The sequence below is a fragment of the Pseudophryne corroboree genome, chromosome 5 (genome assembly GCF_028390025.1).
Source record: "Pseudophryne corroboree isolate aPseCor3 chromosome 5, aPseCor3.hap2, whole genome shotgun sequence".
NCBI lineage: Eukaryota > Metazoa > Chordata > Amphibia > Anura > Myobatrachidae > Pseudophryne > Pseudophryne corroboree.
In genome coordinates this window covers 679,229,554-679,806,269 of record NC_086448.1, presented here as the reverse complement: position 1 = coordinate 679,806,269, position 576,716 = coordinate 679,229,554, and the positions used below count along the sequence as shown (strand labels likewise).

The 576,716-nt window shown below is 42.4% G+C and overlaps 1 protein-coding gene, 3 long non-coding RNA genes and 2 pseudogenes across 6 annotated transcripts; 3 read left to right on the top strand and 3 right to left on the bottom strand.

Annotated features, from left to right (window-relative positions):
• Nucleotides 1-40,269: 40,269 nt before the first annotated feature.
• On the bottom strand, nt 40,270-42,994 carry LOC134929322 (uncharacterized). The gene is made up of 6 exons (XR_010178467.1): nt 42,931-42,994; nt 42,216-42,257; nt 41,832-41,912; nt 41,187-41,249; nt 40,415-40,438; nt 40,270-40,299 (listed from the first exon to the last, which is right to left on the bottom strand). It is a non-coding gene; the product is annotated as an uncharacterized LOC134929322 (long non-coding RNA).
• Nucleotides 42,995-92,241: 49,247 nt separating this feature from the next.
• On the top strand, nt 92,242-92,361 carry LOC134929834 (5S ribosomal RNA; annotated as a pseudogene).
• A 97,162-nt stretch (nt 92,362-189,523) lies between these two features.
• Nucleotides 189,524-556,707, top strand: TOX (thymocyte selection associated high mobility group box). 3 transcript variants are annotated; one of them, XM_063923769.1, is made up of 9 exons: nt 189,524-190,113; nt 344,201-344,266; nt 401,705-401,947; nt 474,451-474,729; nt 489,042-489,272; nt 519,976-520,056; nt 529,090-529,476; nt 551,972-552,139; nt 555,564-556,707. In XM_063923769.1, the coding sequence occupies exons 1-8, from the start codon at nt 190,012-190,014 to the stop codon at nt 552,122-552,124; spliced, it is 1,542 nt and encodes a 513-aa protein (XP_063779839.1). In that variant the 5' UTR covers nt 189,524-190,011; the 3' UTR covers nt 552,125-552,139; nt 555,564-556,707. The 3 variants fall into 3 exon arrangements, with proteins under 3 accessions (XP_063779839.1, XP_063779838.1, XP_063779840.1); XM_063923768.1 differs by having other exon boundaries at nt 551,988-552,139; nt 555,564-556,706; XM_063923770.1 differs by lacking the exon at nt 344,201-344,266 and having other exon boundaries at nt 551,988-552,139.
• LOC134929321 (uncharacterized) lies at nt 305,994-317,374 on the bottom strand. Its single transcript, XR_010178466.1, has 3 exons — nt 317,237-317,374; nt 311,247-311,444; nt 305,994-306,176 (listed from the first exon to the last, which is right to left on the bottom strand). It is a non-coding gene; the product is annotated as an uncharacterized LOC134929321 (long non-coding RNA).
• LOC134928258 (uncharacterized) lies at nt 319,636-413,142 on the bottom strand. The gene is made up of 3 exons (XR_010177873.1): nt 412,980-413,142; nt 323,120-323,174; nt 319,636-319,725 (listed from the first exon to the last, which is right to left on the bottom strand). It is a non-coding gene; the product is annotated as an uncharacterized LOC134928258 (long non-coding RNA).
• On the top strand, nt 463,533-463,651 carry LOC134930295 (5S ribosomal RNA; annotated as a pseudogene).
• Nucleotides 556,708-576,716: the final 20,009 nt, after the last annotated feature.

Sequence of the window (576,716 nt, the reverse complement as noted above, 5' to 3'; positions counted from 1 at the left end):
TTCATGATAAGTGTGAAAAAGGAATAAAAAGATTTCTAGGCATCCAACAGATTAGAAGTAATTGGAAATGCAGAAATACAGAAACCAAATTGGCACAGAGTGAAATGAGGTGGATTTTTAATTTGAATACTCTTACACCAGAAGGGCATAATTCAGACTTTGAACTGAAATGGTTTTTAGAATGAATTTTATTGGGCTGTATTTTTATTGGGCTGTATTTTTATTCTACCATCTCATAGCTTTTTAGGGTTTTTATGATTCTGCTTCATTGTCCTAATGATTGTTTTTTTTATCTCCTCCCTTTTCTTTTTGAGTTAAAATACTGGAATAAGAATATCTACTGCCATTCGAATGCCTATCTCCCAGTAATTAGGGATGGACTGGCCTGGAATATAAAGTACAGCTAAGATGGGTTGAGGAGATATGGCACCACTCTTATATATTTATCTTTTAAGTGATGTCACCATCAAGCAAAATCGAAAGGTCAAGAATACTGCCTTTTATGCCAAAAAGTATTACAAAAGATGGCCACTTTGTGGATTGAAATGGTAAAACATTTGGCCTACTTCCTGGAATCCCATAATGGAAGCTTTTTCTCTAAGATGGCCGCTGCGTGGAACGCAGAGGTGGAATGCAATCGTCACTTCCGGCCATGAAGAACGGAAGTAAAAGGCCGGACTTTCCATTCATACAATATAGTCGGAACATGTGACCGGAGCTTTCTCTTTAAGATGGCCGCTGCATGGAACGCATCGGTGAGACGCACGCGTCACTTCCGGCTACTGAAAGCGGAAGTAAAGACTGTCTTATTCGTTTGTGACACTTTCTTTTAAGACTGTGTGTTTAAAATTAATCGTCAGTGCAAATGATTTTTTTGGGGATAAAATGTACTGTATGTTCCTCATTGGATGTGAAAATAGAAAGGGCTTTTATTTATGAAATGCAAACGGAAGTGTTAAATGAACCGCATGCGTCACTTTCGGTAGACCTAATCCGGAAGTCAGGGGAGCTTAATTGGCTAACTAATTTAATTTAAGTGGGTATAAATATCTGTTGTGTGGGGGTCCATGTTATCCAAGCTTGAAAAAGGAGAATTGTCTCCGAAACACGTCGTTTGGACGACACGGACACCTTTATTTGCATTGCCTGATTCCCTACTCTACCTCCAAATGGAATAAGTCTCTTTGCGGTGGTGCCACGCAAATTCCACCGGGATCGGATTGCCTTTTCCATAAAAAAGGCTCTCTGCCCACCACAAATCCTACAGAGGGTGAGATTCTATTGGGATTGGCCTATTATTGCTTCATGTGCTATTTTTATTTGTGGTCTGTTATCCTTTTATGTATTAAAGTATTGTGTTTTTATCTAAAACACTGTTTCAAGCATCTTTGTTACAAGGGCGCCTATGCACACATCCATCTCTTTGTGACTTGTATCTTGTATGGTGGGATGTGGTGTTCCCTCAGTGATGTGTGACGGCTGCCTATGGTAACATTTGTTGCGCACTTCAGAAATATTTTCTTGTTTGTTTACCTCATGGTAGCCAGATACAGTATACCAAACAGTACTTAGCAGAGTTAGGAATGAGTGCTTATGAAATACAGTAACATTTTGTCATAATATTTCAGAAACTGCATGGCTGGTCTCTTGCACTCTTTTGGTCTAATACACCACCTGCTTTAGGATTTATATTCAAAAACATTTTGTTTCCATAATCCCAAAAACGTCAGTCTTCTTGGAAAGTGGTTTGTTCCTTTGTAAGGGAAAGAGAACAAACGTTCTCAAACAATGGTTTCTCAATTTCTTTTTCCTCTGGGAAGGGACTGTTGATTCGCAGGAATATCTGAGCATTTCTGTAATCAGAAAGCAGCGATTTACTACAAATGTTTACGAATAATTCCAGTGATTTTGTCATTTTCTTCCAGTGATTTGGACCAATAATACCACTGATTAGAACGAATAATTCCAGTGATTTTGTCATTTTCTTCCAGTGATTTGGACCAATATTACTATTGATTAGAACAAATAATTCCAGTGATTTTGTCACTTTCTTCCAGTGATTTGGACCAATAATACCATTGATTAGAATGAATAATTCCAGTGATTTTGTCATTTTCTTCCAGTGATTTGGACCAATAATACCATTGATTAGAACGAATAATTCCAGTGATTTTGTCATTTTCTTCCAGTGATTTGGACCAATAATACCATTGATTAGAACAAATAATTCCTGTGATATTGAGGTGTTTGTGTCGCTTAGCTTAGCCATCCAGCGACCACAGTGCACCTCTTTTTCTCTTTTCTTTGCATCATGTGCTGTTTGGGGCCAATTTTTTTTAAGTGCCATCCTGTCTGACACTACAGTGCCTCTCCTAGATGGGCCAGGTGTTTGTGCCACCCTCTTGGGTCGCTTTGCTTAGTCATCCAGCGACCTCGGTGCAAATTTTAGGACTAAAAATAGTATTGTGAGGTGTGAGGTGTTTAGAATAGACTGGAAATGAGTGGAAATTGTGGTTATTGAGGTTAATAATACTATAGGATCAAAATTACCCCCACATTCTATGATTTATGCTGTTTTTGAGGGGTTTTTGAAAAAAAACACCCGAATCCGACAAAAAAATTTCAGGGAGGTTTTGCCAAAATGCGTCCGAATCCAAAACACGGCCGCGGAACCGAATCCAAAACCAAAACACAAAACCCGAAAAATTTCCGGTGCACATCTCTAATTTAAACATGTTTCTACCAAATAAGACTGCGTACTTTATGTGCATTGTTACAGGCAACTAACTTGTGTGAGTGCTTCTTGTTCCATTTCTGTGCATTTGTCACTTGAACACACATTTAATGGCTTATTACATAAACGTGCCATTCATATGTGTTTAAACATGCATTAAAAAATAAATAACAAATGACAGTTGTTCTGTAGCATTACTCACACACAATATTCTAATGTAAAGAAAAAGTTGTGAATAGCGGCAGTACAGTAAACCATTTTGTGTACATACCCAGAACATGATCTTTGATTTCAGCATACTGCTTCTCTGTAATCTGTTCTACTCTGAAATGGAAAATGGCACTCAATGTTGTTTATTCATAAAATGTAACACAGAATTTAGTTCTACAGGCCTAATTCAGATCTTGCAGAAAGAAAAAGTACAATCTCACTTTGCGCTCAATGTCCCAGAAATCCGGATTTGTCCCAGTGGACAGGTGTATTCCAATCAATATGAAAAGAAAAATAAGAAACACAACATAGTGTAATACTGCAATAAAGATGAATCTTTCACCGCTGTGTGACACGGAGAATGGAGGTGTTGGTATAGTCCCAGATAGAAAGTTCATGTATCCACCTCCTTTCCAAAGGCACCCAAAATGGTGTACAGGAATTATAGCGATGAACCCTTACATGTATGCTTACTTCTGTAAGGCATGTTGAAGGCACATAAAGGTTTCTTTTTACGATCTTTTTAGCGCTCCTCACACAAGCAGATGAACCCCGATATCCCTCGTGACAAATCAGAGCCAGAGATAAAATCCAATTAGGACAAGAACACTCTTTTTATTTTCAGAGTAGAATAAAAAAGGGTAAACAAAATAGCCGTACCATATGGGGAAGGCAATGATGGTATTCAGCTGATAGCAATAGACCCGGATATCATATTGTTATTTATTCCCCACTATGGATAGGCTGATCTGTAACCCACCAAATGCACTGTGTCGACGCGTTTCGACGCTATGCAGCGTCTTTTTCAAGATTCACAGTGTATAATCACTATAAACATGAATACAAATTGTAATTAAAATTTCGCCACAATACAACAACATTTCATATATAATTTGCAATTTATACAAACACTTAGAAGCACTGTCCACAATGTGGCAATTATTATTCCAAGTGTCAAAGATTTCTCTTCATTATAAACCTAAATAGCAGATTTACAACATCAATCAAAAAGTTACATACCCCTGGAATTCAGCGTGTCTTGTCTGATCAGCTAAGAAACAAACATGCCCTGGAGCTGTGTATTTAAATAGACAGAAGCCTGATTGGTGCAAATTTAATCCACCAATCTGGACTAAGTGGAAGGATGATTGACATACTCATCAGCCAATGAAAGTTCTCCCAAACAGCACAGCTGTTGGATATGCTGGACTTAGATTGTGAATCATGTGACTCGCGGGTGATGTCCTCCTCCCGCGGTCACATGTTCACCGTAGATCACGTGACTGACCTCAATGACGCGTCACCGCATAATCTGCAGCACATCGCGCCATCACACCCGCCGGTCCCCCAATCCACATGCCCCGCGGGCAGCCCCACACAAAGTGTGCAGTCACGATTGTGTACCGCACGCTACGGCAGTCCCATCACAACTCCGTCAGCATGCCGTGATCGCGCAATATCTGACAGATGACGTCATCATCACATGGCCACAAGCCTCCTTACCATAGGCTAATAATAGTTTGTCACATGACCTCTGCATAAGACTGTTCGATCAAGTGATGGTGATAAGACAGCACAGCTGCCAACCTCACAATCTAAACACATACAATTTAAAACTAACAACAAGAAAATTCATATAATATCAATATCACGTTATAAAAACCACCTAATCTCAAAATCGTGGTTTAAACCACGTGGTTTAAGACTGTTAAAATCATATATGTTTTTCATTTTTAGCCCTAGCCAACCTGTTGTCTCTATCTCTGGTCCTCCAATCATTTTTAATCCATTTTATGGCACAAAAACTCTTTAAACCTTTGAAGGAATTCTCGTGTTTCTCTTTAAAATGTAAAGAAAAAGGATGGCTTTCATTGCCCTTTAAGATGTTTCTGACATGTTCTGCCCATCTAATTTTGACCTGTCATTTTGTTTTGCCTATTCAAGAAAAAATAAATAAGAATTTACTTACCGATAATTCTATTTCTCATAGTCCGTAGTGGATGCTGGGGACTCCGTAAGGACCATGGGGAATAGCGGCTCCGCAGGAGACTGGGCACATCTAAAGAAAGCTTTAGGACTATCTGGTGTGCACTGGCTCCTCCCCCTATGACCCTCCTCCAAGCCTCAGTTAGGATACTGTGCCCGGACGAGCGTACACAATAAGGAAGGATTTTGAATCCCGGGTAAGACTCATACCAGCCACACCAATCACACCGTATAACCTGTGATCTGAACCCAGTTAACAGCATGATAACAGAGGAGCCTCTGAAAGATGGCTCACAACAATAATAACCCGATTTTTGTAACAATAACTATGTACAAGTATTGCAGACAATCCGCACTTGGGATGGGCGCCCAGCATCCACTACGGACTATGAGAAATAGAATTATCGGTAAGTAAATTCTTATTTTCTCTAACGTCCTAAGTGGATGCTGGGGACTCCGTAAGGACCATGGGGATTATACCAAAGCTCCCAAACGGGCGGGAGAGTGCGGATGACTCTGCAGCACCAAATGAGAGAACTCCAGGTCCTCCTCAGCCAGGATATCAATTTTGTAGAATTTTACAAACGTATTTGCTCCTGACCAAGTAGCTGCTCGGCAAAGTTGTAAAGCCGAGACCCCTCGGGCAGCCGCCCAAGATGAGCCCACCTTCCTTGTGGAGTGGGCATTTACAGATTTTTGGCTGTGGCAGGCCTGCCACAGAATGTGCAAGCTGAATTGTACTACAAATCCAACGAGCAATAGTCTGCTTAGAAGCAGGAGCACCCAGCTTGTTGGGTGCACACAGGATAAACAGCGAGTCAGATTTCCTGACTCCAGCCGTCCTGGAAACATATATTTTCAGGGCACTGACAACGTCTAGCAACTTGGAGGCCTCCAAGTCCCTAGTAGCCGCAGGCACCACCAATAGGTTGGTTCAGGTGAGACGCTGAAACCACCTTGGGGAGAAACTGAGGACGAGTCCTCAATTCCGCCCTGTCCGAATGGAAAATCAGATAAGGGCTTTTTCAGGATAAAGCCGCCAATTCTGACACGCGCCTGGCCCAGGCCAGGGCCAACAGCATGACCACTTTCCATGTGAGATATTTTAACTCCACAGATTTAAGTGGTTCAAACCAATGTGACTTTTGGAACCCAAAACTACATTGAGATCCCAAAGTGCCACTGGAGGCACAAAAGGAGGCTGTATATGCAGTACCCCTTTTACAAACGTCTGAACTTCAGGGACTGAAGCTAGTTCTTTTTGGAAGAAAATTGACAGGGCCGAAATTTGAACCTTAATGGACCCCAATTTCAGGCCCATAGACACTCCTGTTTGCAGGAAATGTAGGAATCGACCCAGTTGAATTTCCTCCATCGGGCCTTACTGGCCTCGCACCACGCAACATATTTTCGCCAATTGCGGTGATAATGTTTTTGCGGTTACATCCTTCCTGGCTTTGATCAGGATAGGGATGACTTCATCCGGAATGCCTTTTTTCCTTCAGGATCCGGCGTTCAACCGCCATGCCGTCAAACGCAGCCGCGGTAAGTCTTGGAACAGACAGGGTCCTTGCTGGAGCAGGTCCCTTCTTAGAGGTAGAGGCCACGGATCCTCCGTGAGCATCTCTTGAAGTTCCGGTTACCAAGTCCTTCTTGGCCAATCCGGAACCACGAATATAGTGCTTACTCCTCTCCATCTTATCAATCTCAGTACCTTGGGTATGAGAGGCAGAGGAGGGAACACATACCCTGACTGGTACACCCACGGTGTTACCAGAGCGTCTACAGCTTATTGCCTGAGGGTCCCTGGACCTGGCGCAATACCTGTCGAGTTTTTAATCATGTGGAAGACTTCTGGGTGAAGTCCCTACTCTCCCGGGTGGAGGTCGTGCTGAGGAAGTCTGCTTCCCAGTTGTCCACTCCCGGAATGAATACTGCTGACAGTGCTATCACATGATTTTCCGCCCAGCGAAGAATCCTTGCAGCTTCTGCCATTGCCCTCCTGCTTCTTGTGCCACCCTGTCTGTTTACGTGGGTGACTGCCGTGATGTTGTCCGACTGGATCAACACCGGCTGACCTTGAAGCAGAGGTCTTGCTAAGCTTAGAGCATTGTAAATGTCCCTTAGCTTCAGGATATTTATGTGAAGTGATGTCTCCAGGCTTGACCATAAGCCCTGGATATTCCTTCCCTGTGTGACTGCTCCCCAGCCTCGCAGGCTGGCATCCGTGGTCACCAGGACCCAGTCCTGAATGCCGAATCTGCGGCCCTCTATAAGATGAGCACTCTGCAACCACCACAGGAGGGACACCTTGTCCTTGGTGACAGGGTTATCCGCTGATGCATCTGAAGATGCGATCCGGACCATTTGTCCAGCAGGTCCCACTGGAAAGTTCTTGCGTGGAATCTGCCGAATGGGATTGCTTCGTAGGAAGCCACCAATTTACCCAGAACCCTTGTGCATTGATGCACTGAGACTTGGCTCGGTTTTAGGAGGTTCCTGACTAGCTCGGATAACTCCCTGGCTTTCTCCTCCGGGAGAAACACCTTTTTCTGGACTGTGTCCAGGATCATCCCTAGGAACAGAAGACACGTCGTCGGAACCAGGTGCGATTTTGGAATATTGAGAATCCAATCGTGCTGCCGCAACACTACCTGAGATAGTGCTACACCGACCTCCAACTGTTCCCTGGATCTTACCCTTATCAGGGAATTGTCCAAGGAAGGGATAACTAAAATTCACTTCCTTCGAAGGAATATCATCATTTCGGCCATTACCTTGGTAAAGACCCGGGGTGCCGTGTACCATCCATACGGCAGCGTCTGAACTGATAGTGACAGTTCTGTACCATAAACCTGAGGTACCCTTGGTGAGAAGGGTAAATTTTGACATGACATCATGTAGTCCCCTTCTTCCAGGTTCGCAATCACTGCTCTGAGTGACTCAATCTTGAATTTGAACCTCTGTACGTAAGTGTTCAAAGATTTTAGATTTAGAATCGGTCTCACCGAGCCGTCCGGCTTCGGTACCACAACAGTGTGGAATAATACCCCGTTCCCTGTTGCAGGAGGGGTATCTTGATTATCACCTGCTGGGAATACAGCTTGTGAATGGCTTCCAAAACTGTCTCCCTGTCAGAAGGAGACATCGGTAAAGCCGACTTTAGGAAACGGCGAGGGGGAGACGTCTCGAATTCTAATTTGTACCCCTGAGATATCACCTGAAGGATCCAGGGGTTTACTTGCGAGTGAGCCCACTGCGCGCTGAAATTCATTGAGACGGGCCCCCCACCATGCCTGATTCTGCTTGTAAAGCCCCAGCGTATACTGAGGGCTTGGCAGAGGCGGGAGAGGGTTTCTGTTCCTGGGAACTGGCTGATTTCTGCAGCCTTTTTCCTCTCCCTCTGTCACGAGGCAGAAATGAGGAACCTTTTGCCCGCTTGTCCACGAAAAGACTGCGCCTGATAATACGGCGTCTTCTCATGTTGAGAGGCGACCTGGGGTACAAACGTGGAATTCCCAGCTGTTGCCGTGGCCACCAGGTCTGAAAGACCGACCCCAAATAACTCCTCCCTTAATAAAGCAATACTTCCAAATGCCGTTTGGAATACGCATCACCTGACCACTGACGTGTCCATAACCCTCTACTGGTAGAAATGGACAACGCGCTTAGACTTGATGCCAGTCGGCAAATATTCCGCTGTGCATCACGCATATATAAAAATGCATCTTTTAAATGCTCTATAGGCAAAAATATACTGTCCCTATCTAGGGTATCAATATTTTCAGTCAGGGAATCCGACCACGCCAACCCAGCACTGCACATCCATTGCTGGTCGCAGTATAACACCAGTATGTGTGTAAATACCTTTTAGGATACCCTCCTGCTTTCTATCAGCAGGATCCTTAAGGGCGGCCATCTCAGGCGAAGGTAGAGCCCTTACAAGCGTGTGAGCGCTTTATCCCCCCTAGGGGGTGTTTCCCAACGCACCCTAACCTCTGGCGGGAAAGGATATAATGCCAATAACAGTTTAGAAATGATCCGTTGTTATCGGGGGAAACCCACGCATCATCACACACCTCATTTAATTTCTCAGATTCAGGAAAACTACAGGTAGTTTTTCCTCACCGAACATAATACCCCTTTTTTTGGTGGTACTCGTATTATCAGAAATGTGTAAAACATTTTTCATTGCCTCAATCATGTAACGTGTGGCCCTACTGGAAGTCACATTCGTCTCTTCACCGTCGACACTGGAGTCAGTATCCGTGTCGGCGTCTATATCTGCCATCTGAGGTAACGGGCGCTTTAGAGCCCCTGACGGCCTATGAGACGTCTGGACAGGCACAAGCTGAGTAGCCGGCTGTCTCATGTCAACCACTGTCTTTTATACAGAGCTGACACTGTCACGTAATTCCTTCCAACAGTTCATCCACTCAGGTGTCGACCCCCTAGGGGGTGACATCACTATTACAGGCAATCTGCTCCGTCTCCACATCATTTTTCTCCTCATACATGTCGACACAAAAGTACCGACATACAGCACACACACAGGGAATGCTCTGATAGAGGACAGGACCCCACTAGCCCTTTGGGGAGACAGAGGGAGAGTTTGCCAGCACACACCAGAGCGCTATATATATACAGGGATAACCTTATATAAGTGTTTTTCCCCTTATAGCTGCTGTATAGTTAATACTGCGCCCAATTAGTGCCCCCCTCTCTTTTTTTAACCCTTTCTGTAGTGTAGTGACTGCAGGGGAGAGACAGGGAGCTTCCCTCCAACGGAGCTGTGAGGGAAAATGGCGCCAGTGTGCTGAGGAGATAGGCTCCGCCCCTTTTTCACGGACTTTTCTCCTGCTTTTTTATGGATTCTGGCAGGGGTTAAATGCATCCATATAGCCCAGGAGCTATATGTGATGCATTTTTTTTGCCATCCAAGGTGTTTTTATTGCGTCTCAGGGCGCCCCCCCAGCGCCCTGCACCCTCAGTGACCGAAGTGTGAAGTGTGCTGAGAGCAATGGCACACAGCTGCAGTGCTGTGCGCTACCTTGTTGAAGACAGGACGTCTTCTGCCGCCGATTTTCCGGACCTCTTCTGCATTCTGGCTCTGTAAGGGGGCCGGCGGCGCGGCTCTGGGACCCATCCAAGCTGGGCCTGTGATCGTCCCTCTGGAGCTAATGTCCAGTAGCCTAAGAAGCCCAATCCACTCTGCACGCAGGTGAGTTCGCTTCTTCTCCCCTTAGTCCCTCGATGCAGTGAGCCTGTTGCCAGCAGGTCTCACTGAAAATAAAAAACCTAATCTAAAACTTTCACTAAGAAGCTCAGGAGAGCCCCTACTGTGCACCCTTCTCGTTCGGGCACAGAGATCTAACTGAGGCTTGGAGGAGGGTCATAGGGGGAGGAGCCAGTGCACACCAGATAGTCCTAAAGCTTTCTTTAGATGTGCCCAGTCTCCTGCGGAGCCGCTATTCCCCATGGTCCTTACGGAGTCCCCAGCATCCACTTAGGACGTTAGAGAAAGAGAGTTGTACCTCGCGCCCTTATAGCAGCTTTGCACTAAAACCCTTTGGAAACACCACTTTCAAAATACATATATGTTACAAGAAAATAGAGTAGTGCACAAGCGCTCCTAATCCTAAAAAATAGAAGGAATTTCTTCCCCTTTCCAATTTTTACAGGATAATCCTCAATATTAGATGTTCAATGTTCTCTGGGCAGTTCGCACCTCCAAACTGACCTCCTTTCAAATGATAGTACACATATAAAGGTATCTTTTCACACTATTTCCGATAATCTTCTTTCTCTATAGTCCCTCTATCTCTCCTTAGAGACGCTCACCTCATATATGAGCCCTATATGTTCTGAAAGGTTTCTTTAAGATCTTCATATATCACACCATATCCACCATAATCTGAAGGCACCCTCTCCCTTATTATGACGCTCACCTTAGGGTATGTCCCTATGTTCCTTGAAAGGTTTCTTTTGTTGTCACCTTCGCTGGATAGGTAATAGGGATGAACCTTTCTCCAAACCCAAATGTTCAATTTCCGTACATACGGGTAGGTACCATACGTCCACAATTGCAAGTTGTAAGGTTTAATAAAAAAATTCACATACAATAAAGACGAAAAACATTAAAAGTACACCCAAAAAAGGCTGTCTGGATTTGTCCCTCTATACTCCCCTTGAAACCGATGGGGAAAATTCTCCCCCCAAAAAAATAAATTTTTTGGCTCCTAATGCCTCGGTCCTGGATCGGGAGATCAAGAATGGAAGACAAACCTTTTGACCAGGGTTAAAATAGATAAAAACCAACACGTTTCGAAAAAAATCCTTCCTCAGGGCATATTGTGGGACCTACCCAGTCGGCCTTTTAAACCCAACTGAGCTTCCCTCCCATTTTCCAAACCAATCAGACAATAATGATACAGATATCTATCAAAGACATAATGCTGGTACTTCAACTTCCTACTACTACTTTCTTGGAGATGAATACATAATTACTTCCATTTCATATATCAAATCGACACAGGAAAGTAAAGTAAAAATACATTTTCCCATTAATTGGTATTACGTAATCTCCATCCTGGAGTGTCCATAATGAAGTCTCAATTGATTTTACATAAGTGAGTTCTCTCCAGTCCGGATTTCACATCCACATGATCACGCTGCTTTTTTGTATGTTATTGCGGGCCGTCATTCCGGTTCCGGCTCAACGGAAGTTGCGTGCATCTCCGTGGAATTGTATGTCCCAGCTGGTCCTCTACTAACGATGACGTGTTTCCTGCACGTTGTCATGGGAGCCACATCGCCAAACGATACCTCCCTGCACTCGTAGCCATGGAAACCATTACACCACGTCGGCTTTTCTCTGCACTGACGTGTTTCCGGCTGGGTGAACCGCAAACAGGAAGTCCCATGGAACGCATGAACCGTTCCCCACACTTCCCTTAAAATTGTTCCGCAAAATCAAGGATTCTAGTTTATCTAATCTTTCCTGTTACATCGACCATATTTTACAGCCGATTGTTATGCTGGACTTAGATTGTGAATCATGTGACTCGCGGGTGACGTCCTCTTCCCGCGGTCACATGTTCACCTTAGATCACGTGACTGACCTCAATGACGCGTCACCGCATAATCTGCGGCACATCGCGCCATCACACCCACCAGTCCCCCAATCCACATGACCCGCGGGCAGCCCCACACAAAGTGTGCAGTCGCGATCGTGTACCGCACGCTACGGCAGTCCCATCACGACTCCGTCAGCATGCCGTGATCATGCGATATCTGATAGATGACGTCATCATCACATGGCCACAAGCCTCCTTACCAGAGGCTAATAATTCAGATCTGTTCGATCGCTAGCGTTTTTCAATGCGCAGTGATCAGGTAACTACTGTGCATGCGTATGCACTGCAATGTGCCGGCGCGCTGTACGGTTACAAATCGGATCGTTGTTGTGCACTGGTTCTAGCAAAGAAACCATTCGCACAGTCGTTCGCAAGGAGATTGACAGGAAGAGGGCGTTTGTGGGTGGCAACTGACCGTTTTCTGGAAATGGTTGTAAAAATGCAGGCGTGTCAAAACGTTTGCAGGACGGGTGTCTGACGTCAATTCCGGGCTCGAATAGGCTGAAGTGATCAGGCGGGGGAGTAAGGTCAGAGCTACTCAGAAACTGCACAAACTGTTTTTGTACAGGGCGGCTGCACATGCGATCGCACAGATGCACAGCTAAAATACACTCCCCTATAGGCGGTGACTATCTGATCGCAGTGCTGCAAAAAATAGCTAGCGAGCAATCAGATCTGAATTAGGCCCTACATTCTTACTGCTCCCGCTATAACTTTTTAACATACACTGTACATTAGCTGAATTAACAAAATGACACCCCAAAATGTGATGTTTTGGACTTTTTAACTTCAGAATACTGAATATATTTTTAAAACAGTACAACACAAGGTACCTACCTTAGGCTGGGTACACACTAGGATGACCGGCAATCGGGCTAATGGTCACTTTATTACACTGCACTGGGTCACACACGATATCTTCCAGCCAACCGGAAGATATCGTATGCGACCCTTGGGAGCGCTCAATCATGGGTATACATTAGACGATCAGCACTATTTGTCATTCTGATACAGCAAATCATGCCAATATCATCTAAGTGTGTACCCAGCCTTAGACATGTATTCAAAAGACAAAAAAGTATAGAAAATGATTCAAAAAGCATATAATAAAAGCCATTCAACTAAAGTGTATGCCTTTAAGTTCTCTAATTAATGCTATCATAAATATCCAATAGAGAGACAACAACAAGAGTTGAAGCCTGTACTATTTAGACAAATCCTGTTCTACACATAGGCGTTTCTATAATGGGTGCAATGTGTGCAGTGCACATGGGCCCCTGGGTCCAGGAAGGGTCCAGACTACACACACTGCACCCATTTTTAACACTTACCTTTCCGGAGTCCAGCGTCCGGCGCTGCATTCGCTGTAAAAATCGCCACCAAAATGGCCACTGCACATGCGCAGTAGGGATTTTGGTCTCTGGAACATGGTGGGCGCCATGGTTCCGGAGACCTGCGCATGTGCAGTAGACTCTAGCACAATGCCGGAGTCTACTGCGACGTACAGAGGAGGGGGCCCACCCGGAGGTACACACGGGCCCCCTCCTCTGTTAAAAAGCCCCTGGTTCTACGCAAATATGACTACAATGTTCTGTCATGAGGAATGATCAAAATCTGCACTAGTATGCTGTCCAAAGTTAGCAGATACTTATTCATGATGACTTACTGTAGCAAACCTTTTATTTCACTTATACAATTACTTTGTTGTTAGCGTCTGTACCAATGCATTTTTGTATCCTCGGCTCCCTTGTTTTTAATACAGGTTGAGTATCCCTTATCCAAAATGCTTGGGACCAGAGGTATTTTGGATATCAGATTTTTCTGTATTCTGGAATAATTGCATACCATAATGTGATATCATGGTGATGGGACCCAAATCTAAGCACAGAATGCATTTATGTTTCATAAACACCTTATACACACAGCCTGAAGGTCATTTTAACCAATATTTTTAATAACTTTGTTCATTAAACAAAGTGTGTCTACATTCACACAATTCATTTATGTTTCCTATACACCTTATAAACACAGCCTGAAGGTCATTTAATACAATATTTTTAACAACTTTGTGTATTAAACAAAGTTTGTGTACATTGAGTCATCAAAAAACAAAGGTTTCACTATCTCACTCTCACTCAAAAAAGTCCGTATTTTGGAATATTCCATATTTCGGAATATTTGGATATGGAATACTCAACCTGTATATGCATTCAACGCATATCCCAAAATATCTTCTGAATATCACCAAAAAATGTGGTACCGAGGAAAATCTCAATTTACTGTACAAGTAAATGAAAAGAAAAATATTTGCCCTTTTATTTTAGTACTGGGAATTAAATAAGGCTAGATTTCGTAGTAGTCCAAGTTTGTGGGAATGCAAGAGGACAGAAAATACCACATAAGAAAAGACAAAACAATATGGAACAAAATAACTTCTAAAATAATAGCACAAAACAATAGCATCCAAGAGTTTATATTTTGAATCAATGTTTCCATAGTTTCAAAATAAACTGTGCAGAAAGAATCAAACTCTTCAGTTTGTTTCTTAAGCTATGAATTGCGACTTTGTTGAAAGTACATACACCAATGAGAACACCCCAGTAGGATAATATCTCATAAAACTGTTTTTCAGTAAAATTGCTAGCATATTTTTTAGATTAAGTCAAGCAGAATTTTACAAAATAGAGTACAAGTAATGGAATTACATTGTAATGAATACAAAAATTGAAGTAAATCAATATAACTAACAGTTTTAATATTATATATAAAGGGGAGTACATCATATTTAATAGCAATCCTACATTTTTATTATCTAATTTATTTGGTGTATCCTACAAGAGAGTCTTAACGGCCTGCACACACAGGTTTGGTCCGCCATCTTCAAGCTTTCATCTTAAACATATCATGTAATGCTCTTTGATAAAGCTTCCATACCAAAGCAAAACGAGCAACACATCAGTGAATGGGGTTCATCTGTTATTTCTGCAAACATATATCTCCATGGTTGTGCTGGTAGTTATTCATCTGGTCCACCTAACAGTATTACAAGACTGGTCAACATGCATTTGTTTCCTTCGGCAGCTGTACAAGTGCAGCATCTGCCTTCACCCTCTGGGCAGTGTGCTCTACACTAGCCAGGCTTTCAGAGGAAGGGTAATTAGGACTGCACACGTACAGATTTAAGATCCTCAACAAAGCAGCACCTCAGCAATACTGGTTCTACTGGTAATTATTCTCCTTATTAAAAACTGGATCGCTGCTTTGAGTTGACATTAAATTTATATGCTGAGTAAATACATCTTTCAACCAGCCCACCGGGTTTGCCAGTAGAGATATATCAATATGTTTTGTTACAAGAGCAAAGATTTAATTATGCATGTTTAATGATTTATAATTCTAATTAGTTTTTTTTCTATTGATTATATGTATATAGCATTTTATACCTTTTTATGATAGTCATTAATGAAATACTTTTTCATTTTTTGTTTTGATTGTTTGTTCTGACATGTCAAGACTTTTAAGAGTGCAGTGCTATCAGTAGATTAATCATATTGCATACTTTTTTTGAAATTGAGCTTCGACAGGCTCTAGCAGGCGACTGTATGTATTAGTTATTGGATATTGTATTGGATTAACTGTTTTGCATTATTAGTGCCTGAATTTTGGGGTGTTGTTTTCAATACACCTCAAGAATAATGTGTTTTGAAAATTTGTTTGCAAATATGAGCCTGGAAAACATCCTCCACATTTAATTAGCTTGCTAAACAAACACTCCCTCCCCACATAGCAGCTTACCCAATATATCCTACAAAAGTGCATCATCTGAAAGGCCTGCACACACAGGCTTGGTTTGCCATCTACAAGCCTGCATATTAAGCATATCATCTAAAGCATGTAGTTGAAATGAGAGTTTGAAATAGATTTGGACTATGGCTGACTTATTTTATTTTTAACATGTTTTAACCACTTACTAACCACATTACCCGCTAGCCTCCTATTGTATCTTCTCATCCCCTCCCTAGGCAGGTGTGGTATGGCTGACCAGCGGTCAGGAGACTGCCGGTAAGCATACCGATGCCGGGATACCGGCAGCATGCCGACGCTGGGATCCCAGCAGGGAAGGGTGAGTGCAGCAAGCCCCTTATAGCTTGCTGAGCTCGCCATGCTGAGGGCTCGGTGGTGACCTACAGTCGCCATGGGTTCTATTCCCACTCTGTGGGTGTCGTGGACACCCACGAGTGGAAATAGTCCCTGTTGGTGGGCATGCCGACTGTCAGGATAGTGAGGGGGCGGGATGTTGGTGGAGGTCATGTGACCGTCGGTCTCCCGACCGCCGGTCACATGAATACCGCCCCGCTCAGCATCTCTGCTCATATTGTCATAATTTGGACCCTACTTCTATGAACTTTGATATTGCTGCTTCTGGCTTTGTACATATGAGTTAGCATTCTGCTTTATGCCATTTCCATGGTCTCTGTATTTTATGCAAAGCTACAGTATACCTCTTTATTATGTCCATAGTTTCTGTACTGTATTATGTTCATACTATCAGTTATCTGTTGGAGAAAGAACACTATATAAATAAAATAATTATTAGTATAATTTGATTTTTACTAAGCAGTTGTTTATTCATTACAGCACTCAGCAGTGGTTCTCAAACTGTGTGCCGTGGCACCCTGGGGTGCTACGGGACACTTTCAGGGGTGCCTTGGATTGGTGGTCCAGGACCAATTCAAATTAAATATGGTCAATGTAAAAGGCAAAACCAGTGTGGGTGTCTGTCAATCATAAAATATATTGACAAACAAAAGCAAATCCTGTCCCTCACCACACAATGGAACCGAAGGATGAAATAGACACAATTTATTTCATTTAACGCTTCTTTCTAAATTTCTCAATAACAAACATTTGGCCTAGGGGTGTCGTGAGAATTTTTTTTATACCCTAGGGCACATGATTCAAAAAAGTTTGTGAACCACTGAGACACAACATTGTACCAGGAAGAGGTAAAACAGGAAGTGTTATGGTCAGCTCTTCCTTTATAACTCTTCTTGCCCTGTGCGGGAATACTGTATATGGTAGATGTTTGCCATGCGGCATACACTGGACATTGCCATCCCAACTAAATAGTTTGGAGGTGACTTTTTGGTTCTCAGAAAAAAAAGTACAACAGAGGTATTTCTAAAAGGCAGGAATCATTCCAATTTTAAAGTAGGCATAACATGATAAGATATAAGGGGAAAAAAGACTCACCATGGCATACCCATATTGTCCTAACATATTGTTCTAATGTGGTATGAGCAAGTGGCTAAAGTGAGGAGAAACACTGTATTTCCGTGTTCTCTATATTTCTGATATTGTAGCACAACTGCATGTTAAGCAAACGTTGATGGTGCACTGATTGTGACAAAAATTACTATTTTCATAATATGTTACAGTAAGTTGTTCTGACATTGATTCATATTGATGTGAGTTTGACTCTACTGTTTTCCTGATCCAGTTTGAAAGAAAACTTACATAACTGTTCTATGCTATTGTGAGACCTTGATCCTTGCATGATCTACAACTCCCAGCTTGCCTGCACATCATGACTAGGGTGGCCAGTCCCAGGATAGGGATCGGCAGGATCCCAGGATTTTGGCCTAAAATTGGCTAGGATTGAATCCCTAGATTGTAGCTTCCAACTTGTCCTTTACAAAAGATGTAAATGCATCCGGAATGTTGGCATAAACTAGGAGTGGATTTGATTCATTGAAAAACTGCGGAGTGCTGCCTATTTACCTGTATCTATGAGAATGTTCATTTACCTTGGTAAGCACCCAGGTATTTATTTCATATGCTGGATGGAGTGCCAGTCTTTTGAGGTATTAATATATATATATATATATATATATATATATATATATATATATATCTAGAATACAAAGTGAAGAGAGTGCGCTCATAGTGCAGATCAATTTTTATTTAAAAACACAAATGAAATAAAAACATCAAGTAATTCTACCAGACTTGTACTCTGAACAACCCACACCGTGGGCAGGTTAGTAGATGGTATAATACATTCCACAATGGCAAAACTGCATACCGCTGACACATGGACCCGGGACCTTACACCGCGCCGGTTGAATATTTTCCAGACCGTCCCCGTCAGGACACCGTGTCACGCAGTGTGAGTGGAGAAGATCAAGCGTCTGGCAAGCACAGCATCAAAATGTTTCGTATATTACTTCGTCAGGAGGCTCTATATATATATATATATATATATATATTGTGGTTCCCTGGAGGTAGTTTGCAATACTCTCCAATTCAAGCAGATGAACGGAAGAACCCAGCGGTAGGCAAGTAGGCATATTTGCAGTCATATTATGTGTGAAACAGTTGGCAGGTTTTCAGACTCTGTGATAGTGTAGGACCTGCAAGCAGGTAGGGTACCATGGCGATCGGTTTGCAGGCTTCTCTGCATTGGCCAATTCACTAACTAAGCCCCCGTCATTTATTTATTAATGTGGTGAGGATAAGTGAGCTTGCTCTGGTGAGTGCTGAATCTTCTGTTTTTTATATATATATATATATATATATATATATATATACAAAGAAATGAGCGGCACTCCCAGGTCTTATATGAAAGAAAGGGTCCTCAACCCATCAGTAAATGCAACGTTTCGTTAATTTTATTTCAACCGTCGTCAGGCTTATAACAAAAATGACAGACATTCTTACCTTTAAATAATATACAATATAACACGTGCAGTGGTCACCGGATGCCCAGAGCCCTGGACTTCCTCTGACGTCCGTCAGACATGACCTCATTAAACAACAATTAACCCTTCACCATGAAGAATAGAAGTAAGGAAAAACTGGAAAGAAAAAAGAACAAAAACGACCATAATAATAAACGTATCCATATACTAAACAGATACAATAAATAACCATCATTATTACAGATGAATTTAACTTCATAAATAGAATACATTATTGCACATGAAAAACTTTGTGTGACAATAACAAATAAGCAAGAAATTCCACAGAACCAGTAACCTATATAAAACTACTAAATGATAATGACTCATTCAGGCCATTGGGAGCTATAGTATTGAGACGAAAAATCCATCGTGTCTCGCACTGCAATAGCCTTTTATTTCTGTCTCCCCCTCTTCTGTTAGCAGAGATGTGATCAATCATTTTATAACACATGCTCGATAAATTATGATTGCACTGTTTGAAATGTTTAGCAACGGGCTGATCTACCAATTTACCCTCCAATATTTGTTTTACAGCACTACGATGTTGAGCCATGCGCTCCTTAAAGGTACAAGAGGTTTTCCCCACATACATAAGCCCACAGGGGCACTTGATGTAATATACAACATATCTGGATGTACACGTCAAACTATGAGTAATTTTCATAGCTTTACCCGGTTGGGGATGATAAAAACAAGTGGTACAACCCAGGCACCGAAAATTACCTGCTTTTCTTCTAAGGAAATGACTGGGTTTAGTAGAAGTAAAATCAGAAATGTCGGAATGTACAAGTAAATCTACGATAACAAGGCATCAATCGTTTAGAGGCCAGAGATTACCTGCTTTTCGTCTAAGGAAATGACTGGGTTTAGTAGAAGTAAAATCAGAAATGTCGGAATGTACAAGTAAATCTACGATAACAAGGCATCAATCGTTTAGAGGCCAGAGAAGACAGTGCTTGATCTGCCTGTACCACAGGCTAGTGTCTCTTGGCACATCGGTGCCTGGGTTGTACCACTTGTTTGTATCTGGAGGGCAAATTGGTAGATCAGCCCGTTGCTAAACATTTCAAACAGTGCAATCATAATTTATCGAGCATGCGTTACCCTCCAACTTTACCTTTTTGGCAGGTACAGTACCTTTTTTTATGGTCTGTACCGATTTTTGGCTCTCGCAGCCATGCCTCCTTTTCAAATTTGTACCGATTTTTATGTGTAAATGTTGGAGGGTATGGAGTAGGCATGTCTGTCCAGGAGGCATCATATGCATGTATAAGAGATGATTATGTCACTCTTGCTTCTAGTCAATGCCTGCCTCTTCAGTCTGGAATCCACTGCTTGAGTGTCTCACCGGCAATCATTAGGTTTACTATTTCCAAACCCTTTATCTGTGTTATTTTAATTTTTTTTAATCAAATTTAACACAATGGCTTCTATTATGTGATATATTTGTTTACTACATTTGGGTATATTCATTTGAGTATTCAATTAGAGGCCAAATCTGACAGGATTTGGGTGTTCTCAACAATGCCAATCCCAAAAATTTTTAAAGTCGGATTGACATTGTCGGAAACAGGGCTAAAACCTGTCGAATTTGGCCGCGATTCCAACAAAACATGTGGATCCACGGCTATTCCGCAATACCACGTGTTTTCCGACAAGTTGGAATTGCAGACTTGTCGGAAAAATGGCTGGGGGATTGAATAGGTCGGAACAGGTTCCGACCTAAAAAAGTCAGAAACTGCCGTCTTTCCAACAAGACTACAATTGAATAGCCCCCACTGAGTTTTGAAGAAACAATAACTTTTTCCTAAACACTATTTATTTTGTGTGAAATAATTATGTTCAAGTGAATATGCTCTCCATTGAGACAGCATTGAAATAATATCAGTGTAATATAATTGATTGATGGAAATACGCGACAAGGAACACTGCTATAATATTAAATTTTCAGGTTGGTTTGCCAAATATAAAGTGAGTTATAATGTTTCACGAAATAAAAGGTAATGTCATATTATATTATTTCTCTGTTACAGGCAGAAGAATGTAGTTACTCATACTGAAGGTCAATGTTTATTTACGTTCACGTAACAAATTCAGTTGCTTGTAAAAAATGCTTTATGTCAGATAAAAAAGACAATGTTTAATTTTGTATGAAGTCAAACATAACAATCATTCTTAATATGTCTTTCTGGATTTCGAGTTCTAATTGAGAAGTTTAGATTTATTGACATACTTAGACTTCAATGATAATGCAAAAAATTCTCTGCAGCTCAGGATGACCTTGGAGAGACTGTATAATAATAACAGCAATAATAATAATACTACAAAGGAACAAAAAAGCTTTCTCCTTGAAATGACACTGTCATCTCACAGCCTTGTATAATTTTGGCCACTGTGTTCAATATGTGAAACTATAGAACCTGGCTAGAACATAAAACACAGAAACAAATAAATCATAAAAATGTTGCTTAACTGCAAATGTATTTATAATGGAAAATGTAGAAAGAAATGCATTGATTTTTCTGTTGATTGACAACCCTGCTCAGAACATTGCTCATCTTTATACATTTTGAGGCAAAATCCATTATCTTTCATTGTTAGTTAAGAAATGAAAGGTCTGTTACATTAAATGAGGTGCATCTTGCTGCATGTGAGTCATCACGGGTTTGATGGTTGTACAGATTAGACCTTTGAAAACTTTAACTCTGCTGGCAATTATTGCTATTATTTAAATACATTTTCTAGAGAAAATGCCATTGCTATGGGAAATAAAATGTGACATACAGTTAAATGTGATGGATTAAAATCTATGACTGCAAACACCTCCGTATAAAAATAGTTTTTGTTGTTTTCCTACTTTCCTTTAGCTGTAGGTAACATTTTAAAGCAACAGTGCAAAAATATATCTACTGTATGGACTGTATGTGTAGATAGATTGATTGGTTGGTTGATTGATTGATTGATTGATGGATTGATGGATTGATTGGTTGATTGACAAATAGATAAATAAAATTACAGATTGGTGTGATGTATGAAAATTATGCTGATTAGGTCTCATTATTATTACTATTATTATTATTATTATTATTATTATTATTATTATTATTATCATTATTATTATTATTATTTCTTTTATTACCAGTTATTTTGTATGGTGCAGCCATACTCTGCAGCGCTTTACAGAGAATATTTGGCCATTTACATCAGTCCCTGCTCCAATGGAGTTTACCATCTATATTTTGTACACACACACATACTAGGGTTAATTTTGTTTGGAGACAATTAACCTTCCACTATATTTTTGGATTGTGGGAGGAAACTGGAGTACCTGGAGGAAACTCATGCAAGCTTGAGGAGAATATGCAAACTCCACACAGGACCATGGTTGGAATCAAACCCATGACTGCTGTGAAGCAGTAATGCTAACCATTATACCGTAGGTGCTGACCACAAATGGACAGGATAGTCCATTCCATCCTCTATCTTCTGGTACCTGCATGCTAATTCATCTTAAAATATAATTATTTATTTTGTAAAGGTGTCAGGCTGTACTTAAGATCACAGTAAAAAAATAAAAATACATCAGATTTATAAATGCTGAGACACCTAGTTTCATCCCATTGTAGGATGTGGGCAGGATGATCAATCCCACCCATCCCTTCTATAATGGTGTAACTATGACAATAAAATAGCCATCAGTCGAGTACTGGACTGTAGGTGTTTCAGAATACCGTCTTGCCCTAAAGCTGTCAAAGGAAAACAATAAGGCAACCTAATTGCTATACTCTCACGAAAAATGATCCTAGAGGGGTTTAAAATAAGTAGATCATAAGAAATTCACTTATGTCACCATAAGTCCTGGAGTCTGAAATGAATAAATATTGCTGGTGAGACAGCTACCTACATGTGTATCTGATGAAATCACTGTTGGAGAAATGCGTTAGTACAGATGTAGCCACCTTTATCTTGAGTGGCCGCGGCGGTTGGCCCGTTCGACCATACGCAGCGTACTGTGGCGTAGCGAGGCGCGCCTAGCCACAGAGAGGCTATCTAATCGCACGGAGACAGACATTTGACGTTTGGCGTTACCTTTACGTGTAATACCTGCGATCAGCCACCAGATGTCGCTTTTTACAATCACCACTGCGCATGCGTGTGGTCTCCCGTAAAATACAATACTGACATACATAATAAGGACTACTTTACTAAGGCGTCTCATTACGCTGCATACAGCAAATACTGTACTCATTACGCTGCATTATTTAATACAGTACTGTACAGTATATACAGTACGACACCGACGCAAATACAGTAGTACAGCATACAGTATATGATCCATCTACAATACTTTATGAATACTGTATGTGAGCGTCCGAGTCCCGCAGACAAAACACTACTGTAAAACCAGTAGTGTACACTGTCGCAAATGGATGTGTGTTACAAGTTCACTATTGCCTCTCAAGATTAGGAATTTTCTACAGTATGTTATCGTCTTAATCCCGTAGCCATTACAGCATAATCAAAACCAACGGATTTATACATTTGTCTGCGGCGAAGTGGTGAAGTGTTTCGCTTCCTATACTCAGAGTCCAGGGTTCGATTCCTTAAGTACTAATGCATGTTACTGTAGTTTTTTTCAGACACTTTATTATTTTTTTTATTCACCCCCACCTCGTGGCAGGCAGCAGTTGGGTATGGAATGAGAAATGGCATAAGCTGTGCAGGCTACGGGGCGATGCTGAAGGAGCGTCACAATCCCCTAGCCAAAATACACAGAGATACTGTAAGCGTATACTGTAAGATACTGTAAGCGTGAGATACTGTATTGAGCTAGGGGATTGTGACGCTCCTTCAGCATTGCCCCCTGAACTGTGAAATGTACAGTACAGTATGCCATATTGTATCTCACTCCATATCCGAGCGCTGCCACGTGCTGGGAGTTCACGGTCGGCGGCCATTTTGTCAGGTTGCTAAGCGATCCAGCTCGGTATACCGTAATGTGCATAGACCTCGCTTATCCCAATGTACAGTAATTGAGCTAGGGGATTGTGACGCTCCTTCAGCATTGCCCCCTGGAGTGTGAAATGTATGCCATACTGTATCTCACTCCATATTTGAGCGCTGCCACGTGCTGGGAGTTCACGGTCGGCGGCCATGTTGTCAGGTTGCTAAGCGATCCAGCTCGGTATACCGTAATGTGCATAGACCTCGCTTATCCCAATGTAATTGAGCTAGGGGATTGTGACGCTCCTTCAGCATCGCCCCGTAGCCTGCACAGCTTATGCCATTTCTCATTCCATACCCAACTGCTGCCTGCCACGAGGTGGGGGTTCAGGAGGTGGGGGTTCATGGGTAGTGGTCGTTTTGACAGTGTGCTATGCGATTGAGTCATTGCACCACACCACCAAGCGGTTCAAGTCAGCGGCCTGGACGACCGAGGCCTGGAGGACCGCAGAGGAGGCCTGGAGGACCGCAGCGGACTGGACGAAGTCAGCGGCATGGACGACCACAGAGGCCCTAGGCTACGGAGCAAGTAATACAGTAGTCCAGATTGTACAGACTATGGGGCAATGCTGAAGGAGCGTCACAATCCCCTAGCTAAAATACACAGTATGCATATTATGGTACAGTACACCGGACTCGATGACATACTGTAGCACACTGGCAAAATGGCCGCCGCCCCTGAACCCTTGTGCAAGTTATGGGGCAATGCTGAAGGAGCGTCACAATCCCCTAGCCAAAATACACAGGGGAGGTATAAGCTACTGTAGGATTGCATACAGTATTACGGTACACCGGACTCAATCGCATAGCACACTGTCAAAACGACCGCTTTGTGCAGGGTACGGGGCAATGCTGAAGGAGCGTCACAATCCCCTAGCTACAATACACAGGGGTGATAGAGATAATCGAGTGGCTGGAGGGGGGTCCCCTTGATTTAAGGGGCCCCCACTCCTCCAGGGTACTCCGGCCAGGTGTGACTACTGTAGTTGGGTATTTAATTCCATGGCCGCAGGGACCGGTATAAAAGTCTCCCCCGGCTGTGCATTATCTGTCCAGCTAGTGGAGCCCAGTGCTGATTCAAAAAATATGGGGAACCCCTACGCTTTTTTTGTCCCCCTTATTTTTTGCACCAGGACCAGGCGCAGAGCCCGGTGCTGGTTCTAAAAAGATGGGGGATCCCGTGTCCATTTTTTCCGTATTCCTGCCGGAATTCGACTGCAATTGCATATACAGTACTGTACCCCTTAATGTCACTGCTTACAGTATACAGTATTTAGACATGAGCTTGTGTACAGTATCTGTCATGAGGTGCTTTTTTCACTGACACTATAACTTTTTTCTATTGTGATATACTGTACAGAGGCGGCAAACTAGCGAAACGGGAATAATCAGCTTCTGCAGAATAAAATGAGATGCTACAGTACATGCCTATATTCTGTGAGTGACTGCGGCTCTATGAAATTAAATCAGAAAATTTAAATATGAAATGCATTACTAATGTGTGGCATTACTGTACTGTATGTGTACTGTATAAGGTGTACTACAATATTTTCTGGTGTAACATAAGGAAAGGGCACTACTGCATGGTCTAATGCAGTGGTTCTCAAACTTGGTCCTCAGGACCCCACACAGTGCATGTTTTGCAGGTAAACCAGCAAGTGCACAGATGTATTCATTACTAACTGACACATTTTAGAAGGTCCATACAGTAGGTGGAGCTAATTTTTTCACTTGTGATTCTGTGAGACCTGCAAAACCTGCACTGTGTGGGGTCCTGAGGACTGAGTTTGAGAACCTGTGGTCTAATGTAAATAAAGATGAATGTGGTGGGGTGTAATGTGAATAAGGGGCATTACTGTTAGGAGTAATGTGGTACTATGATATGATGTCATGAGAATAAGAGACACCACTGCATGATATAATGTGAATAAAGTTGCAGTACTGTGTTGTGTCATTTCATCTTCGGGTATTATTGTGTTACCATGCCCCTTCCCAGCAAGAACATACTGTACACTGTTTTGGGCTGGCACTAAATGTGCACATTGTTCTTATTTAGATTATAGGGGGTAGGAGCGCCAAAATGGGTGATGGTGCTGGGAAAGGGGTGCAGGGTTAGAGGCGGAACTACGTAGCATCTGTGCAAGAGGGCATCAGCCAAAATCTAGCCTAGGGCATCATGTTGGTCAGGTTTGGCTCTGATAATACTGTATACTGTACTCTTACTGTACTTTGCATTCAATACAGATACTGTTTGCACACAGGTTTTACATGAATCATTGGCAATGCTGCAGGAGTGTCTCATTAGGCAATCTAAAATATACCACGACTATGGGTGGGGATACAGTAGGGAAGTTCTGTCACCATAAGCTGTCTGCTGTGTATAGCATATTTCCATCTGAGATGCATTTGTGTGTTTGTAATAAGAAAAAAACATTTTACTGTACATTTAGTGGATACAGTATTTCTCCCCCATAATGACGTATCATACTGTACAGGTACCCTCATGTACTGTACTGTACCATACTGTAAAATTGAATATTTATTGGAAAAACATCAATATTAATGTAAAAATAAAGTATTACAACATCCGATTCCATGTACTGCACTGATCAAAATGTACAGTACTCTTATTCAGGACTTATAAAACTGAAAATAACTGTTCATACAGTACACATCAATAACATTACTACTGTATAATATTCTACATTAGTTTATGCAATAATCAGACAAAGGCAATTTTATCATTTTTTTTAATAATGCACCAATTTAAAATTTTAAACAGAAAATACAGAACTACATATTTGTGGCTTGACCATTTCTTTCAACTACAACAGGTAATACTTTATACAGGTGATTTATATAATTATTACAATGTTCAGGTGTGAGTACTTCTAGCCAAAATTTCTTTATCCCATCCACCAGTTGCTGTTTTGTTGTTGGCTTTGCAACACTCCTAACGTACCTCTTCAATTGAGCCCACACTAATTCGATTGGGTTCATGTCTGGTGATCTAATTAAAAAAAAAAAAAAGCGTATAGAAAAAATTAATTACATTACAGTAAATAGAGAAAATTAAACATACAATATTGTACTGTTTATTAAACAAAAATTTTTTTTACAGTACTAGAGTGCTATCCAAAATTTTACTTGTACACTGTTGAAAGAATGCTCACTCTGGTGGTGTGCGTTCCCAATTCATACCTTTCTCTTCCATAAATTTGGCTGAGGCGGAGTGTTTAGGATCATTGTCTTGGAATATCCTATGGTGAGTTGGGTAATATTTATTCACAAATGGCACCATACATTTCTCTACTATTGTTTCTTGGAAATATTTCTTATCCATGATTCCTACAGAAATCAAAAAATGTTGTTCATTAATAAGCAACTCCTTTTATTGTGCAGTTACACGTACTCTACAGTACAACATGTATTTTTACAGAACACAGGCACAGAATAAAGTATAGTACTGTACTGTACCTTCGAAAAATAATAGGGGACCAGCTCCTAATCGTGATATGCCTCCCCATACATGGATTTTCAATGGATGCTTTGGGCGTGGTTTTAAAGAGATATGGTTACGTTTCCTGAATGACATTCTGGAGAACCGCTCAAGGGCAACAGACGATTCATCTGTGAAAATGACATCATCAAATGTTTCACCACTCTCAATCCATCGCCGTGCCTGTTCCACTCTCTTTTCTTTATTCACATCTCTTATCATTGGAGATATCCTGTGAAGAGCCAAAAATAATGAAATCAGATACAGTTATGAAATTACAGATTTACAGATTACTGTATATACAGTAGACTGTATGTGCAGTATACTGTATTATATACCTACTGTATACATTAAACTGTACATACAGTACATTAAGTTACATACAGAGTAATATATATATATACATACTGTACTGTACATACACACAAACACACACACACAGTATACAGTATGTAATCATCACAATAAGCCGGCAATGCTTCATTGCTGTCTCTGAGTGCCTATACAGTAGGTATCTCTTTTGGGATAGAATACTGTATATACAGTATATACACACACACATACTGTATATAGTATAAAGTACACACTCTGTATAATGATTTATGGCATTATTATATCACGTATCAAGGGATTATTAACAGTGCATTTACTGTATGGTTTATACTGCTTTCAGTATTTTACCTTGTTGCGCCAAAGGTCCATCCCATTTTCCGTCGCATCCTTCTGATGCTGGTGGCCGATATGTCCAGGTCATACTTGGAATGGAGAATTCGTTTTATTTGCAGAGCAGTACGCTCATCATCCTCACGAGTTAGTTCCTCCACAATTTGTTGCACTCTCCTACAGTACAATACAGTATGAAAAATATGAATTCATGAACAGCACAATCACAGTTACAATTGATGAAGTTTTTATTTTATTTCAAAAAAATTGTTTATGGTATAAAGCAAGTCATTTAAACATTACAGTAGTGTACAGTACGTACCATGTGCATTTTGTAGGAAATACAAATCTGGGCGTTGTTCTCTCGAATGCATGATAGCGCACCGTTTCTAAAGTGACTATAATGCCACTTTCCTTGAGCCATGCATGGATCTCTTTGATGGTTTTATTTTCTTTTTTCATGTTGGCGATTATCTTGCTCATCGTTTTGTTGATAGTTACTGGCATGTTGTCCAAATATAATTCCTGTATGGAGAGAAAACATTTGTGAATACTGTAGTCTAAAATTTACACATCTGAAAATGCATAAGAGTTTTATGATAGAAGTTAATACTGTACATGTTTACTATCCAGTACCTGATGTTCAAATTTAAGTATTGTATACTGTACAGTACTGAAAATACAACTTCAGTGTTATGGACTGCAATTAGTTTCCTGTATGAAACAGATACAGTACAGTAAATAACCCTCCTTGGAAGTGCATGGGCCCTGTGAGACTTACAGTAGTGTACAGCATAAGGGTCGACTGACATGATGTACAAGCATTACATACAGTACATGTCAGTACTGTATGTAAATTCTTCAATTATTGCCTAACAACAATGCTGCTTACTGTATATTAAATACTGTAGGCCTAGAAATGTGCATCTCAATATAGTAGTTAAAAACACAGGGGCCTATGTGGATAAGCGAGTTCTATGCACACTAAAAATGGCCACCGACCGTGAACCCCCAGCACGTGGCAGCGCTCGGATATGTAGTGAGATACAGTATGGCATACATTTCACACTCCAGGGGGCAATGCTGAAGGAGCGTCACAATCCCCTAGCTCAATTACATTGGGATAAGCGAGGTCTATGCACATTACGGTATACCGAGCTGGATCGCTTAGCAACCTGACAAAATGGCCGCCGACCGTGAACTCCCAGCACGTGGCAGCGCTCGGATATGGAGTGAGATACAGTATGGCATACATTTCACACTCCAGGGGGCAATGCTGAAGGAGCGTCACAATCCCCTAGCTCAATTACTGTACATTGGGATAAGCGAGGTCTATGCACATTACGGTATACCGAGCTGGATCGCTTAGCAACCTGACAAAATGGCCGCCGACCGTGAACTCCCAGCACGTGGCAGCGCTCAAATATGGAGTGAGAGATGGTATACATTTTAAAATACACTGGGATAAGTTGTACAGGCCATGGAGCAATGTACAGGGACATTCATCATTTACGTATATAAATAATTGTAAACCGTAAATGAAAGAATTACCGGTCAAATACTGTATGACGAAACTGTGTCAATGAGCTGGAACAGTATGGCCTGTGAAGAAGTTTTCGAAGGCAGAAACGGAGAGCAAATTATCAGGAGATTTCTGAAAGGTCGGAGAAGATCCACACAGCAAGTCTGCTTACGAGGAAACAGCTTTGCAAAGTGGGTAGCGGGGCGGTGACTGAGACGCTCTTTTATTCACATTCACACAAAAGGAATTCTTACCGCTGTGATTGGTGCCAATATAGGCGCATTCATCCTTACACCAATCACAGAGCATACTGTACAGGTACTTTTGAATGTGAATAAAAGAGCGTCTCAGTCACCGGCCGCTACCCACTTTGCAAATCTGTTTCCTCGTAGGCAGACTTGCTGTGTGGATCTTCTCCGACCTTTCAGAAATCTCCTGATAATTTGCTCTCCGTTTCTGCCTTCGAAAACTTCTTCACAGGCCATACTGTTCCAGCTCATTGACACAGTTTCGTCATACAGTATTTGACCGGTAATTCTTTCATTTACGGTTTACAATTATTTATATACGTAAATGATGAATGTCCCTGTACATTGCTCCATGGCCTGTACAACTTATCCCGGTGTATTTTAAAATGTATACCATCTCTCACTCCATATTTGAGCGCTGCCACGTGCTGGGAGTTCACGGTCGGCGGCCATTTTGTCAGGTTGCTAAGCGATCCAGCTCGGTATACCGTAATGTGCATAGACCTCGCTTATCCCAATGTACAGTAATTGAGCTACGGGATTGTGACGCTCCTTCAGCATTGCCCCCTGGAGTGTGAAATGTATGCCATACTGTATCTCACTACATATCCGAGTGCTGCCACGTGCTGGGAGTTCACGGTCGGCGGCCATTTTGTCAGGTTGCTAAGCGATCCAGCTCGGTATACCGTAATGTGCATAGACCTCGCTTATCCCAATGTACAGTAATTGAGCTAGGGGATTGTGACGCTCCTTCAGCATTGCCCCCTGGAGTGTGAAATGTATGCCATACTGTATCTCACTACATATCCGAGCGCTGCCACGTGCTGGGAGTTCACGGTCGGCGGCCATGTTGTCAGGTTGCTAAGCGATCCAGCTCGGTATACCGTAATGTGCATAGACCTCGCTTATCCCAATGTAATTGAGCTAGGGGATTGTGACGCTCCTTCAGCATTGCCCCCTGAACTGTGAAATGTATGCCATATTGTATCTCACTACATATCCGAGCGCTGCCACGTGCTGGGAGTTCACGGTCGGCGGCCATGTTGTCAGGTTGCTAAGCGATCCAGCTCGGTATACCGTAATGTGCATAGACCTCGCTTATCCCAATGTAATTGAGCTAGGGGATTGTGACGCTCCTTCAGCATTGCCCCCTGAACTGTGAAATGTATGCCATATTGTATCTCACTACATATCCGAGCGCTGCCACGTGCTGGGAGTTCACGGTCGGCGGCCATGTTGTCAGGTTGCTAAGCGATCCAGCTCGGTATACCGTAATGTGCATAGACCTCGCTTATCCCAATGTAATTGAGCTAGGGGATTGTGACGCTCCTTCAGCATTGCCCCCTGAACTGTGAAATGTATGCCATACTGTATCTCACTACATATCCGAGCGCTGCCACGTGCTGGGGGTTCACGGTCGGTGGCCATTTTTAGTGTGCATAGAACTCGCTTATCCACATAGGCCCCTGTGTTTTTAACTACTATATTGAGATGCACATTTCTAGGCCTACAGTATTTAATATACAGTAAGCAGCATTGTTGTTAGGCTTTACGCTACCCACTTTGCAAATCTGTTTCCTCGTAGGCAGACTTGCTGTGTGGATCTTCTCCGACCTTTCAGAAATCTCCTGATAATTTGCTCTCCGTTTCTGCCTTCGAAAACTTCTTGACAGGCCATACTGTTCCAGCTCATTGACACAGTTTCGTCATACAGTATTTGACCGGTAATTCTTTCATTTACGGTTTACAATTATTTATATACGTAAATGATGAATGTCCCTGTACATTGCTCCATGGCCTGTACAACTTATCCCGGTGTATTTTAAAATGTATACCATCTCTCACTCCATATTTGAGCGCTGCCACGTGCTGGGAGTTCACGGTCGGCGGCCATTTTGTCAGGTTGCTAAGCGATCCAGCTCGGTATACCGTAATGTGCATAGACCTCGCTTATCCCAATGTACAGTAATTGAGCTAAGGGATTGTGACGCTCCTTCAGCATTGCCCCCTGGAGTGTGAAATGTATGCCATACTGTATCTCACTACATATCCGAGCGCTGCCACGTGCTGGGAGTTCACGGTCGGCGGCCATTTTGTCAGGTTGCTAAGCGATCCAGCTCGGTATACCGTAATGTGCATAGACCTCGCTTATCCCAATGTACAGTAATTGAGCTAGGGGATTGTGACGCTCCTTCAGCATTGCCCCCTGGAGTGTGAAATGTATGCCATACTGTATCTCACTACATATCCGAGCGCTGCCACGTGCTGGGAGTTCACGGTCGGCGGCCATGTTGTCAGGTTGCTAAGCGATCCAGCTCGGTATACCGTAATGTGCATAGACCTCGCTTATCCCAATGTAATTGAGCTAGGGGATTGTGACGCTCCTTCAGCATTGCCCCCTGGAGTGTGAAATGTATGCCATACTGTATCTCACTACATATCCGAGCGCTGCCACGTGCTGGGAGTTCACGGTCGGCGGCCATTTTGTCAGGTTGCTAAGCGATCCAGCTCGGTATACCGTAATGTGCATAGACCTCGCTTATCCCAATGTACAGTAATTGAGCTAGGGGATTGTGACGCTCCTTCAGCATTGCCCCCTGAACTGTGAAATGTATGCCATATTGTATCTCACTACATATCCGAGCGCTGCCACGTGCTGGGAGTTCACGGTCGGCGGCCATGTTGTCAGGTTGCTAAGCGATCCAGCTCGGTATACCATAATGTGCATAGACCTCGCTTATCCCAATGTAATTGAGCTAGGGGATTGTGACGCTCCTTCAGCATTGCCCCCTGAACTGTGAAATGTATGCCATACTGTATCTCACTACATATCCGAGCGCTGCCACGTGCTGGGGGTTCACGGTCGGTGGCCATTTTTAGTGTGCATAGAACTCGCTTATCCACATAGGCCCCTGTGTTTTTAACTACTATATTGAGATGCACATTTCTAGGCCTACAGTATTTAATATACAGTAAGCAGCATTGTTGTTAGGCTTTACGCTACCCACTTTGCAAATCTGTTTCCTCGTAGGCAGACTTGCTGTGTGGATCTTCTCCGACCTTTCAGAAATCTCCTGATAATTTGCTCTCCGTTTCTGCCTTCGAAAACTTCTTGACAGGCCATACTGTTCCAGCTCATTGACACAGTTTCGTCATACAGTATTTGACCGGTAATTCTTTCATTTACGGTTTACAATTATTTATATACTGTACGTAAATGATGAATGTCCCTGTGCATTGCTCCATGGCCTGTACAACTTATCCCGGTGTACTGTATTTTAAAATGTATACCATCTCTCACTACATATCCGAGCGCTGCCACGTGCTGGGAGTTCACGGTCGGTGGCCATTTTTAGTGTGCATAGAACTCGCTTATCCACATAGGCCCCTGTGTTTTTAACTACTATATTGAGATGCACATTTCTAGGCCTACAGTATTTAATATACAGTAAGCAGCATTGTTGTTAGGCAATAATTGAAGAATTTACATACAGTACTGACATGTACTGTATGTAATGCTTGTACATCATGTCAGTCGACCCTTATGCTGTACACTACTGTAAGTCTCACAGGGCCCATGCACTTCCAAGGAGGGTTATTTACTGTACTGTATCTGTTTCATACAGGAAACTAATTGCAGTCCATAACACTAATATTAAGCCCACTCCATTATCCACTCCTCCCCTGTGTATTAAACACCCCCTACCACCCTGGAAGTCATGTACCAGGGCCCCTTCATTCAGCACAATGCCCCCTTCTACAGTTTAGTGTTCTCCTTCCTGCCCCATCTGTGCAGTAAAGGAATAATTAGCAGAAATTATTTCTCCAGGTCCTACTGTACATACTGAGCGAAAGATAGAACCCCCCCTATCCCCCGCGGAGCATCAAAGCTGCCGCTGATAGCTCCCCCCACCCCTTCCGCTGGTGAGTGGGTAGGGGCCCCAGTGCATTGCTGTGTCCAGGGGCCCACACTGCTGTTAAGATGGCTCTAGTAATTGAGCTAGGGGATTGTGACGCTCCTTCAGCATTGCCCCTGGACTGTACCATACTGTATCTCACTCCATATCCAAGCGCTGCCACGTGCTGGGAGTTCACGGTCGGTGGCCATTTTGTCAGGTTGCTAAGCGATCCAGCTCGGTATAACGTAATGTACATAGACCTTGCTTATCCCGGTGTACTACAGGTATGTGCAGTAGTACTGAATGATTGCTATCACTTGTGGTGAAACACCTATCTTATCAAATACAGTAACTACTGTACAGTATAGTTGTTCGCACAGGTGATGGTAATCATACTGTATATTTAAACTGAAGTCCGTAACAGAGCATTCTGTCCCTCCTGCAGAGGTTCTTGTTGGGAGGCACAGGGAAAAAAGGCAAATACTGTACAGTACTGTATTTGCACTTTACTGTTGTGCACTTTATTTGAAAATGTACAGTTGTTTGCTATTTTTAGCATGCTGTGCTTTACATGTTTTCTTATTGTGGTTTTTATATTTTTAGACAAAAGACAAAGAATGCAGACTACCAGATTTTACGGGAGTGCCAAAACCCACCCATCAGTGGCACAGAAACTTGCTGCATTAGTCCCACAAAAGAAGAAGAAAACTGCCAAGGCGGCTCAGAAAGAAAATGTGGTGAAACCACGAAAAAATGCCAAGGCAAAGAATAATACGTTGGAGATGATATGTGGTGTGGCAAATGATGTAATTGTTCCATCTCCTGCAGATCACAGTGTTCAGCCAATGAATCTGGAAATACCGGTGCTAGAGGACGTGACAAACACGCTGCATCAGGAAGCTTCTTTTTTGGACCATGTAGCCACCCCTGGACAAGAAGACATGACACATTCACCACGAAGAAGGTTGCATTTCACAGATGTGAACACCAAAGTGCAGGACTGCCAGTGTACCTGTCCTGTTTTACTAAAGGAGCTACTCAGTAAGGTGACCAATATGGAGTCAGAAGTTGGTGGACAGGTCAATCAGCTGCAGACCGATGTGGCTGGCCTTAAAGAAGGCATAAAGGAACAGATGGTAGAAGCCATGAAGAAAGTCATTGAACAAACGAGGGAAGAATGGCAAGTTGGAGTTTGCCGCACCATCATTGCAACACACCACCAAGCGGTTCAAGTCAGCGGCCTGGACGACCGAGGCCTGGAGGACCGCAGAGGAGGCCTGGACGACCGCAGAGGAGGCCTGGACGACGTCAGCGGCATGGAGGACCGCAGAGGAGGCCTGGAGGACCGCAGAGGAGGCCTGGAGGACCGCAGAGGAGGCCTGGAGGACCGCAGAGGAGGCCTGGAGGACCGCAGAGGAGGCCTGGAGGACCGCAGAGGCCTGGACCACAGCAGCGGACTGGACGAAGTCAGCGACTTGGACGACCGCAGAGGAGGCCTGGAGGACCGCAGAAGAGACCTGGAGGACCGCAGAAGAGACCAGGAGGACCGCAGAAGAGACCTGGAGGACCGCAGAGGAGGCCTGGAGGACCGCAGAGGAGGTCTGGAGGACCGCAGAGGGCTGGACGACCGCAGAGGAGGCCTGGACGACGTCAGCGGCATGGAGGACCGCAGAGGAGGCCTGGAGGACCGCAGAGGAGGCCTGGAGGACCGCAGAGGCCTGGACCACAGCAGCGGACTGGACGAAGTCAGCGACTTGGACGACCGCAGAGGAGGCCTGGAGGACCGCAGAAGAGACCTGGAGGACCGCAGAAGAGACCAGGAGGACCGCAGAAGAGACCTGGAGGACCGCAGAGGAGGCCTGGAGGACCGCAGAGGAGGCCTGGAGGACCGCAGAGGGCTGGACGACCGCAGAGGAGGCCTGGAGGACCGCAGAAGAGACCTGGACGACCGCAGCGGACTGGACGAAGTCAGCGGCATGGAGGACCGCAGAGGAGGCCTGGACGACCGCAGCGGACTGGACGAAGTCAGCGGCATGGAGGACCGCAGAGGAGGCCTGGAGGACCGCAGAAGAGACCTGGAGGACCGCAGAGGCCTGGACGAAGTCAGCGACTTGGGCGAACGCAGAGGAGGCCTGGAGGACCGCAGAAGAGACCTGGAGGACCGCAGAGGAAACATGGAGGACCGCAGAGGAGGCCTGGAGGACCGCAGAGGAGGCCTGGAGGACCGCAGAGGAGGCCTGGAGGACCGCAGAGGAGGCCTGGAGGACCGCAGAGGAGGCCTGGAGGACCGCAGAGGCCTGGACCACAGCAGCGGACTGGACGAAGTCAGCGACTTGGGCGAACGCAGAGGAGGCCTGGAGGACCGCAGAAGAGACCTGGAGGACCGCAGAGGAGGCCTGGAGGACCGCAGAGGAGGCCTGGAGGACCGCAGAGGAGGCCTGGAGGACCGCAGAGGAGGCCTGGAGGACCGCAGAGGAGGCCTGGAGGACCGCAGAGGAGGCCTGGAGGACCGCAGAGGCCTGGACCACAGCAGCGGACTGGACGAAGTCAGCGACTTGGGCGAACGCAGAGGAGGCCTGGGCGAACGCAGAGGAGGCCTGGAGGACCGCAGAGGAGGCCTGGAGGACCGCAGAGGAGGCCTGGAGGACCGCAGAGGAGGCCTGGAGGACCGCAGAGGAGGCCTGGAGGACCGCAGAGGAGGCCTGGAGGACCGCAGAGGCCTGGACCACAGCAGCGGACTGGACGAAGTCAGCGACTTGGGCGAACGCAGAGGAGGCCTGGGCGAACGCAGAGGAGGCCTGGAGGACCGCAGAGGAGGCCTGGAGGACCGCAGAGGAGGCCTGGAGGACCGCAGAGGAGGCCTGGAGGACCGCAGAGGAGGCCTGGAGGACCGCAGAGGAGGCCTGGAGGACCGCAGAGGCCTGGACCACAGCAGCGGACTGGACGAAGTCAGCGACTTGGGCGAACGCAGAGGAGGCCTGGAGGACCGCAGAAGAGACCTGGAGGACCGCAGAAGAGACCTGGAGGACCGCAGAGGAGGCCTGGAGGACCGCAGAGGAGGCCTGGAGGACCGCAGAGGGCTGGACGACCGCAGAGGCCTGGATTCAAGTGTGCTGTTGCCAGGAACACCAATGATGACCAGCACACCTGCTCACAGGCCACTTCGCAATACATTCGGAGGCTCTCTGAACAATATTGCCCTGGCTGTCATCTCAACTTCCCTGGACGACCATCTGTACAGAGCTTCAAATGGACATATTCAGAAATATGCATATTCTCTGTTCCAGCACCATGTACGGTACGACAAATACTTGACGTGGGCCAATCGTGTGAACTTTGATGGTTCCAAGGGCAAACTTCCGCTGCCCAAAAATCTGGTACATGACATCATGGCTAGGTGTGAACGCCGCGTGAGGATTGGTGATCCAGAAAAGAGGAAGATAAGGGATACCATAAACTCTGTGCTGAGAACGAAGAGGAAAATGACTTGGAAGCTCGACTATGATGAAACCAGATCATTACCTAACTCCTAGCTTCTGCACATCAGCTTCACACAGCTGAAGTTAAAAAATTGTGTCAATGTACCTGTATTACCTGTACATTTTCTGGGGCTGCATGCACTGTGCTGAATCCACTTGGAGCAGCTCGGTTACTCAAAGGGGAGTGCATGAACTTGGCTCACCACATTCCTGGTAATGTAAGGGCCTGTTACAAGTTGCCCCTTTTATTCCTGTTGATTTTTTCGGCGCTGCTGTATCTATCCAGTAGCAGCCGAGTCCATTGTGCTGTGTCCATCTGGGGCCTTGGGCTGCGTTTCCATCCAGGGGCTGCTGTTGTCAGTTCTCTATTCTGGTGTCCGTATGCGACAGTGTTAAAAAGCAAAAGACAAAAACGAAAAATAATTCCAAAAAGCAAAACCTAAAAATAAAGTACAAAAACCATTACCCCGCACCACCACCACAAAAAAATAAATTATAAAAATGTTAAAGTTGATATTGTTACTGTATTTGTGCTGTTACCTTTTGATTAAAGTACCGTACAGTATGTGTGATGTTGGCTTTATTACAATACAGTACAGTATGTGTGATGTTACATGTTCCAAATGACTTTGTCCGTAAATAAAGTGTTTCTTAAAATAAACATGACGTGGTTTCCAATGTTTGTATTCCCAACTTCCTGTACTGTATAAATTAGTACTACTGTATGATGGGAATTCAATTAAGAGTGGTATACTGTATGTAAAACAACTTGGTTAGGCATCTTGCATTTCATATTTTAATAAAAACCACAGGAAACTTCTATTTTTAAAAGTTTATTGAAGAAAAAAAAGGTGTTTTTTTTTTTAAATAAAGTTTGAAAGTTAATTAAAACAAAAAAGTAGTTTGTTCTTCGTTACATTCTTTTCTTGTGTATATAGATATCTGTGGGGAAAAAAAAAAAAAAAAGTATTAAAGTAAAGACACTCATGTTCATTTGTTTTCCAAGAAAATTTGTGGAACCACACAGCCCAGCAATAAGTCATGCTGGGCTGTGTGGTTCCACAAAAGGCATGCGGTACAAAGTGAAATAGTGGTGTCAGTGGTCAGCACTTTGACACGCTAACAATTGTGGAACCACACAGCAATGGCTGACACACATAAAATGGCTGACACACACAAAATGCCTGACACACACAAAATGCCTGACACACACAAAATGCCTGACACACACATGCTGGAGTGAAAACACATGTTTGCCAAACAGTCGACAGCACATGTCGGCAAGATGGCCGACCAAACTTGCTCCAAATCACCCCAAACTGGCCAGAAAGCACCCCAGCACACTCAGGAGGTACTGTACACCACAGCTAAATTAGGAGAGAATTTCATTACAAACAGCCAGATCTTGCAGATTATCTGCCAGATAATTGTATGGTGTACAGTATGCCTATCTTATACAGTAGAAAAAGATACTATACAATGGAGTACAAGAACAAAAATTTTTATTAAATAAAATTAAATAAAACTTAATAAAATATTAAAATAGTGGTCCACTAGGAGGTGGACCACCACCCGCTGGAGCTGGATGGCACGCTGCAACTGTTCTGTGGGAAAAAAAGGACAGTATTACAAAACAAATACTGAATACTTTACAGTGTAGTAATGGCAATACAGTACTGTACTTTACTCTATATTAGACAATATTGTTATTTACAATGTACAGTACTGTATTGTCAGTACAGTAAATCAAACACTACTGTATGCTGTCGAGGTAATTTAAACATTGCTTTAGTTTACCTCTTGTATAAGTGGGCTGCTGCCTGCCCGCTTCTGGGCCAGCCCACCTATCTTGCCCCTGTCTGGGGCCCCCATAAATAATTGGCACTATATTGGAGAAAAAAAAACATTTAGTCACATTCAAATAGTAAACAATTATTACTGTATACTGTAGGTACAGTATTATACTGTATTGCTGGTATTCAAAATATAAAGTACTGTACAAGAGTTTAGCTTCAATAGGTCATAAACAAATTGTCAAAGGAATTAAACACCACAGTACAAATACTGTAGACATTTACTGTATGTATTAGCAGTCATGACATTTCATGACCGCTTCAGAAAAAAGAGGGTTACAGTACTGTAGGTGGTGTTGTAGGGAGTACTATCCATAATAGTGGACTGTACTCAGAGCCAGCCATAAATAATATGATTCCCTAGTCAAGTTTTTGGATGCTGCCCCCTTGCACAGATGCTATTTCCGCCTCTGAGCCTGTACCCCTTTCCCAGCACCATCACCCCTCAACCATAGCAGTCGTCATTTTGGTGCTCCTCCAACTTACTGTACTGTATGTTTAAAATAGCAACAGTGTGCACATTCGGTGTGCATCCCAAAACGGTGCATGTTCTTGCTGGGAAGGGGCAAGGCCACACAGTAATTCCCCAATCTGAAATGACGCCACACAGTACTGCAACTTTATTCACAACATATCATGCAATAGTGTCTCTTTTTCTCGTTACATCATATGATAGTACCACATTACTCCTCAAAGTATTCCCACTTATTCACATTGCATCACATCATATTGCTCTTTGTTCACATTAGACCACACAGTAGTGCCCTTGCTACAGTATATGTTACACAACAAAGTACTGTATACACATAATGCTGCACATTAGTAATGCATTTTGTATGCACAGAATATACTGTAGGCATGCTGCATATCATATTAATCAGCAGAAGCTGCTTGTGCCCCTGGGCATTTGGCAAGTATGCCTATGCCTAGGGCAGGCTCAGACTGGAGATCAGTACGTAATCCCGCTGGACGGGATCCCGGCAGTCAAAATACAGACGCCGGAATCCCGACCACACAATCCCGACAGGGGCGGCGAGCGGAAAGCAGCCCCTTGCATGCTTGCTTCGCTCGCCACGCGGTGGGCACGGTGCCTCGCTACGCTCTACACACTATTATATCAGTAGTCAGGAAACGCAGCATGCATTTGTGGAGTGAAGAGGGTGAAAAAGGAGAGAAAGTACAGTTTGTACTGTAAGGTTATGTCAGAGGGTGTGAAGATGATCAGCTCAGTGTTATACATGTTACAGTAAGTTAGAATACAGTACAGTGCATTATGTATTTCTATTTTATTACCAGGTGTCTCCTCCACTGGTTGGCGACGGACTGTAAAAAGATAATACAGTACAGTTAGTCATATCAGTTTGACTTAAAATAATGTTGGAGAAAAAAAAATACTGTAATTACAGTACCAACTATTGCTACTGTACAGTATATTTACCAAAAATGTATTCTGGCTCGTCGTCTGTGGGTAAAAGAGAAGAATATTATAAGATACAGTATACAGTAAAAAGTATAGTAATAGTACACTAGTTTCCAGGCCCAGTGTCAGGTGGGTAAAAAAAGGTATGCTTGTGACAGGCATGGTGATTCCAAGGGACCCCACCGAGACCATCAGAAAATTTGTGAGTGACCCGTATGCCGGTGATTATGACTAGAATAAGGTACAGTAGCAACTCTTTTTTCTTTTGAATTATGTATACTGTACAGTACTGTATGTGCATATTGTACAGTACACTTAAAATATTTAGCAGTTACTGTAGTGGTAATTTTTGGGATGACAGTATTAGCATACTGTAAGCATCCAACTGAGGCCCCCAAACAGATGCCGCCACTAGGTACAGTACGTGCCTCTCGTGCCTAATGGGAAATTCATCACTGACAGTATCTAGAGAGATGAATGGAGAGACAGTGACAAGGGGTGAGAGAGAGAGAGAGAGAGAAATTGAGTAAGATGGGTGTTTTTTTTAGAACAGGATGTTGTCCATACAGTAGCAACCAATCAAATATTACCTACTGTACTGTATTATCGTCTGTAAGTGTAACTAGATACTGTAAATGTTAATGTGGGATGTGATCGGTTGCTACTGTATGGGCAATATCACCAGTTCAAACAAAAACAATTTTCATCCGATTTCTACGCATTTGCCAGAAAAATCTGATGAAAAGTGCTACTCTGATGGCATCAGATCAATGTCAGTAATAATTCTTACCACTAAATGCAGCAGCATCATCATCATCCTCCTCCTCCTCCGTGGCCTGTTCCAGTGTAGGGCCTGTGAAAAAAAACATTAATGTGAAAAAAAAAAAAGGTTAATTCCAGGAAATACACATACCCTCCAACATGGTACAAAATGCTCTGGTTCTGGACTTCCCTCTTAATTTATTATTGCCATCACCTGTGAAGAAACAGCTTTCTTATCATATAACTAGTTCAACACAGGTGATGGAAATCATAAATTAAGAGGGAAGTCTAGAAACAGAGCAGTGCGGCGGGTCATGTTGGAGGGTCTGCATACAGAAACATAGAATTTGATGACAAATACTGTAAGAACCACTTTGCCCATCTAATCTGCCTCTTTTTTTTAACCTTTTTTTTACATCAAACCTTATAACAATTTTCCCCAAACATCACATGATGCAAAGATAAATAAATAAAAAAATAAATAAAAAAAGAGGTGCAAGATGGAATTGTGATTGGGCCCTCCCAACCACCCTTATGTTATATAAACAGGGTCTGCCACACGACTGTGGCTGAAATGACTGGTTGGTTTGGGCCCCCACCAAAAAAAGAAGCAATCAATCTCTCCTTGCTCAAACTGGCTCTACAGAGGCACGATGTACCGGACTGGACTTACTTAATGGGTGCAGTGTGGTGAGGGACAGAGAGTCCTGGTCCTCCTCCTCCTCCTCCGCCACCGCCTGTGACAGTGTAGGGCCTGTGAAAGCAAAAAATCCATGAAATATACTTTTGTATTCTGTGTTGAATACAGTAAAGCAAAAATTCAGTCAGGAATTGGAGGAGGAGAGTAAATTTCGCACACAGAGACGAGAATGTCGAGGCCAGAATCAGGGGGTAGTGGAGGAGGGTTAGGATACCGTACCTCACCCTGTTGGGATTGCTGCAATCAGGATGCCACTGTCGGTCACCTGACCGCTAGAATCCTGACTGCTGGTCACGCAAACCCAACCCATTGGTTTAACACAATGTACAGTACAGTACAATACTGCAGTTTACTTACCAAGTTGGGGAGAGGGTTTTTCATCCTCACTGTCAATAATTACTGAGTTGAAAATAAAAAAATATTATAAACAAAATACAGTAGAGTACAGTTACTACAAAATTGCACAGTAGTACAGTGCTACAGGAGGCAGAGATATATTCATAATACAGTAGGAGCAGAATGACTGTCCAGCGGTAGGGGACATACAGTACTGTATTTAAAAGACCTGCTGTCTGGATCCCGACATTCAGAATGCAGAGTGTGGATTCAGAGTATGATTGGAGGGTTAGGCTAGTGGAGGGTGGGTCGGATGCACAATTTTGGGCACCATAATACAAAATGGATATCGTGGAACTACAAAAGGTTTAGAGGCGGGCGACCAAAGTGATGAAGTGGATTGAGAAGATGGAATACAAGGAAAGGCAGGCTAGGCATGTTTACATTGGAAAAGAGGAGATTAAGAGGGGACATGATTAACCTTTACAAATATACTGTATACAGTACAGTAAGGGGACAATACACAGGAACGGTTTTTGATAAGATGGACACAGAGGACACGTGCACAGTAACTCTTGTTGAAGTAGAGGCGATTTCGCACAGAGGCGAAAAGGGGTCTTCACAGTGAGGGAAATACTGTACAGTGCATGTTTGGAATTCCCTGCCTGAAAAGTAATAAAAGTGGACTTGGTCAATACTTTTAAGAATGGGCTTGAGAAAATCCTACTGTACTTACTATAATCTGGCTCCTCTTCCCCCGAATCAATGGGAATGAGCTCCTCCTCTGTATCAATTACGAGGCGGTCTGTGTGTAAAAGATGACAAGTATTGTAAAATACAAAAATTACAGTAATACTGTAGGAAACTAGTGTGACTGTAACAAAAAGTAATTATTACCACTTCCGGAGCTCTCGGATGCAGCAGCAGGTGGTGGTGGTGGTGGTGGTGTTGGTACTGTGGGAAAAAAAATAACAGTACTGTAAGTGAAGCTGTCAATTGGAAACATGTACTGTACAGTATCCAGGACACATGTACAGTAGTGTAACAACGATGACAGTAGCACCAGAATTCTCGTTACACAATACCTGGCAGCGCAGCAGGTGGTGGTGGTGGTGGTACTGTGGGAAAAAAAATAACAGTGTAACAACGATGACAGTAGCACCAGAATTCTCGTTACACAATACCTGGCAGCGCAGCAGGTGGTGGTGGTGGTGGTACTGTGGGAAAAAAAATAACAGTACTGTAAGTGAAGCTGTCAATTGGAAACATGTACTGTACAGTATCCAGGACACATGTACAGTAGTGTAACAACGATGACAGTAGCACCAGAATTCTCGTTACACAATACCTGGCAGCGCAGCAGGTGGTGGTGGTGGTGGTACTGTGGGAAAAAAAATAACAGTACTGTAAGTGAAGCTGTCAATTGGAAACATGTACTGTACAGTATCCAGGACACATGTACAGTAGTGTAACAACGATGACAGTAGCACCAGAATTCTCGTTACACAATACCTGGCAGCGCAGCAGCAGGTGGTGGTGGTGGTGGTGGTACTGTGGGAAAAAAAATAACAGTACTGTAAGTGAAGCTGTCAATTGGAAACATGTACTGCACAGTATCCAGGACACATGTACAGTAGTGTAACAACGATGACAGTAGCACCAGAATTCTCGTTACACAATACCTGGCAGCGCAGCAGGTGGTGGTGGTGGTGGTACTGTGGGAAAAAAAATAACAGTACTGTAAGTGAAGCTGTCAATTGGAAACATGTACTGTACAGTATCCAGGACACATGTACAGTAGTGTAACAATGTATGCCTTAGAGGACTCGGACGCTCGCATTTGTAAAGCACGGTGTTTTCCTCCGCCTCCTGCTAGCCTGTTGCCCTTCCCCCATGGGAGCCTGCACAGATCATGCAGTAGACAGGGAGGGAATGCAGGTCATGTGCAATACACAAACGCCCACTGTAGTACTATTTTGCTCACTTACAGTACCGTACTGTAGGTTGCATTTAGCGTAAAGAATCGCTCCTGCAGATGTACTTTGATTTATGTGAAACCTGTGTGCATCCTTCCATTGGATGTACTGTATTGGAGAGAATTTTTTTTTTTTAAAGTGAATGTCACGGGAACACATTAAAAATAAGGTTGGCACTTCCTTCCCATTGGTGTTGGTTTACAGTATGCCGTAGTGTACTCGGACGCTCATGTAATTGCATTTCAAAGGCACAGTATTTTCCATCGTCTCCCCCCTACCCCCATCGCCCTTCCCCCCTGGGGGCCTGCACAGGGAGGAAATTCAGGTCCTGTGCAATACACAAACGCTGAAGATCTACTGTACAGTACTGTTTTGCTCAGTTGGTAGCGTCAGAATACACTCATTTCATCCCGCTGTTTAGGTGCATTTAGCGTAAAGAATCGCTCCTGCAGATGTACTTTGATTTATGTGAAACCTGTGTGCATCCTTCCATTGACTGTCTTACAATGTAAATAAAATAATACAGTGCATTATTACAGAAAAAAAAAAAAAAAAGAAAGAAAGCACATCAGGTCTCGAACCCTGGACTCCCAGCGAGGGAGGTGGGAGCCTTCACCCCTAGCCCACGACGCCTCATGAGAGATTTCCAATTTCATGTGTGAAAGTACTGCAAACAGCGCCCGGCCCCCGCCCCATTGCTGTTGGTTTATGCCTTAGAGGACTCGGACGCTCGCATTTGTAAAGCACGGTGTTTTCCTCCGCCTCCTGCTAGCCTGTTGCCCTTCCCCCATGGGAGCCTGCACAGATCATGCAGTAGACAGGGAGGGAATGCAGGTCATGTGCAATACACAAACGCCCACTGTAGTACTATTTTGCTCACTTACAGTACCGTACTGTAGGTTGCATTTAGCGTAAAGAATCGCTCCTGCAGATGTACTTTGATTTATGTGAAACCTGTGTGCATCCTTCCATTGGATGTACTGTATTGGAGAGAATTTTTTTTTTTTTAAAGTGAATGTCACGGGAACACATTAAAAATAAGGTTGGCACTTCCTTCCCATTGGTGTTGGTTTACAGTATGCCGTAGTGTACTCGGACGCTCATGTAATTGCATTTCAAAGGCACAGTATTTTCCATCGTCTCCCCCCTACCCCCATCGCCCTTCCCCCCTGGGGGCCTGCACAGGGAGGAAATTCAGGTCCTGTGCAATACACAAACGCTGAAGATCTACTGTACAGTACTGTTTTGCTCAGTTGGTAGCGTCAGAATACACTCATTTCATCCCGCTGTTTAGGTGCATTTAGCGTAAAGAATCGCTCCTGCAGATGTACTTTGATTTATGTGAAACCTGTGTGCATCCTTCCATTGACTGTCTTACAATGTAAATAAAATAATACAGTGCATTATTACAGAAAAAAAAAAAAAAAAGAAAGAAAGCACATCAGGTCTCGAACCCTGGACTCCCAGCGAGGGAGGTGGGAGCCTTCACCCCTAGCCCACGACGCCTCATGAGAGATTTCCAATTTCATGTGTGAAAGTACTGCAAACAGCGCCCGGCCCCCGCCCCATTGCTGTTGGTTTATGCCTTAGAGGACTCGGACGCTCGCATTTGTAAAGCACGGTGTTTTCCTCCGCCTCCTGCTAGTCCTCCATTCCCATTATGCATTAGCGAACTCAGACGCTCATATATTTTAAAAGCACGGTGTTTATGCATTGTACTGTACATTCTTCCTTTTACACAATTACTGTAGTTGCGTCTCCATACACATACTGTACTGTACAATACTCCATACTTTTTCCACCGCCTCCCGTTACGCCTACAGTATTGCCAGAGCTGTAGATCAATCCGCCGCTATACTGTACGATCGAAAGTACTGGATTAGTGGAGCATTAGCGACACAGTGGTGGAGATGTGTAATGCATGATGAGTATCTAGATCGTCTCAACGCGCCTGCCTGTGATGAAACTCAGCTATCGCATTAGCGTGGCTAGACGCCCGTCTCGGCGGAGAAACAGTCAAGATAAAGGTGGCTACATCTGTAGGTGCATAAACGTGGCTGATGATTTCTGGTGGGAAGAGCAGTTTTCTGTTCTGTGGTGTTATTAATACTCCACTACCCATTTGATTGCACTGTCAACGTACAGATTTGGATCTGTCATTGAGATGCTCACAAGCAGGTGTCACCAAGTTAAGCACGTGTATTACTGGATTTAACACAGATGTTAATGATTTGATTCTCTCATTTTAGCTGTATAATAGGAGACAACCGCAGCTGAGAGTAACACAAGTCTGTTTTTACATATTGCTTCGCTGACAAATACGGACAATATTGAAATGAATATTAACATCGGATGTGCTTAAGTAACTAACTATCCTGGTTTATCTGATGGGTTGGGTACAGAAGACTGGCAGTGGAACCCCGACAAACAGAATCCCAATGGATCCCTTTAAGTATTTTCACCCTACCACATATCCTAATCCTAACCCATCCCTTCCGCATAACCCTAATTTTCCCCCTTCCACAGCCTTCTCCGTCCCCTTCAACAGGCTAACCCTTCCCCTTACCCTAGTGCCTAACCCCAACCCCAGTACTTACCATGAGATTCACCGGGATCATGCGGATTTTGACCGCATTCTGATCTGACAGACTAATTGCTTACTTAGCAAAGAAGCAGGACTTTCTAATAACAACATTTATATATTTTTGAGCAATAACTACATGTATGAATAAACAAATATTTGATTCAAAATATTTTTTCTGTGCCCACAAGAATTTATAAAGGACATTTTGAAGTTTTTTTAAAAATGTATTAAGTTTAAATTATAAATTTATGGGATTACTGACGTCATTGAGAAATACACCACAATTTATATAAATTTATATGTGTTCTTATTAGGAACATATATCTTTGTTTATCATGACATCTATATCTCTTCATTTTTTTGTATTATTTTTTGGTATTGCTTGACTGTGGGTATCCTTTACCTCAGTTTGGTAGTTGCAGCCAACCAAACTGTAATATGCATTACAAAATTGAGATTATGGGGTCTATTCATAAAGCAGTGAAAACTGTGGAGAAACAGACCAGTGGAGAAGTTGCCCACGGCAACCAGTCAGCATTTTATAGACTGTACTTGATAAAGGCTTCCTTCAAAGCTGATTGGTTGCCATGGGCATCTTCTCCACTGGTCTGTTTCTCCATAGTTTTCACTTCATGAATAGACCCCTTAATCTTTAAATATGATTATTTTGAGTTTTATTATTAAATGTGATATAAACACCTGTGCTCATAACCTGAGCTAACTGCTGCTAATACAGGTGTACAAACTTGCTGGGCTGCTCCCAATCCATAAACGTTGCTATCATCACTGGACTAAGACAGGCTGGGCTGGTCACACTATAACAGGAAAACTCACAGAGAGGGGTTTTCTAGCCAGAAGCACTGGCGTTTCTATAATGGGTGCAGTGTGTGCGGTGCACATGGGCCCCTGAGTCCAGAGGGGCCCCCCATCGCACACGCTGCACCCATTTCTAAAATAAATCATCAATAATAATAAATATAAATAAATAAAATCTATGTAATCTTTCTGCTTTCTCTATCTTTTTTATTTGTATAAGTCTGGGTAATCTTAAACAGTCTAATACAAAATACTTCTATTACCATAAAAAAACTGCATCTACATAGACATACTGTATGTATTTAGAACGATCCGCATCATATAATAACGGATGCATACAGCTATCGATTTGTTGGTTCATAGTCAGGGGCATCGAAACTGGGGGGGCAGCTCACCCCCACAAAATAGAGAGGGGCAGATCATGTACAGGAGGAGTGAAGGTGCATTGTGCGGTCAGGTGAAAGACCACACAGTGCATCCTCCACTCCGTGCAGTCAGTGAATGTAGCCTCAGCAGAAGCAGCATCGTGCATGTTGCTCCCCTTCTACTCCCTACTGGTCCTGGTTGCCAACCTCACCTCTACATGATGCACTGCTCCTGTGCATCGGTCCCAAGCTCCTCCTCTAGCCACCGCAGCGGGTCCATCCCTGGAACTCCCGCACTCTCCATTGTACACTCTTCCTCTATCCCCATCCTCGGTGGCTCCGCTCCTAGGTCTATTTGAGGACTCCTCACAAGTCACTGAAGGTAGGCACCAGTTCTGCAGAGGACATCTGATTTCCCGCGGTGCACTCGTTGGCTGCAGCAGGAGCATCATAGCAACACCACAGGTATATTGAAGGCGGGGTGGTTAAAGGATATCTAATAAATATTAATAAGGTTAATAAATATAAGGGGTTATTAGTATTATTATTTTGGGGGGTAGCCATTATGGGGGTAAAAGGATTAAGATGAAGAGCTATTGCTTTTATTAGAGTTAAAGAAGATGAAATGCTTATTTTGATTATAGTGAGGGAGGTAATGAGAAGGTTAATATATTAATTCAATTAATTGATTAGTGAGGGATAATGTTGGTAATGAGATGGGATATAGTTAATATTATGGCTGACGGGATTCCGGCATTTAGGATCCTGATGCCGTAATGTTGACAGCGCTCACCACTGGTATTCCCACTTGTGAGTGTCCACGACACCCATAGGGTGGGAATAAAAAAAGGGGGCTTTTTGCACTCGCCCCGTTGCCGGTATTCTGGCAGCCGAGATGCCACTGTCGGTATATTGACAGCCGGCATCCTGCCCGCCACTATATCATTACCATCCCAATGAGATAACTAGTTAAGAAGTTAAAACAAAATCACTCTATTATATGGCGGTTCCACTACTGCTCTTTAAGGGGGTGATGAGCATGGCTACATCTGTATATCCTTATCGTTGCCGCAATGCGTACGGCCGTACGCACGGCATACTCGTCGCAGCAATGCGTGTACGTGCTGCAGTGTGACTAAGTGCAGCTACATAATTATTTTTTGTTATGCATCAGTTCACTTGTGTTTTGAAGTGTTAACCCTACATTATGTTATTCTGTTACTAATAAAAGTACAGTGTTTTCTGTGACTCTGTTTATGATGAAAACATATTTCATTAACTATGAGGCATTAATTATGAGGGGGTGACATTTAGACATTCAGCAATTTAGGGGCGCAGAAATGAGATTATGGGGAACATTTACTAGGAAGTGATAAGAGTGGAGAAATTAGCCAGTGGAGACGTTGCCCATGGCAACCAATCAGCACCGAAGTAACATCTATAATTTGCATACTATAAAATGATACAGAGCTGCTGATTGGTTGATGGGCAACTTCTCCACTGGCTCACTTTTCCACTCTTATCACTGCTTAGTAAATGTCCCCCTATATCTTGCCCCCCCAACCTAAACATGTTCTGATGCACCTGTTCTTAGTTGTCACTACTTTTCCCCTCCTACAATGCAACCTCTCTCAATCTCTCTCTCTCTCTCTCTCTCTCTCTCATGCAGCCCACATGGATGAGAAGTAGAGAGCGTGTTTGCAAGTACTGTAGTTGCTGTTTACATGTGCACTTCTTATTACATACTTTATATATTATATTTAATACCTATGGTGGGATGTAATGGAGTCTGAGGTCACCGAAGGTGTGGGAAGCCGGCTGATCTCAGATATTTTTTTTTAAAGGGGCAATCACTTACAAGGCATGGTTTTGCCCCTTTAAAAAAATATCAGAGATCGTCCGGCATCTCGCACCTCCAGTGTTCTCAGACTCCATTACATCCCGCCGCTAGATTCTATTTAAAATCAACTTATATTACATGAAACATACAGTATTGATTGTATTCAAATAATTTTAACCATATCTTACTGCATTGTTTGTTTTACAGTTACAGTTAGAAATAGTAACATAGTAACATAGTAACATAGTATCTGAGGTTGAAAAAAGACAATTGTCCATCGAGTTCAACCTATTTGTGGTCTCCTATGCATGATGATTTGACTAAAATTTCTGACTGATGCTGCTGTCAGCCGTTGCATTTCATCCCTATTTATAGTAACTATAATGCATGACTATGCACCATACCCCTGGATATCCTTATCCATTAGGAATTTATCTAACCCATTCTTAAAGGTGTTGACAGATTCCGCCATTACAACTCCCTCGGGCAGGGAATTCCAAACACGTATTGTCCTTACCGTGAAAAAGCCTTTACGCCGTATTGTGCGGAATCTCCTCTCCTCTAACCTGAGCGAGTGTCCACGAGTCCTCTGTGTTGATCTAACCAAAAACAGGTCCCGTGCAAGCTCTGTGTATTGTCCCATTATATATTTGTAGATGTTGATCATATCCCCTCTTAGTCTCCGCTTTTCCAATGTAAACATGCCTAGTCTTTCAAGCCTTTCCTTGTATTCCATCGTCTCCATGCCCTTAATTAGTTTGGTCGCCCTCCTCTGTACCTTTTCAAGCTCCAGGATATCCTTTTTGTAGTACGGTGCCTAGAATTGTACACAGTATTCAAGGTGTGGCCTCACTAGTGATTTATATAACGGGAGTATAATACTCTCGTCCCTAGCATCAATACCCCGTTTTATGCATGCTAATATCTTATTAGCCTTCTTTGCTGCAGTCCTACTTTGTGTACTACTGCTTAGCTTGCTATCTATGAGGACACCTAAGTCCTTTTCCAGTACAGAATCCCCTAATTTTACCCCATTTAGTAGGTAGGTGTAATTTTTGTTCTTGTTACCACAGTGCATTACCTTACACTTGTCTGTGTTGAAGCGCATTCTCCATTTGGCTGCCCATGCTTCTAATTTAACTAAGTCGTTCTGAAGAGACTCGGCATCCTCCTCTGTATTTATAGCCTTACACAATTTGGTATCATCTGCAAAAATTTACACCATGCTCTCTAGACCTTCTGTTAGGTCGTTAATGAAAATATTGAACAATAGCGGTCCTAATACTGAGCCTTGCGGCACACCACTTAGCACTTCAGTCCAAGTTGAAAAAGATCCATTAACCACAACGCGCTGCTCCCTATTATCTAACCAGTTTTTGACCCAAGTGCATATTGTGCTTCCTAGCCCTGATTCTTGTAGCTTGTAGATAAGTCTCATGTGTGGTACAGCATCGAACGCTTTGGCAAAGTCTAAAAAGATTACATCCACGTCTTTACCCTGATCTAGGTTTGCGCTTACTGTTTCATAAAAGCCAAGTAAGTTGGTTTGACAGGATCTGTCCTTCATAAACCCATGTTGATTCCTTTTAATGACCTTATTGACTTCAAGGAACTTCTGAATACTATCTCTTAGAATACCTTCCAATACTTTCCCCACTATAGATGTAAGACTAACTGGTCTATAATTACCTGGTTCAGGTTTACTTCCCTTTTTGAATATAGGCACTACTTCCGCTATACGCCAGTCTTTGGGAACCATACCTGATATAACTGAATCCTTAAAGATCAAAGATAGCGAATAGGTGTTTCACATTTATTTTAACTACACCTAATGGGCTATTTACTGATAAAAAAAAAAAGTTTTGTTTATAAAACAGGCAGTTTAATGTCGAAATTAGTGTAAAGCATATTAAGGCAATTGAAACTATGCAACTAGAATACATTTTTAAATGAAAAGTATAACCTTGTCCAATTAGAGTAGCATTCTGTGTATTAAAATACATGTTGTGAACCACAGCTAATGCAGTGTTTCTTAGACTGGAAATAAGACGTGTATCAAACATGAGGGGGGAGACTTTTAAAATAAAAATTTTGCTAGTCATTTCTGGGAATTTTATTAGTGCAGTCAATGATTTGACTTAAACTACACTGTATAGTATAGCAGTGGTTCCCAAACTCTGTCCGCAAGGAACCCTAACATTCTAGGCTTTATGGTTTTATCCACGAGTAAGCATGGGTGAATTAATTAGTACTTTAGTCACTTTGATTGTAAAATCTGTACACAAGCATATCTATAAAACCTGGACGGTTAGGGTTGTTATTATTGGCCTAACGGGGTTGTTATTATTATTATTATTATTATTATTATTATTATCCATTATTTATATGGCACCACAAGGGTTCCGCAGCGCCCAATTACAGAGTACATATGCACATAATCAAAACAGGATAACAGTGACTTACAGTTGAAGACAATATAGGATAAGTACAGGGTAACTAAGCATAACTACACCAGTAAATGACATAGAGATAAGTTCCAAGGTGGCCAAAAAATGGCAGGATTTGGGCAGTTGAGGATCATTAAAGTAAGAAAAGGATAAGCACATGAGGGAGTAGGGCCCTACTCGTGAGAGCTTACATTCTAAGGGGAGGGGTAGACAGACAGGGGTGACACAGATGGGGTACATAGAGAGCATGGAACAGAGGGTTAGGGTGAGATTTGGCTGGGTTTGGTAAAGAAGTGGGTCTTAAGAACCCGTTTGAAGTTTTTTTGAGAGGTGGAGAGTCTGAGGGGGAGAGGTAAAGAATTCCAGAAAAAGGGAGCAGCACGTGAAAAATCTTGGAGATAGGAGTGGGAGGAAGTAATCAGAAGACAGGAGAGTTGGCGTGCATTAGCAGAGCGACGAGGATGGGTGGGAGAGTAAAGCGAGATTAGGTCAGAGATGTAAATGGGAGAGGAGTGGGTGAGGGCTTTGTAAGTGAGTGTGAGAAGTTTGAATTGGATTCTGAAAGGGAAGAGAAGCTAGTGAAGGGCTTGTAGGAGAGGGGAGGTGGATGTAGTGCGTTTGGTGAGGAAGATGAGCCGGGCAGCAGCATTGAGGATAGATTGGAGTGGAGAGAGGTAATTGTCAGAGAGACCAGTTAGGGGGATTACGGGGGATTCACCGGTGGGCCCCGATGGTTTATAGACATGCCCCTTTCTGTAAGGTGGTGGAGCTTAGCCGGGCTGCACGCTTCCTTATTTCCGAGCCGGTGCCCGGTTGCGCTATGAGCTCATGACGCTGCGGATAATCCAGAGGAGGTAGTCATACTGAAGGACAAATGCCCTGGAGCTTTGGAGTTTGGGCAGTGTGCACCACAGAGCCATGCGGGAGGGTAGGTTGCACATCTCTACTACATAACGGTATTTCCAAGGTGTCCATTCTGTAATCTGAGTGCAGCCACTTTCTATCCTGTACAGTGTGTGACCCACACGCTGCACAGGGCACACATGGAGCCTTTAAAAATGTACTATAAAAGAGACAAGTAGAAGTACTGTAGATGTTACCTGCTAAAATTGTCACGGCTTCTTTCTGGTGGCTTGACTGCAACACCACAAACTCATTAATGGCTTATATTGATGAAGGTCTATTCATATTTAACTCCAGTTGTTAATGCATATTTGGGACATGATTGGAATGTAAAACCAGTGGGCGGGATCCCCGACCGTCAGTATACTGAAAGTAGGATCCCAGCTACCAGTATGCCGGCAGTGGAGCGAGCGCTGCGCTCGCCTCAGGATTTATTCTCCCTCTATGGGTGTCATGCAACCAGGCACATATACTACTGTTCTCTCCTGGTGTAACCTAGGCGCATATACTACTGTTCTCTCCCGGTGTAACCCAGGCGCCTATACTACTGGTCTTTCCTGGTGTAAACCAGGGTTGGGTATGCATTACCGCCACTTGGAATTCCGGTGGTCAGCATACCGACCGCAGGATCCGGCGGTGGAATGCCAGCAGAGGGACGAGCGCAACAAGCCCCTTGCGGACTCGCTGTGCTCGCCACAGGTTCTATTACCAATCTATGGGTGTCGTGGACACCCACGAGTGGGAATAGTCCCTGCTAGTCGGCATTCTGGCTGTCAGAATTTAGAGGGGGGGGGGCGGGATGTAGCCATCTGTAATGTGACCGGCGGTCTCCTGACCGCCGGTCACATAACTACATCCCGTAACCCAGGCACATTTACTACTGTTCTCACCCGATGTAACCCAAGTGCATATACTACTGTTCTCTCCTGGTGTAACCCAGGCGCATATACTACTGTTCTCTCCTAGTGTAACCCAGGCACATATACTACTGTTCTCTCCTAGTGTAACCCAGGCAATTATGCTACTGTTCTCTCCTGGTGTAACCCAGGCACATATGCTACTGTTCTCTCCTGGTGTAACCCAGGCAGATATATTACTGTTCTCTCCTGGAGTAACCCAGGCACATATATTACTGTTCTATCCTGGTGTAACCCAGGTGCATATGCTGTTATTTAGAGTTATTTTTCAATATCAAGGAAATGGATTTATATATTTTGTGTTGTTTGCATCAAATATTCTGTTTTGAAGAAAACATATGTCCATAACTATGAGAAACAATGGCTATGATTAGGGGGGCCAATCCCGGGCCAATTTTTCAATCCCGGGATTTGGGATTGAAAAACAGTCAATCCCGGGATTCCCGGGATCCCGGGATTGCAGTAGGGACCAGTGAAAAATGTAGGGAGCAGCGCTGGAGGGAGGGTGTAGGTAGCGGTGCGATAGGTAGGGAGGGGGCAGGCATAGGCATGCACAGACACTGACAGGCGGGTGCCGCTCCGGACTCCCCCCCCCCTCCACGGCATTATAGTGTTTTCTCACCTCCCCTGTCCTGGATATAGACTGCTCACCTGGGCGGCCCTGGTAAGCAGTCTATGTCCAGGACAGGTGAGGTGAGAGAACACTATAATGCCGTGCCGTGGTGGGGGGGGGAGTCCGGAGCGGCACCCGCCTGTCAGTGTCTGCGCACACCTATGGGGGCAGGTAGCGGTGTGCGGGAGGGTGGGTGTAGGTAGTGGTGCGGGAGGGAAGGTGTAGGTAGTGGCGCGGGAGGGTTGGTAGCGGCGCGGGCAGGAGGGAGGGAGGGTGGGTGTAAGTAACAACACTTACTATTAGGCGGGCGGCCGCGGCAGCCATGGACACACTGAACACGGCGCCATTTCAAATGAAATGCCGGCCGCCAGCCAACCAGAGCTGGCGGACCGGCAGCCAATCAGGGAAGCTGCCACAGCAGTCGCTCCTGATTGGCTGCCGCTGCTGCGGAAGCTTCCCTGATTGGCTGCCGGTCCGCCAGCTCTGATTGATTCAGCGTGTCCATGGCTGCCGCGGCCGCCTGATAGTAAGTGTTATTACTTACACCCACCCGCCCTCCCGTGCCGCTTCCAACCCTCCCGCACATTCGCACTGTAATCCCTTGAATCCCGGGATTGGAGGCTCCAATACCGGGATTCAAATCCCTGCATTTTTGGGCCCAAATCCCGGGATCCCGCCGATCCCGCCGATCCCGATCCCGGGATTGGCCTCTTTAGCTATGATGGTTATTATTAGTGCACCGGAAATTTTTCGGGTTTTGTGTTTTGGTTTTGGGTTCGGTTCCGCGGGCGTGTTTTGGATTTTGACGCGTTTTGGCAAAACCTCCCTGAAAATGTTTTGTCGGATTCGGGTGGGTTTTGGATTCGCTTTATTTTTACAAAAAACCCTCAAAAACAGCTTAAATCATAGAATTTGGTGGTCATTTTGATCCCATAGTATTATTAACCTCAATAACCATAATTTCCACTCATTTCCAGTCTATTCTGAACACCTCACAATATTATTTTTAGTCCTAAAATTTGCACCGAGGTCGCTGGATGACTAAGCTAAGTGACCCAAGTGGCCACACAAACACCTTGTTATGAGCCACGGCTGTGGCTCATTCCTGTTTTGCATTTTTGTTCTGTATTTTATGTTATACTTCTGTTTATGTTCCCCGTGGGTGTCATGGGGTGCTCGGAGCTCACCCTTAAGGAGGGGATACTGTTATGAACCACAGGTAGTGGTTCATTCCTATTTTATGTTTATAAAGTTGTCTTGCATGCCAGGATTTCCCGTTGCTCTGTTTTAGAATACTCTTGTCTGCTGCCGCTGGTGAGTCTGTGTAATTGCAGCTTGTTCCCATGTGTTCAGCCTCACCTGGCTGCTAATTGCATCTTGTCAGTTTAGAGTCATGCAACAGGGCAGCTGCATGGGATTATTAATTAGGCCTCTCTGTTATATGCTGGCTGTCTGCAATTCACAGATGCTGGTGATATTTCTTGGTTTTCAGTCTGCTTGAAGTCTGTGCTGGTTCCTGCCAGTCCCTGAGCTCCTGTATAGCAGTATCTGACTAGCTGCTTCCTGTGTTGATTCCTGTGTCAGTCCCTGTGTCGATTCCTGTGTCTGAGCCCGTGTCCTGCTGTGAGGCGTTCCTGCCCTGATGTCCAGTGGCTTTGCCTATCCCTGGTCAAGTTCCTGGTTTCCTGGTGTCCACCGGTCTGTCGTTTGGGATTCTGCCTGTCCTCCAGTTCTGAGAGTGTGTGTCGGCATCATTGAGGGTTCCTGTTCGTTTGCCAGTATTCGTACCGGTTCCGTGAGTAGCGGCTCTGCCGCGTCCGTTGGCCTAGGCCGCTGTATTCCATTATTGTTTCTGTCCCTGGTGTTTTGCAGAGGGTTCTGCTTATGCTGTCACCGCCGGTACACAAAGGTATTGTGTCGGCGTGTGATTAGCATTTCCTTTGTTGTTCTTTTCCTTTGGCGGTTTCTCCGCACATACTTTAGGTTTTTAGTTAGCTTGTAGCCCCTGGCCTGTTTGCTTAGTTAGAGGGCCTCTTGTTATCATCCTGTCTCGGATTTCCCTTTGTCTCTCACTAAGAACGGGGGGCATCGGAGTTGGGCAGACATAATCCGCCCTTCAAACGCGGCTGCCAAGGGCTCAAGAAACCATAGTCTCGCAAGGGATTTCTGACAGCACGGGTGAGACAACAGAGTTAGGGCGCCAGGGGCTATTCCCTTTCCATTCCCCTTTCCCAGCATTGCGTTCCAGTGCTCCGGTCCTTGCAATAAGATCTCCTCAGACCAGAGTGCTGGAATCATAACATTATCACCAGCCATACCACAAAAAAGAAATAAAACTTTTTTTTCTTTTTTGGCCCAGTCCAGTGTCTAGTCTAGAATCCAGTCCTGTCTAGAATTCAGTGTGCAGAATCCAATCCGGTGTTTAGAATCCAGTCTTGTCTAGAATTCAGTGTGCAGAATCCAATCCGGTGTTTAGAATCCAGTCCTGTCTAGAATTCAGTGTTTAGAATCCAGTCCGGTGTTTAGAATCCAGTCCGGTGTTTAAAAAAAAAAAAAAAAGTCTTGTTTTGTTTAGCAAAAATTTAGTCCTGCCTTGTCTAGTCCTGCCTTGTCTAGTCCTGCCTTGTCTAGTCCTGTCTTGTCTAGTCCTGCCTTGTCTTGTCTAGTTTTTAATCCTCCTATGTCTACTATGCAAGCCCTGCAGGCATCTCTCGCAGCCCTGAACTCTGTTTTCAGTGCTTTGAGACCAGAGCGACTAGAAGTTTTGCAGCAATCCCTAAAGCAACTGCAAAACCTTCTGACTAAAATCTTGCTCATCTTGCCAGAAGTCGTTGAGAGTACATCTATCTCTAAAGAGACTCTTGTTCACAGTATGGTGACAAGAGAATCCTCTGGTTTAATTGAAGAGAAAAGGTTTAAAAGTTTTCTGCGGCCCAGGCTCTCAGAAGAGGAGCGTCTGCGTCGCAGAAACTTAAACTTATGCCTATATTGTGGGGGTTTAGGCCACTATCTGCAGACCTGTGAGTTGCGCAAGCCAAAGTGTGGTGACGAGTCTTGCCCTCTGGCCAAGTTGAGTCAGGATACAAGACCTACTCCTGTCTCTACTGTGGCAGAGGTACTTGTCACACAACCCACACTAAAAAGCTCTCTGTCCTATAATTGGGGTCCTTGGGCAAGGGAGCCCCATTATAGATTTAGGAATCAAAAGAGAATGTTTCTCTCCTCTCTTGAGGTTCCTGTTGAAGCAGAGTTGCAAGCCCCTGGAGTGGTGCCCGTTGCCCAGGTTCCTGGAGTGGTGCCCGTTGCCCAGGTTCCTGGAGTGGTGCCCGTTGCCCAGGTTCCTGGAGTGGTGCCCGATGCCCAGGTTCTTGGAGTGGTGCTTGATGCCCAGGTTCCTGGAGTGGTGCCCAATGCCCAGGGTCCTGGAGTGGTGCCCGTAGCCCAGGGTCCTGGAGTGGTGCCCGTAGCCCAGGGTCCTGGAGTGGTGCCCATAGCTCAGGGTCCTGGAGTGGTGCCCGTAGCCCAGGGTCCTGGAGTGGTGCCCGTAGCTCAGGATCTTGGTGCGGTACCCGATGCCCAGAGTGCTGGTGCGGTACCCGATGCCCAGAGTGCTGGTGCGGTACCCGATGCCCAGAGTGCTGGTGCGGTACCCGATGCCCAGAGTGCTGGTGCGGTACCCGATGCCCAAGCTTATAGAGGGACATCAAATATTGTAGTTCAGGTGTCCATACCAGAAGGGGTCTCAAGCTGTTACCCCAGGTAGGGACTTGAAGAGCGCAACCCTAGAAAGGGTCTCTAAAACCATAGTTCTTGAAGGGAACTCGAGAAGCAAAACCCCAGAAGGGATCTTTGAAGTAATATCCCCAAGTGGGGTCTCGAGAGACCCAGCCCCAAAGAAGGGTCTAGAAGTCGCTTCCCCAGGAAAGAACTTAAGAAGCATAGCATTAGTGGAGGATCTGAACGTTATTGCTTCAGCAAAAGTCCCGGAAGTCATAGTCCTGGGAGAACTTTCGATTATTATCGACTCAGAGAGGGAGGCCGATGGCCCGATCCCAGTCAGGGAGGCCAACGGCCCGGTCCCAGTAAAAGAATCCGAGGTGCTGACCCCAGCGGGGTTCCCCGAGGCCACTGCCCCAGCGGGGTTCCCGGAGGCCACTGCCCCAGCGGGGTTCCCGGAAGTCACTGCCCCGGGTGGGGTTCAGAAAGTCTCTGCCCCGGGTGGGGTTCAGAAAGTCACTGCCCCGGGTGGGGTTCAGAAAGTCACTGCCCCGGGTGGGGTTCAGAAAGTCACTGACCCGGGAGGGGTTCAGAAAGTCACTGCCCCGGGTGGGGTTCAGAAAGTCACTGCCCCGGGTGGGGTTCAGAATGTCTCAGCCCCAGGTGGGGTTCAGAAAGCAACTGCCCCGGGTGGGGTTCAGAGAGTCTCAGCCTCGAGTAAGGTCAATAGTGACCAGGTCCTAGCAAAGCACTCCAGTCAGTCAGATGAGAAGGAAACAGATCCTGACTCTGATATCTCAACATCCATAACCTTTGATGGGGACTTAGCCCAATTTCTGGCGCTTTTCAAACACTATTACACTATTATGTTGTCTAGACCATTTCTGGGCATCACTTCAGAAAACCTTGGGCTCTATCTGATTTATTCTTTTAGAGGAGAGCCTTTTGAGTGGGCGACCAGCCTAATGAAAGCTGAATATCCCATTCTTCAGGATCCCCTAGCATTCTGTGATGCAATTATTAAAAGATATGGTTCCAAAGAAATTGGTTCAGGTTCCTCTAAGTCACCCGTCTTTGTCTGCTGAGAGTCCACCAAATACTGTAAACTCGGCACAAGAGTCCCAGCCCGTTGTTTTGACTGCAGGATGTGCTTTTCTGACTTCTTCTTCTAATAATAGTACTTTACCAGAAAGTTCAGCTCCCAAGGGTAAGAGACCTGTCTCTGATTTGAACGCAGCCTTGCTGGTTGGTACCATCAGTTCAGCAATGTTTGGGGAATTACCTTGGTCAGACCTAAAGAGCTTTGTAAAAAGAAGAAGAAGAAAAAGAAATAATTTTTGACTCTTGCCTTGATAAAAAAAAAAAAGATTTTTTTTTTCCTTGTCTTGTGTCCAGTGGCCACCATCAAGGGGAGGGCACTGTTACAAGTTGTTGCTACAGCTTGTTTTTTGTTTTCTTGTCTGTAAGACCAGTGTGTCAGGTTTTTTTTTTTTTGTATCCCTTGTTCTGGATAGTCTGAATTTTGGGGTCTTTTGACCCCTCCTCAAGGGGGGGGTAATGTTATGAGCCACGGCTGTGGCTCATTCCTGTTTTGCATTTTTGTTCTGTATTTTATGTTATACTTCTGTTTATGTTCCCCGTGGGTGTCATGGGGTGCTCGGAGCTCACCCTTAAGGAGGGGATACTGTTATGAACCACAGGTAGTGGTTCATTCCTATTTTATGTTTATAAAGTTGTCTTGCATGCCAGGATTTCCCGTTGCTCTGTTTTAGAATACTCTTGTCTGCTGCCGCTGGTGAGTCTGTGTAATTGCAGCTTGTTCCCATGTGTTCAGCCTCACCTGGCTGCTAATTGCATCTTGTCAGTTTAGAGTCATGCAACAGGGCAGCTGCATGGGATTATTAATTAGGCCTCTCTGTTATATGCTGGCTGTCTGCAATTCAAAGATGCTGGTGATATTTCTTGGTTTTCAGTCTGCTTGAAGTCTGTGCTGGTTCCTGCCAGTCCCTGAGCTCCTGTATAGCAGTATCTGACTAGCTGCTTCCTGTGTTGATTCCTGTGTCAGTCCCTGTGTCGATTCCTGTGTCTGAGCCCGTGTCCTGCTGTGAGGCGTTCCTGCCCTGATGTCCAGTGGCTTTGCCTATCCCTGGTCAAGTTCCTGGTTTCCTGGTGTCCACCGGTCTGTCGTTTGGGATTCTGCCTGTCCTCCAGTTCTGAGAGTGTGTGTCGGCATCATTGAGGGCTCCTGTTCGTTTGCCAGTATTCTTACCGGTTCCGTGAGTAGCGGCTCTGCCGCGTCCGTTGGTCTAGGCCACTGTATTCCATTATTGTTTCTGTCCCTGGTGTTTTGCAGAGGGTTCTGCTTATGCTGTCACCGCCGGTACACAAAGGTATTGTGTCGGCGTGTGATCAGCATTTCCTTTGTTGTTCTTTTCCTTTGGCGGTTTCTCCGCACATAGGCCCTCATTCCGAGTTGTTCGCTCGCAAGGCGATTTTAGCAGTATTGCACACGCTAAGCCGCCGCCTACTGGGAGTGAATCTTAGCTTGTTAAAATTGCGAACGATGTATTCGCAATATTGCGATTACATACTTCTTAGCAGTTTCAGAGTAGCTTCAGACTTACTCGGCATCTGCGATCAGTTCAGTGCTTGTCGTTCCTGGTTTGACGTCACAAACACACCCAGCGTTCGGCCAGACACTCCTCCGTTTCTCCAGCCACTCCCGCGTTTTTTCCGGAAACGGTAGCGTTTTTTCCCACACGCCCTTAAAACGGCCTGTTTCCGCCCAGTAACACCCATTTCCTGTCAATCACATTACGATCGCCTGAGCGAAGAAAAAGCCGTGAGTAAAAATCCTAACTTCATAGCAAATTTACTTGGCGCAGTCGCAGTGCGGACATTGCGCATGCGCACTAAGCGGAAAATCGCTGCAATGCGATGAAATTTACCGAGCGAACAACTCGGAATGACCCCCATACTTTAGGTTTTTAGTTAGCTTGTAGCCCCTGGCCTGTTTGCTTAGTTAGAGGGCCTCTTGTTATCATCCTGTCTCGGATTTCCCTTTGTCTCTCACTAAGACCGGGGGGCATCTGAGTTGGGCAGACATAATCCGCCCTTCAAACGCGGCTGCCAAGGGCTCAAGAAACCATAGTCTCGCAAGGGATTTCTGACAGCACGGGTGAGACAACAGAGTTAGGGCGCCAGGGGCTATTCCCTTTCCATTCCCCTTTCCCAGCATTGCGTTCCAGTGCTCCGGTCCTTGCAATAAGATCTCCTCAGACCAGAGTGCTGGAATCATAACACACCTGGCCCATCTAGGAGTGGCACTGCAGTGTCAGACAGGATGGCCGATTTAAAAAATAGTCCCCAAACAGCACATGATGCAAAGAAAAAAAGAGGTGCACCAAGGTCGCTGGATGGCTAAGCTAAGCGACCCAGGTGGCCGACACAAACACCTGGCCCATCTAGGAGTGGCACTGCAGTGTCAGACAGAATGGCACTTCAAAAAATAGTCCCAAACAGCACATGATGCAAAGATAAATTAAAGAAAAAAGAGGTGCAAGATGGAATTGTCCTTGGGCCCTCCCACCCACCCTTATGTTGTATAAACAGGACATGCACACTTTAACAAACCCATCATGTCAACAACAGGGTCTGCCACACGATTGTGACTGAAATGACTGGTTGGTTTGGGCCCCCCCAAAAAAAGAAGCAATCAATCTCTCCTTGCACAAACTGGCTCTACAGAGGCAAGATGTCCACCTCCTCCTCATCCTCCGATTCCTCACCCCTTTCACTGTGTACATCCCCCTCCTCACAGATTATTAATTCGTCCCCACTGGAATCCACCATCTCAGGTCCCTGTGTACTTTCTGGAGGCAATTGGTGGTGAATGTCTCCATGGAGGAATTGATTATAATTCATTATGATGAACATCATCTTCTCCACATTTTCTGGAAGTAACCTTGTACGCCGATTGCTGACAAGGTGAGCGGCTGCACTAAACACTCTTTCGGAGTACACACTGGAGGGGGGGGCAACTTAGGTAAAATAAAGCCAGTTTCTGCAAGGGCCTCCAAATTGCCTCTTTTTCCTGCCAGTATACGTACGGACTGTCTGACGTGCCTACTTGGATGCGGTCACTCATATAATCCTCCACCATTCTTTCAATGGTAACAGAATCATATGCAGTGACAGTAAACGACATGTCAGTAATCGTTGGCAGGTCCTTCAGTCCGGACCAGATGTCAGCACTCGCTCCAGACTGCCCTGCATCACCGCCAGCGGGTGGGCTCGGAATTCTTAGCCTTTTCTTCGCAGCCCCAGTTGTGGGAGAATGTGAAGGAGGAGCTGTTGACGGGTCACGTTCCGCTTGACTTGACAAGTGTCTCACCAGCAGGTCTTTGAACCTCTGCAGGTTTTAAATCTAGGATCGAGCACGGTGGCCAAAATGTAGTGCTCTGATTTTAACAGATTGACCACCCGTGAATACTGGTTAAGCGAATTAAGGGCTCCGTCCACAAGTCCCACATGCCTAGCAGAATTGCTCTGTTTTAGCTCCTCCTTCAATGTCTCCAGCTTCTTCTGCAAAAGCCTGATGAGGGGAATGACCTGACTCAGGCTGGCAATTTCTGTACTGACTTCACGTGTGGCAAGTTCAAAGGGTTGCAGAACCTTGCACAACGTTGAAATCATTCTCCACTGCGCTTGAGTCAGGTGCATTCCCCCTCCTTTGCCTATATCGTAGGTAGCTGTATAGGCTTGAATGGCCTTTTGCTGCTCCTCCATCCTCTGAAGCATATAGAGGGTTGAATTCCACCTTGTTACCACCTCTTGCTTCAGATGATGGCGGGGCATGTTCAGTAGTGTTTGCTGGTGCTCCAGTCTTCGGCACGCGGTGGCTGACTGACGAAAGTGGCCCGCAATTCTTCGGGCCACCGACAGCATCTCTTGCACGCCCCTGTCGTTTTTTAAATAATTCTGCACCACCAAATTCAATGTATGTGCAAAACATGGGACGTGCTGGAATTTGCCCACATGTAATGCACGCACAATATTTCTGGCATTGTCCGATGTCACAAATCCCCAGGAGAGTCCAATTGGGGTAAGCCAATCTGCGATGATGTTCCTCAGTTTCCGTAAGAGGTTGTCAGCTGTGTGCCTCTTCTGGAAAGCGGTGATACAAAGCGTAGCCTTCCTAGGAACGAGTTGGCATTTGTGATATGCTGCTACTGGTGCCGCCGCTGCTGTTCTTGCTGCGGGAGGCAATACATCTACCCAGTGGGCAGTCACAGTCATATAGTCTTGAGTCTGCCCTACTCCACTTGTCCACATGTCCGTGGTTAACTGCATTTTTTAGGATACTGGTGACTCTTTTTCTGAGGTCTGTGTACATTCTCGGTACCGCCTGCCTAGAGAAGTGGAACCTAGATGGTATTTGGTACCGGGGACACACTAACTCAATAAATTCTCTAATTCCCTGTGAATTAACGGTGGATACCGGACACACGTTTAACACCACCCAGGCTGCCAAGGCCTGAGTTATCTGCTTTGCAGCAGGATGACTGCTGTGATATTTCATCCTCCTCGCAAAGGACTGTTGGACAGTCAATTGCTTACTGGAAGTAGTATAAGTGGTCTTCCGACTTCCCCTCTGGGATGACGATCGACTCCCAGCAGCAACAACAGTAGCAGCAGCAGCAGTAGGCGTAACACTCAAGGATGCATCGGAGGAATCCCAGGCAGGAGAGGACTCATCAGACTTAACAGTGACATGGCCTGCAGGACTATTGGCTTTCCTATCTAAGGAGGAAATTGACACTGAGGGAGTTGGTGGTGTGGTTTGCAGGAGCTTGGTTACAAGAGGAAGGGATTTAGTTGTCAGTGGACTGCTTCCGCTGTCACCCAAAGTTTTTGAACTTGTCAATGACTTCTGATGAATGCACTCCAGGTGACGTATAAGGGAGGATGTGCCTTGGTGGTTAACGTCCTTACCCCTACTTATTACAGCTTGACATAGGCAACACACGGCTTGACACCTGTTGTCTGCATTTCTGTTAAAATAATTCCACACCGACGAGGTGATTTTTTTTGTAATTTGACCAGGCATGTCAATGGCCATATTCGTCCCACGGATGACAGGTGTCTCCCCGGGTGCCTGACTTAAACAAACCACCTCACCATCAGAATCCTCCTTGTCAATTTCCTCCTCAGCGCTAGCAACACCCATATCCTCATCCTGGTGTACTTCAACAGTGACATCTTCAATTTGACTATCAGGAACTGGACTGCGGGTGCTCCTTCCAGCACTTGCAGGGGGCGTGCAAATGGTGGAAGGTGCCACCTCTTCCCGTCCAGTGTTGGAAAGGTCAGGCATCACAACCGACACAATTGGACTCTCCTTGGGGATTTGTGATTTAGAAGAACGCACAGTTCTTTGCTGTGCTTTTGCCAGCTTAAGTCTTTTCATTTTTCTAGCGAGAAGATGAGTGATTCCATACTCATGTGAATCTGAACCACTAGCCATGAACATAGGCCAGGGCCTCACCCGTTCCTTGCCACTCCGTGTCGTAAATGGCATATTGGCAAGTTTACGCTTCTTATCAGACGCTTTTAATTTAGATTTTTGGGTCATTTTACTGAACTTTTGTTTTTTCGATTTTACATGCTCTCTACTATGACATTGGGCATTGGCCTTGGCAGACGACATTGATGGCATTTCATCATCTCGGCCATGACTAGTGGCAGCAGCTTCAGCACGAGGTGGAAGTGGATCTTGATCTTTCCCTATTTTACCCTCCACATTTTTGTTCTCCATTTTTTAATGTGTGGATTTATATGCCAGTAATATATCAATAGCAATGGCCTACTGTACCGTACTGCTATATATATATACTGGTGGTCAGCAAAATTCTGCACTGTCCTCCTACTATATATACTGCGCACAACTAAAATGCAGCACAGGTATGGATGGATAGTATACTTGACGACACAGAGGTAGAGCAGTGGACTACTGTACCGTACTGCTATGTATATACTGGTGGTCAGCAAAATTCTGCACTGTCCTCCTGCTATATATACTGTGCACAACTAAAATGCAGCACAGGTATGGATGGATAGTATACTTGACGACACAGAGGTAGGTAGAGCAGTGGACTACTGTACCGTACTGCTATATACATACAGGTGGTCAGCAAAATTCTGCACTGTCCTCCTACTATATATACTGTGCACAACTAAAATGCAGCACAGGTATGGATGGATAGTATACTTGACGGCACAGAGGTAGGTAGAGCAGTGGACTACTGTACCGTACTGCTATATATTATATACTGGTGGTCAGCAAAATTCTGCACTGTCCTCCTACTATATATACTGCGCACAACTGAAATGCAGCACAGGTATGGAAGGATAGTATACTTGACGACACAGAGCTAGGTAGAGCAGTGGACTACTGTACCGTACTGCTATATATATACTGGTGGTCAGCAAAATTCTGCACTGTCCTACTATATATACTGCGCACAACTAAAATGCAGCACAGGTATGGATGGATAGTATACTTGATGACACAGAGGTAGGTAGAGCAGTGGACTACTGTACCGTACTGCTATATAATACTGGTGGTCAGCAAAATTCTGCACTGTCCTCCTACTATAAACTACAATGAAGCACAGATATGGAGTGTTTTTCAGGCAGAGAACGTAGATATTTTCAGCACACTGAGCACAGATATTTGCAAGTACACTGAGCACAGATATTTGCAGCACACTGAACACAGAAACTGAGAGAACGCTGCACGTCCTCTCCCTATCATCTCCAATGCACGAGTGAAAATGGCGGCGACGCGCGGCTCCTTATATAGAATACGAATCTCGCGAGAATCTGAAAGCGGGATAATGACGTCCGGGCGCACTCGGGTTAACCGAGCAAGGCGGGAGGATCCGAGTCTGCCTCGGAACCGTGTAAAATGGGTGAAGTTCGGGAGGGTTCGGATTTCGAGGAACCAAACCCGCTCATCACTAGTTATGTGCTGACATTTAAATGCTGCTGGTTCATTTTCTGTTATATATAATAATATTTGTGTAGTCATTCATACATATATTTATCAGTATAAATAAAGTTTTTTTTATTGATTGATACACATTTCATCTCCGTAATTATTTTAACACAGTTGTATGAGTGAAATTGGCCTTATGTAAAAGACACATATTTTTTTCTCTATAAACCACGCTAGGTAGCTCCTATAATGGCTGGCCACTCGTCTCTGGTCAGCAGGCCATACCCTTTCCAGCGTATTGCAACGCCCCTTAGTGGACCTCTGTGATTGCATTTCCCTGGTGGGCCCTTCATGCCCCAGTCCAATACTGAATATATGCCCTTCTCTTATTGTTTTAAATATGTATAATAATTGGCTAAGTCTGTTCTGATATGCTCAGTAGGAGTAGGAAATCTCAGGTAATGACATCAATGCCACTGGTTGGAGGGGTCAGAGTTCATAGCAACTGTGAGAAACTGTGAAATAGCTATTATTTAACACAACCATACACTGTGTAATTATCAGCCAATTTCAGCTGATCTGCTTCATAATTGCAGGCAAGGGAGTAGCTACCATAGATGCAGGCAGTGCAGGTGCCCAGAGCTGAGAGGGGCCACCTTCCCTGTCAAAGTTACATTTGTTATATACATTTTTCACCATTGGGTGATACGTAGGGGTCTTTTCAAACTTTTTCCTTGGGGCCTGCAATATATCTAGGTATTCTACTGGACCTGCTCATTGTAGTGTGGTATAAAATGAACTGGAGGGCATTTTAATGTTATATATTATGAACCAGGGCACTGCAAAGAGGCACAATATGAATGGGGAGCACTATATATCATAGTGTGATTTGGGGGTACTGTGCAACATAATGTGTACTGGCAGCTCTGAAATGTGACATATGGTGAACTTAAGCACTACCGCGATTCATAAAAGAAACTAGGGCACTACTATGGCATAACATTAAATAAGGCTCTACTATGGTTCAGAAAGTGAACTAGGTCACTATTATAGGCATAAAATTAACAACTGCTGCAGAGAAGTGTCTCTCTAGAAGTATTGGTACGGGGCCACTGCAAAATGCTGCTGTGGGGCCCACAAAGTTCTGGCTACACCCCTGGGTATCAGCCTCTATTTCTACACCAGATAACAGGGTAATTTCCCCCCCAAAAAAACTTTGTACCTAACTATGCTTTTCTTCAACACAACTTTGAATATTTCCAGGTCATAACGTTTGATGAGCTTTGTATTGTCAGCTATGCCATCTGATACAATATGGGAATCCTGCCATTACTGAAATTGTTATTGCTCATGTTTGATGTAACTATTATGCCAGCATCCATCCACATCTGGATTCTAGTGAATTCTGCAATATTACTGTAGACATTAAATATTAATAATCATGTAGTATTTTTTTTACAGGAATGCCCTTACATTGCTCTACCAAAAGTTAAATAACTAAGGGACGGTTTCCAATTGAAGTGCCATATATGATAGTATCAGTGTAGTGTGAGGTGCTGGCACAATAAATCTGTACAGGCTGACTGGATGCTATAAACTACAGGGAGGGGTTCACTGGCAGCGCTGCTGCGGCATAGGCCCCCACTGGTACAGTAAGCAACACCCAAATGCTGCTCCTCGCACTTATGTGGGGTACAAACAATGCCGAAGGATCTCACTTTGTTAAAAGCAACTTTGAGCCTATGGGGTATATGCAATTGCGGTCGAATTCCGGCTGGAATTCGACCGTTTTTTCATTCTACTCAATTCGACAGTCAGACACCATCCCGCCGGGACCCGAATTCGACATATTCAATAAAAAATGGTTTCGACAGTCCCGCTGTCAAAAAACGGACCAATTGACAGATAGTGTGCGTCCTGGATTCGACTTCATGGACGGCACAAAAGTGTTTAAAAAACCCTGAAAAAAAATGCGTGGGGTCCCCCCTCCTAAGCATAATCAGCCTCGGGCTCTTTGAGCCGGTCCTGGTTGTAAAAATACGGGGAAAAAATTGACAGGGGATCCCCCGTATTTTAACAACCAGCACCAGGCTCTGCGTCCGGTCCTGGTGCAAAAAATACGGGGGACAAAAGACGTAGGTCCCCCGTATTTTTCACACCAGCACCAGGCTCCACTAGCTAGAGAGATAATGCCACAGCTGGGGGACACTTTTATACCGGTCCCTTTGGCCGTGGCATTAAATCCCCAACTAGTCACCCCTGGCTGGGGTACCCTGGAGGAGTGGGGACCCATTAAATCAAGGGGTCGCCACCCAAGGTCCAGGGGTGAAGCCCGAGGCTGTCCCCCCCATCCAAGGGCGGTGGATGGGAGGCTGATAGTCAAGTGATAAAATAAAGAATATTGTTTTTTGTAGCAGAACTACAAGTCCCAGCAAGCCTCCCCCTCAAGCTGGTACTTGGAGAACCACAAGTACCAGCATGCGGGGGGGAAATGGGCCCGCTGGTACCTGTAGTACCGGCGGGGCCCAAATAAAAACAGTACACACACACCGTGATAGTACCCAAATAAAAACAGTACACACACACCGTGATAGTAAACCTTTATTACATACATGCACACCGACACACACATATTTACCTATGTTGACACGAGGCTCGGTCCCCTTCTCGATGTAGAATCCACGGGGTACCTGTAAATAAAATTATACTCACAAAAATCCAGTGTAGATCTGTCCTCTTCTTGTTTGTAATCCACGTACTTGGCAAAATAATAAAACGCAAAACCCGATCCATGCACTGAAAGGGGTCCCATGTTTACACATGAGACCCCTTTCCCTGACTGCTGGGACCCCCCGTGACTCCTGTCAAAGAGGTTCCCTTCAGCCAATCAGGGAGCGCCACATCTTGGCACTCTCCTGATTGGCTGTGCGCGTCTGAGCTGTCAGGCGGCGCATAGCACTATGCCGCTCCATTATATTCAATGGTGGGAACTTTGCGTCAGTGGTTGAGGTTACTCGCGGTCAACCGCTGACCGCAAAGTTTCCACCATTGAATATAATGGAGCGGCATAGTGCTATGCGCCGCCTGACAGCTCAGACGCGCACAGCCAATCAGGAGAGTGCCACGACGTGGCGCTCCCTGATTGGCTGAAGGGACCCTCTGTGACAGGAGTCACGGGGGGTCCCGGCATTCGGGGAAAGGGGTCCCATGTGTAAACATGGGACCCTTTTCAGTGCATGGATCGGGTTTTGCGTTTTATTATTTTGCCAAGTACGTGGATTACAAACAAGAAGAGGACAGATCTACACTAGATTTTTGCGAGTATAATTTTATTTACAGGTACCCCGTGGATTCTATGTGGAGAAGGGGACCGACACTTCGTGTCAACATAGGTAAGTATGTGTGTGTCGGTGTGCATGTATGTAATAAAGTTTTACTATCACTGTGTGTGTGTGTGTACTGTTTTTATTTGGGTATTTTTTTGCAGTAGAACTACAGGTACCAGCGGGCCTGTTTCCCCCCGCATGCTGGTACTTGTGGTTCTCCAAGTTCCAGCTTGAGGGGAGGCTTGCTGGGACTTGTAGTTCTGCTACAAAAAACAATATTCTTTTTTTGTCACTTGGCTATCAGCCTCCCATCCGCCGCCCTTGGATGGGGGGACAGCCTTGGGCTTCACCTCTGGCCCTTGGGTGGTTGGAGGGGGGCGACCCCTTGATTTAAGGGGTCCCCACTCCTCCAGGGTACCCCGGCCAGGGGTGACTAGTTGGGTATTTAATGCCACGGCTGCAGGGACCGGTATAAAAGTGTCCCCCGGCTGTGGCATTATCTCTCCAGCTAGTGGAGCCCGGTGCTGGTGTGAAAAATACGGGGGACCCCTACATCTTTTGTCCCCCGTATTTTTTGCACCAGGACTGGACGCAGAGCCCGGTGCTGGTTGTTAAAATACGGGGGATCCCCTGTCAATTTTTTCCCCGTATTTTTACAACCAGGACCGGCTCAAAGAGCCCGAGGCTGGTTATGCTTAGGAGGGGGGACCCCACGCATTTTTTTTCTTGATTTTTAACCCATTCCCACCCCTTCCCACTGAAAAACATGTTCTGATCTCTCCATATTATTTTAGTCAGTAAAAAAAATATATATATTCTTTTAAAAAATATATTAAATAATACTTGTGGCTCCTAATAGACAAACCCAAGTAGATAATCCCTTCTAATATAAATAGATATGCTATTAGCAATTAAAAAAAAAATGTTTTTCAATTTTATTATTAGATCCTGCCAGCAAAATGAGGCGGACTGAAATTGACGAAAAAACTGTCGAAAAGCACTGTTGTCGAATTGACTTTCTTCAATTGAATATACTTTTGTCGAAAAGCCGCATTTTTACCATTGCAGACATGTCAAATTTGACAACTGTCGAATTGCAAAAAGTCGAATTTGAAACGGCCGTTTTTTTGTCGAAAAGTACTGTATTGCATTGTCGAATCATTTTTTTTGTGTCGAAAATGCCCCGTTTTTTGACATTTGCGGCAATTCGACCGCAATTGCATATGGCCCTATATCTTTTAGTGTACATCTAGCTCATGTGGCAGATCAATGGCTGTTAACCACTTAACTGGCAATTTGTACCCATCAAAATCGCTCAGAAATTGTCGGGTTTTTTTTACTTAATAAAGTTTAAAAGCATTTTTATTTTTTAATAATATATTAAAATATTTTATTAATATCTAGAAAGTGTTTTGCACCCCCCCCCCATCCCCCCTGCGTCCATAGGGCCCCATTATAAAATAAATTCCCACCCTCCATTGGCAATAGACCCCTGAATGGTCTTAAATCCTAATATTAGTACCCGTTCACCCCCTTAGTAGTAAAACAAAATACAAGTTTACAGTATAAACCAACCGCCCCCCACCCCACCCTGTTAAAGACCCTTTTTTTGTATCCCCCTCCTCCTACCCTGTGACCAATGTTTTATTTATTTATTTATTTATTATACAGCAGAGTATATGTCAGGGGGGTTCAGCTGTTCTCTGCACTCGCAGAGATCAGTAAAATATTACTTGGAGGGGAACTAAGTACTTCCCTGGTGTATGCGCTCAGAATGCCGGCTGCACAGCATTCTGGGGCGCAATTCTTGCAGTGATGTTGGCAGCCAGAGACTGCTGGGGGATCCGGATAGCCAGAGGAGATCCATTCTGCACTTGTGCAGGATGGATCTCCTAATCTACAAGCCGGGTCACACAATGGGGCAGCGCGCAGTATGTGATGCTACCTGGCCAGGTAACGTACTCCTGGCTGTGGTCACATCACATGCGACATAGCCAGGCAAGGGGCCAATGTGATTTTTTTTTTTTTACTACAAATTTATGGACAATATTGTAAAAAAATAAAACTTTACTTTGTTATCCGAGGCTGGTGGGTGGAGTGTGGAATGAGGGGATGGTGGACAGAACAAACACACACACACATATGTACATATTTACACACACACACACACACACACACACACACACACACACACACACACACACACACCTCTTGTATTGTTAACACCAGCAGGGGAGGGGTACAGAGGTAAATGGGAGACATTGCAGAGACAGAGACACAGATACCCTCCCCTCTCCCCCCTCCCTGCACTTACTGGAGACTGATCTGGCAGGACGAGGACATGCTGGGCAACACAGCCGCCGGAGGTGCTGGGGATGTGCTGCGGAATTTAACGATCACTGCTGAGCTGAGTGATCGGGACACACTGATGGGCGGAGCCGCGGCTTCTCTTTGAAGTTAGGAAGAGCCACGCAACAGAACCGGCTGGGGAGGGGGGGCTGCCACAAACGTGCCCGAACACTGTTGCCAGCAGTGATCGGGACACATAGGATGCAGGCTGCGGGTGCAGGGGGACAACAAGATCCCTCTGATATAGGTGACTACTGAAAGATTATATTTCAGCAGCCGACTAGTGGGCATTTCTGACTGGTCGCATCTGATGCGACCATGCCAGGCAAGTGGTTAAAGGGATTAAAGTGGTTTAATAGGTCACAATCCAAAGCAAATCAGTGTAACTCAATCATATAAAAACAAAAGGAAGCCAGTCACAAGGAAAGGATGGCAATAACAGATAGGTCTTACCCAACCTCCCAAAAGGCAGCCTGTGTCCTGCTCCTTTCTCCTGGCATGAGGCTGAACTGGGAATTGACCCTCTTCAGCCTCTTCCATTGTCCCATGGCCAAGAGTTTCTTAGAGATTTTTAGTGATGTGCACCGGACATTTTTCGGGTTTTGTGTTTTGGTTTTGGATTCGGTTCCGCGGCCGTGTTTTGGATTCGGACGCGTTTTGGCAAAACCTCCCTGAAAATTTTTTGTCGGATTCGGGGGGGTGTTTTGGATTCGGGTGGTTTTTTTTACAAAAACCCCACAAAAACAGCTTAAATCATAGAATTTGGGGGTCATTTTGATCCCATAGTATTATTAACCTCAATAACCACAATTTTCACTCATTTTCAGTCTATTCTGAACACCTCACACCTCACAATATTATTTTTAGTCCTAAAATTTGCACCGAGGTCGCTGGATGACTAAGCTAAGCGACCCAAGTGGCCAACACAAACACCTAGCCCATCTAGGAGTGGCACTGCAGTGTCAGACAGGATGGCACTTCAAAAAAATAGTCCCCAAACAGCACATGATGCAAAGAAAAAAAGAGGCGCAATGAGATAGCTGTGTGACTAAGCTAAGCGATCCAAGTGGCCGACACAAACACCTGGCCCATCTAGGAGTGGCACTGCAGTGTCAGACAGGATGGCACTTCAAAAAAATAGTCCCAAAACAGCACATGATGCAAAGAAAAAAAGAGGTGCACCAATGTCGCTGGATGGCTAAGCTAAGCGACACAAGTGGCCAGCTTAAACACCTGGCCCATCTAGGAGTGGCACTGCAGTGTCAAGCAGGATGGCACTTCAAAAAAATAGTCCCCAAACAGCACATGATGCAAAGAAAAATAAAACAAAAAAGAGGTGCAAGATGGAATTGTCCTTGGGCCCTCCCACCCACTCTTATGTTGTATAAACAGGACATGCACACTTTAACAAACCCATCATTTCAGCGACAGGGTCTGCCACACAACTGTGACTGAAATGACTGGTTGGTTTGGGCCCCCACCAAAAAAGAAGCAATCAATCTCTCCTTGCACAAACTGGCTCTACAGAGGCAAGATGTCCACCTCCTCCTCATCCTCCGATTCCTCACCCCTTTCACTGTGTACATCCCCCTCCTCACAGATTATTAATTCGTCCCCACTGGAATCCACCATCTCAGGTCCCTGTGTACTTTCTGGAGGCAATTGCTGGTGAATGTCTCCATGGAGGAATTGATTATAATTCATTTTGATGAACATCATCTTCTCCACATTTTCTGGAAGTAACCTCGTTTGCCGATTGCTGACAAGGTGAGCGGCTGCACTAAACACTCTTTCGGAGTACACACTGGAGGGTGGGCAACTTAGGTAAAATAAAGCCAGTTTCTGCAAGGGCCTCCAAATTGCCTCTTTTTCCTGCCAGTATACGTACGGACTGTCTGACGTGCCTTCTTGGATGCGGTCACTCATATAATCCTCCACCATTCTTTCAATGGTGAGAGAATCATATGCAGTGACAGTAGACGACATGTCAGTAATCGTTGGCAGGTCCTTCAGTCCGGACCAGATGTTAGCACTCGCTCCAGACTGCCCTGCATCACCGCCAGCGGGTGGGCTCGGAATTCTTAGCCTTTTCCTCGCACCCCCAGTTGCGGGAGAATGTGAAGGAGGAGCTGTTGACGGGTCACGTTCCGCTTGACTTGACAATTTTCTCACCAGCAGGTCTTTGAACCTCTGCAGACTTGTGTCTGCCGGAAAGAGAGATCCAACGTAGGTTTTAAATCTAGGATCGAGCACGGTGGCCAAAATGTAGTGCTCTGATTTCAACAGATTGACCACCCGTGAATCCTGGTTAAGCGAATTAAGGGCTCCATCCACAAGTCCCACATGCCTAGTGGAATCGCTCTGTTTTAGCTCCTCCTTCAATGTCTCCAGCTTCTTCTGCAAAAGCCTGATGAGGGGAATGACCTGACTCAGGCTGTCAGTGTCTGAACTGACATCACGTGTGGCAAGTTCAAAGGGTTGCAGAACCTTGCACAACGTTGAAATCATTCTCCACTCCGCTTGAGTCAGGTGCATTCCCCCTCCTTTGCCTATATCGAAGGCAGATGTATAGGCTTGAATGGCCTTTTGCTGCTCCTCCATCCTCTGAAGCATATAGAGGGTTGAATTCAGCCTCGTTACCACCTCTTGCTTCAGATGATGGCAGGGCAGGTTCAGGACTGTTTGCTGGTGCTCCAGTCTTCGGCACGCGGTGACTGAATGCCGAAAGTGGCCCACAATTCTTCGGGCCACCGACAGCAACTCTTGCACGCCCCTGTCGTTTTTTAAATAATTCTGCACCACCAAATTCAATTTATGTGCAATACATGGGACGTGCTGGAATTTGCCCACATGTAATGCACGCACAATATTGCTGGTGTTGTCCGATGTCACAAATCCCCAGGAGAGTCCATTTGGGGTAAGCCGTTCTGCGATGATGTTCCTCAGTTTCCGTAAGAGGTTGTCAGCTGTGTGCCTCTTCTGGAAAGCGGTGATACAAAGCGTAGCCTGCCTAGGAACGAGTTGGCGTTTGCAAGATGCTGCTACTGGTGCTGCCGTTGCTGTTCTTGCTTCGGGAGGCAATACATCTACCCAGTGGGCTGTCACAGTCATATAGTCCTGAGTCTGCCCTGCTCCACTTGTCCACATGTCCGTGGTTAAGTGGACATTGGGTACAACTGCATTTTTTAGGACACTGGTGACTCTTTTTCTGAGATCTGTGTACATTTTCGGTATCGCTTGCCTAGAGAAATGGAACCTAGATGGTATTTGGTACCGGGGACACAGTACCTCAATCAAGTCTGTAGTTGCCTGTGCATTAACGGTGGATAACGGAAACACGTTTCTCACCGCCCAGGCTACCAAGGCCTGAGTTATCCGCTTTGCAGCAGGATGACTGCTGTGATATTTCATCTTCCTCGCAAAGGACTGTTGGACAGTCAATTGCTTACTGGAAGTAGTACAAGTGGTCTTCTGACTTCCCCTTTGGGATGACGATCGACTCCCAGCAGCAACAACAGCAGCGCCAGCAGCAGTAGGCGTTACACTCAAGGATGCATCGGAGGAATCCCAGGCAGGAGAGGACTCGTCAGACTTGACAGTGACATGGCCTGCAGGACTATTGGCTTTCCTGTGTAAGGAGGAAATTGACACTGAGGGAGTTGGTGGTGTGGTTTGCAGGAGCTTGGTTACAAGAGGAAGGGATTTAGTGGTCAGTGGGCTGCTTCCGCTGTCATCCAAAGTTTTTGAACTCGTCACTGACTTATGATGAATGCGCTGCAGGTGACGTATAAGGGAGGATGTTCCGAGGTGGTTACCATCCTTACCCCTACTTATTACAGCTTGACAAAGGCAACACACGGCTTGACACCTGTTGTCCGCATTTGTGTTAAAATAATTCCACACCGACGAGGTGATTTTTTTTGTAATTTGACCAGGTATGTCAATGGCCATATTCGTCCCACGGACAACAGGTGTCTCCCCGGGTGCGTGACTTAAACTAACCACCTCACCATCAGAATACTCCTTGTCAATTTCCTCCTCAGCGCTAGCAACACCCATATCCTCATCCTGGTGTACTTCAACAGTGACATCTTCAATTTGACTATCAGGAACTGGACTGCGGGTGCTCCTTCCAGCACTTGCAGGGGGCGTGCAAATGGTGGAAGGCGCCACCTCTTCCCGTCCAGTGTTGGGAAGGTCAGGCATCGCAGCCGACACAATTGGACTCTCCTTGGGGATTTGTGATTTAGAAGAACACACAGTTCTTTGCTGTGCTTTTGCCAGCTTAAGTCTTTTCATTTTTCTAGCGAGAGGATGAGTGATTCCATCCTCATGTGAAGCTGAACCACTAGCCATGAACTTAGGCCAGGGCCTCAGCCGTTCCTTGCCACTCCGTGTCGTAAATGGCATATTGACAAGTTTACGCTTCTCCTCAGATGCTTTTAATTTTGATTTTTGGGTCATTTTTCTGAACTTTTGTGTTTTGGATTTTACATGCTCTCTACTATGACATTGGGCATCGGCCTTGGGAGACGACGTTGATGGCATTTCATCGTCTCGGCCATGACTAGTGGCAGCAGCTTCAGCACAAGGTGGAAGTGGATCTTGATCTTTCCCTATTTTACCCTCCACATTTTTGTTTTCCATTTTTTAATGTGTGGAATTATATGCCAGTATCAATAGCAATGGCCTACTACTATATATACTGCGCACAACTTAAATGCACCACAGGTATGGATGGATAGTATACTTGACGACACAGAGGTAGGTAGAGCAGTGGCCTACTGTACCGTACTGCTATATATTATATACTGGTGGACAGCAAACTGTGCAAAACTTAAAAGCACCACAGGTATGGATGGATAGTATACTTGACGACACAGAGGTAGGTAGAGCAGTGGCCTACTGTACCGTACTGCTATATATTATATACTGGTGGTCAGCAAACTGTGCAAAACTGAAATGCACCACAGGTATGGATGGATAGTATACTTGACGACACAGAGGTAGGTAGAGCAGTGGCCTACTGTACCGTACTGCTATATATTATATACTGGTGGTCAGCAAACTGTGCAAAACTGAAATGCACCACAGGTATGGATGGATAGTATACTTGACGACACAGAGGTAGGTAGAGCAGTGGCCTTCTGTACCGTACTCCTATATATTATATACTGGTGGTCAGCAACATTCTGCACTGTACTCCTACTATATACTACAATGCAGCACAGATATGGAGCGTTTTTCAGGCAGAGAACATATAATACTGGTGGTCACTGGTCAGCAAAATTCTGCACTGTACTCCTCTTATATAATACTGCTGGTCCCCAGTCCCCACAATAAAGCAGTGTGAGCACAGATATATGCAGTACACTGAGCACAGATATGGAGCGTTTTTCAGGCAGAGAACGTATAATACTGGTGGTCACTGGTCAGCAAAACTCTGCACTGTACTCCTCCTATATAATACTGCTGGTCCCCAGTCCCCACAATAAAGCAGTGTGAGCACAGATATATGCAGCACACTGAGCACAGATATGGAGCGTTTTTCAGGCAGAGAACGTATAATACTGGTGGTCACTGGTCAGCAAAACTCTGCACTGTACTCCTCCTATAATACTGCTGGTCCCCAGATTAAAGATATTTGCAGCCCCCTGAAAGTTTTGAAACAAAGTGAGAGGACGTCAGCCACGTCCTCTCACTATCATTTCCAATGCACGAGTGAAAAATGGTGGCGACGAGCGGCTCCTTATATAGAATCCGAATCTCGTGAGAATCCGACAGTGGGATGATGACGTTCGGGCGCGCTCGGGTTAACCGAGCAATACTGGAGTATCCGAGTATGCCTCGGACCCGTGTAAAATGGGTGAAGTTCGGGGGGGTTCGGATTCCGAGGAACCGAACCCGCTCATCACTAATTTCAGTATAGTCTGTGCTGTTCTCATCCCTCACCACATCATTCTCCTGCACTAATGTTCACTGATAGACGTAGGCGCTATTGCTGTACAGCATCCCAGACCTGCAAACTTCCTTATTTTCTGGCTGAGATGCGCAGACGCGACCTCCGAAACTCCAATGCTCACTGCTCAGGGCACACAGCGGATGGGTCTGTCACATGATGTCATGACATGCGCGGCACCTGGCACACATGAAGCGCAGTGCTCCCCGGAGCCTAGGTCGGAGATCCTGGGGCCTTTCCACAGGCTCCTGGAGAACCATAGGGCCCTAGGCAGGTGCCTAGGTTGCATTGCAGGAAATCCAACCCTTCCACCAGTTTATTAGACTGGGCACCAGTTTCAGCCTCTGCCTGCTGGTTTCTGCACACTGGGCACTATACTGTGAGTCTGCGGGTTACCCCTGGCACCAGGCTTGGCCTCTGCCTGCTTGTTTCTGCACACTGGACACTAGATTGTGAGGCCACGGATTACCCCTGGCACCAGTTTCGCCCTCCTCCTGCTGGTTTCTGCACACTGGGTACTAGATTGTGAGGTCGCGGGCTACCCCTGGCACCAGTTGTACAATGAAGTAGCTGGATGACTAAGCTAAGCAACACAAGTGTGCGGCACAAACACCTGGCCCATCTAGGAGTGGCACTGCAGTTGCAGACAGGATGGCACTTTAAAAAGCTAGGCCCCAAACAGCACATCATGCAAAGAAGAAAAAGAGGTGCAATGAGGTAGCTGTATGACTAAGCTAAGCGACACAAGTGTGCGGCACAAACAACATGGGACGTGGTGGAATTTGCCCAGATGTAATACACGCACAATATTGGTGGCACAAGATAGCGTACCCCTAAACCAAACACACACACGGCAAAGCCTGTAAAATTTATTTGGATAAAAATAACCATTTTATTTAAAGCTATTATAATATGCAGCACAGGCGAGCGTACCCCTACACCACACAGGGCAAACCCTGTAAAAATTATTTGGATAATAATATAAGTAATGTATACAACCCTTTTATTTGGAGTAAATAATATACAGCACAGGACACCACCACTGGATTTATGGCAGCACAAGACACCACTACTGGACTGATGCAGCACAAGACAGCACCACTGGACTGGACTTATACGGCAGTACTCCTGGACTTATACGGCAGTACCACTGGAATTATACGGCAATATCACTGGAATTATATGCCATTATCACGGGAATTATACGGCAGTATCACAGGAATTATACAGCAATATCACTGAAATTATACGGCAGTAACACTGGATATATGGCAGCAGAGGACACCACCACTGTGACTGGTCACTGGACTGATGCTGCACAAGACACTACCCCTGGTCTGATGCAGGACAACACAGCACCACTGAAAGGGACTTATACAGTTACACTGGATATATGGCAGCAGAGGACACCACCACTGTGACTGGTCACTGGACTGATGCTGCACAAGACACTACCCCTGGTCTGATACAAGACAACACAGCAAAACTGCAAGGGACTTATACAGCAGCACTGGGGACATATAGCAGCAGAGGACACCACCACTGTGACTGGCTGGACTGATGCAGCATAAGACTCTACACTGGACTGGGCAGCACAACAAAGCACTGGAATCACCATCCCACTTTCCCGCCCACACAGACACTGAGGACACGTCCTCTCACTACACTCTCCGAGACTGGAGTGAAAATGGTGGAGACGCGCAGGTCCTTATATGGAATCCAACAGCGGGATGATGACATTTTGCCTCGTTCTGGTTTCCGAGTCAGGCGGGAAAACCCGAGCCTGACTCGGATCCGGGCTCGTGACATGAAGTCCGGTAGGGTTCGGTTCTCTGAGAGCCGAACTCGCTCACCTCTAGTAGGAATAGGTACGGGGTACACCGCAACATGCTTTTCTATAATTGATGTGTCTTCTCCTACAAAATCAAATCTAGTTTTTGCTGATCAGTCACATAGCTACAGTACCTGTGTCCAGGGCCGGATTAATAATGGGGCAAATGGAGCTGCAGATCCAGGCCTCCCCATCAAACACTGCCAACTTACATGATACAGAATAATATGCAAAAAAATAACAATAGGTAGGTACCATGTAATGCGCACACTACTAAAGCTGCCTGTAAAGAGGACACACATAAGGAGAACCTCATTCCTTAACTAAACAACTAATGCAACCAAAAAATTATATGTCCTCTCTATTGGCACTTATTATTGAAATCAGTCAATATATAATAGAATGAAACATCCCTTATTGTATAAGGACACCTCCTCTTCTCCAACCACAGTGCAACTGTGGGTTTGTCAGAACATATGGAGCCTGTTATTCTCTCCTTCTTCAAAATCTACCACAAGATGTTATAGTCAGATGCATAAAATAGGTGAGAGACAAAAACGTATTTTGGACCTTGGCCCTCATTCCGAGTTGTTCGCTCGCAAGCTGCTTTTAGCAGCTTTGCACACGCTAAGCCGCCGCCTACTGGGAGTGAATCTTAGCATAGTAAAATTGCGAACGAAAGATTAGCAGAATTGCGAATAGACACTTCTTAGCAGTTTCTGAGTAGCTCCACACTTACTCGGCAACTGCGATCAGTTCAGTCAGTTTCGTTCCTGGTTTGACGTCACAAACACTCCCAGCGTTCGCCCAGACACTCCCTTGTTTCTTCAGACACTCCCGCGTTTTTCCCAGAAACGGCAGCGTTTTTTCACACACATCCATAAAACGGCCAGTTTCCGCCCAGAAACACCCACTTCCTGTCAATCACATTACGATCACCAGAACGAAGAAAAAACCTCGTAATGCCGTGAGTAAAACTGCATAGCAAATTTACTAGGCGCAGTCGCAGTGCGAACATTGCGCATGCGCAATTAGCGGAAAATCACTGCGATGCGAAGAAAATTACCGAGCGAACAACTCGGAATGACCACCCTTATTCAGCTTCAATTGCAGTTTTGCTAAATTAGTACAGGGCAAGGCCGCCCAGCATGCAAATGGCCACCAGTAATGCATTCACAATTCAATTGCAATCACACCGCTGAATTAGGGATGCCCCCTGCCTGTGCAGCCTGGCTGCGAAGGCAGGCACAGAGCGTCCATGTTTCCCGTTGCAAACACCACGTGTAGCGTCATGCGCCCACCCCAAAAATGGCCCAGACCCGCCCCTGTTTACACTAGAGATGAGCGGGTTCGGTTTCTCTGAAACCGAACCCGCACGAACTTCATGTTTTTTTTACGGGTCCGAGCAGACTCGGATCCTCCCGCCTTGCTCGGTTAACCCGAGCGCGCCCGAACGTCATCATGACGCTGTCGGATTCTCGCGAGACTCGGATTCTATATAAGGAGCCGCGCGTCGCCGCCATTTTCACACGTGCATTGAGATTGATAGGGAGAGGACGTGGCTGGCGTCCTCTCCATTAGAAATTAGATTAGAAGAGAGAGAGAGATTGTGCAGAGTCAGACAGAGTTTACCACAGTGACCAGTGCAGTTGTTGTTAGTTAACTTTTATTTATTTTAATATAATATATCCGTTCTCTGCTATATCCGTTCTCTGCCTGAAAAAAAACGATACACAGCAGCAGCCAGTCACACAGTGTGACTCAGTCTGTGTGCACTCAGCTCAGCCCAGTGTGCTGCACATCAATGTATAAAAGGCAAAGCTTATAATAATTGTGGGGGAGACTGGGGAGCACTGCAGGTTGTTATAGCAGGAGCCCCCAGGAGTACATAATATTATATTAATTTAAAATTAAACAGTGCACACTTTTGCTGCAGGAGTGCCACTGCCAGTGTGACTAGTGGTGACCAGTGCCTGACCACCAGTATAGTAGTATATTGTTGTATGTATTGTATACTATCTCTTTATCAACCAGTCTATATTAGCAGCAGACACAGTACAGTGCGGTAGTTCACGGCTGTGGCTACCTCTGTGTCGGCAGTCGGAACTCGGCAGGCAGTCCGTCCATCCATAATTGTATTACAATATATACCACCTAACAGTGGTATTTTTTTTTTTCTTTCTTTATACCGTCGTCATAGTGTCATACTAGTTGTTACGAGTATACTACTATCTCTTTATCAACCAGTGTACAGTGCGGTAGTTCACGGCTGTGGCTACCTCTGTGTCGGCAGTCGGCAGGCAGTCCGTCCATCCATAATTGTATTATTATTATAATATATACCACCTAACCGTGGTTTTTTTTTCATTCTTTATACCGTCATAGTGTCATACTAGTTGTTACGAGTATACTACTATCTCTTTATCAACCAGTGTACAGTGCGGTAGTTCACGGCTGTGGCTACCTCTGTGTCGGCAGTCGGCAGGCAGTCCGTCCATCCATAATTGTATTATTATTATAATATATACCACCTAACCGTGGTATTTTTTTTTCTTTCTTTATACCGTCGTCATAGTGTCATACTAGTTGTTACGAGTATACTACTATCTCTTTATCAACCAGTGTACAGTGCGGTAGTTCACGGCTGTGGCTACCTCTGTGTCGGCAGTCGGCAGGCAGTCCGTCCATCCATAATTGTATTATTATTATAATATATACCACCTAACCGTGGTTTTTTTTTCATTCTTTATACCGTCGTCATAGTGTCATACTAGTTGTTACGAGTATACTACTATCTCTTTATCAACCAGTGTACAGTGCGGTAGTTCACGGCTGTGGCTACCTCTGTGTCGGCAGTCGGCAGGCAGTCCGTCCATCCATAATTGTATTATTATTATAATATATACCACCTAACCGTGGTTTTTTTTTCATTCTTTATACCGTCGTCATAGTGTCATACTAGTTGTTACGAGTATACTACTATCTCTTTATCAACCAGTGTACAGTGCGGTAGTTCACGGCTGTGGCTACCTCTGTGTCGGAACTCGGCAGGCAGTCCGTCCATCCATAATTGTATTATATACCACCTAACCGTGGTTTTTTTATACCACCTAACCGTGGCAGTCCGTCCATAATTGTATACTAGTATCCAATCCATCCATCTCCATTGTTTACCTGAGGTGCCTTTTAGTTCTGCCTATAAAATATGGAGAACAAAAAAGTTGAGGTTCCAAAATTAGGGAAAGATCAAGATCCACTTCCACCTCGTGCTGAAGCTGCTGCCACTAGTCATGGCCGAGACGATGAAATGCCAGCAACGTCGTCTGCCAAGGCCGATGCCCAATGTCATAGTACAGAGCATGTCAAATCCAAAACACCAAATATCAGAAAAAAAAGGACTCCAAAACCTAAAATAAAATTGTCGGAGGAGAAGCGTAAACTTGCCAATATGCCATTTACCACACGGAGTGGCAAGGAACGGCTGAGGCCCTGGCCTATGTTCATGGCTAGTGGTTCAGCTTCACATGAGGATGGAAGCACTCAGCCTCTCGCTAGAAAAATGAAAAGACTCAAGCTGGCAAAAGCAGCACAGCAAAGAACTGTGCATTCTTCGAAATCCCAAATCCGAATTCCGAGCCCACCCGCTGGCGGTGATGCAGGGCAGTCTGGAGCGACTGCTGATGCTGACATCTGGTCCGGACTGAAGGACCTGACAACCATTACGGACATGTCGTCTACTGTCACTGCATATGATTCTCTCACCATTGATAGAATGGTGGAGGATTATATGAGTGACCGCATCCAAGTAGGCACGTCACACAGTCCGTACTTATACTGGCAGGAAAAAGAGGCAATTTGAAGGCCCTTGCACAAACTGGCTTTATTCTACCTAAGTTGCCCTCCCACAAGTGTGTACTCCGAAAGAGTGTTTAGTGCCGCCGCTCACCTTGTCAGCAATCGGCGTACGAGGTTACATCCAGAAAATGTGGAGAAGATGATGTTCATTAAAATGAATTATAATCAATTCCTCCGCGGAGACATTGACCAGCAGCAATTGCCTCCACAAAGTACACAGGGAGCTGACATGGTGGATTCCAGTGGGGACGAATTGATAATCTGTGAGGAGGGGGATGTACACGGTGATATATCGGAGGATGATGATGAGGTGGACATCTTGCCTCTGTAGAGCCAGTTTGTGCAAGGAGAGATTAATTGCTTCTTTTTTGGTGGGGGTCCAAACCAACCCGTCATTTCAGTCACAGTCGTGTGGCAGACCCTGTCACTGAAATGATGGGTTGGTTAAAGTGTGCATGTCCTGTTTTGTTTATACAACATAAGGGTGGGTGGGAAGGGCCCAAGGACAATTCCATCTTGCACCTCTTTTTTCTTTTATTTTTCTTTGCGTCATGTGCTGTTTGGGGAGGGTTTTTTGGAAGGGACATCCTGCGTGACACTGCAGTGCCACTCCTAGATGGGCCAGGTGTTTGTGTCGGCCACTAGGGTCGCTAATCTTACTCACACAGCTACCTCATTGCGCCTCTTTTTTTCTTTGCGTCATGTGCTGTTTGGGGAGGGTTTTTTGGAAGGGACATCCTGCGTGACACTGCAGTGCCACTCCTAGATGGGCCCGGTGTTTGTGTCGGCCACTAGGGTCGCTTATCTTTCTCACACAGTCAGCTACCTCATTGCGCCTCTTTTTTTCTTTGCGTCATGTGCTGTTTGGGGAGGGTTTTTTGGAAGGGACATCCTGCGTGACACTGCAGTGCCACTCCTAGATGGGCCAGGTGTTTGTGTCGGCCACTAGGGTCGCTAATCTTACTCACACAGCTACCTCATTGCGCCTCTTTTTTTCTTTGCGTCATGTGCTGTTTGGGGAGGGTTTTTTGGAAGGGACATCCTGCGTGACACTGCAGTGCCACTCCTAGATGGGCCCGGTGTTTGTGTCGGCCACTAGGGTCGCTAATCTTACTCACACAGCTACCTCATTGCGCCTCTTTTTTTCTTTGCGTCATGTGCTGTTTGGGGAGGGTTTTTTGGAAGGGACATCCTGCGTGACACTGCAGTGCCACTCCTAGATGGGCCCGGTGTTTGTGTCGGCCACTAGGGTCGCTGAGCTTAGTCATCCAGCGACCTCGGTGCAAATTTTAGGACTAAAAATAATATTGTGAGGTGTAAGGTGTTCAGAATAGACTGAAAATGAGTGTTAATTATGGTTATTGAGGTTAATAATACTATGGGATCAAAATGACCCCCAAATTCAATGTTTTAAGATGTTTTTTAGGGTTTTTTGAAAAAACCACCCGAATCCAAAACACACCCGAATCCGACAAAAAAAATTCGGTGAGGTTTTGCCAAAACGCGGTCGAACCCAAAACACGGCCGCGGAACCGAACCCAAAACCAAAACACAAAACCCGAAAAATTTCAGGCGCTCATCTCTAGTTTACACTGCACCACCCCCGCAATGCCGCTTCATCACCCCCGACCGCCCTGCGAATGCCACTGCCTGTCAATCATGCAGTGGCATTCGCATCACTAAGATGCGAATGCATCTCCCAGGACACACACATGCAGAACAAGTTCTGCATGTGCGCACTTGCCCAAAAATCGCCAGTATGTGATCGCATCTCAGATATGATCTACACTGAATAGGGTCCATAGTGTAGTACGTTTTCATATAAACATGCAGGGTTTTTTTTAAGTATAAAGATATAAAAACACACATAAAAGATAAGCATTCCACAAGATGGTGTGAATAAAGGTGCAATTACTGACAGTACATGAAAACCAATGTAAATTATCTCTCTGTATACACAATGTAAATTATCTCTCTGATCACAACCACGGCATAGATCCCAGTCAGGCATTGGCTCCAGAATCCTTCACCATCTACCGGATAGTCCACACAAATTTAAATGTTTCTGGGATCTTTTTCAAGGCCAGGAATAGTGTGCGAGATGCATCATCGCTTGGAGAGTGATAAAACGGAGAGCGGAAAAGTACCAGCTGGTCAGCTCCTAACTGTCATTTTTCAAACACAGCCTGTAACATGACAGTTAGAAGCTGATTGCTGATTGGCTGGTACTTTTTCTCTCTCCATTTTATCACTCTCCAAGCAACGATGCATCTAGCCCAGTGTGCTATCCTCATCTACTTCACAGAATTAAAAAACAAATCTAACCAATCATCTGTAGTATAGGTAATTTCAGTATACACAACACATCTGCCTAAATAGGGCTGCTTCTGAGTGCGGCACATCCCTGCACCAATCCAGGGCCAAACACAGGATTTCTAGAGGGGAGTTTCCAAATGCAATCTACAGTCTCCCACTCTACAAAACATTGGAGCAAGTGCGGGAGTCTGAGGGAGCAGTAGAAGAAACAGTACTGACCCTAGAACATATATGTGCACATTAGTCATTTTAAACTCTTGATAGTGTATGGAATACAGTATTAATAATTAACACTATAGATGGTCCATAGGACAGACTGTATCAAACATATATAACTAATCTAAATAAAATAAGTGGTCAGCAAAAGGTTAAACATATCATCATAAATACACAAATATAATAGAACCAGTAGAGACAGAACTGCACTTTCTAAGCACACATTATCCCGCCTCATGCCTCTTCTTCCTGGCAGATACTCTCAAAATACTAATGCTCATTACCTCCTTTCAAAACAATAGTAATGATTGCCCTCGTTCAAAATATAAATAATTTCTTCTGTTCACATTTTATGGTATCAGCAAGGGTGTAACTACCATAGGTGCAGGCAGTGCAGCCGCTATGGGGCCAAGAGCTGAGAGGGGCCCACCTTTCCTGTCAAAGTTACATGTGTTATATAAATTTTTCGCCATTGGGAGGTAAGTAGGGGTACTTTATAACTTTTTCCTTGGGCCATGCAATATATCTAGGTATGCCCCTGGACCTGCTCATTGTAGTGTGGTATAAAATGAACTGGAGGGCAATTTAATGTTATATAATATAAACCGGGGCACTGTAATGAGGCACAATATGAAATGGAAGCACTATATATAATAATGTGAATTGGGGGTACTGTTTGGCATAATGTGTACTGGCCGCTCTGAAATGTGACATACAGTAGGGAGAACTTAAGCACTACTGCGATTCATAAAAGGAACTAGGGCACTACTATGGGGCGTAACATTAACAACTGCAGCAGAGAAGTGTCTCTCCAGAAGCATTGGGACGGGGGCCCCTTCAAAATATTGCTATGGTATGGTTCACACCTTGACAAAGGGATACGCGCCTCGAAACGTTGGCTTTGACATGTGACATTTTTTAAAATACATTCTTCCCGTCTGAAGTCCCTGAGTGCCGCTGTCTATTCCTTTTGATCTTGATAAAGGAGCTAGGCTCCGAAACGTTGATGATGCAAACGTAGAGACTGCTGTCTTATTTACACCCATGCTGACGGACTCCTGGAGTGCCATCCCTATGTGTGGATTACAATAGGAGCTGAGGTGGAGCAGGCTTTATATTCAACAACAATAGAGTGCCAGGCATTTAAGATTTTATTTTATATATATATATACTGTATATATATATATATATATATATATATATATATATATATATAGGAAATCACGACAGCACTCAAAGCCTATGTATGTAAAGCAAAAAATGGTGGTGCAAGGCAGCAATAAATATAAAACACTCACTTCTCCAGCGATGCAGAAAAAGTAGACAAGCCAGCACTCACGTGTAGATGAAAGAAAAGCAGGATTTATTCCTTAACCAAACGGCATGGTGAAGTATAGCAAATACAGCAAACACAGCCCGACAGCTGTTTCAACCGACTGGTCTTCCTCATGGGCTAACCGCACTGTTGTCAGAACACGAAATATAAGCCTCAAATGGCTCCACAATCAACCCAGCAGCATCAGGATGTAGGCTGAGACAAGTCCGGGCATGTCTAATGCTGTCCCCTGCTGTCCCGTTTGGTTAAGGAATAAATCCTGCTTTTCTTTCATCTACACGTGAGTGCTGGCTTGTCTACTTTTTCTGCATCGCTGGAGAAGTGAGTGTTTTATATTTATTGCTGCCTTGCACCATTTTTTGCTTTATACACATAGGCTTTGAGTGCTGTCGTGATTTCCTATCGTTACTCAATTTTTTGATGTGCACCTGCCTCGTGGAGTTCACATGTTCTCTCCTTGGTTAATAATTGACTTTTCAGTATTTTTTTCTTGTTTTCTTGTTACCAGTATCTTTTTTGCACATATACAGCTTTGTCGTGTGTGATCAAGCACGGCTGTGCTAGTCTGAGCAAACAAATTTCTATCATTATAGTTTTTCTTTTTTTCAATGTCTACCAGTAAGGAAATTACATCTGTGCTACAGTTTAATGATGCTGATGCAGAATGCATTCTCTTTGATGACACTGACTCACTGGCCTTTCACACTGACAATCCGGAGGAGTTTATCAGTGATCTCCTAAGATTAAAGAAACGGGCAGTTGAACTTCAACTCCATGGACTTACCTTATCGCAATATTATAAAGAGCAATTGTTTCCCAGGGGGTTCAGGTTGCGTAACCAACCCACACTGGGAAGACATAGCAATGATTTCTGCGCCACATGGTGCAACATACTGAATAAGTGTTCATTTGACTTAATGCTGCTGGTGATTGAACAGGCAGGCATTGATTTGAATGATATCAGGAAGGACATCTCCGAATTAGAAGCATCAGACAAATTTAAGTCAATCCAAACCCCAGACAGTGAGCTTCTGTCCAAGTTGAACAAGGACATAGATAAATTTAAAGGTGATTTGCTGAAGTTCAAAAAGTACAAGTACAAACAGGTCAAATTGGACTACAAGGACAACAGGGTATATCCTTGGTATTCGCGTAGTGAACCCCGAAGATATAAACCACAGTTCCAACATGGCAGAAGACCTATACAACCCTTTACAAACATTAACAGCCAGTCCCAAACTTCGGCAAGCGACTCAGATGCTACATCCACCTCTGGCCAAAACTTTACATCTTTACCGAGATCCTCCAGGAATAGAAGACCCCCAAAAAACCCGCTGTACCCACCCGTCAAGGTGGGAGAAAAAGAAAGGAAAAGACAACAAAAACACAATTAGAAATGGTAGTCTTCAATCTGTCCCAGCATTCCCTAACACCTGACAAACAGTCCATTCTGAACAAAGGCCTATCCTTTGTTCTCACAGTAACACAGGATGAATTTAAATGGCATGTGGATCTTTACAAATTTGGCAGGCAACTTCCGCTTAAAGATTTTTTTGCAGGAACTAACCTCGATTCAGGATCAACATCCTCAACCAACCAGTCGAGTTTACCGAAAAAGCCAAGCCTATTTGACCCACCATCACAAAACCCTTCTTTACACACTTTTATGAGGGTTCTCAAAAGGGATACCATTCCATACATCGCCAACCAAAGAATTAACCATCACAACATCACATTGGGAGAGAGAAAAGCCATTGACTCATTGTGCAATGACACCCAGTTAATCATCAGAGCTGCGGACAAAGGCGGAGGAATCGTACTCCTTGATTACGACTACTACATACGGGAGGCCAACAGCAAGCTCTCAGATACCATGCATTATCAGAAACTCACTTACGGTCCAACAGGAGTTTACAAAACAGAGATTGACTCTATTATACAAATGGGACTCAACAATGGTTATATCAATCAAAGCACAGCTGAATTTTTGACCACCACACATCCCCAAAATTCCATTTTTGTATACACTTCCAAAAATACACAAATCACTAACTCAGCCTCCTGGACGACCTATTATCTCGGCCAGAGGGTCCCTGTGTCAGCCCCTTTCCCAATTGGTCGACTTTTATCTACAACCACTGGTTAGGAGAACATCCAGCTATATAGAGGACACCTCTGACTTTTTGAGGAAATTAGAAGGAGTGCAGAGTGTGACAGAGGATACCTTGCTTGTCACTTTGGACGTTTCCAGTCTCTACACCAACATCCCCCATATACAGGGTATTGAATCATGCAGAGATCTTCTCAACAACAGCGATGCATATTTTGGACCGCCAGTCTCCTTTCTTATGTTACTCATTGACATCATCCTCAACAAAAATTATTTTCTTTTTGAAAATTGTTTCTACTTGCAGAAGCAAGGGACCGCCATGGGTTCCAACATGGCGCCCTCTTATGCCAACATATGAGCAGGTGCACCTCATTGGTAATTCACGTTTTTGTCACTTTTTAGCCTTTTATGTACGATACATCGATGATTTATTTTTTATTTGGCAAGGCAGTGAAGAACATCTTTTGGAATTCATCAATGAACTCAACGCCCTCCCTGGAACCATCAGATTCAGTGTGACCTTCAGTAAAACACAAATTAATTTTTTGGATGTGACCATCAAAAAGGAGAATAATACATTGCTAACTTCAATCTACAGTAAGGACTCTGACCGTAACACTCTTTTATTGCACTCCAGTTTTCATCCAGCGCCTTTGAAAAAGGGCTTGCCTTTCTCTCAACTGCTGAGGGTGATACGCATCACCTCTAATCCAATGGAATTACCAGGAGCTTTGGAATCTATGTGCCAGAGATTCTTGGACAGAGGATACTCCAAGAATTAAATCAATAATGCTTTATCGCGGATTGAGAAACTTAACAGAACCGAACTTCTACATGTGAAAACTGATCATACCAATAAAGATCGTGATATGCTCAATTTTTCCAGTATGTTCACCGCGGCATCAGCCTTTATACGTAATCGCATTAGGGAACATTGGCATTTGATCTCCAGTGATCCGACATTGAAAAAAGACTTATCTCTAATACCAAGATTTGCTTATAGATGAGGACCAAATCTCAAGGACCTTTTGGTCAAGACAGACTTTTCACAGCGGAAACCTAGACAGATGTCCAATTGGCTTACCACCAAACCGGGAGTATTTAAGTGTACAGGATGTTCGAATTGCTCTTTTCTGATAATAGGCAATCGCTTCAAAAATCCCACTGATGGGAGGGAATATTCCATCAAATATAGGCTGGACTGTAACAGTAGATTTGTTGTTTACATTTTGAGATGCCCATGCAACCATCTGTATGTCGGCAAGACTAGTAGAATGATGAAAGAACGGCTCAGCCAACACCGCTCATCTATCAAGAAGTGCCGAATTGCTACAGACACCTCAAAAGACTTTACTAACTTACCGGTCGCAAGACACTTCAAGGATGCACAGCATACTGTTAACCAGCTCAAATGTTGTATCATTGATCACATACCGCCCCTACAACGTGGAGGTGATCGGGACAGAATTTTGCTATAACGAGAACTACAATGGATACACAGACTTACCGTATTTTTCGGACCATAAGACGCACCTGACCATAAGACGCACCTAGTTTTTAGATGAGGAAAACAGGAAAAAAATATTCTGAACCAAATAGTGTAATATAATACTGTATGGTAGTATATGGGTACCTTAAGAAGGAGGTGAGGGGGGGGGGGAGTCACTTTATTGTGGCAAATGTGTACACAAGGTTCCCCGCATCCAGGCAGCAGCAGCAGTACTTTGGAGGAGGCGAGGGGAGGGAGCGGGGGAGCCACGTGATGCCGCCTCTCAGATGACGGCGAGGCAGCAGCAGCAGTACTTTGGAGGAGGCGAGGGGAGGGAGCGGGGGAGCCACGTGATGCCGCCTCTCAGATGACGGCGAGGCAGCAGCAGCAGTACTTTGGAGGAGGCGAGGGGAGGGAGCGGGGGAGCCACGTGATGCCGCCTCTCAGATGACGGCAAAGCAGCAGCAGCAGACAGGACCCGCCGCTACCCGCACTCGTAACTGCTGCCTCTCCCACCCAGTGCGCTCCCACCCAGCGCATTGAGAGTGCATTGAGAGTGCTCCACAAGGTATTTACTCTGCTCTGTTATTCGGACCATAAGACGCATATTCAGACCATAAGACGCATGTACTTTTCCCCCCACATTTTTGGGGAGAAAAAGTGAGTCTTATGGTCCGAAAAATATGGTAATTGCCTTACTCCAATTGGCCTCAATGAAGATTTTCGTTTAGGTTGTTTCCTGTGACATATTATAGTGAATTTTTGTTGCACTCTGCATTCCGCTGTCTTGTTTAATTTTCTTAGACACCGCCGTGTGTCCTGTCATTGGTGTTCTTTGCATGCTATGTGCTGTCAGACACCGCTGTGTGTCTTTATATATCTAGAGACTCGATCCTGACAGGTCCCCACTTCACTAGCAGTGACACCTTTCCTTTCACCCTCGCTTTCAACATCCACCATGCAGACCCTCTCTTGCTCACTATGTGCAGCTTATTGTCCATCTTTGGTGTTGTATTTAGCAGTAACAGATTCCAGCTGCCTATATGGGATTCCCCAGTAGACAACATATGTTGGTCTAGTGATATTTACAGCCATACCACACTGGCAAACGTCCAATTCCGGCTGATCTTGGAAACTAAGCAGTGTTGGGCCCAGTCAGTACCAGTATCGGTGACGATCTGGGAATACTGGGTGCTGTACATCACTCACTTAATACCACAAGGCAGCGGACATTGGCCCTCATTCCGAGTCGTTCGCTCGGTATTTTTCATCGCATCGCAGTGAAATTCCGCTTAGTACGCATGCGCAATATTCGCACTGCGACTGCGCCAAGTAATTTTACAATGGAGATAGTATTTTTACTCACGGCTTTTTCATCGCTCCGGCGATCGTAATGTGATTGACAGGAAATGGGTGTTACTGGGCGGAAACAGGCCGTTTTATGGGCGTGCGGGAAAAAACGCTACCGTTTCCGGAAAAACGCAGGAGTGGCCGGGGAAACGGGGGAGTGTCTGGGCGAACGCTGGGTGTGTTTGTGACGTCAAAACAGGAACGACAAGCACTGAACTGATCGCAGATGCCGAGTAAGTCTGAAGCTACTCTGAAACTGCAAAGTAGTTTGTAATCGCAATAATGCGAATACATCGGTCGCAATTTTAAGAAGCTAAGATACACTCCCAGTAGGCGTAGGCTTAGCGTGAGCAACTCTGCTAAAATCGCCTTGCGACCGATCAACTCGGAATGAGGGCCATTGTGCATTCTGTGGGTTTTCTCCCCAATAGGGCAGTTTGGATTCTTTTTGAACATATATTCTTATTTATATTGATTGCCGTAACAAGTGGGCATTGCTTTGTAGTAGGTTGTTTTGAGGGTTGTCCTTGTGTCACCTGCTATTATTTCTATTAGACCTGTCATTCCTTCCTGCTTTTTGCAACCTGCACTTTTTAGCCAGCACTTTCAGGGGACCCTGTTCTGCTGAGTTTCAGCACTATTCCTTTTATTTTTTTTAAACACATCACTTCATTTCATTCACTTCTGTTTTGATATACAGCGTCCTTGCAATTCCCCTCACTATCAGCATGCCATTTACTAGTCAGGCTGCTGAGACCACTCGCTGCACGTTTTCCCGTGCGCCGGAGCCGTTGCTATGCATGACACCGGTTTTGTTTAGCTTAGTTACCAGTGTCATGGAGGAGACAGCAGGGGATGCATTAGACATGCCCGGACTTGTCTCAGCCCACGTCCTGATGCTGCTGGGTTGATTGTGGAGCCATTTGAGGCTTATATTTTGTGTTCTGACAACAATGCGGTTAGCCCCTGAGGAAGACCAATCGGTTGAAACAGCTGTCGGGCTGTATTTGCTGTATTTGCTGTACTTCACCATGCCGTTTGGTTAAGGAATAAATCCTGCTTTTCTTTCATCTACACGTGAGTGCTGGCTTGTCTACTTTTTCTGCATCGCTGGAGAAGTGAGTGTTTTATATTTATTGCTGCCTTGCACCACCATTTTTTGCTTTACATACATAGGCTTTGAGTGCTGTCGTGATTTCCTATATATATATATATACAGTATATATATATATATAAAATAAAATCTTAAATGCCTGGCACTCTATTGTTGTTGTTGAATATAAAGCCTGGAGAAGTGAGTGTTTTATATATATATATATATATATATATACAAATATATATATATATATATATATATATATATAGAGGATAGCAATAGTGCGGCACTCAGAAACATTTTTCGTCAGGAAATAAAACTCACGGACACAGCGGTCACTGATTCAACGTTTCAAATCCCACAAGATTTTTGTCAAGAATTGCAGTTTTTTGGAGACCGGCAACAGTTTCTCACATCCGAGTTCTGGTAAAGTGTTCAAGATACAACATCCAGTAACATGTACCACGAGATTCGTTGTCTACTACATCAAATGCCCTTGTAGTTTACTATATGTGGGTAAGACAACAAGGCAAATGAAGGAACGCATGACACAGCATAGGTCCAGTATACGTGCAGCCCTTGAAGGCAAAGAATGTGATCAGCCAGTTGCTCGACATTTTAGGGATCTACACCATAATTTATCCTCTATTAGGTACCGTATCATTGATTGGGTACCCCCTTGTCCACGAGGTGGGAACAGGGGCCGTATTCTACTCCAGCGAGAAGCGAGGTGGATACATCTGCTACAAACAGTCCAACCATTTGGTCTGAACGAATCATTAACACTGAATTGCTTTTTATAACTTATTCCTGCTCTGTTTGTGTTTAGCTTAAGTAACAGTTTTATTAAGATCATTGATACTACACTTATTATGTGTGGTCCATCCGGGCTACACTGTGCATTTTTTTGGTTTTCTTGTAGTGACTAATCATTCTGATTAGTGCTTTAGATAGCTTATATATCATCTTTCAGGTTAAATACTAGCTGCTTGAGATGTGCTTTTTGGCAATGCATTCTTGTCACAGCCTTTCACCGACCCTATCACCACAGTAACATTGTATATAATTAATTTAGCAGTTTTTTCATATATCTACATTGTTTTTAGTTGCATAGATAGCACAGTATGCTATATGAATAGACTGTGGTGTTTCAACTTAGAATTCAGGGCTGTATATGCGGCTTCACCATTGCTGTTTCTTTCCGCAGTTTGTCATTACTTGTTACCATGGTGATGGTCACTCCCCCCGCCTGCAGCCTCTGTGACGGATCCTGGGCACCGGCGGCTGCCTATAACGTCACATGGATTCCGGAGCGGATGGCGGCGGCGGTTCCCCTGTGCACACGTGGTGAGTATACAGTTAGGTATATATATGTCTTGTATGTTTAGTATGTTTGAAAGTCTTGATAAAGGAGCACCGCTCCGAAACGTTGGCTACTGACTTGGTTTCCTGACTATTTATTTGTTTGCTGGAGTGCCATCCATCCCTCCTGACTCCATATTATCTTAGGAAGTGCACCCAGACAAGCTGACTCCACAGATATTGGAGTGCCGGACATCTCCCTGGTATATATATATAGATATAGTGGGGTTAACTATAGAGGGTGTAGGGGATGCAGCTACTATGGTGGGCACCAAAGTCAATTCCACTGCACCCTCTAAAAATATATTTTTCTTAATTTTTTTATTTTTAACCACTGCTTCCGTGCTGGGTTCAGTGCCCGGCAGTGTACTTACATAGAGAGAGGAGGGAGGCAGGAGGCGGAGCCGCTTATTCTATAAGCCACCAAGCCCTATAACAGCTGCATTGCCTGTATTGATCAGATATGTGCGGGAAAGATAGGCACTGCCTCGCCTGCCATAGACTTTTTACTTCAGAGTTTTGACTATAAAAATTATTAGAATAAAAAAGAAGATAAATTAATTTATAATATATTCTTTGTATTTTTCATATACTTTATATAGTTAAAACTCTGGCCTATATATTAGCATGACAGGAAAGGCTTTGTGTCACCTCACCGCACGTCTCTGATATATAAATACTCTGACATGCACAGTTGGAACTGGTACAGAAAAAAATATATATATAAAATAGTGCGCTGTCAACGGCAGCCTGTACGGGGGTGGTCAGAACCCCTATATATATGGATACAATAGAAAAATAGAAATACTGGAGCCGGCTGTTTTTCCAAATAATCAATGGACAATTGTACCACTATCACAATATGATAAAATACAATTTATTTCACATTCATAAAATGAGATCTCAATCACCTCAAACAGTAAAAAAGGGTATATCATAAAAAATATATAATTAGACCACTTGCATATTCTTTTGTGGTTATTATAACCACAATAACTGGCTAGGGCTCAGTTCCACAATAGCTCACAAGTTCAATGGAATATGAAGTATTAACAGACTGTTCATAAGTAATCCCCTAGGTATCTCATTTCATATAGAGATCTAAATTGCAAATGGGGATAGGTCCGAGTCCTCATGTGCTTGTCTTTAAAATGTCCGGTGGATGCAAAAAGAGTCCAAATAAATGCCAGGAATAAAGATGAAGGATGCGGCGATGTGGTCAACCAGGAGTGTAGCTCAACGCGTTTCAATGGTCTAGTAACTGCCAGCTTCCTCAGGAGCATACATAAGGTGTATATATACCCATACAATTAAGAAACAAATCAGAACATCTGTGGTGCTGGCAATAATAACCCAAAATATATTCATCAAAACAGTATTTATTCATAACAGAAGGCAATCTTATTGACAGGGTAACCTTAATAATAGTTTTATATTAACAAACGATGCAAATAAGGAGTTTAAAAACGTAACTATAGAGATACTCCTTCTAGTCTTGTGACCACCTCCGATCACATGATACACATTAACCAATCAGTATATAGATTCACAATGTAGGTGTATTCTTCCACTGATCACGTGACCATTCCCAATCACGTGATACGTAGAGGCCAATCACAGTATGGGGTCCTCCTTCCTTGATCTCCGGAAGGTGGCGCCGTGCTCCACTGAGCGTGGAACGCAGTGCTGATACCCGGAAGTGGCGCTGCGTCCCAATGTACATGGAGCGCAGTGCTCAGTGTGGGAAGTGGCCGCTCATGATCATAACATAATAGTCAGACAGCAATATTCTGTCTTAGCTTGATATAAATAACCATAATCCCCACTTCAGCACTGATTTGAAAGGAACCATTAAAGAGCATTTTAATTAATATACATATTAAATATTAGGATAACAGATCAGATCTTTAGAAATAAACGTATTTTTATCTATATTTATATTTATAATATATTATTATATTATTAATTTGCATATTCGAGTTAAGAGAGCATTCATATCTATTTTTACATGCATACATAAAATACGCAGATCACTCTTCATATATACTATACATATATAGGGAGATACCCCTAAATATCCTAAGGAGAGAGACGAATCTTGGAAGTATAAGGATATAGCAGTCATCAAAAATAGACAGATCATACAAAAATTAAAATTGTAAGGTGTAAGATAAATAATAAAATTGAAATATACATAAAGAATATTTTCTAATCATATAGTGTTACGTTCTCTGTGCTCCGAACGTAATATATAGAGTGGGTAAGTCCCGAGCACAGGAACGTGACGATGATATTCAGGACAAAGTAAAGCAGTACCCCTAGAACCCTAACTCCATTGTTCCACCCACGTGGTCAGTCTGCGCCTGCGAGACTATGTGTCCTTGGGCCCACAGCAGCCACGTTTGAAGGGCGGATTAGGTCTACCCAACTCCGATGCCCCCCGGTCTTAGTATGAGACAAGGTGTAAACTGAGATTGGATGGGAACAAGGGGACCTCTAACTAAACAAAACACAGAGCTAGGAGTTACTGCAGAACTAAAAAACTAAACGTATGTGCGGCCCGGCCAACAATGGAAAAGGCAACAAAGGTAACACTGTCCACCCCTACACGGCACCGTCGTGTACCGGGGAGGACAGCTGTGGCGGAGCACCTCCGCAAAAACACCTGCAAAGAATACAACAGAAACTCTACGGCAAAGGCCGCTACTCACAACAACGGGGAACAACCACAGGCAAGCAGGAACCTCGAGGTCTTACGACACAGGTTTCTACCAACAGGAAGGCTGGAAGGACCCCATGAGTCAGCACCACAGGAACGAGGTAGACCGGACCACAGAACACCGGACAGGGAATTTCTCCAGTGCCGGAACAGCTCACAGGAAGCTATCACTGGCATCTGTGTAAAGCACTGAGGGAGAATATAACAGGTCTCCGTACCAATGGCTGCAGAGAACCTGATTAGAAAATGTCGTGCAGACCACACGCTGACAGGTGCTTGATTAATTGGATAGCAACGGGGAATGCGGTCCGCCTGTGGCGTCCCCGTTGCTATGGACCTGGTGGCTCAGCGTGCACAGCATCCCGGCGTTGCCATGGACCCGACGGCTCAGCACACAAGGTGTCCCGGCGTTGCCAGGCGCCGTGCGGGGAACAGGAGGAGGAGGCACAGCAGCCGTGACAAGCCGGTACCGCTGCTTAGCAACGGTCGGGTGCCGGCGAGAGCCGCCATGCCTAACAGTAACCCCCCTTGAGGAGGGGTTAAGGTACCCCTATATCCGGGTTTATGAGGAACTTCCTGAAAGAACAACCTCTTAAGTCTAGGGGCATGTAAATCCTTGTCCAGGACCCAATACCTTGTCCTTGGACCGTACCCCTTCCAGTGAATCAAAAAATAGAGCCGACCATGAGAAAATTTAGAATCTAGGACCTTCTCCACTAGGAATTCTTGTTGATCCTGAACATCCACCGGAGTTCTACCCTGGAAAATTTTCCAAGGAAATCTCCTGGAAAGGACATATGACTTCAATAGAGAACAATGGAAAGTGTTGCCGATTTTAAGTGACTTTGGCAACCGTAGCTGAAAAGCCACTGGATTGACTTTTTTGACAATAAGGAACGGTCCAATAAATCTGGGTCCCAATCTGGCCGAGGGTTGCCGGAGCTTGATGTTGTGGGTTAACAACCACACCTTATCCCCTACCTTAAAACTGCATGGGCGTCGGAACCTATCAGAAAAAAAATTCTCCCAAAAAGCAGCCTTCTTAAGGGCAAGGTGTACATTTCTCCAAATAACTCTGAGACGGGAGGTTAAGGACAAAGAAGAAGCTGGATGATGGGGAGTAAAGGAATTGGCTCTAGGGTGAAAGCCCAGGACCGAAAAGAACGGAGACTCCTTGGTGGATGAATGGCAAGTATTATTGTAGGCGAACTCGGCCAGAGGAAGAAAATCTGACCAATCATTCTAAAGTTTGGCGGTATAAAGATGTAAATATTGTTTTAGTGACTGATTCACACGTTCAGTCTGCCCGTTAGACTGTGGATGGTATCCAGACATTAAACAGAGTTTCATGTTTAATGAAGCACAAAAACGCTTCCAAAAACGGGCAATAAACTGTGGTCCCCGACCAGACTATATCCACGGGTAAACCATGAAGCCTGAAGACATGGCGGAGAAACAGAACTGCCAGAACTTGAGCGGAGGGTAATCGGGGTAAAGCAATGAATTGGGCCATTTTGCTAAAACGGTCCACAACTACCCATGATCATAACATAATAGTCAGACAGCAATATTCTGTCTTTGCTTGATATAAATAACCATAATCCCCACTTCAGCACTGATTTGAAAGGAACCATTAAAGAGCATTTTAATTAGTATACATATTAAATATTAGGATAACAGATCAGATCTTTAGAAATAAACGTATTTTTATCTATATTTATATTTATAATATATTATTATATTATTAATTTGCATATTCGAGTTAAGAGAGCATTCATATCTATTTTTACATGCATACATAAAATACACAGATCGCTCTTCATATATACTATACATATATAGGGAGATACCCCTAAATATCCTAAGGAGAGAGACGAATCTTGGAAGTATAAGGATATAGCAGTCATCAAAAATAGACAGATCATTCAAAAATTAAAATTGTAAGGTGTAAGATAAATAATAAAATTGAAATATACATAAAGAATATTTTCTAATCATATAGTGTTACGTTCTCTGTGCTCCGAACGTAATATATAGAGTGGGTAAGTCCCGAGCACAGGAACGTGACGATGATATTCAGGACAAAGTAAAGCAGTACCCCTAGAACCCTAACTCCATTGTTCCACCCACGTGGTCAGTCTGCGCCTGCGAGACTATGTGTCCTTGGGCCCACAGCAGCCACGTTTGAAGGGCGGATTAGGTCTACCCAACTCCGATGCCCCCCGGTCTTAGTATGAGACAAGGTGTAAACTGAGATTGGATGGGAACAAGGGGACCTCTAACTAAACAAAACACAGAGCTAGGAGTTACTGCAGAACTAAAAAACTAAACGTATGTGCGGCCCGGCCAACAATGGAAAAGGCAACAAAGGTAACACTGTCCACCCCTACACGGCACCGTCGTGTACCGGGGAGGACAGCTGTGGCGGAGCACCTCCGCAAAAACACCAGCAAAGAATACAACAGAAACTCTACGGCAAAGGCCGCTACTCACAACAACGGGGAACAACCACAGGCAAGCAGGAACCTCGAGGTCTTACGACACAGGTTTCCACCAACAGGAAGGCTGGAAGGACCCCATGAGTCAGCACCACAGGAACGAGGTAGACCGTACCACAGAACACCGGACAGGGAATTTCTCCAGTGCCGGAACAGCTCACAGGAAGCTATCACTGGCATCTGTGTAAAGCACTGAGGGAGAATATAACAGGTCTCCGTACCAATGGCTGCAGAGAACCTGATTAGAAAATGTCGTGCAGACCACACGCTGACAGGTGCTTGATTAATTGGATAGCAACGGGGAATGCGGTCCGCCTGTGGCGTCCCCATTGCTATGGACCTGGTGGCTCAGCGTGCATGGCATCCCGGCGTTGCCATGGACCCGACGGCTCAGCACGCAAGGTGTCCCGGCGTTGCCAGGCGCCGTGCGGGGAACAGGAGGAGGAGGCACAGCAGCCGTGACATGCCGGTACCGCTGCTTAGCAACGGTCGGGTGCTGGCGAGAGCCGCCATGCCTAACAGTACCCCCCCTTGAGGAGGGGTTAAGGTACCCCTATATCCGGGTTTATGAGGAACTTCCTGAAAGAACAACCTCTTAAGTCTAGGGGCATGTAAATCCTTGTCCAGGACCCAATACCTTGTCCTTGGACCGTACCCCTTCCAGTGAATCAAAAAATAGAGCCGACCATGAGAAAATTTAGAATCTAGGACCTTCTCCACTAGGAATTCTTGTTGATCCTGAACATCCACCGGAGGTCTACCCTGGAAAATTTTCCAAGGAAATCTCCTGGAAAGGACATATGACTTCAATAGAGAACAATGGAAAGTGTTGCCGATTTTAAGTGACATTGGCAACCGTAGCTGAAAAGCCACTGGATTGACTTTTTTGACAATAAGGAACGGTCCAATAAATCTGGGTCCCAATCTGGCCTAGGGTTGCCGGAGTTTGATGTTGTGGGTTGACAACCACACCTTATCCCCTACCTTAAAACTGCATGGGCGTCGGAACCTATCAGAAAAAAAATTCTCCCAAAAAGCAGCCTTCTTAAGGGCAAGGTGTACATTTCTCCAAATAACTCTGAGACGGGAGGTTAAGGACAAAGAAGAAGCCGGATTATGGGGAGTAAAGGAATTGGCTCTAGGGTGAAAGCCCAGGACCGAAAAGAACGGAGACTCCTTGGTGGATGAATGGCAAGTATTATTGTAGGCGAACTCGGCCAGAGGAAGAAAATCTGACCAATCATTCTAAAGTTTGGCGGTATAAAGATGTAAATATTGTTTTAGTGACTGATTCACACGTTCAGTCTGCCCGTTAGACTGTGGATGGTATGCAATGGGAGAGGACAGAAGGCTCTTGTGTGGGCGCCCACACAAGAGCCTTCTGTCCTCTCCCATTGCATAGTTTACACACTTCTGGCTCTGGGTGCACCACCAACCAGGACTGTATATTACTGATAACATATATTGTTATCTCCCCATTTAGGGCAATACACTGTCCAATTTTGGTCTTTTCTCTGCTATTTTTCTAAAATAATGTATGGAATCTAAACCTGTGCCCGATCGCCCCCTGTCTACCAGACTGTGGATGGTATCCAGACATTAAACAGAGTTTCATGTTTAATGAAGCACAAAAACGCTTCCAAAAACGGGCAATAAACTGTGGTCCCCGACCAGACTATATCCACGGGTAAACCATGAAGCCTGAAGGCATGGCGGAGAAACAGAACTGCCAGAACTTGAGCGGAGGGTAATCGGGGTAAAGCAATGAATTGGGCCATTTTGCTAAAACGGTCCACAACTACCCAAATTACCCGGAACTCGGATAAAAGAGGAAGATCCACCACAAAATCCATGGAAATGTGTGACCATGACTTGAGTGGAATTGCAAGGGGCATGAGTTGCCCGACCGGCAAAGATCGGGACACTTTGTGCTTAGCACAATCCTGACAGGAAAGGACGAATTCCCTAACATCTTTGGAAAGATTAGGCCACCACACCGAGCGATAGATTAACTCCAAGGTTTTAGCAACACCAGGATGACCAGCAACCTTACTATCATGAAACTCTGCGAGGACACTGCCTCTCAAGCGCTCAGGAACTAAGAGACGACCAACAGGAGTATCAATGGGAGCCTGTTGCTGGACCTGGACAAGTTGTGTGAATAAATCCTGTGTGAGACCGGCCCGGAAGACGGACGTTGAGACAATGGGGGTTGCGGAAGAGTGGTTATTGTGAGCAGGAAGAAAACAACGAGACAGGGCATTGGCCTTGGTATTCTTAGAACCGGGCCTGTAAGTGATGATGAACTTGAATTGTGTAAAAAAAACAGTGCCCAACGTGCCTGCCGAGCATTTAGCCGTATTGCTGATTCAATATACTGTAGATTCTTGTGGTCAGTGAACACCGTAATGGTATGCTTCGCTCCTTCAAGCCAGTGCCTCCATTCCTCAAAAGCCCATTTGACTGTCAGCAACTCTCGATTACCAACATCATAGTTGGATCCAGCAGAGGAGAATTTCCTGGACATGAAGGTACAAGGGTGTAACACCAGAGACTTGGGGTCTTCCTGAGAAAGAATAGCTCCCACTCCAACCTCTGAGGCGTCCACCTCGACAATAAAGGGAAGATCAGGGTTGGGGTGTCTGAGAACTGGAGCTGAGACAAAGGCCTGTTTTAGAGCTCGGAAGGTAGACTCGGCTTGAGGCGACCAGTTGGAAGGATCAGCTCCTTTTCTTGTTAACGCCACAATAGGAGCAATTAAATCTGAAAAGGCATGAATAAAATGCCTATAATAATTTGCAAAACCCAAAAACTGCTGGATAGCCTTCAAGTTGGTGGGTTGCGTCCAGTTTAGGATAGCCTGGAGTTCCTTAGGTTCCATAAAAAACCCCTTTGGAGAAATAATATACCCTAAAAAGGACACCTCGGTAATGTGGAAATCACACTTCTCCAATTTAGCGTACAAATGGTTCTCCCGACACTTTTGAAGCACTTGCCGCACATGGACAACATGCTGTTCAGGAGACTCAGAGTAAATTAAAATGTCGTCCAAATAAACGACCACAAACTTCCCTAAAAAGTCACGGAGGACGTCGTTAATAAGATCCTGAAATACCGCAGGAGCGTTAGAGAGCCCGAACGGCATCACAAGATATTCGTAATGTCCGGACTGAGTACTGAAAGCCGTCTTCCATCCCCATATCTTATTCGAATGAGGTTGTAGGATCCTCTGAGATTGATTTTGGAGAAAATAACCACAGTGCGGAGCTGATCGAACAACACCGAAATCAACGGCAAGGGGTAGGTGTTGTTAATAGAAATCTTATTCAAGGCCCGATAGTCTATGCACGGTCTTAGAGATACGTCTTTTTTCTCAACAACAAAAAACCCCTGCACTTAACGGAGATTTTGAGGGCCTAATAAACCCCTTCTTCAGGCTTTCCTGTACATAGTCATCCATGGCCTTAGTCTCGGGACCAGATAGAGCATAAAGTCTCCCTTTTGGCAAAGTGGCACCAGGGACAAGGTCAATGGCACAGTCATATGACCGGTGGGGTGGCAGGATATCAGCGTTACCCTTAGAGAAAACATCATCAAAATCCTGATATACTGAAGGTATGAGTTCCGGAGTAACGGCCGCGACCCGGACTGGATGAGAAATACATCCTTTAACACAGAAGGAATCCCACCGGGAAATTTCCCCAGACTGCCAATCTATGGTGGGATTATGAAGGGCAAGCCAGGGGTGACCTAAGATGACAGGCACAGCCGGACAATGGGTGAGATAGAACTCAATTTTTTCATAATGTAAGGCCCCCACTGTCAGTTGTACTGGAGGGGTCCAGTGAGTAATTACCCCATTTGAGAGTGGACCACCATCTAGTCCGTGCATAGTAATAGGTCTATCTAATTGGAGCTGCGGAACTCCCAAGGCTTGAGCCCAAGCAAGATCCATAAAGTTTCCGGCAGCTCCGCTGTCAATGAAGGCTGAAACAAATGAACTGAGACTTCCAAAAGAAATTTTAACAGGAATAAACAAGAAATCATTTGAGGAAATTAACTACAGACCCAAGTGAACCCCCTCACAATTCACTTGGTCAGAGCGTTTCCCTGTTTATTTGGGCAGTTACGCGCAACATGTCCCTTGCCACCACAATATAAGCAGAGCCCTGAATTTAGCCTTCTGACTGGAGACATCCGGGAGAGACCCACTTGCATGGGCTCCTCGACATCCTCTGGGAAAGCATACACACATGGACTAGACCTGAAATTAGCTCCTCTTTCAGCCCTCGAAGACGATGATCAATCTTAATAGCAAGCTCCATGAGCTTATCTAAAGTCTCCGTAGCTGGATACTGAAGGAGACTATCATTGATTACTTCAGACAGACCGAGGCAAAAGTGACTACGCAGGGCAGGATCATTCCAGCCACAGTCGTTCGACCAACGGCGAAATTCTGTACAATATGCCTCTGCAGGATTTTTACCCTGCTTAAGTGCACGCAGGTGGCTCTCAGCCGACACTTCCCTATCTGGGTCATCATGCAAAAGGCCTAATGACTTAAAGAAGGCATCTACTGTTAGCAAGGCTGCATCATCGGATTTCAACCCAAAAGCCCAGGTTTGTGGATCGCCTTGAAGCAAAGACATCACTATGCCCACCCACTGAGACTCAGTACCTGAGGACCGGGGCCTTAAACGAAAATAAAGTTTACAGGTTTCCTTAAAATTAAAAAAGGTGCATCTTTGGTTCAGGAATCATACCCGGGGAGGCTCGTAAAAGATCTTCCTGCGACCTAACCCAAAGGGTAAGATTCTGAACCATCTGAGTGAGTTCCTGAATCTGATTGGCAAAAATCTGGCTGGGATTCTGTCCTAGCACTGCCGGATTCATGAGGACCAAATTTCAAGGCCACCCTGGAAAAAATAATAGATTTTTTTTTTTTTGCTTGGGCTGGTGATAATGTTACGTTCTCTGTGCTCCGAACGTAAGATATAGAGTGGGTAAGTCCCGAGCACAGGAACGTGACGCTGATATTGAGGACAAAGTAAAGCAGTACCCCGAGAACCCTAACTCCATTGTTCCACCCACGTGGTCAGTCTAAGCCTGCGAGACTATGTGTTCTTGGGCCCACGGCAGCCGCGTTTGAAGGGCGGATTAGGTCTGCCCAACTCCGATGCCCCCCGGTCTTAGTATGAGACAAGGCGTAAACTGAGACTGGATGGGAACAAGGGGACCTCTAACTAAACAAAACACAGAGCTAGGAGTTACTGCAGAACTAAAAAACTAAACATATGTGCGGCACGGCCGCCAATGGAAAAGGCAACAAAGGTAACACTGTCCACCCCTACATGGCACTGTCGTGTACCGGGGAGGACAGCTGTGGTGGAGCACCTCCGCAAAAACACCAGCAAAGAATATAACGGAAACTCTGCGGCCAAGGCCACAAGACACGGCAAAGGCCGCTACTCACAACACCGGGGAACAACCGCAGGCGAGCAGGAACCTCGAGATCTTACGACACAGGTTTCTACCAAAAGGAAGGCTGGAAGGACCCCAGGAGTCAGCACCACAGGAACGAGGTAGACCGGACCACAGAACACCGGACAGGGAATTTCTCCAGAGCAGGAACAGCTCACAGGAAGCTATCACCGGCGTCTGTCTAAAGCACTGAGGGAGAATATAACAGGTCTCTGTACCAATGGCTGCAGAGAACCTAATTAGAAAATGTCGTGCAGCTGCCCTGCTGCACGACCACATGCTGACAGGTGCTTGATTAATTGGATAGCAACGGGGAATGCAGTCCGCCTGTGGCATCCCCATTGCTATGGACCCGGCGGCTCAGCACGCACGGCATCCCAACATTGCCATGGACCAAGGTGGCTCAGCGCGCACGGCGTCCCGACATTGCCAGGCACCGTGCGGGGAACAAGAGGAGGAGGCGCAGCGGGCGTGATGCGCCGGGACCGTTGCTTAACAACAGTCGGGCGCTGGCGAGAACCACCGCACCTAACAGTACCCCCCCTTGAGGAGGGGTTAAGGAACCCCTATATCGGGGTTTATGATGAAATTCCTGAAAGAACAACCTCTTAAGTCTAGGGGCATGTAAATCCTTGTCCAGGACCCAAGACCTTTCCTCTGGACCGTACCCCTTCCAGTGAATCAAAAAATAGAGCCGACCACGAGAAAATTTAGAATCTAGGACCTTCTCCACTAGGAATTCGTGTTGACCCTGAACATCCACCGGAGGTCTACCCTGGAAAATTTTCCAAGGAAATCTCCTGGAAAGGACATATGACTTCAATAGAGAACAATGGAAAGTGTTGCCGATTTTAAGTGATTTTGGCAACCGTAGCCGAAAAGCCACTGGATTGACTTTTTTGACAATAAGGAACGGTCCAATAAATCTGGGTCCCAATCTGGCCGAGGGTTGTCGGAGCTTGATGTTGCGGGTTGAAAACCACACCTTACCCCTACCTTAAAAGTGCATGGGCGCCTAACATATAGTACATGGTGAATCTCAAACTAATCTCTTATATTTATAGTCCACAATTATGGTGAGTAATCCAAATAGAGGGAGTATAGGTTTATTTAGAAAATAGTTTTCAAATCTAGGAATACATCTTCCCCAGATTACAAAGGGATTTTGGACGATAAACACAATATATCGGAGGCAGGGTACAATATTGAGCTCAATGTTTTCATTCAACCCATCTGGATGTACAGTAGGGAGTTAAATTTGAGCATCCAATAAATTTCTCTACAACAGAGTTTGTTGAACCTGTCGCCACCTCTAGGTGTGGGAGCAACATTTTCAACACAGACCATCGACAGGGGTTTAGGTGGTATTATTTGACTCAGAATGCGGTCCTGTTTTAAAACTATAATTTTTAGAGATGATAGATCTAACAGACAAACGCTAATTGTCTTTCACTATTTGTGTTCCCATAATTATTTTCTTTGATTTTCGGTTTTAAAAGATTAATCCTATCCATATTAAAGACTTTATTAAAGGCTTGTTTCAAAAGATTATCTGGGTACTTTCGTTGTCTTAATAAGTCCATTAATTAATTAGCTTGAAGAGTAAATGTCTCAAGATTGGAACAATTACGTCTAAGGCGCATCAATTGCCCCTTAGGTATATTGCTTTTGCACGGAGCATAGTGTGACTATGAGTGTGTACTAACTGGTTTTGTATAATTGGATGTAACGATCTGGTTGTCTATAATCTAGAGGGTCACATCCAGGAAGTCAATGTGATCCCTACTGTTAGTGTATATAAAAAATTAATTATTAAGTGTTAGAATTGAGATGAGAGACAAAAGAACAAATAGTGGAAAGATCCCCATCCCAAATAATAAAAAGATAGTCAATGAAATGGCCATAGAAGGCCTGGTACCCCTCCCAGCTGCTTCCCCAAACTAGTGCATCCTCAAGGTTGCCCATGTATAGGTTAGCATAAGGGGGGGGCAGACCTGATCCCCATGGCCATCCCCATGACCTGTAGATAGTAGGTGCGAAGAAAAAGAAAACAATTATGTGAAAGGATAAATGAAATAGAATTGAGAAGAAAATTCTGGTGATCTGTGCTGAGGTCCCCATCCATGGACAACTTTTTTGAACTCACATCAATACCAGCAGAATGTGGAATGTGTGTATACAGAGCCTGTACATCTAGTGTCAGGAAATGGTAGGTATCTTTCCAATGAATATTATGTATTTTATTTAAAAAATCAGTTGTATCCCTCAGATGGGACCTAAGCACAGATACATGTGGTTGGAGAAAAGAATCCACATAAAAAGACAGGAACCCATACCCGAAATAATAGGTTGACCCGGGGGTGATGTGAAGGTTTTGTGAATTTTAGAAAGAAAATAAAAAGTGGGTGAAGGAGAAAAACTGGGTAGCAGGAATCCATATTCCTCCCTGGATATGACCCTCAATAGGACTGCTAGGTCCAACATAGTTTTTAATTCTTTCAAGAAAATTTCTGAAGGATTTTTTTCCAGAATTTTATAGAACCTTAAGTCACTCAATTGCCGATTGGTTTCATTGATATAATCTGTTCTATTCATTACAACCAGACCCCCACCCTTGTCCGCCTCTTTTATGACCAGGGAGGTATCTTGTGTGAGTTCTATGAGTACCCTCTTTTCCTGTCTAGTCAGGTTGGATGAAGATCTAAGGTTACCTTGATATCTTTCTACTAGATCTTTAAAGTCTTCAAGCGTTATCTTATAAAAAGATTCAATGCAGCTGCTCTTAGCACATATGGGGAAAAGCTCTGATTTCTTTTTAAATCTAGTAAGTTTTTTATCACAATCATATATCTTTTCTATCTTGTCATTTTCTATATGATTCTGCTCCCATAATTCCTCCAGTGTGGCTAATAGAATATCATCATTACTGTCTAGTATTATGGGGACAGACTCATCATTACTCCTGGACAGATTTTTATTTGCAAAGTAGTGTTTTCTACACATGGTACGTACATAACGGTTCAATTTGACAAAAGGGTTGAACATATTAGGCTCACTTGTTGGGGTGAATTTGAGACCCTTTTCAAGGAGGGAGATTTCTGAATTACTAAGATTCCTGGTGGAAAGGTTAAAAACACTCTGCCTGGAGACCTATACATGCTCAACGTTAATTACATTCTCTTTGGGTTTTTCTTTTCCTTTCCTATGTCTCCCACCTCTTCCCCCTCTTGGCTTGGATCTCTTCTCCTTTTTGGTGCTCCCCACATGTTGCTGTTGGGTGTATCCCGGTAGTTGACTTTTGGGCGAGCTCCTAAAAAATGCCCCCTAGTACTGTACTCCCCATTGTTCGTGGATGTAATACTGGGTTCTTCTCCTGAAGAATTATGTCTCTCATTAGAATGGTTATATGTCCTACCTCTATCCCTCATAGAGGGATCTTCCCTGAAATGTTGTATCTGTCCACTATAGGATCTGGTATTACGATAGTTCCGATTTTCCCATCTATTGTTTTGTCTCCAAACCTTTCTCTCTTTTTGTATGAAGTTTCCTTGTCTCTCTTCATCTCTAACTTTAGTAGATTTCTGTTTGTCTTTAAATGTTCTAACCATATTGTTCTCATAATCAAGATCTCTTTTAAACTTTTTTTGTTTTATTTCCATAATATTACGTTCATATTTAATAACTTTTACATTTACTATTCTATCTTTTTCTTTTAGCCTCTCATCACTTATCAATTTATCCATGGTTTTCTTAATATCTTCTATTTTTCTCTCTCTATAGATTGTACCTATAGATACGTTCTGTATCTGATGATTAGACCAATCAATGCAAATGAAAAATTGTCTAATAATTGATCCCATTCTCCCTGGTATTCTATATCATCCTGAAATATTGAGGGTTTAAATAGATAAAGCCCTCTAGGGATCATTTTTTTTGTCTAAATATTGTTGGAGGTTAATACTATCCAGCCAATTTCTGGATTCAGCTTTAAGTAAATCCTCCAATTTGTAAAATGTCTTAATTATTTCTGTCTCATCAGATACAGAATTATCTTCTGTTATGAATAAATACTGTTTTGATGAATATATTTTGGGTTATTATAACCAGTACCACAGATATTCTGATTTATTTCTTAATTGTATGGGTATATAAACACATCAGGATGACACCTTATGTATGCTCCTGAGGAAGCTGAGAGTTACTGGACCAGTGAAATGCGTTGAGCTACACTCCTGGTTGACCACAAGCGCTGCATCCTTCATCTTTATTCCCGGCATTTATTTGGACTCTTTTTGCATCCACCGGACATTTTAAAGACAAGCACATGATGACTCGGACCTATCCCCATTTGCAATTTAGATCTCTATATGAACTGAGGTACCTAGGGGATTACTTCTGAACGGTCTGGTAATACTTCATATTCCATTGAACTTGTGAGCTATTGTGGAACTGAGCCCTAGCCAGTTATTGTGGTTATAATAACCACAGAAGAATATGCAAGTGGTCTAATTATATGTTTTTATGATATACCCTTTTTTACTGTTTGAGGTGATTGAGATCTCAGTTTATGAATGTGAAATAAATTGTATTTTATCATATTGTGATAGTGGTACAATTGTCCATTGATTATTTTGAAAAAAGCCATCTCCAGTATTTCTTTTTTTCTACAGTGGGAACTGGGGTAAGTGTCACAGATTTGTGATCCCCCTTCAACTCGTGCCACTGCTGGCGAGACATACCAGATGTGCAGGAATGTAGAAAAATGTCTGGTACTGAGGACGGGGGAACAGAGGATGGACTCAAGGTCAGAGACCCTCTGCCAGCTACCCTGCAGACACTGGTTCAGTGTAAGGGAGCAGTTGGAATTAGCAGACACTGTGCATGAAGTGTTGCAGCAGCGTGACCACGCATATCCAGCAGTATGTGGTTTCAGGTGCAGATGGTAGGAAGTGGAACCTGAGTGGAAGTAAGCAATTCTGAGTTCCAATTGTAAGAGCTTGATGGTGGCAGCACTACCCTCCCACTACGCAGTGGGTGGAGTCAGTAACAGGCAAGAAGAAAATTATGGTAAGAAGAAATCCCCTAATACACCAAATCCAGAAGGATCAAACAAAATCTGTGCCCCCTGGTAGAGTAAGGTGCATCGAGTCACAGCTAGGCTGCACATGAGGGGTGACTCGGATAGGGATATAGGGGTTGATTCAGCCGTCCCCAGTGAGTCGCAATTGGCCTATGTTTTGTGGACTGCGCATGCGCCATGGCTGCAGTGTGCAAGTGCTGCAATGTCTTTACGACCCCGGTCGTGGCGCACTGGTGTTTGAAAAAGGAGACAGGGGGGTAAATTTACTAAGGTGGGAGATTTTTAGAACTGTGATGTTGCCCATGGCAACCAATCAGATTCTACTTACCATTTATCTAGCTGCTTCTAGCAGATAATAGATATAATCTGATTAGTTGCCATGGGCAACATCACCAGTTCTAAAAATCTCCCACCTTAGTAAATTTACCCCAGGGTTTCCTTAGTTTTGGGTGAGATACGAGGCCAGTGACAGATTTGCTGGCCTAGGCAGCGGAGATGTGACAGCCATTTTACGTAACCTTAGAGTTACTCAGATAGCCGATGTTGTGACCATTGGTCATGCTGGTGATCTGGGACATCGGTAGTGGGCGTTTTTTTAACACAAGGTGCTTACTACGCTATTAGCATATTTTTGCATATCAGCTGTGCCTTTTGTGTCCATGTCTGAATCAGGCCATAGGGCCTAATTCAGATCTGTTCGTAGCAGCAAATTTGTTAGCAAATGGGCAAAACCATGTGCACTGTGGGGGGGGGGGGGGAGTGGGCAGATATAACATGTGCAGAGAGAGTTAGATTTGGGTGGGGTGTGTTCAAACTGAAATCTAAACTGCAATGTAAAAATAAAGCAGCCGGTATTTACTCTACACAGAAACAATATACCTAACTCTAACAATCCAAATCTAGCTCTCTCTGCACATGTTATATCTGTGTCCCCCCCCCTTCCCCTGCAGTGCACATGGTTCTGCCCATCTGCTAACAAATTTGCTGCTACGATCAACTCTAAATGACCCCCAAAGTCCATTGCTACTGCAACAATACTTGTGTGGTGGGATGGACCTGACATGACAGCAGCATCTTATACAAAAAGCAAATTGCTGTAGGTAGCTCCTGCTCATTTAAAAGCTACATTGTTCACAATGTTAAACTTTGTATTTACCAATTGTGATGCTGATAGTGTTTTTAATGTATCAGTCATGTTACAGTAAGTCATTTTAGCGAACATGATAAAGGCATGAAAAACACCCACAGCAATGTCCTTTTATAGGAAACCAGCAGAAAATATACAAGCCAGATGGGGGAATACAAGATGCACGGGACCTGGCTCACTAAAAAGGGCTGCTCGGTGGGACTAGGACAATAATATATGAGGACACACATGTATCTTCAGGTCCCACATTTATGTGGAATGAAAGTAGTCTGTATTTCCCATGGATAAGTGTTGTTCAAATATAAACTTAAGTGCTCCTACACCAACACTGGATAAATAAGAGTGAAAGAAAGTCTCAGATCTCTCCACAAATATGACTGTTCCAGATGGCAGTCGAGTCATGACCCCCCCAAATAGACACCATTTTATTTGGTTTATGCAGAATATGGGAACACTTTGTGTAACACAATAAGGTACAATATCAGTGGTGTTGCCTAGGGAAGTGCAGGGGAGAGAATGCTCCTTCTTACATACATTTGTCCTATCTGACAGTACTGTACAATCAGTGTTTTACAAAGCACGTACCATGTTATTTCTATAAACAAAATGCCACAACACATAATTTTGTTTGGTAAATGTACTGCACTATATTTCCCTACTTGGATACTATTGTAGTATTGACAGTGGCGTAAGTTCGTCACAGTCGCCCGGAGGCAAGATAAATATTGGTGCCCCCCTATTTCCTATATTAAGATAAATATATGTATGTATGTATGTGTGCGTGTGTGTGTGTGTGTGTGTGTGTGTGTGTGTGTGTGTGTGTGTGTGTATGTGTGTGTGTGTGTGTGTGTGTGTGTGTGTGTGTGTGTGTGTGTGTATGAAGTGTTCTGAAAAAAATTTATATACTGTATTTATACATTTAATTGTCTTTTATTTTAAATCAAACATTTCTTAGCAATCATACCCAGGATTAGAACCCTGACCTGTTACACTGACAGCAGACACTTTACTGGAGTTATGAGAATTCTAACTATATGAAGTAGAAGTTACGTGTAATTGTCAGAGAAGTATCTTCATATAGTTAAAATTCTCATATTTCCTATACAGGAGCAAACAGCTTCATCAGTATGGTGTCTGCTTCCAGTGTAATAGGTTGTGGTTTCTAATCCTAGGTGTGATACCTGTAAAATGTGTATATTCAGTATAATAAAAAGGGTGTGATTTGTAAGGTGCAGGGACCAGTGAGGAAGTCGGCCACTGAAAAGACAGCGACAGCTATCAATTAACTTAATTCAGTGGTGTCACAGAATGGGAGGAGAGGTGCCCCCTTCAGAGCAGGAGCCCGGCGGCAGATGACTCCGTTGCCTCCCAGAGTACTGCCTCTGAGTATTGAGTATATGTCTGAAGAACAAGATATGTTTAATGTTTAACTCAAACTTAACTGAATGGTAATTCTCTGACAGAAGCAGCAAGAATTACAGGAATAGTGACCATGTGGATTTTGTTTCTGTTATAATCAGGAGGCTGGAGTGCCACAGGGGGCAGAAGCCCAAACTGACACAGGGGGGCAGGGTTTTGGAGTGGGGCAGGAGGCTGGAGTAACACAGGGGAGAGGAGGCTGGAGTGACAGAGGGAGGAGTTACTGAAGTAACACAGGGTGCAGGGTTCTGGAGTGACACAGGGGCAGGAGGCTGGAGTAACACAGAGGGAAGGGGGCTAGAGTGACAGGGGGAGCAGGAGCTGGAGTGACAGGGGGCAGGAGGTTGGAGTAATGGGCAGGAGTGACATAGGTGGTAGGAAGCTGGACTGACAGGGGACTGAAGTGACACAGGAGGCCTGTAGGCTGCAGGGTACACTGGGCAGGAGGTGACACAGAGGACTCAAGTTTGTCTGAACCTCAGTTGCATGATTACATTGAAAATAATCCTGCACAAACAGGCATCTTGCGGACCATGAATAGTGATTACTTACTGAAGACACTGTCTGCCCTGGGTGGATCGCTAAATTTAGCACAGCTACGATCATTCACACTGATATGTGGGGGGACGCCCAGCATAGGGCTAGTCCGGCCCGCATGTCAGTGCCGGCCCCCCTGCAGAAGTGCAAAGTCATCGCACAGCGGCGATGCCTTTGCACTTCAAGAGTAGCGCCGGCCAGCGCAGCTTTAGCGTGCTGGCCGGGAGCTACTCATCGCTCCCCGTCCCGCAGCGGCTGCGTGTGACGTCACACAGCCGCTGCGGCCCGCCCTCATTTTGGTCCGGCTACGCCTGCGTTGGTCAGACCGCTCCCATGAAACGGCAGCCAAAGGCTGCCATTCCGCCCACTTCCACCCAGCAATCACCTCTGCCTGTCAATCAGGCAAAGGCGATCGCAGCCCTGCTATGGCCATCGGCACTACGGCACCGGCGCATGCGCAGTAGGGACCCATTCGTTCGGATGCGACAAAAAGCAGCGAGCGAATGGGTCAGAATGACCCCCTAGGTCTTAACTTAGCAGATCACAAGGAACCAAGAGGATCAAACAGCAATGGAGTCAGGAACATACTGTGTCAGACACTGCTGATCAACAGGATACACAAGGAGTAATTCAGTAATGAAGTCAGAAGTCATACACGCAGATCAATTAAGGAATGCCAGAGATGAAGACTGACAAGGTCAGCAGTCACTCAGGACACACAGGAAAAGCTAAACCTAAGCCCAAGGTTTGAGACCTGTTTCTCTGGCAACCAGCAGGTGATACAAATGAAGTAGAAGTAGGGTTGACAGTAGAGATGAGCGGGTTCGGTTTCTCTGAATCCGAACCCGCACGAACTTCATGTTTTTTTTCACGGGTCCGAGCGACTCGGATCTTCCCGCCTTGCTCGGTTAACCCGAGCGCGCCCGAACGTCATCATGACGCTGTCGGATTCTCGCGAGACTCGGATTCTATATAAGGAGCCGCGCGTCGCCGCCATTTTCACACGTGCATTGAGATTGATAGGGAGAGGACGTGGCTGGCGTCCTCTCCATTTAGATTAGAAGAGAGAGAGAGAGAGATTGACCTGATTTACTGGAGATTAGGAGTACTGTAGAACTGTAGAGAGTGCAGAGTTTACTAGTGACTGACCACAGTGACCACCAGACAGTGCAGTTTTATTTATATCCGTTCTCTGCCTGAAAAAAACGATACACAGTGACTCAGTCACATACCATATCTGTGTGCACTGCTCAGCCCAGTGTGCTGCATCATCTATGTATATATCTGACTGTGCTCAGCTCACACATCTTATAATTGTGGGGGAGACTGGGGAGCACTGCAGTGCCAGTTATAGGTTATAGCAGGAGCCAGGAGTACATATTATTATTAAAATTAAACAGTGCACACTTTTGCTGCAGGAGTGCCACTGCCAGTGTGACTGACCAGTGACCTGACCACACTGACCACCAGTATAGTTAGTAGTATAGTATACTATATTGTGATTGCCTGAAAAAGTTAAACACTCGTCGTGTGACTTCACTTGTGTGGTGTTTTTTTTTTTATTCTATAAAAAACTCATTCTGCTGACAGACAGTGTCCAGCAGGTCCGTCATTATATAATATATACCTGTCCGGCTGCAGTAGTGATATATATATATATTTTTTATATCATTATTTATCATCCAGTCGCAGCAGACACAGTACGGTAGTTCACGGCTGTAGCTACCTCTGTGTCGGCACTCGGCAGTCCGTCCATAATTGTATACCACCTACCCGTGGTTTTTTTTTCTTTCTTCTTTATACATACATACTACTACTACATCTCTTTATCAACCAGTCTATATTAGCAGCAGACACAGTACAGTACGGTAGTCCACGGCTGTAGCTACCTCTGTGTCGGCACTGGGCAGTCCGTCCATAATTGTATACCACCTACCCGTGGTTTTTTTTTCTTTCTTCTTTATACATACATACTACTACTACTACATCTCTTTATCAACCAGTCTATATTAGCAGCAGACACAGTACAGTACGTTTTGTTTATACAACATAAGGGTGGGTGGGAGGGCCCAAGGACAATTCCATTTTGCACCTCTTTTTTCTTTTATTTTTCTTTGCGTCATGTGCTGTTTGGGGAGGGTTTTTTGGAAGGGACATCCTGCGTGACACTGCAGTGCCACTCCTAAATGGGCCCGGTGTTTGTGTCGGCCACTAGGGTCGCTTATCTTACTCACACAGTCAGCTACCTCATTGCGCCTCTTTTTTTCTTTGCGTCATGTGCTGTTTGGGGAGTGTTTTTTGGAAGGGCCATCCTGCGTGACACTGCAGTGCCACTCCTAGATGGGCCCGGTGTTTGTGTCGGCCACTAGGGTCGCTTATCTTACTCACACAGCTACCTCATTGCGCCTCTTTTTTTCTTTGCGTCATGTGCTGTTTGGGGAGGGTTTTTTGGAAGGGACATCCTGCGTGACACTGCAGTGCCACTCCTAAATGGGCCCGGTGTTTGTGTCGGCCACTAGGGTCGCTAATCTTACTCACACAGCTACCTCATTGCGCCTCTTTTTTTCTTTGCGTCATGTGCTGTTTGGGGAGGGTTTTTTGGAAGGGACATCCTGCGTGACACTGCAGTGCCACTCCTAGATGGGCCAGGTGTTTGTGTCGGCCACTAGGGTCGCTTAGCTTAGTCATCCAGCGACCTCGGTGCAAATTTTAGGACTAAAAATAATATTGTGAGGTGTGAGGTATTCAGAATAGACTGAAAATGAGTGGAAATTATGGTTTTTGAGGTTAATAATAATATGGGATCAAAATGACCCCCAAATTCTATGATTTAAGCTGTTTTTTAGGGTTTTTTGAAAAAAACACCCGAATCCAAAACACACCCGAATCCGACAAAAAAAATTCGGTGAGGTTTTGCCAAAACGCGGTCGAACCCAAAACACGGCCGCGGAACCGAACCCAAAACCAAAGCACAAAACCCGAAAAATTTCAGGCGCTCATCTCTAGTTGACAGGTGATGGCTAATCCAATCAGGGCATGAACCTATCCTGAATTAAGCTAAACAGCTCACCTAATGTAGGCTGACCATATTAACCCTTTAACCTGGGACACTCATGAATTACACAGGTTCTGTGGTTGGCTCACTACAAGCCTGCATTTCACCTGGTTTTAAGCAGCCACAGAACCTGTGTAATTCATGAGTGTCCCAGGTAAAAGGGATAATATGGTCAGGCTATCTATTGTAAAACTCATATTAACAAGTTTGCTAGAGCAGAGCTGTCAGGGTTGACTTGATGTGTGTACCCAGTGTAGTGTCTTAGGCCCAGATTTATCAGGCCTTGGAGAGTGATAAATAGCACGGTGATAAAGTACCAACCAATCAGCTCCTGTCATTTTTCAAACACAGCCTGTAATATGTCAGTTAGGAGCTGATTGGCTGGCACTTCATCACTGTGCTATTTATCACTCTCCAAGGCTTGATAAATGAGGGCCTAAATTAGAAAATTATGACACAGCTGGATGCTCTAAGTGTGGTAGCCTGATGTAGGGCCCGATTCAGACCTGATCGCTGCTGTGTTTTTGCACAGCGGGCGATTATCGATTGACTGCGCATGGGTATGTACCGCAATGCCCACACGCGTCACCAAAAGGCAGCAAGATGGTGCGAAATTTCGATAGTACAGCCATTCACAAGCTGATTGACAGGAAGAGGCCATTTCCGAAGAGGGCCGCCGCCATGGCAAGATCTGCTACTGGTGTCGCCCGGTGCTGTGTAGATGCTCGGTGGTGTGTGGTGCGCAATGAAGTCATCGCGCACCCGCACTGCATTGTGGGAGCGGCACATAGACACTAGAGGTCATAATTGACTATGCTATGGGGTAGATCTGAGGAGCGGCGCCAGCGGCCGGAGATGGAGGGCAGCAGCGGTCTGGAAGAAGGAGTGGGGATTGTAAGTATTAATTTTTTTATTTTTATTTTGTAAGCGGCGCAACTAGGGGGCACAACTCTACAGGGGGCACAGTACTGGGGGCAATACTAAAGGGGGCACAACTCTACAGGGGGCACAACTCTACAGGGGGCACAGTACTGGGGGCACAACTACTGAGGGCACAGCTACAGGGGGCATAACTGGCCACGCCCCTTGTCCATGAAGCCTCACCCCCAGAGCCGGCCTTAGGCATAGGCAAACTAGGCAATTGCCTAGGGCATTTGGTATGCTTAGGGGCACCAGCAGCTTCTGCTGATTAAAATGATATGCGGCATGCCTATATTCTGTGTGTGACTGCGGCTGTATCTGCATACAAAATGCTACGTTGCAGTGTAGTCCTGGAAATCGCTGTAATGTAGCATTTCATATGCAGATATAGCCGCAGTCACACACAGAATATAGGCATGCTGCATATCATTTTAATCAGCAGAAGCTGCATGTGCATCCTAGCCACATAGTAATGCAAATAAGATGCATTTTTATAAACAAAAGGCACCTGACATTAGCAGAGCTACCAGCTGACTCATGCCAGGCATCTCCTGCAGAACTAGCGGTGGTGCTAGGGGGCACCAGCAAAAATCTTGCCTAGGGCATCATATTGGTTAGGGCCGGCTCTGCTCACCCCTATATTTTAGTCCTGGGTGCCACAAGGTCTAGATCCGGCCCTGGCTGAACATTGCTGACTGCAGTGGAAATATAAGCTGAACACTGACTGACTGCTGCAGTGAGAATGCAGGCTGAACACAGCTGGCTGCAGTAGGAAATGGAATACTAACTGAACATTTGCTGGCTGCTGCAGTGAGAGTACAGGCTAAACCATATCTCCCAACATTGAGGAAGTGCGAGTAGGGTCTTCTCCGCAACAAAGCCATGCAGTGCCCGAAAATGACACATGGCCTCAGGAAAGGGGGCATGGGTTTGCGGGGATAACATGTTCTCAAGGCACGCCTCCCTATTTCGTCACTTAGGGGCATGCCAAGCGCTCTGGGAGCTGCTGGCATGCTCCCAGCCCCTATGTCTCCCGAAAATGCACTGTTGCTGTGCTATGCAGAACAGAGTGCCAGGAGGCCTCCCAACTGCCGCCTCCCCACCACGGGACACTGCGGCCTGTGGGTGAGACAGCGGGATAGTGCCCAAAAAATGAGACTGTCACACAAAAATTGGGACAGTCGGGAGGTATGGCTAAACACTGCTGGCTGCAGTGGGAATACAAGCTGAAAAGTGGCTTGCTGCTGCGGTGAGAATACAGGCTGATCACCAGTAGGTTGCTGCAGTGAGAATACAGGCTGGATACTGCTGGCTGCAGTAGAAATACAAGCTGAACACTGACTTGCTTCTGCAGAGAGGATACAGGCTGATCACTGGCTTTCTGATGCAGTGGAAACAAAGGCTCAACATTTCTTGGCTGCAGTGAGTATACAGGCTGATTACTGGCTGTAGTAAGGTAGAGAGTCCCTGGTAACTGGGATTCAGGATTCAGAGAGCAATTAATGGAGCACAGAAACAAGTTGCATACAAAAGTAGTGACATGGGGGTCATTCCGAGTTGATTGCTCGCTACCTACTTTTAGCAGCCGTGCAAACGCATAGTCACCGCCCACGGGGTAGTGTATTTTTGCTTTGTAAGTGTGCGAACGCGTGTGCAGCAGAGCGGGAAAAAATTGGGGGGGTATTTCTGAGTAGCTCTGGACTTACTCAGCCTATGCGATCACTTCAGTCTTTTTGGTCCCAGAGTTGACGTCAGACACCCGCCCTGCAAACGCTTGGACACGCTTGTATTTTTCCAAACACTGCCTGAAAACGGTCAGTTGCCACCCTCAAACGCCTTCTTCCTGCCAATCTCCTTGCGATCAGCTGTGCGAATGGATTCTTCGTTGAATCCATCGCCTAGCAACGATCCGCTTTGTACCCTTGCGACATGCCTGCATATTGCGGTGTATACGCATGCGCAGTAGTAACCTGTTCACTGCACTGCGAAAAACGACAGCGAGCGATCAACTCGGAATGATCCCCTTGGTGCACTGGCAGTTTGCAGACTGAATCTAAGCTCCTTTTATTGGAATTGGTGGCAGTCAATTGGCCAGAGTTGCAAAAAGGACCATAGCTATCTCCCCACTGGCTGGCCGGTAGTCAGCTTACTGCTTCCAACATGGTGGTGCCCACAGTCCCGGTCTGATGGTAATGCCAACACATGGAACACCAGCCCTTCCAGCATAAGCCAGGAGAGGAGACTGATCAGGAAAGCCAGCTGCACCTGACGTTTGAACCTCTACAGCATTCTGCTTGGCGTGCACCACCCTCACACCACACAGCAGCAGTGCCAGTCTTCAGACTGGTAAGCCACGGGGTCTTTTTCTGTGCTATTTCATGACAGAAGTGTGACCACTTTTCCTATTTAGAAGGTTTTATACATAAAAGGTTTTATACATTTGCATTATTGTGATTATTCAATTCTTGCCATATAATTAATTATCATCTCTAATCCAGAAGTCTTTGCGGCCAAGTAAAATAACTTCCTGTTTGAAATATCTGTCATTGAGTAACCGTTGCCTATAAATCTCTCCTACCTCTTTGAACCTGATACAGTGAACAAGGTACGGGGGGAAACATCTTAGGGAAAGGGTCTATCACCTAGCCAACAGACATCTGTGATACCTCTTCCAACTACTTAGACACCTGCCAAACCCGGGGGGTTACACCTGCAGCTCATAGGTAAAATGTTATATGGTTACACCATATTCCAAGTCATGTGTATGGCAATGAGGATTCGTATTTCAGACAAATCTCTCGCATCCAGCATGTGGTACTTGCAAGTTACACTAATAGTGATGCAGGCTGGGGGTGGTGCAGTCACAAAGGTCCATGCGAGTCACAAAAAGGATGGCTACTCATATCAGACTTCTGAGCATTTACGGAAGTTTGGCAGAGTTGCTTATGAGGGGCCCAAAGTGTGTTTCTAAATAACTTCCAATATAAACTGATCAATTTATTCTTTAACAATATAATACATTTAAAATAACATACTGTTGTCTTTCACTTAATTATTCTTACAAAAATCATGAATATTTGGGTTACCAGTACTAAAGAGTAATATTCAAAACATGAGTACTGAGTTATTTATTAGATGGCAGAATAATACAGGTTTCCTAAAAGGGGTCTCTTAGGACCAACTGAACATTGGGGCAGATTTAACTGGTTCCGGTATGAATGGTCGACCATGTTATGGTCGACAGTCATTATGTCAACCTTTTCATGTGTGAACCTTTCATGTGTCGACTATTTTCACATGTCGACCATGGCCAATATTTACTAATATTCGTGTTTGAGTCGGTTTGTGTAGTGTTTAAACTCGTTTTGTATCGGGTGCCTTTTCATGCAACTTTTTGAATCCATATACGCAAAGTTACGAAGCAGTCGACTTTATGGTTTTCGTGTTTTCCGATGTCGATGCCAGTCGTTTTTTTTGGGCACATTTACGGCCGTCATTGTCGTTTGCGTACGTGTTTTTGTTGTATTTGCTGTTTTTTTTCCTAAGTTAAACACGGCCGGGTTTTTTTTTTCCCGAGCCGCATTTTCACTTTCAGTTTCGATTTTCATCCCCGTTCGTGATTGGTTGTGTTTCAGATGGTAGGAGTGTCTGTGCGCAACCATATAAATACGCCCCAAACCGTCCGCACCTCGTGGGTTTAGTTAGTGGTGAGGAGGAGGGAGGTTGTGCTGTGGAGGTAGGTGAATTTGTGGTTTGGTGAGGAGTGTTGGTAGCGATTTCTGAGTGTGGTATTGTGTTTGAAAGTCATCTTGTCATTCTTGTTGTCTTGTATTTTGTGGTTTTGTCTCATTTTTAGTCCAAGTTATTTTTCTTTATAGTCCCTTGTCAGTGTTTGTGTGTGCGTGTGTGTGCGTGTGTGTGCGTGTGTGTGCGTGTGTGTGAGTTGTGTAGTGGTAGTGGAGGAGTGTGTTTTTTTTTTTTTTTTTTCTGTGTTAACTGTTTAGACACACAATTATGTGTGACTCAGAGGTGGAGGGTGTGAGTGAGGGGGAGGAGGTTGGTCAGGTGGAGGAGGTGAGTGTTAGTGAGGTTAGTGAGGTGGAGGAGGTGGGTGAGGTTGCTGCAGCAGCCTCAAGTGATAGTGACAGTCAGAGTGCTCCGCAGCCACGCACCACTACTAAGACTGGGCGGAATGTAAAGTTTAGTTTTGCTGAAAATGTGGCATTGGTGTGTGAGCTGATGAAGTATCAGAGGCAGCTATTTGGCCCTGAGTCCACCAAGGTGCCAACACGGAGGAAGACGGTGTTGTGGGTGAAAGTTGTTGCTGCTGTCAATAGTGAGGGGGTGGTCAAGCGGACGGAGGACACGTGCCGCAAACGGTACTATGACATAAAGCGACGTGTTAAGTCCAAAATGGCCAAGGAGGCCAAGGAGGCTCGGAAAACCGGTGGTGGGCAGCCCTATATTGCAAGTTATCTGGAGTATGAGGAGCCCATGCGGAGTGTAATCCCTCCAGAAGTTGTCTCTGCAACCAATGTCCGGGATTCAGATAGGCCCAGGAAGAATGGTGAGCATGTGTATTTGCATTTACATTCTATGGTTTTGTTGTTTTTTTAAATATGTGTCATGTGATGTTGCATATTACTCCCATCTTCAAGTGTGTGTCAGCAAATACATTGTTTTGGTTAATGTTTTATACAAAAGCCAATGTAACATCTTACTTTATTGTATGTCATGTGTTTTTCTGACAGATATTTTGCATGTGTAGTTTGGACTTGGTGTGTCTCTGAATTGTCCTGCAATAATGTTTTCCTTTTGGGTGTTTTATTTTTAAAAATTGTGACTATGCTTTATATTTAAGTGATCCATGTGCAATTTTTTAAAAACAGTGGTTGTCATGTTAGAGGCTGGAGTACTGGAAAGTGGTTTGGGAACCACTTACATGTGTAATGTCATCTTTAGATAATGTTAATTATTTAATTTTAAAAACAATTTTTTTAATTTTTTTTTGTTGCTTGTATTTGTACCGTGACACCACACTGCAGTGTAATTTTTATATAAATTGCTGCATTTTGTTTTTGCTCATATAGTGGTAATGTGTTTTTGGAGTGCCACATCACAGAGCAAATTATATATTGCATCTGAAATATTTTTCAAACCAATACAAAATTAAGTTGTGTGTGTTTTTTTATGTTTTTAATCTTTTCTTGAACTTGTGGCCTATGTCAGTGTCCTGTACATGTTTTCCTGTGTTGATGTTGCCATAGTGCATATGTGTTTTGGTCATTGTTTTTTTTTTTTTTTTAAATTTCTGGTCCTTATGTTTGTTTAAAATAAAAACCAAGCATTTCTAAAAGAAAAATTGTTTATAAGCATAATGGGTGGATGTATACACAATAGCATGATTTTTTTTTTTATACAGTGTCTGAAAAAAGCAGTACTACTCGTCGGCCAGTAACTCGTATCACATCTGATGATGATGACGCTGCGGAAGCAGGTAAAGTGTCCATTGTAGTATAGGGTATGCTTGTAAAGGAATGGGCATAACAAAATTGCACTTTCATTAAAAGGTCCATCAAATGAAGTATGGAGCAGCAGAAGTGGCACTTCTGTAACACATTACCACAAAAAACCTGTGGCCGAAAAGAAAGCAAGGTCTTGTGTCCCGGCACAAACACAGCAGGCTACCCCGCCACGAAGATTATCGTCCGTATGTTCTGTACCCCCACTCCAAATTTTGGACACACCTCCAAGACGTCATCCACACTCCCCTCATCTTGATTGTGAGTATCAAACTGAAAAAAAAGTGTTAAATGTCAGAACATAATCAAAATCAGTCATAGCCGCATTAAGTCAAAACACATCAAAAACTAAAATACTTACCGCAGTAAGTAAAAGCTGAAATGGAATCCATGCTAAATGGACTTGTCCACATCCAGTAAAGATATGTATGTCCACTTGAGCCATACAGTATGACATTGGGTGTAAGATGCTGCAACAAAAAAGCATGTTGGTTTGTTTGCAAAAAGTAAGGTTGTTTTTCCATATTTCACATGTGTGCTTGAGGTAACATTGCAAAATACATATAAAAACATTACTATGTTTGTTTAAAAAAGCTATAAGGTAACACATTATGTATTCCAATGTGTTTTTATGGTGAAGTATGTGTGAGCTACAATAAAAATAAAGTGTTTGCTTTCCCAATTAAGTAACCAGACACATTTGCCTCAAACAGGCATATGTATGTATTTAAGCTATGAGTGATGATGTTGCTAGCCAGAATAGTTGAAAGCAACAGTGAATGACATGTGTTCCATGTGTAGTGTTTTTTAAACATTTCACAAACATATGGATAGCTAACGGAGATTTGTTTAACATTTCAGCTTCGAGTCCTGGGAATAGCATCCCTCCACAACAACACCAACACAGTGACATGGAGGAGACAAACATCTTAGAAATGCAGCCATTAATGCAAGGAATGAGTCCCCCAGCACCTGTGAGTACACCACCACAGCAAAGCACACCACCACCACAACACAGCCCAACAACACCAGGAACACAAGGCCCTGATCAGGTGTTTCGGACTATTTGGGCTAGACAGCAGGCCACTAATGAAGATTGCCTGCATAAGCAGACACAAATGTTTGCAAGCCTACCATCTCACCTCAGAAGAATCTCAAGAAATCTGAGTAGACAAAATGAACAAACAACCAGAATAGGCAATACCATGGAACTCATGCGTACAGACATTACACAGGTCATGGCCAACTTACAGCGCATAATGGAAGAACAGCACAGACAACAGCAAAGTTATATGAGCATTTTTCAAACCAATCAAAAGATTAATGAAAGTTTATTCCGAATAGTAGACAATCAAAATGCTGCTACACGTGTACTCCATGCCACCCTCACTAACCTGAATGAAACACTCAGATGCATGCACCAACAGCAAACAAGCAGCAGTTCTGGTACGACCACTCCAAATATCACGCCAGTCTCATCACCACCAAGACGGTCCACCAGAGCATGACAACATGACAGTGCTAAAGGCAAAGGGCAGGACAAGCAGCAACCCAAAGCACGTGTTTTTGTTGCTAAAATAATATAACACTTAGCTCCTTGACCCTTTTTTCAACATCATTAATTATTAGTGGGCCAAAAAAAAAATTAGTATGCACATTTATTCATTACCATTTTGTTTTGGTATTGGAGGAGGGAAATGTTGATGGAGCCACACATACATGTTAGCAGGAAGTAAACTGACCACTTGATTTTTTCTAATCATTACTCTTTCTAGATTCCAATCATTCTCTTTGCCTGCAGATACAATAATTGCCAGCCAGGCAGAATGTCTTTAGCAGGAAGTAAACTGACCACTTGATTTTTTTCTAATCATTACTCTTTCTAGATTCCAATCATTCTCTTTGCCTGCAGATACAATAATTGCCAGCCAGGCAGAATGTCTTTAGCAGGAAGTAAACTGACCACTTGATTTTTTCTAATCATTACTCTTTCTAGATTCCAATCATTCTCTTTGCCTGCAGATACAATAATTGCCAGCCAGGCAGAATGTCTTTAGCAGGAAGTAAACTGACCACTTGATTTTTTTCTAATCATTACTCTTTCTAGATTCCAATCATTCTCTTTGCCTGCAGATACAATAATTGCCAGCCAGGCAGAATGTCTTTAGCAGGAAGTAAACTGACCACTTGATTTTTTTCTAATCATTACTCTTTCTAGATTCCAATCATTCTCTTTGCCTGCAGATACAATAATTGCCAGCCAGGCAGAATGTCTTTAGCAGGAAGTAAACTGACCACTTGATTTTTTTCTAATCATTACTCTTTCTAGATTCCAATCATTCTCTTTGCCTGCAGACAATCCAAATTACAATGGGGGCAATTCCAAGTTGATCGGAGCAGGTCATTTTTTAGCAGTTGGGCAAAACCATGTGCACTGCAGGGGAGGCAGATATAACATGTGCAGAAAGAGTTAGATTTGGGTGGGTTATTTTGTTTCTGTGCAGGGTAAATACTGGCTGCTTTATTTTTACACTGCAATTTAGATTGCAGATTGAACTCACCACACCCAAATCTAACTCTCTCTGCACATGTTATATCTGCCTCCCCTGCAATGCACATGGTTTTGCCCAACTGCTAAAAAAAAATGTCCTGCTGCGATCAACTTGGAATTACCCCTAATGTTAGTGATACATATCTTAGCTATCTTATCTATACAACATTACAAGAAGAACACAATTGAGTTGCGTAAAAAGCTTGTAATATGTTTCCTTTGTTTTTGTTGAAAAACATTGTCCAAATGAATGTCAGTATTGTTGGGACATGTTTGTGTGTGTTAAAAATTATTAAGAATGTTTTTACACGTGATGCTGAAACAAACAAACATGTAATTTTTCAACAAAAAACACAAACTGTGTATAATAATGTATATGTGTGGCAAACTGTGTATTTACTTACACATCATCAAGTTTACAGCATCAAACATTAGGAAATAAATTATTCCTGATTACAGTAAGTTTGTGAGTCTTAAATATGATGGTGCATCACACATAGGGACACATGTATTCCTCAAGGCTAACATATTATATGTTGAGGAGTGTTTTTTGGGAACACAGGTTCTCAAACTTGGCCCTCAGGAACCCACACAGTGCATGTTTTGCAGGTCTCCTCACAGAATCACAAGTGACATAATTAGCTCCACCTGTGAACCTTTTAACATATGTCTGTGAGTAATTCATACACCTGTGCTTCTACTGGGTTACGTGAAAAACATGCACTGTGTGTGGTCCTGAGGGCCGAGTTTGTGAACCTGTGCATTAGGACGTTACACACAATGATAAAGTGAAATACTAAGTGGATGATGTGGGCTTGTAAGAAATTAGCACTGCAAGTTTACGATCACTTATTCAGACTTAATGCATGCCACTCATAATCTGTTGTTTTGAGATTAAAAATACACACAATACACATGCGACATTTGTTTTTCATATAGCGAGGGTATGTTTGTATGTGTCAAGGAGACAGACACATTCTGAGTAATGGTTTTTGGTTAAAAAGGCAAAACATCTATTTATGATTACACAACAAATGAAATAAGCAAACCAAGCTTACCTTAGAAATAGCGATTGATGATCTGTTGCCTAACCTGCCTCCCTACATCAGTACTCCAAGTATCACCAGATGTCTCTAATTCCTCTGCTTGCTGGCTGCTTTCTTCCTTCTCCTCCTCCTCCTCCTCCTCCTCCACATGTGGCAGATGTTGTTGCAAACACATGTTATGAAGAAAGCAGCAGCAGAACACAATTTGAGTCACCTTGGAGGGACTATGCAACAAAAGGCCACCAGACTTATCCAGACACCGAAACCTAGATTTCAGCACACCAAAACATCTTTCTATCACATTCTGCGTGGACTTATGTGCATGATTGTAATTGTGTTCAGCAGGGGTATCAGGTCGGGACAATGGAGTTAGAAGCCAAGAGAAACAGCCATATCCTCCATCACCTAAAAGACAGATATAGTAACGTGATTCATGTTAAGATACAGCAACACATAAGTAACACACTGTGGGGCAGATGTATTAACCTGTAGAAGGCATAAGGAAGTGAAAAACCAGTGATATGTGCAAGGTAATAAAGGCAGCAGAAAATCTGTTCCTAAATGTTAATTTACATATTGGAGCTGATTGGCTGGTGCCTTTATCACCTTGCACAGATCACTGGTTTCACACTTCCTTATGCCTTCTACAGGTTAATACATCTGCACCTGTCTTTGGACAAAGTATACGCAGGCCTACACATATCAAATTTTCATACCCAGCAGCCATCCATCTGGCATTTGCCCGTCCTCAAACTTATCAAAGAGGGATGACTGACTGAGGATGAAGGAGTCATGGCAGCCCCCAGGGTAACCAGCAACAACACTCATAATTTTGATATTTGCATCACAAACCACCTGCACATTTGTGGAGTGTTCGAAATGGCGGTTTGTATATATGTGCTGCCTGCCCCTAGGTGGTCTCAGCTGAATGTGTGTGCAATCTATGGCTCCAAGCATATTGGGCATGCCAGCCAGCTCATAGAAATCTACCCTGATGGCATGCCACTGAGACTCCTGGGTAGGGAAGCAGATTGAGGCCTCGATGTGGGGCTGCAAAACAGCCAACACCTGTGTGTACATTTTAAAGAACAATAAACATGAGATTTTAGGACAGAACTGGCCACCGAGAAATTAAAACAAACACAAAACAGAAGAGGTCGTTAGGTATACATAACCTGTGTTAAGATTCTGGAAAATGAGGGCTGTGAGATTCCTATGACATCCCCACACACAGCCTGAAAGCTGCCAGTAGCCATAAAGTGCAACACAGCCAGGAGTTTGTGCAGGCCTGAGACAGGGCGAGAGCGTGCTGTCTCAGGGTCTAGGCCCAGTTTGACAAGGTCATACAGACGGAAAATGTTGTTACGATTTAGACGGAACATCTGTATGACCTTATCATCGGACAATGCGTTCAAGTTTAAACGCCCCCTAAAAAAAACGAGGCCTGCGCAGCCTCCGCGGAACCTGTACAACCTGCTGACCATGTTCAGTTTCTTGGCCCTGGGTACTTACAGGCTGATGTCTGAGTCTGAGGAATCCCACAGCACACAAAAGATCACTGGCCCACAGTCCTGCTGCCATTTCTGAGTGTAGGTGTATTGAAATGGGCCTAACATCCTTTTATAGGCATCCTAATTCAGGTGTGAGTGATTTTTTATTTGAAACACATGTAAACACGACTGAAAAAAGCAGGTCTATTTTTTTGCCGCTTTTTTTAACGAATCGCAAAAAAATACGACCGCATTTGAGCACTCAGAGACTAACACCCAAATACGAATGAATAGTGAATTCCCGTATTCTATGAAATAACAGCCACGTTTGACCGATGGTCTATTCATTCGTATTTCGGAACGTTGTCATTCAAACCATTACGAATAGACCAGACACTGCCGAGATGGGTGCTTAGTGAATTCCCGGATTAGGATTTAGAAAAAAAAAACAAATCGGCCAAACTCGGATTTTTAGTAAATACTGGCCCATGTGTCCAGGTCGACCATGTCAATGTCGACCAATAGTAGTCAACCTAATGACTGTCGACCATAACATGGTCAACCATCCAAACAGATACCGATTTAACTTGTGATAACCACTTGCTACATATGTTAAATGGAGCCCCAGCCAATCAACTCCTAACTATTATTTTCCAAACACATGACAGGAGCTGATTAGCTGGAGCACTATTTAAAATGAGTAACGAGTGATAACAAGAATATCACTCTTTGTTAAATCTGACCCATAATGTGGCAAGTGAAATAAGTCATCCTTTCAATAAGCTTACATTATCATAAGCATAAACTCTGTATTGCTATCCAGTGATAAAATATTTAGCACCAGAATCTATGACTATGTCTTATAAGAACAACTCAACGTAATGTATATTCTTTTTACAGTCTGCGGCTGTTGTAATCTCTTACAGTACCTCTGTGCACCTCTTCATTGGTTTACTCAAACAATTCCCATTTATCATTGTCCCTTTATCATCTTTCCAAATTGATTTCTCTATCTCATTACTACAGTATGTTTTTCTAGAGCTTGACTTATTGCTTGAAGCACTCCTCTATTACACCAGAAAATGTTACACTGCCTGTGTGCTTTATTCTGTGGGCTATTATCTATATTTCACTGTTAGGTATACCTCTTTCTTCTCAAGCTGCAGATTTTTATCACTAGGCAGTCTCTCTCAACATGATACTTTCATCCTATACTATCTCTTAGCCAGCCTTCTAACTTCTCCTAACCTTTATAGCTAACCTTCATGGGGTTACAAAGGCTGCATACCAGCTCATCACTCATGTTATATAACATTCATTTCATATCTATGAGACAAATCTAATTTAATTCTCCATTTCTCCTAAAGTAAAATGTAACAGGTATAATACAGTTTTATGTACACAACAGTTTATATTATTCAAAGTGCTAAAAAATATTTTATAGCAAATAGGACAATTATATTACAAAAGTTACATATTAATTACAGTTTATATAGGACTTTTTCAGTGTTGAATAATATCAGACATTCAATTTTCAGTGATGTTCCATTCATTTCTACATGATTTTCCACCAGAATGGTTATAAAGACATGCCACGGCAATATATCTTGGTTCATTTTTTATTGAACCCCATAAGATGCACAAGAGAATGAGGGAACATGTCTTATTGTAATATGAGGTAATGTGCTCAGCCTTGTAACACAGCTACACGCTCAAATAAAACTGCCCTCGACAGGGCATACTCAGAAGTGGCCACTCTCTAATCTGGGACTGGTGACCGGCATTTGTGTGGATACTTGTACCAGGCCCCCAGTGCCGCCCTTTCTTGGGCAGTAGCAGTAATTAGAAGGGCACAGGCAGTTGCAATAAAGTTGTTGTTGTTGTTGTTGTTGTTGTTTTTTTTGGGTCAGACGCAGTATGCATGACATCGTGAAGTCGTAAAACTGGATCACAGAGCAGAGTAGCCATGAAGAGGAGCAAGAGGCAGCAAGGATTAAATTTAAGCTGGAGATGGAAAAAATATGGGGTGGGGAGGGGCTGAAGAGATGCAGTGATATTGGGGGAGGAGGTTTAGAAGACAAGTGGCTTGCAAGGTACAGGGGAATGTGCTGGAGAGACATGGACTCATGGTGCTGACAGAAACAAGGGGGGGGTGATTCTGAAAGACACTAGGGGAGATGAGGCTGAAGACACAATGATGATGGGTTTGAGAGACACAGAGAGGGGTAAGGCTGAGAGATACAGGGGGGTGAGACTTATAGTCACATGGGGGATGAGGGTAAGAGACACATGGGGGATGATACTGAGAGACAAGGGAGATCAGGCTGAGAAACACCAAGGGGTTGAGTCTGAGAGACACAGGGGGATGGGGCTAGATCAACATATGTATATTAATATTGAGGCTGAGAGATAAAGGGTAGATGAGGCTGAGAGACATAGGGGAGATGAGTTGATGACTATAGATGAAGAGACACAGCGGGATTGAGGTTGGAGAGACAGGGAAGATGAGGCTGGAGACACATGGATGGTGCTAGAAAGACACAGCATGGACGGTGCTGGAGAAACAGCAGGGATGGTGCTGGACAGACACAGGCAAGGATGAGGCTGGAGAGACAAAAGGGAATAAGGCTGAGAGACACAGGTGGGAATGAGGCTTGAGACACAGTGGGTGAGGATGAAGAGATGCAGGAGGACAAACTAATGCGATCTGGCCTGTTCCTACTGGGGAAGAGATGGGGGGGGGGGGCAAAACATAAGTAAGCTGGGTCCAAAGATTTCTGTTGCTGGCGGCCCTGTTTTAAGAGCAGGGACAGGAACACAGAAGGCTAGAGTGGCATCACGGGGTCCATACCCAAAGTTTACTAAGGAGCATGAACATGTATAATATAATTCTGCTCCAGGAGCCTGATACACTTTAATGGAAGCACCAGAGCCAAAACACCATCGCAACACATGCTCACTGTGTCCCTGGTGCATGCGCAGTGAGTCCCATAAACATCAGGCAATATCAACTGAATCGGGACTGCATCTGGGTCTGAAACTCACTGGAAATGATGGAGATGAAATAGACCACTATCATTTATTCTATAGATAAATAGTAGTAAAGCTAGAAATATCAGATACTGTAGAGGTTCATTACATACCTCATAGTAAACGATTCCTTTTACTTATTATTTCCCTTTATGACAATTCTAGAATATTAAAATTATTAATATCCTATAGGAAAACTTGACAATGGCTATTAATTGCTAAAAAAAAAAAAAAAAAAGGATTAAAAAATACCATTGTTGCTTTTGTCTTTAATTTATACAAAGCTACTAAATGAAGCATTTGCAATGAATCAGAAAGTGATATAAATTGTTTTTGACTGTTTGAGGTTAAGTGGTAGAGTGGTGCACTTGCAAAGCAAACAACACAAAAAAAAACTGTAATATGAATCAAAAAGTGAGTAAAGTGTATGAAGATGAAAGAAAATTGTATGTTGGGTCTATAAGTTTACAATGTATTTTGGTTCAACAATTATTTCTTATATTTGCTCACTAATTGCTTTCTATTTAATTGTATGTCAATATGATACGGTATTTTAATATGTGTTTCCACATTCTGCAGCAATGTAGTACTACTGTGTACTGTATAATACATTGAGAGGAAAGATTGATAGTGCTTGTGTAGGAACCGTACATGCTACAAAATAATTTACAGGGGGAAGTTCTGTAAATTGGTAAATCAGTAAAAGAATGGGTTCAATAACTAATAGCAACCAAGCAATTGGCTACATTTTCTAAACCCAAACTCTAGTAATGGCACAATATGCATAGCTGCTTTAGATAACAAAACATTATGCACACAGTTAACTGTATACAAGTTTTCACAGAAGATATCTGACAATACAGATACATTTGTTTTTGTGACTTACTGGCACATGTTGAGTATACAGTAGCTTATAGGTAATGGATAGTTATATTTCTGTCCTTATACTACAAAAAAAAGAGAACAGACTGTAAAAATTATCATTGTTATAAAAATAGTTGGATTATAGATACAGTATATATATATATATATATATATATATATGTGTGTGTGTTTATGTATGTGTATATATATATATATATATACAAGCAGAAAGTTGTATGTATTTGGGTTGGTGCATGCACCCCACCCTATGAGTGGTGAGTGCAGACACTGCACCCCGCTTCTGGTGCGAGTTTTCTAGATTTGTTTGCATATATATATATATATATATATATATATGTATGTGCAGGGTGATTGAAAAGTCGCAGTACACACTTTTGTTTCAAAAACTGTGCAGGAAATGAGAAAACTGAATACTCCAGCAAGGTATGGGTGAGGTGGGCTGTCTTTTAGGGTATGTACCGAACATGGGCACCATCTTGAAATTGGCCATCTTGAATCTAAGTCAGTTTTTTTTTTTAATTGAATCAGGGTCGTGTAACATGTCAAACAACATCAGATTTGAAATAGCAGTTGTGGTTCAAAAGTTACAACACTTTTGTTGTTGCAGGTAACTGAAGATGGCTTTGACAAAAGAGGAGAGAATTGAGGTAATTTTGATGTCTGGAGAACGAAGTTTCCGTGTCATGTCTGCAGATTTTTACAACAGGCACCAAGAAAGACCTCCAATTTCACATAACACTGTAAGGTGCCTAATTTCCAAATTCCGAGAAACTGGGACTGTGGCTGATAAAAAAGTACACAAATTCTAATTTGTATGCAAAATTGCAGATACTCTATTATTGCGTGTTAATAAGCCATCATCCAAGTGTGAGGGCTCTGTATAGTTATTAAGGGAGCACTATGTGGGGTCCACTACTTCCCCATGATCTAATGGGGTTTAATAAAGTTTACTAAACTGTAGTACAGTCAGCCAAAGTGCCCCTACCGATGATATTGATAGGGGATTGTCTTACCTATTGGGTCCACTGGTTGATACAGATCAGCCTGGTCTAGCTGTGTAAAGTGTGCAAGTGTCCAAAACGTGTAATGTATTAAGCTAGCATTGTTCCATATACGGTACACTGCAAGCTAATATGTGTTCAGAGACTTTCTAGTCAAGTCAGAATGGAAAGTCCCCTAGAGGATATTGGGCCTAATTCAGACCTGATCGTAGATGTGCTAAATTTAGCATATCTATTATCAGTCACACAGACATGTGGGGGGATGCCCAGCACAGGGCTAGTACGCCCCGCATGTCAGGCTCGAGCCCCCCGCACAGGTACAAAAGCATTGCTTTTGTACTGGAATAGTAGCTCCCTGCCAGTGCAGCTCCTGCATGTTGGCAAGGAGCTACTCGTTGCTGCTTGGATCGCAGCGGCTGTGTGTGACATCACGCAGCCACCGCGGCCTGCCCCTCCAACGGTCCTGGCACGCCCCCTAAATGGCAACAAAACGCCGCCGGCCCACCCAGCAACCACCTCTGCCTGATTGACAGCAGGGCTGAGACCACCGTTGGCTTTCTTGCGTGCGCCGGCGCACTGCGGTGCCAGTGCATGTGCATTTCAGACCTGATCGCTGCTGTGCGAAAACTGCTGTGCTGTTGTGTAAGACCGAAAGATGTAAACTAAAAAAGTGTCAAAATACCTTTAAATACATGCTATGCCAGACTTCCTATAACTCCAAAAGTAGAGTAGCATAGAAGAAAAAGGAAATGTAAAAGAAGAATACAAGAAAGGAGAAAGGCTGTAGGTGCTCCATGGTGCTAATTGTCCCCTGTATCCCAACCATGGATGGTTTATAGCCCCATGCTTAACGGTGATGCCAATTGATTGAAAATAACCCATGTGATTCTCTCAGGCCAACCGGGCTTGAGGTGTTCAGCCTGAAGACCCATCTAGCCTCTAGTTGGAGCAATTTATTGTTCCTGTCGCCCCCCCCCCCCCTTCCCCAAAGTGATTCCAGGGTATGGTCTATAACGATATGACGCAAGCTAGCCAGCGAATGGTTCTTCTCCGCAAAATGCCTAGCTGTTCCGATGTTTTGCCTAGTAGCTTTTGTTTGATAGCCGATCGGTGCAGGGCCATGCACTCCCTTATTGTTCTTGTGGTCTTTCCAACATAGCCCTTACCACAAGGGCAAATTATTAAATTGATGAGATATTTTGAGGTGCATGTAAGCACGTGTCTTATTTTAATTGCTTGTCCCATTTGAGGGTGTCTGAACGTATGGCCCGCTATCATGTTGGAACAGGTGGTGCACCCTAGGCATTTGTAGCAGCTGGGTGCTTTAGATATGAATGTTGTTGGATGTTGGGCATTAAAGTTAGTAATATCTGTATTGACTATAGCGTCCTTGATATTTCTTGCCCGCATAAAGCATGCCATCGGTTTCTTCTTGGTAAATCCGTAAATACTCTCATCGGTGGCGACTATTGGCCACAATGCCCTTGTGGCCCGTTGGATTACTGCACTGGAGATGAAAAACTTGTTCTTCCAGGGGATGATTTGTTGCTCCATTTGTCTTATATTTGCCTATCACAGGCAAGAACTTCTGCTTTCTGTTTCATTAGGAGCTCTATCTTGTACCCTCGTACAAGGAGTCTTGAAATGACTGCTTCCAATTCACTATCAAGTTGATCACGATTGCTATTGATTCTACAGTATCTGTTCTTATAATCTGCGATTTAGGTAGGCCTCTAATGAGAGCCTTCGGATGATGGCTGTTGGCCCTCAGGAGGGTGTTTTTGTCCATTGGTTTGGAAAAAACACTTGTGGACAGTGAATTCTGTTTGAAAGAGATTCGTACATCAAGGTAGTGGATGGTATGAGCTCTGCTTTGGTAGGTGAATTTAATTGGGGATGGCTGCTTGTTGATATTTTGCATTAGCTGGTTAAATCTATCCTCTCCTCCTGTCCAGAGCATGAATACATCGTCAATAAATTTAGATTACATCAGTATGTGCTCCTTAATCTCTGGGTCTCTGAAGAACAACTTAAATTCCTCCTGGAACATAAGTACATTGGCATAGGAAGGCACCACATTGCTTACCATTGCACATCCCATGCAATGTTCGTACAAACAGCCGTTGAACAGGAAATAGTTCCGTGTGAATGTGAGCTCCAGTAATTTGAGGAACAGCTGGTGGTCCATGGGGTTCATTTCTTCCTTACATAAAAATGTACTCATTGCCTCCAAACCTCCTTGGTGGGGGATGCTGGCATAAAGATTGCAGACGTCCATTTACACATAGTAATGTCCCTGAAAGGATATTTGGGATATTGTTAATACAGTTTAAGAAAATAGTAACATAGTAACATAGTAACATAGTATCTAAGGATGAAAAAAGACAATTGTCCATCGAGTTCAACCTATTTGTGGTCTCCTATGCATGATGATTTGTCTAAAATTTTGACTGATGCTGATGTAAGCCGTTGCATTTTATCCCTTTTTATAGTAACTATAGTGCGTGACTATGCACCATAACCCTGGATATCCTTATCCATTAGGAATTTATCTAACCCATTCTTAAAGGTGTTGACAGAGTCCGCCATTACAACTCCCTCAGGCAGGGAATTCCAGAAACGTATTGTCCTTAGACGTGAAAAAGCCTTTACGACGCATTGTGCGGAATGTCCTCTCCTCTAACCTGAGCGAGTGTCCACGAGTCCTATCTGTTGATCTGGCCAAAAACAGGTCCCACGCAAGCTCTGTGTATTGTCCCCGTATATATTTGTAGATGTTGATTATGTCCCCTCTTAGTCTCCTCTTTTCCAATGTAAGCATGCCTAGTCTTTCAAGCCTTTCCTTGTATTCCATCGTCTCCATGCCCTTAATTAGTTTGGTCACCATCCTCTGAACCTTTTCTAGCTCCAGGAAATCCTTTTTGTAGTACGATGCCCGGAATTTTACACAGTATTCATGGTGTGGCCTCATTAGTGATTTATATAACAGGAGTATAACACCCTCGGCCCTTGCATCAATTCCCCATTTTATGCATGCTAATATCTTATTAGCCTTCTTTGCTGCCATCCTGCTTTGGGTACTGCTGCTTAGTTTGCTATCTATGAGAACACCTAAGTCTTTTTCCAGTACAGTATCCACTAATTTTACCCCATTCAGTATGTAGGTGTTATTTTTGTTCTTGCTACCACAGTGCATTACCTTACACTTGTCTGTGTTGAAGCACATTCTTCATTTGGCTGCCCATGCTTCTAATTTAACTAAGTCGATCTGAAGAGACTCAGCATCCTCCTCCGTATTTATAGCCTTACACAATTTGGTATCATCTGCAAAAATTTACACCATGCTCTCTAGACCTTCTGTAAGGTCGTTAATGAAAATGTTAAACAATAGCGGTCCTAATACCGAGCCTTGTGGCACACCACTTAACACTTCAGTCCAATTTGAAAGAGATCCATTAACCACAACGTGCTGCTCTCTATTATCTAACCAATTCTTGACCCAAGTGCATATTGTGCTTCCTAGCCCTATTTCTTGTAGCTTCTAGATAAGTCGCATGTGTGGTACTGTGTCGAAAGCTTTGGAAAAGTCTAAAAAGATTACATCCACCTCTTTACCCTGATCGAGGTTTGCACTTACTGATTCATAAAAACCAAGTAAGTTGGTTTGACAGGATCTGTCCTTCACAAATCCATGTTGATTCCTTTTAATGACTTTATTGGCTTCAAGGAACTTCTGAATACCCTTAGAATACCTTCCAGTACTTTCCCCACTATAGATGTAAGACTAACTGGTCTATAGTTACCCGGTTCAGCTTTACTTCCCTTTTTGAATATAGGCACTACTTCTGTTATACGCCAGTCTTTGGGAACCATACCTGATATAACTGAATCCTTAAAGATCAAAAATAGCGTTTTTTCAAGTTCAGAGTGAAGCTCCATTAGAACCCTTGGATGAATTCCATCGGGCCCCGGTGACTTATTAATCTTTAAATGTTTTAATCGGTCACAGACTACCTCCTCACTTAAATAAGTACCTATCAGTGGGATATTCTCATTATTGAGATTGTGTGTTAGTCCCTGAATTGGGTCCTCTCTAGTAAATACTGTTGAAAAAAACTCATTAAGTATGTCCGCTATGTCATTATCATTTTTGATTAAGACTCCCAACTTGTCTTTTACAGGGCCTATAGTCTCCTTCTTTAATCTCTTGCTATTAATGTATTTAAAGATTTTTTGGGGATTTGATTTGCTTTCCTTTGCTACTAGTTTTTCTGTTTCTATTTTAGCCGCTCTTATTTCTTTTTTGCATATTTTGTTACAGTCCTTATATTGCTGAAATGATTCCGCATTCCCATCAGATTTGTATTTTTTAAATGCTCGCCTTTTCTTGCCCATAAGTTCCTGTATATTTTTTATTAAGCCACATTGGTTTATTATTTTTAATCCTTTTTTTGCGACTCGTAGGAACAAATTTGAGAGTGTTTTAGCTAGTAGTGATTTTAATACATCCCATTTCTCTGTAGTATTTTTTCCTAGAAACAAACCTTTCCAATCGATATCCCTTAAAGTTTCCCTCATCATTTCAAAGTTGGCTTTGCTAAAGTTTAGAGTCCTAGTTGAGCCAGTATAGGACTGTTTATGAAAACTTATATTGAATGTGATCTTATTGTGGTCACTGTTTCCTATGGGCTCACCCACTATAATATCTGATACCAATTCCCCATTGTTTGTTAATACCAGGTCTACAATTGCATTGTACCTGGTGGGTTCCTCAATTAGTTGAACTAAGTAGTTATCATTAAGTGTGTTTAAAAACGTATTACCCCTAGCCATATCACATGAATCGTTTTTCCAGGTTATCTCTGGATAGTTAAAATCTCCCATCACTACTATGTCACCTACTCCTGCTGCTCTTTCAATCTGCTTAAGTAACAATTCCTCGTCAGATACATTAATACCAGGCGGCCTGTAGCATACCCCCAATACTAGCTTTTTTATTCCCTTTTCGCCGCATGCAATTTCTACCCATAGCATCTCGACAGTGTCTACAGTCCCCTCCTACAAATCCTCCCATATATCAGGTTTTAAAAATGTTTTTACGTAAAGACACACCCCTCCACCCCTTTTATTTAGTCTGTCTCTCCTAAAAAGCGTATAGATTGACTTTCCAATCATGAGATTCGTCCCACCAAGTTTCAGTAATGCCTATAATATCATATTGTTTGCTTGCTGCAAGTATTTCTAGTTCACCCTTTTTACCAGTAAGGCTTCTAGCGTTCACATACATACAACTAAAATAAGTATTTCCCCTTGCGTTAGGGACATCTTTCACCTTATGTAGCAACGATGACTTGTAATCGTTATTAGTTAGTGCTTTGGTAAAACCTCTTTTAGTACCCATGTTAATACCTTTACCGGCTGCTCTTACCCTCCCTCCAACTTTTCCCCCATATCATTTACTACCGCCATCCCCACTATTCTCACTGCACGCCCCGTAGTTTCTAGATAAACCCTCCCCCAAGGCTCCTACTTTAAAATCTCCTCCAACCTTCTAACCATCCTTCCCCCCAGCACCGCTGCCCCCTCCTGATTTAGGTGCAATCCATCACGACAAAAAAGATGGCGCCTGACTGAGAAGTCCGCCCAGTGTTCCAGGAACACGAACCCCTATTTCCTGCACCAGTCTCTAAGCCACACATTTACCTCCCTAATCTCCCTCTGCCTCCCTGGACTAGCGCGTGACATGGGTAATATTTCCGAGAATATTACGTTAGATGTCCTTGCCTTAAGTTTCTTGCCTAATTCCCTATAGTCTTTCTTAAGGACATCCCACCTTCCGCTGACTTTGTCATTGGTGCCAACATGCACCAAGACCGCCGGGTCTTTCCCAGCCCCTCCCAACAATCTATCTACCCGGTCCGCGATGTGCCGCACCCGAGCACCCGGGAGACAACAGACTGTACGGCGATCACGGTCCCGGTAGCAAATTGCCCTATCTGCATACCTGATGATAGAATCCCCTACCACCACAATCTGACCAGGAACCTCACTGTCTTTTGTCCCAACTGCACCAGAGGGACCGCTCCTCTGGATCCTAGAGGGAACAGTCCCCTCCGGCACCGTCATTTCCTCACTATCATCCTCCGAATCCTCGTCCAGTCGTGCAAATTTATTCGGGTTTGATAATCCGGAGATGTTGAGCCTCCCCCTCTTTTTCTTCCTTCTAACTGTGACCCAGCTGGCTACCTGATTTCCTCTTCTATCAGTGACCCTTCCCGCAGCTCCTCCACCATTCTATCTAATTCTTGCACAAGATTGTGAATCTCCTGCAGTCGCATAACGGTTTGCTCTAGATCCGTTACCTGGGCTTCCAGGGCAACCGTCCGCACACATCTCATGCAGATGTAATCACACTGGGACAGTTGCTCCAGGTGTGCGTACATCTTTCACAACATGCACTGAGTGAGGTCCCCAATCACAGCCCCACCCATAGTGTTTGTAAGGTCTAACTCCCTGTTACTCTCAACAGAAAAGAAGCAAAATAGAACAAAGAAGAAGCAAAACAATCTGGGAGAAAACACTTACTTATACAATAATTAAGTTGGGCTTATACTTATCTATCTTTGTGCTGTCCTTGATCATTCGCTTTTATGCAGCCATAGTCCCCAGTTCCTCCAGTGGCAGCAGTTGTAATGGCAGCAGTCTCCATCCCCTTCTGTCCTCTCCTCTGATGACTGCAGCAGCCAACTTTCTCGTCCCCTGTGCAGCTCAGTAGAGTGTTCTGACCCCACCGCCTGTTTGTGGTGAAATACAGTATGCAACAGCGTCCCCGAAGATTTCTAGTACACACACAAAAACACAGAAACAAAACAGAACAGGCACCCTACACACGGAAAAACTCTGCGCCTCACACACTCTCAGAACTCACCCCCTTGCTCACACACTAGTTGCAACCCCTCACACACACAGTAATCTCAGCCCCTTAGTCACACACTACTCTCTGCCCCTTTCTCACACACAATTCTCAGCCCCTCAGTCACACACTGCAATATGTCCCTCACTCACACTCACACAAGATTAAACGCCCTTGATGTCCTTATTTTTTTTTACTTATTACACTAAGAGCGCCAGCAGCAGCTGCTAGACTTGCTGCGCTCCGCTCTGCTCTGAACCCCCTTGCTGTGCTCCGCTCTGACTGGCTCATCTATCCCGATCCGGCACCCCCCTCTGGCCCGATCTGGCAGCTTCTCTTGCTCACTCACTCACACACACACACGCTCGTACGCGTGCCTGACCCCCGCACTGTGTCACTTCCGGTTCCGGTTCATGGGCCGTGTATCAGCATCTCCTTCAGCTTGTCAGCGTCAAAATGGTCGTATCTTTGATATGTTGGTTCTTTAACCACTAGAGGTTGTCAAATTGTGTCCAGAAGTTGAGAGATGGGCTGGTATAGGGAATCTCTGGTGGAAATGATGGGGTATCCTGGTGGTCTCTCTTGATTTTTATGAATTTTTGGGGTGGTGAATAAAATAGGAACCACTGGAAATTTCTGTGTTATGGCTTTGTATAGCTTTTCTGTTAGTTTGCCGTCATTTTCTTGGCTTTCAAGAGTATAGTGTCCAGTTCCCTTTTATATTTGTCTGTTGGGTCTCTACTGAGTTTTTTATATATATATATATATATATATATATATATATACTGAACTTATCGACTATCATTTACATGCCATGTCCTTATCTGAGTATTATAGGGAACATAAAATCCCCCGGGGGTTTCGTGTGCATAATGCCCCAACAATTGGGCGAAATAATCCTGAGTTCGTGAATAGATGGATAGCGATCCTTAATAAATGTGCGCTTGATCTGATGATCGCTGTGGTGGAGGAGTCAAATCGAGAGTTGCAGGTGGTGAAACAGAAAATTTCAATGTTTGAACTTGAGCATAAAAAAACTTTGGAGGAGGAGACTAGCCATGATTGGCTTAATAAGATTGAATCACAATGTGAACAATATAAGAGGAATTTAATTAAATTTAAGAAAGGCAAGAAACATGTGGTAGACACTGATTATGAGGAGAATCGTGTCTATAAGTGGCTGACTGGTCCTGTGGGATCGCGGCGTGAATATAATTCATCTTGGAGACGCAGACCATGGCAAAAGAAAGGTCAATCTGGTAAATCTGATGGACATGCGTCTAATAGTGACAGTGACTTTGTTGTTTAAGAGTCTGCTGACCCTTCCAGTATATCTAGTGGCCCTTTAGGCAAAGCAGCCAGAAACACCAAGGCCTCCCGGGCAGAACTCCCACCCACAGGGGGGGGTCAAAACCAGAGGGGTGCAAAAAGTTACAACCAAGAAGAAGTCCTAATTTTTAATTTGTCTAAAAGGGTGTTAAAACCTTTAGAAATTAGTATTTTAAACAAGGGTCTTAGTTTTGTTCCGAAAAATCTTCATGATGAATTTAATTGGACTCCTGACTCACATAAATTTGGTAGAAAAGTTCGCCTGAAAGAGTTCTTTCAAGATAAACAGAAACAGGTTGAATCATCTATGTTGGACAGTTTCCTGCGGTCATCCTCTAAGTCTACGTTTGATCCGGTGTCAAACAATGCTTCTTTAAAAACATTTACTAGACTTTTGAATGAGTCAGTTGATAGGTTTACTGCTACACCTGGTAAAATCCGGTATAATTTATCTAAAGCAGAAACTACAGCACTTCAGGATTTGTCTTCCTATGAGGATATTGTAATTCGCCCTGCGGATAAGGGCGGGGCAGTTGTTATTCTAGATATTGATTATTATAGAGCTGAAATTATGGCACAATTAGCAGACCCAGGGGTGTACTCTTTGTTGGATAGGGATCCCACAGTTCACTTCCAGAGGGAGTTGACGGGAATTCTGCAGTCTGCAGTGGAGGGCGGATTTATTCCCAAGAAAGTGTGGGATGCATTAACAATTTTGCATCCAGTAGTCCCTATTCTATATACCCTTCCCAAATTACTTAAGAATAGTTCCAGACCACCAGGTCGCCCCATAATTTCAGCTCGTAATTCTTTGTTTCAGCCTGTATCTCAATTATTGGATTGTGTTGTTCAACCTTTGTTGTCTTGTAGAGTCTTTCCTTAAGGATACGACCACCTTTCTAAATAAGTTGATGGGCCTTGAGGATGTTCCGTTTGATGCCCTCATGTGTTGTTTGGATGTATCGAGCTTATATACATCCATTCCGCACAATGGAGGTATCATGGCAATGAGACATTTATTGACAGAGTTCTTGCCTGCATCTAGCTTTAATCATGACTTGTTTCTTCAATTACTTGAGCTGACATTGGGCAGAAATTACTTTCTGTTCGATGGACAGTTCTATTTGCAATTACGAGGGTTGGCCATGGGGTATTCCGTGGCTTCCTCATATGCAAATATCTTTATGTTTGCACAGGAAGAGGAGATGTTTTTGAATAATCCGATTGCGAAATTGCATATACTTTGGTATACCAGGTTTATAGACAATATATTTTTGCTTCGGACAGGAGGGGTGGATAGGTTTGTGAGCTTGATGGAGGATATCAATTCATGGGATTCTCCCATTAAATTCACGTATGCTTATACTAACGAGAAAGCTGTATTTTTAGATGTGAATATTTGTTTTCAAAATGGGAGATTTGAAACCACTGTACACCACAAAGCCACAGACAGGAATACTTTTAATACTTTTCTTACTGCCTCTAGTCACCATCCAACAGCTCTAAAGAAGGGTTTACCTAGATCACAAATGATGAGCTGTGCGCGCATCACGAGTGATCCTAATAAAATCTCATATGAGTTGGATAATTTGATAGATAAATTCAGAGCTAGAGGGTATGACTATAATACACTTTTGAGACAGAAACAAGAAGTACCTTTTTTTTTTTAAACATTAAATTTTTATTGAAGAGTTTTCACACAGAAATGGGGAACAGAAAAAAGAGATAAGGGAAACATAGGGGTAGTCCAGAATGGTTATCATAAGCAAAGTACACACAACACACAGTTGGATGAGTAAACAATTGGTTACATTGGGCATTCAGAAACCAGAAGTAGAGAAAGCACAGAGAAGAGACATAACAAAAATAAATAAATACATAAAAAATATCTGATATCACAACATTCTTGAAGAGGTCAGTCTAGGTGGGGCAAAGCACAGGCAGATCGATTGGAGAACTATAGACGGTTAGCCTACCTTCTCTTCCCCTATAGTCGGACCAGCTTAACCATTTCAAGTGGATAGAGTTAGCTGAGGAAGAATATTTAGCCTTCACTGTTTCGAAAATGAAATGTTTATGAATCTTATTTTGTATAATCGCTAAGGAAGGAATATTCTCAGATTTCCACAATTGTGCTATAGCAGCTTTAGTGGCTAATAAGATATGCCCCAAGACGTAGCGATCACCTGCAGAGAGGTGGTCTACGTACAAATGAAATAACGCTAAAGCTGGGTCCAGGGGGATGATGAACCCTAGAACCATGCTAGCCATATTGAAAACTTCTCTCCAAAGTGGTTGGATACGAGGGCAGGCCCAAAAAATATGAAAGATATCCCCTGTAGAGCCGCATTTCCTCCAACATAATTTAGATTGTGAAGGTCAGATTCTATGTTGTCTCTCGGGGGGTAAAGTAGGCCCTCTGTATAAGCTTGTAGAACATTTCGGAGTGGTTAACACATTTGGAGACTTTAAAACAAGATCTAAATATACTGTCCCAATCTGCATCAATAAAGGATCTATTCAAATCACTTTCCCATAAACTCTGAGCTTTTAATTTAGTCTGTGCGCTGTTTGACATTTGAAAATGATACCACCACGTAATCCCATATTTATGCTAGGACGTCTCCAATCGGCTTTTAACATAAGCTGGAGGAGAAGGTTTGTGGAGATGTGGGGGAGTGAATGAGTGTAACCAACTTCTCACCTGCAAGTATTTGAAAAAGTCTTGAGTCCGAATCCAAAATCTTTCTTGTAATTTAGAAAAGGACATCAAGACGTCTCCCAAAAATAAATCGCCCACAGTGGAGAGCCCCTTCCGAATCCAATCCTCTAGGGAAATATTAGGAATCAATGACATAAGAGCGATTAACGACAGACAGGGGGACGGTAATTTAATCTCTTCCGAAGAGGATACTAACTTATGCCATAAATCAAGGGTCGTTTTAATAGACTTGCAGGATCCGGACCTACTTCGAGCAGCAGACGGTGGCAACCAAAACAAATCAGAGAGAGTAACAGGGTTCACATAAGATTCTTCCAGAATAACCCATGGTTTCAGGCTCGAGGTGTCAAACCAGTCTCTAGACTGACTTAACAGACATGCAGCATGGTACTTTTCTATATCTGGGAAAGCTACCCCACCGGATTGTTTGGGCATAATAAGAATTTTTTTGGCAATTTTTGGTCTAGAGCCTCCCCACACATATCTAATCAGGACCTGATTAAATTTATTATAGAAGAGTTTGGGAAGGGGTCTTGGTATGGCGCGAAACAGGTACATTAATTTCGGCAATAAGACCATCTTGGCAGCAGCAATCCTACCCAGCCATGACACCTCCTGTAGCATCCACTCCCCAGTCAGCTCCGTAAACGCTTTTAATAACGGGGCATAATTACACTCAATTAAATTATCTTCTCTGGTTAAATTAATCCCTAGATATCTCAAGGAACAGGACTTCAAGGCATATTTGTACGAAACCTTCAACCGAGAGACCACAGTCGGAGATACATTGAATGGGAGGGCTTCAGTTTTATTAGTATTTAATTTATAAAAAGAAACATCCAAATAGTCTTGAAGGACGTCATGGAGAACTGGCAAGGAAGACTCAGGATCAGAAAGACATAATAAAATATCGTCTGCAAACAAGCTAATTTTGTGAGAGATGCCCCCAATAACAGGGCCACTAATCGAATCCCGGGATCTAATGCAAGCAGCAAAGGGTTCTATCGCCAACGCGAATATAATAGGAGATAACGGGCAGCCCTGACAAATGCCATTGGAGATATTGAAGGGTGAAGAAAGACATCCGTTAACAAAGACCCGCGCACAGGGCGTGGAATAAAGAGCCAGGATAGAGTCTAAGATCCTTCCAGAGAAGCCAAATTTGTCCAGAGTTAATCTCATAAATTACCAGTTCAACCTATCGAATGCCTTTTCGGCATCTAGAGACAAAACTAGGAGGGGTTCTTTTCTACAGGCAGAATGCTCAATAACATTAATCACCCTACGCGTATTATCCGGGGCCTGTCTGTTTAATACGAAGCCCATCTGATCAGGGTTGATAAGAGAAGGAAGAAGTGGACTGATACGGTTGGCAACTAATTTGGCATAAATTTTTAGATCCGTATTTAATAGAGCTATTGGTCTAAAATTTTGAACTAAGGTAGGGTTTTTTCCAGGCTTGGGGATGGTGATGATTTGAGCTTCCAGCATCTCTTTGGGAAAGTGCCCAACTTCTGAGGCTTCATTAAACACTGACAAGAGCACCAGGGCCAAACTCACCTTAAAGGATTTATAGAAACCAGAAGGATAACCATCAGGTCCCGGGGCCTTATCCGCTGGAAGGGAATCAATAGCCTTTTCGACTTCGTCTAAAGTCCAAGGCTCACTAAGGGAGCTACAAGTCTCCGGTGACAGCGAAGAGAGAGTAAAATCGCTCAGAAAATTTTGAATATCAATGCCTGTAGGTTGAAAAGTGGAAGAATCCCCCTTCAAGTTGTATAGTTTAGAGTAATAAGATGCAAAGACATTTGCAATCTTTTTCAGGGTTGTAGACTCTCTTACTCTTACTCTTGTCTCTGAGTGGACAATATGAATTTTTTCTTTAGCTTTCTTACCCCTCTCCAGTAGTCTACCAGCCCGGTTACCATAAACATAGAAATTTTGTTTCAGTCTATGTATGTTGCGTTGGACTTCCGCTAAATAGAAAACATTTACCGCCTCTCTGGCTTCCTTCAGTGAATTAAGAAGGGCTTTATCGTGTGGATGTGCCTTGTGAGAACTTTCCAGGAAAGCTACTGCGAGCTCAGCTTGTTCAAATTTTTTACGATATGCCCTTTTAAGTTTAGCCGCTGTTTGAATCTCTGTCCCTCGAGTTACTGCTTTGAGGGCGCACCAGTATGTGAAAATAGAGGTCTCCCGAGGAGAGTTCTCAGAAAGGCAATAGTCCATGGTGGTTTGGATAGCCTGTGTGGTCTCTGGCTGAAGAAGACTTAGTTTACCTAAACGCCAGGGGGTTGGGGTAACCTTTCTACTAGTAATGTCCCATTCGTTGAATAATGGGGAGTGATCCGACCAAGACATGGGGAGAATGGAAATTTTACGGATTGATTGTAGAGTCCACTTATCTGCTAAAGCTAGGTCTATTCTAGAATAAGAGGCATGTACTGGGGAATAAAATGTGTAATCCGCCAATAACTGGCTAAAGCCCTTTGCATTCCTATGGAGCTGACTGGAGAGTGAGGGCCGCTTGCAGAATTGTCAACCAAAGGGTCCAGGGTCAAGTTAAAGTTCCCCAGTAAGAGTAAAGCACCCTTGGCCAATTGTTGCACCTTAGCGCAGAGTTTCCTGCGAAATGCTAGTTGCTTAGTGTTAGGAGCATAGCAAGAAACTATTGTCACCTCTTTATTTTCGAGAGTACCAACCAGAATTAGAATTCTCCCCTCGGGGTCGCAGTATTGCGATGTGAGGGAAAACGCGCAATGCTGAGATACCAAGATTGCCACCCCCGCCTTCTTCGCTGGTCCGTTGGCCAAATAGCAATGGGGAAATCTCCCATTAGTAAACCGTGGAGGGGCAGATTTAATAAAATGAGTCTCTTGGACGGCTATGATTTGGGCTTTAAGTTTATGGAAATAATTAAGTGCCAACCTCCTCTTATGTGGGGAATTAAGACCCTTTGCATTTGTAGAGACAATGTTAACCATACTGTAAAGATATCGAGGATTGCATAGCTATCATCAACCGACATGTAGAAAGTGTGTGTAGCAATTTCTGGACAGTAGGAGATTAAAAGGGAAAGAAAGGATTGAGAAAAGAAGAATAACAGGAAAAGGAAACATAACATTAACCCCTCGCGGGGGCACAGTTGGACGCCTAACCATGGCGACTAAGAGTTAAGTTGTGGGGGGTAGTGGTCAATCTACCTGCACCCGAACCAAAATTAAACAAGGTACAGTTCCTCGGCCCTCCATCTCTGGTCCCCCGTACCGCCAGCTGCCGGGACTAAAAGAAACTCAGGTAGATTTCCCAGCCAACAAAGAAATGTGGGCGGCAGTCGGGGCAGCAGAGGCAGACAACAAACAGTTAACTAGAGGTGTTGAGGCAACACTCGCAAACAAATAACATTCAGTTATCACATAAACACCCGCATCAAACAACTGCCAAGGAACTGGTGCAACATAGGAAACATGACATGACAAACCGTGTAGAAAAACATGGAATCAATGCAAACGTAGTAAAGCAAACTATACTCAAAGATCTGCAGCCGACGAGGCCCAGTCCCGCTGAAGGCCCCGTTCGGGGGAGGTGTGTGTAGAAGAGCTTGCAGAGAACCATGATGCTAGGATCTTTTTACCTTCCTCGACGTTCGTTATGACAACAGTAGAACCTTCTCGGGAAATAAGCAACTTAGTAGGAAATCCCCATCTGTATAGAATGTTCTCTTTACGTAACACAGATGTGATGGGGTAAAGAGAGCGCCTTTTCGCTAGAGTAGCAGGGGACAGGTCTCCGAATAACTGAAGTGAGCCCAGAGCTTCCGAGGCAGTATCCGAGGGTCTAGCAGCTTTCAAGATTACCTCCTTCACGTGAAAATAGTGCAACCTCATAAGGACATCTCGGGGGACTCCATCAGGAGCGTTCCTGGCTTTAGGGAGCCTATGGATGCGGTCGAGTAGAAAGTCCACTGAGCGGTACGTAGGGAGGAGTTTACTAAAGAGGTCAACTGCAAAATCGTTCAAAGCGCTATTAGCGACAGCCTCCGGGACACCTCGCAGCTTTATATTGTTACGTCTCGATCTGTCCTCTATATCAGAGAGTTTGTCCCTGAGCGCCGTGACCTCATTTTGAAGCAGTTTATGAGAAGAGATCAGGTCGTTGTGCGAAGACACCACTTCACCCATTTTTGTTTCTAAGTGGTCAGTGCGGCCAGCAATCTCGTCAATAGATCTCTGACATTCCTTAATAGTCGCTCTAAATTCTGCCGCAACTTCATCCTTAAATTGCGTTAGGAGATGCTTCATAGCGCCCACCGTAAGCGAGTCACTGTCTTCGATGGAACTTGTGGGTTTGGTAACAGAGGTAGGGGTGGACGCATCCCGGAGTGGTGAGGGCATAGGGACAGCATGTTTAGGGGCGCCACTCCGTGTATCTTTTGTTTTAGCGGCTTGAGGTGAAGGTTTAAAGAACGCCACCTGGGAAACCGTTTTAGCGGCCTTATATTTCTTGGGAGGCATAATAAAGCTGAACGGCAAAAGTAGAGGGACTGGAGGTAAGAGGCGTCTGTAATATCAATCAAGGAAGGATCCACATAAAGGTCGAGTTGTCATATCATGACATAGGAGCAGTCCGGTGGAGGTAGAATTATCTCAGAGCAGTCACATCATAATATCGTGGTCATTCACCCGTGGGGACATCGCAGCCGAACGTCTCGGGAGGTGCTGGGATATCTGCGGTCCTATGAAGTCTGCAGTACAATATGTATTATATATCGAGCACACTGTGTGAGAAATGCATGCAATTACGCCCAGTGGCCACAAGATGGGGCAGTTGTAGTAGAAGAAAATACTGCTGAGAAAAAGTCCATTGCTCCACAAATAAAGAAAAGCACAAATCCCTCAACAGAGGCTCCAGGGTGAGATCAAAGTGGGAGCAGTGCCAGGGGGCCACCAGTCCCGGTGTAGCCCTAATCCAGAGTCCCCCACAACACACAGGCACATGACTACTTCAGAGCAGCTCCTTTGGTGCAGTCCAAAATGGCCGCCGCGTCCCCCTGGGCATCTGTTCCACAGCTGTCCCCCGCTGCCAGGCGCCTCCCCGACCTGCTGCCCCAGGGGGTGTCCACCTTGGGGGTCTGGGGAAGGCTACTGATGGCTCCTGTGACTCTGGGAAGGTCCGCGCCGCTTCCCGGCGCCGTGACCCCGCTATGGAGCTCAAAACGCGGGCACCGGGAGTACGCGAGGCCCCAGCTTCTGGAGGTCCGTAGGCCGCAACCTGCAGGAGCAGTGAGAACTGCTCCCCGGCTCTGCGGCAGTCACTGCTGGAAACAGGAGGTCTACAGGTGGGGAAGGGGAGCCCCCGGAGAGGGTATACAGTGGCTAAATATACAATATGATGGGATTAATTAAGCTGGAGAGAGGAGTGAAGCAGAAACACGTCTGCTCTCTTCTCCAGCCAGGCCACGCCCCTAAAGAAGTACTTTTGATTCCTCATAGTGTCTTGTTGAGTGGGTCTAACAAACGTGATGATAAGATTATCCCATGGGTGTCCGAGTTTACTACTGCTAGTCCAGTGATTAAGCAAGCTTCTAAGGCTTTATGGCCTATAGTTAGATCTGACCCGGAGCTACCCTGTTTTTCACAAGTGAGACCAGTGGCGGCCTTTAAACGAGGCCGTAATTTACATGACCGTTTGGTACGCCCTGATATTACGGGAATGGGCAATAAGTTGCCCTGTAATGTGTACTTTAAACCCCCTGGATGCTACAGATGTAGTTCTTGTACCACCTGTAGTCATATGGTGGCATGTAAATCATTTAAGCACCCACATGTGAACAAGGTGTATGATATTCGTCATGTGCTTTCGTGTAGTTCTTCCTATGTGGTGTATGTGGTGGTTAGTCCCTGTAATTTACATTATGTGGGACAAACCACTCGTAAATTTAGTGAAAGAATGGCTGCACATCGTTCAGCCATTCATTTGTCCTCCCTAGGCCGCAAAATCAACCAACCTGTTGCAAAGCATTTTACGGAGGCCGGGCATTCTTTGGCCTCATTTAGGCATTTTATAATTGACCATGTTCCCCCTTCATTACGGGGGGGCGGGGGGGGGGGTTGTAGAGCAAAAATGTTATTAATCAAAGAATCCAAATGGACTGTTCGTCTGGGGACCATCTCTCCTGGTGGCCTCAATGAAAAGATCAATTGGAACATGTCATAATTCCTGTGACAAATTACTAGATATGTTGCATATTAATTTTACTGTATCTTTTGCAATTTGATGTTTTGCACTATAATTATCGATATTGCCTCTACCTGCACAGTGTTATTATCATTGTCATTATTATTTTTTGTTAAGATTTATATTGTTCTGTTGTTATACACACCTACTGCTGATTGAGCCGCTCTCTGCAGTGTAATTGTGGTTCCGGTGTTGGCGCTGTGGAGACTGTGTTTACATGTCTCCTTGGCGACCCGCTCCGGTGGGTGCTGCTGGGAGTGGCTGCGGTTGACGACGTCACTACTAAGAGCAGCAGTGAGCTGCCCTTTGCGTTCCAGACTACCAGCGCATGCAGGTGAGCTATGGTCCTTGAGGAACATAAGTGGGTTGTTCCCATGGCAACCGATATACCTGTGGTGGAAATGGGTTTGTCTGTGAGGCAAATTGATTTGCTCCTAATGAGCTGATAAGCGGCAGGTGAGTGTTTGGTGGGGTATATAGGTAAGGTCATTTTATCACTGTTTTGTACTGGTGTGGTCCTGAGGAAGGGGTAGTATCCCCGAAAACATTCAACCTAATACAGATTTCAACTATATGTAAGTCTCTGGAGTGCCTTTCTTTATTGGACATATATATATATATATATATATATATATATACTGATGCATATGATTCGGCACTCACTCTGGTATATTCAACAGCCGGAGGTGCCTTCCAAATAGATAGATAAACGATGGTGTTCTCTTGTAATATATGAAAGAAAACATAGTAACATAGTAACATAGTATCTATGGTTGAAAAAAGACAATTGTCCATCGGGTTCAACCTATTTGTGGTCTCCTATGCACGATTATTTTGTATAAAATTTTGACTGAAGTTGCTGACTGCCGTTCCGATAAACCCCTCTTTTTTAAATAACCATAGTGCGTGACTATGCCCCGTAACCCTGGATATCCTTATCCATTAGGAATTTATCTAACCCATTCTTAAAGGTGTTGACTGAGTTGGCCATTACAACTTCCTCAGGCAGGGAATTCCAAACACGTATCGTCCTTACCGTAAAAAAGCCTTTACGTCGTATTGTGTGGAATCTCCTCTCCTCTAACCTGAGCGAGTGTCCACGAGTTCTCTGTGTTGATCTAACCAAAAACAGGTCCTGCGCAAGATCTGTATATTGTCCCCTTATATATTTGTAAATGTTGATCATGTCCCCTCTTAATCTCCTCTTTTCCAGTGTAAACATGCCTAGTCTTGCAAGCCTTTCCTCGTATTCCAGCGTCTCCATACCCTTAATTAGTTTGGTCGCCCGCCTTTGAACCTTTTCTAGCTCCAGGATATCCTTTTTGTAGTAAGGTGCCCAGAATTGTACACAGTATTCAAGGTGTGGCCTCACAAGTGATTTATATAACGGGAATATAATACTCTCGTCCCTAGCATCAATTCCCCATTTTATGATTGCTAATATCTTATTAGCCTTCTTTGCTGCAGTCCTACTTTGGGTACTACTGCTTAGTTTGCTATCTATGAGGACACCTAAGTCCTTTTCCAGTACAGAATCCCCTAATTTTACCCCATTTAGTAGGTAGGTGTTATTTTTGTTCTTGTTACCACAGTGCATTACCTTACACTTGTCTGATTTGAAGCGCATTCTCCATTTCGCTGCCCAAGCTTCTAATTTAACTAAGTCGTTCTGAAGCGACTCAGCATCCCCCTCCACATTTATAACTTTACACAATTTGGTATCATCTGCAAAAATTGACACCGTGCTCTCTAGACCTTCTGTTAGGTCGTTAATGAAAATATTGAACAATAGCGGTCCTAATACCGAGCCTTGCGGCACACCCCTTAGCACTTCAGTCCAAGTTGAAAAAGATCCATTAACCACAACGCGCTGCTCCCTATTATCTAACCAGTTTTTGACCCAAGTGCATATTGTGCTTCCTAGCCCTGATTCTTGTAGCTTGTAGATAAGTCTCATGTGTGGTACAGTATCGAACGCTTTGGCAAAATCTAAAAAGATTACATCCACCTCTTTACCCTGATCTAGGTTTGCGCTTACTGTTTCATAAAAGCCAAGTAAGTTGGTTTGACAGGATCTATCCTTCATAAACCCATGTTGATTCCTTTTAATGACCTTATTGACTTCAAGGAACTTCTGAATACTATCTCTTAGAATACCTTCCAATACTTTCCCCACTATAGATGTAAGACTAACTGGTCTACAATTACCTGGTTCAGCTTTACTTCCCTTTTTGAATATAGGCACTACTTCCGCTATACGCCAGTCTTTGGGAACCATACCTGATATTACTGAATCCTTAAAGATCAAAAATAGCGGTTTTGCAAGTTCAGAATGAAGCTCCATTAGAACCCTTGGGTGAATACCATCGGGACCTGGTGACTTATTAATCTTTAAATGTTTTAATCGGTCACAGACTACTTCCTCGCTTAAATAAGTACCTATCAGTGGGATATTCTCATTATTGAGATTATATGTTAGTTAGTCCCTGAATTGGGTCCTCTCTAGTAAATACTGTTGAAAAAAACTCATTTAGTGTGTCCGCTATGTCATTATAATTTTTACTTAAGACTCCCAACTTGTCTTTTAAAGGGCCTATACTCTCCTTCTTTATTCTCTTGCTATTAATGTATTTTAAGATTTTTTTGGGATTCGCTTTGCTTTCCTTTGCTACTAGTTTTTCAGTTTCTACTTTAGCCGCTCTTATTTCCTTTTTGCATATTTTGTTACATTCCTTATAGTGCTGAAATGACTCTGCTTCCCCTTCAGATTTGTATTTTTTAAATGCTCGCCTTTTCTTGCCCATAAGTTCCTTAATCTTTTTGTTAAGCCACATCGGTTTATGATTTTTATTCCTTTTTTTGCTGCTCATAGGAATAAATTTGAGTGTATTTTTAGCTACCAGGAATTTTAGTACCTCCCATTTCTCCGTAGTATTTTTTCCTAAAAACAAACCTTTCCATTCAATATCCCTGAAAAATACCCTAATCTTTTCAAAATTTGCTTTGCTAAAGTTTAGAGACCTAGTTGAGCCAGTATAGGGCTGTTTATGGAAACTGATATTGAATGTGACCATATTGTGGTCGCTGTTTCCTATGGGTTCCCCTACTATAATACCTGATACCAAATCCCCATTGTTTATTAATACCAGGTCTAAGATTGCATTGTACCTAGTTGGTTCCTCAATTAGTTGAACTAAGTAGTTATCATTTAGTGTGTTTAAAAACATATTGCCCCTAGCAGTATCACATGAATCGTTTTTCCAGTTTATCTCTGGATAGTTAAAATCTCCCATCACTACTATGTCTCCTACTCCTGCTGCTCTTTCAATTTGCTTTAGTAACAATTCCTCATCAGATACGTTGATATCAGGCGGCCTATAGCATACACCCAATGGTAACTTTTTTATTCCTTGTTCCCCGCATGCAATTTCTACCCATAATGTCTCGACAGTGTCTACAGTCCCCTCCTGAATATCTTCCCATATATCAGGTTTTAAAAACGGCTTTACGTAAAGACACACCCCTCCACCCTTTTTATTTAGTCTGTCTCTCCTAAACAGTGTATAGCCCTCTAGATTGACTGTCCAATCATGAGATTCGTCCCACCAAGTTTCAGTAATGCCTATATTATCATACTGTTTGCTTGCTGCAAGTATTTCTAGTTCACCATTTTTACCAGTAATGCTTCTGGCGTTTACATACATACAACTAAGATAAGTATTTTCCCTTGCGTTGGGGACATCTTTCACCTTATGTAGCAATGATGACCTGTAATCGTCATTGGTTAGTGCTTTGGTAAAATCTCTTTTAGTACCCATGTTAGTAACCTTATCGCCTGCTCTTACCCTCCCCCCAACTTCTCCCCCATTTCGTTTACTACCGCCATCCCCACTATTCTCACTGCATGACCCGTAGTTTCTAGCTAAACCCTCCCCCCAGGCTCCTACTTTAAAATCTCCTCCAACATTCTAACCATCCTTCCCCCCAGCACCGCTGCCGTTTCCTCAGTCAGGTGCAATCCGTCACGACAAAAGAGATGGCGCCTGACTGAGAAGTCCGCCCAGTGTTCCAGGAACACAAACCCCTCTTTCCTGCACCAATCCCTAAGCCACACATTTACCTCCCTAATCTCCCTCTGCCTCCCTGGACTAGCGCGTGGCACGGGTACAGAGCCGGCCTTAGGCATAGGAAAACTAGGCAATTGCCTAGGGCATCTGGTATACCTTGGGGCACAAGCAGCTTCTACTGATTAAAATGATATGCAGCATGCCTATATTCTGTGTGTAGCATTTCGTATGCAGATACAGCCACAGTCGCACACAGTATACTGTATAGGCATGCTGCATATCATTTTAATCAGCAGAAGCTGCTTATGCACCCTAGCCACATAGCATTGCAAATAAGATTCATTTTCATAAAAAATAGGCACCCAATATTAGCAGAGCTACCAGTTGACTCACGCCAGGAACTATACGAGTTATTATTTGTATAAGGGCATTAATAATGTGTGACATATGTGTAAGGGGCACTATGTGTGTCATTATGTGTATAAGGGCACTAATAATGTGTGGCATATGTGTAAGGGACATTATGTGTGGCATTATGTGTATAAGGACATTAATAATGTGTGTCATATGTGTAAGGGGCATTACTGTGTGGTATTATGTGTATAAATGCATTACCAATGTGTGGCATTATGAGTATAAGGTGCTCTACTGTGTGGCGTAACGTATAGAAAGGGCACTACTGTGTGGTCTAATGTGAATAAAGAGCAATTTGGTATACTGTAATGTGAATAAGGAGCAATATGATGTGGTGTAATGAGAATAAAGAGCAATATGGTGTGGTGTAATGTGAATAAGGAGCAATTCAGTAAGATGTAATGTGAATAAGGGGCACTACTGTGAGAAGTAACGTATATAAGGTAAAGTGGTAATACTGTGTGATATAATGTGAATAAGGGACACTATTGTATGATAAATTGTGAATAAAGTTGCACTACTGTGAGGCATAATTTGATTTGGGGGTACTAATGTGTCCATGCCCCTTGCCAGCAACAACTCATACCTTTTAGGGCTGTGCGCCGAATGTGCACACTGTTCTTATTTAAATTACAGAGGGTAGGAAAACAAAATAAGGACTGCTATGGGTGGGGGGTGATGGTGCTGGGAAAGGGGTGCAGGGTCACAGGCTGAACTAGCGGTGGTGCTAGGGGGCACCAGCCAAAATCTTGCCTAGGGCATCATATTGGTTAGGGCCGGCTCTGCACGGGTAATAATTCCGAGAATATTACCTTAGATGTCCTTGCCTTCAGTTTCTTTCCTAAGTCCCTATAGTCTTTCTTAAGGACATCCCACCTTCCGCTAACTTTGTCATTGGTGCCAACGTGCACCAAGACCGCCAGGTCTTTCCCAGCCCCTCCCAACAATCTATCTACCCGGTCCGTGATGTGCCGTACCCGAGCACCGGGAGACAACAGACTGTACGGCGATCACGGTCCTGGTAGCAGATTGCCCTATCTGCCTTCCTGATGATAGAATCCCCTACCACCACCATCTGACTAGGTACCTCACTATCTTTTATCCCAACCACGCCATCCTCTGGATGCTAGAGGGAGCAGTCTCCTCCAGCACCGTCATTTTTTCACTATCATCCTCCGATTCCTCGTCCAGTTGGGCAAATTTGTTCGGGTTTGATAGTTCGGAGATGTCGAGCCTCCCCCTCTTTTTCTTCCTTCTAACTGTGACCCAGCTGGCTACCTGATCATCATCCTCTTCTACCAGTGACCCCTCCCGCAACTCCTCCACCGTTCTGTCTAAACTTCGCTCGAGATTGTGAATCTCCCTCAGTCGCGTAACGGTTTTCTGTAGATCAGTTACCTGGGCTTCCAGGGCAACCGTTCGCACACACCTCGTGCAGATGTAATCACACTGGGCCGGTAGCTCCAGGTGTGCATACATCCTGCACGACATGCACTGAGTGAGGTCCCCAATCACAGCCCCTCCCATATTGTTTGTAAGGTCTAACTCCCTATTACTCTCAAAGAAAAAGCAGCAAAAATAAAAAGTAGAAGACAAACAATCTCACTTATACAATAATTAAGCTGGCTTATACTTATCTATCTTTGTGCAGTTCTTGGTCCTTCACTTTTATGCAGCCGTAGTGCTCTCTCCTGCGGCACCTATACTCCACTTAGCAGTTGCAGTTGTTCCAGCTCACTGCACCTCCTTTTCACTCGGCTTCCAGCTCCTGCTAAAAAAAAAATGCCCCTCACACACGCACAATCACAGCCCCTCTGCTACTCCAAGTAAAAGACTCACAAGGTCAGCCCCTTGCAGCCTCACCAGAAGTTTAATGGTACTGCAAATATGTGTGTTCCTGATTGTGTATTATAAAACTCACCTTTTTCTTTATTCTAACTCACCTTTTGCTGTTACCAACTCACACTTACAAATCCAAGCAGCACTTTAAAATACAAGCCCTTACAAAGAGCAAGCTCCAAAGAGTCTAATCACTGATTATATACGCTCAGCCAGCTGCTTTAGTCAGCCCCTCCTCCTCCTGATTACTCACACCTGATTCAACCCCCTCCCTCTGGCTTTTCACCTCACACTTTTTTTTACCTCCAAAAAAAATCCCAGTACAGATACAAACACAAAAAAAACAGTGTAGATACAAATAATCAGATTTAGATTAACTTTCTCTCACAATATTACTATCCCTATATGGATAGACAGAGAATAATCAGAACTCACCTTTTTCTGTTACCAACTCACACTTACAAATCCAAGCAGCACTTTAAAATACAAGCCCTTACAAAGAGCAAGCTCCAAAGAGTCTAATCACTGATTATATAGGCTCAGCCAGCTGCTTTAGTCAGCCCCTCCTCCTCCTCCTGATTACTCACACCTGATTCAACCCCCTCCCTCTGGCTTTTCACCTCACACTTTTTTTTCCCTCCAAAAAAAAATCCCAGTACAGATACAAACACTCATCTGCTTTCAGCACCTTGATAAAGATACCCGCCGCGGTCTTGAAACATCGGTTCACATGTTGTAAAACCTTTGTTGTTTATGCACTAATACAAATACTGAAAGTCAAGTCCAGTGAGTGCCGCCTGTTTTTTTCATCTATTAAAAGAGAACACCATTGTTTTTTTATATATATATATATATATATATATATATATATATATTTAAACGTTAAAAACAACTATTTGACACATGATTTTATTACCTTAAATGATATTCAGAAAATGACTATGTGTATTAATTCAAATAAATATAAACATGTAAATTGATGCTTCCAATTGATCTACAATATGTGATAATTGTTGTGCTAATTGGAATTGTACTATGACCTATAAACCCAGGGCCTGGTTCAGGTTCCGACAGATGTGCGGCGCATGCCGCATAGTACTGATGGTCTGTACTTTGCGCATGCGCTGGACCCATACTTTGCATGTGCAGTATAGGTCTGTGGCGTTGGACGCAAATTGACAGCAGATTGTCAGTTCTTGATAGTCTGCTGCCATTTGGGGGTGGGGAATGGGTGGCGACGGCCTCCATTTCCCAAAATGTAGGTGTGTCGCAACTGTTAGGGGGGAGTGATGAGGCCAGGAACTCCACTGGAGATTTCCTGGCTTCTTTGTTGGATCTGTCGCAGCCAGCTTGCACGACCCCATGGGTCACGCAGCCAGCCAAGATGATCTGATGCTGGAAGAAGCTACTGATCCCCTGCTTGCTGCTGGAATAGGCTGGAGAATCTGAGCACTGGAGTTATGGTGGCCATACATTAGGACGACTCGCATCTATGTCTCACGGGCCCCCTCCCTATCCTCAGTGTACTATAGATCAAAAGGTGCTTTTGCACCTTACGCTCTATCGTACGACCTGCAATGGACCCCTACCCGGATTGACTGATCATATGTGCAGCACATATGATCATTTGATGTGACATGCGACCCGTGGGGCCACGCATCGCATTGTAATTGCACCCAAAACATGCACGATGTGCATGCGATGGGTCGCATGACGTGTTGATATTGTGTATTCGTACATGACATTGACCTAATGTATGCTCGGCATTACTGCAGTGCTGCCTGATGGCTCCTCAGATCTCTCAGCCAGTGATCTGAGAAGTTTGAACTAACAGACAGTTCAACATACTGCAGACTTCTCAGATAACTGGCTGAGAGATCCAAGGATTCATAAGTCTTTGCCCCCATCCCAGTGCTCTGCCTCTTGTGCTTTGTTCAGACTGCTGGACATGGAAGGGGAAGGCTGACAGCTGGAGGTCAATGCTTCCACTGCCTTTAGGAGTTTTGCCAGGGCTTCCTATTTGCTCTCTACTCACTAGGTAGGTTAGATGTGACACAGGAGGAAGCGTTCTACTTTTGCTTTGTGTACACTAGGCAGAATAGCTATGATAAAGGAGGAAGATGCCTACAGTTGCTTTGTGTACATTAGGCAGGTAAGCTGTGACACAGGAGGGAAATTCCTACAGATGCTCAGTGCTCTCTTGGCAGGAAATCTGGGATACAGGAAGAAGCTTCCCACACTGGCTCTGTGCTAACTAGGCAGGTTAGCTGTGCTAGAGGAGGAAGCTTCCTAGCAGGGACGTGCGGTGAAGTAAATGGCTGAGGAGGCACTGGCTAGCTCCAGATCCAGATTTACACACAATCTAGGAGCCAAAGGGTTCATGTGGGCATTTTACACAGGTGCAGAGGTATAAACTCCTGGAAATTTGGTGAGTTTTTATCAGAGATATGCAGAAAAGATAAGCGCCTCACCTGCCAGACCTTTTACTCCAGAATTTTGACTATAAAAAGGATTAGAATAATACAAAGAAGAAGATATTTCTAACATATTCTTTGTATTTTTCATATACTTTATACAGTCAAAACTCTGGTGCACACGTTAGTATGACAGGAAAGGCTCTGCCTCACCTGCCTCACGTCACTACTTTCTACTGTTGCTCTTTGCTTGTTAGGCAGTTTAGCTATGATGCAGGAGGAAGCTTCTTGCAGCTGGTCAGTGCTGCTCACTAGGCAGATTTGGGGCCCATACATCAGCAATTCCAAAATCATTATTCACAGATTCAGCATTTCTTTCTATAATTTAATGGTTTTTCAGTCCACCAATATGCGCACATAGAGTACATTGCAGATATAATCATATTCTACAGTGAGTCACAGACAGTGATCACAAATAATTTTCATCCAAAATTAAATCTGCAAACCATGAGAGTGCCTATTTTAATAGTAAAACACTGGTAACAGTCTACAAATCAGCTTATTGTATTGTTGGCATACACTAGCAATCTACAGCCCCCGACTGGTTGGTGAAATCCAACATGTTGGATAACCTGATTTACCAATTCCAATCACTGTTTGGACAGAATTGGCAATCGGTGAACCCCATACTTTGCCAATTTCTTTTACATGATCATCTGCAAAATGCAGAATTGCCCAAATATATTGCTGATGTACAGTATGGGCCTCATTAGCTGTGCTACAAAAGGAAGCATGACTGAAATGCTGATATATTAAGTAATACCGCTTTTACACCAAGTAAAGCGGGTTGCTGCCGGGAGCCCTGACACGGGAGCTACCTGGCTGTGACCCGCGTTAGCCCCCATTTAGACCAGAGTCACCATATTGCCGGGTTGTTGACTTTGCCGGTGACGTGATGGGGCGGCACTTGGAGATCACATGATCTTCAAGCGCCGTTTGCACATAGAGTGTAAACGGGAAGCCATGTCGCATCGACCTGGTTACCGTTTACACTGCACAGTTTGCCGGGTTGAACACGTGTTCAACCCCGCAAACTTCCCGAGTTGTAATGCCGGGTCACTCGACCCGGACTATTCCAACTCGACCCTTTTACACCAGCCAGCAACACGGGTTATGCACGTTCATGTGCAATAACCCGTGTTACTAGCTGGTGGTGTAAAAGGGGTATTAATTACATCCTGAAAAAAAACAACATTATTGTTATTATTATTATTATTATTTTTATTATTCTACTTTATTTATATGGCTCCACATGGGATCCGCAGTGCCCAATTACAGAGTAAATAAGTATGCAGAGCATGAAGACAGTGACTTACAATTCAATACAATATAGGACAAGTACAGGGTATATAAATAAAGCTGCGTCAGCAGACAACACTGAAATAAGTATCAGGGTGGCAGAAAACCGAGGGATTTGGTGCAGTCAAGGGGAGTGTTGAAAAGAAGATAAGTTAAGTAAGAGACGTAAAAGCACACGAGGGAAGAGGACACTGCTCATGAAAGCTTACATTCTAAAGGGGAGGGGCACACAGACAGAGGTGACACAGATAGGGTAGAAAGTGAGTGTGGGCCACAGAGGGCATAGAATGAGAGACGGCTGGGTTTGGTGAAGAAGTGTGGGTGAGTTTATATTTTTATACACATGTATAGTGCACTAAGCACTATATACTCTAAAACATATTCTATTTTTCACAAGCCAGGTAGCCTTTTTAATCCCTCACTTCTGGTCACTTTTGTTCTTTAACTCATTAACAGTATATGGAATTTAAATGGGTTTGATTTGAGCTTGACTTAACATTTGTGTGTTGCGTTACTTTGTAAAACTTGAAGGATATTTCATATGTAATACGTTATTGCAGTTCTAAAAATATATACAAATTACTATAAATACTTTTCTATGGACAAGATGACCTGGTTCAGATCATTTAAGTGGGCATGTAATAATTAAAAAAGAAACCTGTAGCACATTTCTGTCTAGAAGACCTATAGCACAACTGATATTTATTCTGCAAAGATTCCTGAGAATATAATATAGAGTATAATAAAGGTTACCATCACCTTGTGCTGCCACCACTAGATGGTTATAGGAACAAAAGCGAAAAATTCCTACCAATTGCTTTTTTTCAAGTTGGCTGTTAAAAGTGCCACCTAAACCCATTATTTTTTTCTCATCTTTATTATAGCCCTTAAACTAAAATGTGAACCATACTTACATATGCCATCTGCAGATGGATGGCACAAAATGATATAAGATAATTGGGACAGGTAAGAATTTGGGCATCAGTGGGCTCTTAATAAACTAGGGAAAGAGTGGATAATTTGCAGATACTTCAGCAGTTGCAATGTCGTGCCGTTTAGAATTGGGCACTATTTTCTTATATGAAGATGAAAATTATTGAACTGGATAAAACTGATGTAATAACTGGTGTGTTCATTCTTAACTAAATAAGCCCATCATGCTCTATTTCACTCCTCTGAGAAGGACGTCATGATAGGAAGGTGATACATCTCTAGCACAGCAGAACCACAATGACGAACACTCTGGCACACTTATATAGACTGGAGATTTAGGGGTCTATTTACTAAGACTTGGATGGAGATAAAGTCGCTGGAGATAAAGTACCAGCCAATCGGCTCCTAACTGCCATACTACAGGCTGTGCTTGAAAAATGACAGGAGCCGATTGGCTGGTACTTTATCTCCAGCGACTTTATCTCCATCCAAGGCTTAGTAAATATACCCCTTAAAAACAAAGACAGGAACAGCAATACCACAACACCTTAAATGACTGAAGTCTCAGCTTTTTGATCTGCATCAGATACCAAGCAGGGGCAAAATAGTGCATCGCAGGAGTTATAGCAAATTTTGACCATGACCACACTTCAAATAAAGACAGTAAGACATCTGTGTACATAAGATGTTATCGATTCATTTAATAAACATTCTGCATCAGGTGGCAAAGTACAGCATTGCTAACATCAGATCCAGCTACTGTTTAAACACTAACCATAAACATTGGATGTGCCCTGGCCTGGGAGATCCTACCCCCCTTCCCATTTTTGCACATAACACCACACAATGATGGTGTCATCTGCTTCTACAGCAACTTAAAAGGAGGAGTACCTATGTTTGCTCATTGCACAACCCATGACCATTGACTGCAATGCTTTCCTGCATTGCTATCACACATGTGCAAAGAAACATATTAGCAGCATAAACAACTCCGAATTTTACTTGGGTGTCCTGCCTGCAATCAATAAACATGTTAGCATATAGCATAGTAGCATTAACAACCCCTAGAATTTACTTGATGGTGGTCAGTTGAAAAATGTATAGTTTAAAAGCATGCTGTCCCTTGCCTTTGCTTACTTCCTTTTGAATCTCTTTAAGCCCCATTCCTTTTCCACATTGAATTCGCCTTGGTCACTACTCAACCCGTCATGTTGTATGCATATTGCTATCCCCAACCTCCCCCTCCCTACCGTTCCTCTTAGCCTTGCTAAAGAGTAACTTATATCCCACAATTTTAAATTAAGATATATGGAACAGCTCCAGTATTTACCATCCTTCAGGCCTTTTCAGCCCTCTTTTTTCTACCAGCAAACTATCCTTAATTTTAAGGGCAGTGCTGTAGTAGGAGGAATAGAATAGTGAACAAGATGGTGGCTGGCATCCATTTTTGTTGTTTACTGTTCATGCACTGCTCTCATCTCTGTCTTGTAACATTCTTCTCTGGAAGGTACCAAAGAATTTTACATATATCATACCATATTTAGTGTAAACATCACTAAGGGTGTTGGCTCAACTGTCTTTATGCTATGCAATAGTTAAGGACCAATCATAAGCTGTATTTGTTTATACCCATTTAAGGCAATCATATCTATGTCTAGCTTAGTTTTTCTATATACGCAGGAAGTGTCAGCCAGCCTTATGCCTTGGTTAGACACTGACTGCAGAGGTGCCAGGAAGAATGACCTGTCCAGCTTCTAACCATTGTATGCTGATGTGACTGCTGCATTTGAACATATGTACCTCATTTATCATCTGATTGATTGAAAACCATACTTAGCTAAGTACCTATTATCTATATTCATCTATTTTCAATAAATGCTTTTTATTTGATTTAGATGTCAGAGTAGTCCTCATTTATTTGTGAGTGTCATCGAGCTTATAAACCCACCTAAAACAAATACTGTAATTATTATTATTAAGTTCAGCAAGCGATCATATAATATAATAACCATTAATTTGTCATCATAACTAACTTTCACATCATGTCTTTATTCTACATCAACCACCAGCAAGGAAGTCAAAATATATATCTGCCTTACTTTAGTCAGCTAGACAGTGAAAAGTGAATGGGGAATTATGTTCCTGTCACAATAGAGCATGTAATCAGTTTATATAACTCTGGTTTCCTGGACAGAAAATCATGAAGTTCTAAAATACTCATCTGATACAATTCGTAGGGGTGTCAGGGGGATTGGTTAATACTAGAGATGAGCGGGTTCGGTTTCTTTGAATCCGAACCCGCACGAACTTCACTTTTTTTTTCACGGGTCCGAGCGACTCGGATCTTCCCGCCTTGCTCGGTTAACCCGAGCGCGCCCGAACGTCATCATGACGCTGTCGGATTCTCGCGAGACTCGGATTCTATATAAGGAGCCGCGCGTCGCCGCCATTTTCACACGTGCATTGAGATTGATAGGGAGAGGACGTGGCTGGCGTCCTCTCCATTTAGATTAGATTTAGAAGAGAGAGAGAGAGAGAGATTGCTGTGATACTGTAGATTAGAAGAGAGTGCAGAGTGCAGACAGAGTTTAGTGACTGACGACCACAGTGACCAGTGACCACCAGAGACAGTGCAGTTGTTTGTTTTATTTAATATATCCGTTCTCTGCCTGAAAAAAACGATACACAGTCACACAGTGACTCAGTCTGTGTGCACTGCTCAGCCCAGTGTGCTGCACATCAATGTATTGTATATAAAGCTTATAATTGTGGGGGAGACTGGGGAGCACTGCAGGTTGTTATAGCAGGAGCCAGGAGTACATGATAAATAATATTATATTAAAATTAAACAGTGCACACTTTTGCTGCAGGAGTGCCACTGCCAGTGTGACTAGTGGTGACCAGTGCCTGACCACCAGTATATTAGTAGTATTGTATACTATCTCTTTATCAACCAGTCTATATTAGCAGCAGACACAGTACAGTGCGGTAGTTCACGGCTGTGGCTACCTCTGTGTCGGCACTCGGCAGGCAGTCCGTCCATCCATAATTGTATTATATACCACCTAACCGTGGGTTTTTTTTTTCTTTCTTTATACCGTCGTCATAGTCATACTAGTTGTTACGAGTATACTACTATCTCTTTATCAACCAGTGTACAGTGCGGTAGTTCACGGCTGTGGCTACCTCTGTGTCGGCACTCGGCAGGCAGTCCGTCCATCCATAATTGTATTATAATATATACCACCTAACCGTGGTTTTGTTTTCGTTCTTTATACCGTCGTCATACTAGTTGTTACGAGTATACTACTATCTCTTTATCAACCAGTGTACAGTGCGGTAGTTCACGGCTGTGGCTACCTCTGTGTCGGAACTCGGCAGGCAGTCCGTCCATCCATAATTGTATTATAATATATACCACCTAACCGTGGTTTTTTTTTCGTTCTTTATACCGTCGTCATACTAGTTGTTACGAGTATACTACTATCTCTTTATCAACCAGTGTACAGTGCGGTAGTTCACGGCTGTGGCTACCTCTGTGTCGGCACTCGGCAGGCAGTCCGTCCAACCATAATTGTATTATATACCACCTAACCGTGGTTTTTTTTTCATTCTTTATACCGTCGTCATACTAGTTGTTACGAGTATACTACTATCTCTTTATCAACCAGTGTACAGTGCGGTAGTTCACGGCTGTGGCTACCTCTGTGTCGGCACTCGGCAGGCAGTCCGTCCAACCATAATTGTATTATATACCACCTAACCGTGGTTTTTTTTTCATTCTTTATACCGTCGTCATACTAGTTGTTACGAGTATACTACTATCTCTTTATCAACCAGTGTACAGTGCGGTAGTTCACGGCTGTGGCTACCTCTGTGTCGGCACTCGGCAGCCCGTCCATAATTGTATATACCAGTGACCTAACCGTGGTTTTTTTTTCTTTCTTTATACATACATACTAGTTACGAGTATACTACTATCTCTTTATCAACCAGTCTATATATTAGCAGCAGACACAGTACAGTGCGGTAGTTCACGGCTGTGGCTACCTCTGTGTCGGCACTCGGCAGCCCGTCCATAATTGTATATACCACCTAACCGTGGTTTTTTTTTCTTTCTTTATACATACATACTAGTTACGAGTATACTATCTCTTTATCAACCAGTCTATATATTAGCAGCAGACACAGTACAGTGCGGTAGTTCACGGCTGTGGCTACCTCTGTGTCGGCACTCCGCAGCCCGTCCATAATTGTATATACCAGTGACCTAACCGTGGTTTTTTTTTCTTTCTTTATACATACATACTAGTTACGAGTATACTATCTCTTTATCAACCAGTCTATATATTAGCAGCAGACACAGTACAGTGCGGTAGTTCACGGCTGTGGCTACCTCTGTGTCGGCACTCGGCAGCCCGTCCATAATTGTATATACCAGTGACCTAACCGTGGTTTTTTTTTCTTTCTTTATACATACATACTAGTTACGAGTATACTATCTCTTTATCAACCAGTCTATATATTAGCAGCAGACACAGTACAGTGCGGTAGTTCACGGCTGTGGCTACCTCTGTGTCGGCACTCGGCAGCCCGTCCATAATTGTATATACCAGTGACCTAACCGTGGTTTTTTTTTCTTTCTTTATACATACATACTAGTTACGAGTATACTATCTCTTTATCAACCAGTCTATATATTAGCAGCAGACACAGTACAGTGCGGTAGTTCACGGCTGTGGCTACCTCTGTGTCGGCACTCGGCAGCCCGTCCATAATTGTATACTAGTATCCAATCCATCCATCTGCATTGTTTACCTGAGGTGCCTTTTAGTTGTGCCTATTAAAATATGGAGAACAAAAATGTTGAGGTTCCAAAATTAGGGAAAGATCAAGATCCACTTCCACCTCGTGCTGAAGCTGCTGCCACTAGTCATGGCCGAGACGATGAAATGCCAGCAACGTCGTCTGCCAAGGCCGATGCCCAATGGCATAGTACAGAGCATGTCAAAACCAAAACACCAAATATCAGTAAAAAAAGGACTCCAAAACCTAAAATAAAATTGTCGGAGGAGAAGCGTAAACTTGCCAATATGCCATTTACCACACGGAGTGGCAAGGAACGGCTGAGGCCCTGGCCTATGTTCATGGCTAGTGGTTCAGCTTCACATGAGGATGGAAGCACTCAGCCTCTCGCTAGAAAACTGAAAAGACTCAAGCTGGCAAAAGCACCGCAAAGAACTGTGCGTTCTTTGAAATCCCAAATCCACAAGGAGAGTCCAATTGTGTCGGTTGCGATGCCTGACCTTCCCAACACTGGACGTGAAGAGCATGCGCCTTCCACCATTTGCACGCCCCCTGCAAGTGCTGGAAGGAGCACCCGCAGTCCAGTTCCTGATAGTCAGATTGAAGATGTCAGTGTTGAAGTACACCAGGATGAGGAGGATATGGGTGTTGCTGGCGCTGGGGAGGAAATTGACCAGGAGGATTCTGATGGTGAGGTGGTTTGTTTAAGTCAGGCACCCGGGGAGACACCTGTTGTCCGTGGGAGGAATATGGCCGTTGACATGCCAGGTGAAAATACCAAAAAAATCAGCTCTTCGGTGTGGAGGTATTTCACCAGAAATGCGGACAACAGGTGTCAAGCCGTGTGTTCCCTTTGTCAAGCTGTAATAAGTAGGGGTAAGGACGTTAACCACCTCGGAACATCCTCCCTTATACGTCACCTGCAGCGCATTCATAATAAGTCAGTGACAAGTTCAAAAACTTTGGGTGACAGCGGAAGCAGTCCACTGACCAGTAAATCCCTTCCTCTTGTAACCAAGCTCACGCAAACCACCCCACCAACTCCCTCAGTGTCAATTTCCTCCTTCCCCAGGAATGCCAATAGTCCTGCAGGCCATGTCACTGGCAAGTCTGACGAGTCCTCTCCTGCCTGGGATTCCTCCGATGCATCCTTGCGTGTAACGCCTACTGCTGCTGGCGCTGCTGTTGTTGCCGCTGGGAGTCGATGGTCATCCCAGAGGGGAAGTCGTAAGCCCACTTGTACTACTTCCAGTAAGCAATTGACTGTTCAACAGTCCTTTGCGAGGAAGATGAAATATCACAGCAGTCATCCTACTGCAAAGCGGATAACTGAGTCCTTGACAACTATGTTGGTGTTAGACGTGCGTCCGGTATCCGCCGTTAGTTCACAGGGAACTAGACAATTTATTGAGGCAGTGTGCCCCCGTTACCAAATACCATCTAGGTTCCACTTCTCTAGGCAGGCGATACCGAGAATGTACACGGACGTCAGAAAAAGACTCACCAGTCTCCTAAAAAATGCAGTTGTACCCAATGTCCACTTAACCACGGACATGTGGACAAGTGGAGCAGGGCAGGGTCAGGACTATATGACTGTGACAGCCCACTGGGTAGATGTATGGACTCCCGCCGCAAGAACAGCAGCGGCGGCACCAGTAGCAGCATCTCGCAAACGCCAACTCTTTCCTAGGCAGGCTACGCTTTGTATCACCGCTTTCCAGAATACGCACACAGCTGAAAACCTCTTACGGCAACTGAGGAAGATCATCGCGGAATGGCTTACCCCAATTGGACTCTCCTGTGGATTTGTGGCATCGGACAACGCCAGCAATATTGTGTGTGCATTAAATATGGGCAAATTCCAGCACGTCCCATGTTTTGCACATACCTTGAATTTGGTGGTGCAGAATTTTTTAAAAAACGACAGGGGCGTGCAAGAGATGCTGTCGGTGGCCAGAAAAATTGCGGGACACTTTCGGCGTACAGGCACCACGTACAGAAGACTGGAGCACCACCAAAAACTACTGAACCTGCCCTGCCATCATCTGAAGCAAGAAGTGGTAACGAGGTGGAATTCAACCCTCTATATGCTTCAGAGGTTGGAGGAGCAGCAAAAGGCCATTCAAGCCTATACAATTGAGCACGATATAGGAGATGGAATGCACCTGTCTCAAGTGCAGTGGAGAATGATTTCAACGTTGTGCAAGGTTCTGATGCCCTTTGAACTTGCCACACGTGAAGTCAGTTCAGACACTGCCAGCCTGAGTCAGGTCATTCCCCTCATCAGGCTTTTGCAGAAGAAGCTGGAGGCATTGAAGAAGGAGCTAAAAGGGAGCGATTCCGCTAGGCATGTGGGACTTGTGGATGCAGCCCTTAATTCGCTTAACAAGGATTCACGGGTGGTCAATCTGTTGAAATCAGAGCACTACATTTTGGCCACCGTGCTCGATCCTAGATTTAAAGCCTACCTTGGATCTCTCTTTCCGGCAGACACAGGTCTGCTGGGGTTGAAAGACCTGCTGGTGACAAAATTGTCAAGTCAAGCGGAACGCGACCTGTCAACATCTCCTCCTTCACATTCTCCCGCAACTGGGGGTGCGAGGAAAAGGCTCAGAATTCCGAGCCCACCCGCTGGCGGTGATGCAGGGCAGTCTGGAGCGACTGCTGATGCTGACATCTGGTCCGGACTGAAGGACCTGACAACGATTACGGACATGTCGTCTACTGTCACTGCATATGATTCTCTCAACATTGATAGAATGGTGGAGGATTATATGAGTGACCGCATCCAAGTAGGCACGTCACACAGTCCGTACTTATACTGGCAGGAAAAAGAGGCAATTTGGAGGCCCTTGCACAAACTGGCTTTATTCTACCTAAGTTGCCCTCCCACAAGTGTGTACTCCGAAAGAGTGTTTAGTGCCGCCGCTCACCTTGTCAGCAATCGGCGTACGAGGTTACATCCAGAAAATGTGGAGAAGATGATGTTCATTAAAATGAATTATAATCAATTCCTCCACGGAGACATTGACCAGCATCAATTGCCTCCACAAAGTACACAGGGAGCTGAGATGGTGGATTCCAGTGGGGACGAATTGATAATCTGTGAGGAGGGGGATGTACACGGTGATATATCGGAGGGTGAAGATGAGGTGGACATCTTGCCTCTGTAGAGCCAGTTTGTGCAAGGAGAGATTAATTGCTTCTTTTTTGGGGGGGGTCCAAACCAACCCGTCATATCAGTCACAGTCGTGTGGCAGACCCTGTCACTGAAATGATGGGTTGGTTAAAGTGTGCATGTCCTGTTTTGTTTATACAACATAAGGGTGGGTGGGAGGGCCCAAGGATATTCCATCTTGCACCTCTTTTTTCTTTTCTTTTTCTTTGCATCATGTGCTGATTGGGGAGGGTTTTTTGGAAGGGACATCCTGCGTGACACTGCAGTGCCACTCCTAAATGGGCCCGGTGTTTGTGTCGGCCACTAGGGTCGCTAATCTTACTCACACAGTCAGCTACCTCATTGCGCCTCTTTTTTTCTTTGCGTCATGTGCTGTTTGGGGAGGGTTTTTTGGAAGGGCCATCCTGCGTGACACTGCAGTGCCACTCCTAGATGGGCCCGGTGTTTGTGTCGGCCACTAGGGTCGCTAATCTTACTCACACAGCTACCTCATTGCGCCTCTTTTTTTCTTTGCGTCATGTGCTGTTTGGGGAGGGTTTTTTGGAAGGGACATCCTGCGTGACACTGCAGTGCCACTCCTAGATGGGCCCGGTGTTTGTGTCGGCCACTAGGGTCGCTAATCTTACTCACACAGTCAGCTACCTCATTGCGCCTCTTTTTTTCTTTGCGTCATGTGCTGTTTGGGGAGGGTTTTTTGGAAGGGCCATCCTGCGTGACACTGCAGTGCCACTCCTAGATGGGCCCGGTGTTTGTGTCGGCCACTAGGGTCGCTAATCTTACTCACACAGTCAGCTACCTCATTGCGCCTCTTTTTTTCTTTGCGTCATGTGCTGTTTGGGGAGGGTTTTTTGGAAGGGCCATCCTGCGTGACACTGCAGTGCCACTCCTAGATGGGCCCGGTGTTTGTGTCGGCCACTAGGGTCGCTAATCTTACTCACACAGCTACCTCATTGCGCCTCTTTTTTTCTTTGCGTCATGTGCTGTTTGGGGAGGGTTTTTTGGAAGGGACATCCTGCGTGACACTGCAGTGCCACTCCTAGATGGGCCCGGTGTTTGTGTCGGCCACTAGGGTCGCTTATCTTACTCACACAGCGACCTCGGTGCAAATTTTAGGACTAAAAATAATATTGTGAGGTGTGAGGTATTCAGAATAGACTGAAAATGAGTGTAAATTATGGTTTTTGAGGTTAATAATACTTTGGGATCAAAATGACCCCCAAATTCTATGATTTAAGCTGTTTTTTAGTGTTTTTGGAAAAAAACACCCGAATCCAAAACACACCCGAATCCGACAAAAATAATTCGGTGAGGTTTTGCCAAAACGCGTTCGAACCCAAAACACGGCCGCGGAACCGAACCCAAAACCAAAACACAAAACCCGAAAAATTTCAGGCGCTCATCTCTAGTTAATACCAGTGCTGTTTTATGTTATGGTACTCAACTGTACTCAATACAGACACTATTTTTGTTTTGGTATAATTGTTAAGTCTGACTAGTTCCAGAAATATGAAGGAATCAGCGAATTCATTTGAGGAATGAATAAAATAAGCATCTGATGACTTGACCAGAGTCACTATAAATCTTGAATCAACTCATAACTTTAGGCGAGTACCAGTTCCTTTTTTCTGAAAACTGGTAGAAATAAAGCAATGGTTACAGCTAAATTGTAAATTTAATCAAATTTTATATGTACAGTATGAACTTCATTTCTGTATCTGTATTTATACAAACAGCAACAGTCACTCATGAATTTACCAAATAAGACACATTATGAACTCATCCCGTTTCAGACAAAGTGCACTTATGTTATAATCGAACTGATCAGAAAGAGACAGAAAAATAACTCAGTGTTATGTGCTGTAAAAACAGCTGCAATTACTTATAATAATTGGATCCCATATGGATCATGCTATCATATCACAGACTACATGTATGGAGCACACCAAAAAACTTGCTAATATAAGTCCTAACAGTCCAAGGGGCAGGTCTACTAAGCCTTGGAGATAGATAATGGGCCTAATTGATGTTTGAATGCAAATACAATTGTAAATGTGATTTTCTAGGCTAGGGAACTGCTAATGTTAGTAAATGAAGCTGCTGCTGCCTTCTCGTCCAACATCAGTGCCTGACCTCATAAATGCTCTACAGAATGAATGGGCATAAACTCCCACAGAAACACTCCAAAATCTTGTGGAAAGCCTTCCAAGAAGAGTGGAAACTGTTATATCTGCAAAAGGGGGACCAACTCCTTATTAAAGTATCTATTTTTTAATTCAATGTCATTACAGTCCCTGTTGGTGTAATGGTCAGGCGTCCGAATACTTTTGTCCATATAGTGTAGTTAACTCAGGATAACGCTCACATTGTATGTATATTTATTTTGTGCAATGATACCTTTTATTGAATGGGATTTGATTCATACATAATTTATTACATTTATTGTAATCTCACACTGTTTACAGATTATTTTTGGTAGACAAGCAGGACTCATTCCTTTGCACTGTTCCTCCATTTTTTCTTCAGCTACTTCGACCGTGTCAGGTTCATACTTGAATTAAACTATTCTCAAGTACATCTATATAATAAATATATATATATATATATATATATACACAGGAATTTAATATATTGCATTTTTCAGATCACACAGATCCAGTGATCTCTAGGTAGCACTGCTTTCCTTCTTTTTTAACTATGTCTTAAAAAACTTAAAGCTGCTGAGTGTGGGGAATGAGTCTGACATGGTGGAGACTACTCTTGTGGGCTAAACAGATTGGAATGGTAGTGTTATTTTTATATTATATGAGGGTGGTTCAATATGTAAGGTAACAAGTCCTCTCACATGTGTTGTTTCATTATAACTTCCCACAAGGCCAGAGCAGGTAGACCACTGCTTCCCATTATGGCCATTAGACTGCACCTCTTATTAGTCATACTGTCTCAACATAAGTTGTAAGATGGCAGGGCTGGCGAAAACATGGTCAAACATTAAGGTGTGTAGTGTGATCAGATTTTAGCATCTAAAGGGCACATCAGCAGCTGAAATTCAACTTGTCAAGGAGTACGGTGCTATCATTCTGACAGAAACAGATTATACTTTGGTATAACTTTAAATGCTGCACAGTTGCACATGTTTCCCTTTGCGAGCTGCAGCCATGTGTGCTGAGCTGGAAGAAGACACCAAAGCACTTACATAGTGCTCTTCAGTACTAAAACTAAAAGTAAATTGTACCGCATCAAAAACAATGTACTTGGGGAACCTGTGCAACCTGAAAATCTCCCTAATGAAGACTTCTGCCAATTTATTGAGCAGAAAGTAAACATTTTTTGGCCTGCTTCAAACTTGTAAGCTAACCTCATGGTTAGCGTATAAGTCTGATGGTGGGGATACTGCTCATGTGCAGGACCTGTTCTGCACATGTGCCGAATGGGTCCTGTGTCCTCACATGCAGCACTGATTGACAGGCTGAGGGCATTTGGAAGTGGGGAAGGGTGGTGACTGACTGTTTTTACAAAAAAGATGGGAGTGCTGATGTCACCAGCAGATCACGGAAGCTGTCAGGAGGCGTCTATTTACACCAGATGCATCCTGCTGCATTAGCAATATCGCACAACTCTAAATCAGGCCCTTTAATGGAATGAAGTGAGTGGCCTTGGAGAATCTATCCACCGCTACCTAGAATGTATCAAACTCTTGACAGGAAGGCAGATCTGTAATGAAGTCCATGGAGATGTAAATCCCAGGAGGATCAGACGGCGGTAGTGGAAGCAGGGAACCCATGGGAGAGTACAGTGGAATCTTGTGTTGAGCGCAGATAGGACAGGCTGCCACAAAATCCTTGACATCTTGATGTATAGTCGGCCACCAATATCACTGAGGATTAGTTCCAAGGTTCTCTTCACCCCTCTGTGACCTTGGAAGCGTGATGAATGTGCCCACTGGAGATGCTTTGCATGAAGTTCGAGTGCCACAAATTTTTTTCCCCAGAGGAATCTTGCTGGCTACTGCTACAAAGCCAGCAGGATCCAGAATTAGCTTATCCTCCTGAATTTCATACTCCTCAGTGGAACTGAATGCCTGGGACAAGGCACAAACTTTAATGTTTTTACTTCCTGTATGGTAGATGATAATTAGGTTGAAATGATCAAAGAATAATGACCAGCTGGACTGATGGTAATTCAGGCAGTGAGATGTTTCGAGGTACGTTAGGTTCTTGTGGTTGGTATAGATTGTCACAGGGATTTTTTCCCACTCCAAGAGGTATCGCCATTCTTGCAGGGACAGCTTGATGGCTAAAAATTCTTTATCCCAGAGGGCATCATTTTGTCGGGAGCCTAAAAACTTACAGGAAAAAAAGCCATGAGTACTATTTTCCTTCTTCATCACCGCGCTACCCCCAAACGCAGAGGCATCCACTTCCAGGAAGAAAGGTTGGTCGCAGTTGGACTGTCTTAGAATGGGTGCTGTGATGAAACAGTGCTTTAGTTGAGAGAATGCATTTTCAGCCTCAGAAGACCACACCCTGGTATCTTGTCATTTCTTGGTGAGTGCAGTAATGGAAGCAGCAACAGATGAGCAGTTCTTGATAAACTAGGAGAATATCACGATGTCATCCAAATACAGCATCACATTCTTGTCTAAGAGGTCTCACAAGACCAAATACTTGTAGTGACCCACATGAGTGTTGAACACCATCTTCCACTCATCCCCAGATTGGATCCTAATTATACTATAGGCCCCGCAAAGATGTATCTTGGTAAAAATCTTAACCCCTATTATCCGATTGAAAAGCTCAGAGGAGTAAGGAGTACCAGTCTCTAATGACGATGGCATTCAGACCCTATTAATCAATACTAGGTCTTAGACCTACATCCTTTTTCTTAATAAAGAAAAGGCCAGCCATTGTTCTCTGAACCCATGTTCCAGGTTCTTCTTTGATATATTCAGACATGGCCTGGGTTTCTGAAAGTGATAAAGGGACACTCTACCACAAGGAGGTATTTTCCCAGGTAACAGGTAGATATAACAGTCCCATTCCCGATGAGCAGGTAGTGTTTCAGCAGCCTTCTTGCTGATCACATCCCTGAAGGACTGGTATGGAGCTGGAAAAGAGTAATCTTAGGGGATGGTGAAAATCTGAAAAACTCGATGCAGAGGACTGATTGTCGCAAGTATCTCTGATGATACTGAGATCCTAATGACAAGATTTGCGGTTCACTCCAGTCTAATGTGGGAGCTTATGTAGCCAGGAAGGCCAAGGATTATCAGACATGGTTGATGGGATTATATAGAAAGAAATTAACTCGCTGTGAAGGGTGCCAACCTACATGGTTACTTCTGAAGTTCGGGAGCCAAAGGAAGTGTATTCCCATCCACTCCGATGATACAGAGTGGGAGACTGCAGAAGCACACTATAAGTTCATAACTACTAAACTTTCTTGGCCATGATGAAATTGCTGGTGGTGCCAGAGTCCAAAAAGGACTTGCGTGATTCGGCAGGCTTCTACAGAAGTAAGGTCACATTGATAAAATACTGTGATGAAGCATTTTATTTGGGGGTGTTCTGGAATGCACCTAATCGTACCACCCCTTGATCAGTTAGATCCTCTTGTTTCCTGGACAAATGAGGCAACCAGTTAGAAGGTGACCTGGTTCACCACAGAATAAGCACAGCTTATTTTTGAACCTCCTGTCCCTCTCTTCAGCGGGGAGATGTGATTTCTCAACCTGCATGGGTTCTTTAGGAGGTACAACAGGAGCCATGAAATGAGGCATGAGCTTGAAACTAAAGTATTACCACTGTCTCCTTTCCTGCGCTCTGTCTCTATGGCAGAGGCCCGGATACATAAAGATATTAGGTTAGTTAGGTTGTCAACAGATCTCTGGACACCAGTTCATCCTTAATGCACCGTATTATTCCAGCACAGATCAAAGGTATGGTTCTGATCTGCATCACATAATGGGGGTCATTCCGAGTTGATCGCTCGCTGCCGTTTTTCGCAGCATAGCGATCAGGCTAAAAACCGGCTGTTCTGCACATGCGTATAGGCCGCAGGGCGCACGCGCCAAGTACTTTCACACAAAACAAAGCAATTTTACACAGGGGCGAGCAACGTTTTTCAGTCGCTCTGCTGATCGTTGAGTGATTGACAGGAAGTGGGTGTTTCTGGGTGGTAACTGAGCGTTTTCCGGGAGTGTGCTAAAAAACGCAGGCGTGTCAGGGTAAAAGGCAGGAGTGGTTGGGGAAACGGGGAGTGGCTGGCCGAATGCAGGGCGTGTTTGTGACGTCAAAGCAGGAACTAAACGGACTTAGGTAATCGCAATCTAGGAGTAGGTCTGGAGCTACTCAGAAACTGCAGGAAAAGAATTTCGAGCAGTTCTGCTAATCTTTCGTTTGCTACTCTGCTAAGCTAAGATACACTCCCAGAGGGCGGCGGCCTAGCATTTGCAATGCTGCTAAAAGCAGCTAGCAAGCAAACAACTTGGAATGAGGGACATTGTCCATTGGACTGGTTCCCTTGTCTCAGTTGCAGGGCACCCATCTAGGTTCGTCAAACACTTCCCTTAAGGCTACTAGGACATTAGTGCTGCTGTTGACTAGCAGTAAATTTCTCTCCCACAACAGGGAAGCCCATGCTATGACAGCAGGGAAAAGACATACAGTAAGCCACCTTTGTACTTTTGGAAGGGAAATTCTGAGCCTGGACCATGAAAAGGAATCAAACACTGATTCAGAAATCCCCAACTTTTGGGGTCCCCATCAAACTTTGAGTAATTCAGGAACTGTAATGGTGCGGAAGCTACTGCAGCTTGAACAGGCACCGGAGGAGTTGGCATCGATTGTACCGGAGATGACTGTATGGTACTGACTCACTGCATAAGTGTCTGTAGGCATTAAATAATCTGGGCCTGATCGACTCCGGCGAGGAGATTCTCTAGCAAATCTTGTGGTGAGGGATTACCAGCTGCATTCATGTTGTGGGCCAAAGTATACTGTCACAAAGTTATGGATGGATTGTAGATGGAACCCGTACCTTGGGATTGGAAAAGACCCTTAACAGAGACGTGCTGGTGGTATTCACAAGGGACTCATACAAGAAGGTTTGTCCTTAGCTGCACCCGACAAACAGGTCATGACCCTCTGTCTGGGATCCTAGGTATGGATGCTGGTATGTACTGGAGCAGGCACTGGAATATGCTCAAATGGCATGCAGACACTGGAATGGCAGGCTGCAGTGGAGGCTGTCAGCAGGAACATGGAGTGTTTCACAGAGAGACAGGTACCAGGAAACGGAATGGAGCATGTGAAACAGGGATCCTTAATTCCACAGGGAACCAGGAACCAGGTACAGAACCAGGGGCGTTTTAAGAGAGGAGGAGGCCCGAGTGCAGCCTTCTGCCTGATGCACAGCATTTAATACTTACCTCTCCGGAGTCCCCCGGGGGTGCCATCCTTCTCTGCAGCGGCAATAGAGTCTGAGACCAGACTCTATTGCGCATGCGCAAACCTCCGGGAACACGACGCGGTGGCCATTTTACCAAAGATTTTGTAAAGCGCATGCGCGAAACTCCGGAAAAATGTCCGCCATGCCAGCTTTCCGGCATTTTCAGCAAGCGCAATAGAGTTTGTTCCCCCCCGCCTCGCACACACTGCACCCATTATAGAAACGCCAATTTACAGAACATATTTTCACACTTGGAGCACAAAAGCACAAGGCTGATGCTGGAGTATGATTTGGGAGGTTATACTCTTTTACAGGGAAATGCCAGGGACTTCCTTTTATAGGGAGTAGATTCAAAACTTGCGGCAAACATGATGTCATATTTGGCACTCCTTTCCTTTTATATCCTGTACAGAGTGACATGCATGTCCCTGCGGGAACCGCAACTGCCTGTGCTGAGTTGGAAGAGGAGAGTGTTACTGCAGTGTGTGCCAGGGATGTCCCTCTTGCTGCCCCGCTAAAGATGCAAGAGACCAGCGCTGCACTGTGACAATAGCATGGAGCTCTTCCTGTTATCCCTGGAGCAGTAGTTGAAATGATAATAGTAGATTGTTAAAAAATAAGTGCATTTTAAGGGAGTATAACTCTAACTAAGAGCTGTGCCACTGAGTAATAATGGATTTTGTACTAACAACCAAAGTTTGCACTACCAATATCCAGAGTGGGGAGATTAACACACTAGTGATTTTCACCAGAGACTCCCACAATGAGATTTGGACTTTGTTGTGCCCAATACGCAGATCATAGTCCCCTGTACTGAATAGGAGCATGATAGAGGTGTTAGGAATGACATAGAAATGTCAGCATGTAAGTGTCTGGTACATATACAATAAGCCACAGGGTGTAGGCAAAGAGAGTCTAATCAGAGTTAGTACAATGAGAGGTCTAAGGAATGCACAGAGACTAAGCAAAGGGGAGTCATAAACAAAGCCAAGATGTGGATACCAGGAGATCATGTATTTGTTGCATAGATAATGCAGAGAGTAATGACAAACAATCTGGGTCATACACAGGATCATACACATATGAAGTCTCAATATGTTGGAGATAGAAAATAAGCCCAATACTCTGGCAATCATCTAAAGCCAGGGCCAGGTTTGAACAGCCTGACTGTTGTGATGGCAGCAAAAACATGAATATCACAAGCTTTTATTCTTAAACAAAGGGTGGACTCACAATGGAGGAGATGCAGTTGGTGACTTAAATGGCTTAAGAGAATAACTGTAAAACACATTGGAAGTGCAAAGATTGAAGGTCATTTTGATTCTGGGGGCCAGTGGATTAATCAGTCGCAGAATTTCAAACAGCTTGATGAAACACAGTGCAACTCCATGCTGGGTACCCTTGATCTGAGATGTTTGGTAGAGAGCCATACTTTGTCAATCCGATATAACTTCTGGACCACACACCTCTTTTATGGGCAAAAGTTTTAAAACACAATGTTTTTTTAAAGATTTTTTGACTATGCTCCAGATTTCTGAGAAATTACATATAACTGATAATACTGCTGGAACAGTAACAGAAGGACAGAACGGCAGCTCAAGAAGAACAGGATGACAACTATATAGCAAAATAAAAGATGATGGGGACTTACGTATGATAATGATTATTATGAGCAAACTCTTCCAAGGCAATAGATCCACTCCATCATCTTGATTAGAGAAAACGTAGTTTAAAAAGATTCTAAATCCTGGTTGACTCTCTCTGTTCGCTGGATTGTGGTTAGTAAGGAAAATTTACCTTGATGTTGAATACTTTTCAAAGAGCATACTAGAACAAATTGTAGTCTATGATCTGATATAATCTCCTGCAAACAGCCATGCAGTGGTCAAGATTGATGACCAAGATGATGACCAGGATTTAGGGCTGAAGTGAACAGCTTTCAAGAATCGATCTACTATTACAGTACCCAGATAGCATTATAATTTTTACATGGTACCAAATAAGAAATGAAATCCATGAACATATGTGATTAGGGACAGTTCTTCACAGTAACAGGTAGCAAAGGACGAAAAGCTTGTTTGGGGTATTTAAACACAAAATGTACACAAATAAAGTCCTCATCATAAAGTTGAAATACTACTGATACAGTGCTTAGGTTGAAGGGCATGATCAAATACTTGTAATGGGCATCTCTTGTGGTAATAATAATAATAATAATAATTTTATTTATATACTGTAGCGCTCTTTTTCCAATAGGACTCAAGGCGCTTAACAGATAGAATGATAATATAGGACAGAAACAATGAAGTACAGAAAAGTTTTTTGTAACATACAGAGAGCATGGAGATGGTGTAATGGTTAGCATTACTGCCTCACAGCACTGAAGTCATGGGTTTGATTCCCACCAAGGCCTTAACTGTGTGGAGTTTGTATATTCTCCCTGTGCTTGCGTGGATTTCCTCCAGGTGCTCCGGTTTCCTCCCACAATCTAAAAATATACTGCTAGTATTTTTATACTACTCACAACAAAATTAACCCTAGCGTGAATGTGTGTGTGTACATGTGATAGGGAATTTAGAGTGTAAGCTCCACTGGGGCAGAGACAGAAGTAAATGGCTAAATATTCTCCGTAAAGCACTGCGGAATATGTGTGCGCTATATAAATAACTGGTAATAAATAAATAAAGGGACATTATGGAAATGCTTGAGTAAACAGGAAAGTCTTGAGTCTGTTTTTAAAGGATCCTATAGATCAGTGTTTCCCAACCTTGGTTCTCAAGACACACTAACAGTTCTGGTTTTAGTGATATCCAGGCTTGAACACAGGTGACTTAATTAGTACCTCAGTTATTTTGATTTAACCATCTGTGCTGAAGCCTGGATATCACTAAAACCTGCACTGTTGGTGTGCCTTGAGGACCGCGGTTGGGAATGCCTGCTATAGATGAATTACGGGAGAATCTAGCTACTGCTAAAAGTCCTTCATCTACCATTGCAGTAATTGAGTGGGACAGTATGGACTCAGAACCTGCTTCAGTACCTTGGGCACTGATCATGTAGGGCTTTGAAACTCAGTAAGCTAATTTTGAAGATGATTCGCCATCTTACAGGCAGGCAGTGGAGGGAGTACAGAATGGGTGTTATGTGGTTAGAATGGGGCTGGTTGCATAACAGCCTGGTAGCTGTGTTTTGTACCAACTGTAAGCGGTGCAATTCTTTAAAAAAAAAACCTTATAGAATTTTCACAGCGCCGTTAAAATCAGCTCCACATTAAAACACCCTGTAACTTTCCATGCAACAGATTAAGAAAAATTCTGTTATCTCAAATCTGGTACTTTCTATTTTGAATGAAACTTCCAGACATAATATATTTCGAATACACACTGTCCTCCAAAGGGAAATCCAATGAGGAAAAGGTTTCAATGTTTCAAAAACAAAACACTTAATGTTCTGAATCCACAAATGCACAATCCAGGCTCTCCAGATCCAAAGAAAAATTAAAAGTTTATTTATAATCCACTATTACAAACATCTAAAACGACTTTCCGGTATGCAGGCAGTAATAAGCAGTTACAGTTCGGTAATAAACTTTTTTGATCTCACCGGACCTCCAGGACACCAGCGTTTTTGCCGTGCAGGTATTTCCCCTTTATCTGGTTTTAGCTGCCAGAAGTTTCTTGCAATCACGGGGTAACCTTACGTCCCGCTGGGCTCCGTCCTGACGTTTACCGTGTTAACCGCTGTACTTAGCTATGTCACTGCGGCTTCTGCTCCCGGCTTCTTCCCTCATAAAATAAAATAATGACCGAAATAACTCATTAGCCGCCGACGCGTTTCTACCCTCCAAGCGCGTCTTTGTCAAGGCATGAATGATTCCGGTCCGGTCACTATTTATGCAGTATCCTGGAAATCCAGTGGTCTAATTACACATGGATTCATACAGATTCAGGGCATTTAAACATGTTCCTGGGCATTTTAAAGACACATTACCCTTATAAAGGGTTTTTAGTATATAATACATAAACTGAAATGAATCCTCCCACGGTCTACTTTCAGCTGCACTCATCTGTATAAAATTTTATTTCTGTTAGACATTTCATACCCCAAATGGCTTCATATTTTTCCTTACACACTTAGTTATGCAGCTTTTCGGTGCATAATAAACCCTACATCTCCTCCCCTTCGGCTTTTTCACTAACATAGATGATTAAACTGTGCATGGAATAAAGCCTCTAATTGTGATGTGTATGAATCTATGTCTTTTCTTTATATGTGTGCTAAAATGCAGTGTTCGCGGAAATACTTATTCAGAGGAACCACTTCATCTCAAACTCCCCATTCAAGCCATTCGGTTGTAGCGTTTTTAATTCATAAATCCACCGCATCTCTGCTCGTGCCAGAGATGCGGCGACATCATCTTTTCTCCAACTTCCCTTTACCTGTTCTATCGCTTTAAAGTTAATTATACTATTAAGGGAACAGTTATGTTTCTCCTTACAGTGTGTTGATAAGCAGTGTTTATCAAATCCCTTTTTTATGTTGTTCATATGCTCTCTCATTCTTATTTTAAAAGCTCTGCTTGTTCTTCCTACATACTGTTTGGTACAAACGCACTGGATCAGGTAGACTACATTGTTTGTATCACATGTCATGAATTGATTTATTGTATAATTATTGTTAGTTACAGTTGATTTAAAGGTCTCAATTTTACTTCCCTCCGTCCCCTTAATGTTCTTGCAGGCTCCACACATCCCACATCTGAAAAAACCTTTAGATTTAGTTCTTGTGATCATTGTGGGCGCTGGGGCTATTGCAATATTCACTAAATAATTTTTTACATTTGGGGCTCTCTTATATATTACTTTTGGTTTTCTTGGGAGTAAAGGTCTTAAAATATCATCGCTCATCAAAATTCCCCAGTGTTTCTGAAGCACTTTTTCGATACCTTTATATTCTGAATTATATTTGGTTACAAAGGAAATGGAAAAATCCTCCCCTCTCTCTTTCTTTCTTTCTAGATTGCAATAATTCTTCTCTATCTATCTCTTCTATACCTTCCAATGTATTTTGTAACAAAATTGCATCATATCCCTTCTGTACAAATTGATCTTTCATTACTTCAGCTTGCTGTTTGTAAACCGTCCCTTCTGTACAGTTTCACTTCAAACGCCGGAATTGACTCCCCGGCACCCCTTTCAACCAACTTGGATGGTGATTACTATCTTTTCTTATATAAGAATTACTGTCAGTCGGTTTATTATAATTCTGGGTGCATATAGTCAGATCTTTGCTATATATCGTTAAATCCAAGAAATTAATATCGGATTCACTTTGTACATATGTCAAAACTACACCATAATCATTGGTATTTAGTTTTTCTTGAAACTTAGAGAGCAGATCCTCTCCACCCCTCCAAACAAAGACAATATCGTCTATATATCTTTGATAGAGTACGAGACCCGCCCCCAGCTCTCCCCACACATACAACTCCTCCCACGCATCCATAAATATGTTGGCGAAACTGGGGGCGAATCTCGTACCCATCGCCGTCCCAAGGCGCTGTAGGTAGTGCATATCCTTAAAGAAAAAATGATTGTTTTTCAAAATGAAATTTATACTTTCCAAAATGAAATCCCTTAAATGGTCATCTATTTTCTCTTTAATGAGAGAATTTCTCACAGCTTGTATTCCCTTTTCATGCTTTATTATGGAATACAATGACCCCACATCAGCCGTGACCAAAATATCACCTGGTTGCCATTGTACCCCTTTTAGCTTCACAATTATATCTGTTGTGTCTTTAAGATATGCACCTCCTTTACACACCAGGGGTTGCAAATGAGAATCTATGAGCTGTGATAAATTGGCAGTTACTGATCCAACTCCTGCCACTATGGGCCGCAAAGGTGGATCCTCTTTATTTTTATGAATTTTGGGCAAACCATAGATTACTGGCAGAGTTGGATACCAATGATTATGGTGTAGTTTTGACATATGTACAAAGTGAATCAGAAGGGACGGTTTACAAACAGCAAGCTGAAGTAATAAAAGATCAATTTGTATAGAAGGGATATGATGCAATTTTGTTACAAAATACATTGGAAGGTATAGAAGAGATAGATAGAGAAGAATTATTGCAATCTAGAAAGAAAGAGAGAGGGGAGGATTTTTCCATTTCCTTTGTAACCAAATATAATTCAGAATATAAAGGTATCGAAAAAGTGCTTCAGAAACACTGGGGAATTTTGATGAGCGATGATATTTTAAGACCTTTACTCCCAAGAAAACCAAAAGTAATATATAAGAGAGCCCCAAATTAAAAAAAGTATTTAGTGAATAGTGCAATAGCCCCAGCGCCCACAATGATCACAAGAACTAAATCTAAAGGTTTTTTCAGATGTGGGATGTGTGGAGCCTGCAAGAACATTAAGGGGACGGAGGGAAGTAAAATTGAGACCTTTAAATCAACTGTAACTAACAAAAATTATACAATAAATCAATTCATGACATGTGATACAAACAATGTAGTCTACCTAATCCAGTGCGTTTGTACCAAACAGTATGTAGGAAGAACAAGCAGAGCTTTTAAAATAAGAATGAGAGAGCATATGAACAACATAAAAAAGGGATTTGATAAACACTGCTTATCAACACACTGTAAGGAGAAACATAACTGTTCCCTTAATAGTATAATTAACTTTAAAGCGATAGAACAGGTAAAGGGAAGTTGGAGAAAAGATGATGTCGCCGCATCTCTGGCACGAGCAGAGATGCGGTGGATTTATGAATTAAAAACGCTACAACCGAATGGCTTGAATGGGGAGTTTGAGATGAAGTGGTTCCTCTGAATAAGTATTTCCACGAACACTGCATTTTAGCACACATATAAAGAAAAGACATAGATTCATACACATCACAATTAGAGGCTTTATTCCATGCACAGTTTAATCATCTATGTTAGTGAAAAAGCCGAAGGGGAGGAGATGTAGGGTTTATTATGCACCGAAAAGCTGCATAATTAAGTGTGTAAGGAAAAATATGAAGCCATTTGGGGTATGAAATGTCTAACAGAAATAAAATTTTATACAGATGAGTGCAGCTGAAAGTAGACCGTGGGAGGATTCATTTCAGTTTATGTATTATATACTAAAAACCCTTTATAAGGGTAATGTGTCTTTAAAATGCCCAGGAACATGTTTAAATGCCCTGAATCTGTATGAATCCATGTGTAATTAGACCACCGGATTTCCAGGATACTGCATAAATAGTGATCGGACCGGAATCATTCATGCCTTGACAAAGACCCGCTTGGAGGGTAGAAACGCGTCGGCGGCTAATTAGTGATTTCGGTCATTATTTTATTTTATGAGGGAAGAAGCCGGGAGCAGAAGCCGCAGTGACATAGCTAAGTACAGCGGTTAACACGGTAAACGTCAGGACGGAGCCCAGCGGGACGTAAGGTTACCCCGTGATTGCAAGAAACTTCTGGCAGCTAAAACCAGATAAAGGGGAAATACCTGCACGGCAAAAACGCTGGTGTCCTGGAGGTCCGGTGAGATCAAAAAAGTTTATTACCGAACTGTAACTGCTTATTACTGCCTGCATACCGGAAAGTCGTTTTAGATGTTTGTAATAGTGGATTATAAATAAACTTTTAATTTTTTTTTGGATCTGGAGAGCCTGGATTGTGCATTTGTGGATTCAGAACATTGTTTGGTTTTTGAAACATTGAAACCTTTTCCCCATTGGATTTTCCTTTGGAGGACAGTGTGTATTCGAAATATATTATGTCTGGAAGTTTCATTCAAAATAGAAAGTACCAGATTTGAGATAACAGAATTTTTCTTAATCTGTTGCATGGAAAGTTACAGGGTGTTTTAATGTGGAGCTGATTTTAACGGCGCTGTGAAAATTCTATAAGGTTTTTTTTGTGTGGATTCTATGTTTACTGATTAGCTGATCAGTTTCCTTTGGAAAGCACAGCTGGAATCGTTATTAAGCGCTTAAGATAAGATCTTTACTCTAGAGTGTTATATTGGTGCAATTCTTTTGCTGGGAGCCAAGGTAGAGGGCATTGCAGTAGTCAAATTAAGATCATACAAATGCATGTATGACTTTTGTCAGATCTTCAGAAGGAATTAAGTGTTTGATTCTGGTTATATTCCTCAGATGAAACAATGATCATTTGATTGTGGCTGATATCTGATGTTTAAGTGTCAAGCTACCATCCAGGTACAACACCAACATTACGCACATGATCAGTAGTTTGTAATTCCTCAACTGTCAATCCAGTTGCTTGGCTATGCTGCAGTCTTTTCCTTTGATGTTGAGGTCCTATTATAAGGACGTCTGATTTATCAGAATTCATTCTCAGCCAACTGGCTATTATCCACTCCTGAAGCTCAGCTAGACAGCCATTTGGGGTTGTTATTGAGGTCTCAGTACCCGGAGCAAAGGACAAGTACAGTTGTGTATCATCTGCATAGCAGTGGTAGACCAGGTCATGGTGCCTGATTATTTCACCCAGTGGTAGCATGTATATTGCAAAACACATGGGAGAAAGTATAGAACCTTGTGGGACATCACATGGCAATGAGTGCAGCAGGGGCAGTGCTAGGGTGTTCGGACCCCCCTGAAAACTATAAATTTGCGCCCTCCCATACTTTACAAAGGGACAGCGCACATAATGCCCCCCTATAGCAGTGATGCTTATACACATAATGCTCCCTGTAGTAGAGCCGCTTACACACAATGCCGCCAGTGGTAGTGCCGCTTAAACACACAATGAGCCCTGTAGTTACGATGCTTATACACAATGTCCCCTGTAATAGTGATGCTTACACACATAACGCCCCCTGTAGTAGTGACGCTTACACATGTAACACCCCCTGTAGCAGTGACACTTATACAAAATGCCCCCTGTAGCAGTGACGCTTACACTCGTACTAGTACCGCTTATACACATAATGCTCCCTGTAGTAGTGCCACTTACACACATAACGCCCCCTGTAGTAGTGACGCTTACACATGTAACACCCCCTGTAGCAGTGACACTTATACAAAATGCCCCCTGTAGCAGTGACGCTTACACTCGTACTAGTACCGCTTATACACATAATGCTCCCTGTAGTAGTGCCACTTACACACATAACACCCCCTGTAGTAGTGACGCTTACACATGTAACACCCCCTGTAGCAGTGACACTTATACAAAATGCCCCCTGTAGCAGTGACGCTTACACTCGTACTAGTACCGCTTATACACATAATGCTCCCTGTAGTAGTGCCACTTACACACAATGCCCCCTGTAGTAGTGCCGCTCATACACACAATGAACTCTGTAGTAGTGACACCTACACATGTAACTCCGCCTGTAGTAGTGACGCTTACACACGTAACGCCTCCTGTACCAGTAATGCTTACACACGTAAAAAACCCTGTACCAGTGATGTTTATACACATATATTGCCCCCTGTACCAGTGACACGAATGAGCCACCAGGAAAAAAAAGATTACAAGGATACCACGCACATCAATAAGGAACGTATGACATTACTTACTGTTTAAGTCATTATTGATATTTATAAAAAAAATTATATGTATATAGCACCTGTGACTGTTCCATTCCTTCATACTGGCCATTTTATAATAGAAAATGTAGCTAATTAAAATTAGACAACATCCTACTAGAGTCGCTGAAGGGGAGGGGAAGGGAAGGGGGGGGGCTGATTACCTGGGTCCGGGCCTGTTGGAGGGGCCCAGCGTGGCCTCGGGACAGTTGCTGAGGTTTACAGTATTATTTTATGCAGTGGTATTTTTTAGGGCTTTTATTGAGGTCATCCTGGATTTGGCCATACCCCCAATCTCCACACCCTACTGACCTGTCCACGGCCCTGCATCCCATAGTATACCTGTGCTTGCATGCCGCTTATACGCCTCTCCATATAGTTGTTGTTGTTGTTATTATCTTTTATTTATATGGTACCACAAGGGATCCACAGCGCCCATTAAAGAGAAAAATGAGCAAAACAAGAAATAAAGTACATACAATTTGAGACAATATAGGACAAGCACAAGGTATAAGCAGAAAACTGGGGGTTAGGTGTCATAAAAGGGTGTGGTTCATTAGGTCGACATGAGTTAGGTCGACATACATTGGGTCGACCACGTTAGGTTGACATGCATTAGGTCAACATGATCACTAGGTCGACATGGTCATTAGGTTGACATGTACTAGGTTGACATGGGAAAAGGTCGACATGAGTTTTTTTACTTTTTTTGGTGTCGTTTACTTCGTAAAGTTAACGGGAACCCAAATTAGTGCACCGTGTACCCTCGCATGACTCGCTTCGCTCTCTATGCTTCAGGCAAGGTGGCTCGCTCCGCTGCCGCTGCGCTCGGCACAGGTTATCGTTCCCAACTGTAGTCCACGTGGATCGTTAAGTATGAAAAAGGTAAAAAAATGACAAAAATTGTGAAAAACTCATGTCGACCTTTTTCCATGTTGACCTAGTACATGTCGACCTACAGATGGGTCCACGGTTATCTTGCCTAGTTTGCTGCGCCTAGGCACAACATGATTTATTAACATAAACCCTTCTTCTATTGTTCTCAGATGCAATACAATTCAGAGAACAATACAGCAGGGGATTAAGTCATTACAGCAGGGGATTAAGTCCGACTGCCCAGTCTCAGTTAATCATATTAAAGGTCAAGATAAACATGGACCCATCTGTAATGACCGTGTCGACCTAGTGATCATGTCGACCTAATGCATGTCGACCAAATGTGGTCGACCCAAAGTATGTCGACCTAACTCATGTTGACCTAATGACCGCCATCCATCATAAAAGGAAGTATAGAGTATAAGTCTTAGAGAAAAAAAGGCACATGAGGGGACAAGGCCCAGCTCTTTCAAGCTTACAATCTAAAAGGTGAAGGGCTAACAGGGCAGGTGTTAAATTGCAGTGCAATTTAGGATTCATGTGCAATAAAGGGGGGTACTCACGGAGAGATCGCTGCTTAATATCTAAGCAATCTGACTAGATTGCTTAGATTTTAAGCAGCGATCACTCCGTGTGTACCCCTCACAGCGATAGCGATGCGCAGCCCCGCACATCGCTATCGCTGGTGCTAGACTGGTGCTAATCTAGCAGGTCGCTCACTTCACCTGCTGGGGAAAATGAGCACCCACTCCCCCCCCCCCCCCGCCGTCTCCCCTCGCACGCTCAGCACACATCGCGCCGTGCTAAGTGGGGGGGAGAGACGTGTGCTGAGCGAACCGCTCAGCACACATCTCTCCCCAAATCGTGCTGTGAATACGGCCCTTAAGGGCTGTAGCACACTAGCCAGCTGGCGCCGCCCGGCAAAAACCCGGCCGGCTTTTAACCGCTGCCGTCATGCAAAGACACACTGAGCACAATGTGTCCTTACACACGGCACGGTCCCAGCCCGGCTGCCGGGTTGCAGCCGGAACTATCCACTGGAAGGTCCGGCTGCCGGGCCGGCGTTGGGCCGTCTTTGCAGCCAGTAAACCGTGTGTATGAAGGGGAGCTTTCACACACAACGGTTTTTTCTCAAGCCGTGTCTGATGCTGCGCATGCGCACAGCATCACACACGGCACAAAGCCGTTCTGTGTGCGAGACTCTGCCGGTTTCTCCCGGATAGCAAAAAGCCGGACAAAGGAGGTAATTCCAAGTTGATCTCAGCAGGAAATTTTTTAGCAGTTGGGCAAAACCATGTGCACTGCAGGGGAGGCAGATATAACATTTGCAGAGAGAGTTAGATTTGAGTGGGTTATTTTGTTTCTGTGCAGGATAAATACTGGCTGTTTTATTTTTTCACTGCAATTTAGATTGCAGATTGAACTCACCCCACCCAAATCTAACTCTCTCTGCACATGTTATATCTGCCTCCCCTGCAGTGCACATGGTTTTGTCCAACTGCTAAAAAATTTCCTGCTGCGATCAACTTGGAATTACCCCCAAAGTTTGTCCGGCTTTTTGCCATCCGGGAGAAACCGGCCTTGCCTATGTCCAACTCTAAAACAGGCTATTGATGTGCAGGTGACAGGTAATTGGGGAGGTTAGTGTTCTGCTTATTTCACACATTATTTAAAGAAAAAAATATATAAATATTGTTGTTTAATCATGTCAGTATTAGAGCGTAATCATGTCCACATATGTATTTTATTAATATCTGTATGTGAGCCAATGTATACAAGTCACAAAATAAAATGTGTTAACATTTACTAAAAACTGCTTAATAATAGAAATCAAACTATTTTAGAATACACGGAGGAGTGACAATTTGTATATTTTAGAGTATGTATGCTTCCATGGAAACACGCAAACTTCAAAAATGCAAAGCGCTTAAGCAAATACAAATGTAATTTACACGATCCCATTATTTGTGAAATAGGTAATCTGAAACGCATGGTTTTTCAGGACAAAGAGAAAGTTACCTTTCACCAGTAGATGGCGCTGTTCAGGTCAACAGATCCAACGTGTCTCATAACTAGAAGCACTCTCATGTACATACATACACTGTGACTGTCCCTCCTCCTCTCGCAGAGCACGGGGCAGCCATTCCAGAGGCTGGGGAGAGACAGTGCCACTTCTAGGTCCCTTTCCCCTGCTACACAGGAGAACAACAATTCAGCAACTTAAAGAAATACTCAGTTGGGCGGAAACACCCGGAACGCAGCGTCCAGAGAAGGGAGAACTGCTGCGAAGAATACATTCACTACTTTGTTACCTGACTTGCTCTATAGAGCCCTATAGAGTATAGACTGTGTCAGGACTCATCGGTGCAGGCTGCTGGAGGAGTTTTTGAATTACAGTACATATGTAGCTTTGTCATTTGTCTGCAAACCACAAACGGATGTGAAGGAGCAAGGTGCTGTTGTTATCTATGTGATATACCTCTGGCTGGGTCCTGCATCACTGTTTGTTTTCCTGCTATTGGACATACAAGACTGGAGTTTCCTTGATGTGTACAGTGCAATGGATGTGAGATTTTACCCACCACCAGCACAGTCCGCTGCAGCTCCTGACACCCCCTGTTTGGGACCTTCCCCCTGTTTGGACCCCTACTATTGTAACAAGGTGATTTCATGTGTCTTTTTGTTTTATTCTCTTGCTTGCTGTCTCTCCGCCCTGCTTCTCTTCCTATGCATGCACACAAAGCAATGCACTGTATCCTTACTAACATCGCTTCCCAGCTTCTGATACTCTGCCATGGACTCTAGAGTTGATGTGCTGGAAGCCCTGTGCATTGGGGACACACACTTTATCCAGACCATAGGTCTCACTTTCATCCTAATGAGTTCTTTACTGTGACATTTGCCATGGTCTTTGCTCAGAGATCACCTATTGTCAGTGTTTTATTTACTGCAGTTATCTGCTAGGAATTGTCGTCATGATTGTTGCTATTGTGCTGCTTTTGTTGTATTTTACTCCATAAAGATGACCTTGAATGAAGTATCGTTTACAATAGAAAATTAGTTGTGTATTGTTCTGGCAATCACATGTCCTCTGATGTTTCATTGAGTACTTTATGTTTACAAAACAAAACCAGTGATGTTTACAAGTTGTATAGTGAATATGCATTGTGTTGACTTTGGTGCCTGCTGTAATAATGTCTCTGTTTGCAAATATTATTACTGGCAGTGTACTGTATACATGAACCTGGGCATGATCGTAGTTTGAGTTACCGATTACTATCATTCGATCCAGTAGTTGGGATTACCACCATGGTATTAGAGTTGCCCGGAGTTTTGTAACTGGAGTTTATATGATTTAATAGCTGGGGTTATAGTGCTAGGTTAGTGCACAGTAGCAGCAGGCGATTCTATGCATGAATTACACTCCACTGCACTGATGTGATGAGGGCTGTGTGCATGAATAAAAATAGCTTGTTTAGCACAAAACACTTACACGACAAAGGCAGCCTTCCAGACTCACAACTGTGCCAGGGAAAGTGGCTGTCATTAAAAGTTTGGCATTGCTGGGTCTTCCAAATGGACTTGCTACTGTTCAGATGTCATTCACTGTAATTGCTGTATACAATTGTGATTAATTATTTTCAATATAGCTGCAAATCCCTTACTGAAAATTATTCATATTTGGTCTTACTTAACACAAGGCTGAAGCTGTGTACTGTATTGCTGTATTATGCCCGGGCATTACTGAATACAGTTAGACTGCATCTCTAGGCTAGCTAAGATGATCCTCATTCTATCCACTTGCAAAGGTTTAGGTAATTAACCTTAGTAATTAGTTTTCTGTTACTGCAAATTATTGTGATGCCAGATAAATGCTAGTGGCTTTCACAGCACAGTTTCATGCATAAAAACACATTTGGAAACAGTGCATTCTACTTTGTGATATATTAGATAGACTATGGTCATTACTTTTTGTTCATAAAATACCCTTTTCATAAAAAAACCCATTTACTTTTTATGAATGTGGTTAAATATAAGAAATAGTCTTTTTTAGTTTAATTAAGTTCATTAATATTGCAGCCTGTAAAAAGATGTAATCAGTATTAGCAAGTACACAAAGTACTATACCTGCAACAAACTAGTTTTAATCATTTCTTTCAAATGTGAGTTTATGCTGTTAGTGTTTTCCATCTGACTACAGTACATTATAAGCATGATGCTATATGAACAGGCTTTTGTCCACAGGTATCAATATTTTTGTAAATGTCAATTTCAGAAAATCTAGCGCCAGTTAGTACAGTTATGTATAATATGGAAAAGGTAAGTATTTTTACTACACAATACCTATGTTCCGGTACATCATTTTCTGTACAACTAGTAAATAAAATATTTTATTACATGTTTACAGTGTTTGCTTACAGACATAGTGTTGCTTTGTGCGTACTTGGTAAATATTAATGACTTTTCAGTTACTGTAAATGCAACATACTTTTGTTAGGAACAAATTAGACTATTTATAAAAACATACAGATACTCATTACAGTAGTACAGTACAGTAACAGCACAATACTTTATATAGTCATTTGTTACACACTGTTGTTTTTTTCTCTGCAAATAAATTAAAATGACTACAATCTTGTGATGTAGACTCATTAAAATGGCACAACAAAGACTGATTTAAGTTCTACAGTGAATTCTGTGATACGGGCTTGTCACTGTTTTAAATAGCAGTAGGTCCTGATAACAGCTTGGACAAACTCATTCAGACACCTAACTTGTAATGCTTGTAGCTTGAGGGATAGGTACCATATCTGACATTTGTCCAGCTATCAAATAGCAGCCACTAATCAATAAAAGTCTACTTTAAACATCAAGTTCTACAGCGCCTGGCTTAAGAATACATCCAAAATAGAAATTGACAAAGGTGTCAGACGAATTTAGATAAATGAAACGGTTAAGGAAGAATATAAAAGACCTGTCCAGATTGCGCTGGGTTTTTTTTTTAACATATGTAATGAGTGTGGTGTGTAACACTTTGGAATGTTGTGTTCGTGCAGAATTTCTCTGTATTATGAAATGTCTATTCACATAAAAATGATGGCAGTATAATTTTATTTTGACACTTCTAGCAGATGTTAGTCTCGTCGATGAGAGGGAGCGTGACCCCTGCCATCAGTAGGAGAGAAAATAATGGTCTACATCGCTCCCTATGGTGAGCCTCAAAGAACCAGTAGCACTAGATTTTGTGAGCTAAGCTCCTTCAGGAGAGAATGAAGTCCACATCCCCTTCACTTTCTACCCATACAGATATTTTACCTCTCAGGGTAATGAAAGCATGTGGAGTTGTGCTTGAAGGTTACTTGAGAAAGATCTCGTGGCTGCAAAACGGGTCCTAAACAGAGAAATGGGATTTTATTTTAACATTTACATTTGTAACTAGTCTTCAGCAGCTTATGCAAATAATATCAATTCCTTTTTAATAACTGATTCTTCATTCGATACTGACTGCACTGCACCATGGTCTGGGAGTTTTGTGTTACATTATAAGCCATAGGTATTAGTTTTTCTAAGCCTACCCACAAGGCTTGCAATGTTTTAGATATTCTTTCCAGCTATTTCCAAAACATGCTATTATGTTGTCGGATATGACTTGTGTTTAAGATATTACCTTTCATAGATGAATGGACTGAATGTGCAAGCATTAAATCAGTGAACATTTCTGTTCTTCGCTTTCCATTGCATTAATGTATGGTTATAAAAGATAATTGTTCATCATTGCCCACAAATGCCTAAGAAATGAATGTTTTAATGGAATTTCCAATCTCATTAACTGTTATTGATTTACTTGTGAATGGAATCACTAGATATTATGTATTAAAACATTGAATCATGGCTGCAATTTCGTCTTAGGTTGGAGTGTTTAGTTTTTTCATAGTACTGGACTATTTGTATTAAATGCATTTTCAGTTATCGCATAGATCCTATTATTATCCTTCTTTATTTAGAAAACTCCAACATATTACATAGCACTGTACAATGACATGAAGCAGAAGAAAAAAATAATGCTCAAATGAACCTACAATCTTATTGATACATAAAAAATGTGAAAAAGTATTTTAGCTGCTGGCGGAGAAAGTGTGTGATTACTGTAAGGCATAATGATGCATTATTGCCCACCAACATTAAAACAGCCATTGGTAATTGCCACGCTATGCCAGTGGTATAACTACCTGAATGTCATTCGCCATGTCTGTTAACTGAATCTTCTCATTCTTGCTTTGATTCTGCTGAAGGCTTTAGTTTTCATCTTTCATGGGCACTTGATTTAGCCACCAAAGTCAACAGCCTGATATGAGTCGCTACAGAGGGCTATGGAAGTTTTAAGGAAAAACCCCAAGGTGCAGGCCAATTCAGGCTCTTAAAATTATTCATATGATAAACTAAAAATATACCAGTATGTATTTTTTGAGGAGCATTGTATACATATAGGGCGAAATGTATCAAGTCTTCTGAAGAATGAAGAAGTGGACAAGTGGAGAAATTTAACACAGAAACAATCCGTAGCATTTTTAGAATGTATTTACTAATTCTACCTAGAAGATGATAATTTGCTATGGAAAACTCCTCCATATACCCACTTCTCCACTCTCTACATTTCCCCATTAGTCTTTTATTGTATGTAAGTATTGAATGGCTAGTGTTAGTTTGGTTTTGCTGTAGCTACATTGCAGTCTCAGTCTACACAATTGAATCAGTTTGCCCCTACATTACTAAAGTCACCATTTCACATTTGCTTGTGAACATTGTAAATCATAGTGGGACAGTTATCGCAAATGAAAATAGTTTTGTTACGTAATTAATCATATACTCTAGACAACAGGGGTTTGCACAGGCGTTTTAACAGAGAAGGAGTCCCCTGTGTAGACTCCGGGTGGGCATCATGCCAGAGTCTACAGCGCATGAGCAGTTTCTGCAAATACGGCACCTGCGCTGTTCCGGAGACCAAAATCACTACTCATCCTCGGTGGCCATTTTGGCTGTGATTTTTGCTGCAGTTGCAGTGCCCGACGCTGGACTCCAGAGAGGTAAGTATTAAAATATGGGTGCAATGTGTGCAGTGTGGGCCCCCCCTGGACCCAGGGGCCCATGTGCACCGCACACATTTCACCCATTGTAGAAACGCAAATGGGAGTTTGTTAAAAGGTCAAGTAAAAAAAGAAATAAAAATTTTCCAAGTCAATGGAAGAGGGTTATTCATTATTTCTTTTTTGTAACATACTGTACAGAGAAATTTGGTCATGCTGGTTATTGTTTAAGTATTACCTGATTTTAACACAATTTGGTTAATTATTAAAGCAAAAAGTCTATGCTGTGGTTTTTGTTGTTGTTTGCCCTTTGCAGAATGCATAGGAATGCCTTGATCCAAACAGATCTGTCCATCACCCGAAGCCAAAATGAGTACACTGACAAGAGCCGTCATATGCTATTTTATATATTAATATTGCAGCATAAAATGAGTGCAATACTTAAAGATGTGATGTGAGGTTACACCTTGGTAAAATGGATTTATACCCTGTTGATAAATAACCACATAATCTGATATATAAAACTCTATTTGGTATTTATTGGTTTTATTTTGAAGTACTTTTGTTGTTGACTTTTCCAAAAGCTTAATGGGTCAATTCAATTAGGAGTGAGGGAGCAAGTTGCCATTGTAATGGTGTGGAAATACGGCCAACGGCCCTGCAACTTGTTTTTTATTTTAGCCATTTTGAAAGCCTAAAATAATAATAATAATAATAATAATAATAATAATAATACAAATAATAATATTAGTAATAATAATAATAACAATAATAATAATAATAATAATAATAGTAATAATAATAATATTACTATTCCATAATGATTTGTTGTTTGAAAATAACAACATCATTTTGTAGAATGTTTAACAGCATAACTGTAAAATAAATCCCTCTTCCCCTAAGCAATATAAAGTAACTTGAAATTCTGCACTTCTGATGAGTTATCTCTTGTGTCAAGATTACCAACTAACTCATTCTCACAACACACAACAAAGCCTCCCATGTAAGAATCACTGAAATTCAAGTCTTCTGCCATTGGGTGCCAGGAGAATTATTCCTTATATGGGTATCAAGGAGGTGTACTTCTACCAGTTGACAATGTTCTTAGGCATTTAAAAAAAAAATGTGTTTGTGTTAACATTTTCTTGAATGTGTTGTTTGTTTTATTGGGGGTAATTCCAAGTTGATCGCAGAATTTTTTTTAGCAGTTGGGCAAAACCATGTGCACGGCAGGGGGGGGGCAGATATAACATTTGCAGAGAGAGTTAGATTTGGGTGGGTTATTTTGTTTCTGTGCAGGGTAAATACTGGCTGCTTTATTTTTACACTGCAAATTAGATTGCAGATTGAACACACCACACCCAAATCTAACTCTCTCTGCACATGTTATATCTGCCTCCCCTGCAGTGCACATGGTTTTGCCCAAATGCTAACAAAGATCCTGCTGCGATCAACTTGGAATTACCCCCATTGTACAAAGATATTGATCATGTATTTTAAGGCCCGTCCATACTAGGCAATATCACACATGATATTGCTCGTTTTCAGCCTTCGGAGTGATATAGTTTGTGATTTCGCCCAGTGTGTATGCTGCGGACGATGAACAATGCATGGTCCCATGCATCGTTATCGTCCCCTCCGTTGGCTATGCATGTAGCTCACATCTTACTTATCATCCAAAACTGCATGCATGGCCGCAGCATGACGTCACAGTATAATATCACTTGCAATACCGAACGGTGTGTATGCACTATGTCGATGGCCCGGTAGGGGAGGGGAAACATTATGGCTATCGCTCATGGAGCATATCGCATAGTGTGTACGGACCTTTACTCTACATTGTCTCACACAGTCTGAGATACCACTAGGGGCTTCCTCAGTATGTTAAATTAAACTTAGTAAAGCAGTTTAATGTATTAGTAACTAAATCAGTAGAGGTTATTTTCTACATTTAAAAAATAAATTCTTGGTGTAAACTTAGAAGCATTATGGGATACTTGGGAATAATTTACTCACGTAAGGGGATCCTTGGGAGAGATGCATACACATTAGCAGTGCCTAATAATAACACAGCATAAAAATATTGAGAAACCTTATAATCAAATATACAGTAATACATTTTATGATAACAGTATAGAAAACTTAAGCAAAAACAATATGTATTCATTTTCAATGGATTTATATCTTATTACAGTTAGAGAGTTTTGATATGTACAGTTTTGGTTATAAAGTCTGCTAAGCCTTATGACTTGAAAGTAATTTTGTCACTTAATTGAATTTCCATCTGTTCGGTCTTTAAAAGTATACTCAACAAAACGCATAGTTATATAACAGTGCTACCAGGAAGAGAATTAACAGAATTTTAGATTTGGGGAGCAAAGTGGTTGGTATTGTTGCTTCACAGCCCCTGAGGAAGACCTGTATCGGTTAAAACAGCTGTTGGGCTGTGCCTGTATGTACACTTGTCGCCTTGATATGGAATAAATCTTCTTCATTTTCTCATCTAAACCGTTAGTGTTGGCTTGTTTTGCTTTTTCCAATGAGCTGGAAAAGCGAGTGCCTTTATGTTATTTTACTGCCTTGCACCATCTATTCATTCTGTACTATGGTTTTGAGTGCTGTCATTTTTGCTCTTATATATATATATATATATATACATATATATATTTTCGTTTGTACAGTAAGTGAGTATATACTGTAAGTATATATGTTTACAGGCGATCAGGATAGGGCTGCCCTGTCCTGCGGTAGATGGGCACCTCCAATCACCCGCCAGCCAGGAAATCAGCAAACTAGTCCAGGATTCAGAGGTGTAACTAGACTTTTCGGAGCCCATGGCAAGATGAAGAGTGGCCCCCTACATAAAATCAACTATGTTTTCGCCGAAAAAATGGGTGTGGACACATACCAGAAGGGGCATGGCTACTGAAAATGGGTCGTGCCAACATGACTATCACATGCCCCCCTGTGTCGTCTCTCAGCACACTATCATCTACTCCTTGTGTCGTCTCTCAGCACACCTTCATTTAATTTTGTACATTACGGTAGTAGAGTCTCCTATTTACACAGTACGCAGGCAAAGTCCCCTTTTTACACAGTACGCAGGAAGAGTCCCCTTTTTACACATTGCCCCACAGTGCCAGATACACATTGCCCCACAGTGCCAGATACATATTACCCCACAGTGTCAGATACATATTACCCCACAGTGAAGATACACATTGCCCCACAGTGCCAGATACACATTGCCCTACAGTGCCAGATTCATATTACCCCACAGTGCCAGATACACATTACCCCACAGTGCCAGATACACATTGCCCCACAGTGCCAGATACACAGTGCCAGATACACATTGCCCCACAGTGCCGATACATGCCAGATACACATTGCCCCACAGTGCCAGATACACATTACCCCACAGTGCCAGATACACATTACCCCACAGTGCCAGATACACATTGCCCCACAGTGCCAGAGGCATATTGTCCCATAGTGCCAGATACATATTACCCTACAGTGCCAGATACATATTACCCTACAGTGCCAGATACATATTACCCCACAGTGCAAGATACACATTGCCCACAGTGCCAGATAGATATTTCCCCACACTGACAGATACACAATGCCCCACACAGTGACAGATACACATTGCCCCACAGTGACAGGTACACATTGCCCCACACAGTGAGATACACATTGCCCCACACAGTAACAGATACACATTGCCCCACACAGTAAAAGATACACATAGCCCCAAGATACACATTACCACCACCAACCCCCCCACTCACCGCTGCCACTGTTATGTCAGGGGAGGAGAGCGCAGCACCTCTCCTGCTCCTCAATGCTGCTCCATGAAGTCCGGTCTCCAGCGGCGGGTATCTTGGCGCCGGTTCATTAGCCAATCAGAGCTTGCGGATCGGCAGCCAATCAGGAGCCAGTCCGCGAGCTTTGATTGGCTAACAAACCAAACTGAGACTGGACACAGCACATTGAGGGGCAGGAGAGGCGCTGCACAGCCCGGGGGCATGCAGAGCAATAGCGGGGGCGAGTGGGCATGATGCCCTAACCAGCGGCACCCCCATCTGCTGGGCCTGCTCGACTCGCCCTTAGTTACGCCTCTGCCAGGATTTTGTGCAATCTATCCGTGGGTAGTTTTATTGTGCAGTATAAAAAAACATAAATGTAAATCCTAGCCCATCTGGACACTAACTATACATAATTGATTCCCTCTCTGAGAGTAATACGACCTAATGTTCCTACCAGAAACACAGGTATATGTACAGTACTTACAGTCAGTGAATCACAGTGTCTCATCACAGGCCTGCTGCCTGTCTCCTCAGGTAGTGAGACACTGAGCCAAGCCCTGACCCAGCTTTTATCTTACAGGTGCAGGTACTAATTAGTCTGTACTCAGGCCGAAGGCCTAAAGAACCGAAATGGGCCTTGTGGATGGAGCCCTCCCTTCTCTCTCATTTCCACATTCCAAGAACCGAAATATGGCTTTTACGAAAAGCCCAACAGCTCTCAGCAGAGCAACCACAAACATCTTCCTGGGGATTTAAAATACATAGGCCAGAAACCTGGGACATACAGTATCTACCATTTCTCACTTTACCAGTGCTTCTATCACAATATACTGTATATATATCACATGTGCAGATACCCACTCTTACAAATCCTGCGTTTGACCATCTGTGACCATTATAAGTTAATACTTATTGATGAGAAGTAGCTCATTTTAATTAGCATGTAAAAATGTGGATTTTAGTTCCCATTGGCCTGCTTGGGAGAAGTCCTCACTATGCATGAGTCCTTATGCATTTGAGTTGCAGTATGCTATGAATCTGACAACACGCGTACCTGTAGTCCTTGTAACACAATACTTTACAAATGTAGACTCGCACACTGGTTGTATAACAGAACTCTTATAAATAAGAAAAGCTAAAAGATAAAGCAGTGAATTATAAAGCTTCAGATGAAACACCATGAATCTGACAATTATATAGATTTTGGAAAAATAAGCAGCACTTAATCTTTAAAACATATAACATTCTGTGGGGGCTCATTAATGTTCTACAAAATGTAGCCTGTAAATCTAAGTACATATAGCTATTGAATTCATAATTTTTATCGGACTCAAAAGAGTTATTCTTCAACATTCAGGACTTGAAATAAACAGTAGAACAGCTAAACTCTCTAACTGGTTTGTAAAGAGTTTTGAGTGCCCCTGAGGTACCTTAGTAGCTTTTTAGGCCTGAGGCATATTTCTCAATACTGTAAAATCACATATATAAGAAATAAAGAGGAGATGGAATGTTTACTATGCCTGGTTCTAGCAATACAGTATTTCAAAATCCCAATGCTTTATTTTTGTTTCTCTATAACTACTTTACAGATTTTTTCTACCTCTTGCTTGTAACAGCTTCTAAAGGAAGAAACTAAAGTCTAAAAACTATTTATGTTTGCATTTAATATACAGGTGAGGTGATATGTCTTCACTTTATGGGAAAGTATGCATTTGTTATATAAAATATGGAATATGTAAGAGAATATGGATGGAAATAACATGCTGCTTAGTCTAGATATTTCAGTTTTCCTTAACTTAGATGCCATCTGTTTGACCAGTGTTTCTCAAATCCGGTCCTCATGGAATCCTAACAGAGCATGTTTTCCAGATCTTCTAGCTGGTAGGTGTGTTAATTGATTAACACTCAGTGATCGCGCTGAGCCCCCAAAAAAGTGGGTCCCAGGGACCCCTCACTTTTAAAAATTGGCATCCTACCGGTCCTTTTCTGGGTCCCATCGGAATGAAGGTTCTTATTAATCTTAATCTTATTTGGACACTACAAAAGTGTTGCAAGGTGGGGGGATGGGGTGACAGTGCTGCTGGGCTGTGTAGCATGCAGGACCCCTTGCACCAGAGCTGTAACTAGACATTTTGGTGCCCTTTGGCAGAAAGTGAATTGGTGTTCCACCTCCCAGATTATAAACCATAGGCAGTGCGCGATGAAGCCGCGCCTGCAAAAATTTAGTGGCGTGGCTTTACGGGGAAGGGGCATGACTACATAATAGTGCCAATTTACATTACACCACACAGTAGTGCCGCCTTCCTACCTCTATGACTGTTTGTTATCACCCAGTTTGTTATATCATTGTTATTTCCAATTGTAAAGCGCAACGGAATTTGCTGCGCTATATAAGAAACTGTTAGTAAATAAATAATTGTACACATTGCACCAGGTAGAACCTCCTATGTACACTGTGCCAGGCAGAGCACTTTATACATATTGCGCCAGATTAGAGCACTTTATACACATTGCACCAGATAGAGCACGTTATACACTTTGCTCCAGGTAGAGCACGTTATACACTTTGCTCCAGGTAGATCACATTATATACTTTGCTCCAGGTACAGCACGTTATACACTTTGCTCCAGGTTGAGCACGTTATTAGTGCCAGGCAGAGCACGTTATACACTTAGCGCCAGGGAGAGCATATTATACACATTGCACCAGGTAGAGGACTTATACAAATTGCACCAGGCAGAGCACGTTATACACATTGCGCCAGGTAGAACATGTTATACACATTGCACCAGGTAGAGTACTTTATACACATTGCGCCAGGTAGAGCACGTTATACACATTGTGCCAAGTAGAGCACGTTATACACAATGCGCCAGGTACAGCATGTTATACACAATGCCCCAGGTACAGCATGTTATACACAATGCACCAGGTAGAGTACTTTTACATATTGCACCTGGTAGAGCATGTTATAAACATTGCACCAGGCAGAGCACGTTATACACATTGCACTAGGTAGAGCACGTTATACACATTGCACCAGGTAGAACACTTAGACACATTGCACCATGTAGAGCACATATAAACATTGCACCAGGTAGAGTGCGTTATACACATTGCACCAGATGACCACTTAGACACATTGCAGCCATCATCTCAGACCCCTAGTCGTCGTCCCCAGACACAGTAATTGTGGGTGTCAGTGGAGTGTCTACATTGATCGCGGGTGGCAGCGGGGGAGGGTGGTGTCCACAGTGATTGCATGGGAAGGGGGTGCCCATAGTCATCGCATGTGTCAGTGGAGTGGGTGATTGCTGGTGTAATCGAGGGAAGGGGGTGCCCACAGTCATCACGGGTGTCAGTGGGGGTGCTGAGGGGAGGAGTGATGACTGACATATAGTGCAGCAGCTCTGGTCCTCTTCCTGCTCTGGTGCTGCAGCGATGGCCACGGAGCCCAGTGTGACAGATGTAGAAGCCCGTTCACATCTAAACCTCCCACCCAGCACATATAAAGCAACCAGCTCTCGCCTCTCCCCCAGCACAACACATATACAGTCACCGGCGCTCACGCCCCCCCTTCTCCGCAGCATATACATAGTCACCAGCTATCACCCCTAACTTCCCCTGCCAGAACAGCACATATAGTCTCCAGCGCTCCTCCCCCCCTTCCCGCAGCACATAGTCACCAGCGCTCCCCCGCAGCACATAGAATCACCAGTGCCCCTTCCCCCCCAGCACAATCAGTCACCAGCTCACCCGAAGCGCAGCACATACACATACCTGCCAGCCTCCCTGGGAGTCTTGCATACTGTTCCAGGGAGCCGCACGATCATGGTGGGACCCTGTGAACGAAGCCACTGCACATGAACAGGAGTGGAGCGGTAAGGCTCCACCTCCTCTATTTAAATCCAGGATACAGCAATCGCTCTTATTTGCTGCTGCGGAGTGCGTCCCCGGGGACCCTCCCATTTTTGAAAAGTGAGTCTACAGACTTTAAAAGTGGATAAAATATGCGCTATAGTGTGTTTTTGCGACCCCTGAACACAATAGATCTACAGGTAGTATTAATTATTCTTGAGGACACTGTGAAGACACCCATTGTTGGGACCGGGTTTGAGAAACACTGGGCTCAATCCTATTTTTCACTATGTTCTCACCACTGTAAGTGCGACTCTATGCCGCTATTAAGTTACTGTCAGATCCATAGATATATGTTTATAGCCCCATAGAACCATGACAGAGACAAGTTCCAATTTTCTTCACCCATGTTTGAACGCCGTTGCAACAGTAACTCACCCCAGTTGCGTGAGCGGTGAGTTAATTGGATTAAGTCCACATTTTTAGAATATGTAGTATATATAGTAATTTGCATTAATGTGTCATGTGACCATAGTGGCCTGGCTAAATATATTCTGTACTCTGTATTGTTGATTTATTTTAAGGAGCAGATGGAGTTATTTACAAACCCCCCAAAATTATAGGTACATGATTGCAGTTATGTGTCCACACTGTGTAAGTTGATGCATGTCCTGTTGCATATTTATGGTCCATTATAGCAAATAGTTTGGAAGACAATTTGTTGACTTTTGGCCAGTCATTTAAATGCACATCTGCTAAAGTACAAAACTTATTTTCAAATTATTGCTTACTATTACACTCGGGCCACATTTGGATTTGAAAATATTGATCGTTGGGTCCTCGGTTATCAGTTTTTTTTATATAACTCTATGGGACTTGGGAACAGATTTAATTTCAAGTCATAGGCAAAGGCAGTGGAGTGTTCAGTTGCATGGAAACCCTCTCCACTACCCAACCTATAGTATAGATCATCTATAGTATTAATTATTAATGCAACATTGTATAAACTATTGAGTGTATAAGGAGACCAGTATGTACATTTATGTCCAGGGCCAGTGCTAGGTTATTTTGCCCCTTCCCAAGACTCGCAGACTTATGCCAGTGCTCCACAGAGCAGGGAGCTTGGATTGTGGAATGATGCCCACGTCCGGTAGAAAATTCCATTCAGCTCAGAAGGACTGATCCTACTGCCGCATTTAACAGCTTAGCGTGAATGCTGTCCCTTATATATGTCTGATGCGTTACATACACTGCACTTTGCATGAGGCAGACTATAGTCCTCTTCCTATGCTGGTCACACTCACTGTAAAATTTACGCATTTGGAATTCCGCTTGTGGAAATCCTGCATTTTTCCCCATAAGTGGCCTAAGATTTTAATTACAATCTGATTTTAATTTTGTACTGATTTACACCTTTGCACAAAATGTGCCCAGTTGCAGAATTTTAAATTAAACAAACCAACTGGCACTGCAAGTGCATAATCTTACATTTTCCACACACTTACAGGTGTGTACTCAGACATCTAGCCCAAAGAGTGAGCTAACAGGTCCCGTACAACTCTGTTAGCGCATCACTATGAATTAGATGAACAAGCAGACTCTGCTGATTAAAATGATATGCGGCATGCCTATTCAACCGCACCTGTATCTGAATACAAAATGCTGTTAGTTTTTTTTAGGAAAACACTGTAGCATAGCATTTCAGATGCAGATACAGCATGACACAGAATATTCAACAGCTGCTTGTGCATCTTATTTGCATCATTTTGCAAATAAGATGCATTTAACGGAAAAAGTTGCAAGAAAACACAATCGGCACTACCAAGTCACAGCATGACATGACTAGAAGGTTGGTTTAACGTGCAGGGAGGCTAGATGTAACTGGACATATCTGTAGGTAGCCAGATATATATTTTTTACAGTTTGGGCTTGACCTGTACCATTTTACATTTTCTCTGTTACAACCCAAAATGGTTGTTGCAGGTGAAAATGTTGCATTCAGTGTCTCAATTTGCCCCTACCTCTAAATTACCCTATTTAGCTGAAAAGATAAATGTATTTCCTCTATAAAATATACTACAGGTTGAGTATCCCATATCCAAATATTCCGAAATACGGAATATTCCTAAATACGGACTTTTGTGAGTGAAAGTGACATAGTGAAATCTTTGTTTTCTGTGGCTCAATGTACTCAAACTTTGTTTAATACACAAAGTTATTAAAAATATTGTATTAAATGACCTTCAGGCTGTGTGTATAAGGTGTATATAAAACATAAATGCATTCTGTGCTTAGACTTGGGTCCCATCGCCATGATATCTCATTATGGTATGCAATTATTCCAAAATACGGAAAAATCCGATATCCAAAATACTTCTGGTCCCAAGCGTTTTGGATAAGGGATACTCAACCTGTATTATGTAGTGTAGTAAAAGACATGCCTTTTAAAGAAATGGCAAGTGCCAATTATAATATATCTGTCGATAACCCTGATTTTCTTGAAACATTTGGGGTCCCAGACCAGTCCACCTACACTTTCTGGCTAATGCCATGATTGGCACATTCCAAGGCTATCCCCAACACTAGTTCATTATTTTGTGGGATTTTTTTCCTGTGTTTTTTTGTAGTTTCAATTTAATTTAGAATAACCATTTGGGTTTGGTAGTTTAATTAGCATAATTCCGCATACATATTGTATTTGAGAACTATCATGTAAATGATATTATTCATGTTTATAGTGACCTAAAATGCTTTCATTTCATTCAACTATGAATAGCTGATTTAATATATCTTGTACGTGGTTTGAGTTATACTGTTTAAATCAATAATGCATTATGTCAGATGGGTTAATAAAAGTCTATTTTAATGGCCTCAGCTGTTCTTCAATATGATTTTTGTTTAATGTACAGTATTATAATTTCTAGTCGTCAAGCTTCCAAAGACTCTTTTTGATCCAATGTTTGATTTCATTCCCTTGCCCATCATGTTAAGAGCTTTGCTGCTTTTAAAACCGTGTGCTCGCTTGGCAACTTGAAATATTGAGATGGAGGAGGGTACAAAATACTTTTCTGCTGAGAAGTCTCCATTTCTACCAAGTCAAAACAAGCTAATTATCGATACATATGTCATTTATAGCTAAGGGAACCTGTCAAAATTCTTCAACTCATGGATCAGTGAATTAGTAGACGGACCTGCTACTATTTACTGGTGGGTACATTTTAAAAGCTCAGCATGATTGTGTTTATGCCACTAAGCTTCTGAAACTGTTATTTGCATTTTGGAAGATTGGCTGGGATCCTAAAAGGCTTTAGAAGGAGGCTCTGCTGTGGCATCCATTGATATATTAAGTATTTGATCAAGGATATCATAGTAACAACTGGCATTGTGAAATTGCTTCTATGTAGGGTACATATCAATACAGTGCATGATCCATTACATTCATTTCAGATGTCAGTCATTACAATTTTATGAGCATGTTAACATTTAAAAAAACAAAAAAACAACAAAACTCTAAAAAAAAAAATGTTTGCAACTCATCCTGCTAGAATGTATTTTTTCTCTTGCAGTTGTTGATTTAGGGGATTACAGCCTAATGCATTATTTAAACCTCAGTCTGTTTTCACCCCTCTAAAACCTTGAATGCAAAATGATGACATTCTTTGCACAAAAAAAGAATATATTTCACCATTTGACAGATGCAGTCATGACCATTATTAATAAAAACCTCTTCACAGTGGAGGCTTAATATCAAAGCTAATGATTTATTTTATGTTAATGACTTTCTGCTAGAGCATAAAAGACTATTCATAATGGACTTTTCAGTACTCTGTTCAGTTACTAAGGCTAATGGGGTAATCTTTTCTTTGCCAGATTTGAGCTTTTGAAGTAAATCACGCTGTTACTTTTATAAGCTTAATTCTTAAAATTTATTGCAAAAATCTAATTTTAAAGAGCTGGTTGTAGAATTAATTATGAAAGAAAAAATACAAATGCATATTAATTAAGAAGTCTTAAAAGTATGAACATTTCTTATTATATTTAAGAAAGCACAATTCTCTTAATTTCTCCTGGGATTGCATCATTTTGAAACTTTCAAATTCGGTTGCATGTTTTATCAGCGGGAAAGTTACATTTAGAGTTAGAAGTAATTACAAACAGCACAATAGTCTAACAGTAAATAATTTCTCTTGTAAAGTTCATATCATGTGCTGATCATGACTAGTGGTTAATAAATGCCTCCTATCTCTCTCCCCTGACGACCATAAAGAATTGTTATATTCATTACATCAGTTCAGGTACAGCTGCTGTGCGTTAATAATACATTATAGTCTCTCTAATAAACCCTACAAAGGTTATCACCTTAAAAACACCACCTACACTCCACGCTCTACATGTATGTACTGTATGATTCAAATCATTTCAAGTCATTGTGAAATAATAACTGGTGATGAAGAAAAGTAATACTTCAAATAGCCTGGCCTTTTAAACAATATCATGTTTAAACTTGTAAAGAAAGAATCATTTATTTCTTGTGACTGATAAACTTACGGAATTAAAAAGGACAACTGGGTAAGTTTGAACAATCATTATTTCTCTGTTTTTTTCAGCTATGTACAGATAATTTAGGGGGATATTTATCAAAGCTTGTCAATAGAAGAAGTGAAGCGGGATAAAGTACCAACCAGTCAGCTTCAGCCAATCAGCTTCAGCCAGCTTCAACCAATCAGCCATTTGTTTGTTTGTTGTCTGTGTTTGAGAAATGGCAGTTAGGAGCTGATTGGTTGGTACTTTATCTCTCTCAAGTTTATCTCTCTCCACGCTTGATACACATGCCTCAAAGTACCAACCAGTGCACTTTTTCAAACATTGCAAAAAGACAGAATTTGGTTGGTACTTTGGGGGACATTTACTAATCGGTGATAAGAGCGGAGAAGTGAGCCAGTGGAGAAGTGCCCATGGCAACCAATCAGCACTAAAGTAACACCGATAATTTGCATACTAAAAATTATACAGAGCTACTGATTGGTTGATGGGGCAACTTCTCCACTGGATCACTTCTCTCTTATCACTGCTTAGTAAATGTCCCCCTTTAGCTATCTTCACATTATCTCTCCCCAAGCTTTGATAACTCTCTCCATAGTTACAATTTGATAATGTCGATATTAACTTAAACCATAAAGCTATACCTCTAAATACACTTTTACCATGGAGCCGCTGCAGCCGCCAGACTTAATACACACGCTACGTACTTTGTACGCTATTTGCGTACAGAGTCCCGTACCTTGTACGGACTTAGCGTACAAACGCCGCGCTGGGGGTACAAAGTACACACAGCGCACACACACTCTTGATATACTTTAAAACCTTATTAATAATGTTTTGAAATTATATTACACCTTAAACCTTATACAGCGCTGACGGTATAAAGTACCCGCAGTGCGTACACACCTTATCAATACACTCTTAAACCTTATACAGTTAGGTAATGTAATACGCTTTAAACCCTAGCAGGGAAAAAAGGACACAACACCGATTTGTAGTTAAACACTGGGCTCCGAAACCTCAGCGTATATATCTGGAAGGGGATAACCATACAATTTATACACTACAATATACAACAGAGTAAATGGCTACAGTCAATGTACATACGTGAGAATATTCGCTTGCGCAACCTGGTCCAGTCCTCCGCTAATCAGGTAGATAGCGTTAAGAGTCTTCTGCCCGGCCAGGCAGCAACAGGCTTTTTATACACTACTTCCATAAACAATACAATGGATACTGTAATCCCTTTGTCCATTGGACACAGAGATGCATCTTTACATTACAGGAGAGGTCATAGGTTGATTTGAAAAGGTGGGCGATGTCTTTCTCAACTGCTCTTGTGGGTGGTCTCCTCTGGATTCCCGCCGCATACATAATGTACAGTAAATACAGTTTATATCTATATTCTACTTCTGCACATAACTATACGCAGGAACATGCGATCTTCCTCTATCCAACACCGGAATGTTACCCTTAAAATACCCTACAGCTGGATACTAGACATCACCTTATAACCTTAACCTGTCCCTTCCTATCATGCAAAGGTGAATCCCTTAGTCCTGGAATCATTTAAACTGTTGATACTTGCTGATGTGGTGCAGGGGGGCTATGTGTACAATGTGCACTATTTGGGTTAAATATGTAATGTTTTGATAACCCTCTATGCGCTCACAAACTCCGCTGTAAATACCCATACCACGCGCAGGAGCGCGGGAGCGATCATACGCAAATTGCGGATATGTGCACGCACGGCGGAACAAGTGCACGCGTAGCAGGCATGTGTGTGTGGTTAGTACGTGCTGTGTGTACTACAATATTTTTCGCCTTTGACAGTCCACCCTTTGGCAGTCAACAATAACTGCCACTATCTAAACACTAAACAGAAAAATATACAATACAATATCTACAGATGATTGGATGGTAGGAGGAGAGGTGTAGGTGGGAAATGTATGACCTAGTGGGATAGTAAAAGCATGTATGTATGAATCCATGTCTGAGGGGCATGTGTCATCGTGCCGTATATGTTCTAGATAAGCTTCGAGGTATTGCGAAGTATACATTAAATCCTTCTTATCCCGTATTAAGGGTCTGTAAGTGGGCCAACAAACACTACCAAGCTCTTTTCGGCTTCTTGTTCCAACAAATGGGGTGCACATTTAGTTGATGATACATGGAGGGGGAACATATGTGAGTGCTAGTATATGTGGATATCACCTGTCGACTATGTGTGTCACTAACTGAAGGTTGTAGAGATGAAGATAAGACACATATCTAAAATACATTCACATAACATTTTCGTAATCATTCTTGGGTGTAGTTGATGTCTTTTCCGGATCGGTGTATCTGGGCAAAGGGGGAGACAAAGGAAAAATGGGTGAAAGAAACGGGCCATGGAATTCATTTGCAATCCTTATCATAACATTGTCTCTATGGATGGCTCGTAAATTAAATCTGCTGCTGTAACAATGCCCCCGCTCCTTAAACTCATCAAATTGGTGCCGTGCTTGCGCCGCGTTAGAATTCGAACACACCTAAATATCAAGCCAAAGGAGAAAGTTTCCTACACTCAATAACATTTTGAGCCCATTCTCCTAAACCTGAGAACCAATTGCGTGGGTTCAACCATGAGACCCAGCCGGTCAGTTCATTACTCACAGCAGTCAGGGTAAGGTTGTGTCTTCTTCGGAACTCCCACTTCAACTGCAATATATCATCCATCTTTTGATCGATGATCTCGGTTGGGTCATCAGTGCTGTTTGTAATATACGTGCAGCACTTCACACCATATTGAGTTGCCAAAGTGACACAGTACCCACCCATCACGGCTGTGATATAATTAAGGACCATCCTGTGCTGGATCAGTTCCGTTTTGTAAGCTTGCAACTCCCTACCCGTATACCTGAAGGTGTCGTCATACATCTCAGTGATATTATCTATCAGGTTCGCTAGCGCATGGATATACCTATAATTTATAATTCCTCTGGCAGTACGGGTGATGTCTAGTGCGAGAAGGAATTGAATCCCAGTGGATTCGTGGACCAAATCAGAGGCTACGTGCTCTGTCCTATCTATGAGTTGTCTCTTAACGATGTGTTCATAGTGAGTATGAGTATAAGGAGCCTGAGCACTGCGGTGAACTACTTTCATCTTATCATGGGTTATGGTCATGACCTCTGGCAACACTCTTCCAACATAACACAATCCCTCTGAGTTTGGGGCAAGCCACTTATACGCCTTTCTCCCACATATGAAATAGGCATCATCGGGGAGAACATATGGGACAGAATATGACATTACCATATTGCAAACTTTCCAAGTGAAAAATCCCATCCCTAACTCTCCCATCTGCTCAGTACAAGTATCAGGCTGTATGATATGCGCACAGTACCCTGGGGATGCTTCTCCAACCCGCATGGTCTTGCTTCCTTGAGTATACCTATACTGAAAATACCTTCCACTGTTGGCTATTTGGCGTATAAGTTCAGTGTCTACGGGTATCCTATCAGCTCTGTGCGAAAATGCCATGGTTTGATTATTCCATGTCACCTCCCAATTTCCTGGTTTTTGGGAATTGGAAATGTTGAAACACACTAAGGATCTATCTACATGATACTGGTGGAGCTTCAAACTAGGGGGCCTAGAAATATTAAATTTCTTGTCCACCGGTCTCCCACCCCGTAATTCGAGTACCTCATCTATTGCTAAGGGGTACGGTACTAATCCTGACTTGCTCTGACCTTGAGGTACTTGTGAACACACCCAGCATTCTGTCTGGTTTAAGACCTTACCCACTAGTGAGTGGTAATCACTCAATGGATGACGGTCCATGTTGATATTAAGGCTGGACTGACATCTCTGGATGCACCCATCCTCAACTATGTTCTCACAATTTTTACAAATGCAATTTTCCTCAGCCAATAACCCTTCACAGTGCCTCCTAGTTCCCTGACTACCAGATCGTTTTCTGATACTCGCCTTTGCTCGAGTGATGTGTTGCTCTTGGAATTCTACAAATCCGTCCTTGCATTCAGAACCCATTCCAGATCCTTTCTCGACCTCTCTGGTACTCTCACCGAAACAGACTGTTCTGGTCAACAACAGGGTTAACAGGAAAACCCGGAATGCAGTCTCTTGGGGTAAGTCCATCTTGTTAAGGGAAGAGAAATGAAACAAGAAGGGGGAGGAAAAGGGAAGGAGAGAAGGAGGATAGTGGGAGATGGAGAAAATAATAAAAAGAAAAACTGGTGCGACAACCGCCTCTGGTCTTGTTGTTCTCCGCGCTCAGGTGCCGTGACAACAGTCCTGCCTCTCAACATTCCCGGAACAAACACTCCAGTGATACGATGTTTTCTACACTCTGCTCTTTGTCACGGGTTCTCTCTGGGTCAGCGACCTTCTTACAGTGGGACGAGTGGACCCAAGTCTCTCTTTCGGCAACCTTTAATGCTGTCGTGCTGGTTAGTAAGACTTGGTACGGTCCTTCTCACCTGTCAATGAGGCAACCTGAGCGTAGAAAATTTCGAATCATTACATAATCCCCAGGTTCAATGTCATGACAATTACTGTTCGGTAGGTCAGGAATCACCAGCTTTAGATTTTTGTTTTGGTTACTCAGCTGCTGGCTCATCTTAACCAAATATTTTACAGTCACTTCGTTATTGCATTTCAAATCATCCTGGGGGTCTATCATTACATGGGGTTGTCGACCAAAAAGAATCTCAAAGGGTGATAGGTTAAGGGGGGAACTGGGAGTGGTTCTGATGCTGTACAATACTAGTGGCAAAGCTTCTGGCCACAACAATCCAGTTTCAGCCATCACTTTGCTCAACTTGTTCTTAATAGTGCTGTTTACTCTCTCCACCTTCGCACTCGCCTGTGGGCGGTATGGAGTATGCAGCTTGCTATTAATTCCCATCAGTTTGCACATTACCTGAAAGACTTCACCTGTAAAATGGGTACCACTATCGCTTTCAGTTATCCTGGGGATACCATATCTACACACAAATTCCTGCACAATTTTCTTTGCAGTGAACGTAGCAATATTTGTGGCAGCAGGATACGCTTCTACCCAATTGGAAAACACATCAATACAGACTAACACATATTTTAAATTCCTGCAGGGTGGTAACTGTATGAAATCAATCTGTATTACCTGAAAAGGGCCGTCTGTCGGCGGGATATGGGATGGTTCTGTTGGTATTGACTTTCCAATATTCTTCCTCAAGCAAATAAGACATGTCATTGCTCTCTTACCCGCATGAGAAGAGAATCATGGCGCAAACCAGTAGGCTCTCACCAGCTTACACATACCCTCTTTACCCAGATGAGTCAGACCGTGTGCCGCCTCAGCTAAGCTTGGAAGATATGCTCTGGGGGCCACTGGCTTACCCTGTCCACCTGTCCAGAGTCCTGAGGACTCCTGGCCATATCCCTTTGACCTCCAGACCGCCTTTTCCTGTGGGGAACACAAATTTTGCATCTCAATTAATTTTTGTGTGTTGACTGTGTTGAATATCATCAGTGATGTGATATCTGTTTGTATGGGGGTGCTGGCTGCTGATTTAGCAGCTTCGTCTGCCCGGTTGTTACCAAGTGACACTGGGTCTTGACTGTAAGTGTGGGCTTTGCACTTGATAACAGCCACTCTGTTTGGTTCTTGTATCGCTGTTAGAAGCCTTTTTATGTGGGATGCATGCGCTACAGGTGTGCCAGCTGCCGTCATGAAATGTCTGGGGCGCCATAGGGCCCCGAAATCATGCACTACTCCAAAGGCATACCTAGAATCTGTATATATATTGGCTGACTTTCCCTTGGCCAATACACACGCTCTGGTTAAGGCGACCAGCTCAGCAACTTGTGCTGAGTGCGGTGGGCCCAGGGGCTCAGCTTCTATGAAACCTCTGTCATCTACGACTGCGTATCCAGTACACAAGTCTCCCGAGTCCGTCTGTCTGTTGCAACTACCGTCAGTGTAAAAAGTAAAATCTACACCTTCCAGTGGGTTGTCACTAATGTCGGGTCTTGCAGTGAAAGTCTGGTTCAGATATTCCATACAATCATGTGTTTCAGTGTCTGTACTAAATCCTCCTTCACCATCAGACCCTTTGTGCCTGTCCAGGCACACCCGGCAGATAAGTTGCAGGATTTAGTGCGCTGCATCTCTTTATGGTGATGTTTACAGGGGCCATTAGTGCTAATTCCCACCTTGTAAACCATGCAGATAAGACATGTCTGGTTTGGGCAGAGTTCAGTAAGGCTGACACTGCATGAGGTGTATGGATGGTCAGGTGGTGTCCTAACACTACGTCTTCGCTTTTACTTACTAGCAAGGCTATCGCTGCAGCACTTCGCAAGCATGTGGGGAGAGACCGCGCTACGGTGTCCAACTGTGCACTGTAGTAAGCTACCGGCCTGCTGGCATCACCATGTCTCTGGGTTAGGACACCTGCCGCACACCCAGCACTTTCCGTACCGTACAGTTCAAAGGGTTTCCCATAATCTGGCATGCCTAATGCAGGTGCCTGTGATAGGCACTGTTTGAGTCTCTCAAATGCCAGCTCGGACTCATCTGTGTGCGAGATCCGATCTGGTTTGTTCGAGGAGACCATTTACTTGCAAAGGTAAAGCCAGTATGGAGAACCCTGGGATCCAGTTTCGGCAGTACCCACACATTCCAAGAAAAGTGCGGATTTGTTGCTGGGTTTGTGGCAGAGTCGTGTCGCGAATCGCTTGTATTCTATGAGCGGTGAGGTGTCTAAGTCCTTGTGTCAAGCAATGTACCAAATATTTTACCCTGGTCTGGCACAACTGCAACTTATCCTTTGAAACCTTGTGTCCCGTATTAGAAAGGTGAAACAGAAGCTGTTTCGTGTCTTTCAAGGACGATTCGAGTGAATCAGAACACAGCAGTAAGTCATCTACATACTGTATTAATACTGATCCGCTCTCAGGTTGAAAGGATTGTAAACCATCATGCAAAGCCTGGGAGAAAATACTTGGGCTGTCAATGAAACCTTGGGGTAGGCGAGTCCAGGTATACTGTACTCCCCTGTATGTAAATGCAAACAGGTATTGGCTGTCAGGGTGCAGAGGGACAGAAAAGAAAGCAGAACAGAGGTCAATGACAGTGAAAAATTTTGCAGTAGGGGGAATTTGCATGAGGATGACAGCTGGATTTGGCACTACAGGGAATTGGCTCTCAACTATCTTGTTTATCCCCCTTAGATCCTGCACTAGTCTGTAACCCCTCCCCCCACTCTTTTTCACAGTGAAGATGGGACTATTGGCAGTGCTGGACGTCCTAACTAGGATGCCCTGTTGTAGCAAGCGCTCTATGGCTGGGTACACTCCTAATTCCACCTCTGGCTTCAGAGGATACTGAGGGATTTTTGGAGCTATCCTACCATCTTTTACTTGCACTACTACAGGAGCTACATTCGCCATCAATCCAGTGTCTTGTCCATTTTTTGTCAAGAGGGATTCCGGTATCTGGGAGATCACTGCCTCTACCTTGGATGGACACTTGTCTATAACAGCAGAGTGTGACATTAACCTTTGTGGGGTGTCTAACATATCCTGCACTTCCTGAACGTGATTCTCGGGTATATCCAAGAAGACACCCTCAGGAGTAAAATATATGACACACCCCATTTTACACAATAAATCTCTCCCAAGTAGATTAGTCAGAGCCGATGCGGCCAGCAAAAAGGAATGCTTGGTCTGCAAAGGCCCTATCGTAATCTCCGCTGGTCTAATTAAAGGGTAGTGTTGCACTATCCCTGTTACTCCCATTGCTGAAATTGTTTTACCCGTGGTTTTCATACCTACCGTCGAATTTAACACTGACCTGGCCGCCCCTGTATCTACAAGAAAAGGTAATGATCTACCAGCTACATCAACAGTGACCTCGGGTTCACTACCAAGGCTAGCAATCAACTTCACTGGCTGCAGACTACAGGTGTGGCCCAACCCCTATTGTATATTGTGACCCTCCCGCAGCGCGCTGGCAGCTACAATATGTGAGGGGGGTAGCTGAGAATTTTCAGAGGTCTGCCAGTCCCTCCTAGGTGGGTACCTCCTTGTTTCCTCTGCGTGTGGCTCATAATTTTTCCTATGTGATCCCTGATCCCAATTACGTGTATCATAATGTGGTTCATATCCTGGTCTAGGGGGTCGGTATACCTTATGTGTGTCCTTATACCTACAATTCCGTGCATAATGTCCTTCCTTCTTACAGTTATAGCATACCACTACACGTAACTTACCATCAGGGGTCTGGGGTTTTGGGTGATGCGGCTTCGTTGTAAGGGCATTTATACTTACTGTCATCAGCTTATCCCCCTGTGACTCCCTGTGCTTAATGATGTTCCGATCGTGCTCGATAGCGGACTCTCTTAATGCAGCCACCGAGATACCTCTCCAGTTAGGTAGAGAGGTTTGTACCCTTGTTCTTAGTGTCTCTTTTAACCCGTCCATTAATACTGACACAGCTACCTCCCTGTGATGTACATTTTCCTTAATGTCCTCAACCCCAGTGTATCTAGCCATTTCCAGTGCTCGTTGGAAATATTCAGATGCCGTTTCACCTTCTTTTTGTCTTATGGAAATTTTTTTATTCCATTTGACAACAGTAGGGAAATATACTCCTAATTGCAGATTGATCTGTCGTACATTCTCCTGAGTGTACTCAGTGAGAGGTACTTCTGCGTCTAATTTACAATCAGTAATGAATTTTGCGGGGTCAATATTGGAGGGTAAACATGCCCGTAGCACTGTTCGCCAATCTTTGTGGGTTCGGTGGCATTACCTAATTCTTTAATAAACCTCTGGCATGCGACTAGATCCTTTCTGGGATCGGGAAATTCAGACATAATTGTCCTCAATTCTGTCCGGGACCAAGGACAATGCATAGCAATGTTCCTGATGGGAGTGACTCCCTGAGCGTCAGTCTTCTCATTGGGGACTGCGATCACCCTGACAGGATTTAATTCAATTACATCATTCTGAGTTGACTCCACAATCTGAGGCGCTATTGTCTCTGCATAATGTATGGTACCGTACTTACCTGTGGACACGACCTCACTTATCCCTCCGCTAGGGGGCCTTACAACTGATCTTACTGGTTGGGCCGTGCCCACCTGAGTGTTCTGTATGGTGGCTGCTAGAGAGAGTGCCGATATCGTGCTGGGCTCATCTTCTTGCTCGCAGTCCTGAGGAAAGTTTAAAATGGGATACAACTTGCACGGGTTAGCATTAGTACATTTATCAACTATACTCTTATCAGATACCAGTATGCCATTGTCTGTAGCCACTTTCTCCCCTACAATATACGGTGGTGGTGGTGCGGTTGCCATCATTTTCCTGCTAGGTTTGGAACCTGCTGCGTGAGCTAGTTCCCTCTGCATATCGCCCTCTTGCTGCCATAAATTTAAACAGTTTGTGTGTCTGACCCTTTGCTTTCGGGATTTTATCAGACATATCCTAACCCTTAAATTCTGCAAAACCTCTGGTTCAAAACTGCCTACCTTAGGGAATGGTTCCCTATCTTCCGCAGTCAAACGTTCCCATTCATTGCACAAAATTTCTGCGTGTGGTCCATGCTTCTCACACATTATGAACCTCGCTGACCCTTTGGGTCGCGGTATGTTAACCTGAACCCTGGTTGCACGTCCCTTACTTGAGCAACTGGCCCCCATATTTTACAGGTATTGCCGTCCCGGCTAATCCTACAAAAAAACAAAATACTCAATATAAGGCAACGGTGAAAGTTCTCCGAGTGCTTTCACCCACTCACCGCCCACGTTGGCCAATACTACCATACACTGTCGTTAGCGAAGGTACGTACCCAACCTAGGGCCCCTATGTAACCTCTATTTACTGGAAGTATCTGGGAGTGACTTACCCTTTCCAGTACATATTGGTTGTTGGAGATTTCCTGAGAGAGACCAGCGAAACCTCCCTTAACCTTTATTATACACAAATCACGCTTGCCTATGCTATATCCAGCGCTAATGATCCCGCGATTTTACGCAAAGCTCGTAAAAAGGGTATCACGTTGCGCTAAGTATTGCATCCATGAATGCACGGTCCAATCGCACAGCGTATAGGTAACTGTTACTTATCCGCCGTACGACCAATGGAATCGATTTTTCAGGCTGCGAAACCTCAGCCGGAGCGTATCAATCAAAAACTAAATGGGTATCTTCGCTAACCCCCTGGGCTGCGGTACTCTAAAAAAACCTCGCTGACCTTTGGTCTACGGTACTCTAAACCTTCGCTGACCTTCTGGCCTGCGGTACTCTGCTACCTTGCTCCTTGGTACTTCAATTTATATTAACGTGAGCCAGCTATTCTCACGCCACCAAGTCTCCACTCACCTGGTGTGGTCTCCTACGGGATCCTGAATTCACTGGGTCCACAAAACCTTTATTATGTTTGCTTACTCACGCTCGTTCACTCAAATACACTTTGGTTTTTCTGTACAGAAAATTAACTTTCATTCAGATAAACAGCCTTAGTACCACAGGTAATACAGTAAAAAAAAGGTTTTATTTAAAACTAAATCTTGGAAACTGAGCAATTTGTGCTATTGTCGCGTGGCTACCGTCCCGCGCCTAAACTAAACAATGCTATTGTGTAATTTGTACTTAGCGGCTGTACCCCTACGCACGTTGCGTAAACACGCGACCGTGCGTATATCTTCACGTTGCGTACGCAGTCCCGTACTTTGTCCGAGACACGTGTACAAAGACCGTACGTCCGCAATAGCACAAATCCCACACTTCTATAAATGTAAGCGATATTACCTATAATCGTTTACTTAACACAACACAGTATCTTTCTGTATAAACCTGTTTAACTAGGCCAGACTGTATTTGTGTTTTATGTTTACTTCCTTAATATCTAGTCTATGTCTTAACTAAATAGCAACAAATTTCTCAGTACAGGTCAAAATAAATCTAATAATCAATACTTATGGTAACAATGCGAGCAGGTATACAAAGTTCAGGTGTATGCTTGTGTTGTGTGCGCATTTGGCGCCAAACAGAAATTCACAGACTTTTAAAATAGCTTTGTATATTTACCTTACGGATCCCACCAGCATCCCTACAAACCATGCAGAGCAGACGCCATCTTATCAGCAATGAGATAGGGTTTACCAGTGTATCCACCAACCAGGAGAAGGCTTACGTGGGATACCTGTCCGCCCTTTGCTGATAGATTAATTCTGCTTTAACCTGCTAGGCTGCGGGTATGAGGAAAAACCGGACGATGTCCCCAATTGATAATGTCGATATTATCTTAAACCATAAAGCTATACCTCTAAATACACTTTTACCATGGAGCCGCTGCGGCCGCCAGACTTAATACACACGCTACGTACTTTGTACGCTATTTGCGTACAGAGTCCCGTACCTTGTACGGACTTAGCGTACAAACGCCGCGCTGGGGGTACAAAGTACACACATCGCGCACACACTCTTGATATACTTTTAAACCTTATTAATAATGTTTTGAAATTATATTACACCTTAAACCTTATACAGTGCTGACGGTATAAAGTACCTGCAGTGCGTACACACCTTATCAATACACTCTTAAACCTTATACAGTTAGGTAATGTAATACGCTTTAAACCCTAGCAGGGAAAAGAGGACACAACACCGATTTGTAGTTAAACACTGGGCTCCGAAACCTCAGCGTATATATCTGGAAGGGGATAACAATACAATTTATACACTACAATATACAACAGAGTAAATGGCTACAGTCAATGTACATACGTGAGAATATTTGCTTGCGCAACCTGGTCCAGTCCTCCGCTAATCAGGTAGATAGCGTTAAGAGTCTTCTGCCCGGCCAGGCAGCAACAGGCTTTTTATACACTACTTCCATAAACAATACAATGGATACTGTAATTCCTTTGTCCATTGGACACAGAGATGCATCTTTACATTACAGGAGAGGTCATAGGTTGATTTGAAAAGGTGGGCGATGTCTTTCTCAACTGCTCGTGTGGGTGGTCTCCTCTGGATTCCCGCCGCATACATAATATACAGTAAATACAGTTTATATCTATATTCTACTTCTGCACATAACTATACGCAGGAACATGCGATCTTCCTCTAACCAACACCGGAATGTTACCCTTAAAATACCCTACAGCTGGATACTAGACATCACCTTATAACCTTAGTCTGTCCCTTCCTATCATGCAAAGGTGAATCCCTTAGTCCTGGAATTATTTAAACTGTTGATACTTGCTGATGTGGTGCAGGGGGGCTATGTGTACAATGTGCACTATTTGGGTTAAATATGTAATGTTTTGATAACCCTCTATGCGCTCCCAAACTCCGCCGTAAATACCCATACCACGCGCAGGAGCGTGGGAGCGATCATACGCAAATTGCGGATATGTGCACGCACGGCGGAACAAGTGCACGCGCAGCGGGCATGTGTGTGTGGTTAGTACGTGCTGTGTGTACTACAATATTTTTCGACTTTGACAAATTCAAATAAAAATACAAATTTTGAATTAAAGCATGAGATACCCCCATTAATGCAAAACTAGCACAACTTATGTAATCAAAATAATAATAGATAAGTGATCTCTAAAAGAATGAGAAATCAGCAAGCACAATTCATGCAAGCAGTTTCATCACCTACCCTATAATGCTAATCTTCTTTCTTTTCTCAGTGCATACAACTACCATATAGCTTTATAAAATGAAATTCTTATTTTGACTGTTTTGTATTTACAGTCTGTAAATGCAGTATGATGGGTATTATAGGGAGGCATAGGAGTTGTTTTAATTCATTTAGTGACATTTTTAGCAGTTGGATGATAAATTGCAAAATAATAAACAGATAATTGTAATTTATTTCAGAAAGCTGTATCCAGACTTTTGGTGTGTGCTTATAGTCCACAAGTGTAAAAAAACAGCCTTTTATGTTGCTTAAGGATACGAATTCTGACTCATGTGAGCTAGAATGGCATTGGTTTATTGGTCAGCAAATTAATGGAGCACTTTGAATTTGGACTGCTGCCAATTTTGCACAAAGAGGCTAACCAAATAAAGGAAAAGATTTGAATTTAAATGCACAATTGTGGCATTGGTGGAATTCTACTTTCAGAGGCAAATAAAACAGAAAAAAAATTTGAAAGTGTTCCAAGTCTACAAATGCATATTTAGGGCTCTGTTATGATTTTTCTTTTTAAAATCTCAAGCTGCGTCACTTTCTGTAAGAGCTGTTTGTTGTGCAAAGTTTGTATTAATGCATTCACATGGAATGTATGGTGTTCTATCTTGGTTTTTTTCTATAAGTGCCACACTGTGTCCTGAAGGCCTTTGGCACAACATTCTAGTCTCCACTGCTGTAGATCCCTAGTCTATCTTTATCAGATAGGGGAAAATTGTACTTTAATCAGTTATGGCACTTTCAGTGTGTAACACTCATTAGCAAGGCAATTTGTCATGACTATTAATAATCAGTACACATCTGTTCTCTCTCTTCTAAACACCTCTCTCTCTTTTTCTCACCCAGCCCTCTCTCTCTGTCTCTTCCCCCAGTCCTCTCTCTCTCTCTCTCTCCTCTCCCCTTTCAAGCCCAGTAGCTGTATAGAAAAATATCTTAATATATTGAATTATAAACTTTATTCATACAAATTGTAGACCGTCACTAATGACTTAAAAAACACAAAAGGATTTAACGAGCACTGCACATTTATTTATGCAATGCAAAGCTTGTGAATGTGTATTATGATAGCAGAATAATATGGTCTTGTTAATTAATTATGTTTTGTGCACAACCAGTCTTTCATATTCACCTACGAATGATTCATTTGGCTAATTGATTTTGTATGAAAATAATAAAATAAATGGACTTTTTGTGTCTTTCTTGGTTTTAAATTGTTACATTTTTCATGAAAATCTATATCCATGTACACAAGACAAAGGAACTTGGTCTCATGAGCTAGCATGATATTCCTGGTAATTTTACATCCTATGAAAATTACTATTCAAATATCTATCTTGAGTTTCTGTTTTTTCTCATACAATTGTTATCAGAGTAACAAAAGCTTTCCTTGGCTGTCCTACAAAACACTGTATGGAGAGTTATTGTCTAGATGAAACAAGTTAAAGCCATGTAGAAGCTGGTGTTCAGCAACACATGTTCAGAGGCCAGTGCAACCATATGTCAAACACAATCATGTTTGATGTGTAGTTGGTAAATTGTGTTTTTACTCACATTTGGAAGGTTGGTGCATTTAGCCTGAGTTAAAGCAACTGACGGGAGCTGCTGCCTTACTTCTAAATGCTAGTAGCATTGCATGTGGGTATGGTATCATTGGAACTGATGGATTCCACTATCGCCTTACTTCTAAATGCTAGTAGCATTGCATGTGGGTATGGTATCATTGGAACTGATGGATTCCACTATCAACCCATTTTTCATGCATTGTGCTAGCATTTAAAGTACTAGTATAATGCATTATTATTATTACCTTCCAAAATCTTTACATATAACAATGATGCACAATACTAGGGTTGTCAAATTATCTTCTGTGGGTTGGTCAAAAATTATAACATCAACCCAGATTTATGAGATTGTTAAAGTAGGAGAACCACAGGTAGTACCTACACAACTCAGGTAAGTAGGGGTATAAGAGTAAGCAAATACTTAAAAAAAATACCTCATATTTGCCATTGAATAACTGTTAGGCAAACCCACTTTTCGTATTAATGGCTATTAAAGGCTATTAAAGTACCAATAGGAGTCATTAAGAAAAGAAAAAGTAGAGTAGCAGATTTGAAGTCCTCCTTTCCTGTTTATAGACATTATGTGCCAATCTTTATGTAGTTATTGCTTTGCTTACAGAACTGATTAGTGGGGCAAGATGAGATTGCAGCATAAGTAATAATACAGTGAAGATGGTTAATTGTCAAACAAGCTTTTTTTTAAGCTCTAAAAGGAAATGTTACATTAAGAGTCCAAATGTGTTATGATTACGTTCTTTCAGTTGTTATTTTTTACTTTTGTTTGCTGTCTCTATGTCAGTTACCATATGAATTCCACTAAATATTGTGCCAGAAAATATGGAAATATGGAGTTAATCTATTTAGATTTGGTGCAGTAGAACTGATGGCGTTGTGGCTAAAACATCATACACTTGGAAAACAGGCATTCCAAAAATAGACAGTTCAGGGAAGCAAAGTGTGCCCTCATTGCTTGTACGGAACACAATTTGGGTATTTGCCCATATGAACAGTTCTACTCATTCCTTCAGCTGGACCACTCTCGTCCAGATCCTACTTTCATAGCTGTCATCATTATCAGTTCGTCCTTGCACCAGCCACATTCTTCTGAACACAGGCGTAGCGTACCATATAAGTCTGTGCAGCCTGCATTTCCATGGACACACCCACTGTGAATGCCATGTGACCACCAAGTTACACTGTTCTCTTTATTCTGTGATTCAATGATTATTCATTGATAATAACAGAATTCATCTGAAATATATTTCACCTATGTCCCTGTTTATATAGCTTCATAAATCAGCATTATGTAAGCAGTCAAGCAACATGGCTGTTTATGAGTCTCAATTATAAAGGATTTAGCAATTAAAACCATATGCAGTATATACCTATAAATAAAAATTATAGAAGAAAGTAGTCCATGTGCATAGTTTGGCAGAGTGTGTATTATATTATTGTTTTTATAAACAGGAAAAAAATGACCACGTTTAATAATACTTTATATGTCAAATCTTTTGTATTTGCAGTCAAGTTGATATTGTTCATTATTATAGATAGGAAACATTAAACCGGTTCCAAAAGCCAAAATAAAAGTAGATAAATCTAAAATAAAAAGCTTCCTTTCAGTCAATCCTTTGTTTTGTTAATAAATAATGTACTGTATGTATGTGCATGTGTTTTCCATTTATACTGTAACAAAAGTGTTTTAGTATTTAAGGTCATGATCATGGTCAATTGATATTTGCCATAAATACTTTTCTCTTGATTGACAACCCTGTACTAATGTAGAACTTTTAATTACATCTCGTGCTCACACTATAGTAGGTGACTTGTGCGCTTATTACATCTCTGTTTCATATATTTCTCAAAAGGGTTTGATCCACCTTAAGTGTTGTATACAGTGTTTATACTTAAAATATTCAAACTATTTCAAACTATGGATATAATTTATTATTTAAACTAGTATTCATCAATTTATACAGATGGTTTGCAAATTGTGGCCCTGAATCAGAGGTAGACACTATTTACATTGCTGCTGCTGCTTCTTTGGGCGAAAATATGATAATGCCAGAAGGCGTGTGAAAAAAAAGCCTTCTCCCAGCATCGCAGATCTGGTGCTGTGTCTGGAGAGTCAGCATTGGATCTCCAAGTAGACAATTTGTCACAATGGTCGTAGTCACTGCCCATCTGAGTAAGTCTAAGCTTACTCATACCGCTTTCACATCGCAATGGCGGGTCACACCCGGGATGGCGGGTCACACCAGGGGCGACCGGGCATTGGACTCTTGCACACTGGCTTCCTAACCCGGCAATATGCGGGGTCAGGTTGCCATGGGGGGGGGGACGGAGCCGGCATCGGGGACTGGTGTGGATGCAGTGCTGGGAGATGAGATCATCTACATGCCGCCTCTGCCTATACTGTGAACGGGTCTCGGGTCACATCGACCCGGCAACCCGTTAACACGACACATGTTCCGGTAATAACTCAGGAATAATCCTTCTTTATTCCCGGGATGAATTACTGGGTTAGGCGACCCAGGAATTCGGTAGTGACCACTTTCACACCGCACAGTGACCTGCGTTGACCTGGCTATGTACCGGGTTATTTGTGCGGTGTGAAAGGGGTATTAGTAAGTCTAAGCTTATTCAAATGGACAGTGGAGCTCCCCTGCTGGGGCCAGAAATTTTGCATTGGAAGAACCAGACTCTGACTGACCTTGGCATGACTACAAATCAGTCGCCATCCCTGCTTTGCCCCCAAAAAATGGTGCTGCACCTTTGGAGCACTGCAAGCGCAAGCGCAGACAGAGATCAACACATGCGCAATACATATCCTGCGCATGCACCAATCTGTAAACATCAGAGTTGTTTGAAAACCATCAACTTTACATTCCCCTCTTAATCAGGCCCCATGCCTGGTGAGCAACATATATGTAGTAAGAGTAGCTAAAACTAAGTAGGAGACTGGGCCTTTAAAAGTCCATTGTATATGAAAGTCCTCTGTTGTGATCTGAGATATGTGGCTGGAGCATGCACATGTTAGGATAGTAGTGTAGTGTAAGTACAAGTCACCTTATCATGAGGCCAAACCTACAGTAAGTGTTACTGCACTAAATTACATCATCATTGCTTGCACAAGGTATAGGACCAACCTGCAAACAAAATAGTCTCAGAACAGGTATTGGCACATGGCTAGATATGGGACAGTAGCCTAATGCAGTGGATTCTAAACTTTTTTGAATCACGGCGCCCTAGAATATCAGAATTTTTTTCACGGCACACCTAGGCCAAAAATTTCTTATTGAGAAATTTAGAAAGAAATATTACATTAAGTAGATCGCGTTTATATGTCATTCTTAGGGTCAGTTGTGTGGTGAGGGACAAGATTTGCTTCTGTTTGGCCACATATTTTTTGACTGGCATCCACCAGCACTGGTTTTGCCTATTATATTGACCATGAATAATTTGAATTGGTCCTGGACCACCAACCCAGGGCACCCCTGCAAGTGTCCCGAGGCACCCCAGGGAGCCACTGCACACAGTTTGGGAACCTCTGGCCCAATGTATTCTCCTTCTTATATCTGATCATGAACCCTCTTTGTCCTGGAAAACACTCCCTGTTTTCAGTCCTTGCATTGACTCCCACCTGTTCATCTGAAATGAAATGTTAAACCCAATTTGTATTCTGCAAGCACTCATAAAAAGGCATACGCCTGCATGTAGTTTTGGTACTTGTTCCTCTTCACTCTTGGAGAGGCGGAATTTGGAGGGTAGGGGCATGCAAATCCAGACCTAGTAAAGTAAAAGGGCATAGTCACATATTCAAACTAAGGCAAACTCATAATTGCCAGTCAGTAGTCATATCAGTTATGGATGCCTGAGGTCTGGAACAACTACACAATCCTCCAACATGTCTTCATGGATGTGCATACATTAAGCCTATATGATTTTCTGGTTTTATTTTATAATGACTTTTTTGCTACTTTAAGGGGTATATGCAATTGCGGTCGAATTCCAGAAAATGTCGAAAAATGGGACATTTCCCCCCCCAAAAAAAATTCGACAATGCAATTCAGTACTTTTCGTCAAAAAAACGGACTTTCCAAATTTGACTTTTTGAAATTCGACATTTGTCAAATTCGACATTTCTGCAATGGTACAAATGCGGCAATTCGACAAAAGTATATTCAATTGAAGATTGTAAATTCGACAACAGTGCTTTTAGACAGTAAATTCGTCATTTTCAATCCGCCACACTTTGCTGGCGGAATGTAATAACATTTTTTAAAAACATGTTTTTTTTTGTGTTTTTTTTAATTGGTAGTAGCATATCTATTTATATTAGAAGGGATTTAGGTACATGGTTTGTCTGTTTAGGAGGCACAAGTATTATTTATATATTTTTCAAAATATTTATTTATTTATTTTAAATGGAATGGGGTAAAAATCTGGAAAAAAAAATGCGTGGGGTCCCCCCTCCAAAGCATAACCAGCCTCGGGCTCTTCGAGCCGGTCCTGGTTCTAAAAATCCGGGGGAAAAACTGACAGGGGATCCCCCGTATTTTTAAAACCAGCACTGGGCTCTGCGCCTGGTGCTGGTGCAAAAAATACGGGGGACAAAAAGAGTAGGGGTCCCCCGTATTTTTTACACCAGCATCGGGCTCCACTAGCTGGGTAGATAATGCCACAGCCGGGGATCACTTTTATACAGCGCCCTGCGGCCGTGGCATTAAATACGCAACTAGTCACCCCTGGCCGGGGTACCCTGGAGGAGTGGAGACCCCTTCAATCAAGGGGTCCCCCCCTCCAGCCACCCAAGGGCCAGGGGTGAAGCCTGAGGCTGTCCCCCCCATCCAAGGGCTGCGGATGGGGGGCTGATAGCCTTTTGAAAAATGAAAGAATATTGTTTTTCCAGTAGTACTACAAGTCCCAGCAAGCCTCCCCCGCAAGCTGGTACTTGGAGAACCACAAGTACCAGCATGCGGGAGAAAAACAGGCCCGCTGGTACCTGTAGTTCTACTGGGGGAAAGAATACCCAAATAAAAACAGGACACAGACACCGTGAAAGTAAAAGTTTATTTCATACATGCCGACACATACATACTTACCTATGTTGACCCGCCGACTGCCACGTCTCCAATGTCGCCGACGATCCGGGGTACCTGTGAATAAAATTATACTCACCTGATCCAGTGTCCTGATTATAATCCACGTACTTGGCAAAAAAAAAAACGAACACCCGGACCAGGCGGACTGAAAGGGGTCCCATGTTTACACATGGGACCCCTTTCCCCGAATGCAGAGATCCCCCGTGACTCCTGTCACAGAAAGGTCCCTTCAGCCAATCAGGAAGCGCCACTTCGTGGCACTCTCCTGATTGGCTGTATGCGCGTCTTTTTTTTCGGGTTTTTCCCCGTTTTTTCCCGTTTTTTTAACATTTTTTAAAATCTAATCAAAATCCGTCAAATCAGCCGTTTTTCGATAGCGGGACTGTCGAATCCGTTTTTTATTGAATATGTTGAATTCCGGCACCCACCTGCCGGAATTCGACGGTTGAATTGTGTCGAATTAAAAAACGGGCGAAAAATTGCCGCGATTCGCCGGCAATTGCATATACCCCTAAATCTTATGCGAGAAGTGAAATTTATGTTTTAGTTGATGGATTTTATTATGTAAATCAAGCACAATAGCGAATGCTTTATTTGATATCAAAACAGATGTTAACAAGACTTTTTTGTGCCTGTGACCTTGTTCTGGATATAAGTATGCTTGACATAAACCTGGCATAGAACAGCAGGACTTTGAGATGTCTCTGACTCACAATATTGGTTTACATATGCTATTATAATCAGCAACTTTTTCCGGTTCATTTTTAACACATATGTGTCCAACTTAGCGTTAGCCCCATGGTGTAGCCATAGAGTGTACAAGTCCAGTGACATGTAAAACATATTTAGCCTACATAGTTCTATTCTGCATGCACAATAGTCTGCACTATACCCATAGATGTTAATGGGTTTGAATTATCAGGAGATAATATGATATTAATTTCAATTGTGGTAAGTTTAATATTGCCATAAGACTGCATGGGAGATGTATCAACATTTGTAAAGAGTGGAGAAGTGGAGAAATTACCCATAGCAGCCACTGAGCTTGCTCCTATAATTGTATATAAAGTACTTGATAAATGGTAGCTCAAAGCTGTTTTGGTTGCTATGGTATTGAGCAACGTCTCCATTTGTCCACTTCTCCAGTCTTCAGAAGGTTTGATACATTTACCCCTGCATACTAGACTGTGTATGTGCACAAATCTTTTACCGTTATGGTTATGGCACAGGCTTAATTAACACAGTTTGTGGCAATGTGCAACACTCTATCACTCTATTCTCTGGGCAAATAGAGTTTAACATCCTCTGTCATGGTTGTCTCACCACTGAATGAACTGTCAGAATCAGTGGAAAACACAACATTGACTTACTTAGAAAGAACTGTATTGTGGATTATCCAACTGATACATCCTTGTGGAATCCTGTCTGCCTTTTAGTGATCCAGTGATAGTTTTACTGCTCATCCTTTGGTTATTAGGGTTCTATTCAAGAAGCAGTGAAGAGGGTGGAGAAGTGAGTCAGTGGAGAAGTTGCCCATGGCAACTAATCAGCATTGAAGTGACATTTATAATTTGCATACTATACAACTGTACGGAGCAGCTGATTGGTTGCCATGGACAACTTCTCCACTGGCTCACTTCTCCACTCTTTTCACTGCTTCATGAATAGACTACTTAATGTGTTGCTGCTATTCTCATATTCTGCTCTGTACCCGTGGGGCGATTCAATTGTTTGTACCTGCGGCTGTCACTGCTGAGTGCCAGATGGAGCAATTCAATTGTTGATCCATTCAGACACAAACAGCATTTGGCCCCAGCATTTCAGCTCAAAGATCCCGGAGGTGGCGAGCTGTAATGTGCAGAAAGTCAGCCGTCTGGGTACCCAAACAACACTTTTCGTGTCGCACCCAGAACTTTAATTGGGTTAAGCCTTTTTACATGGCTAAACCTGACAATAGATCGGAGATCGGTCGCAAAAAAAACAGTTGAATCACCCCCATAGAGTTACATTACAATACAGTGATAAGTGATAAAACTTGTTGTGAATGATAAAACCCATTGCGTATGATAAATGGTATGATAAATGGTACGCCAGCCAATCAGCTCCCAACTGTCATTTTGCAAACATGACAGTTAGGGGCTGAACACATGACAGGAGCTGATTGGGTGGAGCACCATAAATCATACGCAACAAGTTTTATCATTCTCAACCAATTTTTTCACTCATTGATAAATGAGACCCTTGGTACCTATTATTACTTTTTTTTTTTCAATCTGCACCTTATATACTCTGTGATATTATATTGCCATCAGGAGCATTGCTATGTTTTTAAGGCTTCTCAGCCTTTTTAGTTGTGGAGGTAGCATGATATGATTCTTCTATGAATTTGTTTAAAGTCAGTAAACCTGTGGTGGTTTGGCTGCAGTCAGCATAACTAGAAATAAACTGATAGCAACATTTCAAAGGGACCTAATTTCCTGTTCCCCCTATCCCCATACAATACTGCTCAGTAAGGTGAGATGTGAACAGATGTGCACATTGGTATGTAGTAAGATGGCCTTTTGCTGCCATAGACAAGCTTATCTCATTGCAACTTGTTGAATATTTCCATTACTCCATCCCAGTAGAGAAAACTTCTTCATAAATAGGTCCCTAAGCGACAAGGTGCCAGCTTCTGCTGTCATCATGATAGTTGGCCACGGTCCCCAGCTGTAAACCCTTTTTTTCCAAATTGAAGCTGTTTTCTTTTCACTTGAGTTCAGTTGCAGTTTAGGGACATGTAGGAAAAAGTAAAGGTGCAATGTGTAGTTCCCAGGTACTATGGTCCTGACTCAGATGCCTTTTACATGATTGCCCCTTTAAAAAAAAGTTAGAGTTCGGACGGTATCTCGCACGGCTGCTGAAATCAGACTTCATTACATCCCAGCCATGGTTGGAGTTGCACCCATCATCACAAAGGACCAATTTTCGTTACTTTGCGCATCCACAGAACCTGTTCGGCACGTGCGTGAATGGGTCCTGCGACACAGGACGCAGGACGGCAGCAGACTATCAGTGATTAACAGTCTGCTGCTGAATGGGGGGCGTAGAGGGGGCGGTGACTTCATCCGTTTGTGAAAACAGCTACGTTTATGAGGAGGGAAGAAGTCAGGGATCTCGTCGTTGGACAGAGATTTCCTGGCCTCTGCAACGGGTGACTTGCAAGCTGCCCCTAGTGGATGAGGAATCTAATGCTGCATCCTATGACGCAGGCCAGATCACTACTGCAGCAGGTTGCATCACCATACAGCGTTATCACTTCTACTCCCAAGGAAGTGACAGCACCTCCATCCACATCTGAATTAGACCCTATTATTGCTTCAGCTCTTGCATAAAGTAGACAAGTGTTGTGTTATTTTATTCATGAAGACATCATTTTTGATAATTTTTCAAAAATATTGGGTATTGCACTCATTGAGTAAAAGTAACTATTAAAAGATGTTATTTTCCTCAAAAGTCCTTATAAAGATATGGGCCCTCATTCCGAGTTGTTTGCTCGCTAGCTGCTTTTAGCAGCATTGCAAACGCTAGGCCGCCGCCCTCTGGGAGTGTATCTTAGCTTAGCAGAATAGCGAACAAAAGATTAGCAGAACTGCTACTAAATAATTCTTTGCAGTTTCTGAGTAGCTCCAGACCTACTCACAGATTGCGATCAGCTCAGTCCGTTTAGTTCCTGGTTTGACGTCACAAACAAAACAAGCCTGCGTTTGGCCAGCCACTCCCCCGTTTCTCCAGACACTCCCACGATTTTCCCTGACACGCCTGCGTTTTTTAGCACACTCCCGGAAAACGCTCAGTTACCACCCAGAAACGCCCCTTTCCTGTCAATCATTCACCGATCAGCAGTGCGACTGAAAAGCGTCGCTCGAACACCAGCAAATCTACTAAGTTTTGTGTTAAATAACTTAGCGCATGCACTCTGCGTACCATGCGCATGCGCAGTTAGCAACAAATTGCAGCATAGCGAAAATCGTCAATGAGCGAACAACTCGGAAAGAACCACCATTGCCCCCAAGGTATATTTCCTAGACAAAAAAAAAAGTTTACTCTGTTAAAATGATGCTTTGCAGATCTGCAAATATCACTGAACACATTCCAGTTATTAAGTAGTTAAACAATAATCTAGTAGCAAAAATGGAGAACAGCCTCTGCCTGCAAGTTAAAGAAATGTTTTGCATACTAGAAATGATTTGCTCACAAAATACAATGCATGATTGTAATGGCTAAATCACTTTTTATTAGAAAAATCTATCATAGCAATCTTCCAGACCTGCGCTCCATTATGTGTCATAATGCAGGAAAATAACACCAAAGAGAAAGCTAGTGCATAAATTGCTCGCAGAATAATTTTCTATCCTCACGTCCTTTACAATTTTGTTTCCTTTCTTTTTTTTTTCCAATAGAGTAGGGAAGCCGACTTCAATTTTGTGTTCACAATCGCTCTATTATATGAGTTGAAATATACTCCTGGCACTCATATTACACTTTACATATAACATCTGTAAAAAGGTGGTTGATGGCTGTCAACGGTTCTTCCTCTACACAACCAGTATTTGCATTGTATGCTGAAATTAAACCATTCACATATACAAGATTCTTTTCCTTCCATCTATAACAAACTTTGAAATATTTCAACAACATATAAGAATATTATCCGCGTTGGAAAATATATTACTTTCCTATGGAATTTATGCATTTACATTTGTAAGTTATTGGAGCTGCCGCTGGTTATTACTCAAACTTAATGCTAATGTAGACGTAGAGTGGGACCCTTTAGAAGACCCCATTATGCTGGATAAACTCTTCAAGGCTTTAAAACTGTTCTGTAACAAAGCTCTAGAGCTGAATGATCTACCAAGTTAGATTTATAATGTGGCAGGTGAGGAGCATCAAGAGCATTAGTTAAGTGTCTTTGATAATTCATTTCAAAATGGATATTTTACTGACCCACTTTATGATACTGTAGAAGTGAAGATGCTATGACCTTGATAGGACACCAAATGTTGTGATGCCTGCCGGCTGATTGCGTTTACTTATCTTGTTTTCGTTCTTAGCTACAGTATTTACTGCAAAGTTACATGTACATAAAACAGCTTTGCCAATCTGGGGTTACATCTGCTGAAATAAATATGCACCATTTTTTTCAACACCTAAAATGCAAGGTGAGTGCCTGGCAACATAGCTCTAGCTTCATTAGACATTTCTTAAACATCTGACAAGTAATTTGCCATTATTTGGAACAGTTTTATTAAATGGCTTTATGAGGCCATGGCCTGCATATGGTGAATGATCACTTTCTGTTGTTTTTTTGCCCCATGTTGCTATCTGGTAATGTGATTTGCGATGGGTTTTTTATGTAAAACGGTTGCTATGTATGTGATGACAAAAGGGGTCATTCAGATCTGATCGCTGCTGTGCGGTTTCGCACATCAGGTAATCAGATCCTAACGGCGCATGCGTATGAACTGCAATGCGTAGGGGCGTTGGACAACAGCAACAGACATCGCCGGCCAGCGACGGGATGGTGTGAAAAAGCCGATCGATGGACGTTCGCAAGGTGATTGACAGGAGGAAGCCGTTTATGGGTGGCAACTGACCGTTTACAGGGAGTGTCCGGAAAAATGCAGGTGTGTCCAAGCATTTTCAGGGATTGTGTTTGACGTCAGCTCCAGCCCCAATCAGCAGGATTCAATCGCACTGGAAGAGTAAGTACTGGGCTGCGCAGAGACTGCACAAACTGATTTTTAGCAGCTCTGCTACAAACAGAAACGCGCGCTTGTACAGCGAAAATACACTCCCCCTGTAGGCGGCAACTATCTGATCGCAGGACAGCAAAAAACACAGCCCAGTGATCAGATCTGAATTAGGCTCAATATTTTTACGTGTATATAAATACAATTCTGTCACACCTCTAGCTGGATAATCTTAAATCATTTTTTCAAGTTTTAGGATGATGTAAATCACTCTTCTCATAGATAAGTTTTATTTTTTACCCCCATAAAATCTGCAAATCTTAAAAATAATGTGGAAAACAAATGATAATTGTTGTAAAATGTTTTCTCAAACTTGCATTATGTCTCAATGGCCACTAGTGATACAAAAAGTTTTCTTTAAGGAACATCGAATATATTTACTTAAAGGTTTCTTGGAAGCATTTGAAGCCAATAAAATGATTCACATTCTGCAAATTCAGAGTCATGATAGTAAATACTAATGTAAATGTATGCATGCTATGCTTTAAATATTATCAAATGTCCGTAAAATAAATAAATCCATATGCAACAGAAATTCTCATGTTTTTAATTCTTTACCATAAATAGATAAAGCATTATAAGTGACCGGCCCAGTGATTTTTCACACCTCCTGCGTATTCCTTCAAATATGACCTGCTGGGAACAGATAAGGTTCAGAAACCATATTATCCAACACATCTTTATGATTCACATTATATCCCTTTTATGTACTAATTACACAGATGTGTCCTCATACATATAGCCTAAATACTCCATGTATTGCAAGATGCTTGGTGCGAGGTACAGGTCCCATGCAACTCCGCTAGAGTCAGGCATCTGTTTTCAGTACCGGCCCTAACCAATATGATGCCCTAGGTAAGATTTTGTCTGGTGCCCCCTAGCACCGCCATTATTTCGACCTCTGGCCCTGCACCCCTTTCCCAGCACCATCACCCCTCAACCATAGCAGTCCTCATTTTGGTGCTCCTACCCTCTATATTTTAAATAAGAACAGTGCACAAAAATGGGCGTGTTCTTGCTGGGAAGGGGCATGGCCACACAACAGTACCCTCAATTCAAAATACAACACACAGTAGTGCAACTTTATTCACGTTATATCATGCGATTGTGTCCCTTATTCACATTACACCACATAGCTCTGCTAACGTCGGGCACCTTTTTTTGCTTTAAATGCATCTTATTGGCATTGCTTCATGACTAAGATGTAAAAGCAGCTTCTGCTGATTAAAATGATATGTAGCATGCCTATATTCTGTGTGTGACTGTGGCTGTATCTGCATATGAAATGCTACGTTACCGTGATTTCCAGGAATACTCTGTAACGTAGCATTTCGTATGCAGATACAGCAGCAGTCACACACAGAATATAGGCATGCTGCATATCATTTTAATCAGCAGAAGCTGCTTGTGCCCCTAAGAATTCCAAATGTCCTAGGCATTTGCCTAGTTTGCCTATGCATAGGGCCGGCTCTGTCTGTTTTTGCCGAAAAATGCATTTTAGTTGAAATGCAATGTGATTATGATGCACCAAGAGGCTCTGATAATTAATTTGATACAGTATGCAACACTTGTATATCTGTGTGTGATGAGTCTGTATATGGACCACAATGCAACTTGGCATGGAAAAAAGTCTGCATCATAGCACTTTGTATGCAGATTCAGTGACTCGGTCGCACACAGATATATGAGTGACGCATATAAAATTAATCAGCAAAGTCTCCTGATGTGTAAAAACGTTACTGACAAAGATTATGTTTTTTGAACATGTGGGTTCTCTAATTTATCCACTGTCACCAAACCAAATGATGAAATATTTTGGGTAATATTGAATTGCTTCACTCATGTTTAGGAAAGTGGATCATAGTTTAGTGCAATCCAGTGGAGAGGCTTCCTTTCACCGGGGGAAAAAACTCAGCTCGCCCCATCTCATTCTCCCTCCTTAACATGTTTGGAGTTAAGGGCATAGAGTGTGGTGAACATGATAGAGAAGGATGCAGAATAACAGTTCCTGGGGAAAGTTCAGATGGCTACTGTTATTAGGAACCATTATCAGCCTCCATTGATAAATAATAAAACAGTCATTGGCAAGGGTACGGGTCATTGGGTCGACTCAACTTAGGTCAACAGTCATTAGGTCGACATGGGCATTAGGTCGACAGTTGAAAAGGTCAACATGAGTTTTTGGACTTGTTTTGGTGTAGTTTTCTTCGTAAAGTGACTGGGAACCCCAATTAGTGCACGTGTCCCCTCGCGCTTCTGGAAAAGTGCCTCGTTCCGCTACCGCTGTGCTCGGCACAGGTTACTGTTCCCAATTATAGTCCATGTGGATCGTAACGTATGAAAAAGTCCAAAAAAATAAAAAAATTGAAAAACTAATTTCGACCTTTTGACCTGTCGACCCAGTACAATTCAAACTAATAACCATGTCGACCTATTGGCCATGTCAACCTAATGCATGTCGACCTTCAGTGGTCGACCTAATGACTGTCGACCTAAGCTGTGTCGACCTAACAACCCTATTCCATTGGCAAGAGGATTTTATGTGTATGTGGTTCACACAGAACTGTAACCAGGCAATAGACAATTCCAGCAACCCACCCACACTCAGCATTGCAATGACCACCTTACAGCACACAGAGCATTGCAGTGACCACCATACAATACAGGGAGTGACATATAATATAGAGAATATCACAGTGACCACCATATAATATAGAGAGCAATACAGTGACAACCATATAATAAAACCTCAGTGACCGCTATATAATACAGAGTGCATCAGTGGCCACAATATAACACAGATACTGTAGCATTGCAGTAATCACCATATAATGTGGAGAGCATCAGCGACCAACATATAATACAGAGAGCATCAGTGACCACAGTATGGTAGAGAATAGAGATAATTTTTCTCACTTGAAATACATGGAGTGTTTAACTACAATTGGGTTGTTTATGCACAGCACTTAGTATTTGTGTATATGGGTGCTTGGATTGGTTGTCTCTAGTGTTCAGTATGTGTATTAAGTGAAGACATGCAAGACACACAAAAACACTAATTGAGGCTTAAAAGAGACTATGCTGATACATTTCAGTATATCAAATCATTATTCGAAATTGTAGGTTTGAATTAGATGTTAAAGCCAGCTGGGAGGAGGGTGTGAGAAAGAGAGGGAAGGGTATGTGTGCAAACTATGGCCAACAAATGCTGCAGTATGGTATGACAGGGAGTACAATCTCTTCGATAACGTTGCATTTAACAAAAAGTAAAGACTAGATATCAGAAGATGTGACTTATTAGTGCCGCAATTCTTTAATTGTGCACAAGGAAGTGCCTACTCCTGGCAAAGGAGGTGTTTGTCGTTACAAAGGACTCGCAGCAGAAATCCAATTTCATGTAGGAGGCACTTGCCTGTCCAGATTGAGCCATTGTTTCTTGCCTCATTAACACACCTCAGTGCTTGATGGCTGTACTGAGACATTCATATTGGTCAGCTCAGTTCAGTAAAATAAAGGGGTCTATTTACTAAGCCTTGGATGAAGATAAAGCAGGCGGAGGTAAAGTCCCAGCCAACCAGCTCCTGTCATTTTTTTTAAACACAGCCTCTAACATGGTAGTTAGGAGCTGATTGGCTGGTACTTTATCTCTGTCCACTTTATCTCTCTCCAGGCCTTAGTACTTAGACCCCAATGTCCTGATCGCGCAATGTCTAAATTGTAGTTGATGCAAGTAAAATTTCTTTAGAAAAGTTCTATGTAATTTCTCATATGGATGTATGCTACAAGGTGTGTCCCATGCTTTTTGACTTTTGGGCCTTCTTCTAGGATATCATACAGTTTATTACTGTTATGCACTAGGAGTATTATTGTGGTTTGCTGGAACTCCTTCCATGTAGAAATTGGTTATACCGCCATACATACTGCAAGCTAACATACCTCACTATGGAGTTCTAGACAAATGTCAAAATGTGTGGACTACATGACTGAATCGCTTTTATACACCACGTAGTACAGCAACGCTTGAGATGTACTAGTTATGGCTAAAGATGTATATTTGTAAAAATGTATGTGTGATGCCTGGTGTATCTTTTATTCATTTTCTAAATAATTTCCTTCCTAAAAACTAGTAGGCAATAAATTAGAAGGTATTCATAGTGATATGGTTGTAATGTCGGCATGCAGCATATCGACACTGATCATCTTGGAAATCATCATTTCCTTAACTCACCCTTCTGCAGCCTAACCCACTCTTCCTGCAGCGTAAACTTAATGTTGGCATTCTGCAGAATGTTAATATTGCGAATATGTCAACATTCTGGAGATGACAACATGTTTTTTTTTTTACATTTCAACAAAGTCCATATTACTGTCGACATTGTGTTGACATTATGACTTTCGACAAATTGAATGTCAGCATGGGGTCAGCATACTATTAGAATTTAATGTAGAAATTAACAGTATTCGAGAATGGAGGGTAAAAGCTTGCTTTATTATTTATTTTATTATTTATTAACAGTTTCTTATGTAGCGCAGCAAATTCCGTTGCGCTTTACAATTGGAAATAACAATGATATAACAAAACTGGGTAATAACAAACAGTCATAGAGGTAGGAAGGCCCTGCTCACACGCTTACAATCTATAGGGAAATAGGCATGTATACACAAGGAAAGGTGCTATCTATTGCATAGTTGTCCACCAGATTGCAAAGGTTCTTGGTGGGCTATATGATATGGTCACACAGCAATGATGAATCGGGGTCGAGAGGAAGGGAAAGTGAAGAATGAGAAGACGTGAGGATATGTGTGGACTGTGCAAAGTGGATGTAATTTGATAGGAAGGTTTATGAAAGTTATTTATTAACAGTATATATACATATTGAAATGATGTCCTTCACCAAATGTATATTTTTTTAAAGGTACTGCATGTAAATTATAATCAGGAGAAGTAACTGGGATAATACTGTTTTCCTGAAATGTAATTACTTTTGCTGGTTTGAATAGCAAGTATTCTTAAGTAGTGCCTGGTAAAATATCTTATGTGCCTAACTGCCTACAATTCACTAAGTTTCCGTCTGTCAGTTGGTAACAAGCTCTGAGAGAGCGTTTATAATTTTATAATACTAACTGTATTATTTGCCTATTTCTAGTATAGATTGTTACAAGTTATATCATTTAGTATTGTGCTCAGAGGCGGTGCTAATCATTTTGTACTTGTTACCAGCCCATCAAAATGTCGGAAAAAAACATAACAGTAATGTCAGCGCCAATGGCTGTGTGTGCCTGGACGGAGCAACACTTTAATTGCTGTGATGGGCGCCATCTAGCGGCTGCCATCGCACAAAACACTTACATTCCCCCCATAGTGGTGAGGAGCAGTGTTAGCCTTTTATTATATAGCAATGCTGTATTTGTGTTTAAAATAACAAATATATACATTTGTGTATTGTTGGACATTTTACATTTATTATTGTATGTTGCTTTAAGTTTAGGGTATAGATTTCTATAGCTATATTTTTCTGTTGGAGGGTATGACAAATAATTTATAAAGTCAACTTAGGTGCATCAATTATCTCCTATTTGTTACGTTAAAAATATATTTTCTGACAACATACAGTAAGCAGCTTTCCAATGACATATTAATTAGGGTTCAGTATGATATGCCGATGGACGGGATGCTGGTGGTCGGAATCCTGACAGTGGCATCCCAGTCATCAGAATCCCAACAGCCCCTCCAAAAGTACCCTAACCTTCCCCTGCCCCCTACCCTAACCCTCCCTTGTGGGTGCCTAACCCTCCCAGTTGCCTAACCCTAACCCTCCCCCCTTGGTACCTAACCCTAACTACCCCTTCCAAATGCCGAACTCTAACCCCCCTCCCCGGTACCTAACCATACCCTTCCCATCCCTGCACCCTAACCTCGCTTCTAATGCCTAAACCTAACCCCTCCTCCCCCCTTGTGGCAGGACGTGAGCGCATCCCGCTGGAAGAAGTTTTGGGATTCCGGGCATCGGTATTTCGATGCTGTGATCCCGAGCTCTGGCGGGATTTCGTTGCCGGCATTATGCCATCGTTTGGGATTCCGGCGTCGGTATTTCAACCCGGCAGCATTTTAACTACATCCCATTAATTATATTACATACATTATAATCGGTTAGAATGATCAGCAATAAAGCAAAACAAATTAAATATGACCACTCGTTACATAAAATAAGCATATGTAGCATACTGTAACAAAGAAAATGATGCTCTCAGAATGGCAGACAGGAAGTTAAATAACATATTGTAACTCTCACTCCAGTATGTACAGTCTGTGGCATTCAACGTTTAAACTTTGCATAGCTTAATTTACATGCACATATTAATGTAATGAAAGAGGAACAATACTGCAGACAAATATAGATGTTTAATGTAGAAAGGTTCTTTCTCGATCTTGCTTGATGCTGTTAATATTACTGTATACATTTCTTAAAATGAAATTCACAAGAGGTTACATTGAGGCCAGTGTAATAAAATTAGAAATGGAGGCTGTTTGTGATGGTGTGTACAATTTATTGTGAGCGATAAATTAAATGAAAATATCAGAAGTGGTAAGGGGGTACACACGGTAAAGATGTGTGCTGAGCGATCTATCACAGACTTCTCAGCGCGACGTGTGCTGCTCGGAGACGGGGGAGACGGGGAAGACGGGGGGATGCTCACTTCGCACAGCGATTGTGCCTGCATGCACAAGCGATTGTGCCTGCATGCAGGCACAATCTAGAACTGGCGATAGCGATGCACAGGGCCGTGCATCGCTATCGCTAGTCAGATTGCTTAGAAATTAAGCACGGATCTCTCCTTGTGTACCCCCCCTGTAAACTGAGCAACAAAAACAGAACACAATGCTGCTATAACTTAGGATTGTCTTCTGCTATAACATAGGATTGTCTGCTGCTTTAACATAGGATTGTCTGTCTGAAATACTGTATTTCTCTTACGTCCTAGAGGATGCTGGGGACTCCGTAAGGACCATGGGGTATAGACGGGCTCCGCAGGAGACATGGGCACTATAAAGAACTTTAGATGGGTGTGCACTGGCTCCTCCCTCTATGCCCCTCCTCCAGACCTCAGTTAGATCCTGTGCCCAGAGGAGACTGGGTGCATTACAGGGGAGCTCTCCTGAGTTTCTCTGAAAAAGAATTTTGTTAGGTTTTTTTATTTTTCGGGGAGCACTGCTGGCAACAGGCTCCCTGCATCGTGGGACTGAGGAGAGAGAAGCAGACCTACTTAAATGATAGGGCCTGCTACTTAGGCTACTGGACACCATTAGCTCCAGAGGGTGGGAACGCAGGTCTCACCCTCGCCGTTCGTCCCGGAGCCGCGCCGCCGTCCTCTTCACAGAGCTGGAAGATAGAAGCCAGGTGAGTATTAGAAGAAAGAAGACTTCAAAGGCGGCAGTAGACTTCAGTTCTTCTCTGAGATAACGGGCGCCATTGCTCCCACACACAACACACACTGCAGGCACGGATGGGTGCAGGGCGCAGGGGGGGGGCCCCCTGGGCAGCAATAATAAACCTCTAGGACTGGCTAATAAGTTATATAGGCTGCGGAGGCAGTAGATTATACGATCCCCCGCCAGTATTGAAAATTTGAACGGGACCGAAGCCCAACGCTGAGGGGGCGGAGCTTGATCCCACAGCACTAACCAGCGCCATTTTCTCCACAGCACATGCAGAGAAGCTGGCTCCCCGGATTCTCCCCTGCTAAACACGGTGACAGAGGGCAAAAAAGAGGGGGGGCACTTATTATTGGCGCAGTCAGTGTATATTGATATATATATATATATATATATATATATATATAAAAGCGCTGTTTATCTGGGAATTGATTTCCAGTGTCAGTTGGCGCTGGGTGTGTGCTGGCATACTCTCTCTATGTCTCTCCAAGGGGCCTTATTGGGGAACTGTCTCCATATACATATATCCCTGTGTGTGGGGGTGTCGGTACGCGTGTGTCGGCATGTCTTAAGCGGAAGGCTCATCTAAGGAGGAGGTGGAGCAGATGATTGTGGTGTCTCCGTCAGCAACACCAACACCTGATTGGTTGGATATGTGGAATGTTTTAAATGCAAATGTGACTTTATTACATAAGAGATTGGACAAAGCAGAGTCCAGTGATAATACAGGGAGTCATTCAATGGCTTTGACAGTGTCACAGGGCCCTGCAGGGTCTCAAAAATGATACCGACACGGATTCTGATTCCAGTGTTGACTATGATGATGCAAGGTCACACACAAGGGTGGCCAAAAGTATTCATTATATGATTATTGCAATAAAAGATGTTTTACATATCACAGATGACCCCTCTGTCCCTGACACGAGGATACACATGTTTAAGGAAAAGAAACCTGAGGTAGCATTTCCCCCATCTCATGAGCTGAACGCGCTATTTGAAAAGGCTTGGGAAACTCCAGACAAGAAGCTGCAGATTCCCAAGAGAATTCTTATGGCATACCCTTTCCCTGCACAGGACAGGGTACGGTGGGAATCCTCGCCCAGGGTGGACAAAGCTTTAACGCGCTTATCCAAGAAGGTGGCGCTACCGTCTCCAGACACAGCAGCCCTCAAGGATCCTGCTGATCGTAGACAGGAAACGACTTTAAAATCAATTTATACATTTACGGGTGCTTTGCTCAGGCCGGCAATAGCATCGGCTTGGGTTTGTAGTGCGGTAGCAGCTTGGACAGATACCTTGTCAGCTGATATTGAAACCTTGATAGGGATACCATTTTATTGACCTTAGGTCACATCAAAGACGCAGTCTTATTTATGAGAGACGCTCAGAAAGACGTTGGGCTACTAGGTTTGAGGGCCAACGCCATGGCGATTTCGGCTAGGCAAGCACTGTGGACCCGCCAATGGACGGGTGATGCCGACTCAAAGAGGCATATGGAAGTTTTGCCTTACAAGGGTGAGGTTTTATTTGGGGAAGGTCTTGCGGACCTGGTTTCCACAGCTACCGCGGTTAAATCTACTTTTTTGCCTTATGTTCCCCCACAGCAAAAGAAAACACCACAGTATCAGATGAAGTCCTTTCAGTCGCATATGTCCAGAAGAGATCGAGGCTCTTCATTCCTCACCAGAGGTAAGGGTAGAGGGAAAATAATGCTGGCTACGGCTAGTTCCCAGGAGCAGAAGTCCTCCCCGGCTTCTACTAAATCCACCGCATGATGCTGGGGCTCCACTGAGGGAGTCCACGCCGGTGGGGGCACGTCTTCGACTCTTCAGCCACATCTGGGTTCAGTCGGACGTGGATCCTTGGGTGATAGAAATTGTATCCCAAGGCTACAAGCTGGAATTCGAAGACGTGCCTCCTCGCCGATTCTTCAAATCGGCTTTACCAGCTTCTCCCCCAGAGAGGGAGATAGTTTTAGCTGCAATTCAAAAGCTGTGTCAACAGCAAGTGATTATCAGGGTTCCCCTAATACAACAGGGAAAAGGGTATTATTCAACCCTGTTTGTGGTCCCGAAACCGGATGGCTCGGTCAGACCCATTCTAAATTTAAAATCCCTAAACCTGTAATTAAAAAGGTTCAAGTTCAAGATGGAATCGCTCAGGGCAGTTATCTCCAGCCTGGAAGGGGGGGATTTTATGGTGTCACTGGACATAAAGGATGCATACCTTCACGTCCCCATATATCCTCATCAGGCATACCTGAGATTCGCTGTACAGGACTGTCATTACCAGTTTCAGATGTTGCCATTTGGGCTTTCCACTGCCCCGAGGGTTTTCACCAAGGTAATGGCAGAAATGATGGTGCTCCTGCGCAGGCAAGGAGTCACAATTATCCCGTACTTGGACGATCTCCTGATAAAAGCGGGATCAAAGGAATAGTTGCAGAAAAGCGTGTTGCTCTCCCTGAGAGTGCTGCAGCAGCATGGTTGGATTCTAAATCTACCAAAGGCACAGTTGATTCCAACGACTCGACTATCTTTCTTAGGCATGATTCTGGACACGGAACAGAAGAGGGTTTTTCTCCCAAAGGAAAAAGCCCAGGAACTCCAGAACATGGTCAGAGACCTGCTAAAACCAAAAAGAGTGTCAGTCCATCAATGCACTCGAGTACTGGGGAAAATGGTGGCAACCTATGAGGCCATCCCCTTTGGCAGGTTTCATGTGAGGACTTTTCAGTGGGACCTTCTGGGCAAGTGGTCCGGGTCCCATCTTCAAATACATCCGAAAATAACCCTGATCCCCCAGGGCCAGGGTGTCTCTCCTGTGGTGGCTGCAGAGTGCTCACCTTCTAGAGGGTCGCAGGTTCGGCATTCAAGACTGGGTTTTGGTGTCCACAGACGCGAGCCTCCGAGGATGGGGAGCAGTCACACAAGGAAGGAATTTTCAGGGACTATGGTCAAGCCAGGAGGCTTGTCTACACATAAACATATTGGAATTAAGGGCCATATACAACGGCCTATGACGAGCGGAGAATCTTCTTCGCGACCTACCGGTTCTGATTTAATCAGAAAACGTCACAGCCGTGGCTCATGTAAACCGCCAAGGCGGGACAAGGAGCAGAGTGGCAATGGCGGAAGCCACCAGGATTCTGCGCTGGGCAGAAAATCACGTAAGCGCTCTGTCAGCGGTATTCATTCCGGGAGTGGACAACTGGGAAGCAGACTTCCTCAGCAGACACGATCTCCAACCAAGAGAGTGGGGACTTCATCAAGAAGTTTTTGCAGAGATAACATGTCTTTGGGGATTTCCTCAAATAGACATGATGGCGTCACGCCTCAACAAGAAGCTTTGGAGGTATTGTACCAGGTCAAGGGACCCTCAGGCAGTAGCGGTGGACGCCCTGGGTGTTTCAGTCAGTCTATGTGTTCCCTCCTCTTCTGCTCATCTCAAAAATATTGAGAATCATAAGATGAACAAGAGTGCAGACAATACTCGTTGTTCCAGATTGGCCTCGAAGGGCCTGGTATTCGGATCTTCAGGAGATGCTCACAGACGATCCGTGGCCTCTTCCTCTCAGAGAGGACCTGTTGCAACAGGGGCCCTGCGTGTTCCAAGACTTACAGCGGTTACGTTTGACGGCATGGCGGTTGAACACCGAATCCTAGCGGGGAAAGGTATTCCGGAGGAGGTCATCCCTACTCTGATAAAGGCTAGGAAGGAGGTGACGGCGAAACATTATCACCGTATCTGGAGGAAGTATGTATCTTGTTGTAAAGCTAAGAATGCTCCTACGGAAGATTTCCACTTGGGCCGTTTTCTCCACTTTCTCCAGACAGGAGTGGATATGGGCCTAAAGTTAGGCTCCATTAAGGTACAGATTTCGGCCCTATCAATATTCTTCCAGAAGGAATTGGCTTCTCTCCCAGAAGTCCAGACTTTTGTGAAGGGAGTGCTACACATCCAGCCTCCTTTTGTGCCCCCAGTGGCACCATGGGACCTTAACGTGGTGTTACAGTTCCTAAAATCTCACTGGTTTGGGCCTCTTCAAACAGTTGAATTAAAATTTCTCACTTGGAAGGTGGTCATGTTGTTGGCCTTGGCATCTGCTAGGCGGGTGTCCGAATTGGCGGCTTTGTCTCATAAGAGCCCCTATCTCATTTTCCATGTGGATAGAGCTGAGTTGAGGACTCGTCCTCAATTTTTGCCTAAAGTGGTGTCATCGTTTCATATGAACCAACCTATTGTGGTGCCTGTGGCTACAGGAGACTTGAAGGATTCCAAGACCCTTAATGTAGTCAGGGCCTTAAAAATTTACGTAGCCAGAACGGCTCGGATTAGGAAAACAGAGGCACTGTTTGTCCTGTATGCAGCCCACAAGGTTGGCGCTCCTGCTTCTAAGCAGACTATTGCTTGCTGGATCTGTAACACGATTCAGCAGGCTCATTCTACGGCTGGATTGCCGTTACCAAATTCGGTAAAGGCCCATTCCACCAGGAAGGTGGGCTCTTCTTGGGCGGCTGCCCGTGGCGTCTCGGCTTTACAGCTTTGCCAAGCGGCTACTTGGTCGGGTTCAAACACTTTTGCAAAATTCTACAAGTTTGATACCCTGGCTGATGAGGACCTCATGTTTGCTCAATCGGTGCTGCAGAGTCATCCGCACTCTCCCGCCCGGTTGGGAGCTTTGTTATAATCCCCATGGTCTTTACGAAGTCCCCAGCATCCTCTAGGACGTAAGAGAAAATAAGATTTTAAACCTACCAGAAAACCTTTTTCTCCTAGTCCGTAGAGGATGCTGGGCGCCCGTCCCAGTGCGGACATATTTCTGCATGACTTGTATATAGTTGTTGCTTACATAAGGGTTATGTTACAGTTAAGATCACTTGTTGACTGATACTGTTTTGTTCATACTGTTAACTGGTTGCGTATATTCCAGGTTATACGGTGTGGATGGTGTGGGCTGGTATGAATCTTGCCCTTAGATTAACAAAAATCCTTTCCTCGTACTGTCCGTCTCCTCTGGGCACAGTTTCTCTAACTGAGGTCTGGAGGAGGGGCATAGAGGGAGGAGCCAGTGCACACCTATCTAAAGTTCTTTATAGTGCCCATGTCTCCTGCGGAGCCCGTCTATACCCCATGGTCCTTACGGAGTCCCCAGCATCCTCTGCGGACTAGGAGAAAAAGATATACTGGTAGATTTAAAATCTTATTTTCTGTATATTGAAATGTATACACCGATTACTGTTTAAATGTAATGCTCAAAGTATTTGTTTTTAGTATACTTAATATTTAGGGAGATGTGTACCTCATGTAAAGAAAATGTTAAGGTCACCTTGGTAAAAGAATACCTAGCCTATGTATTTCCAAACATTTTTCTGTTCTAAAGTATAATATATGTTTCTTTTGTTAAAGGTGTAGCTGTATATGTCTAAAGCAAGGGATATTTACTTTTTAGATTTTACATCTCATTAAAATCTGCATATTTTTCTAAATGCCCCTATCACCTCCATGTGCCATTTTGTCCACTGAAGCACTATTCTTGGACTTGGTATCCATCTGCATTCTCCAGAATATTAGTTCAGCCCATAAAATGTGACTGCCTCCACTATGTAACTGTGCCAGGTACATCTTCTATTAAGTTGGGTACGAAATCCCGGCAGTTGGGATCCCGACAGATCCCAGTAAGTATTTTTACCCTACCCCTAATCATAACACTAACCCACCCCTCCCGCAACCTAATCCTAACCTCCCCCCTTCTGCAGGCTAAACCTAACCATCCCCTCTTGCATCCTAACCCTAACCACCATCCCCTGTAGCCTAACCTCCCCCACCCCCACAGCCTAACCCTCCCCATAGGGCCTAACAATACCCTAACCCCCCCCATTCTTACCTTCGAGATCCACCAAGATTCTGACTGTCTGGATCCTGAGTCAGTCTTCTGACTTCCAGAATTTTGACTGCATCCCTTTCTATTTGCATGCTTTGCTTCTGTCACAGTGGATACTAGATGTAGCATGATAAGTTGAGATGATTACGTAGGGATGTACGAAAATACAAGTGTTCATTTAGTCAACTAGAATTAAAGTAAAACATGAACATAAACTTGTGGTTAATGTTATGAATGTACACAGTGGTGCCTGATAATAGGAAAACTTTGGTTCAGTAGTTGTCTTGTTGCCAGCTGGGTTGAAGCAAAGATTGTAACTACAGATAAAGTAAATAATTATCCTGTTACAATTTTATTATATATTTTCTTATTTTGAGCCAAAATGTGCTCAGTTAGCAAATTTTGGCAAATTGATTCACAAATCTTTTATTGATTTTTCTAGCACAGATATGTAATTGAAGTCTTTCATAATATATACAGTTCTTGTTCATTTTGCTGCCTTTGACGTTCTTAAAAAAGTAATTTGACAAAAACAACATTGTTAGATTTGTGATATACAGCTGAACTCTGAACTATAGCATTTGAACATTTTGAACTCATGACTGCAAAACATGGAAATTCTTGAAAATCCCGTAAGAGGCCATTATTACCATTTTTTTTTCTAGGAAAGTTACGTTATGCCCAGATTGGAATAGCATACTGATAGCACGCTGGTTGCTTAAACAGTAAACCCGGAGTCATAAACATAATAGTACATATTTATGTGTGTCACTGTTCATACCTCAATGAACTATTTATATGCAGTAGGCACATAAATAAAATGCACAAATCAACATTTGGTTTAAAGCAGAGCAATGCCAAGAATGAGCAAGCTATAATAATAATAATAATAATAATAATAATAATAGAAAAAAATTACTAGAGGGAATAGAGTGAATTACATTAGACTGACATTGGACTATGGCCCTCATTCCGAGTTGTTCGCTCGGTATTTTTCATCGCATCGCAATGAAAATCCGCTTAGTACGCATGCGCAATGTTCGCACTGCGACTGCGCCAAGTAACTTTGCTATGTAGAAAGTAATTTTACTCACGGCTTTTTCATCGCTCCGGCGATCGTAATGTGATTGACAGGAAATGGGTGTTACTGGGCGGAAACACGGCGTTTCAGGGGCGTGTGGCTGAAAACGCTACCGTTTCCGGAAAAAACGCAGGAGTGGCCGGAGAAACGGTGGGAGTGCCTGGGCGAACGCTGGGTGTGTTTGTGACGTCAAACAGGAACGACAAGCACTGAACTGATCGCACAGGCAGAGTAAGTCTGAAGCTACTCTGAAACTGCTAAGTAGTTAGTAATCACAATATTGCGAATACATCGGTCGCAATTTTAAGAAGCTAAGATTCACTCCCAGTAGGCGGCGGCTTAGCGTGTGTAACTCTGCTAAATTCGCCTTGCGACCGATCAACTCGGAATGAGGGCCTATAGTTTGTAGTTGGACAATAATTGGCTAATTAGCTCATTAGAATGTGTTGCTCACATGCCAAAGATAGACAAAATTTTGCTGCGCGCACAAACAGGTCATAATGGTTACCACTGTGATGTGCATTTAAGCTTAGCATTATATAATAAATATCACAGTCGTGGTTCATTAGTACATAAACTCTTCTAAAACCATTAATATGGTTTTTGAAGATCTAATAGACCGAAAGTAATCATCTGTGTAACTAGAAAATTCATTTTAAAGTGCTGCATCTTCAGATATTTTACAATATAGTTTTGTTCAGAATCTGATCCGGTTTAATATGCTTTTTTGTAGACAGATTTCCCTGTTTTGTTTTGTTTTTTTAATAAAAATTCTAGATAGTGCTTGGAAGAGATTTATGGCATAATATATGTTACACCATGGCTTGTAGAGGCTCCAGAAGAATTTATAACATTGTGGATTGTTTAGTTAATGTTTCAAACTAATAAATGATTCATGCGACAATGGCACTCCACTTTTTACTAACTTCATTCTACCATCAACAGATTAGATTAAATCCCCATTTACGGCATTATATTAATATCTTCAATGGCAGACTAATCTAAGAAATAAATGTGTCAGTTTCTATGGATACACTGTAATGGGTACAGCATAAGAGAGTGGCCTTAGGCCACACAAGAAGCTTAATGTACAGTTTGGAAAGGAAGACATTATTTATTGCACAGTTATCAAGTCAGGAATATTTAGAGTTCTAATTTTTACATTTGTTCATCTGACTGGAGACAATTTAATTGTCTGCTCCAATTGAACATCAATTGAAAAGCACTATATATATATATATATATATATATATATATATATTTGATCTTTTTATATGAAATATACAATTGCAAGAAATATTTAAGCAACAAAGGAGAAATAACTACAGTAAGGTGGTATCCTATTAGCCTCGATGCCTCTTCGGCCAATCAAAGCGGCTGGATATCGCGACGTTTGACCGATGGTCATTGTCGCAGCATTATCGCAGCATCCAATTAGAGGTTGTTTTGATTGGTTGAAATTGGACCTATGATCACACAAAAACACATGGGATTGAGGATAAGTCCCTGATTCCATGAGTTTTCGCGGCTCTGGCGGACCCTTTTCACGATTATGTTTCGGGTGCCTGAGGAACCCAAAGTATAATCCCCAATTAGTGCCGGCATCGGGAGAACATGATAGGATAGCTCCCGGATAGCCCACGGCGATCCTATTATCAGCGGTAAAGTACAGCTACTAATAGGATACCACCTATAGTATGATACATCATCTGTTTCTTATTTTTATAAATAAAATGTATTGACATGAAAGAGCCATTTATACATATGGACAAGATAACTATAATACTTTCATTGATTACTTAGCAATGTTTATTTTGTGTTTTGTTTTTTTACTGGATAACCTGGGTACATACTAGAGCAATGTACAGTATATCCAGCCGATATGTTGGCCTGACGGGCAGACATATCAGAACCTGGGTACACATTAAGCGATGTTAATGAAGGATGATGTGTTTGATGTGCTAGTGACAGCAGGCCCCCGCATATTGTGCATACTCACTAGCCGATATTTGCTTGTGTGTGCGATATGTCAGTTCAATCTGCTAGATCGGACAACATATTGCTCAGTGTGTACCCAGCTTTACATATGTATAATAAAATTGACTGCTGATAAAAATAATGTAATCAGGTTGGAATGTAATGACAGTTCATATGAACTCTAACCCCTCCCACCAGTGTCAGAGGCACAGGAAAGAGTGAGGTGGTGGTGATAGAGAAAAACAGTGTGTGGGCGGGTGGTGAAGTAGAGGTGGGTAGGAAAAAGGTGGAGAGAAAGGTACGCAGAGAGTAGGAGAGGGAGAAGTAGAGGTGGGAAAAAGAGAGAAAGGGGAAAGCAGAGACATGTGGGGAAATTGTGCTGGGAGAGAGAAAGGGAGAGCAGGGGTGAGAGAGATAGAGGGGAGCAAATAAATAAAAGCCAGGTATTACAGCTAGTATTTAATATAGAATGCATTTTGTTATTTACTGAACAGTCACTAAAGCTGTCATTATTATTGCTGAGGGCAGATGGGACAAATCCATGTGTTTAGGTCACAATGAGTGATTAAATCTTTTCCAGGTCAGCTGATGACTCCATGCATGCCCCAGTTAGTATGGTGGGAGTTACTAATTAAGCACATTCTCTGTACTCTACAATCAAATCTTATTAGCTTGAATTCTAAATGGTCATTTTTTTGCAACACACATTGCAATATATCGAAAGGACCCCATCTGCCGTTTTTGGCCAACACTCCAGTTGTATACTCTACAAAGCTGCACACTCAAATTTCTCCATACACGGACAGCGACTATGGATATTTGTCACTAGGGCTGCACCTGCAAATCACTTTTAACCTGGGCCCACCTCTCCTTGATAATATAACAGGGTATTACTTACACGCAGTCTGATATATGTTAAATAACAACCCCCACCCCCTACACACACACACACACACTCACACACACACACACACACACACACACACACACACACACACACACACACACACACACACACACTCACTCTACATGGTCATGCCTCTGTTTCCAAATCCTCCACATCCTTTAATTCTGGTAGGAAATACTATGAAGAAAGTTTTGTGTCCCTTGAATGTTACTGCTGTAGGCATGTGCCTAGCTGAACTAAATAATCGAACTCAGCAATAAATACAGCTCTCCTGTTTTCCTTAGTATGTTACATTTTGCAGAATTTAATTGTTTTTTCTTTGCTATTAAAACATACAGATGCCTTATTGTAGTTGTTGCTACAAAACAGAATAACTGACTGTTTTGGCTACATTTGTGTTTATGTACTAGCTACCGAATTTGTGTATTTTGTGATGTTAGTGTTGCTGGGTCAATTTATCAAACCCATACTTGTCGTTATTCATGTTGTATACAAAGTATGCTGATGGCTTTGCAAGTGGAAGATACATGCAATTTTCATTTTATCTGTGTAAAGCATTCCCGTTTCAGCTTTGTAGTGCAAATGTTTCATTATGTGTAGTTGTGTTTTGTTACTATTGACAGATAATTAAGTGTAGGCATAATTAACTGTCTAAAATCCCTGTAAAAAGAGCTGTTTTGTATTGTGATGTTAGGTGGAAAAATACTAAAATGAAATGCTTGAAAAGCATTTTATCTGCTCTTTGTGAATTGTCTTTCTCCTTTGTTAGGAGACAGCAGCTGTCTTCTTTCATCATTGTGTAATGATTGAATTCTGTTACTTTGTTTTTTTGTCCCAAAACAGCCTCATTTTTATTTTTTTCACAAAAGAAGTTTAGAGGGGAATCAGGAATGTGTATATATTGTATGCAACCTTTTGCGTGAATCCTGGAGCTCTGTGAAAGGAGTATCTGACCTCAAATACTAATGAAAAAAATAGTCAAAATATGAGGGTAATTCAATATGCTCTGCTGTTAGCGAGAACAAATTATTTAAATGAAAATGGACAACCTTATGACTAATTGCTGGACAGATAGCACAATATAATTATCTTCTCTCCTGCCTTTTTAAATATTTGCAGCCAATGTTTCAAGGTTGGTTGGCCATGAGAAACCTAGAGAAAATTGTTTCACAAAACTGTGTAATATACTCTTGTAATTTTATCACAAAATTGTAATACCTCACAAAAAGTTGTGAGGTATTAGCTACAGCGTCCAGAGGCATAAATAAATATTTAATATAATGTTTGTGCAAGATTCTTTATGGCTCATATTACTCGCTGAATTAAATATGAATAGTTTATATAAGACTTTGGGTCTAATTTACTAAATCTTGGAGAGTGATAAAATAGAGAGAGATCAAATACCAACCAATCAGATCCTGTGATTTTTCAAAAGCAACTTATAACATGGCAGTTAGGATTTTGTTGTATATTCTATGGTTTTGAATATACGTGGTTACTATTAAAGGAATAGAAAACCTTAAAGTACTCATCACACTGCCAATTAGGATTAGTGCTCCTAAACCTACTGTCCCAGAGAGATTATATAAGCGACAGTTATGTATATGGAACTGGAGAGAGTACATGTCCTGTTCTTTCTGAGATATGTGTCTTAAAATTGACTTACATTCAATTTTAATGAGCCCCAGTATGCAGGATGGTCCATAAGTGTGTAAACACCCTTATAAAAAGGAAATGAGTAAGGAAATATTAATCCGGTGTCTACACATATGATATGGCAGCGGGGCAAAACTTCCCCCAAAATGTTCTCCCCTGCTCGCATATCATATGTGTAGACACTGGATTAATATTTCCGTACTAATTTCCTTTTTGTAAGGGTATTTCCAAACTTTGGGACCATTCTCTGTGTGTTTGTGTTTTGCCTTAGGCATGACTGTACATTACAAATAATACTATTTTCTAGCATCTTATATGGCTCCCTCTAGCTCTGAGTCAAACTTTGTAGAGAGATTAAAGGGTCTATTTACTAAACCTTGGATGGAGATAAAGTGGATGGAGATAAAGTATCAGCCAATCAGCTCCTAACTGCCATTTTACAGGCTGTGTTTGAAAATGATAGAAGCTGATTGGTTGGTACTTTATCTCTGTCCAAGGCTTGATCAATCTCTCCCCCCCAACCACCACTAGGTTCATCCGCTGTAAATTTATCACACATCCATGGGAACACAGCCACTCATGTAGTCATCAGTGTGCCGGAGATCTGTAACCATTTCTTGTAGCACACATCCACCTTATTCTCAGTGTTTCCTCCATGGTGTGAGGAGAGTAATGACATCATCACTGTGTTGCATACACCAATCAATACTGAGGGAGATTAATAGACACTTTGGGGAGTCAAGGAGATCACCACTATTTGAGGAAGTCTCCCTGACATTCAGGGACAGTCGGCAAATATGGCCACATTTTTTCATTCAGGAGACCTACTGGAGAATGAGCCTCACTCAGGCATATGAGCCACACTCACACAGCTGACAGTTAATTTCCTTTTCTGCAGCGGGGTACACTGGGATTCCACAGGGAATACAGCGGGGTGTAGAGTTGGATCTTGATCCGAGGCACCAACAGGCTAAAGCTTTGACTGTTCCCAGGATGCACTGCACCACCTCCTCTATAACCTCGCCTCCGGGCACTGGAGCTCAGTTTGTAAGTTGGTGCCTGCAGAGCAGGTCACTAACAGGTATTCTGCAGTTCCATCACATCCCCAGCAGCACTGCATACTCCCTCGGCCAGGTTCCCGGGTACTTGCAGCGGAGGTGCACCGGTCTTCAGGCACACCACCGCTGACGCTCTCCTGGATCGTGTGGCTGCACATAAGGGAGGAGGTAAGAGGGTCCCCCAGGTGGGACCCGCCGGTAAATTGCAGTCCGGTCGCGGTCCCAGGAGATGGACCGCGCCGCTGGCGTGGACACTGTACTACACAGGGACCCCACTATATCCACCAGGGCAAGGAGCACAGGTCGGATTTAACAAAGATCCGTTTTACATAGGCTCCACAGTACCTGGCGGTAAGGACCAGCATAGGGGATAAGGTGCTGACCTGTAGCCCCTCCCCCAGCTTCGGGCACCATCTACTGCTGGTGTTCACGCCCTGGAGCTGCATTTCATTCTCCCTCACTCCTTGAAGAGATTTTGGCGCCATCTTTACAAGTAGCTGCGACTGGTCTCCGGGACTGCAGGGCATTGTCTCCTCTGTAAATCTGCCTGTCTCATCAGCGCTGTGGTTTTACAGGCACTTAAGTATTCTACATATAATTTTAGACAATGGTAGTTAAGAACAAGTGTACTTCCACCGGAATATTTAGTACAAGTATTCTGAGATAGACATCCAGTATCTACTGTGCATTGTTATATCTATCTATCTATCTATCTATCTATCTATCTATCTATCTATATGTAGTTTTACTTGTCCAGTGTAGTTTTATTGTTTATCTGTAATAACTTCTGCGTTGTACCTGTGACTGAGTGTGCCTGTAGCTGCTGTGTGGATTTCATTCTTGTGTATCACACTTCTTGCTATCACTATATTCTGTACCCTGGAGGGCTAGGTGCGTCAGGGTCTCATATATATACAGTGTTACACAGTATATACTGTTTTGTATTTTTTACTGTGTATTTCAGTCACCTCATACCGCTTTAATGCTCTGTGTCCTGTATTTACTGTCACATAAATCAGGGGGTTATTTACAGGTATTGTGTTTGTCTGGCTATATTATACTGTTAAGCTATAAGGCTACATTCCCTACAGGGCAGGAAATCCGCGGACTCTTCTGCATCATGCAGTAATGGCACCAAGGATTTCCCTGAGAGGGAAGTTTTAGCTGATGGTTCAGGCACTGGGTGCATACATCTCCCAGTCAGCTCACAGCACCTGTGACCAATCACGAACCACCTTGGGCAGCCTTCTCAAGTATGCTGAATACGCTTGTGACACATCTTACGCCCCCTGTGGGACCTCCTGTGCCATTGCAGCCACATATTGTCCCTGTAGTTAATCCGCCCTGGGCGGATACTCTGTCTTCCTCAAAATCCACTAATATTTTGGATAATACTTCTGATGAGAATGGGGAATATACTGATTCATCAGACACTGATACAGTCGCTTCTGATGAGGAATCTACAACCCAGGTGGATGTTCCTGACCTAGTGGAGGCTATTAAGCTGATTCTCCAAATTGATGATGAGATCAATCCCACTACTGTGTCTAAGAAACCTGATAAGTTCAAACGTCAGAAGGTTACTAAAGTAGTCTTACCACATTCTGACCATTTAATTGACATACGTTAGGAATCCTGGTCGTCTCCAGGAAATAAATTATCCCTGTCTAAAAGGATGCTAGCTCGTTATCCAATCCCTGTGGAGTTGAGTAACAAGTGGGAAACTCCACCGCCGGTGGACTCTCATGTCGCCCGTCTTGTGGTGTCATCTACTCTGCCTGTCACCATTGTCACCTAACTGAAGGAACCGATGGATAAGCGTGTGGAGGGATGCCTGAAATCTATTTACTCTCTTACCGGTGCTGTACATAGACCCACTGTCACAACTGGGGGCTGGTGTTGGTAGTGGGAAGCCTCAGTTGTAGGGGCTGATGGGTACCTGAACTTAGGAGGTGAGATGGGACTCCTAGACATGCGCAGGACCAATGCCCGAAGGCGTGACCACGACAACTGGAGGTGACTTTAAGGTTTTTATTCAATAATAAAAGTCATAGAAGGTGCAACAAAACAAATAACCATCAAAGAAAGTCTCTGAGTTGCTACTGGTTTGAGACCAGTAACTAGAGGTTGGCTTAAAGTGCTTTAAGATGCTAGAGATCGTAGGTAAAGCATTTAAGTGATGCTAGGGATCGCAGAGATAGCACTTAACTGTGATAGCGGATTCTTGAAGACAGTGAGAGCAAACTACCGCTGGAGAAGAGCTGCTGGAAGCCGAGGCATACACTCTGCCAACGCAGGGTGCAATAGCAAGAGTGTCAGGCTGCACCACAGACTGTAATCACAGGAGAGTTAGGCTGCACCGCAGAATATAATCACCGGAGAGTCAGGCTGCACCGCAGAGTATAATCACAGGAGAGTCAGGCTGCACCGCAGAGTATAATCACAGGAGAGTCTCTAGTGAAGCTGAAGACTGGAATCACTGTGAAGACAATTGAAGCACTGACAGTTTCCTGGGTGCTGGGACAGGATATTTATACCTGCTGGGAAGCAGGCATTGGCTGACAATTACACACAGGCACCAGCAGTGCTGCAGATTGGTGAGGAGTGACATGTGATTTCATCCAACATGGCTGCGCCCATGACAGAGTTTGAAGGGGAAAGATGATCCGAAGAACCATGTGCCAAACAGCAATGGCGGCGAGGGCCGCAGCAGCAGAAGGCTCCACGCTATCCCACACATACACAGCGGCACACAGGATGCCACACTCAGCTTCCATGCGGCAAGATCACGGGCACAACGGTGACGGCCACGGCAGGACTGAAAGCGCCATACTAAAGTTAAGTGAAAACGCTGAGAAGGCCGCTGAGCCAGTGCTGCGGGTAACACCAAATGAAATGCAAAACAAAACATAGTTATGACCCGGCCCTGGCACACTGAGCCAATCTCAGGAGACACCTAACTGGTAGAAAATGGCGTCCAGTTACCCGGATCGTGACACCCACTATAGCAGCCTCCTGGGCCACGAAAGGAATTGAAGCATTGGTTTAGGCAATTGAGGATGAGCTGCCTCAGGATATTTCTGACACTGCCAGACAATATCTGTCTCATATTACCACAGCCACCCACTATATTCAGGAGGCGGCCTCTGAGGCAGGTGTAATGGCAGCCAAGGCGTCTACCACGTCTATACTGGCTCGCCGAATTCTGTGGTTGAGGTTGTGGAAGGTGAACCTAGACTCCAAAAAGACCTTGGAGGTGCTCCCTTTTAAGGGAGACATCCTTTTGGGGAGGATCTGAATAAGATTGTGACTGACTTGGCAACTGCTAAGACTGCATTTCTCCAAAGTACTAATCCTTCTGCACCAAAGACAAAGTGTACCACTTTTCGTTCCTTTCGACCTCCAGGGAAGGCAAAGGGTCAGGCGTACCCGAGACAGGCTCGTACTTCAAAATCCACTAAGCCCAAACCTAAAAAATCTGGGGTCGCCCGTCAGCCTGCTTCCAAACAAGACAAGCCTGCTGCATGACAGTGCGGGCCTCCCCCTGGGAGACCCCAGGATGGGAGGCTGACTTCTGCAGTTCTCCCAGGTCTGGTTAAAGACCACTTCGGACACCTGGGTACGGGAAGTTGTCTCTCACGGGTATGAAATCTCTTTCAAGAGACGTCTCCCTCGCCAGTTCTGCTTGACGGTTATCCCTTTGGATCCATTGAAAGCGCAAGTTCTACACTTGGTTGTGCAATCCCTCCTGGACACAGGAGCGGTAGTGCCGGGACCTTTGTCCCAGAGAGGCAGGGAATACTATTTGACCCTGTTTTTAGTTCCGAAGCCAAATGGGTCCTTCCGGCCTATACTCAACCTCAAAGCATTGAACAAATTTGTGAGAGTGTCCAAATTCCGTATGGAAACTCTGCGCTCTATTGTACTGGCCATGGAACCTGATGACTATATGGTATCCCTAGACATACAGGATGCTTACCTACACATAGCTATTGCTGTATCGCATCAACGATATCTGCGGTTTGCTATTGGCAACCTCCATTATCAGTTCCAGGCTCTGCCATTTGGACTGGCCACGTCACCTTAGATCTTCACCAAGGTCATGCCGTGATGACGGCCCTTCTCCGCTGTCAGAGAATCAAGATCCTGCCATATCTGGACGACTTGCTGATCCTGGCGAACCCCAAAGATGTTCTCCTCAGTCATCTGGAATTGACGGTCCAATTCCTACAGGCCCACGGGTGGCTCATCAACATTAAAATGTCCTTGCTGGTCCCTGATCGGAGCATAGTGCACCTGGGGGCACTGCTGGACACACACAGTCAGAGATTGTTTCTGTCTCCAGAAAAAGTCCTGAAACTTCAGGAAAGGATCAGATGTTTCCTCTCTCGCCCAAAAGTGTCGATACACTCGGCGATGCAAGTACTAGGCCTCATAGTGTCGGCTTTCGACATGGTAGAGTACACTCAATTTCATTCCCGTACTCTGCAGAGGTTAACCCTTTCCAAGTGGGATGACCTGCCCCATCGGATCAGGTCTCAAATGATCTCTTTGACTCCGGAGGTTCGTCTGTCACTGAGCTGGTGGCTACAGGACCAACAGTTGAGCAGAAGCCGTCCCTTCTGGATCTCTAACTGGGTCCTCCTGACAATGGATGCCAGTTTGCGGGGTTGTGGCGCGGTGTTGGAGCAACACTCTTTCCAGGGTCGGTGGACCAGGGAGGAATCCTCCCAATAAACATTCTGGAATTGCGGGCAGTGTTTAATGCGTTAACGCTTGCCCTGCCTCTGGTACAGAACAGGCCTGTTCAAGTACGATCAGACAATGCCACCACAGTGGTGCACATAAATCATCAAGGCGGCACTCAAAGCTGCATGGCAATGCTGGAAGTATCAAAAATCCTCCATTGGGCGGAACGCCATCTGCCATCAATATCGGCAGTGTTCATTCCCGGAGTCCTCAACTGGGAAGTGGATTACGTCAGTCGTCAGGACGTTCACGCCGGAGAGTGGAGTCTTTATCCGGAAGTCTTTCAACTCCTAGTGGACAAGTGGTACTAACAAGATGTAGACCTGATGGCGTCTCGTCACAATCACAAATTTCCATCTTCGGATCAAGGACAAGGGATCCTCAAGCAGCATTAGTGGACGCACTGGCAATTTCATGGAATTTTCGGCTGCCATATGTGTTTCCTCCAGTATCACTCCTGCCCAGGGTACTATAGAAGTTCACGCAAGAAAGAGGAATACTACTTCTAGTCACTCCAGCTTGGCCCAGATGGCATTGGTTCTCAGACCTGCAAGGTCTATCGATAGAGTGTCCTTTTCTACTGCCTCAACGCCCAGACCTCCTCGTTCAGGGCCCTTGTGTCTACTCGGACCTGGCCAGACTGGCTTTGATGGTGTGGCTCTTGAAGCTTCACTCCTGAGGGCCAAAGATTCTCCAAGGCTTCTATTCAAACTATGTTGAAGGCCCGCAAACCGGGTTTTGCACGGATTTATTACAGGGTCTGGAACTCTTACTTCACATGGTGTGCTGCTAAGAATTATGATGCATATTCGTTCAGAAGTTCCAGGCTTTTGGCTTTTCTGCAACAAGGCCTAGATTTAGGCCTTCGTCTGGCCTCCCTCAAGGTTCATATATCTGCCTTTTCGGTGTGGTTTCAGAGAAAAATTGCGTCTATTCCTGATGTTCATACTTTCACTCAGGGTGTTTTACGGATTTAGCCTCCCTATGTCCTTCCTGTGGCTCCATGGGATCTGTCTCTTGTCTTGAATGACCTACAAGAGTCTCCATTTGAGCCTCTTGAGTCTGTGGACCTTAAATGCCTTACGCTTAAGGTTGTGTTTCTGCTGGCTATTGCCTCTGCTAGGAGGGTGTCGGACTTAGGTGCTTTGTTCTGTCATCCACCCTTTCTGATTTTTCACCGTGACTGGGCAGTTCTTCGAACTCGCCCCGGTTATCTACCTAAAGTGGTATCTTCTTTCCATCTTAACCAGGAGACTGTGGTTCCGGCTTTTATCTCTACTGGTTTGTCTTTCAAAGAACGGTCTTTGGATGTGGTACGGGCTCTCCGTATCTATGGGGAGAGGACTGCCTCTATCCAGAGGTCAGATACCCTTTTTGTACTTTTTGGTTTTCACAAACGTGGCAGGCCTGCGAATAAGCAAACCTTGGCCAGATGGATTAGAATGGTGATTGCACAAGTTTATATGCAGGCTGGACTCCCAGCTCCTGCTGCTATCAAAGCCCATTCTACTCGGAATGTTGGACTTTCTTGGGCAGTCCGTCGTGGCGCGTCTGCTGAACAATTGTGCAAGGCAGCTACGTGGTCCTCCGTGAACGAGTGACGAGATCAACAAGGAAAGCACTCGCAGCGGCAAACGCAAGAAGATTGACATCAAAAATTTTTTGCCCAGCTCCCCGGTACATGCCTTCGCACACTTGCTAAGCTAAAATACCCCCCCCCCATAGGTGGCGTCTATCTGATCGCACGGGCTGCAAAAAGTTGCAGCGTGCGATCAACTTGGAATGACCCCCAATGTTGGTTTTTCAATCACAAAGCTGGACACCCATGCCAGGAATTGCAATAGAATCTCCCTAAAATCTTTAAAATTGCCACAAAACCTTAATTTTCTTTTGCAAATTGAGATTTAAAATTAAAAAAGTGCTTTTTCTAATATGCAAAATGCACAATTACTGTTAGAACAAACTGGTGGGTGTGGGTGTGAGTGTATGTATGTATGTATGTATGTATGTATGTATGTATGTGTGTATGTGGGTGGGTGGGTGTTATAAGCATCTTTACTTAACTACAACAAAAGCAAGACTTAAAAACAAACAAACCACAAAATACGTGACAGTTAATTGAATATAATATTTACAGTTATGTCTTCTTGTTAGCTTAAATTGTATTCTCTGAAATAAAACATTAGCATTGTTTTCAGTGCATCTGAAACATGGAAACAAGTTGATTTTAAATAAGATAAGAACATTTAAAATGTTATATCTCCAGTATATTATTTTTAAGGATGATTTAAAATTACAGTTTAATGAAGTGTAACCCACATTTATATTCATGCAATGTACAGTACATTGTACGTGACCTAGCATGATTAATTGAAACTTGTAACATTTCCAAATAGTGATTACTTTTCACACTAACTTCAATTATTTGCGCTTTTCAGAAGTTATAGCATTTTCCACACATGGCTTATTCGTGCAAATTTTAGAGTAGTGCTTCCTGAATTTAAGTGCTAAGTAATATACATGAAAAGAGTATGCCTACGGCTGATTTGAGGGGTTGGGAATAAAAAACATTGCTTACCGTACTGAGGACCTGAAAGGTATGCTCAATCATGCATTAAGAGACCTTATGCATTCACATTACAGTTTACTAGTTGTATTCAGTTAATTTGCTTTTTTGGTTTCTTACAAGCAGCACATAATTACTAATATATGCTGCCAGAAAAAGCTTTTAAATTCAGTCTTACCACAAATATGCAATAGTATAAGTTTATGAGGTTTTGACTTATGAATGTATGATTGTTCATTTTTCCAATGATCCTGGCTTCATAAATAGAGCCCTGTTTGAGTTAATAGTTGGGCTCTTACCATGGCAATCTGAAAGCTTATATGTAAACAGTTAGTCATGTTCCTGTATTATCTGAGTAGCAAATGAGTACAGCACCTTTAGATATGCTATCCCTGTGCAAACAAGCAGCAGCTGTGCTATTGTTCTAGAACTGCAAATAAATATAAATTTTAATGACCAAGGAAAGAGAGATAAAGTAAAAGGAAAATATGCCTGAAATGTTTCTTATTACAAAAAGTCATTTTATAGATAACATTTGATTTACACTTCAGTGTCTGAGTATTTTGCAGCAAAGTGCAAATTGGCATGCCAATTACCCAAATGATTTAGAGTCAGTATGCATCTGCATTTTTGGTACGTTCTGTTAAACACATGGAAATAGATCTTTAAATTTCAACTTTCTTTAATACATTTCTTTTTCTGGCTGCTTAACAATTGGTGAGTGAAATTACACATTTATACAGGTTAAAAATGCATCATTGGCAAGAATTGCAAAAGGCCCTATAGGAAATAATGTTTTTTTTTATATGTATAGTTCCTTTACATGGTAACAGTGGTGGTGCACATGTAGTTCTACACAGTTACTGTGTATGTAATAAAGGAAAGTCAGCACACTAGAATAATTCTAAGGATTGTGTCACAATATTTATTAGAATTACATATTATTGGGCTATAGTAGAAAATAAAAGTCTGAGCAGCATGGCTGTTGCAACCATGGAAAGAGCCCCTAAATGAACTATTGTTACCAAACAGAAGTTACTGATACTGACACCTAGATCCAGTGGTAACCACCACTCAGGGAAGTATTTAGAGAGTACAATGCATGATTGTTGACCCACCATACATGTTAAGGGGGGTACTCACGGAGCGATCGCTGCTTAAAATCTAAGTAATCTGACTAGATTGCTTAGATTTTAAGCAGCGATCACTCCGTGTGTACCCCTCACAGCGATAGCGATGCGCAGCCCCGCGCATCGCTATCGCTGGTGCTAGATTGGCCTGCATCTCGCATCTAGCAGGTCGCCCACTTCACCCGCTGGTTTGGTAGTGAGAGGTAACTGTATTATAAAGGTACTGTCAATGTGTTTTGGCATTTACTCTTTCACAGCACAGTAGATTGTGGGAGTTATAGGGAATATAGTTAAAAATATAATTGCAACTAATATTAAGAAACTAATTTAGGATTTTGCATCTGCCACTGCTGAACTGATATTAATTGTGATGTCCTTTTTTTTGTCAAACTGTGCACCAGGTCTATGGAAAAGTACTGTTGCTAAGTAATATGTGACAATATTTACCTTTCACAAAACTACAAAGGATTATTGCAGTAGCATTCAGACAAAACCATTGAACGCATTTGTACAAACTATTTCACATACTAAAAGTAGTATAAATTAATGTCAAAGCCTGACAAAAATATTTCTATGCCCTCTTTCTAGTACTCTCTTTCTCTCTATTTGGACATGGCTATGGAAGTGTTAATTAGTTCAGAGCATGTCAAAATGTTTTTATCATTATTATTAATTATTTATTTTTTAGTTGTTTTTTAGCATCAGTATACAGCATATAATGTCCTCACTAATATGCTGGTATGTTTCGTTTTAACCTATTTGCTGCTGGTGAGCCTTACAGCAATTTATAATAATTTCACAAAGCATTCCAAGGTGCTTTAGCAACCAAGGAGTTAAGCTGAGCTTGTGGAAGTAGATTCCTCACCAAAGCTGCCTCTCTCATGTAAGAACATTAAAACTAGACTTGTACAGCCCCAGGGCTCCGTTTTCTGTTCAATGTAAAAAAAAAAAATCTTTTAAGTTGGTCTCTTTTGCAAAGTTTGGATCATGTACTTTTAAGGGTCATTTAACTTAAAGTCAAAATAGTCCCTTTTTAATTTTTTATTGGTGTAACATTCGTTGTAAGGAAAAAGCAAAAGTAGCAGGCAAGTTCCAATAAGTTATTTTGTAACTTTCAATATATTTTTAAACAGTACTTCACTTCTTTATAGGTATTAAAAACAATAGTCAAGTACTGGCAGTTATGTTACTCATTTATAATTCACATTGCCCTACTTACGTTGTTTTCGTGTCATCTGTAATTTTTAGTGAGCTAATTGACTTGATCAGATTGTTAAAGATTTTTATTGTACAATCCAAATTCTGTTTTGATTCCTCTGTGAATAAAATAAACTATAATATATTTTTTGTTGCTTTCATGTGGACAGTTTCTGTAGTGGTGCTTATATATCTGTATATTCTGAAATGAGGAAATCTAGTCGTATTGTACTTCCATTTAGTGAAAATACAAAAGCCTTTCTGTATGCCTAAAATTGTCAGCATGTAAATCCACACAAATGTACATTGTGCATGTAAGGTATTTCTCAGGCATATTATTGAGAATTACACAGTAGAAGTGATTTCATGTATTGACTTATACAATAATGGACTATCTGCACTGGGCGATGGACATTAATTATTGTATGGGCTAAGCCACAATCACTTTATCAAATGGTCAATGCATAATTATCCAATGCCTGACTCCATACCACACAGTTGTGTAATAAAGGATACATGTTTATTTCAAGTTTGCTAGGACAGAGAGCAAGACTTCCCCTTTTCCCAAACTTTATAACCAAAGTTTATTACAGGCAAAGTACATTTAAAGCCCCTGCACTCTACTTGTAGCTCCCACACATCCAGCTCCCATATTGAATGCTGTTTTCCTATCATTCTGGTGAGTGTCCCTATCATAATTATAACCAGTAACTGGTCCTAATACATTGTGGCTTAGTAGAGCACATTACTAACCTGCACAGAAGCATTGCATTTACATGAGCTGGTGGCACGCAGACTGATCAACCCACTCAGCCAAGCAAGTGGCCACTGCTACTTTCACAGGTGCCTCTTAGTGTAGTTGTAACTTGCAAGATCATCATTCACACAGGCCAATAACAGTCATCTTCTGTCTCTAGTTTTCAGCATACCCCAATATTATCCTATTATGAGCTCATTAGGTCTAATATTAATGCCAATATGACAGAGCATGGTTGTTGTGTCTCTTTGACACAGGTAGGGGTGCATTCATTAACTGGTGCTCTGTAGTCACAATGTGAGGCTTCACACATCACCATGGTACAGCAATGTCACAAATTTTCCTGCATACTTCTCTGGGGTGCATGGAAAAAACTGTGACCGTGGTGGTTGCAAGGTGCAGAAGAAATGGTAAAACAACACCTCATGCCAATGACCGCTAATTGAATATAATGCAATATCTGTTCTGTGGGTGGTCTTCAGGTTGCTGGCGGCCGGGCTCCCGACGACCACCATACCGGCGCCGGAATCCCGACAGCCGTCATACCGACAACTTTTCTCCCTCTTGGGGGTCCAAGACCCTCCTGGAGGGAGAATAGATAGCGTGGCGTGCGTAGCGCACCACCGAGCCCGCAAGGGGCTCATTTGCGCTCACCCAGTGGTCAGGATTCCGGCGCCGGTATGCTGGTCGCCGGGAGCCCGACCGCCATCAACACATACTACACCCCCTGTTCTGCAATACCTGTTTGCTCCATACTGGAAAGACCTTGTTATAAAAAAAATAATGAAACTGCAACTTGTTGCATCTGGCATGGTATAAATTTGGGACAGTGCCTAAATCTCATGGAGTCTTCATAGGACGTAAGTTGTATAGAAATCTGTTTCTTGCTTCATCATATATTATTTATTTGTTGTTTAGTTCCATCTAATCAACAGTTGTTGCTACATTATGTTTATGGCTGATATGTTTATACTTTTCTTATTGATAATACACTACTGTTTGACTATAAACTTGACAGGACAACTTTTGTTATGTTGTTTCCAGACAATGAACTCAACTGACAGAAATGTTTAAATGAAAAGTTTTGATGACTCAGTTGAAGGCACTTCCTTTATACAACCTTTTGTAATGTCAGGTTTACTCTGTGTCATTGAATAATGATTTCTAGGTACAATTTTTTCACTTGAGAGGAAATAAAAATATACTGAAGAAAATGTAGTTTAAATGGATCTTGAATGTAGTTGGGTTGTAACAAAATCTTAAGCATACACATCTGCAGAATGTCAAGGATCATTTCAGCTTTTCAGAAACAGAAGAATCTCTTCAGTAATTTTACCAGATGTTGGAATGCATTCCAAATAAGCTTAATTTACTGTATGTTGTATATAATGTGTTTTATATTAAATCTATTGAGAAAATATTACTCGTATTAAATGAAATATTATGGCAATAGCAGGCTACTCTAGTTTGTAATTTTGTTGTAACTAAGAAACAGATGTACTTTGAGATTACTTAACAGTAGCACTGAGTTTTAATTTAATGTCTAGATTTTTTCTGCTTTCTGTCAGGTGACTCAGAGAAGAAATAACATAAAAAGAGTGTAAAATAGGTGACCCCCACCCTCCCTCACCACACATATGCTTATTTTTGATTGTTAGCTAGTTAAAAATGCTGGGGGTGCTGGATGGATGAAGGTGTTTTGAGTTAGATGTAGGCTAGGCATGGGCCTTGTATTACACCAATGTTAAATATTTAATCGAGATTGAATTGGTGAAGAGCACAGATTTAGGATGCCTCCTCGGGTAAGTAGATGGCCGCAGTGGTTCTCTCCTCCATTAAATGACTGTTTCTTTCTTTATGTCGCAAGGATGTGCTAGTAAGCTAGAGCCATATTGAACTATACTCTGGGAGAGGGCAGCCAAGTCGGTGAGGCAAAAGTGGGTTGGGTGTGGGGCTATACAGTGCCGCAATTGCAGGCCTTGTAAGGTGGGGGAGGGCGGCGAGGCCACAATGTCACAATTCAGTGAGCATCGGCCACCCGGACTGCCCATTGCACTTGGGATATTCATAGGAAAGTATGTATTAAACTTACAATTGATTACTTTTTTTTTAACCAACCTGTCACAATTGGTGTACATTTCTCTTTGCACAATGTCATGAAACATTCAAGCACAAAAATATAGACAGTCTCACCTTTACAAAAAAAATAAGACACAAAAAAGTCCCAAACCAACTCATCAGCTTTTGTCACTTATCTAACACAGAAACTGATTGGTCTGTTTTGGGCAACTTCTCAGCTTCTCCAATCTAGCAGCAGCGATAGCGATGCGCGGGGCTGCGCATCGCTATCACTGTAAGGGCTACACACGGAGCGATCAGGCTTATATTCTAAGCAATCTAGTCAGATTGCTTAGAATATCGCTCCGTGAGTACCCCCTTTAGTGTGTAAGTAGTTTGGACTCTGAAGTGACTTTCCAGCATGAACAATTTCATGTGCATTCCCAATCCAGCAACAGAAGGTGCATCACCATTTTAGAGGGGTAGTTCTAGAAGTATAATGTGGGTACACATTCTTTATTTGTACTAAGCACTCAAATAGTCCAAAACAAAACATGTTGTGCAATTACTTATTTTCCATTTTAGATCTGATGGTTTTAGGGTTAATTTATATATTTCTGAACATCTTCATATTATGTTGGTTGTTAGAAGAAATCTACTTACTCAGAGATGAATCTCAGGAGTATATTTACTAAAGTGGGTGTTTTCAGAAGTGGAGATGTTGCCCATGGCAACCAATCAGATTCTAGCTACTATCTTCTAGAAGGTACTAGATAAACTTTAAGTAGAATCTGATTGTTTGCTGTGGGCAACATCTCCACTTCTGAAAACCTGCACTTAGTAAATATACCCCTCCTAGTCTATGTTCCTCCTGTACCCAGAAGTATTGTCATATGTTGGTGTTCACAATAATGAACAATAGCTAAAGAGTGGACCCTGGACACTATTTAAAATATGGACCAATCCAACATCACTAAAATCTTTTCTTATTTTTCAAATGATCCATGCCTAAGTAACCAATAGGAGATTTCTTTCTCCTCTGCTATCATATTTGCAGCGATATAGTAAATGCTACAAGATTCTTATTACAAGTTCATTAGAACAGAAAGCAATACTTTTCCTTTCCCCAAACTTTATGATCAAAGTTTATTGAAAACAAAATTCATTAAAAGCCTCAGCGCTCTAATTATCCCACTCATTTTACTAAGTGGTGCAACATCAGAGATAGCCTGTTCATTAGAATACACAGCAATTCTAAGCAATTCAAGATGTTGCCATAACAGCCACAATGCATAATCACTTACAAAATTCTAATTTTTTTCCTAAGTTAAAACACCACTAAACTTATATTCAAGATGATTCAATGTGAATAGCTTGTAAGGTTCATTAATATGTTGTTTTTCTAAAATGGAATAAAAACTTCCAATGAACATCATTACCGATTGCCAAAATAATAAGTGGTAGTCTGATACTTGCAATGAAGTTTACCAAATAAATTGTGATTGATGAAGATGAAAGTCTTTGTTTTCAATCAAAATAATCCATGGAATTAATACTTAGGACAGTATGCAATTAGCCCCAATCATTTTTCTCCCCCCCAAAAAAGTTTGTTAGTGTGATTTTGAACAATTTTCAGACTGTTCAATTAAAGCCCTTTTTTATGGGGGGGGGGAATGTCCCATTTTTATTCGATAATACACGGGACCTGGAATAAGTATCTATACCAATGTGTTATTGACGGCTCTGATGGCTTTTTATCAAAGATTATGTTTTGGGTGCCTGAAGCCGGGTATCGGGGCTAATTGAATAGCCCCCATTAGAGAGATGAGACTCACGGTCACTGATTGACTACACATCTAAGGGAGATTTTTTTTAAATCTTACACATGTATGTTGTCATGGATCTCAATGACCTTTAAAATCTAGATTGCTTAGATTTTAAGCATGGATCTCTCATGTGTATGCCCCACAGTGATAGCGATGCATGGCCCCACGCGTCGCTATAGCTATTGCTAGATTGGCATAATCTAGCACATTGCTCTTTTCAACCACTGGATGAAATGAGCGCCCCGCACCCTTGCTCAGCACACATCGCGCTGTGCTGAGCGTGGGGGAGAGATGTGTGCTGAGCGGTCACTGATCGCTCAGCACACATCTTTGGGAAAATAAAGAATGTGTGTACTGGCCTTTAATCAAGTACCACATTTCACCCAAATACATGAATGATGGGGATGTTTGTAAAGGTGTCAGTAAATGTTGGTGTAGCACAATGGCATTTACTTGACCCAGATTAGAGCCCTAGCTTTATACTTGTGTTTGCGTTGTTCTGCACCAGTGCTGGCAAAACTTCAAAAATGTCTAGCCCAGTGATGAGGGCTCCTAATCTCATTACACAACAAAGGATAATTTAATTATAGTAAAGAAAAAAGTCCTCAGCACTAACATATACACATAACAAGTTTTCTATCATGGCACCATATTAGTGGGTTAAAGCTGTTTATGTAATACAGGTCCAGGGTAGTGGCATCACTGGGGTTGGTGTCAAAGCCACAACCCTGAGGTGTCACATTTAGGGGGCAAGATGACACAATTTGTGTCATCATGGGACTGGACCATGCTCCACTACCCACTACAAACTTTGGAGCAAAACCAGACACATTTTTGACCAGGACATGCCATGGTTATGCACCGCTCCCCTCCCATGCACACGTGCACACTTTTTGTACTCCAACAGATTTTTGGCCCCTTATGACAAAAAGCAGACCCCTGACAATACAAGAGAACATTTGTCCTGTCATTTTGCACTTTTTTTTTTTTCAATTCAACACTTACTCCCCTCAACATCCATTATACGTGACCCTATAAACAAGGCGGTGGATGTACACATCAATTATTATTTATTAATTTCAATTTATCGCCTCAAATCTTTTCATTACAACTTTTAAAACAATGTTGTAATTAACATTCACTGAATGTCATTCAACCATACAAATTGGTCTCCATGGTAATTCTAAATTAAGATAAATATGTTTTTCAATACATGTACTGTACATTACATATTATTTTCCAAGTAGACAAGGGAAATACTGCCTACATTTAGACTATTGTTTTTTTTTCTTGTTGTTTGTCATTATATGTATTAGGCTGCAGTAATAAGCCAGCCCTTAGCCAATGGTTGTCAATCACTTCATGGAGCTGTTGGGCTAAACTACGGTCATACAGGAGCAGTAAATGGATCCTGTGTTTCTATGTATACTGACTATTCCTGCATCCAATTAAATTATTGTTATTTTCTCCAGACCATGTTTTTACATTTTTTTAATGCCTTATTCTGTTAGTTTAACCCAAATTTTACTGTTGGTTTTTATTTTGTTAAATGCCAAATTGCTAAAAGTCATATACAACGAATGCATTGGTTGTGTACCACATCATATCATACCTCCAAACAGTCCTGGACAGTCCTACCATCCCACAATGGGAGCATGCTGCAGCCACACCACCTCCCACCCGATTCCAAATTCCCAAATGTTGAGAGTTATGACTTTGTTTCAGCACTACAGCATGTAGGCAATCAACTTCCATGTACAGGCACATTTTCCAGGTTTTAAGGGACCTATTCGTTATCCCTTATTTTCTACAAAAATAGGTGAAAATTAACATTTTTACCTACCTTTGTAGAAATTAAGCAATGAGGGTATTCATTACAATGGTAACACATGAGATATCACAGCTATCTCATGCTTACCTTGTGGAACTTGACTGAGGGAAATTACGTCACATAGAGACAGTTTCTGGACCCCTGCTCCTTCCTATGGGAAGGAGATCTAGGTTGTGAAGAGGGATGCTTTCAGATCCTTCCTCCTGTTGGAATCCTGCTGCATCCTGTCAGGGGTTGGGTATGGGTGACCGGCACTTGTGAGCCCACCGGTCACCATACCGATGCCGGAATCCTGGGGATTAGAATGCCGGTGGGCGAGCGCAACAAAGCCCCTTGTGGGCTTGGTGGCAAGCTGCGCTCGCCACAGGATCTATGCCCACTCTAGGGGTGTCATGGACACCCATGAGTGGGAATAGTCCCTGTTAGTCGGCATGCTGACTGTCTGGATTTTGAGATGGTGGTATGTAGGCGTAGGTATTGTAACCGCCAGTCAAATAACTACATCCCCTGTCAGGTATCTCTGTATGTACAGTATGTGTGAACTCAGTACACGCATGTGCATTAACACTACACAACACTAACAATACACAATATATGTGCAAGGTGTAAAATGCATTCAATTAAGTTTTATGATATCTGCCAGCCTCGGGCTAGAACCGCAGTTGTGTTTATATTGGAAGAGCAGCTCGCTCTCCTGCATCCTGCACACTTCTCTAGTGAAATGGGCGGAGCAGGGAAAGGTGAGAGGCGTCAAGACAACACGGTTTAAGGATTGTGGCATCATGCAGATTCTGGCTTTGCACAGTGATGTAGCCTTAATTAAACAAATCGCATTGCCACATTTTCCTTTTGGCTTATTCAGTTTGTGAGGAATCACACTACAAAGAAGCGTCTCCACCCATTTATCTCATATTAATAATCTTGCTTTGCAAAATTAATCTTATTTTGAACTTTTCTGCACCTGCTTATTACTTTGCCAGGAAGGCCACAGCTCTGTCAAATTGTTTGATTGTCCATCTTGGTTGTCCATACTTTGGTTCGTTAACATAAATAGAAGTGCTTGTCGTTACCACAGGGAATTTACACTGTGTTTCAAATGTTTTACACAAACTATAAAAGATCTATTAATTTAAAGTTATAATTTTACAAAAATAGTCAGCAAAACAGACTCTATTTTTGGTAAATACTATTGATGATGCTGAGTTTAACAAAGAAAAGTATTTTAAATACATTTTCATGAGAGAATAAACGGTATGGACAAACATGAAACATATATTTTAACTGCATTCTGTTGTTATACTGTATGCATGCTTTTGTGTCTCTTCCAGACGCTAATAATTCACAATGAGAAAGAAAGTGTTAATATTCATTGCACGTGTAGTTTTAGATTGAGTTCCATAAAATGAGGTTGCTTCGCAAGAAACACTTACATTTTACGAGCATTATTAATTAAAACATGTCTAATTTCGTTAATTGGATATTTAAAATTCAGATATTTTTATTTTACTTGAGGCATTATACAGCAGCAGCAATAACATCCTTCAGTAGCTTTCTATTGTATCACAGTAGTCAGTAAAATGTTATGCACAAACTATAGACAAATATGTTCTTAAAATATGGGGTACAGTGACATGGGGCAACTGTAACCCAGCAATTATACTGTGAGTACATTATCCCTATCTACTTAAAGAGGACCGTCACATAGATATGTCATTTTTAAGGCTGTGGTTAAACTGTGGCCAGAAAATGTCATGTGCACCGCAGTCACGCAACTTAAACTGCTAATGACGGTTAGAAGGTCAGTTGATAGGATTGATTTAGGATTGATTTGATTCCTGGCCTATAATCATGATAACAGTGTTCAACGGGTTGGGACTCATTGTAAGACAACATAATAAGATCCTTGTAGAAGATTAAAAAGAAAGTGCATAAAAATAAATAAGAAATAATACAACTAAAAATGAATAAAAGCAATGAAAAATAAAAGTTTAAAAAAGTTGAAACACCATTCAACCTCTTTGTATCTTCCCCATTGTAAAAGTTTACCATTGCTGTGATTCTGCCAACATTCTAAACTATATGTTTATTGCCCAAGTAGTGGGGATAGTCCTCTAGCTACATAACAAATAAATGTCCTTATCAATATACCAGATAGAAAGATACACAAAACAGATTTTCTCCAGCATACCAAAGGGGATTAGCAATACGATTTGAAAAACTACGTGGTAGTATATAATTCAGAGATCTTAGTTACATATATTTGCAAAAATATTGTAAGCCTTCAGGCCAACATCAAGGCTTCTCTAATACTGGAGGTCCCTACACGGCATGATAACAGTATTCCCTCTGGGCCATATCATTGTCTACTGTAAGGCTACATGATTATTACACATACAAAGTATATCTAAACTTAGAGCCAGCTTACCAGGAGTCACCCTTAGATCCTCCAGATGGCACTACAGGAACCAGCATGCTCTCCAAATGCAGGTCCCATCCATGACTCTCTAAACTAAAGCATAAAATGGTAGCTGCTCAATAAAATTAGTAATACCACTAATTTGTTCTAAACTAAAAAGATACACAAAACCGATTTCCCCCAGCACACCAAGAGGCATTAAAAATAAGATTTGAAAAACTACATGGCAGTAGATAATTCAGAGATCTTAGGGGTTGTTCTAAACTAGAAAGATACACAAACCCGATTTTACCCAGCACATCAAGAAGCATTAGCAATAAGATTTGAAATTACATGGCAGTAGATAATTCAGAGATCTTAGTTACATATAGTTGTAAAAATATGTTAAACCTACAGGTCAGCGTCAAGACTTCTCTGATACTGGAGGCCCCTACACTGCACGATAACAGTACCCACTCTGGGCCATATAATTGTCTACTGTAAGGCTACTTGAAGATAGCACATACATAAATATATCTAAATTGAGAGCCATCTTACAAAGAGTCACCCCTAGGTCCTCCAAATGGTACTGCAGGAACCAGCATAATCTCCTAATGCAGGTCCCATCAATGCCTCTCTAAACTAAAGCATACAGTTAGTAACATTGCTACAAAAAAAGTATCTTATTGCTTATACCCCTTGGTTTGCTGGGGGAAATCTATTTTGGGTATCTTTCTAGTTTAGGACAACCCCTCCCTTTAAGCACATGTGGTGTATTATTAAATTGATTGAACAGCTACTGTTTTATGCTTTAATATACCAAATAGTAAGCTGTTCAAGAGACCTTTTTCACTTGACCTTGTTGTAGAAATAAATAACCTTAGCTAATTAACTATAAACATTTCTCTAAGGCAATCAGATATAGCTCTCAGAGTCATTTTTTAAGATGGAATGCTTCCGGGAAGCTAAATGGATGAATTACGTCTTTCTCAACCTGTTAACTTCAGAAATAGACCACTGAATGTTTTGCTTGACCATGTTGACAGTTTTAATTGTTTCAACACAGTGCAATATGCAGGCAAGTAACTAACACATTCTTAACTTTTGGGACAAGACTATACCCTTGTACACATTAAGACAGGGTATTAGTACACTTTGCCTAGATGAGAGATGAGTTATATATAACTGCTTTCTTTCAGTTAGGCACTGATTTGTTAATATGGGCAAAGTAAGCTAGTGAGAACTGGAAATTTATACTGCAGACTATTATGGTCCACCAAGTCTTGCTGAGGCGTCAACTCAGATATAGTATACTGTATTACAGTTACTGACCTTTTATTAGAATGTAAACTAATATACTGGTGGTTTTAGACAAATTCTCCTATATTAATGTACAGTAAGAATATTGCTTATTGTTCTTAAGCCTTTCTTTAGAAGAAAAAAAAAATGATGGTTTATATTGAAAAAAAAAAAAATACCACTTACATAACTGTGTTGTGTCAAGGGATTTATACAAATTGTCAAATGGAAAAAGAATGAAAGTAATTTTGAAATTGCTTTTGTAGGATTATATTAAATACAGAAAGTCTGTGTTTTAAAAACAATGAAAAGTGCATTTACTAAATGTAGGTCACTCAGACACTCTATTTCCCTGAAATTGCCGACTTGCATGTTTTGTTGGCATTAGATGAATTTGTGCACTTTGTGTAACCACTTAAATCATTAATACCATAGGGAATGGGAATAGTTTTAAGTTATATATTATATTGGATAAAGTGAAATATTAGCATGCAAAGATTATAACAAGTTTTTTTTCATTTCTTTAAATTATTTACTGTCCCTGGATTTGTATAACATGCATAAAATAAAAGATGTGGCAAACTCGGTGTACACAGACTAATACAATTAAATTAAAGAGCCAATATAATAAACAAGTACAATAAGTAATTAATTTATGTAAGGTGACAATGTGAAGGCTAAATGCCAATGTCATGGGCAATCTAACAAAGGTTGAGTAACAAGAGCACTGTCTGGACCACTAGGACTTTGTGCCCTAAACCACAGGGCATATATTAACGCTTGGGGTGGGAGGCACCAACCTTTAAAATGCAGGCAGACCTCTGAAAATGCCATTTTTGGGAGGTTTGGCCACAAACCACATATGTACTAAGCCCCGGAATGCAATAGATTCTGGGGCCTGGATGCGTTAGGCAACACCTGTAGGAGCCTATGGGCTTCTTTTGAATTTTCCCCTGACAGTTTTCCAATCGTATTCCTCCCAGCACTCCCTGCGGCGTGCACAGAGATAGGACTCTGGGTCTCAAACCCAGAAGTAATATCATTGCAAAGGACAGCTCTTACTGTAAGAGCTATCCTTTGTGATTTTAAGCAGACAGCTGCAATAAATGCCGTCATGCTTTCGAAGAGTGGCCAGGATGCATCGCAAGCAAAATGCGATGCTTTATGCACCCTGCCCTTGGAAAGAGATAAAGTAACAACCAATTAACTCCTAACTGCCATGTTACAGGCTCTAAGCACTGATGCATATACCCCCTTGTCTTAATCATATATTGTGACATTAAATTATTGTATTGTAATTGTGGTTTCTGATTTAGACCAGTCAGGATTTAAAGGCTCTCTCTGTAGATATGATTGTCTTGTGGTGTGAATTTTCAGAAATATCTACCGTTCACCACTGCATTACATGACAGATCCAGAGTGAGTGGGTGCTGCTGCGCACACCTACTGCTGGTGCTCACAGCAATGAATGGGTACTTGGAGGGAAAGGCAGGTGGCTAAGAGGCAGGTTAGTGATTCTTAACGTTAGCTCAACATCTCCCATCATGAAACAACCATGTCCTCTGATTACTTGAAAGGAAATGTTGGTAAGTATAATTGTGGTTCACTGGGGTGCCAGTGGCACAACTCTCTGAAGTTCTATAATTGATGAAGATGTTTTCTAATGTCTGTAGGGTAGATCACACTTCGTGAAAAATAAAATAGGTTGTACTGTATTTGATTTCAGATGACTTCTGTTTCTTGTGTCTGAATGTGAAAACAGATGGTTGAAAGTGTTAGCACCATCACACTGGATCAATATTGGTTCTCTATTGTAGCTACCATCCAGACAGAGCCTCTGTCAGTGGTGGCAATCGCATGTCAGCAGTTTGTGTTCTTCCCCTGGCACCTAAATATGTTCTTGCATTTCCATATTACACTAGATCACAAAATGTTATGTAATTGTGTGTGTCAAGATAATTATGTAAGCAGTTAAGAACTGCACTTAAGCACATTAGTAAAGACATGGATATTCTGTGCACCAGATGTAAATACTGGCAAGCTAACAATTAAAATGCAGTATATATATTTGAGAACTATACATGCATCCTAACACAGTTCCCGAACCAAGACATGCAAAGAGAGCATGTTGCTGTGTATACAGAAAGTAGCAGAACATACCCACAGGGACATTGGGAGCATTTTCAAAGGATGGATGACAAAACTTATCCCTAGGGGGAAAGTCAAAAAATGTTGCCCAGAGTGAATTAGCTAATGGCCCCCATACATCAACAATAAATCGCTGCAATGTCCAGATCCCCTGATGGCCGGGTTGGGAAATCGGGAATATAAATCCCAGACTCAATAGTTTTCGGTCATGTTCGGTGAATCAAGCATTTTTCACATGTTTTATTTTACCTGATTCCCAATGGATCGCCGATCATCACTGCCCGCCGGTGAATTGGCAGCGCCAGTTGATGTATGGTGGTCCTCCATTCACTCACTAGAGAAATGCTCATTGTGTTGAAGAGGAGTCAAATGGTTTTATAAATCTATTCAGAAGTTATTCAATGGAGAAAGTCAGTTTTCTCTGTTGAATAACGACTGTTTGTGAAGCATGAATACCTGTCCTGAATTTGGATAGTTAGAGAATCCTGTTCCCGCCTACTACTTCTGGCAGCTACCTGCTGATTGAAACAGGGGCATATTAAGAAAGGAGGGGGCCCGTGTGCAGTCTCCATCTGTGCCCCCTCCTCTCTAGCTGGCAGCACAGAGACTCTGGGCACTAGGGCCACTAGGATACCCTGGTGCTGTTCCAAAGTCTAGTGCGCATGTGCAGATTCCCGGAAAATGGTGCGGCAGCCTTTTTCCTGGTGATTTTCCTACTGTGCATGCGCAAAGCGCTGGGAAAATGTCTGCCGCACATTTTTCACGGTGATTTGTGCAGCTCTGCTTTTGCTGGTGAGGGACTAAGGAGAAGTAAGTATGGAAAAAGTCGGTGCAGGGTGTGTGGTGTGGGCCCCCCTGGACCCAGGGGCCCGTGTTGACTGCACACACCACCCATTATAGATACACCATTGAATTGATGGATCTTAAACTCAGTTGCTGCTTTACCATAAACTGAAATGTTGGGGCACTGTTTGGACCTATTCATTTCCAGGAAAGCAAAACAACCAGTGAACACTGTTACAGGAACAGTGCAGAACTCACACAGTCAAGCAGTGGATGTCTAGGCAACCTACAATAGATACTTTAAAACTATCCTATAGGGAAAAGTTTAAAAAATATTGCATATTGCTCAAACGACAGAATTTGAAAAGGCAAATCATTAAGTGGTGGTGCAAAGGTGATAATAGTGTTTAAGAAACACATATCACCATAAGAGTACTGACAAGCTATTAGATTCTGACTACAGAGCAACAACACTTAAGGGCTCTACAGACTTGCCGATGTGTGTGAGCCATATGAACGCTTAGTGTGTATGCACCAACAATGAACAATGCGCGTCCTCGCGGTCATTCATCGTTGGTTTTCCCTCCTTCTGCATAGCAAGCCAATTTGGATGATGGTCGTTAGTCGTTGAAACCGACCATCGTCCAAATCGGAAACATCAGCAAGTGTGTAGGGCCTATTAGTTGAGTTCAGTTAACGCAGAGTCAACAAAACACAGTATCAACACACAGCTGCCAATGTAGTTAGTATATGAGTATCACAGTCAGCAGTTTTACAATGCTAACCAGGGGCAATGGGGAAGGGGTGTTATTTATAGGTGCTTTATAGCAGGTCAACGAACCAGGGACCCAATTCAGTAAGGATTGCAATTCTGCTTATTAGCAGAATTTTCAATCCTTTTGTTCTCATGCCGGTGGCCACTCATCGCAGGGCAAGGCTTCCCAGCATGTTATCCGCCGCCCCCCCTCTGAGATCACTCTGAAATTGCAGTCGCACTGCATTTTCAGCATGATCACTGAAAGTAGGGAAGCAGGAGGGCAAACGTCATCTTTTTGATTGCAGCGGCTGTGTGTGATGCTATGCAGCCTCCCCGATCACACCCACGCCACCATGCCTCCATTTCCTTGCAGCCGACCCTGCAACGATCCGTCTCCGCCTTGTAAGCGGAGCATTGCCACCAACTCCCGCATTTACTGGGCATGGACCTTGCGCATACGCTCCACACGGTCTTAGTAATTTTTGCGGTTGGATCACTCTTTGCAATCCAACCTGAATGAGGGCCCAGGAGTTGTCTTTCATTATTCATAGTTAAAGAACACTTCTGCTTGGATGCCCATCTATAAAGTAGGGTTGACAAATTTTAGCTAATTTCCATTGGAAAACTCATATAGTGTTTTGTTCTTTTTGATAAAGTTTTAACCCTTTAGATTGTGTTAGATATAGAAAAGATGAAGCAGAATGTGAGTATTACCCACTACACTATGGAAAATATTTTGAAACCTTAAATTTTACTATAAAAATGGTGCTAATATAATTATTAAAAATAAAGGAGGCACATATAATTTTAATTAAGTGGGCAAAGAGAGTTACTATAATGAAGGAGACGCAAATATTGCATAAGGAGGCACACATTAGTTTTAATAAACTATAGGTGAATACAATGTTTATTGTTTAACCCTGGTACCCATCACCTACGGGTACCAGTAAGCTGCATTTTGCCCTTCCTGCATTTGGACCCCCAACATTTCTACCCATGAGTGGGACTGCGGGACAGTGCCTGAAAAGTATAGCTGTCCCACCAAAATCAGCACTGGTTGGGAGGTATACACTAGAGCCAATAATAGGTGCTTCTGGAGCCATTATTAATTGAGGACTTACCTCTCAACTTCCTAATTGTCAGGACAAAGGTTACAAGTGGATTCCCACCAAATGGCATATGTTTGTACATTGAAAAATGGAATCTTTCAGGCAGTTTGTTCAAAGATTCAGGATAAAAAGTGAATTTCCATGTTTTCAAAATTCATGAACTCAAATGAATAGATGTAATCTTTCAAAACAATAGAGCATGAATATGGATGATTTTGCACAGAGGACAAGTTCTAGTTATTTTAATGAGAAAATTAATTACAGAGAAGTAGAAGACTATTTTGAAATTGCTTATTCTCTTCACAATTTTGAAGGGTTATGTACTAGCCATTTATACTATCTCATGTGGGTCATTGCCAAGACAACAGCATGATTGTAAGATGTGTGTCTTCTGCTGAGACACTGTTATCAAACTGTGTATTATAATGCACACATTTTAGAAATGTTTGAAGTGTGCATTTTTGTTTTTCATTTTTACTGTTTGTTATTCCCAAAAAAATATGTTGCAGAATATTTTGTCTAATTTTGAATTGCTGCTCACATAAAGCAGAACTAATCAGTCAAACTGTTCACATTTAAATACATCTAATGTGGCAAATTACACAAATCTTTTCATTTACTGATCATGTTAAACAAAATGGTGGTCATTGCTTTACTGGATTTTGCAGCATGTTACTTTTGGCTGGTGCGTGGAGCTATGTTGGGCCAGTGGTGCCTATTGTAAGAAGTGTAGTAGGTGTGACCAGCACTGTGTGAGTGTGGCCAGAGCCATGTGGTCGTGTACACACCCCTACACTATCAGCCCCAATGTCTCCCTAAATACATAGTAGAAAAGTTGAATCATTTTGAGAGGAAATTTTGATCTATGACAGACCATGCAGTATGGATTTACATATCAGTAACACCCCTTTCAGATTAGCTGAGCCAGGTTGCACTTGGGAATTTGTACACGGGTGCTTCCCGAGAGCGACCTGGCTTGAGAACCCTTTCATACTTATGGGCCGGGTTGTGATGTCACCTTGACCCACCTTATAAATATAATTTGATGACATACTAAGGACTAGGAGTGGTGTGAGGCCTTTTTTGTGTGCAAGTGTCTTTTTATAGGACCATTATAGAAGACAGAAAATTGAAAGAAGTTACATCGGACTTGTAACATATATCGAGAGAACAAGAAAAGCCCATCTAGTCTATACTACAAAAGATAAGGAACAATCTAGAACAAATTTGATATATGCAAATTAATTTCAGAAATTATATATTGTTTTTCAAATGTTACTAAGATCCTGCACCAATTATAAATACACATTTGTGTATAATACTGTATATAACCAATATTAGGAACACATGAACTACATCTGAGGGTGACTACTACATATTTGAACAGCAGGTTCCAAAAATAAAAGCACCATAGTTTTTAAAATATCTCTGTACCGTCTCTTGTCTGAAGATTTGCTCACTGAGGAAAGCTTCAGTCTTGAACTGAAGGTGGCTTCTTTTCTCTCTAAGGTGACCTTAATACTCCATGGGATGTGTAGAAATAGGGCAATTCTCTTGTTGGAAATGGTCCACAGACCATAGCCCCCAACACATACAGTACTGTAGTTTAGCTCTGCAATGATGGATTGGAGCACACACCTCAGGTTTCCATAATAGAAAAAGAGTTGTTTCATTGGTTTGCACCTGCAACAAGAGAAATAGTGCACGTGGCCAACTTGTATTACCCAGCCTCTGTCTCTCTATTTTCTAAGTATTCACTATTCTGTCCTTTGCATACTAGATATTTGGAGTGCAGCAGGATGGGGGAAATACACGTTAAGGCATTGCACTGACCTTGACGCTACTTAGTGCATCTAGCACCCAAAGCCAATCATGTAGTCACATAAGGCCTTATTCAGAGTTGCATGTAGCTCCAAGTGTGGATTAATGTAGCCTGTTTTTTGCATACTACACATCTATGTGTATGCACAGTTCATTTTAAATCTAAAGATTCTTGACCATTTATTTTCAAACAGGATATGTTCATTTCTGGGTGACAACTGTACGTATGTACAGAAAAGAACCATCACCTTGGTGGTCGTGTTGCCAGAGTTACTCACCATTCTGAACTATACATATACATTGTGTATGCTGAATCTCCTGCAGCCAGCACAGGATAGGTGTAAATGCCGTTGATAGTGATAACTGCTGCGTTTTTCAGACAAAGCTGCTATAGTTTTCCATACAGAAAAATGTGTACAGCTCAGCATATTGCCATAGAGTCACATCTGCATACTGATCATTATATGTATGCAACATGTTTATGCAGATGCATAGGAATACATTTGTCTTTTCCACATTCATAATGTTAACTAGCCGATGGAATCAAAATACCCGGCGTTTCAGTTTTCAGTCTGATTAAAGCTGCTCACCAGAAAGGGGTGGCTAACTACCTAAGAATGTAAAACAAGAGAAAGAACAACAAGGAGCACAATCGGTTTGGATATATGTTTATAAAATGCAAATACAAAAAGATCAAAATATAAAGACATAAAATGGTCAAATTTAGTAATGTTGGAATTAATCAATAACAAGGACCTCTACAGCAATTCAATAATGCACTGTGCAATAAGCACAGCGACTCTGACAGCCAGAATGGAACTGTGACAATGTAGAAAAATGTTGACAAGCAGCTAGTGGACCTCAGAACTGCAAGATAGACAAGTGTGAAATTGTACTTACAGTGTTTCAGTTGCTGGCACTACAACTGTAAGCATGACGGTTACTATGGGTCTCCATAGTGCTTGCTGGCTTCCTGATTGTCAAAAAGTCAACTACACTCCGATGTGAATGCTCCACAGTTTTCCATAGCATCTAAACTATGGGCAGCTTCTAACCTGGTTTTCTGGAATATATACTAACAACTCAGATAAGAGCCCATGGGTTCCAAGAGTGGCTTTTATGCATGTTGTATGCCCCCCCCCCCCCCCCCAACATCTCAGAAGTAAAAAATGGTACAGATGAGGAAAGGGGGCGTGTCCCTGCAACGCTGCTATATAAATATATAGATATTCGAAGACACTGCACCTGGTACAAAGCCCCTGTTTGCTGGTACAGACCATAAAAAACGATACTCTACCAGCTAAAACTGTACAGTTAGAGGGTGTGTTGTATGGTGTATGATACTGTAAAAGCTGTAGTTGTATTACACAATGAATTTGTCAGATTATGCTTTGAACAGTAATATTGCTTCTGTAGATGTAGTGTACTATTACATCCTTTGTTCCAGATAATCAAAGAACAGAATACACAAAAAAGCTGCAACTATACTCTAATGTATTTTAGACCAACTCATTATAATAATGCCGTGTTCAGGAAACTGTATTCTGATTTGATGTTATTTAACCTCATCGTGTTACTATCTCTCATCATCTCATTTTAGTGTGGGCAATGAGATATATATATATATTTTTTTAGCTTTGGATACTGACTTAGATGATGTAATCTCCTCCCACCATATGAAAGGATTGGGATGGTATGTACAATGACATACTGTAATAGAAAATGCGGAAGAACGTTTTCCAGCACTGGGTTGAATATTTTCACAGGTAAATATTCCAATCATCCATGCTGTAAAAATAATATATTTCTAATTCTCTAATGTGTTAGTGAATAAGGGTATAATCAATGCCTAAATAGATTTTGTGGCACCTAGCAAGGCATTGAACATGCATCAAGGGAAATTTGTTTCCTAATTATTATAACCTGTTATTTGCTTCCTAATTATTATAACCTGGTAAAATCATAGATACAAAGGGCCGAATTTAGACCTGATCGCAGAAAAATCTTTCTCTAATGGGCAAACCATGGTGGTCAATCCGAGTTGTTCGCTCGGTAATTTTCTTCGCATCGCATGCGCAATGTTCGCACTGTGACTGCGCCAAGTAAATTTGCTATGCAGTTAGGAATTTTACTCACGGCATTACGAGGTTTTTTCTTCGTTCTGGTGATCGTAATGTGATTGACAGGAAGTGGGTGTTTCTGGGCAGAAACTGGCCGTTTTATGGGTGTGTGTGAAAAAACGCTACCGTTTCTGGGAAAAACGCGGGAGTGGCTGGAGAAACGGAGGAGTGTCTGGGCGAACGCTGGGTGTGTTTGTGACATCAAACCAGGAACGACAAGCACTGAACTGATCGCACTGGAAGAGTAAGTCTCGAGCTACTCAGAAACTGCACAGAGAAGTCTTTTCGCAATATTGCGAATCTTTCGTTCGCAATTTTGATAAGCTAAGATTCACTCCCAGTAGGCGGCGGCTTAGCGTGTGCAATGCTGCTAAAAGCAGCTTGCGAGCGAACAACTCGGAATGACCACCCATGTGCACTGCAGGTGGGGCAGATGTAACATTTGCAGAGAGAGTTAGATATGGGTGGGTTATATTGTTTCTCTGCAGAGTAAATACTGCCTGTTTTATTTTTATACTACAATGAGCGATCGGGTCGGAATGACGCCCATGGTTTTACTAATTAGCTAACAAATTTGCTGCTGCGATCAGGTCTGAATTAGTCCCAATGTTTATGGTGATCTTATTGACTGCTTTCAGCCACATGGCCATGAAGTCACAATCCTGTCCCTTAGCTACGCTACAGACTGAGCAACACATGTGGATGAACTTTGACCTTCTCCTGAGCAGATGGAACATTTTGAGAACAATTAGCCAGCATGTGTAAATGTTAAGTTGTTTACCTTTTGCATACAGTGACTCACAAACGGACAGCATATGCTGATCCACTTGCATGTTATCTGGTTTTATTGCGATTTAATACTACATGTTCTGCAAACATTAAAAAAAAGGCTTATCCCTGTGGCAGATGTATTAAAAACCCGTCCAGACTCAATTTGTATCAAATTTCCTTGTTTGTATTAAAAGAATATAGTTACATTGGCAAGAGCACTTTATATCAACAGCTTTGTCAAATGACTTTGTGATACATCTAAAATAACATCCCTGTTTATGTACACAAAAAATACATTTCAATTTACAGCAATTAGTAGGCATTAATAGTGACTTTTTAGACCTCAGCAATAGGCAGTTATGAGAAACAATTCTGCTTAAATCCTGCTCTTTAGTATTTTAAACAGATGGCGATGGCTTTTCTCCTGATTATAACTTTGAGGCATGCTTTACTAAATGGAATCAGCGGGGTTCATTAAGGTCCTATTTGATGTATCAGTATTATAAAAATACCATGTTAATTATACTCAAACGTTGCAAGTTACCTCCATTTTCCTGCAATCAGAAGATGAGAGAAACCCTGTGAAGCAAATTAGTCTTAATTGAAAGAGGATTGATTAATATTTAAATAAGGCATTGTGTGAGTGATTCTGCCATGAGAAAAATAGGCTGAACATCTGAATTAATTGCATAGCAGGTTAAATTAAATTTTATATAATGGGCAGGAAGATGAGTTGGCGTAGTGTTTTTTTTTACTGTGGATACAATGGTGTTGCATGCCACTCTTTTCTTGTGCTCTTGGCTACAGTCCACTTAGACCCTTGTAGCTTTAAAGCCTTTATTGTTTTCAGTGTTTTTTCTGGAACAAATAAAGGTTCAAAGACAAATTGTAACATTTGATAAAAATGGTAATCCTGGGAGTACGTGATACAGTACACCTGTCTTTTCTTTCCTTCATTACTTGTTCCTTTAAGATGTTGCAAATTTAGAGTTTTTTCTCTGTTTTGTTCTTTTTCTTTTTTTTTTATTTGTCATGTTTAATAAGATTTTATGTTATAAAATGGTAGGGGCACTGTGCTATTAGTAGATTATATCACTGTCTGACATTTTCACTCCACAGGCTCATGCATGTGGTGCTTGTTTAAAGTGATTGGGTTACTAAAGGGTCCCTGTAAGAGATATTTAATCCAACATAAATTACTTATGTACTTTGTTAGTGTTCAAAGGAAGAGTGTCACGTTGGACTTGTTGGCAGTTTTCCAGTGAAGAGCTGTTAATTACTGTAAAGCTGGTGAATACATCTAGTGCCCAAGGATGCCAAAGTGGAGGAAATATATCTATATTACCATATAGCTATCTGCTATGAGATTTAAAGCAAAATATTCCATTGATTTTTAAACAGGTGGCTTTGAAAAGGTAAAACGTTCTATGTGCTAAAAAGTTAGTTCATAAAATGATACATATATTTATATATATTTTTTTTTATCAAAGAACTCTATATTACAGCGTTTGACCGCAGCTTCACTCTCTTGGATGTCTGTTATTGCTCTGCGGAACTAATTTTACAAAGCTGATAGTGCCATCTAATATTGTGATGTACATTTTACATTGTATACATTGATCACAAAATTTATTTGTAAACAATATTTGCAGTTTTAACACAAAAAGGTGCTTGAGGCAATTAACTCGTGAGCAAGCCACGTAAAGCTGCCCATGGGAGAAGCAGCTGGTCCTGAGATCTACGCCTGCAGCACTGAGCATTTACCCCTGTGACTATATACATACAGTTTGGACTTGAGGAGCCTACACACTGCACAAGCCGCGTGTCAAGCATCTTTTTTATCCTTTATTGCTTCTCTCCCTGATGTCACATCGAGATCATACATACGTCAGTTTCTTTCTAGGTCACTAAGCTATACACTAGTGAAAACGTGATCCAAATTTATCCGGTAGTTTTTGTGCGATGACAGAATGAACAGACAGGCAACAATTTAGGAATACTGTTTTTCTTCATCTCCATAGAACCCTAAACATATATTTCTCAAAAATAATAAAAATGCTAAGTACAGACAAAACCCTTGCAGTTTTATTATATGTATAGATGCCATATACAGGATTGTTTATTTTTTCCTTTTTAGCTTCATATATAACTTAGAGCAGTGATCTCCAACCCGCAGCTCGCGAGCTACCGGTAGCTCGCCGTAGTATTTTCGGCAGCTCACAGAGCGCACGGGCTTGAGCAGTCACTGGCACTCCTCCTCCCTTCATATTATATATTAATATTGTGCCAGCCATCAGCCAATCAGAACTCGTGGACAGGCACTGGCGGCATCTGATTGGCTGCCGGACCGCGAGTTTCGATTGGCTCACTTACCGGCACCATATTTGAAATGCCCGCCATCGGAGACTCTGTCGCCCTCACGCAGCCGCTCTCCGGACATTACAATAGAGGCGCACGCTGCACTCTCCTCCGCTTCCGTCCCTCATGCAGGAGGAGCAGCATCGGTGGCAGTAGAAGAAGCCAGCAAGGGTTAGCACTGTGTGGGGCACTGTATCAGATACTGCGGGGGGAGGAGCATTTTATCTGGCGCTGCTGGGAGGCATTATTTGTATATCTGGCACTGCTGGGGTGCATTATTTGTTTATCTGGCACTACGCGGGGGTATTACTTGTAGTTGTGAGGACACACCCACTTTTGTGAGACCACACCCACTTTCGCAGGAACGTACGTGCATTGGGGAGATGGGGTAGCTCCTTCAGAGGTTTTATTTTCTGAAATTAGCTGACATCCCAATTAAGGTTGGAGACCACTGACTTAGAGATAGGAAAGGAACTTGATAATATGGGAGAATGACAGGCATGTGTCCCTATATCAGACAAAATGCTCTGTTCCTGGACTTCCCTCTTAATTTATGATTGGTGTCACCTATTTTGAACAGGTCAATTGATAACAATGGCGTTTTAACACAAGTGATGGCAATCATAAGAGGGAAGTCCAGAAACAGAGCCTGGAAAGTGTCAGGTTGGGAGGTATGCTATATATAGGCATGCAGCACTCCAGCCAGATAGAGTATAAATAAAGTTATGGTGCACATGTTCATAAAGAATTGATAAGTAACTAAGACTCACCCCTCCAAATATAGGACTGGCACCCACTTCAAAGTATTTACAGATACACCACCGATAATCCGGCACTCTTTCTTTCAAGCACTGTGCCGGATTATTCATTTTGCGGGATTAATGGTAGTATATACAGCGTCATCCCGAACGCCTTACCCTCCCACCCCTAAACCTTAATCTCCTGAAGCCTGACTCACTCCCACAGCCTAACTGAGCCCTCCCACAGCCTAACTCCCCCACAAGACCTAAACCTTCCACAGCCTTACCCCCCACCACAGCCTAACTCTACCCCACAGCCTAATTGAGCCTCCCGCAGCCTGACTGAGCCCTCCCACAGCCTAACTCCCCCACACGGCCTAATTCTACATGGCACCTGATGTGCCCGGATTAAAAGAGGTGCCAGACAATCAGGTGCAGGGCCATCAGGTGACAGATAATCAATGTTGTACCTGCACAATGAATTCTATTAGATATTCAGTATGTCAGTGTGTTCACCCAACACCCGTTTAAAGTATGTACTAGGCCCTGATGAAAACTATACCTAGTTGAAATGAAGACATAGTGATGTACTTAGTATCCAGTAAAATTCAGTGAATATGACTTGGAAGTGAGCGCCAGTTATTCATTTTTGTCCATGTGGAGTGGTGTTATTTATGTATACAGTAGATATATCTCAATCTGGAATATGTCATAAAGGAGGCAAAGTATAGTGCATTAAATTAGATTTATTGTGACATTAAAAATAAGTTAAATGTGACTACTTACAAAGAGAAAAAAAATTAATTACCAAAGTAGTCACCGTATAAACACAGGTGTAACATTATACACTATGTTTTTATCTGTCCAATCCATATGGCAGGAAACAAAAGATTGTAATTGTAAAATAAATCCCACTCTAACTTGTAACGTGATTCTTCTGTGCACAGAATGCTACAGGTTGCTGTGTCTGTATGCCCTCGAGTAAAAGATATTCTTTAGACAAGAAGCAGATTTGTAAACATCTTAAAAGATGGCGTGTCTTGATGGTGAAAGTGCAATTTTAAGATAGCAGTAATAATTACAAAATAACATAAAAGTTTTTATTACACTTGCAATATAAGAAGGCAAATCCAAAAATGTTGTTACATTTGTTTTGTCTGAAAAACTAATACCAGGTCTACCCAAAGCAGCCAACATAGCAATAATCCTATTAAATAAAACTATTTAAGATTGTTTTTTTATTATTTTACACATTATAAGTGCATATATTATTTAATATAATTCTTAATTCCAGAAGTACGCCCCGTGTCCCTCCTTTCAATATAACTTAGTTTATAATATGAAGAGCTCAGAAACCATCTCCTGTAATGTAAAAATTGCAAAAACATCCAGTACATTAAAATTTATAGACATTTTTGTAAGTATAGATTCAGTTGTACACAAAGTGCATTTATCTGTTTAAAATCTTTTCTTTATTTTTGTGTATGAGTACGAAGCACTACAAGGGGTATGCAATAAGTTTTCGGGTTACACAATTACAAGCAAAGTGAATATTAATTTGTTTCAAAGTATTCACCATAGTTGCATACGCTCAAACTACTTGGTGAAGCAGCTGGACCAGTTCAAAGCAGATATGTTTTCTACTTGCTGGATGAAGGCCTCCACTGCAGCTTCTAGTCACTCAAAACGAATCCCTCTCATCTCGCACTTGATTTGTGGGAACACAAATAAGTCTCAGGGGGCCAAGTCTGAACTGTACGGTGGATGACCTTGTTCCTGGATGCGTTCACTGCCCAGATGGACTGGTTCATTGTCATGATGGAGAAGGGCATCACGAGTGCAAGTTCTTGGGCAGAGACTGCCTGAAAATGGCTTCCTGCACTTAAGGCAGGCACTGGTTGTCATATCAGTGCACAGCAGCGCTGCTGCAAGAGTGGTACAGAAGCTATATGACCTGTCTTGGCCACAAAAAGAGCCACCATCTGCTTGGCCAATCTGCACTCATGTCGGAACTTCTGTGGTAGCACACCTCCAACAGGGGTCTTCTTGGCTAACTGTTGTTTGGTGTCAGGGTCTCCTGCTCTCGAGTCAGCCGATGCTCAGTACAAGCTGTTTGTGGAGTATCAATTGGATGGATCCCGATGATATGCCTGTCTCCTCTAACTTTGCCTCGGTCACCCTGGCATTCACTTCAACTATGGCCCGCATGGCAGCAATGTTGTCCTTGGTGATGGTGGACACAGATCGGATGCAGTGCTCTTCGTCTTCCAGGGACCATTTCCCACACAGAAATTCTGCAAACCATTCAAACACAGTGGTTCGGGATGGTGCTTCCTCTCCAAAAGCAGCTTGAAGTTGGTCAAAACTCTCCTGCTGTTGCATAAAACTCTTGTAATCATAGAAGATCATAACTCTCCAGTGACCTCTGTTGAGCTCCATAACGAGTATGTGAAGGAAGTGAACATTCTGACTTCTGTGTGCAGTGCTGCTTATATACAGTTTTGTGCCTTGACATTTCACAAGAACTTTAGTCAGATATTATAGTTCACAACCAGACAGTCAGATTATGTCTACTCTACCTATGCATTGCACATCCGGAAATTTATTGCACACTCTAATTACGTTAGCAAATATATGAACAGTCAGTTGCATCTTTTTCTTTCAATAATATGTGGCTCATTACTATCAATGAGGTGAATTGAAGTAAGTAAGGGGCAAGTAAGGATGAAGAACAAAGAACAATATGGAAGTGTTGGCGCAAAAGTGACCTATGAAGACTTTGTCACAAACGCACTTGTGCATTCCAGGAGATGGAAAACTTTGGTTGCTCGACCCTGGTACAAGTTACAAAATGATGAAAATTCAATTGCATATGCTACCTTTGTATAGATGGCCAAATCTTGTGATTTTGCAAACTCATCATGTCCCGCAAATTAACGATTTTTAGACGCAATACCATTCAAGCACAGATTGCATTCAACTCAACATGATCAACTCATTTTCTAGGTCTCTAAAATGAACTCTAAATTTGCACAGGTGACTGCACTAGTTCATGTTTGACATTAGACTTAGGAGATCTGAGGTTTAATTTTCCAATGATGAGGCATGGTAGTAAATCACAAAAAGGAACAAAACAAAAAATGAATAAACAATAGATCTCAGTTGCACATTGTTGATGTGTCACTTCTAGTTCACAGCATTCTACCCAATGGAGGAGATCTGCAGCATAAACCACATTAGTATTTTTAAATACTGTAGCTTATGAAGCAGACACCTACAGGAGTGAAAACATTGTTATTTTTTTATTTTATTGTGCCAAGTGGTGTTTTTTTATTTGTGGAAGTTTTCCACAGATAGGAAAACACCACTTAGCACGATAAAATGATTGCAATATTAATAAAAATATGGATTGTAATTGTAATATGGAACCATACATTGACTAGGATATCTTTTTTTAACTTCTAAACTAAAATACCGTTTTTACCGTACATTATTGTTGCATGTGTTTCTTAAACAGAACTAGCTGTGGACTATTGCTCAGTGAAAAACACAGATGTATTTTTATGACAAATGAGCAAACAGTACAATTTATCAAAAATAAACTATTACTGTACTTACTCTGTAATAGTTCCTACTGCTGTTTTTTTATAAGATTTATCTTTATCAGTTGTATTTTAAAATCAACATACAAAATATTTTTTTTAAATAAATGATGAAAAACATTTTTGTTCTCACCTTAAACAGTCTGTTAAACCATTATAGTCTATTGGGTCTGGCAGCCATTTTGTCAACATTCCAAAACAAATCTAAACAGAGATCACCAGAACTCAGCAGCTTAGAGCTGTCACAGATGGTAGCTCTAATGCATTCCAATTAACAGTAAGTTGAAATTCTGCTTTCAATGAAAAAATGAAAAATAATTATATTTTTGGAATTACATGAAAATAATTATAGCTTCTCATCTCTCTTTCCCTAGACATTATTTTGAAGTTTCAATTTATATAAAAAATATGTAATTTGATTTTTCTTTTTACATCTTTTGATTAAATATAATATTTTAGCTTTTTCAGGCACAGAGATGTCTAGCTTGAGGAAATATTAATGTAATAATTTCCTATAACATATTTATGCCCCAGTATATACTACTATTTATTCAAATTTAATTAAAGTTTGTGTTGTTGGACTTGATGGAGTTTTTGGAATTACTGTTGGAATGTAAAAAAATGAGGGTGAGATTTATCAAAACTTGGAAATAAAGTGGAGAGAGATAAACTACTAATAAAGTCAGCTTCTGATACTTTATGGGCTGTGTTTGAAAAATAACAGCTGGCTGGTTGGTTCTTTATGTGTCTCCAAACTTTTATAAATCTTAAAACCAGCATGCTCATATTTTGTGAAATTATTTAATTATCAGAAATGACAAGCTATTGTTGGACAACAACTCCCGTTATCAGATGTTGATCTCCTTCGGGTGGATGAGAATGGTATTATAAAAAATCCATACTTTGTAGGAATAGGGAGCATAGGATTCTGTGTACTAAGCCTTAGTGACCCCGTACACATAAGCACTCAGTAGGGAAAGTGAGACATTATACATAAGCAATCTGTGGGGATAATCAACAATGTAAGACATTATCTATAATTGCATAGTGCCAGTGGCCTGATTCAGAGATGCATGCTAATGCATTCACAGCTGCGATCCCAGTACACAGTGGATGTTCAGAAATATGCTAAGGCTGTAGAAGCCTGGAAATAGATTGAGACGCCCACCGGCGGCTTCGCATATCCAAGCAACTGCGCACAATACACACAGCGGAGCTCGCAGATCATATGATCGTCTTGGTAACCCTGTGCCTGCACAGAATGGCAGCAGGAACTGAGACGCTGGCACCATGTTTTCTGTGTATGGGATTGCAGATGTAGGCTGAGGCATACCCCTGCTATCTCCCCAAAATGGTCCTGATTTCAAATCGCTTTGTGAATAAATTATCAGTGTAAGTGAGTTCTCTAAGCTAAATTGGCATGTTCGCAGTGCGACCATGAATTATATCCCAAGAGCAACATTTTCAAACACATACTCAGGGCACTATCACAAAACATTTGCATTCTTGTAGTGATAAAACACAATTTGTATTGCTGCTTGCCGCTTACCATGGAGACTCAAACTGTGCGATTCAATAAGACTTTACCAAATCTGTGATGTCTGGTGCCATTCCTGGGGTCTACAATGCCAACTCGTTGGAAGAGTAATGATCTTGCCAAAGGGAGCAAGATAGTGGTACAGCCAGGTAAAATGCTTATGCACAGGCAGAAAGGGAAGTGCGTGCAAATTACAAACACTTTAAGCCAACAAGTCAAAAAGCATGGTGGCACTATATAGATAATAAGTGAGAGAATAAGGATACAATATAATGTATTCCAAAATATTCTGTGTTTACTGCTATCATGGAGCAGAAAATGGACCAATACCATTGTGACTGTATGAAATCAACATGAACTCAAATGCTATTTAAGAGACTATGGGTCCTATTTATCAAAAACATGGGATGCCCCCTGCAGATACACAGTTGTGGGATGTCCCCTGCAGATACATTGGTAATTAATAAATATGCATCTAAGAATGTACACTTGTCCATATAATAATCTGGGTACTGCCCATTGTACTTACAGCAAATATATTATAAATAGCACTAACCAAGAGCAGCATTCCATTAAGTAACTCAGATTTCCAATACTTATTTACTTTATCGAGAGACAATGGGAATTCAGTTTAGCATGATGGATGTGGTGTGCCTTTCCAGAACAGCACAGTTTTCCCTCGCATCCCATAGAGGTGCAAGGGCAAGCTTACAATGATGGCTCTACCATATATGGCTGATATGTGCACAGCCTAGCGAAACCTAGTGTTGAATTGAATTCTCCAAAGTAGCAAACAACAATTGAAAGTAACTGTCACTTATTGTTGACCTGAACCACAGTAATACAACCTTTGGGGTGATGCCAGAGTTTTGGGGTGATGCCAGAGTTGCCTTGTGGAGTTCTGCTCATACTTGGAGGACATTCTATGGATGTTTCTACACTAGATGGGTAAAGTAAAACATTATGAATTATTGAGACTTAGGTCCATGAAAGATCATGCAAACAATATTATTATTTACAGTTTCTTATACAGAGCAGCATATTCCGTTGCGCTTTATAAAAACTCTCACTTGTCAGTTATAATTGCATAATATTCTACTGTATGTCTCTGATTTTGACAATCTTAATTTACTGGTTTTAGGGGGTAATTCAAATCTGATCACTGCTGTGCGTTTTCACACAGCGGGCGATCAGATCAGTACTGCGCATGTGTTTGCACTGCACTGTGTCGGCATGAATCATGGCTGCAAAGGGCATCGCCGGTCAGCAACAGGTTCGTGCGAAGGATCCATTTGCATGGGAGATTGACAGGAAGAGGGCGTTTGTGGGTGTCAACTGACTGTTTTCAGGGAGTGTTTGGAAAAACACAGGCATGTCCAAGCATTTGAAGGGAGGGTGTCTGACGTCAAATCCGGTCATGAACAGGCTGATGTGAAGGCAGCAGCTGAGAAAGTCCTGGGCTGCGCAGAGACTGCACAAAATCAGTTTGCACAGCTCTGCTACACATGTGATCGCACACTTGCACAGCGAAAATACACTCCCCCTGTAGGCAGCGACTATCTGATCGCAGGGCTGCAAAAATTGCTGCCCAGCGATCAGATCTAAATTACCCCGTTAGTTATTAGGTAAGTGCAGTGTCATTTCATTTATTTCAAGTGCAATAGAATTGTATTATAATTACGTAGTCATAGGCATTTCTATAATGGGTGCAGTGCACATGGGCCCCTGGTTCCAGGGGGCCCCACACACCCTGCACCCATATATTATACTTACCCCTCCAGAGTCCCACGGCGACCCTACAGTGCGAACACAAATCACTTGGAAAATGTCCTCCGTGGCCATTTCTGGGTGATTTGCGCATGTGTACTGGAGATGTCCCTAGGAACAAGGCACAAGTGCCATGTTCCTGGAGACCTGCACATGCTCAGCAGACTCTAGCATCATGCCAGAGTCTACTGTTGCCGAAGAGGAGGGGGCCCGCAATGGAGGCTGTACGCGGATCCCCTCCTATCTTAAAACGCCCCTGCATGTACTGTAGTACCAGCCAATCAGCTTCTAATTACCATGTTACAGACTGTGTTTGAAAAATTACAGGAACTGATTGGTTGGTAGTTTATTTCTCTCCAATTTTTCTCTCCTCAAGGCATTCAAGGCTTAGTACATCTGCCCCTACACTATGTCTGTATAGATTGTAATTGAATACAATTATGACCATATTCTGTGCTTATGTTATGTTGTAGTAGGTGTATTGTCTTATGTCTTTATGGAGTGTAAGATGATGCTGTCCAGGTGTTCAGGTTATTTGATTTGGGATAATGCCCAATGTCTGTGAAGTGTTCCATGACTCTACATGGACTACTCCTCAGATAATGTATGCACAATTGCTTAGCCTGTTAGAAAAGTGAACCTGGGAATTATATTGATGTGTTGGGAAATATATCAATTGGAAATACAAAATCATTACAAAATAATTCCTTCTCTCTCCCACCCACAGTTCAGCCAAACCGTACCCACTTTATTGTGAAGCGCCACCCATTCCTCCAAGAAACCATCTTTTAAGGCTGCATAAATTGAGACTGTTCTATTACAGTTGGTAGAATTGGGAGGTATGTTTATAGGCAATCCCTTGTAGTGTACAAGAAAGAGTCATCCCTGGAATATTTTCTGCTAAACTTAGAAGAATATATTTCAATATCAAGTTATTAATTTACATGAACATTTGACACACGCACTTCATAGAAATGTGTTGTTTCTGTATTGTTGTGTATGATTTTTTAATTACAGATCATGCTGATAATTTTTTAGCATTTTGTTAGGGCTGTTTTTCGGGATTTTAAAGTTGTGTACTTCTATTTTATTCACCCAGTAGAAATGTAGACTAGCTATCACACATCTGTCTACATCCATTATAATATACTCTTAATTGTACACTTGCTACCATCGATCCAGTGCATTTACTGAGATAATTAAGCCTTTTAATAGCTTCAATGTTTCATGCAGATACTTGTTTCAGTACAATAATAAACATTTATGTTTGGAAAAGGCTCCTTTTTCTTATTCATTGTGCGTGAGAGGCTAAGGATTAATGTGTATTTTTCAAGTTGGTCATTTTGTGCCTGTAGATTAAAAATAAACACATTATCATAAACTAGATAGCAGTCTTAAAAAGAACATAAACTCCTAAAGGATGTTACTATATGAGAAATAAAAATAGTATCTTCACACACAGTTTATCAGTAATAGAGTTTACAGTGTGCTTTACTTTGGGCTACAATTAAACCAACAGTATGCACAATGTAACCATTCATATGTAACTAAAACTAGAAAAATGTTTTTGATATGTTCTATATAAGGTTGGTCTTCTCTTTACTTAAATGTTTACGCTGAAAATCAGAAACTGCTCATTTGATTATTTATTTATTAGCATTAATTTATATGTGGCCGTCATACTCGGCAGCACTTGCTAATTGGAAACAAATAGAATAATACCGCTTTTCCATTAGCTCAAAAAACACAGGTAAATGCGTGGGGGCGCGCATTTACCCGTGTTTTTTGCTAGTGGAAAATGGTCAACCTGGATCAAGTGATGCGGGAATCCTACCCGGGTAGCTCAACCCGGTAAGCTGTGCAGTGTAAACGGAAGCCGTGTCAATGCAACACGGCTCTCGTTCACAGTCTATGGAAGGGCGGCGCTGGGAGATCATGTGATCTCCCAGCACCGCCCCTGCCACATCGCTAGCAATATGCCAGGTTGATGAGCGCAGTGGGAAAGGGGGCTGAGCACGGGCCGCAGCCGGCTAGCACCCGTGTCAGGCTCTTGGCTGCGACCCATGCTTTAGAGGTGGAAAAGGGGTATTATAAAACAAGTCTAAGTATTAACAAATAGAATGAGTTAAGAGGGCCATGCTCACAGTCTACATTGATATCCACGCCCTGATTAAGGGTTTCAGCCACCCTAGGCTAATACTCCTGTAGCATCCACAATATAAATTCCACCACCATCACCAATGTTTACAGTCATATTCTGTAACAAATCATTTCCATTAATTATTGGTACAATTTATAAAGAAATAAAAAAGTGCTAAAAGTCTATATTTTTAAATAATTTTTATCTGTATAAACATGCTAAGCGACTGTTGATATGCATTATATATATATATATATATATATATATATATTTATTTATATACACACACACATTTATACAATTGTATATACACATAGATTATACACAATACAGTATGGTAACGACTAGAGATTCCTCTCCATTTGATACAATGTAGCAAGTGAACATGTTGATAAGTTCACTATGAGGACCACGCGACCCAAGGCATAATATATGTACTATCTGGTTTTGTGTTAGTGTGCTGTTATCTGGCTGTCATGTATGCTGTCCAAGGACAACTGCAGAGGACAGTATATAAAGTGCACAACCATTCTGGTAATCACCAGCCATCTTCTGAGCTAAATGGTACACTGTAATCCTTTGCCTTCCAAGCTAAGTCAGTGCCTTTCCTACCAGGCTCAGTCAGTGCTTTGCTTATTGGAGGCTTCTTATGTCACTGGAAGCAATACAGCCCACTGTGCACTTAGTTATCATTGTATTTCTTACTGCTGACAAATAGACTAGACTAAGTACTCTGTAATGGCAGGTAGTGTAACAGCAATCTGATCTGCTGCTGCTGCCAAGTTGCCTGTCATGATAAAAGGGGTGGTAGTCATGTGACCGCCGGTCGGCTGACCGACAGTCACATGACCTCCTCCGTGAGCCCGACGGCTCACTATCCCGATGGTCGGCATGCCGACCAACAGGGACTATTTCCACTCGTGGGTGTCCACGACACCCATAGAGTGGGAATAGAACCCGTGGCGACCGCAGGTCGCCACCGAGCTCGCAGCGTGGCGAGCGCAGCGAGCCCGCAAGGGGCTTGCTGCACTCGCCCCTCCCCGCCGGGATCCCGGCGTCGGTATGCTGCCGGGATCCCGGCGTCGGTAAGGTGACCGGCGGTCAGGAGACCGCCGGTCACCCGTACTACACCCGATAAAAGGTGAACATTTTTTTAAATACTGTAATAATAAATAAATAAAAATAAATCAATCCTTTTCCGGTGGCAGTGCCCCCCTAAATCATTGGCTGTAGCCTGATCAGCCTATTGATTAATCAGGTATTGTTGATACCATCAGCAGCACCTGATTAATCAGTCATGCCTTGCTGTTTGGTCCAGCCATATTGCAGGTTATGATCCCGTCACTCAGCAATGTTGGTTTGAGAAGCAGTATGTTGTGCGAGTATACAATTTGATTAAATGTATGTTTTGTTTGAGCTGTGTAGAGGGGTGGTAATCAGGTTATTCTAGTCAAGGGAAGCTAATAATATACTAATTTTGATGGTGTCATACTACTGTGAAAGTCCATCCCAAATCCATAATCGTTGACTTGAGTCAATAGATTACAGCAGCTGCAATTAAATTACCCGAAAACCACCATTGGGCAAAAATCGTGAAAACATACCCATCTTTCGCGCAAGCAATGATCGTGAACAATTGAATCCCCCCCCCCCCCTTATAGGTTTCACTATAGATTATATGTTTTTCTTTTAGTTGGAGGTTTATTCTCTTTATAGTTAGTGGGAAGCTGCCAATGTCTTTATGAAATTATAGTAATTTTTCCACTGTTCTAGAATGTTACAGTTACATTTTTTTAAGACTACAATACTGCAGTTCCTATTGTCATAAAGATGTGCTGTTTTACTATTAAAATGTAAGATTATGAACTGCTGAACAAATTAGGTCTTAAGATGTAGCTCCAATAATAAGAGTAGTTTGAAAACACAATAAATACTTAATTTTCTCTGTAACTTGCCCAGATGTTGGGCAGTTAGAATCCCCAGCCTCAAAGCAACTAGCATTAAACCCCTTGATTCTTTTCATGTGTTGACAAATATATATTTTTTTCTCTGTATGAATTCCTTGGTGGTTGTGCCAGAATATGCATTGTTATTGCCATTTTTCTCATTTTATAGTATAGATACTGCAAAGGCGGAGACTGTAAACCTGATGGAAATGGCCAGGTGCCACAAGTATACAGTAACTGTTAATGACATGCATTGCTTCTTCCGGAATGGAGTTTCAAACAAGTACTTAATTTTGCTGCTTCTAATTGCTCAGTAGATAATATGCAGCATTAGTAAAAAAAAAATACAATCTAAAATGTAATAGTTTTCAATTTCCAAAGAGAACCTGCGATTTTAATGCAATCCAATTTATAATATAGAAACAATATTTAGAATCTGTAGGTCTTTTTTTCTTATAATTACAGCAACGATGGCTTCCCATAAGTCTTTATTGAACTATTTAATATGATAGCATGTGATAGCTTGAACAGAGGCTTGAATTAAGAACTTGCGTTGTTTCAGTATTACTAAACATGTATTATCTAAACAAAATAGTACACTAACCAGTGCCAGCTGTTCCATGGCAATATGGCGTGCACGTTGATAGCATATGTTCACAAAATAAATACTGTGGGTTACAAAGTCTATCATAGATATTACTGAAATGTTTATGGGATTTATGGAAAAAGACAACACCATTTTTAGAAAGTGGGAAAAAGACGTCATCAATGGGACTATAAGGGTTCCCCATAATAAAAGTAATGGGGCTCAAGTAAAAAGGCATCAACAGTGGCCTAGTCAGCCATAAAAGTACACTGACAGTCACTACTGTAGGGGAGCTGAGGTGGTGACATTTATTTTTTGGATGAATCATTGTGAAACTTGATTTTCTATCAGTGCAACAAGCATAAAACACTACAAAGGCCTAAATAATCTGCTCAGTCAGAAACCAAATAGGTGGAATATGATTAGGTGAGGTGATCATGTGATTTATTCTCTATATCTGATCAAATCACATTCCTCCATCATCATGTTCTCTGCAGCATATTGCGGGTGTCAGGGCAAATCACATAAATACAGACATTGGCCCAGATTTATCAAGCCTTGGAGAGTGATAAATTACACGGTGATAGAGTACCAACCAACCCGCTCCTAACTACCATGTCACTTGCTGTGTTTGAAAAATGACAGTTGGGAGCTGATTGGTTGGTACTTTATCACCGTGCAATTTCTCACTCTCCAAGGCTTGAAAACTCTGGACCATTAACTGTTTAGGGCAGGGGATAATACAATCTAATTTAATTTGATGGGCCGTAAAAATAGAAAATAAGAAAAATGGTACTCTACTGTAACATTTTTTTCCATGGTGTCTAACACTTTTACATGCAGATGGGACTTAAAGCACACAATCAAGCACCTTTCAAACTGTGCAACATGCCCAATCTCACTCCACTTAGCCAGCCTACCCTATTAGTGGGGCAAAGTGCTGTTGCAATAGCGTGAAAACCTCTTGGAACAGAGGTTTGGTAGAATGATAGAGGCGCTCCTGATGAGTGAAATAACCTGCTGCCTTCCCCTTACACCACTGGATTAATCCCAAGAATAATCCAAAAAAGAATAGAACTAGAAGGGGTGTGCGGGTGTGGGGAGTGGGCGCTGGAATAGGGGTGAGGGGGTAAAGCTGATGATTCAGCTGGGAAATTATGGTTTTTAGGTTATGAAAATGAATACTTATCTGAGTGGTTTTCAGTAAATTCCTGGTTCCTAAAGGGGAGATGTTTTTCCTCCAGAAACAATGGGATCGTACGACGTAATGGTATGAAAAACACAAATTAAGGGTTTTTTGAGTTGGGAATCCTCAAATAAATAAAATAAGCGTTTTGTGATAACAAATATATGGATAAATTTCAGGTAAGATGGTCATACCTCACTTACAAAAAGTGAGCGAGGTTTGAAGTATATAAAGGTTTCTTTTACATGCAAATGCTGAAATTATCAGCGTACCTAACTTACAATAAAAGATAAAGGTATAAACACATCAAGGTATCTTTGTGAGCTGAGCTGTGTACCGGTACTCACTAGAAGAAGCGTGTTCCGTCTGCACATCAAGGTATCTTTATCCAAACAGCGTTCTTAATAAGCCACCCATATATAAAAAAGGGATTTATTGGATAAAAACAAGTAAAAGATTTACACACAGAGGGAGTATTGACCACGAGGAAGGGGAGCTGCCAGACAGGGGAACCTGGAAGACCATCTAAAAACCAGTCCACATGGCCCGGTACCAATGGGACTTAAAAGGTGAATCAAGAAGGTCGTACCTTTCCCCTGCCGTGCAGGTAGCAGTCCAAGTGGGCAAGAATCCTCCTCCCACCAACGCGTTTTGAGATAACTCTCTTTGTCAAGGCTCATGATACCTTGATGTGCAAACGGAACACGCTTCTTCTAGTGAGTACCGGTACGCAGCTCAGCTCACAAAGATACCTTGATGTGTTTATACCTTTATCTTTTATTGTAAGTTAGGTACGCTGATAATTCCAGCATTTGCATGTAAAAGAAACCTTTATATACTTCAAACCTCGTTCACTTTTTGTAAGTGAGGTATGACCATCTTACCTGAAATTTATCCATATATTTGTTATCACAAAACGCTTATTTTATTTATTTGAGGATTCCCAACTCAAAAAACCCTTACTTTGTGTTTTTCATACCATTACGTCGTACGATCCCATTGTTTCTGGAGGAAAAACATCTCCCCTTTAGGAACCAGGAATTTACGGAAAACCACTCAGATAAGTATTCATTTTCATCACCTAAAAACCATAATTTCCCAGCTGAATCATCAGCTTTACCCCCTCACCCCTATTCCAGCGCCCACTCCCCACACCCGCACACCCCTTCTAGCGTGAAAACCTCATTTTGACCCCTTCTCGCCCATATCACCTTGTACATGCAGAGTTTTGTCAGCCCTGTGGTATTGCGAACAAAAATCCACAAGTTGGGGGCTACAGTACATATGACCTACTTGAATAGTGAGGCAACTCATGACTGATTAAATCAACCCCCTTTTGTGACAGATTTAGATTTTCTTATGGGATTTGAGTTTATTTCCTAAGCTATATTTGATCTAGAGGCAGGCTACAGAGATGTCTAAGACATAGTGAAATACAGTCCACAGGTCTGCATACAAATTGATTCATTATGATTTGTTTAATTAAATTTTTCATTTATTTATTTATTTTTGGGGGGTACCCCCGGTTTTTATCCACCACCATTTTTACCAGTGAACTAAATAGATGAGAGGGCCTAGGATAGATATTTGTGGGTGTTTTTGGTGCTAAATCACTCAAATTGCTTAGAACAGAATCAACTCTACATAAAAGGAACTGTAAAAGTATGTGTGTCCATATATACTGCAATTTTGTCAGCTACACCCAGTTATCCTCAAACCATGACTACCAACTGATCGGGATTCATCAAGTCAACCTGAATGGGTAGATAGGAGAATTACCTAATCTGTGTATGTAGTCATCATGCATGTCATGTCCTGCTAGAACCTTCCAGTTAGCACTTGTGCTGAGCAGCAGGATTTTGTCAGATTTGTCCATAAATATGACAAAGGGTCTGATTCAGAGATAGACGCTGATCACTGAGCAGCTGTGTCTTTAAGCATAGCTGCTGTGCGATAATAGGCTAATTCTGTAGGAGGCATCGTGTGTAAATAGATGACTCCTGTATGCTTCTGTGATCCACTGCTGCATCCAAAAATGCATCGGATCACTCTGTGTGAACATCGGTCATCTGAGTAACCCCCAGGTTACTCAGGATTGCCGGTATTTTCACACAGTTGGGGCCAGTGAACCTGTGTTGGAAGACGCAGACATTGACCTAGGCACAGCTTAAAAGCTGCTCCGACACAATCATTTTCGAGAACGCTCTCCATCACCGCCCAGTCTCCAAATGGGCGCAGCCTCACTGCATCTGATGAGGTAGGACCTGATCTGCACATGCGGATTACTGGTTCTGCGCATGTGCAATTCGGTGTACAATGAAAATGTGCATAAACCATAGGTTTGCATACCTCTCTAAATTAGCCCCAAAGATACCACTGTTCTATGGAGAGGTTGGCTCTTTATTAGATTGAAATTAATATAAATAACTATTCCTTACTCATTCTGTACAGCACAACAGAAAAATAAGACCATACGACCTTAAAGGATAGCTGTCATTTTTCTTATTCAGTGTTGTGTAAAATTAAATGTCATTTGACTTGACTATTGATTTTATAGGACAAACTTGTTTATCACCTCTCCTTTATTGTAGTGCTATCTGCAGATTGTTCACATATGCACGTTTATGCATCATAAACTTATAAATATGTACATGAAAAAGCCTTCAGAATAAACTTTATTATTAAAAGCTGTAGCGACATGCTGTAGCACTAGGCTCTAAAAAATAAGCTTCTCAAAATACTTAATGCTCGGTGATCATAAAAAAAATATGTAACTTTTTTGACTGAATAAATTGTCAAATTCAATTACATTCACTTTTATAGGGCACACTAAAACAGCAACAGGGATACATAGCTTCTTCAACAGATTTTTAATTACTGTGTGTGTTTATTGGTGTTTATTTGTATTATATTATTTAATGTATTGTACATTAGAAATCCCACTTTATAGACTAGAAATCCCAATCTGATGCGGAAATGTTTTAATCTTATCATCTAATCAAAACTGATTTCTTTGTTGTAGGTTTAGTGAAAATCATCACAAATGAAATATGTTCCAGATTATATATACACACATATTTACAAAATGGATATTTCAGATATTCATGTTCAATGCCATTTGGAAAAAGTTACAGAAAAGAAAAGGTCAAAACACCAAACATCCATAATGATGTAATATAAATACTGTTTTTGCACTTAACGGAAGACAGCCTAGTGGCTTTGTTTACATAATTTGATATTTTAATCCAGATGGGCAAGAGAGATTGAAGTGCATAATCTTCTATAAGATTTAAAAAAGCTATCATGGACAATTAGCTTTAGTTTATTTGAGATACATCATACTCAGCATAGAAATTAATTATTAATCACAATATGTTATTCTTATTTTAAGACCTCTTCTTTCTTCTTTTCTTCTTTTTATTTGTTTTATGTCAGACAGAAACATTTCTTTTATAATTGCTTTATTTCTCAATCACAATGATGCTTCTGTTATTAAAGAACATTATTCTAATAATATTATAAAGAAGTTATTATTGTAGATTTGCTTTGTTCATTTGTCATTTATGGTGTACTCTTTTATCATTTATTGTTAACAGAGCATTTAACATATATTTATAGGGTATTATTTGTATTATTCTAGACTTTAGAAAGAAATGTTATTAAGGACATATTTTGCAATCTTTATAACTTTCATTCTTTTAATTCCTGTATTGAAATAAATTAGCATTTTCTGATGTGACCTTCAATTTCTCAGTCTGCATACATTGAGAATTTGTTTTGTTTTTTTGCTTTGGCTTTTAATTATCTTAGATATTCTTTAGTACACAAGTAGACACGAAAGATTGCTGTTTTTGTTTTTTATTCTTTCTTTGCATTGACCATTTTTTTCATAATAATTAATTTACATTTTAGAATCATAATCTTGAAACTGCAAATCGGCTCTAGAAAGATTAATTCAGTTCTGCTCTCAGCTGCAAAGATTGTAGTAATAAATATCATCTTGCAATAATGTATTCTTGACAAAGGGCATAACAAAAGAATGATTTCCACTCAGAGGCTGTGAGGATATTTATTTTGCATGTTGGGGGAGGGGATGTGGCCTATTGCTTGGGACCCTGACCTAGTTTCTTAGCTGCTTGTTATTCAGCTATATGTTTGAGGAATTGGTGTAATTTAATTTGGCATATTCTTCTGCATGTCTGCACCTAGCAGTAGGTGCTCAGTAATATTAGTAGTGTCCCACTCTGAATTACATTTATTTATAAAATCCTTTTGCACTCTTAAGTCAAAAAGAGCTGTTAATTGTTACCAGGGAACTGCCTGATTGCAGACGGGATGTCTCGACCAGATCCTTGCCATAATTAGTAACCACTGTTGACATTTAGATTTAAATTGAATTTTCTTCTAATTAAACCCAGAGGGGGTTGATCCTTTCAGATGTACAGGTTAATAAAATTAGTCAGAAACTGTTAAACAGTAAGCTGAATTCTCTGTGCAAGTCATCCCTGTGTATTGTTAGCCTGTAATTAAAATAAAATAATTTGCTGCCTATAGGGGCTTGTGACTTGTTGCCCTCTGGCGTTCTGACAGCAAAAGGTTAACTGTAGAAACAGTATGTAGTTGTTTTATTTATTGTTCACTATGATATTTTATGTTGATATGATTGTCACTTCAGATACAGGCATCAGATATATATGCCCCATAGGAGCCTGAGTGCTTATTATGTATGCAGCATGTGCAATCGGCTACTAAAGTACAGTAACAACCTTGTTTCAAGCTTATGTTATTGGTAATCCTTTTTATTTGTAAACCCAGATATGAAAAGAAGCTCTATTAAATAGATTCTCTAATTCAGGTTCTCAAGTCTTTTTGAATATGATGCCACAATCTTGGAACACCTATCTTTGGGCAGTTTTGCCCATTCCTTTTTCCAGCTTACTCTCAAGCTCAATCAGGTTGGATGGGAAGTGTCAGTACACAGACATTTTCCGATCTCTCCAGAGATGTTCAATCAGATTCAAGTCTGGGCCACTCAACGACATTCACAAAGTTGTCCTGAAGCCACTCCTTTGATATCTTGGCTGTGAGCTTAGGGTCGTTGTCCTGCTAAAGATGAACCGTTGCCTCTGTCTGAGGTCAAGAGCGCCCTGGAGAAAGTTTTCATCCAGTATGTCTCTGTACATTGCTGCATTCATCTTTCCCTCTATCCTGACTAGTCTCCCAGTTCCTGCCACAGAAAAACATCCCCGCAGCATTATGCTGCCACCACCATGCTGCACTGTAGGGATGGTACTGGCCTGGTGATGAGCAGTGCCTGGTTTCCTCCAAACATGACACCTGGCATTCACACCAATGTGTTCAATCTTTGTCTCATCAGTCCAGAGAATTTAGTTTCTCATGGTCTGAGAGTGCATTTTTGCAAATTCCAGATGGGCTGCCATGTGTTTTTTTTTACTAATGAGTGGCTTCCATCTGGCCACTCTACCATACAGGCCTGATTGGTGTATTGCTGCAGAGATGGTTGTCCTTCTGAAAGGTTCTCCTTTCTCTATAGAGGAATGCTGTAGCTCTGACAGAGTGACCATAGGGTTCTTGGTCACCTCCCTGACTAAGGCCCTTCTCCCTCTATTGCTCAGTTAAGACGGCCGGCCAGCTCAGGAAGACTCCTGGTGGTTCTGAACTTCTTCCATTTACGGGTGATGGAGGCCACTGTGCTCATTGGGACCTACCTTCAAAGCAGCAGATATTTTTCTGTACCTTTCCCCAGATTTGTGCCTTGAGACAATCCTGTCTCGGAGGTCTGCAGACCGTTCCTTTGACTTCATGCTTGGTTTGTGCTCAGACATGCACTGTCAAGTGTGGAACCTTATATATACAGGTGTGTGCCTTTCCAAATCATGTCCAATCAACTACATTTACAATAGTTGGACTCCAATTAAGCTGTAGGAACATCTCAAGGATGATCAGTGAAAACAGGATGCACCTGAGCTCAATTTTGAGTTTCATGGCAAAGGCTGTGAATACTTATGTACATGTGATTTCTTAATTTTTTATTTTTAATACATTTGCAAAAATCTCAAAAAACTTTTATCATGTTGTCATTATGGGGTATTGTGTGTAGAATTTTGAGGGACAAAAATGAATTTATTCCATTTTGGAATAAGGCTGTAACATAACAAAATGTGGAAAAAGTGAAGTGCTGTGAATACTTTCCGGATGCACTGTAAGTGTAAGGCAGGCACAATTTGATGCAAAAGAATGCCAACAGCATTTTATTTTCAGTTCCACCACATTAGCAAAACTGGAAAGTATATCATCAAAGCTTATTTCTATTAAAATATAATATTCCAAGCTTATAAGTGCTAGGTAGTGCAAGTCTTGGTAGTCATTGGTTCTCTCTCTTAATACCCCTTTTACACCAAAATCCTGGATCCGACCCGGGATTTGGAACACAGTTCCAAGCAGGGTCAAACCCGGAACTCCCACCTTTTACACTGCAGTGACAATCCAGGATATTCCCGGATCGGCACAGTTTACACTGCACACGTGTGCAGTGTCTTTTGGGCCAGTGCTTAGGGATGATGTCATCTCTAAGCACCGGGAAACCTAGCAGACTCCAGTGCATCACACTGGGTGCAAGCGCAGCAATCTGGAAGCTGCTGTGATGCACCCAGCCTTGGGTGCTGCATGGCAACCGGCACGGTCATAGACAGAGTGTGTCATGACCACCAGCTTCCCGACTGCCCGCCTGACACTGTGTTTTGGGAGGTCTGCCATGTTGTAAATGGGTTCCATGTCGGATGACCCGGCTTATCCATTTACACCACCTCCTACCCAGGTCGATTGCCGGTTGGATTCCCAGGAAAATGGACCCATGGTTTTGGAGAGGGAACCCTTTTACACCGCCAGCATTTCAAGTTTTTGTGCGCTCCCATGCAAAAACCCAGGATATTTCAGGTGGTGTGAAAGGTTTATAAAAGGTCTATGGATGATAAACCACATGGTATTTTTCATTAGGCATCTGATCATTGTTTAATGCGGGTTGAAATCTTGTACAGTATGTGGCTTTTGTTATTTGTGGGAGAGAGGTGGCAAATTTATGTGTGAACTGCGGGCTTGGGTGTGTGATAGATAATAGGATTACTTGTGGGAGGTATTTCAAGTGTTGTATATTATGAGTGAGGATTTGTGTGCTTCTTGTTTTTCTCACTCACCTCACTCTATACTGTGAAATTTTTGGTTTGGTTCATTGGTGGTTGTTGGCCAAAAAACTTTATTGTCAGTGGATACAGTGATTTTTTTGTGTGTGTTTGTACTCAAACTGACATCTTTTTTTTAAATTAAATCTTTAATTTATATAACTACTGTAGTTCCAAAATCATGAATAAATTAATTATATAGTTTTAGAAATGAATAAAACAACCATCTGAACACTTATCCAGAGTAAGGAAGCTACAAGAACTCTTGTAACTTTACTTAACTGCCGGCTCCTTTTTTACGAGTACCGCTACCATTTTCCAAAGAAAAAGTGCATTGTGGCTACATCTAAGCGTGAAGGTGCCTCATTTTTCATGACCACGTGCTCACCCAGTGTGCTTGTGTGTCTTAGACCATGTTTCTTAGCCCACGCCCCATTGAGAATGTATTGCGCGGTAATTGACGCAGCTAGGTGCAGCCAGGTGTGGGTGTGACTAGGTGAGGCGAAGCCATGATGAGCATGGCTACATCTGTATGTGGCTAAGGAGGTGGTTACAGAATTTTTACAACTGTGATGCCAGGACACAACACAAGAGGAAGACCTTTCAATTAGATATATACTAGCACAGCTCTGGCTACGTCATGTATCTTGTGTTCATTGCTATGTGCTTTTGACATTTAAATGGGTTTTTTTGTGCCTGTTTTCTATTCCAGCTTGTGCGACTCTAGTTCTTGCATGTTTCTTGTGTTTCTAGTGATGAGACTAATGCATGCGCTTTTTTGTCCTCGTTTATTTTTTAATGTATTGTGTTCCTTATTTATTGGGTAGAAACACATTGTTGTCAGTGAACGCATATTTCTTATGACCACTGGTTAGTGCATATGACTGATGAATGATTTTGTTGCCACTTTTTTCCAAATTTCCTTTTATCATATTACTTTTCAATTAACCGTGACATATATTTTCACCAAATCTAAGTGTGTGGTTCATTTTTATGATAAACTGGTTACCAGCCCATCAATATGATGCAACAACATAACAGTAATGTCAGCGCCGGCGGATCTGCGCGCCCAAGTGGAGTAACACTTGAATTGATCTGTCAGACACTATCTAGTGGCTGCTGGTGCTCAAACCACTTGAATCCCCTACCAAAGAGGTGAGGAGAAGTGTTAGTCTTTTATTATATAGTTTAGTTATGTTAAGATCTATTTCAAGAGAGAAATTCTCAAATGGTTAATTTGAGTCTTCATTTTTTCCCCTTTTATTTTTATATTTTTATTTATTTGTGCCTGGTCCTCTTTGTCCCTCTCTCCTATAAAGTTTTTTTCTTTTGGACTTTTACATATGCCATACACATCATTAAGCCTCCTCTATGTTATTCAGTGACTCCTTCCCTTAAGAAAATTATTTAAAATTGGTAATTTTAATAAGCTTTTATCATATAACATGTAATGTACAGTTAAAGCAAAAATGCGTTGTTTCAGAGATCTACTTACTTAAATGTATATTTCAATATGCAAAATTATTTTACGATACATTATTCTTGTTTATTTAAAGTTTTTAAAAGTATCTCAGAATCCATGTTATTTATTTGTTTCCTTAAAACATAAAACACTTGTTTAGTGATTCCTCAACTTAAGGACAAACTTAGCAAAAGAGATAATAACAAAAATCTTTACTTCATTCAAGGGGCACATTGAAGTTTTTTTTTTCTTTCTTTAATTAGCAAGTTAATTACACTTTTAAGCATTCTTCTGGTGGTAATTCTAATTCTTCTACAAATCATTATCTCCTTTTCAAAAACTCTCTGGTGGAAAACAACTATGGCTGCCAGTCATAGACAAACTCATAGCTCTCCGCATGTCATTGCAGATACTATTTATCCTTCATACTGTGTGAAGAAATAAATCAAGGGGAAAAAAGTGTTAACCAAACTGATTCTTTTAGCCTTCCTCATTGATTTATGGTAAAAAAAACACATTTGTTTAATTGGATTGCTACTTTAATCAGAACTATCGCTGAGGGGGATACACACGGAGCGATCATGCTGATATTCTAAGCAATCTAGTCAGATTGCTTAGAATATCGCTCCGTGAGTACCCCCCTTTAGTATCATTGCTCAGATTTTAAGCAGCACAATTATACATCAATGCAGTACATTAGATAAAATAAGATTAGAATTAGCACAAAATACAAAGGCAGGGTAGAAAGTATGGAGGCAGTGATGGGTGGGGTAGTGCGATTTACTATGACTAGTAATAACTTACATTGAGAAAGGAGTAATAAGTAAAGCAGCACTAAATTAATCTATGCAAAGCAAGTGGCTACACAGACAGGATCAGAGATGCTAGTGGGTGATAGGAGACAAGGGAACAAAGGAACAGAAGTGTCAGGGATGGTTCTAAGAGTAGAGAACTAGGAAAGAGGATTAAGAAGACACTATTGTGTCAATACTTTGGTTTTTATTTGTTAATTCTATAGAATCACATTTTCCTTTTCATTAGATATTTTGGCCTCATAATGTTCACTGCTATGGAATAAGCTGATTCTGGTAGTACATGACAGCAAAATATAAATGAATGCACAATACTCAGTGACATACTGTAGTTTTAAAAAATTCCAAGCTATACAACACTCACTGACATAGTTAAAAAAAAATTCCAAGCTATACTGAAGTAAGTTAAACCAAAATGGGAATATATATCTGGGAAATTATATTTACATGGCAACTCTTTGAGTCAGTGCCTCACCCACTGAATTTTTTAAGAAAGTCAAAAGCTTTACAGATAGCTTAACTAGAACAATGAGAAAAATTAGGAAGAGTCTTTACTTCATTCTCAAGAAACAATATATATATATATATATATATATATATATATAACCCACTCTACCTGGAAACCAAATTTTGGGCTGACTACTATTTAAGACTGAGGAGGGCCTCCCGCAGCTGCTCTGAGCTTTGATCGCAGGAAGATTGTCTTCCTGCCTTCCCAGCCTGGAGATGCTGGCCAAGTGTGATGACCCCGGTGGCTGTCGGAGATTTGTCTTACAGCAGCTGCCAGTAGTCATTTCTGACATGGTCTCATCGGATGGCTTGGCTATGACCACGTCAGACAAGTGGTTAAATAACAAAATAAGAAGTAAATCATAAAAAGTAATAAATTGTAAATTTCTAGTGTAAATTTCAACACAAATGATTGGTATTTATACAAAAGGAATGGGAAGTATGCCTTCTGCATTGATTTTTCATTTACTGTAAAATACCTAAAAATGTATCCATAAACGTTACATATATAATTTTTTTTATTCATTTAAATTAATTAAATTCTAAATTGTGATAATGTTACTAAATCAAACCAATGAAAAAAAATGCTAGAGCTAATCTGTTGATTTAATTGTTTTTCCACCATTGAATAACAATTTTCACCATACCATCTGTACTCGGGTTATGGAAATCTGCAATGTTAAAAGTGGAAAACTAATGTGTTTAAGAAGTTTAGCTGAGATTTACATGGAATTAATCTATACTCACTTTCAATATGGTTGACTATTAATTTTAAATTTCTATGTTCAAGAATTGTTTGATCCATATACATGAAGGAGCAAGGTCATGTGATGGCATAGGGGGAGATGTACAAAGCCTTTAGAGAGTGATAAAGTGGACGGAGTACTAGCCAATCAGCTCCAAACTGCCATGATACAGACTGTGTTTTAAAAAATGACAGGAGCTGATTGGTTGGTACTTTATCTCTCTCCACTCTACAAGGCTTAGTACATTTGCAACAAAGACATTGTGTGTGGCAGTTAACAAAGAACTTACGGGAAGATGTGTTAAACAGTGATAAGTGTGGAAAAGTGGACCAGTGGGGAAGTTGCCCATAGCAACCATTCAGCTTATCAATATAATTTTATAGAAGGTACTTGATAAATGCTACCACAAAGCTGATTAGTTACTTAAGGGAACTTCTACAGTGGCCCACTTCACTTATAGTTTTATATATCAGCCCCTTAATTTGTAATGCTTGTATCCAGGTGCATAATTAGACATTTGTAAGATTCATCAATTTTTTTTTTAATGTGACAGCATGTAATGTTCATTGGTGGAAAATTACACATATATGCATGGGGATTTCATATGGTAGGTAGTCCCCCCAAGCAGATAGCCCAATAACTGTTGTCTCCTACCTGCTGTCGGTTTTTGCTTGAAAGCTTTGTAAACACTCATGAAGGGATGTACATCAAAGTCTGATAACAGATATAACTTTTTGATTTAGTTTATTGGGGTATTAATAAAATCATTAATTTCACAAGGGCCAAAGAGGGGCTGCCACATGATTGTGTTCTATATATTCACTTTATGTATAAGGGATTTGTAAATTACAGTATATTGATTGGCTGTGTGTACTCAGTCAAAACACTTTCCATTGTTTCATCTAATTATCTAAAGTGTTTCAGAAATATATCTTCCTCAAATGATTACTGTAGGTGGTAAATAGGTGGATGCATCAACTTTTTTTTTTTGAGTTCCTTACTGATTTGGAACCTAAAGGAAAGTCTTAAGGGGTTTGTTTACTAAATGTTAAGTTTTAAAACCAGCGCTTCCAACTGTATTTATGCCTGAAATTTAAAAGGGCAATGATTTTGCTAGTGAATCGTAGCTAGTAAAAGTATTGCCCTTTTACATTTCAGACAAAAACACAGTCGGCGGTGCAGGGTTTTAGAATCCAGTGCTTAGTATATAAACCCTTAAATGGGCCATGCTTTAGGTAGGTCAGCCTGGACATAGGGCCTAATTCAGATCTGATTGCAGCAGCAAATTTGTTAGCTAATGGGCAAAACCATGTGCACTGCAGGGATGCAGATATAACTTATGCAGAGAGAGTTAGATTTGGGTGGGATGTGTTCAAACTAGTGATGAGCGGGTTCGGTTTTACTCGGTTTTACTCGGTTCTCAAAACGGCATCTTATTGGCTCACGGATGTCACGTGTTTTCGATAGCCCATAAGGTTCTGTTTTGAGAACCGAGTAAAACCGAGTAAAACCGAACCCGCTCATCACTAGTTCAAACTGAAATCTAAATTGCAGTGTAAAAATAAAGCAGCCAGTATTAACCATGCGCAGAAACAATATAACCCACCCAAATCTAACTCTCCCTGCATATGTTATATCTTCCCCACCTGTAGTGCACATGGTTTTGCCCATTAGCTAACAAATTTGCTGCTGCGATCAGATCAGAATTACCCCATTATCAAAATGTCAACAGTCGAAATAGAGACCTGATAATATTTTGAATGTCAACATTTTGATTATCTACATTCAGATTGGGCCAAAATATCGACATTCATAATATAGACATATCTATATAATGAAAGTGCACATTTTGACCATTTCTATATTTTGATACAGTATGGCAAAAATGTTGACTGAAAATATTAACATGCCTATATTTTGACTATATGTTAAACTACTGTATGTGCAGTTTCCTATGTTTTGAATGCTGACATTTTGACCCTGTCAAACTATCAACATTCAAAATATAGGCATCTAGATACAATGGGGGGTCATTCCAATTTGATCGTAGCCCTGCAAAAAATTTCAGGGCTACGATCATGTCCATAGACATGCGGGGGGACGCCCAGCACAGGGCTATCCCGTCCCGCATGTCAGTGCTGCTCCCCCCACAGAAGTGCAAAAGCATCACACAGCGGCGATGCTTTTGCACTTTAGGAGTAGCTCCCGGCCAGCGCAGCTTTAGCGTGCTGTCCGGGAGTTACTTGTTGCTCCCCGGCCCGCAGCGACTGCACATGATGTCACGCAGCCGCTGCGGCCCCCCCCCCCCCCCGCACTGTCCGGCCATGCCTGCATTGACCGGACCGCGCTCACGAAATGGCAGCCAAATGCCGCTATTTCATCCCCCCCACCCAGCGACCGTCTCTGCCTGTCAATCAGGCAGAGGCGATCGTACTGCAGCGACGGTCTTTGGCCGTCTGGCTTGTGCCGGCACACTGCGGAGCTGGCGCACTGCGGCGCCGGAGCATGCGCATTTCTGACCCGATCGCACCGTTGCGATAAACTGCAGCGTGCGTTCGGGTCAGAATGACCCCCAATATGCGGACATGGTTCTTACTGACACCTACTAACTTCAATACTAACTTGATATTAACCCAATATATGTCTATAAATGTCACTCATTGTGTATACACACATTTCCAATAATAATGAAAGTCACAGTATTTTTTTTAAGTCACAAAAAATACATATGTTGTTATTGTGCAACGAAAATGTAATAGCCATATTTTCAAATGACATGATCAAAATGTTGATATTCAAAATATAGGAAACTCCACTTACAGTAGTTTAACTTGCATTAAAAATAATTTTGACTGTCAACATTTTGACCATTTTTAAAATATAGTCACAGTCAAAATGTGGACATTCATAATAAAGACACGTGCATACTTTAAATGTCGACATAATGACCATGTCTGTCTTTTATATGTTGACATTTTGACCATGTCTATATTTTTATTGTCAACATTTTGATTATATTGACATTTTAGACTATTAATCGCCTACATTATGTCCATGTATACATTATGTACATGTCAACATTATGGTTGTCTACATAATCTACCTTTTCAACAGTATGATGTCTATACTATGATTGCCTATTATTTTAATGTATAAATAATATACCACACCTGGATCATTCCACCTTGGCGTATCTCAATTAGAAATAACTCTCTGCTGGAATCCTTCCCTCTGCATATCAGGGCTCCAGGAATTTATCAGACCCATAATAATGGACCTCCACATGTAGTCTTACTATGATATGAGTTGGTCTTACTTCCAGCTCATATCATTATGTAACTTCAGGCCACTAACACAGTTATCCCTGTGCACTGAATATCGGCACTGGGAACTTGAATATCATAAATCCAAAGAACGACATAGAGCTTACTTGCTGTCTGTTTGCCATCTCCCCAGATATCAGGTCCTACATTGCGGTGATTCAATCTAGTTATGGACACCACCAACACAGGTTATAGTCTCAGGTGATGGACCGCTGTAACTCAGATAAGCATCTCCTCATGAGTATTCCCCCTTCATTGTGGAGTCCCATTGTAATCATGAACCGCAACAGCACAGGTTAGAGGTTCTAGAACAAAGACAAGTGTAATTTAAATTCAAGGGGTGTGGAGGGGTACTTTTTAAGTGTTCTAATATAAAGTTGGTGTTATCCATTAAAAAGCATAGTCCTCCATAAGTATCCCTATGTTATCCCATTAACATGTTAAACCTAGTTCTATTTTTCTTAATTACTTTTTATCCATTGACAAGTTTTCTATACATACATAGAATCCATTAGGCAACTACATGACTGTAATTAACTTTATAACTTCCCTTTTTTGTTCAGATGAGTTTAGAATGACTGACCCTTCATAAACAAAAGTTTCTGTTGTTAATGTATTTTCTGTAATTTAGTTTTAAATAACTTTTCTTAGAAGCTATTCAACTCTACTCACGTGTGATGATAATTTCACTGGTGTATATTTGATTGGATACAATTTTAATTTCCTCATTAAACTCAGGTGCCACATTAAACTACTACCTTGTGCTAAATGGAATCTGCATAAATTTAAGGTAAATGTGGATAAAAAAGCAGGCATGATATTTACATCCCCTTCCTTTTTACATGTCTGTCTGTCTATCTATCTATCTGTCTATCTATCTATCTATCTATCTATCTATCTATCTATCTATCTATCTATCAATTTATCATCAGTAAAGAAAAATATGTTCATATTTCAAAAAAAATATATCTGAAGTTCTGTTCTGCCTTTGCCAAAAGAGACCTAAGAGTATGCAATATTTTTATGGAGATTGTATCACCATGTAAATACATTGAGGTCAGTAGTAATCCATTCATTGATAGGAGTTTGCAGATGACTGTTAAGAGATCCATTCTTGGTTCTCAAATTGTGCACACCACAAATGATGGAAATGAGTAATACAAAACTATATCCAATAGAGAGGCATAATACATTATACCTGACTATGATCTGAAGAGCCGATTCATGAGCCAGATATGGCAGGAATGTTTTATTGTGTGACCTTGTAGCATAGAGTAATATTTTGTTCATGGCAGCCTATTACTTTCTGTTCCAAAACAATATATCTAACCAACTCTTTTAACTTTTTATTCTTGCTTAATATATACAATACCAACAGTGGTAACTCTTCTCCGTAATGATTTTTATTACACCTTGTAAATATTAATTTTATAATATACTGTAAAGGAACAATTTTAAATGGTTATCTGTGATAGATAGTTTTGCATTCTAAATATCAAAACAATTTTAATTTCAGTTTATTGCAATTACTAACACCAGGTTGTTGTATCTTGTAAATTCTTGATATAGTATGCACTTAAAAAGCTAATAAAGTCACTATTTAGCCTAATATATTTCAAAAGCATTGTAATACTTAGCTGGATAATATACATGTACTAACTGTAATGTTTATATTACACTGTAAGGTTTATTTTATTTGTGATCTAAACCTGTAGATTGTATTTATTTATTAATAATTTCTTATATAGCACAGCATATTCTTTTGCGCTTTACAATTCTAAACAACAATGAAAAAGCAAAACTAGGTAATATTAAACAGACATAGAGGTAGAAGGGCCCCACTCACAAGCTTACAATCTAAAGGGAAATATGCACTGATACACAAAGATTTTGCATAATGTTCCAGCCAGATTGCAAAGGTTCTTGGTGGGCTGTATGATATAGTCTCTCAGCAATTATATAGGAAAAATTATGAAGGTCATGTGGGCTGTTCTGAAATTTGATAAACTTGCCTGAAAGGTGAGTTTTCAGGGAACATTTGATGGTTTGGAGACTAGAGGAGAGTCTTATTGTGCGTGGTAGGGCATTCCACAGAGTGGGAGTGAGTAATGAGTTTGGATGAGAGACACAGAGGAGAAAGGTCAGGTTAGGAGATATCTTGAGATAATCAAAGAGATGTATGTTGATGTAGTTTGGTTAATAGCCTTATGTAAGTGTGTAAGTAAAAAGTATTTTATATTGAATATGGTAGAAAACAGATAGACAGTGAATAACAGCTTTTGTAGAAATACAGTGTTGATTTGTGAAATTTATATACAGTGATAGTATCTGTCATGTCACGAGAACTTAAATAATTGCACTCTTTGCTCCTAGTTGTCTGACCTGTATCAGGTCTGCAGGCCTATGTGTCAAATTTGTAAAAGTCCTATCTATGGAAGGGTCAGTGTGGCAACCGCCAGAGAAAAGATTTTCTAGGGGGAAGCCTCTTTAATAAGAAATTGTACCGCTGCATACTTCTGCTATCTCCATCTCAGGTGATGAAAGGAGAAAAAAAATGTAAACATTTTTGTTTTTTCAATAAAGCATTTTTCAATCAATTTCAAATATTTATTATTTTGTTTTTCCTGTGAACCCCTTTCCCGCTCTATAATAGTGTTTTGTTTGTTTTCTTACTCAGTGTGACAACTCTTGTTTTGACTGGCCTGTTTCAATGCTGTTTTCTGTTGTTGCTCGAATATGTGCTACAATGCACTGCTCGTGTATATTTATGTCTTTCTTGCCAATATTTCATTGACATTTAGTTTGTCCTATTATATTACTCTGAGCTATAACTTCCTATTGATTGGCATATTGACATGTTTGTACTGAATATGCTTAAAAAACTTTTTTTTAATATTATTTGGTTTGATAATTTAATATTATTTTAACACTTCATTAAGACATAATGGCAATAATTGATTGTATGTGGGCAGAGCCGGCCCTAACCAATATGATGCCCTAGGCAAGGATGTGGCTGGTGCCCCCTAGCACCGCCGCTAGTTCTGCCTCTGACCCTGCATCCCTTTTCCGGCACCATCATCCCTCACCCATAGGAGTCTCATTTTGGTGCTCCTACCACCTATATTTTAAATAGAACAGTGTGCACATTTTGCGCACAGCCCAAAAATGGGCGTGTTCTTGCTGGGAAGGGGCATGGACACACAATAGTACCCCTAATTCAAATTACGCCACACAGTAGTGCAACTTTATTCACTATATATCATGTGATAGTGTGCTTTATTCACATTACATCACACAGTAGTACGACTTTACCTTATATAGTGTACTCCTCACAGTAGTGCCCCTTATTCACATTCAATCACACTGAATTGCTCTTTATTCACATTACACCACACCATTTTGCTCTTTATTCACATTAGACCACACAGTAGTGCCCTTTCTATATGGTACGCCACACAGTAAAACACTGTTATACACATAATGCCACACATTAGTAATGCCTTTATACACATAGAACACAATAATGCCCCTTACACTTGTCACACATTATTAATGTCCTTATAAACATAATGCACCTTACACATTATTCCAACATTTATTAATGCCTGTATACACATAATGTCCCTTACACATATGACACACTTTATTAATGTCCTTCTAAACATAATGCGCCTGCCCTTATACACATAATGACACACATAGTGCCCCTTACACATATGCTGCACATTATTAATGCATTTATACACATGACACACATAATGCCCCTTACTTACACATATGCCAAACACTATTGCACAACCAACCCACCTGTACACAGCACTCTCACGGCCTCTAACACTGTGACCTCTGCCTCTGCTTGGATACAGATGTGTCCTCATACATCTTGCATCAAAACGCCATACAGCAGGAGATGCCTCATGTGAGTCAACTGGCAGCTCTAGTGTTCACTCTAGGCTGTTTTAGCAGGGCGCCGCGCCCTGCCCGTTTTTTAGCAGGCAAAAACCACCATGCCCCTTTTGCGGCGCCCTGCTAGAACAGCCGCCCGCTTCCTGCCCTCCCGGCATGTATAGATGCCGTGCGCATGCGCGCGGCATCCATTCACGCATTGGGAGAGGGCTGGGGGAAGCCCAGCACCGACGGAGGTGCTGGGCACGTCCCCAGCAGTGACGTCGCCGGCCACAGATGCTCTCTATAGTAGCGTCTGAGGGCCGCACCGCGCCCCTAAAATTACGTAGGCGTGGCCACTCCCCCTAATTTGCGTGACCGTGCCCCCATTTCGGACGCGCGCGGCGCGCACATGTGCCCCCGGAGTCCGGCGCCCTGCCCCTTTTCACTCCTAGAATGAACACTAAGCTCTATGCCAGCTCTGCTAACGTCAGGCACCATTTTTTGCCGCATATGTGTCTTATTTGCATTGCTATGTGACTAGGATGCACAAGCAACTTCTGCTGATTAAAATATGTGTCATGCCTATGTTCTGTGTGCGGCTGTGTCTGCATATGAAAAGCTACGTAACAGTGATTTCCAGGAATACATTGTAATGTAGCATTTCACATGCAGATACAGCCACAGTCACACACAGAATATAGGCATGCTGCATATCATTTTAATCAGCAGAAGCTGCTTCTGCCCCTAGGCACTGAAAAAACTTAATTTGAAAAACTTTCCGTTTTTTTGAAGTTTGCCAAATATTATGTTGCCCTATCTGCCCTAATAATAAATAGCCCCATTACATAAAACATGCAGAAAGTAGCATTTCTGCTTGTGTAACAGGCCCATTAGTGATGACAAATGGGCCCCTAACCCTTAAAGAATTCTGCCTGACTAAAAGTTTCATTGTTTTTGTATGTATTTGTGCATGTGTATTCTAGTACAGGCTGTCTAACTGTTGGCTGGTCTAACTGTTGAATGTAATAATCCCTATCATTCCTGAAAATTTACAGAGACTATGTTGTGTAACATATATATGTTTTTTTTTTAATTGTTTTGGCCCATGAGCAAATAGTTCTAACCTAAATGCAGACCTTATCATGTAAATACTTGAATAGCACTATTCTAATTTGCTTTTATTCTTCATCTCTGCCTATTTGAGTTCATTAATAATATTGAGAGCATCCAAATTGTATTTGTTGCAGTTGAATAATGAAAGAGCTGTGTTTAGATTATGGTAATAATATTTTAAAATAAAATGACTGACAATGGTTCTGCATTTTAGCACATTACACATGCACCATAGTAAGCATACTGTATGCATTATTGACATACTTACCGACTTTACGGCTGCCGCCTTCAGCTCAGTCAGGACAGCACAACTGGGGGCGTGGCATCATCATAGGTGGCACGGTGCCCGGGGGGAGGTGTAGATGCGCCATTGTGTCCCTGTCCCCAATATACAATGCCCAGATTACCAGCACTATAAACCGTGGGCTACGATTACCTATATTGGTGCTCATTGTTTGAAAAAATCTGAGTGGCAGTTTGCTTAAACTAATACATATAGAAAGAAATACATGAAAGAGTTCTGGCAAGTAAACACGTAGCATTGCCTCCCATACAGTGTTATATAGCACCTTTCAAACTCTGCATTGCACCATTTTGATTATCTTTCCATTGAGAATAACGGTGATACGACTTCCAGTCTGGACAGAGCACACGGCAGTGGTTTGATTGTGAAGTGGCAGAGAAAGAGTGTTTTATTTATTTTTTTATTTTAAAAAAATAGAAAAATAAATGAAATATATTTAAATAACCAAAGAAATTGTAAAACTGTTTCTGAAGTAATTAAAAAATAACAAATTAAAGAAATTGATGTGTAGATATGAAATCACCATAGAGATTGTGAAACTGCCTGTGAATAGAAATGTGATCTTAAGAAACATCATTTGTATCATTAACAGAGACCAATTAAGTCTAAACAACAGGAAAAACAACTACCATTAATAACCTTATATCAATAAAGAAACATAAAATATAAAACAACATTTTAATCAGATGTTTCTTACTTTATCACATTGGGCTATATTTAAGAAGTGACAACATTACATGCCTCTGCATCTTGGCATGATTCAACATTTGAACATTTGAAAGCATCACTCACATTCAGTGTAAAGCCCGGCTTGCTTTTGAGCTCCAGTCCATTGAGAATGGCAGCTTACAATAGCCACCACTTTGCAAATATAGTCCATAGTCTCCATTTCTTTCATTTTACTTCACTGTAAGTTACTTGATAGAATCCTGCAAAAACAAATAATTTTAATATATGTCAATTAAAGTAATTTTAAATAAATATGATATATGCATGAATGCACTATATTTTTAATATATTTTTTTGTTCTCTCATTTGTTCTATGGTTCCCAAACTCTCTTGAATCATGGCGCCCTAGGGTATCAGCACGTTTTCAAGGCACCCCTAGTCCAGAAGTTTCTTATTGATAAATTCCAAACAAATATTAAATTAAGTAAATTGTGCTTATATGTCATCCGTAGGTTCAGTTATGTGGCTATGGACATAGGTTCTAATTGTCTGCTCATGTTAAGTTTGTCAGCCACCAGCACTGGTTTTGCCTATCACTTTAAATAGAACAAAAACCATGGATGTTCCCGCACAGGTTCAATCCCGACAATTACCTCCAAAATATTAACCCAAGTGAAAATCTGGATATACACGGGGGGGTGCTACCTGCTACCTGTTAGACAAATGTGTTAGGAAAAGACAAAAAAGGGTAGCGTTATGGTGCACAAGTATCACTTTGACAATAAATAATTTATTTTGGTCCTGGACCACCAACCCAAGGCACCTCTGTAAGTGTCTAGAGGCACCCCAGGTTAGAGAACCACTGGCACTGGTATGGATTGTTGGTAATAGCAGCCCTTGAGGTGGAGTGCTGGTGATAGTACCCCATAAGGGGTATTGTCAGTGGTGGAAAGTAGTAGTAATAGTAGTAGTAGTAGTAGTAGTAGTAGTAGTAGTAGTAGTAGTTAATAATTTTATGTGGATGCATTAAGGGACAGTAGACATTTAGCATCAAGGCAGATTCATAAAAGACCCTTTGATAAAAGATTAGTCAGCTTTTTACTGAACAATGAAAATGTACATTTATTATAAATGATTAACTACATATAAGGGATTGGGATACATAAAAGAAAATATAAACTTCATAGGAACATTTTGATGAACAATGTAAACAGATTTAATTGAAAGTATGACATATATATAATATGTTATATTGTTTATTTGATATATGTTATATGCATATAATCCTTTTATATTATCTTTGCTACACCTTCTAACTTTGTAAAGATCTGTAGGCATCAATGTTGCTTTAAATACAAACTATATTAAATTATAATTTTTCTTTCTTTCTTTCATCAACATAACCTAATAATAAAATTGAAGGAATGTGCTGCACTATTAGTTTAGTAGGCAATTACAGTATGTTATTTGTAAACTGTTCACTCCTTTAATAAATATGAAATTAATCATTGAATACCATTTAAAATTCTTTTTGGACACTTCATTAAAAATTAATATAGGCTTAACTAATTAAAATATCAAAGAGGAGACATAATCTCATACTATATTCAAAGCGTACACCAGCATTCTGATTCACAGATGTCCTTCGTAATCAAAGGTATGTATAGATCTTACATTTTTTTTGTAGAACAAACACTGCATGTAATAAAGAACAGAAGCCCACCTCACACATTCTTCAGTCCACATGCAGCTTATGATAAATTACATATGTCTTCCAAGCTTTTCACTCTCATTAAATACAAATCATTATGCTGATATTATTTCTTTATTAGCATTCTAGTAGCGTGGTAAATTAGGGCTTTCTTGTGGCCCCTGTATGTGAGAAGCTGTGTCAATAAGAGCTGTGAAAACTGTTGTAAAATAAAGAAGGGGGGAGGGATTTGGTAAAATGACTGCTTATTTGATTAGGAAACTGCAGTAGTTGTTTAGAATTGATTGTATGTCCACGAATGATAAATTAGAACATAGAATACTGCAGTAGAAAAGTGGTTTAGGTGTCATGGTAATAGTATGACTATTTTTATCTCTCAGTTGTAAACCATAGCTTACACTGGCTGAAATGACATTGAACTGTTTCCCTGTATGATGATTTACAGCTAGGATAGTGCATTTGTAAGACCAGATGTCACATTTTATGTATTGGAAAGTGTCATTCCTGATGACTTATGTCTAACGATCCCATGCTTGAATCAATAGAATGCAGTCATTTCCATTTCTTCGAAGACTGTTTCCGACATAATGCGCACTATATTTCACTCATTTTAATGATACCGAGAAGCACTGTATTTAATAGAAACAGTAAAAAAATGTGTTATTTTATGTTCTGTATTGTGCTGCACCCGAATAATGTCAGAGATTCCACACGTACAAAAAAAAATAAGTAGACTAAATAAAAAATACAAAAAGAAATTGTACAATTCGAAGATTCCTATCATATCATTGAATCATAATACTTGCCTTTAAATTCTTGACAGCATTTGGGTTGAATAATCCAGTGTTCTTTATTTTTTTTTCAAGAGAGATATTATTTGATATCTATGTGTTTGTTGTTGCTGTAAAAAGAAAAGGGTAAAAAGGTTAACCAACTATTCTGAGAAATATAGACTTCACTAGACCTGCATAGTGCTACATAAATACAGGCATTCCTCTGATTCATAAACCGCTGTGGACTGATCAAAAGAAAATAGATTGTGGTTATTGCCTTCAATATTAAACTAAATAAACCACAATGTTCTTACCTGAAAACACTTTTATCCCTCCCCCTTTTTATGTTTGTTTTTTTCTCCCCTTCTCTTTTCAGTACACTAAATAGTGACTATTTTTTAAAATCACATTTGCATTTAAATGGAAATCCTTCAATCATTTCAGATTTGAAAAAAAAAAAAACAGCAATACTGTTTCTATTTAATAGCTAATAATGTTTTTGCTATTCCCTCCTAGATGGCAAACATAGAAGTGTACATTTTGTATATTTTACGTTAATTCTCAACTCATACATAATAAAATAAAAAAATAAAAAACTGAAAAAATGTAGTTTGATGAATAAAACAGAAGATTTATACATAGTATGTATGTGTAAATCAATGTTTTACTTATAAATAAATGACTAAATAAGTTTTAAATGCAGTTTGGGGGAGTATAGTCAAAAATCACGAATAAAAAAAATCAAATCGATTTTGTGGAGCAGATTGAATTAAAAGTACAGTTTTTTTTAATTAAAGAATGGTTTGTATACTGATCTCAAATAGTAGCACAGTTACACAATGATTAGCTTGCTGCCTGACAGCACTGATGTCTTGGGGTCTATTACCACCAAGCCTATTTGTGTTGAGTCTGTATGTTCTACCCATGTTTGCATGTTTTTTTTTCTGGGCACTCATTTTCCTGAGGCAATTCAAAAACATACAGATAGTTTAATTGGCTTCTGACAAAATAAATTTACCCTAGTTAGTGTATATGTGTGTACATGTGGTAAAGAATGTAGATTGTACGCGCCATAGGGGCAGGAACTGATGTGAATGACTATATATTCTCTGTAAAGCGCTGCTCAATGTGTGCTCTATATAAATAGCTTAATAAATAAATGATATCAAAACAGTCTTAGATCTACAGGCAGGGCTGATTTAAGGTTTGTCGGAGCATCGGAGCAACGAACTTGGGGGTACAGACCAATAAAATTGTCAATAAAGTTATTAAAAAAGTATAATGTGTATATACTTCCAGCACCATACATGTGTTAAACACACTGTATTGGCCCAATTCACATTACGCCACATAGAAACCCTAGTTCACACTGGAGTATCTATAATGGGTGCAGTGTGTGCGGTGAACATGGGCTCCTGAGTCCAGATTAGACTACGATTGGGAAAAGTAACCTTAAGTGCAGCGAGCGAAGCAAGCCCGTGAGGGTATACTGTACGTTTCCACTAATTTGGCTCTGATATGGTGAAACATACAAAATGCACATGCTGCATCTTTTTTTTTAAATACTTACCCCTCCGGAGTCCCGTGCCGACGTCAGCAGCGCCCTAGAATCACCATGAAAATGGCGCTGCGGCCATTTTCACAGTGTCCTGCGCATGCGCAGTAGAGAACTCACTAGGAAAATTGTCGCCACGCCATTTTCCTGGTGATCTGTGCATGTGCAGTAGAGTCTGATCCCTTTAGTGCTCAGACTCTCCAGCACTGCCAGCAGAGAGGAGCGGGCCCAAATGGAGGAGGCAGCACATGGGCCTCCACCTATCTTAAAGCACCCCTGCTAGTTCACATACTGTATGTCACAGTGCTACCACAACACTGGTGATGTAGCTATGTGTGGGGTCCTCCCAGTGTGTTGGTACTCCTGGCTGCCCTGTTGTTAAGATAGCTTTGTCTATAAGTAACATTATTGGCTGACATTGAATCTCAATGGGGTCGATTCAATTCGGCAACTTATGAATAGCGCCAGGAATTAGCTCCCGACGCTATTCAATTCAGCTCCAGTTAAGTCGGCGATGGCCCGTTCTCGCCGACTAAACAGGTTGAATTGTCGGGAGAACGGGCATTCTCCGACTTAACTCCCCGGCGCGAGGCTGATTCCCGACAGAATCAGCCTCGCGCTGGCCGTGAGGCAGCACTTTTGTCGGGTTTCTTCTCTCATCCCCCGGGGATGAGAGAAGAATTCCCGACAATTGCGGGTAACTAGCAGCTGAATTGAATAGCATCGGGAGCTAATTCCCGGCGCTATTCATAAGTTGCCGAATTGAATCGACCCCAATGTCTATTTTCAAAAGGGATCAAATTAAAAATTGAACCTTTATTATCAGCTTCTCTGCATCACTGTAGGACAGATTCACTTAGCCGTGATGTTTACAGCACAGGTAAAGCCACGGGTTTAACCCTCAGCGCTATTCAATGACTATTCAGTTTCCATGCCGGTGAGCCCGAGTGGGTACATTAAATGCAAACTTTTCCTTGCAGCCCCTTTGAATTGAATATGCCTCTATATTTGTTGTTTCCTGGCAGTTATTAGAAAAGTGAATGTTGTATGAGAAGCCACAAAACTGCCTTTAAAATCCTGGTTTCTGCCTGCCCAGAATTTTATGTAATGTAGAACAGGAATAGGATGTTCTTGGGAGTGTGGCGTTAGGCTGTGACATAATAGCTGAGCTGCAGCACCATACTACTAGAAACTTAGTAACATGGAGGTGCAGTAGCAGGCAGCTGTTTGGGCCTGTCAAGATAAAAAGGGGTGTGGTTCAATAGATCTACGGTAAAACAGGTTGACCTCAAATTGTCAACATGCAAAAGGTTGACATGGTCAAAAGATAAACATGGAAAAGGTAGACAGTAGAAAAGGTCAACAAGAAAATGGTTGACACAAAAAAGGTTGACACAAGTTTCATCATATCAGAGCCAAATTAGTGGAAACATATACCCTCGTGGGCTCGCCTCACTTGCCGCACTTTGGATAAAGTTACTCTTTCCCACTGCATTCAAACTGTGATGCGGGTCGCAGCCAAGTAGCTCCTGTGTCAGGCTCCCGGATGCGACCCGCATCAGTAGTGGAAAAGGGGTTTTATTAAGCTTCTCCCACTCTATTATAATGTAAACAAATTACACACGCACAATTACAATGTGGCTTGTAACTTATTCAACACTAACCTTAAAAAACAAAGCCATATAAAATAGTTTTTCTTAAAACATCTCCAATCCTCAGGGCAGACATTAAGACTAGGGGGTGCCTAAATGAATAAGTCACATTCATCATTTATTATTCAGTGAATTTGTAAATTCAGTAATACTAATTAATACCACATTTTAAATGGGTTATTAAGAAATATAGCTAATGCGTTGACACAATATTTCCAGATTTTGCTCATATAGGTTGAATTTATGTTCATGTATTATAGTTACATTGGTTTTTAATTGCATGTATTAAATATTTTAGAGACAGTAATCACCCACCTGCTAGTATTAAGCTCAGTTGACAGGAGACAGTTGTTTCATAACATTTCTTCACCTGGTAGGTATTAATGGACAAGACGTACAGTTATGATTAATGCTTTGAGAAAGCGTGACATGACCAGCGTTTCATAAAATTACAAACTCTTAAGGTTTAAAATCTAAGACTACAGTGATTTATTGCCGATCACCGGCTTAATATCATCTGCAGATGTCTTTTGTAAAGTAATTATACAGTGATTCATAAAACAAAAATGTCACTTATATATTTCAAATCACATGTAGCCCAGATAGCGGTTTAATTTTTGCTTGTACTATTTTTTGTTTTAACAGTATTGCACTTTGACTTAAATGGATGCTTATCTTTTCAATTGGAAACATATTGATGAGAAATATATTTTGTAGTACAGTGTAAGGAGCAATCCAAGTGTGGTAAGGAATAATGACTATCCTAGTTGTCATATCCACTCTTTTCAGGATTGTCTAGAGGCTTTTCAGATGTGCACTCAGTCACGGTTCATTTATATTAATTATATAAGTTTGTTTTAGAGGACATTAGACAGAGCTACTAGGATATTTATTTAAATAATAAATGTGTGTATTTAAATTTGTTTCTGAATCAGCATGTTAGATTACTCTATCCTCATCCCTTACAAAAGTGCCATCCACTATAAAATTATCACTTCAGTCATTCACTTTTGCAGCAAGACAAGTTATAGTTTTTTTTAATTGCCTACATAGCCTTTGTTCCACTCAGGGCTAAAAATGAGCAAGTGCCTATTGTGAGAAGAGGAGGAGGTGTGGCCAGTGCTGTGTAGGTTTGGCCAGTGAAATGTCATGTACACCCCCTACACTATCAGTCCCAATGTCCTCCTTGATATTTAAAAGTACAACAATGTCATTTTGTGAGAATAATATCATTTCAATTTGAATACTTGATGATATATGGCTACCTGTGTGGCCAGCTGTTCATCATCATGATGCCATGAAGATGGGCCTGATTCTGTAGAGCTGGAAGCTGTAGTCCCATCCACCCCACTGCTAATCTGGCCCTGCAAATGCCTTTTTCCATAAACATCTACACATAATCTTATAGCCTTGACTAAGAAAATAGCAAATGCTGCTTCCTTGGGCCATACAAGTTATTTATTAACAGCTAATAGTTTTCATAGGATTCACTGATCCTCATTTGAGCTGCATTTCTATTGGCACAGGTATAAGGGACCTTAAAGATGTCTCCACCTCAGTACATAGGTACAAGACATAGCAAGCCGAAATATGACAATACACATTTTTTATTATTTTAAACTGGTCGACATAGACAGTGGAATGAGACCATGTTGATAAAAGCCACATCAATAGTGGAGCAGTAGGATGAAGGTCAATTGAAAGACTAGCAGGGAAATGTGTCAAACATTGTAAAGAGTGGAGAAGTTGTCCATAGAAACCAATCACATTCTAACTAGCATTTATCAAGTGCATTCTATAAAATGATTGGTTGCTATGAGAATTTTTTTTATTTCTCCACGCTTTAGAAGATTTGATACATTGCCCCTTAAGCGTCTATATAGGTAACAGTGAAGATGTCCATTGGGTAAAAGGATGGAAGCAACATTCCCCATGTAAGGAGTAATCAGAGACATCTAAAAAGAGTCTCATTGACAGGAAATGTGATGAAGTGACCAAACCTGTCCAAACATGTCCCTTTATCGTGGACATAGGGGCAAATTAATTTAGCTAGAAATGTTTTCAGGTGTAAAAATTGATTTTTGATTTTTTTTTTGTTAACTTTTTCGACATTTTTTTTTTTTTTGCCCAATTTAATCACAATTTTGTTTTCACCTGAAAAATGTTCTATTTTTGGGCAAAAACATTTAGGGGGGGGAATTCAATTAGCTATAGTAAATTACTGCGGAAAATTGATCCTTGGGGGTAATTCAGTTATTCCCAATAGCCGGCACTATCAGGGATTTTGTTTCAACTGCCCAGGACACAGATGATTTTTTTGCCTGAAAAAGCCGTCGTCATAAAAATTGTGAAAAATACAATTTTTTTTGCAATAAAATTTGCCGTGATCAATTGAATTCCCCCCATGGGATCCTGGATAAATCTCTGGACCTTTATGTTTTCACAAAAAAAAACAGGGCTTACAGGACTGGTTATTGGGAATTTTTTTTTTTTGCCTGCTGGATGATAAATTTTACATAGTATTTTATTTTTTCCATGGCTACTAAATGCAAAAAATTATTTTTTTTAGTTCCTGCAAGGAGAATTAGAGTGGGATTTTACAATACATACTGTAATATAATTCTAAGATTTTTTTGTGATAAATAAAATGGCAAATACTGCATTTGTGGTACAGTTTGTACACAGTCATTGCCTCCTATGGCAGAACTTTGTATGAGAATCTTGGTATTTTCTACAGACACTATCTAAAAGCATTATGCATGCATTATTTCCAATTATATTGCACTGCAGAATATTTTAAGTATGAAATATTAATAAATCATATAGGGTGAAAGACCCTTATTAATCATTTGTAGACATTCATGGATTATTTAATAAAGTCTTCATTTATTAGTTGCAAATAATTTATTTATTCTGTTTTATTTCAGCTTTCATCTTCAACAAAAACAAATGTATGCATGTTACAGTGTTATATTTGTTTCTTAAAATTTCATAACTACATATAAACCATGTGACTGCATCTGTATCTTAAACAAAAAATCTGAAGACCCGTCTGGGCACTGAAATAATTTGCTAAGAAATTTTATTAAATAATATGAAAATTAAAAACGAAATAACTATTAATGCATTTTTTTAATTAAAGTATTTATATAAGGTGGTCATTTGAAAAGAAGAATATGACCCCATTTATCAAAATAGAGGTAATTCTTTTAATATAAAGCTGTGTCTATTATAATAAGCAATATACTTGCCAACTCTCCTGGAAGGTCTTGGATAGTCTTAAATTTTGGAGGGCTTTCCCCCCCCCCCCCTTCCAAAAGAGATCACTTCATGACTGAAGTGTGCGGCTGGGAGGTTGGATGATGTGATTTGCATTGATTGTGTCATCCTAGCCTCTGTTCAAAATACAGCAATTTGGGATTTTAAACATTGTGTGTGTGTGTGGGGGGGGGGGGGGGTGTCATGGTGATATGTAGCCATGCTGTGCTTTAAAATGCCACAAAAGTGGCTTTAAACAGTGGGGGCAGACTGAGATGATGAGAATGCTGTGCCACAACCCTGACCTTTAGGTAGGGGTTTCCCCCACTTGGACACTCTCGGAGGGGCTTTAAAAAATTGTCAGCAAGAATGCGTCTCAAGGTAATAGACTGGGTAATGTCATTTACATGGCATTCACTTGTGTCAGTATCAGGGCCGGATTAAGCCTTCAGGGGGCTGGGGTATTTAAGAAAGGAAGACCATCCCCCTTTGTCAGCTCTCCCACCTCGGTGTGCCCGGTGTGTGTGTGCCTCCTCCCCCCACTTATCCATAAGGCAGCAGTAGTGAAGGTTCAACCTGCACTTCTCCTGTGGGGACAGACTCCCAAGCCTCCTGTGGCACAGCATTTGGGTTAATTCTGCTCATCTCCAGCCTCTACTGCTACCAGCAGCTCTTCAAGCAGCAGCATGGCAAATGTTGCCATGCTGCTGCTGGGAGAGCCCTTCTGGTTGCAAAGGCAGGCAGTGAGAAAAATAGTCATAGGTAGCAGCAGGCTCAGCAACAGAAATCATATTTTTGGGGGCCCCAATCCCTCACCGCTAGATACAAGTCAGTCATTTTACTTATTTTATGGACTCTCTTGCAACCCTCTAAAGATATGGTTTCTTCCTGAGCAGATAGCAACTTCAGTTGGTATTCACTATTCATGTAGGTGATCATGTGGTCTGGAAAACATCTGTTTACATAGGAATATAACCAAAGTCATCATCATACAACAGAGGTAATGGTTTTTTTTTCTTAATTGGTGTTTAAATGAAGATTAGTGGGCCCTAGCATTTTCCTTCTAATCTTGAAAGTTGTGTAAAATTCTCAGCCCTTTCCCCGTTGTGTCTCTCCAACAGTCTCATCCCTCTGTGTCTCTCCATAGCCTTAGCTCCCCCCGAGTCTCTGCATAGCCTCAGCTTCTCCTATGTCTCTCCTTAACCTCAGCTTCCTGCCTGTGTCTCTCCATAGCTTTAGCTCCCCCACTGTGTCTCTCCATATCCTCAGCTCACCCCCATCCTACTGTGTTTCTCCAGCAGTCTAAGCCACCCCATGTCTCTGCAGCATCCAGAGCAACCTCAGTAATCCCCTTGCCATTTGGCTCTGCAGCAGCCTTAGTGACTCCCGCCTCATGTCTCTGCAGCAGCTTCAGTGCACCCCCCACTGTGTCTCTGCAGCAGCCTTACAACCCATACACATTTGCCTATTTTGAGCTCAGAGTAGCTCACTTTTAGCGTCTCGAGCTACTTTGAGCTCAATCTCGGCCAGTGTGTATGGCCTGGTGATGAGCGGTGAACGCTGATGCGCGCTCCAGCATCATTGCCAGCCGCCGACATCCATCAGGCTGTTTGATCAGCCGAGTGAACCACTTTCCACAGACTCCTACTGTGTAAAGTGGTTCACCCCCATGTGAACATCGCTGGTCCAGGTAAAATTGGATCTTTCCCTGCTCCTTATCAGTCCCCATGGCAGTGTAGGCAGCGGTAAGATGCTTCTAGGTTCTCACTTTGTTCTTCAGTGTGCGTGATATGATATCATGTGCGCAGCACAGCATGAAAATGCATTTATTGTGACACTTGATCCTGGCCACTCAATGCCTGCACAGAGCTAATGACTCTAGCGGTGCAGGCACGAGGCTCAATTACAATCATTCTGCGGCCTGGTCTAGGTCATGGCAAGTGGAACAGCAGAAAGGGCTTGGTTAGAACAGATATAGCCGGGAGGCCACTGAGAGATGGGGGCCCAGGGGTACCCCTGTGCTACCCCCCTTAACCCAGCTTTGGTCAATGGGGGTAATTCCAAGTTGATCGTAGAAGGAATTTTTTTAGCAGTTGGGCAAAACCATGTGCACTGCAGGGGAGGCAGATGTAACATGTGCAGAGAGAGTTAGATTTGGGTGGGTTATTTTGTTTCTGTGCAGGGTAAATACTGGCTGCTTTATTTTTACACTGCAAATTAGATTGCAGATTGAACACACCCCACCCAAATCTAACTATCTCTGCACATGTTAAATCTGTCTCCCCTGCAGTGCACATGGTTTTGTCCAATTGCTACCAAAATTTCTGCTGCGATCAACTTGAAATTACCCCCTATATCTCTACTGGGATTTTAGAGCATAGTTTATGATTCGGCTGAGAGAGAAGGACATATTAAATTAGCTATGGATTGAATCGCATGGTCTGTTCCTACAGGTAAAGTGTCCAGAGCTATTCAATTACAGACCTGCAAACAACTCATACGCAAAACCAAGGTCCTTCCTGAGGTGCAAGCAGAAATGAGCGTTAACTGCTTCTTACACAGTGTAAGAAACGCTGCTCTAACCAGATTGTATAGGTTAAAAATGCCCACCCCTAACTCTTCTACATGTTTTAGTGAGACTTACCATACTAGAGTAATTTTTAATTGTCCCCTAGAGCTTTGTGTATTTATTTTAAGAGTCACATGATCTGTATTAAAACACTTTGGGGGAAAGTTAAGGTGCGGCTTCAACACACTGCAGGCTTTCATGCCTTTTGATATGTGGTTTATAAATTCTGCATTTAATTTTAATAACTGGGGCAACATTTATTTCAATAATATAAAGAAATGTTGATATTAATAATACGGGGTAACAATCATTCATTCATTTTAATATGTGCATATTTATTTTAATAATATAATGGAACATTTATTTTAATAGTATGGTGGCAACATTTCTTGTACATACTATTGTGGCACTACCAATATGCATATGCAGTTGTGGTCATGCGAATGCCAGTGGTGGTAGTTCTACAAGTGCCAACATGCAATCATGGGCTGTCAGCTCATGCATGCAGTTGTAGTGTATATACAGTATGGGGCTGCACTGATGGGCAAAATGTGATATTCGGAAAGTAGTTTGCAGCTTATGGGAACGTCAGGGATCCTCCAATCCCTCAAATAATGTGTCAAAAATGTTTAGATCCCCAGAGTATATCCCATTCACTTTTACAGAGATAAATATCAATACAATATTATGAAAAATTAAATAATTGATAAGACATTTCTTAATGTAATTAAGAATATTTTATTGGAAAATTGTAACAAAAAATTCAGTACAGATCAATTGAGTTACATTATGGAAAGATGTAGCCTATCGTGATTCCTAAAACATGTGCATACGGGACACCACAAAACGTATCCTTTATGAAATATTCTGAAAAAAAACTGCCATGTGGATAAAAATTGCAAAAATTCAATAAAATATGAAATAATAAAAAACTCAATTCAGTATATGCAACAGTCTAAGTTTATATGGTTCTTTCCAAGAAAAAACAATCCTGGTTATAAGATAATCTTAGTATCTTATATCAATGGATTTTTGTGGAGTTTGTACACCATTAATTGTGTATCCCTCACAGTGCACAGTTCTGTAACAGTATGACCAGGGAGTACAAAATATTATAGTTTATTATCCGGCATAGAGCGCAGATGCCAGACAGAGATAATGTCAGATGAAAATGGCATGTGTCATTCACTATTGCAGAATGGCAGTGCTGAGACTGCGTCCGGAAAGTCTGGATATGTGTGAGTCCGCCAGCAAAAGGGCAATTCTACCTTCAGCTCAGTGTGGCCTGGTAATGATCCAATAGTTACTTCCGCCAATGCATTTCACCTTAAAAGGCTTCATCAGAGATGTATGGATGTTCTGTCCCCTCCAGTCTCCATCTTTAAATACCCAGTGATGGGTCTGCTGGTGATTGGTGATTACTACAAGGTTTCCTTACTGAGTTATAATCTGGATGGTTGCTTTGCTGGGTATCACTGCATCATATCCACCACTCCTTAATGAGATGTCCCAGAGAGACAGTAATGTTCATGAGGTGCTTCCGCCCTTATCACATATCAGTACATCCTACATCCTGCGCTTCTGTGAATTACAGGTCTGCAAGGAGGGGTGGGGTTTAATGGTGCCAATTTGCATCATTAAGCCCCACCCCCTCCATACATGCACTGAACTTCTCTGTGGAATCTCTCCATCCTGCCCACTTCACTAGGATGCAGGCAGGATGTGGGAGAACTGCCCACTCTTCCGATGGGCCAGTGGACTGCCTGAAAAAACGTGAGTCTCCCGGCACTTGTGGGAGAGTAGGTTTGTATACCATATATGCGCCCATGTCATTAGCTTTGTGGTAATTGTCCCTGCTTCACCTTGATAATGGGCCATGCATTTAAAGATCGTAAACCACATGTTAATACATCTGTCCCACAGACCTTGAAATGACAGAAGCTGATGGTTGCTTTGGGCAGCTACTCCATTTTATCTATATCCTAGACTTGATACATCGCCCCCAAACTGCCATATGAGTACAGCCTTACACATAGCACAACTGGTTGACACCTGTTACAGGAGTTAATACAAAAACTTTTGATATCATGTACAGCCAGCATTTTGTATTATCATTTAACCAATTATATAACAGCTGAAACCTGCCAGTCTCATTATATATATTTTTTATCTGAATAAGAACTACTTTTACATAGCAAGCGAGAGAGCAGGAGACAATAGTTTCTCCAGTAGCCCAGTAGTCTTGAACAATTTCATTTTCATCATTGTAAAAGCACAGCAATGCCTTGTAGGCATAAGCAGCATAACAAGGGCACCAGCTCCTCTATCATATAGTAAACGGTTGCCAGCATCAAGATCTTTCACAGTGATACTCTAATTAGATTTGTCAAAGATCATAGATTCTGTGGGTCTTGCTGTTTTCATTGATTACACTGTAAAAAATAATTAGCTCTCTCTAAATATCATATACACAATCTTAAACAACTTGTTGGTATATGTGGGAATTTCCGTGGTCTCACAATTAAATCACTTCTAAATAAAAGAGTGATCAATGAGTGATAAAACTTGTGAATGATAAATCTCATTCACGACTGTAATTTTTCAAACATATGACAGGAGTTTGACACTTGACAGTTTAGAGCTGATTGGCTAGAGCACCATTTATCATATGCAATGAGTTTTATTCATTTCGAGTTTTATCACTTGCATCACTTGTTGATAAACGAGCCCCTATATTTTTTCATTAATTCTTCTACTGTTCCGTGTGCTACAAGTGCCGTTACACATAAGGCGTGAATGCAATGTACCTCAGTGGTGGCGAGCATCTTTGTTTGCGTTTTCCCACGAAAATGCATCTTATTCGCAAAGTAATGCTATAGGTCGCACAAGCAGCTTCTATGTGTAACTGTAGCTGTAATGTGTCATTTCCTATGCAGATACAGTCGCAGTCACTCACAGAATGTAGGCATGCTGCATATCATTTTAATCAGCAGGATTTGCTTGTGCGTCGTACCAACATGTCGTCCACATCATTTAGTGTGTACCTGCTATGCCACTGACAATGCTCACTCCCGCACATCACCAGCAACATCCTCCATCAGCCCTACATGCCGGGCTGATAGGGGAAGTCCTTAGCTGCTGCCGCTCCACTAGCCGATGCCGGATATCCCGCCGGATCCCATTGCTGACGATGTTGCTGGATACATACATTGTCTAGTGTGTACCCAGCTTTAGCTGCATAAGCAGCGCTGTGTCTGATACTCTGAACCAGGTTATATCCTGCCTTAGTAATCGGTTACTTGTATTCTTGTCTTTAACCCTATTTCAATTAATGTCTATTATAATGTCTCCACTTATGCATTTTATATATTGGAGGTTATTTACAGAACGCCAACCTGAGAACAGGTGTTTGATTGATTACTATGAGCTAATGGGGTTGGTATCGATATACCGGCGCCTGGTATCCCGTTGGTCAGAATCCCAACCACGGGAAGCCAAGCGCCGGAATGTCGACAGCAGACGAGCACAAAAGAGCCCCTTGTGGGCTCGCTGGGCTCGCCACACTGCGGGCATGGTGTCACGCTATGCGCACTATTTATTCTCCCTACAGTGGTGTCGTGGACACCCCAAGAAGGAGAATAGGTGTCGGGATCCCGGAAGTCAGGATCCCAGTGCCGGTATGCTGAGCACCAGGATGCCGACAGCCGGGATATTGACTATATCCTGAGCTAATGTACTTTGCACTTCTGTAGCTTGAAAATAATACCAATTCAGTTTTCTTATGTGAAAAATTGCAATTGTCAACACAAAAGTGAACACCATATTTAAATGTAATAAGTACAATGTAATTTGTAAATTTAGTATTACAACATTTATATGGCTTATCTTAACCTATTAGTTTCTTTTTAGAAGTGGACACATTAAAGTCTACTTTATTGGTTAATTGGTTGCCTAGTAAGTTAACATATATGTAGTTAATTGTTTAGGTTCTATGTATTATTGATGACCACAGAAGAGCACTGATTTCTCAAGAGACTACTTCATAAATCTGTTGAAATAATCCTGTCTAAAATACTGAGCTATGGGCCTGATTCAGCATGAATTGCAAAAGCAAAATCTTTCTCTAATGGCCAAAACCATGTGCACTGCAGGTGGGGCAGATATAACATATGCAGAGAGAGTTAGATTTGGGTGGGGTGTGTTCAAACTGAAATCTAAATTGCAGTGTAAAAATAAAGCAGCCAGTATTTACCATGCACAGAAACAAAATAACACACCCAAATCTAACTCTCTCTGCAGTGCACATGGTTTTGCCCATTAGAGAAAGATTTTGCTTTTGCGATCTATTCTGAATCAGGCCTTATATAATAAAGCAAAATAAAAGTTGCTACATTCCAACAAGACTTAGTTACCAGCGTGTCTAGGGGTTTGCATTTTTTTAATTCACATTGTACTCAGGTTTAACAAACTGGCAGTTCTGGTAATAGTGAAGAATTAGTTGTTTTTTTGCGGTATACGTGCAAGATACCGCCGGAATCCAGAACAGGTCATTATCCAGAGGCTGGAATCCCAACACCCAGAATCCCAAAGGTAAGTATAGCCGGGAGGGTTAGGGTTTGGCTGCGGGGGTAAAAGGTTTAGATTTAGGTGCCACCTTGGGGAGGGGGGGGGGGGTTAGGGTTAGGTTGCAGGGTGGGGGGGTGGGTTAGTGTTAGGCTACGGAGAGGGGCGGTTAGGGTTAGGCACCACCAGGGGGGTTAGGGTTAGGCTGCGGAAAGGAGGGGATTAGGTTTTGGCATTAAGGGAGGAGGTTAGGGGGATCCTATATTTTGTAAGATTAAATATCTTTTTAGAGAAATAAAATTTAACCAAAGGCAACCGAAAACAATACATTGTGATTGTACTGTACATTAAAAAAGGCAAACTGTATTTGCCTACTGTACATATGGGGTGGTCTTCAGTATGCCGACTGACGGGATCCCGGCGCACAGTATATCGGCGCTGGGATCCCGACAGCCGGCATACCGACACTAATTCTCCCTCGTGGGGGTCCATGACCCCCCTGGAGGGAGAATAAAATAACGTGGCGCGTGTAGCGCGCCACCATGCCCGTAGCGTGGCGAGCGCAGCGAGCCCGCAAGGGGCTCATTTGCGCTCGCCACACTGTCAGTAAGCCGGCGGTTGGGCTCCCGGCACCGGTATGCTGGTCGCCGGGAGTCCGACCGCCGGCATATCGTAGTGAACCCGTACATAAGTTATGCACTATAATGTCAGCTCACAAAGCCATCTAAAGACAGACAATTGTATATCCAATGTATCAGCCAACTTCACTCTTCTTTCATCAGAAATAGTCTAGTGATGACACAATCTCTGTCACTAAAGGGTTATACTTACTACTGGGAATAATTACTCACTGCAAGGGGTGTAATTGCAATTGTTATATACATGGTGGGGAAATGCTGCCTGTGTTATTTTGTAGCACACAAAATAATATTCAGCCTTATTATACACTGCAGTATTTTTCTTGCTTTGGAAGCACCCACTAATCCGCTTGCAACGCTAAATGTTTCTGCAAATTTTAAATATATCCATTGTGCAGCACAGTATAATTTTGCCATGGTGTTATCTTCAACATATGCTGCGGGGATGATTTAAAGTTTAACTTCAATATTCCCTGCGTTCCCACTTCCGTATTTTGAATAAATCTAAAATATTAAAACTTTAAATCTAAAAAGGAACCAATTATCATCATCAACTGGCTGTTGTCATTGATGTATTTCGAGGTCTGTGTATTTCAAAATACGATTCATCCCAAAGGTGATATATTACTTCCATATTACCTTTTCCAACCAGAGTACAAATTTGAGTTAGTTGCAACAATCCAACCTCCTCATTTTTTATTTAAGTCCAGTCTCTAGTGTACATACTGTATGTAAGAATATTTTACTGTCAGCATTTTAGCTTATGTATTTTTTCTTTCAAATGTGCAAAGGAAAAATAAACAGATTTCAGTGATGTCTACCCTTCTTTTAAATCTTAATGTTCTTTTAAGAAAGCTTGGCATTAGTGGGTCATGCACTGGGGATTTGTACGTGGCCTTTCAGTTGTAGATTTGAAGTCAGCGGGTGGCTCTGCATTAGATAGAGCACTGACCACAGCACTCTAAAGATGAAGCGGGTGGCTCTGCAATAGCACTAGTGGCTGCAGAGTAATATTCAGGACACCCTGCAAGCTACGCGCAGGTGCCGGCCACTGTTCCCTGCGCTCTGTGTGGCGGCACCACTCTCACTCACCTAGTTAGGCCCTGATTTTACTAAAAAGCATTTAGTATTTTCCACCATCACTCCCCACTATTGTTATCATAGCACCATGGGTAAGTCATGGGTCTAGGGGGTAAGCAATCCAATACTCAACGATAGCCACTGATGGCTGTAGCCTTTCATAAATAGCAGACAGCCCTATCTCCAGCAAAAACAGCAATTTGCCTTAGTATTTTCAGGACTTGATAAAAAGACCTCTTAATTTCTTAAACTTATACAAATTTTAATAACAAACCATTAAGTTGTGGCATCAGAATTCCCTGCTTGTTTAGACATTATTTAAAAATAATAGATATATGGTAATCCCCTATGCATTACACTATCCTGTTTCCTAACTCTCCCATTTTTTCTAAAGGATTTGCGCTGCTCCAAAGTAACAATTCTCTCCCTCTCTCTCTCTCTCTCTCTCTCTCTCTCTCTCTATATATATATATATATATAAATAAAACATTTATTTATATATATTGCTTCTTTAATTGCATATGTAAGGAAACCAATAAAATGTATATTAAAACATTTTTTTAAGCTGAATAGGTACACTTATTTTCTTTAATAGGCTTCAAAATATATATTTTCATAACTTCATGATAATATTCCCTTAAATTAGTTTTGCATTCTCTGGAGAGTTCACGATCATATTAAAAAAGGCATAAGAGAGATTTCCCACTCCACTCATTGAAATTGCCTGTTTAATAAAGCCAGATTCTGTAAGCTTATTATTAAACACCTGAGATCACTCTTTATGCTCCTCAATCCAGGCAACATAAGTATACATTTGTTTTGTATGAATATACAAACGTATGGCATAAAAGCAATTTTTTTGTATACAGATCTTTCATAAGGAAAATATCACGTTAATATAGTAGATGTACTACATTAAGTTCTTCTCAGTACACAATGGCTGGAGCCCTGTTACACAGGAAGTCAAGCTGGTCTGTGAGTGGTACAGTAGATATGATTTCTAGTAACAGAACCACTGACAGGTTCTCCTGTAGAGTATGCACAGCAATGTACTTTATTGCACACAGTAATAATATAAACATAGTCCAAGCACAATCCAGGCTCTAGTGCACTTGAGGGCACCATGAGTACAAAGGCTATAAGTAAGAATGTAGTCAGAACACAGTCAAAGAGTCTGATAGACTGGCAGGCAAAGTTGGTGCACAAGGAACTAAGCAGGAAGGTCTCTGGTACACTTAGGGGCAAGTGGCAACAGCATAACAGGGAGTAAGCAAGATCAAAATTCAGAGTATCAGCGGCAAGGGCAGTACACAGGAATCAAACAGCAGAATGCGATGCCCAAAAGCTAGACCTAGGAATGGCTTAGTAATGGCTACTAGGTCCAGGCATTATTTTATGTAGTAGGGGGCAGAGAACACTGGTAGTTTTAACCAAATTGAATGCTGGTATCACAGATGCAGGGAAACATCATACCTATTCTATTGAAGAAGAAAAAAGCCGCAAAGGATCATACTGATATAAAGGTAGTAATAGGATATTTTTTATATTTATTAAAGGGTATTATTCTGGAGACCTATCCAGCCTCTCTGCCCCCGCCCCCTATTACAGTTCTGCTACTGGTTTCAGTTCATAAATGTTCAGTCAGGAATTGTATTACCGTAACTAAGTTGATCTACAGGTTCCTACTCCCAAGAACTACACAGTCTACTTGTATCTCTAAATATTGATCCACTTTACTCAGCACAAATAACACATTTGCTAGTATGCAAGTTTTGTTTTATGGTAGGTCTGTTGGGTACAAATAATGCATTCCTCATGAAGATTATTAGGTACTCACTATGTTGAGCCTGATTAAACTATACTAGTAAAGTTGGCCCCCATTCTGCCCCCTGCTCTGTTCAGCCCTATCCTTTCTCCGCTGCCCTGTCCCACAGCTCTATCTTGCTCCACCTTCACCCCCTCTTTTCTGCTCTGTCCTGCCTCACCAACCTCCTACCCCCTCTGCTCCCATACTTATCAGGTTCCCAGTGAAATGTTGGGTTCTTTTCCTCTCCGACTAGGTCTGTCCCATCACCCTAGCAGTGGGAGCCTGTTGGAAATGGCACAGAGCTTTGATAATTATTATATATGGTAGATTCACCATTTGGTGAGCATAGGGCTCCATAACTCCATAAAGTGGATAACTACAGTATCAAAGTTCATAGAAAAATAATGCTTTAACAATGAGTAAGTCACATATACTTTTTCTGTATTCAATTAATACAGAGTACACCTTTTATACACAAGTTATTTCTACTGTAGTTAAACAAATGGTACAAATGAAAGAAGTAAAATAAATAAATACAGCACATTTTACATTTAATTACCAAATTAATAATACAAATGCTAAATTATTGTATATAGTCATTTGGTTGAAAAATTACGGATGGTAAAATAAATACATATCTTCACCTCTACTACAGTCATACAGCGATGAGCAGGGAGGGATCCCTTATTCTTCTATTGATACAAAGTAAAAAGGATGTTTGTTGATGGCTCCTGGCAGGTGTAGTGGCAAATAATACGTAAGCAGATGGACACAGTAAAATAAGTGATATGATCGTACTGCCAGAATGATAGCACTACCTGGGGCAGAACATTTTCTATAAAGATGTCACCACTTCAAGCATCAGTTTTTACATTTCTTAGTGCTGTGTATTAAAAACACAAAAGCCCTGTGCGTTTTCCCAGGCTTTCTGTTACAATAGCGACTAAGCATGGTGAAGGCTGGAAGAGCTCTATTTCATGTTTGTCACTTCTCTAGCAAATCTGTGATTTGTTTCGGTGAACAAAGGTAGAGAAGCAACTTGACAGATATCCACTGGGGATGCAATTGAGACCACTAAGCCGTATTTCTTTGTTAAGAAAGGTTGATTGAGGATGGAGATGACAAGGAATTGTGAGAAAGTGCGTGTGTATATTTCCTTCTCACGCACAAGGCCACGGTCATTTTTATACACAATGGTGTTTGAGTTGATGGCATATATAGTCACTTTAAAAATTGCAGCAACAGGGATTGGACAAAAGCTTCAGACACCAGGCATCGCACTTATAGAGAAAGAGATAAATATTACAGAAATGCGGTTACAGACTTGATTTTATGTAATTCAGTCACCAATATAGCATATACTAAATTTAGTTAAACTATTCCTAAATAATATTGTTTTGCTCGATAATATCTATAGTTTCCTGGTGTTTAAAGTCCACTTTTGTTAGCAATAATTTCCTTTAAAATAACATCCTCTCATTCATTTAAAACATATAAATAATAACAATATGGAAACATACTAGTGTGGGGTTGTGGCATCATCATAGCACAACACAGTGTGATCATGATGACCCATCACTCTACGGGCTGTTGGGTATGATGACCCAAATTTTCTGCAAATCACATCAAGCTTTGCACCCATACACTTCATTAGCAAATAAGGCAGGATCCTTGATCTTCCAGAAGTAAGGAAGAAATACCCTGAAATTCAGAAATACAGTAGACATGTATGCACATATTATCATTGAAATAAAGTGAATTCTGATCTTAGGTTTCTTCATGTCCAAAACAAATGTCCTCCCTGCAATGTAAAAAAAACTTTGAACCTGTGTAAAGCTGCCATCACACACAGATGTGGTCTTTTGTCCCAGTCATTGAGCACATTAAGCTGTGGTTTACTTATATGGTTGTCAGGTTGAATCACCAGATTGCCATGTTCTGTCAATGTTGCCTACTTGCCAGCTGATAACACAGCCGTGCTGACAGTGGTTAAAAAGATACCATTATTCCTCATATGTGAATACCAACATGGCTGCCAAAAGAAATCTGTTGGACCCCAGAATGGGGTGTGTGCCAAGCATGGGGAGTGGTCATGTCCAATTGTGAATACCGGGAGCCTTCTGAAGAATCTTTGTTTCACCAAAGGGAATGTGACCATGCCATCTTGAGGGCTTGGTTACTCATCTCTAGTAGGTCCGTGCCCATGTAATGTACTCTGCACCCACTTCTACCTTCTTGGCTATCCTTGATATCATAGTGGTACACACATGTTCAATCCTTTTATTTACGCATTGAGGGAGAAAAGTTTTTTTAAAAGGCTACCTTAGAGTGACTAAAATATACAAATAATATTTTTAAAAAGTTGATTTGCTGTAGAGTACAAAATGCAGTGCATTTAAGTATGGTGATGTGAATATGTACCTTATAAATACTGTAACTGTCAGTGAAACAATCTGGTAAAATATATTTAAAGGTCTTAAAGATTACAATGTACAGTACATGTAAATTTAGCTGAAGAAAAGCAAATACAGACAAAATAAGAAATGCTGAAATAGAAATTAAACAAAAACCCAATATAAATGTTCTCTACATAATACAGTATGTCTATATGAGGTGTGCATAGAATTCCAATCCCACTTAACTCAATGTTGATTCATTTGACCACAAGGATATCTAAAACAAAATGTATTCTTACTATTTAGTGTACTTGTGTGGGTGTTTGTAGTCCCAGCTGCTGTAGTCCAAAATCAATCTTAAATGGCCAATACATCTACAGTCAGTTGGGGCAATACCACATTTTTGCCAATGCAGGGGTCGGGTCATCGGCAAAATTGAACATGTTGTATATCCCCAATTCACTGATTCTGACCCCAAAATGATCAGAATTGGCGACTCGAGGGTTTTAACATGTAAGATTTTGCTGATACCCCAACAAATCACAGATCATTGAAGTTTGCAAATCGGAGGATCAGAACGCCAATTGTAATCTGTGCATTGGTGAATTGCTGTATAGATATATGGCCCGCATTACATTCCACATGCTCTTATTGCCAGTTATATCAGTCAGAGGCCAAAATATTGTATGCAGTGGGTGAATCTGATTATTGTTGGGTTACTACTGTATGTCCATCTTCATGTCAACTATAGTTTACAGTATTCCAGCTATGACAGGCCTGCCACAGTGATGCATCAGAAGGCAGGTATAAGTATGGTAGGCAAGTTCTTTCTTCTCACACCATCCAGTCCCCCATATACTAAATAGTAAAATATGCATTTTAGGACAAGTTACCTTTTACTTTTCTCCACAATAATGCCTGTACCCCAGTAACATGTGCTTAGCCTACATGCAGATGTCCAGTTTCCACCCATTCATGCCAAATTGGCAGTAACTGGAGATGAGGCTGAAATATGTATAATTTGGTATCATCCATAGTTCAATTTGCTCATCTCAAATGCTTGCACAGTGTGAAATAATCTTAAAATCAAGCCTCTGAATGGATTTTCATGCAGCTCTGAATCAGGCTCTTGGGACCTACCAGCTTGTCCTCTGTTTCTCTCACCAGACTTTTATTTTTAGTTTCTCTTTACTGTACGGCACATGTCCTCCGCTGCTGACTATAGAAACATAGAATTTGACGGCAGATAAGAACCACTTGGCCCACTTAGTCTGCCCCTTTTTTTTACCATATTTTTTTTTTTATCTCAAACCTTATTTGATCCTGATTTCTTTGTAAGGATATCCTTATGTCTGTCCCATGCATGTTTACATTGCTCTACTGTCTCAGCCTCTACCACCTCTTATGGGAGGCTATTCCTCTTGTCCACTACCATTTCTGTGAAGTAATTTTTCCTCAAATTTACCCTTAACCCCCCCTCCAGTTTCAGTGGATGCCCTCGTGTCCTATTGCTTCTCTTCATTTGGAAAATGTTTCCTTCCTGGACCTTGTTAAAACCCTTGATATATTTGAAGGTTTCTATCATGTCCCCCTTTCCCTTCTCTGCTCCAAACTATATTCTGCTCTACAATCTGTCACCTGCTCTGCCAGTGAGGCAGGGCATCTTAGCACGTCATGCAAAATAATTTCTCAACAGACCTTGAAGCACTACAATTCCAACCATTTCTTATTTCCTCAAGCTGATTATAACATACTTATGTATTCTTAGTATGCTTCTTAAATAAATATCAGCTTAGAAAGCAAGGACATTTGACAAGAGACTTAAATGTTAAATACCTCCTACTCACAGAGATATTACGCACATACACAGTGCTGCTGAGAGGGGGGGCTGGCAAGTCCACTTTACCCTGGCTTTTTGAGGGGGCCCCGAGTCCCACTGCCCCCTCCCCCTTCCCCGATGTAGAAATTGCCGCCGCTGGCAGAGAGAGGACACTGCTGCAGCAGCAGCATCTCTCCCCAGCGCAGCACACACTCTGCTGTGTGCTGCCGCGGGGAGAGAGGCAGAAACAGTGTCCTCTCTCTGCATGTGTGACGTGTGGGGGGTGAGCGACCACACCCGCCAACCCCAGAAGCCCTCCCTGCGGCCCCCCTGGTATTCACCAACCTTGTAAATGATTGCCACTAAAATTATGGGCATTCTCGCCCGAATTCCACACCTTCGGCAACTCGCACTCTATTACATTTACACCCTGGTGTCTATAAAACCTTGTTGTATTAGATCCACATATCTTCATGAAGACCATAAAATAAGAATAGACAATAAGAATTGAATCTACGGGTTAGTAAAAGAGTAATTGTAATGTACAAATGATTCAATTTTGTTAAATAAATAAAAAAAAGGTATTTCCCTGGACAAACATTTTGGACTGTTCCTAGAAAATAAGGATAGCTGTGAGTGTAACTTTGTTCTTTAATATTTTAGTTAGTGTTACCTGTAAATCTCACATTAATCCTTACATATGTACAATACTTGGTAGACTACACTACACTACAGGCAGAATTGATATGTACATTATGAAGCATCTATCATTTTACATAAATTACCAAAGTTTGTTTGAAATCTCACATTCATTTTTTTTCTGGTCCTGTAAATATACAACTTCTATGAAGTTAGTTAATAAAATTAAAATACCATTTGGTGTTTTTCTTTAACTGATTCAGCACTGTTCCTGCTGGATAACCAATAGTGTGATTGGTAAATGTATATCCTTTGTGTAGAAATGAAAGGATAACTTCAATTTAGTGAACTAAGGGGGTCATTCTGACCCGATTGCTCGCTGCAGTTTGTCGCAGCGCAGCAGTCGGGTCGGAACTGTGCCGGCGCCGCAGTGCGCCGGCGCATGGTAGTCGTCGGTGCCCAGCGATCGCCTCTGAGACAGAGGCGGTCGCTGGGCGGGAGGGGCTGAACAGCGGCGTTAAGCCGCCATTTAGTAGGCGCGGTCCGGCCAACACATATGTGGCCAGACCGTTGGGGGGGCGTGCCGCGGCGGCTGCGTGACGTCTCACACAGCCACTGCGGCCAGCGGCAGCGACACACAACTCCCGGCTAGCCGCAGGAGCTGCGCTGGCCGGGAGTTACTCCACAGATACAAAGGCGCTTTTGTATTTGTGCGGGGGGGGGGGGCGGCACTGACATGAGGGGCGGACTTTTGCTATATGTTATCACTGATTAGGTATAGTTTCTAGAAGGATGTAGCAAACATTACTTGTACATATAATTGTTCTCTAATGGGCAAAACCATGTGCTCTGCGGGAGGGGGGGGGCAGATATAACATGTGTACAGAAATTTAGATTTGGGTGGGCTGTTTACCTATGATTGCATTTCTAAATCGGAGTCAGTTCACATTATTAAATTTGCCGATGATATTGCAGTTGTAGGTTTAATTAGTAAGGACGATGAGTCAGAATATAGATCTGAGGTCGCTAGGTTAGAAGCTTGGAGTCAAACAAATCATTTAATCCTAAATGTAAAAAAAATGAAAGAAATGATTGTAGATTTTAGGAAATCGCATAAGTAGCCTTTTTGCCCTATAATTGTAAATAACCAGGTAGTGGAGACAGTTGAGTCTTTTAAATTACTGGGTATTAACATCTCTAATGATTTGTTCTGGGGCACTCATACTCGATGTGTTGTTAAAAAAGCCCAACAACGCCTGTTTTTACTAAGGAAAATGCGTATGGCGGGAATACGTAAGGAGATTTTAGTAAATTTTTATTCGGCCATCTTAGAGAGTGTCCTTACATACGGGATTATGGTATGGTTTGGTAACTGTACTGCCGTAGAACGTAAGTCCCTTCAGAGAGTGGTTAAAACTGCGAGCAGGGTTATTGGAGTTAGTTTGCCCTGTATTCAGGATATATATGAAAAGAGGCTCCTCACTAAGGTGAGAAGTATTTTGGGAGATCTATCTCATCCTAATGTGGGGATGTTTTCTGTGTTGCCATCTAATAGGCGTTATCGTTTTATTCTTTGTCGGACTAACCGGTTAAGGGGTAGTTTTTTCCCAACAGCAGTAAACATGTTAAACCGGACAAAACCGAGATAAATTGATAATTGAGAATGTCTTGGTTTCAGGAGTGCTCTTTCTGTTCTCATGGTCTCTGTATATGCTTGCTTTTAGTTTCGTTGATTGTTCATGTATTTTTTTTCTTGAACTATTGATGACAATAAAGTATTATTATTATTATAATTATTATTATTATTTAAGATTTCAGTTTAAGCACAACCTACCCAAATCTAACTCTCTGCACATATTATATCTGTCCCACACGCAGTGCACATGGTTTTGCCCATTAGAGAACTATTTTGCTGCAGCGATCAAGTCTGAATTAGGCACTAAATACTGTCACAGCAACACACTCTAAAAATTATTTTATTTTTTTCGAGAGGTTTTGCATTGATAATGCTTATTTTATTTCTCACACTGAATTATTATAGTGAAGGTAGGTGTCAAATGCAGGGTTTTATATAAGCAAACAATCTGTCCTTTTCCTTCTGTTCTTATTAGACCAAGACCTGCTTCATGGATTAATAGTGCAGCGCTCTAAACGTCTGTGTCCCTTGCAGTAATTCTGCCTGACACTCTTATTTATTTGATTTACAAATCAGTATTAAGAAATACATTGTTTTAATAAGATAAGACATTGGAATACATCATTATGCATTTTGTAACTAATCTATTTGCCTTCTCCCATGAGAAACTATGCAATTTATTCAGCACTTCATTAGGACCAGCGGCAATATCTATACTTGGTACACACACTGATCCATTTTGTTTGGTAACAGATTGTGGATGAAAGGAAACCATTCATTTATTGCTTGCTTGGTATAATTACTACTGCACTAATTACCGCAAATCACTGACATGCCAGTTCAATGAATGTCACAGTAAAGTACAGCAACACAACCTGCAGAATCACTGTCTTTATGTTAGCGCATCATTTCATATGTAGGGATATTTTCGTCAGACTAATAGGAATTAAAAGAATATTACTAAGCACTTAACTGTTATTTTATATTGCAGTTTGACAACGATAACATGTACATGAGTATGTCAGAGCCAAGCCAGGACTACGTGCCAGCAAGCCAGGTGGGTTAATTAATCTTCTATGCCTTGTTTCAAATTGTAATTAAACAAATTCAAAGAGCTGCATTGCAAATGAGTGGCTCTATCCATAACTGCCGCAATCAGGAATTATCATAATTTATCAACAAAGCATTTAAGCCTTTTTGCCACTTAATGAGACGGGGCTGCTAAGTAAAAAAAAAAAAAAAAACAACTAGAAACACAAAGCTGGTGTTTGCGCAAAAATATTACCTTGTTTCCTCTCCAGCATGTAGGCAGCTGTTTTGCCAGCATGATCCTTCTTAAACAGTTGTTTGTACCTTCAGGAATAAACGCTTTACAGGTGCCGCTTATTTGGATTTGTAACTGCAGACGAGTTAATCATTTTAAGCTGCTCATGTCACAGAATGTTTTAATTAGAAATGAGAAACAAGCTGAGATCCTGCACATATTTTATGGTTAAAGTTTTTATCTGGAATTTATTGGCATGAAAACAGAGCAGCGGGATACACGTTACAAATTACACATTAACAAAATAAAGAGTAGTTTAAGGAGAACAGTTGTATTAGGCATTTTTAATAGGCTTGCTAGGCGTAAAATTTCAATATTATTATTATCATGATTATTAATTAATTATTTAATTACAATACTAATTGAAGTGGGAGTTCAAGAACACTGTATGGCACATGTCCTCCGCTGCTACCTATATTCTGCTTCTCAATCTGTCACCTGCTCTGCTGGTGAGGCAGTGCATCTTAGCACATCATGCAAAATCATTTCTCAGAAGACCTTAAAATACTACAATTCCCACCATTTCTTATTTCCTCAAGCTGATTATAACATACCTCAACTTAGAAAGCAGAGTATCAAGGACACTTGACAAGAGACTGAAATGCGAAATACTTCCTACTCACAGAGATATTATATACCATACACAGTGCCGCCAAGAGTGGGGGGCTGGCAGATACACTTTACCCGGGCCTTAAAACTGATAATCGGGATGCCGCAAACGGTATTCTGACTGCTGGCATACTATCCGCCAGCATTTCAAGCCCAACCCCTATAAACATCATCATTATATCAGTGCAAGCCCTCATCCATTGTCACTGCAATCCAGCTGTAATTGTCAGCATTTCTCCAGGATACGTTCATAGCATATGTGCCTGTTCTACCAGAATGTCCATTAAACTCGTTCATTTCAAGCAGTTGTCCTGGAATCTTAGGACTGTAGCCCTGCCTCACAGTGACTTGCGCCATTTGGCCCAACCCCCAACAAATCAGCAGGGGTTGGAGCAACGATGACACAATTCCACCACACCTCCCCTCGGGATCTGTGTCCAATGGGAATTTGTTAGGAAAGGCATCTACAATTGGCAAGCCTTTAATGCATTGTATAGGATTTATGAAGTATCTACAGCTTTGGTGAAGTATTATGCATGAACCCTAATGTATTTAGTCATATATAGCACTGGTGAACTTAAGTGGGAATGCCTGAATATGGTAGACTTTGGGTAATACGCAGGTTTACATTATGCTAGCCACTTGCAACATGATTTGCTATTTTCATCAAAAGTCAAAGGGAGCATATCAAATAGGAGCAGTGGCAGAACTTGAGAGTTTTGGGCTTAGGTGCAAAATTATGCTATAAGGCCCCCTCCTTTCTAGGCCCCACCATGAGTTCATAAAATGCCACATGGTAGTGTGCACGTGATCGCCAAACAATACAGAGAACCTCCTGGTGTCTAATGATAGTCAATGTCTCCTTTATTCAAATAATAATAATAATCTTAGCCCCCTTTATTCAAAAAATACTAATGTAAACCCATTTATTAAAGTAATACTTATCTATGTCCTCTTTATTCTAATAATAATAATAATTTGTGCCCACTTTAAACTCAATAGTGTCTTATGTGAAAAGCTCCACAGATGGGTCTGCTGGCAGAGGGTGACAGTCAGAGGGTGACAGGGGGAGTACCACACACAGATGGTCTCTGTACTCTCAGAGTGCCTCTCTATAAAGGTGAACCTTTTCTTTCATTAGCCTTGCTGGGTCCATTAATAAGAGGCAAACCTATAATCCTGGCAGCCAGCAGGCAGATCATCATTAATTCCTGCAGCTCATTGGGATCAGTCGTCCTTTGCCAGTGAGCCTTCAGGGTGGCAGCAGATAGACTAGTCAGAGAACTGCAAGAGGCCCACTTCTACCTCCCTTGACACTCTCGAGATCACCTCTCCAGTCCCCAGCAGGCAGTGAATGTGCAACAGCCCATCCCATCGGGATTGCTGACATTCCAGACTCTGGACAGATCGCCTAATATCCAGACAGTCCAAGGCAATCCCGGATGGCTGTCAGCCGGTGACATGTAGTAGAGGACATCACGTAAACCACTCTGTAAGTGTAACAGTATTGCAAAAAGGTTTTTAAAATAAATGTCAGGTTAAAGGTAGGTTTTTCTAGGCACTTCCCCTTTAAATCAGATATATACTCTTTTCAGTGAAATTGGATCTTTTTGCATAGTATTGTATTGCATTGCAGTAAAAAGGCATGACTAACGTGCTTGGTGCATTGTCTGTTTCTGCATTGCAGGGTGGTTCGTTTGCTGTTAAAATATCATCTGATTGGCTGCGTTAGAACGATGAGCAAAGACAAGATAGAAAGTTCTTAGCACGTTTAAACTATAACTGTTTATTATCAGTTATGAAACAATCTGTATAATACTCACTAAGGTTTGTCCTGTCTCCAACATACATATGCAGTGGGAGTTGGGACATGTGCTTCTAACTCCTGCTGCTATAGCAACAGAAAAGACCTTAGCCTAGACAGCGAGGAGGAGGACCCACCAGAAATGGGTAAGTATGCAGCCTCAGGAGGAAGGAGGCAGGACAAAGCAGGTGGGCAGAGCAGCAGAGAGAGAGAGATTGCTGGGTGCTGGACAGGTCAGGTGGCAGAGCAAAGACCAGAAAGGTGGGGTGGATTAGGACAGAGCAGTGGGCAGAGTTGGTGGGGTGGAACAAAATGGGTGGCAGGATTGGGAAGACCAGCAGACAGAGTGCACTTACATTGTTGTGCATTTTTCTGCACATTCCTATGGGACTTTTAGGTAAAATGGACAATGTAGGAGCAATTTAGGGTGCCATTGCCTGCATTTAAATGCTGTCAAAATCGCACATCGCCAACATTGCCCGTACATTCCTTTATTTGAATTGTCCCCTTTGTTTCATCCACTTAGGAGAACACCCCCTTCTCTAGAAGTCAGATTCCAGACTATGCTTTGGAAATATAGATTGTTACTATATTAGAGAGGGTCAGCACACTGTGGAGCAGGACCACTGATGAACATGGGTGCTTGGTTCACTTTAAAAAAAAACTGCACCAAGAGTCACCCTCCTACCAATCAAAATGGGTGGTCACAACCAGAGGTGGATTTAGATCTCATGGGGCCCTAAGCAAGGTACCAATTTGTGGCCCCTTTTCCTCAAACAATCCTCACTGACTACCCCCCCCCCCCATCATTCCTCCCACCATCATACCTCACTCACGCCTGATTGGAATTTGAAGTATGGGGTGGATATTATATAAAATGTAAAAAAATCCTGTAATAAAGTATACTGCAAGACCTCAGTTTTTTTCTGTGCACATCTCAGCTCTTCTCTCTAAGCATCTGACGTCATACACACTTGTGTCATGATATGTCATACGCACAGTGCTGCAGGTCTGGAGACACCGGCATGCGCTGGAGCTGACAGCCTGAAGCTCATGATCTGACAGAAATGCCCTTTATGCAGCCTTGTTGGCGGGCCCCATGGGACCAGTAGGGCCCCCTGAGACCAACAGGGCCCTAAGCAGCTGCTTTGGTTGCCTTGTGGTAAATCCTCCTCTGGTCACAACACGACTTCCTCTTGTTGGCTGTAGGCTTTAATGTACTGAACGCAGTTTCTGCCAGTGACTTAAATTGCATTGTAGCTTTGCATTCACTAACCTACAATTCATTTATCTCAGCTGTAAGAGCTTAGATAGTTGACTTGTTTTACAGTGGTATGCATTTTTTCTTGACTATACCTAATATAAGACACTGGGCGGTCAGTTTCACTGTACCAGTGTCCCCTATCCCATGTACAGTACATTACTGTGGTACAGTACATATAGACAGGATCACCATCATTTTTCTGCATATACATATATACATAATTTTGGTACATAATGTATTTCCAGGACAATAGCATATTCATTCCTTTGATTTTCTGTTATCAATCTGGTACTTCATCATGCATACATGTGGTATCAGTATTTACTATATAAACTGTATTTATGAATGGGCCCAGACCATGCAGTGTTGGCTAACCATCTCTAAAGGTTAGCCAAGACTCTGTATTGCTGACCACACCCCTTAAGCATGGACTTCCACTACTGCATTCCCCTGCCATAGTCCGACACTGCTTGTGCTACAGACTTAATAACAGGGTTAAAGCAAACCACACACTAACACTTTCCACATTGCCTGGTATGGCCATTTGCTATGGTATACACTGCGTTGCTTGAAAATTGTTCTTCTCAGCTTGCACAATGCATGATTTAATCTGCTTTTACATTAATTGCATAATAGTTTCCAAATTGTGTTGTCCTAATGTGGTACAATGTCCATGTACTAGGGATGTAGTCAGCAATTTTAATGTCGACATTTATGGTGTCCACATAAAATGCTGACAAAGCATTGACATTATCAGAATGTTGACAGGCGAAATGTTGACATTGTTAGGCTGTGGGCGGAAGGGTTAGGGTTAGACTAGAGGGGGAGGTTAGGGTTAGGCTGTAAGGTAGATTAGGGTTAGGCACTGGAGGGAGGGTTAGGAGTAGGTATTAGGATTAGGGATAGGGGAGAAATACTCACATAAACACTGGATCATCAGATGTCTGGTCCTGAAGTGATAATCACACAACCGTCGGTACCCAGAAGACACTGCTGGAGCCGCTGCAGCCAACAGGAGAAGTGAAGTCACTGCTGGGCTACCAGGATGATATGTCGACATGCTAACATGTTGGCATATCATCATTGTCTACAAAATGAATGTCAACATTGACACTATGGTCACATCAACTATGGTCACATCAACATGTCAACAGGATGAATGTCAACATATCACACCCAACCCATAAAATATTAATGCAGGAGCTCACAATGGAAATCTTGCTTCTAATAGAATTCCCTCCACAAAATGATCAGTCATTGCCAATTTGGCCACACAGCTGTTTAACACCGACAAGTGTGAAGAAAGGAGTCCCTTTGCCATTTTGTAGGTCAGTGACACACATGTGCTGATGTAGCTAATGACTAATTCACCACTATATAAAAAAAGATCTTGATCAATCCAAATAATGTTGGGTGAGTAAGGCTAGTGTCCGTGCCATTAGTGCTTGCTAGACACAAAATATACCTTAAAATGCAGGAGATCTGTAAATACTGCACTAAGTTTCATTTTACAGAAGTATTTCAATGTTGTTTTAAGGGGTGATATTCAATATAGTTGAAGACTTATCTGACCTCCTTAGGCAAGGCAGACCTGACATTAACCAGAAAAGAATAAAAAAGCACACGTTAAGGCATATGGAAGTACTGCATAATCTGTACAGTACGGTACAGCTACACAGAGTAAAATACACAGAATCCATTTATTTCTCTTATGATGTAAAGACCGTTCCTATACTCACTTTTATACATTCTAAGAAAAACCTTTGTCAAAGTAAAAATGACATAGACATCATAATGACAGTACTCTTAATTGACATTCTTATGTTTCTTACTTGGACCTAATATTCCTCAAGTTGGCCCTGATGAGCATTAAAGAGTGCATGCCCAAATTATGCATCATATTTTGATATACTGGACAGTGGCTTAACTATACATTTTGCTCCCCCTGCCACATTTCTTTTACTGCGCCCCCATTGGATAAGCGCTGCACTGCTGAGTCTCCTCTTCAGGATCCAGATGGTTAATGAGAGCTTCCTTGATTGAGCCCTGGTGTTGAAGTACCCAGCGCTTATCAGTCCGGCCAGGAGCAATGAGTACCACTACTCACACGCCGCATGTGGCTGCAAACTTCCTGGTTGCGGTCCTATGTCATCCCCCACAGTGCTTTGCGGCGTCTTTGTCCTTTATCAACTGGAGGGGGGGGGCTCCGAGTCACTGTTACTGTTGTGGGTAAAGTGTCTGTGTGTGGAAGTGCATGCTGACAGTGAATGGTCTGTGTGTGGGAGTGCACGCTGATGGGAGCGTCAGTCAGTCAGCGCCAAATCATCAAGCTACCGCGGGGTCTGCGGGGGCTCTTGCTACGCCACTGATACTGGGGTAGATAAGCAAGTGGTGTGCACATTTGCATATAAAGTACTTACCTGCAAAATTATGATATGTGTGACAGTATATCTGTGTAAAGATATACTGTGCAGTACAACTATATATATTAATAGAACATATATATATATATGTATATATATGTGTGTATTCAGTGAAACCATACATGAAATGATCAATGTTTTTTCATCACAGAGAAATATATTACATACTGTATATTATAGCTATATCTTGCATCTCTTGTTGTATCGATCACTAAAGTGTCATATTTGCAAAAGGTCCTGTCAGGATTGGAATGTTCGTAGCAACACGTTATATTGATTTCTTTTTCATTTTCTCATTATTTTCATTGACAAGAAATATATTTGTAACTGCATTCTTAATGAAACTCGTATTCTATTACAGTATTTTTGCTGTAATTCTTACATTAGTAGTTACCAACGGTAAATCCAATTATCCAAAAAACATTGTGATCTATTTCTTTTCATCTCAGTGTAACATTTACAGATTGAACGACTTTGTACTATATGATACCTTTTACTACTCTAGAGGGATTGTAATACATAAAATGTGATCTGCTTTCCTTATGTAGTGTCAGTGGTGGATTTTGGGGTCAGACTTCCTCTTGGCACATTTTTGCCCTGTCCCCAGGGTCATCATGGCCCCACCCCCTTGCTCACAATGCCTGTAATCTCAGCATTGTTTAGTGGAGGTGGGTCCATGATATATGCAGTCACCATCAAATTGCATAATCACAGACATGGCCCCTGCTTTCCCCCTACCCAGCACCATTTAGTCTATGCATCAAACTAGTTTATGCTGCTGTGTGCACAGTGCCAGATTAAGCCTTTGGGGGGCCTGGGGTACTTAAGACAGTGGTACCCACCCATACACCTCCAGCCCTACCATCTTGTCAGGACTACCCCCACTCATCATCCAGCCCACTACTACTTATTATATGGCGCACTCCCTTTCGTCATCCAGTCTGCCTCCACCCATTGTCTGGTCTGCTTTCATTATAGTATGACCCACCCCACTTGATCGGCTCTTGGAAGATGCATGGGACTACATATTGGCAGACACTACGGTGGTAAGTGGCAGCAGCAGTGTGCAATTGGGGGTTAGTCCGCACAGAGGCCTCTAATACTGCCCAGAGGAGCAATGTGCTCCAGCAGCAGGGCCAGAGCCCAGATGAAGAATGAGGTGATTATACTTTGTAGATTTTCACTCATCTATAATACTGATAATGCAAGTCACTAATAATTTATAATTAAATTATATATTAACATTTGCATGTAGAACAAGTATCTCATACAGCCACATAGTTCTCAGTACTGAAAGTTACATGTTTTTGTGTGTTTTTCATAATATCTCTATCAGGGTAAAGGAAGGGAAAACATTTGTAATAGTTTTTATTTTTTAATGCCACTGGTGCCTTTCCATAAGAATATATATTGCCTGGTGTAGATGCATTGTGGAAATCTTGTTCCACATTGTCCACAACTATTTTAGCATTCTAGGTTTAGCTGCAACATATGGATGTATAACATTTGCATACAATTATGCAGCTTGAGTAATAATAGAATATATTTGCATACATATGGCTTTTCTGAAAACCTGGCTTTCAAACAGCAAACTTTGCAGTGTGGACAATAGATTTCCATTTGTGTTGGATGAAAGAGTGCATGGGTTGATGCTTATGTAGATTACAGAAAATTACATTATTTGTTATACAATATTTAAAACATAATTGCATTTTAATTATTATAAAACATTGCTTTCTGTTTATACGTTCAGCATGCAAAGGTTTATTACAAGTTTGCATACAACAACAGGCGACAAGGCAAATTTAATGTGATGTAGACTCAAAAAATCTATTATACATCTTGACACATCGCAAAACAAGACAATTACGATTGCACCGCAGTGGTATAATTATAAATGTATATCCAGCAGCTCTCTATGTGAAAAGTGTTCCCTCATTAATAACTGACATTTTACTAGATTACTCTCATTTCTAAATTTGTACTTGAGCTCCTCCCATATTTACCGCTATGGATATTGTGTAAATTAGGATTGTAGAGGCACTGGCTATGAACCCTATTCAGTAAGGATTGCAAATTCTGCTTTTTAGCAGAATTTGCAATCCTTTGACTCGCATGCTGGGGCCCACCCAGCATGCTAACCGCCACCCCTCCCTCCCCCCCGAACCACCCACTAATTGCGACCGCATCGCATTTAGTGCATGGTCGCAGAAATTAGGGAATCCTGCCGGCGCAGGAGGCCCTTTGCCATCTTTTTGATCAGAGCGGCTGCGTGTGATGTCATGCGCCACCCCGATAATGCCCACGCCCTCTGTTCGCATCACCACGCCCCTTTTTCCATGCCACCACCCCCACAATGCTTCCTTTCCAAGGCCCACGCAACGCTCCATTTTCATCCTGTGAATGCCTCTGCCTGTCAATCAGGCAGAGGCATTCGCAAATACTGTGGGGCGCCCACATTAAAAGCGGGCGTATGTGCAGGACGGCCCCTGCGCATGCGCCAGCCGAGCGAATGCAGAAATTCCAGCTGGATCACGGTTTGTGATCCAACCTGAATTAAGCCCCAAGACCAGTTACCCAGCTTTCACAAGAACTTTTAACTCCAGTTAAAGTATAGAAACTGGTATAGATATGTAATTTACTGGTTCTGATGATATCATACCCATTTCCGCTTGCACCTGAGGTAGGTGGCTGCAATGATGCAGCAAAATTTTTCAGATGCTGGCAGACTTGCTGTTATGAATCTACCACTTAGGATTTGCACTAAACAGTGGACAGTGGCACAAAGTCTAACGCACCAGGAGTTTTCATAGGGACCCCACAAAGTACATCACTGGTATGCAGTTTGTGGCCCCCTGAGCTGAATCCTGGAGTTGCAGGATGTCACACCCAATTTTATATGATTCTAAATAAAAGTTAAATCTTATCGTCTACTAATTTTTCAAGTTATGAGTGCCCCAACACAGAGTCTTTATTTTTTCTTTCTTTCTTTTTTCCTGGAGTTGCAGACAAGGTCCCAAGGGATGAATCAAGAAGCAAGTTAATAACAAGCCATCTCAGTTTACTTGTGTCTAAATTAAATAGTATCTACAGTAAGTCCTTAGTATGTAAGCTCTCACATACTAAGCACTATCCATGCCACTTGGACTCCTTGTCTTTTGTCTCCAAGTCTATTCAGTGTCTCTGATACTGTATGATCACCCTTACTTTGTGTACAGGCTCAGCAAGTGTGGGACTGCCTCCCCTCCCTGCAACTTGCCACTACTTTTTGCACTATAACAGTGGTTTTCAAACTATGGTGCAGATGTATTAACCTGGAGAAGGCATAAGGAAGTGATAAACCAGTGATAAATGCAAGGTGATAAATGCACCAGCCACTCAGCTCCAATATGTAAATTAACAGTTAGGAGCTGATTGGCTGGTGCTTTTATCACCTTGCATTTATCACTGGTTTATTACTTCCCTATGCCTTCTCCAGGTTAATACATCTGCCCCTATGTGCAATGACGCCCTGGGGTGCCTTGGGACACTTGCAGGGGTTCCCTGGGTTGGTGGTCCAGGACCAATTCAAATTATGTAGTATGGTCAATGCAAGAGGCAAAACCAGTGCTGGTGGCTTTTAATTATAAAATATGTGGCAAACAGAAATGAATCCTGTCCCTCACCACAATTGAACCTCAGGATGCCATATAAACACAATTTACTTAATTTAATATTTATTTTGGCCTAGGGGTGCCGCGAAAAATATTCTGATACTGTACTTTAGAGTGCCGTGATTCAATAAAGTTGGGGAACCACTGCACTATTAGATAGTTAGCAGCCCTTATACTAACCCGGTGGTCTCATCCTATTCTGTCATTGTATTGCTATATGTTGTTCCAAGACATATTCATTGACACAATATGTCAGGGTACACTGTTACTATGTATATTGAATGTACCGTGCTGCAGAATCTTTGTAGTGCAATAATAATAACAATATACCTCCTAACCAGGGGCGGATCCAGAAAAAAATTACAGGGGGGGCACTATAAGCAGCAGCACCAGGCCTCTGTCCTCACCACTTGAGACCCCCCAGGCCCCCACCTCAGCAGCAGGCTCCTAAATTCCTGGGCCTTCTACCCTCACCCTGGTCACCCAGCAAAACACCGCTCACCAGACACTGACTAACCTGACCACCAGTGAAGAAAGCAGGGCCTGGCGTCTTCTTGCTTGCTGGCCTGGGCGTCCGGTCCGCAGCACCAGCGTGTCTTCTTTCTCTGGTGGCTGGCAGGCTGGGAGTACGCGCGATGTACGGACCCTCAGTGGCGGTGTAACTCGGTGGGCTGGTGGGTGCGCTGTCCCTTGTTGACGGCGCCGGCGGCTGCTGTCCCGGACCCTAGTTGCTCTGCTGTGTGCGGCTGGGTAACGGGAGGGCTACTGGCGCTGCTGGTCACACTGGTGCTGTGCGTTGCCGATGTGCAGCGCTGTGTGACTGGCTGGGTGTTGTCCTTGTCCCTCAGCGGCGGCGGAGGCCTGAAGCTAGGAAGTTCCTCCTCCTGATCGGCTCCTCTGCACAGAAACGTGACATGCACTGACTGCATGTCATGTTTCTCCAGGGAGCCAATCAGGAGGAGGAACACACTGGAGTGGAGCAGAGCATGAACGATCATCCTCCAGGACCAGCAGCAGCAGCCTCATGTCGGGTGGGTGCGCCGTGCGCACTAAAAAAAACACAACAATCAACAAAAAATGACAGGGGGGGGGGGGGGCACGTGCCTTGGTGCCCCCCCCCTAAATCCGCCACTGCTCCTAACTATCCATTTTTTGGCGGGAGAATTCCTGGGACTGTTCAGCTATCCCATCTTGGAGGGGGGGTGAAAAAGAGCACTGTCACCGCTGCTCTATATTGCATGGGCCTCTGGATCCAGGGTACCCCAGATTTCTCTAACGTCCTAGTGGATGCTGGGGACTCCGTAAGGACCATGGGGAATAGACGGGCTCCGCAGGAGACTGGGCACTCTAAAGAAAGATTTAGTACTACCTGGTGTGCACTGGCTCCTCCCTCTATGCCCCTCCTCCAGACCTCAGTTAGAATCTGTGCCCGGCCAGAGCTGGGTGCTTTTAGTGAGCTCTCCTGAGCTTGCTAATAAGAAAGTATTTTAGTTAGGTTTTTTTATTTTCAGAGAGCTTCTGCTGGCAACAGACTCTCTGCTACGTGGGACTGAGGGGAGAGAAGCAAACCTACTAACTGCGGCTAGGTTGCGCTTCTTAGGCTACTGGACACCATTAGCTCCAGAGGGTTCGAACACAGGATCTTAACCTTGGTCGTCCGTTCCCGGAGCCGCGCTGCCGTCCCCCTCGCAGAGCCAGAAGTCAGAATCCGGCAGAAGCAAGAAGACATCGAAATCGGCGGCAGAAGACTCCTGTCTTCACATGAGGTAGCGCACAGCACTGCAGCTGTGCGCCATTGCGCCCACACTACCCACACACTCCGGTCACTGTAGGGTGCAGGGCGCAGGGGGGGGGCGCCCTGGGCAGCAATTAGGATACCTCTTGGCAAAAAGACACATATATACAGCTGGGCACTGTGTATATGTACGAGCCCCCGCCATTTTATTACACAGACCCGGGACAGAAGCCCGCCTTCTTCCTAAGCACTAACCAGCGCCATTTTCTCTTCACAGCTCCGCTGAGAGGAAGCTCCCCAGGCTCTCCCCTGCAGTATCAAGGTAGAAAAAGGGTAAAAAGAGAGGGGGGGGGGCACATAAATTTAGGCGCAAATGATCATAAACAGCAGCTACTGGGTAAACACTAAATTACTGTGTAATCCCTGGGTTATATAGCGCTGGGGTGTGTGCTGGCATACTCTCTCTCTGTCTCCCCAAAAGGCCTTGTGGGGTCCTGTCCTCAATTAGAGCATTCCCTGTGTGTGTGCGGTGTGTCGGTACGTTTGTGTTGACATGTTTGACGAGGACGGTTACGTAGAGGCAGAACAAGTGCAAGTAAATGTGGTGTCGCCGCCGACGGCGCCGACACCTGATTGGATGGATATGTGGAAGGTGTTAAATGATAACGTAAGCTCCTTGCATAAAAGGTTGGATAATCAGTCAGGGTCTCAACCCGTTTCTAATTCTACAGCTCAGAGGCTGTCAGGGTCTCAAAAGCGCCCACTATCCCAGTTCGTTGACACAGATGTCGACACGGATTCTGACTCCAGTGTCGATGACGATGAGGCAAAGTTGCAGCCTAAAATGTCTAAAGCCATCCGATACATGATTATAGCAATGAAGGATGTATTGCACATATCGGAGGAAAACCCTGTCCCTGACAAGAGGGTTTATATGTTTGGGGAGAAAAAGCAAGAAGTGACTTTTCCCCCTTCACATGAATTAAATGAGTTATGTGATAAAGCGTTGGATTCCCCTGATAGGAAAGTACTGATTTCCAAAAGATTACTTATGGCGTATCCTTTCCCGCCAACGGATAGGTTACGCTGGGAATCCTCCCCTAGGGTAGACAAAGCGTTGATGCGCTTATCTAAGAAGGTGGCACAGGATACGGCCGCCCTAAAGGATCCTGCGGATAGGAAGCAGGAAGGTATCCTGAAGTCTGTTTATACACATTCTGGTACCCTTCTGAGGCCAGCAATTGCTGCGGCCTGGATGTGTAGTGCTGTAGCAGCATGGACGGATACTCTGTCTGAGGAGTTAGATACCCTGGAGAGGGAGACTATTTTACTGACCCTAGGACATATCAAAGACGCTGTCCTATATATGCGGGATGCCCAGAGGGACATTTGCCTGCTGGGCTCTAGAATAAATGCAATGTCAATTTCTGCCAGAAGGGTCTTATGGACTCGGCAATGGACAGGTGATGCCGACTCTAAAAAACACATGGAGGTGTTGCCTTATAAGGGTGAGGAATTGTTTGGGGACGGTCTCTCGGACCTAGTTTCCACGGCTACGGCTGGGAAGTCAAATTTCTTGCCATATATTCCCTCACAGCCAAAGAAAGCACCATATTACCAAATGCAGTCCTTTCGTTCACAGAAAAGCAAGAAAGTCAGAGGTGCATCATTTCTTGCCAGAGGCAGGGGTAGAGGAAAAAGCTAGTTCCCAGGAACAAAAGTCCTCCCCGGCTTCCACTAAATCCACCGCATGACGCTGGGGCTCCACAGGCGGAGCCAGGAGCGGTGGGGGCGCGTCTCCGAAATTTCAGCCACCAGCCACCAGTGGGTTCGCTCACGGGTGGATCCTTGGGCTATACAAATTGTGTCTCAAGGATACAAGCTGGAATTCGAGGTGACGCCCCCTCACCGTTACCTAAAATCGGTCTTGCCAGCTTCCCCCAGGGAAAGGGAGATAGTGTTGGCAGCAATTCACAAGCTATATCTCCAGCAGGTGGTAGTGAAGGTTTCCCTCCTTCAACAGGGAGGGGGTTACTATTCCACCATGTTTGTGGTACCGAAACCGGACGGTTCGGTCAGACCCATTTTGAATTTAAAATCCCTGAATATTTATCTGAAGAAATTCAAGTTCAAGATGGAATCGCTCAGGGCGGTCATTGCAAGCCTGGAGGAAGGGGATTTTATGGTGTCTCTGGACATCAAGGATGCGTACTTACATGTCCCCATTTATCCACCTCATCAGGAGTAACTCAGGTTTGTGGTACAGGACTGTCATTACCAATTCCAGACGTTGCCGTTTGGCCTGTCCACGGCACCGAGAATATTTACCAAGGTGATGGCGGAAATGATGGTGCTCCTTCGGAAGCAAGGGGTTACAATTATCCCATACTTGGACGATCTCCTCATAAAGGCGAGGTCCAGGGAGCGGTTGCTGATCAGCGTAGCACTCTCTCAGGAAGTGTTGCCACAGCACGGCTGGATTCTGAATATTCCAAAGTCGCAGCTGATTCCTACGACGCGTCAGCCCTTCCTGGGCATGATTCTGGACACAAACCAGAAAAAGGTGTTTCTCCCGGAGGAGAAGGCTCAGGAGCTCGTGACTCTGGTCAGAGGCCTCCTAAAACCAAAACAGGTATCGGTGCATCACTGCACGCGAGTCCTGGGAAAGATGGTGGCGTCATACGAAGCCATTCCCTTCGGCAGGTTCCATGCGAGGATCTTTCAGTGGGATCTGTTGGACAAGTGGTCCGGATCGCATCTTCAGATGCATCGGCTGATCACCCTGTCCCCCAGGGCCAGGGTGTCTCTTCTGTGGTGGCTGCAAAGTGCTCACCTCCTCGAGGGCCGCAGGTTCAGCATACAGGACTGGGTCCTGGTGACCACGGATGCAAGCCTCCGAGGATGGGGGGCAGTCACTCAAGGAAGAAACTTCCAGGGGCTGTGGTCAAGTCAGGAGACTTGTCTGCACATCAATATCCTGGAACTAAGGGCCATATACAACGCCCTGAGTCAAGCGGAGCCTCTGCTTCGAAATCAACCAGTGCTGATTCAGTCAGACAACATCACGGCCCATGTAAACCGCCAGGGCGGCACAAGAAGCAGGGTGGCAATGGCAGAAGCCACCAGGATTCTTCGTTGGGCGGAGAATCACGTACTAGCACTGTCAGCAGTGTTCATTCCGGGAGTGGACAACTGGGAAGCAGACTTCCTCAGCAGGGGTATTGCGCCAGGTCAAGGGACCCTCAGGCGATAGCTGTGGACGCACTAGTAACACCGTGGGTGTTCCAGTCGGTCTATGTGTTTCCTCCTCTTCCTCTCATACCAAAGGTGCTGAGAATTGTAAGAAAAAGAGGAGTGAGAACAATACTCATTGTTCCGGATTGGCCAAGAAGGACTTGGTACCCGGAATTGCAAGAAATGCTCACAGAGGACCCATGGCCTCTGCCTCTCAGACAGGACCTGTTACAACAAGGGCCCTGTCTGTTCCAAGACTTACCGCGGCTGCGTTTAACGGCATGGCGGTTGAACGCCGGAAACCTAGCGGAAAAAGGCATTCCGGATGAAGTTATTCCTACGCTGATAAAGGCTAGGAAGGACGTGACAGCAAAGCATTATCACCGTATATGGCGAAAATATGTTGCTTGGTGTGAGGCCAGGAAGGCCCCTACAGAGGAATTCCAGCTGGGTAGATTCCTGCACTTCCTACAGTCAGGAGTGACTATGGGCCTAAAATTAGGGTCCATAAAGGTCCAGATTTCGGCCCTATCTATTTTCTTCCAAAAAGAACTGGCTTCACTGCCTGAGGTTCAGACGTTTGTTAAGGGAGTGCTGCATATTCAGCCCCCTTTTGTGCCACCAGTGGCACCTTGGGATCTTAACATGGTGTTGAGTTTCCTGAAATCCCACTGGTGTGAGCCACTTAAGACCGTGGAGCTAAAGTATCTCACGTGGAAAGTGGTCATGCTGTTGGCCTTAGCTTCGGCTAGGCATGTGTCAGAATTGGCGGCTTTGTCATGTAAAAGCCCTATCTGGTTTTCCATATGGATTGGGCAGAATTGCGGACTCGTCCGCAATTTCTGCCAAAGGTGGTGTCATCCTTTCATTTGAACCAACCTATTGTGGTGCCTGCGGCTACTTGTGACTTGGAGGATTCCAAGTTGCTTGACGTAGTCCGGGCTTTGAAGATTTATGTGACCAGAACGACTGGAGTCAGGAAGACTGACTCGCTGTTTGTCCTGTATGCATCCAACAAGCTGGGTGCTCCTGCTTCAAAGCAAACTATTGCTCGCTGGATCTGTGGCACGATTCAGCAGGCTCATTCTGCGGCTGGATTGCCGCATCCAAAATCAGTGAAAGCCCATTCCACAAGAAAGGTGGGCTCTTCTTGGGCGGCTGCCCGAGGGGTCTCGGCATTACAGCTTTGCCGAGCTGCTACTTGGTCGGGTTCAAACACATTTGCAAAGTTCTACAAGTTTGATACCCTGGCTGAGGAGGACCTTGAGTTTGCCCATTCGGTGCTGCAGAGTCATCCGCACTCTCCCGCCCATTTGGGAGCTTTGGTATAATCCCCATGGTCCTTACGGAGTCCCCAGCATCCACTAGGACGTTAGAGAAAATAAGATTTTACTCACCGGTAAATCTATTTCTCGTAGTCCGTAGTGGATGCTGGGCGCCCGTCCCAAGTGCGGACTTTCTGCAATTCGTGTATATAGTTATTGCTTACTAAACGGTTATGTTATGTGGCATCAGTTGAGTGATGCTTGTTTGTTGTTCATACTGTTAACTGGGTAAGTTTATCACGAGTTATACGGTGTGACTGGTGTGGCTGGTATGAGTCTTACCCTGGATTCCAAAATCCTTTCCTTGTAATGTCAGCTCTTCCGGGCACAGTTTCCTTAACTGAGGTCTGGAGGAGGGGCATAGAGGGAGGAGCCAGTGCACACCAGGTAGCACTAAATCTTTCTTTAGAGTGCCCAGTCTCCTGCGGAGCCCGTCTATTCCCCATGGTCCTTACGGAGTCCCCAGCATCCACTACGAGAAATAGATTTACCGGTGAGTAAAATCTTATTTTTGCACCCTGCACCAATAGATTACTATACTTACCTCTCCACCCCTCTGTGAAGCTAACTCATATTTAATGACACACACATTATATTTATATTTTATATTAAGTACACACACTTAAATATAGTCTCCAAAACACTTGAAACATAGACATACTCCTGAATTGTTCTCATCTGCTGCACCATTACTGTGGGTACAAAAAAGACCCCAGGGGTGAGTGACAGGGGTGAGTGAGGTCTTGCAAGCTATTGGTCAATCTTTTGTCCACTTCCATGTTACAGGGTTATGGAGGTTTATATACCTTATGTTGTATGATTGTGATATACTGTATTTCCTAGTGAATTCTTGGTGACATGTAAACGCTGTTGTTTAAAATACCTTATTAGGTGTTTCTTAAATAATTAGTAAAATATTTTTTTTCTCTTTTATAGTCATGAAGAAGAAATGTAGTTCAGACAATTTTACAGTTAGCATTGGATTGAAGCATCCCAGTATCATCTTCTTTCTGCCTTAAGGGTTTTCAAGTGCAGGAGCTAATTGAATTTGTTTGAAAAGTGGAAACACAAACTCAGGGAGTGATTTCCATTATAAAGCAGCTGTTACCTTTCAGAGAGCTATTATAAATAATTTTTGAAGTAAAACTTTTACAGCAGACATGTTTAGTGTTCATCTGAGTAAGATTTTCCATAGGATTCAGTCTGAAGTTTGCATTGGGCACATTAGACCTGAGTCCAGGGCAGGGGAGTTTTAACAGAGGATGGAGCCCCTGTGCAGACTCTGGGTGGGCACATCACAGTAGTCTCCAGCATTATGCCGGAGTGTACTGTGCATGTGCAGGTATCCAGAAACATGGTGCCTGCCATGTTCCAGAGACCAAATTCACTACTAATCATGCGGGCAGCCATTTTGGAAGAGATTTTTGCTGTGGCTGCAGTGCCCAATTGGGGACTCTGGAAAGGTAAGTATTAAAATGTGGGTGCAATGTGTGTGGTGTGGGCCCCTCCTGGACTCAGGGGCCTATGTGCACCACACACATTGCACCCATTATAGAAACACCAATGGTCCAGGGCTACCGAGGATGAGGGACGTGAATTTGCCTACACAGTACGTTGGTGAAATGTTAAATAGATAGGAATGCTACCTAAAAAAGGCCATACCTGCCAACTGTCCTGATTTAGATGAGACCATCCCAGTGTGAGGGGTCAGGGATTGCAGTTGGCCTAGTTCTTCAGGTATGTTAAAAATGCATATGATTTATCTGACCAGAAGAGGAATAACTATATTCTGGCCTGTATTAGGACCAGCATTGCCACATGATGTTCTGTATAAAACAGTTGGGTCTAGTGAATTGTCCAAGGCTTAAGGCACCATTGTTTGAATGCCTATAATCGCCAGTTATGTAAATCCAGTAATGATTTTCAAGGATGTATTGGACAAGTGCATCTGCCTATGTCACAGATTGAGTAGTCTAGAACAACTGCCATTATTGCATTCTTACATGCTTAAATTCAACTTCATAATAGAATATCATCTGCTAAAGTTCAGGAATTTGAGCAGATAATGAGAATTTAAGCCTGCATAGAGCTTGATATGATATTATAGGCATTTTACTGTGTGTTTGGTCAATACTGACAACAAGGCAAGGACATAGTTGGACAATGTTCCAGATAATTGCACTTGTTGGGGAAGTCAACTGATAAGTAAACTGATTTGTCATTAAATGATCACATGGGGAATCAGTTTCCCATGTATGACTTTCATCCCATGTATGACTAGGGATGAAAGGGATGAATGTCAAAGAATGAACACTCTCCAAGCTGGCACTGCAAAACAAATCTAACTTTTGCACAAGTCCACAAAATTTGGATATCTGCACTCATACCCCATCCAAATCCTTCCATTGGCCTGTGCAAGCACCGCCAACTATCACTGCCTATCCTAGCCAGAAACCAAGCACACCAACGCTAATCAAAATGTGTGATGTTACCATAGAGAATTATCCTTGGTGCCTCTGCAGTTTTCTTCATTGTACATGTTCAAGTCTATAAAGTTCGGCAGGGTCGGACTGGCCCACATGGTGCAGGGAAACCCCTGGTGGGACCCACTGCTTAATGGCCCACACCATCCTCTGTGGATCAGGTTCTGGATTGTGCACTTGAAATCATACATTATGCATATGTTACATTTTACTTAACAGTACTATAGTGTATTTTCTATAGTGCATTGCTGGGGATGCGGTTATGTGACTGGTGGTCAGGAAACCATTACAGAGTGGGAATAGAACCTGTGGCAGGTGCAGCGAGCCACCGTGCCCACTGCGCTTGCCCCCCAGCTGGCCATGTAACAGCCGGGATCCCGACATCGTTATTGTGACTGGCAGTCTCCTGACCGCCGGTCACACATACCCAACCCCATTGCTGTTGTTAATCTGGTCATTATCATGGATGCACTTAGAATATTTACTATATATATATATATATATATATATATATAAAGGGGCCCAGCCAGGCACTCTATAATGTTGAGCCAAGTCCCTGGAGGCTGGAAAAACCCCTAAGCATGGGCCCCTGCCATTATATTTTCTATTGGGCCCTTTATGCATTAGTTCGACACTGCAGTTAGGGCTTAACTGTCAGAAGACGACCACAAACAAGTCTACATGATCATCGTTCAAACCTGATGAATTGGGTTGGATATGAAATCCCAGCAGTCTGGATCAAGACAGTCAGAAGACCAACAGCATGTTCCCAATGGCCAAAATCCTGAAAGATGGCTTTATGTATTTTTACCATAACCCACCCCTCCCAGTAGCCTAACCCTAACTTGCCCCTCTCACACAGCCTAACCATAACCCTCCCCCTTATGCGTAACTTTAACCATCCCCCTAGTGCCTAACCCTAACACAAAGCCCTGCTTTTTGATGGGGGGGCGAGCACAACAAAGCCCCTTGCCATCTCGCTGCGGGCTCAGTGGCGAGCTGCCCTCGCCAAAGGTTCTATTCCCACTCTATGGGTGTCGTGGACACCCATGAGTGGGAATAGTCCCTGTTAGTTGGCATGCCAACTGTCGGGATTGTGAGGGGGAGGGATCCCGGCGCAGGTATTGTGATGCCGGTCACATAACTACATCCCCTGTACTTACCTCCGGGATCCGTCAGGATTATGACTGTCGGGATATTGACCACATACTGATGAAGCTACTGGGATTTAATGTCTAGAGTAGACCCACAGTATACATTATAATGCAAGATATATATACTAGGTAATGGAAGTTACATGATGGTTGTATTTTTTTATATTGTTGTTACATGAATATTTCTGAAGTGTCCAAGTGTTCTTGTCACTGATTCAAGTCCTAGTAAGAGGCACATTGGAGCTTACAGAGAATGGCAGAGAAGAGCACACTCATACTGTTCTCCTACTCTCCTCTTATAGCAGGGGTATCAGCTCATTAAGATATGCTGCAGACAGGGGCTGACTGACAACTTTCAGCCTGGGGGGCAGACTCAAGCAAGTGGCCAAGCTTTTCACAGGGAATCCACAATCAGGTGACCCTGGAACACTTAAATTGCACTGGCCTGGGGGTCTGATGGCACTCTGCCCCCCTGGCTGCAGAAACAAAGATAATAGTAACATTTGTATCATAATTAAGCCCCAGATTTTTAGTATTTAAAAAACTAAAATTTGTTTTCTTCAATCCATCTTTTAGGATTTTATTTAAAAATGTCAGTTTAGGAATTCATTCATACATTGTATGAAAATAAAACAAAATCACTCAGCATATTGTTGTGTTTGAGACACTGTGCCCTTATTACAGATGTGTCCTGCTACTTCCTTGCAGCTTTGCTTCCGCAATGTGCAGTCGCGCTGCGTGTGATGTGCAGCAAGGCTGTAACAGGGCAAATCTGTATATATGAATTGCATATGAAAACCACTCATTCCACACATTTCCACAGTAAATTTATATAGTTTCAACATAAGTAAGAGAATTAGGTCTTTTTAGGTTATAACAGTCAAAATGGGTCATTTTAGGCACTAACACCCAGATTTGATCATTTTAGGCCCTGCATGTTATTCCCTTGTACATAAAACATGAAAAAGCTATATAAATGTTAAGAAGAATCTGATTGGTTGCTATGAGCAACATCACCAGTTCTAAATAAAACTCACACCTTTGTAAATTGAGCCTTATGGGGGGAGCTCAAGAAAGATATAAACAAGACAAGAAAATGTAGCCATACTCACAGGGATTCACATTATTATAGCGTTTAGCATGAATATAGCTGCTCCTTTACATAAAACAAAAGTACATGATTGAGATTCTATAGCACTGTTATTCATGAAAGACTATATAAAACTTGCATTATTGGCATTTGTGATGAGAACATTGGGTTCATAGCTATAGAACACTGACATTAAACGCATCAAATTTTCAATCAAACACTTTTATACAGGCTTCATTTCTTTTGCATAGACATCTCTGTGCTGATTCCCCTTTAGACCAGACTACATGAAAGCCACTAATTAAAAAGAACAGCATTTGTTACTCTATGTACTTACACAATAACAATTAGGTTGTGAGACTAGAGAGAACTGTTTGTACAAAATAATAATTAGGTTTAACAGCTCTGGAAAAAAAAAGCTTTATAAATATTGTTCTGCGCTAGCATTGTATAGGAAAGCATGGCAGATATATTTGCAATAGTTCGATAAATATAGTAAAATTCCAATTAAATAAATACTTTTTTTTTTACATCTGTTAATTGCAACAGACGTTATCCTTCTTTTATTCTTTCCTTTCAAAAGCCATGTACACACTTAACCATGTGTGTACCTTACGATATCGGCGGTGACAGGACCTGGCGGGGTGCGTAAGCACTTGCCGATGTTGGGAGTGCTGGCAGGGGGAGGAGTGGAGCAATCGCAGGCGGTATCGCCTGTCGGCTATACTGTACATGCACATCCGATGGGGGATCGATCTATCTATCTATCTATCTACAGTATGTATATATATATTTATATATTTACACACACAGTATATATACTATATATATATTTTGATATGTATTATATATATATATATATATATATATATCTATCTATCCATCTTTCCAATACCATGAATGCAGTGCTGGTGTATATTATTCAGTCAGAGCTGTCTTTCCCATATGGTGACGGCCATATGTGATATAATCGGGTTTTAGTCTAGCACTCTATAAAAAAAAAATATATATATAAATATATATATATTTATATATATATATATATATGGTAACAGAGTAGGCAGCGCTCCAAATAAAATTCAAGGTAGCTCCAGTGCCCTCCTAGGTGTCCTGTGCTCAGAGACCCAAATATACAGCATACAAGGCGGCACTCAATCAAATGATGAAAGGAGCAGGTAAATGTGTTCAACCTGTGGTTCTGGAGGCGGTACCTGGGTGTGGTGTTGGGAACTGGATAAAAAGGTCTGTTTGTTAAGCATTCACTATGTATCCTGACGATGAGAAATAAATCTTGAAACGTTGAACACATTTACCTGCTCCTTTCATCATTTCATTGAGTGCTGCCTTGTATGCTGTATATATATATATATATATATATATATATAGTTTGCAGAGGTGCGGCACTCATACCAAATATCGGAAACTCAGAGCTGTGGTCAATTTTGCATCAACGTTTCAATATTTACATATTGTCATCAGGATACAGAATAAAAGCACAGCATACCTTATAAGCATGTCCACCCCCAGTGAAATGCTGGCGTCAGGGCCGGGACCACACACCCTCCCCGCCGCCGCGCTGATTGGTGACGTCATCCCAATTGGAACGTACACCTGTGCAAAAAACTTAACCTTTCACCATCCAAAATAGTGTGTTACAGCTGCGGTCATTAGAATGGTAACACAAACAATGTACAATGAATTCAGAGATGAAAAGCAGAATCGTTGTGGCCACAGAAAAGACACAGAGAACAGCTGCATAATACATTCTTAGTTAATAATGACGCATAATAGATAACATTGCTACAACCATACTGAGACCATAATGGCCTAATTCTAGAATCAGCAAAAACTATGAGATGCAAGTCCAGCTAAAATGTGTTAACGCAAGGCTGCATAAGAAATAATATCATTTAACCCTTTGGGATGAATAACATTCAAACGATGTATCCATCGCGCTTCACACCTTAATAACTGCAATGAACGATTTCCACCTCGTCTATTTAACGGGACTGTATCTATTATTCTATATCTAAGGCTTGATAAGGAGTGCCTGGCCTCTGCAAAGTGGCGTGCGACCGGTTGGTCGCTTGTACCCGACACTAATGCTGCCCGTATGGCAGCTCTATGATTGCCCATACGCTCCTTAAATTTAGACTCGGTTTTACCGATGTAGCAAAGCCCACAAGGGCAGATGATTTGGTACACCACAAAAGAAGAATTGCAGGTAAAATAATGTAAAATTTTGTATAATTTTCCAGAATGGGGGTGACTAAACGAATCGCCTGTAAGCATAAACTGGCACGTCGTGCAGGTACACTTAAAGCAACCCACACGTGTATTACTCAAAAACGTGGTCTGCTTCAAAGGTGTCCTTGTGGTATCTGTTTTAACCTGGATATCTTTTAAATTACGGCCTCGTGCATAGCAGGGCATTAGTCTATGATCTTTTAAATTAAGCTTAGGGTCGCTCTGAATCATTGGCCATAACGTTTTTGCAGTTTCAATGATGGCTGGTGATGCCACATTAAACTTATTCACCCACGGTAGCACTTTAGAACGTGTGCTACTAGCTGATGTGGAACTATTCACAAGTATGTCCCTATTTAAAGATAACCCTTTTGGTTGCAAATGGCCAAAGAACTGGCACTATAGCCACGTTCCAAAAAATTTTGAACCATCGAATCTATCTGTTCAATGGCCTTGCCAGGGTCACTGTTAATACGAAAGACTCTCAGCATTTGAGAATAGGGAAGTCCATTAATAAGGGCCCTCGGATGGCAACTTTGTGCTTTCAATAAAGTATTCCTATCTGTGACCTTCGAAAACAGACTAGTATGAATAACCTGGTCAACAATAGAAATGTGTACATCAAGAAAATCAAGTGTTTCTCTACTGAAAATGTACGTAAATTTGATGGGGTGATCAGTCGCATTATGTGTCTCAAGCAAAGATCGAAGTATATCAATATCACCCCTCCAAATCACAAAAAGGTCATCTATATACCTTAAAAATAGGGCGATATGATCCCTGATCCCACCCTCAGCAAAAAACAGCAACTGTTCAACAAAGAACATTACTATGTTGGCATAGGACGGTGCCATGGAACTGCCCATGGCACAGCCCTGTACCTGCAAGTAAATGTCATTTTCATAGAGAAAAAAATTATTATGCAGAATAAGTTCAACCAGCTGTAAAATGTTGTTAATTTTGTCACCAGTAAAAATACTTTTAGATTCTAGGAAATTACGTAAGGTGTGTAAACCAAACCTGTGAGGAATTGAAGTGTATAAATTTATAACGTCTATACCAACCAGCCAACAATCATTATCAAATATAGGAACAGTCTGCAACTTCCTCAGAAAGGTGGTAGTGTCCAAAAGGAATGTCCCTTCACTCTGAATTAAGGGTTGCAGGATGGAATCCAGGTACGTGGTGACCGGTTGGAATAACGAACCTTGCGCTGATACTATAGGACTCCCCGGGGAAGGGTCCAAACCCTTATGTACCTTAGGGATTGTATAGAAAATTGGCATGATGGGAAAGGCTGGGTATAACACATCTTTCAATTCCTCTGTTATTAATCCTGTGTCCAAGGCAGAAAGCAAGAGGTCGTACAATTCCTTTCTACAACTTTTAGTAGGATCTTTAGCTAGTTTAATGTAAACTGATGTGTCTGACAACTGGCGTAAAGCTTCTTGGTGGTAATCATGATAGTCCTGAAGGACAATAGCCCCTCCTTTGTCCGCCTGACGGATAATCAAATCTTTGTTACTTGCTAGAGTTTTAAGTGCTTGTCGTTCCACTTGAGTGAGATTAGGATGAAAGCTATTAGAATTCGTGATAGAAGAACACACTTCCTCATCTAACAATCGTAGGTAGGTCTTGATAGTAGAATTGGTGGATAATGGATCATAATGGGATCGCGGACAGAACTTCTTCAACTGTGATGGTATCTGGTCATCCGTTATGACATCATTAGAACCAAAGTGTTCTTTGAGTCTAAGACTTGTAGCTAACTCATATTTTTCAGACCCCCAAATAAAACTGTCAAAACGTGAAGTGGGAACGAAAGACAACCCCTTTGATAAGAGGTTTACTTCACCATCCAATAATTCATGCGAAGAAAGATTGAAAATCAAGTTTTTCTGGACAGAGGGGGGCGGCCTACTCTGCCCTTGCCTTTTTGACTGGTGACCCCTCCGCGTGTATTTCCTTTTTGACTTTCTGGGGGATTGTCTTTGGTGACCCTGGGGCGAGTCCCTAAAGGGGCTGAAGCCGTGTCAGATTTATCCTGTTCACTATTAGAGCTGTTGTAATCATTAGAAGAATCAGTCTCAAAGCGGGAGATGTTACGTTTATATTGTTGTTTATTCCTTCTGAAAAGAGGTGGGTTACGTTCTTGTGAGGGATTTCCTGACAACCATTTATAAACATTGTGTTTCTCGTAGTCACCTTCAACTTTGAGCAATTTTTATTTCTTAAATTGTAGAAGGTCTCTTTTATATATGGCCAATTGTTGCTTTAGCCGCTCCAACCAATCAGTGCTTTCATCCAAAGTTAGAGTAGGGAGGTGAACCATCTCAAACTGTGCAATCTTATCTTTAATAAGCATGAACTCTTTATTGGCTTGCTCTATTACTAAAATCATAAGGTCAAAAGAGCATCGGTTTAAAATGCCTATCCACTTTTTGCAAAAAGATGGATCAAACCTCCCTATAGTGGGACAATTGCATACACGGAAACCATGTGGAATTTTCTTAGCCTTATAGTAGTCGCTTAATGACAGGCCGTGTAAATGAAAGTCTATCTCCTTTTTCCTTAAACGCAATAAATCCCTATAAACAATATCAGGTGCTGTAGCCTCTGCTTCATCATTCATCCCTTTGTTGTGTAAAATAGCTTCCACCTCAGATTCTGAAAATGTGTGTGTGTCACCCACAGGAAAATGAAATAATGCAGCCGCGTCATCTGTATTCATCACTGCATCCACCATGTTATAGCAATGGTGTTGCCTATAGCAACGGCCACCAAATGCAAATAATTAACTCCCGTAGCTGGGAAAAGTCCAAAAACCAAAAGTGCTGTTAAAATCAAATTTGCTTAAAAACAGCAAGAAGTCACTTCCACTAAGATAGACAACAAATAGATACTGCAGGGTGCCCTGACAGAGTACTCACACCACGGTGTCTACTCTATGTAGGAATCGCAGGTCCGGCCCTTCATGCTTCAAACTGCAGCTGCGGCGGTGCCCTCACAGGGGAGGGTGTGTGGTCCCGGCCCTGACGCCAGCATTTCACTGGGGGGGGGCATGCTTATAAGGTATGTTGTGTTTTTATTCTGTATCCTGATGACAATATGTAAATATTGAAACGTTGATGCAAAATTGACCACGGCTCTGAGTTTCCGTTATTTGGTATGAGTGCCGCACCTCTGCAAACTATATTTCTTTCCTGTGAGGGCACCGCCGCAGCTGCAGTTTGAAGCATGGAGTGCCGGACCTGCGATTCCTATATATATATATATATATATATATATATATATATATATATATAAATACAGTATATATATTGGGCTACCCCTAAGACCGTCACCATAAGTGAAATGCAGCTCTGACTGAATAATACACACCAGCACTGCATTCATGGTACTGGAAGGATGGTTAAATAAATGTTGTACCTGTGGGGGTAATTCATATCTGATCGCTGCTGTGCGTTTTTTGCACAGCAGACGATCAAGTCCTAACTGCGCATGCATATGCCCCGCAATGCGCAGGCACAACGGACAACAACACCGGACATTGCCAGTCAGCGACAGGATGGTGCAAAAAATCCAATCGCACAGGCATTCGCAAAATGATTGACAGGAAGAGGCCGTTTGTGGGTGGCAGCTGAGCGTTTACAGGGAGTGTCTGGAAAAACGCAGGCGTGCCAAGCGTTTTTAGGGACGGTGTCTGACGTCAGCTCCGGCCCAGATCAGCCTGTTCTCATCGCACTGGGGGAGTAAATCCTGGGCTGCGAAGAGACTGTACAAAGTGGGTTTTCGCAACTCAGCTTCACATGTGATCGCACACTTGCACTGCAAATTTACACTCCCCCTGGAGGCAGCACTATCTGATCGCAGAACAGCAAAATGAGCCCAGTGATCAGATGTGAATCACCCCATGTGTCTCATTAGATGAACCATAACAGTGGTAATCATGATCACGTTTCTTTAATATTTTAATTGTGAATTAAAATAAAATTCTATTTGCTATAAAGAGACAAATATAACTACAAAATTCAAAATGTAGAAATTACTTTGAAAGTAGTGAAAATCATATTCCATTAGGCAATAGTCAAACTGGCCACCATGAGTTAATGACAGATGTGTGCCCATATATTATTGCTGCAGTTGTGCCAAATAGCCCATCTCGGTATTCCAGGTGCCGTGCCGTGCCGCATGACTCTACTAGCGCTGGGCATCTTTGTGTCTTAATAACTGGGATGCACCAGGACACTACGTTGATTCAGTTGAATGTGTCACTTGTATATCTGTGTGCGACATTAGTCAGCACAGTCATCTAGTTGCATCATATTGCGACTTTGACGTATGTTGAGGTAAAAAGCTGCAAAAATCATCCAACGCCACTAGAGTGGCACAAGACCTAGTGGCTTACTCGCACCAGACGTCTTGCATCACATGGTGTATTGAGGCCACATCTGTATATTTTTATGATGTCCTTAAACAGGTGTAACACATTACAACTCCTTTTGCTGTCAAATTTGGTGGTGAGATGATCAACATCTATGCACCAGAATAGGCATCAATGCTTTCCTTCTTGCAATGTTCAAGGAATGAAGGTGTTAAATTGCAACCAGTGACTTTACTTTGGAAGTTACAGAGAAGATTGTTAAGTAGCAACATATGGTTCACTACTGTTTCTGTGATGTTGCTGCAAGCAAATAACACAGTATACTCTTGGAATGATTTTTACAGAAAGCTAACCTTGGAATAATGCCAGAAAATGAAACATACAGTGAAAATGAATGATATTTTTTGAAACTATCCCAAAGGTCTGCTCTTCTACATACTCTGATAATTAGTTTATATTAGTGGTTGCTAAATTCCTTTTGCAAATCTCTCCCAAAGCCTATTTGTCAGCTGCAAACCAATGGATGTCTTTAAACACACAGCACTCACCTTGACCATGATATCAAACCAATCTGTCACATTATTTGATTTGTCCAAATAAGAGAAAAAATAAATAAATGTAAAAATACTACAATAGGCCACATAAAATAGTTTAACTTTTGTGATCTTAAGAATGTCATTATATTATGACAGATGTGAAAACTCCAGACTAGAGCCCACAGCGCATCAGCCTAGTGCCTATGCGCCGTGTCTGACTGCCCGATCAGCTCCATTGTGCATGCTCGAGATCTCACTACTATCGCAAAATCTTCCATGCAGCCAGGAGCCCGTCAGCCACCGCAGCCACAGATAGTGGCTGTGAATGGGGCAACGACACCTCCAGCTGTCAAATTAGCTGCAGATGTTGGAACTGTCAGAGCAATAAAGCTACATTTATAAACAAAAGAGATATCTCTTTGGGCGCTAAGACATTTAACATTTTATTAAAAACAAATACAAAGGTGGAATAAAATAATATTTGAAAAAACAAAATGATCTTTATCCTTTTTGATTATAGGTCTCTTAATGAGTCCATCTAATTTTCCTTTTGAGGAACACTTGTTTCTCAGTGTCTAGACTGGATAAGAAGTCCATGTAACCCGTCTCTTGTGTATTTCACTTGGAGGAAAATTTTAACTCAGCGTGTAGCCTGAATTCTGAGATCCAGAGGTCCTGAATTCCCTTCTCTTATATAGTCCACTTTACAGATATGAAGATGGATAGAAGTTTTACAGACTTTTTTACGCTTAAGCTCTCATAACCTCTAGTATTTCTATATGCATTCTAAAATGCATCTTAGCAGGTCTCACAATAAGGGTCGGATGTAATAACGCCCGAGTTCGGTGGCCGTGTGTGATGCCGTCCGAACTCGGACGTTTTAGTAACCAGATCCGGTGTAACAATAACCTTAATTACTTTCAACAATAAATAAAAACCGGCAACCCAGAATTGACGGAGGAAGGAACAATCCCAAAAAAACATGCAGGAGTGTACCTTCCTAGGCACACTGACGCCAACAGTATTTCAACCTTGGTGACCACATTTTATGGAGTTTAACTTCTGTCAGGTAAAGTCTGTGAAGTAATTAAAAATGCATCTCAACATGGTTAGTACATCTAGATATATGAAACAAATTATATAATTATCTTTTAAAAGAGGAATGCTAGTATTGAAAAATGCAGAAAAATAAAATAAACACGTGGGTTTGTGTTCTAAGATTATTGAGTAAACAGTATTTGAATTATTAGTAAAAAAGTATAAATTGGTGATACTGAATAAAGATAAAATATAAGCTTAAGGGTGGTTTCAACTTTGTAGTCTGATATATTAATTTCCTATAAATAAAATAAGTTGTGCTCATTTCATTTTTACATAATGCATTTATAGCACATATGGGTGTTAATGTGTACTGTATTAGCTTGTAGGTTAAAACCCGTAAACAGTCCAAAAGATCTACTAACCTTTATAAATACCAATAACAAAATAGTTTTTGGGGAAATATTTAGAAACAACAATTTAGTTGAGTGTTAACATAGGGGTAGATTTTTGGCATCACAATGTGTCCGGCTCAGGTATACATTTCCTTTTAAATTAAATTGTTTCTATTTTAGATCCTTCACTTTGATAAAAAGATGGACGCTTTGATTGATTGAGTTAATCTAAGAAAATCTTACAAGCCTAAACTAGTTACTAAAACCAGTTTCAGTGCAAGATTGTAATGATTAGTGTATAGAGTCCCAGAGGTATTCATTATAAACAGAATTGCTCTTGTTGCTTTGCATAGGGAAGCTAGATTTTCAATTGGAAATAAAAGGCAGTCTGTAAAAATAGACTAATTAAGTTAAAATACTCTAGCATTTGGTTTGACATCTTCATTATTCAAAATTAAAAAGATGCTTCACTTGAGCACACAATTTACTATTGTTTGTCTTGTTGAGGTTGGTTTCTTTCTATGAAGGCTTCATTTTCCAGTATGAATATTTTATTACAAATATACAGAAAACAACATAATGTCATTGTTGTCTACATACCTGTCTGTCTGTTTGCTCTATGCTTCCTCCTATAAGCTGTAATGCACACATGCTGGTGCTATATACAGTGCGTTCATGATAATAAATAATTTGAGCACTGGGTTACATTTCTCTAAGCAGAATAATTTAGTGTCATATGGTTTTCTGAAATAAAAGAAAAATCTAACTAAAATCTCAGTTTTATAATATTTTAACAGGAGACTCTAGGCATACTTATCTTGGTACTCCAGATCTGGAATACATGCTCTGCTTACCACCTTTTACAGAGTTCTTGGTTCATGAGCATGGACGCCACAACATTTTTAGGTTGGGGGGCAAGATATAATTTTATTTTGGCACCCCTAAATTGCTGATTGTGAATGTCACCCACTATATATATTAGTATAAAATACCCAAATGCACTGAAATAACCCAGTCCTTCAAGAACTAGTGTTAGACCCAGCTGGGTTCAAAATGACCTTATAGGGACCGGCTGCTGTCCCCAAAAAAGGTCCCTTGTCAGTAAAAGACCAATAGAAACTGGATAAAGAATGGTATTGGGGAGCACCTGACCTGCATTGGGATCACATGCACTGTTCACAGCTCAAGTTGAAAAGCTACAAAATTGTGAAAGTGGTTTCCAGGTTTATAAAGTTTAAATATTTATTAAGCATTCACTCAACTAGTATTTTTTAAAGTTCATTGTTAGAGGAGATTCTTGCACACATTTAATAAACACACCTGAGGAAGTCACAATTGGTGAAACGCGTTGTTGACATCAACTTGACCCAAGTGGCGTAAAAATCTGTCGGTAAGCTCTCCCCGGCTGTGGGCGATAACTAGTTTTCCTTTATACCACCAAGTTCTTGTTTCAGATAAATCTGAAAAATCTGTAAACTACCCAAAAGCTACTTCAATCTCCATCTTCTAAGACGTTTGTTAAATTACTTAATTACATTCTAATTGAATAGCTTTGGCCAGGGTGTTGATTAACAGATAGACAATCAAAAGGTCTACAGTCAATAGATCGGTACGGATGGTGTAATGGTTAGCATTACTGCCTCACAGCACTGAGGTTATTGGATCAATTCCCACCATGGCTCTTACTGTGTGGAGTTTGTATATTCTCCCTGTACTTGCCTGGGCTTCCTCCAGGTACTCCTGCGTTCCGTCTCCAAATGGAACTGACGGAACGCAGTTCCTCCCCGTTCCAAGTTGTCAGTGATAGACTTCCGTAATAATGATGGTATAATTAGTGTCTCCTGCTAAAGTTGTAGGTAGAGGGATAGGTGAACAAAAATCCCTTTTAATTTCATTGCCCAAAATATCCCTCTCACTATCCTTTGTTCTTTCTTTCTAAAATCCTCTGATGCTCAAAGAGTAAACAAAATAAACATTTCATTGATAGATTCTGCTTTTTTTTGTGAAGAAGAGCTCATGTGTTCTGTATACAATGAGCAAAACTGATGAGAGAGATAAAAAGAAAGTTGTGCCCTAAAAGATAATATGGTTTTGATAACTGTGGCTTGATAAATTAGCCTGCTGAGTGCTTTTAAATGAAGATGATCTATTAGTGTTGTCGAACATGTGAAGTAAGACAAAAAGTTGTTTTCAGGATCATTGACTTAACCATATCAATGGCTCTGTTGGACAATTCTTGCTGAGAGTTGAGATGATTTATGTAATGGACTCCAGGTTTCCACAGAAATACATTATGTTCTGAAGCTATCGACATGAAGCCCTGCTGAGACAAAAGACATTTCAGCCTGAATATACGCCATTCAAAAATTAAAGATAAGGTTTATCCCATTTAAACCTCTCAAAGTGTTCTCTGTGAAACACATTATCATAATATTTAAATGTCTATACTTTAAAAGCTGTGTTTAATAAGCTCTGTGGTATGCAACATAGTCACAACCATTTACTAACATTAGACGTGGGAAAATGACATGCACTCAAAACAACATTTTTGCTATTTGCAATAATCTTTCAGGAATTAGAGAAATCCAAAGACTAGTAGGATTGTTACTCTAATGAGTAAACAGAATGAAAAGTATTAGATAGACATTTTAAAAGTTGTAAATTCCAATTAGGCATGGAAACTGCCAGATTCACTGGTTTCTCTGTGTTAATTAGAGATGAGCGCCTGAAATTTTTCGGGTTTTGTGTTTTGGTTTTGGGTTCGGTTCCGCGGCCGTGTTTTGGGTTCGAACGCGTTTTGGCAAAACCTCACCGAATTATTTTTGTCGGATTCGGGTGTGTTTTGGATTCGGGTGTTTTTTTCCAAAAACACTAAAAAACAGCTTAAATCATAGAATTTGGGGGTCATTTTGATCCCAAAGTATTATTAACCTCAAAAACCATAATTTACACTCATTTTCAGTCTATTCTGAATACCTCACACCTCACAATATTATTTTTAGTCCTAAAATTTGCACCGAGGTCGCTGTGTGAGTAAGATAAGCGACCCTAGTGGCCGACACAAACACCGGGCCCATCTAGGAGTGGCACTGCAGTGTCACGCAGGATGTCCCTTCCAAAAAACCCTCCCCAAACAGCACATGACGCAAAGAAAAAAAGAGGCGCAATGAGGTAGCTGTGTGAGTAAGATTAGCGACCCTAGTGGCCGACACAAACACCGGGCCCATCTAGGAGTGGCACTGCAGTGTCACGCAGGATGGCCCTTCCAAAAAACCCTCCCCAAACAGCACATGACGCAAAGAAAAAAAGAGGCGCAATGAGGTAGCTGACTGTGTGAGTAAGATTAGCGACCCTAGTGGCCGACACAAACACCGGGCACATCTAGGAGTGGCACTGCAGTGTCACGCAGGATGTCCCTTCCAAAAAACCCTCCCCAAACAGCACATGACGCAAAGAAAAAAAGAGGCGCAATGAGGTAGCTGTGTGAGTAAGATTAGCGACCCTAGTGGCCGACACAAACACCGGGCCCATCTAGGAGTGGCACTGCAGTGTCACGCAGGATGTCCCTTCCAAAAAACCCTCCCCAATCAGCACATGATGCAAAGAAAAAGAAAAGAAAAAAAGGTGCAAGATGGAATTATCCTTGGGCCCTCCCACCCACCCTTATGTTGTATAAACAAAACAGGACATGCACACTTTAACCAACCCATCATTTCAGTGACAGGGTCTGCCACACGACTGTGACTGATATGACGGGTTGGTTTGGACCCCCCCCAAAAAAGAAGCAATTAATCTCTCCTTGCACAAACTGGCTCTACAGAGGCAAGATGTCCACCTCATCTTCACCCTCCGATATATCACCGTGTACATCCCCCTCCTCACAGATTATCAATTCGTCCCCACTGGAATCCACCATCTCAGCTCCCTGTGTACTTTGTGGAGGCAATTGCTGCTGGTCAATGTCTCCGCGGAGGAATTGATTATAATTCATTTTAATGAACATCATCTTCTCCACATTTTCTGGATGTAACCTCGTACGCCGATTGCTGACAAGGTGAGCGGCGGCACTAAACACTCTTTCGGAGTACACACTTGTGGGAGGGCAACTTAGGTAGAATAAAGCCAGTTTGTGCAAGGGCCTCCAAATTGCCTCTTTTTCCTGCCAGTATAAGTATGGACTGTGTGACGTGCCTACTTGGATGCGGTCACTCATATAATCCTCCACCATTCTATCAATGTTGAGAGAATCATATGCAGTGACAGTAGACGACATGTCCGTAATCGTTGTCAGGTCCTTCAGTCCGGACCAGATGTCAGCATCAGCAGTCGCTCCAGACTGCCCTGCATCACCGCCAGCGGGTGGGCTCGGAATTCTGAGCCTTTTCCTCGCACCCCCAGTTGCGGGAGAATGTGAAGGAGGAGATGTTGACAGGTCGCGTTCCGCTTGACTTGACAATTTTGTCACCAGCAGGTCTTTCAACCCCAGCAGACCTGTGTCTGCCGGAAAGAGAGATCCAAGGTAGGCTTTAAATCTAGGATCGAGCACGGTGGCCAAAATGTAGTGCTCTGATTTCAACAGATTGACCACCCGTGAATCCTTGTTAAGCGAATTAAGGGCTGCATCCACAAGTCCCACATGCCTAGCGGAATCGCTCCGTGTTAGCTCCTCCTTCAATGCCTCCAGCTTCTTCTGCAAAAGCCTGATGAGGGGAATGACCTGACTCAGGCTGGCAGTGTCTGAACTGACTTCACGTGTGGCAAGTTCAAAGGGCATCAGAACCTTGCACAACGTTGAAATCATTCTCCACTGCACTTGAGACAGGTGCATTCCACCTACTATATCGTGCTCAATTGTATAGGCTTGAATGGCCTTTTGCTGCTCCTCCAACCTCTGAAGCATATAGAGGGTTGAATTCCACCTCGTTACCACTTCTTGCTTCAGATGATGGCAGGGCAGGTTCAGTAGTTTTTGGTGGTGCTCCAGTTTTCTGTACGTGGTGCCTGTACGCCGAAAGTGTCCCGCAATTCTTCTGGCCACCGACAGCATCTCTTGCACGCCCCTGTCGTTTTTTTAAAAATTCTGCACCACCAAATTCAAGGTATGTGCAAAACATGGGACGTGCTGGAATTGGCCCAGATTTAATGCACACACAATATTGCTGGCGTTGTCCGATGCCACAAATCCACAGGAGAGTCCAATTGGGGTAAGCCATTCCGCGATGATCTTCCTCAGTTGCCGTAAGAGGTTTTCAGCTGTGTGCGTATTCTGGAAAGCGGTGATACAAAGCGTAGCCTGCCTAGGAAAGAGTTGGCGTTTGCGAGATGCTGCTACTGGTGCCGCCGCTGCTGTTCTTGCGGCGGGAGTCCATACATCTACCCAGTGGGCTGTCACAGTCATATAGTCCTGACCCTGCCCTGCTCCACTTGTCCACATGTCCGTGGTTAAGTGGACATTGGGTACAGCTGCATTTTTTAGGACACTGGTGACTCTTTTTCTGAGGTCTGTGTACATTTTCGGTATCGCCTGCCTAGAGAAATGGAACCTAGATGGTATTTGGTACCGGGGACACAGTACCTCCAACAAGTCTCTAGTTGGCTCTGCAGTAATGATGGATACCGGAACCACGTTTCTCACCACCCAGGATGCCAAGGCCTCAGTTATCCGCTTTGCAGTAGGATGACTGCTGTGATATTTCATCTTCCTCGCAAAGGACTGTTGAACAGTCAATTGCTTACTGGAAGTAGTACAAGTGGGCTTACGACTTCCCCTCTGGGATGACCATCGACTCCCAGCGGCAACAACAGCAGCGCCAGCAGCAGTAGGCGTTACACGCAAGGATGCATCGGAGGAATCCCAGGCAGGAGAGGACTCGTCAGACTTGCCAGTGACATGGCCTGCAGGACTATTGGCATTCCTGGGGAAGGAGGAAATTGACACTGAGGGAGTTGGTGGGGTGGTTTGCGTGAGCTTGGTTACAAGAGGAAGGGATTTACTGGTCAGTGGACTGCTTCCGCTGTCACCCAAAGTTTTTGAACTTGTCACTGACTTATTATGAATGCGCTGCAGGTGACGTATAAGGGAGGATGTTCCGAGGTGGTTAACGTCCTTACCCCTACTTATTACAGCTTGACAAAGGGAACACACGGCTTGACACCTGTTGTCCGCATTTCTGGTGAAATACCTCCACACCGAAGAGCTGATTTTTTTGGTATTTTCACCTGGCATGTCAACGGCCATATTCCTCCCACGGACAACAGGTGTCTCCCCGGGTGCCTGACTTAAACAAACCACCTCACCATCAGAATCCTTCTGGTCAATTTCCTCCCCAGCGCCAGCAACACCCATATCCTCCTCATCCTGGTGTACTTCAACACTGACATCTTCAATCTGACTATCAGGAACTGGACTGCGGGTGCTCCTTCCAGCACTTGCAGGGGGCATGCAAATAGTGGAAGGCGCATGCTCTTCACGTCCAGTGTTGGGAAGGTCAGGCATCGCAAACGACACAATTGGACTCTCCTTGTGGATTTGGGATTTCAAAGAACGCACAGTTCTTTGCGGTGCTTTTGCCAGCTTGAGTCTTTTCAGTTTTCTAGCGAGAGGCTGAGTGCTTCCATCCTCATGTGAAGCTGAACCACTAGCCATGAACATAGGCCAGGGCCTCAGCCGTTCCTTGCCACTCCGTGTGGTAAATGGCATATTGGCAAGTTTACGCTTCTCCTCCGACAATTTTATTTTAGGTTTTGGAGTCCTTTTTTTTCTGATATTTGGTGTTTTGGATTTGACATGCTCTGTACTATGACATTGGGCATCGGCCTTGGCAGACGACGTTGCTGGCATTTCATCGTCTCGGCCATGACTAGTGGCAGCAGCTTCAGCACGAGGTGGAAGTGGATCTTGATCTTTCCCTAATTTTGGAACCTCAACTTTTTTGTTCTCCATATTTTATAGGCAGAACTAAAAGGCACCTCAGGTAAACAATGGAGATGGATGGATTGGATACTAGTATACAATTATGGACGGACTGCCACGGTTAGGTGGTATAAAAAAACCACGGTTAGGTGGTATATATTGTAATACAATTATGGATGGACGGACTGCCTGCCGAGTGCCGACACAGAGGTAGCCACAGCCGTGAACTACCGCACTGTACACTGGTTGATAAAGAGATAGTAGTATACTCGTAACAACTAGTATGACTGACTATGACGGTATAAAGAATGAAAAAAAAACCACGGTTAGGTGGTATATATTATAATACAATTATGGATGGACGGACTGCCTGCCGACTGCCGACACAGAGGTAGCCACAGCCGTGAACTACCGCACTGTACACTGGTTGATAAAGAGATAGTAGTATACTCGTAACAACTAGTATGACACTATGACGGTATAAAGAATGAAAAAAAAACCACGGTTAGGTGGTATATATTATAATAATACAATTATGGATGGACGGACTGCCTGCCGAGTTCCGACACAGAGGTAGCCACAGCCGTGAACTACCGCACTGTACACTGGTTGATAAAGAGATAGTAGTATACTCGTAACAACTAGTATGACTGACTATGACGGTATAAAGAATGAAAAAAAAACCACGGTTAGGTGGTATATATTGTAATACAATTATGGATGGACGGACTGCCTGCCGAGTTCCGACACAGAGGTAGCCACAGCCGTGAACTACCGCACTGTACACTGGTTGATAAAGAGATAGTAGTATACTCGTAACAACTAGTATGACTGACTATGACGGTATAAAGAATGAAAAAAAAACCACGGTTAGGTGGTATATATTGTAATACAATTATGGATGGACGGACTGCCTGCCGAGTTCCGACACAGAGGTAGCCACAGCCGTGAACTACCGCACTGTACACTGGTTGATAAAGAGATAGTAGTATACTCGTAACAACTAGTATGACTGACTATGACGGTATAAAGAATGAAAAAAAAACCACGGTTAGGTGGTATATATTATAATACAATTATGGATGGACGGACTGCCTGCCGACTGCCGACACAGAGGTAGCCACAGCCGTGAACTACCGCACTGTACACTGGTTGATAAAGAGATAGTAGTATACTCGTAACAACTAGTATGACACTATGACGGTATAAAGAATGAAAAAAAAAACACGGTTAGGTGGTATATATTATAATACAATTATGGATGGACGGACTGCCTGCCGACTGCCGACACAGAGGTAGCCACAGCCGTGAACTACCGCACTGTACACTGGTTGATAAAGAGATAGTAGTATACTCGTAACAACTAGTATGACTGACTATGACGGTATAAAGAATGAAAAAAAAACCACGGTTAGGTGGTATATATTATAATACAATTATGGATGGACGGACTGCCTGCCGACTGCCGACACAGAGGTAGCCACAGCCGTGAACTACCGCACTGTACACTGGTTGATAAAGAGATAGTAGTATACTCGTAACAACTAGTATGACACTATGACGGTATAAAGAATGAAAAAAAAACCACGGTTAGGTGGTATATATTATAATAATACAATTATGGATGGACGGACTGCCTGCCGAGTTCCGACACAGAGGTAGCCACAGCCGTGAACTACCGCACTGTACACTGGTTGATAAAGAGATAGTAGTATACTCGTAACAACTAGTATGACTGACTATGACGGTATAAAGAATGAAAAAAAAACCACGGTTAGGTGGTATATATTGTAATACAATTATGGATGGACGGACTGCCTGCCGAGTTCCGACACAGAGGTAGCCACAGCCGTGAACTACCGCACTGTACACTGGTTGATAAAGAGATAGTAGTATACTCGTAACAACTAGTATGACTGACTATGACGGTATAAAGAATGAAAAAAAAACCACGGTTAGGTGGTATATATTGTAATACAATTATGGATGGACGGACTGCCTGCCGAGTTCCGACACAGAGGTAGCCACAGCCGTGAACTACCGCACTGTACACTGGTTGATAAAGAGATAGTAGTATACTCGTAACAACTAGTATGACTGACTATGACGGTATAAAGAATGAAAAAAAAACCACGGTTAGGTGGTATATATTATAATACAATTATGGATGGACGGACTGCCTGCCGACTGCCGACACAGAGGTAGCCACAGCCGTGAACTACCGCACTGTACACTGGTTGATAAAGAGATAGTAGTATACTCGTAACAACTAGTATGACACTATGACGGTATAAAGAATGAAAAAAAAACCACGGTTAGGTGGTATATATTATAATACAATTATGGATGGACGGACTGCCTGCCGACTGCCGACACAGAGGTAGCCACAGCCGTGAACTACCGCACTGTACACTGGTTGATAAAGAGATAGTAGTATACTCGTAACAACTAGTATGACACTATGACGGTATAAAGAATGAAAAAAAAAACACGGTTAGGTGGTATATATTATAATACAATTATGGATGGACGGACTGCCTGCCGAGTGCCGACACAGAGGTAGCCACAGCCGTGAACTACCGCACTGTACACTGGTTGATAAAGAGATAGTAGTATACTCGTAACAACTAGTATGACTGACTATGACGGTATAAAGAATGAAAAAAAAACCACGGTTAGGTGGTATATATTATAATACAATTATGGATGGACGGACTGCCTGCCGACTGCCGACACAGAGGTAGCCACAGCCGTGAACTACCGCACTGTACACTGGTTGATAAAGAGATAGTAGTATACTCGTAACAACTAGTATGATACTATGACGGTATAAAGAATGAAAAAAAAACCACGGTTAGGTGGTATATATTATAATACAATTATGGATGGACGGACTGCCTGCCGACTGCCGACACAGAGGTAGCCACAGCCGTGAACTACCGCACTGTACACTGGTTGATAAAGAGATAGTAGTATACTCGTAACAACTAGTATGACACTATGACGGTATAAAGAATGAAAAAAAAACCACGGTTAGGTGGTATATATTATAATAATACAATTATGGATGGACGGACTGCCTGCCGACTGCCGACACAGAGGTAGCCACAGCCGTGAACTACCGCACTGTACACTGGTTGATAAAGAGATAGTAGTATACTCGTAACAACTAGTATGACTATGACGACGGTATAAAGAAAGAAAAAAAAATACCACGGTTAGGTGGTATATAATTATACAATTATGGATGGACGGACTGCCTGCCGAGTGCCGACTGCCGACACAGAGGTAGCCACAGCCGTGAACTACCGCACTGTACTGTGTCTGCTGCTAATATAGACTGGTTGATAAAGAGATAGTATACAACAATATACTACTATACTGGTGGTCAGGCACTGGTCACCACTAGTCACACTGGCAGTGGCACTCCTGCAGCAAAAGTGTGCACTGTTTAATTTTAAATTAATATAATATTATGTACTCCTGGCTCCTGCTATAACAACCTGCAGTGCTCCCCAGTCTCCCCCACAATTATTATAAGCTTTTATACATTGATGTGCAGCACACTGGGCTGAGCTGAGTGCACACAGACTGAGTCACACTGTGTGACTGCTGTGTATCGTTTTTTTCAGGCAGAGAACGGATATAGCAGAGAACGGATATATTAAATAAAAGTTAACTTAACAACAACTGCACTGGTCACTGTGGTAAACTCTGTCTGCACAATCTCTCTCTCTCTCTCTCTCTTCTAATCTATTCTAATGGAGAGGACGCCAGCCACGTCCTCTCCCTATCAATCTCAATGCACGTGTGAAAATGGCGGCGACGCGCGGCTCCTTATATAGAATCCGAGTCTCGCGAGAATCCGACAGCGTCATGATGACGTTCGGGCGCGCTCGGGTTAACCGAGCAAGGCGGGAAGATCCGAGTCGCTCGGACCCGTGAAAAAAAAAGTGAAGTTCGTGCGGGTTCGGATTCAAAGAAACCGAACCCGCTCATCTCTAGTGTTAATATCAGAAAACAAATGATGCTCGCAGCCTATGGAGTCGCAAGCAGAATTTGCCTACCGTAACTGGCAGATAAATGCGCAGTGCGAGCTGTCAGCGGCAACTCACATGGAATTGAATCTGCCCCTAAAGGGTATATTTACTAAATGTTGGTTTTGCTTTTTTGGGTGTTTTTCCTTCAGTTTTGCAATCCGCTTATTTACTAAAGGCTAATCAATGGGGAACCGAACAAATGACCAACTTTAGAACACAAAAGAACATCAGCTCACTATCTATGTTCTTCTAATTATGACAATAGAGATCCCGTATTGCGGTGGGGCAAACCTGCTTAAATAATAGACCTGTCTCTGGCAGGCAAGTTTATATGAAGCACTGCACATATCATTATCTGTGCAGGCTTTGTTTTATTAATATGATTTTTTTTTTTTAAGTGTGCTCCCCCCCCCCTCCTCCTCCAGTCATTAACCAGCCCTTGGCCTCTGAAGCTAGGCTGGTTTTGCAAATAGGGTATCTATAATGGTTTAAGCTCCCCCTTATTATTCAATAATCATCACTAAGCTGGGCAGCTGATGCTATAGCTATGACACACACAGCTCCAAACTGGTCAGCCCATGGCTGAAATCCCTGGGGAAGTGGGGACCTCCCAAAAAATGGGTTCCCTCCCTCCCCAAGGACAACCAACCCAGAGCTTTGGGTGCAGAGGTAATAGTAAACTTAAATAGTTCAATAATATTATTTTCCACAGGTGGACAACAGGGGGGTAATTCCGAGTTGTTCACTCGTTATATTTTTATCGCAACGGAGCGATTAGTCGCTAATGCGCATGCGCAATGTCCGCAGTGCGACTGCGCCAAGTAAATTTACAATGCAGTTAGGTATTTTACTCACGGCATTACGAGGTTTTTTCTTCGCTCTGGTGGTCGTAATGTGATTGACAGGAAGTGGGTGTTTCTGGGCGGAAACTGGCCGTTTTATGGGTGTGTGCGAAAAAACGCTACTGTTTCTGGGAAAAACGCGGGAGTGGCTGGAGAAACGGAGGAGTGTCTGGCCGAACGCTGGGAGTGTTTGTGACGTCAAACCAGGAACGAAACTGACTGAACTGATCGCAGTTGCCGAGTAAGTGTGGAGCTACTCAGAAACTGCTAAGAAGTGTCTATTAGCAATTTTGCTAATCTTTCGTTCGCAATTTTGATAAGCTAAGATTCACTCCCAGTAGGCGGCGGCTTAGCGTGTGCAAAGCTGCTAAAAGCAGCTTGCGAGCGAACAACTTGGAATGAGGGCCCAGGTCTTAGCAACCCTGCTCCAACACAATGGCATGTGCCCGCTGGCTCCTGTACTACACCCGTTAAAAAATATATTAAACAATGTACACAGACACCAATTTTGGTATTATTTTATTAAATACCCCCCCCATACACACACACACACACACACAATTTATTACAATAAAAAGCCCTCTTTCACCAATTACTCACACTATGTAGGGGGTCTTGTCCTCCTTGGTCCGCTGTGAATGAGAGGTAACTCAAGGACAGTCTCCATAGAAATGAATGGCGATGCACTGATTGATCAGTTCGCCACATTTCCCATACTCTGCCCAATCAGCTCATGTGCCCCTTCCTGTAGTATCAGCCACCCCGGCTGGTTCAGCCGGGTGGTCTTCAGTTTGCCGGCTGTCGGGATCCCGGCACACAGTGTACCAGCGCCGGAATCCCAACAGCCGGCATACCGACACTTTTTCTCCCTCTTGGGGGTCCACGACACCCCTGGAGGGAGAATAGATAGCGTGGCGCCCGTACTGCGCCACCGTGCCCGCAGCATGTCGAGCGCAGTGAGCCCGCAAGGGGATCATTTGCGCTCGCCCTGCTGTCTGTATGCCGACGGTCGAAATCACTAGCGCCGGTATGCTGGACGCCGGGAGCACGGCCGCCGGCATACCCTACTACACCCGGTTCAGCCTAGTGCTGGCTATTGGAAGATAGGGGAAACACTGCTTTACCCAACTTATTCTCCAGTACTAGCTTAAACTCAGGCACCCATGAATGATTAATGATTTGGATTTTTATTTTTGGACATTTTACACCATTTTAACAAAATTAATTAAATAAATCCTGCACAGATCATAGTGAGGATTGACGTCCGATTTTCTGCAAAATGGGGGGTTGAAATCCAAGTATTGATGGCAGATGACAAATGACAGTCAAAACCAAGACATAGTAAATACTGTTCTATTAAATTGTAGTCTACCTTTGATGCCCGTTGGTTGTCATTAGATAGCAAATCAAATACCCCTAAAGCAGGGTACACACTGTGATGTATGTTTTTGTCAATAGTGTGACGCAATGTACTGATTGTGTGTTGTACACAATGTACGATCCTGTGGACGATGGTGTCGTGTACCGTTACAGCGTGTCCCATCTGACGTGCAGCTCATGAGATGGGAAAATGCGATGAACGACCGCCGTGGAAGCACAGTTGCAGGCAAAGCCGTGAGTACCCCAGGACCCCGGTTTCTGGGGTGCCCCCTGGTGGGAGCTGCTTTTTTTTTTTAGAATATATATTTTTTTTACTTTTAAAATGGCAACGGATTTCGATTGGTGCAGGGGTCTGTCAGTCATCTTAGTGAGGACTCAATAGGAGGAGGAGGAAAAGGGGTGCAGTCACTGTCGGGTCTGGAACATCATAAGAGAGTTAGGGAGATATGTACTAAGCAGTGATAAAAGTGGAGAAGTGAGCCAGTGGAGAAGTTGCCTATGGCAATCAATCAGCTGCTCTGTATACTTTTATGGTATGCAAATTATAAATGTTATGTCAATGCTGATTGGTTGCCATGGGCAACTTCTCCACTGCCTCACTTTACCATTTTTATCACTGCTTAGTACATCCCCCCCTTAGCTCTCAGCTGTGCACCCACACGGAGAAAAAACATGCTGCTGTTTCTGCTGGGAGCAGGCACAGAGGCAGCAACTTCCCAGTCTCACTGACTGCCATGTCTGGGACGGATACAACACACTTTCAAAGTCTGCAGCTACAGGTACCCCTCCTGGTACACCTCCTCCTGACATGAACACGGCCCCTCCTGATCTTGGCATACCTCCTCCTGACATGGATATGCCCCCTTCTCGTCTGGGCATGCCCCTCCCATCATGGCGGCACCCCATCTCCCTGATGAAAGGCACAGACAAAAAAAATCACATTTATCAGTGGTGAGAGGAGAAGCTGATATAGGCAGCACAAGATCAAGGGTGTTTCTTCCTAGATAAAGCCTCTCCACACCCTGATCCCTGCCCTCATTAACAGGTCCCTATATCGCTGCCTGGTGACAGGTCCCTCCCTACCGCTTCCTAGTATGCCCCACACCCCTGCTGATCTCTGCCCTCAGTAACAAGTCCATATACCTCTGCCTAATAACAGGTCCCTACCTCTGCCTAATACCAATCCCTCAATCTCAGCTCTCAGTAACAGTTCCCTGCCTCTGCCTAGTAACAGGTCCATACTTCTGCCTAGTACTCCCCACCCCTGATCCCTGCCCTCAGTAACAGGACCCTACCTATGCCTAGTACTCCCCACACCCCTGATGCCTACTCTAAGTAACAGGTCCCTATACTTCTGCCAAGTAACAGGTCCCTACCTCTGCCTAGGACTCCCCACACCCTTGATCCCTGCCCTCAGTAACAGGTCCCTTTACCTCTTCCTAGGGGTTCGATATGAATGACCGGTACTGGTGATCCCGGTGATCAATATACTGATGCCAGGATCTCTATGTATGAAATCTTGACAGGAGTGAGTATGCTGTGCTAACTCCTGTACCCTACCCCCTAACCCAGTGGTTCTCAAACTTTTTTAAATCATGGCACCTTAGAGTGTCAGAATTTTTTTCACGGCACCCCAAGGCCAAACGTTTCTTATTAAGAAATTCAGAAAATATAAAATGAAGTATATTGTGTTTATATGTCATCCTTAGGTTCAGTTATGTGGTGAGGGACAGGATTCACTTCTGTTTGTCCACATATTTCATGATTGGCAGCCACAAGCACTTTTTTTGCCTGTTGATTATAAATAATTAGAATTGTTCATGGACCACCACCCCATGGCACCCCTGCAGTTCCCCGAGGCACCCCAGGGTGCCACGGTACACAGTTTGAGAACCACTTTCCTAACTCTAACTCCCTGCAGCCTATCCATAACCTCACCTCGGTTGTGCTTAAACCTAACACACACCCTCGCCCCGCTGCCTAACTCTAATCCTCCCCGTTTGCCTAAATTTACGCACCCCTCAGTGGTACCTAACTCTAATCCACCCTCCCCGCAGCCTAACCTTCCCACCCTCACAGCCCATCGGTGTCGGTTTTTCGACTGCAGGGATTATTGCAGCCAGGATCTTCACCGCATCCCCTTCCTAGTAACCGGTCCCTACCTCTGCCTAGTACTCCACACCCACCCCTCTCCGATCCCTGCCCACAGTAGTAGGCTCCTACCTCTACATAAAAATCTCAGTTGCCGTTGTGCTAAGAGAGTTGTTGCTGGTGGAACTGCCCTAGTGGAGAATCCAGAGTCTTCCCCCACTGCAGGAGTGCGAGTAAGACCTGCTGTCTCATGGAGGAGCGAGAGAAGGAGGCACACAGTGGGCACAAGAGGGTGAAGGCCCCCCTGTCTTAAGTGCCCCAGACACCCTGAAAACTTAATCCGGTCCTGATTGCAGGCACACACTATGCGATGCATATTATATATTGCTTAGTCACAAACCCATGTCCCCATGTCACACAAAAAAATTCTGTTTAGAAATTATTGAAGTGTTTTCAGACAGCTTTGAGTGCTCATATTAACCCCAGGCATTGGTGTCAGGGGTGTATCTAGTGGTCCGAGCGCCCCAGACAAAGTAAGGGACTGGCACCCTCCATATTTGAAATAGGAAAGGTGCATGTGCAAAAAAGGGACATGATCTTGTGGGAAAGGGGCATGACCATGCAATAGTTCCCCCAATTAAAATTATGCTACACAGTAGTAACCCTTATATACATCATGCCCACAGAGCAGTTCCCTTTACACATTATGCTCACACAGTACTTCTTATAAAACTGAGGAGATATCAGCGGGGCCTGGCCTGGCTGAGGACGCAATGCCACCCAAGGCCAGGTAGTATCAAATAGTAGTGGAAAGAAGTGCAGTACAGTGCACTACCCAGTGGTGAAAGTAGAAAAATTGGCGTGGCCAATGAAAATAGGGGCGTGATACACATATGACCCCAATACTGCAGTGCCAGATACACATATGCCCCCAATAGTGCCAGATACACATGCCCCCACAGTGCCAGATACGCATATGCCCTCACAGTGCTAGATATGCCCCCACAGTGCCAGATATACCCCCACGGTGCTAGATATGCCCCCACAGTGCCAGATATGCCCCACAGTGCTAGATATGCCCCCACAGTGCCAGATACACATATTCCCCCACATTGCCAGATATGCCCACACGTTGCCAGATATGCCCCCACAGTCATATAGTCATAGTCCCCATCCCAGCACATAGCCATAGTCCTCTCCCAGTAAATAGCCATAGCCTCCACCTCCCCAAGCAATAGCCGTAGTCCCCCAGCACATAGCCGTAGTCTCCACCTCTCCCAACACAGTCATACAGTAGTCCCCCCCCTCCCATCACATAACAATAGTTCCCTTCCAGCATACTGTAGATAGCCATAGTCCCCCCTCCCTGCACATTGCCCCTCACTTCGCCAAGCACATAGCCATAGTCCCCATCCCCCTTCCAGCATATAGCTGTAGTCCGCCCTTAGCACATTGTAGTAGTCTCCCCCACTCCCAGCACATACATAGCCTCCCCACACAGCACATAGCCCTAGTCCCCACCGCACAACATCCCAGCAGATAGCCGTAGTGTCTGGCAATACCTGCTGTGCCGAACTGCCTGGGTTTGGGGGCGGAGGATCGCTCTGCAGGCAGGAGCTGGCGCCGGTGTCAGGCACCGCACCAAACTACGTGAAGAAACTGAAAAAAAACTACAGCTCCCAGCAGCCATTGCTGCCGGGAGCTCCCGAAAGCAAGGGTTGCTGGGAGCTGTAGGTTTTTTTTCAGTTTCTTCCCTGTAGTGTATTGCAGTTCCGGACACCGTCACCAGCTCCTGCCTGCTGAGCGATCCCCCATCCTCCATCCTCCTTCCCAGGCAATGCACAGGCAGCTCGGCACAGCAGGTATTGCCAGACACTACGGCTTAAGGGATTCCACCCATTGGCCGAGGGTGGCACCGTCAGGTGGCGCCCCCTGCTCAGCTGGCGCTCCTGGCGAGTGCCATCCTGGCCACTGGGTAGATACACCCCTGATTGGCGTTTTTTTAAATGGTGCAGGGTGGGCCCATACTGCACACCTTGCACCCATATCATTATACTTACCCCTCCGGAGTCCATGGCGGCCAGAGCTATAGACCTAAATCAACAGGAGAATGGTGCGATGCTCATTTTTCTGGTAATTTGCACATGTGCAATAGATACAATATGACCCCGGGGACAGGCACAGGTGCCATGTTCCCTTAGATGTGCGAGTGCACAGCAGACTCTGGCACACAGCCAGAGTCTATAGCGCTGCACCACTGACAGAGAGGAGCTCCCTCTTTTCTTAATCCGCCTCTGATCCCAGGTGACCTTGTATTTTTCTACATGTCCACGCATTTTTTTAAAAAACAGCAATCGCTTATTTGCTTTATTTTTTAAGGACTATGGGGGGGTCATTCTGACCCATTCGCACGCAGCGGTTCATCGCCTCAATTGAGGCAATTTGACATAACTGCTCCCGAAGTGTGGGCACGGAACTATTTGTGTATATATGCCTGCATTGATGAATCAGTCTATTAATATCAGATAATCTTGCTGTATTTATACAAAAGTCACACTCATCTAGTCCACTGGCATGTTTACTACACATCAGCTCTTCCATGTTTTTCTCTATTTCCTGTACTGTAGGTCATTGCTGACTGAGGCTCAAACAAGGGCAGCAGCTCAATTTATTTCCTAGAGTTATGAATTTCACTTGCCTGGATTGTAATAGGAGCGCATTATTACTGAAAATGCCATATATAGGGGGTCATTTCGAGTTGTTCGCTTGTTATTTTTTTCTCGCAACGGAGCGATTAGTCGCTAATGCGCATGCGCAATGTCCGCAGTGCGACTGCGCCAAGTAAATTTGCTATGCAGGTAGGTATTTTACTCACTGCATTACGAGGTTTTTTTCTTCGTTCTGGTGATCGTAATGTGATTGACAGGAAGTGAGTGTTTCTGGGCGGAAACTGGCCGTTTTATGGGAGTGTGTGAAAAAACGCTACCGTTTCTGGGAAAAACGCGGGAGTGGCTGGAGAAACGGAGGAGTGTCTGGGCGAACGCTGGGTGTGTTTGTGACGTCAAACCAGGAACGACAAGCACTGAACTGATCGCACTGGCAGAGTAAGTCTCGAGCTACTCAGAAACTGCACAGAGAAGTCTTCGCAATATTGCGAATCTTTCGTTCGCAATTTTGATAAGCTAAGATTCACTCCCAGTAGGCGGCGGCTTAGCGTGTGCAAAGCTGCTAAAAGCAGCTTGCGAGCGAACAACTCGGAATGACCCCTCATAGTCATTAATAGTATATACATACTTTATATAGGGGAGATTAAGCACCCACAGAGCTGGCTCCTATAGTACATGAATATGAATTCTGGAGAATAAATTTGTAATTTTTAAAAATCTGACATTTCTCTGACGTCCTAAGTGGATGCTGGGACTCCGTAAGGACCATGGGGAATAGCGGCTCCGCAGGAGACTGGGCACAACTAAAGAAAGCTTTAGGACTACCTGGTGTGCACTGGCTCCTCCCACTATGACCCTCCTCCAGACCTCAGTTAGAATCTTGTGCCCGGCTGAGCTGGATGCACACTAGGGGCTCTCCTGAGCTCCTAGAAAAGAAAGTATATTTTAGGTTTTTTATTTTCAGTGAGATCTGCTGGCAACAGACTCACTGCTACGAGGGACTAAGGGGAGAAGAAGCGAACCTACCTGACTGGAGATAGTTTGGGCTTCTTAGGCTACTGGACACCATTAGCTCCAGAGGGATCGAACACAGGACCCGACCTCGATCGTTCGGTCCCGGAGCCGCGCCGCCGTCCCCCTTACAGAGCCAGAAGCATGAAGATGGTCCTGAAAATCGGCGGCAGAAGACTTCGGTCTTCAACAAGGTAGCGCACAGCACTGCAGCTGTGCGCCATTGCTCCTCATGCACGCCTCACACTCCGGTCACTGATGGGTGCAGGGCGCTGGGGGGGGGCGCCCTGAGCAGCAATATTAACACCTTGGCTGGCAAAAGAAAATAACAATATATAGTCCCAGAGCCTATATATGTGATAAATACCCCTGCCAGAATCCATAAAAAAAGCGGGAGAAAAGTCAGCCGAAAAAGGGGCGGGGCTATCTCCCTCAGCACACTGGCGCCATTTTTTCTTCACAGTGCAGCTGGAAGACAGCTCCCCAGGCTCTCCCCTGTAGTTTTCAGGCTCAAAGGGTTAAAAAGAGAGGGGGGGCACTAAATTTAGGCGCAATATTGTGTATACAAGCAGCTATTGGGAAAAAAAATCACTCAGTTATAGTGTTAATCCCTGCATTATATATAGCTCTGGTGTGTGCTGGCATACTCTCTCTGTCTCCCCAAAGGACTTTGTGGGGTCCTGTCCTCAGTCAGAGCATTCCCTGTGTGTGTGCGGTGTGTCGGTACGGCTGTGTCGACATGTTTGAGGAGGAAGGTTATGTGGAGGCGGAGCAGATGCCGATAAATGTGATGTCACCCCCTGGGGGGCCGACACCAGAGTGGATGGATAGGTGGAAGGTATTAAACGACAGTGTCAACTCCTTACATAAAAGGCTGGATGACGTAACAGCTGTGGGACAGCCGGCTTCTCAGCCCGCGCCTGCCCAGGCGTCTCAAAGGCCATCAGGGGCTCAAAAACGCCCGCTACCTCAGATGGCAGACACAGATGTCGACACGGAGTATGACTCCAGTGTCGACGAGGTTGAGACATATACACAATCCACTAGGAATATACGTTGCATGATCTCGGCAATGAAAAAATGTGTTACACATTTCTGACATTAACCCAGGTACCACATAAAAAGGGGTTTTATGTTTGGGGAGAAAAAGCAGACAGTGTTTTGTTCCCCCATCAGATGAGTGAATGAAGTGTGTGAAGAAGCGTGGGTTCCCCCGATAAGAAACTGGTAATTTCTAAAAAGTTACTGATGGCGTACCCTTTCCCGCCAGAGATATCCCCTAGGGTGGATAAGGCGCTCACACGTTTGTCAAAAAAGGTGGCACTGCCGTCTTAGAATACGGCCACTTTGAAGGAGCCTGCTGATAAAAAGCAGGAGGCTATCCTGAAGTCTGTATATACACACTAAGGTACTATACTGAGACCTGCAAATACCTCAGCATGAATAGTGCTGCTGCAGCGTGGTCTATTACCCTGTCAGGACAGGGATACTATTAGCTAACATAGAGCATATTAAAGACGTCGTCTTATATATGAGGGATGCACAGAGGGATATTTGCCGGCTGGCATCCAGGATTAATGCAATGTCCATTCTGCCAGGAGGGTATTAGGGACCCGGCAGTGGACAGGCGATGCTGACTTTAGAAGGCACATGAAGATTCTGCCTTATAAGGGTGAGGAATTGTTTGGGGATGGTCTCTGGGACCTCATATCCACAGCAACTGCTGGGAAGGAAAAATTTACCTCAAGTTTCCTCGCAGCCTAAGAAAGCACCGTATTATAAGGTACAGTCCTTTCGGCTTCAGAAAAGCAAGCGGATCAAAGGCGCTTCCTTTCTGCACAGAGACAAGGGAAGAGGGAAAAAGCTGCACCAGACAGCCAGTTCCCAGGATCAAAAATCTTCCCCCGCTTCCTCTGAGTCCACCGCATGATGCTGGGGCTCCACAGGTGGAGCCAGGTGTGGTGGGGGCGCGTCTCGGGAACTTCAGCGACCAGTGGGCTCACTCACAGGGGGTTCCCTGGGTTCTGCAAGTAGTATCACAGGGATACAAGCTGGAGTTCGAGGCGACTCCCCCTCGCCGTTACCTCAAATCAGCCTTGCCTGCTGCCCTCGAGGAGAGGTAGTACTGGCGGCAGTTCACAAGCTGTACTTCCAGCAGGTGATAATCAAGGTACCCCTCCTTCAACAAGGCCGGGGTTACTATTCCACAATGTTTGTGGTACCGAAACCAGACGGTTCGGTGAGACCCATTCTAAAATTGAAATCCTTGAACACTTATATACGAAGGTTCAAGTTCAAAATGGAATCGCTCAGGGCGGTTATTGCAAGCCTGGACGAAGGGGATTACATGGTATCACTGGACATCAAGGATGCTTACCTGCATGTTCCCATTTACCCTCCTCACCAGGAGTACCTCAAAATTGTGGTACAGGACTGTCATTACCAATTCCAGACGTTGCCGTTGGTCTGTCCCCGGCACCAAGGGTATTTACCAAGGTAATGGCCGAAATGATGATACTCCTTCGAAAAAAGGGAGTTATAATTATCCCGTACTTGGACGATCTCCTTATAAAGGCGAGGTCCAGGGAGCAGTTGTTCGTCGGAGTAGCACTATCTCGGGAAGTGCTACAACAGCATGGCTGGATTCTGAATAGTCCAAAGTTGCAGCTGGTTCCTACGACGCGTCTACTGTTCCTGGGTATGGTTCTGGACACAGAACAGGAAAAAGGGTTTCTCCCGGAGGAGAAGGCCAAGGAGTTGTCATCTCTAGTCAGAGACCTCCTAATACAAATACAGGTGTCGGTGCATCAATGCACGCGGGTCCTGGGAAAGATGGTAGCTTCTTACGAAGAAATTCCATTCGGCAGGTTCCATGCAAGGATCTTCCAGTGGGATCTGTTGGACAAGTGGTCCGGGTCGCATCTTCAGATGCATCGGCTGATAACCCTGTCTCCAAGGGCCAGGGTGTCGCTGTTGTGGTGGCTGCAGAGTGCTCATCTTCTAGAGGGCCGCAGATTCAGCATACAGGACTGGGTCCTAGTGACCACGGATGCCAGCCTTCGAGGCTGGGGGGCAGTCACACAGGGAAGAAACTTCCAGGGACGGTGGTCAAGTCAGGAAACTTCCCTACACATAGATATTCTGGGACTAAGGGCCATTCACAATGCCCTAAGTCAGGCTAGACCCCTGCTTCAACACCAGCCGGTGCTGATCCAGTCAGACAACATCACGGCGGTCGCCCATGTAAACCAGCAGGGTGGCACAAGAAGCAGGATGGTGATGGCAGAAGCCACAAGGATTTTCCGACGGGTGGAAAATCATGTGCTAGCACTGTCAGCAGTATTCATTCCCGGAGTGGACAACTGGGAAGCAGACTTTCTCAGCAGGCACGACCTCCACCCGGGAGAGTGGGGACTTCATCCAGAAGTCTTCAAAATGATTGTACACCATTGGGAAAGGCCACAGGTGGACATGACGGCGTCCCGCCTCAACAAAAAGCTAAAAAGATAATGCGCAAGGCCAAGGGACCCTCAGGCGATAGCTGTGGACGCTCTAGTGACACCGTGGGTGTACCAGTCGGTGTATGTGTTCCTTCCTTTGCCTCTCATACCCAAGGTACTGAAAATACTAAGAAGGAGAGGAGTAAGAACTATACTCGTGGTTCCGGATTGGCCAAGAAGAGCTTGGTACCCAGAACTTCAAGAAATGATCTCAGAGGACCCATGGCCTCTGCCGCTCAGACAGGACCTGCTGCAGCAGGGGCCCTGCCTGTTCCAAGGCTTACCACGGCTGTGTTTGACGGCATGGCGGTTGAACACCGGATCCTAAAGGAAAAAGGCATTCCGGAGGAAGTCATTCCTACGCTGATTAAGGCTAGGAAAGATGTGATCGCAAAATATTATCACCGAATATGGCAAAAATATGTTGCGTAGTGTGAGGCCAGGAAGGCCCCAACGGAGGAATTTCAACTGGGTCGATTTCTGCACTTCCTACAGTCAGGAGTGACTATGGGCCTAAAATTGGGTTCCATTAAGGTCCAGATTTCGGCTCTGTACATTTTCTTCCAAAAAGAACTGGCTTCACTGCCTGAGGTTCAGACTTTTGTTAAGGGAGTGCTGCATATTCAACCCCCGTTTGTGCCTCTAGTAGCACCTTGGGATCTCAACGTGGTGTTGGATTTCCTGAAGTCGCATTGGGTTGAGCCACTTAAATCCGTAGAGCTAAAATACCTCACGTGGAAAGTGGTCATGCTGTTGGCCTTGGCGTCGGCCTGGCGTGTATCAGAATTGGCGGCTTTGTCATGCAAAAGCCCTTATCTGATTTTCATATGGATAGGGCGGAATTGAGGACTCGTTCCCAATTCCTTCCTAAGGTGGTATCAGCTTTTCATGTGAACCAACCTATTGTGGTGCCTGCGGCTACGTGGGACTTGGAGGACTCCAAGTTACTGGACGTAGTCAGGGCCCTGAAAATATATGTTTCCAGGACGGCTGGAGTCAGGAAAACTGACTCGCTATTTATCCTGTATGCACCCAACAAGCTGGGTGCTCCTGCTTCAAAGCAGACTATTGCTCGCTGGATCTGTAGTACGATTCAGCTTGCACATTCTGCGGCTGGACTGCCGCATCCTAAATCAGTGAAAGCCCATTCCACGAGGAAGGTGGGCTCTTCTTGGGCGGCTGCCCGAGGGGTCTCGGATCTACAACTTTGCCGAGCAGCTACTTGGTCGGGGTCAAACAAAATTCTACAAGGACCTAGAGTTTGCCCATTTGGTGCTGCAGAGTCATCCGCACTCTCCCGCCCGTTTGGGAGCTTTGGTATAATCCCCATGGTCCTTACGGAGTCCCAGCATCCACTTAGGACGTCAGAGAAAATAAGATTTTACTCACCAGTAAATCTATTTCTCGTAGTCCGTAGTGGATGCTGGGCGCCCATCCCAAGTGCGGATTGTCTGCAATACTTGTATATAGTTATTGCCTAACTAAAGGGTTATTGTTATGAGCTATCTGTAGTGAGGCTCAGTTATATTTCATACTGTTAACTGGGTATAATATCACGAGTTATACGGTGTGATTGGTGTGGCTGGTATGAGTCTTACCCGGGATTCAAAATCCTTTTCCTATTGTGTCAGCTCTTCCGGGCACAGTATCCTAACTGAGGTCTGGAGGAGGGTCATAGTGGGAGGAGCCAGTGCACACCAGGTAGTCCTAAAGCTTTCTTTATTTGTGCCCAGTCTCCTGCGGAGGCTCTATTCCCCATGGTCCTTACGGAGTCCCAGCATCCACTACGGACTACGAGAAATAGATTTACCGGTGATTAAAATCTTATTTTTTCCTTGTGCTTTGTTTCTCCAGTAAAATTATAATTACTGCTGTCATATTTCATGTTATGATAATAGTTAAGGATAGTAATTGTAATTGTCATTGCTAAGAGTGACTTAACTCAGTCATTGGGCCAGATGCATCATCGCTTAAAAAGTGATAAAATGTAGAGTGAAAAAAAGTACCAGACAATCAGCTCCTAACTACCATTTTTCAAACTCAGCCTGTGACATAGTAGTTAGGACCTGATTGGATGGTACTTTTTCACTCTCCATTTTATCACTTTCCAAGCGTTGATGCATCTAGCCCATTATCTTTATTGTGTTTTGTCTGCTATTTATATTGTTGCAAGAGGTGTAAACCAATTAGTGGATCAGTATGAAAAAGCGGAGGCCGTGATTCCGGGTGTCAGTATACCGACATCGGGATCCCGGCCACTGGTATGCTGGCAGCGGGGTGAGCACTAGAAAGCCCCTTGCAAGCTTGCTGTACTTGCCACAGGTTATATTCTCCCTCCATAGGTGTCGTGGACACCCGCAGAGGGATAAAATTCTGTGGCGCCTGGATTCTGGGGGCAGTATTTCACCGCTAGTCGGGATTCCATCACCCTACTGTAGTGTACTGTATCACATCAACACCCAGCTGTTGTGCTGGGCATGTGCATGATGTCACAAAAACCATGAGCTCTCAATGGGATCTATTCTTGAAGCAGTGAAAAGAGTGGAGAAGTGAGTCAAGTTGACCATGGCAACCAATCAGCTTTTAAGTAACATTTGTCAAGTTCATGCTATAAAATTATACGTAGCAGCTGATTGGTTGCCATGGGCAACTTCTCTACTGGCTCACTTCTCCATTCTTTTCACTGCTTCATAAATAGACCCCAATTTAAGAGAACCGCACATGCACAAAGACATGATTGGGAGATCTTGGCAGAACTGAAAAGTAACACATAGCACTATCCTCAGATGTATGTGTGCCCATACTGTTTGTTGTCATAGCTGGCTTTCATGGCAGCTTTATTAACAGCTGAACTATCTGATTTCTCTATTTTCTGTCTCTTCATACATTTTGGAGAAACAGTAACAACCCTTGTTTTAGTGGAAACATAATAAAAAAGGGTTGTCACCACTTCATACATTTGCACCAATATTACTTAGAAAGCCATCTTATACATTTTATCGCTAATGAAGCAGGGATGTGGCCAAACCAGTAGAGTATTGCTTTACTCCATATATTGTATACAATATGTTAGCAGAAGCTTGCGGTACAGTGCAGAGAAACTATTATAAGTCACAATTTCCCTGCTTGATAGTCTCTCCTGTCCTGTTACCAGCATAAGCTAAAGAAGATGAGATCGCTCAGAAAGGAGAGAGGAATATTGGGCCTAATTCAGACCTGATCGCTGTTGTGCGAAATAGCACAGCAGCCGACTATCACATGACTGCACATACACACGGATCATTATGCGAAAAAATCTTTTTTTTTATCGCTAGGCGAACGCAGGCTGATTGACAGGAAGCTGGCGTTTAGGGGTGGTAACTGGCTGTTTTCTGGGAGTGTCAGGAAAAATGCAGGCGTTCCCAAGCCTTTTCAGGGAGGGTGTGTGACGTCAGCTCCGGCACCGATCAGCCTGTTTGTATCGCACTGTAGGAGTAAGTCCTGGGCTACACACAGACTGCACAGAATGGAAAAATCAGTAGATGTTGAGTGAGATGCGAATGGATTTGCAAATGTCCACTAACTGGCGAAGTTTTTGCATGGCGTACGCATGCATTCACACACTTGCACGGACCGGGTTTTCACTCTTTATGGGCAGCGGCTGTCTGATTGCAGCCCTCTGCAAAATCACAGGTCTGAATTAGGCCCATTGTTTTATGGCATTTCTAGCTCATTGCGATACGCACTTTAAATTCTAATCTATCCGAGTGATATTTAGGTATTTTGGTAATATCAATAAATCATTCAGCACTTGTTCACTACACCACACTGATGTCTCACTATAGTGTGCACTTCTTTATTTGAATGTCAAGATTTATGTGTGGCAGCAGTGGACAGAAGTACTCCTTTGAGGTAGTAGCACTGAGAATGGAACAACGTTAGCAATATAACTGTTGGATGATCTATGTTGACAGAGCTAATGAGTGGAGCGTAGCGTACATAAAGTATGGATATATAAGTTGGCATCACATTACCCATACTACCAACATATGGAATTAGCAAAAGCTAATATATATATATATATATATATATATATATATACATACACAAAAGTATAGCCCGGAGGGCGCTAGAGCATCACAATCAATTGTCCATATATGAATCCATATGATCTTATGGATTTAGACGTCTTAATGCTTTCAATGATGTTGTTAATGGACTTGATTACAATCCCAACTTGAAGTGGATATTCTGATCTCTTTCGGATCCAATGTTCAGTTATGCTCAGCCAAATAATTTACCTACAAAATACCCTCTCACCAAGAAATGTAGACACCCAAAATATAACCTTTGATTAGTAAAATTCCGATGTTTATTCGTAACATCCAACATAAAATCTATAATGTATAGTATTTTCTACATTATATACAAGGTGTACTAGAAGGAACAACCAGATTACATTAAAACAGATGGAAACAAAAGTGCCACCCAACAACCCAGGAGGTGAGCTCAGTGTGAGCTCAGTGTCAGGTGACTCTCCAATGTATACTGGGTATCCTAATCACCTTGATTCTTTAAAACCCTACACGTTTCGTCCCTGTAACAGGACTTTTTCAGGGGTATATATAAATCTAAAATGTTATAGTACGGTGGATGTTTAATAATCTCCATCTGCCTATCAACAATTCAATGGGCAAGTTAATATTGCCAATAATGGCGAAGAAGATGTAACAACTTCGCTGGCCCAATAGGATTAATAGATTATACACTCCCAAAGTTGTAGTTATTTATTACAGGGGGAGGAATTGTAGTTCCAATTTAACACCACTGATCAGACATGTCCCAGGGAATCCAGAGGCACAAAGAACTGTGTGAGCCTGCAGTGATCCTAACACCTCAGTGTCTGTAGTGCATATATATATATATATATATTCTGTCTACTGTGTTATATGAATTTATGCTATCCTGAAGCAGCTTTATTAAAAACCTCTGGTCGCATATGTTGGCAATACGGTAAACGCTTCTCTGATCAAATGTTGATTTTGTAAATTACATTTGTTTTCCCTAGACCTTCCGAAAAAAATATTCAGCAACAATTCAACTCTGTGAGAATCTTAATGGGACCCTAGGAATTTATTAAATGATTTTTGATTCTTGAGAAAACTGAGCTTAATGGAAATTCTACAAATGCCTGACTTTGTTATGCCTTTGGGGAACAAGAGTTCCAAACAAAACACTATAAGAGCAGCACCATCATCTATTAAGGTTTACATTGTGCTTTTATTGAGTAAATATGACCTGACTTGAAAATCTAAATATGTTTATGATTAATAGAAATAATATATGTATATGTATTTTGTATTTTCACCCTACAGTCTTACCCTGGCCACAGTCTAGAGAATGAAGACTTTAACATCCCACCTATCACACCACCGTCACTACCAGAGCATGCGCTAGTCCCTCTGTCGGAGGCGGAAACAGGATACCAGTCCCTCTGTCATCCAATGGCTCAGAATGGTCTACTTCAGTTTCATCCACAAAATATGGATTTGCCAGCAATTACAGTATCAAGCATGCTGGGCCAAGATGGTTCTCTTATTTCCAACTCCCTTTCAGTGGTAAGATATACTGCATTTTAGTGGAATGTGAAATTAATGAAAATGACCCAGCTTGCAAAACCTGTTCACCATGCTGACTTATTGATGTTAATTATACCCCTTTCACACTGCCAATGCCGGATCCCACCCGGGAATTGGAAACGGATCCTTCCCGGGTGGGATCCGGCATTGGCAACTGCTGCAGGCTTTCCCGACCCGGCAATATGCCGGGCGGGTTGCCATAGCAGTGGGGGGCGGAGGTGAAGGCGGCGCTGGGAGATGAGCTAGATAGGGAGAGGCGTAAACAGGTTCCGGGTCGCATCGACCCGGGAGCCCGTTTACGCAGCCACTGACCCGGTATTCAACCCGGGTATAACACTGCTTTATACCCGGGTTGATTTGCCGGGTCAGGCGACCTGGGATTTCGGCTATGCCCCTTTCACACCGCACGCCGACCCGTGTCGACCCGGCAATATGCCGGATCGATACCAGGTTATTTGTGTGGTGTGAAAGGGGTATTATACATAGAGGGTAAATCCAATTAGCCACGAAAATCTTCCGAAGGAGTAAGTATGGGCATATTCAGTTAACTCTGCAGGCTGATTGCTACGTCCGGACTGATTAGTTAGCAGGGATTGCCATGCGTGTGAATCCCGAGTGGGGAACTAAATGAAGCTGCAAGGAAACATCAGCAAAAAAATGGTAAAATAGGGGTTCACGTGTGGAGAAAACACATTGTTTCCACAATTTATGCAGAATCAGTGTGTTTCTGTTCGGGGATCCCCAATTTTAGGCGCAGGTAAAGGTTATTTAATTGAATAGCCTTTGCCTGCGATGCAGAGATTTTCGAGGGCAATTAGCTGCTAATTCAATAAGCATGTTACAGTACCACTGGAATCATGGATTTTACACGCCATCACAACTCCAACTTGTACTTCCCGCAGTTTGTACTGCAATGTTCTAGTTTTATTTCAGTATACATACATCTATGTATTTTCATAAATCTAGCCTCAGTACGCCATGCAGCATGAGATGACTGGTGCAAGTGATCCGCGCCTGGTCCAGTGCAACTTTGCAGAAAATGTGTCTTAGACACAATGTGATGTGACTAGGACACACCAGGAGACTCTGCTGATTAATGACATGCAACACTTGTGTGACTGAGTCTGTATACGACACTAGCAGAGCCTCATGGGACCTGGCGTGCCGAGAGGGGTTGCTTGGTGCGACTGCAGCAATGATGTATGAGAGTCATCTGTATTTCGATTTTTTTCTTCAAACAGATAAAAGTTTTTTTTGAAGATGTTTAAGTATATAAAATGTATTTATAATGTACATTTGTTGTATTTTTAAGTATTATTAATTTATTTTATTTGTTACATTTTAAGAGACAATTTCATTAAAAAAAAATAGCATTTTAAAGGGATATTTTTTATTCAAAAGTAAGTGACAGTACATCCAAATGAGGTGCCACGCCAAAGGCAAACTATTTGTACTTTCCCATACTGTACATCCACCTAACCAAACAGCCACCCCGGTCCTCTACATTACTCCTGGTAATCAAAACACAGCAGCACTGACACATACTCATACAGTATCTGACATGTTCTACTCAGGATGAATTTTTCATAGTGGTATCATTATTTTAGGAGTATGGGGAATATGTATGCAGAGATAAAGTACCAACCAATCAGCTCCTGACATTTTTAAACACAGTATGTAAAATGACAGTTAGGAGCTGATTGGTTGGTAATTTTTCTCTCTCCACTTTGTGTCTCTCCAAGGTTTGATACATATCCCCTTATGTGATTATAGTCAATATCAGCTTGTATGGCATCCACAGTCTGACTTTATGTTTGTATTATGCTGGGTACACACTGGTCAATATATCATCAGTTTCGCTAGTGGGTTGGAGGGTATGTACACCCTATGGGTGGTATTCAAATGATATATCACGCTCAACCTCCTTTCTAAAGTGATCCCCATTGTCGCGCATATCACGCCCATAGTAATCAGGTTTAGCTGCGTAAAGGGTTGGGCGCCCTCGCTACCCCGGGGGTAGCAAGCTGAAATGATTATACCACGCATGTCAGCATAAACAGAACGGGTGTAGAAGGGGGTGAAAAGAATTGAATACTGCCCTATATGTCTGTGAATGACGTCATTCACAGGCATATCGCATCTGCCTTGCATCATAGAAGCCGTAGTGCGTACTCAGCCTTAGTAAATAATACAAGAATGCAAAAAAATGTATCTAGTAACCAAAATATAAATTTCACCACCTGGATGGGGAAGAGGTATCAAACCTTCAAGTGGTGCAGGTGCATCCAATAAACTTCCAGCTATCATTTATCAAGTACATTCTATAAAATGATAGGTAGAATTTGATTGTTGTGGTTGCTCTGGGGAAACTTCACCACCTGTTCTCTTCAGGAGGTTTGACTGGCGAATGGATCACCGGCCCCGGAAAGAGAATGACGGAGGCCCTCATGTCGGCCCTAGTAGAAGGACCTGGACTCAGAGGAGAGGCTGTCGCGCAGGCGCCCTAGTGAGGTGGCGGCGGCGAGGGCACCGTTCTGCACTTCCCGCGATCCTGCTTTCGAATGTGCGCTCACTGGCAAACAAGTTCGACGAATTGTCCCTCCTTCTGGGCAGCGCAGGGTCAGGCATTACAGGGTCATCCGTCCTCTACTTTACGGAGACGTGGCTGGACGACCATATTGCGGACAACCCGATGTCTCTGCCGGGCTTCAGTCTCTTCAGGGCCGATCGCTCCAAGGTTCTCTCATGAAAAACGAAGGGTGGTGGCATCTGCTTCTACATCAATGACGGATGGTGCACCAATGTCACGATCATAGGCAAATCATGCAGCCCTCACCTGGAGATGCTGAGTATCAACTGCAACCCCTTCTATTCCCCCCGGGAATTTGCCTCAATTGTCCTTGTGGGAGTGTACATCCCCCCCCTCGCCTGCGCGAACGAAGCCCTGCACCACCTGGCCATATGTATATCCGACATAGAACAAAAACACCCAGACTCTCTGCTTATAGTACTGGGTGACTTCAACAGAACTAACCTGAGCAAGGAGCTACCTAAGTACAAACAACAAGTCACGTGTCCCACTAGAGAAGGGCGCACCCTTGATCACTGCTATACTACCCTCAAGTCTGCCTTCCGGTCTATCCCGCGTGCTGCACTCGGCCTATCTGACCACTGCCTCATCCACCTACTCCCTACCTATACACAGAAGCTGAGAGCAGTTAAGCCTGTCGTTAAGACTGTTAAGAAATGGACCAATGAGGCCAAGATGAAGCTCCAGGCCTGCTTTGACTGTACGGAATGGGGGGTCTTTGAAGCCTCGGCAACCGACCTGAATGACTTGACAGACACTGTCACATCCTACATCAGCTACTGTGAGGACATGTGTGTACCTACCAAGACTTACCACATTTACAACAACAACAAGCCCTGGTTCAATGCCCAGCTCAGGCAACTTCGTCGAGCCAAAGAGGAGGCCTATAGCAGCGGTGACAGAGCACTATACAACCGTACTAGGAACTCTCTGACTAAAGGAATCAGGCTAGCAAAAAAGCGGTTCTCGGACAAGCTGACAAACGATCTCTCCACCAATGACCCCGTATCTGTATGGAAAGGAATGCATCCATAACCAACTATAGGAAAACATCAAAGTCCACCGCCATGCACCAAGACCTTGCAGATGAACTGAACCACTTTTATTGCAGGTTCGCAAAAGAAGTCCCCTGCAACCCAAACAATCACCTCTACGATGCCCCGAACACCGACGGCCAACCCCAGGCACTGCAAGTCACCCAAGAAGAGGTGGATGCATTGTTCAAAAGGGCCAAAACCAGGAAAGCTCCGGGTCCTGACGGAGTGTCACCATCTGCCCTAAGAGCACGTGCGGGTCAGCTCGCTCACATATTCACCAAGATCTTCAATAAATCGCTGGAGCTACAGAAAGTCCCTTCCTGCCTCAAAAGGTCTACTATAGTCCCGGTCCCCAAGAAACCCACTATCACGAACCTGAACGACTACAGGCCGATAGCACTGACGTCTGTGGTCATGAAAACGTTCGAGCGTCTGGTTTTGAATCACCTGAAAACTGTGACTGGCCCCCAAATGGACCGCCTGCAGTTCGCCTATCGCTCGAATCGGTGTGTCGAGGATGCAGTCAACCTGGGCCTGCACTACATTCTACAGCACCTAGACATTCCCGGTACATACGCGAGGGTCCTGTTTGTCAATTTCAGCTCGGCCTTCAATACAATCGTCCCCAGCATCCTCCACCCCAAATTACTTCGCCTAGGGGTCCCAGAAGCTACCTGTTCCTGGATAATAGACTTCCTGACAGATAGGACACAGGTGGTGAAAGCGGGGGAATTCACCTCTCAAGCGCGGTCCATTAGTACAGAGGCTCCTCAGGGCTGTGTCCTCTCACCCTTGCTCTTCTCCCTGTACACAAATGACTGTACCTCAGAGGCGCAATCAGTAAGGATCATCAAATTCGCCGATGACACCACCGTCATCGGCCTCATCAAGGATGGGGACGAATCGGCCTATAGACGGGAAGTAGACCGGCTGGCCCAGTGGTGCATCCACAACAACCTCGAGCTCAACCCCTCAAAACTGTCGAGATGATAGAGGACTTCAGGAAGAAGTCATCTAGTGCACCTCCGCTAACGATTGCTGACAGTGTGGTATCGCTAGTGGACTCCTTCAAGTTTCTAGGGACCACAATCTCCCGGGACCTTAAATGGGGGTCCAACGCTGACGCCACTGTTGGGAAAGCGCAGCAGAGGTTGTTCTTCCTCAGGCAACTAAGGAAGTTCAACATCCCACAGAAGCTTCTGCTCCTCTTCTACTCCGCGATTGTGGAGTCGGTACTGTGCTCCTCGATACTCGTATGGTACAGCTCCGCCAGTGCGAGGGACAGATGCAGGCTCCAAAAGGTGGTCAGAACCGCAGAGAAGATCATCAGGGCCGACCTTCCCTCAGTCCAGGACCTGTACTTGTCCAGAGCTAAAAAGCGGGCAATGAAGATAGTAAAAGACCAGCTACACCCCAGCCACAGCATGTTTAACTTGCTTCCTTCAGGCAGGCGTTACAGGGCTGTCCCCGCCAGATCCACCAGAAGCCTCAAAAGTTTATTTCCTCAAGCGGTCCACCTGCTGAACTCCTGAACATTGACTGACTAGACGTACATGTAACTCACTTGTGTTCCTACCGTATACCTATCTGTGTGACTTTGCTTACCCCCCCACCTGCTTATCTGTTACCTACTTGGCTGTTGTATAGCAAACCAAAGACAAATTCCTAGTATACGCAAGTATACCTGGCCAATAAAGCTGATTCTGATTCCCCTCTATTTTTTATGACCTTGTATAGATGTTCCACTGGACAGAGCTGAGCAGACTTGGCAACTTACATATAGCACATGCCGAGTTTGAAACAGCACTGCATATTATAATTACCTATGTTCTGTTTATTAGTTTTTAATAGATCAAGTAATGTAGAAATAATGGGGTAAATTTACTAAGATTCATATTTTCCCGTTTGAGGTCAAAGTTCAATCACGAATGACATCGAAAGTGTAAATATGCAACTTTTTGAATTGATTACGACTAATTTACTAAGCTGCCGTATTCTGCATTTTCGGTTTTTCCGATGTCGATGTCATTCGTTTTTTTAGGCAGTGTTTTACGTGAGTGACTTGTAAAACACTGCCGACTTTAATACAATGAATCTCGGCCGGATCTGAGAGATCCGTGCAGGGCTTCATTGTGCACCTTGTAAAAAAAATAAAAAATGTTTAAACTTAAAAAAAAAATTGCGTGGGGTCCCCCCTCCTAAGCCAAACCAGCCTCGGGCTCTTTGAGCCGGCCATGGTTGCAAAAATATGGTAAAAAAATTGACAGGGGTTCCCCCATATTTAAGCAACCAGCTCCGGGCTCTGCGCCTGGTCCTGGTTCCAAAAATATGGGGGACAAAAAGCGTAGGGGTCCCCCGTATTTTTGAAACCAGCACCGGGCTCCACTAGCTGGACAGATAATGCCACAGCCGGGGGTCACTTTTATACAGTGCCTTGCGGCCGTGGCATCAAATATCCAACTAGTCACCCCTGGCCGGGGTACCCTGGGGGAGTGGGGACCCCTTCAATCAAGGGGTCCCCCCCCCAGCCACCCAAGGGCCAGGGGTGAAGCCCGAGGCTGTCCCCCCCATCCAATGGGCTGCGGATGGGAGGCTGATAGCCTTTGTTGAAAGTAATGAATATTGTTTTTAGTAGCAGTACTACAAGTCCCAGCAAGCCTCCCCCGCAAGCTGGTACTTGGAGAACCACAAGTACCAGCATGCGGCGGAAAACCGGGCCCGCTGGTACCTGTAGTACTACTACTAAAAAAATACCCCAATAAAGACATTACACACACACCTTGAAAGTATAACTTTAATGCATACATACACACCACCATATACACATACTTACCTTATGTTCACACGAGGGTCGGTCCTCTTCTCCAGTAGAATCCATGGTGTACCTGTTGAAAAAATCCTACTCACCAAATCCAGTGTAGAGGGCTCCTCGGATAATCCATTTGTAATCCACGTACTTGTAAAAATAAAAAAACGGGACACCCGACCACGAACTTAAAGGGGCCCCATGTTTTCACATGGGACCCCTTTCCCCGAATGCCAGAAACCCCCTCTGACTTATGTCTAAGTGGGTTCCATCAGCCAATCAGGGAACGCCACGTTGTGGCATCCTCCTGATCGGCTGTGTGCTCCTGTACTGTCTGACAGGCGGCACACGGCAGTGTTACAATGTAGCGCCTATGCGCTCCATTATAACCAATGGTGGGACCTTTGAGGTCAGCGGTTGACCGAAAGTGACCTCACCGCTGACCACAAAGTTCCCACCATTGGTTACAATGGAGCGCATTGGCGCTACATTGTAACACTGCCGTGTGCCGCCTGTCAGACAGTACAGGAGCACACAGCCGATCAGGAGGGTGCCACAATGTGGCGCTCCCTGATTGGCTGAAGAAACCCACTTAGACATCAGTCAGAGGGGGTTTCTGGCATTCGGGGTAAGGGGTCCCATGTGAAAACATGGGGCCCCTTTCAGTTCGTGGTCGGGTGTCCCGTTTTTTTATTTTTACAAGTACGTGGATTACAAATGGATTATCCGAGGAGCCCTTTACACTGGATTTGGTGAGTAGGATTTTTTCAACAGGTACACCATGGATTCTACTGGAGAAGAGGACCGACCCTCGTGTGAACATAAGGTAAGTATGTGTATATGGTGGTGTGTATGTATGTATTAAAGTTATACTTTCAAGGTGTGTGTGTAATGTCTTTATTGGGGTATTTTTTTAGTAGTAGTACTACAGGTACCAGCGGGCCCGGTTTTCCGCCGCATGCTGGTACTTGTGGTTCTCCAAGTACCAGCTTGCGGGGGAGGCTTGCTGGGACTTGTAGTACTGCTACTAAAAACAATATTCATTACTTTCAACAAAGGCTATCAGCCTCCCATCCACAGCCCATTGGATGGGGGGGACAGCCTCGGGCTTCACCCCTGGCCCTTGGGAGGCTGGGGGGGGACCCCTTGATTGAAGGGGTCCCCACTCCCCCAGGGTACCCCGGCCAGGGGTGACTAGTTGGATATTTGATGCCACGGCCGCAAGGCACTGTATAAAAGTGACCCCCGGCTGTGGCATTATCTGTCCAGCTAGTGGAGCCCGGTGCTGGTTTCAAAAATACGGGGGACCCCTACGCTTTTTGTCCCCCGTATTTTTGGAACCAGGACCAGGCGCAGAGCCCGGTGCTGGTTGCCTAAATATGGGGGAACCCCTGTCATTTTTTTTCCCATATTTTTGCAACCAGGGCCGGCTCAAAGAGCCCGAGGCTGGTTTGGTTTAGGAGGGGGGACCCCACGCATTTTTTTTTTTTTAAATTATAACATTTCCCACCCCTTCCCACTGAAAAACATGCACGGATCTCATGGATCCGTGCATGCCTATACAAACACGGGATAAAAAAGCAGGTCTGTTTTTTTTTAGCACTTTTTCACGATTTGTATTTCATCACGGCAGTGTTTAGCTATTGTCGGCAGTGTTTGTGTTTTGCACTTTTTAGTAAATTCCCGATTTCTACCAAATTGCAGGCGTATTTGACCGATGGTGTATTGATTCGTGATTTTTTCCTAGGACTTCCAAAATATTACGAATGCCCTCATCACTGCCGTGATTTTTGCTTAGTAAATTACCGAGATGACACTTTGAAGAAAAAACGGCATCTCGGTCAAAATCGGGACCTTAGTAAATATACCCCAATGTATAAGTTTTAAATGGATGTACACAATATTTGTTTATGTTTTTATTGTGCTATGCTAGAAAAAAAACACACACCATTATTATGTGATGTAAACAGCATAGAAAACAAAGGAATGAAGTGGGTATTTTAATTGCTGCACTTCTCCTCTGACATAGATTATTCTCTTTGTACTCCCTGTTTTGACAAGCAGCACATAGGTATTTTTCCTGGAGTGCCTATGGAGCGAAAGCAATGTTTTTTTCCTTCGGTCTATTGGGAGTGCTGTAAATCAGCAAATGGAGATGTATTAAAGCCACATGCATTTCTAATAAAGTATGTTGCTATTACAGAAAAGAATCAGTAGCATATTGAATAATGCAGCTTTCAAAGCTCAGCAGAGAAATTTGATTACAAACAATTTGATTACTGGGTTTCTGAAGAAATATTTCCAAAATATTGTGGCATTTTGCTCCTGTAATGCATAAAACATAACAGTAGACCCGTCTGGAAGTTCTTTTAGGACAGTAAAGAATAGATGATGTCAACTCTAATTACTTCAATATCAAATAACGCAAGCATTAGTCTGAAATGAAATGGATGTCACATTGTGTTAAAAGAAATGCTTTTAAACAATGTGACAGGGGGATAAAGGCAATGAATAATTAGATATTCTTTGCACAATTTATCATAGCTTTATCAGTCAAGCATTTCATTTTAGAAATAATTCCATTCTATTCAATAATGTTGTACAAAGAAATATCTGATATGACATCTCAAACATAAATGATAATACTACTACTTTCTTTACTGTGTCCCCGGTCAGTGTTTTTCTAATTTGCCTTTCTGAATGTTTATGGATTTTAGAGTTTGATGTTTTTTCGGCTGGCATTAGAACAGAAGGCTTTGCAAAGGAAAATAATGAAAGTTTGTGAACCTTTTACAACTATCTGTATTCCTACAGTGTGTATGCACCTAGTACTAATCTAATAATAGTAAAAAGTAGCTGATTATACAAAACAAACAAATCTTTGTTGTACACATAGGTCCAATATTTCCCACTTCTGTTTTAAAAAAGCCTCTAAGGTAATAGATGATTTGCATACCTCCCAATATTGAGGAAGGTGCAAGCAGGACTCTGGCGTGGCAAAGCCACGTCTGCGCCCAGACAGGAGGCGTGGCATCTGGAAATGGTGTGGGGATGATGCTCCCACAAGCCATGCCTCCCGAATTCCACTTAGGGGGCATCGCCAGCACTCTGTGAGCTGCTGGCATGCCCCCAGCACTTCTGTCTCCCATGAATAGCCGCTGTGCACATGAGCACAGCATCTATTCACCGCTGCTCTGCTAGGCAGAGTGACAGGAGCCTCCCAACTGCAAACCCCCCCCCCCTCCACAGGACTGTCCCGTGAAAATTGGGACAGTTGGGAGGTATGGATTTGATAAGGATGATTCAACCAATCGGAATGTGTATTTTTAAAACAAAACAAAATACTCTAATGGGTTTTCAATGTTTTATGCTGGGCATACACTTTACAAATATTTGGCCAATCTATTGAGCACCCAGGTAATTGTACTGTGTATGTTTGGGACTGATCCAAAAATATTGATCAATCAGACATAGTGTTCACTCTAGGATTTTTTTAGGGCAGGGTGCTGATCACGGGTAGGGCACATTTTTCATTCGGGAGGGCACATTTTTCAGTTAGAAGGGCAAAATTAGGTACATACTATAATGCTTGGTCCTCCCATTCCCACACGTTAAAGAATGGACAATGCGCGCCGAAGGCATGCAGCAAAAATGTAGGGGCATTGTTTTTCATGGGGAAGGGGCATGGCCACATAATAGTGGCAATTCACATTACACCACACAGTAGTGCAGCTAATACACACTGCACCAGGTAGAACCTCCTATACACACTGCGACAGGTAGAGCACGTTATACATATTGCGCCAGATAGAGCACATTCTACACTTTGCGCCAGACAGAGCACATTATACACATTGCACCAGGTAGAGAGCACTGAGACACACTGCACCAGGTAGAGAGCACTGAGAAACATTGCACCAGGTAGAGAGCACTGAGAAATATTGCACCAGGTAGAGAGCACTGAGAAACATTGCACCAGGTAGAAAGCATGGAGACACATTGCACCAGGTAGAGAGCACTGAGACACACTGCACCAGGTAGAGAGCACTGAGAAACATTGCACCAGGTAGAGAGCACTGAGAAATATTGCACCAGGTAGAGAGCACTGAGAAACATTGCACCAGGTAGAAAGCATGGAGACACATTGCACCAGGTAGAGAGCACTGAGACACACTGCACCAGGTAGAGAGCACTGAGAAACATTGCACCAGGTAGAGAGCACTGAGAAATATTGCACCAGGTAGAGAGCACTGAGAAACATTGCACCAGGTAGAAAGCATGGAGACACATTGCACCAGGTAGAAAGCATGGAGACACATTGCACCAGGTAGAGAGCACTGAGAAACATTGCACCAGGTAGAGAGCACTGAGAAACATTGCTCCAGGTTGAAATCATGGAGACACATTGCACCAGGTAGAGAGCACTGAGAAACATAGCACCAGGTAGAGAGCACTGAGAAACATTGCACCAGGTAGAGAGCACTGAGAAACATTGTACCAGGTAGAGAGCACTGAAACACACTGCACCAGGTAGGGCACATTTTTGATTGCCGCTTTTTTTCTGCCAATTTTACTTACTGGGGGCTGATGCTGCAGGAGTTGATCGCGCTGGTTCCCCCCTCACACACCGCGGAGCTGGTTGAAAATGGCCACCACACTGATCCATGCACACAGAGGAGGGAGGGCTGGGTTTGCCTCGATGGGAGAGGCTAACCCAGCCCTCCTGTCTCTCGCAGAGGAGGGGAGCTGCGGCAGTTGACAGTTAAGGACGGGGCGGGACGAGGCGGATGGGGCGGGCCGCGGAGGTCTCTGTCTCTCATGCAGGGAGACAATGTGATTAAGCACACTGCAGTAATGTGTCCGGCGGCGTGGCGGGGTCCGGTGGGCAGCAAAGTGCGGGGCGGGAGGGCGCACACAAATGGGCAGGGCGGCATTCAGGTGTCTAAAAAAGGGGCAGGGCGCAGCGCCCTGTGAAAGACACCTAGAGTGAACACTAATTGACATGCCGGATCATCCAGCATATCCATACGAAGCTATGGGGAAAAGTCTACTCCCCAGGGGAGAAACTCGGAGGAGGAACACAGATATCATGTGACAATACACCGTGACATATCTAACAGTTTATGCCTGTGGAAGGTATCTGATGGGTGTGAGGCTGTCAGATGTCTGTCTGACAGCATTCTATCTGACCATGTATAGATTGCCCCTCATATCAAAGTTTAGCCTCATTAATTATGTCCAGATCAAAATTAATTTTGAAAGTCCTTGTAAGAATGTTGCTAATGATCATGCCACTGGAAAAGGTTTTATAATCATGGCTAAATGCTCTATCTCCCATCACATTTTAGTTAGTATTATAAAGTATACAATTAAAAAAAATCTTCTAAAATATGGTAGGCCAACAAATGACTTCAACAGCAAGGCATACAATATTCAGGTGGGATCAGAAAGAACTCAAAGTGATGATTTAGGTCAACAAACAGACTGGAGTTTTTGAGGAATGAATAATGACTAACCTACTCTCTTTGAAACCTCTCTGAACTTCCAGAAAAATTCAGAAGTAGTATGTAAGAGTGCCTAAAAAGGGAATACAATGTGTGTATCACAGCACTGCCGCAGTTTGAGAAACACAAGTACATCAATAACGGATTAACTAGAACATAAAAGAATATATATGAAATTTTGTATTAGCCAAGTCAAACTCCTGACCTTAGTCCAATTGAAATGTTGTGGCAAGATTTGAATTGAGCAGTTGTGAAAGAATATCAATGAACTAAAGCTGTTTTATAAAAAGAATGGACCAAAATTAATTCAAGCCAATGTTTGGGATTGATGAACAGGTATAATTATTTTTAGCAAAAATCATTGCATGTCCCAGTGATGAGCAACATTCTTTTTACAACAAAGATCATGAATGTTGGTTGGATCAGTAAGTTCAATCAATACAGAAAGATGTTTTGTTCATTATTTGTATTATCGTTATTATTAGGGATTATATGCAAAGCGTAACATGTTAAAGATCATGTTTATGCAGGAATACAGAGAATTTTAAACATCATTACAAACCTTTTCTTACTTATGGAAACTAGTATATCGAAAAGAAAAAATGTGTACTATACTGCATGTCAAATGTTGAAAAATTTATTTTTATTTAATTAAATGATGCTAACTTAATTCAACTTAACATAAATACACTATTTGCGTATAGCATTGTATTCGTTCAGAGATTCAAAATTTACTATGAAAATGTCGACATGGCCTGAATGTCAACATTCAGATTGTCAACTGATAGTTTTAGGGTTAGAGTTGTTATTATTATTATTAAACTTTTTATGGCGCCACAATTGATCTGCAGCACCCATTTACAGTGTACATAAATACGCAAAACAAGAGAACTCTTACTCACAGTTCAAGTCCGACAGCCGTGCATGATGCCGGTCGAACTCTGACTTTTATAAAGGGGCAATCATGGACAATGCATGGTTTAGCCTTGCCCCTTTAAAAAAAAGTCCACGTTCGGCTGGCATCCTGCACGGCTGCTGAACTCGGACGTCATTACATCCTGAAGTTTGCAATCACGCCAAACAGCTCTTCTCATTGCGGCAGTTCCCGTGAGCCGATGCCAGTGATGGGTGTCTTTTTTGACAAATATGTGTCTTAGTTTCAATGCAATGCAACTGGAATGCAACGGCAAACTGTGCTGATTAAGTTGAAATGCATTACTAGTATATCTGCATGCAACTGAGTCTCTGAATTAGTATACAATGCAGCGGCAGTGGCTTTTTCCCAGGGCAAGTTCTATTGTGGTTTGTATACAGTACAGACTCAATTGTACACAGATATACAACATAAGTGTCGCATATCAAATTAATCAGCATAGTCTACTGGTGTTTCTTAGTCCTGTATTCAGCAAAAAAAGCTGGCAGAGTTCTACAGACCTGGCAGCTCACTAGCACCAGGCATCTTGCCCTGTTTGGCGTATTGAGGCTAGATGTACGAGGACACGTGTATTATTATTAGTTATTTATATAGCTCACACATATTTTGCAGCGCTTTACAGAGAATATTTTGCCCATTCACATCAGTCCCTGCCCCAGTGGAGCTTACAATCTGTATTCCCTATCACATGTACACACACACATTCACACTAGGGTTAATTTTTGTTGGGAGCCAATTAACCTACCAGAGTATTTTTGGATTGTGGGAGGAAACCGGTGTACCCAGAGGAAACCCACGCAAGTACGGGGAGAATATACCAACTCCACACAGTTAGAGCCGTGGTGGGAATCGAACCCATGACCTCAGTGCTGTGAGGCAGTAATGCTAACCATTACACCATCCGTACATCTGTATGTATGTTTTGTGTGAACTGTGCAGTTGGTAGGCACAGTAATAGCATGGAAAGTATATAGAGGTTATATAGCTGATAAAAATAATTGAATAAGATTGCCTGAAGATGTAAGTCTTCAGGGAATCCTTCAAGGTTTGGAGGCTAGAAAAAAGACATGTGCGCGGGAGAGGATTTAAAAAATGGGTACAGCTTGAAAAAAATCCTGTGAATAAGTGAAGGCAATGAGTGTAAATGAGAGACAAATATCTTACATATGGCAGAGGGGTTAAGTTGAGAGATATTTTCAGGTAAGCAAAAAAATGGAGAAGTATGTATGTATAGTTTTACTGACAGCCTAAAATGTAATCAGAAGTGTGTTATATTAAATTCGGTAAAATCGAGGCAACCAATTTAGAGACTGACAGATCAGAGCAGCACAAAAAAAATAAGTCTTGCAATAAAAATCAGTCTAGCGGCAGCATTCAGGATAAATTATAGGGGTGAAAGTAAGGAGGCTATTATACAGTAATAATAAATGTGGGAGATGTGTGCATGAATTAAAGTCTAGACAAGAATACATAAATACAGGTTGCCATTATGGCTTGTCAAGTGACCTGTTATAATGTGTATACAACACACCAATACAGTGGTTACGTAAAGTAGTAAAGAAATTAAGGTGTTAGTATCATAATCCAGACAACCTGTATTTTAATTTTGTTAAATTCAGGTAACATAACAGCTTTGTGTTGAGGTGAGAAAGTTTAGGATACTTTATCTCCCATTCAATGCTGCTCTGCATAGCAATGGTAAAAGGTACCTTTCTGGTGTGAGGCAATGTATAGGTGTTCAAGGCTACTAGTACCACACAGGAAAAAAGAAAATGCCGGTGCACACTGTAAGCACTAAGAATACTGAACTCGGACAATTAACATGGAGTGTAAGTAAAGTTCTTATAGTACAAATTTGTCCAGAAATGTGGGCATATCCACCACATCCAGATGAGCTTCATTAGATGGGTTCCTAACATCCCTAATTTCTCTGACGTCCTAGTGGATGCTGGGAACTCCGTAAGGACCATGGGGAATAGACGGGCTCCGCAGGAGACTGGGCACTCTAAAAAAAGATTAGGTACTATCTGGTGTGCACTGGCTCCTCCCTCTATGCCCCTCCTCCAGACCTCAGTTAGCATCTGTGCCCGGCCAGAGCTGGGTGCTCCTAGTGGGCTCTCCTGAGCTTACTAGAAAAGAAAGTATTTATTAGGTTTTTTATTTTCAGTGAGCTTCTGCTGGCAACAGACTCACTGCTACGTGGGACTAAGGGGAGAGAAGCAAACCTACCTGCTTGCAGCTAGCTTGTGCTTCTTAGGCTACTGGAAACCATTAGCTCCAGAGGGTTCGAACACAGGCACCTGTCCTCGATTGTCCGTTCCCGGAGCCGCGCCGCCGTCCCCCTTGCAGAGCCAGAAGAACAGAAGCTGGAAGACGACGAAATCGGCGGCTGAAGACTCCTGTCTTCATTAAGGTAGCGCACAGCAACGCAGCTGTGCGCCATTGCTCCCAGCACACTTACACACTCCGGTCACTGTAGGGTGCAGGGCGCTGGGGGGGGGGGCGCCCTGGGCTGCAATTGAGGTACCTTTGGCACAAAAACATACATATATACAGTCTAGCACTGTATATATGTAAAAACCCCCGCCATTTTTTACATGAAATGCGGGACAGAAGCCCGCCACTGAGGGGGCGGGGCCTTCTTCCTCAGCACACCAGCGCCATTTTCCCTTCACAGCTCTGCTGGAAGCAGCTCCCCAGGCTCTCCCCTGCAGTATCCAGGTACAAGACGGGTTAAAAAGAGAGGGGGGGCACATAAATTTAGGCGCAAATCAATACAAAAAAGCAGCTATTGGGAAAATCACTTATTAGCAGTGAAAATCCCTGTGTTATATAGCGCTGTGGTGTGTGCTGGCATACTCTCTCTCTGTCTCCCCAAAGGACTTTGTGGGGTCCTGTCCTCAGTCTGAGCATTCCCTGTGTGTGTGCGGTGTGTCGGTACGGCTGTGTCGACATGTTTGATGAGGAAGGTTACGTGGAGGCGGAGCAAGGGCAGATAAGTGTGGTATCGCCCCCGTCGGGGCCGACACCTGATTGGATGGATATGTGGAAGGTCTTAAATGACAATGTAAACTCCTTACATAAAAGGTTTGATGACGCTGCAGCCTTGGGACAGCCGGGGTCTCAGCCCGCGCCTGCCCAGGCGTCTCAGAAGCCGTCAGGGGCTCATAAACGCCCTCTATCTCAGATGGTTGACACAGATGCCGACACGGAGTCCGACTCCAGTGTCGACGATGATGAGGCACATTTACAGTCTAAAATGACCAAGGCCATCCGATACATGATTATTGCAATGAAAGATGTATTACACATTTCTGAGAGTAACCCGGTTAATACCAAGAGGGTTTATATGTTTGGGGAGAAAAAGCAGCCAGTGACTTTTCCCCCATCTGATGAATTAAATGAATTGTGTGAAGAAGCGTGGAGTTCCCCTGATAAGAAATTAGTGATTTCTAAGAGGTTACTGATGGCGTACCCTTTCCCGCCAACGGACAGGTTACGTTGGGAAACATCCCCTAGGGTGGACAAGGCGCTGACACGCTTATCTAAAAAGGTGGCCCTGCCGTCTCAGGATACGGCCGCCTTAAAGGAGCCTGCGGATAGAAAGCAGGAAGCTATCCTGAAGTCAGTGTATACACACTCTGGTACTCTACTGAGACCTGCTATTGCTTCAGCCTGGATGTGTAGTGCTGTAGCAGCGTGGACAGATACTCTGTTAGACAACATAGATTCCCTCGACAGAGATACTGTTTTGCTAACCCTGGGCCATATCAAAGACGTCGTCTTATATATGCGAGATGCTCAGAGGGACATTTGCCTGCTGGGCTCTAGAATTAATGCTATGTCCATTTCTGCCAGGAGGGTCTTATGGACTCGGCAATGGACAGGAGATGCTGATTCTAAAAAACACATGGAGGTTTTGCCTTATAAGGGTGAGGAGTTGTTTGGGGACGGTCTGTCGGACCTCGTGTCTACAGCGACAGCTGGAAAGTCCACTTTCTTGCCTCAGGTTTCTTCACAGCCTAAGAAAGCACCGTATTATCAAATGCAGTCCTTTCGTTCCCAAAAAGGCAAGAGGGTCAGGGGTGCATCCTTTCTTGCCAGAGGCAGGGAAAGAGGTAAGAAGCTGCACCATGCAGCAAGTTCCCAGGAACAAAAGTCCTCCCCTGCTTCCACTAAGTCCACCGCATGACGTTGGGGCTCCACAGGCGGAGCCAGGTGCGGTGGGGGCGCGTCTCCGAAACTTCAGCAGCCTGGATTAGTTCACAGGTGGATCTCTGGGCTATACAAATTGTATCTCAGGGATACAAGCTGAAATTCGAAGCGACTCCCCCCCGCCGTTACCTCAAATCAGCCTTGCCAGCTTCCCCCATGGAAAGGGAAGTAGTGCTGGCGGCAATTCACAAGCTGTACCTCCAGCAAGTGATTGTCAGGGTCCCCCTCCTTCAACACGGAAGGGTTTACTATTCCACAATGTTTGTGGTACCGAAACCGGACGGTTCGGTGAGACCCATTCTGAATCTAAAGTCCTTGAACACTTATATAAAGAAATTCAAGTTCAAAATGGAATCGCTCAGAGCGGTTATTGCAAGCCTGGAAGAGGGGGATTTTATGGTGTCGCTGGACATCAAAGATGCTTACTTGCATGTCCCCATTTACCCACCTCACCAGGAGTACCTCAGATTTGTGGTACAGGACTGTCATTACCAGTTCCAGACGTTGCCGTTTGGCCTGTCCACGGCACCGAGAATATTTACCAAGGTAATGGCCGAAATGATGATACTCCTTCGGCAGAAGGGAGTTATAATTATCCCGTACTTGGACGATCTCCTCATAAAGGCGAGGTCCAGGGAGCAGTTGTTGATCAGCGTAACACTCTCTCAGGAAGTGTTACTACAGCATGGCTGGATTCTGAATGTTCCAAAGTCGCAGCTGATTCCTACAATGCGTCTGCTTTTCCTGGGCATGATTCTGGACACAGAACAGAAGAAGGTGTTTCTCCCGGTGGAGAAGGCCCAGGAATTAGCATCTCTGGTCAGGGACCTCCTGAAACCAAAACAGGTATCAGTGCATCACTGCACGCGAGTCCTGGGAAAGATGGTGGCTTCATACGAAGCCATTCCCTTCGGCAGGTTCCATGCAAGGATCTTTCAGTGGGATCTGTTGGACAAGTGGTCCGGATCGCATCTTCAGATGCATCGGCTGATCACCCTGTCCCCCAGGGCCAGGGTGTCTCTTCTGTGGTGGCTGCAGAGTGCTCACCTTCTCGAGGGCCGCAGGTTCGGCATACAGGACTGGGTCCTGGTGACCACGGATGCAAGCCTCCGAGGGTGGGGGGCAGTCACTCAGGGAAGAAACTTCCAAGGGCTGTGGTCAAGTCTGGAGACTTCTCTACACATAAATATACTGGAATTAAGGGCCATTTACAACGCCCTGAGTCAAGCAGAGCCCCTGCTTCGAAACCGGCCAGTGCTGATTCAGTCAGACAACATCACGGCGGTCGCCCAGGTAAACCGCCAGGGCGGCACAAGAAGCAGGATGGCAATGGCGAAAGCCACAAAGATTCTTCGATGGGCGGAGAATCACGTGCAAGCACTGTCGGCAGTATTCATTCCGGGAGTGGACAACTGGGAAGCAGACTTCCTCAGCAGACACGACCTCCACCCGGGAGAGTGGAGACTTCATCAGGAAGTCTTCCAACTGATTGCAAACCGATGGGAACTGCCACAGGTGAACATGATGGCGTCCCGCCTCAACAAAAAGCTAAAAAGATATTGCGCCAGGTCAAGGGACCCTCAGGCGATAGCTGTGGACGCCCTAGTGACTCCGCGGGTGTACCAGTCGGTATATGTGTTTCCTCCTCTTCCTCTCATACAGGGCCGGTGCAAGGTTCCTCAGCACCCTAGGCAAAACTTCTGCCCCCCCCCCCATTCCCATCGTTCACCCAGTAGCCAGCCCCTCAGCTGAAATGTTAAAAAGTGCGGAGGTGGCATCTTACAAATTCCACAGCAACAACTGTGCTAGCTATTGACAACTGATAACTGTGACTTAAGGTCCATACACACTTGCCGATAACATGAGCGACGTCGCTCATTTTCCCCCTCCCTGAACGACGTCACTCAGTTTATCGGCAAGTGTGTATGCCGCCAGCGATGACCGATGCGCGGCCCCGCGGGTCGGCGACGATCGTCGCTGTCGGTAGGGCATGCATGCAGGATCTGGACTGTCGTCCACGGGCTGGCGGAGGCATGACGTTACTCAGCAATATGAGCGGTCATAACGCTCAGTGTGTACAGTCGGCCGCCGACCGGCCCGGGAGGGGAAACATTAGACGACGTCACTCAGAGAGCGACATCGTCTAATGTGTATGGGCCTTTAGAGCCACACCAAAGAATATTTTCCTCAGATAAGAGCCATATGGCCTGTCCAGTCTGCCCTTTATGGTTAGGACTCAGAGTATACGGGATAGGTTAGGGGTAAGGATATTAGTGTTAGTTAACTGGATTGGGTTAGGATATTACGGATAGGTTATAGGGTTGTTTTAGTGGTTTCATACTTTCAGTTAGGGTATTAGGGTTAGTTTGGGGGATGGGGTTAGAGTATCAGGGATAGGATATTAGGGTTGGTTTATCAGTTTGGGTTAAGGTATTAGGGTAAAGGCCGGGTTATAAATAGGGAGATCGTGATAGATACTGTATACTCCTTTGAACTCCATGGAGTGCCTCCCATAGGGGTGGTCTTCAGTATGCCGGCTGTCGGGATCCCGGCGCTCAGTATACCGGTGCCGGAATCCCGACAGCCGGCATACCGACACTTATTCTCCCTCGTGGGGGTCCACGACCCCCCTTGAGGGAGAATAAAATAGCGTGGCGCGCGTAGCGCACCACCGTGCCCGCAGCGCGGCGAGCGAAGCGAGCCCGCAAGGGGCTCATTTGCGCTCGCCACACTGTCGGTATGCCGGCGGTCGGGCTCCCGGCGCCGGTATGCTGGTCGCCGGGAGCCCGACCGCCGGCATACCATACTACACCCTCCCATAGGTACAGGAGAATGTTTGCAATTGACAATTCCAGGGAGGGGACCCAGGTACTGTACATGCAAAAGCTTAAGTGGAGTGCAGGACTTTTCTGCTTAATTCAAAAAATAAAAAATAAACATATATATATAAATGTTCCAATTCAAACAGGCAGCGGCACTCAGAGACCTTCAAATAGTTTTCAACTGTATAAAAAAATGGTGACATAGTAACATTACGGAAAATAATTACCCCTTTGCCAAGGTCTCCGAGTAGTGCCGCTGCCTGTTTGAATTGGAGCATATCTACACTAATCTGGATGGCACCGAAGCAGCTGCCAGTGGGAGAGAGGAGTGCCGCTCCAGATGGCACAGACCATGAAACATTATGTGTGTGTATATATATATATATATATATATATATATATATAGTAATTTGCTCCAGACTGTACAGCAATATATATATATATATTGTAAATCTAAAAAGAGAGGGGGAGAGATTAACCTTGAAGCCGTATTTCTGGTTGCTGGACTCCCTGTCGCAGCCGCTGGTCAGGGCTAGCAGGGAACGGGGGCAGATCAGTTGGTGGTTGGGGAAGTCCTTGCCGCCGTCGCTGGTCACAACCTCCTTCTTTGCAGGCAGCTCCTTGTGCAATACAGGCACAGGGAGCGGATCTTCTCCTCCTCGGTCATCGGGCCGGGGGCGGGAAGCCAGGAGGGGGAGGCGGGGACTCCAGCTCTGGCCCGGCTGATCCGACACTTCACTTGTGCGGCTGCGGGAGCCTTGCATTTTTTCAGCATGCGCCGCACATTGTGGCTGTCATAGCCTTAATTTTCTGTTCGCTCAGCGGGGCCGCCCTTCAAGTGCCGGCGCTCATAGGCAGCTGCCTAAAGCTGCCTAATGGTGGCGCCGGCCCTGCTCTCATACCAAAAGTACTGAGAATAGTTTGAAAGAGAGGAATAAGAACAATACTCATTGTTCCGGACAGGCCAAGAAGGACTTGGTACCCGGAACTGCAAGAAATGCGCACAGAGGACCCATGGCCTCTGCCTCTCAGACAGGACCTGCTGCAACAAGGGCCCTGTCTGTTCCAAGACTTACCGCGGCTGCGTTTGACGGCATGGCGGTTGAACGCCGGATCCTAGCGGAAAAAGGCATTCCGGATGAAGTTATTCCTACGCTGATAAAAGCTAGGAAAGACGTGACAGCAAAACATTATCACCGTATATGGCGGAAGTATGTTGCTTGGTGTGAGGCCAGGAAGGCCCCTACAGAGGAATTCCAGCTGGGTCGATTCCTGCACTTTCTACAGTCAGGGGTGACTATGGGCCTAAAATTGGGGTCCATAAAGGTCCAGATTTCGGCCCTATCCATTTTCTTTCAAAAAGAACTGGCTTCACTGCCTGAGGTTCAGACATTTGTTAAGGGAGTGCTGCATATTCAGCCCCCTTTTGTGCCACCAGTGGCACCCTGAGATCTTAACGTTGTGTTGGATTTCCTGAAATCCCACTGGTTTAAGCCACTTAAGACCGTGGAACTAAAGTATCTCACGTGGAAAGTGGTCATGCTGTTGGCCTTAGCATCGGCTAGGCATGTGTCGGAATTGTCGGCTTTGTCATGTAAAAGCCCTTATCTGATCTTCCATATGGACAGGGCAGAATTGAGGACTCGCCCCCAATTTCTCCCAAAGGTGGTGTCATCATTTAATTTGAACCAACCTATTGTGGTGCCTGCGGCTACTCGGGACTTGGAGGACTCCAAGTTGCTGGACGTAGTCAGGGCTTTGAAAATATATGTTTCCAGAATGGCTGGAGTCAGGAAGACTGACTCGCTGTTTATCTTGCATGCACCCAACAAGCTGGGTGCTCCTGCTTCAAAGCAAACTATTGCTCGCTGGATCTGTAGCATGATTCAGCAGGCTCATTCTGCGGCAGGATTGCCGCATCCAAAATCGGTAAAAGCCCATTCCACAAGGAAGGTGGGCTCTTCTTGGGCGGCTGCCCGAGGGGTCTCGGCATTACAGCTTTGTCGAGCTGCTACTTGGTCGGGTTCAAACACATTTGCAAAGTTCTACAAGTTTGATACCCTGGCTGAGGAGGACCTTGTGTTTGCTCATTCGGTGCTGCAGAGTCATCCACACTCTCCCGCCCGTTTGGGAGCTTTGGTATAATCCCCATGGTCCTTACGGAGTTCCCAGCATCCACTAGGACGTCAGAGAAAATTACTCACCGGTAATACTATTTCTCGTAGTCCGTAGTGGATGCTGGGCGCCCGTCCCAAGTGCGGACTCTCTGCAATACGTGTATATAGTTATTGCTTAAATAAGGGTTATTGTTATGAGCCATCCGTTGAGTGAGGCTCATTTGTTGTTCATACTGTTAACTGGGTAAGGTTATCACAAGTTGTACGGTGTGATTGGTGTGGCTGGTATGGGTCTTACCCTGGATTCAAAATTTCCTTTCCTTGTAATGTCAGCTCTTCCAGGCACAGTTTCCCTAACTGAGGTCTGGAGGAGGGGCATAGAGGGAGGAGCCAGTGCACACCAGATAGTACCTAATCTTTTTTTAGAGTGCCCAGTCTCCTGCGGAGCCCGTCTATTTCCCATGGTCCTTACGGAGTTCCCAGCATCCACTACGGACTACGAGAAATAGAATTACCGGTGAGTAAATTCTTATTATTAACACATTACTGTATATAAATGTATCCAGGTCTTACCTTTAAATAGATCCCATTCTAATATGTAATCTGCAATGTAGGAACAGCACTAATTTAAAACACCTAAGGGTAGATGGGAAGGGGTGCTCATATCAAAATGAAGGAGCCTTATCTTCAAATGTATAACATATACACAAATACAGATGTGTCCACTTACATCTAGCCTCCCTGCAAGTTAAACAGCCCTTCTAGATAGCATCGGACATATTTCTGTGCAACTTTTACCATTAAATGAGTCTTATTAGCTAAATGATGCAAATAGGATGCACAAGCAGCTGATGCTGATTAAAATGATATGCGGCAGGCCTATATTCTGTATGCGACCACGGCTGTATCTGCATATAAAATGGAGCATCAGAGTTTTTCTGGAAAACACTGTAACGTGTCATTTCATATACAGATGCAGCCTCAGGTGGACAGAGAATGGGCATACTACATATCATTTTAACAAGCAGAGTCTGCTTGTGCCTCCTATTCACATAGCGATGCGAATAAGACATATTTTTGTCAAAAAAGATGCCAGACGCTAACATAGTCGCACAGGACTGTCAGCTAACTCACACCAGGCATCTCCTGCTGCGTGACATATTTAGGCAAAATGTGTGAGGACACATCTATAAAGAGAAAATAGAGGAGAACTTGGACTGCACACCCTATTTTTAACACAGTGAATGGACCCACATTTTTAGCCAAATTTGAATGAAAAACTTCACTTATACTCCATGTTATTTGCAAGAGTTTATCAAAATTATTTTGACTATCAGTATTCTTAGTGCTTAGGGTGTGCACATACATTTTTCTTTTTCCCTAGTGTAACTATACCTAAATAATAATATAGACATACTCGCATTGGGCATGGGCATGCCCCCATCAAAACATCAGCATGTCCCCTGTCCCAATTCATAGACTGAAAATATCTGGAGGTAGGAATTTATTTTGGTAAATTAACTCTGTAGAGCAGAAATGGACAAAGAGCAGGATCATATAGTGTAATAATTGATATGTGTGCTTTTATAAACAATAATAAATGTATGTGCATAAAGAAAGTTCAAGAGATTTATCTGGATCAAAGTTTATGCTAGTCCCAAAAGATACCTAAAGCGTCTTAGTTAAAGTAAATTCTTAGTTAAAGGGTTGGTTCTTTCCACCCGTGGGAACAATAGTTACCTTTCACTCATGGTGTTAGACAGAAAAGTATCAAAGGAAAGGACATACAGAGTAAAGGGTCCAATGGAGTAACCATATACATTGGAAACTGATGGAATTCACCTATACAGTAACTGGGAACATCACATTGAAGTGCAGCTGACACTCATTGTTGGAGATTATTTGGTGTATCCAGATGGACAGAGTAGAAGTAGTCAGTAATGAGTATTTTCTGGTACACAACAAGTAAATGGCTGCAGCTGGGCCAGTCCAAAACAGTTATGTCTTCTAGATGCTGGAGGAAGGTCTCCACTGCAACTTTGGTGACTCAAAATGAATCCCATGCATCTTGTGCTTGATTTGTGGGAACACAAAGAAGTTGCAGTGGCCCAGGATGTCCAAACTCCTGGATGCGTTCATGGGCCAGAAAATCCTCTTTCCTGGACCTGTGGGTAGGTGCATTGTCATGAAGGGAACCATGAGCGTGAGTTCTTGGTGCCTGGAAATGACTTCCAGCAGGCATTGGTTGGCGTACGTTAGCTACATGACTAGGCCCAAAAAAACCCACCATCTGCTTGGCCACACTGCGCTTTTGTCAGAACTTCTGTGGTGGCACACCTCCAACTGAGGTCCACTGGACTGACTTGTTTTTGATCTCGGGGTCGAAACTTTAGATCCAGAATTCATCACCACTGATGATCTCCTAGACAGAGTTTGAATGACCACCTTCAAACCTGACCAAAATTTTGTGTCTCCAAATCACCAAGACCTCTTTCTACTCTTAAGTCAGCTGATGGGGCACCCAACATGCAGAAACCTTGCTCAAGCCAAGCTTTACATAGTGTGTCAAGTGGATGGATCCCAATGAGATGCTTATCTCCTCTAACTGGTCCACAGTCACCCTGGCATCCACCTCACCTATGGCCTACATTGCAGCAACATTATCATCAAAGATGGCAGACACAGACTGGGCTCTTCATCTTCCAGGGACCATCTCCTGCTGCAAAATTCTGCAAACCACTAAAACAGAGTGGTTTGGGATGGTGCTTCCTCCCCAAAAGCAGTTTGCAGTTTGTCAAAACTTTTATGCTGTCACATACCACTCTTGTAGTCGTTGTAGTTCATGGCTCTCCAGTTGCCTTTGTTTAGCTCCATAAGGAGCTTGTGAAGGAACTGAGCATGCTGACTTCTTCGGTGTGCAGTGCTGCTTATATACTGTTCTGTGACTTGAAAGTTCACAACAACTTTAGTCAGAGATTACAGTTCACACACAAACAATCAGATTGTGTCTAATCTACCTATGCACTGCATTTCATAATCAATAAATACCACTTGATTTAAAAAATAAAAGATTCTTTTTTTTGTAAGGAAAATGTAAATTTGTATGATCATCCAAGATTAAACATTTCAAAATTATATACTTTTTTGGCTTATGCATTCATTAAAATTAATTTTTGAAAGTCCTTAATTTAGTATGAATTATCCCCAATTATGTGTAATAAGAAATCTGTAGAAATATAAAAATTAAAATACTCCACTGGTAGGCAAATTTATACCCAATGTTAATCTTTGTTTTTAAAGAGATTTTTTTAATTAAACATTAAAATATTCATACAATCAATATCCTTTCATAGCATTTCAAAGTGTACTTTAATGTTTAATATAAACAAAAAAGGGACACGATAACTCATCTGTGTTAGGTTGATTATGCTTATTGAACCCACTTTTTATTTTGCACCAAAGAATGAAGTAAAGGAATGTATAGTGACTCTCCGAGTCAAGCAAGATTGATAAAACATTTTTTTTGGAATCTCCATATTTTGATTGATGAAGGGTCAACATTTCAAAGTGATATGTGGATTAGGCACTGAAATTAGATTTTTTTCAGATACACCACACACTAAAAACAGCATCAGGAGTGGCATTTCCAAGCAATTTGTTGATACTCTATATCTCAAAACCTATGAGGCTTAGAGAAGAAATAAAATTACATGGGTTTACAGCTATGTGGTAGTATCAAGGGTACAAAGCGTAATGAAAAATCTGAGTTGGTGGGTGTCATGGCTTGGGTGAACTGTCATGGAATCACCCTACAGGCAGTTTGAGTACTAGTTAGTTATATACAGTATGTATTAACTTTTTTTTAATAATCTTAACATCAAGATAAAGGAGTTCTGTAACATTGTATCTAATGTAAATTCAATTGTCTCGTGAATAGTGCTGATACAACTAAGATGAAATTATTGTCCACAAAGCTGAATCAGATTTAGATTAAAGAAGAGTGTTTGCCAATAATATAGGACCTTATACAGTAGCTTAAAAACAATTGATGGGGGGAAAAATTAGGCCAATAGCTGCAACTTATGACTCCCATACATAAACTGCCAAGTTAGACAATTGCTTTACTTTTTAACACTTAGTTGTATCCATATGGTGTGCCACAATTTAGGTTTCCACATAGGTAAAGCTCTATGAGGAAAGCTTCAGTGAAAAAATTAGAACCGCAAACAGTGAACACATGCTTAAGTCATCCATCTAGATATTATTTGTGTTCATGGGTTTATTAAAATAAAAAGCACAGCCCGATTTTTCAAGCACAGTCCGGTTTTCCAAATATTTTTTGACATTTATAATGGTTATTGACATCATCAGTGTTGCATTGTGAAAATAATGAATACAATTAAACATAGACACATTTTTCACAACTGAAGGCAATTACATGTTTACACATTTTATATATGGTTTACATCTAAAGCCGGATTGTGTCTATCCATCCGGTTTATTAAGATCTTGTTTTTCTGAGGGCTTAACTAGAGGGATTTTAATCTATTTGTTAACATATGTTGTTGAGTTCTATAATTTAGTCTCCAATTCCTTAGTACATTATGTTAGATTTAAAGATGCAACGTTCATTTCAACCCACCGCTTTCTTTTACATTTAAAACATCTTTATTAAGTTAAGCTATCCCCACTTTTCTTCTAAGATAGGAGTTGACCCTCATTCAAGTCTTAAATAACCTATGAAAGTAGGGCAACACTGACTTTATATCAAATGTCATAAATGTGTAGGTTGCGGCATTCAATACATTGTAATATTACACCCTTACTGTTCCAAGGCTGCACAAATAGAACTTCATAATATTCTGTAACAATCAAGTATGTTCATGTTTACATTATCTTCAAGCCTTGAGTACATTTTAATATCATGGGCATAAAATACATTTTTGGTGATTTATATGCGTAACAAACATAATAATAAATATTGAACATTTCAATACCAGAACACAGAATTGTTCCTATGCAAAAAAAAAAAAAGAATATGTTCCTGCACAAATGAGTGTTCAGCAGTGTAAGACCAGGTGCAAAATCTGAACAGAGATTTTGTACTGCTTTGAAAAATCCGACAATGATCATATCACTATTATATTGTAATTAGATTTGTCAATAAAACATTCATACATACTGTACTAACATTTTAAGAAGAACTAAAAAAAATATTTAAGAAATGACATTTAAATGCATTATGTTACATATTAAAAATGCATAATACTGGTCACATATTTGACCCTCAATATCTAATCTACTTAAAATTGTAAATAAGTAAACATAAAATATAAGATAATTATTTAAATAGAAAAAAGTGTAAGTGAACCGCAATTAAATGCTTTTAAAATGGAATTGGAATCATCATTTGAAATCACTAGCAAACAGTAATTTGCATTTAATGTTTCAGCCAGACCATTTTCATCTGCGCAAATGGTTATTGGTTGTGACCTTCTACTTGAGGGGTCATGTTTAGCTTTTATCTTCCTACTTTGATAAATTATATTGTTCATCTGATTTATTTGTCACACAATTTGGCTGAAAAATGTTTATTTTTTTTTAATTGGATAGCATTTTCTAATTTGAGACAGCAAGTAATTCAATAGCAGTATTATTTTAGGTTAAGTTGTGCTAACATATTGTGCATAGGAAGTATAAATAAATCCATGCCTTATCATTGTACTAATCATTATATTAAATTAATTATTCAACTGCTCAGTATTGAAATTAGAAGAAAACACAACTGTTAACGAAGTCATTTTGTCAGCACTTTGTACATTAATAATAATAATAATAATAATAATATTAATCATCATCATCATCATCATAATCATAGTAAGTATATTGGTTAGAACAAGTAATGAAGTCATATAATATAAATTATTATATACAGAATATTCTTATTTGCATTTTGAACTTTAATGTAGCTAGAGGTCAATAGATTGATAATATATTCCATACATTATGGCTATAAAGTAAAATATATTAGTATCCCAAATAATTACTTTTTTCTTTCCTATGTTATTGTTTTATGTTCTGTATTTCAGGAAGTGTATTTTAGGGTATGGTTGATCACCTTCCTATGTAATTACATCTTATTTATGCTATTAAATTGTGTTGTTCTTTCTAGAAACTTCAAACATTTTATACTAGAGCTGCCCTTTTTTCCCTTTAGATTTATTTACTACCTTTAGCAGTAGAAAAGGCCAATTTCAATCATGTTTCAAATAACTCATTTTAGACAAGTACGTGCTGCTCTGCTTACAAAACATATATGAGTGGAATATGCAATTACCACAACTCAGTTTCCTGCCACAGAAACATTTCAGCATTATAGCATTACAGAAATAGAATGACATGCATAATGAAAGATTTCAAGATTCACCCAAGGCATTTATTCTCTTCACCTTAATGTTCTCACCAGTAGCAGAGTATCCATTAAAAGGTACTATGAATTATGGTTGCTTAGCAACTGCAAGGAACTTGTAACAGCACCAAAGAATGGAATGGCTGGTTGATAAAATGAATTTTCTTTGAGTATTAGTCTGTTGAAACTGCCTTTTCTTGTGGAACATAAAGTGCATTTATTTTTCTCATGCATTTTTTATTAGAAAATTATTTGAGTTCCAGGGGCTTGAATCATTTTACTACACAAGATATTTGATGTTAATGTGTTGTACTAAAAGAAAAAATAAAATACATTTTCTTCAAAGCAAAGGCATCAACATTTTTATGTAAGTCTCTTTGAAGCATAATCTAAAGGAAAAAATGCACAGGCATACATAATGGTGCCTGAAATAATTCCACTGAATGGTCAATATCAAGTGAGATTTAATATGTAAGCCATTTACTATATTTATAAAGGGATTGATTTACATGAAAAAGCTGGATTTGCATGTATAATTGCAAACACAGTAGCACAACACATTAGCAAATGATTTATACTTTACATACTAATGACTGGGCAAAGGCGCAACCTTTGGCCAAAATTGGTGTACTATTTGTTAATAACCATTGGAGAAAACTTAAAAATGTTTGGAAGTGCTCTTGTTACTGCATGACTAGCACGTGTCATGCAAAGAAGTATTTAGTTGCAGCACCAGTATTGGCTCCTATAGTCATAACTAAGAACTGTTTCAAATGTGAATTTAATTTATACTGTCAGTTATCTTATATATATATATATATATATATATATATATATATATAAAGCTGTACAATTCTGTAATATTTGCTGAGTTCACGTGATGTGATTTCACATCAGCTCTTAATATGAGAAACATCAGAACCCTAGTGAACAGGTGGCTTAGTTGGACCAAATTGCAACTGTAATAAGTAAAGGTGTAAAGGCAGTTAGTTAAAGTTTGAGTTACAGGCACTTCATTCTTCATTGTTCTCTTATCCCCCAAATGCTGCTGCCCCTTTGCTAGTCTACCAATAAATCATTCGTGATTATGGATCTGTTTGCATCAAAACTACAAACTTGGTTCTCACATATCTAAGTGTAACAATAGTCATAAAACAGCAGAAAACGGTCAGGATATGCAAATCGGGAATTTTTAACATGAAGAAATCCCCCTATTCCCTGATGGATTGCAGGTCATCTATGGCCGCCAATCTGGGGTTCCGCTTCAGTTCCGGTTGGATCACGTAATCGTGGAAATGGCAAGCAGATGCTCGCTTTAGGTGAGCGAGTAGAGGGTATCTCTAGATTGCAAACAAACTATTTCAGTCATGCATAGATAACAGGTCATCTGAACCAAATTGTCATAATGATCTGTTATAGAACATTGTGCATAACTTACACAGAAAAAAGTTGGCATCAAAACTTCCATGTACAGTATGTCACATGGAACTAGGCTGTTGAATGGAGATTGTTGTTTTGCTTTGGATGATGATCCGATAGGGATAGGAGAGTTTCATGTAACAACCTAGTCACAGTAATGCCATTGTCTGCACATAACTCGTCTACATTTTGTTATGTTAAAGCTGAGTTATTAGGTTGGAAATAGAACCATCTTAAATTTAATCAAAGTTGTATCGGTCACAACTGTACTTCAGGGAAAGAGGGTGTTCATTCAGTAATATCACAGAGTTCCCAATGGCCTGTATGAGTGTGTCTAAAACATGTCAAAGTGTTAATACTGACAATGAGCTATTCCCTTTTGTTACATACCTGTTGCTCTGCATTGTTTTTATGAGCAGTCCATTATACCATACCTCCTAACTGTCCTGTTTTTTGTGAGACAGTCCCATTTTTTGGGCACTGTCCCACTGTCCCACCCACTGATTGCAGTGTCCCGCGGTGGGGGGGAGGACAGTTGGAAGGCCTTCTCTCACTCTGCTCTGCCTAGCAGCAGGGAATGGACCATGTGTGTATGCTCACAGCGTCTATCCACGGGAGACAGAGGGACTGGGGCATGCCAGTAGCTCACAGAGTGCTGGGCATGCCCCCATAGTGATGAAAACAAGGACGTGGCTCATAGTAGCGGCATTCCTGTGAAGCCACGCCTCCGTATTGCATAGGTCACACCCCCTTATCAGACTAATATAATCTCAATACAGATATACAAAGAACAGTCTTACATGCGCTAGGGGTACCCCTAACGCATGTAAGACTGTTCTTTGTATATATGTATTTGCATTTAGAGGTTGGTGAGCTTTTTTACAGTCTGTTGCTGCTCTGGGGATCAGTGCCCCAGGTTAGACTATTTGTTTTTGTTTTATTAATATAATCTCAACCTTGATTTATGAGGTTTTTTTCTATTTAGTTCTCCCCCTTCAGTCACTCTGTACAATTCCAGTACTGATCTAACCTGCTTTCGAAGTTCCCTAAGAATTAAAAAATGTGACCACCAAAAAAACTGCAATGAAATAGGTAGTAAAAGTTATTGCAGACAACTAATTAGTTATTTTAAAGGCTTATTTGGCAGATAAAACATTTGTCAACATACATGGCACATGAAATCTGTGTCATTTTTTAAGTACCTAGTAGGCAAGGCACTGACTCACTGGACATTATTCAAGTTACATGGGGTTTTTTTTCAGTTTAAAGGGATTTTTTTTAAGACAACTTTTTTTATTTTATTCAGCCAAAATAGAATAACATTACAATGGGTAATCACAATGCCCATGAATAAAAATTGCACTTAAAGGGACATTTGACCATGATTCGGAATAGTTTCCATTGTCTGTGTCTTTTTCCTGTTTGTAGGGAAATTTAAATCTTGAAATTGTGTAAAATTACAACTAAATTTCCTTTTTTTCCATAGTTTTGTTCATTTTTATGATCCAGTATGTACAATATCTCACTGTATTTTTAAGTGAAACATTTGCCATTGCATTTATGGGAAATTTTGACCAGGGAAACATAGTTTAGAATCAGGAAATTTGAAGTTGGAAAGACTCCACAGTATTGCCATTTAAATTACAATTTTCTGAAATCCTTTACAACATGGTACCAATGGTGCTGATAAATGTTAGCCTTGTTTAAAAGGCAAGCTGAATGATGAATGATGGAAAAACTGATTTCTGCTTATACCCACACCTACAAGGATTTTGTTGTGTTGCCTTTTATCAAAATTGTATCTTTTATTCTATCTAATTTGCAGACCCAATGTATAACTTAAGTCCCCAATATATTAGTATGTATTACATTTATTATGTATTATCAGTTATTTATGTAGCGCACACATATTCCACAGCACTTTAAAGTGAAATTTTGGCCACATCAGTCCCTGCCCCAGTGGAGCTTACGATCCTTATTCCCTACCACATGTACACGCACACATACACACAAGGGTTTATTTTTGTGGGGAGCCAATTAACCTACGAGTATATTTTTGGATTGTGGAAGAAAACCTGAGTACCTGGAGGAAAACCACTCAAGCACAGGGAGAATATACAAACTCCACACAGCAAGGGCCATGGGACAGTAATGCTAACCATTACACCATCCGTGGTGCCCTAAAATCAGTATTTCTCTACAAGGCGTTATAAACAACAGTCATATATAGGTCCAGTCTAATCCAGGCTATAAATATATAGAGATGTATAATACAGATGTAGACATTATTATTCTGAAAGTACTGTAACTTGATTTAACTTCAATCCTACCTAAAATGTACCATAGAGATTATTGTCTACTATCCCCTGCAACATCTCTTTAAAGTCAAATTGTCTCCTCTTTAAATTGCTTTCTTTTGCAGCAATACATTTTGAAGGGTATAGCATTATTTCTTTCCTCTACAGCTTATTACATATGCATGGGATAATATTAGATGATAATAACAATAATAATAATAATAATAATAATAGTAAGTATTTCTTGCCAAGTAATAATAAGTAGAATGCTTCTTTAAAGATGCCCTGTTGTCTAAACTCAGCTAAGTCAGCCATTTAATTGGATAAACTAAAATTAATAAGAATGAAGCCTATAAATTCACTATCAGTAAGCAACATCACTAAGGCATTTAATTACTAATTAATCTATATTATGACAGGACCATATTAATACTGTCAAGCAATATCTTTGAAATTAAATATGGGAGTAAATGTTTGTATTCCAATTACGCTTTATTTTTTTACTTTGCGTTAAAATTAGTTTTTTGTCTATATTTTTTATTTAATTTTGCAGATGTATTCAGTATTCTTAAGTTTTGTTTCATTAAAAAATAATTCTTTCTCCAAACTAATGTTTTTTTTCTTTTTTAAAGTAAGCAATAATTTAGTGTAAGGGTACTTTAACATGCATATTAAATTAAGGTTTTTAATGAATACTTGCTGACTATGCGACCCTACACACAAAATATTTTTATTAAATTTAATTTATCAAATGGGTACATCACATCAGTGGCAAGGCAATAAATACAATATTGATTTAAATATTTAAAATGTGTCTTAATTATTTATAACACTCCATTTTGAGTTACAAATAAGAACATCCCTGATTAAGTCAATACAATTTTCAAAATTGTAAATATCTTTTATAATCCAATGAAAATGTTTGGTTGGACTATCAGGTATCCACTTTAGAAAAAAGACAATTTCATCTCGCAGTTGACACAGTTGTAGCTGCAAAGGGCGGGATGTACTATCCTCTCCGGCAGCGTACCCTGCCTTTATCTGCACTCCCTGTAGTTTTCTCCTCTCACCCTTAATGGAAATCCCTCACTCGTTCCGCCTCTTCACAGCCGCGGCCACTCTGAACTCTGCGTTGGGCTGGCTCAGCCGCACTCCCCATGTCTTTTGCGCATGCGCATATGACACATCAGCAGCCTGTGGGGATGGTCAATCAAGAAAAAGTGGATTTCTAAATTATATATACAACTATATATATTAAAAATTTCAAGACCACCTATATTATGTTAACCAATGATGGGTATTATTTTTAATACCACTGTTTACAGCTTTCATTCTGCACCTTTATCCAGGAAAATGAGACTTATAACTGAACGTGACCACATTGCTTTTCTAGACCATAATCGTAACACAATAGGGACATGGACACAGGGCTGGAGCTACTATTAGGCAGCTTTAGGCAGTCATCTAGGGGTTCCAGCTTCTGGGGGAATGCTATTGAGGTTGTCGGCATATCAGTATGACAGCAGAAGTGGAGTATATAGACAGCTGCTGCAATCATACTTTTATCCTGCTCTTACTTCTATTAACATATAACATGTCTGGCTGGTTTACCATTCCAGACATGCAGCAGTGTCACTCCCCTCTTGTTCCTCCCTGCCACTGATTCACAGACGAAACAAGGAGCTCAGCTAGTCTCAGACAGCACAAATCGATCCTAGAGCTGTATACATGGCAGTGCTATGCTAGACGCCCTGCGCTGCCGCTTTTGAGGAAGAGAGGACCTGGCGCTACCGGCTTAAAGGGTCTATTTACTAAGCCTTGGATGGAGATAAATTCAACGGAGATAAAGTACCAGCCAATCCGCTTCTAACTGACATTTCAAAGGCTGGGTTTGAAAAATTACAGTTAGGAGCTGGTTGGCTGGTTCTTTATCTCCGTTGACTTTATCTCCATCCAAGGCTTAGTAAATAGACCTCTAATTGAGAGAGCAGCATCCACAGTCTTCACTCTCAGGAAGGGGGTCCCATCTCCCTTCTTCCAGGCAGATGAACACCAGTAGCACTCAGGTACTTCAGGGGAGAGAGGACTGCATTACAGAATGGTCCATTATTAGCTTTGGTAGAACAATAAGTTCAATTATGCTTTACCAGTCAATTATGACATCCTGGGATCCTGGGACTAGTCATAGGTTTTGTATATATACTGTATATTGCTGCACAGAGCTTATTTGTATGATTTTGGGTCTTGAGCTGCCTTGAGCTCTGCAGTATATTATTACTGCTGCTGGGGATGCACAATAGAGAATGGTGTCACCGATATCCCCATCGCATTTGATCAACTATTTGGAATAATAACCTGTGACAAGCAAAGCGAGACACTGAGCCTAAGTTGGGGTGAGGGCACAATGGAACCTAAATATAGATTGTAATCTTGTGAGCAGTGCCTTCCTACCTCTATGTCTGTCTGTTTTTGCCCAGTTTTGTTCTATTTCTGTTGTTCTAATTGTAAAGTGCAATGGAATATGCTGTACTATATAAGAAACTGTTAATTAATGAATAAATAAAAGAAAATAACCTACAACAAACCTAGATTAGAAGAAAAGAAATGCTGTAAGGGTAGAAGAGAACTTCCATCCTCACCTGATTTCACATCCGGGTCCTTTTGATGAAGGGTAAATATATTCAACCAATAGGAAACTGCATCCACAATGTACATACTTGTACAGTCAGTGTTGCCCCATCACCACAGATAATGTACAGTATACAGTCCCTGCTGCCTCTCATCGCCACAGGTGGTATCTGGATGGTAGGGTGACACTACTAAGGTAGACAGTCAATAGGTAAACCACTATTGGTTGACATGCATTAGGTCAACATGGACAAAAGGGCGACATTGTAAAAAGGTCAACATGGCAATGGTCAACACAGGAAAAGGTGGACTAGATTTTTTCAAAATACGTTTTTATACTTTACCATCCACATGGACTATGATTGGGAAAAGTTACCTGTCCAGAGCACAGCGGAAGCAGAATGAGGCACCTTGCCCGCAGCATTGAAAGCAAAGTGAGCCATGCAAAGGGACGCCGTGCACTAATTGGGGTATCCGGTGACTTTATGGAGTAATCAACCCCAAAAAGAAACAAAAATTCATCCATGTCGATCATTTTACCATGTTGACCTTTTTCAAATGTTGACCTGTACTGTGTTGACCTTTTGGGGTCGACCTAGTTACTTTTGGGGTTGACCCTATGATCCAGCCCGCCACAGATAATGTACAGTAAACAGTCTTTGCTGCCTCCCATCACCACAGATAATGTATAGTATACAGTCCCTGCTGCCTCCCATCACCACAGATAATGTACAGTATACAACTGAAGACAACTCATACTATTTCTGAGAACTCAAACTCTACTAAGTGACCAGTTTATCAAACAGTTGGGACTGGATGTAATGACGGCTGAGATTGCCGGTGGTGCAAGATGCCGAACAATCTCAGATGTTTGTTTTGGAGGTTAATCACTTACAAGGCATGGTTTTGCCTTGTAAGTGATTGCCCCTGTGAAAAAACATCCGAGATCAGCCGGCATCTCGCACCTCCAGCGATCTTGGCCATTATTACATCCGACCCCAACTGTTTGATAAACTGGTCACTTAGTAGAGTTTGAGTTCTCACTAATAGTATGAGTTGTCTTGAGTTGTATACATCTGGCCCTTGGAATAGGATTTGTATTTTTTTTTTTTTAAGTGCACACCAATAGGAAAAATGTTATGCAATCGGTGCCTAGGTCTTGGATGCCCAGAAACCATGCATCGGCCCTGCATGGACACTCCATGACAGGGTAAGTGGCAACACCACTATGCTTGGCAGATCAGCAGTGTGCAGAAGCTTCTCCCCAACTTTCAGGCCTATGTGCCAAAGCCTTGAGAAAGTACCACAACATGAAAAAAAAGTGTCAGCAATGGTAAGCATGACAGTCCTATTTGGATGATATAAAGATTGTCAGAGTTCTTCAACTAACTTAAATATTGGAGTTACTCATTACTGTTAGTGGCTTGCAGAGTGGCCACAAATGGATGAACTAAGACAGTTGCATGGACTACTGAGGATTGCACATTATTTTTTATGGGTATTTGGCCATCACGCCTCTCCACAGATTAATTGATGTGGAAACCTCTATCCTAAAGGAGCCTTTAAATACAGTAAATCCAGATTGAATCAATAATCGGGTTTATTCTGCTTTCAATTGTATCACTCAAATCTGGATTAATAGATGACTATTGTTTTGTCATTACGCTAATATACAGACATTATACCAGCATACAGGTTTATCATTTGGATATGTTTCCTGCTCAAGTGTGATTTATTGAAAAACATGTTTTATATATATATATATATATATATATATATATATTATTATTATTATTTTTTTTCTACTGATATTACATTGATGTTATTTTGACTATGCATGTTGTAAATAAAATAGTGGTAAGAAAATGAAAAGATAGAAACTAAATCTAAAATACCTGAGTGTATATTATATAAATATATAAACTTGGGTTTTGGTGGGAAATAAATTTCACTTACATGATTTTGTCAACAATGAAATTAAATTAATAATTTAGATTTTATTTTTAACATATGCGATATTTTAAATATATGTTTGTGATCATTTTTATATGTTAAAATGTGTCCTTGAGTTTAGAAAGTTTTTCCCTTTTTTTACTATTACTTACAGACAAAGATTTAAAAAAATATATTGATTCTAATATTAGTAAAGTTTTTCTATTTTACCCATTAACAACAGAACTGTTCCTGATAATCTGGGGCAGATTGTAAGTGATAAAGTGGCAATATCCTCAAAAACATTTTGTTGCTTAAATAAGATTTGTAGAAGGGATGTATATGCTAGACATAAGTTTATGTTCTCCCTTTGGGCAAATTATCCAAAAGTGATGCATCTCCTACCATTATGCCTGCTTTATCATATTCTGCCTTCAATGATGTCACACATTTCCCTTGCCATAGGCAACTCCACAAAGTTATTATTGTGTAGTAGTATTATTATTATTATTATTATTATTATTATTATCCTTTATATGGTGCAATATGGGATCCACAGTGCTCAATTATAGAGTACATAAATAAGCAAAGCAAGAATACAGTGACTTACAGTTCAAGGCAATATAGGACAAGTACAGGGTATATGAACATAGCTGCCTCAGCAGAAGACACCAAAGTAAGTATCAGGGTGGCAGAGAACTGAGGGATTTGGTGACGTCAAAGGGAGTATTGAAAAGAAGATAGGTTAAGCAAGAGATGGAAAAGCAGCTTATGAAAGCTTAAATTCTAAAATGGAGGGGCACACAGACAAAGGTCACAAATGGGGTTGAAAGCGAGCGTGGGCCACAGAGGCCTTAGGATGAGAGATGGCTGGGTTTGGTGAAGAAGTGAGTCTTGAGAGTCCGTTTTCATGTTTTGTAGAGAGGTGGAGAGTCTGAGGGGGAGAGGTAGTTAATTTCAAAGAAAGGGAGCAGCACGTGCAAAATCTTGGATGTAGGAGTGGGAAGAGGTTATCAGTAGGCAGGTGAGGCAGCATGCACTAGCAGAGCGAAGAGGATGGGCAGGAGTGTAAAGGGAGATAAGGTCAGAGATGTAAATCTCAATACAATTACCAGCAGCACTATATGAAGATATAAAAGGATTCTGGGATAAAGAAAGCAAAAACATTGTATTATTATTATTATTATTAAACTTTATTTATGTGGTGCCACAAGTGGTCCGCAATGCCACACAGTAAGACAGAACAGGGTAAAACAGAACATTACAGTAGTCAAAACATAAACCAGACATAAAAACAATTAGCAGCACCACAGAGCTCATTACACAATAGAGCAGGTAAGCAGCTAAGGTAGAGACATGTCATCAATAGCAACACTAGCAATTTAAGATCCAGCAGAAGAGATGAGTGGCTACAAGCAGATGGAGCTCCAGAAGATGGCAAGTCTGTGTCTTCCAGAATCAATGAAAAATTCCAAATCTCACCTATAAAACTCTTGACAAAAGCACTGAACATCTCAAACCTCACCTTGATGTTCTCACTGTTATGCCCTTTTATCTCTGCTTTCCATATGTGTCTCACCTCCTGTGGGAGATGTATCATACCTTGTAGAAAGATAAAGTGGAGAGAGATAATGTACCAACCAATCAAATTCTATCACTTTCAGGCTTTGTTTAAAAAATGACAGTTTGGGTCTATTCATGTATCATCGAAAAGTGAATTGTTACATACAGTATCACCATACATCACATCAGTTCAATGCTATATATAGCTATGATAAGTAGAAATTTATGTATACTCACCCTTCTGGCAATGCGATTCGGTTATCCTGTGCTCCGGCAGTGCTCTTTTCTCCTGCAGTCCCCTCTCTAAAGCATGGAGTCAGCCAGCGATTCCCTTATGCACATGCTCAAGTGGCTGAGGTCAGGGGAGGTGCAGGAGCTGCTGGGAGTTCAGGGGGGGGTTTAGTACCGGTTGCCGGGCAGAGAGCATTCTTGCTGTTTCTGCACTGAAGTTCCAATTATGTAATCCTTATATGGTGAATCTGATCTCCCTGGAGAAGCAGAAAGCTGAGTTTTGTTTATTGTCATGAATCAATATTCAGGCAAAGAGTGAGGCTGCCGCTGAAGAAGTCAGGAACTTCTAGACACTAACAGGAGACCACCGGTCACAATACCAACGGCTACATCCCTCCCCCCTCTAAATCCTTACAGTCGGCATGCCGACTAGCAGGGACTATTCCTACTCATGTGTGTCCACGACACCCATAGAGTGGGAATAGAATGCCGCCGGTATCCCACAGTCGGTATGCTGACCTCCGGGATCCCCAGCGGTGGTAACACGTACCCAGCCCATATAAATAAATATATATATATATATATATATACTCCACTGTCTGGCGGCACTCCCTGGGCTGAAATAAATTCTCCACAATGTGTATTACATCAACGTTTCAAAGTTTTACTTTGTCTTCAGGATACACATACAACAAATGAACCACAGTTATATAGCCAGTGCACCAGGTAACTCACTCCCCTTCACTTCTGGGAACACCTTTCTTAATTACACTAATAGCTTCATTATACAGCAGGTGTGTCAGTGTTTTACCCTTACTGAAACACCCAGAACCACCAAATATGTGATAAATTTTTTTAAAAACACTAGCAGACATCGAATGACAGGCAATACAATATCCCAGCTATGAATTATATAATGGGCAGTGATACAGTCTATACCAGTAGAACACATATGATCATTGAAAACAGCTCAAAATCAGTTTATCATTTAACCCCTTTGGTACCAGCGTCTCCAACCTCATAATCCACTTACTTTCACATCTTAATAATTTACTGCCCCGATCACCCCCTCTAATGCTTGGAGGGACATGATCTATCATATGATAGCGTAATGTTGACAAATTGTGGGCAGCCTCTACAAAATGACGGGCCACCGGCTGATCACTTGAGCCAGTGCTGATGGCCTTCCTTATTGTTGAGCGGTGCGCTGTCATCCTTTCTTTAAAACTACACTCAGTCTTCCCTATATACGACAGTGGAGTGTACGTGGCTAAATGCATTAGCCGGGACGGGCACCGGGCGCAGCATAGCGGAGGTAACTGTGGAGTGCCGGCTGGAGGAGAATTGTATGTATATATATATATATATATATATCTTTTATTAACAGTTTCTTATATAGTGCAGCAAATTCTGTTGCACTTTAATCTCTCTCTGTATATATAATATATATATATATATCTGGGGGGGGGGGGCAGAGATATCACTGTACCGGGCCCCAAGATTTCTGTTGCCAGCCCTGGGGGTAGAACTCGGCGCATTTATGGCCAGCAAAAAAATTACAACTTCCACAGCTAAATGCGGAACACGGTAATTTCTCATTTGTAATTGTGAAATAAAAAAAGTGGCCAGCTCTATTCTACAATTAAATGCAAATTATATACAAGAAGATATACTAATTCATAACTCACTACAATTTGCACTGTAAATTCATTATTTCACATATACAATATTCACCATATATGGTAAATCATATTATGATTTTGATAAAGAGCATCTGAAGCATCTCTTTATATTGTTTTATTACATTTTCATTTGTTTAACATAATTTGCTGTTAAACATATTTCTAAACTGTCTGCCTGTGCAGTTTTCTCCTCAGTCATGTGTGTCAGTTTATTCTAGTAATTAATGACTTCCCGTACTTGTGTTCATAAAATACAACAATTTTGCAGTTGTTTTTCGATCAATTACACTGTACAGCAATTAATGTTCATTATAACAGGCTCTAATTGTTTAACACTCATGCACATACTGTATTTTGGTTTGTACTGTCTACTTTTTGAGAATTAATTTTTCTTTACAACCAAATTTCACTTGTTTTCCACCTTGTCCCACTTTTAATAAGGCATGTTAGGTAAATATGTGTCTGTGTTTACAAAATTGCAAGCAATTTGTGTCTAAATCAAGGGTAAAATTTAGTTAAACTCAGTATGCTAGATCTCTCAATCCCTCTCGCAAGCACTGAGCTTGAATAGATATGTCTGTGTTTATCATTGAGTGTGGAGTTCAATTAGCGGCGTTAGATTACCGCGGGCTAATTGATCCCCCAGAGATATCTAATTAGCCTCGAAGCCAGGAGTTATCAGTAATTTTTTTCACCTGCTCAGTGAGTTAAAAAAAATTCCCTGATAACTAGCGGGTTAACGTGTGCCACAACCCTGTTAACGCACAAATACATGAACTTTTCACAGATTTTGTGTGTTAACACCCAATAACCTGTGTTAACGCTAATTAACATGAACACGCTACTTTAACAGGCGTTAACAAGGCTATCTGGGGAAATCGGTAGTCTAATTGAATAGCTTTTGATTTTAAAGCCTGAGGTGGCCTCCGTTTTTCACCTGCGTAATTTAATTTCATTGAATTCTCCCCTAAATCTCATTATATATTAATGTAGTTACTTTTCCTCTCAAACAAAAGATGTCACCTGCCTGAATTCCAGCCTGTTCACGTGGTTTATATAATTGTTTTACTTACTACAAACTATTAGTTTAGATTACGAAATGTTCCTCAGTATAGTCTATCAAGTAATTAATTGCAGTTATACCATTAATGACAATTTTCTTCTTGTGGATCTGTAGTCATTTTAATCCTAAATATTTCATGGGTTTATTCATGAGCTTGCTAGACTGTAAAATATCTGGTCTATTCATGAAGATTTAACAGTAACAAAGAAATCCTATATTGACTCAATTTACAATTTACTAATTACTAACTGGCAGTGTAAGTGTCTTACTTTTTCTACAGCCAGTCCTGCATCTATCCGCATATGTTGTTCTCACATGCATAATGGATTTTGTCTTTCAAATGAGAAAAAAAAATTGTTTTACTTTAGAAAACAAATGTGAAATAATAAAAAAACATTTTTTTCTTATAACTATCTTCTGCTATCGCCATACTGCCTCTATATATGTCGCAATCCTTCTTATCTAGCCCTCCCCATGCTTTGCATGGAGCACCTTTCACTGAGATAGATACAGTATCAACAATCAATGATTTTAGTAGCTAGGGAAAAGCCCCAATTCCATAGAAAAAAGGACCTTTAGAAAATTGTGAGGAAAACAAGATTCCACATACAGTATTATGGTTTTCAGATAACTGAAATTACAACGTGTGTTAAAAGCACAAGAGGGAGTGGTTCTTTCCAGTCCTATTTACAATGGGGGGGCACCCCATTTATATAATGAATCCTTTTTGGCTATGGCTGAAGTTTTTTTTTTACTGCCATGGCAGGTAATTCTAATTCTATAAATAATCTTAGGCTTTGACTTCTTTTCTGCCAATAACTGTATCCGAGTTTATATTTCCCGGGTTTGGCCTTGGGATTATTGCTGCACCACCATTGTGATAGGACATCAACCCCATTGTTACATAATCACATCTCTATCACATTTGACCTGAAAAAAATGTCTTTCACCCTAAAAATTTGAAAATATGATATAAAGGATTTATTTTCCACACACAACCGCCTTGGATCACATAAATACACCGGTTTAAACCAAATATATTTTTACTTGGGAGCAATAATAGTAAGAAAGACTGAGAACTTCAAGCTGTAAACTCCTGAAGCCACAGACTGACTTCCATTGACTGCCCAAACAATAATTACCATGCTTGCTCAGTTAATGTTCTGAGATGTATGACATTCGGCCTGGGAGGCTTTTAAAAACTGACCTTGCTGCTACTTTCCATTCATTAATGTCCAACCTTTGCTCACAGAACACACAGGATAAATGAAGTTTCATACAATCTTTCTTCAGAAGATTCATTGTTTGCTTTACTGTGAATTAGTGGAATATTCACTATTTATCATGCCAATGATCATCTCTAAATCTAATTTACTTGACTAATTCAAATAGCCAATGTTTATAAATGTTTCTGTCAACATAGTAATTTCAGAGATTAAAAGCACATTACAACATTCTATTTTTTTTTTAAACCTGGTGCAACGGCACTAAATTTAAAGATGTCCAATTCCTAGTAACAATAAAAAGTCTGGCATTAGTTTATAGAAATGTACTTTCTGTGAAGAATGTTTCTGCATACACAAATCTAATTAGTGTTCCCAATTTAAAAGGTTGAAAATGCATTTCTCTAGTGAGCCAATTAAAATAACAGTTTCCAAGTTTCAAGCTTATGTTGCTTTTTGCTGGTCACTTTTATCACTACTGTTTACATGGAGTATATTTATTAAGACACAGTGAGGGGAATTCAATTGTTTGAAACGTCGATTGGGTGTCTGTTTTTTCCTGTCTAGCAGATAGGAAAAAACAGACACCCACCTGACTTTTCAAACAATTGAATACTCCCATTTGAGTGATTGAGGGGCAGATTTATTAAGCCTGGTGAAGTGATAAAGTGGAAGGTGATAACACACCAGCCAATCAGCTCCTAGCTTCCATATTACAGGCTGGGTTTGAAAAATGACAGAAGCTGACTGGCTGGTGCGTTATCACCTTCCACTTTATCACTTCACCAGGTTTAATAAATCTGTCTCTCAGTGCCTTTTGCAAAATGCTTGGCTTATGACATTCAAGAATTTCCATTGGCATATTCTGCAATGGATCATGTGCGTCAGCAAGATTGGTGCCATTGGGTGACATAGGAGTGAGGCCAAATTGTTTACTGATCTGGTAGTTCAGTGATTTTGCCAAGTGACCGAATTGTAGCTTGCAGAGAAGCCATCAAATTTCCCATATGATGAATACATTTTCGTTATTTCTCTGACGTCCTAGTGGATGCTGGGAACTCCGTAAGGACCATGGGGAATAGACGGGCTCCGCAGGAGACTGGGCACTCTATAAGAAAGATTTGGTACTATCTGGTGTGCACTGGCTCCTCCCTCTATGCCCCTCCTCCAGACCTCAGTTAGATTTCTGTGCCCGGCTGAGCTGGATGCACACTAGGGGCTCTCCTGAGCTCCTAGAAAGAAAGTTTAATTTAGGTTTTTTATTTTACAGTGAGACCTGCTGGCAACAGGCTCACTGCAACGAGGGACTAAGGGGAGAAGAAGCGAACCTACCTGCTTGCAGCTAGCTTGGGCTTCTTAGGCTACTGGACACCATTAGCTCCAGAGGGATCGACCGCAGGACCCGTCCTTGGTGTTCGTTCCCGGAGCCGCGCCGCCGTCCCCCTTACAGAGCCAGAAGCTTGAAGATGGTCCGGCAAATCGGCGGCAGAAGACTTCAGTCTTCACCAAGGTAGCGCACAGCACTGCAGCTGTGCGCCATTGCTCCTCATTACACACTTCACACTCCGGTCACTGAGGGTGCAGGGCGCTGGGGGGGGGCGCCCTGAGCAGCAATAAAAACACCTTGGCTGGCAAAATAACCACAATATATAGCCCCAGAGGCTATATATGTGGTAATTACCCCTGCCAGAATACAAAAAATAGCGGGAGAAAAGTCCGCCGAAAAAGGGGCGGAGCCATCTCCCTCAGCACACTGGCACCATTTTTCCCTCACAGTTCCGCTGGAAGGAAGCTCCCTGACTCTCCCCTGCAGTCTACACTACAGAAAGGGTAAAAAAGAGAGGGGGGGCACTAAATTTAGGCGCAGTTTAATACTATAAGCAGCTATAAAGGGTCATAATTCAGTTAGTCCCTGCATAGCGCTCTGGTGTGTGCTGGCATACTCTCTCTCTGTCTCCCCAAAGGGCTTTTGTGGGGTCCTGTCTCCTTTAAGAGCATTCCCTGTGTGTGTGCGGTGTGTCGGTACGGCTGTGTCGACATGTTTGATGAGGAGACTTATGTGGAGGCGGAGCAGATGCCGGTAAATGTGATGTCACCCCCTGCGGGGCAGACACCTGAGTGGATGGATTTATGGAAGGAATTACGTGCAAGTGTCGACTCCTTACATAAAAAATTTGACGACATGCCAAATGCGGGACAGCCGGCTTCTCAGCTCATGCCTGCCCAGACGACTCAAAGGCCATCAGGGGCTCTAAAGCGCCCGCTACCTCAGATGGCAGACACAGATGTCGACACGGATACTGATACCAGTGTCGACGACGATGAGTCAAATTTAATGTCCACTAGGGCCATTCGTTGCATGATTGAGGCAATGAAAGAGGTATTACACCTTTCTGATATAAACCCAGGTACCTCAAAAAAGGGTATTATGTTTGGGGAGAAAAAACTACCTATAGTTTTTCCCCCATCTGAAGAATTAAATGAAGTGTGTGAAGAAGCGTGGGCTTTCCCCGATAAAAAATTGGTGATTTCAAAAAAATTACTAATGGCGTTCCCTTTCTCGCCAGAGGATAGGTCACGTTGGGAAACTCCCCCTAGGGTGGATAAAGCGCTCACACGTTTGTCTAAAAAGGTGGCACTACCGTCTCCGGATACGGCCGCCCTAAAGGAACCTGCTGATAGAAAGCAGGAGGCTATCCTAAAGTCTATATATACACACACTGGTGTTATACTGACACCAGCTATTGCTTCAGCGTGGATGTGCAGTGCTGCTGCTGCTTGGTCAGATTCCCTGTCGGAAAATATTGACACCCTAGACAGGGACACTATATTGCTAACCGTAGAGCATATAATAGACTCAGTCTTGTACATGAGAGATGCACAGAGGGAGATCTGCCGGCTGGCATCTAGAATAAGTGCATTGTCCATTTCTGCTAGGAGAGGCTTATGGAATCGGCAGTGGACAGGAGATGCAGATTCTAAAAGGCACATGGAAGTTTTGCCTTATAAGGGTGAGGAGTTATTCGGGGATGGTCTTTCAGACCTTGTTTCCACAGCTACAGCTGGGAAGTCAGCATTTTTGCCCCATGTCCCCTCACAGCCTAAGAAAGCGCCGTATTACCAGGTACAGTCCTTTCGACCCCAGAAAAACAGGCGGGGAAAAGGCGGGTCCTTTCTGTCTAGAGGCAGAGGAAGGGGGAAAAAGCTGCAACGCACAGCAGGTTCCCAGGACCAAAAGTCCTCCCCCGCTTCTTCCAAATCCGCCGCATGACGGTGGGGCTCCTCAGGCGGAGCCAGGTACGGTGGGGGGCCGCCTCAAAAATTTCAGCGATCAGTGGGTTCGCTCACGGGTGGATCCCTGGATCCTTCAAATAGTATCTCAGGGGTACAAGCTGGAATTCCCCCCCGCCGTTTCCTCAAATCGGCCTTACCGACAACTCCCTCGGGCAGGGAGGCTGTGCTAGAGGCCATTCACAAGCTGTATTCCCAGCAGGTGATAGTCAAGGTACCCCTACTTCAACAAGGACGGGGTTACTATTCCACACTGTTTGTGGTACCGAAACCGGACGGTTCGGTGAGACCCATTTTAAATTTGAAATCCTTGAACACATACATAAAAAAATCCAAGTTCAAGATGGAATCGCTCAGGGCGGTTATAGCAAGCCTGGACGAGGGGGATTACATGGTATCCCTGGACATTAAGGATGCTTACCTGCATGTCCCCATTTACCTTCCTCACCAGGAGTACCTCAGATTTGTGGTACAGGATTGCCATTACCAATTCCAGACACTACCGTTTGGACTGTCCACGGCACCGAGGGTGTTTACCAAGGTAACGGCAGAAATGATGATACTCCTTCGAAAAAAGGGAGTTTTAATTATCCCGTACCTGGACGATCTCCTTATAAAGGCGAGGTCCAGGGAGCAGTTACTGGTCGGAGTAGCACTATCTCGGGATGTGCTACAACAGCATGGCTGGATTCTAAACATTCCGAAGTCACAACTGGTTCCTTCCACTCGCTTACTGTTCCTGGGGATGATTTTGGACACAGAACAGAAAAAAGTGTTTCTCCCGCAGGAGAAAGCCAAGGAGCTGTCATCTCTAGTCAGAGACCTCCTGAAACCAAAACGGGTATCGGTGCATCACTGCACACGAGTCCTGGGAAAAATGGTGGCTTCATACGAAGCAATTCCATTCGGCAGGATCCATGCAAGGACCTTCCAGTGGGACCTCTTGGACAAGTGGTCGGGATCGCATCTTCAGATGCATCAACTGATAACCCTGTCTCCAAGGACCAGGGTGTCTCTACTGTGGTGGCTGCAGAGTGCTCATCTTCTAGAGGGCCGCAGATTCGGCATACAGGACTGGGTCCTGGTGACCACGGATGCCAGCCTTCGAAGCTGGGGAGCAGTCACACAGGGAAGAAACTTCCAAGGACTATGGTCAAGTCAGGAGACTTCCCTGCACATAAATATTCTGGAACTAAGGGCCATTTACAATGCCCTAAGTCAGGCAAAACCCCTGCTTCAAAACCAGCCGGTACTGATTCAGTCAGACAACATCACGGCAGTCGCCCATGTAAACCGACAGGGCGGCACAAGAAGCAGGATGGCGATGGCAGAAGCCACAAGGATTCTCCGATGGGCGGAAAATCACATAATAGCACTGTCGGCAGTGTTCATTCCGGGAGTGGACAACTGGGAAGCAGACTTCCTCAGCAGACACAACCTACACCCGGGAGAGTGGGGACTTCATCCAGAAGTCTTCCTACTGTTGGTAAACCGTTGGGAAAGGCCACAGGTGGACATGATGGCGTCCCGCCTCAACAAAAAGCTAAAGAGATATTGCGCCAGGTCAAGGGACCCTCTGGCGATAGCGGTGGACGCGCTAGTGACACCGTGGGTGTACCAGTCGGTTTATGTGTTCCCTCCTCTGCCTCTCATACCAAAGGTATTGAGAATAATAAGAAGGCGGGGAGTAAGAACGATACTCGTGGTTCCGGATTGGCCAAGAAGAGCTTGGTACCCAGAACTTCAAGAAATGATATCAGAGGACCCATGGCCTCAACCGCTCAGACAGGATCTGCTACAGCAGGGGCCCTGTCTGTTCCAATACTTACCGCGGCTGCGTTTGACGGCATGGCGGTTGAATTCCGGATCCTAAAGGAAAAGGGCATTCCGGAGGAAGTCATTCCTACGCTGATAAAAGCCAGGAAAGAAGTAACCGCAAACCATTATCACCGTATTTGGCGGAAATATGTTGCGTGGTGTGAGGCCAGGAAGGCCCCAACAGAGGAATTTCAGCTGGGTCGTTTTCTGCACTTCCTACAGTCGGGAGTGACTATGGGCCTAAAATTGGGTTCCATTAAGGTCCAGATTTCGGCTCTGTCGATTTTCTTCCAGAAAGAACTGGCTTCTCTGCCTGAAGTTCAGACTTTTGTAAAGGGAGTGCTTCATATTCAGCCCCCTTTAGTGCCTCCTGTGGCACCTTGGGATCTCAATGTGGTGTTGAGTTTCCTAAAATCACATTGGTTTGAACCACTTAAAACTGTGAATCTGAAATATCTCACGTGGAAAGTGGTCATGTTATTGGCCTTGGCTTCGGCCAGGCGTGTGTCAGAATTGGAGGCTTTGTCATGTAAAAGCCCTTATCTGATTTTCCATATGGACAGGGCAGAATTGAGGACTCGTCCCCAGTTTCTCCCTAAGGTGGTATTAGCTTTTCACTTGAACCAACCTATCGTTGTGCCTGCGGCTACTAGGGACTTGGAGGATTCCAAGTTACTGGACGTAGTCAGGGCCTTGAAAATGTATGTTTCCAGGACGGCTGGAGTCAGGAAGACTGACTCGCTATTTATCCTGTATGCACCCAACAAAATAGGTGCTCCTGCTTCTAAGCAGACTATTGCTCGCTGGATTTGTAGCACAATTCAGCTGGCGCATTCTGCGGCTGGATTACCGCATCCAAAATCAGTAAAAGCCCATTCCACGAGGAAGGTGGGCTCATCTTGGGCGGCTGCCCGAGGGGTCTCGGCTTTACAACTTTGCCGAGCTGCAACTTGGTCAGGGGCAAACACGTTTGCTAAATTCTACAAATTTGATACCCTGGCTGAGGAGAACCTTGAGTTCTCTCATTCGGTGCTGCAGAGTCATCCGCACTCTCCCGCCCGTTTGGGAGCTTTGGTATAATCCCCATGGTCCTTACGGAGTTCCCAGCATCCACTAGGACGTCAGAGAAAATAAGATTTTACTCACCGGTAAATCTATTTCTCGTAGTCCGTAGTGGATGCTGGGCGCCCATCCCAAGTGCGGATTGTCTGCAATACTTGTATATAGTTATTGATTAACTAAAGGGTTATTGTCGAGCCATCTGTTGAGAGGCTCAGTTGTATTTCATACTGTTAACTGGGTATAGTATCACGAGTTATACGGTGTGATTGGTGTGGCTGGTATGAGTCTTACCCGGGATTCAACATCCTTCCTTATTGTGTCAGCTCTTCCGGGCACAGTATCCTAACTGAGGTCTGGAGGAGGGGCATAGAGGGAGGAGCCAGTGCACACCAGATAGTACCAAATCTTTCTTATAGAGTGCCCAGTCTCCTGCGGAGCCCGTCTATTCCCCATGGTCCTTACGGAGTTCCCAGCATCCACTACGGACTACGAGAAATAGATTTACCGGTGAGTAAAATCTTATTTTTCTTTTATGTATAGTACTGCTCTTATGTACCTTAGTGAGTGTATTATTTGATGAATGTTCATTCCAGTAGTAGTTTAAGTATCCATTTACAATTACCTTTCACGGTCTTACATAATGACTTGCTGAGTTCCTTTTCTACACTAAATATATTCCAACATAATAAGATCTAAGAAATGTATAGTGAGAATCTATCACCTACCTATTGTGACCAACTAAATGTGTCTCCCTTCTTCACATGCCGTTAACGTGCACACATAGGGGGTATGCGATTAGTGTTGATTTTTTCGACAAGTCGAAAAAACTGCACTTTTCGATGTTTTTAGGGTGAATTTGGATTCGCACTATTCAATTTCAGTGCCGCTTTTTCTACTTGTCAAAACTGCCAGCACTGGCTAAAAACACGTGGATCGACGAAATCCCCGCCAATCCACATGTTTTGTCAAATTGACAGGGGGTTTTCGTCATTTTTTGAGACCCGTTTTCGCCCATGCCGATTCGCCCCAAAAAAAAAAGCGAAATGGCATGGTGAAAATGTATTCAAAAACTGGCGAAAATGCCTGCAATTGACTAGGGTGGGTCGAATTAGTTCAGTTTTTTTCGGGTAGCCGTAAAAAACAGCACTATTTGCATACCCCCCCCCCATAGACTACTCACAACAGAGAGCCTGATTTAGAGATTTACGTTACTGTCACCACTGCTTTGTCTTTGTACCAAAATATGTGCTACAATATGCAAAAGATACCCACTGTTGGTTTTTGTGATCTGATGGCTGCATCCAAAGATACAGCATCGGATCCTCTGCACAAACTTTGCTGTCCCATCGACAGCTAAGTAGTTCCCAGGTTACTCAGGATGTCCGGTGAACTCACTCTGCTGGGACCAGTGAAGCTACATCCAAGAATGTAACCACTGGCATCAGCACACCCAGAATATGGAGACCAGATCTGCACATGTGCAAATCATTTAATTAGAGAGAGTTATGTAAATACTTGATTTATGTACATCTCTGAGTCGGGGTCCAGAGGCAGTTATTTTGGGTGCTAATCAGGTATTATGTACAGCTCACCTAAAGCCACAGTGATGTCACTACTGTAGGTCCAAGTGTATTGATATGGTAAATTTTGATTAAGTCCACAAAGCTCTCCCTTCATTTGACAGGGGCACTTAAAGTAATGTTTCACTCTGCATGAAATAATGTTGTAGTGTTTTCACTGAAGACCAATAGCAGCAGTGTGAGTTATTTTTCCCATCTGGTGTCAGAGTCTTTCATCTATAGAGCCAGCTGATTCATCATGGTCTTGTTTGGAGAAAATCTGCATAATTATGTGTATTAACATGCACACTTTCTCACCTGATTGTAAACATTGCACAAAACTGATGTGAAATGACATTCCGGGAGCAACAAAACACATCTTTATCCAAATTATTGAGGTGGCAGCTAATACATTTGTGTTAAAGAAAGAATTTACACAAATACAGAATGTTTTCTAACGCTACATTCTAAGATTTCTTTTTTTTACTATGCTGAAAATAATAGCCATAATTCAGATCTAGGGGTCCAGATAAAAATATTGTTTCCATGTAGATGTGGCAGCATGTTTTGTCATAATGTAGCATACTTTTTATACTTTTTGCAAATAATCTACATCTAGTACTTATGTGTTGTTTATTCGGCCTATTACTTAGATGAAATACTTTATATAGTATAGTTTCCGGGAATAATATCAGGAAATAAAAAAAGAATATAATAGTATTTTAGTGAAAAAGCAAGCAAAGGAGTTGCTGGTCACGGCTATGGGGGTCATTCCGAGTTGATCGCTCGTTAGCAGTTTTTAGCAGCCGTGCAAACGCATTGTCACCACCCACTGAGGAGTGTATTTTCGCTTTGCAGAAGTGCGAACGCTTGTGCAGCAGATCGCCTGCAAAATCGTTTTGTGCAAAACAAGACCAGCCCTGTAGTTACTCTTCGTGTGCGTTGATTCTAACGACGGAGGGACGGCTTTTGATGTCACACACCCGCCAAGCGAATGCCCAGCCACGACTGCATTTTTTCTGCCATGCCTGTGTTTTTCTAAGCACTCCCTGAAAATGGTCAGTTGACACCCAGAAACGCCCTTTTTCTGTCAATCACCTTGCGGCCGGCTGTGCGATTGGAATCATCGCTAGAACCAGTACAAAACCACAATGGACTTTGTACCCGTACAACAGGTGTGCGCATTGCAGTGCATACGCATGTGCAGATTAGCCGTTTTTTTTTCACTGATCGCTATGCAGCGAATAACGGCAGCTAGCGATCAACTCGGAATGACCCCATATGTCACATGGGCTGATGCAGTGTTGAACACAAGTCAGATGCAAATTTTCCTGAGCCAGGCTTACATAACTAAAGGCAATGCTGAGTTGTACATCTCTTGTTGGCTGTAGCTGGTGGGAAATGGTCATTTACATGTAGGCTAATTTCAGTAGAGAGCAGGGTTGCCACGGGTTGGATATCAAAAGAACAATTATATTTTTGTCGACATGAGAATGTCGACATGGTCATAATGTCAACATTGACCGTGTCAACATTCATCATGTAGACAGTGATTAAATGTTGACAAGTTACAATGTCAACATTTCTTCCTGGTGGAGCAGCATTGACTTACCTGCTCCAGACAGCTGCAGCGACTCCAGCTATGTCTTCCAGGTCTGGTGGTAATGTAATTGTCAGACTGACAATCCTCTGATGTTCTAGTATTTGACTGCTATCCATAATCCCTACCCCTAACCCTCCATGTAGTACCTGAGCCTAGCCTACCCACCACAACCTAACCCTAACCTGCTCAGGAAGCTCCAGGTAGCTGTACCATCTGCAGGGTGCATGACTGGAGCATCCTAGTGATACTAGCTGCAAGACGCCATTCCAGTCACCCTTCTAGCCAGATGCAGGGGCCATGGAGCAGCGGCAGTGCAGTTCCCAGGGCCACGTGCCCTGGGCTGTGTCACCGGTGGCTCACCCCTAGTTATGGCCGTGATTAGAGATAATAAATACCAAATAAATTGCCCCATCACAGCTATAAATTCTACAAAGGTGGTTCAATAAGTAAGGTAACAAGACCAATCACATGTGTAATGTTCTCTATTGCATTCTAATTTCTTGCTAGGCTAAAGCTGCTTCACCTCACAGCCATTGCACTGCACCTCATGTCAGTCATACTGTACCATCATCAGCTGTAAGATGGTGTGGCTGGCTTAAACATGGTCAAACATTGAGGTGCATAGTGTGTTCAGATACAGTATTTGCATCTAAAGGGCATAGCAGCCGCTGAAATTCACTGCCATGGTCATAATGTCATGTCATGGAAACAGGTCTGGGTTTGGTGCACTGGCTGCGGTGGAGGTGATTGGCCGGCCAGATCGCTGCTCATCTTGAATGACTGTCCTGCTGTTATCAAAGGCATAGTACCAAAACTGTTTCCGTGGCATGACGTGTTATCACCGTACACCTTGACAAGATGGCATTGAATTTAAACTGATGATAATGCGCCCTTTAGACAAGAAATCGGATCACACTATGTACCTCAATATTTGATTATGTTTCCGCCTGCGACAACATTTTACAACTGATGTTGGGGCAGTATGACTGATATGAAGCACAATCTAATGGCTGTGAGGGGAAGCAGTGATCAACCTGCTCTGGCTTGGTGGGAAATTAGAATAAAATAGAGAACATCACACACGTGAGAGGCCTTGTTAGCTTACTTATTGAATCACTCTCACATATTATGCCCAGATTTTAATATAATTAGAAATGTGTTATTTATATCACATAATCCATGCATTTTACTCCCTTGCACATATTTGTGAATGTTGTTGATTAATACCTTTTTTCTTGGTGGTCTATATGAGGAAGACATGTTTTTTTCATTAAGTTGCAGCAGCCTGCTAAACATGACTTTCTGTCTAAATTAATATAGGGGAAGCATATCAGATATTCAGGCCTTACTCTTTTTTAAATTGCCTGCAGATGAGTTATAGACAATAAAGCAATGACCAGGTCACATTTTACAAACTTGAGCTGTTGAAACGTATCTTTGTCTACATCTTACATACCACACATTACCCACTTTTAACATAATCCACAAGAATAACAAGGGGTAATCATGTTAGTGCTCAGTTGTGGTTCTCAGTAAAACATACCTGATCTGCACAGTTCATAAACTCTGATACTATGGAAATCAATCAGCTAATTCCAGTATTACACTCAACAAACTGTTTGCTGCTCTTTCTCCTGACAAATAAAATTAGTGCGCTAGAAGCAGGAGAGAGCGTAATTAATAGATCAACTTGTTATTTAGCTACATGAGGTAAAATTAGTTCCTTAAAATGCTAATTGCTTGACGAAAGGAGCTAAATTAGTGGACACTGCAACAGACTCAGGGAAATTAGAGGCAAAGCTCCTGTATAAATTTATTAGGTAAATATACTGATTCCTTGTGCAATAATAATATACTGTACTATCTTCTATTCTCAGGAGAAAGTTTTAATTATGACAACCTTTAATCTCTAAACAGCATGTATTCTGAATAAAATCCCATTTCTTCCGTCAGCCGTAAGTTCATAGTTTTAAGCTAAAGTTTTATAAGAAGCAAAGAGTCTTTTAACAACGACATTTTTCTAATTTCATGGTTCACCGATCAGTCAGTAAAGATTTAAATAATTCAGAAAGAAAGCCTATTCTGTTTCTTTTTTAGAACTGTAAATCAAGGGAAATTGTCTGACGTTTAATGTTTTAACCCTTTTAACAACTGTTCATGTTGGTTTAAGGAGAATGTTATTATAATGAAGGTGAATAGCAGTCAAGGACTTTTCTGATTAGATTTTAGACCTTTAGCCTTTCATATAAAATGTGAAAGCATAAAAGGCACTGTAAGGAAAAATGACATTGTGTTCTGTTTTATTTGTATTCAAGTGTATAGAAGCAGATGTGTGCTAACTTCAGAGCTTATGATATAAACTCCTTCAGCAAATATATATAAGATCAAAAGTACAATCGTATTTCTCCAAAGAAAATCTCAGTATAATCCAAATAATCCATAATCTGTAAAGTAATTGTTGCCAATTATGTAATTCAATTATTTTTTTCAAGTCAGTAAGTTTACAACAGAATCTGTAAAAAAAGCAGTAAAGCCTTTGTTTAAATGGATAGTCTGTTTTGAGGTACTGTACTGAGCTTTGAGGTACAGATATTTACAGGTCCATGTTCAAATCCACTGTTGCACAAAGCTTCCGCAAAGCAGCAGATTCCACTGGAGACCTGACTGGTGAGTGAATGGGTTTCTAGAGGTCTAGATTACAGAGAAGTTAGAACAGCTGTACCACCAAATAAAGTTGTTTGAGCCCAGTTGAAGGAATATATAAAGGGCAAGGCATATAGCTGAAAAATGTAGTTAGTATGAAAAGCCTAGTTGTAAACCAGAGTCAAACAGCAAGAAGCTTCACATCCAGGAATCATAGAATAAAACTATAATTGGACAAGTATCATGCGTCCAACTTTATAAGGGTCAAAAGAGGCAATGGTGCTGTATTTTCCCAGCTAGTTTGTGTCAACTATATATTAGTTGAGATCAGATGTATTTAATGTACTGACCCCTTTGGTTGGGAGGCCAGTCCAACAGTTAAGATCTGCACAAATATTTACTGTCACTTGCCTAACACCAAAGTACAAAACGCCCAGTACAACAGCCAATGCGTTAGAGTGGATGTTGAAGTTGACTTATAGATATGAGATGCAGTAACCCGTGCTTACAAATACCTAGCGCATAACAAGCTGATGGCAAGCCAGAGAATTAATCCCACTTTAAAACAATTCTCACAAAGGGCCTAATTCAGGTTGGATCACAAATGACAATCCAACCGGAATTTTTCCGGTGGGTGCATGTGCAGTAAATGCAAACGCCTCAGCCTTCCAATCAGGCAGGAGGAGGCGGCAACACTCTGTTTCCTAGGTGGAGACGGAGCATTGCGGGGGTGGTTTCAGGAAATTGAGGAGTGGTGGTGCGAATGGGGGGGGGCGTGATCGGGGCAGCTACGTGACGTCACATGCACGAAGATGGCGGCGGCCCTCCTGCCATCGCAGCCAGGCTGTGCCGGCAGAAGGCATCCACAATTTCTGCGAACATGCTGAAATTGTGGTGCGACCGCAGTTTCAGCGGGTCGCAGGGAGGGGCAGCAGTTTGCATGCTGGGCAGCCTTGCCCTGTGTTAGGCAGCCCACAGCATGCGAGCAAAAGGATTGCAAATTCTGCTAAAATGCAGAATTTGCAAACCTTACTGAATAGGCTCCTATGTACATATATGTGGATCACAGATACTATCAGCTTCTTGAATAATAGAGCATTTCAATTGACATCATTTGCAATAACTTTTTATTTTTTTATACATTTCAAAGCATTTCTCCCAAAGCAAGTAATTCCTGCACTGGACTCCAGTCTTATCATAGTTTAACTGTGGCATGATCTTTTTAATAGCCTTGGGTACAGTACTCAACAATGTTCAGTGTCAAGCGATGACAGACAGGGGTAAATGAATGGGCTACAAAGATTCCTCATTGTCTCTTGCTCTTGCTGAAACTGGCATTAATCCAGGTCTTGCCTGCTAACACCATAGAAAGTAGCAGCTGGTGAGTAACATTAGCAAACAGGGCCCGAGGGCTACCCATGTTCTTCCTCTCTGTTCACCAACTGCTATTCAGTGAAACAGCTGGATCAAAAAAGATTCAGTCAAGATGTAGTTAGAGCTTATGTGTACAACTGTTCTGATATATATTGTCTGCTACAGGCACAAATTATGATAGCTGTGAAAGCAAACCTACTTGGCTGGGAGTAAAACTGGTATATTTATTTTTCTACAGTTCTTGTTGTTCTCTAACACTGCTGTGAAATTTGCAGGCTGGTAATCCCATTTGGTAATACAGGTTGAGTATCCCATATCCAAATATTCCGAAATACGGAATATTCCGAAATACAGACTTTTTTGAGTGAGAGTGAGGTAGTGAAACCTTTGTTTTCTCATGGCTCAATGTACATAAACTTTGTTTAATACACAAAGTTATTAAAAATATTGTGTTAAATGACCTTCAGGCTGTGTGTATAAGGTGTATATGAAACATAAATGAATTGTGTGAATGTAGATACACTTTGTTTAATGCACAAAGTTATAAAAAATATTGGCTAAAATTACCCTTATGCTGTGTGTCCCTCTATGACCTTCTACCAATTAAGTTAAGATTCTCCTTGATATTACTTTTAATATAACACCTGTTTTTTTTAGCGCAGGATTTTGATATTCCTTTTTATGTGATTTTTATATATAGTAATCTACCATTTATTGAGCTTGTGTTAAAATAAAATATTTATTTATACATATATGGTTTTTATATATCTATAATTCATATACTTTAACACTATTGGTCGCTAGAAACCCTTATGCTACATCACACACACACACACATATATATATATATATATATATATATATATACATCAGTCCAGCCGGCACACCAGTTTTGAAAAAGTCACCTGCTCCGGTGTCCAGACCCGAGATGTATGTATGTATATATATATATATATATATATATATACCGTATATACTCGAGTATAAGCCGACTATTTCAGCACTTTTTTGTGCTGAAAAAGCCCCCTCGGCTTATACCCGAGTCAGTGGAAGGAGGGACACGGAGGGCACAGCGCGCGGCTCTCCTGTGTCCCTCCTGCGTCTCCGTCTCCGGCGGCGTGTGTGTGTATGTTAAATGAACTGCCCGTTCGTGAGCTCTGATTGGCTCACGAACTGGCACTTCATTTAATACACACACGCCGCCGGAGATGGAGACGCAGGAGGGACACAGGAGAGCCGCGCGCTGTGCCCTCCGTGTCCCTCCTTCAGAAGACAACGCGGGAGCGATGGAGGGTAAGTACCCTTCCTGGCACTGTGGGGCATATCTGGAAGCATGAGGGCACATCTGGCACAGTGGGGCATATCTGTCATATCTGGCAGCATGAGGGCACATCTGGCACTGTGGGGAATATCTGGCATATCTGGCAGCATGAGGGCACATCTGGCACTGGGGCATATCTGGCATATCTGGCAGCATGAGGGCATATCTGGCACTGTGGGGCATATCTGGCAGCATGAGGGCATATCTGGCACTGTGCGGCATATCTGGCAGCATGAGGGCACATCTGGCATATCTGGCAGCATGACGGCATATCTGGCACATCTGGCACTGTGGGGCATATCTGGCAGCATGAGGGCATATCTGGCACTGTGGGACATATCTGGCAGCATGAGGGCATATCTGGCACTGTGGGGCATATCTGGCAGCATGAGGGCACATCTGGCATATCTGGCAGCATGAGGGCATATCTGGCACATCTGGCACTGTGGGGCATATCTGGCAGCATGAGGGCATATCTGGCACTGTGGGGCATATCTGGCAGCATGAGGGCATATCTGGCACTGTGGGGCATATCTGGCAGTATGAGGGCATATCTGGCACTGAGGGCTGTGTACGGCTAGAGCTGCATTTCCCACCCTAGGCTTATACTCGAGTCAATGAGTTTTCCCAGGTTTTTGTGGTAAAATTAGGTGCCTCGGCTTATATTCGGGTCGACTTATACTCGAGTATATACGGTACATATCTGTTTAAATAGCAAATGGAGGATGTGCTCTATAGTGTAAAACAGTTTTTTAAAAATAAAAACATTTTTGTATATGGATACAAATAAAAGCAAACAATATTGCCCGTACCAACACGTAACCAGTGTGGGCTGGTTACCACATGATTCCACACACAAAACCAAGGCAGATACCGGAACACTCCTATCAGCGGAACAGGATTCCTCAACCCGTTTACCGGCCTCGTATACCGTCACGGGTAGGATCACAGCCGCCGAGCTTCGGGTGTCTAGGACGCCAGGGATCAGAGACTCAGTAGCGTCAGCAGACGCCGCTCTAGGAGACTCCGCCCGAGGCCGGAGTCTGGTAAAGAGGTTTGGGAATCCTGTTCCGCTGATAGGAGTGTTCCAGTATCTGCCTGGGTTTTATGTGTGGAATCATGTGATAACCAGCCCACACTGGTTACGTGTTGGTACGGGCAATATCGTTTGCTTTTATTTGTATCCATATACAAAAAAAATTTGAGTATTAATAAACTGTTTTACACTATGGAGCGCATCATCTATTTTCTTTTTTAACAGATAAAATACCCGGAGGATTATGGATTGGATAAAGAGAGGAGAGCAGCGGCCCTGATATTTAAAAGGGGTCTAGTGTTACTACACAAAAAACTGTGTGTCTTTTTCCCATTACTCAGAGCCATATACATGTTATTATTGGGTTATTGTATCTGTAACATTAAGTGCAGTTTCTGTTATTTTATGCACATATATATATATATATATATATATATATATATCTCTCGTCAAAATGTATAAGTGTGCGCTCATGTGGATCAAATATAATCTGTAGTTTAAAACGAGCAGGTATCGCACGTACAAGAAACAAATGATATAGACGCTTATCAGTCCATAAAAATAGGGTCCAGGATATCTCACTTCACATTTACTCCCTTCCCGGGAGTTACCCTGGACCCTCTTTTGATGGACAGATAAGCTTTTATATCATTTGTTTCTTGTACGTGCGATACCTGCTCGTTTTAAACCGTGGATATATTTTATGTACTTAATTAAATGTGAAAAATTATCTTTCGATATTCTGGGAGCATTTCCAATTAACACTCACTAAGTAGAAAAATGCTATAAGTACATATAGGTTTAAACGGTACACACTATTGGTTGTTTCTTTTTCTCTTTTGCATATCACTGTGATGATATTGGTCTGAGGACCGAAGATTCCTATCTGAGATAAATGTTTGTCCCATTTTTTTCACTAAATATCATTCTATGTCCCCACCGTCATTTTCTAGGCATTATTAGGCGCTGATTACTTCTATTTTTTACACATATATATATAAATATATATACATGTTTTATATATATATATATATATATATGAATATATATATATATATATATATATATATACACATACATACAGTGCATCGGGAAAATATTCACAGCGCTTCACTTTTTCCACATTTTCTTATGTTACAGCCTTATACCAAAATGGAATAAATTCATTTTTTCCCTCAAAATTCTACACACAATACCCCATAATGACAACATGAAAAAAGCTTTTTTTTAGATTTATGCAAATGTATTAAAAATAAAAAACTAAGAAATCACATGTACATAAGTATTCACAACCTTTGCCATGAAGCTCAAACTTGAGCTCAGGTGCATCCAGTTTCCACTGATCATCCTTGAGATGTTCCTACAGCTTAATTGGAGTCCGCCTGTGGTAAATTCAGTTGATTGGACATGAGTTGAAAAAGGCACACACCTGTCTATATAAGGTCCCACACTTGACAGTGCATGTCTGAGCACAAACCAAGTGTGAAGTGCAAGGAATTGTCTGTAGACCTCTCAGACAGGATTGTCTCAAGGCACAAATCTGGGGAAGGGTACAGTAAAATATCTGCTGCTTTGAAGGTCCCAATGAGCACAGTGGTCATCATCCGTAAATGGAAGAAGTTCGGAACCACCAGGACTCTTCCTAGAGCTGTCCGGCCATCTAAACTAAGCGATCGGGGGAGAAGGGCCCTAGTGACAAAGAACCCCCTCTTTCAGAGCTACAGCATTTCCTCTGTGGAGAGAAGAGAACCTTCCAGAAGGACAATAATCTCTGCAGCAATCCACCAATCAGGCCTGTATGGTAGAGTGACCAGACAGAAGCCACTCCTTAGTAAAAAAAAAAGCACAAGGCAGCCCACCTGGAGTTTGCCAAAATGCACCTGAAGGACTCTCAGACCATGAGAAATAAAATTCTCTTTGGCGTGAATACCAGTCATCATGTTTGGAGGAAACCAGGCACCGCTCATCACCAGGCTAATTCCATATCTACAGTGAAGCATGGTGGTGGCACATCATGCTGTGGGGATGTTTTTCAGTTTCAGGAACTGGGAGACTAGTCAGGATAGAGGGAAAGATGAATGCAGCAATGTACAGTGACATCCTGGATGAAAACCTTCTTCATAGCGCTCTTGACCTCACACTGGGGCGACGGTTTATCTTTCAGCAGGACAATGACCCTAAGCACACAGCCAAGTTATCAAAGGAGTGGCTTTAGGACAACTCTGTGAATGTCCTTAAGTAGCCCAGCCAGAGCCCAGACTTGAATCCGATTGAACATCTCCAGAGAGATCTGAAATGGCTGTGCACCGACGCTTCCCATCCAACCTGATGGAGTTTGAGAGGTGCTGCAAAGAGGAATGAGCGAAACTTCCCAAAGATAGGTGTGCCAGGCTTGTGGCATCATATTCAAAAAGACTTGAGGCTGTAATTGCTGCCAAAGGTGCATCAACAAAGTATTGATCAAAGGCTGTGAATACTTATGTACATGAGATTTCTTAGTTTTTAATTTTAATAAATTTACAAAAATCTCAAAAAAACCTTTTATCACATTGTCATTATGGGGTATTGTTTGTAGAATTTTGAGGGTAAAAATGATTTTATTCCAGTTTGGAATAAGGCTGTAACATAACAATATATGGAAATAGTGAAGTGCTGTGAATACTTTCCAGAGGCACTGTGTATATATATATATATATATATATATATATATATATATCCGTGTGTATTTGTGTGTGTTTATACACTATAATTATAATAATGAAAACTGCATTCTTTATTCATACATCATTTCGGGGATATTCCCCGTTATCAGGGACAAGTGTACATAAGTCAGCAAAGGAAGAAAAAAGGAAGGCTCTTGTGTGGGCGCACTCTTAATTAGTTGAAATAGAGTTCAAATAGTTTTAATTATGCATGGTAGTAAATAAAATATAACTTTTAATGTATATACATTAAAAAGAGTGTCTCGTGATTACCCATTGGGCAAAATAGGATCCAACAACTAAATGTGATTTAAAATGCATATTAAATAGAAAAGTTTTTTTAGAACAGAAATGGTTGTAAAAAATGAGGTAATGTTCTGGTCCTGTCTCACAAGATGTGATAAGAAAGGATGTAGACACTTTGCTATTCTACATCCATTTCTGCCTGACCAGTACAGAAAATCTGTATTGTTGAGACCAGATTATGGTCAATTATAAAATCTGAAAAAGCTGGACAGGTCCGGCAATGGATTAGAATTAGAAGGCATAGATGATTGAATGCGGGGTGCCCTACTACTGCATCCAGCCTAACGTAGAAAGCAGATCCACATTTTTCTGTGACCCGTTGTCACCCTCTCTTCAGTATATAGGTGCACTCTCATTGGCGTCTAACCCACCTTCTTGTCTACTACCATACCACACTGCCAGTGCCCGATCCCGTCCGATCTTGGAAGCTATACAGTGTTGGGCTGTGTCAGTACCTGAGGGGGAGACTCACAGGGAATACACAGTGTAGCAGACTTTTTATCCATGCGATGTGCGTTATTTGACACCAACAGCAGTATCACCACTTGATCTCATCTTTTCTTTATATTATCTCTACCCCTTGTATGCATACTCTGTTAACACAATGATTTAAGACCCTCTGAGTTCTCATTTTGAAACAAACCACACAGTGCTTTTGGTTGGTGACTGGTGGGAAGTGGGTAATGTCTCACTATCCATTGCCAGACCTGTCCAGCTTTTTAAGATTTGATAATTGACCATAATCTGGTCTCAACAATACAGATTTTCTGTACTGGTCAGGCAGAAATGGATGTAGAATAGCAAAGTGTCTACATCCTTTCTTATCACATCTTGTGAGACAGGACCAGAACATTCACTCATTTTTTACAACCATTTCTGTTCTAAAAAAACTTTTCTATTTAATATGCATTTTAAATCACATTTAGTTGTTGGATCCTATTTTGCCCAATGGGTAATCATGAGACACTCTTTTTAATGTATATCCATTAAAAGTTATATTTTATTTACTACCATGCATAATTAAAACTATTTGAACTCTATTTCAACTAATTAAGAGTGCGCCCACACAAGAGCCTTCCTTTTTTCTTCCTTTGCTGACATATGTTCTTTCTGGCTCTGGGCGCACCACCATACTGGACAGAGATTTGATAATTTAAAGAAAATTTATCCTAATTGTCCGAATTCTGGTTTGTTCATTATAACTGCTATCCCATTTACACTGAGACCAGTGTCGGGTCATCCCTGTTCTTTTCTCACAAGTGTATATAAATGAACAAACAAATAACATACATATATATCCACTCCAAAAGATCAAAGCAATGAATAATCACTCTTACTTGCCAGATGCCACCATCTGAGTTCTGGGCCATGCTCCAGGAATGGACATTACAGACCACTGATGTCATCAGGTGGAGTCAGATGGCTGAGGCGGCAGATACAATATGGTTATTAAGCAACACTCGTAATATATAAATATTTTTTGTAACACAATAAACCATAGCTCGCAGCATATGATACAAAATGACAAGTGCTATAAATAATCATGGTTAAAAAACAGCAGCATACGGAACACTCTACATGTTTATAAACCAGTAATAATAGTATTACTCTTTGACTATTAATTGCAGGACATTATACAGGCTGGTCTACAGTTGACATAACGATTAATAAAGTTTAGAAACCACAAAAACACAATTGTTACTAAAAGCATTGTAAACCTAATGTTTCATTCAATCCTTTTGGGGCAACTGTATTCACAGGGCCAGTAATAGAAATCTTGGGGCCCTGTACACTTCTGCCTCCGTGGCCCTCCTGCCACTCCCCCCTTGAGCTTGTACACAGGAAAGATGATATATATATATACACACATATACTGTACACACACAGACATATATATATATATATAAATACTGTGTATATATATATATTAGGATTTCAAATAAATAAACCAAATGTACCGGACAGACAGTCGTCCGCTTGCAGACAACCAGGTCATCTCCTTCTTCAGCAGGGGGGGTGGAGAATAATTCAGTAGAGATGCGCCGCAGTCGCCGGGCACAGTGTCGGTGGTGTCATTCATTATCACACCACCAGGTGACCAAGGTGACAGGATTGCTTGGGAAGAAGGGGTCACCAGGAGAGCGGAGGTCGATGGGGGTTTTACCCTGCCGTTGTGCCTGTCGCGATGTCCGCAGTATTATATGGCAGCGCAGCACCAGGCCAAGTGACAAAGTACGCGTGGAGGTGGGGGGAAGAATGGACAGAGCAGGATTTATTTATTTTTTACTTAATTAGCAGGGGGAGCGGACTATGTAAATGCATATCACAGTAAGCTCTGGCACCCATTTTTTGTGCCCCTCTGCCTCGGGGCCCCTCTGAACCGTGGGGCCTGGTATAACTGTCCCCTTTGACCTCCCCTGTTGCCGGGCCTGGGTATTCAACATAAACATCCATCTACTTTCTTTTTGTAATAGTAGTTTAGATCTCTTACCACCTATAATTGTAATAGGCACATGATCAACGATATTGGCTTGAATAGATGCCTGGCCACTGGTTGCTCACTATTACCTGTAGTTAGAGCCTGTTTAATGGCACTCCTGTGGAAAGCCATATGCTCATTAAATTGTCTTTGAGTTTTACCCACAAAAGACAATACACAGGGGTAGATTAACATGTAAACTACATACAGGTAACGGCATAGCTCATTTTAAATGTTTTGCATGTGTGCAGCTGGTTAAATGTCTGTTCGGGCAATAATGGATTACAAGTCACACAGCCTAGGCATTTAAAGCACCCAACATTTTTGCTCCAAAAATGTGAAGGTCTTTTTTTAGTAAGATCGGTGATATCTAATTTAACCACTTGATCTCTTATGTTTCTGCCCTGGATATAACTGGGTAGTTTGGTGTTCTGAAGGGCAGGCAAATCCCTATCTGTATTATTAATGGGCCAGCAGTTTTTCTAGTGGTGATAGAACTATTAGTGGTGAATTTATTGACCCACAGAACATCTTGAAAAAGATTCAGATTCATTGTGTGACTTACTGGGTAAAATCCCCTTTCAACAAATTTCTCAAGCATGTCATCCAAAGCTATGCAGTCATAGCTGAATCAGAGGTTATTCTTTTCACACACAAAACTTGTGACTATGGAAGCCCCTGATGTAGGGACAACGGGTGGAAGCTGTTGTGTCTTAGAAGTGTTTTATGGTCTGTACTATTAACATAGAGAAAGGTCATATATACATATATACTATACACAGAGGCGGCACTTGGATAATAAATTCAGTTCAGACAAAAGCTAGCATAATCAATGTTTCTAAGTGTAATTCCTCTTTTTTATATATAAAAAATCCGGTACAGAATATAAATATATATACTGTACCGGATTTTCTATTTGCCGGACTAACAGAGGCCAGGCAATTCTAATACGATAATACACATTTGACCCAATAACTATGTGCCGCGAGTAGGTCTAAAGCATTATAGATTAATATAAACATAAACAACTAATAAATGTGAATTAAAGATTAAATGAGTTTAATCTTTAATTCACATTTATTAGCTGTTTAGTTTACACAGCGCCACCCAGTGACCTAAATAGGAAAATATGTCCGGATTAAAAGAGGTGCCGGGCCATAAATTGCCTGAAAATCGGTGATGTACATGTACAATATTTTACCATTGGCATGAATCTGTTGTTGGTGTATAGTCCTCCTTTTTAGGACAGCTAATGTATTATTTTATATAATAGCATAATTTCTCAGACTGTAAAACTGTTTCCAGTGACCCTTTGTAGCTAAATGTGTGCATCTATGCATGGCAGGCTAAATACTGTCTAGGTGGACCTTGAAAAACACAAATCCCAATCACAATTTTACTGAATTGTTTTTTGTTTTGTTTTTACCTTTTTTACATACTTTATTAAATGTGAACATATAAAGCCCAGATAATAAAATATATAGAAGAACTACAATCAGCACACTGAAGAAAGGAAATGTTATTGTGTAGTTTCTCAGTGTTGAAAAATGAGGACATTTCAGTGACAAATCTTTTAATATTGGGCCTGGAAATTAGGGACAGTTGTCGATTACATAATAATAACAAGGACTACTAGACATTTTTCTAAATTATAAAATTTATTGCAATAGATGTGCATCCTTACATTTATTAAAAAAAAATCTCAACATAATATGCTATCATTTTACAGTATTAAAAATGGTTTTAATTTTGATCCTTTTTGAAAAGAATGTATTGTTCTAATTAAAATAATAACTCATTCGCTTTACTAAATGCTCTGTATTCACATTACACAGTAAATAAGTACTGCATTTCATTGTTCAGAAATAATTTATTCTAATAGTATTCATTGCTGAAAATAGTTAGAAAGAATAGGAAGACATGTTTATGATAAAATGTAAATAATATGAATTAAGATTATAACGAATTCAGAAATAATGTAGTGAATGGGTTATTGTTGTAGCAAGAATATGGCTTGTTTTATTAGGTGGAATTAGAGTGACCCTAAATTGGAATACAAACAAATTCAGAGTCTTCTCCGCACCATTAGTCTCTCACCGACCTTGCAAAGCTTCAAACTGGCACTGAAATCCCACCTATTCATCAAAGCATACCCTCCCTATGCATAACCTAGTCTTCCATTCCCCTGCCTCCTGCCTTGAACATCTCAGCTTTGCTTACATATTGCCATCAGGCAACCTCCCGCTTGCTTGCACCTTATGTCATCTGTCTGTCGACTCTTCCCACTAGATTGTTAGCTCTTCAGAGCAGGGCCCTCTTTCCTCTTGTTATCTAAGCCCTCTTCTCAACACATTTCACTCGCAGCTCTCCCCTACTCAGCGACCATCTTTACTCGATCTTTCTCCTGCTGGTAAAGGCTCATCTCTATCTATGGCCGCAAGCTCCTAGTAGTACGATGATCACTCCCTCACTACTTACATCTTAGCTGTATTATGTCTTGAGAATTGTGGTGCTCTCTGTTACCTGTACTCTATTTCTGTTATTTATTTACTGTAATGCTAAGTTTTGTCTCCCTGTACTGTCCTTTGTACGGTGCTGTAAAACACTTGTGGCGCCTTATAAATAAAATGTAATAATATAAAACAAAGCAGTTTATTGTGTGGTACATATAAGAATAGTTGTGTTCTAGAGATCAAGTATTTATAGTGAAGAAGACAAATAGTATCTGTAATTAGTAAGGTTGAAAAAATATCTACCAATCAATCAAGTTAACCTTTTCATAAATTCTAATGACATTCATCCAGAAGAATAGAAAACAAAACCCAAGTTGCTAATTTAAATTCAAAATGGGGTAAAAATCATGTTGAACATCATACTGTACATGGTAATTAGATACACGTTCTGGATCAATCACAGCCATTAAAGGGATCCAATCCATTTTATTCAAAGGCATCCCTTCTACAACTGTTATTGAGTTCTCTTGTGATGACCAAACCTGTGCCTTGCTGTATATACAAGAAATGACCGAGTAGTGACATTGGTGGTAAAAGAGTATGATTGCACTATAATTTCATGTATCAGCCTTTGATAGCATCCCAGTGTTTTGTTCATCTTTACAGAAGCTGTCTGACAATGTCTGCTGCTATTCAGCTTTCAATCAACTAACATTCCTAAGTCCTTTTCCATTTTCAGATATCCCTAATTGTTTATCATTTGATCTGTGAGTGTCATAGTTATTACCCAGCCTACTGTAGGTGCTTTTGTTACTATCCTGCATTGTGGTAATAACTCTACATAGCTTAGGGTCCTCAGCAAATATACACACCCTACATTTTAGGCCATACATAGGGTCATTGAGGATTTAAAAGGACTTGTCCTAGTTATGCCTGTGTTACACAACTACTAACTATATACGAAATAAATCCCAGCCTGAATATAGGCCACTCAGTCTTCTCTCCTTCAACTGATTTTCTGCCCACATACCAAACTGTTATATACCTTAGTATTGAAAGTTTCCATACTAGCAAAATCTAGTTTAAAACGAATGTCCTATTTCGGACCAGAGGTGGATTTAGACCTCATGGGACCGAAAGCAAGACACCGATTTGGGGCCCCCAGAAGCTCCATACCTACAGTATGTAGCATAATATCCTAGGATGTGTTGTATGTGCTTTCTTTTACTGAGGATTGATATTAACTTGACGCTCACAGTATATACTTACCTATTTTCATGAACTAACTAATGATAAGGGTGTATCTGTATGCCTACCGAAGTTGGTAGTCTCAACATTTGTGAGGTTTGGCTTTATCTACAACCAACATTTATCCACAACCAACTACCCATGTCCTGGTTTGACACATGGGGGTCCATTTATAATTTTTCGCATATTCAATGCAATCTAGGCACGATATCAGTGCCCAGGAATGCATTGCAATATGCAATTTCTTCAGGTAAATGTATTAACATGTACTGGAGCCCGTCCCTGCGATGTGCAGTTAGAGCTGCTGGGGCTTCTGCGCATGTGTGGTCCCACTGACCGCACATGCACAGTGGCCATTTCCAGTGGAGGGATCCTGAAATAATAACCTCAATTAAATACCTCGGTCGGCAGGCCCCCTGAGACCCACCGGGCTCTAATTAGCCACTTGTATTGCTTTGTGATAAATCCGCTACTGATTTTGACTGGTCTTTCTTGAAACAATGCATAGATTGTGTTCTAAAACTATCTCCAGCACATATGTTCCCTCCCCATTGAGAGTCCTGTAAAAACCCTCCTTATTACCTAAATTTTCATTCAGTTATTAACCTTTCTAACGCCTGTTGTCATGCTAGCACATGCTAGCTCTGATAGGAGCTTGTTCATAGTTGAACGTAATTTATGTTTTATGGCAAATTTAAAATGGAAATGGAAAAAGTGTGCGTTTGGCTACCTACTAAGATTTGCCAGTAGATGTAACATGTGACCAGCTCTGCATAGCTAGCAAATTAACTTATCTCCTCATGCCAGTAACAGGAGCAGATGCATCTGGAATAGAGCACAGGGGGGTATATTTAATAAAATTAAATTTTGAGAGGCACTTTATGAATCTTCAAAATTGGTTGAAATCGATTCCTTTTGGAGTTTCTAAACTTTTTGAAAAATTCCTTATTTACCAAAAATCAATTTTGCTTTCGATTTTCAAATCAAATTCGATGTGGATTCATGTTTGAAAGGGAATTAGAATTGAATTTATGAAATCCCTTCCTAAATCGAACCTCAAATCCCCATTGATATCCCCAGCAAAATTTAATAGAACACCGTCATTGCTTCCTATTGGTCCAAATGTATCACATACATACTAAATAAAGGGGAAGCTCTCTCATTACACTGTTTTAAGCTTACTCTAAATCTAGCTTCTGCCTGCCTTCAACTTTATGTGTTTACATTGTCAGTTTTTGGTCAAAAAACCTCTATCTGCTCCCTGATTTTTGCATATTTTGGGGTTTGTTTGCTTTTGTGTGATTATGCAATAGATAGAAGAGCACAATGTCGAACATTTTTGAAAAATTATATAAAAATATGCGTTTCAATTACATTTTTATAAAACAAAACAAATATGCAGTCTGTCATGAATTCTCTTTATACTTATGCTTAGCAGGAGTTTGTGGTTTTAACAATGGCCTCAGAAGCCAAGAGCAACAGCCATAGGCTAAATAACCTTTTTGGGTGGCTGGGGAACAAATTAGAACAATATAGTAACATTTACTATTAGTTACTTTATTAGCACATACTGGTATCTTACAAAACAAACATCACTCTGGCATTTGTCCAATAAGATTTTTGACAGACAGGGATGAATTGCTGAGGATGTAGGCATCATGGGCTGAATCAGGATAGCCAGTTACTTCACTCAGGATAGCCAGTTACTTCACTCAATATTGTGCCAAATTGCACAATATTGTGATCTTGTGCTATCTATTGCATAATAAAACAATAAATTTGATGTCTATGAGTATAAATATGTGCTCTATTCAATTAATTAAGCTGATGATGGTGCTCTGATTGTTCCTCCAGGGTTTTCTCAGTCAGATGGTGATTTGCATTGTGTAGGTAGGTGCACAACATACCATAACCTTGGGCATCCATTATTGCCACTTTCACTGCCCTATATGTTTTTAGGTACTTAAAAAGTAATCACTATCAATTTACTATCATTAGAATTAGTTTTGAAGCCAAAATCGAATGTCTAAGATCATTCTAAACAATTGGGGATTTGAGGTTCGATTTGGAGTTCGATTTAGAGTTCGATTTCAAATTGAACTTTAGTAAATTAGGGGATTTCATGTTCGTCTATGGGAAAACATCAATTTTTTCAGAAATTCGATTTTTATTAGGATATGAGTTGAATCTGCCTTTATAATTGTTTGACATTTGATTTAGGGTTTAGTAAATCTGTTCAACCCAGATCAAATGGAAATCAAATTGAAATAGAATGCCAAATCCCTTGAATCACCAAAATCGAACTTTAGTAAATTGTGCCCGAGGTGTGGCTTCACTGTGAAGGTAAGCAAAAACACATTACACAACTCCTATAGTCAGAAAGTGTAACTACCTACTGTAAGTCACAAGGAACATGGTAAAAGCAATTCAAAAAAGGCACACAAAAACCATTACATATGTCAACATCCTGGAAACAAAATACAAAAAATATGAAAATGAACAAATATACTAATAGGTAAGGCCATTATAAATAATAATAATAATGGAAAATCTGCACAAATTGTTGTTGCTGTAGACTGCTGTCAATGGGGCATACTAAATTTAGCCGCGTTTACCCGCAATTCAATTTAACGTGGCCAGCCGCAAGTTTTTTCCTACGCATGCAGCCACAATAATGTAGCCTTAGTAAATTTCAATAGGATTTAGCATAGCTGTTTTCTTGCTGCCTCTGCGCAGGCGAAAAGTTTCCCCCTGCTAGAAAGGTGTAAATCTGCACAGGATATAATATTTATTTTATTGTATTCTGTTGGATAATTGAAAAACCAACATCAAGCTTTATAGTCAATAGATTCAGCAATAAGTTGGTGGTGCTCCCAGAAGATAGTTTATATTTTCCAGGGCACACTTAAGAATTTGATAATGAAATTAGTTAAAATGTAACTTTTAATGCAATACACTTAAAAGGGAGGGAGCAGATGCTAATATATATATATATATATATATATATATTCATAACCAGATAAATGCTAAGATTCTAGGCGAAATATGTAAATTAACTTGTAAATCCCTGTATCAGGAAATAATTTATAGTTTAGATATATAATTTAGATATAATTTATCATTTAAACTACAGACTGAATTGGAATATCTTATCACACTGCGCCTAAGTGAGCAACTTTTCCCTAAATTATATTATTTTATTATATAAATTATTATATCTGTGTACTGAGCAAAATGCAACATTTCCCAGTCACATCGCACTGTGACTAAGGGGGACATGTACTAAGCAGTGATAAAAGTGGAGAAGTGAGGCAGTGTAGAAGTTGCCCATGGCAACCAAACAGCTGCTCTGTATACTTTTACAGTATGCAAATTATAAATGTTACGTCAATTCTGATTGGTTGCCATGGCCAACTTCTCCACTGGCACACCTCTCCACTTTTATCACTGCTTAATAAATCTCCCCATTAGACACATCTTTTGGAAAAAAAGATGCCCGGTGCTAGCAGAGTCTCATGGGACCTGGCACACCCGTGAGGGACTGTTTATACGACTGATGTATGAGGACACACCTGTACTGACTGCAGTTTACTTAAGCTACTGTATATGGTAATACATACTCCTTACTCAACTACCTTTAAGGAAGGTTCATATCGCAAGTTGTCATGATTATGGGATTTACATCATCGTGGCAAGATTCAGGAGTCATTCCAGTGGGTTTGACTTATTCTAAAATGAAAACTGAGTATTAGATGCTTAAAACATATTTATGTAATATAAGTGGAGTACAACTGAGTATTGGTATAGGAGTGTTGGAGACTATTGAAAATTTTTTTAAAAAATATTTAAAACTAAATCAATAAAAAAAATTCCGTTAATAGAAAGCAAGTTTTACAGGAAATCACAAGGAGGAAGTAAAAATGTGGGTTTCCTACAGCCTTGTGCTGAACGATGTCCTTAGTTTATTCAAGTCACTTATAAGAACAATGCAACTCTCTGATAAGTGCTAAAAAATGAAAGCACATGCCTGGTTTTGCACTCAATGGGCGGGATGTGAGTTTGGCGGCTGCGCGGGATCCCGGCTGAACGCGGACATATTTTTAAAGGGGCAATCACTTACAGGGCAAAACCATGTAAGTGATTGCCCCTTTAAAAAAAGTCAGAGTTCGTCCGGCATCATGTATAGCCGCCAAACTCGGGCAGCATTAAATCTGGCCCAAAGTATAGCAGGAGAGAGTGATTATACACTTTTTCGTCCTTTCTGCCACCCAACTTTTATTACTACACACACAAACTGACAATGCAAAAGAATTTTAGATTGTAAGCTCGCAAGAGCAGGGCCTTCTCCCCTCATGTGCCTTTCCTTCTCTTACTTTCACTATCTTATACTCAGTACTCCTTTTGATGGCACCTAATCCCTGGTTTTCCATACCTGTCCTATATTGTCTTGAACTGTAAGTGCTGTTTTGCTCATTTGTTGATGTACTCTGTAGTGGACGCTACGGATCCCTTGTGGCACCATATAAATAAAGGATAATAATAATAATAACAACCCAAAACCCATTAACAATTGAAAGCCCGCAGTTCTGTATCTTTGGACTTACTGTAACTACTGTATAAACCTTAGAAGAAATGCATATATCAGACAATTGCCAGTAACTTGTTTGATACTTTTATACTTAAAGTTTAGTCTCAGAAGCCCCTCAACACCAGCTATTATTGTTTAATAAATTGCTACCTTTTTATGCCAGGATTTGCTATATTCAGTAATAGTTCTAATGTACTAAAAACTACCGGTGAAATATTTACAAACACTGCACTTTGGGCCTGATTCATGTTTGCAAGTAAAGCAAAAAAAAATCAAGTAACTTTGTGTCTGGAGCAAACCATGTTGCCAAGGGAAGCACATACATTTATATTTTTTCTGTGCAGGATAAATACTGGCTACTTTTGCATGTAACTCAAACATGTTAGACATCTTTAATGTTACACGCAATTTATTTTTCAGTTTGAACACACCCCACCCATAAATATTTTGCTGCATGACTGAATCTTTAAAAATATTACAGTTACTTGATTGGATTACATTCTGGTAACCTTATTGTCTTTTGATAGTTGCAGGATCTGCAGAACTCGGAGAGGACTCAATATTCCACTCACACGCAAATGGCGGCTATGAGAGCAAGAGCACAGCCTCAAGATCTAAGACAGGCAGCTATGATGCAACATGGTCAGCTGACTACAATCAACCAGTCGCAACTCAGCGCTCAGCTTGGTTTGAATATTGGAGGAAACACTGTAGCACATAATTCCCCATCTCCACCTGGAAGTAAATCTGCCACACCTTCACCATCTAGCTCAGTCCACGAAGATGAAGTGGAAGATACAGCAAAGGTATAGAAACAATCAAATCAGATAATAAGTGTGAAATAAGATAACACCAATAAAAGTTTATTTATACAATAGACAAAATCCAATTTCTCAAATTTTGTACACTACAAAGCAAATAAGACACAGTGGTAATTTGTGTTGAGTAGATATCACAAATGGGTATGCAGTCTGCATACCGATCTTCGGGATCCCGGCTGTCACAATACCGACGCTGGGATCCCGACAGGGCCACCATACCACCGCCGGTATGCCGGCAAGGTAGGTGATTCCCCATCTATGGCTGTCCACGAGCCCGCAAGGGGCTTTGTTGTGCTTGCCCCGCTGCCGGCATTCTACCACTCGGGATGCCGATGTCCGGATCCTGGCATTTGGCATCCCGGCCGGCGGGATCTCATACCAATCCCCACAAATGAGTACATATATATCTCCAATAATAATACCAATATAGTGCATTGAATAGAATAATGAAATGAGTCTAGTGACAAACTGTACTAATTTAAAGAACTGTCATAATCTAATAAAATAGTAACTTTAATTTTCCTAACTAGTAACTAGACATATCGGCCTATCACATAAACGTATTAGGTGTACAGGTAAAACTATACACACATATACATTCAAGTAAATGCAACAAGTACAGTATATTAATGCACTTAAGCAGAAATGACAAAAAGTAAAAAAGTAATTAATAACATAGATCACATTAAGGAAATGTTGCATGTTATATAATTAGAAGATGTCATTAAGCATAATATCGATGTATGCTCTGAGTCCCAAATGGGAAATATGCTTGCCTGTCTTATTAACAGTAGTAGCTCCATTAATGAAGAGTTCACTGATGCACCAACTTTTATACTGAAATTAAAGAAAACTTATTGTTTCAATCTTTAAAATAATATAAATACTAGGACAGATGCACTAGGTTTATCACAGTAAAGATTAACAAATAGTGAAATAATTGTCCTTTTCCTAAATCTAATATGCACATATTTGTTCATCTTGGAGTGTTATTCTCATTAAAATAACCTAAGCTTCTAGAAGCCACTTATAAGACATGCCAGATATAGGAAACCAACCTATACTGGATGAGCTGCTCCACATATTCTCTCCCTATCCGTATAACTTCTTGCCTCTGACGAAGCTAATGACCTCTGAGTATATTCATTATGAATCTTTAGCACATGGCACTGTAAAGCAGCCCATACTAATGGAGTATATTCATTTGTAATAAAGTGTCACCAAGTATGTCACTCATGGCAGGGATGGACCTGGGGCCAAGAATGGCCCTGGCATGTGCGTGAAGGCACGCACGGGGGTGCGCAGGCACTAAAGACAGGGGCGTGCCGCAAGTAAGGGGGGGGGTGGACTTGCAGCACGCCCCCATTTCCATAGATATAGGCAGGGGGCGGAGGCGCGCGACTTGCACACGGGGGCATGCCGCTAGTCATGGGGGTGTGGACTCGCGGCACATCTTCATTTCTATGGAGACGGCAGCGGAGGTGGGGGAGCGGCCAGAGCTCTCTGCCTGACAGGACCGGACCACCAGCCCAAAGGCCCTTCTGGCATTTACCAGAAGTGCCAAGTGGGCAGTCTAGCCCTGACTCATGGTGTTAACCTTTAATTGTATCACGGCATATGCTAAATTAAAGGGGCTTTATCTATGGGGGGCGGGGGGCGAGAGTTAGCCTGCCTTTTTCGGAGGTTTGACCGCATTTCCCATATTTATTTATTTATTAACAGTTTCTTATATAGCGCCGCAAATTCTGTTACGCTTTATAATTGGAAACAACAGTGATAAAACAAAACTGGGTAATAACAGGCAGTCATGGAGGTAGGAGAGCCCTGCTCGCATATGAACAAAGCTTTGGAAAGCTAGACTCTAAAGAGCTTGTACTCAAGAGGCAACGTTATCTATAGTTGGCGTTGCCTAATAGAAGCCATATGGGCTTCTTTCCGCATAATTCCCTGAGAGAGACCCTCCCGGTGTCCACAGCGGCTCGCACATGTGCTGTCTGACAGCCGTGCATGAGCAGAAGAATTCCCAGGTCATAAACCTGGAAGTCCGCACATCGCTCTTATCAGAAGAGCTGTCCTTTACAATTTGCAGTTGTACATGCCTACAGAATTACTAAACACCACTATGCATACAATCAGTCCTGGGATGTATCACATTCAATATGTAATGCTTGATACACCCCACCCATAGAGAGAAATAAATCCATATATTCTTGTGCACACTGACTGCTACATTATGCTACAACCTATAATGAAGACACTGTAAATGTGAAGCTGGCTAAGAAATTAAATAGTCTGAAAAATAACTGCATTCACAGAATTGTAACTCAATTAATCATACCGGTTGAGGAAACAAGCCAACATTTCTTCACCTTAGCTAAACAACTACATTATTTATAATATTCTCTTTTCAGTCATCCATTAGTCTAAAGGATTTTTCTGATTACTCTCTTCTATGTACAGTGATCTGATATATGTAAGACTGTTAAAATATCATATTTTTAATTAGTTTTCTGCTATCCAAACAGTGTGACATTTTCCATGAGCATTCCCTCCCTGCAGTATTTTCTGCACAATTGCACTAATTTTCACTGCAATTATAGCATTCTTCCCTCGCTACTATGGTAAATAACTTATGTCTCTGCCATATGTCATGCAGGAATGCTAACTCGGTAAAGGACAGAAGCTTTTGCTTATGATTAAACATAGTCAAGGAAAAATATGACTGCAAGAACCTTTAGAAAGTAATTGAAAGACTGCAGGGTATGAAGTAACAAGATTTGAGACCCTCAAAGCTAAATTCAAAATGCATATGCTTGAACAAACATATTTCTCCCACAACAATGCAGCGTTAGGCATGTATTTACCAAGAGTTTAGTGCCAAACACAATTCAGAGCAATGTAAATGTAAAACTAAGTTGAAGCTTGCACACATCCTGGGGCAATGCTACGTCCTCAGATACAACTCCGAATAAATGTTACATTGTTGGCTGTTTACTTTACTATTTGAGGTCAGAAGATTCTACTTTTCAGACCGTTGTCTAAGAGGATTTTGTTTTATAATTACTCCTAGTAATGATCAGCCTGCTAATACATTTGTGTATTCTGCAGACTGTTGTTCAAAAATAGATTTTGGGAAATGCAGTTGTGAAACTCAGTACAGGCTGTAGGGTAGATGCATCAAGCTTTGGAAAGAGATAAACTGAAGAGGTCCCCCTCCGGAAAAAAAACAGACAAAAACATTTAGTCTGCCTTTTCAAAGATTGTGCTAGATAAATGACGGAAGCTCATCGGTTGCTTTGTGCAACTTCTCCACTTTATCTCTATCCAAAGCTTGAAACACCTCCCCGTTTGTCTGTCTTCATCAAACGTTTGCATTGAATTCTCAAAGTAAGCTAGTACAGTGTAAAGGGACATACTGACGGGGAGGTTTCCACCAGAGATGTGTGCTGAGCGGTCTAGCACAGACCGCTCAGCGCACATCTCTCCCGGCGCTCAGCACAGCGTGATGTGCTGAGCGAGGGGGGGATGGACACGGGGGGCCGCTCATTTCACCCAGTAGTGAAATGAGCAACCTGCTAGATTGTGCCTACATACAGGCCAATCTAGCACCGAAGATAGCAACGCGCGGGACCGCGCATCGCTGTCACCGACGCCCCTACACACGTAGCGATGTTCAGCTAATTTCTAAGCAATCTAGTGAGATTGCTTAGAAATTAGCTGAACATCGCTCCGTGTGTACCCCCCTTTATAGGTACACTGTTATTACAGTGTGTGTATGTGCTACAGAGATAAGAGTTGGTAAAAATAACATTGATGTGTTACTAATATATAGTATGAGACTGACTTAAGTGGACGGGTTGGGCATGAACTGCCGGCGGTCGTGATGCTGGTAGTCACATGACCGACCCGGGCATCCCGACAGTGAGAATCCTGACACCAGACAGGGGAAACTATTTTATCCCTCTCCTCTTCCCTATGGGTGTCAATTAGGGCTAACCCTCTGGGGTTTCGGCAATGGCTAACCCTCCAGGGGTGTCAGCTAGTGCTAACCCTCTGGGGTTTCGGCTACAGCTACCCCCCACTGCTTAACCCTAACACACACACACATCCAGGGCACTAACCGTAACCCCCACCCTGATACTTATCTTCGTGGTGTTGGCTGTCTGTGTCTGAAGGGTGTCAAGATTCCGGAATCAGTCACATGACCACCAGCAACCCAACAGCCGGGATGCCAAACGCATGAACAATGAATCAATTATAATATACTGTAGGAGATGATTGAGATTTATGTTCTCAAAAGTCATAGTACTGTAGGTGTATTATTGGGAGAGGTTTAATGGTGATGTGGTAGGTAATTGTAGGAAATAAGTACATTACTGGTCAAAATTTTAGAACATACAGGGGTCTATTTACTAAGACTTGGAAAGAGATAAGGTGTTCGGAGATAAAGTACCAGCCAATCAGCTACTAACTGCCATATTACAAGCTGTGTTTAAAAAATGACATTTAGGAGATGATTGGCTGGTACTTTTTATTGGCTCTCTTCAAGGCTTAGTAAACAGACCCCACAGTCATTCAAGTTTAATGAATAACCTGAAGTGGTACAGAGTTAAGCAATAAATTACTAGAGGTGAAATAAAAAAGTTTCCTTTAGCAAAAACTGAAAAACAATATAAAATTCAGAGTTATAAAAAAAGGTTTTTTTTCAGGGAACAAGTAATCGTTTATGAACTTTAAGCTATTATGCAGCAATGCAAGTAAATTAAGCCTTGAAAATGAATTCAATTCCTACAGCTGTCCTAACTTTGGTAGATTACTTTATTACAAACCCCCTTCTGTATAAAAGCAGTCTTGGAACAGACTGTTATTACACCCTCTGAAGCATTATTTGGACAATAATGCACAACAGGAAGTAACATATTGCTATCATAATGGCGAGAAAGAGGCAATTAACAGAGGAAGACAGATAGTCCACGATAATCCTTAAAGTGTAGGTCTTTCCTTTAGAAAATGTATAAAGAAAGTCAATCTGTCATTGAGTATATTTTCCTACACCATCAAAAGCCACTTGCAAACTGAGGTAAATTCTGGCAGGAAGAGGTCACCTAAATGGCTTGGGTTCAAAATACTGACCACCGCATCTCGACAGTGAAAATCCCGAAAGGGGGAAGGTAAGTATACTTACCTTCCCCCCATGGTCCCCTAACCCTGACCCTCATTTCCCATAGCCTAACCCTCTCCCCCTCCCCACAGCCTAACCCTCCCCGGTGGTGCCTAAACCTAACCTTCTCCCCCATCCCTCACTGCAGCCTGATCTTAACCCTCCCCAGTGGTGCCTATCCCTAACCCCACTTCCCGCTGCCTAAACTTAACCCCCTACCCCTGCACCCTAACCGTCCCTGGGGGTGCCTCAACCTAACCCCACTCCCTGCAGCCTAAACTTAACCCCCCTCCTTCCCGCAGCCTATCCTTAACCCTCCTCCCGCAGGCTAAACCTACCCTCCCCACCTGCCTGCCCCACAGCTTACCTCTCCGGCGGGCCGGCAGTGACTTATTCGGGCTCACGGGTGTCAGAATGCCGGTACTGGGATTGTGCTCCCATTTGCAGTGCCGAGCTGTGTCAGGATACTAGCGACAATATTTCGACTGCCGGTATCCTGACCGGATGCTACCCAAATATATCAAATAATACATAGGGACACCAAACAGTTCCTGTTTTCCAGGTCTCCAAACAAAAGCACAAGTGAAATCATTAGCTCCACCCGTGGATCTTTTAAAATGTATCACTGAGTAATGTGCACCTGCTGTGTGACCTGCAAACCATGAGCTGTTTGGGATTCTGGAGACCGAGTTTGAGAACTACTAAACTAATTTTGTCCTCATTGCAGCAGTGACCACTTTGTTATAATCTTTTAGAAACAGCATTTGTTGTACCGACATGGGTAGCGGCCCTTAATATTAACCCTGACTCCCTGAAGAGTCTAGCAATCTCCCTGATTGTACTTTACCCCCATTATTTTTAAAGAAATTAAAAAGAAATATACATTCCAGTGGGGTCATCAGTGCAGTTTCCCTGCATTGGTTATAAAGCATAATGATCCTTAAGGCTTCATGCATTTTCAGATAAGGGTTCTCATAGGCAATAGGCTTTGAGGCACCTTTACATGTGGATGTAAGCAGGTGTTAAAGTGAGCCGGAATGGGGGGGAATTGTGTTCCGTCAGTTCCATTTGGAGATGGAACGCAGTTCCGCCTCCTCTGGCTCACCTCACCCCATGTGTCCCCGACGCCGCAGCAGGGAGATGACGGGCGCCTGCTGAGATTGTGTTACCAGCGGGCGCCCGTCTCCCTGCACAGCGGCAGCCGGAGGCAGGAGCTCAGTACTGAGCTCCGGCTTCCAGCTCTGTCAGTGCGCGCTATGGGAGAGATGTCATGACGTCTCTCCAATAGTGCCGAGGAGCGGACGCACAGAAGACTGCAGCGGCCGGACACGGAGCGGGGCTTGGTAAGTATGGTGTGTTGTGTTTGTCTTTTTTTTTATTTGTGTAGCGGCGCATCTGGGGGGGGAGCATTACTACTGGGGGCAAACTACTGAGGGAGGGGGCATTACTACTGGGGGCAAACTACTGAGGGGCATATACTGGGGGCAAACAACTGGGGTGCATCTACTGAGGGCAAACTACTGGGGGGGCATTACTACTGGGGGGCAAACTACTGAGGAGCATCTACTGGGGACAAACAACTGGGGGGGGCATTACTACTGGGGCAAACTACTGGGGGGGCATTACTACTGGGGGGCATCTATTGTGGGCATTACTACTGGGGGCAAACTACAAGGGGGCAAACTACAGGAGGGCATTACTACTGGGCGGCAACCTACTGAGGGGCATCTACTGGGGACAAACTACTGGGGGGCATTACTACTGGGGGGCAAACTACAGAGGGGCATCTACTGGGGGCAAACTACTGGGGGCATTACTACAAGGGGGCAAACTACTGGGGGACATTACTACTGGGGGGCATCTGCTGGGGGCAAACTACTGAGGGCAAGCTGCTGGGGGCAAACTACAAGGGGGCTAACTACTGGGGGCAAACTACAGGAGGGCATTACTACTGGGGGCATAACTACAGGGGCATTACTACTGGGGGTGTAACTACAGGGGCTAAACTACTGGGGGCATTACTACTTGGAGGCATTACTACTGGGGGCTAAACTACAAGGGGGCTTAACTACAGGGGCTAAACGACTGGGGGCATTACTACAGGCAACATTACTACTGGGGGCAATATTACACAGGGGCATTACCATTAAGGGCATTACTACTGGGGGCACTACTAATGAGGGCATTGTAAAGTGGGCACTTCATAAGGGGCATCACTCCTGGGGACATAAGGGGCACTGCTATTGCAGGCATTGCATAAGGGGCACCACTACTATGGGCTCTATATAAGGGGCACTACCACTGTGGGCATTGTATAAGAGGCGCTACTGCTGTAGGCATTATGTGTATTATGGGGTGCTACTACTGTGGGCATTATTACTATTGTGTAACACGCCCCTTATTTGAGACCACACCCCCTTCTTTGTGCCGCGCGCCTACGGCTTGCGCAATACCTTTGTTGCGTCAGAGCCGTGGGGAGGGGGGTGAGTTCCACCACCTCTCTAGGACCACTTTAAGGACTGGATGTAAGTCAATATATAAGTAAGTTAATATCATGACATGCCTCTTATGCGAAGCAGTACACGCCCACTTTAATGCTGCACTCATACAGTAGGTGTTGCTTTCACAATCTCCTGAAATTCTTTTACACAAGTAGGCAAGTATGCCTCCCAGAGGAAAGGAATGCTAATTTCCAGGATCCCAGCTGTGCCTGCTGAACTGCCAGATTGAGCATTGATGTGTGTGCACATGAAATCACAACATCACTCAAATGATTATGAACCCACTCAGCAGAGTCTGCAAAACAAGGAGGTGCCGGGCTGGAGAGGCGCTCTTCCCGCTCTGCTACCCTGCTGGCTGCAGTGAAGTGCAGTGCTGCAGGTTGCCAATGCGCCTGTCATACTGTATGACAGGAAGCAGCGACAGCAGCAGAGGGGGGTGGGGCGTGGGGGGTTAGATTGGATGCTTATTCTATGATTATTTTCTAAGGGAGCAGCAAGGGAAGTCCCTGCAACTGACTCACTCACTGTGGTGCCGAGTCTCTTCCTGATCTCAGCAAAAGGCTCAGAAGAGCATGTGCCATCCCTCCTCTCTCAGCCCAGCATGTGCCCTCCCTCCTCTGCCCATCATATGGCTGTCCCACCCTCTGTCTGCCCAGCATATGGCTGTCCCATCCTCTGTCTGCCCCCCCCCCCATCTCTGTCTAGCATCTGGTTGCCACCCTCCCCCCATTCTGCCTAGCGTCTCTCTCCACCTTTCTCTGCCCAGCATCTGGCAGACACCCCCAGCCCCCCTCTGCCCAATCTGGTAGCTTTTCCACTTGTTTTGTCCAAATCTGCCCCCCCCCCCCCACTTCCCCCCCACTGTCTGTCTCCCTACTTTCCCTGTCCAACGTCTGGCTGCCTTTCCCCCTATCTGCCCAGAATCTGGTTGCTTTCCCATTTCTCCGCCCAGCATCTGGCTGTCCCACACTTTCTCTACCCAGTATCTGTCTCCCATCCTCTACCTGCCTACCATCTGGCTGACTCCTTCCTCTCTTTGGGCCTGATTCAGCATGTATCGTAGATGTGCGAAAAATCGCACATCTACGATCCATTACACTGACATGTGGGGGGATGCCCAGCACAGGGCAAGTACACCCCACCTGTCGGGAACTGCACCACCCTCGCCTCCGCAAACATGCAAAAGCATTGCACAGTGGCGATACTTTAGCATGTTTAGGGTACCCCTCTACCTACGCAGCCTAGCTGCAAAGGCAGGTGGCTACCCGCCATCTTTTAGTTTGCAGCGGCCTGCCCCTTAAATGATCCGGACACACCTGCTTTGTCCGGACCGCACCACCCCCAACCACGCTGTGACGCCCCCTAAATGCTGAGTCAACGCCCCCTCCCACCCCATGAACGCCTCTACCTGTCAATCAATGTGGGGTCCTTCCAAGATTCTGCTATGGGGCCCACAATGTTCTAGTTATGCCCCTGGTGCTACTATGTGGGGCCACACACCTTCCTTATGAGACCACGCAGCTTATTTGCAGTGTGTGTTCTCCCCTTATTAAATATAGTTTGCAGGCATAGTCCTGTGATGGACTATGCCAGTATTGTATGTGCAGATATCAAGGAACAGTGAGGTGAATAAGGATACACGTGGCACAAGGCTTGTATTGCAAATGAGTCAATTGTCATTATTCTTCTATTAATGTATTTATTTAATTTATGATGAGTCAGAAATATATTTATTGAAGTTTTATAGATAATTGATAAATAAATCAGGGCCTATGTATCAACACTTATCCCTTGATATGGTGTTTTTCTGCTTTACTGTTTATTCACTCTGCTATCACAAGCAACCAAGCCCCCACACTGTACTTCTTTATGGATAGGCTTTTAATACTATCCCTTTAAACTGGTACACTAATGCACAGGTTCTCAAACTCGGTCCTCAGGACCCCACATAGTGCATGTTTTGCAGGTCTCCTCACAGAATTGCAAGTGAAATAATTAGCTCCACATGCGGACCTTTTGAAATGTGTCAGTGAGTAATTAATACACCTGTGCACCTGCTGGGTTACCTACAAAACATGCACTGTGTGGGGTCCTGAGGACCGAGTTTGAGAACCTATGCACTAATGAATTACACAGGGTTTATGGATGGCTGATTTTTAACCTGCATTTCACCTGATTGTAATCAGCCACAGGACCTGTGTAGATTTCAGTTTGTACACTCCATTCCCAAATCTAAAAACTGTCTACATGTTATATGTCCCCACCTGTAGTGCATCATGGTTTTGCCCAGGTGCACAGTTACTCACTCTTTCCTCCCAACCTAGAATCAGGGCCTTTCTTTTTCTCTAAACACTTTTACAGTGACAAGTTTGATAAATTCACACATCCAATTTTTTTTTTTTTTTTGTCTTCATCGCAAAGTATTTATAAGCCCCTAGGGAGTGAAAGAGGATCCCGTTTTATACAAATGCATGAAATGTGCTTACTTCCTCTCAATGTATACTTTATTGCCAAACACTCGCATTTGTCAATCAATGTACATACATGCAAGATATTCTAGCTGAGAGCTTTTGCTGTAGAACTGGAGCTGAATTCGTTATAATATAAAAATATAATCCTAAAATCTGAAATAACAAATTTTTGAATCCTTAGAGGTGTGTTTCACAAACTAGTTTATATTACTTGTATCTCAGACATGGCAAATATCTCAACTTACTGCATATAATAGTCCCCAAGGTCCTCAGAGGTTGTAACAATGACATTCCCAATGGGCCTTATATGCAAAGGGTAGATCATATTAAAAAAAATCTGTTAATAATAAATATTTATATTATATTATACAAATTTCTTATAACATCTGGGAATCTACAGTATACCACTCACTTCCTGTATAAATGGATGAGGGATAGGGGGTGGGGAGAGATTACATGATTCCTCACTCACTCTGTGTGATGCAGTAAAGGTTGAGACAAGAGCTCAAAGCAAGATATCACAGTCAGGTGGCATTGCATAAACATCTGGCAGTACATGTTTGTGAGTGTAGTGGTGTAAAGAGCACACATAAAGGAATACTGATGAGTGGTGGAAGGTGATATGGTCAGAGGAGTAATCCTTTACCATTTTCTATACAAATATATTGAGTGCACGTTTGGCACCAACAACCAACCTAGAGAACTCTTAAGCTCTTAAGCATCCTAGTCAGTTACAACCACCATCAATCAGTTGCGTGACTTTCATGTGGAATAATTGGGCTATCTCTGTCCTGTTCAGTTTCAGACATTGGTAGACCCACTTCCATGGTACATAGAGACCATACTAACCAAATGTAGTGACCCAACACAGCATACATAATTCCAGTTTTTTGCAGGGATCCACTGCCTGTGTATAAAACAATAAAACAACACAGTAGGGTAGCCAATAATAAATGACACAAATTAGGTGTAGCTGCTTGATTCTCAAACATGCTGATAATTATTTACAGTTCGAGTTTTATTTTTCATCATAATAGTTCAGTGTTATTTTATGCTTTTGTAAGGTCTTTAGTGAAGAAAATAAGTACAAAGAATAAATTATTGCATGGGATTGGATTTTAAAACAGTTAAATGGATAGGAACCTAGTTACAGGATAGGAAAAAGACAGTTGTAGTAAATGGAGTACATTCCATGGTGGGAAATGTTATCAGTGGAGTACCCCAGGTATCTGTACTTGGACCTGCTATATGCTTTTTAATAACTTTGTTGGTGACATTGCAGATGGTATTGAAGGGAAAGTACGTCTTTTTTGCAGATGACACAAAGATATGCCACATGGTAGACACTACGGGAGGGGCAAAACAAAGGATTGATGATCTAGATAGACTTGAGAAATTGGTCAAGAATGTGGCAACTACAGTTTAATGCTAAACAATGCAAAATCATGCACTTGGGTCTCAAAAACCCAAAGCCTAAATATAGTATCAAGAGTATTGTAATGGAAACTACTGAGTAATAAATTTTTCTCCATGCATCATACAGTATGTTCAGCAGAATTACCTTTGTGTGTTGGCAAATAGACTCACTATTTCGATGTAAATAAGGCATTTCAATATCATTGTTCTCAAATTGTTGTCACATGCTGAAATATATTTCACTCGTAAAGTTATTCATTGCATCAGTGTTAAAGCTGTCAGTAACATTTTGTTTAGTGCATGTTAAATGTTAATTTACAGTTCTCCAGTCATATGTGTAATTATTGCAGTAATGACTTGCACACGCTTAGCTAAAATGTAGTCTTTCAGGGGGAAAAACTAAATTGCGTCTTTATAATAGTTACATATTGTTTTCTCATACCTCTTCATTTAGCAAAATTTTGTTTCATTTAATTTTTTAGATTTGTTAAGTCTAAAAGCGTAATTATTCTATTTTGGAGCTAATGTAACATTGGGGAGGGGGGGGGGGGATTCCATGCCTGCAGTAAAAACTGGACTTTACCGCAATTTCTTTTTTTGGGGCAAACCACTTTCAGGTGGTTTTTACCGCCTGAAAAATTACTTGTTTTCAGGTGAAAACACATAAGAGCCGTGATAAATTCATGGACCTGTGTGTTTCTGCTGCCTAGGTCGCAAAACAGGACACTTCTCTGAGATTTTTTTCGGGACTTCGGCAGGTTTCCCCCCAAAAAAATTGACAATAAGTGCCGACATCGGGCTGCATTCGGGGCTAACTGGATAGCCCCGGGCAATCAATTAAGTAAATTATCATAAATAAATAAATAAATGAGGGGAGACAGATTTAATGGGCACATGCTGATTTAAAAAAGAAGGTATTGGAAATCATCTCCAATTGTCATCGGCAACTGTTAGCAAACTGGAACACTGATGGACATATATAATTTGCATACTATAAAATTATACAGAGCAGCTGATTGGTTGCCATGGACAACTTCTCCACTGGCCCACTTCTCCACTCTTTTCACTGCTTAGTACATCTCCCCCATAGTTACATATGACATACTGTAGGTTGAAAGGATTAAGCAGCAGGTACTTCAGACAGACATAGAGATCAGAAGCATTCTTCAATAGATGAGTCAGTCTGAGAATTTCCCCTAGAAGTCAAAGTTGAAGAAATTTACAGAGAATGAAAAGTCATTGGAACAATAATGTAGGCTTACGCCAACAGTTATCTTTTTATTTTACTGTAATTGATCAATATTCATGGATTATTTTCCTAATAGCAATATATTTTTATAATAAATGCATCCCTAGAGACACCATTTGCATGTGTTTGATACTGCCAGAGCGTAATGCAGAAACACTATTTTCCAACCCAGATTGATTCTCTGAATGGAATAGTTTGATTTAAGAAGCAGTAGACTAAGCCACCAAATGCAAATTGCAAGTGATCCACAAAAGTAGAGGTGCAACAAGATTTGATCGAAGAGACCCCATAGAATATATTCAACAGGGAAACTGCAAAAGTGTACCAGACTGATTTCAGATGGATCTCTTGAACCAAGGTTAGGGGTTCTGTAAGACTGCAACGATAGTGGGATCATTACTTTCACAAGTGGATGGATGGGGGCAATGCAGTCACATACTGTAAATGGGATCGACTCGGAATACAGGCGCATGTTTGCATTTATTTGTGAAGAAGGAAAGTGCATATAATGACTATTAAAACTAGATAGATAGATAGATAGATAGATAGATAGATAGATAGATAGATAGATAGATAGATAGATAGATAATTTTTACTTTAATATTTTGTGTGTTGAGCTTTGAAGTATATAGCGTGACCAGGGGTGCCGATAGCTTTGCCGGGCCCGGTAATGAGGCCAATGAGGGGGAGGCGTGCCAGATAGTAAAATAGTTTAAAATAGTAAAAAATCGTACCTATGCGTGGGCAAAACAGCTACACGCCGCATGGGCGGGGGTCGGTGTCAGAACCGGTGGGTGGCAGCAGGCTGGCAGTGGCGGCGAGAGGGAGGGAGGGCGTGATCGCTCCCCTTCCTTTAAACATGCAGGGAAAGAGGACTGGCTGCCAAGCGTGTGCTGGGCTGGGAGAGAGGCTCCTGCAATAGCGGCCAGTCCTCTCTCTTCCCAACAAACATGCAGCTGCCGCAACGGGAAAGGGGGAGGGCAATACAATAAGCCCGGGCCCGAGGAAAGAGTGTCCGCTCTCCCTCCCCCCTTCCCCCCGCCCTCGGCGCCCACTGAGAGTGACTCTGTGTAACTAAATTTACTCTGCCAAGTTAAAGAAAGACACATTTGATTGGTTACTCTCAACCATGTAGAAGTCAAAGGACTAACCTATGAAGCACTTCACCCTCTTTAAAAGCAAAATCTTTAAAATGTTAATATAAACAACAGAACTTAACACTATTTTAACTCACTCGCTGGTTATAATGCATTCAGTGTATAGTTAATAAATGAACTCATATACTGCAAGGCATAAAATGCACCAGCACCGTAGATTTTAAGCAATGTTAGAATCTAGTTTTTATAATGTGTTTGTTACTTTATACGGTCCCACGTTCTCAGTGATGTCTCTTATCTTAATTATCTGTAGTAAATTGTGGGTATTTATTATTATTATCATCATCATCGTCGTCGTTTTCTGTAGTTATGACTGTCAGCTGACAATTTATCTTATTACAGATCAGTGGAGGGGAGAAACGACCAGCCCCTGACATGGGAAAGAAACCAAAAACACCAAAAAAGAAGAAAAAGAAGGATCCAAATGAGCCCCAGAAACCAGTGTCGGCTTATGCACTATTCTTCCGGGATACTCAAGCAGCCATAAAGGGTCAGAATCCCAATGCTACATTTGGAGAAGTGTCCAAAATTGTAGCCTCAATGTGGGATGGATTAGGAGAGGAGCAGAAACAGGTAACGGTTCCTTTTAATATATTTCCACAAGTGAAATACACATTCCTGAAAGGAGGCTGAAAAATGTATATTATTGCGCTCATATTCAGTTTTAAGAAATGTCAGTTTTCTTCTATCACAGTCATATGAGCTGTTATATTTTTAACCTCCTACAAATTCTGCTCTTGGAAAAGCTTTTGTGCTCTCCATCAGTTGCCATCACTTCTCTCTGTCTATTTATAAGATGAATGGAAAATCTCAAAAGGCAAAATATGTTGCTCAGATTCCTCCTTACCACTCTTCAACAGTACGTTTACCACTTACTGCAGGTGACTGCACCCCCACCAAGTGTGAGCTTATATACAACTGACAATACTATATATCCTGTAATCCATATGTGCTATGTCTGTGCTCAAAAAATAAACATTTTAAGCAACTGCAGTAAAAATGACAGGCGGCGCAAGGCTTTTATTACAATCTTTAAGAATTATTCACTTTCATGCACAATGATCATTATAAGGATTTGTATTTTGCACATTGCAGATTTAGGACTACCACAGTATATGATACATATCTTATATCTATTCATATGCACCTATACAGAATTGCATGATTCTAGCACTTGTATCGCCTGTGCCTGAAGGGGTCAGTGGTATAACAGGGCTCCAGAGTGCCCTGTGCCAGCAAACATTATGTAATGACATTGCACAGAGAGGGCGGGGCTGCCAGCGTTGGTATTCCGACTGCCGACATCCCGAACGCCGGTTTCCTGACCGGATCCCGGACATAGTATATTATGTATGCGTCCACAGGCATACTCTGGTCCTGCTGCTTTTAGTATATTATTTGATATTTGATCACTTAAAAGCTATTTGTTAATATAATTAGCGCCTGGATTTTTTGTCATTTTTCACCTTGTGTAGCTTAGCAAATAGGCCTAGATATATGTAATACATACGAAAACCCGGTGGTCAGGATGCTGGCAATCACATGACCGACAGCGACATCTCGAATGTGCAGATACCGACATTGGGTAGGGGGTAAGTATTTCTAACCTGCCCTGTCCCCTACCCTAACCCTCAGGGGGGGGGGGGGGGGGGTATGGCTTATCCCCCAGGGTGTCCATTATGGCTAACCCTCGGGAGATGGCAGTTAGGGCTAACCATCCCCCCCTCAGTGCCTAACCGTAACCCCTCCTGGAACCGCCACTGGTCGCCTAAGTTTCCCAAAATGGAGGAGTTACGCCTCCGTTTTGATGGAGCACGAGGCGAGGGTATCTATCTTCTGACTGAGATTTCCTGGTATCAGCCATGAAATTTCAGCAGCCAGTCTGCATTACCTCATGGGCTACTCAGCCAGCCGATTTGTGTCCCATGCATCGAACATGCATGCAGGAGGTGTCTACTTATACCAGTCGCCTACTGCCGCATTACCACATCTGTGCATTGCTGCTGCTTCCAAGTAAATAGTAGCGATGCTGTGACCATCCACATCTGACTCACCCACTGCGTGCGGCTCTGCATCAGGCCTGATGTCTCTTACATCTGTTAATAGCACTGGAATGTACAAATTGCACATTTATTGTTGCAGCAAATTTCACATAATTGTTAGAGATGTGCACCGGAAATTTTTCGGGTTTTGTGTTTTGGTTTTGGATTCGGTTCCGCGGCCGTGTTTTGGATTCGGACGCGTTTTGCCAAAACCTCCCTGAAAATGTTTTTGTCGGATTCGGGTGTGTTTTGGATTCTGGTGTTTTTTTACAAAAAACCCTCAAAAACAGCTTAAATCATAGAATTTGGGGGTCATTTTGATCCCATAGTATTATTAACCTCAATAACCATAATTTACACTCATTTTCAGTCTATTCTGAACACCTCACACCTCACAAATATTATTTTTAGTCCTAAAATTTGCACAGAGGTGGCTGTATGACTAAGCTAAGCGACACAAGTGGCCGACACAAACACCTGGCCCATCTAGGAGTGGCACTGCAGTGTCAGACAGGATGGCACTTCAAAAAAATTGTCCCCAAACAGCACATGATGCAAAGAAAAAAAGAGGCGCACCAAGGTCGCTGTGTGACTAAGCTAAGCGACACAAGTGGCCGACACAAACACCTGGCCCATCTAGGAGTGGCACTGCAGTGTCAGACAGGATGGCACTTCAAAAAAATTGTCCCCAAACAGCACATGATGCAAAGAAAAAAAGAGGCGCACCAAGGTCGCTGTGTGACTAAGCTAAGCGACCAAAGTGGCCGACACAAACACCTGGCCCATCTAGGAGTGGCACTGCAGTGTCAGACAGGATGGCAGATTTAAAAAATAGTCCCCAAACAGCACATGATGCAAAGAAAAAAAGAGGCGCAATGAGGTAGCTGTGTGACTAAGCTAAGCGACCCAAGTGGCCAACACAAACACCTGGCCCATCTAGGAGTGGCACTGCAGTGTCAGACAGGATGGCAGATTAAAAAATAGTCCCCAAACAGCACATGATGCAAAGAAAAAAAGAGGTGCAATGAGGTAGCTGTGTGACTAAGCTAAGCGACCCAAGTGGCCGACACAAACACCTGGCCCATCTAGGAGTGGCACTGCAGTTTTCTAGCGAGAGGATGAGTGCTTCCATCCTCATGTGAATCTGAACCACTAGTCATGAACATAGGCCAAGGCCTCAGCCGTTCCTTGCCACTCCGTGTCATAAATGGCATATTGGCAAGTTTACGCTTCTCATCAGACGCTTTTAATTTTGATTTTTTGGTCATTTTACTGAACTTTTGTTTTTTGGATTTTACATGCTCTCTACTATGACATTGGGCATCGGCCTTGGCAGACGACGTTGATGGCATTTCATTGTTTCGGCCATGACTAGTGGCAGCAGCTTCAGCACGAGGTGGAAGTGGATCTTGATCTTTCCCTATTTTAACCTCCACATTTTTGTTCTCCATTTTTTAATGTGTGGAATTATATGCCAGTATCAATAGCAATGGCCTACTACTATATATACTGCGCACAACTGAAATGCACCACAGGTATGGATGGATAGTATACTTGACGACACAGAGGTAGGTAGAGCAGTGGCCTTCCGTACCGTACTGCTATATATACTGGTGGTCACTGTCAGCAAACTGCAAATCTAAAATGCACCACAGGTATAGAATCTAGATGGATAGTATACTTGACGACACAGAGGTAGGTAGAGCAGTGGCCTTCCGTACCGTACTGCTATATATACTGGTGGTCACTGTCAGCAAACTGCAAAACTAAAATGCACCACAGGTATAGAATCTAGATGGATAGTATACTTGACGACACAGAGGTAGGTAGAGCAGTGGCCTTCCGTACCGTACTGCTATATATACTGGTGGTCACTGTCAGCAAATTGCAAAACTAAAATGCACCACAGGTATAGAATCTAGATGGATAGTATACTTGACGACACAGAGGTAGGTAGAGCAGTGGCCTTCCGTACCATACTGCTATATATACTGGTGGTCACTGTCAGCAAACTGCAAAACTAAAATGCACCACAGGTATAGAATCAAGATGGATAGTATACTTGACTACACAGAGGTAGGTAGAGCAGTGGCCTTCCGTACCGTACTGCTATATATACTGGTGGTCACTGTCAGCAAAACTCTGCACTGTACTCCTCCTATATAATACTGCTGGTCCCCAGTCCCCACAATAAAGCAGTGTGAGCACAGATATATGCAGCACACTGAGCACAGATATGGAGCGTTTTTCAGGCAGACAACGTATAATACTGGTGGTCACTGGTCAGCAAAACTCTGCACTGTACTCCTCCTATATAATACTGCTGGTCCCCAGTACCCACAATAAAGCAGTGTGAGCACAGATATATGCAGCACACTGAGCACAGATATGGAGCGTTTTTCAGGCAGACAACGTATAATACTGGTGGTCACTGGTCAGCAAAACTCTGCACTGTACTCCTCCTATATAATACTGCTGGTCCCCAGTCCCCACAATAAAGCAGTGTGAGCACAGATATATGCAGCACACTGAGCACAGATATGGAGCGTTTTTCAGGCAGAGAACGGATAAAACTGGTGGTCACTGATCAGCAAAACTCTGCACTGTACTCCTCCTATATAATACAGCTGCTCCCCAGTCCCCACAATTAAGCAATAAGCACAAATATTTGCAGCAACATTAATAAACGGAGAGGACGCCAGCCACGTCCTCTCCCTAACATTTCCAATGCACGAGTGAAAATGGCGGCGACACGCGGCTCCTTATATAGAATCCGAATCTCGCGAGAATCCGACAGCGGGATGATGACGTTCGGGCGCGCTCGGGTTAACTGAGCTATACGGGAGAATCCGAGTATGCCTCGGACCCGTGTAAAATGGGCGAAGTTCGGGGGGGTTCGGTTTCCGAGGAACCGAACCCGCTCATCACTAATAATTGTACTGTCCCTCAAATTCTGCCTTAGACACTTTAAGACTAAAACATTTAAGAAATCCATTAAACAAGAAAATAATGTTACTGAAATTGCAGCAATTTTTTATTTTATATATTTTATTGTGTGATTTCACTTCATTTATTTGAAACTCTTAAAACACTTGTATACATTTATATCAGTGGTTGTATTTCATCTTTTATGGGATAGATGTATTTTAAAAGAATAATAAAATGTTGCAATCTCTTTGGTAGAGAAATAAATCAATAACATTTACACTAGAAAACAATTGTTACTGTAGATATTATAGAATCATGTCACAGAGATAGACCAACAGTCATTTTGTGGTGCATGAAAATTGCTGTATTTTATTGATACAACTAAGTACCAACCAAGTAAAATTAGAGGGGTCCGTGTTACTGTCAGGGTACAATAATAATACAGATAATATATGTATATATTTAATGGCCACTTGACCAAGGGGTGTTTCTAGAGAGGAGGAGACCCGTGTGCAAGCTCCATCTGGGACCCCTTCTCTCTAGCCGGCAGCCCTAAATTTCTCGGCACTGGGGTCTTAGCGCTGTCGCAGAGTCTACAGTGCATGCGCAGATCGCTGGGAAAATGGCACCACGGCCATTTTCCCAGTGATTTCCCTACTGTGCATGATTGAAATACTGGGAAAATGGCACCGCGCCATTTTCCCAATGATTTCTGCATTGCTGCTGCTGCGCAGCGGGACTCCGGAGGGTGAGTATTGTAAAATAATGGGTGCACCCATTATAGATACGCCATTATAAATACGCCAGTGACTTGAACCCTTATAAATTTTTGGTAAGAGCAATATGTACCCCCAACTAGCCTGAATTCTTCAATGCATGGAGTTAACGAAGTGCTGGAAACATTCCTTAGATATTCTGATCCATGGTGAAATGATGGTATCTCATAATTGCTACAGATTTGCTCAATTGACTTGAGAACTTGTGATTTTAGAGCTCTGTGACATTAGAAGATGGGTGGGCTGCGGCCATAAACAGATGTACATGGCCTGCAGCAATTCTCATGTAGCCTGTGGCATTTTAGACAATGCTCAATGGCATTAAGGGGCCTAATGTGTGTCCAGAAATCATTCCCCACACAATTACATCACCACCACAAGACTGAACTGTTGGCGAGAGGCAGGATGGATCCATGGATTCATGTGTATGCCAAATATTAACCCCCATCTGCTTGTTACAGCAAATACTGATTCATCAGACAGTTTTGTTGAGCCTGTGCCCATTTGTAGCCTTAACGGGATTGGGACCTGATGTGATCTTCCACTGTAGCCCACCGCTTCAAGTTTTGATGAGTTGTACTTTCAGAGATGCTTTGTTTTGCATATCACAATAGTAACACATAATTTCTTCCTGCTTCAACCAGTCTGGCCATTCTCCACTGACCTCTCTCATTAATAAGGCATTTTTTCCTACAGAACTACTGCTCACTGGATGATTTTGTTTCGTGCACCATTCTCTGTAAGCAATCATTCCAGGCCAATGCCACATTTCAAAGTCACCTAGATCCTACTCTGGTATTTTGAGCAACAGCTGAACATTGTGATCATGTTTGCATATGTTTTTGCTTTGAGTTGCTGCAAACAAGATTGGCTAATAAGCAGCGGCTGCTCCTACCTCGGGGGAGGAGGGGGGCTGCCGCTGGTCATGCTGCTGGTTCCCTCTTCCCTTGTCCCTGCCACCGGGTTCCTTGTCCCCGCCTCAGGCTGAGTCCTGGAATATGCACAGTATAGTTTACACATGCCGGGACCGGCGCATGCACAGTAGCAGTGACGGTGCTATGCATGCGTAAACTCCTGGTTTCTATGGACTGCAATGACTGCAGTTCGTAAAAGTCGGCTAGGGCTGCCTGAAAAGGCAGAGAATGGCTTCCTACAGGATGCCAGCTCTCTGCCTATCGCAGCCTGGTCTGGTAATCCCGAAGGGAGGAAACACCTCCCAACGGGACTGCCTTTAGTGTCTTTGACTGACAGGTAGGACTTCCAATAGGAAGTCATTGCCAGTCTCAGTGAAGCCCGTGCACGGTCTGCATCTGGCTTCACAGACTCTGTGCTGAGGTGGCGGATTTTACCTAGGGTTGGTTGCAGTCCTGCAGCCCATAGGCCAGATCCGCCACTGCTAATTAGACATTTGCATTAATGAGCAACTGTACCGGTGTACCCAATAATGTGGGCAGTGAGTGTAAAAATATATATGTACAGATGTGTACACTTACATCTAGCCTCCCTGCACATTAAACAGCCCGGCCATGCCGTGACTCAGCAGCGCTGAGCGTCTTTATGTGCGACTTGTTCCATTAAAGTGCATCTTATTCGCAAAATAATGTGAATAGGACACACAAGCAGCTTATGCTAATTAAAATTATATGCCGCATGCCTATATTCTGTGTGCACCCGTGGCTGTATCTGCATACGAAATCCTACATTACAGTGATTTCCTGGTTAACACTGTATCATACCATTTTGTATGCAGTTACAGTCCAGACACACAGAGAATATAGGCATGTCACATATCATTTTAATCAGCAGAGTATGCTTGTGCGTCCTACTCACATAACAACGTGAATAATATGCATTGTCAGCAAATAATACGCCTGATGCTAACGGAGTTGCACGGGACATGTCAGCTTACTCATGCCAGGCTTCTCCCGCTGCGTGGGGTATTGAGGCAAGATGTATGAGGACACACAGATCTGGTAAAAAATCAGAATATTCCAGGTTTTAAAAAAAAGGTAAAAGTTCCTCTAGTCTTTGCCAAAGAAAGTATTCAACCACATTGCTATTGTACAACAAATTATTATCATTGTTGAGATAAAATCTTTCTGTATTCCTTGCCTCTTCTATTCTCAGTTCCCTAAATATAAATCAGATTTGTTCTCTTTATGATACTAATTTCATACTCCATATAGGTTGGGAGTGCAAGGGAGATCAAACTATTTATATTTTGGACTTCTCTTATTGTCAGATATACCATATTTGTATTGGAAACAATTTATTTTAGCTACTCATGTAACAATACCACAATATTGTATATTATTTAAAAACAGCCATTTTCAGAAGGTTTCTGCAAAAATTAACTATCTCCATAACAAAGGGCAAAGGGGACCGCAGAAGATATTTTTTTTTATTGCAAACAGCCCCTGTAGGTTTCTATCGGTGCTGCTTAATTGTACGATGTACAGTACCATCCTGTTCCTGTATGTGTTTTTTGGTCAATTCTATAAATACATAATATCTTACTGTCGTGATACGTAGTGATGAGAAATTATAATTATTATGAGCTATTTCAGATTAATGCTAAAAGTGCCTTTTAACTTCATTTATGAAACTCTGCTATTAATGATAATGAATCTGTTAATGATAATACTGGTAATGCTTTGTAATAGTATACAACTGCAATATTGTTATGTGTAGTGGTCATGACACTTTGGGAAGTTAACTTTTAGTACATTGTGTGAAATATACAGAGCCGGCCCTAACCAATATGATGTCCTAGACAAGATTTTGACTAGTGCCCCCTTGGCTAGTTCCGCCTCTGACCCTGTACCCCTTTCCCAGCACCATCATCCCTCACCCATAGCAGTCCTCACTTTGGTGCTCTTACCCTCTATATTTTAAATAGGAACAGTGTGCACATTCAGTGCGCAGCCCAAAACGGGGTGTGTTCTTGCTGGGAAGGGGCATGGCCACACAATGATACCCCCAATTCAAATTACGCCATACATTAGTGAAACTTTATTCACATTCTATCATGCAATAGTGTCTCTTATTCACGTTACATCACACAGTAGTACTACGTTACTCCTGACAGTAGTGCCACTTATTCACATTACACTACACCATATTGCTTTTTATTCACATTAGTCCTCACAGTAGTGCCCTTACTATACGTTACGCCACAAAGTACTGTAGTACACCTTACACACATAATGCCGCACATTAGTAATGCATTTTGTACGCAGATAGAGCCGCAGTCGCACACAGAATATAGGCATGCTGCATATAATTTTAATCAGCAGAAGCTGCTTGTGCCCTTAGGAATTGCAAATGCCCTAGGCATTTGCCTAGTTTGCCTATGCCAAGGGCCGGCTCTGTATATATATTCACCTGGCACCAGGGGCTGGCTGGTAACTTTTAGCCTGGGGAGGGCAAATGAATGCAAGTGGCCCCAGTATACAAGTGGCCCTGGCCTTTCCCAGTATACAGTATATACATATTTTATTTTGTTTAGTTTTTTTGACCCATATGGGGCAGTATGGATGGTGCAATGGTTAGCATTATTGCCTCACAGCACTGAGGTCTTGAGTTCGATTCCCACCATGGGGTCTTTCCGAGTTGATCGCTCGCTATGGATTTTCGCAGTGCAGCGATTTTGGCAGAACGGGGCTAATCTGTGCATGCATATGCACCGCAATGTGCAGGCGCGTCGTACAAGTACAAAGAGCTTTGTGGTTTTGCATATGTTCTAGCGACGCTTCCAGTTGCACTGGCAGATGCAAGGAGATTGACAGGAAGTGGGAGTTTCTGGGTGTCAACTGACCATTTTCTGGGAGTGTTTAGAAAAACGCAGGCATGGCCGGGCGTTTGCTGGGCGGGTATCTGACGTCAATACCGGGACCTTCGGCGCAGCAATCATCACACAGAATAAGTAACTACAGGGCTGGTCTTGTTCTGCACAAAATGTGTTTGCTGCCGCTCGGCTGCACAGGCGTTCACACTCCTGCAAAGCGAAAATACACTCCCCCATGGGCGGCGACTATGCGTTTGCACAGCTGCTAAAAGTAGCTAGCGAGCAATCAACTCAGAATGAGGGCCCATGGCCCTAACTGTGTGGAGTTTGCATATTCTCCCCATACTTCCGTGGGTTGCCTCCGGGTACTCCAGTTTCTTCCCACAATCCAAAAATATACTGGTAGGTTAATTGGATCCCAACAAAGTTAACCCTAGCATGAATATGTGTGCGTGTACACGTGGTAGGGAATATAGATTGTAAGCTCCACTGGGGCAGAGATCTATGTGAATGGGCAAATATTTTCTGTAAAGCTTTGCGGAATATGTGTGTGCTATATAAATAATTGGTAATAATAATTATATATATTTATTTAGAGATGTGCACCGGACATTTTTCAGGTTTTGTGTTTTGGTTTTGGATTCGGTTCCGCGGCCGTGTTTTGGATTCGGACGCGTTTTGGCAAAACCTCCCTGAAAATTTTTTGTCGGATTCGGGTGTGTTTTGGATTCGGGTGTTTTCAAAAACCCCTCGAAAACAGCTTAAATCATAGAATTTGTGGGTAATTTTGATCCTATAGTATTATTAACCTCAGTAACCACAATTTCCACTCATTTCCAGTCTATTCTGAACACTGAACACCTCACAATACTATTTTTAGTCCTACAATTTGCACCGAGGTCGCTGGATGACTAAGCAAAGCGACCCAAGAGGGCGGCACGAACACCTGGCCCATCTAGGAGTGTCACTGCAGTGTCAGACAGGATGGCACTTAAAAAAATTGGCCCCAAACAGCACATGATGCAAAGAAAAGATAAAAAGAGGTGCACTGTGGTCGCTGGACGGCTAAGCTAAGCGAAACAAACACCTCAATATCACAGGAATTATTTGTTCTTCTAATCAATGGTATTATTGGTCCAAATCACTGGAAGAAAATGACAAAATCACTTGAATTATTCGTTCTAATCAATGGTATTATTGGTCCAAATCACTGGCAGAAAATGACAAAATCACTGGAATTATTTGTTCTAATCAATGGTATTATTGGTCCAAATCACTGGAAGAAAATGACAAAATCACTTGAATTATTCGTTCTAATCAATGGTATTATTGGTCCAAATCACTGGCAGAAAATGACAATATCATTGGAATTATTTGTTCTAATCAATGGTATTATTGGTCCAAATCACTGGAAGAAAATAACAAAATCACTGGAATTATTCATTCTAATCAATGGTATTATTGGTCCAAATCACTGGAAGAAAATGACAAAATCACTGGAATTATTCGTTCTAATCAATGGTATTATTGGTCCAAATCACTGGAAGAAAATGACAAAATCACTGGAATTATTCATTCTAATCAATGGTATTATTGGTCCAAATCACTGGAAGAAAATAACAAAATTACTGGAATTATTCATTCTAATCAATGGTATTATTGGTCCAAATCACTGGAAAAAAATGACAAAATCACAGGAATTATTCGTTCTAATCAATGGTATTATTGGTCCAAAGCACTGGAAGAAAATGACAAAATCACAGGAATTATTCATTCTAATCAATGGTATTATTGGTCCAAATCACTGGAAGAAGACTGACGTTTTTGGGATTATGGAGACATAATGTTTTTGAATATAAATCCTAAAGCAGGTGGTGTATTAGAGCAAAAGAGTGCAAGAGACCAGCCATGCAGTTTCTGAAATATTATGACAAAATGTTACTGTATTTCATAAACACTCATTCCTAACTCTGCTAAGTACTGTTTGGTATACTGTATCTGGCTTCCGTGAGGTAGTTGTCCATTATTTCATCTTTCATTGACCTTTTGGAAAGCGGTAGAAGTTATCGATTCTTTTTTTTTATTTTTATTTTCCCCTATTTTTAATTTTCTCCTGCATAGCCCAGTAAAATGTGGCAATGTTAAGTATTGACTTGTGCCTTCTGGGGGTCCACTTCTTCACCAAACCCAACCAAATCTCATCCTGATTCCTAACCCTCTGTTCCACATTCTCTATGTACCTCATCTGTGTCACCCATGTCTGTCTACCCCTCCCTTTTAGATTGTAAGCTCTCACGAGCAGGGCCCTCTTCCTTCATGTGCTTAAATACTGTTGGTCACCAATATACTGCACTGTAATACTATATATACTGCTCACAAAAATGCCACACAGATATGGAATGGATACTTGCAGTGACACAGCTGCAAGATACAGCAATGGCCTACTGTACTATATACTGTTAGTCACCAAAATGCTGCACTGTAATACTATATATACTGCTCACAAAAATGCGGCACAGATATGGAATGGATACTTGCAGTGACACAGAGCTGCAAGATACAGCAATGGCCTACTGTACAACTATATACTGTTAGTCACCTAAATGCTGCACTGTAATATTATTTAGTGATGTGCACCGGAAATTTTTCGGGTTTTGTGTTTTGGTTTTGGATTCGGTTCCACGGCCGTGTTTTGGATTCGGACGCGTTTTGGCAAAACCTCCCTGAAATTTTTTTGTCGGAATCAGGTGTGTTTTGGATTCGGGTTTTTTTTTTTACAAAAAACCCTCAAAACAGCTTGAATCATAGAATGTGGGGGTCATTTTGATCCCATAGTATTATTAACCTCAATAACCATAATTTCCACTCATTTCCAGTCTATTCTGAACACCTCACACCTTACAATATTATTTTTAGTCCTAAAATTTGCACCGAGGTCGCTGGATGGCTAACCTAAGCGACCCAAGTGGCCGACACAAACACCTGGCCCATCTAGGAGTGGCACTGCAGTGTCAGACAGGATGGTAGATTTAAAAAATAGTCCCCAAACAGCACATGATGCAAAGAAAAAAAGAGGTGCAATGAGGTAGCTGTGTGACTAAGCTAAGTGACCAAAGTGGCCGACACAAACACCTGGCCCATCTAGGAGTGGCACTGCAGTGTCAGACAGGATGGCAGATTTAAAAAATAGTCCCCAAACAGCACATGATGCAAAGAAAAAAAGAGGTGCAATGAGGTAGCTGTGTGACTAAGCTAAGCGACCCAAGTGGCCGACACAAACACCTGGCCCATCTGGGACTGGCACTGCAGTGTCAGACAGGATAGCAGATTTAAAAAATAGTCCCCAAACAGCACATGATGCAAAGAAAAAAAGAGGTGCAGTGAGGCAGCTGTGTGACTAAGCTAACCGACCCAAGAGGCCGACACAAACACCTGGCCCATCTAGGAGTGGCACTGCAGTGTCAGACATAATGGCAGATTAAAAAAATAGTCCCCAAACAGCACATGATGCAAAGAAAAAAAGAGGCGCAATGAGGTAGCTGTGTGACTAAGCTAAGCGACCCAAGTGGCCGACACAAACACCTGGCCCACTTAGGAGTGGCACTGCAGTGTCAGACAGGATGGCAGATTAAAAAAATAGTCCCCAAACAGCACATGATGCAAAGAAAAAAAGAGGTGCACCAAGGTCGCTGGATGGCTAAGCTAAGCGACCCAAGTGGCCGACACAAACACCTGGCCCATCTAGGAGTGGCACTGCAGTGTCAGAAAAGATGGCAGATTTAAAAAATAGTCCCCAAATAGCACATGATGCAAAGAAAAAAAGAGGTGCAATGAGGTAGCTCTGTGACTAAGCTAAGCGACCCAAGTGGCCGACACAAACACCTGGTCCATCTAGGAGTGGCACTGCAGTGTCAGACAGGATGGCAGATTTAAAAAATAGTCCCCAAACAGCACATGATGCAAAGAAAAAAAGAGGTGCAATGAGGTAGCTGTGTGGCTAAGTGACCCAAGTGGCCGACACAAACACCTGGCCCATCTAGCAGTGGCACTGCAGTTTTCTAGCAAGAGGATGAGTGCTTCCATCCTCATGTGAATCTGAACCACTAGCCATGAACATAGGCCAGGGCCTCAGCCGTTCCTTGCCACTCCGTGTCGTAAATGGCATATTGGCAAGTTTACGCTTCTCATCAGACGCTTTTCATTTGGATTTTTGGGTCATTTTACTGAACTTTTGTAGTATACTTGACGACATAGAGGTAAAGCAGTGGACTACTGTACCATACTGCTATATATATATACTGGTGGTCAGCAAAATTCTGCACTGTCCTCCTACTATATACTGCGCACAACTACAATGCAGCACAGGTATGGATGCATAGCATACTTGACGACACAGAGGTAGAGCAGTGGACTACTGTACCGTACTGCTATATATATACTGGTTGTCAGCAAAATTCTGCACTGTCCTCCTACTATATACTGCGCACAACTAAAATGCAGCACAGGTATGTATGCATAGTATACTTGACGACACAGAGGTAGAGCAGTGGACTACTGTACCGTACTGCTATATATATACTGGTGGTCAGCAAAATTCTGCACTGTCCTCCTACTATATACTGCGCACAACTAAAATGCAGCACAGGTATGGATGCATAGTATACTTGACGACACAGAGATAGAGCAATGGACTACTGTACCGTACTGCTATATATATACTGGTGGTCAGCAAAATTCTGCACTGTCCTCCTACTATATACTGTGCACAACTAAAATACAGCACAGGTATGGATGCATAGTATACTTGACGAAACAGAGGTAGAGCAGTGGACTACTGTACCGTACTGCTATATATATACTGGTGGTCAGCAAAATTCTGCACTGTCCTCCTACTATATACTGCGCACAACTAAAATGCAGCACAGGTATGGATGCATAGTATACTTGACGACACAGAGGTAGAGCAGTGGACTACTGTACCATACTGCTATATATATATACTGGTGGTCAGCAAAATTCTGCACTGTCCTCCTACTATATACTGTGCACAACTAAAATGCAGCAGAGGTATGGATGCATAGTATACTTGACGACACAGAGGTAGAGCAGTGGACTACTGTACCGTACTGCTATATATATACTGGTGGTCAGCAAAATTCTGCAGTGTCCTCCTACTATATACTGCGCACAACTAAAATGCAGCAGAGGTATGGATGCATAGTATACTTGACGACACAGAGGTAGAGCAGTTGACTACTGTACCGTACTGCTATATATATACTGGTGGTCAGCAAAATTCTGCACTGTCCTCCTACTATATACTGCGCACAACTAAAATGCAGCACAGGTATGGATGCATAGTATACTTGACGACACAGAGGTAGAGCAATGGACTGCTGTACCGTACTGCTATATATATACTGGTGGTCACAGCAAAATTCTGCACTGTCCTCCTACTATATACTACAATGCAGCACATATATGGAGCATTTTTCAGGCAGAGAACGTAGATATTTTCAGCACACTGAGCACAGATATTTGCAAGCACACTGAGCACAGATATTTGCAGCACACTGAGCACAGATATTTGCAGCACACTGAACACAGAAACTGAGAGAACGCAGCCACGTCCTCTCGCTATCATCTCCAAAGCACGAGTGAAAATGGCGGCGATGCGCGGCTCCTTATATAGAATACGAATCTCGTGAGAATCCGACAGTGGGATGATGACGTTCGGGCGCACTCGGGTTAACCGAGCAAGGCGGGAAGATTCAAGTCTGCCTCGGAACCGTGTAAAATGGGTGAAGTTCGGGGGGGTTCGGATCCCGAGAAACCGAACCCGCTCATCACTACTATATATACTGCTCACAAAAATGCCACACAGATATGGAATGGATACTTGCAGTGACACAGAGCTGCAAGATACAGCAATGTCCTACTGTACAACTATATACTGTTAGTCAACAAAATGCTGCACTGTAATACTATATATACTGCTCACAAAAATGCCGCACAGATATGGAATGGATACTTGCAGTGACACAGAGCTGCAAGATACAGCAATGGCTTACTGTACTGTACTACTATAATTATTATATGCTGGTGGTCCCCAGTCCCCACAATGCAGCACACTGATCAGATATTTGCAGCACACTGAGCACAGATATGGAGCGTTTTCAGGCAGAGAACGTAGATATTTTCAGCACACTGAGCACAGATTATTTGCAGCACACTGAGCACAGATATTTGCAGCACACTAAGCACAGATTACGAAGCTTTTCAGGGAGAGAACGCTGCCATGTCCTCTCCGTTCAATCTCCAATGCACGAGTTAAAATGGCGGCGACGCGTGTTTTCTTAAATAGAATACGAATCTCGCGAGAATCCGACAGCGGGATGATGACGTTCGGGCGCGTTCTGGTTAACCGAGCAAGGTGGGAAGATCCAAGGCTGCCTTGGACCCGTGTAAAATAGGTGAAGTTCGGGGGGGTTCGGATCCCGAGGAACCGAACCCGCTCATCTCTTTTTTTATATATATATATATATATATATATATATAAGCGTGCAAAAGGAGGTGGCACTCGGAGGCTTGAATACAGATGCAAGTAGTGCTTTTAATTCGACGTTTCGGGCATCAGCCCGTCATCAGGAGTAACAAACAGTGTGTGACCAAAAAACAGACATTTATACACTCACGAATAACACATAATTACCTGATCAGCTGCAGCCGTGCGTCCGTCCCCGGGCTCCGGCGCCCACGAGTCCCGCCGCGTCATCCGAGGCGCGTCCTCGCTGCGCCATCATCCGGGTGCAGCCACGGCCAACAGCCTATCAGGAGAACACAGCGTCACGTTGTCCCGGCAACCAGCCGACAACAACAACAACATACAATAACACGTGAAGTTAAAAACAGAATAAAAGGCAATCGAGCTGGAATTGTTGGCAGTAATGTCACCCATTGTTACTGGCTACTAGTGCCAGTGTTATGCAAACAATGCCTATAGCTAACAATGAAATTTAAAATAATAAGCTAAATGCCATGGTAATGAAGGCTGTTATAGGTAGCATTGTAAGCCTAATGAATCATTGAGGCCCCGTGGTGTCAATGTGCCCAAGGTATAAATCCATTTGCTCTCTAGTTGTAATAACAATTTTTTTCTGTTACCTCCTCTAATATTGAGGGGAACATGATCGATAAGCTTAGTTCTGATACTAGCTATGCTATGCCTAGCTTCCGCGCAGTGGCGAGCCACTGGTTGGTCACTGGTGCCGGTTTCAAGTGCAGCCCTGATGGCCGACCTGTGGCCGGCCATTCTCTCTCTGAATTGTCTCTCAGTCTTGCCCACGTAGTTTAAGCCACATGGGCAAGTGAGGACATATATAACGAATTTGGTGGTACAAGTGAGGGGATGTTTAATCTTGTATTTTTTCCCGGAATACGGGTGTGCAATAGTGTTTCCGGGGATTAATGATCTACAAGTGGTACATCCAAGACAACGAAAACATCCTGGTTTGTGACTAAGAAAATGAGTCTTGGCGGCTTGTTGCTTAAGTTTCATAATATCCCTCTTAATGAGAAGGTCTCCTAAATTACGGCCCCGTGTGTAACAGGGTAATAATCTAGTGCCCGCCAGTGCAGGCAGGTTCTTGTCTGTATTTATAATGGGCCAAAAATTTTTTGCTATGTGTTGAGTATATTTACTCCTGGTGTTAAATCTATTGACCCAGGGTAATACCCGCCCATTGTCTGCTGATGTAGTACTGGTGTGAAGTGTGTCATGTCTAGTGGTACTGAGAACCTTGGATCTAATATTCTCAAGCAATCTGCGTGGATAGCCCCTCTCTTGAAATTTAAGGACCATGTCGTCCAAGGCAATTTGTGTTTGCTCAGGATCGCTGGTAATTCTTCTTACTCTCAGCATCTGGGAATAAGGGAGACCTTCCCGTAAGGGTTGGGGATGGAAACTATCGTGTCTAAGGATGGTGTTCCTGTCAGTTTCTTTTACATAAATGGTGGTACTTATACCAGTAGAGGTCAGATTAATATTGACATCTAAGAAATGTATCGTGATTGGTGAGATACTGTAGGTAAGTTGTACCGCATGTCGACTGTCATTATGTCGATCTAGCTCTTCTTTTAATAGTACCTCTGGCCCTGTCCAAAAGATGAGTAAATCGTCTATGTACCTTAGGTACAAAGCTATGTATTCCTTCCGACTGAACAGATGTTTTTCAACCATAATCATGTAGGCGTTGGCGTACGATGGGGCCACATTGGACCCCATCGCACACCCTGCCACTTGGAGATAAAATTTGGAATCATAAATGAAATAATTCTTAGTGAGCACCAAATTAAGCAATAGCATAAAAAATTCAACCGCAGGGCCTGTATAGGAAGGGTTATCAGTAATTAAGGTTTCAACAGCCTGTAGGCCCGCAGTGTGCGGTATGCAGGTATACAGGCTGTTGACATCGGCACTGCACAATAAGGTGCCGCTGGGAAGAGGTCCCAGTTGTTCCAATTTGATAAGCAGTTGGGTAGTATCTTTGAGGTATAAATCCGCTTGTTGTATACAGGGGTTGAGAAGGGTATCCAAGTATACAGCTATAGGTTGATAGAGAGAACCCCTGGCAGAAATAATTGGTCTGCCAGGGGGTTTCTCAAGCCTCTTGTGTATCTTGGGAACTGTATAGAATAGAGGCGTCACTGGACACTCAACTGTAAGAGCCTTTTTGAGTTCTTGAGTGATATAATGGTTAGTGACCCCCGCTGTTAGAATGTTGTCAAGTTCCTGTTTGTATTCTGCTGTCGGGTCCTTAGACAGTAGTGCGTAAGTGTTCATATCCGCTAGTTGTCGAAGACATTCCTGGTCATAGTCCAGAAGTGACTGGACCACCACGGCCCCACCCTTATCCGCCGTACTAATGATGATGTCTGTACGAGCCTGTAATGTTCTTATGGTCTCACGTTCCGTCATCGTGAGGTTGTTGCGGTAAGGTACCATGTTGGGTGCCTGAGTGTCCAGTTGGTCCATAAGCCTTGTGTAAGTCTTAATGGAAGGACTATTGCTAATCGGGTCAAATTGTGACCTAGGCTGTACTTTTTGTAGCTTAGCAGGGACTGGATTGTTGTCTGGGAGTAATTGTGAATCTTTGAAGTATTCCTTCAGTCGGAGTGATCTATTGAGCTTGTAGGTGTCTATTTTCCATTGAAAGTTGTCAAATGTGGTAGTGGGAACAAAGGACAACCCCTTTGCCAGGACCGAGGACTCTTGTGGCGTAAGGGGGGTGGTGGTAAGGTTGAATACTTGACTTATTTGTTCTTGGGAGGCTTGCTTTTTGAATTGCCTCTCGTTTTGGCGCCCCCTCCGCGTCCTTTTGTTGTGGGAGCTTTGATGGCTGCCCGTGTAGTGACCCCTAAAGGGTGCTCTCTGGTAGATGATGCCTGGGACGTTGTTTCCGATCCGCTCGCTGAAGTACTGGTGTCATTACGCATATGTTTATCCCGGTATTGACGTCGGTACCGGGCAGCTGTTTTATTGCGAGCGGCGTTGTTAGTGGAGTTCAACCAGGAATAGACCTGGTGTTTCTGATAGTCCTGCTGGACTTTTTTGTATTTCTCTCTTTTAAATTTTATGAGATCTCTTTTATAAGTGTCCACTTGTGCGGTCAGTTTGGTCAGCCAATGATCCTCTATGTCCTGGTCCAGTTGTGCTTTGTGTTGTAGTTCGAATGCTATAATCTTGTCTTTAGTGACATTGAGCTCACGGGTGGATTCCTCAATTACTGCAAGCATTAAATCCATCGAACACTTGTTCAATATGGAAATCCACTTCCGACAAAAAGGAACCGAATATCTGCCTATAGTGGGCATGTTGCGGATCCTAAAACCTCTGGGGATAAGTTTGTCCCTGTAGTATTCTGATAATGTGCTTCCATGGTAAAAGAAATCTATTTCACGTTTCTTAAGATTGAATAGGTCCTGGAGCAGGTCTTCTGCAGTTAAACCGCTGGTATCCTCAGTGAATTTGTCCTTGTATAGGATGGCTTCTGCCTCAGAATCAGTATAACTGTACTGATCTTGTGTGTCGATCTCAATGAGGTGAAGAGCAATGTCCTTAGGGTCCACTGTGCCAGTGGCCATGGTGATAACTGATCAATGCAAAATTCCAAAAGAATTCCCGGAGGAAAGATGCAAGCTCCTCTAATGTTGATACTCAAAGGTGATTCTGTGCTTATGTCCTTAGACGTCAGCTTACACACTGTGCCTTGATAGAGAATCAGCTGCAAGCATCACAGCCATCCCATGATATGAGTCCGAGAATCCGGCACTAGTGTCTCAGGCAAAAAGCAGGAATAGTGCTCCGGTGCCTCCCACGGGTATGGCGGCCCACAATAAGCGTGCAAAAGGAGGTGGCACTCGGAGGCTTGAATACAGATGCAAGTAGTGCTTTTAATTCGACGTTTCGGGCATTAGCCCGTCATCAGGAGTAACAAACAGTGTGTGACCAAAAAACAGACAATGTGTTATTCGTGAGTGTATAAATGTCTGTTTTTTGGTCACACACTGTTTGTTACTCCTGATGACGGGCTGATGCCCGAAACGTCGAATTAAAAGCACTACTTGCATCTGTATTCAAGCCTCCGAGTGCCACCTCCTTTTGCACGCTTATTGTGGGCCGCCATACCCGTGGGAGGCACCGGAGCACTATTCCTGCTTTTTGCCTGAGACACTAGTGCCGGATTCTCGGACTCATATCATGGGATGGCTGTGATGCTTGCAGCTGATTCTCTATCAAGGCACAGTGTGTAAGCTGACGTCTAAGGACATAAGCACAGAATCACCTTTGAGTATCAACATTAGAGGAGCTTGCATCTTTCCTCCGGGAATTCTTTTGGAATTTTGCATTGATCAGTTATCACCATGGCCACTGGCACAGTGGACCCTAAGGACATTGCTCTTCACCTCATTGAGATCGACACACAAGATCAGTACAGTTATACTGATTCTGAGGCAGAAGCCATCCTATACAAGGACAAACTCACTGAGGATACCAGCGGTTTAACTGCAGAAGACCTGCTCCAGGACCTATTCAATCTTAAGAAACGTGAAATAGATTTCTTTTACCATGGAAGCACATTATCAGAATACTACAGGGACAAACTTATCCCCAGAGGTTTTAGGATCCGCAACATGCCCACTATAAGCAGATATTCGGGTCCTTTTTGTCGGAAGTGGATTTCCATATTGAACAAGTGTTCGATGGATTTAATGCTTGCAGTAATTGAGGAATCCACCCGTGAGCTCAATGTCACTAAAGACAAGATTATAGCATTCGAACTACAACACAAAGCACAACTGGACCAGGACATAGAGGATCATTGGCTGACCAAACTGACCGCACAAGTGGACACTTATAAAAGAGATCTCATAAAATTTAAAAGAGAGAAATACAAAAAAGTCCAGCAGGACTATCAGAAACACCAGGTCTATTCCTGGTTGAACTCCACTAACAACGCCGCTCGCAATAAAACAGCTGCCCGGTACCGACGTCAATACCGGGATAAACATATGCGTAATGACACCAGTACTTCAGCGAGCGGATCGGAAACAACGTCCCAGGCATCATCTACCAGAGAGCACCCTTTAGGGGTCACTACACGGGCAGCCATCAAAGCTCCCACAACAAAAGGACGCGGAGGGGGCGCCAAAACGAGAGGCAATTCAAAAAGCAAGCCTCCCAAGAACAAATAAGTCAAGTATTCAACCTTACCACCACCCCCCTTACGCCACAAGAGTCCTCGGTCCTGGCAAAGGGGTTGTCCTTTGTTCCCACTACCACATTTGACAACTTTCAATGGAAAATAGACACCTACAAGCTCAATAGATCACTCCGACTGAAGGAATACTTCAAAGATTCACAATCACTCCCAGACAACAATCCAGTCCCTGCTAAGCTACAAAAAGTACAGCCTAGGTCACAATTTGACCCGATTAGCAATAGTCCTTCCATTAAGACTTACACAAGGCTTATGGACCAACTGGACACTCAGGCACCCAACATGGTACCTTACCGCAACAACCTCACGATGACGGAACGTGAGACCATAAGAACATTACAGGCTCGTACAGACATCATCATTAGTACGGCGGATAAGGGTGGGGCCGTGGTGGTCCAGTCACTTCTGGACTATGACCAGGAATGTCTTCGACAACTAGCGGATATGAACACTTACGCACTACTGTCTAAGGACCCGACAGCAGAATACAAACAGGAACTTGACAACATTCTAACAGCGGGGGTCACTAACCGTTATATCACTCAAGAACTCAAAAAGGCTCTTACAGTTGAGTGTCCAGTGACGCCTCTATTCTATACAGTTCCCAAGATACACAAGAGGCTTGAGAAACCCCCTGGCAGACCAATTATTTCTGCCAAGGGTTCTCTCTATCAACCTATAGCTGTATACTTGGATACCCTTCTCAACCCCTGTATACAACAAGCGGATTTATACCTCAAAGATACTACCCAACTGCTTATCAAATTGGAACAACTGGGACCTCTTCCCAGCGGCACCTTATTGTGCAGTGCCGATGTCAACAGCCTGTATACCTGCATACCGCACACTGCGGGCCTACAGGCTGTTGAAACCTTAATTACTGATAACCCTTCCTATACAGGCCCTGCGGTTGAATTTTTTATGCTATTCATTTTTTATGCTATTGCTTAATTTGGTGCTCACTAAGAATTATTTCATTTATGATTCCAAATTTTATCTCCAAGTGGCAGGGTGTGCGATGGGGTCCAATGTGGCCCCATCGTACGCCAACGCCTACATGATTATGGTTGAAAAACATCTGTTCCGTCGGAAGGAATACATAGCTTTGTACCTAAGGTACATAGACGATTTACTCATCTTTTGGACAGGGCCAGAGGTACTATTAAAAGAAGAGCTAGATCGACATAATGACAGTCGACATGCGGTACAACTTACCTACAGTATCTCACCAGTCACGATACATTTCTTAGATGTCAATATTAATCTGACCTCTACTGGTATAAGTACCACCATTTATGTAAAAGAAACTGACAGGAACACCATCCTTAGACACGATAGTTTCCATCCCCAACCCTTACGGGAAGGTCTCCCTTATTCCCAGATGCTGAGAGTAAGAAGAATTACCAGCGATCCTGAGCAAACACAAATTGCCTTGGACGACATGGTCCTTAAATTTCAAGAGAGGGGCTATCCACGCAGATTGCTTGAGAATATTAGATCCAAGGTTCTCAGTACCACTAGACATGACACACTTCACACCAGTACTACATCAGCAGACAATGGGCGGGTATTACCCTGGGTCAATAGATTTAACACCAGGAGTAAATATACTCAACACATAGCAAAAAAAATTTGGCCCATTATAAATACAGACAAGAACCTGCCTGCACTGGCGGGCACTAGATTATTACCCTGTTACACATGGGGCCGTAATTTAGGAGACCTTCTCATTAAGAGGGATATTATGAAACTTAAGCAACAAGCCGCCAAGACTCATTTTCTTAGTCACAAACCAGGATGTTTTCGTTGTCTTGGATGTACCACTTGTAGATCATTAATCCCCGGAAACACTATTGCACACCCGTATTCCGGGAAAAAATACAAGATTAAACATCCCCTCACTTGTACCACCAAATTCGTTATATATGTCCTCACTTGCCCATGTGGCTTAAACTACGTGGGCAAGACTGAGAGACAATTCAGAGAGAGAATGGCCGGCCACAGGTCGGCCATCAGGGCTGCACTTGAAACCGGCACCAGTGACCAACCAGTGGCTCGCCACTGCGCGGAAGCTAGGCATAGCATAGCTAGTATCAGAACTAAGCTTATCGATCATGTTCCCCTCAATATTAGAGGAGGTAACAGAAAAAAATTGTTATTACAACTAGAGAGCAAATGGATTTATACCTTGGGCACATTGACACCACGGGGCCTCAATGATTCATTAGGCTTACAATGCTACCTATAACAGCCTTCATTACCATGGCATTTAGCTTATTATTTTAAATTTCATTGTTAGCTATAGGCATTGTTTGCATAACACTGGCACTAGTAGCCAGTAACAATGGGTGACATTACTGCCAACAATTCCAGCTCGATTGCCTTTTATTCTGTTTTTAACTTCACGTGTTATTGTATGTTGTTGTTGTTGTCGGCTGGTTGCCGGGACAACGTGACGCTGTGTTCTCCTGATAGGCTGTTGGCCGGATGACGGCGCAGCGAGGACGTGCCTCGGATGACGCGGCGGGACTCGTGGGCGCCGGAGCCCGGGGACGGACGCACGGCTGCAGCTGATCAGGTAATTATGTGTTATTCGTGAGTGTATAAATGTCTGTTTTTTGGTCACACACTGTTTGTTACTCCTGATGACGGGCTGATGCCCGAAACGTCGAATTAAAAGCACTACGTGCATCTGTATTCAAGCCTCCGAGTGCCACCTCCTTTTGCACGCTTATTGTGGGCCGCCATACCCGTGGGAGGCACCGGAGCACTATTCCTGCTTTTTGCCTGAGACACTAGTGCCGGATTCTCGGACTCATATATATATATATATATATATACATACACAAACACTGTATTATCATTTTGTGTACTCTGCTTACTGTATAAAATTTATGTTAATCACCCCCTATATATTTTGTGCACATCACCCCCACCACCCCTTATATACTTTATGCCTGTCACCCCCACCCCAGCCACACACAAATCCCTTATATACATAATGCTCGTCACCCGCCACTTTTATCCTTTAACCACTTGCTTGGCATGGTCGCATCAGATGCGACCATGCCTGCAAGTGCTTTGTCTGACCTGGTCGCATAGGATGCGACCAGTCAGATAGAGAGTGTTAGCAGCGGCAGGGAAGGGAAACTTCCCTCCGTTGCTGTTGTCAGAGAAACCGGAAGGTCCCTCTGCCTCCCTGCACTCTCCCCTACTGATTGCCGTGCTACCGATCACTGCTGATCGGTCAGCACGGCAGGGTCCCCCATTTCCAGCAGCTGCAGACAATAGCAGCCGCTGGTAAGTGTAAACCAACCCCCCCAAGCCACTGGCAAATGCAGGATTTGTAGAGGGGGGTTTCCAAATGCAATCCTCAATCTCCTGGCGTGGGAGTCTGGGGGAACGGTAGAAGAACCTAGTACCGCTCACAGAGCGCTGGTCATGCCCCCTTTAGTGACAAAAATGGGGGCGTGACTCGCGATTGCGGCACTGCCACAAGGCCACAACCCTTTTTATTTAGGCCATGCCCCCTTTTCGTGCATTCTACCCACCACTGCTACCTTACCCTTCGCGGTCGCGTCCCGCCAAGCCCCGCTCCCTCACAGACCCCCTGCTGAGCAGCCTCACAGATTAGTGTGTTGCAGCTATATCCTGATACCACAACCAGGAGGCAGCAGAGAGCCTTCCCAGTTGTGAGGTATATGCAGGCAAAGGGCAGATTGTACTGGCCTGGGGAGTGCATTGCACTCTGCCCCCCTGCCCAGCCTGCCACTCAGCAAAATATTCATTAGAATTTTACTGCAGACTGCAAAACAGCGATTTAATTACTGCCAAGCTTTTATGAGAGGCCCCTTGAATATGAAACTTAATATATTTATTACTTTACTGCACACACTTTATATATTTAAACATGTTTCTACTTTTTTACTAAGACTAACAATTCATAGCGACCACTGAGGTCATTTTTTGTTCAGTTTTGTAAAACAGTTGTTAAGTAAAAAATGAAAGTTACATTGAACCAGATGCAAATGTACAAAACCATCTCTCCCTCTCTAATTGGAAGCACAGTAAGGCTGTAATAGATTTAGCAAATTGCAAACAAAATGGTCTTGTTTACATTTATGTCAATGCCTTTAAATCTTCAGTCTGAGAGACAAACACACATGTTTGTGCTAAAACTGTAATAAAATACCTGGTTTTAGAGCCCAGCGTTGTATTTAAAAATGGCAGTTAGTATTTTAGGCATGAGTATGTAGCTGTATTTATTTAAACATAAGCCTTCGTAGTAAGAAAGCAGATTCTCTTAGGGAACCTAGCAAGATTTTAATGATCAGGTAGCACCAGCAAGGCAGCACACTGTTGGAGTGCTGCAACATATGTCTGCCTTTAGTCTGCATAATTCATATGCCATAAAATTAGCCAGAGCTGCTCAACTCAATAGCAACACCTCATTATTTTGTTCTTCAGTATTTATTCCAATGTTTGACGCCTCATGAAATTACTGCTAATGTGCTATAGAAGGGCAAATCTGACACAAGTGAGAAGAATTTAATTTCCCACGCATTCCTTCCTGCTGGTATGTTCTCCCCTCCCCTGGTAGAAGTAGCAAAAGTAAATAGTTAATTTGCTTCAATTATAAGCCTGTCCTGCTAAATTAGAAGCAGTGGGGCTATGAAGAAGCAGAATTTCACTTACAAGCTGATAAATCCTTGGAGCCCACAAACTGATGTCTTTTTCTTGGAGCCACGGTAATTCCATTACTTTTATGTCAAGTCAATCAAATCCGTTCATCTTTATTGGTGCTTTCACACTCATAAGACTTGCTCCTTCATCACCATTGTCAGAAGGGTCAATTTCATGGGAGTATCTTGGGCATAAAGAATAGTGTACCACAGGGTGCCATTGAGGTTTCAGCATCTGGAGGTTCATAATATGGATTACACTAGGCTATTATGCGTTTGGACTTAGTCCTGCAGCACTGTTACAGTATATTAACATTTTATGCAATATTCCAAAATAATGGCCATCATTACAGATAATTACATGTTATCAAATTTCAAGGGAGGTATTATTACTCAAAAAATGTGCTTGTAATGTACGGTACGTTAATTGGCTACAGACAAGTACGACTTGGGCAGGGATTGGTGTGAATGGACAAATATTCTCTATAAAGTGCTGAAGAATATGTGTGCGCTATATAAATAATTGGTTATAAATAAAAATATATATTACAGTGTGAGACACCTGGAGAACCTATATGCAGATTCAAATAAACAGGAATTCAATTATTGAATGTCCTAATGTGCCCTCTGTAATGTAGATTGTCATTTGTGTCACAAAGTCAATTCCTGGCATTCTAGTAGTGTATAGGTTTGGCTCATGTTGTATTACCTAAAAAGACGAGCCACAGCCATTCAATTATGTGCCAAGTTTGCTTCCTCACTTTGTCCTAGCCAATTAAACCAACATGAATAGGAGAATGGTTTGTTCCTGCTCCTACAACGACAGCTACTGCTATGTCGAGCTCCTGATTTCAATGTATATATGGGCCAAGTCTTTAAAATGTATAATATAGCATTACATTGACATTCAGGTGTTGCACTGTTCAAAAGTGAAGTATTATTTCTCCATTCAATTTACACAGCTTATGACTTAGGAGAATGTCCAGATGGGGTCTGGTAGAGGTCAAAAAGCAAAGACAGCAATCATTTGATTTGCTGTGGCATTATTGGCCCTGGCCCTCATTAAAGATTTACCAAACTAAACAATACATTGTGGCAAAGCTAAGCTGTCAGTTACTTTGCTGTGATAAAGAAGAACTACTTTCCTAATGTCAATGGCTGCAGGCGAGAAGATATATTCAGTCATTTGCCTACTCTCCCATTTTTCCAGAAGACTGCAAAGATTCAGCTGGTTCTCTTGGATGCCAAGAAGAGTAGCCACCTGGATCAAGGCCACTATAACACTAATAGCTGTGAATTATGTTCTCATGGCCCTGCCCTTGCTGTACAATGGTCCCTCATCATCCACTTGTGAATACTTGTATTAAACCTCTTGTTTGTTCTGCACTACATGATGTGCTTCTTCTGTATCCTTCCTATGAGGGGGCATCCTATTGCCAGCAGTAATTTACCACATCGCAAAAATCGGCTTTTTGTGCAATTTTTGACCGTTGGTCATTATCAGGCTATCCAATTATAGCCCATGAACCATTTCCAGATGATAACACATGAGATCCGGGATAAGTTCACAGAAACATATGTTATAGCGGAAAAACACGGTCTCTAAGGGCTATTTATTGGGGATTTTGCATTGCGTGCCTCAGGGACGTGAAGCATTATCTGTTAGGCGCCGAGGTCCGCTCGTCGGTGCGGCCCGGCGCCTAGCAACCAGGGACGCCGTGCGCGTACAGCCGCCGGCTCCCTGGCAACGCTAGACGCCGGGCGCACGGAGCCGCACGGACCCTAGCAACGGGAACGCCACTGGCGGACCGCGTTCCCCGTTGCTGGGTCCATTTAAATTAATAGGGCACCTGTTTCCTGGCCGTGCAGCAAGGCAGCTGCACGGCATTTAATCCAATCAGCCTCTGAACAGCTGATTGGAGGACTCCCTGTTAAGTACACTTCCAGGGCTTCTCACAGACGCCGGTAATAGCTTCCTGCATGCTGTATCTGTTTGCTGAGAGTGTTTCCAGTCCTGCTGTACCCGGTCGTTCCTGTCCTCAGTTGTCCTGTACTCGGAAGTCGTCATCTGTTCCTGGAGTCCTGACTGAGCACCTTTAAACATCCAGTGGTGTTCGTGAGTCACGGCGTAGCCGTGTGTTGCGGCTTGGCCGCTTTATTACTTATTATTTATTATTTGTGTTTCGGAGCTTTTGCGGAGGATTCCGCTCCCACAGATCCACTCTGGTATCCAGCGGTGCTGGGTAGGAGTAACGGACTAGTGGATTTTGGTTGTCCTTTTATCTGGCGGTTTTTCCGCGCATACTTCTGGTTTGGTTAGTTAGCTTGTTGCCCCTGGCCTGTTGTCAGTCAGAGGTCCTCTTGTCATCATCCTGCCTCGGATTTCCCTTTGTCTCTCACTAAGACCGGGGGGCACTGGAGTTGGGCAGACATAATCCGCCTTTCAAACGTGGCTGCCAGGGGCTCAAGAAACCATAGTCTCGCAAGGGATTTTCGATAGCACGGGTGAGACAATAGAGTTAGGGCGCCAGGGGCAACTAGTCTTTCTAGCTCCCGTAACCAGCATTCCCCTTCCAGTACTCTGGCCATTGTCATTAGATCTCCTCCGGTCAGGAGTACTGGAATCATAACATTATCCCCAATAAGTGCAGGCTTGTCAAGGCTAATTGGATAGCCCCCGGGTGATCGATTTGCTGCATTAGTTTACTGGGGCTAATTGGATATCCCCTTTGACTTATGCTTAATTATTTGTTGACATTAAATTTAGGCTCCCTAAATTATCTGAATTGCTATGCTGTGTTTACTAACTGTACTGAACTGCATAATGTTTTTGCACCATGTACTGTATACAAACAATAGCAGTAATGCACAGCCTTTGATATATTAATATATTTTACGTGCTGGTGCTAACTTTTAGTTATTTCTATAGCTAGATTTCCCAGCTGACATGTATCAATTTAGTTTGAAAAACAATACTTTGGCTTCTAACGTACTCCTCTTTTCATATTCACTACTGTATACAGTATATACTAAACATTGTCTATAAACCCTAAGGCAGCATAATCTAAATAAATGAATTGTATATGTAGTATATATATATATATATATATATATATATATATATATAAAAGAAAGGGGGTACCCAATAGCACTAAGAGAATCAAGAGCAGCACCTCTAGAAGAACCTCCTGTTAGCAAAGGTTAAGGAGAAACAGCAAACAAATAGATCTGAGGGTGCTTAAATGTATGGTACTGTTTCAATAATATTAGCACATCAATTTAAAACATACAAATTTCCATTACATAGAATAAAATGTATTCATAAAAATGCAGAATAAAATACATAATACGTCTTTGTGATTTTACAGAGGACGTCTTCGGATATGTCCGGTTTTACATTCAGTTTTTAGTATATTTCTTTGTTGAGGGGAATGCAACACACGATACAGAAGTAGAACAATAGATCGACCCAACGCGTTTCGTCCATATCAGGACTTCATCATGGGTACTATATCTAGAGACAGAGAGGGGGGTACTTTCCTCCCCCCCTGGTATCCCCCAGCACACTAAAAAATTACCTGTAACCATACCTGAACCTATCTGTTAACAGAATTTCAGGGAATTGGTCACATGCGTTTGTAAACACATGTTTAGCTGCTGAGCCGCGCCAAGGCTTCTCTGATATCAGCAGTCGTAACACTACATAGTAGCAGGGCCCACATAGGGTCATGTGATTTGTCTACAGTAAGGCCTCATGATAAAGGCTCATACTAAAACACATCCAGACAGAGAGCTAACTTACCCGGGAGTCAGCCCCAGGATCTCCCATTAGCACTACAACCTTCCAAATACTGCTCCCATTCAATGCCTTTCTCACACTTGCAGACAAACAGTGGCAGTTGCTCTATTATTTCTGGAGATAATTAAATATCAGGTGCTAGAAAGGGGAAGGGATCACAGACAAACATCAGACAGAGATGGGGGTGCTTTTCTCCTCCTGGTATACCCCCAGCACACTAAAAAATTACCTGTAACCATACCTGAACCTATCTGGTAATAGAATTTCAGGGAGTTGGTCACATGCATTTGCAAACACATGTTTAGCTGCTGAGTTGCGCCAAGGCTTCTCCGTTATCAGCAGTCCTAACACTACATAATAGCAGGACCCACATAGGGCCTTGTGATTTGTCTACAGTAAGGCCTTGTTTGTCTGTGACCCCTTCCCGTTTTTAGCACCTGGTAATTAATTATCTCCAGGAATGATAGAGCAACTGTTTGTCTGTACTATATCTAGACAATAGAATAGACCAACTAAATATATGAATAAGGATCAAATAAGGTTAGTGATAAAAAATAATATAAAAAATGAAATAAAAAATAAGGGGCAGACTAGATGGGCCAAGTGGTTCTTATCTGCCGACAAATTCTATGTTTCTATGTTTCTATGAACAGTACCATTTTCCAGAAAATATATACAATTCTTACAATTCTTACAACTATACATACCATATGCTCAAAAATAGAAGTGAAGAAAATCCTGATAAAATGTGTAAACCTCTATTTGAACCAGGTTATTCAGATATGATACCTAGTCAATAGATAATATATTACTTTAGACTATATATATTTATACTTTAGATGATCAGACTATATATATATATATATATATATATATACACTGCTCAAAAAAATAAAGGGAACACTAAAATAACACATCCTAGATCTGAATGAATGAAATATTCTTATTAAATACTTTGTTCTTTACATAGTTGAATGTGCTGACAACAAAATCACACAAAAATTATCAATGGAAATCAAAGTTATTAACCCATGGAGGTCTGGATTTGGAGTCACCCTCAAAATTAAAGTGGAAAAACACACTACAGGCTGATCCAACTTTGATGTAATGTCCTTAAAACAAGTCAAAATGAGGCTCAGTAGTGTCTGTGGCCTCCTCGTGCCTGTATGACCTTGACAAAGGGGCTACGGGCCTCGAAACGTTGGTTTATGTGATGTTTTATAAACTACACTAATTGAAGATTTTTACCACCTCAAGTCCTGGAGTGACGCCATTTCTTCCCTGATTGATATATATATATATAGCAATGTACAACTTTATTTTGCCAGTTTACAGTATATTGGTTTGCTGGCACAATAATGGGACTAATCAGAGAAATTGACACATTTGTGATACTCATTTACATGCTTCAGTGAAGAGGCATTAGGACAAATTTATGTTAAGACACAATTACATTTTTTTTTTCAATTGTATTTTTTGCAGGTGTATAAAAAGAAAACTGAATCTGCCAAAAAGGAGTATCTGAAGCAATTGGCCGCATACCGAGCAAGTCTTGTATCCAAGGTAACGTCAAATATTTACGGCATAGATATTACCAGAGTCAAGTAAATGGTTTTCCAAAGTCTTATTATGTAACATTCTTAACAAAAAATACATTGGAGCCCATTTATTACAATCAATTTTCACTGCTAGACTGAGTCAGTTTAAAGGATATTTGTTTAAAAAGCTCAGAACTAGCCCATAAATACATGCTGAATGACTGTAAGCTCTCTCTGTATATAGCCCATGCCCAAACACCATACAGCAAATGTCCATTATAAATCAATATATTTTAAAGAATAATCCTACCCAAATTCAAAATAACAGATTGGGCCTGTTTGACACAAGTGATCATTAGCCAAACAAAGGACCATCAGGTAACTTTACATCTTAATTTCTTTAGATTTTTAATTTTCTGTACTTACTGGTTCATAGATTCCTACTTTTGCTTTATCTTTTCCCTGGGAGATCACATTGGGGAGAACCATGCAGAGTGTACAGGAGGAAGGGCAACAATGAGTTTTCCATCATTATGGTCTTACCCCCTGCAGCGCAGTGCCGCTATGCATGTCACTATACAGCAGGGACGGATCCAGACTTTTCTTTTAGGGGGGGCGGTTTTTTTATTCCTGACTCCTCCCCTACATTCATTACTCCTCCCACTTCCTGTACCAACTGTCAATTAATGCTCTAAAGAGCATAGAAAGCATTGCTAGGCTGCACATGTACTTCTTATGTAGCACACATACACACACTGGGCACATGTAACTACTAACACACCGATGGGCGGCACACACTGCCCAAGGTGGGGGTGACGGCATGTGATGATGGCAGATGGGGCCACAGGGACACGGAGGATGGGGAGGGATGTTAGTGCAGCCACACACCATCACCTGGCAGCAGCCCCCACCTCATGTAAGTGGGCGTGGCTATGACAGTTAGGGGGGGGGCGTTCGCCCCGTTCGCCCCCCCCCCCTGGATCTGGCCCTGCTATACAGTGGGTACAGGTCCCTGGTGACACACTTCACCTTGCCACAAATCATCACCACGTCCCCATCTTGTCCATTTTACTTGGGATGTGGGTGGGATATTTGAGGGCAAACTGTTATTTTAGGAGTCGTGAAGGACTTTCCAAAATTTGACAGTCTCCTAGACATTCTGGGAAAGTATACAAGCATAAGTTTTCCCTCACATGAGAAGAGGGGTAGAATATGCAGTTGCCGAGCCGGCTTCCCCTCCAGGCCTGATAGTGACCAGCCTGTTTGTCCACCATTGTCTACGTATTGATTCTTTGACATGCAGATTATGATTCAAAATTATTTGAATAAAAAAAACATTTTTACTTAGACACATAAAAGTAACGTGATTATGTACCAGATAAATAGTTTAAACCAGGAGAAGACTTTAAAGTAAATAAAAACTGTAGTACAACATTTAATCTGTACATTACTTCCCGCACATATTTGCCATAATCAGTAGCACAGTGGTTAACATTGCTGTCTCACCACATTGGGGTTAATGGCTTGACTCTATCTGTGTGGACTTTGTATGTTCTCCCAGGTTTTGTGTAGCTTTCTACCATATACCTCTCATACTTCAAAATCATACAGGAAGCTTAATGTATTGCTGACTAAAATGGGTGCTACTCAGGTCTGTGTGCATCCATGTGTTAATTTAGCCTTTAAACACCAATGTGTCAGCTTCTGATGTGAATGACAAATATTGTCTGTACAGCTCTGCGGAAGATGTTGGCATGATATAAGTTAATGATAACTAAAGTATGAACAGCATACTGCAAATGATGGTTTTCATATAAATATAGATACGAATGTCAATAAATAATAACTTCTTCCCAGATCCACCATTGGCTCCATTTGTAGCTCAAGGTTACCATGACTTAGCTACACCATAAACTAATTACATTCTTTGTTTGGGTTATAATTTACATACTATGATCTTATCTTGATATGTGTCCAGAATACTTTTCTTGGGACAAATTCTGCAGGGTTCTGGTATATGTCATGCATGTTTGTACAGTTCATCACCTAAAATCTAATCTTTAGGCCAGAAGAATAAGTAAACCCCTTCCGCGCCTCATCTATGCTAACCGGTTTATTTACAAGGAATTGTTCACTTTAAGATTTTGGATTTCTTATTGATTGTGCATGAAACACAATGTAAGCTATCCAACCATTTGATGCTGGGGTTTAGAAAGCAAAGTGATTCAAGAGCTAAAAGTGAATTCTTTGTTATAGTTTACTGGAGAACATATTTCAAAATGTGTGATAGGTCAACTGCAGTGTTGATTTTGTCGACGAAAATTTTGACAAACTATTTATCGACTACAGTTTATTTCAGGACTAAAATGAGACTAAAATGAAAACTGAGAAACACTGACTAAATCTTAACTAAGACAAAGCAAAAATAAAGCGGCTAAAAGAAAAACTAAATTTTAAATTCTTGTCAAAATTACTTAGGGTTTTACATTTTTAAAGAACAATTATGTGTTCTAGATATTTACAGAAAATATATATGACCTGCTGTGAAGGAAATAGGATTGTGTATTGCACTTGTTTGTTCTAACAAACTTAAGGCATTCTTTTGTATATAATATATGGGATCACTATGGTAAGTCAGGCTCAGTATGTAACACATTCTCAGCCTACTGAGTTCAGTTTACTAAACACATACTGCATTTAAAGGTATGCAGACTTCTCAAAATCCATTATAGTATCATTAATCTGTTTGCAATAGTTATGACTAAAATATTGACTAAAATTACACTAAAATGAAACCTGAGATCCACTGATTAACTCTTGACTAAAACAAAGGAAAAGAAAAAGACTAAAATGTGACTTTAAAACAACTACAATTCTAAATAAGCGACTAAGACTAAACCTAAATTGAAAATCCTTGTCAAAATTAACACTGGTCAACTGTCATACTGACAGTACTGCACTGTTTGATTCTTTTAATGATAGCTATTTTCCATCTAGCTATATAGAATGGTTGTCCATAACACGCAGGGACGTTTGGCTACATTTTACAATAAATCTGAAACCTAATGTCACTTTGAAAACTACGCCACCTCTTCTACAAAGTCTTTTTTTTTCCTACAGTTTGCCATTAACTCTCTTTATCAATCAATTCTAATTAATTAATAAGGACAGCACAGAGAGGAAAGACACAAGAAAAGTACTTGTACATGCAGTCACTGTATGAAATTATTACATTGCTCTTATTTATACACTGTTGTGTTCACATTCTATGGACCCAATAAAGACATGAAAGTGACTTTGAGAACCTTTGTGGTGTGATATTTTGCACATAAAATTTGCTGAAGTAGCTATGCCCATAGACACTCATTTCTACTTGTGGGCCATACTTGCTGACTTTGCTGCCCCCTCATTCTGGAGTAAGCAGCCCATTTGGCGCATAGGGGGCATGGTGACCGCAAAAGTGGGCTGTGCAGGGGGTGTGGTGGCACAATTGCATCATCGTGGCTCTGCCCCACCAGCTATAGAGTTCCAAGAAAACAGGGATTGTATTTGGGGGGAACGGGACTACGATGATGCAATTCAGCATGAATAACATCATCGTGTCCCCTCAGACAAGCAAGTCTGTTGTGGGCCATATTTCTACCATCTGTTATACAGATGTGTCCTCACACATTTTTGCTGAAAAGGGCTGCATGGCCCGACAGCAACTTTGCAGTCCTTTACTCTGCTAAAGTTTGCGGGGGCTTGCAAATGCATGCACCCGCAAACACCACCGAGGAAACCACACTAAACCGCAGGTAGCAGGAGCTGGAGCCTCCCTATGTCTTCCAAGTATAGGGGATATAAACTAAACCTTGAAGAGAGATAAAGTGGAGTGTGATAGAGTAACAGCCAATCAGCTCCTAACTGCCATGTTACAAGCTGTGTTTGCAAAAATTACAGGTGCTCATTGGTTGGTAGTTTATTTCTCTCCCCTTTATCACTCTCCAATGCTTTGTACATCTCCCCCATAGTGAAGTATTTTTGTTAGTAAAGATTGGCTGCTGAACATGAGCAGTGAAATATAATGTAGACACTCTTCTACCACCAGTATTTCCAGCTTTCACACTTACCAATTTCGATAAGAAGATATGCAGACCACGTGGGTCAGACAAGTTTTTAATTGAATGGTGCAGTATTAAAAATTCTATACAGTCACTAGTAGAACAGTTTTTATAAATGCTCCCTCTACAGCATAATAATGGATATTCACTTTATAAATTGACCAAGTCAAAACATCAAACAAATTAATTAATTTCATTTGTAATGTGCCATTTGCCCCTTGAGGGATTGGATAAAGATCAATCAAAATTCCAGCCACTGAACATGTAATTTATCATACTAATGATCTTTCACTAACCAATACTAGCACTTGCATTAAGTAAACATCAAAGACATCTGTGGTCATAGCATAAATCAATTCACTTAAATTGTAATATCATGTGTTAATTTAACTTGATTTATATTTAAATATTGTCACAGCTTAAGAAGGTTTTTAAAACTATCAATATCTCATTGTAAAACACTTTTTTTATTCAAATAACACATAAGAAAAGATTGATACTATACAAGGCACATAATGAAGCTCAGATGACCAGTCACCTGCAAATCTTCTCTTGCCATCATCCTTGGGTTACATGGGCATGATGAAAGACGAGAAAAGGGGACAATTAGTGAAAGTCACCAGTCTTAATGTTTTGGGCAGCAAAGCAAGGCATAAAACAGTTTTAATGCTTCTTTAGAGCCACTTTAATGGAAATGTAAGTCATCTTAACACACCTTGCACTGTGCTGTAAGCTACCTTTTCCTGAAAAATATGGTTCAGATCTCAGAATTACTTGTCGTTCTTATACTTGCTCATCCTTTTAGACTGGTAAAATGGTATCAGCAGTAAAATAAGAATTAATACAGTATAAGGTAATCCTATTAAATAGAAATGTTCCATTTAATTATAACGCTATTGTTCATATTTGAGTTCAGTTATAATATGTGCAAATTAGTTTATAATGTTCCTCTTAGATGTTTCTGATTTTGCAATACTTATATGTTCAGCCGGATATTTATTTAAACATATCTGAAGCAGGAATCAGTTTGAAATGCCGGCAGTTGGGATGCCGGTGGTCATTATACCGATGCCGGTATCCCAGTCGCGGCAATCCCGACATCAGTGAGTTGACCTCGGCATCCCAATCATGGTAATCCCTCCACTGCCACCCAACCCTAACCCTCCCTGCTCGCAGTCTAACCCTAACCTCCCCTATTGGGGCCTAATCCTAACCTCCCCCTAGTGGTGCCTAAACCTAACCCCCCTTCCCGCAGCCTAAAGCTAACCCTCCCCCTTAGTGCCTACCCTAACCACAGTGGTGTCTAACCCTAACCCCCACTCCCTCTGCAGCCTAACCCTAACATCCACCACCATGCAACCTAACCCTAACCGCCCCAGAGTGTCCCTAAACCTACCCCGTACCCCCTCATCTAAACCTAAGCCAGCCATAAATACTTACCTTCGGGATCCTGTCTGTCAGTATTCCATCGTTGGGATCCTGAATCTTTCGAGATGCCGTCGTCAGTGTTCTGACAGGTGTTGGGTTTCCGGTGTCAGTATTATGGCTGCCGGTATCCTGAACGTATATCCTGAAGTGTTTTAATGCTCCTATAGTGGTCCTTTGGTAATTTCAATATAATTCTAAAATAAAAGTTACCAAGGTTTTTTAATGTTTCGTATTTTAGAACATTGAGGTACAAGTATAGAAAAATAGGCAATGCTTCATTTCCCATACCATAGCTCTAGCTGCTGTCATAATTATTCCCATATAGTGTTAACCATTTATTTTCTTAAATAAGAAAAAAAGACATCAAATATACAAAATCACATGCATGAATTTCATGAATTCCAATGCATTGAATACTTAGCCACCAAGGCTAGAGATCAGCTAGCATAGTGTATTGATTAACCTTAAGACATTCAATCATATATTTTTTTGTATAAAGGGGGGAAAAAAGGGGGGGGGGAAGGGGAGCTGGGAAAATGGGGCCACCATGAAAGACCAGATTACCTTGCCAAACTTTTTTTTTGTTCCAGCATAATTTAAGAATACCTTCACATATACCAGCTGGGGTCACCAGTAAACTAATGGGCCCTCGAGAATATGAACCCTATAAGGGGTTATCCTTAGAAATAACCAAGGCTGTGCTACACACTATAGTACATCAGATTTTAGAGAGAGAGCAATTATAAATAAACCAAGGTTCCCAGATTGTAGCAGACCTAACCGATCTATCGTGCAATGATGCAGTGATATACTCCATAGTACAGATAAACCAAATTTCTGCCATTACCATGCTTAGCGGTAGAGGTTCGAGGTTTTTCCAACATTTAGCCACTGTACATCTAGCTGCGTTAAGAACATGATGAATAAGCTTATTAGCATTTTCATTAAGACCAGCACTAGGAAAACTCAGTAACGCAGACCAGGGGCTGAGTGAAATTAAGATATAAAAATATTTCCTAGAAGTATCTCAACTTGACTCCAAAATATACTCATTTTGGGAGATTTTCACCAAATACAGTTTGAGTATCCCTTATCCAATGCTTGGGACCAGAAGTATTTTGGATATCATATTTTTCCGTATTTTGGAATAATTGCATTCAATAATGAGTTATCATGGTGATGGGACCCAAGTCTAAGCACAGAATGCATTTATGTTTCATATACACCTTATACACACAGCCTGAAGGTAATTTTAGCCAATATTTTTAATAACTTTGTGCATTAAACAAAGTGTGTGTACATTCACACAATTCATTTATGTTTCATATACACCTTATACACACAGCCTGAAGGTCTTATAATACAATATTTTTAATAACTTTGTGTATTAAACAAAGTTTGTGTACATTGAGCCATCGGAAAACAAAGGTTTCACTATCTCACGCTCACTCAAAAAATTCCGTATTTCGGAGTATTCCGTATTTCGGAATATTTGGATATGGGATACTCAACCTGTATGTATAAAGTCACCGATTTGCCCACATATCCTCCAACACATAGGGGAGGATGCGTGGGAGATCTTGTTTAGCCATAAAGGAACCAGATGCCATCTAGTGTAAAGTTTATATAAATTCTCTTTAATTGAAGAGGAGATAGACGCTAGTGCTACATTCTGCCAAATTAGCTTCCACGCATCCTCCTGCGATCTCCTCCTATTCCCATATAGTGGAGATCTAAATCTCCTACTCATGATAATGAGACTTTGATGTATAGAAAAACTCAACCAATGGGTTCATGAAATAAAATTATTTTATTGAATGAAATGATAAAAGCAGATATGTCTGGGGTGTTAATTTCTTCACTCTCAGAAACCAACAGTGTACAGTGATCCGTAGTAGGTTGTATATAGGGTATATATATATATATATATATATATAAGACACTAGAAATCCATATTTTAAACAACATGGGCAATACAAAATAAAAGGAATTTCTTATTTGAAAGAAAGTGATTGTGTCTCTTCAATGCATTTCTTGATGCAACAGACCACTAATTCATATGAGTAAGAGATAAGGAGCTAAGGGGTCTATTTACTAAGCCTTGGATGGAGATAAAGTTGCTGGAGATAAAGTACCAGCCAATCGGCTCCTAACTGCTATGCCACAGGCTGTGTTTCAAAAATGACAGTTAGAAGCCGATTGGCTGGTACTTTATCTCCAGTAACTTTATCTCCATCCAAGGCTTAGTAAATAGACCCCTAAATGTAATAGCCTGCGAGAAGCAGGAAGTGCAGGATTTTGTGCGAGTCTGGCCAGATTTTTAAAGCAGCAATCATTTACATGGCAAAACCAACCTGGTTATGCTGTGTAAAGGATTTCACTTTACAAATCTGGCCAGACTTGCACAAAATCCCACACTTCCTGCTTCTCATAGCCTATTACATTTAGCCTCAGATCTACACTATATGTAAAGGTTGGTATGGCTGGTAGCCTACAGTATGTCTGGAGAATGGGGGTATACAGAAGATTAGCCTATGTCCGGGAGCAAAGGAGTTGGGTTGGTGAGTATTGGTGGTTGTCACATGCGCCCTTCCCTGAGCTTGCATACGCCTGTTAAATCACCTCTTAGTAAATGTACCCATTTAAATATATATATATATATATATATATACTGAGAACATAGTACATATTTACTTTATTATATATTATCAGAGCTAACCCTGACACTGAACAGCATCTTCTCTTTATATGGTCCGTTATACTTTTTTATCATTATACAGTGAGTAATATTTATACCATCTGATTTATACCTCTAACCTTGTGTGCTACCATGTATATTCTTCACACAAACAAACAACAATATATTCATTCCATTATATGTCACCTTCTTTGCTAGGCCATCTCCATTGTGATGCCAGTTTTGACTTGCATTCTAAGCAAGCAATGTAAAGGGGGAGTAGAGCTGTATATTTTCCTATAACACATTACAGTTTTAATGTCATTGATTTGACAAAAATATATATTTTTACTCCAGTCTACGTCTTACTTGGATATTAAAGGTCAGGAGAAATAAATGCTGATTTCATGTGTTTTTATAATTTCCCATATTATCTATTCTAAAGCAAATAGCTCCTAGATATGGCTTCTTTTATGATCACCGTTTCCTCGGTTTAAATACAAGATGACATGTAGCAAAAATAAAATATCCCTGACAGCTTTTTGCAAATAGTCTTTGGTTGTAAAAACAATGTTCCCTTTTCTCAATCCAGAGCAGAGACCAAAAAATTCTGTAAATAGTATGCTATTATACATATGTTATTATGTTTCTTATTTTAGTTATTATTGACTTGCTAGCAAAATCTAGAACAAATAGTTAAAAAAGATAAACACACTATACAATTAGCATTAGGAATGTCTGATAAGTAAATCTGGCTGGAACATACTATCTGGTTGAAACATACACTGAACTACAGCCCGTTGTGCATATTATTAATTACATGTTTTGTTTTGTTTTTGGGTAAAAAAAGAGCTACAATGATCCTATTGATGTTAAAACATCTCAACCTTCTCAAATGATGAATTCAAAGCCTCCAGTGTTCCATGGACCCACACAGGCACACTCTACATTGTATCTCAGCTCCCCTTACCACCAACAGTCAACAATGAATCCACATTTATCTGCCATGCATCCCGGTATCAACAGGAACATAGCTCCAAAACCCAACAACCAAATGCCAGTGACTGTTTCTCTAGCAAGCATGGCTGTATCTCCACCTCCATCTCTTCAGATGAGTCCACCTCTCCACCAGCACATGCATATGCAGCAACACCAGCCAATGTCCATGCAGCAGTCCATTGGAAATCAGCTACAGATACAGAGCCAGACAGCTTTGCATTCACCAGCAATGCAGCAGGTTGGTATATTTTCCTTGCATGATGATTTGTAAAAAAGAAAAAATTACTTCATATAGTAGTTAATGTGTCAAACAGTGAAAAGAGTGGAGAAGTTGGCTATATCTAGCAAGTCAGTCATCTGGGATGTACCATTTACATGATAAATATGACAGTTACAATGTGTTTCTAATTTCACTTAGAAACATAGAATGTGATGGCAGATAAGAACCACTTGGCCCATCTAGTCTGCCTTTTTTTCTCATATTTTTACCTCTAACCTTATTTGATCCTTGTTTCTTTGTAAGGATTTCTTTATGTCTATCCCAAGCATGTTTAAATTGCTCTACTGTTTTAGCATCTACCACCTCTGATGGGAGGCTGTTCCACTTGTCCACTACTCTTTCTGTGAAGTAATTTTTCCTTAAATTTCCCCTGAACCTACCTCCCTCCAGTTTCAGTGCATGTCATTGTGTTCCAATAATTCTCTTAATTTGAAGAATGTTTCCCTCCTGCACCTTGTTAAAACCCTTGATATATTTGAAAGTTTCTATCATGTCCCCCCTTTCCCTTCTCTGCTCCAAACTATACATATTTAGGTTTTTTTTTTAGTCTTTCTGGGTATGTTTTGTAATGTAGACCATGCACCATTTTAGTTGCCCTTCTTTGTACAGTCTATAATGTATTAATATCCTTCTGAAGATATGGCCTCCATACTTTCCACTATACTATCATAATTCATTTAGGGGCGTATATGTATCAAACCTTTGAGAGAGATAAAATGGAAAAGTAGTTGCTGACCAACCATGTTATTGAGAGAAATCGGGAAATGTATTCATTCTGTTAAACTCTACTGTACCTTGCATGACTACTCTTTCCAAACTCTGAGATCGTGTACAGGTCACAAAGTGAAATTTGTGTGCTCTGCTCTTAGGTCAAATGGACAGAGATTCCTTTGTTGTTGAATAGTGGCTAAGGAGATGCAAGCGTACTTACTCAGCAATGTGGCTAAGCGAGATATACAGATGCGCTTGCACCATCAGTCTGAAGTTTTTATACTTTGAACTATGTTTGATTACTCTGTTTTCTGAATTTATTTCAGAAAAAAAAATGATCTGAAAGCTTAGATATAAGATTTCCTATGAATACTGTGTAAGTTATAAAACCCATAACATTTTGAAAAATGTTGTGCAGTGACATTTGCTTTCTTATTGATAACTATCTTTATTCGCTGTGCCAGCAGCTTGTTTTTCTGAATCTAACATATAGAGCTGAAATCACATTCTAAGTGTGAAATGTACAAATATTTCTCTCTAGAAAACAATTTCCGTTATATGATATTCATTTCCTTCCTGAATTGTATATTTGTCCCTGGGATGTGCGCAGTGTAGAAGCAGTAAAATAAATGAGTAGGAAATTCTAAAGATGCATAAAGGATAATGATGAAAACCATACAATTCTACAAATTATAGTTTATACCTGTGAATCAGCAATTCGTTCTGACTCACGGAAATGGGGAATTGTTGACGTTCTCTCCGTTTTCAAAACTCAAGTGTTTGTGAGGAGTGAAAATTGCTCTGTTCACTTTTGCAAAGCAATGACCGCCTCTAAAAATGCAAACTATAAGACCCCATAAAATCTTGCTTTTTAGCCCAGGATCCCAAAACTAAAAGCATCATTTGCACATTGTCTCTAATCATGACGTTAGACAGTGAGGCAGGCCCAGGTAAGGTAAGTGTGGCCTAATGTAAGGGGGAGTGGATACGCCTCCTCACAAAAATAATGTGATTAAAAATAGTAATTAAGGTGCCGCGAAGCCAGGTGCAGATCAGGAGGGGGGCGCGATCAGTGCAGTTGCTAAGCCCCTCCCCCCGCACAGACAGAGGAGGATGCTGCTGCTGCTTGGCAGCCTCGCTACACTAACTGCAGGCAAGGCTGACAGGTAAGGGGCGGTGAGTGGGCGAGTGGCGGACTCAGGTCCCCCCAGGCACCTCCATCAGGCCCTGGCCTGGGTAATTAGTAAACATGCCCCCCCCCCCCCCTTCCCGGCACCACTGTTTCTAATTTTCAAAGGATGCAGAAAAATAGAAAAGCAATTCCTCTTGTGGCGCTGCAAAATGGATCAGCGATGGGTGGTACAAAAATAGGTCACCAACCTATACAACAATATGCAATGGAAAAAGTACAACCTCACTTTCTGCGCTCCAAATGTCCCCTTGATCGAATGGTTCCTCACCAAAATAATGGTATTACATGAAAAAGAAAAACATAAAACACAACATAGTGTAATATTGTCTATGTGAAATAGTTCTTTCCACTGTGTAGGGGGAAAGAATAGGTGATGTAGAATTGCCCCGAAAGGATTCAAACGTCCACCTTCTTATAGGATCACCCAAAGTGATGTCATGCCAACGGAACAAGGAATTCGTACATGTATGCTTACTTGTATAAGCGTAGTAGAAAACAGAAAGGTTTCTTTATTGCAAGTGCTGTCTTTTTTCTTCAATATAATAAGGATGAATATCACTCGTATGGTGCATGAGATGAATTAAAAAGGGAGCCAATTAGGGCAAAATAAACCCCTTTATTATAAATAAAATACAAATAGACGACCAGCCATACCATATAAGGAAACTGAGAAGGAAATCAGCGGACACAATATGACCCGGGTATCAATATGTCATAAGTTCCCCTCTATGGATATGACAGGTTAGGACATCAATATGGCACTGTATCAACGCGTTTCGACGCTCGGCGGCGTCTTTATCAAGATTTAACAGTGTATATAACTATAAAAAATATAAATAAATAATAATATCAATCCAATATATAAAATCTCAATCCAATTATGAATTAAAAAACATCTAAACATAGATATCAAATCATATAACATACCACTGATATGCAGACTCTCCTGTATGGTCATCTGGATAATGAGGTCTCTAATCTGACCTTCCTTAAATAGCATGGGCCCTGTTTCCATCACTTTCTATCCATACATCAGGTTGTAGAATGGTGGCTCTTCATCCTCTTTTCCATAATTATTACATCATTTGCATTGAAATAATTATATAAAAAAAATTATTAGATTTCCTTTCTTTGCTAAGTAGTTTTGGTGACAGTTTGTTATGTTTTAATATTATGTTAAATTTTGCTGAGATGAACTGTTCTTTTTTCTATCACATGTTCCGTCAACTGCATTAAACTTGCACATTTAGCAGAATTTGCACATGTAATATGGTGCGAGAATATGCAAACTCGCATGTTTCTCACATCCAGAGGCAGCCACACAGCCAGATGCACAAGATATATCGGCCATCAGCTGTGCTGCACAGCCAACTTGATATGTCTGTGAATGACATCATTCACAGACTTACTACACACCTGCCAATTGGCTCATGAAATATCGACCAGTCGAACGAACAGATGATTTATTGGCCATTTTGTACCCAACTTAATTCCAACCCAGAACTTTCCTCCCGCAGCATTTTTTAACTTGCAACCTGGAAATTAATGTTCATGTACCTTTATGGGGGCATGCAACACAGTAGCCTAGACACCATCTCTCTGCTGCTGTATAACATTATGTGTTTCTTTAATAAGCACTTTATAGAGACAATGAGAATAGATTTAACTGGAAGTCCAGATCTTTGTATTTAAAAGAACAGCTCCTGACCAAGTACAAAAGGCATTCGGAACTTCGCAAATCACATCTGGAAGTTTGTCAACCATCAAACAGATATCAAGCATGAAGACTGATGGGAAACATGAACACAAACATTTTCAGCCCAGATTTTAGATCATACAAACGTTAAGCAGATTCCTGACAAATCAGTATCATAGTTCAAGTACAAATTCCATGAGAATTGTATACATTATTGTTTAATCTGTTATTTTATGTCTCTAAGAGAGACATAAGAGATCAGGACATTTAATAATTCTACTGGACATTTAATAATTCTTCTGTGAATTTGCAGTTGTATCCAAATAGAAGAGACTGAAAATTTGCAAAGAGCAAATACAAATCTTTCAGGTCATACCTCTTACAAAATGCATAATTTTACACGTACAATGTATTTGCAGTTATTTTTCCTGCTACAATTATTACTTATTACTACTACCACCATGGTAAAGGAAAGATACATTTAACCACATACATAACCACCATGGTGTCCAATCCAACCACTTAGGTTTGCCTAGTACCGTAGCACTGGGTTTAGAAGTAAGGGATATGTACAGTATGGATGTGTTTGGCATCCCAGCAGACATACAGACTGTATGTCGGCGGACATATGACCGATGCTGGAACACAGACCGCTGGGATGTCGAAGGTGAGTATTAGGGTTAAGGTTAGGCACTAGGGGGGTGGTTAGCAGTAGAGATGTGCACCGGAAATTTTTCGAGTTTTGTGTTTTGGTTTTGGGTTCGGTTCCGTGGCCGTGTTTTGGGTTCGAACGCGTTTTGGCAAAACCTCACCAAATTTTTTTTATCAGATTCGGGTGTGTTTTGGATTCGTGTGTTTTTTTCAAAAAACCCTAAAAAACAGCTTAAATCATAGAATTTGGGGGTCATTTTGATCCCAAAGTATTATTAACCTCAATAACCATAATTTCCACTCATTTTCAGTCTATTCTGAACACCTCACACCTCACAATATTATTTTTAGTCCTAAAATTTGCACCGAGGTCGCTGGATGACTAAGCTCAGCGACCCAAGTGGCCGACACAAACACCTGGCCCATCTAGGAGTGGCACTGCAGTGTCACGCAGGATGGCCCTTCCAAAAAACACTCCCCAAACAGCACATGACGCAAAGAAAAAAAGAGGCGCAATGAGGTAGCTGTGTGACTAAGCTCAGCGACCCAAGTGGCCGACACAAACACCTGGCCCATCTAGGAGTGGCACTGCAGTGTCACGCAGGATGGCCCTTCCAAAAAACACTCCCCAAACAGCACATGACGCAAAGAAAAAAAGAGGCGCAATGAGGTAGCTGTGTGAGTAAGCTAAGCGACCCTAGTGGCTGACACAAACACCTGGCACATCTAGGAGTGGCACTGCAGTGTCAGGCCGGATGGCCCTTCCAAAAAATACTCCCCAAACAGCACATGACGCAAAGAAGAAAAAAAAGAGGCGCAATGAGGTAGCTGTGTGACTAAGATAAGTGACCCTAGTGGCCGACACAAACACCTGGCCCATCTAGGAGTGGCACTGCAGTGTCACGCAGGATGGCCCTTCCAAAAAACACTCCCCAAACAGCACATGACGCAAAGAAAAATGAAAGAAAAAAGAGGTGCAAGATGGAATTGTCCTTGGGCCCTCCCACCCACCCTTATGTTGTATAAACAGGACATGCACACTTTAACCAACCCATCATTTCAGTGACAGGGTCTGCCACACGACTGTGACTGAAATGACGGGTTGGTTTGGACCCCCACCAAAAAAGAAGCAATTAATCTCTCCTTGCACAAACTGGCTCTACAGAGGCAAGATGTCCACCTCATCATCATCCTCCGATTCATCACCGTGTACATCCCCCTCCTCACAGATTATCAATTCGTCCCCACTGGAATCCACCATCACAGCTCCTTGTGTACTTTGTGGAGGCAATTGCTGCTGGTGAATGTCTCCATGGAGGAATTGATTATAATTCATTTTAATGAACATCATCTTCTCCACATTTTCTGGAAGTAACCTCGTACGCCGATTGCTGACAAGGTGAGCGGCGGCACTAAACACTCTTTCGGAGTACACACTTGTGGGAGGGCAACTTAGGTAGAATAAAGCCAGTTTGTGCAAGGGCCTCCAAATTGCCTCTTTTTCCTGCCAGTATACGTACGGACTGTCTGACGTGCCTACTTGGATGCGGTCACTCATATAATCCTCCACCATTCTTTCAATGGTGAGAGAATCATATGCAGTGACAGTAGACGACATGTCCGTAATCGTTGTCAGGTCCTTCAGTCCGGACCAGATGTCAGCATCAGCAGTCGCTCCAGACTGCCCTGCATCACCGCCAGCGGGTGGGCTCGGAATTCTGAGCCTTTTCCTCGCACCCCCAGTTGCGGGAGAATGTGAAGGAGGAGATGTTGACAGGTCGCGTTCCGCTTGACTTGACAATTTTCTCACCAGCAGTTCTTTGAACCCCTGCAGACTTGTGTCTGCCGGAAAGAGAGATACAACGTAGGTTTTAAATCTAGGATCGAGCACGGTGGCCAAAATGTAGTGCTCTGATTTCAACAGATTGACCACCCGTGAATTCTTGTTAAGCGAATTAAGGCTCCATCCACAAGTCCCACATGCCTAGCGGAATCGCTCAGTGTTAGCTCCTCCTTCAATGTCTCCAGCTTCTTCTGCAAAAGCCTGATGAGGGGAATGACCTGACTCAGGCTGGCAGTGTCTGAACTGACTTCACGTGTGGCAAGTTCAAAAGGTTGCAGAACCTTGCACAACGTTGAAATCATTCTCCACTGCGCTTGAGACAGGTGCATTCCACCTCCTATATCGTGGTCAGTTGTATAGGCTTGAATGGCCTTTTGCTGCTCCTCCAACCTCTGAAGCATATAGAGGGTTGAATTCCACCTCGTTACCACTTCTTGCTTCAGATGATGGCAGGGCAGATTCAGGCGTTTTTGGTGTTGCTCCAGTCTTCTGTACATGGTGCCTGTATGCCGAAAGTGTCCCGCAATTCTTCTGGCCACCGACAGCATCTCTTGCACGCCCCTCTCGTTTTTTAAATAATTCTGCACCACCAAATTCAAGGTATGTGCAAAACATGGGACGTGCTGGAATTTGCCCATATTTAATGCACACACAATATTGCTGGCGTTGTCCGATGCCACAAATCCACAGGAGAGTCCAATTGGGGTAATCCATTCTGCGATGATCTTCCTCAGTTGCCGTAAGAGGTTTTCAGCTGTGTGCGTATTCTGGAAAGCGGTGATACAAAGCGTAGCCTGCCTAGGAAAGAGTTGGCGTTTGCGAGATGCTGCTACTGGTGCTGCCGCTGCTGTTCTTGCGGCGGGAGTCAATACATCTACCCAGTGGGCTGTCACAGTCATATAGTCCTGAGTCTGCCCTGCTCCACATGTCCGTGGTTAAGTGGACATTGGGTACAACTGCATTTTTTAGGACACTGGTGAGTCTTTTTCTGAGGTCTGTGTACATTTTCGGTATCGCCTGCCTAGAGAAATGGAACCTAGATGGTATTTGGTACCGGGGACACAGTACCTCAATCAAGTCTATAGTTGGCTCTGCAGTAATGATGGATACCGGAACCACGTTTCTCACCGCCCAGGATGCCAAGGCCTCAGTTATCCGCTTTGCAGCAGGATGACTGCTGTGATATTTCATCTTCCTCGCAAAGGACTGTTGGACAGTCAATTGCTTGGTGGAAGTAGTAAAAGTTGTCTTACGACTTACCCTCTGGGATGACCATCGACTCCCAGCAGCAACAACAGCAGCGCCAGCAGCAGTAGGCGTTACACGCAAGGATGCATCGGAGGAATCCCAGGCAGGAGAGGACTCGTCAGAATTGCCAGTGACATGGCCTGCAGGACTATTGGCATTCCTAGGGAAGGAGGAAATTGACACTGAGGGAGTTGGTGGGGTGGTTTGCGTGAGCTTGGTTACAAGAGGAAGGGATTTACTGGTCAGTGGACTGCTTCCGCTGTCGCCCAAAGTTTTTGAACTTGTCACTGACTTATGATGAATGCGCTGCAGGTGACGTATAAGGGAGGATGTTCCGAGGTGGTTAACGTCCTTACCCCTACTTATTACAGCTTGACAAAGGCAACACATGGCTTGACACCTGTTGTCCGCATTTCTGTTGAAATACTTCCACACCGAAGAGCTGATTTTTTTGGTATTTTCACCAGGCATGTCAATGGCCATATTCCTCCCACGGACAACAGGTGTCTCCCCGGGTGCCTGACTTAAACAAACCACCTCACCATCAGAATCCTCCTTGTCAATTTCCTCCCCAGCGCCAGCAACACCCATATCCTCCTCATCCTGGTGTACTTCAACACTGACATCTTCAATCTGACTATCGGGAACTGGACTGCGGGTGCTCCTTCCAGCACTTGCAGGGGGTGTGCAAATGGTGGAAGGCGCATGCTCTTCACGTCCAGTGTTGGGAAGGTCAGGCATCGCAACCGACACAATTGGACTCTCCTTGTGGATTTGTGATTTCGAAGAACGCACAGTTCTTTGCTGTGCTTTTGCCAGCTTAAGTCTTTTCATTTTTCTAGCGAGAGGCTGAGTGCTTCCATCCTCATGTGAAGCTGAACCACTAGCCATGAACATAGGCCAGGGCCTCAGCCGTTCCTTGCCACTCCGTGTGGTAAATGGCATATTGGCAAGTTTACGCTTCTCCTCCGACGATTTTATTTTAGATTTTTGAGTCCTTTTTTTACTGATATTTTGTGTTTTGGATTTTACATGCTCTGTACTATGACATTGGGCATCGGCCTTGGCAGACGACGTTGATGGAATTTCATCGTCTCGGCCATGACTAGTGGCAGCAGCTTCAGCACAAGGTGGAAGTGGATCTTGATCTTTCCCTATTTTTGGAACCTCAACATTTTTGTTCTCCATATTTTAATAGGCACAACTAAAAGGCACCTCAGGTAAACAATGGAGATGGATGGATACTAGTATACTTATGGATGACGAGTGACTGACGACACAGAGGTAGCTACAGCCGTGGACTACCGTACTGCGTCTGCTAGTATAGAGATGATAATGATATAAAAAATATATATATCACTACTGCAGGTATATATAATATAATGACGGACCTGCTGGACACTGTCAGCAGACTCCTAAACTACTAGTATGAAGAAGATAGAAAAAAAAACCCCACCACAGGTAGGTATACAATTATGGACGAGCACTGACGACACAGAGGTAGCTACAGCCGTGGACTACCGTACTGCGTCTGCTAGTATAGAGATGATAATGATATAAAATATATATATATATATATCACTACTGCAGGTATATATAATATAATGACGGACCTGCTGGACACTGTCAGCAGACTCCTAAACTACTAGTATGAAGAAGATAGAAAAAAAAACACCACCACAGGTAGGTATACAATTATGGACGAGCACAGACGACACAGAGGTAGCTACAGCCGTGGACTACCGTACTGCGTCTGCTAGTATAGAGATGATAATGATATAAAAAATATATATATATCACTACTGCAGGTATATATAATATAATGACGGACCTGCTGGACACTGTCAGCAGACTCCTAAACTACTAGTATGAAGAAGATAGAAAAAAAAACCCACCACAGGTAGGTATACAATTATGGACGAGCACTGACGACACAGAGGTAGCTACAGCCGTGGACTACCGTACTGCGTCTGCTAGTATAGAGATGATAATGATATAACAAATATATATATATCACTACTGCCACGTATATATAATATAATGACGGACCTGCTGGACACTGTCAGCAGACTCCTAAACTACTAGTATGAAGAAGATAGAAAAAAAAACCCCACCACAGGTAGGTATACAATTATGGACGAGCACTGACGACACAGAGGTAGCTACAGCCGTGGACTACCGTACTGCGTCTGCTAGTATAGAGATGATAATGATATAAAAAATATATATATATCACTACTGCAGGTATATATAATATAATGACGGACCTGCTGGACACTGTCAGCAGACTCCTAAACTACTAGTATGAAGAAGATAGAAAAAAAAAACCACCACAGGTAGGTATACAATTATGGACGAGCACTGACGACACAGAGGTAGCTACAGCCGTGGACTACCGTACTGCGTCTGCTAGTATAGAGATGATAATGATATAAAAAATATATATATATCACTACTGCAGGTATATATAATATAATGACGGACCTGCTGGACACTGTCAGCAGACTCCTAAACTACTAGTTTGAAGAAGATAGAAAAAAAAACCCCACCACAGGTAGGTATACAATTATGGACGAGCACTGACGACACAGAGGTAGCTACAGCCGTGGACTACCGTACTGCGTCTGCTAGTATAGAGATGATAATGATATAAAAAATATATATATATCACTACTGCAGGTATATATAATATAATGACGGACCTACTGGACACTGTCAGCAGACTCCTAAACTACTAGTATGAAGAAGATAGAAAAAAAAACCCCACCACAGGTAGGTATACAATTATGGACGAGCACTGACGACACAGAGGTAGCTACAGCCGTGGACTACCGTACTGCGTCTGCTAGTATAGAGATGATAATGATATAAAAAATATATATATATCACTACTGCAGGTATATATAATATAATGACGGACCTGCTGGACACTGTCAGCAGACTCCTAAACTACTAGTATGAAGAAGATAGAAAAAAAAACCCCACCACAGGTAGGTATACAATTATGGACGAGCACTGACGACACAGAGGTAGCTACAGCCGTGGACTACCATACTGCGTCTGCTAGTATAGAGATGATAATGATATAAAAAATATATATATATCACTACTGCAGGTATATATAATATAATGACGGACCTGCTGGACACTGTCAGCAGACTCCTAAACTACTAGTATGAAGAAGATAGAAAAAAAAACCCCACCACAGGTAGGTATACAATTATGGACGAGCACTGACGACACAGAGGTAGCTACAGCCGTGGACTACCGTACTGCTTCTGCTAGTATAGAGATGATAATGATATAAAAAATATATATATATCACTACTGCAGGTATATATAATATAATGACAGACCTGCTGGACACTGTCAGCAGACTCCTAAACTACTAGTATGAAGAAGATAGAAAAAAAAACCACACCACAGGTAGGTATACAATTATGGACGAGCACTGACGACACAGAGGTAGCCACAGCCGTGGACTACCGTACTGCGTCTGCTAGTATAGAGATGATAATGATATAAAAAATATATATATATCACTACTGCAGGTATATATAATATAATGACGGACCTGCTGGACACTGTCAGCAGACTCCTAAACTACTTGTATAAAGAAGATAGAAAAAAAAACCCCACCACAGGTAGGTATACAATTATGGACGAGCACTGACGACACAGAGGTAGCCACAGCCGTGGACTACCGTACTGCGTCTGCTAATATAGAGATGATAAAGATGATAGAGATGAACAAAAAAAATATAACACTACTGCAGGTAAATATTTATATAATATAATGAATGACGGACCTGCTGGACACTGTCAGCAGAATGCGTTTATAGAATTTAAAAAAAAAACACCACAGGAGTGTTTAACTTTTTCAGGCAGACAATATACTGGTGGTCACTGGTCAGTCACACTGGCAGCAAAAGTGTGCACTGTACTCCTGCTATAACTGCACCCCAGTCTCCCCCACAATTCAGCTGTGTGAGCAGTGAGCACTCAGCACAGTCAGATATACATATAGATGATATTATCATGCAGCACACTGAGGCTGAGCACAGATATGGTATGTGACTGTGTATCGTTTTTTTTCAGGCAGAGAACGGATTATATTAAATAATAAATAAAACTGGTGGTGGTCAGTCACTAGTAACTATCAGCAAAACTCTGCACTCTGAGTACTCCTAATGCTCCCCAAAATTACTAAGTAATCAACTCAAGTGTCTCTATCTATTCTAACGGAGAGGACGCCAGCCACGTCCTCTCCCTATCAATCTCAATGCACGTGTGAAAATGGCGGCGACGCGCGGCTCCTTATATAGAATCCGAGTCTCGCGATAGAATACGAGCCTCGCGAGAATCCGACAGCGGGATGATGACGTTCGGGAGCGCTCGGGTTAGCCGAGCAAGGCGGGAAGATCCGAGTCTGCCTCGGACCCGTGTAAAAAGGCTGAAGTTCGGGGGGGTTCGGATTCCGAGGAACCGAACCCGCTCATCTCTAGTTAGCAGTAGGAGCCATCCCCCGAGGGTTGTCCTAACCACCACCCTCCACTGAGTAGCCCTAAGCCTCCACCCCCCCCACCCCCCAAGGGTTAGAGTAGGGGGCAGGAGAGGGGAAAAATACTTACCCCGGGGTTGGCATCCGCATTGTCGGGATGCCGTGGTAGGTCTTGTGACCGCCGGCACCCCCTCCATTTGTATTTCATACTAAACATACAGTGTGGTGGGCAAAAGGACACTGTAACTCAGATTGTGGTGAGAATTATGCCCACAGATCAGGTGACTGAAGTAAGTTATTATGGGGTTCGGTTATTGAGCTTTTATAGGGAGCATTTAAATATTTGGGGCCTGTATGAGTGCATGGTGATATGGAGAAAGGAGTTCTAGTGAGGAGATATAGCGCAAAGAACGCTTTAATTGAATAAAAGACAATTTGGGAAAGATGATACTTTTTGTCTGCTATATATCTTCGTAAGAGATCACCATTGAAAACAACCACTGTCCTTAAAATGGTCAAGAGGTATAACCATCCTCATGGTTAAGCTCTGCTCCATCTACGACAGGCACAAGAAATAATACATATTTAGTAGGTGAACGATACACCATAAGAGCAACACACTATAAGAGGAAATACATGTTCTTTATTTTTACTACAAACAATTGTTACTGTAGGCAGTGCCATATTGTTCATTTCTCTCTAGTCAATATATGTGCAGCTATTTTCAATCTTTGTCTCTTCTCAGCAATGTAAATTGGAGTCATTAATTTCTCCTCGGGCTAGAAAAATGGAAGCATACTGTAGCTCTGCCAGTTTTTTCCTCTGCCATGACCTTGACAAACCAATCTCCCCTGTTTGGGAAATACACTTGCACTAAATTTGCCTTATTATTTGACCTGAGGGTTCTGTTTTTTTTAACATATTTTTTAACAGTTTAACATTGAAATTTGTGGTAGTTAGGCTATGTGCATAATTGCTTTATAGAGGCCAACAGATGATCACCTCCAACAGAAGATCTTGTTTGTAAATGCAAAAGATCTCTGGAAAAAAATCTAATATCGAAGAATAGTCTTTGTCTCCTGTCTGTATCTCCTTTATCATCCTTCTCTGTACTTCTTCTGGTTTTTATGGGAGTTTTGTTCTTTTTATGATTTCTATCTCTGAATGTCCGCTGCAGAGTTTAGTCTCACTTTAGAAATAGATGATGATAATGATGAAGTGTACAGATATGTTCATATACACCTAGCCTCAATACACAATGTGCCACGAGACAGTCGGCAAGTTTGAACCGTGCCAAGCGATGTAGCATAGCAACTTCATCTCTAAATATGTGCCGTATTCACACTGCAGATGCAGCGAAGCACCACACAATCATTACTTGAGACGCCGGGCTGTGACTTTAACTATACAGGACTTCGTTTTAAATATGTACAGAGTCACAGATGAAGCACAGCGGACTTTGGTGTGAAAAAATGCTGCGGCCACTTCATTGTAGCACTTTGTATACAGATTCAGACTTAGGCCCTCATTCCGAGTTGTTCACTCGCTGCTATTTTTAGCAGAATTGCTAATAGGCTAAAATCCGGCAGTTCTGCGCATGCGTATGCACAGCAGGGCGCACGCGCTAAGTATTTTTACACAAAACTATGCTATTTTACTCACGGGCGAACAAAGCTTTTCAATCGCTCTGCTGATCGTAGTGTGATTGACAGGAAGTGGGTGTTTCTGGGCGGAAACTGGCTGTTTTCCGGGATTGTGCTAAAAAAACGCAGGCTTGCCAGGTAAAAACGCAGGAGTGGCTGGAGAAACGGAGGAGTGGCTGGCCGGACGCAGAGCGTGTTGGTGACGTCAAACCAGGAACTAAACGGACTGAGGTGATTGCAATCTAGGAGTAGGTCTGGAGCTACTCAGAAACTGCAAGGAAATACTTAATAGCAGAATTGCTAATCTTTCGTTAGCAATTCTGCTATGCTAAGATACACTCCCAGAGGGCGGCGGCTTTGCGTTTGCATTTTTGCTAAAAGTAGCTAGCGAGCGAACAACTCGGAATGAGGGCCTATGTGTTGCACATTAAATCAATCAGTTCAGCTGTTTTGTCATCTCTGATTATTTCATTTGTGTGACTAAGATGCACATTCAAGTGAAAAAGACACTTGGCGCAAGCTGAGTTGCACAGGACCTGGCATGCCGATAAGGGTTGTTTGGCGCGACTGCAGCCATAGTGTATGAGGGCACATCTGTACATGTACAGATATACATAAAAGTACAGATGTAGCCATGCTCGTGTACAGTAGCTTCCGTGTGGTGTGTAGTGTGAAAAACTAGTCGCATTATGTTTGCCTGCGCCTTGTCGCAGCGTCGTGTATTCAGTCACAGTATAATGAATTAAGACTCCGTCGTCAGCAATACTGGTGTTCGTCCACCAGGTGTTGCATCAGAAAACCACTATTGCACATGTGTGAAGTCTCCATTGTAAGGTTGTATGGTTGTAGTTTTAGAACCACTTTTTTAGATGATCTCTACATTAATTAGAAATGTGAAAAAGATTTGCTCAGCATCTCCGACGCACAAAAAAAAATACAGTTCAGAGTTCTACACAGCTCTCTAAAAGAAAAAAAAATAATTACAATCAGTGATAGAGTTGGGCCACATAGCACTATAAAAAAAAATACAATGAGCAACATCACTATGTCACTGCAGGTGTCAGTCACCTATCTCCATAGCTCTCTTGGCATAGTGGTATCACAGATGGCTACCATGCCTGTGAGCTAGGGTTCGATTCCCACAAAGGACACACTTGTATTGTTTATCTGTGTAAAAAGCGGCATCCACAGTTTTTTTCTTTTTAGAATTCTCCCAAACCAAGTACTGTTTTGCTTAATATACAAACTCAGACATGCACACAGATATACATTCAAAATTAGAAAAAAGCTGTAGATGCTAACTTTTACACAGATATACTGTACAATACAAGTGTGGCTTTTCAAATTACGTAAGACATATCTTTATGAGACTGAGTTTACTGTACTTCTTCCTGGGCCGCCCCATTGCTTTAATATGCAGCCTCCCCCAGCCCCAATCCCACCCCTGTGAGACTTCTGATTTCACAGACTGGGTGTACTGCTCAGTAAATGACAGCATGAGCAATTAATTTACATAAAGTAGCGTACCGACCGTGTTGTGTTTTACTAGACAGTACACCCAGTCCGTAAAATCACACAAAAAAAGTCTCACAGGGGGTGGGATTAGGGGTGGGGGAGGCTGCCTATTAAAGCAATGGGGAGACCTGGGAAGAAGTACACTGAGTCTCATAAAGATAACACTCTGGTAATTTGAAAAACCACTTTGACTGTATATCTGTGTGCATGTCTGAGTCTGTATACAAAGTATGACAGAACTTGTTTTGGGAAAATTAGAAAAACATCTGTGGGTGCTAATTTTTACACAGATATAATGCTACTTTTTACACAAATATACAAGTGTGGCTTTTCAAGTTACGAGAATGTTAAGTTTATGAGACTGAGTTTACTGTACTTATTTCTGGGTCTCCCCATTGCTTTAATAGGCAACCTTTCCCACCATTAATTCCACCCTCTGTGAGACTTGTGATTTCACGGACTGGGTGTACTGCTTAGTAAATTACAAACACAACATGGCCGGTACACTACTGTATGTAAAAGAATGGCTCATGCTGTCATTTACTAAGCAGTACACCCTATCCATGAAATCACAAGTCTCATGGGGGTGGGATTGGGGGTGCGGGAGGCTGCCTTATAAAGGAATGGGGAGGCCTGGGAAGAAGTACAGTAAACTCAGTCTCATAAAGATAAGACTCTTGTCATTTGAAAAGTCACACTTATATTGTATATTTGTGTAAAATCTAGCACCTACAGGTTTTTTCTAATTTTTACTGTACTGTATATCTGTGTGCATATCTGAGTTTGTATATTAAGCACAACAGTGCTTGGTTTGGGAAAGTATGACAGAACTTGTTTTGGGAAGATTAGAAAAAAACGGTGGATAATAATTTTTACACAGATATACAATACAAGTGTGTCCTTTGTAGAAATTGAACTCTAGCTCACGGGCATGGTAACCATCGGTGATACCACTATGCCAAGAGAGCTATGGAGACAGGTGGCTGACAGCTGCAGTGACATAGTGATGTTGCTCATTGTCATTTTTTATTTTATAGTGCTGTGTGTCTCAGCACACCAGGGGAACTGTTGTAAGGCATGTTGTCACTGGATGCCTGCCATCCCAGTGATTTTGTATTCCGCCCTGCAGTATTAATGTATTAAAACAGAACTACAACAGTATTTCTAATACTATTGTCAGAGCTTGCTACATTGGTTAGTATTCTGTAGTGCCATAGCCATCCGCTGCTGTTCAGCACTGTACTGTAGTTTTTATTAGTGGAACAATAGCCACCCAGTGGTGAAACTGTGTATTTCATGCTGTGGATCCTCTTGTGACTTACCACGCCTTACTTCGCCTACTTGTGCTATTTGTATGGCGCGACTAGGACACTTGCATGGCACAGCAGCAGCAATGATGAGTGTGGCTACATCTGTACCATTGTTCCTGTAAAGTATAAATAATCGCTGAGATTTAATTTTTTTATTTTTCTAGTGAATGGATAATGTTGATGACATTATTAATTCTCCTTTGTTACTGTGTAATGGATATAATAAAGACATTGCTGATGTCCCTTTAATGCCATGAGTAATTTAAAATATCATTAGTCTAAATATAAATTCCAATTCAGTTATGAACAATTTCAGTTGTCTCTACAAGTCCTTACCTGGGTGCAGATTGATTTTCTCAGGGCAGTGTGAAGGACCAGAAAGTGGGAATGCATACTGAAAGAACACTAGGTGGACAAGTCAATGTATTTGTACATGGTTTCAGTGATTTCCAAACTCACTTATTTTGTAGTCACTGAGTTTATTCAGAATTTGGGATATTATGAACCAGGGATGAACACTAAAAGTTATTGTCAGATTTATATCCAATGCACAAATTTCTTCAAATGTTCCTCTCTATCTCTGTGCTGACCAAGGAACTCTATTATATATCAGTGATATTTCTTTCACACTCAACATTTACCATTTAACTTCGACTCAGGTGATCAGTTCATGTACAGGCTTATTTAACATGAACTAATTAATTGATATCAGGATATAAGGCTAACTACTGTACATCTAAAAGTATGTTGGTTAACCAAACCAGACAGATGGCTCCAGAATAATATGGGTCATGCTGGTACAATTTGTTTGGTGTACAGAACAAAAGTTTATGGATAGAGTTTAAGGGGCTTATTAATACATCTAACTGTAAGTAAATCAGATTCTGTGATACTGTGCTCAGTTTAGAGGCCATATCTCCATAAGGATATAAATACACTGGAGAAGCGTACAAAGAAGGGCAACTAAAATGGTGCATGATCTACATCACAAAACGTACCCGGAAAGACTAAAAGTTCTTAACATGTATAGTTTGGAGCAGAGAAAGGGAAAAGGGGGACATGATAGAAACTTTCAAATATATCAAGGGTTTTAACAAGAACCAGGAGGGAAACATTCTTCAAAGGAAGAGAAATACTAGAACACGATGACATGCGCTGGGACTGGAGGGAGGTAGGTTCAGGGGAAATTTGAGGGAAAATGACTTCACAGAAAGGGTAATGGATAAGTGGAATATCCTCCCGTCAGTGGTGGTTGAAGCTAAGTTCCTTTTGTTTACTGTATTCATGTGTAATCTTTTTATTTTTTTGGTCAATTATTTATGGGATTAAAGGAATTAATTCACAGTTGTCAGCTGTCCCTTGTTATTAGGTATATGTTTTGGTTCCGCCCTATACTGTTCTATTTCAATGATAGAATATTTATGATCAGCAAGTAAAACTAAATTAATTTTAAGTGCTTAAGTCCTTCTTTAAATTAGGTTGAAAAGAATGTACTTTTTTATTCATTTTTTATATGGTTTATTAAATCAGAAAACATTGGACTGTGGGGGTCATTCCAAGATGATCGTAGCTGTGCTAAATTTAGCACACCTACGATCATCCACGCTGACATGCGGGGGGATGCCCAGGACAGGGCTATCCCGCACCGCATGTCAGTGCCGCCTCCCCCCCCCCCCCACAGAAGTGCAAAGGCATCGCACAGCAGCGATGCCTTGCACTTCAAGAGTAGCTCCCGACCAGCGCAGCTTTAGCGTGCTGGCCGGGAGCTACTCATCACTTCCTGGCCTGCAGCGGCTGCGTGTGATGTCACGCAGCCGCTGCGGCCTGCCCCCATTTGGTCCAACCACGCCTGCGTTGGCTGGACCGTGCCCACAAAACGGCGGCCAAACACCGTCGTTCCGCCCACCCCCCCCCGCCCAGCGACCGCCTCTGCCTGTCAATCAGGCAGAAACAATCGTAGCAGCCCGACGGCCTTCGGCCATCTAGCATGCGCAGTTCTGACCCAATCGCACCACTGCGATAAACTGCAGCGTTTGATCGGGTCAGAATGACCCCCTGTGTTGTAAGATTTGTGGTGGTTATTATTATATTTGGTTATTTTTAAGACACCATAATGCATAAAACAGGGCATAAATAAAACAGGGACATACAAGGTGTACAGTGGCCATGCTTTGGGAACTTATAGTGTAGTGAGGAAGGGGCAGAGTTAAGACAATACAAGCAGGCATGTTTCAAAGTTTAGATTAGGACAGCAGCGAGGGTGAACCAGTGGGAGTAATATAGGTAGGAGAAGGGTGGACTCTAGTAAGGGAGAATATTTCAGACAACATTTAGATATTTGAAGGTTGGGAAAATCTGGTCAGTGTTGCAGGGAAATGCAGGGAGTGAGCATTATAAGAGAGGAGGCAAATGGTGGCTTTAAGAAGGCAAGAGGGAGAGCAATTAAAGTTGAGATTTGAGATGTATGAAGGGGGTTGAAGTTTTGAGTGCTCTGTAGGTGAGTTGGATTCTGGAGTATATCTGGAGTCATTATAGGGATTTGGAGAGTGTTATGGCCGATATGAAGTAGTGCGAGAGGAAGATCAGTCTTCCCAAGGCATCTACTAAGGATTGAGACACTCTGGGGTAGATATACTAAGTCTTTTCATATTACAGGATGGGTTTGAAAATTTCCAGTTAGGAGCTGATTGGTACTTTGGGGTGAATGTATGATACTGGCACAGATTGTGCTGGTGTAAGTCTTCCTGCTTCGCCTCTCTACTGAGGCGAAGCAGAAACCACTAGCACCGAGATGTATGATCATCTCATTTGCCGGAGCAGGAGAGTGAAAGCTCCTCACTCCAGCGATCCCTACCAGTGCCCCACAGTGCATCAGCCTAGTGCTGATGCACTGTGTCTCTCCCCCAGCCGGCTGCAGTGTGCATGCGCGAGATCTCGTTACTATCACGAGATCTCCCATGTGCAGCCGGCAGCTGCAGCAGCCAACACAGTGGCTGTCAATGGGGCAAAGACACCTGCTGCTGTCGAAATCGATAGTGGCAATGACCATTCTTACATTGCCCCACACATTGGAGCACTATCTTAAAGATAGCAGTGCAGATAATGACAGGGGTACATAGCGCCCCTGTCACTTGCTACAGTACCACAGTCATACATGGGGGAGAAGCGGTATCGGAGCACATAACATGCGCAGATACCACTTCTCCCCCATAATGGAGGCTCATACATCAGGGCCATTATCTCTCTCCACTTTATTACTCTCCAATGGGGAAATGTACTAAGCTTTGAAAAGTGATACATTTCACGGTGATAAAGTACCAGCCAATCAGCTCCTAACTGCCATGTCACAGGCTGTGTTTTAAAAATGACAGTTAGGAGCTGGTTGGCTGGTACTTTATCACCGTGAAATGTATCACTTTTCAAGGCTTAGTACATTTCCCCCCAAGTCTTAGTACATCTGTCCCAGGGAAAAATATATGCATATAATGCCAAATAAAAGAAGGTTACTGTAGTTGAGGAGATGATTGATAAGAGTTTGCATATTGGGTATAAAAAAATTCTTATTCTAGTGTGGTTTCAATAATAATTACATGTGTATGTTGCTTACCATATTGACACAACAACAATATGACATAAATTGGGATTGATTTAATTTGAAGGGTTAACCGAGGGTCTCAAACCAGGAATCTAGGAGCACATGTAATCCAGGGCAGTCTTCAAATACATTTTGTCGTCTTTCCTTTCTTCTCTTACTTATTACAAATGACAAAGCTGAACCCAATCTTTAGCTTTATTGGTCTTGTATTGGATTTGCAGTATGTATTTTGTTAGTATTTCAATTCGGAAGGCGTTTACTTGAAATATTTCACGACACATATTATTGCCATATTCCAACTCTGCAAAAGGCAATGGAAACATTATTTTCTTGGACATTTATTCCCAAATAAAGCCATTGCTTAATTTTTTATCTATTCATTATTTTAGCTATTCCGCTCAATACAACGATCTAGGGATTTTACTTATCTCTGCTATTATGTATTACTTAAACTTTAGATGATCAACAAGGTAATAAAATAACCTTTAATATTGATTGTTTGTGTTCAAATCAGGGAAGGCAGTACCACTGTTGATTATAATTGTGGGCTAATATAATTTCCAATAAAATTGATTATGCTGGCAGCGGGGCGAGCTCAGAGAGTCACCTTGCGGGCTCGCTGCACTTGCCACTCTACGGGCTCGCCACTGGATCTATTCCCGCTCTATGGGTGTCGTGGACACCCACGAGTGGGAATAGCCCGCTGCGCTGGGATACCGGCTGGTGGTATTGCCGGCTGTCAGGATTCTGACATTGGTATCCTGACCGGTGGGATCCCAGCAGCCAGCAAATTAAATTATCCCTGCAAAACTAAAGGCATATTGCCGATCCATTTTATAGGTAATAATTATATGAGCCGATGATGTTTAAAGTTCTTTTTTTTAGTTTTTTGCAAATATTTTCCTAAATATTGGTGCACTTCTAGTATTTCATTGTAACATGCTGTCAGACTCAGTTTGACAGATGCCCTTAGTCAATTTATCTCACTGCATAATACCAGCTGATCATGTTCAGCATGTAGCACCATAGTGACAGAGGGCATTTAATATGCCTGGCAACACTGATGGGGAGTCAGCTAACACTGGGAAGGCAGGGTTAATATTTTTGTCAGTAGCCTAGTTCTGTTATTTCATTAGTTAGGATTTTAGTGGGTGGAGTTATTTTGGGCTGACTGAGACATTCTGGTTCCAATTTAATGACAAATCCTGCCCTACCTCCCTAGCTGTCGGCTTTTGGGGATTGCAGGCACAGCAGCAGTGATTGTCTCATCATTAGATCTTGTGGTGCTCTCCCCCCCAGTACATGGGTTAGGCTTGTTCTACTGTACTCTAGTGGGGTTAGCGGCACCACCATTCCAGGTGGACCTTGCGATATTTGCCATTGAGAGAGGAAAAGTGGCTTATGATGGCAGGGTAGAAGACCCCCGTCTAGGCCTGATGTGTTGTAATTGACAAGTTTGGTTTATTGCCAATAAGTAAGGCGGTTTTTTCTATCACCACCATACTACCCCATTTTCATTAAACTAATTTTAAATAAATGAAGCTGACTCTTTTCCCTGACAATACATGCCTGTGTCATTATTTTAGTTATGTCTTGTATACTGTCTGAGAAATGTGTCTGACTTCAGCTAATAAATATTTTAGGTATGTTTATAAACATTTTTAATTTGCAAAAAAAATTCCATAATGTACACAAAATCTGTCTCCACATTCGCAGTTCATACTCTCGACAAATACCCTAAAAGTAGAGTGTTTCTGACTTTAGCCAGACAGCAATGGCCAATGGTGTTACTAGGAAGACTCTGCTCATCCATGCACACTCTTTCTCCCTGCAATTTTGTCCCATGAAATAAACCTTTTAATGTTTAAATTGCTCCTAACTAATATAGTAGTTAGATAATTAATTTCAACAGCACAAATACTTATTTAAAATTAATTGTTATTTTGAAACTGCAGGCGAGCTATTTATTTTTCCTGCCTCAATGCGGAGTTTGATTATTATTTGTTACTCGTTAATTTAAATCACTAGTATCGTGCGTTGCTTCTCTTTATTTTTTGTTAGTTGAAAAAGAAGTTTAAGTATAAAGGAAGCAGATGGTCCCTTTGTGATTGAATGAAGAAAAAGGGTTTCCAGAACAATACATGAATAGGTGTAGTCTAATAAAACACTCAGCCACCTGCTGCCAGTGTCTTTCAAAAAGATTCTGTTGCATATTTTAAAAATTAACAAGCACTGTATCCTTGAGTTTAATAAAGAAAAACACAGATTCAGAGGAATATTTCTATATTTTCTATGCTGACTGTGTATTGCTTTATCTTGAAACCCTTTTATTTCGCTTCTGTGAAAGCAAGTTTACATTTTAAATGACCTGTGCTTTGATAATAAGAGACGTAATTACTGTGGATTCTAGATTTTGTTGCCAATATATTGATAGTTCAGAAACTACAATTACATTTCTTTTTGTTGTTTTTTTGTTTTTTTATGCATTGAATATCATGTTGAGTTCTGTGTGTTTATTATCTAGTGTGGATTGTAACAAACCAGATAGTTTGTTTCTTCCCCAGGGATTTACTCTCCAGTCAGAATATCAGAACCTTATCAACCCAACATCTACAGCTGCCCAGGTTGTTACTCAAGCAATGGAGTATGTCCGTTCAGGTTGCAGGAATCCTCCAGGACAGCCCATAGAATGGAACAATGACTACTGCAGTAATGGGTGAGTAGGCTACCAGCACACTCTAGTGTTCCATTCCTGGTATTAATAAGTGAAAACATATTCCTCTAAGACAGCTATAGAAACTGTCTCAGGTCTATAATTATTAAGACATCTGATAGAGCAGCAAGAAAGCCCTTATGCAATTATTGTTTTTTTTACCAACTGCTTTTGCATTCATATACTGTATAATATGAACAGGGTGTTCAGAGCCAAATGCTAATAAGAACAATACAAATAAAAACAAAAAGGACAATATTTAGGTTTCTTTGTTATCATAGTAATTGGAATTATCATAAGTATTTTTAAAATAATTAATTTTAGTAATGAGTGTATTAGCATGTAAATATACAGTACATTTAAAAATTACTAACAGCAGTGACACAGCTTTGAACTCAATATATCTTTGAAGTTTTTAATCTCATTCATTCTCGTAATCCATTCATTACTTTGTTTAATTAGGGTCTGTACTGCATAGAAAGTAGATTGCATATATCTATCAATTCTAGAACATAAAGGTGATATTTGCTTATCTTATCCACAATTCCTAGATACATATGTTTCCTGTTTCTAAGTAGAAACTTGTGGTTTTAAGTATATAACCAACATCCTATTTCTCCAATGAAAAACATAATAAAAAAGACTCATATTATAATGAATATATGATGATATATGGTTGCAAAAGCATTGATGGTTGATGGTCATTCCTACTCCTTAGCTGGTCAATTGTTGTAGGCTGAGGATTCTGGGAGTTGCAGTCAGTTTTAATTATGATGAATTTACTGATTGATAGGAAGCAAGTTGTAAAATTGTTAAACTGAGTAGTGACATGCCTGGTCCTAAACCAATTTCTAAGAAATGTTATGCTCCTAAAATCAATGAAACATTTATTCTACATTTTATCCAAATGAAGGCATTATTTCATACATACATTAGCCACGGACTCTGTACTACATAGGGCAATAGACTTAGTATTAATTCATTAATATTAGGACTATCGTTGACTATCATTGGGCTTATATTATTGTTTCTTACTAAATTGATTATGTAATGTTAGAAATTGGCAAATTTCTGATGATTTGTTGTTGAAACTATTTTGTAATGAAACAGTAGAAGTATGACAATATTATTTTTGACTATCTTTGTGGGCTAATATTATCATATCCTATTAAATTGATTATGCAATACGATACATTAGCAAATTGGATCTGAGCTTTTTTTTAAATGAAACAGTAAACCACAATTTACTACTATGCAAAAATAAGGGTATACTGCATGATCAAGATAATAATAATAATAATAATAATAATAATAATATAAACCCAATTTGATATAATATAGTGTTTATATTTTTGCACAAATCAGGAAAGTCATGGTGAAGTGGATGAACAATTTCCCTATCCAAATCACACATTGGAAAGTATACAACTGTATACAATTTCACCTCTTTAGTAATATTAACTCGTTTATAACTTAAGCTGGGTACATACTATCTGATAGTGTTTGTCAATCTGATAAACCCTCTGATCCAACAGAGCGATTATTAGATCAGTGTGTACCTGTACACAATGAGCAATTTCTTGCTAAGTGTGTACTTGTCTTTTGATCATTTCAATGGGACCATAAACAAGATAGAGAGTGTAGCACAGTATTCCATCAGCCCGATCTGACCATTGTAGGAGCATTTGAAGCCATTTATTAGCTTACGTTCCTGCATACACACTATCCAATTACTGAGCCAATCAGACAGTTATCGGCCTGACACCTTATCACGAATTGTCATCACAAGTATCTGTACTGTATATCACGCAAAGCCATGCAAATATTCGGCCAGATAGTACTTATCTGTATGTTAATTATATAGAATCAATATAAATACTAAGTCAATCTTTAAAGCAGTATATCTTGTGAACTAAAATTATCCCATGCATATACTTTTAACAAGCAAAGTCAACTTTTCTATAATTTACTTTTGGTTGCAAAGTATAACAAAATTACAAACCAAATATGAAATGCGGTGAGATAACAAAATATGTGGGGGAAGAACTATTTACAGCATGAAAAATAGAACAAAATATATATCACCAACAAGTTAGCATGAAACATATAGAGACATAGAGAAATATTTTACTCCAATGAAGTGAGGTGAGGTTTGAGTTTTATAATAAAACAAAATGGGCAATATAGAAAGGGATGTCAGGTGGAAAGGGAAATCAAAAATGTCTCTAAATAGGGGAAGTGTGAAGGGGCAGTGGGGACAGAAAGGGAAATAGAAAAGGGGAGACAGCCAGTACAAGTTAAAGTGGAGTCATATGTTGTTAGAAATCTATTGCTTAAAAAAAGTCTAATTAGTAACTGGGAGGGATGAGTTATGATATCAGGGGTTCCAATTATTTTGAAAACAATATACCGTGTTGGAGAGAAGATTAGAAATATACCCCATGGACACTACAAACCATATATTCTTAATGACTGATGACAAAGCTGGAGGTAAAAGTTATCCCCAATCTTTAGCCAGTTGTTTTTTGGCTGTGTTCCATGTGTACCAATTAAGCTTATCCAAGCATTTATTGATGTTGGGTATAGGTTTATGAAGAAAAATCAAGAAGGTCTCAGGAGGAAGTTGAACAGAAGTAACTTGTATGATCAGAGATCTAACATCATCCGAAGTCAACTTTTACAACTTGATTTATAACTATGGGGGATATTTGTCAAAGCTTTGAGAGAGCTAAAGTACTAAAATCAGCCCCCAACTGTCATTTTACAGGCTGTGTTTTAAAATGACAGGAACTGATTGGCTGGTACTTTATCTCTTTCCACTTATCTCTCTCCAAGCTTTGATAAATCTCCCCCTGTTTTATCAATGTTCTCCAACCTATTGCCTGCCTTCCACTGTGCTAGCATTGAGATCACTAATAAGTTCCACTGTTTGCTATACAGGTTGAGTATCCCTTATCCAAAATGCTTGGGACCAGAAGTATTTTGGATATCAGATTTTTCCGTATTTTGAAATAATTGCTTGACATAATGAGATATCATGGTGATGGGACCTAAGTCTAAGCACAGAATGCATTTACAGTATGTTTTATATACACCTTATACACACAGCTTGAAGGTAATTTTAGCCAATATTTTTAATAACTTTGTGCATTAAACAAAGCATGTGTACATTCACACAATTTATTTATGTTTCATATACACCTTGTACACACAGCCTGAAGGTTATTTAATACAATATTTTTTATAACTTTGCGTATTAAACAACGTTTACGTACATTGAGCCATCAGAAAACAAATGTTTTACTATCTCACTCTTACTCAAAAAATTCAGTATTTCAGAATATTCCGTATTTCAGAATATTTAGATATGGGATACTCACCCTGTATAACACTTTTCGTAATCATTTTTTTTTTTCATTTCCCACAGGAACATGCAGAGAGACAAAGCACTGTACCTAACCTGAAAATATGACCCAAGCGGAGAAATTTCTTTCAGATGAGGAATGCAGGGACAACTTTTGTCGAGGATCGCATTTCGCGGCCATGGCACTTCTGCAGTTCATTAGAAAATACAAGTTGCTAAGCACTTAGGACATTTGCATTTGTGGTTTATCCACTCTGGGAAATATAGTCTTGCTTCAATTCTTTTTAAACTTCTCTAAGTAACATCTTTCTCCCTTCTTTACTGAATGAAGATTACTAAAGAAAATTGGACCATTCTTATTTTAGGTTTTGCTGTGAAGTGCTGCACTAGGAAAGCTGCCTTAGCAACTGTAGTCATCTCAGATAAAACAAGTTCTGAAGTTTCCATTGGTTTTCATAAAGGTTGTTTATATAAATCTACTAAAGACTTTCTCAACGGCTTGACGTAGCACTCATAACAAGGATGTAAATAGCATGAGTGTTCATTCTCCTAGAGTATAAAATGTGGATGTTGTTGTAGCAAAATTACGATTTAAAACTGGTACATTCCAGGTGGTAATTTTTGGAATATTATTATAATGTGCAAACATTCATATTTTTGCTTTTTTTAAATGCCTAATATGTCTATATTTTCAAAAATATTTTTGGAGAAAATCACCCTCCAAAAAAAAAAAATATGTGAAAAATCGGCTAATTATAAAGTGGGCCACACCGAAAGCAAACACGTTTATTTTGTACCGCATTGAAATGGCTTTTTGTATCACTTGTGTAATTGTTAGTAAATGTCATTATGTCCCTATATGTATAAAAAAAAACTGCCAAATGCTTACATGTTATTTTACTAGATGCAGAAACAGATTGGAAACAGCTAAATTATAACCTTGATATCTGGCTATGTGTTATTGTTTCTCCATAAAGTGTCTGTATTTAATCTTTTTATTTTATTTTATTTTCATTGTTTTTTTTGTTTTTTTAATTATATGAAGCCTGTTGCGCCTATTTATGAAATAATAAATCTACGTGTTTGTAAGTAATTTTCTTAGCTTTTTAAACATGTTTCTTTGATGTTTTAACATTTTTGCTGGAAAAAAAACTATATTGTATCACAATTCATGTGAATACATTTCCTTTCTACTGTGACATTAAATAAAACCAAACTTGCGTTTTTGAACTACAAAAAATAAAAACGATCAACAACTTTATTTTTTTACTCATATTTGCTCACCTAGTAAGTTAAGTCAGATGAGAAAAAAAATGACACTACAACAATGTAGCAACTGCTTATTTTTATACAGTATAGTAAAATGATATAAGCCCCAAGAGCAAAACAACAGTGAAAAGATATGATTCTGCCTCTTAGTTTTCAATCAGGTTTTGGCTGTGAAACTTGGCAAGTTGTAGTGATAAATTGTTCTTATAAGCTCCTATGATCACACGTCAAATCTAGTGAAAAAAAACATAAAGCAGGAAAAATGTCCTACTTGTGTTGTATTTAACATGAATATGAAAGGTCTTTTGACAAATGGGAGAATTCCCCCAGGCCACTTATCAGTCAGAATGTCTTTTTAAGTCAAAGGCAAATGGAGGAGATGCAGAAACCAAATCTTCTAAGATAAGTCTGTGTCCATTAAAGTACATTTAGATACTGTATTTGTATTTATAGCTGGTATAAGTGTATTTAAGTTTCACATACTTTCTTTTTTTTATCAATAAAAAGAAAAACGAAATGCTATGTATAGAACTAATTTAAATATAGTGGGGGTTTTTAATATGAACAAAAATGAGAAAAATTATCAGCATAGTCTGATGGTCATAGTCTGACAGGACTATAATAATAATAATAATAATAATAATAATAATTATTATTATTATTATTATTATTATTATTATTATTATTATTATTATATACAAAATAATAATAGAAACCTGTTTTGTGGATGATAATAATAATAATAATAATAATAATAATAAAATAATATGTTTTTGTGGACATACAGTATGGGAAAGACTTCAATAAGATAAAATTGGCTGTGAACAATTGACCAACTTATCAGGAAAATATAGCAGCTGTCTAAGATATTTAAATATAATGGAATATGATCTATCATGATTGGTTTAATTTAATGAATATGTGTCATTTTCTATCATAATTAGTAACATTGGCATAGCTGTGATAATGTATATATGACATATATTTAAAAATGCTGACTACTGACACAAATGTGTAAAAATTATCCTTCAGGGCTCTGACATGGTAAGTACAAAATGCTGAAAGACTTAAGGGCCCCATACACCAGCGATCGATTTTTGCAATTCCCAGATGTCGGGGTTGTTGAATTGGTGAAATCCAACTTGTTGAATTTCACAGATTTGCCGATCACAATTAAAATATTATTGTGACTAGGAAATCTGTATTTTTTTTACATGGAGAATTTTGGCGATCATCGATGGCTATCGGTTGACATTTCTGACCAGCAGATCAGCATTTCTAATCTGACTGGAGGATTAGGCAATCAGTTGTTAGGTGTATGGGGGCTTTTAGGGAAGAAATAGCCAATAAGAATAGGATTAATGACAAAACAGAAGTGAGAGTACTGAAGTTATTTCAGTCTGGGGGATAGAAGTCTGATACTACAGCAAAATAGGCAGGATAGAGAAAGGGATTGCAATACTGCCAGCAAATGCCAGGATGCATAAGAAGACATCACTGATCGGTTACTATCCTTATGAAAGGGAAGTCTAAAGACAATTATACATGGTTCAGACTCCAAACCAAATGACACATGCCATGAATGACCAGGCATCCACAAGACACCAAGATCTCGACATTAGTATACCTTTACTAGTTTAATAGGATCATCACATCACTTTTCTGCTGGGAACCCCAAAATCCACTTATTTTCAGATTGCAGCTATCCCCTCTCACATGCTGCCCTTTCCATACTAATGTTATTGTAAAAGAAGACAGGTTACTGCCTCTCAAAAAGTGAATGCACTCATTTCCCACTGCTAAAAATATTCTGATGATCTGATTGGTAGAATGTTCTATGAATTCTCATGTTAAAGCTGAATTAATTGCAGATGAGCAAGAATACAAGATAATATGGTGCACAGATGCTAATGAAATGTAAGTTAGAAAGCAGCACTTTGCTGGTCATACAACTTGCATTTCACAGGGATACTGTTCAAAAAATTGGGGGTATCTAGCATTGAAAAGATTGGAGAAGTGAACTAGTGGAAAGGTTACCCAGAGCAACCAATCAGCTGCTACCTATCATTTTGCTACCTAGATGTGGATTGGTTGCTATGGACAACTTCACTGGTTCACTTCTCCACTCTTTTCACTGCTTGATACTAGAGATGAGCGGGTTCGGTTTCTCTGAATCCGAACCCGCACGAACTTCATGTTTTTTTTCACGGGTCCGAGCGACTCGGATCTTCCCGCCTTGCTCGGTTAACCCGAGCGCGCACGAACGTCATCATGACGCTGTCGGATTCTCGCGAGACTCGGATTCTATATAAGGAGCCGCGCGTCGCCGCCATTTTCACACGTGCATTGAGATTGATAGGGAGAGGACGTGGCTGGCGTCCTCTCCATTTAGATTAGGAGAGAGAGAGAGAGATTGACCTGAGGCTGATACTGTAGAAGAGAGTGCAGAGTTTAGTGACTGACCACAGTGACCACCAGCAGTGCAGTTGTTTTATTTAATATATCCGTTCTCTGCCTGAAAAAAACGGTACACACAGTGACTCAGTCACATACCATATCTGTGTGCACTGCTCAGCCCAGTGTGCTGCATGCCTGCATCATCTATGTATATATTATATATCTGACTGTGCTCAGCTCACACAGCTTATAATTGTGGGGGAGACTGGGGAGCACTGCAGTGCCAGTTATAGGTTATAGCAGGAGCCAGGAGTACAAGACAGTCACATACCATATCTGTGTGCACTGCTCAGCCCAGTGTGCTGCATCATCTATGTATATATTATATATCTGACTGTGCTCAGCTCACACAGCTTATAATTGTGGGGGAGACTGGGGAGCACTGCAGTGCCAGTTATAGGTTATAGCAGGAGCCAGGAGTACATATTATATTAAAATTAAACAGTACACACTTTTGCTGCAGGAGTGCCACTGCCAGTGTGACTGACCAGTGACCTGACCACACTGACCACCAGTATAGTTAGTAGTATACTATATTGTGATTGCCTGAAAAGTTAAACACTCGTCGTGTGACTTCACTTGTGTGGTGTTTTTTTTTTTATTCTATAAAAAACTCATTCTGCTGACAGACAGTGTCCAGCATGTCCGTCATTATATAATATATATACCTGTCCGGCTGCAGTAGTGATATATATATATTTTTTATATCATTATTTATCATCCAGTCACAGCAGACACAGTACGGTAGTTCACGGCTGTAGCTACCTCTGTGTCGGCACTCGGCAGTCCATCCATAATTGTATACCACCTACCCGTGGTTTTTTTTTCTTTCTTCTTTATACATACATACTACTACATCTCTTTATCAACCAGTCTATATTAGCAGCAGACACAGTACAGTACGGTAGTTCACGGCTGTGGCTACCTCTGTGTCGGCACTCGGCAGTCCGTCCATAATTGTATACCACCTAACCGTGGTTTTTTTTTCTTTCTTCTTTATACATACATACTACGACATCTCTTTATCAACCAGTCTATATTAGCAGCAGACACAGTACAGTACGGTAGTTCACGGCTGTGGCTACCTCTGTGTCGGCACTCGGCAGTCCGTCCATAATTGTATACCACCTAACCGTGGTTTTTTTTTCTTCTTCATACATACATACTACGACATCTCTTTATCAACCAGTCTATATTAGCAGCAGACACAGTACAGTACGGTAGTTCACGGCTGTGGCTACCTCTGTGTCGGCACTCGGCAGTCCGTCCATAATTGTATACCACCTAACCGTGGTTTTTTTTTCTTTCTTCTTTATACATACATACTACGACATCTCTTTATCACCCAGTCTATATTAGCAGCAGACACAGTACAGTACGGTAGTTCACGGCTGTGGCTACCTCTGTGTCGGCACTCGGCAGTCCGTCCATAATTGTATACCACCTAACCGTGGTTTTTTTTTCTTTCTTCTTCATACATACATACTACGACATCTCTTTATCAACCAGTCTATATTAGCAGCAGACACAGTACAGTACGGTAGTTCACGGCTGTGGCTACCTCTGTGTCGGCACTCAGCAGTCCGTCCATAATTGTATACCACCTACCCGTGGTTTTTTTTTCTTTCTTCTTTATACATACATACTACTACATCTCTTTATCAACCAGTCTATATTAGCAGCAGACACAGTACAGTACGGTAGTTCACGGCTGTGGCTACCTCTGTGTCGGCACTCGGCAGTCCGTCCATAATTGTATACCACCTACCCGTGTTTTTTTTTTCTTTCTTCTTCATACATACATACTACGACATCTCTTTATCAACCAGTCTATATTAGCAGCAGACACAGTACAGTACGGTAGTTCACGGCTGTGGCTACCTCTGTGTCGGCACTCGGCAGTCCGTCCATAATTGTATACCACCTAACCGTGGTTTTTTTTTCTTTCTTCTTCATACATACATACTACGACATCTCTTTATCAACCAGTCTATATTAGCAGCAGACACAGTACGGTAGTTCACGGCTGTAGCTACCTCTGTGTCGGCACTCGGCAGTCCGTCCATAATTGTATACTAGTATCCATCCATCTCCATTGTTTACCTGAGGTGCCTTTTAGTTGTGCCTATTAAAATATGGAGAACAAAAATGTTGAGGTTCCAAAATTAGGGAAAGATCAAGATCCACTTCCACCTCGTGCTGAAGCTGCTGCCACTAGTCATGGCCGAGACGATGAAATGCCAGCAACGTCGTCTGCCAAGGCCGATGCCCAATGTCATAGTACAGAGCATGTCAAATCCAAAACACCAAATATCAGTAAAAAAAGGACTCCAAAACCTAAAATAAAATTGTCGGAGGAGAAGCGTAAACTTGCCAATATGCCATTTACCACACGGAGTGGCAAGGAACGGCTGAGGCCCTGGCCTATGTTCATGGCTAGTGGTTCAGCTTCACATGAGGATGGAGGCACTCAGCCTCTCGCTAGAAAAATGAAAAGACTCAAGCTGGCAAAAGCAGTAGCACCGCAAAGAACTGTGCGTTCTTCGAAATCCCAAATCCACAAGGAGAGTCCAATTGTGTCGGTTGCGATGCCTGACCTTCCCAACACTGGACGTGAAGAGCATGCGCCTTCCACCATTTGCACGCCCCCTGCAAGTGCTGGAAGGAGCACCCGCAGTCCAGTTCCTGATAGTCAGATTGAAGATGTCAGTGTTGAAGTACACCAGGATGAGGAGGATATGGGTGTTGCTGGCGCTGGGGAGGAAATTTACCAGGAGGATTCTGATGGTGAGGTGGTTTGTTTAAGTCAGGCACCCGGGGAGACACCTGTTGTCCGTGGGAGGAATATGGCCGTTGACATGCCTGGTGAAAATACCAAAAAAATCAGCTCTTCGGTGTGGAACTATTTCAACAGAAATGCGGACAACAGGTGTCAAGCCGTGTGTTCCCTTTGTCAAGCTGTAATAAGTAGGGGTAAGGACGTTAACCACCTCGGAACATCCTCCCTTATACGTCACCTGCAGCGCATTCATAATAAGTCAGTGACAAGTTCAAAAACTTTGGGTGACAGCGGAAGCAGTCCACTGACCAGTAAATCCCTTCCTCTTGTAACCAAGCTCACGCAAACCACCCCACCAACTCCCTCAGTGTCAATTTCCTCCTTCCCCAGGAATGCCAATAGTCCTGCAGGCAATGTCACTGGCAATTCTGACGAGTCCTCTCCTGCCTGGGATTCCTCCGATGCATCCTTGCGTGTAACGCCTACTGCTGCTGGCGCTGCTGTTGTTGCTGCTGGGAGTCGATGGTCATCCCAGAGGGGAAGTCGTAAGCCCACTTGTACTACTTCCAGTAAGCAATTGACTGTTCAACAGTCCTTTGCGAGGAAGATGAAATATCACAGCAGTCATCCTGCTGCAAAGTGGATAACTGAGGCCTTGACAACTATGTTGGTGTTAGACGTGCGTCCGGTATCCGCCGTTAGTTCACAGGGAACTAGACAATTTATTGAGGCAGTGTGCCCCCGTTACCAAATACCATCTAGGTTCCACTTCTCTAGGCAGGCGATACCGAGAATGTACACGGACGTCAGAAAAAGACTCACCAGTGTCCTAAAAAATGCAGTTGTACCCAATGTCCACTTAACCACGGACATGTGGACAAGTGGAGCAGGGCAGGGTCAGGACTATATGACTGTGACAGCCCACTGGGTAGATGTATGGACTCCCGCCGCAAGAACAGCAGCGGCGGCACCAGTAGCAGCATCTCGCAAACGCCAACTCTTTCCTAGGCAGGCTACGCTTTGTATCACCGGTTTCCAGAATACGCACACAGCTGAAAACCTCTTACGGCAACTGAGGAAGATCATCGCGGAATGGCTTACCCCAATTGGACTCTCCTGTGGATTTGTGGCATCGGACAACGCCAGCAATATTGTGTGTGCATTAAATATGGGCAAATTCCAGCACGTCCCATGTTTTGCACATACCTTGAATTTGGTGGTGCAGAATTATTTAAAAAACGACAGGGGCGTGCAAGAGATGCTGTCGGTGGCCAGAAAAATTGCGGGACACTTTCGGCGTACAGGCACCACGTACAGAAGACTTGAGCACCACCAAAAACTACTGAACCTGCCCTGCCATCATCTGAAGCAAGAAGTGGTAACGAGGTGGAATTCAACCCTCTATATGCTTCAGAGGTTGGAGGAGCAGCAAAAGGCCATTCAAGCCTATACAATTGAGCACGATATAGGAGGTGGAATGCACCTGTCTCAAGCGCAGTGGAGAATGATTTCAACGTTGTGCAAGGTTCTGATGCCCTTTGAACTTGCCACACGTGAAGTCAGTTCAGACACTGCCAGCCTGAGTCAGGTCATTCCCCTCATCAGGCTTTTGCAGAAGAAGACATTGAAGGAGGAGCTAACACGGAGCGATTCCGCTAGGCATGTGGGACTTGTGGATGGAGCCCTTAATTCGCTTAACAAGGATTCACGGGTGGTCAATCTGTTGAAATCAGAGCACTACATTTTGGCCACCGTGCTCGATCCTAGATTTAAAGCCTACCTTGGATCTCTCTTTCCGGCAGACACAAGTCTGCTGGGGTTGAAAGACCTGCTGGTGAGAAAATTGTCAAGTCAAGCGGAACGCGACCTGTCAACATCTCCTCCTTCACATTCTCCCGCAACTGGGGGTGCGAGGAAAAGGCTCTGAATTCCGAGCCCACCCGCTGGCGGTGATGCAGGGCAGTCTGGAGCGACTGCTGATGCTGACATCTGGTCCGGACTGAAGGACCTGACAACGATTACGGACATGTCGTCTACTGTCACTGCATATGATTCTCTCACCATTGAAAGAATGGTGGAGGATTATATGAGTGACCGCATCCAAGTAGGCACGTCACACAGTCCATACTTATACTGGCAGGAAAAAGAGGCAATTTGGAGGCCATTGCACAAACTGGCTTTATTCTACCTAAGTTGCCCTCCCACAAGTGTGTACTCCGAAAGAGTGTTTAGTGCCGCCGCTCACCTTGTCAGCAATCGGCGTACGAGGTTACATCCAGAAAATGTGGAGAAGATGATGTTCATTAAAATGAATTATAATCAATTCCTCCGCGGAGACATTGACCAGCAGCAATTGCCTCCACAAAGTACACAGGGAGCTGAGATGGTGGATTCCAGTGGGGACGAATTGATAATCTGTGAGGAGGGGGATGTACACGGTGATATATCGGAGGGTGATGATGAGGTGGACATCTTGCCTCTGTAGAGCCAGTTTGTGCAAGGAGAGATTAATTGCTTCTTTTTTGGGGGGGGTCCAAACCAACCCGTCATATCAGTCACAGTCGTGTGGCAGACCCTGTCACTGAAATGATGGGTTGGTTAAAGTGTGCATGTCCTGTTTTGTTTATACAACATAAGGGTGGGTGGGAGGGCCCAAGGACAATTCCATCTTGCACCTCTTTTTTCTTTTCTTTTTCTTTGCGTCATGTGCTGTTTGGGGAGGGTTTTTTGGAAGGGACATCCTGCGTGACACTGCAGTGCCACTCCTAAATGGGCCCGGTGTTTGTGTCGGCCACTAGGGTCGCTAATCTTACTCACACAGTCAGCTACCTCATTGCGCCTCTTTTTTTCTTTGCGTCATGTGCTGATTGGGGAGGGTTTTTTGGAAGGGACATCCTGCGTGACACTGCAGTGCCACTCCTAAATGGGCCCGGTGTTTGTGTCGGCCACTAGGGTCGCTAATCTTACTCACACAGTCAGCTACCTCATTGCGCCTCTTTTTTTCTTTGCGTCATGTGCTGATTGGGGAGGGTTTTTTGGAAGGGACATCCTGCGTGACACTGCAGTGCCACTCCTAAATGGGCCCGGTGTTTGTGTCGGCCACTAGGGTCGCTAATCTTACTCACACAGTCAGCTACCTCATTGCGCCTCTTTTTTTCTTTGCGTCATGTGCTGATTGGGGAGGGTTTTTTGGAAGGGACATCCTGCGTGACACTGCAGTGCCACTCCTAAATGGGCCCGGTGTTTGTGTCGGCCACTAGGGTCGCTAATCTTACTCACACAGTCAGCTACCTCATTGCGCCTCTTTTTTTCTTTGCGTCATGTGCTGATTGGGGAGGGTTTTTTGGAAGGGACATCCTGCGTGACACTGCAGTGCCACTCCTAAATGGGCCCGGTGTTTGTGTCGGCCACTAGGGTCGCTAATCTTACTCACACAGTCAGCTACCTCATTGCGCCTCTTTTTTTCTTTGCGTCATGTGCTGATTGGGGAGGGTTTTTTGGAAGGGACATCCTGCGTGACACTGCAGTGCCACTCCTAAATGGGCCCGGTGTTTGTGTCGGCCACTAGGGTCGCTTATCTTACTCACACAGTCAGCTACCTCATTGCGCCTCTTTTTTTCTTTGCGTCATGTGCTGATTGGGGAGGGTTTTTTGGAAGGGACATCCTGCGTGACACTGCAGTGCCACTCCTAGATGGGCCAGGTGTTTGTGTCGGCCACTAGTGTCGCTTAGCTTAGTCATCCAGCGACCTTGGTGCAAATTTTAGGACTAAAAATAATATTGTGAGGTGTGAGGTATTCAGAATAGACTGAAAATGAGTGGAAATTATGGTTTTTGAGGTTAATAATAATATGGGATCAAAATGACCCCCAAATTCTATGATTTAAGCTGTTTTTTAGTGTTTTTTTAAAAAAACACCCGAATCCAAAACACACCCGAATCCGACAAAAAAAATTCGGTGAGGTTTTGCCAAAACGCGGTCGAACCCAAAACACGGCCGCGGAACCGAACCCAAAACCAAAACACAAAACCCGAAAAATTTCAGGCGCTCATCTCTACTTGATACATCTCTGTGTTGAACACAATGTTTCCACTACCCACATCTTCCTGTTAATGCTTCTAGAAATAAAGTTCTTGCTCACAGTAGGTGGAATCAACATAAATTCTTAAGGAATGAATTGTCTTAGTAAATATTGGTGTATCGTTGTCTTTAACAAGGATGGAGTAGAAATCAGTGGCATATCTATAATGGGTGTGGGATGTGCAGTGCACATGGGCCCCTAGGTCCTGTGGGACCCACACCATACACCCTGCACCCTTTTCTTCAATACTTACCCCTGCTGAGTCTTGTGTTGACGGAAGCAGCATTGCTGAAATTAGGAAAATGGCGCGGTGGCCATTTTCCCAGTGTTTCACTCATACACAGTAGAAAAATCACTGGTAAATTGTCCACCATGCCATTTTCCCAGAGACCTGTGCATGTGCACTAAACTCTGGCACAGTTCTAGGGTCTACTAGTGACCCTAGTACTCAGAGTCTGCTCCCTGCTGGCTACAGAGGAGGGGGCCCAGACAGAGGCTGCACATTGGCTCCCTTCCTAATTACATACACCCCTGGTAGAAATGATACAAGTATGCATAGTATAGACTTAACATGCAGTATGAAATGAATCTTCGTTTACAGTAGAGAAAGCCTGAAGCAATATTTGAATTCTGGACAAAAGATGAAAGGATTTTGACAGACAAATGTTCTATACAGAGAATAGCAAAGGAACAAGCGACGTCTGACAGACACAATTTAAAGGGGAACACATACTTATGTCTATTTACACACTGTTAAATAGTTTACTTAGTCTTGTTTGTGCATTATGTATTATTCTTGAATTATCCATGAGTTATATTAAAAACATAATGTTACTTTCCCTAGACCTGAATGTATAGAATTCAGTGGGTATATTATTATAAAAGAGAACTGTTGCTATTTATTGACTGAATTCCCATACCAAAATTGAGAAGACATTGTAGTGTGGAATTCTTCATTACTTTAATATCTGTTACCAATTGGTTGTAACTTGTTTGGCGCCTGTCTGTGCTTTGCAACTAATATAGCAGTGGACATTGCAATGTATTTTTACCTGTATAGGTAGCGCTACTAATGACAAATGCAGCACAAAATTGGGCTTCAGGCTCATAAAAGTGCTGAATATAATAGGTTAGGATTAGAAATATAAAGATAAGGCCAAATTTATACATTGTAAAACCTAACTTCTCTGACGTCCTAGTGGATGCTGGGAACTCCGTAAGGACCATGGGGAATAGCGGCTCCGCAGGAGACTGGGCACAACTAAAAGAAAGCTTTTAGACTACCTGGTGTGCACTGGCTCCTCCCACTATGACCCTCCTCCAAGCCTCAGTTAGATTTCTGTGCCCGGCCGAGCTGGATGCACACTAGGGGCTCTCCTGAGCTCCTAGAAAGAAAGTTTATTTTAGGTTTTTTATTTTACAGTGAGACCTGCTGGCAACAGGCTCACTGCATTGAGGGACTAAGGGGAGAAGAAGCGAACCTACCTGCTTGCAGCTAGCTTGGGCTTCTTAGGCTACTGGACACCATTAGCTCCAGAGGGATCGACCGCATGGAACTGGCCTTGGTGTTCGTTCCCGGAGCCGCGCCGCCGTCCCCCTTACAGAGCCAGAAGCAAGAAGAGGTCCGGAAAATCGGCGGCAGAAGACATCAGTCTTCACCAAGGTAGCGCACAGCACTGCAGCTGTGCGCCATTGCTCCTCATACACACCTCACACTCCGGTCACTGAGGGTGCAGGGCGCTGGGGGGGGCGCCCTGAGCAGCAATAAAAACACCTTGGCTGGCAAATATATCACAATATATAGCCCCAGAGGCTATATATGTGATAAATACCCCTGCCAGAATCCATAAAAAAGCGGGAGAAAAGTCAGCAAAAAAGGGGCGGAGCTATCTCCCTCAGCACACTGGCGCCATTTTCTCTTCACAGTGCAGCTGGAAGACAGCTCCCCAGGCTCTCCCCTGTAGTTTTCAGGCTCAAAGGGTTAAACAGAGAGGGGGGCACTAAATTTAGGCGCAATATTGTATATACAAGCAGCTATTGGGAAAAATTCACTCAATATAGTGTTAATCCCTAAATTATATAGCGCTCTGGTGTGTGCTGGCATACTCTCTCTCTGTCTCTCCAAAGGGCTGTGTGGGGTCCTGTCCTCAGTCAGAGCATTCCCTGTGTGTGTGCGGTATGTCGGTACGGCTGTGTCGACACGTTTGATGAGGAGGCTTATGTGGTGGCAGAGCAGATGCCGATAAATGTGATGTCGCCCCCTGTGGGGCCAACACCAGAGTGGATGGATAGGTGGAAGGTATAAACCGACAGTGTCAACTTCCTTACATAAAAGGCTGGATGAAGTAACAGCTGTGGGACAGCCGGCTTCTCAGCCGCGCCTGCCCAGGCGTCTCAAAGGCCATCAGGGGCTCAAAAACGCCCGCTCCCTCAGATGGCAGACACAGATGTCGACACGGAGTCTGACTCATGTCGACGAGGTTGAGACATATACACAATCCACTAGGAACATCCGTTACATGATCCCGGCAATAAAAAATGTGTTACACATTTCTGACATTAACCCAAGTACCACTAAAAAAGGGTTTTATGTGTGGGGAGAAAAAGCAGGCAGTGTTTTGCTCCCCCATCAAATGAGTGAATGAAGTGTGAAAAAGCGTGGGTTCCCCCGGTAGGAAACTGGTAATTTCTAAAAAGTTACTGATGGCGTACCCTTTCCCGCCAGAGGATAAGTTACGCTGGGAGATGTCCCCTAGGGTGGATAAGGCGCTCACACGTTCGTCAAAAAAGGTGGCACTGCCGTTTTAGGATACGGCCACTTTGAAGGTACCTGCTGATAAAAAGCAGGAGGCTATCCTGAAGTCTGTATTTACACACTCAGGTACTAGACTGAGACCTGCAGATAGTGCTGCTGCAGCGTGGTCTGTGACCCTGTCAAACAGGGATACTATTTTGCGAACATAAGAGCATATTAAAGACGTCGTCTTATATATGAGGGATGCACAGAGGGATATTTTGCCGGCTGGCATCCAGAATTAATGCAATGTCCATTCTGTCAGGAGGGTATTAGAGACCCGACACTGGACAGGTGATGCTGACTTTAAAAGGCACAAAGAGCCTTATAAGGGTGAGGAATTGTTTGGGGATGGTCTCTGGGACCTCGTATCCACAGCAACAGCTGGGAAGAAAATTTTTTACCTCAGGTTTCCTCACAGCCTAAGAAAGCACTGTATTATCAGGTACAGTCCTTTCGGCTTCAGAAAAGCAAGCGGGTCAAAGGCGCTTCCTTTCTGCACAGAGACGAGGGAAGAGGGAAAAAGCTGCACCAGTCAGCCAGTTCCCAGAATCAAAATTCTTCCCCCGCTTCCTCTGAGTCCACCGCATGATGCGGGGGCTCCACAGGCGTAGCCAGTTATGGTGGGGGGCCGCCTCAAAAATTTCAGCGATCAGTGGGCTCGCTCACAGGTGGATCCCTGGATCCTTCAAGTAGTATCTCAGGGGTACAAGCTGGAATTCGAGGCGTCTTCCCCCCGCCGTTTCCTCAAATCTGCCTTGCCGACAACTCCCTCAGGCAGGGAGGCTGTGCTAGAGGCAATTCACAAGCTGTATTCCCAGCAGGTGATAGTCAAGGTGCCCCTACTTCAACAAGGACGGGGTTACTATTCCACACTGTTTGTGGTACCGAAACGGTTTGGTGAGACCCATGTTAAATTTGAAATCCTTGAACACATACATAAAAAAATTCAAGTTCAAGATGGAATCGCTCAGGGCGGTTATTGCAAGCCTGGAGGAGGGGGATTACATGGTATCCCTGGACATAAAGGATGCTTACCTACATGTCCCCATTTACCATCCTCACCAGGAGTACCTCAGATTTGTGGTACAGGATTGCCCTTACCAATTCCAAACACTGCCGTTTGGACTGTCCATGGCACCGAGGGCCTTTACCAAGGTAATGGCAGAAATGATGATACTCCTTCGAAAGAATGGAGTTTTAATTATCCCGTACTTGGACGATCTCCTTATAAAGGCGAGGTCCAAGGAGCAGTTGTTGGTCGGAGTAGCACTATCTCGGGAAGTGCTACAACAGCACGGATGGATTCTATACATTCCAAAGTCACAGCTGGTTCCTACCACACGCCTACTGTTCCTGGGGATGGTTCTGGACACAGAACAGAAAAAATTATTTCTCCCGCAGGAGAAAGCCAAGGAGCTGTCATCTCTAGTTAGAGACCTCCTGAAACCAAAACAGGTATCGGTGCATCACTGCACACGAGTCCTGGGAAAAATGATAGCTTCTTACAAAGCAGAATTCCATTCGGCAGGTTCCATGCAAGAACCTTTCAGTGGGACCTCTTGGACAAGTGGTCGGGATCGCATCTTCAGATGCATCGGCTGATAACCCTGTCTCCAAGGACCAGGGTATATCTACTGTGGTGGCTGCAGAGTGCTCATCTTCAAGAGGGCCGCAGATTTGGCATACAGGACTGGGTCCTAGTAACCACGGATGCCAGCCTTCGAGGCTGGGGGGCAGTCACACAGGGAAAAAATTTCCAAGGACTTTGGTCAAGTCAGGAGTCGTCCCTACACATAAATATTCTGGAACTGAGGGCCATTACAATGCCCTAAGTCTGGCAAGGCCTCTGCTTCAAAACCAGCCGGTACTGATCCAATCAGACAACATCACGGCAGTCGCCCATGTAAACCGACAGGGCGGCACAAGAAGCAGGATGGCAATGGCAGAAGCCACAAGGATTCTCCGATGGGCGGAAAATCACGTCTTAGCACTGTCAGCAGTGTTCATTCCGGGAGTGGTCAACTGGGAAGCAGACTTCCTCAGCAGACACGACCTACACCCGGGAGAGTGGGGACTTCATCCAGAAGTCTTCCAACTGTTGGTAAACTGTTGGGAAAGGCCACAGGTGGACATGATGGCGTCCCGCCTAAACAAAAAACTAGATATTGCGCCAGGTCAAGGGACCATCAGGCGATAGCTGTGGACGCTCTAGTGACACCGTGGGTGTACCAGTCGGTTTATGTATTCTCATACCAAAGGTACTGAGAATAATAAGAAGACGAGGAGTAAGAACGATACTCGTGGTTCCGGATGGGCCAAGAAGAGCTTGGTACCCAGAACTTCAAGAAATTATATCAGAGGACCCATGGCCTCTACCGCTCAGACAGGATCTGCTACAGCAGGGGCCCTGTCTGTTCCAAGACTTACCGCAGCTGCGTTTGACGGCATGGCGGTTGAATTCCGGATCCTAAAGGAAATGGGCATTCCGGAGGAAGTCATTCCTACGCTGATAAAAGCCAGGAAAGAAGTAACCACAAACCATTATCACCGTATTTGGCGAAAATATGTTGCGTGGTGTGAGGCCAGGAAGGCCCCAACAGAGGAATTTAAGCTGGGTCGTTTTCTGCACTTCCTACAGTCAGGAGTGACTATGGGCCTAAACTTGGGTTCCATTAAGGTCCAGATTTCGGCTCTGTCGAATTTCTTCCAGAAAGAACTGGCTTCACTGCCTGGAGTTCAGACATTTGTAAAGGGAGTGCTACATATTCAGCCCCCTTTTGTGCCTCCTGTGGCACCTTGGGATCTCAACGTGGTGTTGAGTTTCCTAAAATCACATTGGTTTGAGCCACTTAAAACTGTGGATTTGAAATATCTCACGTGGAAAGTGGTCATGTTATTGGCCTTGGCTTCGGCCAGGCGTGTGTCAGAATTGGCGGCTTTGTCATGTAAAAGCCCTTATCTGATTTTCCATATGGATAGGGCAGAATTGAGGACTCGTCCCCAGTTTCTCCCTAAGGTGGTATCAGCTTTTCACTTGAACCAACCTATTGTAGTGCCTGCGGCTACTAGGGACTTGGAAGATTCCAAGTTACTGGACGTAGTCAGGGCCTTACAAATTTATATTTCCAGGACGGCTGGAGTCAGGAAAATTGACTCGCTTTTTATCCAGTAGGCACCCAACAAAATAGGTGCTCCTGCTTCTAAGCAGACTATTGCTCGCTGAATTTGTAGCACAATTCAGCTGGAGCATTCTGCGGCTGGATTGCTGCATCCTAAATCAGTAAAAGCCCATTCCACGAGGAAAGTGGGCTCATCTTGGGCGGCTACCCGAGGGGTCTCGGCTTTACAACTTTGCCGAGCTGCAACTTGGTCAGGGGCAAACACATTTGCAAAATTCTACAAATTTGATACCCTGGCTGAGGAGGACCTTGAGTTCTCTCATTCGGTGCTGCAGAGTCATCCGCACTCTCCCGCCCGTTTGGGAGCTTTGGTATAATCCCCATGGTCCTTACGGAGTTCCCAGCATCCACTAGGACGTCAGAGAAAATAAGATTTTACTCACCGGTAAATCTATTTCTCGTAGTCCGTAGTGGATGCTGGGCGCCCATCCCAAGTGCGGATTGTCTGCAATACTTGTATGTAGTTATTGCCTAACTAAGGGTTATTGTTGAGCCATCTGTTGAGAGGCTCAGTTATATTTCATACTGTTAACTGGGTATAGTATCACAAGTTATACGGTGTGATTGGTGTGGCTGGTATGAGTCTTACCCGGGATTCAAAATCCTTCCTTATTGTGTCAGCTCTTCCGGGCACATTATCCTGATCAAGCTGATTATTTACCTTAGAACACAAGCTATTTATTAATATCGTGAAGCCGTAATGGCCGCTGTCCCTCGTGCACGTGCTACGCACTTTGTACGCTATTTGCGTACAAAGACCTCGCACGTGGTACGCTAGTTACGTACACACGCTGCGCTGTGAGTACGGAATACACACAGCGAGCTTACACACAGATAATAACCTTTTTAAACCTTACACAGAGTATGCTTATACTGTAAATCTTAGTGTTGAGATACTGCAATGATATAATGCTGTTTAACCTTGGTCTGTAAGCTAGCTGTTTGAGCGATTGAGATGCTCCGATTACCCTCAGCAATGCAATAAACACACAATATTTTGCTAAGGTTCCAACACCTTTACTAACAATATTTAGCTAAGTAAAAGGGAAAAAAAAACAGTGAACAGTTCATACACTACAGGCTAACATTAAAACCTAACAGAATAACTAAACAAAAATATACACAATAGCGAACGATCGCAAACACAAATACATCGACCAAGAATGAATGGCTAACATTTAAAACGGGTAACAAAGTGGCCACAGAGAAACATACCATACGGGAACACTCGCAAGCGCAACCGGAATCCAGTCCTCCAATTATCAAAGATAAATGTTGAAGAGAGAGAGAGTACTGGCCGGTCTGGGGACAGTGACCCTTATATACACAACATACAGTGTACTACAAAGGGCCCTACAATCTTATTGTTCATTGGACACAGGAATGTCTCCTCGCATTATAACAAAAGGTCATAGGTTAGTTTGAACAGGTGGGCTGTGACTATATCAAACTGCTCAGGTGGGAGGGAATCTCAGAATTCCCGCCGCATGGATAATGAACTGCAAATATAGGAAATGTCCAGAAACTACTAATGGCCATAACTATACGCAGGAGCGATTAATCTTTACCCAACCAGCACCGGATTGTTCCTAATAAAATGTTCTTTAGTTAGGTACCAAACACCACTGCTCAAACTCTGTCTGACCCTTCATATCATGCAATGAGGAATTCCTCTGTCCAGCGACCAGTTACATTAAACAAACTTACAGTCATTATTAAGGGGAACATTATCTATAAAACATACTATTTGGTTTTATTATTTAACTATTGAGTCGCCCGCTAGACGCACACAAACTCTACCGTAAATGCACATACCACGCGCTCGAGCGCATGGCCGAGGGGGGCGCCATCACGCAGCTGCGAGTATCCGCACGCACGGGAGAGAATGTGCACGTGCAGCGGGCAAGCGCATGAGGTGAATATATGGCAACGTGTAGCATGATATTTTTCCGACTTTGACAGTCCACCCTTTGGCAGTCACCAATAACTGCCACTTCCTAAAACAGTTCAAAAAGAGAAAAATATATGTCATATGTAAATACATTTCTATGATTGGGTAAGGGAGAAGAGAGGAAGGTGGGAAAAAGGTATGACCTAGTGAGATAGTAGAAACATGTGTGTATGAATCCATGTTTGAGGGGTCATGTATCATCGTGCCGTACATGTTTTAAATCAAGCTTCGAGGTATTGCGAAGTATACATTTGAATTCCTTCTTATCCTGTATTACGGGTCTGTGGATGGGCTGTCAAACTTTACCGAGCTCTTTTCGGCTTTTGGTTGCAACAAATGGGGGAGCACATTTAGCTAATGATACATGAATGGGGGAATATGTGAGTGCTGATATCTGTATCTATATTCCCTATCGACTATGTGTGTCATTACCTGAAGGTTGTAGAAATGAAGATAAGAAGCAATTATGGTAAATGCAGTCATAAACTATGTGAGTTTAATATACATTTGCTGATTGAGGTCTTGTCTTGTGTCTTGTCTCGATGTACATGTTGACTGTAGTCTCCTGATGCTTTTGCTATAAATGACGGCAAAAGTTTTTCCATTGTCCAGAAAGTTAGTCACTAAAATATTTGGGCTATCGTAAAATTTAAAGTCACTAGGGAAAATGGGGCTTGTAGCATAGTTCATCAATGGTCTGTATAAAAGAGGTTGTCAAATTCTTCTTCCAAGCGGATGTCTTTGTACCTTGGAGGAAAACAAAGGAGAAACGGGTGAAAGAAACGGACCGTGGAATCACATTTTCATCACAACATTGTCTCTATCGTTGGGTCATAAATCAAATTAGTTGTAGTTATTACAGTGTCCTCGCTCCTTAAGCTCATCACCCTGGTATTGCTTTTACTCTTCGTTAAAACCCGAACGCATCTAAATATCAAGCCAACCAATATGACGACCCCCAGAATACACAAAAGAAATTTCCCTACATCCATAATAATATCTTGGGCCCATTCTCCTAAACCCGAGAACCAATTTCGTGGGTTCAACCATGACACCCAACTGGTCAGCTCATTACCCACAGTAGCGAGTGTGAGATTGTGTTTCCTTCGAAACTCCCATTTTAATTGTAAAATGTCATCCATATTTTGGTCTATGACCTTGGCTGGGTCCTCCGTGCTGTTTGTAATGTACGTGCAGCACTTTATTCCATATTGAGTTGCAAGGGTAACACAATACCCACCTGTCACTGCTGTGAGGTAATTGAGAATCATCCTATGCTGAACCAGTTCTGTTTTGTAGGCTTGTAACTCTTTCCCAGTGTACCTGAATGTGTCGTCATACATTTCGGTGATATTGTCTAATAAATTTGCAAGCGCAGATATATATTTATAATTTATCACTCCTCTGGCGGTACGAGTGATATCTAACGCGAGTAGGAATTGAATCCCGGTGGATTCATGGATCAGATCAGAGGCTGAATGCTCTGTCCTCTCTATCAGGTGCCATTTAACGACGTGCTCGTAATGAGTGTGAGTATAAGGAGCTTGGGCACTGCGGTGAATATCTTTCATTTTGTTATGGGATACAGTCATTACTTCAGGCAGTACTTTTCCAATATAGCACAATCCCTCTGAGTTTGGGGCAAGCCACTTATACGCCTTCCTCCCGCATATGAAATATGCATCATCAGGGAGAACATATGGGACGGAGTATGACATTATCATGTTACAAATTTTCCATGTGAAATCTCCTAACCCTAACTCTCCCATCTGTTTAGTACACGTATCTGTTTGTACGATATGTGCACAGTATCCTGGTGATACTTCTCCAACTCGCATGGTTCTACTTCCTAGAGTGTACCTATACCGGAAAAATCTTCCATGGTCAGCTATCTGGCGTATAAGTTCTGTGTCTATGGGCATTCTGTCGGCTCTGTATGAAAAGGTCATGGTTTGATTACTCCATGACACTTCCCAATTTCCCGGCTTTCGGGGATTGGAAATGTTAAAGCATACTAAGGACCTATCCACATGATATTGGTGGAGCTTCAAACTAGGAGGACTAGAGATATTAAACCTCTTGTCCACCGGCCTCCCACCACTTAGCTCAAGTACCTCTCTTACAGTTAAAGGGAATGGTACTAGTCCTGATTTGCTATGACCTTGAGGTACTTGAGAGCATACCCAACAGTCTGTCTGGTTTAACACTTTACCCACTAGAGAGTGATAGTCACTCAATGGATGCCGGTCCATGTGGACATTAAAACTGGACTGACATTTCTTGATGCACCCATCCTCAACTATATTGTCACAATGCCTACAGATGCAGTTCTCTTCAGCTAACAATCCTTCACAATTTCTTCTATTGTCAATGCTACCAGATCGTTTTCTGATACTCACCTTTGCTCGGCGATTATGTTGCTCTTGGAAATTTACGCCTGCATCCTGGTCATCAGAACCCATTCCCGATCCTTTCTCGACCTCCATGGTACTCTCACCGAAACAGACTACTCTGGTCAACATCATGGTCAACAGGAAAATCTGGATCACAGTCTCTTGGGGCAAGTCCATCTTAGAGGAGTAAAAGGAGAAAAATAAGAAAGGGGAAAGGAAATAGGAGGGAGGTGGGAACTGGAGAAAATAACAAATGGGAAAAAGAAATCTGGCTCGACAAGCTTCTGGTCTTATTATTCTCAGCGCTCA

Bases quoted from the DNA above. Each gene is read 5' to 3' on its own strand.
- TOX (XM_063923768.1), top strand. From the start codon at position 190,012: ATGGATGTGAGATTTTACCCACCACCAGCACAGTCCGCTGCAGCTCCT. The intron at 529,477-551,987 runs GTTGGTATATTT...TTTCTTCCCCAG, and splicing joins ATTCACCAGCAATGCAGCAG to GGATTTACTCTCCAGTCAGA. The intron at 552,140-555,563 runs GTGAGTAGGCTA...CATTTCCCACAG, and splicing joins AATGACTACTGCAGTAATGG to GAACATGCAGAGAGACAAAG.